This window comes from Puntigrus tetrazona, chromosome 1 (genome assembly GCF_018831695.1).
Source record: "Puntigrus tetrazona isolate hp1 chromosome 1, ASM1883169v1, whole genome shotgun sequence".
Lineage (NCBI taxonomy): Eukaryota > Metazoa > Chordata > Actinopteri > Cypriniformes > Cyprinidae > Puntigrus > Puntigrus tetrazona.
The window spans coordinates 9,264,277-9,770,751 of record NC_056699.1 but is presented as its reverse complement, the minus strand read 5'-3'; the positions used below and the strand labels follow the sequence as shown (position 1 = coordinate 9,770,751).

The 506,475-nt window shown below is 36.1% G+C and overlaps 4 protein-coding genes across 6 annotated transcripts; 3 read left to right on the top strand and 1 right to left on the bottom strand.

The window, feature by feature from the left end:
* Nucleotides 1–1,656: 1,656 nt before the first annotated feature.
* On the top strand, nucleotides 1,657–4,205 carry fgf20a (fibroblast growth factor 20a). Its single transcript, XM_043233514.1, has 3 exons — nucleotides 1,657–2,506; nucleotides 2,905–3,008; nucleotides 3,216–4,205. Exons 1-3 carry the CDS (start codon nucleotides 2,230–2,232, stop codon nucleotides 3,459–3,461), a joined length of 627 nt encoding a protein of 208 aa, XP_043089449.1. The 5' UTR covers nucleotides 1,657–2,229; the 3' UTR covers nucleotides 3,462–4,205.
* A 72,260-nt stretch (nucleotides 4,206–76,465) lies between these two features.
* On the bottom strand, nucleotides 76,466–137,033 carry tusc3 (tumor suppressor candidate 3). Its single transcript, XM_043231599.1, has 10 exons — nucleotides 136,885–137,033; nucleotides 116,883–117,052; nucleotides 114,374–114,491; nucleotides 110,286–110,426; nucleotides 106,839–106,979; nucleotides 106,077–106,166; nucleotides 87,969–88,032; nucleotides 86,654–86,728; nucleotides 77,314–77,404; nucleotides 76,466–76,612 (listed from the first exon to the last, which is right to left on the bottom strand). Exons 1-10 carry the CDS (start codon nucleotides 136,987–136,989, stop codon nucleotides 76,597–76,599), a joined length of 1,011 nt encoding a protein of 336 aa, XP_043087534.1. The 5' UTR covers nucleotides 136,990–137,033; the 3' UTR covers nucleotides 76,466–76,596.
* A 3,160-nt stretch (nucleotides 137,034–140,193) lies between these two features.
* On the top strand, nucleotides 140,194–363,592 carry LOC122347442 (zeta-sarcoglycan). The gene is made up of 8 exons (XM_043242763.1): nucleotides 140,194–141,014; nucleotides 275,721–275,915; nucleotides 294,116–294,217; nucleotides 316,063–316,150; nucleotides 327,535–327,657; nucleotides 329,943–330,015; nucleotides 347,565–347,688; nucleotides 358,656–363,592. Exons 1-8 carry the CDS (start codon nucleotides 140,976–140,978, stop codon nucleotides 358,851–358,853), a joined length of 942 nt encoding a protein of 313 aa, XP_043098698.1. The 5' UTR covers nucleotides 140,194–140,975; the 3' UTR covers nucleotides 358,854–363,592.
* Nucleotides 363,593–413,729: 50,137 nt separating this feature from the next.
* Nucleotides 413,730–503,217, top strand: dlc1 (DLC1 Rho GTPase activating protein). Of its 3 annotated transcripts, none has more exons than XM_043235917.1 (18): nucleotides 413,730–414,263; nucleotides 415,278–416,661; nucleotides 429,892–430,041; nucleotides 430,548–430,688; nucleotides 440,711–440,744; nucleotides 487,351–487,422; nucleotides 488,287–488,368; nucleotides 489,225–489,288; nucleotides 491,051–492,630; nucleotides 493,205–493,384; nucleotides 494,126–494,285; nucleotides 495,151–495,358; nucleotides 496,858–497,071; nucleotides 497,406–497,520; nucleotides 500,126–500,338; nucleotides 500,898–501,115; nucleotides 501,247–501,420; nucleotides 501,713–503,217. In XM_043235917.1, exons 2-18 carry the CDS (start codon nucleotides 415,354–415,356, stop codon nucleotides 501,807–501,809), a joined length of 5,010 nt encoding a protein of 1,669 aa, XP_043091852.1. In that variant the 5' UTR covers nucleotides 413,730–414,263; nucleotides 415,278–415,353; the 3' UTR covers nucleotides 501,810–503,217. The 3 variants fall into 3 exon arrangements, with proteins under 3 accessions (XP_043091852.1, XP_043091858.1, XP_043091866.1); XM_043235923.1 differs by having other exon boundaries at nucleotides 413,730–414,860; XM_043235931.1 differs by lacking the exons at nucleotides 413,730–414,263; nucleotides 415,278–416,661; nucleotides 429,892–430,041; nucleotides 430,548–430,688; nucleotides 440,711–440,744 and adding an exon at nucleotides 480,643–480,960.
* Nucleotides 503,218–506,475: the final 3,258 nt, after the last annotated feature.

Below are 506,475 nucleotides of genomic sequence, written 5' to 3'. Positions count from 1 at the left end.
TACGTAAGCTGACAATTAGCATTTTTGTTGACCAATAAAGCTGATAGATACGTAAACAGAAATTAAATATACCGAATAATTCACACACTACGCAGAAAGCAAGCTTTTTGAAAAATACATATTTAAACCTTCACATATTAGGCATCTATTCGCGCATGCCTGCTTAAATCCCTATTGTAGCGTTATTACGCAAATTAGCTTTGACACTCGCGCTGCATACAGCCATTGAAGTAAACGCGCACATCTGCTTTGCACATCTGACCAGAGCCTATCTGGTGCTTTCATGAAAAACACCAAACTCCTATGACTTGTTTTAAGTTTACCCATGCAGCAGACTGTCAATGTCACCAGGAAATCTGACACATAACTGACATCTCTATTGTAAGCGATCGATCCGCTGCGTCTGTGGATTGATCCTGCTCTAGCTGACCACATTGATTTTGGTTTAAGGTATTTTTGGATATCATAAATACTAATGAGCTAAGGGGAACGACGTGGGAGAACGTGTCTCTGGAGAGAACCGTTGATAAATCACCTACGTGGAAGTGATCTACCCTCTAGAGAGCGAGCAAAGAAGGGGTTTGACACTTAAATGTTTCTGGATGATTATGCTGTTTAGTGCACTACACGTGCTATTATAGCCGATTTGTATTCGCAAATGTTACATTAATGTATATGTTATAATAAATGAATAAATAAAAAAAATCACGCAAACATGCATCAGTGGACGGATGGATAAATAGATGGATTAATAAATACAGTAAACAAAAATGCATGCTCAGTATAATACGGTAGGTCTGTAATAGCGCAGTCGATTGCGCATCTTATACTAGTATCATTATTATTATAATTAATAAAGCAACATCAAATCCATACCTGAGTGATCTTTCATGTAATATCTACTTTGAGGCATGTTCTTAGCTGTTGGGCTGGAAAATTTCTATATCAATCACTCATAGTATCAACGATTTGCCATCAAACAGTTCGTTTCCTTTGTGTTAATGACCCTTCTTGTGCGTAATGAATCTTTGATCTCTGATATCTTTGATACTTCATCTCAACTCATGTTATGCTGGAACGGTTCAAAGGCACTTTGACATCAGTCAGAGTTGACAGTGCAGTGGTGGCGTTTGCGCAGATGTGCAGGTTGTTTTGACTTTTCCTTCTTTATTCTTTTAAAGCCAGTTACACGCACGCCTTTTCAGGTCGTATAAACGTACACCTGCCTAAAGGCAGCCAAGCGAAAGTTTAAATCTACGTATGACAGCAGGTTGTAAATAAAGTAGGCTGCGTTTTACAAGAAAAACACAATTTTAATCTTTAACTTAAGATTGTTTTAATTCAACGTTGCCTAATACTGGCCGTTTATATGTGATTCATTGTTAAATTCACTGGCAGTGAAAATCAATTCTACTAAACCATTTTTTTCAGCGTATAAACCAAATCGGAAATCTAGAAGCCACTTTTTGGCATAAAATACTAGCAACGCACAGCATACACACATACACACCTTGAAGTCTCTCGGCTCTCCCTCTCTCTCTCGTTCTCTATCGAGCACCGCCCCCTTTCTTTTCCTTTTTTTTCCTCCTTGGCTTCCACCTGCTTCACACTAGAGATTCGCCAGAGCGCGTCAGTGCGCGTAAACCCCGGGAACGGAACGGATCGGTACACAGTGCGCATCCCTCTTCTTCATCCAACTGCACTTTTCTCTTTCTCGTTGCAAAGATTTGTTCACCGATCTCCACAATGTTGCTTTCTGCACTTTTATCATAATCCATCAATGGATTAAGCGCGTGGATGCAGATGAAACCGATCATCAAAGAAGACCGAAGAAGAGGATCAAACGATCAAGGAGTTATGTTTCAAACAGTCATCTATAAAGGACTCAATTAGCATATGTCAAGAGGGCATTTACATAAGGGCCATATTTAGGCTGGTGTCTCGGAGCAGAGCCAGTCACATCCAGAGAGCACAAGAGGAGAGAAGCCGCATAAGCTTGTGTGCTGGAGTGCGTAAGAGAGAGTATTGGATACACGGGGGACCGGAGCAAAGGGGAGTAGCCTGGAAGGTCGAGAGAGCATGTGCTAAAACCAGAAGCGAGCGAGAGAGAGAGAATCGGATGTAAACACGCATTGACTGTCAAAGCCGCAAGCAGTGACTGCGCAAAACACTAGGGAAAGAGAAACCACAGGGGCTTTCCTCAAGGTAACTTTTCTTCGAGTGTCGGTGATGGGTGCAGTCGGCGAACTGGTGGGCAGCTTCTCTCACGGCTTGGAGAGCTTTGCGCACGGGTCTCATTTTGTCCTCACGCCCCCCGGGGACTCCGGTGCTCTGATGAACGAGCACCTCGTCTCCGCCGAGCGCCTGTCACGCAGCACTTCACCGGACCTGACGCATCTGAAAGGGATCCTCCGCCGGCGGCAGCTCTACTGCAGGACCGGCTACCACCTCGAGATATTACCGGACGGTTCGGTGCAAGGCACGAGGAAAGACCACAGCAGATTTGGTAAGTAATATCCATCGTTGTTTCATTATTATTAATATTATTACTATATAGTCTATGCTACAAAAATAAAAAAACACCCAAAAACTGACTACTATTTTAACTCCGAAATCAAATTACAAACATATTATATTATTATTTTAATAATGAAACCGCTGACTATTGGTACTTATGTAATTGCACTGTAATGTAAAATATGATATTATCACGACGACGGTGATTATTATTATTTCCATAAACCCAACTGTCACACTGTGCTCGAATAACATTATAATATAGCAAAACACAGTGATTAAGTGTGAAAGACGTCATGAATTAAGTATAGGGCAGTTTGATGCCACTATTGCAGGTGCTTGTCCTGCTGTCTCAACTGGGAACTAACAGCTGTGCTTTTCTCACAGGTATATTGGAATTCATTAGCCTCGCTGTGGGCATGGTGAGCATCCGTGGTGTGGATAGCGGATTGTATCTGGGAATGAACAGCAAGGGCGAACTGTATGGATCTGTAAGTATAGCACGTTTTCTTCTTCTTACTGGTACTGTGCCGGCTGTATATTTTTTTGAGTAATGCAACAATTAATTTCATTCATAGCCTGGTCGAGCTAAACCGAGAGAATGATTTATGGTGTAATTTCAAATAGCCTTTGGACACAGTTTATTCTTCCATTTGCAGTGTGGTTAACCCTTGCCTGGCCTCTTTTTTTTCTCTTAGGAAAAGCTGACAGCGGAGTGTGTGTTCAGGGAGCAGTTTGAGGAGAACTGGTACAACACTTACTCTTCTAACCTGTATCGGCACGGCGAGCGAGGATCCCATTATTACGTAGCCCTCAACAAAGACGGGACGTCTCGAGATGGAGCTCGCTCTCGGAGGCACCAGCGCTTCACGCATTTCTTGCCGCGGCCTGTGGATCCAGAGCGGGTTCCTGAGCTGTACAAGGAGATACTAGGTCACAGCTGAAGCCACTGAACCTCAAACCCAATCCCCAAAAAAGCACCTGCATGCTCTTTATCCCCCTCGGACGAACCTGTCTCAGGAGAAAGCAGTGCAGACAGGGGGGGAAAGAGGCCCTCTTTTGCGGGCCAAGGTTGGAGCATTAGCAGGAGATGGAAAGCCCTTGATTGGAGTGGCAGGAACCAAAGGTCTGGATAGTTCCCGAAGAACAGAACACTATTTCGGATCCATTCGCACCTGCTGTACGTATGACACAAGGGATTTTGGATTAAAAGAGAGCACTGGTGAACTTCTTGCCAGAGAATGATGGACATCTACTATTACTACTGAAAATTCTAGAAGGCTTCTGAAGGAATTCTGTGAAATGCTTTTGAGATTTCATACTCTTCCAAACACTATCATGGACAAGCAGGAGACAAACTCCTCCAAACATTTCTCTTTAGGTCCTTTAATTTATGTTTTTTAAAGATATTTATTTTATATATTTATTTATTTTAAAAGAATATTTTTACAAGAATATATGCAAGATGTAACAGGACGTCATGAGAGCTTTATTTTCTACCACTATAGAGACATGATGTCTAGAGATAGAACTACTGAAGAAAGTATTTTCTTATGAGTTGTTAATTTTCTGGATGTATGTGGTATCCACCTTGGTGACCCCCAACCCCACCCATTTTTTTTTCTCTCTCTCATGTCATTAAACCAGATCCTTAAGAGCCTGAGAATGTTCCAGAATTCACTGGAGAATTAAACAGTTCAAATGACTTCATTTTGTTGTGTCTGTCCTTTCAGTAGAAACATAAGGTCACCTGTTCAGAGGTGAATGGTTATTGAATTTCTATTTTGCAGAAAAAGGTCAACTTTTAGGGAAACGTAAGCAGGGACAGCAGGTGTCTGCAGCTGCGTGATGCTCATTGATTCTGTTGTGGGGAAATGAAATCAAATGAGCCTAAACAAAAGCCTAAACAGTTATGCTAAACGCTGCTGCACGATAATATAATTTGCTAAAAATGTTCATTTCATGCTTCGGGATCTCTCCATTTCACTCTCTCTCTCACTACCCTAAAAAGGCAGCACAATGCTAACATTAAAACACAATGACCTAAAAACGGTTTCCCCTCCCGTTTTCTTCCAACGGCAACCTTCTCAAGTGACACCTTGGCCTGCGGGAAGCCCTTCACAAAGTGGCCTTTTCTTTTGCCAAGCGTCTTTTGAAAGCCGTGCACCAGGAGCTTTCAAAGCTGTTGCAAAATGAAGGATTTCTGGGATATATACGTCTGCCCAGCCAGTGCAGGTGGAGGTTTTCTTAGGGAGCATGAGGTCATTTCAAGACAGACAGAGTCACGTTCGGTCTGAAACAGCACAATTAGGCAATTTGTGTTTTTCCCATCTTTTATTTCTTTCTGTTTGATGCTTTTCACTTCCTTTCCCACCCCACGGTTGTGATTCATTGGCTTTGATGACACTCTATGAGCTGGCTGCCTGTCAACCTGGCTGTCTGTGAGAGTGAGGTGACTGTGTATGTACGTGTTTTTAATGAAGGAAATGATACTTTTTAGGTAGGGTATGGGGAGAGGCACACATGCGTTTCCAAAATAACACTAGCATGAGGGCTCTCAAACACATAATGAATAGAAATAGGGAGAATTGCAAAAAACTCTCTCACTTTGATATAGTGTTTTCCTGTTTAAATTCTACAAATTAAATAAAAATAATGAAGAGTTCAGATGCAAAAGCCACTAAGCGCCATTTGAACTTTTCTAGGTTTTTTCTCAGGTTTCAATGTTTGTGTTCAGTTATTTCACTTTAATAGCGATGGAAACAACCTATTTACTGCCATTAAATTGAAATTACCGAGCCTACACACAGGAGCCTGATAAAAATGGTAATTTCAGAAGAAAATCTGAAACGGCACTTAGAGGCTTTTTCATCTGAATTCTTCAAATAGTCTAAATGAGTGAGTCAAATACAAATGAATTACTTCATAATGGGGTCAGCGTGCACAATAAAATGATGCAATTTATGCACATTTGACTTCAGAACCACAAATGAAAAAAGAAAACATACACTATCATTTAAGTTAAAAAAGAAATGTATATTTTTATTCATCAAGGATGTATTAAACCAATCAAAACGATAATGTTACAAAATAATATTTAAAGAAAAGTGCTGTTCCTTTCCGTTCATCAGGAATTCTGGAAAAATGTATTTTGGTTTCCACAAATGTTTTAACATTAATAATAATAATAAACAGAATTTATTTCTTAACTGTCAAATTTGGCCAAAAAGAAAGACAAAACTACTACTAAAAACTATCTTATGATGAATCGCGTAGAAAATGCAGAAAACAAAGCTGAAAGGAAATAAAACATACACTGAATACATAAATATGCTGTCCATGCCGATACTAAGTAAGCTTTGCGCATATTGTCAGTCATTATTGTCAAACACGACACAACATGTTTGATTGTGTTACTATTACAAATGAAACAACCGAGTGTGTACACTAGTTTTACACCAAGCACAAAAGCAACATATGCTTACACAGGTCTAAATAATAAATTGCTAAATTATGAATGTTTGAATAGAGGCAAAGATGTTGATTTTCCTATGTCCAGACATCACCAACTCTAAAAAACAACAGTGCTAACTATCACAATTGGGTCAAATGTGGCCTATAATCTTTGTTGTATGAAAAGTACAATATAAACTAATGTTTCAAACAATAACAACTGCTCAACCATGATATTTGTATTTATTTATACAATATACGTCAAATGAAACTAGAGAATATATTGATTCCAATGACAAATTCTATCACTTAGCATCTTTTAAGTCTGAAAAAAAAGTGAATTTTCTTACTAAAAATGACAAAAGGGTAAATACATCATGACAACTGTATGTTTTTTTTAATGTTGAATATATTTGTATATATGCTATAGCAATGTGAGAGAGGAAAAAAAAGGAGAGAGTTTGTCCTGTTTAAAAGTTCACGGCATAACTGTTCAGCTTACATAACTGACATTTTGTAGGGTAGGAGTGTCTGAACTGTGTGTCTTTTCCCCTTTTTGGGGGGTGGGATGATACTTCTATTTGTGTGCGCAGGCATATCAGCAAGCTCTGTATGTTGTGTGATCTCTAAATCTCTGTGATGATGAGCCAGGGGTTCTCCTAACTGAGAGCCAGTCTGCCTGCACACACCCCAGCCTACAACACACACACACACACACACACACACAGGGGTTTTCCCCCCAAGCAGAAACACTGCTACAGCTAAAGGATGTGGTGAGGCTGATGTGGCCAGATCGACTGAACTACTTTTCATTATTTTCACCTCAGACAGAGAGATGGTGGGGGGAGAGGGAGAGAGAGAGAGAGAGAGAGACTATGTATCTATGTTTATGAGAATGTGTGTGTGTTTGGACAGTTACAACACACGTGTTGTTCTAAGACAGGTGTTGAAGTGAGTGATCTTTCACCTGCATGTCTTTGCGGCTCAGGTAAAAACTGCACAGGTGTTCATGCGGCACGTCAAAAGGTACACACACACACACACACACACACACACACACTAATGAGAGAAGTGTCAGATTGTGAATTCTTGAGGAAACTTATTGTCCTAGGTCATTTTTACTATTGTAAAGACAGGAACTGGAACGCTGAACATTTTTGTATGCAATATTTTAACATTTTGGAATTTGGAGACATTTTCTTATAATTCAGTTCTTTATTCATTTTTAATCAGTGTGGATACATTTACAGTATCATGTATTCGGTGTTAAACTGTAAATAAGAAAATAAATATCACATAAATAAAGACAACTTTATTCTTTTTGTAGCTCCCAGACAGCATCACAATTATCAGATTGTCAGAAAATGCAAAGACACCTGCAAGCCTGCAATCGTACAGTTACTAAATTTCAGGTGAAAAATCTCTAAAGGTTGACATGTTAAATATAGTAACGGAGATCTCCAAAATGCCTCATTAGAGTTGAAATTGCAACTTCTGAGCTATAATAATATATTCTAAAAATGCAGACTACAGAGAGAAAGTGAAAAAATTATACAAATGATTGAGTTCCTCTTTCTGCCGCAATGTTTGTAGATGTTTGAGGTTGACAAGCTCATTATAAGTGTAGTTATGTTCAGTGTTAACATAATAACTGTTTGTGCCTTCATATCTTCCAGGATGGTATTAGCTGAACCACTAATTTATCTAGAACACGTGTGTGCGCACACACACCCACACCCACACACCCGCACACACGTAAAAGCAAAGACAAGATAATACGTTAAATCTTCTTTGTTTTATTAAATAATAATTTTCTTGTTTCTTTTTAATGCTGGTTTTAATGCATGGTATACTAAAAAGGCATTACCATGCTAAACGTCTATAAAATCAAGCTGGAATTATTGTACTCTTTAAAAAAAAAAGGAATTATTACACTATTATTTACACTACTGTCCCAAAAAATGGGTATTTCCCAAAAAACACAGTGATAGCATGGTACTTTTTGCTGTTCTTTTCTGCACGCACTCGTCTTATTATGCTGCGTTTAAATCACTCCGCATTTATTTTAATTGACATTTTCTACCGAAAATTTCAACAAGAAATCATACGTTTATATTTTGCCTTGAAGATGAATTGAATCAAAAATATTCAGACATAAGTATTGAAGTTTCATTTATCTAAAACGAGGAAGTTTGCTGTGACAGCGCCAGCTTTAGCATGATGGATGCGTGAGACTAAGTCTGTGCTCCCCATCCTGAACTCCTCTTTAAGCTTTGTGAGGAAAGAGAGAGAATGAGTATTTCCTCGGGGGTTCAGTTTGATTGACAACACGCTCCCTAAAGACGATCCTCTAATTTGCATGACTTATTGAGAACATGCCTTGTGTCAATGCAGCAGATTTGGCCTACGGTTCACTCTTATATTCTTAATGGGATAAGATGCTTCAGCTGAGGAGGAGGAAAAGGAAGTGCCAAGGAGCCAAGTTAGAGCGTACCATTCCATTCTTTAGAAGTTCATCCAAAAATGAAAATTACTCATCCTCGTTTAGTTTCCAACACTTTTTTCTTCCACTAAACAAAGATACTGTATTGAAACAATGGCTACCAATTTTGATGGTAACAACATATAAACAAAAGCAAATATACGGCTAGAGCGTTGGGAGAGATTCAGTCTGTTCATTACATAAAATTATTGTATGACAGGGGTGCCCAAGTCCTCCTCCGGGGCGATCAACTGTCCTGCAAAGTTCAGCTCCAACTCTAATCAAACACACCTGCCTTTAATTGTCAAGCAATCAAGCAAGCAATGAAGACCGTAATTAGTTGCTTCAGGTGTGTTTGATTAGAGTTGGAGCTGGTGCAGGATTATGCATCCCTGTTTTATGGTTTCAGAAGATTTGGAATGTAACGCATAACTCGTATGTACCACTTGTTAAGTATGGTTATTATTTAAAACTATAACTAAAACTTGGATTAAAGGTCATTGCACACTGAAATTTTCAAACGTTAAAAAGTAAATACAACCTCACGTTGTGTCAATCACATTTACAAAATGCCACCGAAATTCGGATTGATTTTAAAAAACGTTTTTATGTTATCACATGTTATTTTTGTTAGTTAGCTGTTTTCTTCTGTGTTCTGTTATTTCACTAGGTCTACTTGCAGATGATTCAAATTTACATTTTTATCAGACTTAAAAAAAAAACCCCAAACATTATGCATACTATATAAGGATAATTCTAGGATCTCATATAAATTAAATTGAAAAACTAAAATGAAGAGGTAACATAAATTAAATAAGTTTAATCCGACATACTAAAATTACTGAAATAAACAAAATAAAGATAAAAAAGAAATACATATTAAAATGACTAAAAATTAATTAATAAATTGACAAATAACAGTTCATTTAAAATAGTAATACATACTATAATGTACAAAATTAACATTTTTTGTTTGGTAATTGAAAAGCTACAGTCCCAAACACTAATGAAAAAGAGCAGCATAAACATATTGCTGAATGTCTCCTTTTGTGTTTCATAGAAGAACAAAAGTAGTTTTATTTAGGAATGAACTGAGGATGAGTAGAGGACTAAAGAGGTTTTACCCAATGACTGTTCTGTATTTATATTCAATAGTGTCCGCTTATTCACTCCTCCCCTCTGATCACAGTAAACAACCTGAAAAATGAAGCTCACACAAAGCAAAATAAACAGACTCATAAGAAGCGTCCTGAGGCACCTGTCTCAGCTTCTGATGTGCGTGCACACACGCACACACACACACACACACACACACACACACACACACACACACACACACACACACACACACACACACACACACACACACACACACAGAGTGTGAAAGTAATTAGTTAGAGTGGAGGGGGACTGAAGAATATTGAACTCATCTCTCTCTCTCTCTCTCTCTCTCTGTCTTTCTCCCACTCTTACACACACACACACACACACTGCCCACTGAGTGATGGCTTGTAAGGATATATTGATTGCAGACAGTACACTTTCACTGCTGCACTATCTCAGAGCTGCTGCAGTGTGTCTCTACATGTGCATGTGTGTCTGTGTATGAAAGTGTACATGTTTCCCCTTGGAGTTCAATTATGTTTATACAAATATACACACATTTCTCTCACAGTATAATCCAAATTTTCTTAAGTATATGAATATATCATCGGTACCTTCAAAGCTCAAACTCAAAGCAGGTAAACTGCTGTGACAAAATGTGACCACCTGCCTTTGATTCTCTGTAACGATTTTAACTAAATGAGAACGCTGTTTTTCCTCTCCTTACAATTATCGGATCAATTTTACATGCTATTACCCACAAGGAAAGAAAAATCACAGATGGGATGGCTTTAAGATCTCAGTGGTTTCTTCTGAACACAAATGAGATTAAATGGAGGCTTTTTTAAATAACTCAAAAAAAGCTGTCAATTTTTCTTCCTGCTTTTTTTCTACTTTCTCTGTCTTTATCTTGTACTTCTCCCTGTAGTTTATCACCACATTGTGATCAAGAAGCAAACCTGAAGAGGCGACACCAACCCGTATGCGCAGCACACACATGACGAAAGCTGCAAGGGCCTGTTGTCATACAGTCAGGCGGAGGTCTGTGCTCACTGCATTGCATATTGCAGTTTGTTATGCATATCACACAACGAGCATCGCATATTTAAGACTGTGTGTCAAACTGAAAAAAGGTTTAAAGAAATAGTTCACCCCAAAGTTGATCGTTTACTCACCCACATGTCTTTCCGGACCTCTATAAGTTTCTTTTTTATGTTGAACACAAAGGAAGGTAATTTGAACAAACCAAAGTTGTTGGTTCATATTACCTTCCATAGTAGAGAAAGAAATATGATAGACAGTGGGGACCATCAACTGTTTGATTACCAGCTTTTTTCAAAATATCAAAATATTCTCTTAAGAGAAAAACTAAGATTTCAAACCAAAGGAGGATGAGTAAATAAATACTTTTTTTAGTGAACTTCCTCCAGAATCCTATGCAAATGTTTTTATAGTATGCACTTTAAATGTTTTAAACTTTTTTAAAAGAGGCGCCTTTGTTTATCTGATCAGAAATAGAGTTAAAACAGCAATATTGGAAAGGTTATGGCAATTTAATATATCTGTTTTCTATTTTTAACATATTTCTAAAAATGCGTATATATTTTAATATATTTTCAGCATTCATTACTCCAGTCTTCAGTGTCACAATGTTCTTCAGAAATCATTTTAATATGCTGATTTGGTGCTTAACACTTAAAAATAAAGTCGCTTCACGATGCCATAGAACCTTTTTGTGTAAATGGTTCCATGAAGAACCTTTCGAATCTGAAAAAGCATTTGTAGCAAAAGAAGGTTCTGCAGATTACAAACAGGTAAGAAAGATATGGCTCTTTAAAGAACCTTTGACTAAATGGCTCTTTGTGGAACCCTAAAATGGTTGTTAATTTTAAAAAGCATTCATTTAGGCATCACACACATCTTTGACTTGTGACATATACAAAAAGGATAACTGTGAAAATAATTTAGGGCTTGTTAAACAAGTAGAATTTAACCACAAGGAACAACTTTCTTTGTACAGGAAGCTTAAAGCTTATTTTAAAACATCTCCCGGCACCTGCATTGTGCTCTATTCTGCTGTGCTGTTTTTGAAGAACATGTCCAGTGTGGATGGCCCCAAAGTCAGCACTGAAAGCTCGTGCAGACAGTGCCGAGATCAATCAGACAATCAGAGAGCGCGTGAGAGAGCGAGAGGAGGGGAAGGGGTGGAAACGAGTCTCAGCAAGCCTGTGGAAACACAACTGACAGAGGCAACTCTTCCTGTTCATGGCTTTCTTTCTCACTTTGTACGACACAACGATAACCGTGGCCCTCATCTAGTCCTGCTAACTACAGAACCTTTATTATCTCACGTCACCGGGATAGGCAAAATTTGGTCAAATTCGATACTTGCTCACAGTGAGAACTGTAACAGTGAGGGCAGACATTGCAAAAAAAATGATGAAAAAGAAGTGTCCTGTCTTCTCTTTTTTTCCCTCTCCTGCCATGGTGTGTCATCACTTCTTTAAAAAGGTGTGTGTGTGTTGTGTGTCAGTGAGTGCAAAGGGAAACAACATGTACCGTAAGGGGCTGCTGTAACCTGTCGGAGAGCAAACATTATCTGGTTCAGATTTTTATGCGGTTTGTGTATGTGTGTGTGTGTGTGTGTGTACACTTCAAAAAGCGCCTGGTGGTGCGGCGTGCAGCCACTTCTACTCACACACACACACACACTTGCGCACGCACACACACATGCTCAAAGAAGCCACAGCAAGGAGAGGAAATTCCCCGGTCGGGAAAACCAAGGATCACTCACAATTAGATCTTGTGATAAGCAACAAAGATATCACTGATTTTGTGTGTGTGTGTGTGTGTGTGTGTGTGCGTTTCTGCCTGTCACATATCTCAAACCCATAAGCGATGATGAGTGTGATAGAAAAGTGTGCAAATCTCCCGAATCACAAACCCTTTGTATGCATTTTGTTCTGACATACACCCACATTAGCTCACCGAGTGTATTTCCTGCACAAACACACATAAAGCAGAGCAAGCGCCACACTTTCCATTCTCTTGCCCTGACAGCTATGCAGTGGCCATCCCTTTTTGATGTTGTCATCTCATTCCAAAGGCATTGCAAAGAGCCAGGTGGAGAAACATCTCTCACACGCTCCCTTGATGCACATGGTACTATGGATAGTTCTTGTAAACACACACATAAAATGACGTAAATATTTTATGAAGTCTAGATAAACAAATTTCTGAGACACTGCAAATGCTTGCTTTGTGTTTTTATGTATATTAAAATGCTAAATAATTAAAAAAAGGAATTCACATAGTTGTTTTTTTTTACATACATGCATGTGTGCGCATATATAAAAGTGTGTATATAACTATGCAATGTGTGTGTAATACAATATATACAAATATACAAAACATTTTAATAACTTGGTTATATTTTAGAAATATGGTTAATATTTATTATTAACCTATACATTTTTTGAATTGATATTACATTATAAAAACTTACTTTTAAATATGCATTTTTTTATATTTGTATTAATGTAATGTTACAAATATATATTAAACAATTAATAGAAAAAAAAATATTATTAGCACATTAAAGAAAAAATATTCATACATTTTATAAATATATTTTACATGCCAAAAAACGTGTTTTGTATTTAATACAAAAGTAAAAAGTAAATTATTCAAAATACATTATTCAAAATATATTAAAAGTGTTTATTACAGACCTCCATGAAATACTTTATTTTGATTGGACATTCTGAGGTATGTTATGTATTTATTAATATAAATTTAGTATTTAGTTTCTCCTTATTTTGCTGTAATAAATGCAGTATTTGAGCTGCATGAACTCAACAAGTTTGTATAAAACCTGATGAACATGTTATATCCAACATGATTTGAGAATGACTCTAAGAGCATCTTGTGTTTCAGTAGAAGCAAGAACATCTGACGGTCTATACAAAATATATAACATGCTAATTTACTTATATTAGCGATCTATAAATAGTTCAAATGTTCTGATTACGTCCAGCTGATCTAAATGCAATTTTGCATCCTATATTTCAACGCGCATTCAGACATTCAGATGCCACCCCACATCCATGTACTTAAACCACTGCGAGAAAATGAAGTGTGAGTTTGTGCTTGTGTGCTGGCATGCGTGAGTACCTGTGCGCGCATGTGTGTGTGTGTGTGTGTGTGCGCGCAAGGGCAGACTGGATAAACGTTATATTTGCTCTGACAAGTACAGGTCTTTTCATTCTGAGCCCTGCTGTGTGAAAACAAACATGTCTATCTGAGAGGAAGCAAACAGCTGAGCATCACTTCTCCACCTCCACCCTGCACAACCTTTAGCCCCGGGGAAGAGAGCTTGTGTGTGTGTGTGCGTGTATGAGAGAGAGAGAGAGAGAGAGAGAGTGCTTGTGTGAACCCATGTGAAACTGCTTCAGATCAAACAGGACAATCAAAGCAATGTGTTTTACCTCCTCCTCTCTCTCTGCATCATTCACACACAGGGGAGGCTAAACACCTATCGATTATTCTGCCGTTGTTTTGTGTAGCATGCACTCAAAGGAAGATTAAATGGCTTTCATACTTTTAAATTATTAGCTATAGTTTGTTAAGGTATCAGCTTTAGAAGCACATATAGTATATGGGATTCATTTTCTAAACATTACAACTGTGATCACACACACACACACACACACACACACACATGTATATATATATATATATATATATATATATATATATATATATATATATATATATATATATATATATATATATATTAAGGATCTTTACATATCTTTACATATCTATGATTACGATTACAATTCTTTAACATCTTTCATTTCATTAAATGACTTGGACTCGACTGGCAATAGGATTTGTCTGCATTTAAAAACTGCATAAACATTTTGAAATACAACAATTTTATAACCGCTTTAATGTGTTATAATCAATTCTGAATTTTCAGCATCATTGCTCCAGTGGTAGTCTTTGTCAGAAATCATTATGCTGATTTGGTGCTTAATATATAACTATTATTAGTAGTATTAATCTTTTTAAATCAGTGTTGACAGTTGCGCAGCTCAATATTTGTGAAGGAAGCATGAATTTTATTCCTGGATTTTTTGTAAAAAGGCATTTATTTTTTTTCTGTATACTGTTCAGACGTTACAAAAGAAACTTTGTCTTCAGTTTTAGATCTCAGAAAATGTTGAAAACTTCTCCGTTTAATCATGCTGCTTTCAAAAAGAGTCAACAGATGCAACTTTGATGCAGTTAACCTCGATTTGACCTCTTTTTCCCTTCCCAAAACGTAACAAAATTATTATGCAATTCAAGTATGTTTTGCAGCAAGGAATGCTATGGTGGACATTAATGGTCTTTTTCATGTGAATGACAGGCATGTTTTGATTTGAAGGGAGTTAAGTGACATATATGGTTTAATCACACAGACATTGGACAGAAATTCTATACCAGCTGTAATGCAAGAACATTAGTGTCTGCTTTTGCATACTCGTGTACAAAGTATCTCTCTGGCCTTAAGGAAAACTCAATTGTGATCTTCATTCCTGCATGTGTGCGTTAAATGATTTCGCTCTTTAGCTGCAACCCAAAACATCCTCTGTTAGTGCTAAATTACACGCTTTTTAATGAGTCTGATGTCATTATCGGTATCAAATGTTATGAATTATGATTCTCAATATGCCAATGCCAGTCAGCGTATCGTATTCGAGAGATTTTTTTTTTAACGCCACACACAAACCCACACATGCAGTGGTGTGGTCTGACCTCCTTCACACTCCTCTAGGCATCCAGATCCCAATCTCGCTCGGTAGCAGCTCTCCCATGCCGCTTAGAGATTACGCAGCGATTCTGGACCGCTACGTCTCAGCATGGGTTTGGACCGCGCTTGCAGACAAACAGCCAGAAGGACAGAGCTGCGAATGCACACATACAAAAACACAAAGAAGGCCTTTGTTTGCGCAGGAGACTCGCTGGTCTCGGATATCAAAGAGAGATGCGGCCGCTGAGACAGACAAGCAGTGAAGAGGTGACAGGATGCGGGTGAGAGAGAGATACAGAACTCTAGGGAGACAAAGACCAAAAGATGGGGTTAAGAAAAGAAAGATCAAAATAGAGATGAGAAAAAAGGACAGCGATATTGAGAGACCGCAGAGATACAGACAGTTTTTGAAGTGAAGTACGCCGAGGTCTCAGTCTCACATGGCACACCCACAGCCAGTTCACTGACTGTCTGATGCAAAATTTGAAAAAAAGAAGCACCAGTGCTATATCTAAAATCACAAGTTCTTTTTTGATTGGATGGCACACATTTTTATTTGTCTGCTTGTAATGCTAAGTTATTTTAATTAAACTAATAAAAATAAAAAAATAAAATTTTTAACAAATTTTAACAGTATTTGAAAGAAACAGTCAGATTTTTCTTGGGATGCACAATATATTAATAATACAATTGGCCATTATATTTTTCATTAATTTGATAATGGAATCTTGTCGATAATGGATATTTAATTGTGCATGTTCATAATCTATTGTTACATTTAAATGACCTTTGTTATAATTTAAAGCTTGTTTAATAATATGAGCAGTTTTATAATTTGTTAAATGTAGTCTTCAGCAAATCTCAAAATTATGCTGTATATTATCACAATGTCAAATTTCATTTAAACCAATAAAAGTTAAGCCAGTTCAGTTTAAGTCTTTTTAAGTTAATAGATAAAACAGTGTCAATTTTTTTACAATATCTGCCATTTATCAGTTATTGATACATTTTAATAATTACCATAATTTTTTTTTGTCTCCAAAGTTTAACATTCATGCATGCATATATATATATATATATATATATATATATATATATATATATATATATATATATATATGTATATATATATATTTTTAAAGTGCTGTCAAGTAATTAATCATGATTAATAACATCCAAAATTGTGTATATGTATTATGTATATATAAATACAAACACATATATCAAAATATGTACATGTATATATATTTATATTAATTTCACAAATATCATAAATCATAAATATATATAATATACAAAGTGAACATATTGCATGCATGTGTGTGCACATTTATTTAAGCATAATAAATACACAGTTCACACACATATATTATGCAAACAAAAACTTTTAATTAATTGTTTTATAGCACTAATTTTAAAATACAGTTTTTAATTTAAAATCTTTTCTATTTAAAAAAAAAAAAAAAAATTGTGCCTGTTTTATGTTCTCTTTGTGATATTTATTTCATATAACTCCTGCTTTTATATGGCACCAAAAAAAAATGCCTCCATGTCAATCAATCAAGTGGTCTTCTGTCTAAGTGGACAGCGCTTGGTTAGAAAAAAAAGCTGCGATGGGGATCAGACTGTTTGCCGCAGGTCAAACTAAATGAACTGCTCAAGAAGTTCAAGCATTCAAACAATACAGTTCAAGCACTCAAACATCACACATTTTTGCCTCACAGGAGCAATGATGTCAGCTTTCTGTGTGTATGGCTACGAATTATTGACTCGAATGCATAACATTCCTCAGCATGGTCTCGGCATGTTGCGAGAATCTTATACACATGGATGCACCTTTGCGCACGCAGACACAAACAAATCACACCGCAAACAGATACAAGAAGACAGCAGCCTGCCAAACCGCTATGCCAGTGCACACATTCAGAAGAAGAGAGAAAGAGAGAGTGAGAGAGAGAGAGAGAGAGAGAGAGAGAGAGAGAGAGAGAGAGAGAGATAGAAAGGCTTGTAGGGAGGGAGCAGGAGGTACATTAGTGTCTAAAGGGAAATTCCTGGTGCCCTGGAGAGCTGCAGATCTTAAAACAAACCGTAATGACACACACAGTGCTTTTAAAGATCTCAATTTAAACACATACATAAATCAAAGCCTGAGGATGAGCAGAACAAGGGAATATGTATATCTTGTACTACATACAGAGCCGCTCTAATGGAAAGATACAAAAGCACACGCCACGCTGATGGAAATTTGTAGATGCTTCAGGAGGGCGGGGACGGCTTTGTGTAGGTAACAAGAAATTCATTGGCTGAAAACACACACGCATGCAGTTCCAATTTGAAATCGTTAATATTTAATTCCTGTGGACAAGGCATCTATCAATAACAGTCACCCAAGGGCATAAACGCCAATCTGACACACTCTTGAGAGACGCCCGGCACGCTTCGTGCCAATGAGCAGAACCTGTTCGGCCCAATAACTATAATGCTGAGTGAGCAAGACTCAGACAGTGTCGAATGTCCTCCAAACATTAGCGTACTAGTCACTCACGAAAGGAAAAGATTGTTAAACACATCTGTCTTACTGACAGCCTTTGCCCAATGGGGCTCCTGCAGAAGTAGGCATATGGGCGCCAAAAGCGATCAGTCTTGGTTACGCGTATAGATTTATTCGCTTTGAAGTATTGGGATCGCAAAGTTCGATGGGGCTGTGATGCGTTGTGAATTTTGACCTTGCAATGACATCTACGGGCCCTTTGAGGTCAAACGCAGGGTGTAAATTAAAAGCCAGTTACATTGATTTTAAGAATGAAGGACCAAAATCGTAAAAGACTGAAATAGTGTGAGTTGTGACATTAAATCTGTCATTTTCTTTGCAAAATGGCAAAAAAGGGAATGGATTATTGTTTAAATTTACCACCAGCTGATTTTAATTTTGTCTGAATTAAATTATTATTAAGTTTGATCATTAGGTAAAATGCTAACATGACAAAGGCTAAAATAGCAGTCTATGTCAGTTTATTTTTAAACAATTACATGGAAATAAAATGTAGTTTAACATACAAAAAACACACAAAATTTCAATAATCATAATATTAATATGAAGATGAACTGCCATGAACTGCATTTGTACCAAAATAATTGCACAAAAATCATATTGTTGAATATACACAATGTTTAACATAAGGAAAAAATAAATAAAATTGTCCGTCACTGGATATAGAATCAGATATTGTAAGCATTTTCTACTTTTATAAGCCTAATATTTTATCCTAACTGCGTGCAATTATAAAGTGCTTTGCATTTATAACACAACACAATCCAAAAACAGACCTGTGTCTCAAATTTGGGCCATGACCGACAAATTGAGAACCAGTGAATTAAAGGCCATAAAGCTCAAATTGAAATTTAGTAGGGGTTCTGTTATTTGTTCAAGTGTGCAATTTCACTTGCAAGTCAATAGATAAGCCAAGGTCACACATCCCTACAAAACTCATTTCGCAAGTTGTTGCGATGTGTAATTCAAAGTCTAGAGAGAACAATGTATTCTTTTTGTAGTTTTGCTGGTGCCACCTGCATGCTATAAAACCCTAACATAATTATAGCAACGACTTCCCACAATTCCTCAGCATTGTAAAAGCCAATAGCCAACAGCAAGCTAATGCAAACTAAGAGGAAGCTAGATCTTTGGCTCTAACTTGATATTAAACATAGTCACATAAATCAACAATTAGTTGCTACCTATTTTGGCTACAATGCACAGAATATAGACACTATAAAATGGACAGGGTGAATATTATTTTCTAATAATGTCTCAGGGTTTCTAAATTGACTAAAATATGGCTTTGTTTTACATTATATGTATCCATGTTTAGATTGCTTTACCCACTCTCTGTAAATCCCTCCTTCTCATGCACCATTATTTGTTCGTTAAGTCTATTGACTTTTGGTCAAACTACTGTTTTAGGCAGTTTAGAAATCATGGGCAAGACATTTTCCAGGAAAAAAGGATGTATTCTCATCCTCAATACATATTACTCACAGTTAGATTTGTCGAAGTCCTCAGCCCTAAGTATTCAACATATAACATATAACATATAACATGTAACATATTTTGGTTATAGCAATTAATGATGCCTCAGAAGTAAATCAAATCATATAATTTTTCTCTCCTTCCATCCCATTATTACTGTCTGACTAAGAGCTCTTGAGGGAACAGGTGAATGTGAAAAAGAAGCAGAGGCGACAAGGGAACCCTGGTTGTTGTGGATGATGAGGGGCGACTGAATGCTGATACCCCCGGTGGTTCACAAATCAGAGGGATGGCAGACAATGACGGGTTTATCGACCCAACAAAAGGCCTCTTCACCGGGGTTACGAAGGCTGGGAACCACTGGCAGATGGGAGCCAGGGGGCCCAGGTAAGGCCAGGTATCATGTCGGCTCAGAGAAGAGCTTTTTAAAGCTACATTAGCATGCATTGCTAGTGGCGAATTAGAGGGGGAGATAAGAGAGTTTTGGGAAGTGCATGGTAACATGATAAGACCCTAATGCTTGGAAGGTATGGAGAGATTTCAGCAGCAGATACAGTTGATGGAAATGGGTATAAGGACACACTAAGAGTGCAATTATGTGCACAAAAACATGCATGCATACATAAAGCAACATGAATAGACTACACACAGGAGTCAGTGTAAATAGCTTATTAAACTAAATCAAAGGGTTAAATACATACACACAGTTCCCTCAAAAATATATATATTCATTGTACATTTCATATTTAAATTTTTTTTCTTATGCTCCCCAAGGCTGCATTGATGAAACTGATTTAATCAAAAATACAGCAAAAACTCAAATATTGTGAAATATTATTTAACTGTTTTATTATAATGTATTTTTAAGTAAGGTTTATCAATTTGATGGCAAATCTGAATTTTCAGCAGCTTTTACTCAAGTGCTCCGTATCACAATCCTTCAGAAGTTATTATATTATGCTGACTTGCCGTTGAAGAAACATGTTATTAAGAAACAATTATTATTATCAATGCTGAAAACAGCTGTGCTTCTTACTTTTTTTTGTGGAATGTTTTTTGTAAAAGCATCACTGTCTTTGCTGTCAGTATTAACTTTTAAAACAAATAAACAAAACGTTTAAAACACACTGATCCCAAATGTTTGAGCGGTAGAATATGTACAAAAACGCCACTATTTTCTGTGACGAAAAATTGCTATTTATAAATAGTCTTGTACGAATACTGGCATAAAATGTTCCTTTAAAATTAGTTTAAAAATATATAAATTTTTAACAAATAAAATTTTAAACATTTAATTTAATAAAAGCTAACACGCTGTCTTTGCAATCTTGTCTTTGCACGTCTGACAAATGGATCTTTATTTAGTTATTTATTTTGAAGAAGTCCCACAACTTTTTTAAATAGATTTTTATATAATATACATTGCAGACACACACACACACACACACACACACACACACACACACACACATATCTATATATAAATTTATATACGTGTAAATATAAAGATATATAATGCATGTGTGTCTTTATATATACATAATAAGTATGCATATATACATTTATATACATATTCAAACACAAACTACACATAACATCAGAATAGATATTAGTGCTTTGATTATATTCATCCACAAACACCCTTCTATACTATAATTGTACAGAGATATAGAATTAATACACAGAACCTAGCAAGTTTACAAAGTAAGACATTTCAGTATCAGCTCAAAGACACCAAAATATCCCACTTGACCGCAAACTTTGGTATTTTAGCCAATATGAATTTAGTTCACAGACCTCCTATCAAAAAGCCCTGCGCTAATTTAACCTTTACACAGAAACATGACTCACAAATTCACAGAAACACACATGCATGCACACGCAAAACTGCACATAACGTCAAAACAGCTATTAGTGCTTTGACTGGCATGGAGAGGTCTGGAAGTTTCTCCGGTGAGTGTGTGTATGTGTGTGTGGAAGAGGGTGTGCGCAGGGGCGGGCGATAGCCGCACTTCAAAGAGAGCCAGGATCACATCAACAGCTGGGCTGAGTGTGTTCTCAGAGAGCCTCGACTGCCCACCCACCTGGCTACAGCCGTCATCACACACACACACACACACACACACCCATATCACAGACATACAGATGTACAGGGACACAGACGCTCACTTACACACATTATGACTCAGAATAGAAATGGAAGTTGTGGATTGTCATTACTGAAGAGCTTTGCTTTTAGCCACAGGCTAGTGATTTTCTCTCTCTCGCTTGCTCGCTCTTACACACTTGCATGCTGGTAATCTCTCTCTCCCGCAGGCCAACATGATGAGGCTCTTTGATGGAAGATACAAACAGATGAACTAGAGATGTAAATCTCTGTCAGAGGATCACTCATACACACACACACACACACACACACACTGAACTAGAGCTGATCTCATACACTCAGTGCTGCCACGCTGTGGGTTCAAGTAGGAATAGTAGATTGCAAAGTGAGCAGGTTTATAATACGGCTAGAGAAAATGATCCGTTAACATCCCTATTCTTCTCGATGGCAATTGGTCGACTGGCACATAAAAAGTACATGGTTTTTGTAGCTAATCAAGTGAAGATATCATGCGTCTAATCACTCTGTAAATGCAGGTCATTTACATCACGATAACTCTGTCATTGGCTGTCTGTTGCACATTTCAAGTGCTGGTTAAAACACATTATATAGTTCGTTTTATATCAGTATAAAAATAAAATAGTTTGAAAGCAACATATTCAATATAAATTCTTGCTCCATTGTTAATAATACCAATATTGTGTAACATTATGACTCCTTTTACTGTACTGTACTGAATTCTTGGAAGTTCTTATAAAAGTATAAAAAAGACCACAAACATTTGAAAGGTAGTGTATAAAATTGCAATAAAATGCAACCCAATTTTATGCAGTATGTACAATATGTAAAAAAAAAATAGGTTAAATGCAACCTAGTGCCATAGTAAAATATTGACAAACACATGTTTAACCAAACCTTCCGGGTAGTTTTGTTTAATTGTTAAAAAATGACTATATGGCTGGCTTAAAATGATCCCAAAATTGTTGTAAATTAAAAATCAGACATATAATACCAGATGCATCAGCAATAATCAAAAGGTGAATATTTCTTAACAAGCAATTTAGAAAATGCATATTATTTAATTATTATTTATTCATCTTATTAATGTTTACTCATTAAACATATTCATGTTCACTTCCAACCTTTGGATAAATTTTAAGCAAGAAATATAGTAATTTTAAGCAATAGCACACGCTCTGTCATAATTTCTTTGCCTGAAAGCTGCACTCAACTACAGTATCAACCAACCATAATTTATATTAACATGCAATTTATTAAAACCAATTAACTTCAAGCTTGCAGGGACAAGAACACCCCTGGTACAAACGCAGCGGGTGAGTGTACTAACGCTGTGTCTGTGTGTGTGTGTGTAGGTCATGGCTGCCGCGGAGTGTATTAGTGAAACCTTTTGAGCAGCATTAGCTCTGTGTCTCTATTGATCAGGCTGGATCAATGCCAGTGATTTCCAATGAGGCATACTGAGAGCATTTGTAAGTGTGTGCGTGAGAGTGTGTACATGTGAGACAGAAGATGAGAGCCTGGAACCTCTTCGGGAACAAATCTGAAGAAAGACATCTGCTGCTCCACTGCAGTATTTCACAGTGTGAAACCAGCCTTATACACTTGCACTTAATTCACATTCACATTCTTTCTGTTTCCCTCAGCTGCTGCAACTCTTGCTCCTGATGCCATATATTTATTTTTCTTTTACCTCTATAAGGTACTGGACATATTCTTTCATGTCACTGATTTTTCTTATCTCTTCTCATAGTTTCAGTTCTTTTTAGCTGAACATGCCAGTGCTGATTGGCTGATGACACCTCAAGATGAACCTGAAAGAAACAAATCAGAACAAATGTCAAAACAACAACAACACAGTATTAAAGCATTAAAGTGCCCCTATTCTGGGTTATGAAAGGTTCGTGTTTTGGTTTTATAAATCCTCAACAGAGGATGACATGCATGCAAGGTCAAAAACATGTTCATAATTATTTTATAATATGGATACTTTTTTACTTTATTTGCTCAACAACTCCCAAACGATTCGCTCAACGATTATTTTTTTCCAAACCCCTCCTTTACGTGACACTGATCTGCAGTGATTGGTCCAATTTCTCTCATTTTTCATTTCATCGTGCCTGTAAGTTCTGATAGAGCAGCGTTACAGTATTACCGTTACTTATTATTATTTATTATGTTATTTACCTGGGAAAGCGTTATTTTAGGTACCTAGTGGCAAAGAATGAATTTGCTTTTTCATTCAGACCAACGCTAAAAAAACAACAAGTGGGCGGGTAACACAACGTCAATATAAAACGGCCTGGGATTCGACTCCTTTGAATGATTCAGAGTCGTCTCTTTCTTTTGAGAGACAATAACTTGCACTTTCAGATTTAAAACTTGTCAAGATGTTTTCATTCACTTAAGGCTGTGTTACACACTGCATTAATTAGATTAGTTGTCCTGTTTTTGTTTGAATGTTGAATGCTAGTTATATTCTGCTATGTGCTTTTGTTATTTTTTATATTTTTTTAATTCAAGCTTTGTAAATGTATTTTTCCAGTAACATTTTTTTTCCTATAATTTAGATCCATTTTAGTACCCCAGCTTAAAGGGACAGCTAACTACTATGTACATAAGATAAATTCAATTAAAACTTTATATTAGGTGGCCTTAACAACTATGTATTAAAACCAAAAAATAAGTGCAATGTACTTATTGCGTTCATACTGCACTGCAAAATACTTTCGCTGCTATTGGTTTTTTCGTATCAATGGAGAAAAATGCATTTTGCCTACAGTATGGTGAAGTTACAACACCTGCTGTCTGTCCAATGCTAACTAGTCAAACATTTACTTCCAAACTCATCTAGTCTTCTTGATTCACATTAAAGTAACAAAGACTACACCATTTTAAATGAACGTTATACATATAAATAAATAAATAAATACAATAATAATTAATAACCAAATAATAGAAATAAACACTATGTTCCACCAAATAAAGTAAGTCATTTGGGTTTGGAACCACAGGGAGAAATATTATTTTAAGTTTCTGATGAACTATTTATTTAACACAGCCGTTCCCTATTCCTTTCCCTTTCAACAGACCCTGACACCTCGTTCACCTCATGTGAACACCAACCTCCGCAAACCTTTGCAGTCATTTCCTGTTCCTCCCCACCATATTGTACAGTAAGGTCTGATTTGCTGGGTGGGCCAGGAGACTCCCGCCCTTAATATGTCCCTCAGGGGTAGTTATTGTCCTAGCCTGAGCACTAGGCAGCAATCAGGCCCCTCGTTGAGTCTGGGAACACTGACAGAATGTGTGCTGGCTCACAAGAACCCCTCTGACCTCCAAAGGGTGGCATATGGCTGTCCAAGGAGGTGCCCGTATATTGGATTTGTTTTATTGTCTGGGGGGTCAAGCAATAGAAATCAATCAGGCACAGAACAACTGGGTGAGAGAATGACCGAATGAGATAACAGTTAGATAACAGAATCATTAGATAACAATTATGATGATTAGGGACATCAGATAAAGGACTGGTGGAGAGAGAGGAGGAAGAATAAGAGAGAAAAAAGAGAAACAAGTGTTTTAAACTAAATTCAGTCTCCTTAAACGGGACAGTAGCACAAAAAATAAATTACCCAACCTCAAGTCATTCCAAACCTATATGACTTACTTTCTTTTGTGGAAAAAAAATATATAAATATATAAAACATTGCACCAAACAACACTGGTGTCCTTTGACGTTTATCAGACTATTTCAATATAATGCTATAATGCTTATGTTTCAGGAATAATTTTGATAATGCTTTTTTAAGCAATTCTGGAACATGGGTTACTAACTTACTAAACATTTCTTTGTCAGCTCAGTTCAATTTAATTGTTCAATTTAAAACACTGCAATGCTGGTTCGAACTCATCCTGACTAACGTACCACCAATATATTGTTTAGGACTCACAACTGTCATCTAAATTAGCACAGATATTATAATCCTGGGAGACAAAAAAATATAATAAAGGAAAGATAATAATGCTATAGATTACAGTTAATCAACTCTAAGTGAGAATTAGGTCACATTGGGTTAAGTCTTGTACCCGTATTTTCTTTAAATAATCAATTTACACAGATCAGCATTACTAAAATGGTAGGCATGTCTACATTCTGTGTAATCCTTAAATATTATTGTCAGTATTGTATTACTATTTGAATCCATTTTAACAAAACTAAAACGTGAATTTGTAAAAATGTAAAATAAAAAAGTTTCAAGAGAAAGAATAAATGCTCAAAGACAGAAAGACAGAGACATAACACCCTGGAAAGGAAGAAAATGATGATCACACTGTCTGTCAGAGATGAATCTTTCTTTCTGTATTGCCCTTGCCTGTCTTCTTCCATTATGAAGATGAATGCCTTTGCCTTTTCCAGCTCTGAACCACTTTTGCTTCTCATACTGAGAAAAAAAAAAGACACTTTGACTTGGGTTTTTGTGTGTGTTCATATTAGACAGTGTTTGTTTATGTCAAGTAAGCCGAGAACAGGTCAGCCACCTTTCTAAAACAGGCCATTGTTCTGCTCTTCCTGTCAATTACTGAACAGTAAATGAGGGAGGGAAGAGCTACCTAACTACCCATGTCCTCCCTCTCTACCGTTCCTCCCATTTCACACTTCATCCACTCCTTTCTGTGACCGCCCTGCCTCATTACATTGCTTTCCTGCCCGGCAATTTGATATGTTGCCACAGACATGCAGTCTGTGACAGGTTTAGAAATAATAAGAGATGCTGAATTGATTTGTTCCTGCTGGAGGAGATATAGCCGTACTGTTAGCATATTTATTTAACAAGGCACAAACACGATGACTAATAAATAAGCTGTTATAAAATATGAATCATAGTAATAATGTAAAAAAGTATTCTTAAGAATAACGCAATTTATTTATTTATTTATTTTTTACATATTTTCCAAAACCTGTTGTGTAACAGAAGAAGAGTTTTACATGTAATATGATGTAAATTTACATGAAGTTAAAGTTCTTTGGAAGGACTTTGTTGCCATCTGGTGGTTTGACAATAAATGATCTACCACAGTTATGAATGAGGAGTAGGGTGAAGGAAAATAAATCATCTGCTGATAAATGGCTTATAAAACAGGAAACAGTTACTTTTAGGCACATCTGCCACTGTCTTTTCAGGAGGCTGTGATTTAAGATTTCAGTACTGGAGCTACATAACTACATAACTGCTGTTATGTCTTTGGATCAACAGAGGGCAGCATTGTATTTTTTTTTTATTTATTAGTTTTATTTCTTATCGTTTTTATTACAGTGGGAATATACTATTAGAGCTGTTATAGTTTAGGTTTCTTCATAATGAGAAACGTATTAAAACAAAATAATAATAATATGTAATAATGTAACATTCAGTGAAATTAGCACGATTAAATATCAAATATGTAAAACAAAAATATGAAAGATACTAATGATAGCTTTATTTATTATTTTACCTGTTATTGTTGTAGCAAGAAAGTATTTTCTGTCAAATGGTTATGGACAAGCGAACTGCTATGAAAAATAAACACCCAACAAAACACCAAAATACAAAACATCAAGTGAATTTCCCACTGATTCTAAATTGGACCGGTGACAAGCTGCTGACAAGCTCTCCAGCAAGATCTATTGCTTTGTTGAATCTGAAACAATGATAATGTTTGTACAAAGCTGTTTGGATGTTATTCTGGTTGGGATCTACAGCCATCTGTCAAGATCCAGTAGCAGTAGTGAGGAGACCAGACTTTGCTCTCAGTTGTGAGTCAAATTCTGAGTATGGCTCACCATGTTTGGTCACGTGTTACTTCACTTTCACTTTACTTTTAATTTAGTTTAGGAGCTCAGAATGATGCATTGTAACAAAATTTTAGACTAGATGAAAGTCCTGAGCACTTTTTTATCAAGTAGTTCATAGAGGGCATAGGATCCATCAATGCTGGTAAATCCAGGCTTTAATGTGCCACCATTATGCCAATTTTAATGCTTCTAATATTATTTTGGGAGTCTCCTACAAAGGGTTTACATGCATGCAAGGTTAAAAAATGCTTTTATTTTCCAAAAATATGTGTTTAATCACTTAATTTTCCAACGATTCTCTAACGATTTGTTCGAAGCGGTTCTAAGATTTGTGAGCCTACTCTGCTCTGATTGGCCAGACGGCCCAATCTGTTGTGATTGGTCTACAGCATACAGCAGTCATCTGTAAAATAATGTATTTGTGGGCAGTGTCCAATTGTTCGCAGTTGGCTAACATACAATAAAGGCAGCAATCATGCAAATGTGTTACGCCATGACGTGTAGTCATCACAGAAATGGGATTCGAATCACTAAAGACTCGTTTAGGCTGTATAGAGTTAATTCTCTGGGAGACAATAACATTATTTATTGTGCACTTTTGGATTTACAACTTTGCAAATCATTTACATTCACAAATAGCTACATTACAAACTGCATGAAAGGCAATATCGGAAATGGCATAATAAAGGCACTTTAAACTTCCTTGCTAAGCCAAGACTCAAGCGCTGCATTGCAAAATTGCGTACTTCCCTTGTATATAGTATGCAAAAAACAGTTTGCGAGTATGTCCGAATTCATAGTATTCGAAAAACAATAGGCGAGAAATACCCGGATGACTGAATTCTGCAGTACGCATACGATGGACACTTTACTATCCCATGAGGCCGCAGGAGAGGAGACGGAAACCAGTTTTTTTTTCAAGTGTAAGTAACATTATCTCAAAGAAAAACAGTATTCATTGTGGTTAAGTTGCACTTAAAATAATTGATTATTTAAAATAATAAAAGTAAATGGATGACTTATTAAAAGTTTATTGTAAATCGATGAGATGATTTTGTGAACTGGCTGTAGAAGGTTGTTTAATCATTGCTGAGCACATCAAGGTTTTTTTTTCTTTAGATTTTTGCACTTACATGATGACCCTTTAAATCATCAACATAGTGGATGTAGTACGTCCGAAATCCATTCATACCACCCTCATTCATACTATATAGAACGTACGGTTTTAACAGTCGGGCAGTTCATTCAAATTCAAAAGTAGTACCTACTCAAGTAGTATTCGATTCCGACTCTCTACTCATTTCTGACCGCTCAGTAATGGATGGGATGGTGGCACAGTAAGGCCTCCCTGAAGAGCTGTGTAATGATTCCCCCATGTGTTTCCAACAGTCAGGCAGGTTACTATACAGTTGTCCTTCAGCAGGAACTCAGTTAGACATTGCAGCAGGATGCTGAAGAAAGCAAACTCAAATGTCGAAGGTTGTGTACTTATAAGGGCTGTGTGTGGTTCCACTTCCAGGTCTCTGGTCTGGGTCACTCGGGGTGTTGAGTTCACTTTTTTCAGTTGAGCACGAGACTGCCACCGCTGGCCGGATCATCCTTCTGCATCTCACCAGGATGATCAGATCCTGTGTGCTGCAGTACATTAGGAAAAGGAAAGGAAAGTAATACCTGAATTCAGTTTAAAAAAGAGGATTAATCTTCATAGTTTATCGTGAGTGAGGTAGATCTTGGGTGACAATGCAATGTTAAATACTTCACTTAGCGTCAATGACTTTAATACTGCACGGGCAAATAAATTTCCATCTGAAGTTAGGGGTAGGGGGCACTTTCAACCCCAATACAATTTTAATGCCCGCTCTATACGTGTGCAGCCTACCAACACCCCAATAATGCATCAGTGTTACCCTGACTCTGCACTTTTATGCGGCAGCCTCATCATTTGACGTGATGAAGGTTGTCTCACACCCTTAAGGGGTCAAGCCGTCTGCCAGCGTCACAGGGTTTTTTAATACCTCTCTACGTGCACCTGGCTTTCCTGTAATGAAAGGTGTTGCTGTCAGGATAGACAATTTTACTCTGAGCAGGATCCAGTCTGTGGATAAAACCAAACCACAGCCTTTGTGATATTAAAATTGGATCAACTTTACTAAATAAAAATAGGATTTGACAAATAATAACTGCTATGGAAAATAAATCAAAGCTGTTACGGAAAATTTCTCTAATCAAAAAAAAAGGCAGAAACATCCCAAGGTAAAGTGCAATACATAACATAACATGAATAAATGTATTAACTAACAACAATAACAACAACAACAATTATTATTATTTTATTTGAGAAAAGAGAAAATTAGATTAGATAGTAAATTGGAAAAGTTTTGAGGGGTTTATGGGGGGGGCGTTGCCATAAACAATCTGATGGGAAATGACAAATCATAGCTGAAAAATAAAGAAAAACATCCAAATAAGGCAAAACTATAAATGCATTACTTATAAGTATAAGTAACTTTAAGTATATACAGTGAAGGTAGCATGATCAGAATATTTAAATATGAACAATTATTGTAAATTCATTTGTATTTATTATAGTTTTAGTAGGAAAACATTTTATGTAAAATAGTTATAGACTACACAGTCCATCTAGTTTATGGATTCTCCTGCATTTCTTTCTTTCTCTCTCTCTCTCTCACACACACACACACACACACACACACACAAAACTCATACAAACTGTCCCATTCTTTTACTGTACTCTTTTGTGGAAGTGGAATCGCAACTTGACATGTTCTTCATGCCATATTTAACACATGGCATGCATTAGTGCATAGGTTGCAACTATGGAAATAGAAAAAGGCTCCTTACATCAAACCACGGACACACACACATATGCTCAGCAGGTATAAAAGATAAATGTGAGCGAATATGAAATGTGTTCATGGCAGCTGAGAAAGGGAGGGAAAAAAGTGTAAAATATTAAAGATGTACAGGAGTCTGTAAGAATACTGCCACTAAGATCAGACACTGAGTGCTAACACAGTAACATTGTCTGTCAATCAATGTCTGTCTGGGACAGGATAGGACACACAGCTGGGGACTTGTTACAAATCCTACAGGGAAGCTGTAGCCAGACTAGAGCCACTGATGTGGGGGTGAAAACCAATACTAGTGTTTCACAGGTAATATTGATCTACTGGCTCTGTCTCTCTGTCTTGCTGTCAGGAATCATGACTTTGGGAAGTGTTATCTCTCAAATGAGTCAAACGTAAAGGGGCTATCTGTTAGTGACTGGAGTTACACAATACATACAGCACAGAAAGAGATACAGAGAGGAAGGGAGATTACTAAATATTTAACCTGCCCTGAAACCTTCAGGATTGATAATGCAAAAACTGAAAAAATCTGAGGCTGGGACAGGGAGGAAGAGCTAACAGCAATTTTGCCCCTCCACACTTTTTGTTGGTGAGTGTGTGGACAAAATCTAAACATATTGGACTAAGTAAACAAATCAATATATAAAGAAACCATTGAAATGAAATATGTGTGTGTGTGTGTGTGTGTGTATATACATATACATACACACACACACACACACACACACACACACACACATATATATATATATACACGCACACATTTTAAATTGTGTATATATAATATATAATTAGCTGAAAAGATAAATGTCTGTTTTTTTGTTTAACCAAAAAAGGTACAGTTTACAGGACTAATTACAATTGATTCGCTGGTTCTTTTTAAAAACGATCACTTTTTTTGTGTAATGCATCAGTTATCAGCGTCAACCTACAGCAGAAAAATTGCCTCTCATGTAAGAATATTTCTTTCCTTTTTTATTTTAAATTCAGTTGCATTACCTTGGACTCAAAACATCTCACTGTTAAAAATAAAAATAAATATTAATACCAAGGCTAAAATAACAAAGTGCTCCAGGGTCACAGTGGCAGCTGGCTTCTCCTCTCTGTTCTACAGGTTCGCACGTCAGTCTCTTTCATTTTGTAATATCAGCACTTTCCTAGTGCTTTCTAAACTTTTATTGCCAGCCTGCTTTCTTTGCAAAAAGTAAAAGAAAAAAAATAAATCACGTAGCTCATGAAATACTTTTGTGTTGTTCCCTGTACAGTTCAGTGTTGGTTGACTGTATTAGATTGCTGACCGGCAACACCTCTGTTTACTACAATTGTGATGATTAAATGTTTCATCCAAAACAAGAAACAGGCAGAGATGGTGGGGGAAGTGATTACTTTCAAGTGGGTCACAGAAGCTCAGGAAAAAGACATTTATCTTGCGTGGCAGCAGTGTCTCTCTCTCTTTCTCTTCCTGTAGTGAAGGTTGTATGTGAGCACAGTAGACGATCGAAGGGTTTCTGACAAGAGACAGATGGTGCTGTGAAAATAGCCTGCTACTCTCAATCTCTTCCTCTCTATCTCCTCAATGGTAGTCTTCAACACATCTTTGGAACAGTGTACTGTAGTCAAGTCCAAGTGTGCTGGAAGGCATGATCAGAGCCCGCAGCACACATCCGGGATACGAACCGTGAGAATAGCTCTTCCGGAGAATCCAAGTGGGTGAAATATGACTCACATAATTCACATGGGGAATACTGGCCGTCTGAGCTGCTGTACAACTGTTACATGATGAAATTTGATTAAAAAAAGAATTGGAATTACTAAAAATGCAATCAAAGTCACAAGTTGTATCAGACTGTATTCCATAAAAAAAATATCGGAAAGAAATTAATACCTTTATTTAACAGGAACGCATTAAACTGATCAAAAATGACAATAAAGACACATGTAATGTTACAAAACATTTTAAAGACCCCTGAAAACAATGTGTCAGTTTCCATAAAATATTAGGCAAGACAACTGTCAACACACAACATGATGATGGTAATAAGAAATGTATGGTAACCATTTCTATGAAGCCTGTGTTTATAATACATTATAAGTGTCATAATGCATTATAAATAAACTTTAAATAAAATATTTTTTATCTCATGAATATTCATAAGAACATTTTAATGTGTTATAATATTTACTTATTTGTGGTTATAGCTTTTAAGAATGTAATAATTTATAACATACAATGAACATGATTACAATGGACTATAGTATAGCCTATAATATATATATATATATATATATATATATATATATATATATATATATATATATATATATATATATATATATATATATATATATATATTATTTATATAATATGATATAGTCCATTATAAATGAAGTAGATTTAATTTGGTGTTCATTGTGTAATGTAAATAAATAATCATACTCCTAAAAGTTATAATCACAAATACAAATAATGTATTATAATTGTTCTTTAGATGCTATAACACATTATAAGATTTTTAAGAATGATTAAGATGTCTTAAGAATACCCTTATAATGTATTATAAAAACAGGCTTCATAGAAAGTGTTACCAAATGTTTCTTGATCACCCAACAGTATATAAGAAATGTTTCAGAAGGATCAGGTGGCATTTAACACAACCAAAGCTCATTCAAAATACATTTCTGCAGCGCCATTAAGTTGCTTCAGGTACATATTGCGATGTTCATAATTCAAATCTTCGGGGAGCGTCACTAAGATATATCGTGTTGAAATTATCATACACCAAACCCAACCTTAAACCTACCCGAAAGCGTTAACAAATTCAAAAGTGATATGAAAACATATTCGGTGAATCAGCCGTGCTATTTTACTTTAGTACTTGAATATCGAGCAAACTGTTAAGTTAGAAAGCTCATGCATATGAAGCTGATGTGTGATGCTAATATCCGAATATATCAGTTCTCAAATGTCACAGCACATTAAAATTGTTTTGAATACGACATAATATTCCTCAAGTAATTATGCAAAGATCAGGCTTCATTAATCGAAACCGTGGACCTGCAAATCAAACATTGTGTAAAAAGGAATAAAAGTTGCGGGAGTTTTATTGACTCTAGTGTTCGTTTAAACTGGAAACCGCAGCAATTGGTGTGTATGAGTACGTTTTTGGAGCTTTGCAGAACTGTAGGTAGAGGAATGTATTTCCAATGAGCCTAGGTCGATTAAACACTAGAGTAATGGCTGCTGAAAATGTAAATGTGCTGTAATATTTCACAGCATTAATGTTTCACTGTATTGTTGATTAAATTAATGAAACCTGGGCATAAGAGACTTCCTAAAGATCCTATAATGACCCTGAACTTTTGAATGGTTAAAACCCTGGGTGTTTTATATAATCAGTTATGACATGTGCTGACATTGAGATGAGAAACTCAAATAGTATACTAAACAAACCTAGGCAAGGATTTGCAATAACTTTAGCAATCATAAAATGAGGAGAATGCTTAATAATATATTTAAGGTGCTTTTCGCATAAGTTCAATCAACATTTTGAACAGAAAATCTATTTCAGCTTTTCAGCCAGGTGTGCAATGAGTTATCAGCACTGTGCAGTCAGCTGTCAAATGCTGACTATAATGTTGTACAACTCCAAAGTATAATTTATGAAACACCACTCTTTCATATGTATTTCAAAACGCTTGTTACTTTATAATATACTTTTAGGGTTGCAGGAATGTATTTTTCCCTTTCCATAATTATAGTACATTTTAAAAAAAAGCATTAGAGACATTTTTTTTAAAGAGCTTTTAAATAAATGTTAGAAACAATAATATATTATGCAATTTTAAACACATTTAAAAGCATTTCTGTATCTCCCATTAAACAAGGATTTTGTCCTGATTAACACCAGAGGTCCTGATCATTTTGACAGCATCCAGCAATTAAAATTATACTACTATAATTTGATATACACTACCAGATTGGGGTCAGTAAGATTTTTATTTATTTAAAGTCTTTTGTGCTCATCAAAAATTGACCAAGAAAAACTGTAAAAATTTTCATGTAAAATATATTTAAACAATAATTAAAAATACAATAGTCGTGTAATGCCAAAACTATCAGTGAATAAAAGCATTAATTATTTACTCAAACTTTTGAACAGCAGTGTATTCCAATAAAATGATATTCAATTAATTATATAAACCACTACTTCAGGAACTTTACTGATATTTAAATTCATCCCATATCTGTGCATGTAACCCCCACTACCACATTATTTTCCATTTTCCAGTTTAAGAACAACATTTATTTCAAAAGTCCCTACTTTGTGTATTTTATAAGTGTAATTTATAACCCTTTTACTTGCAACATATTGTAATGCACTTTTTATTTTATTCTACAAATGTTGATGGATAATAATAATATTAAATTAAAAAAAAATTACACTTACACAATATGGCTTTGGCATTTTTTTTTTTTTTTTTAAATTGTGTTAAAATTTTAATTTCTCAGATAATTTCAACTATTTTGAAATGATCTTTCATGCAAAGTGGCATTCAGTTTCCCTATTAGGAGGTAGGTGGCACCATTATGCTGAAAATGAAACGTTTGTGAATAACACACAGGGGCAGATGTCAAGTGGGTGACTACCCTGCCAGTGTACCATGAGCACGAAAGAGGGGACTGAATCATTCACTGAACTTGCCTTTTCAAAAATGTGCGTTTTGTGCATGTGTGTGTGTGCATGTAGACCACTGGCATGTCTGCAAGAGTTACTTCCACATAGATGTATTCATCTAAATGCCCATTGAACCAAATAATATGAAAAAGAATAAAAAAAAAAACCCCTGTGAGGTAGAATACAGAGAGACACAGAGATGGAAAAAGAAGAGATAAACATGAAGGTTGAAAGAATAACAACAGATGTCAGTCCCAGTATGCACCGGGGCAGTATCCTCTCACATATTTGTCTAAAACATAGGTGACTGTGAAAAATCCTACATATAAAACAGAAGGGGAGCACTTCACTCCCATTCTAGTTTTAAACAGAAAAATAATACCCTTACATTCCCTAGATATTATAACAGAGAAGCCAGGAAGCTTTACCTCTTTATATCTCCTGGGCTGGCTTCTTCAAACAAAAATTGCTTTTATTTGCAGAAAATATCCTCCCCCCTCTGAAATAATGCCTTTATGCCCTGCTCTTATGGGGTTGGGTAGGAGGATGTGGCTTCGCTTTTGCATATGCATCTGCCAAAGCCAAGAGATTTTCATGTTACGACATGAAAGCTGTATATGCGATATAGCTGCGGCGGTCACACTGCGATGCTCTAAGACTCAAAACAACTCTAACGTGGTTCTTCGGCGTGGGATTATGATTTGGAAGTAAAATTTGATCACAAAAGTTTCTCGAAGTTTGAAATTGCACAAGCACATTAGGCAGGGCTCCGAGGAACAATATTTCACGCCACATGGTGGTTGTTCTTGATTTGAAAAGTACTTTTGACAGTTTTATGGCTACGAGGAGGAAAGTATACATGTTTCTATTAAGTTTCGGAAAGTAGTTGAATTAAAAGTTACTGAGAAGAGACACCTTTGCACACTGAAAGCTTTCTACACACTTAAAAAAGATTATACAATAATATATATAGATATATATATATAAATATATATATATATATATGTGTGTGTGTATATATATATAATATATAATAATATATATATATATATATATATATATATATATATATATATATATATATATATATATATATATATATATATATATATATATATATATATATATATATATATATATATATATATCCTTCATCCAGCAACCCATCATAAGAAAAAAAAAGTATCTATTTTTATCAGCCATGTGTCAATTCAGTTTTTTCATTGCAGCTCCAACACAGAATGCTGGTGTATTTTATCACATTTTAACCAGCTTCATTACAGGTGACAGATTTCACACACAATCAGTGTAATTTGTGGCATAATGTGAGGTGACTGTTTCTGACCGCTCTGAGGGCATGACACTTTCTTCTGCTCATTTCTACAGAGTTCTGAGGAAAACTAGCTGGCTGTAACATCATGCAATGCAAATGACTTCACTCCAGATGTAAAGTACGGATACTACAAGAAAAGGTAAATTTAGGTTATTCACTTTTTGAATATAAGCTCAAAACCCCACAATTCTTAACTGTCAGCTCATGATGTTGTTGACAGCTCTTTTCATACTGAATGAATTGCATTCTGAGTATTTATTTATAACTTATCTTGACTATTCCTATTTTGCTTCTATATTATAATAGTTTGCTGGATGGCCTTGAGAAAAAAAAGAGAGAAAAAAAATGGTCAGAGAAAATGCACATATTTTATCATTGCATTAGTTGTTCTTTTTACAATTTAAATGAGTCTGACTCAAAGAGATGCCAAGGCTGTTTCTGTCAATAAGACTGACTGGTGCAATGCCACACAAAAGCTGTTTTTACACCACTGTATCAGAATATTCCTGAATAAACAGAGTAAAAGTGTATTCACTTTAAATGTAAAAAAACAAGTGTACATTTATTTACCAAATACGGGTGTTATATGCTTCTTCATGTCTTCACGAATGATGAGTTACATTCCCTCTAGTTTCTTGTTTATCCTGAATATGTGAATACTGAAGGCTGCTAAATAGAAGGCTCATCCCAAATAATCTACTAAATACTGAATTTTAAAAGGTTATTTCTGATGGCCCTTATGTGAGGAAAGGTGAAAGACTTAAATGGATCATGTCCCGGAATTCCACAGCTTGTTAGGGTTGCTAGGAAGCCAGCTGGTTATACAAAAAAAGAAAATTTCGAAACAAAGACAGCAAAATGAAGGAATGGATCCTCATGACTGGAAAGCCATGTGTGACCAGATGCCTCAGCTTGGCTGGTGTGGACGAAGGTTTTAAAGCTAGCTTACAGGACAGAGAAGGACAACAAGAAGGTTAATGATGGTAACCTGTTCATTGTCTTGATGAACTAGGGAAGAACCCATTGTGTAACCATATTCCAAAACAGAGACTTCTTACTTCACCAGAAATCCAGTTAGGTCCACCAGCTGTAAAGCCAGGTGCTTTTTTGAAAACAACCAGCTGTGGATACTCAGAGAGCAAGGATATTTATTTCTTCTTCATTGCTGTCTTGTCCTTGTACAAGTACAATATGAGGCTGATGTTATTTGTCTCATCCCTTCCACTATGATTGGACAGCAGGGAAAAAAGCGACAGTGTTGAGAGCTGCGTTTTACCAAAAGTTTATATCCTTTTTTTTTATTTATTTATTTTTTCAGGTCTCAGCAACCATAAAATAATGCCAAACTCAGTGTGAAAGTTTCAGCTGCTGTCATTTTCAAAAATGTGCAACTCCTTCAGAAAAAAAAAAGCGCTTAGGTGGACACACAGTATTACGGTTTTGCATAAATGTAAGCGTATGTGGTCACATTTTTCAACTAACTATAAATATAAATATAAATAAACTTTCACTTTTAAGCAAATGAAATGCATTAAAAATTCACACCCCTGTGAAGCTAACCATTTTGTTTCTTTACACATCATCCCCTGAACATCAGCCAGCGGAAAATAAGGTTGGAAGTTGGGAATATGCCACATCTGACTTTGAATGGAACACTGCATAACACAGCCTTTTACTTATCCAAATAAGTAATGCTGAATTCCACTGGTCTTATCCACAAATCCAGCTTGGTGCTAAAGTCATTCCCCAGGCCCTGGGTTTGCTTGTGAAAAAGCACTTGACTATTTGTCTTTTAGCAGTACAAAGTACGAACAAGTCTAGTGCATGAGTTCAAAAATCCCAAACTAGCCTCAGTCTATTTATATATTGAAAAAAAACATTCAGTACCACATGTGCAAAAAAATGCTACATTATATTTTCTGTTGATAACTGCAAACCTGAAAAATTAATTCTAGCATTGTTATTTCTCTTCTTTATATAATCATCTGACAAGGAAGTGCTACATGGTCAGAAGTCAAAGATATCAAATGGGAATATCTCTCAACCAAATTGAATGGCCTAAATGCACAACATGTGCAAACAGGAAACATTGATGGGATGTGGCAGAATTCCAGGAGTAAGCAGAAGTGTGTTGAACGGGAGCTGATGGAGTTGTGTAGATTGTATTAGCCCGGCAAGATATTATAGTGCTGCTCTGATGTGTCGACATACCTTAATTTAATGACCTGGAAACAGAAAGTAGCGTGTAATCAAATGACCCGGAGGCAAAATAGGGAGTCTGAAAGTCAACAACCCCCAGGTCAACATAAATTAGCTAACGTTATAACATGAGAGCGGTGAGCTGGCATGAAATCTAATGAGGAGAGAAGGCCGAGTGTGACCATGCCACAGCTGACAGGCGGAGAGCGGTAGGTGTTCGTGCGGTGAGCAGAACCACAGGAAAGTGGATCGGCAAGGAGACCACTGAGAGATTCCAGCATTGTGGACATCTGGCTCATTCCCACTGGCCTTTGAAACACCCATCAAAGCAGTCAGAGCTGGGCAAGAACAAACTACCCCGAGGGCATGGAGAGGCAAGATGTTTGGTTAATTTTACTGTGGTGGATTCCAAGCGCTGCAGGTTAGAGAGGAATGGACACAATCAAAGGCGAGAGAAGGTGAAATAACAAATACTCCACACAAATACTGAGATGATGCACTTAAATGAGCTGTTTAAGTGGTTGATATGTAGCAAAGAAGTTTTACCATAGCTGCTTTTTGTGAGAAAAAAACAACGACAAAACAACAACAATACACTTTCTTGCTTAACAGACCAGCTTACCTGGTAACTATCATATGCTTTAGACAACACAGGCTTATTGGAAATATGTAACTTTGCCTGCATTTCTACAAAATGGCAAGGTGAAATGTAAACTAGATGCAATAACCTTTATTTCTTTGCATACAAATTATGATTACAGGTGCAGATTATTGATAAATTAGGTCTTATTTTTGCACGGGTTCTTGAACAATTGTCATAACTCTAAAACGCTTGTATCATAGTGCATGATTTGTAAACTAAGACATTTTTGCATCACATAAGCAGCTCCTTGTATAGTGCATGGCTTATAGTAAGCTTATAGTAAGCTTGCTCAGTAGCCCACCTGATACAGTGCATGCTCAGGTATGAGTCCCGTTATAAGTCACAGCAATCCACAAAACAACTTTAAATGTCATAGCTGCTTTTAATGCACATTTGCTTTAGGGTTAGTTCACTCCAAAATTAAAATTAGTCTTCGTTTTATATTCATTTTCTGAAAATTAGTTTTAATCGAGGCATCCTAGATGTCTAGATGTGTGTGACTTTTTTCTTTCTATATAAAAAATTTTCCTGGCTCTTCGAAGCCTTTCAGTGGGACAGTTGACAACAAACACCCACTTAATCCCATTGAAAGGCTTTGAAGGTCAAAGACAATTTTTAATTTAAATCTGATTGGATTCAAGAAAGTAATGTACACATAGGATGCTTTGAAGGTGTGTAAAACACAGGCTAATTTTTTGTCTCTGGTGAAATAACCCTTTAACAATATCAGTTAGGTTTAGATTAGTAATTAGTATAGGTGGTAAATTAATTTTAAATGTGACAGAGCATTATCTTTTTAGTGTCACGCAATGGAAATTTTCTGAACAGCCGTGATACGTTTGACCAAAACGAAATGTTGCCAGAGTCACATTTCCGAGAAAATTAAACACACTATTCATCGCTATCCAGCGGACAGTTCACTTAGAAACGGCCGCGAAACATGCTACAAGCAACGCAGTATTATTCTGCAAATATCTATATGTCAATGTGCACACAAGCATGATTTAGATACTACAATCATATGCCATAGAATGCAATCTATAATAATCAGTATTTACTCATAACAGGCTTCACTGTGAGTTGTAGTAACATTAAGATACAGATTAAAATCATCATTCAGATTTTTGAAATACAACTCCCTTTTCTCACTCTTGATCTTTCTGTTCTCTCTCAAGCCCACTCTAAGGCTCAAGATCATTGGTAGGATAAGTGACGGATGAGTATGTATGTGTAGACGTGTTTGCGTGTTAATGGTAGAGTTCATGGTTTAAGAGCTTTTCTAACATACTCATTTACTGAGTAATGGCCTAGGGGCAAAGTATGTCACACACACACAGACACACACACGCACACAAACACACACACATATATACATTAGCTCTTCAGGGAAAGACCACTCTCAGCTTCATGCTATTTATGTGTCAGGGTGCTTCAGCCAAAACAAATCCATACTATCGACCTCTAACCGTGATACTTGATACTCTGAACACAGATGCACAAACATACATGTTCATTTAGAGATGAACCGAGGAATAATTTTTTTTTGTGAGATATTAAATTACTTCTACAAAATTAACATTATCAAGATTTAATTAGATGCAGGTATGATTTTGTTTAGTCATTAGAAGACAAATGCATCAGAATTAGAATAAACTGATGAATTAATTAAATGCAAATGCGTGTATGTTTGTTCCAGTCTGTAATTGGACAAAGACTATCATTGTCTGTATTATTTTCCCTGTCTTATTTCCTCCTTATTGAATTTCCGCTCAAACTGCAGAATCTTTGCTCCGTTACTAATGAACTCATTCCATCTCTCCCTTCATGCCATCTTCACTCGCATCCTTTCTGTCTTCCAACAACCTGTATCGCCTCCCAACTCTGTCTCACCTCATTTGCAATCTGCTGATTTTAAACACAAAAGCACACTCAAGAAACAAATGTCCAAACCGTATGCATTTCCAAAAGAAGATATTTTTACTGATTCTTAAAGGGGTCCCAACACGGAAAAGCAGTTGCCGTTCTTGAAGGCATTTTTTGTCCCCTTTGTAAAAGGGGTCAAGGTTATGGATGCAAAAAGGATCATTAAAGGAATGGTAAATAAGCAAGTAAATTAAATAAATAATTAAAAATGAATGCAGACCTTTCCCGATCCTGTTTCACCTCTTTCTCTTTCTAGCGCTTCAATTTCTGTCAGCTATGATCTATCCTATCAAAAAAAAAAAAAAAAAAAAAAAATATAAAAAAATATATATATATATATATATATATATATATATATATATATATATATATATATATATATATATATATTTTTTTTTAAAGCTTGAGGAAATTTGCTGCTCTCTAAACTGTGGCAAAATGAACATTCTCAAGCACTATATTTCTACAACACAACAACTCTACCTTTCCGTTCTTCCTCCCTTTAATCTATTCTGTTTATTAAAAAATCTGCTAACGTGATTATGTTATGATGCAATGTTTAGAATTTATCAAACACAGACACATCCCTAATTGTATTTCACATGCGTTCTCATTTCCTGTGCTCATCACCATGCCCACATGGAATTTGCATCCAGAGAATTCCATAGAAATCTCCACAGATTTTTTACAGTGCCCATCATTCGTAAACTGCTTGTGTGTTTATTTAATACATTTTTTTTTGGCAAATCTGATTATTTTTTCAGCAACCTTTTCAGCTCCATTTAGCACGTATTACCGTTGAATTCTATATAAATTTACCCTCGATATCTGCACAGAAAATGCAATCCAAGTCTACACAATTCAACTGGGCTTTACTCCTCACTTATAACAAGTATGGCGACACCTCTCTGCCCATTTATCATTAAGATCACAGGGCTTCAGTAAAAGCCAAATGAGAGCCAGAAGACCGAAGCACCTATGACTGCGAGAAACCAGTCATCTCTATTGATTACAGTTTGCTGGGAAAATGGACGCCACCTCAGAGTGAACATAATCACTCCACAACAAATGCATCACCTGAGAATGAGAATGAGAGAGAGAGGTGAAATTGCTTTCCATCGCTCTCAAGCTAGGTGGGAGGTTTGGCTCAATAAACCACTAGGATACACTCAGTCAAACTGCCTGTTACCCTCAACACAAGCATATGTGTCTTTCTATATATATATATATATATATATATATATATATATATATATATATATATATATATATATATATATATATATATATATATATATATATATATATTGTTAGCCTTGTACAGTCCTATGAACAATATGTATACACAATATAATGTAAATATTATAGCCTTGTTTATACTAGTGATTCATTATGAATTGACATTTTTGTTTATGCACCGGAAGCTAAACAAGCTTTTAATTTTAAATGAACCTCTTAAGACCCTGCATTCTCATATGAGGACATCATATTTTACTAAATTTCTGTGAGGCATGGCTATATAAGTTAACATGCCTTGTATACAGGGCTTTCACCATGACTTTCACCATGAATACTCCCTCTACTTGCTCTTCAGAAATGTCTCAAATTAATTTAGCGATACTCTCATATAGAAATATGATAATATTTTATGATAATAATTATCATTTTTAAACTTTGTAATAAATCAACATCTCAAAATGTTATGTATGGGTTTTCAAATAAACATATTACTTTCTGTAATGAAACAGAATGTTGATTTCATAAATGTCTTCATATGAGGACATATTATGCGTTTTAGGAGACATAGCAAATAAATAGGGAAAGAAATATTCCATAAAATGTATTATTTGATTTATTATTATTGATATATTGTTATTAAAATCTTCTTAAATATTACTCCTATTATTGCACTACTTGTTTCATTACATGTGGTCCTGAAAACACAAACTAGATTTAGTTTATAGATACATTGTATATAATGAGAAACCCTGTTTATGAAAATTTTGCACACATTTTGCAGAAATAAATACAGTGTATCGAATTGTGCTATAACATAGTTGAGAAACTTCTTAATACAAAGTTTGGTTAATAAAAATTTAATCTTAAACTAAAAATATGTTGGTGAATTAAAAAAAAAAAAAAAAACTTTTCTTTTTCTTAAACAATTTATTTATAATAAATAACTTATACTTTGGAAATAATGTTTTCATTTACTTTGTTGTCTTATCCAAGCCTGAATGAATCAAAAGAACCTAATGACACACACACACTGTCGCCACCTACTGGTGTGAAGATATACCTTACATCTTAATTGCGTGTTGCAATGTTGAAAATTATTCTATCTTTAACAATATTTTAATATTTTAAAATACTCTCTAACAAAATGATAAAAGAAGATTATTGGAATATTTATAATAATATAAAAAATCAGTTTTTCTACTTTTAAATTCTAAATTTTTTGTAATTATTATGATTTTAATTATTTATTTAGTAGTAATTTTTGCGTAAAAGTAATAATTTATGATTAATGATAATTCTGATAACATGAAGGCAGATGAAGGCAGAAGGCAAGCCTGCAACCTTAAGCCAGAAGAGTTGATTGCCTCCACCTACTGGAGTAAAAGTGTACCGTGCAGTTGTAGAACCCTAGTAAAATAACTGAATCATCTAAATGAACCAATTTATTGCCAGGGTGGTCCCATATTTCATTTTTGACAAGATTAAAATTGAGACTGTGAGCGATAGAAGCGGTGCATTCACTGGCTTGTACTGCTGTTCAGCAACATTGTTCAGTTGACAAGACCTAAAAAGTTTTAAAAGCTGTAATTTGTGAAAAGGATCTAGTACCTTTATACAGTGCGTGCCGTTGTAAAGTACTCCTATCCCTAACAGCTTCATTTTCATCCATGTTGAATTCAATATGACGTCTATTAAAATGAATCAGACATTTATTAGAATAGTGCATTTGTGCCCCTTTAGGCCGTAAAGCCGAACAATGTTGTAAAAAGTAAAAAGTCAAAAAGTAAAAGTTAGTAGCTTCAAAAAGACTACTTTAAGCTTTAGTGTGAACACATTACATTCAGTTTATCTACCCTTCTCTCCTGCCTTTTTCTCCAAACATGATGAGCAGACAGACACTGTATGAGTTACCGTGGAGTGTTTCGCTGAGGTGGCAAAGTTTCTGTTGAATTTAATGTGCCTCCGTCCACCGCGAAAAGAACAAGTTCAAGAGTTCAGTCTATTCCTTATACATTTTTATCACCCTGATTATACAAATTGAATTAACTTTACGGTGTTTCAGAGGTTTAAAAGTGGGAGGGTGACGTTTGAGGACATTGGGGAAAATATGGCATGCGAAGTGGGAATCAAATGGTGATTGCCTTAATTTGCTCAAATAAATCTCATACCAAAAAGAGCCATGAAAGGGAGGTTTCAGGTGCTGTCAATTGCCAGGATCGTCTCAGAGGATGACATTCTTATGTGATGAAGACACATCTAAATGATAAAAGGCTTGAGTGACAGTAAATTACTGTAGAGAACTGATCCTGATTATGTATAAAGCTTCCAGCATCAATTAGGAATATCTATTTGAAATGCATTAGATTTTGTACGTCGGATATGCGTTTGAATAATGGGGAACAGAAGACTAATGACTTCCTTCATACCAGACTCACTCATAGATTAAATATATTTTGATCCGAAAATTAGATTAGTTTTCTCAAGAGAGTGGCAAGCTCTTTTGTAAGAGACCGATCTGGATCTAATGGAGTGCAGTCTCCCAGGGAAGATTTATTATTGGCTAAACACTGTACAACAGCACTGTACTTGAACTAGAACCTTACGAAGGAGCCGTTCACACAGGGAGCTTTCTTGTGTTCACCAACAGTTGGAACTAAGTGCAAATGACATTTTAAAAAGAGTACCTTTGTAAAGGGCTGCCCATTGGATGTTTTCTTGTGTTGTTAAATTGACTGTTACATAGAAGAGAGACATTCAGTTGAAAAAAAAAAAAAAAAAAAAACTTTAAGAAAAATGAATGTAGTGGCTCACTTTACTTTGGAGACACTTTGTGACACTACAAACCTGTCTGAGCAAACTTGTGTTTACTGTAACATAAAGTGTCAGACAAACTGTGAACCGTTAAAGTGCTCCTGTTATGGATTTTTGAAAATGAACTTTCATGCAGTGTGTAACTTAGCTCTATCCTGTTCGAGAGGTCTCTTAAAAAAAAAAGTCTACTGCATTGAAACGAGTTGCTTTTAAAAACGACTACCAAGCCATTTTATGCTAATGAGAAAAATTTGCATATCGCCTACCCAGTAGTTTGTCTTTTAGCATTGGTCTAAATGAAACTGTTAATTCATTCTTTGCCACAAGGTGTCGCTTCTGGAGGGTGAAAAAAAAAAAGCTCACAAGCACCAGCCAACAAATCTTTTGAGAGTCATTGAACAAATAAGGTAAAAATAAATGCATATTATAAGAAAATAAAAGTGTTTTTTAACCTCCCCAAATGAAAATAGGAACCTTTCATAGATTATAATAGAGTGAGCAGTGTAGATCAAAAAGCTGATCTTCTTTTCCACTTCCATATCGCATCCCGTTCTTCTTCTTTGGTGTTTTACGGCAGATGGCATCTATAACGCTGCACACATCCCGTTTAGGATGGCTGCCTGCAAGAAGTGCCAAAATGAATGCTATTCGTTCCCTTTACCACAGGGGGAGTATAGAAATATAGTGAAATATAATGAAAACATTGCTCATGCGATGATTATCAGAGTATGTTTTACAAAGAAGATTGCGGTGATTCTGAACTATCGCCGCTGTGCCCTTGAGGAAGACATTTAACCTCAGGTGGCAGAAGAACCATTCTGTAACTTAGCATGGTGGCACCACATGACATTTGTGGGAACAAAATCCACATTGACTGGTCACAGAAAAATCTAGCCTAATAAAGATCTGCCTTTACAGAAACTACAGTTTTATAAAGCCGCATAGTTACAGGATGTTAAAGTGCGACTGAGCTGAGAATAAGTTTGTATGACCTGCACTGTAATTGAGATAGTATACAGTCGTCCTCTCCCTGGTCGTCTCCTGTTATTTGGGGCTCCAGCTGGTTTCAGATGCAGGCTCAGGGAGGAAGGTTCTGATTCCCTCATCCACCAATCACCATCACCAACAGCCACCGCCATCTGCTTCACCTGTCTCCTGCAGAGATTCATACACACGCTCACTAACTTAATGAGAGTAAACATCATCGCCTGCTAACTCATTAGCACAGAGAGACTGAGACGACGTGTAGAAACTGATAAAAAAACTCCCTTCATGGCGGGGGGTCAAGGTTTAGCTGGTTTAATGCACAACCACTTCTTCTAAAGATACTCATCGCATATGAACGTAATATTCAAGTTTAGCCAAAAGTTCTGAATTTCTGCTTTCACGCAAATCATTTTTAGTAGTGCAAACTTTTCTATTTAGTTACTTCATTGCCTTTAGGTTATGCGGATTGCTTTTAATGTATAAATAAAATAATACAATAATGAAACAAAGTAAAAATAGAGCTATAGTTAATTTCTGCTTGAGTTGAGGACAATAAAGCGTTTCACTTTTAAATAACTAATAAAGTAGTAACTAATAACTAGTCAAAAATGCTATAATACCAAAATTGAAGAAATAGGTATTTTACTATTCTCTAATTTGCCATTTAATGTAAACATTAAAAATTCTATGTAGTCACAGTAACATCAAAATTGTGTGAGTTGTTTTAGTACATTATTTCAGTATATAAAAAGAACAATAAAGAATTTATAAAAAAAAAAAAACAAACCTTTTACTGCCATTGATGTCCTACAGACTAAGAAACACTGTAAATGCTCCTGCAAAAGCCAAAAAATGTAAAAATAAATAAATGCATGCACAGTTTAATGAATGAGCAGATATGGGTAGAACCATTCTGAAACAGATGTAGCACGTCATGCTACATGAATTGTACTCATAATCTCTTTCATGCTTCATACGAGACATAATGCAGGAGATTATGGATAGACCACAAACTCACTGACACATGGGAGGTGTGAATGAAGGGGTATTATACCGCAGGGGGTCTCTGGTGATGATTTCAGGGGCTTATAGAGGCTAGATTTGGAGGCTAAAAACTGGATAGGTGGAAGATGAGAATCCGGTCTCTGAGGATGTTTAACTGCAGAATGATTCTCTAATGGCACCAGCGAGACAAGATGGAGGTTGGCTGGAAAAAAGGCAATTAAAAAGTAAACACACATTTGCGGGCGCACACACACGATCAGATCCGGCAAAATAAATAGTCTTAAACACATTCATCTTCAAAATAAAGTACGAAACACTGCAAACAATCAGAGGAATTCATTTCCTAGGACATGCGGTGGAAAGAAATGCAGACTCAAACACATTTTATCCACTGCGACGACATATCACAACGCTACAAAATAAATTATGTAGAAGACTCTCAATACAAACGACATAGAAAATCAATTGGCACCAGCAGCTATGTGCTTTAGCTGCAGGCTGATGAGAGAAGAGAGCAGGATGCAAACAAGCCAAAGAGCCCAGAGGCTGTCTGAAACAGAACACAATGGAAAGCCAAGTAAAATTCACTCCATCTTGTTCCACATGAAAGATGCCTCCTAAAGCTAAAGGGAGAGAGAAAGAGAGAGAGGCCCTCATTAACTGAAAAGGCCAGATACGCACTGGCCCAATCTTTCCTCAAGGAAAAGCTGTGGACTCTTACTAGACTCTCCAGCACTCAGGGATTAATGAAGATTGCAATCTAACACTTAAAAGGTTTTGCACTTAAACCATGACCTCTTCGCTCTGCATCAGCCTGAGCTTTCTACGAATGTGCGTGTTACCTGAATAGGTTGTGTCGGGGACATAAGCTGCAGCGTGCAATTTCTGCACCACTAAGGGAAACAAACAAAAAGACCCCCCCGAAAACCTCTATCGCTCCTTTCTGCCCCCATCTGCCACTGAGTAGACCTCAATCATCTCAATCTCGTGCAATATCAAAGAATCAATATATTATCATGTTAAACTGGGATAAGATGAATGAATGGTAAAATAAGTAAAACTTTTTATATTTGATATTTTTCTATTTTAATGCGACCTTTCTAAACATAATAGAAATCAGTAATTTAACAGTAATTTAAAGCTTATTAGCAAACTAGTAATAAGTGGCAAAATATTAAGAATAAATATTTAGTAGTATTGGCAGCAAGGCTGTAACTGCGCGCACACTAGGACATATGTTTCTTGTTATCTTAACAACTTTTTGTAATTTATTCTTTTTTTTTGTTTTCAGTTTTCTCACTAGAAAGCTAAGTTACACATAACACACAACTATAAGAAAATGTTTTAAAATAACAAGCAAGTACATAAATAAATAAATTACAACTAATATTGTCTAATATAACGTTTATTGACATCCTACAATAAAAAGTTGGTTATTTAAATAATAAAAATAACAACAAGAAAACTAACACAAAGGAAAACTAGAAACTGTAGCTATCTAGTTACAATAAAATACTACTGATACGGGCAAGGCTGTAGACACAGTTTAAGTAATATTTCAAGAAGTTGCAAACAAACAAATAAATAGTTGACTAATATGACCATCTGAAATCATTTTTCAAATGTACATAAATTAATAAACAATAGTAGTAGTAGTGGTCATTATGATAATAATAATAATAATAATAATAATAATAATAATAATAATAATCATAATAATAATAATAATAATCATAATAATAATAATTATAACAACAACAACCTAAATCTAAACTATGTTGTTCACCTTTTTTACGATCTGCTGCAAAATATTAAATCTTATATAAATATAAATAAAAACCACATGTAAAGGGTCACTATAGTGTACGCATCTTTGGTTAGTCATAAATCACAAGAAATTAAGATCTTGTTTGAATGTTAAAACCTTAGCATTTTTGATGGAAAATAATAATACAGTCTCTTGAATTTTTTGCATTAATCAAATGGAATGATTATTTAAAATTATTTTATTATACGATTATTTAAAACTAGCACATTGTCATTCTTTCCTGGAGATGACCAGCAAGAAATTCAAACAAGCCAAATCTCAAGGAAGAGATGAGAACTGGAACGTAAAACAAAGAGAGAGAGATTTGGAGGAGAGAATGCGATATTAGATGCAAACGAAAGAGTGATGCTATGTGTCTAGTGCAGGCAAAAACTCACTCCTTCTCCAGATGTTGTATGTGATGTTGTATGACTTTGAATGAATGTACACTCGTGTGATTTATGAAGTCAAGCTCTAATATAAATCTCGGTGCTCCCACCCTGCCATCACTCACACATGCTGTTGATTGGATATTATAATTAGAGGAACTGAAACACAACCTATGTCAGGAGTTCATCAGTGTCGGTGTCTATATGAAATGTCATAATTCAACGCTGAAGACAAACAGAAGCAGGCAGCATTGCCTTCTGTTCCACCAATTCACACTAAATTAGCCATGCATTAACATAGGGACTGCATTAGCCACAGACGAAGCTGATGAACCTGTTAGCGCACATAATCTTGAGCCTTTAACAGCCAATAAATAAATATATAAATAAAACGACTCGTTAGGGTGAGCAGAAGATAAGGCCATTGAACATATATAATACACAGAAAAACATAAAAGGGAAATGAACTAAATGTTCTAACTATATCAGTAATTGTAAAAGCGAATGCGAGTTTATCTTTCAATTCTAATTATCATCATAACTGCACAACTACGAGCAGTCATAATAATAAACCCGATAGGATCGCTTTAAAGAAAAAAGCAAGCCTGTTTTCAGACCCTGCTGCATTCACATTATCCTAGATAGCAACTACTGGTGTGGGTGATAACATTAGCGCAATTCTTACATAAAAACCACAGCGAATCAGTTTGTGGATTTGGGATCCTATCATGATGTAGAATCATATTCTTTTTCTTTTTTTCAGAATAAAGCACTTTCCGTCGTAAAAGACCATTTCCTTAAACTAAGCTGCAAAAATCGCTCATTCTGAAGGTCTGCGACCTTCTGACTTCAAATGTGTGAAAACGTGATGCACCACAAATGCAGCGGAACTAGAAACACAACTAGTGTTTTCAACAACCTAACATTCATTTTAGGTTTTATACATTTCAAATACCAGCATATATAAATATATAAAAATATATATTTATAGTTTGTATCTATTGTTTGCCTTGACTGCCGGTGGGGGCCAAGCAAGACATTTTTTTTATGCAAACACATATTAAGGTGGACCTCAGAAGAAAAAAACACGGGCCCTTTAAATGAAAGGGAATCCCAAGGCAGCTAACATGGTCGGCATTCGGGCTGTCATGACTGCTTTTTCATTTCAGCAATATGTATTTTTATCCATTTGGGTCCTCTGTGTTTTAAAAAAAATACAGGATCGCGAAGAATTTAAAAGTTATCTCATACTTTTTGAGGTGTTTTGTAAAGGGAAACCCACTTAATCTAACAATCATTTTTATTTTTTTCTAAAGAATATTCATAGAAATGTTGCTGATGCCAGAAGTAATCGATTTGATATGTGGAAGAATATATCCTACCGGGGAGCCTGAGTATCTTCCTTTCACTCGCTGAGAGCCTGCGCTAATGGTTTTCACCCAAGTGAAATTACATAGATAATCTATCTACCTTTCATCCTTGTTTAACCATAGGAGGTCATTCTTAGTCTTCTCAGGGCTTTGACCACAATAATTTATTCCACTGCTGGGAATTCATTTGAAACTGAAATTCCAGGTAATTGGTGCATGTAAAAAAATGTGACCATACAGCATTATGATGGTTCTACAGTGTGGATGTCTAGTGGTTGTTGACCCTCACACGGGGCACTGAGTGACTTAATATTCTGACTTTCATTATTCCAGAGTTTCTCTGACAGCCCCCTTACCAGAAAATGATTAACAGTAATGAGCTCAGTCCCTGTGAATGTAATTGTGAATGAAATATTGCCATTATACTCCACGTTTTTTTATGAAGCATTTCAAGATACGTTTGAAGAATCGCAGGCTAATAAATCATGCATGAACAGGGTTATTCCTGTTATGTAGTACCTTTTGAACTTTCTAATTAAAAAAATAAATAATGAATATGCATGTGTTGTTCTTGAAGGAAATTTTTAAAAGGACCATCAGAATGATGATCCGGTCAGCCTCAGATGATTAAACTATTGAATATTTAGACGTGGCAGTAAATACAGATGGAAATAAAGAGCTACTTTGAGATAAATACATATACTTATTTCAGCTTTTTAATCTAAATAAGACAAAAAAATGGCAACTTGAGCTCAAATCAAGTTATCAACATAAGTTCAGTGATGTTATAAAAAAAATAACAACAAAAAAGTAACATCATTTAATATACAAAAAATAAATAATCTGCTAAAAGTTATAATGGCCCTCATTTGTTAATCTAACGTAGTATATACTTAGATCCGTGGCAACAAATCAACTTACGTTAGAGTTCACGTGTGATTCACGAAACATGAGTATGCCATCAATCGTATCATATGAACGATTGCATATTGATACATTTGGCAGGAGAAAATACGATACTGTTTACGATACTGCATTTTGGTTGACTGCATTTTAGTTTTATGATAAATAACTGAAATGTCAGGAAGTTGTAGAACTAGTTTTGTTTGTGTTCGTGTGAGGCGTCTGTGCAATCTGGTGGATTAGCCTAAGAAAATTAATTCTTTAAGAGTGTCACAACAAAAAGTCTAGCCTTTACTTGTTGCATTTTTTTTCTTTTCATTTATCCGTTAAACGTATTTTAGCCTATTACATATTTTAATATGCATTTATTTATTGTTTTTAGGAATTAATCATGGGTCTGTGTGTAGGCTCATGTGAACCCATCTATAGGCATATTACTAATGTGCTCTTTAAATAACAAAAAAATACTGTGCCGTTGACTTTAGACCTGGTTTTTAGTTGCACGACAGTCTATTTCACTCGCCTCAAAAAAGCAATGCATCAATAAAGCCCCGGAATACACCTCATTTTCTCACCCATGAGCACACAAATGGGCGCAAAGGTTGAAACTAGCAAACAAACACTTACGTCGCACCAGTTGTTTGATAGAGCCCATTATATTGGATTATCAGGAAACACAAAACCTAGACGGTGAACTCAAATTCGCGCAGACTCCCATCTTCTCCAGATGGTCTTTGGGAAGACTCACAGATGTCCAACCTAGAGGGATCCAATTCTCAATTCCACAGATTCCAAACGAGTGGTGCGGCTATATCTGTGATGACTGTATGGTTCTAATCAAAGAGAGAAAGAGCATAACTGTTTAGGCTAGTAATGATCAAGCATGGTCAAAATTGGAATTCACAGTTTACAGAGACTGAAAGTGCTTTGAAACCTAATGTGGGTGGCAAACCTTTTGCCAAAAAACCTTGGAAGCATTTCAAGGCACCGTGGGGTATTTTTTTGAAAACTATTTTTAAAAAGTAATCTGGTAAGTAGTGATATGTTAGAGAATGTCTTTCATATATTCAAGCTCTGTGGGCTACTTATCTCCCTCACACATGTTATATCCAAACTGGCGCCTCTGAGCAAAGCTGTCATGCAATCCTAAAGGAAGGGTTTGCTGGCTTTTCAAAGTGTCACAAATGTTTGCTCTTTCCAGAAGGATCCTTTGGATAGAGAGAGCGTACGTTCCTGAAGCCCTGTAATGAGTGGCAGCTTAATGGATGTTCACATGAGCCTCCATAGAGCCTCCCTTTGCATATAGCTGTAGAGCACTGAAAACCCAAGCACATTGGAACTAGCATGACATATGTTCACAAAAACCTCATTATGACCTTCATGAATAATACCTTGTGTTCCCCAGATGCGCTCTCGCGTCCACGAAAACCAAGCTTAAAATCTTTGGTTTACCGGCTAATATCAAACCTCTGTTTTGTCTGTGGCAGTCAGAATTAGAATCAGTTAGTCATGTGGTTTAAAAATAGACATTTTCATAGGGGAGAGCCCAGACGTGTTTACTCTGAATTACAGAGCTCTCTTCCAGCTCCCATATGGCTCAGCATATGGGCATCTCTCTTACAACAGATCCCCTGAGCTGATATTGCCTGTTGGCACCGATCAGCGACCGGGTCCCACAAGTCATAACCTTCACCATCACAACAGACACAGCAAAGCTGTTTACAGGTCAGCCAGAAGGTCGGTCATGTAAAGAGCATGCATACAAAAGACTTGCCTGCAAACACATTCTTGTCACGATTCTTTTGACAGCATGAAACATAAAGTTGTTTAATAGGCAATCATGAGGCATGAAGACTAATAGCAAATAAAGTGGCACGCAGTAGAAGAAATGTGCTGTTTGATTAAAAAAACATAACAAACAAACTATCCATAATCTCACTTCCAACAGGTCACTTATAGATGCTACTATAGGTCAGAATTCTGTGCCATCACTTTTTAATAAATTGCGTAATGTGCTTTGGTAAGTTAAAGATATTTTTCGAATGTTTGTGATGTAAGTGTTATGGTGGATGGAGACGGTTTCGAAAGATAAATAAACTGTGACTCCAGGTGTATGTGCAATTATTGATTTTATATTGAAAAATGCTTAGATTTAATGGTTTTGTTATTGGCTGGCATATTATTATGGCTGTTTAAAAGGTTACTCCATTTCAAAATTAAAAAATTACATTGCCGTATTGTTGAATAAAATGTTATTTTTTGTAAAATTTCTGTACAAAAAAATTACAGCGCAACCACTGATGGCAGATGGAGTACTCCGATGTCTTTTCTTCTTTTCTGGACCTTAACAGTGTAATTTACGTCATATCCCATGTCATAATGATTTCTTGACCACAAATTTTCTGCGCCCTTTTGTGTATGATGCCACAGCTTTCTCATTCAGTGAGAAAGGTTAAAAGGTGACACCAAGTGGTCCATATGTGAAGAGAATGTGTTGAATATTCTTGTGACTTACATAAATATTGACTTATATTTGGATATGTGTACAAAAAGACTTATTAAAAGCGTTGCTAAAGCTGATTCTCTGAAAATAATTTTACATTAAAATCAATATGGGAACAAGTGACTAATCTAATGAACGGCATGATAAAACAAGTGTCTGATTTTTCACTAAGCCAAGAAAAAGAAATCGCCAAGGTTTCATTTCAGTGTTTTGCTAAGTTTGTTCTATTAAACGAATATGATCAGCTTTGAATGAGTCATTTGATTTCAAAACTTTTGGAATCTCAGTTTCAAGCTTTGTTCTAGAAAATAGGCTGCGTCTGAAAAGAGTGTGCAATCACTTGTTTCAAACAGTTTACCCATTTTATGCAAAGGTTACTTTATAAAAAGATAGTTCGGCCATTGAAAATTCTATCATCGTTTATTCATTCATTCATTTTCAAGTCACATTCAAGTCATTTAAAACCTGTATGAATTCCGTGGAACATAAAAGGAACAACATTGGACCTTGTTTAAAACACCTTGGTTAGCATTTCCAGGGTTTCTGATTCTCATTGAGATATAAATTAAATGCTAGCTCTTGGCGGAGATTAAATCTTTTGCTTGGTATATACATCAGCCTCCAGAACCTGGAACAAACCTTTCTCAAGCGTACATCATTTCCTCAAGAATACGTGTGCATGGGACCCTGAAAATGAAGGTATTACTTCCTTTCCAGTAAGTGTATTATGTGCCTTGGTGCAGGAAAAGTAACTCAGAACCGCACTGAAAGCTCTCTTTAATCATGACATCTTCATTTCTCTCCAACACAAGATTTGAAACTCTAAAAAGATCTCAGGAGAAACTGGATTCCACATTGCTTAGGTAAATTGCCTTATTGCATTTCTGAAAGATGTACCGTCTTCTGATGATCTCAATCGATAATATAATATTAGTGTATTCTGGCAGCCATTACAATTCTGGAATGGAATATTACTTTTTTTATTTTTGTATTGACTGAACGCGCATTCATATTCTTCACAATAGGTGCGCATTGTTTACATAAATATTGAAGAAGAAAGAAAAGTTATTGTTAGTTTTACTTACATTTTTATTTATTATTCTTTGACTTGTCGTATTCAAAATATCTCAATAAGTTTTACAGCCAGAGGTATCCTTGCAGTTAAAGATATTAGATGCTCGTCCTCATTACAGATAATAAAAAAAAAAACATTATGGATTTCCTTCACAAGGTACAGTCAAATAAAGTTCTGCTCAAATTAAAGACATTTTTCAAAAACACATAGTGTTACTGTATAAAGTCTCTAAGTGCAGCACAGCACTAGCATTGCTCCAGGCCTGCAATAACTTATATTTTTCACAGACTACAGAGAGCATTAGCTGAATAAACAGCAGAGTGTGGACTAAGACACCGTTTACAGTGTTTGTCAATACAAAAATGGTTGTTTGGCCTTCTAAGTACGACTACAGAGGTCATGTAAGTAAATGGGCACTACACATAAAAGTTTTCTTTCACAATGCATTGATTGCACCTTCAGACTCACACATCAAAGAACAGGACATTTTTTCTTTCATTAAAAAACATAGAGACCCCTGACAAAAGGGCATTAAGGCCTATTTACAACAAATTGCTGGTGAAAGGTCCATCCACGCCAAGAGTGAAACGAAAAAGCACTTTGGTTCTCCTTATGTAATACAATGTAATACAGCGCACCACAACATACAGATTTCTCTTGCTTTAATGCAAAAGAACAGCTATCTGACAATCCAAATTTGACTGTATATTATATGTATTTGCACACACATTTTGTGATTAATTGCTGAGTATTGTGTTTGATAAATCAGACTTAGATGGCTCATTTGTACGATCTACCTGGCATAAACGTACCTTGATGCACTTTTCAGTGAGATTTAATATCTACCAATAAGTACATATCACTGCAGTTTCCAAAGGATGTAAACACTAGATGCAGTAAAACTCTGACACCTTTTATTCCTTTTCACACAAATGTAAAAAGTTTTTGATTAATAAAGCTGTATTTTTGCACAATTATTTGAAGAATATCGTGTGACTTCAAACTATATTAACATGCTGGGAGATTTGAAAACTGATGCTGAATGTTAGCATCACACATATCCAGCTCCATATCTATGAGTTCATAGATGGTTGTTTTGTTCGGTAGTACAGTAATGTACTTGAAGGGCAAAGAGCTCCGGTTCAAATCCTGTGGATCTAAAGTTTGAAGGAAAGTTGAAATGACGTGGTTACATCAACAAATGCCTTTTTATATCAGTTTGTTTTATATTGCATTTTTTAACACTATTGGGTAGGTTTAGAATTGGATTTTGGTGTAGGGTATATTTCTAAAATGATAGAGCATTACCTTTTAAGGTAATAAAAACTTAGCAATACGTACCTATATCAACATAATAAAACATGCCAGGGTTCACGTATTGAACCTGTGTTTTAATGCTACTCAGTGGACATTTCTCTTTGAAACTATGCAAAATGTGCAGTAAAGCATGTAAAAATAGTGTTGCACAAAAAGTGCACATTGGAACGTATTTTTATGAGACAAGGTTTTGTACGATATAGGAAAATGTTATAATTTTTTTTTAATTTAACCTCTGCAAGCACACTATCAAATACACCAATTTGCATTAATGACCCATCACTGGTATTTGTTAGATTTTCTTTAAATGATTATTAGTTTATCTTTAGGGGTAGGGCTAAGAGATAAAAAAAAACTATTGTTTATCAATAAAATGCTAAAAGTCCATCTATACAAATATAAAACATAAAAATGTTACTTACTAAAACCTATGCATAAACAATGAAACCAGGCTGAGATATCAGTATTACCAAAAAGGAGACATCAAGACACTCTGACCTCAGAGTGGCATTACAATGGCCACCATAGATCTCCTGCTGTGGACACTCTGTTGAGGTGATATCAGTGTGAATGAAATTGAGCAATGAGCTAAAACTCTCTAACAGCATTCAGCCATACCTTAACGTTGCAATGGCTCTCTCCTGGGGCGAAGGTCTCCTGAGCTGGTGAGAAAAATGGAGAAAGAGCCGCTCCAGCAGAATCATTAATCACTTTTAGTTCTGTGTTTACCTTTTCTGGTTTGTTTCAATTACTCTTAGTGGGTTCCAACTTCATGAGCCATGCTACTGTTTTCCCAGAGTTAAGAAAACTATTCCCTGCTTGAATCATTTGGCAGAAGACGAAGTAACAGTTGGTGACTAATAACCATTGATTAAATTAAAAAAAAAAAAAAGAAAGCATTTGCCCACTTTAAGCTTGAATGCCTCCTGACCGGGAAAGATATAGCCAGTGAATGTAGCTGCTTTAGGTGGAAACCAGGAAAAAAAAAAAAAAAAAAAAAAAAAAACGTGAAAAGACAAATTGCAGTCTGCCGACACATGAGAAAGGACTCCTGTTTCAGACAGAGAGGGTAACTAGAGGAATCTACACTGGGAAGATGCTAGATAAAATCTTTTAGAAGTGGCTTCAAAGCTGAAAAAAAGATTGGTTGGTCTCTAAGAAAGGCTTGAGAAAAAGAAATGTAAACATTAGAATAAATCAAGATTTAATGTAACTTAGGCAGATTTAAGATACTGTTTTGGTCTAGTAAGGTACCAAACACACAATCCCTGTTTTAATTCGATTTTAAACAGGAAAAACATCAAAAAACTTGGAGGTAAGTAACAGGTATGTAGCAATTGCATAAACAAAACAACAATTGTGAGTGTACTTCATAAGTCCAAGATCAGACAAGTGCTAAAGGTAAGGTGTGCGTTTTTTACATGTGCTGATTGGTTGATGAGTGACAGGTGCAGGTGCTTAAAACACATGTGACAGTGATCATTGTGATTGGTTGGTGGCAGAGTCTGTCTAATCCTTGACACTTTAAGATTAATGCATTTAAGTTTCGTTGTGTACCTTTCAATGTGTGAGATCAATAATTTTCATTGTGGGGAAAAACTACAAAGTAGTTTCTCTCAATTACTTCACAGACTGCAGCAATGGTTTCTCTTCTAATTATCATATATTTTAGAGCAGCCGTGCATTTTTGACAAATAACACTGAAGAGTTTTAAAAGCATTATGGTGCTGATAATATAGCTAAAATAAATAATTTTCTAGGAACTGCGTCCATGCAAAACAAAACTCTTCTTAATTTTTTTCCCTCACATTTTCCATGATATTTTTATAGAACAAGAGCAGAAGAACGGAGTGAGAAAGATGATGAATGTGATCGATGCCTTGCAAGCCAATGCCCCATCATGCCAATTTTAATTTACTTGCTAAATATACATGTCAAGGATAAAGCAATTGATACAAGGCTACAGTGTTGTCCATATTCTTTTGTGTTCCTTTATTTCTTTCTGTTTCTAGTAGGGTTGGCGTCCTTGGGTTTACTACAGCATGAAACAAAAAATGTGTCCTCTTGACCTTCAAAACCAATAATTTATGTGTTTCTTACATGTGTGATGCCACATACCGGCTCCCAATCTTCCTATGTGACAAATCCGTTCTCTCGCAGCCATCACTGGCATGTCATCTGACATTAGAGAATGCCTCCAGATCTGAGGAAATGGCTCTAGATCTGAAAAAACCTCCTCACCTCAGAGGTTTGGAAATTTCATAAGAGCAGAGCTAAACTGATTCCAGCCGAGGCAACAGAATTATTGGAAATGGAAAAAGCGGATAATGCAGGGAGGAGACCACGGCAAATGTTTTCAATGGGACACTTTCTGTTGTGACAGCATATTTGCAAACAGAATTTCTGAGAAATGCAAACTAAAGGTGCATTAAATTTGAGCATGTGACACCTCCGGAGAGATTTCGTTGGATGGCAAGCCTTTTCACACTCTGTCAGCAGAAAATTCAGTCTTTGACATTAAATTCTGACACATTGTGTTGCTGAGTGGTTTTAGAGAAGCTAGTCTTTTTGCCATTAAAGAGATTCACAGCGTCACCAGACATGACTGGCAACTCCCTTGAATCTTCAACAGCCATATAATAACCAGCATGCACACCATATGAAAAGAGCTATAATCTATAATTTATCCCTGCTTCCTCAGAGTAGTTGCTCCTTCCTTCAAATGAAGAGCAATGAAAACCAAACAACTTCCTCACACAATATGCAATTAGGAGGAAATCAATTCACACTGCCACATATTCACTGATGTATTGTATGATTATGCTAATTGGAAAATTATGGAAAGATCAGGACGGCTATAACGTCTCAGAGCAGTTAATGAGGAGCATGATTTTGAAATAGATCATACTTTCATCAGTGCACCTTGTCTTTTATGTTCTCTCTGATATTAGGTGGCATACTAAAGATCTGTGGTAAACACTTTATAAATCAGGCTTTAATAGGTTTAGAAAAGATTCATTATGATCTTCTCTTACTGACATTTTGTATATGTGAGCGCGAACTGAATGGCACTATGGATAGAGTTTTATACAGTCTTTCTATCCCATTTCTTTGAGATATTACATCTCGCCTCCCTTGTATCCCATCTTGTGTCCCCTTAACCCTTCAATAGGCCATGACAAATTATGATACGTTAGTAACAGTTATTAGAAAGATAATAATTATACAGGTGTAAATGTTGTTTCTGAGCAATATTAAACATTTTGACTTGCCATATGTTTTTCAATTAACATTTCTTAGTAAAAACAAAAAAAATTGTATAACAATCCTCATAATTTATTAGCAATGTTTATATTTATTTAGTAGCATAGCATACAGTTGTTTTACTTTTTCTTATACAATTAGTATAACAATCTATTTTAACATGTACTTGAAAATAGGATAAGAGAATAAGAGAAAGAAAGAAAAAATATATATGTATGTGTGTGTTTTATTTATATATATATATATATATATATATATATATATATATATATATATATATATATATATATATATATAATACTGTAATACTGACAAAGTAGTGAGGACATTTGCAAAAACTGTAGTTTGAAATGATTAGCATTGCATAATTCATATTATTTTACATAATGAAAAATAGCATGAAGGCATTATAGTATCTGAAATGATTAGCATAATTTTGTACTGTATCACATACTTTACAGTGCATACTGTGCAGTTTACAGTGTATTTCATATTCCATTTTGAACACAGCTGGAGGAAAAGAAGATTCCTGGGAACACACACAGGCAAATACAGTACTCTTTAATGACAATATGGTTGCAGAAATTTGCTCATGTGGGTGGGGAGGTCATTAAAAATATATAATTGTGAAAGCTGTAGTCCGTTTCAAAAACAATCAAAGCTTCAGGCAATTCATTCTTACACAGCTGTAACATTGGTGAAATTTTTTTTTGTCAAGCTATGTTCCGTGTGTTGAAGCAGTAAAGGCCACCTCCAGTCACAGGGTGTTCACCTCTGCTTCTCTCTTGTATGAAATCATTGACAGAGATGTATCACCCTCCGACAGTCTCTCACCTCAAACACACACACACACATACAGCCGAACACTTTCATATAAGGGTGGGTTTTCAGCAATGTCACCCCATGATTTAAAGCAACACAAGTTTGTAAGTGTGCTTTAAAGCAAGGTGATTTTCATCCGCTTTAGACTTAGTCCGTGTTATTTTGTACATCGAAGCTCTTTGAAGTTGCACTAACGAGCTAACTTCATATGAAGGGAGAGCAGTGTCACTCCACTGTAATAGACTTCACAGCTCCACTAATTCTCTCTCTCATTAGCATGCATGAGGCTGATGTTCTATACTGTAATCAGATAATGGGGTTTGCATTTTACTTTAAAGCTACGACGACTGAGGCAGGAGAGTGGGATGATTGGAAGTTAAGAAGAGGCTGGCATTTTGAATGGGTTTATCACAACCTGACAGGTGACAAATGAAGTGTATGGACTTATATAGAAGACTTGAATTTCACCTGGAATGCCTTTTGTCTGCTAGACTCAATTTTGTTACTTAGCATCTAATAAAAGTTTTGGAACTGTTCGCTTGCATCAGGCCTGATTCCATCAAGAAAAATATGCCAGTTGGTCTTATTTACATAAACTGCACACTTGTTTTGGCAGAAAGGATTCTTACTAAAATTTTCAACAGCTGCATGGGTTTTGTTGATGAATCCGGATTAAGGGGACACGTTTCATTTCATAGACTTCTGTTCATTTGAATAAGAATGTGAAAGACTGGAATCACAGGCTTATGAGAAGAATTTTTGCAATTTGCAAAGTTTGGTGAACTCTGACCTGAAAATTATTATTGAAATGAGAAATGAAGCCAACATTGATATGACCGAGTCTTTAACCTCGATCACTTTTAACAAATACATTTTCTGTATTTGATGGGGCACATTTACAACATTTTGGTAGTATTGTAGGTAAGGTTAAGTTTTTTTGTTGTTGTTTTTTTAGAGTTATTTGCACATTGTTAATACAGTACTTCACAATTTAAAATAACTATAAATGTTTAAGGACGCCCTATATTGCAGATAAATAAATAAAAAAATATTTACAGACAAAAATATTACATATTAGTTAAAAATGTTGCGTGTTGTAAGAAACAAATTTATCAAAAACTTTTTTTTAACTAAAAAAAAAGTACTAATTCACAATGATGCTTGCTTCAGTGAAAAATTCATCCCCTGTTGTCCTCTCATATCAAACTGAACAATAAAGTTTAGAACTATGCATATTTATCTCATTATTCAGACAAAGCAATCATTTCACTGAAGAATGCAATATTCTACATTTTATTTATACGTGTAGGATTTTAGTCAGACACAGCAGTAGCAAAAATAATATAATGCTAAATTTTTTCAATTCAATTTTGATGTACAAACAAATACATCTTGAATTGCTTAAGGGTGAGCACTTTTACAGCAAGAGTGTGCCAGCATACTATTAAAATAATGCACAGCTACATACATATTCTTACAAGAGTTTGCAATGCCTACATCACTCTAAAACCCATAAAACACATTCCATATATTTGATAAATATGTTTGATTCTGTCAAATCCATGTGTGTGATGTACATGTTCATGTACATATTTGCATGCACAGAGTCTGAGCAATACCCATTGTGATGCAGACCTGGTATCAACTCTGCCCTGTGCTTTTAACCACTGGTCCTTGACCTCTGCTGAAAGAGTCTATTTTTTTTGGACTAACTAGCAGCAGGTACGGTCAAACGTTGTGCGATCGCTCTTCTCCTTGGGGGCAGTGAGTCTGTCAGTCACTATTGACTGAGCAACCATCACCCTATCCACATCAGAACCATCTTTCTCACACACGCATGCACAGAAATAGCAAGGCTGTCATTCCATCAGGCCAAGGCTGAAATGCGACATATCGATATGCCACGGCCCTTTCACAGGAGACGTGTCAAAACAAACCGTCACTCACTGCACTGACAAGACACACTGGTAGCAAGGAAGCCATCAGAGACCCCAAATGCCTAAATCCCAAAAGAGCCTCCCTGTCATATCAAAAGAGCTAATGATCACAGGCCTCAAATGACAGCAAAGAAAATGGGCAACATATAAATAATACGCTTGTCTTCATTAAAGGCATAGTTTACGAATAAACAATTCTGTCATCGTTTGCTTGCATTCACGTCATTCCAAACCTGCATGACTTTCAGTTTTCTGCAGAAGACAAATGGAGGAATGTGAAGATTGTTTTGGGAAGACAGAAATGAAACACAAAGTCATGATATCCACCAAAGCTCTGCTTAAAAATGTAGAGATAAACAACTCAGTTGTGCAGTGATTGAGAAATGTTTTAAACAAATCCGTTGAGTAAATGAGTCACTTAAACGGGCATTTGTGGCATGCATCTGAGAAATGCTGAGGGAATCAATTCATTTAATTGAAAGACTCGAGTGCATCAAAAACAACACAAGTGAGTTGTTCAGGTATGACTTTGCAAAAAACAGAAAACTCTGTTTTTAACAGTTCTCATTGTGTATTCTTATTAACTTGTCTATTCTGCTAACCAACACAAACACAATAAAAATTATTTTTGAAATATAAAATGTTTTGAAGTCAACTGCAAACATCTATAAAGAAAAGCAATTATGAAGCAGTAATATAGATTTTTGAAAACTAATGTTTCTAATAAGCTTCTGATAAGATTGTTTTAGTTGTGCGTAATTTATGTTAAGTATCATCAAGTGACGTGTCCCACAGGCTTTATTTTATTTATAAGTTTAAAAAATACATTATAAAAACCCATATAAATTAATCTTCTGGGTTCTAGCATAACACCTGCAACACTTTATTCAATATTTGCGTACAAATCATCATTTAATCAGATTATTTATTGTTAAATATTGTTCCAATACACAATCCAACCTGGATGATTCATTCATGAATAAGACTCTTCTTGTTCAACTAACTGATTTATTTTTTATTTAACTGAAGTATTTATGTATTTACAGTCTGTATGCTTCCTATTCATACATCATGAATTCATTTAATATATAAAACATTAGCAAGTCATATGGACTAAAGCAATGTTCTAAAGCAATTAAATTCTAGATAGCGCAGGCCAATAGGTTCTAACTTGATATAATTATGATATAATAACGTTGATATATTACAAATGTATGCTTAGCATTCAAATACTACTGCTTGCTTTAGCATTTGCAGCAAGCTTCAGAAACCCCCCACCTTCCCCAACTCCACCTGTAAAGATATGCTACGAAGTAATGTTATATGTTTTCTTTTTTTTCATGCATGCGACGTGCAGACTGACATTCTGACTGTCCTATTTGCAATGACGTCACTGACTTCTGAAAAAAAAAAGCTTTCCCCTCAACTGTTATCTGGGATTAAAGGCATTATTTATTAATTTATTTGCTGACCCTTTCATATCCAGTCTGTAAGAAGAAAAAGAAGTAGAGACGAGGAGAAGAAAGCAAACACATTTAGCACTTGAGTCACCTCAACACGCAGTTATGAGGCTGAGGACTGTAAGTGGTAAACACATTGATAAAACCATTTCTTTAATAACACTTGTTTGTCAAAATGCCACCCAGAGGCAGTTTCCATTATCACAGTTTCAACACTTTATGAGCCATCTTTAAATACAACCCACGTACAGCGTGCTACCCGTGAGAGCGTGCGAGAGTGGTCTGTGATCTTAAAAGCACCCTCCCCTCGGTTCTCCAGCAATGATTTTAAAACACCCCATTCTGTCTCATGGGCAGAAGAGCAATAGACTTTAGCTATTGAAAGAAGCGATTTTCGCTTTAAAAAAACTGTTACATAAATTTCCCTGAAAGATGACAGTGCGAAGCAAGCGTTTTTACTGTGTGGAAATGATCTTCATTTTGCTTTGGTCACTTGATGTCAAACTCACAAGAAATTTCATAAAAAAGCACCTCAGATCTTCCTCGGAGGAGGATGTTTATGAAGCCATTGGTCACACTCAAGTAAGCATTTATGCATGAAAAGTCACAGAGTATCACGCTTTCTATATTATATTATTTTTTTGTCGTTATTATGGACGCATCAGTAACATTATCGTTTTTTTTTTTAATACAAATTCCGCATCAATTGCAATCCTTCGGCTATGACGTGATTTCTCTTTCCACAGAATGAGCCTGATGACAGGAGATAAATAGTAAAAGGAGCTCAACATGCTTTTAGCAGTAACTTGCATTATATTATCTGCATCTTCACGTGTCATGGGTGAACAGTCCTCATTTGTCATAGAGTGACAGGCCCGTAGGCTCCCCAAAGCTAAATGCATTATTAATAATCCTTCCTGCTTGATAGATTCAATAAGACTGAAAACCGGAGATAAAAGACACGCAGTGATCTCTCCAAAACACAAGTCTTTCTGTCACAGATGACATGATAGCAGAGGTCAAAGTGGATCTGCGGTTTAAGTTAAACAGTTGTTCAAATTTCTTCACTTAACGCTAATGCCAGAGTGTTTTCAGCATTTTAACATATTGTTATATTGTTACTGGTACAGAAGCTCTTCAGAGGCCTTCAAGCTTCATGCAACAAAAATAAGATAATTATTGATATCCATGTATTTTTACTGAAATCCGCAATTTTTATTTAGACAACCAAAGCTTTGTTGTGACTTGTACAAATCAAATTTTCCATACGGTCTGAACGTGACATATTGACTATTTTTTTTGTTCTTCATAGATCTTGGGTCTATGCTTTAATGTACAGTAAGATTCCCTTTTTTTAACCACATCTTTTCAACAGCACTGGAAAAAAAAGTTGTCAACTTTACTTTTTCACAAATAATTAAAACGAAAAAGGAAGTAATACTGATTTATACATGATTTATTTAGAAGTTATGCACTCAACTTTAAGTTAAGAGTTTTAAATTACTATCCCTAATTATGAGCAATATGTATGAGTAAACAATAGTTCCACACAAACTTTAGCTACAGCCTATCTGGAAATGTATAATTTATTTATATGTAATTCAAATCAAAGCGTCTTCCCTTTTGAGACCCTGAAATGCAATAAGACAGGTTGTTAGACACAGATCGGTTTAAGAAAGGAATGGAAAATAACATTTATGCTAATGTTTCACAGACGATGAGCCAAGACAATAAACAAGGTGTGTTTTGGGTTTGCATTTCCTCCGTTTTACTGGCAAATCAAAACTAATTAACTCATTCTGCAGTGAAGCCTCTTGCAGTCTGCCTATTCAAATTCAATTAGAGCTAGAATTACTCAAAATAATCGTAACTGGCAAAACCTCTCTGGTATTTGATTTATTTAGCTTGATTCTAAATGGATTTCCAGTATCCTCCGTAACTGTCCTTTGGTTTACTGTTTCCCTTACCTCAAAAACAAAAATGCTGCATTCCAGAGCATCTATCACTGGCACCCTTTTCATCCTGCTGGTATGTGAAAGAAACTGACGAAAATATGCAAGCTGTCTTCATTGTTGCTGCATAGCAAACACATGACACTCAAATTAGTGCAGACGTATTTGGTTCATTCAAGGTAGAAAAACACACAAAACTAACTAGAAAACCCTTTCAATTACCACAAAGAGAGAAAAAAGAGAAGAAGTGCTTTCCATTTGTGTGCAATGCAGTGCTAAGCACAGATAAATTCAATGACTGTGCATTCACTTTTTATTAGGTTAAAGCAATGAATATAAATAAAAAATAAATGAATGTGTCTAAATATGGGATTTATAAATGTGAATGTTTAGGAGTGCAGTAAATTAAAAAAGTTGAAAATATGCAGGAAGGAATAGTACTTTAGAAAAAATGCAAATGTAATTTTGTTTAAACAATGATTGTATTACTTTATGTGAAGCATGGCACCATTTTAAAATTCTATCTGCTAGTCATAGACTCATATGTCTCTCTTTATCTTGCTGACCCCACTGGACAATAAATTATCCATGATAAAATATAAAATAGCACTTTCTACCATCCAGCATTGCCACTGTTGTTGTGGTTTTCCCAAACATTTGTGCTATTTTTAGAATTGCAGGAAAAATTATATTTATAATTATATTTGTAATATATAATGTACTGTAGCCACCAAAAAATGAAATTGTAAACAAAGAAAAATGTACTATTTTACCAATGCGCATTGATCCTTGGAATGGATACCTGGCAACCTAAGCACTGCTGAAGGATTAAGTGCGGGAGTACACTGCATGTGTCTAAAATGGCATACCATAGTAGGTATTTCTTTTGTATGAGTAATTACTTTACAACCATTAAATTGTACATTTAATACAATATGAACGTGTATAGCACAAATGAAATCTAGACATACTACATCTACGTTGTACTGGTTTTGTTAGTTAACTGCCATTCATAAATCCTCTCCCGTGGCCTCATGGCTCAGTAAAAGCTTGGATAAAATAATTTTGCCTGACGCAGTAGGTCATCTGGGTTCTTTTTGCCTACTATCTATGAATACTGAAGTCAGATATACCGTTTTTCATCTACTATATAGTAGGAAAGTACATGAGCGAACATAGAGAGAAGAAGAGTAAAGCAAATAAGGGAAAAAAGTAAGTAGGCTGGTAATAATGGAATTGAGAAAGTGATATGCATTTTAAGTCAACAGCTTGCTTATAGATCAGATTTTATAGCTGTGTCGGTGTAACACGGTGTAAGTTCTTTATATTTACTGTGTATCTTATGCAGTAAAAGGAGATAAGCATGTTTATAAATACTATAAAATAATAGTGTGATTTCACAAGTACAAGATGTTCCTGGATCAACATCAACAATGTTCCAATCAACCAATCAGTTGAGGGATAATTGTTCCGGAAATATCTATCTATTTCCCACTGATTTTAGGAATACATTTTGGGTAGATAGAATGTAGGTAGAAAGAATAATGCAAAGGAACAAAAAAGAATATGTTCTGAAAAAAAAAAATCAAGCTTCATTTTTTCCGATGTATTACCATGTTTGCCATTGTGATGGCTCAAACCATAGCACATTGTTAAAAATAGTTAGACAAAAAAAGAAGCAGAGATGAAATACTGTGATTTTCTATAATAAAGTTAATACAGTTTTTTAAAGGTTGTCATGATCTTTCTTACCATATTCTCCATTGTGGCAGCTCAAACCAGGGCATGTACAAAATTAATGCAAAGAAAGAAAAAGAGAAGAACATGTTTAGAAAAACTGATTTTCTAGACTAAAAGATTTATGCTATATACACTTTAACATATGCTATCCTGTTTGTTGATGTATTTCTATACAAAACATTCAGATTTGACTTTCTTATTGTGCTTCCATTATTGTGGATCAAACAGAAGCATGTAGATGGAAAGAGTCATGAAGCAGAAACAGAGAAGAAGGTCTTCAGGTATATAGTGCATTTCTATAATAAAAGGTTCATGCTTAAATTGAACATACGTTCAAACGATTTATATATTCATTAAAAAAATATTTTATAACTTTCATATTTCTCCAAGTTTGCCATTGTAACAGCTCAAAGCATGAATGTTTGACGTTAATATAAAGTTAAGAAATACATTGACGACATATAAGATTTTGATGCACACTGACATTTAATGCTGTTTTTAATGTATGCTACGCATTCAAACAAAGAATTTCAAAATGAGCTTGTTTGCTGTTTTTGCCACATTCATGACAGTGACATGAAGAAAGATATAGATATAAATATATATATATATATATATATATATATATATATATATATATATATATATATATATATATATATATATACACATTAACAATGCAATGAATATTTTATTTATTTCATATGAATCTCATCAAGTTAGTGTTTTTAAGCCTTTGACATTGATTTCAAAATGATAACTCAAGGCAGTAACAATTTAAACAGTGGGATATATTCTATTTGTAACCTTATGTTCAGATATTCTTTTTTAAAATAATGATTTTTTTGGATCATCAGTCATCAAAGCTAGGTAAATATTAGTCACAGACACTGAGATTTAACAAAGCTGATTACTAACTAAAAACTCCCACAGATAATGTTTTTAGGCCATTTCAAGTATTATTTTGAGGTTGGTTGATGTGGCTATATCTAAGTGGGTGAGTTATTTACTTTTTAAATCTTCTTTTTTGTCTTCCCATTATATTGTTATTTCAGATCTGTAATAGAGAACATTATATAGCCTATGATTAGCGAAAGGGAAACTCAAGAGGTGGGATTTATTGCATGAACCAATCACAGATGAAAAACCATCATATTTCATAAAATGGTGATGAAGGCATTGCTTCTTGATTATCTTTTAGTGTCTCTTAAGTCTCTTGAGACTTTTTATAACACATGCAATTTACTTTATACTCTCGTAAAAATTTTTTTTTATATATATTCTGTAATTTGTGTAGGCTATAAAATGCACAGGCCTAGTAAATAATGAAAGATGTGCATAATTTATTTAAAGTCATTGAAATAAAAGTGATTGGAAAAATAAGCTACAGTAGCTTGTTGTCCCACATATGCTAATGTAACATTTTAGTAGTCTTAATATATGCAAATTGCGTAACATTGACGCATACATGTTTGAAATAAAATCTCCTGAAATTCCTACAAAAATCCAGACGTGCTGCATGCACAAATCATGTTAGATACAATAAACGATTGTTACAGTGGTTTTGGGCAGCTCTGTGGCATCCATCAGCCTCCGCAGGAAAACAGCCCAAGACATGAGCCTTTCTCTCCCTCGCTTTGAGACGGGGTCAGAATCAATGTTCCTGCAGAACTTCTTGTACCTTCCTATTGAATCAGACACAGCGGATGAAGGCAGTGGCAGTGAAGATCGATCAGTCTGAGTCAGTAGGTAACAAACTTTCCCATCTGCAGAAAAACGTGTCTCTGAAATGAACTCGCGAATGATAGTAGGCGTCAATTAGCATGTTAAATTCTCAATTATGCACATCTGCAAATTTAGCAAAGGTTTGAACCTGTGTGAAATTCATTTCATGCATGAATGACAAACAACTCTGCTTTTCACAAGCTGTTAGATGCTAATGTCTGCCTTGTGGATTTACAGCGGATTTAATACAGTAGTGAATAGCATATAAGGCTACGTTTCTATTCAGCTCTCGAGCCCTCCGGGGAAGCTCATAAAAGATATCTTTTTTTTTTTTTTTTTTACGTTATTTATGAGTTTTTTGCCTTTATCGGATAGTGTAGAGAGACAGCAAAATTGATTTGCAAGGGAAGGAGAATAGGATTGGGATATAATGCATACCAGACCTGAACCAGCATCCATGTAAGCATTCTTGACAGCAAAGGGTAAAGCCTTATTTTCTGGGTTCTCAAAATGGTACCATCTTCTGTGATATCGGGCCTTTATTACATGACCTGGTAGATCTAAATGTCACTGTCTAGCTGAGTGAACACTGTACATTCAACACTATTAGGTTTAGGTTTATTGTATAGCGCCTTTCGCCATGCACGTAATTTCAAAGCGGTTTAAAAGATTATATTACTATATTGTGAAATGAATCATTGCCTTGATAGAGAATTACCCATTTTGTGGTACAACATTTCAGTCATATTGCCAACCTCCCAGTGAGATGATAGGAGGTTATTTCATTATTCTTATGCCACTTATGACTTTAATCTTTTGAATGAGTTTATCAAGAATAATTAAAACCATTAATTCAGATTCATTTATTTATTGATTTTGAAAGTCACATCATCAGTGTGGTTTTAATATTATATATGGAATAGTTTAGCATTTATTATATTACTATACTATTATATCATATTTTCAGTTTTCTTAAAAATAATCACTTTATTTATTTTTTCAGTTTAAGTAATTTTATTGCTTCTAATTAAACTCATTTTAGTATTTGCCAGTATATAATTTCAAATTTCCTTTTATTTATTTATTTGTAATGTACAATTTTGATAAAATGGTTGTTTCTTGAGAAACCTTCTTTGTAAGTGTAAGTAAACATTTATTTGCCAGTTAAATGGCTGCATTTGAAATACTGTTGGTTTTACATGAAGATAGATCAGTAACCCAAAATAGCCACTATTGCATTCAAATTTTTCAATTATTGTAGTATTCATAAATCCATGAATTCTTTATCACAAGTCTTAAAAATTAAACTGAAAAAGTTACATTCTGAGTGTTATGCTAGTATTATATACCACTGCAGCATTTATTATTAATTGGCTTTTTATATTTTCAGTTGTTATTTTTCCTTTTTTAATTAGTTATTGTTTTTCAAATATTTTCATTTTATTAGCTTTTTAAGCCTTTAAGCTTCAGCTTTCCATCCAATTTAGATTTTATTTCACCTTTGTATCAGTTACTGAAATCTTCACTGACTTATTTTTATTTGTGTGACAACAAGGCAGTGTCCTTTGTCTCTTTTTATATGATGCTGGTGCACAGGGGCGTTGCTATGGTTCCTGGGGCCCCTGGACAGTCTGTTCACTCGGACCCCCCCTCATGCTCACCTTCCGCAGGAATCGCGATCCGCGGCCCCCCCAAAAATTGCGTTTCTCCCTTGGGGGAGAACCCCTTCCTAGTCAGGCCCTTAGAATCGTTCTAACCCCCAAATGATGTGAAGCAAACCTTCACATTATTCATTTGCCAATTAAGTGAATGCATTTAAAATATTGTTGCACATACATAAAGATAATCAAATGTATCTACTATCAAATGTCCATTTACTTCAGTCTTCATAAAGACACGCTTTCAAAAATATGATTAAAATCGCGCGTTCTATAAATCACGCTGTTGGAGTGCTAACCTTACTCACACACTCCTGAATTCAATACCAAGTTTAAAGGAGGTCACAAATGAAACGCCGCTACTTACTCTTTCTTTTCTGCTCCCTTGCACCAGTCCAACTCCATTTCCCTTCATACCAGCATTTATTATAATGACTGGCTCGGAGGAGGTCTGTGTTTGTTTCTTGGCATGCAGGTGGGTGGCTATACATTCTCATGGGTACAATTTATCCTGGCACACAAGGCTTGGGTCCCTCCCAGTGAGGTCATGTTGTTTTCTTAGATCTGAGAAAGTAATCTCCCATTGTTTCTCTTCTATATGCAATTCCATTCGATCATGTGGAAAACTGGGCTCAGACTTGACAGCTACGGGGAATAGATGCAAATAACAGTCTTGAATCATTCGAGTTTTTCAGGCATTCTGTCACTGCGGTGACTCCTTGCCTTCCCAACAGGTCCCATGATGTGTGTGTGTCATTAGGACTGCCTATTAAACATGTCATCACAATGGCAGCACTAGAGCAGCCTGTCTCTTTGGTTATCACTGAAGCATGTCCACGCTAAGGCTGTGTGATGGGGTCCCTCAGCTCAGCGAACGCTACTGGCTGCATCATATCTGGCTGCCGTTAGCATTAGTCTCTAAAGACATGGGCTGCCGATGCCTTTTACAAAGGACATGCATTCATTTTAAACAATTAGAACTCTATCTATCTTATGTCGTGCGCTAAAATTGTGTGGGTCAATTTAATCAAATACGGCTAACTCATACTGACTCGGGTCGTTTTTGGTATCAAACCAAGCTCTATTTATAACGTCATTTGTTCACATCTAGGTCTTTCGTCAGGGAAAGTAGAACCAATGGAGTGCTTTAATGTGCCACATTTTAAGTGAAGGGGAGGAGAAATATTCTCTCCAGAGATTTCATGGATCATGAAAGTAGTTTGTTCCGGTTAAGCACTTTAATTAATTAATGATTAATTAGTGTTGATTTTACACTAAATTGAATCCAGATTTGGGAGTGAGGCCCTCTCATTGATTTTTATAACTCTCGGCCTTCAGTGTGTGTGTGTGTGTGTGTATGTGTGTCTGTGTGTATGTGAGAGGGAGACAGAAAAAGGGACAAAACAGGGGAAGTGTTTTATTTGGTATGTGAAAACTGTCATTATCATGTAATTTAGCCAATTAAGTTTATAAATTATAATTTATATAATCAGTTTTTTGACCGGCCTGAAGACTGTACACTACAGTACAAGTAATTATGTACATATCATATACATTGTATGTTAAGTCTGTTATTTGTTTTGGGGGCCACACTTGCATTGTCAAAACAGACCAAGAGTCACTCCGAGTCACGTCGGATGACCGACGAATTGAGATCCCAATATCCGACGTGGACGCCTCCGCTTCCCTTCTTCATATATATATATATATATATATATATATATATATATATATATATATATATATTTAATTTCAGTAATCGAATCGAATGAATTAGTGCCATCTTGTGTTCATTAATTAAAAATAATGTCAGTGTAGATGCCTATATATATATATATATATATATATATATATATATATATATATATATATATATACCCAATACTGTGTATTCCTTAGTTACTGAGAACAGTGTTCCCATATATAATTACTTATTTTATAGGTTTTGCATTTTGGGTATGTTACAATGCCATTGTATTCTTAGAATTGGTTCTGTTACAGTCTGTTACAGTTACAGTGCAATGTATCCTCCTCCTCTTTTTTTTTTTTTTTTTTTTACATTTTCCATTCCTATGGCAATGTTTGACCCTGTACAGTACAGTGCAATAGTTATTTAAGCCCATGTGCCTGTTCAAATCTTGTCCACATTTCACAAAACATCTGTAGATGAACCCAGAAGGTTAACACCTGCGCAACAACATAAATCACACCTTACAGTGTTAAAGTTGCTGTGCGTTTTACTAATTTGCAAACAAGTTGGCAAAAGAGAACTTTCCAAATTGCAGTAGCCCTTATTTAGCAACCTAAAATTCATGTTTGAAGTATGAAATGCATGAAACAAAAATGCGACAGTCAAGTAATGTTAAATACAGGCATTATTTTATACATAAATCCCGAAACATCATTAGGAAGATCCTGAGGGAACCCATAGCTCAAAACCACCAATTTTCTTGTAGGTTTTAGCACTACAAACTGAACTGCTCTATAAAACACACGCAGTGTTGCTCAGAGCCTACTTGGAAGTCCAGCAAAACATCAGTTAGCCAAGGGTCTCAGCGTCTGAAGTCCCCTTTGATTTGGGGAAGTGTGTGTGCGTGCATGTGTACCTATGTAATTACACTCTTTGAAACTTCAAAACATCCTGTTATTTGCAGTGTAAAAAGGGAAATATATAAATAAATAACAAGCCTTGCAATTAAATGTTACTTCCTCAAGTTATTTTCGGAGGACATGAGAGGGAAATGCAAATTGTGTTTATGAGTCCTGCAATTGTATTTTTTTTTTTTAATCCAGTTATCCCCTTGAGGATAAGTACTGAAAGTAAGATGACAGTGTGCTGGCAGCTATTAGAGTTTCATCCTGAGAATTCCTCTCTGCTGTGTGACACCACCTACTGTGACAGAATTAAACCGTAATGAGTTAATATCTTCTTGGCTTTTATTGAGGTTATGAGTCACCTGCATCGTAATGCTCATGTGATGCAACGTCCATGTCTGAACCAGGTGCGACTTGATTAAGGGATCCGAGAAAAATCCTCTTGAAACCTCTTTCAAGGTAAGGGCGGTTCACACTGACAGGCGATGTACCGTGTTCAGCTACTCGACTGCGGCATCCCATGAGCCTTCAGTCTTCTGCTTCCATTAGTAGTTACCACATGTAATTGCTCTTTTGTGTTAAATTCAATACTCATTGCAAATGAACAACTTTTGGTTGCTTTACCATAACAAACCACTGATAATTGATAATTGTGTTTTAGAAGACGTTCTTTCTATTATTGATGTATAATTATCTGATGTAAAAATGTGTTATTAATGTTTCTTGACTTCTTGTATTGTCTCATATTATTGACAACTGACTATTATAAATATTATAATATTAAATATAAATCATATCAGTGTGCAGCTTTACTTGTTTTTCTATGTGACCCTGGAACACTAAACTACCTGGGAAATCTGGAATCTGATTGTTCTTAGTAATGCATGTTATTAATCAAATATAGTTTTTTGATATATTTACTGTAGGTAATTTACAAAATATCTTCATGGAACATGATATTTACTTAATATTCCAATGATTTTTGGCATAAAAGAAAAAATTATAATTTTGACCCATACAATGCATTGTTGGATATTGATACAAAAATACCCATGCGAGTCAAATATCTGAAAATCCTAGAAACAAAATAAATTCAATTGAGAAGTACAGCAACTTCATAAGATATCAAGACTACATTATAGAATGCATCATTAATATAAGGTAGGTTTGTGGCTAAAATTATTTACTTTATGTTCATATTTTGAAAAGCAACCTTTGATTAACACTGCTTAATTTAAAATAAATAAATGCTCCTACTATTAATAGTCATTTATACAATAATAATACATTCCACAGAGAATCCTTTAAAAGATTCATTCTCTGACAGCAATATCTTACGCAGTGTTGCGCTGTATTATTTATTTATTTACAAAAATAGCTCATAAGAGGACGGAAAAATGATTTGACACTGTAAACTTGCATCACACCTCGTTAAAGCTTCCCGTCATCAGCGGAAACATCCGCTTAACCTGCATGCGTTGATGTGTCCACTCGCTCTGTACTAGTTACCTTTGTCTTCTGTCTGTTCAAATAGCTTCAAAATCCATCCTTTGAAGTACACAGGGCCAACAAATGGAGAAAGACACTAAGGGAACGGGGAGCTGGAGTTGCTTAAAGGCATTAGCAAAGGGAAGAAAAAGAAAAGAGAGGGAGAAAAAAAAAGTACAAATTGAATTGCCATCTCTTCTCTACTCAAATGAAGGATGGAGTGGTGGCCGTTAATGTCCTTCGACAGCTAAAGAGGAATTACTGCCAGCTTGAATTTTCTCAATTGTAATGCTGCTGTTGGTTCTGATTTGATGCCAAATACCCTCTTTTCATATTTGCTTGAAGCTACTAATTCAACTGAGCGTCAACAACAGCGCTGCCATCATCACTATAATGTCTAGCTGTGCGGCGCCATGCGCTTACGTTTGCGTGGCACATGAAAAATGGAATTTCTGTGGATTATAAATCATTATCAACGCACACAAATAATCATTTCTCTATTAAATCGATTTTCGAAAATAGAACCCGCACGCCATGTGCATTAGCAAACATTTTTAATGTTTTGATCACTATGCTCAACTAATTTATTTTATTAATTGAGATTTAAGTATAGTATTAGCACATTTAAAGTAAACACATTTTCGCTCTTAACACAAAAAGGCTTCTTAGGTGGCTAAATTATGCCGCGTTATAGACGTCAAACGGTGAGATAAATTATTTGAAGCTTACAAGCACTAATTAAACGCTTTTTGACAACCAATAAAACAAACAGAAAAAAGTTTTAATGAAGTAGATGCAGCAATAAATGTGTATTAGAAGCTTCAGTTGGGTTGACATTATTGTCTATGATGACAGCTAATTTAGATTACATCCTTTAAGGAAATCTTTGCTTCCGAGAAAAATGTCATGGACGTTATCACCCAGTTCTCTTGTTTGAAGTTAAATAAATATGTTAGTTCTGATATTGGAACGAATTTAATTGGATCGGTGGTAGCCGAGTTGGTTTTAATAAAGAAGATTATAAATCCCTTTCACGACCTGCCCAAAATAAAAAGGGAAAAAATCTAATATTTGAATATTCCTTCACAGATTTGAAAAGAGAGAGAGAAGGGAAGAAAGCGAGTGATAAGGAGAAAAAAAAATTAACTGAAGGGGACAAAAAGAGGACACAATCTGCTGAGGCGTGCACAACGGCCTCAAGAGAGGTATCATAAATGGCAATAACAAATAACAGCCACACACACACACACACACACACACACACACACACACACACACACACACACACACACACAGATGAATACACTCTCATGCACATGTACGCTTTTCTTCCCACAAAACCTTCAGGACTCAATTTGCAATTAAAAAACTGGTCATATAGGCAAGAAATCATTTCATTTGCCTTCAATTGATACACACAGCCTTTTAGACAGTTCACGGCAGTGGGTAATAGATTAGTTTATTTATCTTAGGTCACACATGCAGTGCGTTACAGTCAAACTGTAGTCGAATTCATACGCAGAGCTCCAGAAGAATGGCAGCTTTTTTCTTCCATGACATGATCTTATTTAATCAGGAAGCTGAAAAATAGTGAGATGGAAAAAAAAGAAGAGTGTCAAAGATGAAATGTTCGCTGACTGGAAGTGATTTCATCTAATCATTATGAAAAGATTTCTTTAGACTAAAAAAGGTCATTCGCTGGAGTCTGTTGCAACCACAGTTGCTGTACATTTAAATGCATTCTATTTGATTCATTAGCTAGTGTTCTGCCTAGGCTGATGTACATGAACACTACATCAAGTAAAAGGGATGTTCCAGTTAGAATATATCTCAGTGCTTTTAAAGGAATCTTATGTAAACAAAACATTCATGCCTACTTCTATTTACTGACTCATTTTTCATTCAGTGAAACTTGTGAAGACTTTGATGGCTTTTCTTTTCTCCAAACACTGACTATATAGTAACATATCCTTGATTCAACTTGCTTAACAAACTTTGAACAAGAGTTGACAGCTGAAAATAATAAAAAAAAATAAATACATATATATTATTTATTACAAATGCCCAAAGTTTGTGGAGCAAGTTGAATATATATAAAACAAATTGCAAGTTGAATATATATATATATATATATATATATATATATATATATATATATATATATATATATATATATATATATATATATATATATATATATAATTTGTTATATAAATAACAAATTCAGTGCTACAAGAGTGAGTTTTAACAGTCATAGATCTTACCTAAAGAAAATGCTTACCTGTAAGGATAACCATGATATTTTGATCTGAAGATGGACAGAAGAAAGCTAAAGAAGAACACCACTAAACCAAGTCCAACAAGACAGATAACTGTAAAAACAGAAAAACAAAAGCACAGTGAGTGTCACTCTCTTAATGAGCTGAATAATGCTTACATTGATGAAACTTAATTAGTATGCTACAATGCTATTCTATAATGGGATTAAGGCATTGGTGAAAATCGCTTTTCATGAACTTTGATCTAAGAGCTAATCCCAAACAGCCATCTTAAATTAAGCCATTACTAATGAATGAAACAATAATCGCTACTTAAATGCTTAGAAAACATGCCGAGTAAGCTGCTTTGTCCCTTAGATGAGATAGTGTCCAAAATTTGATAACCTGCTGAATCACATTATGTGAAGCCATAAACATTGCACTTGAAGAGAGAGAGAGAAGAGAGAGAGAGAGAGAGAGAGAGAGAGAGAGAGAGAGAGAGAGAGAGAGAGAGAGAGAGATAAGAGATTTCATCAAGAAAAATAAAATAATCTATAATATTGCATGCATCCAGAGAATTTAACATCTTAACAAGTTTATAGAATGCAATTGGCATTGTATGTGTTTTGTTTTCCAGATCCATTGAAGTTCATCAAATGTAAAATTTTCAAATATCAATTTGACGAGCTGTTCATATGAAGAAGATATTACAAGATGTTTTTATAAGATTTCAAAAAAATATGAAAATGGAAAACGTATTGATCCCTTACTCCCAATGCCCTGATATTCCCAAGGGTTCTTGCTAAAGTTATTTTCGTTCTTCAGTTATGGGCTAAAAAGGTATGCAAGCAACGGTATACAGGCAGTAAACATTCAGATAAAATTCTGGTGCTTGATTTGTGGCACATTAAAGAAAAATCTAAGAAAAACTTTTGGTAACACTTCTTTTTGTAATATATATATTCACTATTAACTAATGGTTTTCCCTCAGTAAACTAATTTAATGGATTTACAATATGGTCATGCAAAATAAAGCGTTACTCTATGCTACGTAAAAACTAATAAACAGCAAATATACTAGTAATACATGCTAATAAGCAGCTAGTTAAATTTGTGTAATGTTACCTAACGTTCCCAAGTGTTACCTTATTTGTTATATATTTTTGTCTATCCACTGGTTTTATAGACAAGACTTCAGACTCGGACTAAACTGCTTGTCTGGGCTATTTCAACTGAACGAAACTTGTACTGAGTGGTCTTAAAATTGGTCAGATTCATTGTTTTGCCTTAAGATACAGTTATGGTTTTATCTAAGGCATATTCATAAAAGACACTTAAATGTCCTAACTCTACTATGGCATAATTCTGGCTTAACCTACACCCTGTCTGTGAAACCGGGCCTATCTTTTCTATATCAATATGAGATGTGTTGAATGGGTGAATTGTCAGAGTCAGACACCAATGCTAAAACGCAAAAATAGATGGTCTCATGATAATAAAACCTAAACAACTGAAGCACAAAGATAAACAGGCCAGATAAATCACTTCAATTTGATCAAACCACCATGGACATTTTTGGAGAGAAGAGTAGGATGCAGATTCCCTCCTCCAACTCTAATGCAACTGGCAGATGTTCTGCTAGACAACCTTTAACCGGAGACTACTCAGAAATTGTATATTCTAAGAACTTGTATTAAAGGCAAGTTGCGGTAAATCACCTTAAATGATCATTTCCCAGGTGTTTACATTATTTCGTAGATTTTTTTGTTTGGGGTATAGAGAAGAAAGTTATGGGTTCTTTAAAAGCACAATATGGCTCCCAAAAGGCTGTGTGTGCGTGGGAGAAGTCAGCGTGTAAGTAGTAAACATATTAAAGAGTGAAGCAGTGGCAGCTGCTGTTTAGCTGAATGAGAAGCTAATCAGAGCTTAATCAAAGTGTGTTAACCTCCTCAAAAGAGGGGCACCTCCAATTACACCACACCGCCAGCACTGTTCCTCTCTAGATTAGTCATCCAGAAACACCCTCTTATCCTGGGATCACACCCTCAGAATACACACACACCGAGCTTTTAATTTAAAGTTTCAGTATCTACTGAACTTCCCCGAAGACTTGTTTTCAAGGCTTCATGCGACAGCGTTTACTCTGAGACCTTGATGTTCTCGAGCCTATTATCATTTCCCTGACACGTTACACAAGCTTTCCCAGAAGACACGCCATAGTAGCCGCAAAAAGGACTCTGCATTGTGCAAAAATGACAAACATGACTAACTGAGATGTGACATTTAAAAGCTGTTAAACATTTATTTTCAGGGTCGTCCGTGTTGCAGGGTAACTAATGTGATGTTGCGGAATAACGGAGCACTGGTGCAATCACATTTGGCTGACTTTCCTACAACTGCATGGAGCAGCTTGCCGTAAATGTTTTGGAGGGGAAAGTGGGGTTTGAAACTAAGCGTCGCTACTCTGACAGTCTTCATTTGGCATCTTCTTATTTTAAATGCTTCGAGTCAGTGTGTTTCCATGACGACCGCTGGGTTTGATCAACCACTCACTGTGCAAGTATTCTTATTCTGCAGAGTAGCAATTAACATTTTAAGTCACCAGAGGTTTATTTTGCAGCCTTGCAAATGTACTTACTCTTTTAGACAGAAGTAAAAGTGAGAAAGGTCCCAAATTATACCAAAGGACTTATTTTTGGCTTTAGAATGGGACAAAGTCAACGGGATCCAATGTTGGTTTAGACACTAAAATATCTACTGGGTTCCACACAGGTTTGGAATGACATAAGTAGTGATAGAACTTATATTTTTGGATAAACTATGCATCACTAAATAAAATGCTTAATAAAATGCATTGGAAGTGCATTCTTGGTTGTCTTTATCAGCGCTGCTAACATATTATTGTAGCCCAGTTTGTGGTCATTTTTTTCAGTTTGCGGTTACAGTGTTAATAGACTTAAGCCATTTCTATATTTTGAGCAACTGAAAAAAGCACAAATGTCAGGGCATGTCAAAACTTCTCCAGACCCCCAAAACACCCTCAGACCCAAGAGAGTTAAATAGATAGATATGTTTTTTTAAAGGCCGAGGTGAATGAGCTTGGGTTTAAAAAAGGACCACTGGTGTAAATTAATACTCCATGAAAAATAAGATTTGCACGCATATAAGTTTTGGTTGTTGATCTGATCTGAACTGATATGTTTATCATGGTAACATACAGTTTGTTACACTGCAGCATTTTTATTAACACATGCCAAACATCTGGACCACCTATCTATTGCAAATCCAGCAGATAGGCCTCCTGTTGTGAACAGTTTGAAAGCACACCCTTTCACCTTGTTTTTATCCTTTGAATACACATCTGCCTCTTGAACTAATCATTCATAACTTTTGTGTTGCAAAACATCGAAACTGTCACTCTTCGCTAGCTTTTGCACTAGTTTTTACTAGGGAGTGTTTTATTTTCTCCCTAATGGCACTGCATACAATAGTTTGCCTTTGGCTATGTATTAAATATCATTTTTATGATGATGAGCCTAATAAGATACTCCATCTACTTTCTTTGCAAATGCATTTAATGCTGCATAATGGGCTATTCCCTCTAAACTGTGTGTCCCAAATGCATTAATATTCTTTATGAATGCATGTTAAAGAATATCCTGAGCTAAATTCTAGCAAGAGCATCTGTAGCACAAAAATAAAAATTGGCTCAATAATGTCGGCTACTTAAATTGTAAACAGTAAGTTGTTGACAGACATGTACTTAAAAGTCTATGAAGCAACCACGGTCTGCCACAGACATCTAGTGACTAATTGCCATCTGCTGTTTGAACCAATGGTGCAAGTTTTGGGGCGGGGCTATCTGTTTATCTGACCAGTGATAGATTCGGGAGCTGCTTGAAAACAATCAGTTCCTCTATAATTACACACTTAAATTGTACTTAACTTGAATATTAGTTTAATTATCGGAGCTCTTTCAGTGATTGAGTATTTTGTGTACTGAGCAAAACAAAAACAGACAGGCAGTGGATAGGATTTTTCTGCATTTAGGTCGACTTTTCTAACCCCGTTGAAAAAAAAAGTCAATTTCTATTATAGTCTCACAAAGTGTTGCATTACTCAAGCATTTTACAGTGTATTGTTATGACTGGTGCAAACAGTATTTATTTTTTTCTGATAGGTAAGGACCTGCATACAAGCTGACTGCCTTGATGTGATCCATCAATGCGATTGTGCTGTTAGTCCTATAGCTTCACCATTTATTATCAGCAAATGCTTTTGTACATGCATAAAGAATAAGATCTGCTGTACATGGTGTAAAACGCCAAACAAACAAACCTTACAGGATTAAGGTTCTACATTACAGTATAGTTTCTGTATGACACCTGACACTGTTCGAAATGTTTATTAACCAAGAACCAATTAGGTTTAAGCTACAGTAGACTTCAGCAATAGTAAATTGGGATATTTTGTAACCTACTGTATTTTCAATGAAAATGCATTGTTATAAATATTGATATATAGGCAAAGTGTTTTCATATTTCCACATGTAAATGAGCTTTGCAGCAAAACCATTTGAAATAAAGGTAACACTATAATAATTACACCCTATGAATCATCAGTTCATGCTTGATAAGGCATTGTTCCAAAATTATTATACATTAGTAAGCAGTTTACAAGTGCATTTATAAATGCCTTCTTCTTGAGCATATATATAATGTTTAATAATTGTAGTTTTTTTTATACTTTATTAATAATCAGTTTATTGTTTCTAAATTATTACGTTATTTACAAACCATTTATTTTGGAGTTGCGAGTGTTTAATAAGATAATTTGGAAAATCCAAGTAAATGATTAATAATTTACTTAAATGTACATTATTAAATCATATTATTTAGACACACGATGATGGTTGCTCAGTGTGTTAATAAATGCTTTATTAACACATGTTCCTGCTCTTGTTCATGATTAAGTCAGGTAGTAATAAAACATTCAGTAGTTGCCATCCATCTATTTTTGTGAGCTCATCTAAAGTGAGGACTATTTATACCTTGTAAAGCATTTACGAAGGAGATGTAAAGGCTTATTTAAACACAGAACAGAACACAGAAATACATTTTTTAAGATGCAAAAAATGAAACAGTACAACTATACGCTTGATAAATGAAAAAAACAACAAAACAAACCCCTGCAATTTCATAAAAAAAATGTGTTTGTTTATTTTTTTTCTGTTAAAATAAAAACTGAGCCTTTAAATCTCCTTTGTTATAGATATGCTTTTAAATCAAGAAGAAGGCAGAAAGTATGAAATAAGTAGCTAAAAAGTGCCATTAAAGACGCTTAAATTAATATATAACTTGAATAAATAATTTCTTTAACGCTATCTATGAAGCCCGTATTTATAATATGTAATAATAATTGTAATGCATTATGATATTTACGTATTAAATCAACTTTATTTATAATGGATTAAATAATATCTTGACATTGTTTATTTGAGATCTGCACAGTACCTTACAGCATCTTGTGAGACGTTAAGTACTCAGTGTTTCCTGTGAGGCTAATCTGAGCTAGATAATACTTTCAAATGAGAAAAAAAGCAATGTATATTATATAAATCTAAGAAATTACAATAGAGCCCAAGAGATGACATAACAAAGGTAAGGCCAACCCCTAACATAAATTAAAAAAGAGCACAAGACCGAAGTGAACACAGATTAGTTCAGACACCATATCCTTGTGAGTAACTTCATCTCTGTGACATGCGCTCAAAAGCACAAGCATATATATGCATGCCTTTGCATGACACACACGCACATATCTCATCAGTCAGAACTTATTACTTTAACCCCATCACATAAATTAGTCAGTGTGCCCGTCTCATGTACCTCCAGTGGCTGACAGAGGGTCAGCCAGCAATGCCTACAGAGCAAACATCTGCCTCAGCTTCAGGGTCTTCCTCCTCCTCTCACACCCCGAGGGAAGCGCTTCAAGATACACATAATCTATTCATCCTTCAGTCTCTTTCTCTGTAAAATGACCTCTCGCCACACCGAACCTTTCTGAGGCTGACTGATGAGATTATAATAATGTAGATTCATATATGCATAATGGTCAATTAACAGTGACAGGTGTAAGAAAAGCCCAGTGCTGGGGAGACGAGGTGCCACCACCGGTTTAATTATCCGCTGCGCTAACGTGACCTCTGACCTCTGAACCACGGCTCTGGCATGGCGGATGATGGCCACTGCAAATTTGGGTGGCATAGGGGAAAACGTGAGACACAACCTCTGGAGAGAGGAAGTCAAGAAGGTGCGTGTCGCTAAAACACCCGCTAATGTGAGCTTTATGAAGGATATGAATCATTTTAAAACATCCACCTGTCTAGATCAAGTCTAATCTTATATAAAAAACATCTTACTGCAGAACCTTAGATTTGCATTTCCTAAAGGAAATACCAGAGCTTACTGTAGGATTTAGGCTTTGGTTGTGAATTAATGAAATGCCACATCAGATCTGCTTTAAACATTGCTAATGCATTACAATCCCATAATGTGACACCATCTATGGAGTCAGCTATAGATTAAAGCTCTGAGTTTTTGGGCTGCCAATCAAACTGATTCTTGATTCACTCGCTTTTGATACAATTTAGAAGCATTTCTGTATATGCGATCCGATTTCAGTAATGAAATCCAAATATCCAATTCAGCTGTCTGAAAAAAAGGGGACAAAAGGAGGAATTACAAACCGAAGTGATAAAAATGCACATGTTTTATATGTTGCACAACACGGTAAAAAGTTACAGTTAACTAGATTTTCATTTTATTATGCCAACATAAATAGAGATGTAAGTTATATTTTAGGAATGCCGCCTATTATCAAAATCAACAGATAATAATCTGCAAAATGTAAATAAAAAAAAAGTTCATTATGGAGATAACAACACATTATTTAAAGTGCACCTATTATGGGTTATGATTAGGTTATGGGAGTCTCCAATAATAGGTTGACATGTATGCATGGTCAAAAAACCATGATATGGCATTTTTACCTTATTTGTTCAATGACACTCAAACAATTTGTTTAATTACTTTTACTTCTCATTTAAAGCAGTGTTTATAAGCTTTTAACGTTTCAAAAGTGGCACCTAGTGGCAAAGAACGATTCGGACAAACGAGAAAAGTGGGCAGGCAATTTGCTAATGATTGTTTTTGACGTCAACATAAAACGGCTTGAGACTGTTTTTTAAAAAAAACAAGTCATTTAAATAATTCAGAGTCGACTCTTTCTTTTGAGAGACAACAACTTTATACACTTTCAGATTTTCATTCACTTAGAGCTGTGTTACTCGCTGCATGAACGCTAATTTTCAATCTATATTAGGGGCACTTTAGAAACTAAAAGTAACATGTAATCCAAAAATGAGTTTTGAGGAATTTTTGAAGGAATAATATTTCGAGCTGTGGTCAAAATTTCAATTTCATTGTAATTAGTTGTGAAATTTACCAGCGATCCTAAACCATGTTTAATATAAAAACGTACTGTAAACTATTTTTACGTAGTGCAGATTTAAACCTATATGTGGATAGCACTGTTTCATTGTTTCATAAGAAGAATGCACCCTAAGACACACTAATTACATTCACTATTTGCGTAGGTTTAATTAGGTAATTCCGTGCAAAACAAACTGAATAATTCTAAATCAGCATTGAATCCATTTCCAGCTCAATTAAAACCGGTCTGTGTATTTTGAGTGGTATTTAGCATGAGTTACTAACACAAGTAGGGTTAAAAACAATGTGTGCACCACATTTAAATGGAGATACGTATTCATGACTGCTGAAATTCCTGCCTTACACATGATCACCCACACAAACACAAATTGCAATTACCACAATTATACCCTTATGCTGACACACACATACAGTAATTACAAGCATTTGTCTCCCAGCGTACTGCATAAAGAGCGTGCGTCTTTTTCAGAGCAGTCTAAAATCAGTAACAAAAAGCACTCCCCTTGTTTGTCATGGAGGTGAGTTTGAAACCAAGCCAAAAATAACTCATCATTTACATAACTCAGCATTTACATATTACCCATAATTCAATCCATTAGCATATCAAAGCTGGGGATGACTCTTTGGAGGTGGGACGGAGGCCATCACATTAAGTGGTCTCCACAGCTAATGCAGTGATAATACATGGAAAGCTATTCATCTATCAGAGTCTGGAAGCGATGCTTGTCTTTATGGGAACCCCTGAGAAGCACTGCAGTAGGGGGAAAGGGAACGGGTTTGATGTGAGAAGCTCAGATGAAAAAAAAAAAAAAAAGATCATGTAACGAAAACTTGTAAGTGGGACAGAGACTCGAGCAGGAGGTGATACCAGGCCACACACACATACTGTATGCAAAACGCATACTCATGCTCACAGTTATCAGCAGCCGAACACACACTTGAAAACACAACACAATAAAACACACAATATCAATATGCAAAAATGGAAAATTATGCTGCTTTTGATGCTTTTATGCCTCTTAAAGAACACTGAAACCATGACTGTGAAAAGCACACATCTAATTGATGCTTTTTCAGCATATTCAAAATGCTCTTTTTGACAGAGCCATAGAAAGAAACTAGATTTTTTACACTGTTTGAGTGCTGCTTGCCCTTGGAAGGCTTAAAGCTATGGTTGTGGGTGGCAGGCCATTTATTTGGTGTTTATTTAACTATGGACTTCAAGAAAACTCTCTTAAAAGCACTGTTCACACTCTCGCTAGTTTGTTTAATTTGATATCCAACAGTAGACATACAATTTCCTTTTTAGTGTCATTTTACCACATCTCAACTGATATTTTGTGTTGGAAATGACAGTTTAAAAAATTAAATTTTTTTGGGAATGAAATTACCAACTCCTTTGTCTTTCCAATTGCTAAATAAAAATGATATAAAACAAAATAAAAATCTGAATATGTGTTAATAACAACAATTAAGAATAATATGCTGATTTGTTGCTCAGATTTGAAATAAAACATTTTTGTAATACTGTATTAAAAATGCATTTACTGTCACCTTTGAGGTATTTAATGTGTCTAATTGCTGAATCCGTTTTTTGTTTTTAATTTAACTTATATTAAATAAATTAACTGGTGGTATAAAAATGCCTAAAGTTACATCTGGGAATTTACAATCATATTAAAATAGTCTCTAAAATACTCTGGTTCCTAGATATGGTTATGGTCCCTCCTTCAATGATATACAGTATACATGTATATTGTGAGCTTCATTACTAAAAGTTACGATTTTTGTAAAAACCTTACCATGAGTAATAACGTGAGAGAAATAAATAGAAACGTAACAAACTCACTCCTTCGTTTGCCCACGTCTCCCTTAGAGGTGGCGGCTTCATTCAGAAGGACCATTCCCATGGTGATGGCCGCATCTGAGATGGAAGTCAAAGAAAGTACTGGCTGGTTTGCAGAATAAACACTTAGGACCTGATACAGTGCTTACAGGGTACCTGTAAAATTACTGATTGGTCTGGCAAAGCGTAGCTTTAGCACAACTGGAAATTTCAATTACTGTGAACACAATGGAAACGAGACACTCTTCAACTCTGAGCACACTTCACTCAGCTGGGAGGTCTTCTCTAGCCTGGGGGAAAGCTAGGTGTCGGTGAGAGGAAGACAGACGAACATGAGGTGTTCTGCCAGCAGCCAGAAGCTCCCCTCTCCTCCAGCAGCCGAGCCAGACGGCAGCAGAGGGTCTGTGCCTGTCTGCTCACTCTGTACCCATCAGGCACAGTCAACAAACCCACGTAATTACAGAGGAAGTTCACGCGGAGAGCGACACTCGGGAGGACATACCCAACATGGCCAGGTGAGCAATTGTGAGCAGGGTGTTTCTAAGGATAAACACATGTGTGAGAAGATTTCAAGCAAGATTTTTAAACCACAGACGAACAGACATGGCAAAAACATCTACTACTGTCTGACGTTTTGAAATGCCAAAATGTATATGTTCAAACCAAATGCAACACTTTCAGCAGGATTTTGTAATGTTTTTGAATGAAGTCTCTTCTTGAATGAAAAAAAAAAAAACAGTAATATGGCGAAATGCTATTACAATTTAAATCTTTGCTATTTTATAAAGAAATATATTATTTAAATAATAATACTAATTTGAAACAGTAACATTGTTTCAACTTTCTTTCCTCATAAATAATAAATACATACAGTACATACATCAATACATAAATGAATAAATCCTACTCAACTCAAATTTGGAACAGCAGGCGTATAGTTAAGAATACAACACTGTATTTCTGTGTTTTTATGTTTTTCAGCCCTACATGCAAATAAAAATGATTATTTTCATTCGCATTCAAGAAATAACCTTTGTCAACTAAAATATTCATCAGTAAATTTGTTGACAAGATTAGCATTCATTTTTCCAATTTTCCCCCAATTATATCTAATCACAGAGTAAACAAACAAATAAGTAACATTTACCTGCATTGAAAAGGCTGTGGAAAAACGTACAGTGGCACATCCTACATTTTGAAACGTTACCAGAACAAAAACAGATCTGTATGAAGTTAGTGGGTTATTACGGTTCACATCGTCAACAGAACAAAGTGACAGGTCCATTGCGCAGAAAGAGGTTTTATTGTGAAAGGATATTCAACAGAAGAATAATGTGGGATTCAGCCACAAACTGCGCTTGACTGCTGCCGTGGATATAACTCTGAAAAAGACAGACAAAAAAGAGTAATAATACGATGACAAACAAGCAGACAATAGACCTTTCAAGCTCTGCTTTCACACAGCTGTATCACTGTATCACGTCTATATTATGGCTCTATGATAAGCAGTGCTTTATTGTTTAGATCATACTGCAAATGCAAAAACACAAACCACACACACCACCACTGACTTTGTATTTAAAAGCAAATAAATAAATAAAAACATGATTCTTAAAAGGGAAAAGGTCAGATAGAAAAGCCAAAAGACAAGGAAAAAATCCATAAGGTCAAAGCAGATGCATGGAAAGATGAAGGGATAATCTAGGATAAAATCAAAAGAAAACTTGAGAAGAAGTGACAAGAGCTTCAATGGGTCAATGAAAAGAGCACCGAAGCACTCTAACACATCAAGTCATAATAGCATCACTTGCTCTCTGGAGAAAAAACACTCTAGATATAGCATAAACAAGACCTTCATTTATCTGTGCTAGATGAATGCGCAGGAACGGTGCAGAGTTGATGCAGCTTCAATGAAAACCTGAAGTTTGCAGGCTTGAAAGCTTTCTAAAACTTCTCAGACTTCACATTTTGATAGATGAAACCTGCCAGTGAATTGCTTTAAAGAGGATTCAAAAACTGGGAGAACTAATAGTTTTATCATCAATATAATCAACCTAGCATCATTCCAAACTCTGTTTTTCCTCTTTTTATGCGAAACATATATATATAAATTTTGCAGAATGTTCTACAGTCAGGCAATAGATTTGTTTAAAGAACCAAGGTTTAGGCTTACCAACCTAAGTCTAAATTAAGAGTCTGGCTCCAAAATGGTTCCTATAAAACTATTTAGATTCATTTGAGTACAAATGTGTTTTCTTTAGCAAGAAAGTGGCAAGATGAAAACCACTATTTTCTATTTCAAACTTTTACATAGTATCTTTAGGTTATAATAACATGAACAATTCTATTAATTTTCCCCAAAATGAAATAAATCCATTAAAAATCAATATAAAGTTATTTTTCATATTGAAACTGTTGAAAATACACAACACTGGAAGTTGATGCACATATGACAGCCTCTGAACTTGGTCGATGCTAATCTTATATACAGGCACTGGACTAAAAATACATTCAATCAGTCCTAGCTCCCAAAATGAATTCAACAGGTCATCTTGATAATGATATAGATTAGTTACAACAAGAAAAGAAAACTTCATCATGAACAAGAACATGAACAACCTTATATATATCTTTGCCACGTTATATTCATTTATTTAAAACATTAATGGCGTTAATAAAAACACACGCACTGACAAGCTACGCAATCGAATGCGTTTCATCTGATTATGTATGCGATATTGCGTAGCTTATTTGTGATCTAGGGTTCTGTGTATTTAATGCGCTCCACCAGCGCATTAAATTGGCTTTTCAAAACCCACCAGATACAATGCTGATTTTGGCAGAAACTTCTCAAAAACCAAATTTTTTCAAATCTTTTTTTATGTGTTTGACAGGAAAGAATAAAATCACAGTTTGGGAAAAACATTTTTTAAACTGAACCATTTTAACGTATATAATCTTTAAAGCTTCAGATTTCAAAACTTTAGAAACCTAATGCATTCACTCTTTCTACTGAGGTTACATATTTAAATAGAGGGTATAAAGCGATATATTAGATTACCTTATAGTCTGAAAAACTAATTTCAAGGTGAGATGAACACATTCTTAAAGAACAACGCGCACTATCTTATAGTTCAGGGGATTATTTATTTATTTCGTCATAAAATCCTATCTAGGGACCACCTAGATACCATCGCTGAAATATGTCACTGAATTTCATTATTTTGAATGAAGACTGAAAACATTCATGTATTCTTTGATTAAAATATATCCGACAGAAACCTTTGATATGATAGATTTGAGTAGGAATCACTACTGAAGACAAAATATTGAATGTTTTCTATGTTCAGTGTGACACTAAATAAAAAAGTCAATAGTCGACTTGAACGCAGCAATAAAGTATTGAAGAACTAAACACTGCCATCAGCAGCTGTTGTCACTTGCAGCATTTCTTGTAGAGAACAAGAAAAAGATAGGGGGGATTGTGGAAAAGAGGGAGCCATTAAGAAGAAGATATGAGCAAATAGGCCAGTGCATTTATCACTGTCATGTCACCTGTCGCCTCTGGGTTAACGCATCTGCTAACATTTAAACACAGCCATACTGCTGCATATTTTCATATGAAAGAAACCACCATTTAGAAGCACTTTCAGCACTAACACAAGAGACACAACTGTATTATTCAGCTGGAGTACCTGACATTGGGCATTTGCAATTTAAAAACAGCCATTTGCTACTTTTCTAAAACACCCGCAAGTATTTTTAGTTATTCATTTATTATTCGCTCATTTTTCTTCGTATAATTATTATTGTATTGTTTTTGTAAAATTTTATTTATTTATTTTTTGATTCATTTTTATTTTTAAGGCAGTGAGAGGCCATGTTTTCAATATAAGTACTGAGTAACACTTTATTTTATAAGTTTAAATATTTCATGCATTTAATATATTTTATACATTTTAAGATTTAAGTTAAACAGTCAACGTATAGCCTTAAAGGAACAGTGATTAAAATGTAGTGAAAAACTTTGAGAAATATACCATTACATAACACATGCGCAGTGAATAGATGCCGTCAGCCATCACAAAAAAAAAAAAAAAAAAAAATATATATATATATATATATATATATATATATATATATATATATATATATATATATATAGAGAGAGAGAGAGAGAGAGAGAGAGAGAGAGAGAGAGAGATATTATATCCATTTCTCTAGTGAAAAAAATGGTCTGAATCAGGAGAAAAATACACGCTAAAAACGTTTCTGAACATATCCGGTGATTATTAATGTAAGAGAACAACAGGTAACGGAGCTTTTCACCGTAGGAAACATTATTATAGATTATGGGCTTGCATTTGGCCATACATTGTTTTGTTTCGTATGCATATTAAGCTTTTTTAACTTCACAGGACGTTGATAGACTGAGTTTTTCTGATAACTTGTGGACTATCGAGATGTTTTTATAATTTCTGACGGTACCCATTCACTGCAGATGATCCACCGACGATCGAGAAATGTATTGACAAATTTCTCCAAATCCGTTCTGAGGAACAAACAAACTACATCTTGCATAATCTGAGGTACACGGGTACATTTTCTGAATATTTTGGGTGAACTTGAACATTACATTTGCATGTTCATTTGATACCTGCTAACAATAATACGATGGCTTATTTAAATCACGCATAAACTAATGAACAAGAGGTTTAAACACAGAAAATCATAGAAATGAATGAAGAGGAGTAATAAACGAAGCGCGAGAATCGGTAGTTGTGAGGACAAGTGTTGGTGTCATTGCGTGGGCAGATATCCTCATCACACTGTTCATTTATTCAGAGTTGACTTCTGCTCTGGGCTTTGAGGCAATGCTCTGAAGAGCAGATCCACTGTACCAATAGTGCACTGGGGTTACAGATGTCTACTTTACAGTCAGACTGACGTCACCATCCAATGGACCATCAAACATCATATTTAGTGCTTTGTGTAGGAGCATACATGACTGAATACGATCATTACAGCCGCCTACATGCATTTGTATTCAAAAGACATTATTTTTGACTCATGCTAAAATTCAACTCCTACACTTTAAAAAGCGAACTGTCTGTTAAATGAATGCCCTGGCCTTGGAGGTTGTTTTAAACCCTGCCAATGTGAACAATTCTCTACAATTAGATGATTACACTCGTTTCGAATGCAGCATCTGTTCAATTAGCGAAATAAACAAAACCTGCTAAAAAATACCAGTATCACTGGAATACAATGGCATGTCATATTTTCCTTTGTGAAAAAAAAAAAAAAAAAAAAAGATTAATATTGAGTTTAAAAGAACTAGGAATGATTTTATTCAGGGGTAAAATCAGTGCGATCACAAAATATTCATTTTTCAGTAATAACTTAACTAAGCATGAGGTCAGGACACATTAGCCTACGAACACATCAATGTTGGTGGTGTGAAGCAAATGAGAAGCAATTAAAGATGTGCTGAGAATATCAAATGTAACAGAATATAAAGGAGGAACCACCTAAAAAACGTTCTTGGCTTCACACACACACGCACACAACATACAGTACATAAAGGAATATGTGAAGATCTCTATAGTGAGTCATTAGGTTTAGCCTTGAAATTCAAAGACAGAAATTCAGTGCCTGGGGACACTTCAATAATGGTCTAATGGTATACTGGATTCTCAATAATGCCACTAATTTCCTCCAGAGAACAACAGACTGTAGTGCCATCAGGAGAATGAATCAGCAGTCGTACTTCTGTGGTTAAAGGCATGAAGAAGTGCCAGCACTTCATTCTGCTTTATCTTCCTCCGCTGAGTTCTTGAGAAGAGTGTTTCCCAGAATACTCATGTGTGACTAGTTTGTAAAAAAGTCTACTGGAGCTGATTGTAATAATAGTGTTAGTGTTTTGAAATACTTGTTTTTTAAAAACATTATTATTAATACAGACAGTTAACATGAAAAACTATCAATTTAATCCATCGCACGTGGAGTCCGAAATATTTGCACATTGAAAAAGAAATACAGCCTCAGGTTGTGTCAATCACATTTGCACACTGCTTCGGAAACCTTCGGCCGTCATCACAACCATCTGACCGGGTTTGATTTTCGCATTTTTGTTTTTGCATCCATAACAAGGCAATTTAAAGCTTCTGTATTTAAATGGTTGTGTCCGAACTTGAATAGCAGATCAGCACTACAAAAGAACAATTTTTTCACTGGTTTTGTGAACTGTATCAGTCGATTCAGTCGATTCATCTGACCTCATTGGTTCACGAACTGGGAATAGAAATTTTGGTTGTCCAAATAGGGCAGATTTTCAGTCAATATTTACTTACATTTTTATAGTGTCAATACTAGATGCAGATTACTGCAATGTAAATGGCTCATGTGGACAAATATTACATTGGTTATATTACACAAGTTAATCCAAATATCCCTGACAGTTGATTAAAACATAAACGAGAAACTGTTACCCATTATACGTGGAAGTGTATTGAGATTCAAAAGTTTTGGAAGAATATTCTTGTTATGATTGATAAACATGTGATCCCAAATGCAGCTTATTTTTTAAATATAAAGGTTGTAAATTAATTGTATTATATGATTTAATTATATATGTATATCACAATTTTTTTTTATTAAATGAATTATCTTTTTTTTTTTGTGGTTCATGCTAATAAACGCAAACTGATTGCTTCAGGCCAAGCGGAGGGAGACAGATGTCCTGTAAGGTTATTTTACTTATGTGTTTGTTTTTCTTTTCTCTTTTTAATTGTATTGAAAACAAACACAAATAAATATTTGCTTAAATTTTAGGTTATTCCCTGTAAAATAACACAGATGTGATCATGGTGGTTTGGCGGTTCAACAAAGAGACAAAAAGTCTCCAGCCATTGTGCATGCTTAAAAAACAACCAGTAACATTCATTTTTAAAGACTCCTGTCTTTTACAGAATAAAAAAAGTCGTACTGGTTTGAAACAACATGCTGTTAAATTGCGACAAAATTTTCTTTTCTGGGTCAACGATCTCTTTAATCTCAGCTAAGGTTTATACATTTTGCCATGTCCCACAAAAAAAAATCCACCTGTAAGACATCGAAATGTGCATGACTTGAGTTCAGAATTAAAATTCTACAGTATCAGACTCTCAGTGGTAGCTTGATCAAGAATTCTGCATCTAGAATGTTTAAATCTATTTGAACATTCTACCTATTGCATGAGTCTTCCTGTGCATAGTGGTTCAATATTGTCTCAGCAATCACATCCGCTCCCACTTTGAAGTTATCTTACTGAATAGCTCTTTATCTAGCTCAAATAGTATGGATGCCTTTTTAGCGTGCTCTTCCCAGAATGAAAGAACAAATTCTCATAATCAGTGACATAATGACGTTTCCCTACGACTTAAGCAACTGTTCCCAATAAACAACATTACATATTTCATCACCGTGGTTGTTGTTTTTTTTTTTTTTTTTTTTTGCCCTTTTCTTTTTTATTCCCTTCATTTTCCACTCGAATGGCTTATTTTAATGCCGCTTTCAATCTGTGAAACAGAGCAAAGCTCTTACTCAAAAAGCCAGAGGAACATGCATAGCACATTAGGGCAATGACATAAATTCGAATTGCAAATTGCAGTTGTGCTCGATAGTCGCAATGAAAAATACCGTAATACTCTCTGCGGCCCTTCCAATTGATCTGATGAATTGAGCGTTATGTGTTCCCTTTTCTCAGACAGGAAAATAGCTGCAGCTAAGTGTGAGTAGAGAGGAATAAGTTCGGTTCTCAGCACTATAATTGGACATTGAGAATATTTGTGATTATTCAATTAGGCAAACAAATCTTACTACAAAGACCGTGAACTTATCCGCGCAAGCCCGTCTGGAATGCTACGCGAACCTCATGGATGCTAAAGAGGAATATCGCATGGGGACGATTTGGACACATTCTGGATATATTTATACATAATAGTGTATAAATGAGATCTGGAGACTGATGTTGGAGACGATCATGGATGACTGAATGCTGAAAATACCAGATTTTAATATGTCTTTGGGGTGTTGAACTGCCCTTCGTAACAGATATTACATGAAGCCGTTATGGATGTCTTTGTCTAAGCTTTGATGAGAAATCCATTTCTTTCCCTCCTGAGTAAAAATGTATTAGATTCCTGTTTCCAGCCCTCATACACTAACGGGCACACACTGTGGATTTTAGAGAAATTTTTACATTTCACACTTAATTGCCATATTGGACTAAATTAGCAACCCAAATTCTCCCACTGATGGATAATGTGTGATTTTAATCACAAGAGATACATTTTCTGTAACAGGGGCATACAGTCGCCTAATAGTTTTGATGTAGTAACCTTTTTGAATCATTTGTTCCATTTTTTTTTTCCCTCTCACTGTTTTAAGGCTTTACTATTAAAGGTCAAAAGAATGAGTCAGTGATGGAGATAAATGAAAAGTCAACAAAGCAGAAAAAGAGGAAGAGAGAGGAAGAGGGGGAGAAAGAGATCATATAATAGGTTAAAAAAAGTGGTTTGGGTTTAGAGAACAAGTGGGGAATTAATTATACATTACTGCTTAAGTAGGAAGTTCAGCAAAATTCACAAAGAACCCATTAATTGTCTGTCTATTTTTAATGATGCCAGTGAGCATTTGCAAAACACAAAAGAACACTTTCGTGAGAGAGGGAAAGAAAAAAGAGAAAACCTTCCCTCATGTAGGTATTAAAAAATACACAGTTAAAAAAAAAAAAAGAAAGAAAGTGAGAGATTATTAAAATAACTCAGGCCAGGCCAGGGCTTTAACTACTTTTTTTTTCTTCTAAAAAACAGATTATTATAATGAAAACTCAAGGGGAAGAAACACTTTCAAAGATTAAACTTTTTTTCATTATTAGACCTTAGCACTGTAAGAAAGGAAAACAAAACAAAATGCATAAAACCCCCCCACAATTATCTGTTTACATTAAAGATGTAGGGTTACAGCTTTCAAATTATCTGAAATTATGGAAGAACAAGAGTCTGGAAATATAATAACCTTAAAAATACCAATCCACGTGAGAAAAAAAAAGATAGAAATAGGAATAGATGAAATTTACACCACTGGTCAAATGTCTGGGGTCAATAGGATTAAATTGATCATAAGTGACAAAACACTTAAATGATTTAACAAAAGATTTAATAAATGCCATTCTTTTGAACCTCTATTTATAAAAATCCTGAAAAAAGATCACAATTCGAAAAAAAAAGAATCATTGATAATAATTATAATAATACTAACTAATAAATGTAATATAATTGACTGTATTGTGATGAAACAAATGCAATCTTGGTGAGCATAAGACAATCAAAAGTGTAACAGAACTGCCACTTTACACTCAATAAGAGGTGATAAAGCTAATATTTGTGTCATTTCTTTCTTGAACTGAAACTTTGGTTCAGTTCTCATCATTAATTTCACTGTGACACTGTGTCATCATTTGTCTGCTTTTGCATAAATAAATTTAATTGGATAAAACAAGATGGAATGTAATACTTCTGGTTCTTGTCTGGAACACTACAGCTAAGCTGTGGGCAGAAAAAAAGCTTAATCACACTCTGAATATGTACCACAATCCATCGCTAAGATTTGTGCAGGTGCACCCTGGTGTATCAGGCAGCACAGCGATTATCAAAATCAATCGGAAGGCTGTATAAAAATGATTGACGGGGCGTGTTTAGCCGTGGGCAGCCAGCTAAAGAGCCCTTACATCGGCATTTGAGTCCTTGCTTTTTGAGTGTGTGCGCTTGTGTTTTGTTTGCTAAATAGCCCCTGAAAAGGTCAAGGTATTTTTTTTTAGACATTTCATGCATCATCAGTTTCGTACCATTGCTTAAATCGTGCCAACAGCTGAAGCATTCGCTCAAATGCAGTGGCCATTTTCTTCCCTTAGTAATTCATCATAAGACCACATTAAAAAAGAACACTTGCTAGGACGCAAAACCCAGTCACTCAGGTTTAAATGCACAGTATGTAGCTGGGAGCATATATCAGGCTTTTGAGAAACTTTGCGGTTTCTGCAAGCAGATTGAATTTTTAGTCAGTGTGGGAGCAACCTTTCATTACCCCTACACTGTCATCAAGTATTACGTCTCCACTCACTCAAGTGTTGGCGATGCGCTGGCCCTGCAGTGGCTCAGTGTTGGCATCACCATGACTTTAGTCCCCCTGAGGCCTGTCACTCCTTCCAATGAGTTTCGGTCTGGTTTAAAGACACGTTTCTTTTAAAAGAGTGGGGTGTATTGGTGTATAATGTTGATGGTGGATTTAACGTGTTGACAGTTCGCTCTAGGACATTTCCAAATTAAGAGTAGGTGTCCTGTACAGTATGTGGCGTAAATTTTGTTCCATCTGGTGCTGTGTGAACGGTAGATGAAATGAGCTCTCTTTTTGGGGTGGAGTGGTTTTCATTTAGATCAATTTGTTTGGAGCTCAAGCTCATCAGCGGGCTGCTCTGAGAGCCACTTGGATACAGGCTGGCCGACAGCCAGAGAACCAGTCGCACACTATGAAGGGAACGGAAGCTGTCCTTATAAGGGTGTGACTATTTGCTCTGACAATCATTTGAATTGATTACACTTCATATTGCAAAAATAGTTGACTTATCAAGTTATTATTAAATAAATAAATGGATCAATCGAGATGCACCAACATAAGCAAGGCTGGAAATCAAGACCACATTTTGATCTGTTTTCACATAAATATGAATTGGCATGCAAATTATATTGGAAAAATGGGACACTTTATGTTAATAGTCCACTTTAGACGTTCTACTAACAGTCAGTAACTTTTCAACTAAATGTCAACTAGCAGTCATTAGAGTATTAGTAGACTGTCTGCTTATTATCTTCTAAGTGTTAGAAGATAATAAGCAGACAGTCTACTGTCTATTTGTATAGTTAATAAAATGTCTAACGCGAACTGTCAAAGGTGTAACGGAAAAATATATATATATATATATATATATATATATATATATGTATATATATATATATGTATATATGTAAATACATATGTACACACATACATACACAGACAAAATTTCACTGAAATATTTTAGTAAGACTCAAATATTCTAAGAAAAAAAGCATGACATTAGGATGTGTGCATAATGAATGCAAAACAGAATGATTACTATAATTTTCTTAACTGCATTGTGTTTCACGTTTTTAATTGCAAAAACACGCTCTGTGTCACCTTAGTCCTTATTCTGCCCTTCACGCATAACGCAAGAACATTCTTATGCATCTGCTCCCTCCAACACTGGCGCTTACATAATCAACACATAATCAGGATATTCAAAACACTTGTAAACACACTCATCCGGTCTTTCTCTACCGTTTTCAGTCCAGCTGGTTGTGGCAGGGCAAACAGCCTTTCAGAGTGTGTAAAATAAGCCTGCCAGCACAAGTTAGAGAAAGAGTTTTCAAGCTTGTCAAAAGAATTCTCAAGCTTATGGACAGGGGGATACCGAATACTCCAGCAGCCAACGGCAACCCTTCAGCACAACCGTGTGGTGCCTAACAAGCTCAGGAAAGAGCTGCTCTGCACCGAGGAAGACAGGACGAGAGTGTGCTGATTTCATCATATAGGACAAGCCATTAGACGCTCAGACCAGCTGAGGCATCTGGGTTAGACAGCAACAAATCACTCACTGCATACTACTGCTACAAGCATGATTACTTCACTGCTTCATAATGATTGACTATAAGTTAATTGCTAGTTAATAAACTATTTGGAATTATCACTTAACTGACACTTAATGTAAGGTTTAGCTGATCAGCATGGTGCAGTGTATACCATAGCTACAACTTAAGGGGGCAAAAAGAATCTTAATTCATTAAAAAAAGCAAAATAGAATCATTATATTAGAGCCGTTTTTACTCTGGAGTGACCAAAAACGAAAATTACCCCATAATCTACTCACCTCCAAGGCATCCTAGGTGCATATGACTTTGGTCTTTCAGACAGACACAGTCAGAGTTTTTAAAACATTTATCATGGCTTCCAAGCTTGGTAATGCTGGTGATTTTTGTAACAAAAATATTTCTATTTTTAAAACCTCCGGCTTTCTGACTGACCTCTGGCTCGACATATGATGCATTTATAGCGTAAACTCAGAAAAGAGTAGACGAATGAGGATAGAGCAATGCTAAACACGGGTAACAAAAAAATTGAGAAGTTAGAAGTTACAAGAACGAATGCAGCTTACGTCATACGTCGAGTCAGAGGTCAGCCGGACCTCAACACTCTCGCCATCACAGCCGTGTACAGTGTATGTTACAGTGTGTGCCTGAGGCTAACCATTTTTGAGTGAACTCTTCTTTTGAGTAGACCATTATTACAGTCAGAAACAAGAAAAAACTGACAAGGGGAAAAAAGTGTAAGAATGACTTAAAGAAATAATCTGGGTTCAATACAAGTTAAGCTGAAACTGCCTGAAAAGCGACTGTTTTAACTCGTTCCTGAAAAAAAAGAAAGCCTTTAGAAGATGACTTTGAAAGGAGAAATGTGAAGCTTATAATTTAATAAAAGCACTTATATTCTTACATTAAACCTTGAGTATTACTTGAACTGAATGTTGTAATTCTAAATCATTTTGGGTGTTTTAGGGGTACACCAAAATAGTAATAAAGTTGTACAAATGGATAATTTGGACAACTTTAGACAGAAAAGGTTAGTAAGCAAGTTTTCACACTTAAATCATATTAACATCCATAATGGTTTATGTTTATGACTTTGGAATAAGTAGTACTCTCGCATTTATGGACCCATTTACTTTGACTGTACGTATCTCAATGGAACACTTAAGTGCCTAATTATTGCTGAACCCAGAACATTCCTTTAAATATTTCCTTGCTATTTCTCATCCACCAGCATCTCTACCACAAGCCTAGCCTTAATGCTTTACAAATCACTACAATACCCCACGATATAAGCTATATATAGACCTCCTATTGTCCACAACATGCCTCTGGTTTCTGGATAAAAACAGATCACACCACACACCATGGAAATGGATGAATGTCGATAAAAAAAGGTTTTGTTGGAAACTGACCAGCTGCGAGAGGTCAAAGCAGTCTGGAATCTTCAGGACTGGATCTGACTGACATTGAGCTGATACCACTGTAGAATCAGCAATGAGACACAAAGAAGTAAACAGGTCTGCTTATTTGGGAAAAAAACAAAAAAAAACTTTGCTACAAGTATTTTGTGTTTATTTAGATGCACCATTCATTAGCTGCCACAAATAAAATGGGAAAAGTTAACCATAAAAACTTCTTCAGACAGAAGGTCCTTCTGGCAAAATGGAAGATTGGCATCAACTAGATTAATTCGTAGTTAATCTGCCTTTCCTTCTCCTGTTTGTTATTTTCCTTTTGGCTTTCTTTATTATTCTTCTCTGCAGGTCTCTTGTTTCAGCTGTAATTAAAGCTCCCATTTGCTATACAGATTCATTTTTATTGCTACACTCCCTCTGCATCAGCGAGTACAGAGAAAGAAGGAAGAAGAAGAAGAAGAAGAAGAAGAAGAAGAAGAAGAAGAAGAAAAACAAAAAAAAACCCCACCAGTAGTCAGGATGAGATCTTGAAAAATCTCTGCCTCAAGTGCAACATTTATTTAATGCTTCAGTTCACAGTTCAATCCGGTTAATAAAGACTCCCCAGCATAGTTGCATCCAAGCTCAAAGCCAAAATATTTGCAGAGATGTAATAAAAGTGACACCATGCTGGAAGGGAAGGGCAGATGATTTACCTCTCGCTGGTGGTAGATACAGAGAGGCTGCGAGAGTTCATTAAGGAATTGTGGGAAATGAATTGAAAATGGTGAACTGAAGCAAGGCTAATGTGGACAGAGGAACTGGCATCCTCAGGTGACTTTGAAAGAGGATATACGTGATTGAGTTCTCAAAGAAAGTTTGAGGACAAACTTTTTAAGTTAATTAATAGCACAAAAAGAAGAGTTCAGGCCAAACAAAAGAGCATTAGCCTTTTCCCGCTCTAGTAATTTGATTGGTCAAGCAGTTTATATCACTCAACCTGCCTGTTAACATTCGGTGCAGAGTGACTTTCTCATTTACAACGGACAAACAATGTTTTTAAAGCGAAAAGTCACTAATGACTCACTTAAGTATTGCTGTGAATCATTTAAATAACGCAGCTGTTTAAGAATAATAAGCTGCCAAGCCTGTTTTTGTTCTTATCAAATGCACATTAGCTTTGAGGGCTATCAGTTTTTCAGTGACATTTAAAGCCTGTCTTTTACCTGGACTTTTTAATAGTTGGTAAAACATCCATCCACCGTGATACACCTTTAATAGCATAAGCCATGAAAATGTTGAGAACTGTTTCAGCTCTTTTGGCCTGGAGCGCATTCGTCCACAGTATCAACACAGCAAGGTGTTTGTGTGTGTGTGTGTGTGTGTACGTGATCTGTCCTAAGGTGCGAAACCACAAGTAGATGTGTAGCTTCACCTCACATTGCTTCGCCATTTCGTCAGTAAGCAGTCAGATGCTTTCATTATCAAAACAACCTTCTACTCTCTAAATGGGTTTTGCTCTGGGCTGCAGGATGAAGCCGGAGAAAATGTGGAAATGGCACTTTCAGAGTCTGACAAGAGAAATATAATTTCATGCAAATGTAGCGTTTAGTTTAGAAAATCAGGGTAATGTTTTTTCCCCCCAACCACTGTCTCTTGCACAACCTCTTTCCACTTTTTTTAATTTCACACTTCAATGCACAGCCATAAATGATGACCAAAAATCTATCTCAGCAACATGCTATAGTTTTGTGTATGGCTGAGGCCTTTTAGCAAAGAATAATATTTTTCTCAGTGATAACAGCTAATTGCATGTATGGCCATGTCGCATAAAATACGAGTCTACACAGTATCGTATAAATTTCTTTAGACACAGGCCACTGAACTCCGTGACCCCGAACAGTCACAAAAATTAAAAGCTGTCTATTCAACATGTGCCAAGTTGCACGAAATAAATTATTGATATATACACGCGTTCATTTTTTATTAACAACACAATGGAAAATATTGTGAAAAAAGCTTGGAAAAAAATTCTATTTGAGAATATTTTATGTATATGAATGTAATTTATTCCTGTGATGACAAAGCTGAATTTTCCATATGATTCTAATATGCTGATTTGGTGCTGAATTATTATAATTTACTAATGCTGTTTAATGATAATGGTTCTACAAAAGTTTATATATACTATAAACTAGTGTATTAAGACATATGTCATACATCCAGAGAGTGGTTCTGCAGTCTGTGAGAGCTTGCTCATTGCCTGCTTAACTTTCTTTTTTTTGGGGGGGGCATTACGAACGAATTGACACTGTTCTCTGAAACTAATAGAAATGTCCCCCTCAGGTCCAGCTTGAGGATTAGAAGACGACAGATCCAGAAATCCTCCTGTTGTGCGCTGTAGATGTTCATTGCCTGCAGTCTGGGATTCATAGCATTGTTAGCGGTGTGTTTATGTCTCTGGATCAATGTTCAAGCCTGAATATTTCATAAAGGCTGTCTTCAGGCCACATTCTCAGAGTAAGAGGATTCAGCAGCAGAGTAATAAAACAAACAGAATCTACATCGTCCAAATAAATGAACCATCATTTACCATCCGATCCTGTACAACAAACGAGACACGTTTTTTTTTTAATTCTAAGTACATTAGCCTCTGTGGCTCTGGCTTGTCATTCAAAAGATATTTTTCTGCTCATTTGTCTTCTGCCTTCTCGATCCCTGTCTTTTTCCTAAAGACAGTGTGTTTTATTATTTAGAGAAGTCAGACATTTAGGAAGATATCTTTCCTAGCTATTTATAGAAGCTTATCTCAATTTTGGGACTAAGTGTGAAATTATAAATGTATTTATATCTCCAAATCAAATGAACGAACAAGCCTGCAAGACTAAGATTCTTGATCTCATTGGCAAACAAGACATTCTGTGGTCAAAGATGTTTGTATAATCTCTAAACTGTCCAACTCTTGTGCTTTCTGCTGGCAAGATGCAATAAAATGTTTCATATTTCATGCTTTTTGTTTCCGAGACATAACAGACTGACATTATTACTCATAGTTTGCACCAAATCACTGAATGTGGCTTTCATGCAGCTATGTCTCTTTACACATTTTACAACATACCTTCTGGTTCTGCACTTTATCTTAACTTTGTAACTGTGAGTTCCAGAGGACCTCAAGTGCAGTTCATAAAAGACTTGTAGGTCCAGATGGAGGCTAAAACTGCAGTAGTTTCCCAGAAACATCATGTTGAAAAACGGCAGTTAAACAGATGGTCTGTGGGCACTCGTATCACAGGAACGGTCACTAAATGTTAAACCGTCATACTGGGTGTTGATGCATTTTGAGTGTACACTATACACCATTTTACGTACTGTATTTATATTTTAAAATGTTAACATTTTATTAAAATGGTAAATATAAACATCCCACACAAACGTTTTTTTCTTCTTTGAATTGTGGGGACTTTATATGGACTTTCATTATTTTTATACTGACTTATCCCCTAATTGAACCCTAACCCTACCCCTTACAGAAAACCCATTTGCATTGTTACACTTTCAGATAAACATAATTTACTATTTTTATTCTTCTTCCCCGTCATGGGGTCCACAGGCCCCGATGTCAAAAGTTCAGGTTTTACTATACTTGTGGGGACATTTTGTCAGGAATATTTATTTGAATGCATGCATTTATTTGAAATACAAAAGCAAAGCAGCAAAATGAAAGACTTGCTGAATAAAAAAAAAAAAACATGAATCACCTTAAATTAATCGAAAATAAAAACAAACAATTAAAAAACCTCTATAAATCTAGTTCTGGTGTACGATACTTTACCAATTTGAAGCAGATTTTTCTTCCTTCATATACATTAAAGTTCATTGAATGTCTAGTCAGTTTGAGTAAAGTAGGCTAAAATTGCTTACTCTTACATTATGATATTGTCACGTCTTTGGACTTTGTTATTGTTTTTGTCGTGTGCCATGTGTTCTGTTTAACCCACGTTAGTTAATTGTCTTTATTGTCTTCAGCTGTGTGTAGTTAATTTAGTGATTTACCTGGTGTATTTAAGTCCTGTGGTTTCAGTTCTGTATGTCCGATCTCGTCTTTATGTGCGTGTGGTTTCGTCCTGTCTACCTGCCTGCCTGCCTGTAATTATATTGTTTATTTCATCCCTGAGTAGATTAAAGCCTTTTATTTACCCTTATGCTAGTTGTGTGCTCTCCTGCTTACCACACCCGTGACAGATATATGTATTACATTTGAGGACGTATTGAATAAAAGACACAATTTGAACATTTCTTTCAAATAGCTTGCATACCTGCAAAACTACCTAATATGACATTACTCTGGAAGACCTACATATTTTTTGCTCTACTTCTAAACTGAAAAGTTTTAATAGTCAATTTAAACTGGGCTTTGGAAGGAAATTTAACTGAAGGTCTCGAGTCGGTGAGGGTATAATTTTACAATAGCACTAATGGTTTCTTTTGTATAGCACGGGTTAGATGTTACAACCTTACCTCACTGACTTTAATTTCCCCATGTCATCAGCATTTTCATTTCACCTCTGCCTCAGAGGGCTATTAGAAGAAGAAACGCAGCTTCAACTTCCTGTGTGGAGCTTAATGAAGGACGGTGATGAAGCAGGACTGGGAAGGATTATGCACTGAAAGAAGCTGATCTCCTTATTTATGTTTTAATAATTAAAAGGCCTTAATCATTTCAGATTTATTGTGTTATTGACTGGAGGGATCACTTAGAAGCCAATAAGAGGGGGCTGCAGAACAGCAGGTGAGCGCAGCTGCTGCGGATTGCTGTGCAAATATATTGCAGGACTGTACGCATTAACAGCAAGTCTTGGCCATATTAACAAAGTCTGATATAACAAACTTCTGCCATGAGTACACTGTTTTTTAAAACAAACATTTTATTTAAACAACACAATAATTTAATCACACTAAGTTCGGATGTTAAACTGAAACATAAAAGGTAAAGTATGTGGGAAAATAAATTATTATAAATAATAATAATAATAATACATATATACTACTACTGGTCAAAAGCTTGAAAACAGACCAATTTTTTATAAGCATTTTTATAGGAGTTTCTTATGCTAATCAAGGCTGCATTTATTGGATCCAAAATACAGGAAAAATACAATATTGTGAAATATTATTATGATGTATGATATATTTTTTATTTTAATATACAATATACAAAAGCTAATTTATTCCTGTGATGCAAATAATTAATCCGGTCTTCACTGTCTTGTGATCCTTCAGATATTTTTCTAATATGTATTTCGCTGCTTAATAGTTAAGAAAATTATTTATTTAAAATAGAAATTTTTTCTAACAATATACACAATTGTTCGGTCAGTACACTTTTATTCTTTCTTTTTTTTCCAAAAGAATTTAAAATTATTTAGCAAGGGCGTTGTTAAATTGATAAGAATTAATAGCAAAGTTTTTTGTTACAAACATTTGTTTTGAATAGACGCTTTTCTTTTACATTTTTTATTCAGAAAAGAATCCTGAAAAAAAGTTTTGCAGTCTGCAAAAAAAAAAAAAAAAAAAACTGTGGCAGCACAACTGTTGCCAACATTGATAATTATAGTAAATCATTTATATAACACACTTTAGACTGGAGTAATGGCTGACGGAAATTCAGTTTTGTATCACAGAAGTAAATCATTTTGTAAATCATGTTTTAAATAGAAAACATCATTTTATATATTAATAACATTTTAAAAGATTCCTGTTTTTCTGCTCAAATAAATGCACCCTAAGAGTCTTCTTGTTTGCCATATACTGATACTAAACTTTATTTTGTTGACGCATATTTCTAGGAACGGTGAAATTGGAAGCACAATGGAATGGAGAGCAGACTGAAAGAAAGAATGTTTAGATTGGAAAATGTCACGCCGATTCAAATTTGTCTGTGCAAAAAATACCAATGCATGTTCTCTAGCCTCCAGATCAATTCTCTGACATCCAACTCATGTTTTTTTTTTTTGTAGTTCTGTCTGGCTCCATACCACTATTTGGACGCCTCTTCTATTTACACCGAGTGCAGTATTTTTTATTTATTAATGTAGGCCATACCCTTTGTAGGAATTAATATTCCACATGATTCATTGCTTAAGAATTCACCGGATGGGTCAGGTACCATGTAGAATTCGAGTTTGTTTTTCGGCTATCAAAACTTCATATGATGGATAGCCATTTAATGAACCGACACAAACAAAGTCAGCCAAGTCAAGAAAGGTTTAGATGAGTGGTGCGGCACATACAGAGTTTTGAGACAAGAAGGTGGGCAGCACTTACCACCTGACCATTTTGAGGGTTCTTGTGGGCATATGGAGGACCACGGATATGATTCCACATCTGACCTGAGGTCATGGCAAACACCACACACTGTGGAAAAGAAAAGGTAGAGAAAGATTGTGAGTATATTAGCTGAGTGATACGATGAGAATGACAAACAGAAACAGTGAGCAATAAAGATTGATTACAATCTTATAGCCTGGAAAAAAAAAAAAAGAGAAACCTTGTCCTTATAATCAATATGGTGGATAACAAACTTTATCCAATGGAGCAGTAAAGGTCAGCCACCTTCAGACTTTGGGGAATAAATATTGAAAGCCCAAGTTCTACAATTTACAGACAGCACAACACTTTAAATCAAACTTTTATGCAAGACGCAGCGTACAATTTTGCCCTCCGGTAGTAAGAAGCACACTGACTCTATGCCTTTAGCTTGTTTTGTCCCCTTGAGCTGTTGTCTTCTGTTTTTATTGCAACAACTTGGGTTTAGATTCAATAAATTGGACTCTTTTATGGCTTAAAAACTCTATAAATAATTTTAATCTAGGTTTACTCCGTGGTCAGCTGGTTTTATTTTATTAAAGGACCTTATAAAGCAATAGCAAAAGTGTTGAAGTTGTTGAATGGTTCTAGGGCCAGAGAGAGCTGACCGTTGTACTGCTGCCAAGATATACGTTGTTGTTTGATCTGGCCAAATTTCAACTCAAAGCATAGCTCCAGCAGTTTTGTTTGAATTAGGGCTAAATAATGAACATTAGGCACCAGTGCAGCCATGGCCCAGCCAGTCTTGTTGTAGATGAACTCCAAGTTGTTTCTGCGCAGATAGAGGAGCCCGCCGACCAGAGACACCAGAAGAGCCAGAGCGATTGTACCCGAATAGTTGGGTGGCCGGAAGACCCGAATCTAGACAGAGAGAAAACAATGGATGTACAGTAACAATGAAGTAAAGGCAATAAATTCTGGCATGTCAGTATCCAGTATTTTGACCTAAAATAAACACTAGAATATGTTATTATTTAGTTCTTACATAATTACAGAAATAAATGAATGAATTTGTTAATAATTTGTCAGATATTGGTGAATGGATGCATGTAAAATTGGTTTTATGACATGAATTTATCAGAAATTGGTATATGCACCATCAGTACAAATAGGTTTTGAGACACAAAAATAAGGTGACAGTATTTTGACAATTGTTATCAGTTATGTCTTTTCAAAATTGAGAAAAAAAAAAGAAAAGAACAAAAATCCACGAACCTCACTCCACTATCAAAATGACAAACATTCAGTTGTTAAAACACTGAAATCTCAAGGCCAACCTTCATCATAACGCTGCAGCTCAAGTCAAAAATAGTCACTAGGCATTGTCTGAAACATGAAAAATTCTGCCTTTAATTTATAAATGTCAATTTTTAAATTGCTTTCAGCTACTTGAATTTTTACATTGAAAGATGTGTTCCGGTTTGAACATCTGACTTTTAATGAATCCTCTTCTGAGGAGAAAAACTTCACTCAAAACCACTGCAGGGGAAGTCACTGACTGTCTTGGCAGCGAGGCAATTGCCTTAGGTTTCAGACACTGCCATTGTCTAGTGAACGTATTCATTCCAGCAAAGGCTGACGGTCCCTCCCTTCCCTTTTATAGTCTTTTCTTCGCCTTAGGCCAAAAGTAGACCCAGAGGGCTACTAAGTCCATGACGCATTGGACGCCCAGGATTCTCTATTTATGAGTGGTGTGATGCGAGACCCAGAGGGTTGTAAACACGTTTAGTGCCTGTCGTTCAAGGCCTTAATGTTTCGTTTCAAAACGTGTACTACAGCCTCTGCTGCTGCCTCCAAATCAGATCAGATTAATCTAGGATAAAAATGGCCGACTTCATCTATAATCCTGTCTACTCCAGGGGGTGAACGAGCACTGCTCCAATGAGCATAGACTGATCGACAAAGACTAATAGCTAATTGGGATAATGGTATAGTAATAGTATGATAGGTTGAAAATAAATAAATAATAATAATAAAATAAAAAAAATATACAAATATATTTGTATAAAACATTCTTTATATACAATTATATTTGCATTCTTTTTACTTTAATTAAAATATAACATCATTTTGATATACTTCTATTCACTCTTTTTTGTAAATGAAATAAAATTAAATTAATGATAATAATAATGCAGCCATTATAGCTGTATTTTCTCAACCTAAAAAACACAATAAAAAAACATAATAAATCAAATAAGATAAAAAGATAACACTTCAAAATAAGGTTAATCAATTAACATTGGTTAACAATATTAGTAAACATTAACTAAGAATAAGCAATACTTCTACAGCATTAATTAGGCTTATTAATGTTTATTTCAGAATTCTAATGCATTATTAAAATTAAGTTGTGTTTGTTAACATTAGTTAATGCACTGTAAACTATGTAATTTTACTGCCTAACATTAACAAGGAAATTAAAAGATTGTGTAATAAATGTGTAATAAATTGTTCATTGTTTGTTCATGTTAGTTAATATGTTACATAATGTGGACAAATCTATTGTAAGTTGTTACAGATAAAATAAAAATATATAATACAATTAAATATTATAAAATAATTTGATGCATTTATTATACTTTAATTCACTCTACCTTTTTCTACTTAATAAAATATAGCCATGTCATATTATAAAAAAAAAAAAAAAAAAATAAAGATCTTTAAAGAGTTTTCCTTTAGCCAGGATAAAAGAACAGACTTCACAAGCAAAAGGTTTCCATGCCTTTGCAGAAATGTGAATTGAAGATGAATCAAAGATAACGAGTCCAACTTCATGGAGGGAAAAGCGTAACTGACATATGACCTGTGCTGTAATCTACACAGTGCTTCATAATCAGAGTGCTCCATCGGAGGAAAATCTAAAAAAAAAAGCAGCTTTTTATCGACTCCAACATAACTCAGCCCTTCCCTAAAGGTGATATATACCTTAAGTGACTTATTCAAAAGTATTAAAGCTGAAACCGGTGTAGAGTCTTAATAAGGCAACTGAATTAGTGCCAGTGCTCCAAGGCAGTCGTCTGTAAACGCATTAAGGTGCCGGTGATATTTTTCAGTGAGAGCTTCTCTGGAGGGAAAATCTATGTTAACATGATGGGGAAATCAGATGTTATCTGTCTCCATTTCCTGGAGACCCCATATCTGGGTCTGCTTTCACATGAAAGCATTGTTTGGTTCTACTTTGTAGGCTTTGTGAATCCCTCACATCCCTCATTCACACACATTTTTCCTCACTGATCTTTTTTTTTTTTGTTAATGAAGAAATACAATGACGTATGGATTTATTTACCAAAAAACAGGAAGGAGTTTACTCTTCTAGCCAAACAAAACAATACTGAAGCCAATAAAGCAATTGTTGAAAGCACAGAAAAATCCTTTATTCAAATAAATGTTTATCCTCCGACCACATAAAATTATGCTTTCAAGCTTTTGGCATCAGTTATACAATCACTTAAACAATTTTAGTTTTCAAACCACATTTTCTTTTGAGACTGATACTGTTTGTATAGCTATTGTCTTTATCATATGTATGGGTTATTTGAGATGATGGCTCAATTACAAATCAGGAGTGTACACGCACACACACGCACACACACGCACACACACACACACACACACACACACACATATATATATATATATATATATATATATATATATATATATATATATATATATATATATATATATATATACTAAAAAAGTTATCTAATTATTTCTTCGGTGTCTTGAGATGTCAAACACGTTACATTTTCAGGAGAGGGGATGATGTTACTCATGAAAGTCAAAAAGTGTACTGCGATTTATTTTCTCATATTTTTGGCATCTGTTATGTTGTGCATAAAAGCTGCTTCTCAAACTGAGCAGTAAAATAAATAACAATAATTTTCTTAAAAACAGCTTTTGAGGCATCACGCAAAAGATACAATTATAAATATAAAATAAATGTCTTTGAGACAGATAGCAAATAAATGTGGCTGTGAAATGTTCAACCCAGCTTTTACCAGCAGTGATTTTACATTTAAAAGCTCTTTCAGTCACGTATATTATGATAGTGATGTGTTTACACTTTTATTTGGCATGCATTAAAATGCACCTAAAGTGACACGATAATGCATTAAATGGTTTGTAATTGTATATATCGTGTTCGTATAACTTTAGATGTACCTGAACATCAGTACGATCTGCGATCCATTTTGCCAGTTGCTCAGAGGCAAAGCCAATCCTCTGAAGGTCAAAGGTGTCTGCTCTCTTTGGCTTTCCTTTGGCTGGGAAATGCATGAAGGTGGGGGCAGAGTTCATATTTAACTGGAAAAGAGTAAGAAAAGGCAGAACATATGAGAAAATGAGCAGAAAGCATAAGAGGAAAAGAAAGGGGAAGGGAATGATGAATAGAAGAGAAACAACGGCACAAAAACATTAATATCTGTTAATAAATCAATAAAGCAGCAGGAACCGTGTGATGTGTATTACAGAGATTTCTTTTAATAAGGAGACAGGAGCAATTGAAGAGCCTCAAGAGGGAGGTAAATTACCCACTACAAGAATGAAATGTCTGAGGGGCCAGAGAAAGAGACACAGAGAGAACAACAGGATGAACAAAATAAAATGACAGAGTTAAAAGCAGTCAGTTGAACTTGTCATTTTTTTGACCTCATGCTGTTCCAGCTAGGAATGCGCATAAACACCTGAGTACTCTGAAGTGACAGTAATCAATGACGACAAAAAAACGCACCTCATTCGTAATTTGTTATGGTTAGAACTCCCTTTTTGATGATACCTTGCAGTCCAACTTCTAAGCAATTTCTGTCAATACTATTTAAGCAATTTCCAGAATTTTTACAGCTGCCAGGAGCAGTCGTTCATACAGTCGCGGGTTAATTTGGTTGACTGTCGCTATAGAAAAGGATAATCCCAAGTCTGAGGACATGAACAGCACCGAGTTGAACATCACGTGTTGTCATCTCAGAATTACCGCAACTACGACATGGCTTGAATGCAGAATAAGTTGTGGCATTACATCCCTCTGATCCTGATGTAAACTGCATTACTATAGTTAAAAATTAAAAATCAAAACATTGTCTTACGTGAAGTCTTTTGACACATGCATCATGAAATAATAGGCTATATAGGCAACAGAGACATTTTAGCTACAATTAGCTTTGATCTACACCGGTAATGAGAATAATATAACACTTACTTAAACATCACTATCAATCACCTAAGAGAACTTGTAATAACCTATAACCGATCCAGTGTGGATTTTGATGAAACAATGAAGCAGATATAAAGTGTTAGTAAATTTTTTAGCTTGAATATAGGCAAATATAACTTCTGCTGGGTGTGAAAGAAAAGTAATGTAACTATTAGAACTAATTACTATTACCAAAAGTTTATAAGTAACGTAATATTACTTCTGAAAGGAGTGAAAAGAATAATAAGTAATAAATGATTTTTTTTTTTAGTAACTAGGCCAACATTGCTAATTACCTTCTTTACAGCAAAACAGTGTGAAAATTCCAATAAACGTCCAAGGCAAAAGGTACAAAACTGTCTCTTGGGTGGTCTCATTTTAAAAAGGTACTAATATGTACCATTTAGGGGTAACAAATCTGTACTGTTTGTATCTTAGGGCACCACCACAGTGACAGTTTTGTACCTGAGAGTTTAGTTCCAACACCATATTTTCTTTCTTCTGTGAAAAGCAAAAAGATGCTAGTCATCTCTCTGAACTATTACATAACAAACTGGATGGAAATGTATACCGACAAGCTCGAAAAAGTGCAAAAAAGCAGCATAAATGTGTCATAAAAGTGATCCATGTGATGTGCGCTGTATCAAAAAGTTTTTGAAGCCCCACGGTCATAAACACAGTCAAACTTACTTTGTCATGCGTGACCATCTAAAAGCATTACCTAAGAAGATGTTGAACATACAAAACCAACATTAAAAAAACATAAAAAGGAGTTATTTTAAAATTAGGATTAACATGCTTAAATCTTGCAATATAGCTTTAGTTTTAGCTGTACAATAAGCTATTTATCGGGCTAAGAAGAAGTATGGTGCATGAGTCATATGCACTATAATGGTGCTTTTTGGAGACTCGCAGTATTTCACCTTCCATTTTCAACAAAGAAAAGTACAGCTAGGAAATTCTGCCTAATTTTAGGAGGAAATAAAACAATATGGGGTCAAAATTGAATGAATAATGATCTTTTTTCCCTCAGATTTGACACATTAAGGTGATGGTTCCCTTCAAAGAACACAAGAGAAGAAATCTAGCTAAGTGATATTCATGTAATTACATATAATTTCAATCACGCGGCGCAATCATGTAATCGCTGGTAACGAAATCGTCTTTAAAACACGCTGGGGAACGTTATTAACCAGCACCTCTAACACACATCTGTTTATTAGCATACTAATGGACTGACTAATACTGCTGTCCCCATGCTCTGGATGAAAACACATCAAATCAACATTAACCCACATGTCCTCCAAGAAATGGGTTTGGTGAGGGTGAACAGAAGCTGTTGCAGTTTCTCAGGATGGTTAGGTTGGAGCATGTTAGATTTTACCAAAGCAAAATTATTTTGGACCTCACAACGAATAAGGGTAAAACAATATGACGTTACCCTCCAGGGTTGAATAATACTAAATAATAAATAACATTAAATGTAAAATATTAAAATATGGCACATATTCCAGGTTTTTCATGAAGCTCAAATTATTTCAATTTCAAAAAATTCCTTTAAACTGCCAAAATGAGTTTCCCTTTATGTTTGATTATCAGCCAAAAGTATCAAACTGTATTTCACAAATCTGCAACTCATAGTTTAGCTTTGTGTCTTTAGCATGCATGAAGCACAGGAGATTATGCATGCTTGTTTGCTCAGTTTTGGAGATTTGTATGCAGACAAAGTGAAGTGAATAAACAAAATCTTTTTGACCACCTCTTTATTTTTCTAATATCTTAACAGTATCCAAGAGATGCTAACTCTACTCAACTAGTGTACTGATATGTAGGTAATGCATTTATCTACATCCACATTTAAAAATGTCATCATTACACTATGAAGTATCTGGTAATTGAAACCCAAAAGAGACAAATTTATAATGTGGACACAAATCCTAAATTCATTATTTTACTAAATGAAGTCTAATGTAATCTAAGTTTGAGAAATCAGAAAGCTCATTTGAGTCTTGTCCACTAGACTTTCCCTGAGGGCTTGATGTCTTTATAAGCTGGAGCAATTTGTTTTACTATAATGCATGAGATTTTTGATTAACCCAAAATGAAAGTAAACGCACTGACGAAACAATAGAAATAGATGTGAGCAGTGCTAATCTAATTGATGAATTTTGCACCAGATACAGCTTTGCAGGCATCTACAGGCATAATAGCATGTAAGTTCATGATAAAGCTTCTTTCAGAACTCTTTAGTGTGCAAATTGCAGTAGAATAGCCATGTATCAGCGTGTGTTAAATTAATGTGCATGTTCTGTGTCGTAAAGATTTTCTTCTCTATAATTTGCTTCTGAGAAGTGTGACATTTCATTACATCGAAAATAGACGGGGAGCTATTTTCCATTTGATTGTTCTTGCTGCTTTTTAAAATGTAATTCCTGAAGTTGTCAGACTCTGACAAATGAGAAGTTAAGACCATTTGAGCATGCGTGTGGAGGAACAGATCTGTGTATATCTAGAAGGGATGGAACAAAGAGAAAATGTGGTCAGGAATAATCACTTGTCCTTTCTGAGAATTTCATTTAAATTATACACCTATTTTTTAAGGCTTATTTTTAATTAATTTCAATTAACAAGGTCTCCACACCTTTTGTCCTTTTGATTTCATCACTTTTTACAGCTATGAAGAACAATGTGTAGATATCGAAATAACACTTTTGTATAGGGACCAATCTTCAATATTAAGTAGATGCTTATTAACATGCCTAGAATATTTTATAAGCACTAATAAACTAATAAAATATTATCCATCCATTCATCGGTGTGTGTATCCTACATGGCACAAAGATCACTTGCAAGATTTTGAATGACATGCATTTTCAAAGTCAATTTAAAACATCTTAATACTTTAAAGGAATCAAGGATAAGCCTGGAAACCACAAACTGTAAGACTCCCTGATATTTCTAGGTTTTCTCTCTGCAGGGCCCTCTGCATGAAGCAAATCACTAGACAGACCTGACAAATCCATGCGGATGAAAGATAAACACAGACGAGTTTAATGTTTACCTGTTGAAAGACGTCAGCTCCCTCATCATAATCCACCACCGTGAAGAACAGTTTATTAGAGAAGGCCGAAGAGTATCGCCAGGAGTTAGCCAGCACCTGATACTCCTCATTAGCTTGCCTGTGAAGGAGAGACATTTTCAAAAGCAGAAAGACAGGTTACTCATTAGAAGCAAACTAGCAAATAAAAAGAATCTGACAAGAAGAACTTCATTACAGGAGTGTCATCTCACTACTACATATTACAGTGATTGCTGTTTATTCCACATCGGGTGGACAGCACAAAGAGAACGAGAGGGGAAAAAAGCAACAGACAACGCTGTTAATTAGGAATCCGTCTTTCCGCAGACGTAACAAAGATGTCCACCTGCCAGTTCCCGGAAAACGTCATTGTGATGTCCACCATAAATGAATAAACAAACAAATGAAATTTAAACATTGATGATGCTGGATCAAAAGCACTCACATCACTTCAAAGAGCTCTTATTTCCCCCTCGCATGTTCGCACAGACAAAACATTTCTTATTTCTAAGGGGTTACATGAGGCACCTCCAGTACACCACCTTCCAAAGAGGTCATATTTAGATACCCGACTCTAAAAACTATGTACGAGGATCCCAATCGCCTCTGGAAATTTAAAAAAAAGACAGAAATCCTATGTTCATAATTGTGACTTCTGTGTTGTAATTGTGAATTATTGTTCAGAAAACCAATCTCATCCAAATAGCGCTAAGCAAACATGCATTTCCAGATTGAAACCGTCCGATTTAAAGACTTGATAAATGCATCAATAAACTAAATGTACCCATAAACATCAATAAAACAGGGCACTCAGCAGGTGGTAAAAACAAGTTTAAATATGCATGATTATGCACATTAATGTTTCATGTTATGCTGAGTGTCCATTTTCAAAAAGCAAGGGCTGAGTTGATCTGTCATTGAGATGTTACCACAGTCAAAAGTGCTCTGGAGAGCACAGGCCTTCGGGACTATGGTAAAATGGCATTTCACAGACTCCTTCGGGGAGATGACAAATAGCACAGCACTGACTCAGTATTTGGAGCGATTTATTAAAATGAACATTACGAAATATCTGATATTAAACAAAAAATGGCACATCATTTACATGCTGCACTGTATCTTTACCTCTAGCCTCACTTACGTCAGCAGTGTGAAGCTTTCTTAATAGCAGCATTTCCTGTCCTCCGCAAATGACATTTAAGACCTTTTCCCCATGCTATTTAAGACATTTAAAGACTTTTTACAGCTTTCAATTCTGAAAAGTGAATTTATGACATTTTAAAACTTTTAAGGGCTCTTGGACAACATGCAGGTAGTAAGTCAGTAAGACTGAGCCATTTAAGGAAGCCAAATAAAGGGCTTTCTTTTTTTTTTTAATCATTCTTTGCATGACCCAATTATTTGTAAGCATATCTGATAAGTCCAAAATAAACTACAAAAAAATATAGAAATTTGCACACTACTGAAACAGCATTTTACCATTACAGAATTTTAACTCCTCAGGCTAAGGAAGGTCGACTTGAACGCTGATAATAAAATGTTGTAATAATGTCAGTTTGAGTAGTGTGCCAGATTTATACATTTTTTTAACGTTTACAAATCATTTAAATAAAACGTCTATGGTAGCTTTCCCCCGCCACAGAAAAATGCTAATTGTCTCGTAATACTTATCTTTACCTATATTTCACAGTTCAGCCTTTTTTCTCTAAACTGTGAGAAAAAAAAAGTTCAAATTTATTAATTTTTTTCAGAGAGTGTTTTACCATGAAAACTATCTAGCATCTGACTATATAGAAAGACTAGCTAACTTCTAGCCAAACAGTTGACTGCAGTTATTTGCACCTACAGTATTCAGGACAAAATGATGTATGAGAAAAGAAAACTAACTGGGTGTGAGAAAGACAAGGAGAGAGATGGTGGGCAAATAAGGAGGAAAAATGAGAATATACATAAACATGCGATTTGAGTAGACAGCAGATAATTAAAAAAGCATTAGGGGTCACATCGTCGTGATAGGGTGACTGGGCGTTTAAAGGTCGATCTGCTTTAAATTAACTTCCTCTTTTTTGGTAGCACACATGACTGTTCCAGTCCGTTATCTTTATTCAATGAAGCTGGCAAATGATGTTCTAGAATTCTGAATAGACTAGTGGGAGTGGTTCGCTCTCTGAGGCTTGATATTCAGCTGAGGAACACGACTGTACGAGCACGGAGTCATTTTACCCGGCGATTGAAGGATAATGAGGGGAGAGATGGATGTGAGGTGAGTGGATGGAGGCTAAGTAGCTGTCGTGGGATAAATAGATGGGAATGATGTCTGGGGTGGAGGCTGCTTGGGAACAGACAGATGTAGGAGGTTTTCCGGTGGTGCTCTGGGGCAGATCAAATCTTTATCTGTGACTGGGTTTACACCTGTTATTATCGTTTTACTTCAGTAAATACAGCATTATACCTGTGGACAGCAACTAAAAGATGAATGTGCTTGTCTCACCTGCAGACAGAACATTGCCTCTGGGGTTGTAGTGCGGTGAACATCACAATGACGGAATAGTTCCGGGGTGGAGCCTTGACAAACCGCCGGAATTTATCCCCGTTCATACGGATTACGGAACGCCGCGAACTCCATTCCATCATTTGCTCCACCTTCTCTGCCAGCATGTTCTAGAAGAAATAAGAAGTTGTTTAGGTTCAGATTTTAAAAATCTTTGCAAACATAACACTAAGGCTGATGATACACGGGGCAACATTTTGAGCGATTTTGCTACTTTTTTGAGCAACGTTGCTTGGGCACTTTTCCAGCGAAAATGTGTAGCAAATTCTATCTGGATAATTTAAATCGTTCTTAGGCCCTTAGATTCACCAGGTTGTCCAAGCTGCCCAGCAACATTGCTCAAAAAGCTGCCCTGTGTATCATCAGCCTAAGTTCTTCAAGAAAGCAACATTGGAAAAAAACAACAACGAAAAACATTAGCCATCATGTACTTCATGAAACAAGCTAACAACAACAACAACAACAACAAAAAAAAAAGTATCAATAGTGACTTCAGGTCAGGTTAAGAAGCTGAACTCATCTGTAACTGCAAAAGGCAACATCCAATTTCTTTTTTGTTTACAGTCTGAAAAAGACATTCTGTAAATGTCACCATAAAGATTGCTCGCTGACGAAAAACAAACCTGCGGCTAAAGGAAATATCAGGCAGCATCCTATGAGTTCAATACATTCTCAGGAATTATCTAGTGATTTATATTAGAAGTTAACCATTCCAGTCATCACTCTGCACAAGAAATTTCATATTTAATACATTTTACTAGCTTGTTGCAGTGTTGTTATTATAGATTAAAAGTAGAACTATAACTTAAACAATAATTAGAAATGGTGCCTTGTCAGCAAACAAGAATACAATAAATTGAAGTAACTAAAATTACTAAATTGAAGTGCCAAAATAACTTACAAAAATTATTAAAATGCTGCCTCTCCTGGTACTCACTAGATACAGATTTGAAGAACAATTTCGAAAATAAAATATATTTTGCAAGGTGTTATGCATGATTGTGTATTCCCCCCAAAATTACTATTAAACTGAACACGAAGGCAGAGAGTGAGTATGCACTAATATTAAGGGCATCCTACATTAAACTGGAACTCAATTTCTACTTTTCATTCCATCCTTATATTAAGAATCAGGTCAGAGAACAGGTGTGACACTCTCTGCTTCGGCTCTGTTTTCATCCTTGCACACAGGTGTGGAATAAATAAATAAATAAAAAAAATATAAAAATTAAAGAAAATAAAATAAATCAATCGATCAAAGCTCATTTAGGTAATTTATTGCTTAAACCACATGCTTTGCAATAACGCACAAAAACACCACACACATATATTAAGAAAATAATATTACATATTACACATATTACAGTGTAATTAAATTGCAAGTACCAAACAACACTAACCAACAACATCCATTTTGTAATTAAACTGTGGGAACAATACAGAAGGTAATGCTATTTTAATGTAAAATATATTGATGCGTAATGTGCATTAAGTGCAAAAAGTATTAAGGCTCAATATTGTGTACCCAAAAAAACGTGTTAAACCATTTTCATTATTAATTCAATACTGTGATTTAAGTCTTAAAAGAACCAGTAATACAATTTCCACACTTTAGCACAGATAGTAGACACACTATCACCTTATTCAAATACAGTCCCAGCGCCCCATTTCGTTTTCACCTTCTCTCTCTTTTTGCTCACTTTCTCTTTTCATCAGCAATTTGTCCTTTTATATATTTCTTTTCTGCTTTTTTGTCCTGCCAAAGTTGACAATATGTCAGATGTTTTGGCTCTGGGCACTCGTTTGTTTAAAAGGATGACCAGAGTTTGAGAGTGCATGTAAACTCAAGGGCACGTTGCATTATTTAGCTGCATTTGTTGCGGCCTGGACAAGACTGACAGAAAGAAGGCAAGTGATGGCTTTGTCAGCGAGCACAAATTGAAACATGGCACGGAGGTCACCCCAGGCTTGACAAGATAGATGTTTGTTAGCATTGGAAAGGAAGCAGACAAAAAAAGAGCTTCGTTTCAAGCTTATTCATGCAGTTCAACCTTTTCTTGCGCCCTTCTCTGTTTTGCCAGATTATGCTACAAAGTAACGCAAGTGGTGGTGTGTGGGGTGGGGGAGTGAGATATAATGTTTGTGTGAGAATATATAACTTTCAGAACAAACTGAGTTTTATGATACTAAAGGCTGTGACACAACAAAGAACTATCCTGCAGAGTTTTGCTCCATTTCTAAACACAACTGAATCTGCTAATGTCCTCAAGATTACTGGAAAGTCTCAAGAAAGTGTGTTGGGGCAGGTTGGAGAAAAACTCAAAAAGGAGCAGGACCGAACACCCCTGACCTGGATCAATGTTTCTCAAGCCTGCACCCGGAGAAACACAACAAAACTAGGGGAGCGATAGTACACTTTTTGTGTAAAGCCACAAATTTTTGCTTACATTATATATGTATGTGTTCTGTGTATATTAACTACGCCTATATAAATGAACACATATAACGTATAAATGTGAAAATATTTAAACGTGTGCTACAACTAACCCCACTGATTTTGGATGTCACCTATCCATTTTAGGCCTTGGAGTTCAACGAGCTCAATCAGGTGTTGTTTATTCGGAATAGTTTCTAATGTTGGTTTTCAGGAGCAGGGTTGAGAAACACTATCCTTGGGCGTACAAAAATGGGGGCTCATTCAGGTTTCTAGGAATACAAGTATCCCAATGGAAATGCTGATTAAAAAAGTATTTCAGCACAAACGGTGTTCATGCTGAGCACACAGACACACGTACTGATCTGAACATGTCATTTCCCTTCCTGTCTCTTTTGTGAGCTTGTCAGTCTTCTTTAGGAAAATGAGGAAAAAAGGGGTTTCCACCCCCAATGTCCAAACAGCTCGGCTGTCAGTTTAGCTGTCAATCAGAACGGCATTAATGATGTGCTGTACTGACCACGATGTGAGGGACCAGCCGAGCGGAGAGGAAAAGAGAGGAACGCTGTCCAAAGCACAAAGAATGAAACCGAGCCTTTTTCCTCACGTTTGATTCCTCTAATCTCCTTTCTTTCCTTTCTCCATTCTATTCTTTCTGCTTTTATTTCCTTTAAACCAAAAGACTACAACAAAAAAAAAAACAAGAATCATATCCTTATTTTCTAGAATAGGAACAGCCAGTGGTGTCTAGTAGGTGTCTAAAAAATAAATCTCACCATCGAGAGCTTTTATTTTAATCATCTCCTGTCTCGCTTTCTCCAGCTCACCTTCAGCAGGTGCTTTGTTTAGGTAATGTGACTGATGCTGTTGACAGCTCGTCCCTAAGGTGAGCCTCGCTGAAAGAGACAAAGCACACTATCTGTCCTCTGCACTGTTTTCGTATGTGTCTGGTGGAGAGTAGGATTCTGTAAAGACTGTATTCTTCTTATAAAAAAAGACCCTTCAGAGGCATCTTTTTGGATTGATTATCATAAAACTGTATAGTTGGGATCCTTGCAAGCAGATATTTCAGAGAGAATTTAGAAATTCAGAAATATAGACTTTTTTATCTAAAATTCAAAGCGATGTGCTGCAGATCTTAGACTGGCCACAACTCAAAAAAAAAAAAAAAAAAAAAAAAAAACCACCATATCCACAGTGAAGTATTGTGGTGGCAGCACCATGCTGTGGGGCTGGTTTTCATCTGGAGGGACTAGGCATCTCGTTAAATCACAAAGCAAGAATGGATAGTGCGAAATAAAGAGAAATACTGCGGACCTGTTGGACTTTCCTGCAACATTTTTCTCTCATTTCAGGGCAAATTAATCTGAAATTGCATCAAAACCTCAATGCGCTATTTTAAAATAGTAACATACTGTGAAAGCCAAACATTTAGTATGTTGTTTTACTATGGTAAAAGTGGGCAGCTCCTGGCTAAAAAAAATCTCACCCCTGAAGAAAAAATAAAAAATAAATAAATAAAATTTTACTGCAAAAAAGACCATTAAGTGCATATATGCATGCAAAAGCCTTTTTAAGCACAGCTTGAAATGTTCTTCTAATAAACATTTTTATCAGGCTGCTATATTTACAATAGGTTTAGTTATTTCACTATAATTGCATAGAAAAGGAGCTTTACATTGCCGTTACTATAATATTACTGAACCTAAACATATGGGAGCCTAAAAAAAAAATTACATTTCAGAAGTGACTTCGAGGCTTTTGCATCTAAACTAAAACTATTCATGACACTATGACACTATAGTTCATAAATGTAAATAAAGATCACAAAATGAAGTAAACCGAAAGTAAACATTATACCCAAAGATTCTTCACACATTGGACTACCAGTAAAATCACGAGCCAAAAAATATTCAGAGCTCAATTTGACCTGATGGTTTTTTTTTTCCTTAAATTTTTTAATGTGCCCTTTTTTCACAACAGACTGAACATAATCAAGCACTGCTTAGTAATTGGTTGACATAAATTGGTATTATCTAATTGCGTGCTTAAATTTAACAGCTGAATAATTTTGGGGCGATTGTAATCTATTAGATACTTTTCTAACAAAGTTATCTGACATTATGAAGATAAATTTATTCTCAAACAGTTTAGGTTCTTGCCATATTGTATTACCGTTCTCTAAACTCTAACAAACAAACTGAGATATAATGTGAGAAATGTTGAAGGGGTCTGAATAAATTTTGGTTTGATTGTATATTTCATATTGCATATATAATGGATGATTTTAGGGGCGAAGTTTTACAAACATACATTCGGGTAACACACAGATAAAATAAAACTGTACAATACAATTACAAGCAATGCGAATCATAAAAAACAATCCTTATAATCAATGCACTTATGGTTTTCAAATAAAATAAAATAAAATAAACATACAATATCTCTTGTAAAACTGATATATCACCAGTTCTTCCTTACCATTCAAGAAATCTTAAATTGTTTCTCACCTTGGACATCAATACCAGACAACAATACGAAGAGACACATACTTTGACAGACACATCCCAAACAGGTCAGAAAGAAGAATCCGTGAGCATGCTCACTTTCAAAATGCTTTTTTTTAGCTGCCTGACTTCTAAGAACACAAACTTAAGAAGAGAAAATTCTCCGACACTCTGTCGGCATTCTGACACAGGACATTTAGAAAAAGCCACTCACGCCACAACAAAGGCCTTGTGTCCTGACAGGTGGTGTTGCCACAGGACCAGACAAGCTACGGGATTACAGCGAGGCTAATTGTTGCTACTGTGACTTCTTCTATAAGCGCTGTCAAGACGGACTGCTGGAGTGAGATAAGAAGGAGACAATGTGGGGTGCAGGCTGAGAAGCTGAGAGAAATAATCTTTAACTGTCACTACCTACACCTGACTCTGATATAAGACATTACCCATGATCCTGTTCAGCAGGTAAAGGACACTTACTTTCACAACCGCTGACAAAAAAAAAAGAGAGTTCATTGGATCTGTCCATTGATTTGTTAAATTTTCAATTTACAACATAATAAATTAATAAACATAAAAAGAAAACTAAAGGATTACCAAACTTGGTGATATAATATACACATATATACATATATGTGTGTACAAAAAATATTACATTTCTCTAAAAAAAAAAAGGCTGAGGTGTTCGATGTTCAGCATGGACACTGGGTGAATATCTGACATTTTATGTAAAAAAAAAACAAAAAACAATCATTTAGACTAAAATAATTAAATGATATTAATTAAAATAAATCAAATGAATTAAAGTTTTTTTGTGTGTGTGTGAGAGATTTATTCTTCTGTATAAAAAACTGCCTTAAAAATGTAACCATTTCCCCTCTCTGCTTCCCTTTAACTTTATTTCTTTCCTAAATAACTCTTTTTTTTCCTATCTCCCAGTCTTTGTAGCTCTAGTAGTTTTGTTCGGAGGCCACATACTGCGCTGGGACATCTGTATCCCTGCTGTCATCGAACGAGACCGAGTCTGTCTCATTAATCTCTCTCTCTATTCACAACACTTACCGTCTGCTTTTTTAACCCTCCACACACACTTCGCATGGCATCCATCGCTCCCCAACGCCTCGCACGCATCCAATACATAATCATCACCTCAGCTCCGCAAGACACGACTCAAAATGTGATTTGTGGTGGTGGTATCAGAATGTGGGCTCATGAATATGCAGAAGATGCAGAACGAACCTGGTGTGAGAGTTTGCGGGACAGTGGGAAGAGATCTACTCTGAATATCAATGAAGCAGTTGTTGGAGTTTTGTACAAGTTGCTGATCACAGAACCGTTTTGCAGATGCTTTACGATGGTCTCAATTTTGGAGGTGGATCCCGATCATAAAGAATCTAAATATAGTAAATGAAGGCCACTGAAGTCTAACGGTGATGAAAGAGTGGCGTAGAGAACCGGAGGCCATTTTCCTTTTCTCTTTTGTTTCCGCAGCATGAGCGGAGGGAATGAAAAGAGGCTGATCATGGCTTTAGAATTCCCTAGTGAATGAGGGCATTTTCACATTGGCACGGAATGAGTCCACACACCCATAGAGCCGCACGCTTAGGGAGCACACACACGGAGGAAACGGTGAGGAGAAATGCAATAAAGAAAGAGGAGTACGATCCCATTCCACTTTGACCAAACCAGTGTGACTGAAGATCAAATCTGTGCAATTACAAACACACACAAGAACATACACAGGCACACTTTTTCCAAAGGGCTTGCGGAAGGGTCAAAGGCTAAATGAAACAATTCAACACAATCCCATTTCATCCAGAGAAAGGAAAAAAGAACCTCTCTCTCCCTTGAGATGGTGTCACAAGGTGGGAGGACACAACACCTGACTGTTCATCAAAACCCATCTCCAAAAACATCAATTAAAAGACTAAGACTTTTTTAAAGGCGTACTTGCTACTGGTTGCAAGTACTTGTTTTTTTATAATAACAATAAATTTAACTGATGTAATTAAATGCATGCAACCCTAAACCAAATCTTAATCCTAACCTTAATATTACTCAGTACTTATATGTATAACACTTTAACAAGGACACCTTAAAATAAACTGCAACCTAAAGATATAATGATGTTTTAAAAACCTGTAAATCTATATAGGTTTAATTTTATATAGTTTGGGGTTGCAAAAAATAAATTAATATTTCATTTATTCCTGTGATGGCAAAGCTGACTATATGTCTTCTGTTGCATGATTCTTCAGACATTATTTTAGTATGCCGATTTGGTGCTCAAGATGCATTTCTTATTTTTAATAAGCTCGAATAATAATAATACTTCTTTATTCTTTAAATGAATGGAAGGTTTAATACAATTATGTTTAATAATACAATTATAAATGTCATTAGTGACACCTGACACTTTGCATTTGCTTAATAAAAAATAATTAGGATTCTTTTACTTTTGGATCTTACTGACCCCGAACTATGATAGAAATAATAGAAAAAAAATCCAACAATTAAATGTTTTAAGGATGCGCCATCATTCATAATGTAAATGCAAATACCAATGAAACGCCATATTTTAGAAATATGCAAACTATAAACCACGAGTAGAGTTGTTATAATATTGTTGGGTGCTACTAATTAATAAAAGAGCTAAGTATTTTAAATGATCAAAATAACAGTAAAATGTATTTCTAACACTACAGTATAGCATACATTAGGTAGACTTTATATTTTTGAGGAAAAGCATTGGGCAAAAACGTGGAACAACCAATTAATCAAGAAATAATCAACAGATCAATCATTTGCTCAAACAGTTGTTAGTGGCAGTCCTAGAGCAGACATGAACAAGTTCTCTCCAAACGAGGAAATGTAAATGAGTCGTTTCATCCATCTTGTAGGGAGTAAATGGGCATCTAGTTCTGTTCTTTGAAAACTTTCATTGCATAAGGACTTGTGTAATGACTAACATGTAGTGGCAGCAGTGCTTTTCAGATTAATGGGGTGCGTGTGGTAATTGATACGCCAACCCCAGCTGCACCTGTTTAATAAAAATATAAATAAATAAACAGCAGGGTGTCCTGAATCAATGGGTCCCTTACTTTAGATCACTCCATTAACAGATGTGATTGTGAAATGTTTAATCTATCTCTGTTGATTTCTTTTTCTTATCTAACTGCTTGTGCAGGTTTTACTTTGTTGGTAAAACTTTTTTCCCCTCCTATATAAACAGACAATCACTTTATTCTGCTACAATCAGGGCTCCAGATAAAATGAATTCCTTGGGAGTCAATGGCTCTGAAAATTAAACGTTTAGAAGACAAATGACTTTTTTTTCACCACCAAATTGCATAATCAAAATAGTCCAGATTTTAGATGACTCAATTTAGATGCTTATTCCGACCTCCGCCTGTGTTCATGTCACATTTTCTGTATAAATTATGAGGATTCACGTTAACGATCCACCTGGGGAAAAAAAAAAAAAAAGTCTTTATTTTTATTACACCAAACTGTTCACTAATTGAAGTAGGGATATAAGGACTCTAAAGATAAACTGACAGCCAATAACTTCAACTTTCAATAACGTTTTAGTGTAACGCTAAAAGAAAATGCTCTTAAAATTATTGTTGCGAATAATTTTTAGCACATTTGTGGCCATTTCATAGCCCGCAGCCCTGTAAAACCTTATCATCCATCTTCCTGTCTTTTACACTACTTTTAAGAGTTTGCTCTCTCACTTCATAACCTAAACTCTCTGCTAACCCTCCTCTATCCTTTATTCAGCTTCCAAAGCCTGATTACAAAGCTTGAAGAAAAACTGGACGAGGTGCTATTTCATATCAGGATCAATCTCATTATGCTCCAGCCCTTTGGCAGGCCCAGACGTAGTGGATGATATAATACTCCTCCTGTGTGCCCCGATCTTGGCTTTCATGGGAGAAGGAGCTTATCGGGGATCTGCAAACCTTGGTTCAATTTGCTCTTCACAATGTAAGCATAAACTCTGACATGATCTGGTAAAAAAGCAGCGGTCCTGTTCTTACAGACAGCTGGATGGACAATATTAGTTTGGCTGCTATACATTTTAGACCGAAACTGTGTGCGGGCGGCATACCAATAAATTACATTTAAAATACATAAAAAAAAAAACTTTTCAATTGTAATAGTATTTTATAATATTGATGATTTTTATCAAATAAATGCAGTCTTGGTGAGCATTAAAAAACAATTGAAAAATACATATGTTGTGTATTCTATGGCTTGCAGGAGCTGGCTGTGGATTTGATTTGCTTCTCTGGATGGTTTTAATATTTAGGTTCTTATCTTTAATTACGAGTAGTGTCAGATAAAAGCACATCACTGTGCTCTGTTGGGCAAGCAAAGGAAAGGGAATCTTTCCGCTCCAATTACCTTGATGAATTCTCGTATCTGTCAAACGATGAAGCCGTCAAAGTGACTTTAAATTGACAAAGTGAACTTCAAGTAAAACGTGCCCATGCTTTTCACGTTGCTTTTCAGGCATGGCGAGACAAAAACGCTATCAGTGGTGGCACAGTGTCTGAACACACGCAAAAAAATGCACACACGGATGTTTCATATTCACTCATACGTATAAAACACACTCTCGTTTTTTTTATTTATCAGGAATACACATTTATGGGTTTCGAACTTGCAGCCTTTCAATAAAAAGCCTGGTGATCTAAATGACTTGTGATCTAAATGAACTTCAGCTAAAACGTTTCTAAATACTCTCAAAAGCAGGCAAACGTCTCTAATTAAATAAATAAATATGGGATTTGATTTTGAAATATGTGGGATTTGAACCTGCAACCTTTTTGGTACCCGGCCCAGATCTTTACCCATACGGCCGCTATTTAAATGCATTCCCTAAGAGGAAAATCAGGTGATATTTTTTGCTGGTAGAATAATACAATAAAGTCACATGGTTGCTTTTATTATGCAGTGTTTATAACAAAATCAAATGGCACTTTAGTTTAATAAACAAAGCTGGCAGGGGACACGCAGCTAGCCATGGGAAGCAGGTGGGGTTTGCTGATACAGCAAGTGTGTTTGATGGGAGTGAGATGTCAAGACAGCAGCAAGTCTGCCGATCCATCCACAAACCAATTGTGAATGACCTGTGTTTACTTTAGCAAGCACATTTAAGACTAACGGGTATATTCAGCATTTTGTGCATGCAACCATGAGCTTAAAAACTTTTCTTTAGATATTTCAAGTGCCCCTATGGGTTATGAAAGACTATAAGATATCGATAGACCAGATATTGTGGTTTTGGGAGTACCAGGCTGACATGCATGCAAGGTCAAAAACACTTTTATCTTCTTATAACATGCATTTATTTTTACTTTATTTGTTCAATGACTTCTAAACGATTTGCTAAATGATTCTAAATCCCTCCATTGATGATCAATTTCATTTAAAGCAGTGTTTGTGAGCTTTTAAAGCTTTGAAAGCGGCATCTAGTGGCAAAGAATGAATCTGCATTTTTATTCAGACAAGCGTGACAAGGCTAACTAGTGGGCAGGCGATATGCTAATGTTTCATTATTGACGCGATTTAATGACATTGTTGATAGTAGCTCTGTCACCTTCTGGAATATCGAAAATTGCTACTGCCACAGTAAGAAACATAAAATATGTTCTCGGTATGTAACAAAGTATGTTTCTGGCCTGAGAGAAATAAGTTGAGGGGTTACCTGTCTGCAAAGGCAACATTCAAACAGCTACAGCCTTTTTTATAAACACAGGACAATTTTAGAGTCTAACCTGTAAATTGTCAGATAATGACTATATGAATGTAGCCTTTGAGTCGTCTTCTGACAACCATTATAAGTTGAAAAGTGGAGCAGAGTGTGGCAATAATAACAGGCTGTTCTCCACAACAACAAAAGACTTTCCTCAGGCTTTCCTCAGGATTATCATTACTAATTATTGAGGATAATTTACTCTAGGATTTGGCTCAAGCCTGAGTGTATTAGAAGACAAAGCAGCTCAATTTGGGGTTTTGGCGTATTATTCTCTTTTTCTTAAATGCTGCGATTTTTTCAGTTCTCCATTTTCAGAGCGAGAGAGAAATGTGGATCTAATTTTCCTGTCAATTAGATGCTGACTGGGAAATGAATGGCAATGGCCACGAGTGAAGCGATATTAGATCTCGAGATGGGATTATGTCTTTGATAGGCACCAAGTGCTTACACCACCTCAACTTAATGAAAAAGACATTTCACAAACAATCCCCAGGAAGAGAATAATAAGGTAGTTCAATATAAGCCCAAATTCACCAGACAAAGACGTCCATCAGCATGTGTATGGGTCTTGCGGCGGTGCTTTACAGGGGATGAATTTAAAAGAAACTTTAAACTATACACGAAAATCCATGCCGGGCCTCTAGAAGAGGAAATCACCGTCACCTCACGTTTGTTTCGACTTCATTAAACTACATTATATTTGTCCCAAATCACTGTTAATGCACACAATGACTTCAACCTAGGCTGTGAAGTTACGTATTGTGCATTTTTCAGCAAAACTTTGTCTTTTTGTGGCTCTAATAAAAAAAAATGGGAATCGTTTAGAGAGCTATAATATAGACAGTGCTTTATTCAAACTCATCTATCCTACTCTGTTTATTCTTGAAGTAAACTTTTGGCTGTTTAGTGATTAAAGCTGTTTTAGAGGCAGCGTGGTCCAACCTAGCTATCGGTATCGGTAAAATTGATTGACCTCTAGTTTCAATATGAGTCTTTCGAATTTATTTATTTGTTTTTTATGAAAATACCATTCATTAGTAAAAAAGTGTAATTATTTAGAGACTCATATGAACCAGTAATGATGCTTATTTAGGTTTCACAAAACCTTATTTAAGGCAGCTGGAACACAAGTTCACAAAACTAATTCAATAAAGTATCAGTCCGTAAATCACACTGGCTATTCCGATTCACTAGAAACAATCAATTCATATTAGCCATCATTAATCAGACTCCACTGTTTATATCACATGTTTGTTTTTCACAAGGAAACCTCAAGAAGTCTTGTCTCCTTTGTATTATTTTGTAATACACTATCTATTCATCTTCAGCACGTTCAGTTCAGACTGGAAACTCAATCGACATTCAGCTTCACCACTGAAGATTGAATCTTAGTTTGTGAACTTTTAAAGTTTGGTAGCCAAACTTTTTAAGATTTCCGAGCAGCTGACAGCAATTTTGCTCTTCCTCCTTGCACTATGTAGCATGGCGAAGCATTTGCCCTTAAAAGCAACCTCACACATCACATCCCGGCAAAAGCACCTTTTGACACCTTCACTGAAACGCACTGAGAATACTGATAAAGCGCAACAATTAGAAACGACAATCTTAATCCGGCAAAAAACTGATACGAAGGGCATTGACAAAAACGAAGAAAAGAAAGACAGTTGGAGAGATGCGTTGGAGAGATTCTTGTTTTCCTTCCTCCCCCGTCGCTACTCTCCCTAATGAACGACTCTCTCTGATACACTCTTTAATGCATGTTTAAGGCTTTGCTGTGGACGGCTGGCGCAGAGCTGATAAGGCCCAATGCGTTATCCGGTTCGACAGGCTGACTCGTCCACGCCGGCCTCCTGCCTAAAGCATCTCCGCCGGATCATCCACTGCCACGCTGTGATGACGACTGCTATGACAGCGCTGATAAAGGACAATCGAAGATGTCACGAGCTACGGGGTGGACAGATGGAGGGTACGCAGGACTTGGAGGAATGAAAGAGGAAGGGAAAATGAATTGGAAGTTGTTACCCTACACCATATTTCAAAGAAAGACAACATGACGTTCGCAGGTAGCGATTTTTCTACAGATGTCTTTGTGTTCGGAAGTCAGCGGTCTGAGCTGTCGAGCTCTTTCGGGTTCAGTGAACGCTGGGAGTTTGAACGAGAGACATTGGGTCAGAGCGCACAGCGTGACACACAGGTTAACAGAGCTCTCGCGTAACCCCCGAGAGCTTTAGAATGAAAAAACACATGGGGAAAGTCAGAAAATGAAAGTACATGTGGGAAATAAACTGGTGGGGAGTTTACGGTCCAACAAAAAGCCTAGGGAAAATAAAGTAAAACTGGCTAAAGGGGATAGTAAAATGTGCTTTGGAGTTCTTTTAAAGATTTTTTTTTTACGTGTGCTTTTGTGTTCCACGGAACGCAGCAAAAACTTGCAGTTTTGTAAAAAAACGGGCTGACACAAATTATTCTATTCAAAGATGTTTCAGGACTGATGTTAAATAGAGCACGTCTGACTCCCTACTAGGGGTCAATCTCACGTACTCTACGCTTTCCCCCGGCTTCAAAAATAACTGCCCTCTGATTATGCCCAATTTCTGACCAAAATGTCAGAAAGTGGGCAGGGCGACGTCTCAGGAACACAAAGCATCCATCAAACGGACAGCTCCGCCACACAGGCTATTATCATTCATTCAGCAGGACTGCTAATAGTGAATCACATTCAAATTCATAAATGAAATGAACCTGTGTGACATATTTCGAAACTATTTTGGTAGAACGCATTGTAATAAAAAGAAGAAAAAGAAAAAAGAAAAAAAAGTAGTTGCTTTCACATATGGAAAAATATATTTGATTTTACTTTGTAAATATATAGTTTATATTAAATTTTAGTTGTGTTTTTATGTAAAATAATCATTTGGTTTAATTGTTATTTACTCATATCATTACATTTACTTACTTTCTTCCATGAAACAACATATTGATGTTTTCCATGATATTTTTTTCATAGAACATTGCTCTTTTTCATGAACTTACAACCTTCAAAAAGGACACAAAATAATGTAAAAGTCATGCAGGCTTCGAATAACATGATTACTGTTCTTAGACAATATAAATAATGCACATAGTATGGCTGCATGATATCTAAGACAAATTTTTAGGATGACTGAGAAATTCATTAAAGTTTTTCTTTTTTTATTATTTTTTTAAACAGTAAAACTTCAAGCTTTCTTTTAATAGCTAAAAATATATATATAATTCAGTAATAATAATAATAATAATAATAATAATAAATCTTTTAGGATGACCAGAAATTCATTAAAGTTTTTTTTTTTTTTATTATTTTTAAACAGTAAACTATCAAGCTTTTTATTTTAATAGCTAGCTAGCCAATGAACAAAAGTGCTTCCTGATTTCAGAATGATGGTACTGTATGTTCACTCGCATGCACGCAGCTCACAGCATCACAGCATCTCACAGTGGCTTGATTCACAGTAAATAAACAAAACCGTTGTCACGTCATGAACCAGTCATGTGTAAATGATGCACTTCAATCTGAAAGCATATATATTTACTTAAATTGCAGCCTAAGGCATATTGTGATACTGATTTTATTTCAATATTGTTCAGCCCCAGTAGCCTAAACGGCATCTCATAACGTCTGAAACATTGCAAATGCTTTTCTATGGTAAAGTTCAGGCAACAGCTGGCCACTTTTAAATTTAACTAAATATAATAACAGCGTTTCCAATATACTGCATACTTCTATCATTTAAACATTGCAGTGCACTAAAAAACACAGCTAACACTTTTCCCCCCTCTATTTCCCATGGCGAGAAAGTAAGAATATCAATGCACTTGTTACAAATGGCCTACAAATCTCCTGAATATTAAATAAAATGTACAAGGGAAATGGAATTACACCTGCAGACCTAGATCTGACATGAGTGGAGACCGGAGGGTGCCCGGGGCCTGCTAAATATTCATGGCTCTTTTTTGTTTATTTATCTTTAAAGCTTTATTTTGCATTTTAAAATGCAAAGTAAAAGAATGGACCACACAAGCTCGCCCCTGTTGGAGAAGAGAGTGCGGGGTTTTCAGGGCTGGGCTAACCATCAGTTGCTCAATATTCAGAATGATTTTTTTTTTTTTTTTTTTTTGAAGCGATGCATGTGGAATGGCCCTGGGTCTAATGTTGATATATCACAGTCTCCCAGTGGCTGGGGTGCTGCGTCTGTCTGGATGGCATGGAGAATCATTTTGGTAATGCTTCTCAAGCACAATACAAATCATTTCGCCAATCCACTACACTGGGCCTTAAACACGGCCCGCTGTCGCTCTAGTCAGGCATGGGAGAGACAGCTGTGCACATGTGCAACGGGATCATGCTCTTTTGTGCTTTTACTTAGTCAGAGCAGAGCTATTATAGAAAGTCTGCACAACATGCATTTTTGTGTTAAAATTAAAATTAAACAATTTGCAAATACAGTGTTTGTTTTTTTGTTTTTTTTTACAATTAGCAGTCTGGTTTTTTGCAATTTCTGCACTATATTTTCTGTTACACTAACAAATAATGTCAGTCACGTTGGATTTGCACTGACACATCATGTAAAACTTTTATTTTTTGTGAACAGACGGTATTGTATTGTATAAATGCATTATTAGCAGTCAACCATGACTAACATATTTGGTTATTAAAAGTGTGCAATAACACAGGGATTACAGAATGCAGTTTTTTCCCCAAACCAAACCATGTAGAATAATCAGCTATTATTAGTTATAGTTACAAATTTATCATAATTCTATGCATTGTTTTTGTGTGTGTTTCACTATTGACTTGTCTAAACATAATACAGAATAAAAGTATACTATAAAAAAATAGAAATTCCATTCTAACAATAATTTTGACAACAAGAACAAATATATATATATATATATATATATATATATATATATATATATATATATATATATATATATATATACACACTACATATATATACATATACAACAAAACCTTTTATTTTGTATGTGATTAATCATTTGACAGCAATGAAAACTGGATTAATTCATCCAAACTTTCTCAAATTCTGTGACATTCTGCATTATACTGTAAATAACATTTTTATGACTGGTTCCATGATCCTGTGGAAATCACATGACCCTGGTGGTGCCCCAGTGCTCGTGCCAGCAATGAGAGTCTTTCCTCCATTCCCATTCTGCCAATCATTTCCTCTCTTGTGCCTCTTCTCTGTCCCTACCAATAAGACCGGTCACAAATTAATTAAAAAAAATAAAATAAAATTGTAAAACTACCTCCTGATGCTCTGGAGACATCATCATCTCGAGGAGATTAATTTGCAGTGAGCCGTGATGTATTTAGAATTAGAATCTCGCTGAGTCTTGAGACTCATTATGGAAATGTATATATGCAGGTTGGCACGCTGAAATCGCGTTCCCGATCCGAGAGATCAATGCCGAGCGAGAGCAGTCCATCAAGATGGGGTGAGGGAATAAAACGTTAGCGAGAAGGAGAAGAGAGAGAAACAGAGAATAGGGAAAAGAATGAGAGAGGCAGAGCAGCATGACGCGCTTTTCCTATCTATGGATGACTACACGTATGCATCATTATGCCTCTGAGCTTTTAGAATTAAACTGCCTTCATCAAACACTCAGCAGGGTGGCCCTCCTCGCACTGTTCACCCCAACGAGAGGGAGGCTTCAAGACTTCAAACATTTCAGTTGTTTCAGAACATAAACTCTTTCAAGCTTTTTGCCCCAGTGCCAGTCGGAGCAATAATGAGTCGAGCCGCAGTTTGAGAGCTGAAGGGAGAAGGGATCACACTGCTATTCAGCTCCAGCTGCTACAGTCAGGATGGAGCTATCACGGGCCCGGACACTTTTCCTGCAGCAGATATTACAAGAAATGTTCAACTGTACCGGAGACACGAGGCATAGAGACAGCGGGATTCTGCCAGTCCTACAGTGAAACAGTAGCAGAACTAGAGCTGTACAATACATCAGTGACCAAATCCAAACTAGCCCCTACCACTGCTTATCAGAGCTCCCTCCACACACACGCACACGCACACACACACACACGCACACACAGACACACACACACAGACACACACAGACACGCACGCATACACACACACGCACGCATACACACACACACGCACGCATACACACACACGCACGCATACACACACACGCACGCATACACACACACACGCACGCATACACACACACACGCACGCATACACACACACGCACGCATACACACACACACAATGCACTTTGCTTACAGGTTTCAAATGTATTACCTTCCTCACAGCGAACACATTTTATATTGCAGCAAATATACTCATATATAAGTGCTATGTTATCATAACACTGCACAAGCTGGTAAGCAACTGGAATGCTACCTACAGAAATTACTGACAATAAGCCACTACTCTTTCTTTTTCCATTTATGAATTTCATATAATTAACCTAAAATGACGAATCATTCAGTTACTATCAATAAGACTTTTTATGCATGAATATACTAGCCAGTACATACATAAAGCATACATTTACATTCAAAAATGTGTTTAGTCTTTTTTTAATTTTTTTATTAATACTTTTATTTAACAAGGACATGCTAGATTAATCAAAAGTGATGACAAAGGCATTTCAGGTATTTATTTTAAATAATCAAAAAATATATTTATGTATTTTAATTAATCAAATAATTAAACATCAAATAGTTCAGATGACAAAAGACTAAGAGTACTACAAACATTAAAAATCAGTTTTAATTGTTTATTGAAGAGATCATTCTTCAACATTTTAGGATGTTTTATCAATAATAATTTGAAAATATTTAAATTCTGTTTTTGCAATCAAAGGATTATTTTTAAATATATTAAAACAGAGAACAGATATTGCAAAATGCAATTTATTGAATATGTTTCACTAATGCATAGTTTTACTGGATTTTTCATGAAATAAATGCAGCTTTGAGCCCGAACTTTTGAATGGTGGTGCATATTTATCATAAATGTGATATATATATTTATACAACCTGCATTATAGCCTAACCTAAAAACATAACACAGAAACATCCAATATGGTAGAAATATTGTTACAAATTAAAAGCAACACTTGTAGCAATATGAACATTTACCATATACAAATTTATCATAGATACAGAAGTTAAAAAAAGAAGAATTACACACACACACACACACACACACACACACACACACACATATATATATATATATATATGAAAAAAAATTTCCATAAGCAAAACCCCCTCTTATGCATTAAAAACGAACAGAGCATGACATCCAGACAGAAATAACAGAAATAATCATTTGACTCATTCTTTGGGAGTGATTCAACATAGCCTACGGGATTTTGATTTAAGAGCAGCTGTTAAAGTAAGCAAACCAAACAAGCGTTGGACACAGTCACGTATTCAAACGAGAAGACTATTCTGAGTTATATTGATTTCATATTGAAAATCTTCTCCAAAAGAAAACCAGCACAACTCAAATGAGCAAAATGAGCAATTAATACCTACATAAATTAACGAAATCAAATTGACAGAGTATATTCTCATTATGCTATTTCGACATGGCAGGTTATATGGCCATGGCAAATCCTATAACATCTTAAAACGCCATTACGTTGATATAATATATGCCTGTCAAACCTGAAAATAAAGCTAGAAAGGAATGTCGCACCCAAGTCCTCAAAAGGCCAGGAATACAATCGGTACCTTAAGAGAAACATCATACCTGACCCCGGGTGTAAACAAGTAAAGAACAAAATGAGAAGAAATAAATTGGCAAGTCCTCTTTAAACGCAATAAAGGAGAGTCCACCTTAGGCCAACTCAAAAGGGAAACAAAGGCAAACAAAGACTCTGCAACTCAAGCAGCTCAGAACTGCTTACTCCTCCTTTTCCCACATTTTCACATTAGTCAAGCCAAGATACGAGACACACAAAATTTGGCTGTGATGATGAACGAGTAGCTGGGCTTGGAAAAAAAAAAAAAAAAAAAAAAAATCCAACACCCCCTACCCATTCTCCAATATCCCTTCCTCGCTTGAGGACAGAGTAAACCTTAACAGATATATTAAGCCCTAACGACAAGGAGTCAAAATACTGCCCTTCTCAGCACCCGCAGAACACTGGAGCAGGAGAAGGATGGAGGGAAAGACAAAAGAGAAAGAGGAAATATGAAGAAATCAGTTTAAAAATGCAGAGGGGAGCAGAAAGTTGCTGCTTCACCACTTTGCCTGATTTGTGCTCAATATGATCATTTCCCTGCTCCTCTGCTGCAGGGGAAAGGAAAAGGTCAAATACACATCATATTTTCTCAACAGAGAAAGAGAGAGAGGGAGAAAAGAAGAGACAAAGAGAGACTATCTAGAGACCGTCTCTGTCTAGCGGCTCAGAGACATGCAGTAAATTATGAAGGCAATTCAGAATTATTACGATAACATAATAAAAAAGTAAAAAAAAGTAATGTTCTTTTAATTTATATATATTATTTGCAACTATTATTAACACCCATGATTCAGGTATCATCCTGATGCTCCAAAAACGTGTTCTGAAATACAAAATAAAAATAAAGAAAAATATAGAAAGCTATGTCACTTAAAATGTGTAAATTAAGTATCTAAAATTAATTAAAGGTTATAAAAGACCCTTAGCTTTTACGCAAGTATTCAAATGACTTATAATAATAATAATAATTATTATTATTCGTTTAATTATTATTAATTTAATAATTATTATTATTCTTTTTTACGAAAATATAAATAAACAGCACCACCGTAAATATCAAACTTTATAACAGGTGCACTTGTTAAAGGGTGAATTATTATTATTATTTACTTCCACAGAATAGTTTATCATTATAGGGCCACGCGTACAGCGTCACGGACACGCGCATTCGGCTGCGTTCACAATCACAATGGATCGGACACCAGCTAGGATAAAACGCAAGGTGCGTTCTGCGAGAACACTGATGCCAAAAACACGTTTTTTATTAGAACGTCGTCTTATTACTGCCGTGCATCTTTAAAAATAGCAGTCTTTGGGTCACGTTATATGTCAACATCATTTAACTGCGGCTACTATAATACAGATGCTCGAGTTGAACGCGAACACTATAGGATTTTTGCCAGAAATCAACATCACTGGCTGCTGTGAAAGACGGTGTTATTATTGCATCAGTACCTCTTTTTTCTTCTGACCTCCTCCGGACTGAAGACATAGTAGCAGAATCAACAATATGGATGCAAACGGCAGGTTGAATAGGAATCCCTTGAACACCACCGCCATGATGGAAGATGCTCTTATCGCATCAGTACTGCTGAGCGTTTTGATTGGCTGCAATCGCCTCCAATCAGAGGCCACATAATGGCTTTGTGGGACTTGTAGTATTTATCGGGATTTCGCCATGCATGAAATAACAAAGGGAATACCATGTAAAATCTTCTAAAATATCCAGAATTAACTGTTGAAGTCATTAAGTATTATTATTTTTTCTCTTGTAAACATGTTTTAGAAATAGTTTTGTCACAGCCTTACTGTAGTAAACGAGGACAATGAACACGTTTATATATTGCCTATAGTTGTATCTCCAGTTCCTGCCAATGGGGGGCAAACCCAAAAAGTGTTTTCTATTATAGAATGATTGAACATGGAGAATGCATGACATAGCAAAAATCGCAGCATTTAAAATGCTTATATAATGCTTCAAAGGGTTAAATAAAACGTTATTTATAATATTACAACGCACAAATAATAATCATTCTAAATACCAAAATGACCAAAAACAATTCTCTTACAGTAAAACCTAACATCCTTTAGTCAAAATCTGATGGTTTATTGCCATTTCTTTGCGCAATATAGGATTATAAGTCAAATGCATCCCAAAGTCACTGTGAAGAACATACAATGTAGAAGATGCATTATGATTATTATCATGATATTTATCGCATATTATGTTTCCTGTTTCTTCATCATAATACATCTTTGAGTAGTTTTACCCAAGTAGCAGCTGAGAGGGCACTAGGGTAATAGAAAGCATTAAAAGGTGAAGCGCAGCTATTTACAGCTTCCTGCATTTGATTGTGAGAGAAAATAATGTTCTTGTAACACAAATTGCCTAAAGGTTAAGTGCTATGACTACTACAGTATGCTTGCATGCTCCGACGCTTGCACGTATGTAAACGGATGTAAAAGAAGATAAAATGTGCGTGCATGACAGATTAAAAAGATGCACGTTGAATTGCTGTTCAAGTAACACATTAGCCTGTCATGTCATAATTGTAAAAAGACGTATTACTGTATATCTTAAGAACAGTATGTTCTTAGATGACATAAATAACCCATAAGCCACATTAAGTTATTCTTTCATCATATTTTATTAGCTCATGTACAAGCCAAGTACATGGTTGGTCTGTTCCATTTCCCCCTAAGGACCTGACTCACTCGTACCTCTGTAGCAAATGATGTCTTTCATTTGGCCAGCCTGCGTCTCTATGCAGGACGAATATACGGTCAGGCAGGGTAAAGATGTCATTCACCACGCGGATGTATATGGCAAATGTCATATTAAAAAAAAAAAGTCATTTTAATACCTTCACTCATTTAATGTTGCAATCAAATAAATGGTTTAGATTCCCTTTCATCGCTCTGCAAGTGGTCCTGATTTAATAGGCTAATATAAACACATGGGCATGTTTTGCAGGTGTTCATAAAATGAATATGAATATGGAATAGTTTGCTAAAAAAATGAAAATTTGTTAAAAATGTACTCACCCTAAGGCCATCAAAGTTACAAATGAGTTTGTTTCTTCACCTGAACGGATTCAGAGAAATTTAGCATCACATCACTCGCTTAGCAATGGATCCTCTGCAGTGAATGGGTGCCGTCAGAACAGAGATGATAGAAGCATCACAACAATACACAACTAAACCACGCGACTCTGGTCCATCAAATAGTATCTTGTGAAGTGCAAAGATACATAGATAATACGTATTACAGCTTTAAACTTTTTCTTCTTGTAAAACAAATATCCATAATAACGCTTTCTCCGGTTTTCACCTTGCGAGGTACTAACTTACTCCTGATTCGGACTACACTACTTTATCACCGAAGGTAGTTTGAAATTAAAAGATTTCTTAATGGTGAATGTCTCAAATGCACATCTTTTTGCTTCACGAGCCACTGACCGATTGGCCGGAGTTGAGCGAATTACTTGTGGATTGTTGTGATGCTCTCATCAGCTCTTTGCGCTCTCTTTCCGACGGCACCCATCCACACCGGAAGGATCCATCAGCAAGCAAGCGATGCAATGCTAAATTTCGACGAATCTATTTCAGAGGAAAAAAAACACATCTCGAGTACACATTTAGCAGGTTTTCATTTTAGGTGAACTATACCTTTAATAATCTCTCTCACACACAGCACACACAGACACGCAAATGGCGAGACAGACAACCTCAGATGAACGCGACATACATTTAGTTGAACCTTATCCAGGAATAACAGGCCAAAATTTGCAAGACAGAGGATGATGTATGATTTCCATTTATCTAGGACACAATATTTAAACCTACATATTCTCTCTGTGTGTGTGTGTGTGTGTGTCTCTCTCTCTCTCTTGGTTTTTCTCGACTGCGTGTGAATATCTCTCTCACACAGACACGCACGGATGCTCGAACACACACGATTGCTGTTGAGCTGTTCCACTTGAAATCTGTCTCTCTGTCGCTTCGGCTCACTTTACGGTGGGCTGTTAATTTGGGTCCTAGACTGGGAGTTGACGTCACCGGAGCTGGGGCTGGCACGATATACCCAGCTGAGGTCAGGTGCGCATGTAAAACCCATGCCAAAGAATGATTAATTGCGGAGTGGCACAATGAAAAAAAAAGATCCTAAACGCAAGCCCTGCCTTTGGAACAATGATTTCAGCTGTAATACTGCTGTGTGGGTTATTTTTGGAGCACTTTTTAATGTCATTTCCCCATCTTTTTAACCTATACCATGAGTGAATTTATTTATTTATTTAGTTTGGTAGCTATACAGGATGCCATTGTATTTTACATACAACTGCATATATAATGATACATTAAGGCGTTGAGCGTATTTTAGCATGATTATTACTTAGAAATGATAATTAAAACTATAATATATAATTATAAGTAAAGCATTTTTTTTGCGCACAATGTCTTTTAAAACGCTGTTGTAAGGTAACTTGCTTTTAAGCAAAGGTTTGCAGTAGCATTTCTGTATTATTTAGTAACAGTTCAGAGTGAATTTTCTGCATTGAAGTGTTAACTTTGGAAATTGTTTAAGAGGACAAGTCAACAGTATGCACTTGAGATGCAACACACACGCATGCGAATTAAAACTTAAATAGCATTGCGGATCAGCTCAGCATGCGGGTAAGATTCTCTCTCTCTCCATCTCTCTCTCTCTCTCTCTCTCTCTCTCTCTCTCCCTCTCTCTCTCTCGTGGCTCTAGGACCCAGGAGGATAACTCGCAGGACAGTTTATTTTTTGAGTGATGAAAAGGACCTGCTCGCATTTCCACGCAGAAGACTAAGGGGACTGTGCAAGTCAACTGGCTAGTCTGGATAGTCACCGCGCCGCAAAAGACAGATACATTCACCCACAATCCACTCGAGGAAGATCTTCCCCCTTTTTTTTCTTCCATCCCTCCCTCCTCAGACTCCCTCTGCCAGACACAGAGCCCGTATTCAGAGCACCGGGACTCGGCTGGAGGAGCGCGTTTGGATACGGGAGGTTTCTGGAGATCACCAAGTAGGGCAGCGGCGGAGTGCGCCCTGTCTAATCAAACGATCAATCAATCAATCAATAAATCGGCCGGATCGCAAGCGAGGAGCCGACAGCCTCCTTCTCTTCCGCCTGCTCGAATCGAACCGATTTCGTTAAATGTGCCGCAAAAGGTTGACGTGAAAGACCGATCAACCAGGCTCGCTGCAAATGTGCCGTTCGCGCGCTCAACGCTCTCAATGACAACACGGTCTCTCACTAACGGAAACACTTTTGCTATTGGAGAGGAAAACGGAGAGGGACACGCGAGTCTGTTTATGTCACGTTACCGCTGTCGGGACACTCTGAGTGACTAGTTTAGGTTTTAAATAGGCTATTGAATAGTTGAGGCTGTCGCCGGAGTCGTGATCAGCGGGAATGAGACTGAGGGAATCCACCGCAGCTCGGAGAACTGGGCTGGCTTTCGCTCGGGAACTACAAGGCTAGATATACAACTTTTGTGTTAGACTTTATCTTTCGATATGGAGCGATCGGCATCGCTGGACATCGAGGCGCTGAAGGTGAGTTGCTGATGTGACAGCGTATAGTGTGTGTTTGGGGCTCAGTGCGCGGTGGCGGTGGTGGGGTGCTGGATTTTGTGCGTGGGGTGCATTTCAATAACCCTCGTTCAAGTTGCGGCCATTAAAGGCACAGCTGCCGATGTCTGGGGCTGCTGCTAAAGCTTCTTGATCACCTGTCAGTTCGCAAATAGTATTTCGCTAACAAACCGCACATCCGTATGGATTTCACACGAAGAAGAAGGAGTAGAAGAAGAGAGGAAAAAAAGAGTCTTTCCTCCGTTCAACCCCTCCCTCGGTCGGCTTCTTGCTTCAGGCTTTTCCATTTTCTCATTTGGCCATATGCGATGGAATTTCTTCAAAGCAACTTTTGAACTCGCGAGCGTTCGCGTCTTATTGCTCTGTGTTTATCTTCGCGCGTTTTCACAGAAGAGATAAGAAGTCCCGCTGAGGGATTGTGTGTTTCAGCACCCCTGGCAGTGGACAGCTCCACAGTTCAGGCTGGGAAACAGCTGGATGGGAGATCTGTGTGGCCAGAACTGCACTGTAAAAATGCTAAATGTTGGGTAGCAACTGTAGTTGCTAGAACTTCCCCGGGAAATAAAAAAAAAAAAAAAAAGCGATCATGATACAAGCGCGATAGGAGGATGATTGTATTTTTACAGTTCCTAACTGTGTCACGTATTTATGTAACGGTATTATACGATTGACTTATTAGAGCGGTCGGAATCTATTTACTGTACGACGTTCTGTTGGAAACGCATGCGGAACAATGGAAAGACATGATTACTTTAAGGTGGTCCCCAGAGACTGTGGCCAATAATAAGTACAGACAAAACACCACCATGGTAATGAAACTGACACTGACATAATGCAAAAAAACATTAACTTAGCAACATCAAACACTCCACTGAATAAAACATTATGACAAAATAATAATAATAAAAAAACAAAGTAACATTTTAAACCTTTTTAAAGTGATGGTCTGCCAGGGAATTCCAGGAATCCAGCTTTTCCCTTATATATGACAACAATTACATGCATTTCCTCACAGATTATGTCATTTTACCGTACATTATAAGATGTTTTATTATAAGAAATAACAGATTTTTGCTTTACAAATATATATTTTTTCGAATAAAACTTTTGTCAGTGTTATTTCACAAGAACCGACATACTTTTCTAGCTTTTTGTTAATATTTATTCATTTGTTTTATTTTAATTTTAGCACTTTTGTATTTTTTTTTTTACATTATTATAATTATCATCATTAAATATGCTACAGTTTCTATTTAAGTTTTTGATTTAGTTATTTTAATGCACTAAAACCAAATGAAAATGTTTGGTACGAGCTAAAATAAATATGCCTTTTCATATTTTACTTTATTTCAGTTGATGTTTATTTTACTTCAAGTAATGGAAATGTTTCATACAGTTTTATTTTTAGTTAACTATAATAAATGTGATGGTGGTCTTGGTGCTTGTGCAGTGCTCTCTCTCCGTTCGTCTCTCCCCGGATCCACACAAAGGAGAGTGAAAGAGATCGTGAATGAATTTACAAAATAGATCTAAAAACAAAATTCCAGGTTTGTTGCCATTTGACTGACACCTGTCATCAAGAGATTTGCCTCTATCTATATAATTCACTTTAAGCCAGGCAAGTGTGTTTATTTATTAAAAAGAGCGATTCTCAAAAGCACCGTTTCAACACATCCATCAAATGCAAGTTCTTTTATTTACCGATTCTGTGTCTTTGGCCTATAGGGAAGCCAGTGGAATCACCACATACTACATATCAACATTATACAGTATAGAAAAACCACAATATATAACTACTGAGGGAAAACGCCATATCATAAAATAAGGAAACCAAATATGCAGAGTCTGATGAATCACTCGACTAAATCTATCAAGAAAATGGACACTAATTTTTGGTTTGTCTCTTCCTGCTTCAGTGGCTGTCGACTTATGGCTGAGAAGAGTTTTATTATTATTATTATTATTTTAGAGCTTTTATGTTTTGCAAAGAACGGCACATTTTGCTTTAATCCTGGATTGGCACATTCTGGCTTATTTTAATCACCAAGCCATTTTGTATTTGTTTTTTGTTACGAAGCATCTATTGAATCAACATTTCGAATTTCAATGACATGATCAAGAGCTTCACCTAACAGTGACTCTTCTGTAGAGCAACACTGCACACTTACATTAGTTTTCATGTAATTCTCTCTAATTGATTAAGCAGGGTACTTTTAATGAACAACATGTACTTGATATGTAATTGCTTTGTGGAGCTGTTTGTAATTGCACATTCTTCTTGTTATTACTTTTCTAATGAATCATGATAGCATGTAAACATGTTACATGAACTCGGTGAAGAATCACCAGTGGCCCCTTTTCATTAGACAACGGGACAAGAATAGATTTTGTGATAGAGGAGTCATTAAAAACAGTGTTGATGAGGCAAACAGTTCTCTATGCTTAACAGGGTTGTTCAGCGATAGTTTTAATTAAACTGGCATCTCTGGTTTGCCTCTTATCTGGAGGCGTATGTGTCCTATGAATTCAGACGCTGATGAAATGCCTTTCTTAATCTCTTGAAGTGTCATTTCAATTTACTGCCAATCCTTTACCACCTCTGTGGAAGCTGCTTCAGAAGAGGCCGAAAAATGCTTAGGTTGGACGGCAAAACTTTGATGACAGATTTAAAACATAAGCGAGAAATACATAAAAAAGTGCGCAAACCTTCACGCCATTGGTTTTAAAAGCGATAGGTCACCTCTGAAATTACACGCTGCTACTGTTTACTCACCTATTTCTGTATTCGATACAAAAGAAGATATTTTTTGTCATACAGCGAAAGTCGGTTAGATCGAGTCTTGTTTTGGACCCCGCTGACTTTTAATGTACGCTGTAACATTTTTCCCCCCAAGATTTTTGGAGTATATTTTTATGAGAAAATAAAATGTTGGGGGAAAAAAAATCACATTTATTTAGGATGACCGTACATCTGATCACGATTTTCTAAATTGCCTAAAAAGTCTAGGTTTTGGTTGAGTTTTGGTTGAGGTTGACCAATTTTTGATTCAATGTAGTGGCAAAAACATATTTGTTTTAAACCCTGCTCTGCAAAATCAGGGTAAAATTAAATCATTACAAAAAAAATGAATCATGTATACTGTGTAATCCTAACTGAATCTGACCTTTTAAGTGTTTTTTTAGTCACACTGCAATACATAAACCAATTTTTCTTAAAAAAAACACTCAACTCTGTAGGTTCAGTCATTCTTACTTGGAAACCGAATGGACAGCTTGCTTTGGTCTTCAATGTCAGCACTCAGCACACTGATCCTGGACCGGCCAGTAAAAGCTGCGGTGAGCAACAGACCCACTCAATAGCTCTAATAGCATCACAAATGGCCGTAATCCATCTTCTCTTAGGTTTGCTGTGCTGGTCCGAGTTTGAGTGGCAGATGAAGGCCCCATCGGTGTCCTGATCCCCTCAGTTGACTCTGTGCTTGGAGTATCGGGGCCCTTGCCAAGCTTTCGTTCCTATCAACCCCCACCAACCCCCAACCCCTCCTGTCCCTCCCACCTCCATCCATTTTACACTTAATTAACTCTGCCAGTGGGAAAGGGCAGTCCGATTACAACGCAACTCTCAGTAACAGCAGTATCAAATGATTAATATATATTATAGCTGAAGGACAGAGGAATAAAAGAGTTGTGTTAAACATTTCCCCCCAGATAGCCTCGAATGTGTAACAGGAAAGAAAGGAAGCACTTCAGTGTGTCAACTTAACAGGTGATGTAAAGAAAAGGTTAGCATCACCAAAGAAAAAAACACAGTGCTAGCGATTAACTGGTTCATAATGCGAGACATGGTTTGGACATTACAGCAGTTCAAATCTTGTTTTGATGCAATTTCGATTTAACATGCTTCCTCTCGTATTACAAAGAAGAAAATGAACTTTGCTTTAATTGCGGTTTAATTTACACCACAAATCACTGACCTTAATCTATTACTGCACACATTATAATTGCAATTGCAATATCAGAAAAGCTCTGCTAATTGCAGGCATTGTTTTACCAATAGGTGGCCATGGTAACCAAACCTCTCATGTTTGGCAGGATGGACTGTTTGTTTGAGTAAACCATATTTGCATAGATTAAAGCATCCATGATTTTAAACCCAACTCATATTGCGTGAGTTTCTGCTGTAGCTGATTGGATGGTTGTACGGACTGACCCTTACAACAATGCAGTCCAAATGCCTGAGGATTGTGAGAAACAACAGCTAGTTCCGCAAATTCACCAGTTTAGTTAGACTTAGATGTCCACCAAACATTATGGCTTGTTCAACACACAGAGTGCTCACTTAACAAAATGGTCTTGTTTAAATCACAGGTGAAAGAAAAGTTGCGACGAGCACTTTCGAAGTATTGATTTGTGAAGCTTCGCACCGCACTTTCAAGCTGCCATTGATTTGTGAAGCTTACATATGGCTATCTGAAGTTGGCTGATAGCTATGATTTTCAGAAATGGAATTTTGAAAAAAATGGGTTTAAAGTGAGACAAGTTTCACTTCTCTTAGCAGGTTTAACGAGACCTGTAGCACTATACTGCATCTATACTGACTAACGTTGGCTGAAGAGCTTTCCATTGTTTATCATGGGCACAGTATCTGAAATGGAGATAGCACAAATAGTGTCACACCACAATAACAGAAACCTCCTCTTTAGAAACGTCATCATCCAATCCTTCATCTCTGGATGTAAAATAGCCCATTTTTGACATTTTAGGGTACTGACATTGCCAAATTGAGAAGACTGAAATGAGCAAGATTGTTTAATTGAGCACCTATTTCACACTGTTGCATTAACTGCCATCTCATGATTTGTCTAAATGAAACTTGTTGACTTGTTTACACAGGACTGTGCATTAACACACCTTTTTGTCTTGACTTGTTGACTTGCTGCAGTAATTTTGACATTTTCTGCACTAAACAAGTAAAATTTTCCAAGATATTTTCAGAGATGACAGACAAGTTATAAAATAATAATTTAATGGAAACCTAATTTTGACAAAAAATTACATTCAACCTATTTTTTTAATTTCCTGAAAACATCCCAACACGACATCCGACAGGTTTTTTTGAGATTGCATTATACATATCATTCAGTTGCTGTTGATCGATTCTTTATGTAATATGACTCTTTAGGGTCTTAAGGGAAAGTCTATATTTATAGATAGGGAAACATATATTAGATTAAAAATTCTCAGTGGTAGTAAAAAAACCCCACCCTTTTCACCCTGTCAAAATGAGCAAGCTGTTTTTTTTTTTGTCCATGTCTCTTTAAATGCTAATGAGCTCTACTGACGCGGCCCCTCTTCCGTGGGGTGACAGGCAGTCTGTAAACTTCAGCCACAAAAGTTGCCAGCTAGCATTTTATTAAGAAAGGCAATTTGCAAAGATTCATAAAAAAAGGTAAGATGATCTTGTCAATCAACTATCATGGGAGGGGCCTGTGCAAAACGACATCATTCTGACAGGAATCTCAGAACAGCGTGATTTGAGAGCTGGATGTGTAAACACACTTTCAATAACACATTTATGTTCCAAACACTTGTAAAGTGAATTTTGCATCCGATGACCCCTTCAAAGCAAACAAAACAACCCCTTCAAATTAATAAGAAAACCCATATTACATAGACGGTTTAAACGACAACAACATAAACAGACGTTTTTTCATAGCCCTATCTTAACTTCAGGTAGACATCCCAATAGAATCTATAACAACAGCTAAATCCTTCTAGAGTAGATCATTTTTTTGATATCAAGCAAAATGCTTGTACATAGCTGTGTAAATCAGACGGATTTATTAAAAATGCAGATTCATTCTTTGCCAGCAGAAGGTGCTTTAAGGACGAGAAATGGGGGTTTCTGGGTAACGGCTGAGCAACGAAATGAAAACGACATTTTCTAAAGACGATCTCCCCTACGAAATACAGTGATATAAAAAAGCCTTATGCATCGGTTTGATTTTTAAACGTTTAACAAATGTTATGTTTATTCAACAAAGCCTTTTTGAAAATCAGTCAGTTTTGATATTGTGGCAAGTTGCCATAAATAAATAAATGTATAGGAAACACCTGTAAAAGCACAATAACCTAAGAGCAACTTTATTACTCGTGATTAGCCGCGTTTGTAGGCGGCGACACTAACCAGACCGACAAACAAACACAGACCGGAGCGTGTGATGAAACCGTCTATAGACACTTCTTAATTCAATTTGATGATTTGTAACTGCATTTAGTAGATGAAACATTCAATAAAACATTTGCAGCTGACGTGTAAAAGGTGTTTTAACTGTTCGCCTGAGGTACCGATGCATTTGCGCAATTCTGACCAGCAGGAATCATCAGCACGTGGTGCTTCGCGCACTTCATGGATTTCATGGATTTAAAGGATTTTGTTAATGAGGCCAATAAGAAATTATTAACTGCCACTCTTCCTTTTTATAATGTAAATGTGTCATTAACCCAGTCTACAAATGAGTAAAACACATATAGGCGCTGGTTCATGGTCGTCCTGATGCAATGCCTTGTTGACTGAAATGCGACTGGCACTGCTCCTTTTTCATTTGTTTTTTTTTTTTTTTGAAAGCGAAAAGAACAGTGAATGAGCGGAAACGGAAATTGCTAACAGAAAGTTGTTGTAATTCTATGTGTTTATTGTCAGAGAGAGACATCGACTGGACATTTACGCAGCTGAAAAAGTTCAAAAAGTTTCCTCAGCTGTCATCTTAATTGTGTATTTTGGTCTACCATGAGAAAAGTAAAACATTTCGTTGTTTTAATCTGAGGATATTTTAAGTTTCCCTTAACTCTTGATTTTTTTCCGGAGGAGAGGGACTCTGTTGCAATAATCTCCCACTGTGAGGCTACAACTGGGCAGTGACAAGATAATAGCGGCTTTGAATGGTCACAGATAGAACTGGGAAGAGAGAAAGGAGAGAAGGAGAGAGAAAAAGGCCACTCTAGGTTCTAGGCTGATGGGCCACATCATGAGCCAAATGAAGCGAGTGGCACGGTGAGATGGGCCGTACGCCTGCCGTAAAAGCAGCTGCATTACAGAGTGACAGAAGATACCAGAGGCCAGACTGTTCTTTCTACTGTCCTTTCCATCTCAGTTCTTCATTTGAAACTTCAATTCAATTATATTTCTCATTCTCATCCTCAAACTCTCGGTAACTTGCTTTCTCTGCTCCTCTCACTTCTCAGCTTTAATACCCCGTGACCCCTCCTTGTCTCTCTAGCTTTACATCCGCCTTGACTCCTCTGGAGAGCATACACTATTAGCACTGGTCTTCGGTCATTTCTATTTCAAATAATTAACTAAGGGAATGACAAAGATACGTATCAAAATGCAAGGTGCCAATGCAATTAACCTGCACATTCAGACAGCAAATTCACTCTGCTCTTCTTTAGGTTTTTTTCTTACCTTCAAAGACCATGCGTATATAGCATTTTTTAAATGATTAGTTTTAATAATTTTAACCTCCCGTCAATGGATCTGTCAGTCAAGTCCCAGAGCATTTATTAATATACTTTTTAAAATATAATTGTCTTAATAAAAAGAGAGAAATTGTTAATTGCAGCCACTTAACATTATATTTAATAGCATTAGCACTTTAATGTTTACTTTGACATAAATCTACATATGATCATATTTCTGTTTTTATCACATATGTGACCCTGGACCGAGGTCAAGTTTTTGAAATTGATATTTATTCATCAGAAACCTGAATAAATAAGATTTCCAATGATGTTTGGTTTGCTAGGACAGACCAAATATTTGACTCAGATACAACTATTTGAAAATAATGCATTTTACTAATCAGGAATAAAGTTTCGATATATTTACACTTAAGTTTGGAAATGTACAAAATGTGTTCCTGAAACATTATATAATATCCTAAAGATTTTTGGAGTACAAGAAAATAGTTTTATAAAGGATGATTTTGGCCCATAAAAAGCATTGCTGGTTATTAAAGTTCTACTAACCTCGGTTTAATTAAGGAATAAATTAATAAATAAATAAATCGCAAATGAAGCCCAAACATATTACAACACATGCCGCAATTAACAAACAAGTAAATAGGGAATTAAATATTTGATATTAAAGTAAATAAATTACAATTACTGGCTACAAAAGCATTATATTTAATGATGATAATAATAATAATAATAAAAAGAAATGTATGCAAACTAAATATTTGGTATCATATTAATTTTTAACTTCGAATTCTATGATGCACATTTATTTTCCAGCTTAACAAAATGTTAAATGTAGTGATTTGATACCTATGATTTATATATCTTCTCAATATCGCATCAGTATTGAAAGTATCATCCGAAACCAAAGAAAGAGCAGTCTTCTCACACAACCCGGCTCATCCTGCACCTGATTAGTGGCCACTGAAGATCTGAACACAAGACTCCTGGCACAGCAAAGTTTAGTCTGTTTCCAAAAAAACAAATGGATTCTCCCTCTGCCGGCGTCAATGACCGTGTAGATCTTTATTTTCAAGAAGCAAGTGGAAAAGAATCGAGTGAAAGCCTGAGATTTAGGCCTACAGTCGCACAAGAGGAGTTAATGCGCCGATGCAATTATCTCATCGAGGCCACTAGCATGCTGAGCGTGCCAAATTCACTCACTATTACACACAGTCATTACACACGGACTGGTGCTGCATTCATCTGCTGTAAATTCACACATGGTTCCTCAGAGAGCTGTGAGGTGTTTACATTTTCGTAACTCTGCCATGACTCTTCATTACCATAATTCTCATTCTAACATTTCCTTGTTAGAAAGTGCGCTGCCGTGATGACTCTGGGATTACAATCAAGATCGGCCAATAGTGTACATGTGGATTTTGTCAGTCGCTCTTGACCTCAATACAAGCTGTTTAGATGCAAAATTATGTTCGTTTATCAACCGTTTGAGCAGGGAGCGTAAAAGCACTTCAGATTCTTTGTAATTCTGGCTTATCGTGGTCGGGTCTCGTCACCGACTTTGGTGTTTTTTTGGGAACGTCGGTAATAATAACAAACCTGTGAGCCAAATATTTACTATTCAGAGTATCTCCCAAGTGTACTTGTTACCAACCTGTGGATGCAGAAAACTAAAATGATTTTTTCCCCTCTGCCGGCGTCTGCATTTCTCCACCGTGCTGTTGCTGGAGTTCTCTCACATGTCTGGTTCTCTCACATTGTAGCTTTGGCTGACAGTAACCATGGCAATAGCAAAAAGTGCAAGACATGATTCCGACGAAGTATCTGGAGGAGAAGGTAATTAAACACTGTGTTTTAGATACACTTCTGCTTCTTTTACTGTCTTTCTTTTGGTCGACTTTCCGACTGTCGAGAGATCCGTTCTTCTTTGGTGTTTATCAAACAACAGGCTTAAAAGAAACTGTTGTTATGGGCCACCTTCTCGTCCCAGGTAGGGCTGGCTTGCGGGGTTGTTTTGTGTTGCATTTGTTGCAGAGCTATCTGATATTTGGGGCTTCAGATGTTCTGTTTTTTGGATGTGTTTTTCTTGGGCCCTTTGATGTATCTTTTTGATCTCTGTGGTAAGGCGGTATGCCTTGGCTTCTCTTCCACGACTAATGTCCGGCTTAAGATTATTTTATCCGCCTTGAAAAGCCTCCATTTGATGTTCACGATTCTATTATGTTTTCGAGAAATCAAAATAAAAAACAAAAGACAAACAAGCGAGCGAAATCACCCAAGCAACAATGACAACCACAAAGAGATCTAGCGCTTCTCCTGCAGAGCGGAGACCGGGCACAAAGAGAACACCATTTTTTAAACAAAACAGCTAAATAAAACAGACATTCAAATCGGATTGCTTTTCAGACAGTGAATCTCCTGTAGGCAGTTCTGTAAGACGAATCAAGGACAAAAACAGAAACTACTTCTGACAGTTCACTTGTTAAGATGTGTTTTATCGCATTTTGAAATGTCCCCTTTTACTTAGCAGTTTTCAATGTTACCTTTTTTTTCTGTTCTGTTTGACATTAAAAGTCTGGTGCAGAGTCCCATCGGAAATAGTTTTTGATGAGGCAATGATTCATCATCACTTTTCTTGGAAAAAAAAAAAAAAAAAAAGCTTTCATTTGTATTCTTCTAAAGTAATGAATCATTCCACAAAATTTCTAAATGCTACTTGTGCAGAAATTATATATAAAATAACATTAATTAAAAATGCTTTAACTACTGTGTACTTTGATGTAAATTAATTATTTGGTACAGTGCACTTATTGTCTACATGTTTTTACATTGTAATTATTTTTATAAAAATACCTATATGTAATTACATCTGTAATTACTTTCTGTAATTACATTTATAATTACATTGTTGACCCATTACACCTTAATCCACCCTTAAATCTACCCATACCACCAACACTGTCTCTAACCTTACCTGTATCCCTCCGCAATAGCAGCAAAAGTGTTTTAAAAAATACTTTATGAACACAATAAGTACATTGTATTTATTTTTTGATGTAAGTACGCTAGTACATAGTTAAGGTCACCTAATATAAAGTGTGACCAGATGTGTATAGACTACAAGGCTTCTTCTGCAAACGTCTTCTTTCTTGTCTTTTTCTAGTAAAAAATAAAAGCAGATAATACTAATATGATCATTTGTTCCAGTACAAAAAGCATATATAGATGTATATAAATGATTTGTCTGTGTGTGTTTTAGTTGAGTTTAGAATTTTTTCCAGTTATTTGAATGCTTTTTAGTGCTTATTAAAACCGTAAAGGTATGTATTTTATAATTACTGTAACGGCAAATACAGCCTTCTTTAGAAGAGTTCAGTCACTGACAGTAAGGTCAATTTTTGAAGAATTTCAAAGTTTAGCCTGGAGTGTTGCCCTGTGTGTAATTAATTGAAGTGGCTGGTAGTGGAACATCTTTTCTATTCATTGAAGCTTGAATTTGAAATATAGAAAATCGTTGTCTTTTGAAATCAGACAAAGATGCCATTCTAAGTCATGTTCTTTGATGTGTAATAGATTTTCGACAGGTTTCTCAGATTGGTCTTTGCAATAATACATTTTTTTTTCTTCGTCTGCCTTAGCATTGATTTCTCTGGTACATGAAAAGTCCCCCTAACAAAGCCCTGCTGCTTGATGCTTTAGTCATGAAGTCCAGCAGTCAAGATAACGACAAGGAGCATAGAACAATAGATCCTAACACAACACAAAACACTGATATAGTCCTGTGAGAGTTCCGGTGCATTAATCTGAATGATCATGAATCACAAATCTGTACTTGGGTCATTATCGGAGATATAAGTCAAAACCATTGTCTGCGCTTTTCTATGGAGACAGAATTACTGAGACTAAAGGCAGAAAAACGGTGCTTTTATATCTGCAAAGAAACAGCATGTGCACGAGTTTACAGCATTTACGGAGGATTTATTATACGCTTGTCACCGGTCAGTCGTGGGTCAGTTCACCTGTAGTTTGATAATTGCCTAATCAATAATTATTAGGTCATTTTAAATCATATTTTATGTCGTTATTCCTATAAATCAATTGTTATATGTGTTATTCCCGTAAATCAACACGATTAAATAGGGTCCACTGTCGTGAACACGTCGTTATCACAATTACCATAGCTCAGTGTTTTACTAACAGTCTTTGCATTGCTAAAGCATGAGTAGGTTTGCTTACACCTTCAGTAACGTGTCTGCTGCTTGTGCATTTGAATGTTTGAATGTAAATTAGATATTGCCGTCTCACTTTGTATAACTGTTTGCAGATGTAGGAGTGACCATTTGTCCTTTTGTAGGCAGAGCCAACAGATTGTCAACAGATCTCTGGTATGCACAGACTAAGTGCAGCATATTCAAGAATGAAAGAATAGCGGTAAACACTCGCTTGTTTTGAAACAACAACACAGTGGCATCATTCGAATTTGGAATCAGGCTATTTTAATGTACATTTTAACATACACTTTAAGTAACTTTTTACATTTTGACAAAGAGAAAGTCTAATCCTCTTAATGAGTGTTTTTGAATGAATCGGTTGGTTTGTTCGATTAATTTGCGGATCTTTAAATTTTGTTCCTGAATACATTTTTCTTTGAAAAAATCGATTATGTGAATGATTCAGTAATACAGTCTCTAGTCTCTACTGGCCTGATGATGCAAACTACAGAAAGGGTTATGGAAATTATACGATATATTTAGATATTCTTGTGAAATTGTGTATCATTAAAAACTGGCTAGAAGTTTAGTACATGTTTGAGAAGCTATTTGTGTACACCGTTTGAACTGAAAAAAAGCTTTAGTTTTATCTGCTTCTGTATAATAAGGTTAAGAGGAAAATGCTAGATAAACAAATATTACTGGAGTGTGTTGAATAGAAAATGTTTCTATTATTTTACTTGCGATTTCTACGTGAAAATTGTTTTTGCACCAAATGTACAGTAGATCAGCATTAAGTGACCCACAGGATTTTAGAACACAGCTATTACAAAAAAAAAGAGCTTATTATCCAGGTATCACAGTTTTTATGCTTGTGTTAGAAAGCAGATCCTAATTTGGTGGCCGTATGTTTCCCACAGTCACCTCAGACTATTAAGCAGGTGAAAAAGCGAGACCACACCTCAGTGGTCTTTCCTCAAAGGAAAGGGGATTCACCCCCACACAGACTGCCATGTCATCCCTGACCACAGACATCTGGTGCCTCTGAAGAGCGGCGGGCATGAGCGCCTACTCCCGCTAGGTGTGTGCGCGCGGGTGTCTGCAGGAGGCCGGTGTTGGGAGCCATCTGAGAAAAGGCTTCCTCTGGGAGGACAGCATTCAGACCCGTTGGATCAGGGTCACGTTGATTGTGAGATTTGGACTAAGGCCCGGTGGTGCTTCACGGAGTCCCAGATGTGCCAGAACTGCCCCGTGAAAAGGAAACCAGCCACTGTCATCATTTAACACCTTGACCGTTTGAAAATGTCTGCAGCTACTGAGCAGTCCATTTCAGGGTCAGATTGTATGAGTCATTCGAGAGCTGCTTTGATATACTGGTTGGCAATTCAGCACAGCAATTTGCTCTACTTTCTAGTTCTTGGTCTGTCCTTTTCCCGTTCCTATCTGCGGTTCAAGTATGAAGGTTCAAGTAGGTTCAAGACTGTCATGAGCGCTTGATGATCTGTCAGTGCCTGGACAAGAGCGGCGCCTGGGTAAACTCACATATAGAGTTTCATATGGTGTTTATTAAAAAGAGACATATGATCGATGTTAGTCATAACATAAGCAAATGCGTCATCTCGACACGAGCCTTTGTCTCTCAGGATTTACTTCAGACCCTCAAAGTAATTTCAACACAAAGCACAAAACAAACCCTGGCATATAAACTATATTAAACTACACGGTGTCTGGCAGATGCTTTTATTCGAAATGACTTCAAAGTGCGTTCCCTGAGAATTGAACCCGTGCTCTAACAGTTGAGCTACCTTTGCTGAAATTTCCAGATTGCGGATCAATCATCAGAAAATTGAGCGATGTCAAGACCCTGTGCTTCTGAAGAGTATCAATACAGATAATACTGTACTTCAGCATCAAGGACTTTCTGATGTTCACCCAAATCTGTTTGATGTAAGAGTGCATTTGCTTGGTCTAGGCTTAAAAAACAGTAGTCCAGGGCAGAGGTTTTCAATCTGCTGTCTGCATAAATTTTTAGGGTGATTTTAGGGTGATTTTTTTTTCAATTTTAAATAAATGATTTTCTTTTTACTCAAATAACTTCACACTTATTTTTCAAAAGTTATTTAATTTTTGAAACAATATTAAACAACGTTATTACATCTTTCCTTTATTTTCCTCACACTGTAAAAAAAAAAAAAAAACGTTTTTTTCATATTCTGGGAAGTTGATAATCATTTCTAGGGGTTGTTGTCACTGAAAATTAAAAGAAGAGTATAGAGCATAAAGTATAATTTATGTGAATAAATAACTCTTAGATGCTGAATAATTTGACTATTATAAATTAGGAAGAAGAAACTGCATCCAGGATAAAAAAGGTAAACACCCATTTAGGTGCTTAGATTCAAATACAAGTAAAAATAGAAGAATGAATATCAACAGATATTTGGCCTTTATCTATATGTATGCGGGTCTTTGTTCTATTTTGACTCCCTCGTAAAATAATGCATTCCTTATTGATTCTTGTCTCTCCAGAAACTGAATGTTTTCAGCGAGCAGCTTGCATTCTGTGTTTTTATTTTAATCCATCTGGCAGACAGAGGCAAGTGTCATTCTGTGTGTTAAGTTTTGGTAGTAAAACACAGTGACAAAACATGAATAAAACAGTAAAGCTGGTGTCTTCTCCCTAGATACATTGGTAAACAGCTGCTGATAGTACTGGCAGGAGGTTCGCGATTAAGGAAGTGTGCTGTGGTTCAGAACCGAAAAAATACAACGTGAAAACAAAAGATTAGTGGGTTTAGGGAAGGGTGTGGAATTATACTTAGTTTTGAACTAAAGTGTTAAACTAAGTACTAAAGAACTCTTTCCTCATTAGTGGGGATTTTTCAGCTAATTATCTTTTGCAGTTACAAAGTTTTGTCAGTAGGTGGCATCAGGTGACCATCTTGAGTGAGTCTTTGAATCATCTGTTAATCCTTTTTATTGTGGGGTTTTCAGTGGTTTTCTTTGGAAATATATACACTGACGACACAAAAACAGACCATTTAAATTGTAAAATTGTGTTTAAAAATGTATTAATTTAAAATTCTTGGTTACTGAACTGTTTTAGAAATAACAAAATGGCACTGTTTTTCAGGAACAGTAGTACTTTTGCTCATGTGATATTTCTTTGTTCATGCCTTTTTTTAACCTTGCTCTCATGCGAGGCTGAAGGTCTAACACTGCGACAATGCTTTTATGCAATCAACAGATTATCTTGTGTGCATTGAATTAAGCGCCATTTACAAGAAAGGTGTTTTTCTACATGCGAAAATGCAAGATGTAAGAAATGAAATTGGAAAGGAACACAAAGATACATTTTGTTGACCTTTGAAGGTGAACTTTAACTTGAGCTTAGATGAGCAATGGAAAAGCAACGCAGTGGAATGCAAAATGTGTATTTTTTTCCTTCTCAATAATGCAAGTATAATTTCATTTGAGTGCCTTTCTTTTTATGACATTGTGTCACGTGCAAGAAGCTGCAGAAGACGGTAGTCAAACATCCATCTAACACATGTTTACATGGAAAAACTACGCAAACGCAGTGGAAAGTAAAAATGGCTTTATGTAGCATTATGGCCCCTTACCTTGTTTATGCATTTCTACATTTCTAGGGAATCAAACCCATGGCGTTGCACCATATTCTTCTGTTGAGATACAGAAATGCTATAGCTGTCATTCATCTACAGCCTGCTGTCATCTCTTCCCCTCCCGCAGAGTGTCTCTTCTGTCTCTCTCTTTCCATTGTATTTATGGACAATTTAATACAATTCCTTGGCTGTTTTGAATCCATCTCGTCTTTCCTATGACACCCACTGTTTTACCCCCGCTGATACTCACCACCTCGTTTAAGTTTTAATGGCACATCAATTTCTTTTGATCGAACAATCAAGCACTTATTTGGGAACAGCGTCCCCGATGTAGCACCCCTATTGGAAGAGCGAGACCACGCTAATGTAGCTCCCCTTCGGAGGTCTTTACCCCAGCTCCGACTCTTACTGGTGCATAACCTCCTCCGCTACATGGCAGTGCAAGTATGAATTAGAGTGCTCTTTGGTACTATTCCCTCTGTGATCCGCCTGCATTCTAATTACCATTCCGGTCTGGCAGTGAAAGCACTGACCTCAACTTAAGCAGCGACTCGAAATAGAATCTGCACGGCGTTGCTCGATGGCCCCTTGTAGCTACAGCCCACAGTTCTCTCCAGCGCTCTTTTTCTGTCTCTCTCATCATCTCGTCCTCCCTCTTTTGTTATCATCTGCATCGTGCATTCCTTCTTTCTTTCCAGCAGTTGCCTCATTTCCACTCTCCTTACTCCCCACTCTCTCTTTCAACCTTTCTGTGTCTCTCTCCCTACACTTGTCTAAGTCTTCCAATTCCCTCCTACAGAAAAGCATTATTGTGAGCTCTCTCTATTAAAATAGGGAATGTGAGCAAGAGACACAGAGCTGGAGAGAGTTGGTAAGAGCAAAGGCAGGAAGCGGCAGAAAAGAACAGCATACTCCCCCATTCTCCTCTCTAGCAGTGACAGGAAGATGAGTGGCTTTGTCGAGAAAATAAAGGTGGATAAGAAGCACTGTTGATCACCCTTGCTCCCTTCCCCCTCGCAGTCTCCCTCACGACCCTGACTTGGTGAGCTATCACGGTCTCAACCTTTGCCTGCTGAGGCGGTGCAGCGCTAACAAACAGAAACAAACAAAGCACGCTCAAGGCAGGTCAAATGGAGAAGGCTGCTGTTCCCAAATGCTTATGAAACCTTGGCCTCAGCAGTATTATGAGGAACCTGTTACATCAGATTTCTTATGGTTTATCCTTCTTTTTTAATCTTTCACTGGAGCATATGATCAAAGATCAAGACATTTGAATACTGTCTGCTGTTAAATAGCCATATATTCCAGAAAACGTAGTTAGTTGTAATCCATGTTTTTTTTACATTATGTTTTAAAATAACCATACATGGATGAATCTAAAAATGTAGTTTTCACTTAAATTTTTATCAGTTAAATTTATCAGGCTTATATTTTATTTCTAAAAAGGCAGTTTTTGGTGTTTATCTGACTTATAAGGCTTTAAAATACTGACATTGCCAGGCCATTAGTTGGCGATCTTGAGCTGGATAGCTTTCACGGCCAAAACCACAGAGGTGCATAGGGTATACCAGCCAGCCGGTGAGTTGGACTGAACGTATATAAATATTGGTTGGAATATATATTACATTTAGTTTCAAGCAGATTGTGTTTATGTGCAATGGCTTATGATTTTGTGTGTCACTGTAAAATCACCATTTATTAGGTTTTTGAATCTCGAGGTGTATATTGTGTATTAAAGTAGCCTATTGTTTTTTGACTAACAGATTTTATGCTAGAAGTACTTAAGTGATGGCAATAGTTAATGTTATTACAATTCATCAAAGATAGCAAAAGTACAGGCATCCTTAGCTCAAGTAAAAGTACAGATACTTGTGTTAAAAATACTCAAAAAAAACTAAAAGTACTGAATACACTTTTTTACTCAAGTTAAAGAAGTATGGGCTCTGACATGTACTTAAGTAAAAAAAATCCCATTACTGCTATCACGTCATATTGACGTATGAATACAAAATAATCAACATTAAATATGTTGTTAGCTAATGAATGTATCACGACTATAATGAAATAAATAATTTTATAAATAAATAAATAATGAAAGGTTCTCTATTGAACTGCATCCTGACTTCCATTTTCTTTTTCAGATTTAATGAAACTAAATCGTTTTCATGGAATGCGAATTACACGTAAAGAGGATGCTACAAACTTTCTGTTCGCAGTGTATACATATGCATTTATGGTTACAGAGTTAAGACTGATAACATCCTCTAGCTGATGAAAACTGACCGTTTGAAATGATCGGCAAACAATGGAGCTTCTCACTCTACATGTGTGTTCTCAGGCAATGAAAAACATCGCAGTATGAAGAGAAAACTGACAACACACTGACAGAGAAGACAGAGCAGGTTTTGTCTGATATTAAAGGTGCTGCATGTATGATTATGACTCTACTAAAGCATAAAAATACTATAATATGTTTGCAGATATTTATGAAACATGCTTTTAGTTCAATTTTGTTATGCTGCAGTCTATTATTCTCATTTGACAATGCTACAGTCTATTATTCTCATTTGAAAATGAGTGTTCCGGCCTAGAATGTCAGCTTCTGTTTTGGTTTGTGAAACCCGCCCACTGTCAGTTTACCCAATTGTGTTTTCGGAACTCCGGGTTGCCAGTTGGCGGAAAACACAGCTTATTTAATTTCAGTCATGGAAGCTGGCAAATGGAAGGGATCTGAGGGGGAATCTGGCAATCTGTATGTGCGTCAAGTCTGAGTGGGAGGGGCCGGGTAAAAAAACCCCATCTCAAATATTTCGAATTTGTACTGCAATACCTAGTTCAACCTCTCATTGTCAATCTTAAATATGGCACCTTAAAACAAGGATTCATGACTCTCAGCTTGTGTTTTTGTGTATATATTTAAAATTTAAATTCCGTTTTGTGGCTCTTTAATGTGTCGTGACAGATCACTGTATTGCCTCAGTCCAAACACGTGAACTGATGATTTATTCATATTTATTTAAAGCACGAAATAAACATAAATGATCAGAAAGTACTTTATTTCAATCGCAGATCATATTAAGTTTAGGTTCACCGAAGTTAATCTACTCTTCTGTCTGATTTGTGGTTAAGGCTAGAAGGGATACAGCTGCTGCTACTGGCTTTATGTGTATTTACATATTTTCTGAGCCAACAATATAACGTTAAACTATGAAAATGGTTTTAAAAAGCACATGGCGTTGTAGTGACGGTCTTTTTGCGGACCTGTCATAGTTTAATGAGTGAGAAGATGACCTGAAGCCACTCGAGGAGCTGCAATGAAAACAAATGAGCGCACATCTGCATAAACAGATCTCAGGCGGGGTGAAGTTCTTGAGATTTTGTCCACAGAATGATAAGAACACACACACAGTCTTTAACTTCAGCACTGAAATCCATTCATACAGTGCTGGACAAAACAAGTACTTTAAAGCATTGGTTCTCAATTCCAGTCCCGGGGACCTAGAGCAGGGGGTCCCCTGCTTTAAAGGAATTTCTTATGGTGTAATTCTGAAAGTTTACTGTGAAGAATAGTTATTTTGTTTTTTAAAAAATAATCTTATCCTTTATAATAACCATTCACCATTAAAAATAGTGTTTTTATTCTAACAGTTGAAAGGGATCTTGTTACCATTTTCTTTTAGTTTCAGGAAAAAAAGTTGTTTTTGGTTTCCGTTTCGCACCATTTGTGTTTTACTTCCTTAGAGGTATTTATTTTAAATGGGCAAGTTCCAAAGAAAATCATTTGGAAAACTAAAAACGAAGCTATTGCAATGATTGACTTCATTTTTTACGCTGTTGGTTTTTGTCTATATTTCATTCTCACAGGCTGGATTTTATTTGTTTATCGGTCGGCTTGCTAGTAGAGTGGCTCAGCCATCATCTGATAAAGCAGGGATCAGCTTTAGAGACTTAAGGAGTTTGTATTTCTGAACAAAAATAGCCTCTGTGCTGCTTTTTGATGACATTATGTATGTGAGTGGATATCTTGATGCAACTCGCTTAAGTGAGGATTTGGTAGAATCGATCTTTAAGCCTTTCTGGTGGTAATACCAGCCAGTGAGTGACTTACTAACAGCCCTCAGACAACAGAGAAGACAAATGCTACTGATTGTTTGATTGCACAGGGAAGGCTGGAAGAAGTGATAAAAGAGAGTTTTTGCCTAATCAGTGGCGATATGTGTCGATTGATTTTATTTTTTGTAGTTGTTGAATAGGCCTACCCATTATAATATGTAATTGTTTCAAAATCCTGGTTTGCACGAGTGTATCAGATATGTCCTGATTGGATGTTATTGTGCTGCATTGTAGTGCATTTTTGCTTTTTTTTTCTGTGTGAACAGACAAATTGCTAGGACACAGTGTCTCCTTTAGAGTTGTAGATATGATATTAGTAATGTCACAGACCTGTGCTTGGATTTGCTTATATACCCAGAACTGCACTCAAAAGTTAGGCATGAACATATTTCTCATTAAAAAAAATGAAATTTGATAACATTTCAGAATCTTTTTTGAAATGTCATTTATTTCTGGAAAAGCAGAATTTTCAGCAACCTTTTATCCATCTTCATTCTCATATTACCATTAGGAAATCATTCTAATATTAGCTAATCTAATTCTATATTAGCTAATTCTTTTTATTATCAGCATTGGAAATAGTGCTATTTTATATTTTTGAGGAAACAATATTTTTTTCAGCATTCTTTAAATCTAAATTTAAAATTAACATTCATTTATTATAACATATAATGATGTATAATGTAAAAAAAAAAAAAAATTATTTGCTCATCTGCAACCAATCATAACGGTTGAAGGAAATTTCAGTCATGCTCTTTCTTACTGACCTTATTTATGTCACTTTTACAGTTGCAGTAGAGTGAGTACTGGAGTAAGGAGTCTTTTGGTACAAGTTTCTGTTTTTGGATGACTAAATTCATGACATTGTGTTACAATAAAAAGCTTGTCATTATTTTTCTCTTCAGCCACCTCACAAGTAAGCGAGGCTTGTTGAAGGGCTATTGCCTAATTCTTTTTCTCTCTCTCTCGTTCTACCCTACCTCAATCATTTTAAGAGACCGAGAGGTTCTCCTCTGTCTGAATCAATTATTGAATTGCCGCCTCTTGAGAAGCGTCCAACACTAGGAGGTATAAATCTGAAACAATCTGGGCCATTACAAGATTATACTCAAACCTGATGTATTGTGACCCCCCCCCCACACACGCACACACTAATGCACAGAGCTGCTATGAATTAGTAGCAAGGCAGAAATCAAGGCATATACAAACCTTTGATGAGTTGCTGTGGTTTAATCTACTGTCAGAAGCTTGAGAGGAAGCGGTGAGAGCGAGCTGGTGTGGCTGAGTGTTTGTGTGACTCAAAGAAGATATTAACTAGAAGCTTAGGCTATCCTTTCTACTTCTCAAGGAGCCAATTACTGTTTAGTAGCATCTCCATCGCTTGTTTTCTTTGTGCACATGTGTGGGTTGGAGCAAAGGTTTCGGAACAAAGCTAATGTTTTGAAGAAATCACACACAGCATATAGGCTATATACAGTACCTATATGTTGCGTGTGATTTCTTCAAAACAGCTTTATTCTTAAACCTTTGCTAACACTACATTTTCAAAACAGCATATTAACTTTATCGAGAGCTGAATTCTAAGCCAAAGAACAACTCAAAACCAGCACATACTGGTTATGTATGTTTTGAAGCTGGGATGCTGGTTTGAACTGGTTTAAGAACTGGTCCTTTTCTGGTCTTAAGCTGGTCAGACCAACTTAGGACCAGCACATGGCCAGCTAAGGACCAGTTAAAACAGCAAAGGACCATCTTAAACCAGCATCCCAGCTGCAAAACATACCTAAACAGCATATGCTAATTTCAAGGGTGTATCTTGTAGTCTTTTAGTCATCACTGCTCTTTGTTTTTGTTATTTCATGTAGTTCAGTGGTAAGTTGTTAAATTTACCATCCCTTATTAAAAAATATATATAAAAAATAACCATGGTATTACTGTAGTAAAAGTGTAGTGACCACGTTTTTTGGCACTATTTATTTAATCACAGTTTTACTACTGTAGTGTAGAAAACCATAGGTACTATGCTTTAATTTTATAGTAACCATAGTGTTTTTTGTAGTATGTTATCTGTAGTAAAAACAAAATTTTGCTAATGTTTCTGCACAAAATACGGTATTTTCTACAGTGGTACAATTTATTAAAAATGTAGATTTTTATATAGAGTTCATTTCTAAAAAGGTTGTTTAACATATTTTTCGCCAGCTTACTTTGGAACAGATCCTGTTTTCGATGAATAAATAAATAAATGAATGAATTAAAAGTTGATACAGTAGGTGGTTTCTGTTTTTCTATACGTGCTGTAAATGTAAAAATAATTGGGCCATTATGGCATTTTTAAAAATCTTTAAATAGCTTAACATGCAATATTTATGTATTCCTAAAGGCCTTAAGCTGTTCAAAGCATGTGCACACACATACAGTACATATACACACAGTCTACATATCAGCGTGATTTTAAAGAGTTATGTTCTCCCCTCCTCTGTCTTTCCTTCTTTTTTTTTCTCTTTCTCCTCTCTCCAAAGCCCTAAAACCAAACACATTTTCCCAAAGAACGATGATGTTTGCTTTAAAGCCAGCATTAATTACCCAGAAGCCCTTGGGTTGAATTCTTAAACAGTATGGATCAATATGGGTTGTAAAAAGGCTGTTTGAGGGAGAGTTGTGTTACAAACCTGTTTCTTCTATAACACTGCGGTGAGGTTAGTGTAGTCAAAGACTATATAGTAGAACGTGTATTTATAAACCAACTTATTCTGCAACGTTTTTCTCTTTTTTTGTAGTGTTGAAGATGCATTATAATTTAAAATGGATTATAAAAATCTGCTAGAGTCTATTGCTATTAAGTGCTTAAAAATAGTAAAGTACCTTTGCTGCAGGACTTCCGATCTTTCAGTTGCTTGCTTTATATCCCGCAAATTGAGACGTATTTCCGTTAGACAGAGAACAGAATTTCTTCTCTGGTGCGAAATATTTACCATTTCACCAGAGAAGCTCTGACGGCAGACAGTAAATTGCGGGGACAATGGTGCTATAAATGCTTATATCATTGAAATGGGTACACTAACCCATTTACACTGCTGAAACAACACCTCATGCTCCATTATGTGAATGTTTTACGCTAGGTTATTGAATAAACAGCCACAATGTAGAAATTATGTAATCTAATAGCTGAACTCTTTAGTTATATGAGATTTTTGCCGGTTTTGCTGTCTGAAATAACTTTAGGGAATCGTAATAGATGGCTTTTGCGGTTGGACAGAATTAGTTTCAGTGAATCAATTTCAGTAAATCTTATGAATCTCAGTCTTCGCCGAATTTTTGAGCTGCAGTTCTACTCCTACAACAGACATCTAATGATTTCACTTTCTGCAATCACTTTCAGAGATAGTAAAAGATCTCCTTCATCACTGGAAAAAATCAGATTCAGTGAATCAATTTCAATGAATCTTAAAGTTGTAAAAGTGACGTAAATTTTGGTTTGAATTGCTACTTCTACAACAGGCGTCTAATGATTTCGCTTTCTGAAACAACTTTTAAAAGGCCTCTTATTGGAGGTGAGGATCTCTTAAGTGTTTATGTTTCAGTGAATCTGCTGAAACTGATAGAAATTTTGGGTTGTAGTTCTACTTCTATAGAGCAAGGATTTAACGAAGAACCAAGAGAAGCTTAGCAAGTTATTGGTAGGTGATTCTAATTTGTGTTGTTTCTAATGTCTTAGCCTTGTATTGATTGGATACAAAATATCTGTCTAGAATTTAACTTTTCTGAGGTGCTTTTTTAAGTAATTTCTATCCTGTTGGTCTCGAGGTTGAATAGCGGATGTGTTATATGGAGTGTCAGTACAGGTGTCCTAGAGTTGTTCGTTACATTAAGAGATAAACACGTTCCTCAAAGCCACGCATCTACTTTTGCTTTTACCCAAGTTCACACTGGGGTCAGTTTGTACAATCAAGCATGACACAATCATAAAAGACAAAAAAGTCACACCATATTTACTCAGAATTTGGGCCAATCTCCCAGACAAAGATTTTAGTCATGCTATCACAGCCAGATTCTTGTCCAAAGCAAAATGACTCTCATAATGAACATCATGCGGATAGCTTTTTAGACTAGAACAAATCTGGCAAAGTTTTCTTGGGAGCGTGTCATCATTCGGATAGCAGAATAATCACATCATTTTCTAGATTGTGACACACACTAATGGGTCATGGATTTGATAAATCACTGCGGCCTACGCATCAAACATCAACACATGCAGTTTACTCACCATATGCACACAGCATATGCGATGATATGTGTGTAAAGAGTCTTTTTTTTTCACTTTTCGTCATATTTCTTAATATTCAACTTGAATTTCAAAGACTGGAAGAGCATGATGCACTGTATGTCGCAAGCCTATTTGTACTGCTGAGCCCACAGCAGCATAAAACAAACAAATAAATAAATATATAATCAAAAACTAGATTTGAAGTGCATTCAATTGAATTGCCTAAACCTCTTTTTCCACACTTCCCGTCACTGTGGCGTCTCACTTTCTCTAATGTGCCAAAGATGCACTTATCTATTATTTATTTTCTGTCTCTTTTTCATGCTAACTCTCTCTCTCTCTCTGTCTCTCTCTCTAATGGACAGCTACCTTTCTCCATATGCCACTTCAACATGTTTTCCTTTAAGTTGTAATTAAAGCTAACCAAACCAGATTTTTCAAGTGTCTGTATAATTTAGATTAGCAAAAGTGGCATTTCAATTCATTTTTCTCACACTTTCAAATCATGCCTGTATAAATAAATAAACACTTTAAATACCGTTTGCAGGTCATCAGATTGGCAAAACACTTTGGGGAACTGCCTTTTTTTTTAAAGGACTTAAAAAAAGTTGTCTTAAAACAAGTTGCTACAAGATCCCTCAAGACTGTCAGTGGTTCCTTATGGAGCCATTTCCATCTAACAGTAAACGTAATTTAAAAATAAGAAATAGTCACATTGTGAGATATAAAGTCATCATGTTATGAGATGCATTTCGCAATTACATGAAATGATATTGCAATCGTGAGATGTACAGTCACCTTGTGGGAAATAAAGTTACAATTATGTGGAATAAAGTAGCAATTAGCTTTTTATTTTATCTTTTTATTACTTTGAGGCAGAAACTGGCTTCTGAAGTTCCTCCAGTAACTCCATAATAATTAAAAATAAAAGTTTCAAGACACTAAAATATTGAAGTTCTTGAGTACATAGTAGAATATTTGAGGCACACTCAAACAGTGCCTGAAGGATTTCCTGAGGGTTTTTGCAGTATGGCAGTCTGAGTAACCCCAAATAATGCTTCAAAAATCCTTTTATTTTTACAGTGTTGTTTTCTTTATTAATCATTGCTCTATATCTGTCATCATTTACACATCATCATTCCAATCTAGAATTACCATTTTTCTTCTGTGGCAAATAAACAGAAATGTGAATATTCTAGCTGTAGATACAATGTAAGTGAAAAGGAATACGACTTGAATATAATGCACGAGCCATATTTTATACTTTTAGTATGCTTTTGGAGCTTGTTTCCATTCAGAATTTGTTTGATATTCTACAAAATCTAATATGAAGCAGTGGCTGTTAGGGGTTATTGGATTTGAACTTTTTAAAATTTGGATTCGATTTATATTATTGCTATATTACAGTAATACTTTTAAAATTCTACCACTTTTAAGTAATCCAGTGTGAGGTTGAGAACCTCTGATGTAGAAGAAAAGAATACCAAAAACCCACTACAAATCATACAAATGATGTCCGGAGTAAATAACTGTAATAATAATATCAGGGCACATTCACATTCTTTTAGTATATTGAAACTGTTGTCCTGAGTTAAGTTTTCAATAGAAATGAGCATTAAAACAAGGCTTCATGCTCACGTCCCTAGGTGCTTAGCATTTTAAAAATGGACCTGAGAGTCTTAACGATCCAGTCATAAACTACTGGTAAATTATTGGCCTTATGTTCTGTAAAATATCAATGTGCAAATAAACTGACTGCCTCATGACCTGATTATGGGGACCTTTAATGTTATTATCACAGGCCTGACTGTAATTCCGACAATTCCGTCTCACACACACCGCGAAATTTGTCTGTGAGAGTGAGAGAACGGGGTTACCATCTCTTTACCATCTCTGCGATAATGAGATCTCAGTATACCGCTCCCCCCACCCGCAATACTGACACACACTGCATTCTCTCCAGGCCCCCTTAATTACATTGTGCCTCATAAACCTCTAAACCTGCCAAATAAACACTCTCTCCAAAGACCAGACGCTGTACTTTCCACAGCGAAGAGAAGGGGCTTCTGTGAAATTCAGACTGTGTGAATTGATATGGTCGATGAGTGCCTTCCTCTCTCTCCCTCTCTCTCCCTCTCTCTCTCTCTCTCTCTCTCTCTCTCTCTCTCTTTCTTTCCGCAGGTCTGCAGCTTATGCCAATAAATTCAGTATTCATAGTAATGGAGTGTGTGTATTCAATATGAAGAATTTAAACTGGTTCTTTATTGGCCTTTCACTGAATCTAAACTTAAATAGACCCGCGGAAGATTAGGAAGCAGACAGGGAGAGTGAGTGAGAGAGAGCTGAAAAAAAACGTGGCTGTTAAAGTGAGTGCTTTGAGGAACATATGAGTTGATTTGGCAGGCTGACTGAGTTTCAGAACAGATATCATGGCGTGTGTGCTCACAGGTTGTTTACGTTAGCACTCATCGGATTAGAGTTGGAGATAGCGTCACTAACCCATTTTTTATGGATTCAGACCGGTATTAAATGCACATATTTCTGAGTTGTCTGGATCTGGTGTACAGTGACCCAAAAATACACTTATAAATGTATAATTAGAACCAACTGGCATCTTTAAAAAAATCCTGTAGTTTTTTTTGTGTGTGTGTGTGTGTGTGTGTGTGTGTGTAAGTGTGTTTGTGTGTTGTTGTTTTTTTTATTTTTCATAAGTAACTTCAATTTTATATGCCCTTTTTCATAATTGATTTCCACATTTATTTTTAAGTACTATATTAAAATATTTGTATTTATATGTTTATTGATTTTAATAAACTGTGTTTACAGCAGTGCAGATTAACAAAATAAATAAACCTATATTTAATACAGCTTATTAAAAGTAGTTAAAATAAACAAATAATTAAATTATGCATAGTAGATTTTTTTAAGTAATATATTTAAAATTTGACTTTTCGTAAGATTCAGAGTCTTGACAGAGATTTAGTAGAGGTTGAAAAAAAGGACATGCATTCTTTGGAAATTTGCGGAATTATCTTTGAAAATCTGTGTGAAGCTTGTGTCTAATTTGTGGCCTACGGTTACTGATTAAACTGGGTCTACGAATCATGGGCCTTAGAGAACATAATGCTTTTACTTTTTTAATCAATTGGACCCAAGGTCATTTTGGTGGATGTTTGAACTTAGATACTCAAGTTTACCCAAGTGTACTTCCTAGCAAGATACACACACACACATGTAAATTTTAGAATAATGTCCAACAACAAAAAATTCTCTACTTTTTGGTTTTGATTTGATTTGTGTAATGGCATTCATGCATTTTTAATTGTGACTTTCATGTCCAAATAATATCACAATATGTCTAAGTATGCAGTTGTTTGTTGCCTGTGTTTGTCTCACGGTGTAAATACAGTATGTTACTCTGTAAATACTGTATGTTTGCTTTGAAATATTTCTAGGTTTGTAGATTGTGACTGTTTTTCTTGTCTGTGTACGATGTAATTATGAAAAATGCATGGGGGGGCTTTTTTTGTATGTTTTTCTTTTATGTGTGTTTTTGCATGTATATTTTGGAGCATACTTTTTCAAAGTGAGTTTGAATTTGTGTGTGTGCTTAGGAGAAAATAGTGTAAGAGAGACTGTGTGTAAAAGATGAAAGAGATTCGGATGCTGCATTCCGAACACCAAGAATCCCCTTATGACACCCAACAAATTACGTGCCTCGGTTTTCCAGTGTCAGAGCGTGAGTGTCGACCATTAATCAAACCAAAACTTTCCAAGAGCTGTAATTATGCTAATGAACCTTACTCATCTCACTCTCCTCACTTACTCATTGGCCCTCCCTGGGGTCAGAACATCAGTTTTTCTTTGCAGTGTGGCCTTTCTGAATTATCATTCCTGAGACTTCGGGTACACCTGATTGGTCAGTCCTAATGGGGATGCCGTCTGATTGAATTCATATGGACACGAGGTTAATTTAGAGATCATGTTATATACAGTAGCTGACAGAGCAGAGATCTCTATCATCCGAAAACAACAAGAAGGTGAATTTCACCAGACCATCATAGTTCACCCCAAAAATCAAAAGAAGGAAAATAACATTATTTTTAGCATAGAGCAAATTAAGCCTATTTTTAGGGCCATTTAATCCTAAAGGATTAGTCGAATGCATAATGACAGAATTTCATTTTTGGATGAACTATCCTTAGTCTTAGTCTTAAAATAGACTTCCTTTATGCTAAAACAACACCGGATTCTTTTGATTTCGTGATAAAATGTGACCTAAACATACTTTCTGTGACTGATATTTAGTCAAGAGTGGAAAAAAAAGACCTGTTCTTTTAGAAAGTTTGCAGAATTATCTTTGAGATCTCTGAGATGCTTGTATCTGTCAAGTAATTTGTGGCCCACGGTTACTGATTAAACCGAGTCCGGGAATGGTGGGCCTTTGAGAACAGCACTGTTTATCTATCTCTGTCGGCTACACAACATTGAAGCACTCGGGGCTGTACACGCTCCTCGAGAGAGAAATCCACCGCTCTATCCACACAGACTACCGTGAGTGTCTGATATCTGTCCACCCTCTCCTCTCGTCTCCTGTCCTGTCCTCGCTGAAATTGTTTTTAACTCGCTGATGGCTTGAGAGGCCATTAAAGCGACACACACGCGCACTGACTCACACACAAACAGACAACTTCCCCAATTCAGAAGCCTTACTGTAGAGTCTCAGCAGATACAAGCCTTCTAGACCAAAAATCAATACTGTGGAATTGTCCCAGCAGTCCTTAGAGAGTCCTCTGCTGCCAAGTAGGGGTCCGGTTCATGGAAGACTATGTGAATTCCCGCTTCCTGATTCTTTTAGTCTCTTGGGGGACTCTCCTAACATTGCTGCTTAGTGCTGTTTTTCTCCGACATTTTTTTGGCACTTTGCTTCTGACATATTTGCTGTATAATACCTAATTTGTGTGTGTGTGTGTGTATTTTACAAGGAGATCTATAATAGCTACAGAAAATTAGCATCGTGCTAACTCTTCCTGTACTGCTGTGTACTGTGTGTGTAAATATTGGTAGAAAGCTCAGCTATTTTTGAATGGCTGTCAATAAATAAAGATACTTTTCGCTGTCAGATGGGGTAGTTAATGATGCAGTGCAGTGCAAACTTTTTGTGTACCCAAATGTAATATAATGCTTGGCAATATTAATAAACATTTCACACTAGCAACTATCCTGAGCTGTGACGTGAAAGCCAGCAGACAGTTAAACTGTAAGCCTCTTTCTCATTTTTAAGATCCTTTTTAAACCATTTGGGCTCTGGCAAAACATCTGCTATAATATGATAATGAAATATTTCTGATTTAAATTTTGGCAAAGTACAGAGCCAATTTTGAATGGCTGTCAATGGAGAAAGATGCTTTTTTTCTGCCAGATGGTGTAGTTATGGCGTCTTCAAATGCAATGCTAGATAGCAAACCCTTGATCGTTTTATGTATCCAAGTATGCGTGCGTGTGCGTCATATATTTGCCTCAGCTGCCCAGTGGGTGAAAGTATTACCATAATTAAGACCTTGGATGCTTAGGGAAAGACCTTATGAGACAGGGAAGATGAGCCTAAATGAGGGAAATTGAGTTTGACATTTGGTGTGTGTTCGTGTGCATTTGTGTTTGAGAGAGAGATAACTGTAATATGTGTGTGCATAAGAGAGATTGGACCCTTGCTGGTGGAACAAGTCCTGTTCCAGATGTGTCTCAGCATGACCGTGGCCTGCCCTGTGAAATGGTCACTGCTGGACATAGAAGAATATTAGCAGCACATCTGTCCAGCTGTCCGATTAGAACGTACCCATGAGGCTTTTAAACTGCAGCCATCAATATAAGCTTCACACAGCACGTTCTTAGGATCAACGTTTCTGTAAAATCCAATCAGATTTTATGTTTAGTTTAAGTTGTTGCATAAGCAGAAGTAAATTTCGTATCAATAGTTTTCCTTTGGAGTTTAGGTCCAGACTGCAGTAAGGTTGAGGTTGGTTCCAGTGTCATCAAATGTGGATCTTTATTCCACACCTGATGGAGATGATGACCTTCATTCATCTTCATAACACAAATTAAGATTTTATTTTATGAAATCAGAGAGCTTTTTGAATTTGCATAGAGAGCAACGGAACTGTAATATTTGTTAGTAGTAATGACATCTGTAAAATAGTCTGTGTGATGCCAGTGGGTCAACTGCAATGTTATAAAGCTACGAGACTTTTTGTGTAAAAAGAAAACAAAAAATAACTTAATTCAACAATTTCTTCAATGATTTAGTACTAAGTCTATTAAGATTCAGTAATATAAACTGCATTTAAAATAACTATTCATAGTTAGACATTAGACCACTGGTTGGATGGGGGTCATTCTATTAACTCACAACCTTGGTGGGAAAGATTGTGATAATCATCCAAGACTAACAAGTGCTTTGATCCAGGAACATGTTCAACTTTTCTAATTCGTATCATGCGTGTACTGCATGGTATACATTTTTTAGTCATTCTTGCCTTTACTGTCTTTGTTTCTCAGTAATGGATGTATCATAGCACTGGTGCGTGACGTGGGTGGGAGTGGAGTGGGTTGGAGGGAATGAACACATCATCGCTTGGAGCGGGGAGTAGGCTTGACCTCTTTGATCTGCAAAAAAATAACATGCTAACATTCTTGCGCACAGATGTGGGATCTAAATGGTACGAGAATGGTAATTTAATACTCTTGAATGCTGACGCATACAGTAGTCCCTTGTGTGTTGGAGCCTGGGTGGCTGATAGCCAACAGATTGGCAGGCAGGGCTGAGGTTATGTTAAAAACAAATGCTGGAAGATAATTTTCTGTTGTGTTGTCAACACTGCAGAGTAGTCTGATTAGCGAACAAAAGATGAGTCAATTCATTTGAATGAACTGGTCAAAAAGAGTCACGAATGAGTCACAGAAAAATTCATCAGCCTAAAAGTGTTCACTTACTGAATCGGCCTAAACGGTTACTGAATGAACATTTGGGGCACAAGTTATTACTTTTGTGCATATTTGACACTCCAGCAAGACATGTATATGCACATGAATACATTTTTTAAGATTGCACATTATAGGAATGCACCAGAATACCAACATATTACAATGCTTCCTTTACTCTCTCTCCCTTTTAGAAAAAGTACTTTTATAAAATTTACTAGTATGTACAATTTTGGTGCTTAAATGTGCACATTAGCTATTAATAGGCACATTTAAGCTAACAATATGTACCCTTTAGAGATAAATAAAGTTCAAAGAAGTAGCTTTTGAAAGGATGTTGCCCCAGTGACAGCTGTTGTGCCTTTATTTCCGAGAGTGTTGAGGCCTTACGATTTGATAAAAGTGTAGAAGTCACCCTTTTAAAATTAGGCTCCCTCTTAAAACATTAGTTGTTTTGGCTTAACGTTTGTTTTGCCATATTTTAAATTGTTAAAGTCATCTTGAGGCCCCCTTGGAAATTTGCAGAGGCCTCAACAAAGGTGGTTAAGAACCACTGCTCTGGAATCATTCATTTTCTCATGTTCTTATCCCTTTTGATGATACATTAGCATGTTAGCGCCTGTGGGAGAGCTAAGTTGAGTTCAACAGCTGCTGTCAAGGTCAAATAACAAATGACCGACCAATAATGGTGGGAGGGTTCATTTAGCTTCTCAATATCACTCTCCCATTGTTTCTATCTCGCGGGTTCTCACTGAAACAAGAGGAGGTCCATTCCGGCCCCATCACTATCTATTTCCCGCTCACTTTTTCTCTCTCATCTATTTGCTCTGGATCAAGAGGTAAAAGGGAGGAATTTTAATTAAGCATGGCACTGTGGGCTGGTCGAAAAAAAAAGGATACAGCAATTAGAGTGGTGGTCGGAGAAAAAAGGACTGCTCTCGTAGACAGTTAGTGGCTAATTATGCCCTGCATCAGCATAAGACAAGCTCTGCTAATGAAATAACCCATATCCCTCATCTCTTTCACACTCTCTTTCCGGCACTCAGCATCCAAGAGAAAAGCCCTACAAGGTCAGGGGCCATACAAAATTCACATTACTGTTTATTAAGACGACTACGCCTCAGCCAGGGGTCCTCACATTCCAATAACACGCTTGGTATCTGTGGCGATGATTTGATTATGCCCCCGATGTCTGTGTATTTAATATGTGAATATAGCAAATGGGGTTTCAGGAGACCGCATGAGGAGCTGTAATTGATAGGGCTGTTGCTGTAATGTCTTTAGCACACTGCACTTTTTATAAAAAGTGCAGGCATCATTGACCTTAGGTAATCTGTTTAAAAAAAAAAATACTTCACCCTTTAATGAACATTATGTCATCCAGTCAGGGGATTCCTAAACAACAATGTAACTCACTGCTTAATCACCATAGTGTGATGCATTGTTGGCGAAACTAACTAGCTAGCCATGACTATTCCCCAAAACGCCTGAACTTTGTCATAAAAAAATATCACAGAAGGGTCCATATGACTCACGCGCTAAATTTAAAGTTTGACAGCCCTCAATTTGAAAAGAGAGGTCAAGATATCCTTATGAATGCAAGTAAATTGAGTGCGTTTTCAGTTTTGGCTGAATTATTCCTAATATTATTAGATGGCACCCAGTCAAACAGAAGGCAGCCGGCTTTCAGCCAGTTATATTCTCTCTATAATCTCATTCTTGCCATTTTGAGCTTATCTTTACAGCATGTGTAGTCATTCGTCCTCTTGAGTGTTTCACTCCCTCATTCTCTCACTCCTTCGCTCCTGAGGGGGGAGTGTGGGACATGTAATTAAAGCAAATTGCTGCGTTTCTTTAATCTAATTGCTCACAACATGGGTCAGAGCTTTGTTCCTGACTAGTCAACTCATTACTCATCCTCGTAAAGAAGACGTCTCCGTCTCTGGAGTATATGTACTGTATGTGTGTATGTGGCTTGGGATACTGTATGTTTGTGTGTGCTTTAGGGCGCAGTTGGCCAATCGGAAAACTTGATCCAGCGTGCTGATGAATATGTTCATACTTCATTAAATGTGAATGAAACATTCGGTTATTGTGTATAGAATAATTTCGCACAACATGTTTTCTTTGTTTCTTGCCTCTAATCTACCATTAACGTATGGATGACAGATTTTGAAATTAAATGCCTTGGATCCAGTGTTGTGTGGGAGATTAATGAAACGAGAAGGCGTTGTCCCAGACTGTGTGATGAGAGGGACCCATTAAGGTCGTCTAGGGTATAGCATACTCATTTGGCTCACCCATAAATATTTGCTCTAGAACCCATGAAATACAGTAGTGACTTTGGGTTATGTGTAATGTGTAATGTGTAAATGAATGTATGATTGAGAAAATATGTGCAAAAAAATGGTACTAAACTAATTTGGTGTATAGACTTTCTCACTGGAGAAATTATTATTATAGGGACTGTGGAATCATATTTTGTCCAGAAGCGCTTACTCCGCCACCAACGTGTGATTAGGACAGTCATCATTACAAAAGACGCTTGTGCTCCAGTTGTGCAGATGGTAAAACATATTGTGGCCTTATTTTGTCATGATCAATTTTTTTCTCTGTGTTTTAAATTTCATATCACATCAGAAAAGCATTTATTGTCACGCAAGTATTGGGTAGGGTTAGGGTAGGTGTAGGGAGGGCTTTATTGTCCCAATAATGGTGTCAACCAAGGCAACTATTTAATCATTTGAAATAAGTTGCATTCTGTTTTATAAAGTAGTTCAAAACTGAGGTGCAGATAATTGCCACTTGCAATAGGTAGTATAAATAGCCGAAAATGCTATTTGCACTTAAATAGCATGTCACTAAATAATGCTGCTATTTTCAATTAGTGTAAATAGAGTCCGTTGCTATTAGGATTTAGTGTAAATAACATCTATGCTAAGAAAATATTATATTTTTACTTAGTATAAATAGCATCTAAAGTTAAATGTCGTTATGATAGATTTGCTGCTTACAGATATGCAGCTTTTCGATTCACAAGGTATATAGATTTACTATAATTTCATATTGTGGATTATTGTGATGGTTTTAGCTGTTTGGAGTCTCATTCTGATGGCACCCATTTACTGCAGATGATTTACATTGGTGAGCAAGTGATGTAATGTTGCATTTCTCCAGAAAGAAAGAAACTAAAACTCTGAGGACTGAGGGTTATATATTTGTGCTATTTGTGCAGTAACAGTCTTAAATACTCATAGCACCATATCGCTATATTATTATTATTATTATTTTTTTTTTTTATCCTTAGTAAACACCACTAGTGTAATGATGGTTACAGTGATGCAGCTTTAAGCAAAGTTGTTACCATAAAACGCCATCAGGGATGCAAATTTTATTAAAAGAAGCAGAGCACTTGCTATTAAAATCAGCTCCCTGACAGGCTTTTTGGTTCATTTCGATGCTAATGTGACCAGAATTGATGATATCCGACTGAGTATAAATCTCAAATATTGCAAAAAAAGAGAGAGGTAGGTTTACATAGTGTGTTTTTTATTTATTTATTTTTTGAAGAGCACAACCTCCCTGACCTCCTCAGATAAAATGCCCCTGGCTCGATTGCTATCTGAACTTCAGCAGAAAACCCTCATTTTTTAAAAATAGAATTAATTTTGGGTGTTCAGCCCTTGATAACTGACCTTCAGCTCTTGTACTGTATGACACTGTCGGTTTAACTGCCGCTTGATTAATATGCCATATGTTCTTTTCCAGAGTCACATTAGAATAGGATTATGGGGATAATTATCATGACAACAGTGATAGTCTCTCATTATAAATTACACCGCATTGTGTGCATGTGTGTGTGTGTGTATGAGTCTGTTGTTTTTTCTAGCCTTGACTCTATGTGGACCATCTGGTGTAACAAAAACTCCTGGACCACTAAATACACATCCTATAATCAAAGATCTCTCTCATTCTCTTGTTCCTTTTATCACTCTATCAGCTGCCCCCAAAATGTCAAATGCTATTTCTCAGTAGGATGTAGGAAAGTGAATGATAGGCATGCTATTTGCCCTCCCAGACCGAGACTGTCTGCTGCCCTCAGGACATGAAGTATTTTTATTTTTTTGGCAGCAAAGCTATGTGACCTAAAGTGTTTGTGTGTCTATTTATTTATTTATTGTGCTAATCAGCATAATGCCTTCTGTCAACTAAGCTTAACTTTTAGTGCACTGAGAGTTACTGTTGGGTTACTTACAAGGAATTAAACTTTAACATTGTAACCTAACAGACTTTAACATGGCAGATAAAAACCTTGGCTGAAAGGCAACCGGTGAAAGTGCCTCTATTATTTATTTTCCAATATGACTTTTCATGTGTGTAATGGGCCATCTGACCAATCAGAACTTAGTAGGCTGATGAAAAGGAGGGGTTTAGAGAGACCTTGAATTAATCATTTGAGAATGGCAGAAAAATTTGGTTTACGCACAAAACAAGTGTTTTTTTCACCTTGCGTACATGTAAACCTATTGTAGGAGACTCCTAAAACAATATTAATAGGTTAAAAATGGCATAATAGAGTAACTTTAAGTAAAAATCCTGTTCCATGAAGATATTTTGTAAATATATTTTTTGATTTGTAATATGCATTACTAATAACTTCTTTTGAACAACTTTAAAGGTTTTCTCAGTACTTGTTTTTTGCACCCTTAAGATCCAGATTTTCAAATAGTTGTATCTTGGCTGAATATTGTCCTGTTCTAAAAAAACATATGTCAGTGGAAAGATTATTTATACAGCTTTCATGATGTATACATCTCAAATGCAGCCTTATGACTTGTTTTGTGGGCCACAGTCACATTTATGAGCTAAAGACTAAATTCTTAGGTTGGACAGCATTCTTGCAGACAATGCTGCTTTTTATGCAAATATAAATTATCATATAGCTCGGTTCATTGGTCCATCGGGTTGGACTTCACAAGCGAACTGCTCCAGAGTTTGTTTTGTCAGGATGAGATCACTTTGTTTAGGCGCTCTCTTTAAAAAAGCCCTCAGTCTGAGATTGTTATCCTTGTACTGTAAACAGTTTTGGATAAAATGTTTGCTAAATGACTACTTACCTGACAAGCCTTTCATGGCCCGAGCTATAGACCTCCTGACTCAGCACCAGCTGTCAGTCTGGTTTTACCCTTTCAATCATTCAAGTCCCTTCGAGTCGCTGTCCAAGGTACTGAAGCTCTGCTTACTCGCTGGGAGGCAAGTGAGGCGTTTCATGTACCAAGGATTGGACAGGAAAGCAGGACAAAGAAAGAAAGAATGGTAAAGGTGCAGTTTTTTTCTCCTCCTTACATTCCTTCTATCAAATACATGAAGTGTTTGATCTCTGGGCTTTCATCTTCCCACCATGAGCAGCTGAGAAAAAAAAAAGAAAGAGCTGATATTCTTTCTTTCTCTGCAGAGCGTGAAACATAGAAATGTGTCACTGTGTCTCTTGTGGAGACAAGAGAGCTTGGCTTTAAGAGGTTTGGGGCATCTTGTGATTGAGAGTTTCAACTTCTTCTGTTCTAGACATTTTCTGTGTAGTGGGCATGGATTTGGCCTTTCACAAACTGAGAGAGAGACTGGATAAAGGTCTCAGTGATCTCTCTATGGACTAAAGTAAGAGGCTGTTCTCTTCCTGATCCTGTCTTCTCTCAAACCCGTCTGAAAAATGATGATGTCTTGTCACCTTTTTATTCGGTCTGAAGGTCCCCTAGAGCTCTGTCTAAAGGGTGAGAATGATAGAGGAAGAAAGGGAGATACAGAGAAATGAGTAATAGCGAAGCGCAGAGGTAAGAGGTATTCAAAAACCATTATCAGAAACACAATTCCATATCTGATGCAAAACAAGTGATTTTACAATGCGACCCGTTTTACTTCTGTGATGTGACACATGTCAGAGTTAAGCAGGATATTTAATAGGAAAAATAAGAAATCTATTGACTTTATTTATTGGGCTAAAACAATTGATCACAAGAATTACATTTCCTCATAAAATACCATGACTTCTACATTAGAATAGGTGTTTTGAGGACATGGAAGCCCAAGGTCAAGTTAACCTTTAAAATTATTTGTCATTGTGTCAGCTATTTTTTAAATTTTAGTCTTAGTCTTAGTCCTGCGTCAAATGTCCTTGTTAGTTTCTATGATATTGGAATGGAAACATTTTAGCATTATTTTTAATTAGCACTAATCAGCAATTGTTATAAATGAACTTTACAGAAGATTCATTTTGGCAGTCATTTTTAATTTAGTCTCAGTTTTAGTTTAATTTGGTAAGTTTAAGCCAATGAAATGTGTGGGCATTTTAGTAGGGTTTTAGTCGAAACGTAGTCAATTTTTTATGCTGTATAATGGTTAAACAAAAATTATTGATATGATAAAATGCTAAAATTATTTTTGCTCAAATAATCGTAATGGTTGTTTGCATTTGAGGTATTGCACTGTCACCAGTAAGCACAAATCAGTAACGAGTATTCATGATTTATCATTTGTCTTTAACAAAATTAACACTATTTAAGAGCATCCCCTAAACCCCTCTAAAATCTACCATTTGGTCATATGATCATAGAATGCAGGCATTGAAATAAAAAATATATCATTTGAGTTTAATTTCACGCTACCTTTGTGTCCTTTTTGGACCTGATGTTTTGGTCGCCATTATCATATAATATTGTCATTATTTTGTCTTCCAAAAAGAGAATGAAAAAAAAAAGTAATAGCATGAGGTTGAGTAAATTTTTTGGACCGGTAAACCATTTCTGTTTCTATGTTTGTTTTTTTGTTTGCATCTGTACCTTCCACAAAAAATATTTTGCATTGACTCTCTCGGGGGCAAAAGATCAGCTATTATTCGGCAGTGTAAAATATAGAGGGAACACGAGAAAGGCAAAGAGGACACGAACAGCAAGAGCAAAATACTGGTCAGTCACCTCCTGCTGGAAAATGACATGCTGGATCTGCGATGTCATCGAGAAAGCAGTCACACAAACACATTCGTGTCCCTCCGTCCTAATAGAAGCATAATGAGTCCTGCTCTTGTCAGGGAGAGGGAGGACGGACTTAGAGAGGGATGGAGCGAGGGAAACAGACAGAGACGGAGAGATACAGAGAGAGACCATGGCCTCATCCCTAACAGATGTGAAACTCCTGCTGGCACCACATTAAATTGATAGACTGCAGTGTCAAAGCCTCCTCCATCTCTCTTTCTCTTTGTCTCTTAACATTTTTTTCTCTTTAATTCCTCACCTTATGCTCACTTAAAGGAATAATTTACCCGAATATTTAAATTAGTTAATTATATACGCACCTTTTACGCTGCTCCTAAGCTTTTACATAACGCATAAAATGATAATTTGTCATTTGAATATGGTATCACCTTTTTTGGGCCTCTTGTTGCTTATTAGCATGCATATAGATAGAACATAAAACATTTGTTAGCAGTAATTAAGCACACATTAATACCTTATTCTACATCTCTAAACCTACCCAATATATAAACGTAACAAGTACCTTAACTATAAATAAGGAGCAAGTTAGGACTTTATTGAGGGACCAGTTTTTTAATAATAAAAAATTAATGGACAATAGAAGTCAAGTCCAAATATCTAAGAAGTGTATATATATATATGAAAAAAATGAAAAAATAAAATAAATAAAATAAATAAAATAAATATATATATATATATATATATATATATATATATATATATATATATATATATATATATATATATATATATATATATATATATAGCACTCTATGCATGTTAATGATAGAATATATTACTTGCAAAGGATCTAATAACAAATATTTCATTACAGTGCTTGAGTACATTTTTTTTCTACTTTCTTGATTATAAATTAAATTATGGTACTATTACTTGAGTAAGATAACACTAAAGTATTCGACTTTAATACATTTATTTTTCACCAAAAGTACAAAAAAAGGAGAACACAACAAGCTGCTGTGTTTGATGTACACTTTTCAAACTGCTGGGTGGAGCCCTTTGATTCAGCCAATAACACACAGCTGCAGGGGCGGGCCATTTAAACCACGCTTTGCTTTGACTGTCAATCACCAGCACTGTTGGTTTGAATCAGCGGAGCTATGCTCTGATTTTTATTTGTAATTTTATCAGCTCCTGAAATTGCTAATACCGTTGTTTTAACACAGCAGTAAATAGAAACTCGGTGGATAGAAGGACACGGTTACTGCATGGATGGAGAAAGAACAATGTAAGGGTCTAAAATACATTCACACAGTTTAGCTGAATGGTAAAAATCTGCCTCTTTAACAGTGCAGTTAAACTAAATGTACAGAGCTAAAATAACCTCAACATTAACAACAACACTGAAATAAAGAAAAATGCATCTGGCTAATAGATGTGTTTTCTGTCAATCTGATGCATTAAAATCACTTTTTTTCTGTGTGTAAGCTGTAAATGCACCTGGGTAAAGAAACAAGATAGTATGTGTATGCCTGAACGATATATTCATATCGGAAACGAGATGATGTGAACATCACAGAGCGCTGAACACTCACGCTGTGTGTGTCATTCATACTTGAAGGCTCAAAACAGCCTAGTAGAAGTTATATATAATAACTTTCATAAGGTGCAGGAAATACATAATATAGAAAAGGCATACCACAATCACCGTAACTAGGTTTCCAGGTATTAAATATAATATATCAATAACGCAGCGCTAATTGATGTAAAATGTATTACAGTATAGTAACAATTTTGCCTTGTTATGTGTTCAATCTTAAAATTGTCATTAGGAAAAAATACTAACTCTGAAATGTTTTGCAATAAAGTGATATTTAAGATTTATGTATGTGTGTATTTATTTAGTTATTTATTTTACCTTATTAGAATCGAAATTAGGATCATTAAAATGCCCAACTTTGCTAATACCTCACATAATTTATTTAACCGACACCTTTCTGTTCGCGCTGTTTTAAACCCTTTCTTTTCTCTTAAACCTTCACTCACCCTTCTTTACTTTTAGCCCTTGTTATAAACAACCACATAATCTTATACATGAAGGTACTTTTCAAAAGCAGTTGCTCCTGGCAACGTGGATAGGTAGTATGTTTGTTTAATAGTGCCGAACATGACAATTTGCTGATATCTTATCACAGTGTGGCAGAAAATATTGTTTTATAAAATACTATACTGTGATGCAAGCTATGTCAATTAGTGCTGCATGTCATTTACATTTATCGTCTTCCACATTTCATCAGTCAAAGCGTCTCTATTTGCCCGTTATTCAGTTATAATAATATCTGATGCATTTGTTTATATAAGAGATTTCCTGGATCTCACTCGTGAAACAGACATTGCAGTACATGGGTTTTAGGATTAGGGTTAACCCTGCTCCAAAACGCTCACATCGTCTCATTTTGGGTAAAAATAGTCATTGTACTAAAGTACTTTCTAACACAGTAACTTGAATAGTTTTTATTTTTCAGTACTTTTACGTATACTGAAGTATATTATTCCTTAAGTAACAATATTTTTACCCAAGTGCAGTTTCTTAGCACTCTTTTCACCATTTCTTTCCTAAAAAGCAAAAAGAGATGTGAAATAAACAATGTTTTACATTACTGACTTACTAAATAAACGACTACAAGTTACGATTTCACTTTATTTTGATTGTCCTCTTCAGACAGTAACTTTGTAATTACACGTCAACTATTTGTCAACCAATTCTATTTAATTCGCAATTACATGTCTACCATAATACGTTGACATTTACTGAAAACGTAAAAAAATATTATTGCATAATTCCATGCACTTTTAAAATAAATTCATTAGTTTATTAAATATCCACCAGAGCTTAATCGCATTACAAAAAAAACCTAAACACTCAACGACTTCTGCAAATGCCCACTCAAAAGGCAATTTTTCTTTGTTTAACCAGAATGAATGAATGGGTAACTATGGTAACTGGAATTTGTTTTCTCTCACGGTTCCAGTATATGACGTGTGGCCGAATCCATCTACACCTACACTTAACATCTTCAAATTATTCTGTATTTCTAGCGTGCCTCATCCGGCGGCATTTCCACAGACATGCACATGCAAAAAAAAAAGAGTGCCAGAGCGTGCATGAGAGACTGCCTTTTATCTAAAAAGTGATGTGATGTTCAGACAAAATATTCTCCTCGTAGACCTAGAGTTTACGTCTCTCATATAGAGTCCGAGTCAAACCTCTATTGCTTACAACTAGAATTGCACGTCATAATGTCTGATGTCTTCCCGATCCAATTGTTTGTAGTATTCAAAAGCACCCAGACTGTCTAATTGCAAGAAACACTGGTGACTCAGTGGAGTTATTAGAGTCTGTCTCTCTTTGTTGTGTAATGGATGGAGAAAAGCCATCCAAAAAGTCTTTGCTGTCCGATTCAATAATAAACCGTGTATTACACAAGTAATGTTTTATTATGGAACGGTTCGGTTTAATTTTTTGGTCTCTTTTGATGATGATAAAATCTGAATGTTTTGGAAACAAGTATTTGATTTGTGCATTGGCTGACAAACACATTCATAAGGAAGTGTCCGTTAGATGCACACTTCATAATTTCGCTGGACATAATAGGTAATCTGCCTACCGTATAATAAATACTGCATGGGAATTTGGACATACTATTCTGTTCACATACAGTTTTTCACCTACTATATACTCTGGAAGTATATATTATTATATTAGCCAGGGAAACTGCCCCTAATGATGCAGATAATCATATTTACACAAAACAACAATAACAATCCTTTCGGGTAATCCACGGTATCGAGTAAAGGATCTTCCAGGTATTCTAGACGTCTTTAGGATAGACAGTGCAACATCCTTGCACACAAGCCGCAGTCTCTCTTCAGAAAGGTCATTGCTAAGAATGTGAGCGGAGAGACCTTTTCTGTTTCTCGATTATACTCATTCCAAAAGTAAGCGATGAGGAAGGGCAAGAACTTTGATAGCTGCGAATTCAATCTAATGACCATTCACTCGCACACTGATACAAATGAACACTCTTAAACACAACCGTTTAACTAACATACAATTTGTCCTGTCACTCTCAACTGCCGTTGCGGTTAAAAACAGCGCAAAACTGCATTCACAGTGCATTTAACTCCTGTGCCGTGATGCATTTCCAAAGGAAATCGACTAGTCAGTAGGAAAATATGTGGGATGGGACTTGCTCGTATCTGCCATCCGGATTTTATTGGATTAAACATGTTAAGCTATGAAATATCGGTTAACATAATTTCTTTCTCCTACTCAAATTTGGTTATGTCAGCAGAAAAGTTGTTTCTGAGACAGAAAAGGCAATATTTGATAATCGTATAAATATCTTTACATTGAATATTATGAATCATGATTATGAGTTTAATTATGTAACAGATATTGAGGGAGGATTTACATTGTGCCAGCTCATTGCGTCTTTTATTTGAACAAAATTCGCCAAAGGAATTATGCAAATCAGGTAAGATGGAAACCAGCCTGAATTGGTTTGCCTGTCTTATTTGTTTTCCAAGGCTGGTCAGGGTACTTTAAGTTTTTTTATCTTTTAACTTGTCCGGTTGGTCACCTAGCGGAACAGACCAGCTGGACCGACCTAAAATAGCTAAGAGCTAGCTAGTTTAGATTCAGTTTTATTCAGCCAAGGATCAAAGCGACTGTACAGCTCTACAGATGAGTTATATTTAAAATGTTCAAATTTAAATAAATTCTATTATTTATCATAGAATCTTAGAAAAAATGCATTAAAAATATTAAGCAGCGAAACTTTTTTGCACTAAATTAAATATCATAGTTTTAGTGAATTTTTGATCAAATAAATGTATCCTTGTGAAGCCTAACATGATGTTACCATGATGTTACCTTTAAAAACATCAAAACATTTTACCAATCCCAAACTCTACAGTTCTATATATACACATCATTTGTACTTTTTAGTTCTGCAGATAATGAAGCGTGTTTACACTAAAATAGAATGTCAGTAATCCAAAAGCTTTATTCCCAAAGCATATGAAGTGCATGGATGGGCTAAACAGCAAACGAAACGAAGGGTTTGCACGCAATAGCACAGTGATACTGTTTTTGTGTATTTACTCTTCAATCTCCCTCTTTTTCTCTCACGTAAGTAAGGCCCAAACTTGTCAATATGGTAAAGGTGCTTTCCTCACCTCTTATTTCCTCTCACCTTTTTTTTTTTAAGTAAAACCTCAGCACCCGCTCACTCGCTCTCACACATCACGCTCCACATACAATGGCTTATTCTATACACATTTCCGCACACAGTTTCCTCATTCTGAGAGTGTGAAGCTGAAGTTGAGGAAATGCGGTGTGCCCTGAATACGTACCCTCAGCCATACCTGCCCCGTTATCTTCCAATTCCAGCCTGGCCACCTCACACGGCTAGCCTATTCAAGGAAAAACTTGATTTGTTGTGATTATACATACAGTCCTTGAATGATTGCATATAGTTGGTAATGGACTGCCTCTCGCAGGTAGCCATGTGTTGTTATTTTGCTGTCAGTCAAACATTTACATAGATATAGAGGATATGGAGGTCAGATATGAGTCTGTGAGGGAGCTATCTACCTAGACAGCGTTTTAAAGGGGGTCACACACTAGACAAGAAGAGCAAGACTGTGCCACAGCATGTCTTTAAAATTTGAACATATTGTTCTCTATGAATGTCTGTCGGCACCACACAGCTACGACTGCGGAGGATGCCGTGCCACTCGCATGGTTTTCTTTTAAACTTGTCCTAGTGCATTGTTTATTTATTTCATGCTAGGTTGAGATTCTGTATCATTTTCAGAAATATCCTTATCTTTCGATGGCTTGAATAATTCTATGCTTCATATCGAGAAATGTAATACAAATGGCCTTTTTTCGCTGTTTTCGACAAACTCGTAGATGGATGAATATTATACTCAGTAGTAAAATATGTAATAGTAAAATCGAATCTAAATGTATTATTTTAGTCAATACTTGTGTGTGTTGTATGTGCCAGATGTATTCACAATGGCAATATAATATCTATCAAAATTTGAATGGATAACTAAAAAACGCTATCAGTGATGCTTTTCTCATTTTTACTGAATAAATCCGATTGTTCCAATTTCTCCCATTCACTTTTCTCCGCCTCTTATACTGTCTCTATTTCACTGTTAGCTTAGCGACATGCTAACGTCAAACCTAATTGGAATCAATTCAACTTCTCAACACCTCAGTGAGAAATGCTATTTTCGTGACGAACAGAGTTGCTGCCTATGTAGAGCGCTCCAAATCAGTCACTTATGAGGTTTCGTTTCAGTTAGAATACTTAGGGTGACAGTAGACAGCATGGTAAGGTAGCTCATTATGTTTTGGGACGAGGCTAGGTAGTGTGAGAGTTTCAGGAGAGTAAAAATTAAATCCACAAAACTTCCTTGGAGTGCATGAAACCCTCAGACTGAAGAAGTGTGAAACATCATAATCATCGCCAAAAGTGTTTCTAGCTTTTTTCCTATCAGCACTGAAGAAAGTATCTGTCTGTTTTCATACTTTTTTAAATATTGTTAGTACAGAGTCCTTTACACACTGTTTGAGCAAAATTGTGGAAACAACACAAGATAAGACAAGTTTTGTTTCCTGCAATGTATTTAAAGGCAAATATCCACCTAAATATCCACTTTGTGTGGCACTGTTTTGGTTTATTGTCTCAAAACTTATTCAGTAACAGTTTTATTATAAGAAAATGTTGCAAACAATTCAGTGTTATTTTTTTGAAAACCAAAGTTTTATTTATTCATTTGGCATCTAAATGATATTAAACAGCAAATGGAAAAGATGCAAATGGAAAAGATGGTTCCTTAAATGTTATTACAGGAAATGTATCAGTTGTTGACTGCTAACCACTATTTGGGTGTTATATAAGCTTTTAACCAAAGCTCCATTTCGGTCAATGTTTTGGAAACATATTTATTGTATGCAAAAATTTGCATTACCTTGTATTTATTAAAAAAAGAATAATTTACTTAATTCCATGAATATTTATTTGAATATTATTTAATATTAAATACAATATATATATATATATATATATATATATATATATATATATATATATATATATATATATATATATATATATATATATATATTATATATATATATATTGATAAGATAAAAAACGATTAAGATTAAATGATTTTTTTTTTTAAATAAATAAATAAATAAATAAATATATATATATATATATATATATATATATATATATATATATATATATATATATATATATATATATATATATATATATATACGTACATAGTGGCTTTATATCAGCTTCTGCAATTAAAAAAAATACAAAAAAAAAAAAAAACATATAGTCTGCATACTCTGTCCATAATCAGACAAAGATTTAGCAGTGCTATTTTACTAGAGCTCAGCTTTATTTTACTGGTTTAAAAAGGATCTAGTGATGCCCCTGATCACAGGCCTCTATTTCATGTGATCCAACCTGTAAGGCTCATGGAGAGGAAAGTCAAAAGTTCTTTGCCAACTGCTAAAAGACGCCAAGGAAAAAATACAGAGCAATGCACAGCCTGTGGCATAAACAACTGGGGTGGGGGGCCTTTATCAGCTAAGCACTTTCTATTTATATGTGTGCGTGTGTGTGTGTGTGTTATTATCAGCTGTGTACTTTCTGCTATAATCCTTGCAAAATCCCCAGAAACCAGCCAGCATTGCAAGGACCGTGTGACCAAGCCTATCTTTGCTTATGTGTGTGTGTTTGAAAAAAGTTCAGGAAGGGCAGTGTATGTGTGAGTATTTATGTTCGGACTGTGTTTGAGTGTGTGTGTGTGTGTGTGTGTGTGTGATCTGCAGGGACAGGACAGGATCTGTGTTTAGTTTGTATTCACACTGTGTGCTCATGGGAAAGTGACCATAAAATGACAAGAGCCAAACAGCACTGTTTACACTTTTCCACACACACACACACTGCAGACACCTGAACGAAACCTTCAGCTAACCCTGGATTGTTTACGGCACACGGCCTCATTACGCAGACAATACACCGCGTGATCGCACCGCGGCTCCACGGGCTCCCAGTGAGAGAAACTCTTCCCTTGGAGCTGTGTGACAGTTAATTATAAACCACTTCCTGGTTATGAATCAGCATTCGCATATTCCTCAACATTCGGTTTTGTGCAGATGGCAGCCATGTTGTCTTAAGAAAAGCGGGGTTTCATAGAGAGCACGGCAGAAAAGCGGAGTGAAAGGGGAGAAGGGAAGGATGAGGAAAGGTTTAAGAAGGTGAGACTGCTACCCTGTGGAACCTTTATGGTTATGGATGAAAGGACATTCTTGGAAAGCAGCTGTGGATCTGACATGGTGTGAGGAAATCCCTTGTCAGCTCTGTCAGTCTGCAGAAGAACAGAGCCAAAACAACAACAGCAAAACACCAGTGAGCTGATCTGGGTTAGCATGCTAATGTTAAACCAGGTTTCGATTTTGCTGGAAACTCATTGTGGCAGAAATGTTATTCTAATTCTATTCTATTCTATGTTATTTGTATTTACAAGTTAAACGAATATTGATTTGGAAATCATGCAGGATAGAACCTGATTTTATCCACAGGGATCTGATTGTGTCAAACACGCTGTGTTAACATATTATCGGTTGACATTCTTTTCCTTCTCTTCATCAGCAACACCTTTTCATGTCAATGCATCTTTCAGAAGTAATATTTTCGCTGCCCCCAAATTACTATTAAAACTGCTTTATTACAATGTTATTTTTATTCATTTAATTAACATACCAAGTTCTGAGTAAAAATATTTCACAACCAATAATTTTTATTTTATTTTATCTTTATTCTCATTTTTTCAGTGTGGTTATGAATGGAATATGCACAGTATTCGTTAAGTGTTATTTCTGTAACAATTGTAATATTCTTTAATGTTTTGCAATTTGCCTTTATTTTTGAATTGTTCAGTTTGCGTCTTAATTTTATTTTTTCCTATTTATATTTTGTTTTCCAGCTTCAAAAACAAATAAATAAATGATAATCATAAAACAAAACACAACACAATGAGACAGAATGTTTTTGCCCTGTAGACACTTAAAATGTATAGTAGCATCTAGTCTTAGCGTGTCTCAAGTGTGTGCACTAGAAGAATATAAATGCTATTTGGTTACGTTCTGGGGCTTAAAATGTGACAGGGCAATGGGCTTTAGTATCGCAAAATACTGGATCTGTGCTTTGCCGTAAATGCAGCCAAGATGTGTCCTCAGTTATGCAGTTTAACAGTCTAGTTCAAGGTTCCAGTGCTGCTGTTGAAACTCAGTGCATTAGCTCAGCATCACTGCTCCCAAAACCTACATTCTGCATTTCAAATAGACAGCCAGTCTCTCTGTCCAAGGTGAAGTCTAATTTCTTTCTCTCAGGATCACTAGTCCAGCCCGGGGCCTGTTTCCTACCAAACTTGAAAGCAATGTGCGTATTTATTTTGATGCCGATAGTAACATGTTACTGTAATCTCGGAGTAGTGGAACACACCAGGAGCATAAAACCAAGTAGAGTACAGCAGAAACATGTTGTTCTACAAACCTATTTATCAACGCGGTACTTTTAATTAGATTTGTCAGCAAACCGTTTACAGACAATATCGAAGCAAACATTTCAACAAAAAGAGGGCTTATTAAGTAAATAATACACTTTAAAGGAATAGTTCACACAAAAAAAAATAAAAATGGTAATTTCTATTGAAACTTTTATGTCATGCCTTTATATTTGTAATAGCGCATTAATACTGCTGACACTGCAGTGAAGTGTATGCTAATTACAATTGAATAAATATGCTACTTTAAGCTGTAAAAAAATTATAACACTGCACTTTATAACAGTGCAGTTTTAAAGAGTACTTATGTATTAAGAAATGAAGCCATGGACGTACCTACATTAAGTACACTTGAGTGACTTTTAGTTAATATTATATTATTTGCAATTATACTTTTATATTTGATTCATTCAATATATTCAAGCACACTTCTTCTTCACAAAGGTCTAGCCATGTTTGTGACACGAAACAGGCCTAAAGTTACAATTCCAGCCATTGTTTAACCTTAAATTGCCTTAATACTTTTAACTCAAGAGTATGAGATGTTTCAGTTATTATACTGCTGTGCACCGTTATTAAATACAAGTTTCTGCCGTCTGATTGAAGACGATCTTCAACCTGTTCAACTTTTTACCTCTGAATTCATCCAACCCTTTCCACTCTCTTCAGTCTTCAAATGTATTATTCACTTCCTTTTACCTTTTGATTTAGTCCTCTTTCTTTTTTATAATTTACCATGAATACTTTATTTTGTTTCAGCCAGAGCTCATTTGGGTTTACTTCATTCTCTGTGATGTGGCTTGATTGTTGTGTACAGTAGACATCAAAGCCAAGAAGGGGCTCGCGTGTGCTAGTGCAGTTGTACTTAAGTGCGGATGCAAAAAAACGAAACAAAAACACTCAACTAATGCTGTAAGACGTGTCCTGCTCTTTTACCTTTCGCTCATTAGTGGGTACCAACAAGCATTCTAAAGGACGCCTGCCAAGATCAAAATTATCACTAATTAAACATCCGGATTACTTCAAATGCAGCTTTTGTAATTAAAGAAAGCGGCGGTGACCACACACAGACTGAAAGAATGAGAACATGCTCATAATGTGTGATGGGTCTTTGATGGTGGAATATTCTGGTAGCCATGGGAACTCAAAAGTGGTCGGTTATGATTGGAGGCACCCTGATGTTATACCTATTGTAGATCTGAGGGAACAAAGTCGGTCAGCCACACTATAGACACCGCAGAGACAGACAGGTTTTCATTAATAATAAACACCAGGGTGGTTTTGGCGTTTGATGGCGCTGACAGAACTCTCTCTCTTTGTCTCTCAAGAGCAGCTAAAAATGGATTAGTAGATGTAACCTGACGCTTCAGGAGCTGGACTGGCCTGAATGGTCTTTGCCCAGATCTTTTTTGTTTTTATTGTAAGGTGTTTTAATCGGTTTCGTTTCTGGTCCATTCTCACAGAAAACACGCTCACTTTGCTGCAGTCTTGGGTGGTGGACTTTTGAAATGTGAAGGAAAATCCCTTCTCCGTCTTTAATCCAACGTAAAAGTTATGTTCTGTTTGATATTTACACAAATTCATAGTTAAAGGAAAACACAGTTTTTCTTAGATGACTTCCCATGCCTGTTTTATTTAACACGGTTTGATTAGAGAAAGGAAAAATGCATGGATTATTTTAGCTAATTAATCATTTTTAATTGAATTGATTTCAGATATATCCCTTCTAGCAAATACATTTTAATAATTTTTCAAATTTTTTAAGTCACAATATCAATCAAACTGAGAACACAGTCCATGAGTCCATAAGATCAGTGACTGGATTTAAAGAGACTCTTCACCTCTAGAATGTTACTCTAGAATTACTCACCTGCAAGTTGTTTCAGACCTGTAACCATTGATTTCTGTATGGAGAGAAAAAAAATGCTATGGAAGTCAACGGCTACTCGCAGTTTTTTGGTTAACAACATTTCTCACAATACCATCATTTCAGTTTGGCAGGAGAAAGAAACTGATGCAGGTTTAGAACAACTTGAACAAATTTCAGGTAATAGGTTTCAGAAATTGGTTTCAGTTTAAGCTCTCAAGTCAAGATATTGAGAAAATTGCTTTCCGAAGTTTGCGAACCAAAGTTACTTATCCGTCTCTCAATTTCACGAGTCTATTTAAGATTGTTTTTACCAACAATATGTTTTTACCAACCTATGTTAAAAGGAGATACGACGGTGATTTTGTGTATATGTGATTCATACGGAAACATGCTGTTTTTAGAATCATATGAAGGAGATTGTACAAATGCATACACATTAGCAATATACACAAAAGATGAGTCCATTGCTTTTAACTAGTATTCCAGTCCAATTTTTATGTTTTTTATATTGTTCCTTCCAATGTGGTTACAGAAAACAAAATCCAGAGCTTTAAAGCCTGAAAACACAAGAGCACTATAAAAGTAGTTTATATGAATTATCCGCAATATACAGTATGCAAGCAGCACTATATTCTAAGAGTTATTTGCAAAAACAGATAAAAGATCAGTTTTTTTAAATGTTCAAAAATGATTAGTTTTGATTGTGTTAGTAATACTTTAGAATAGGAAACACTTGTTAGCTATTAAATACAACCTTTCCCTGAATAAACTCCTAATTTGCTGCTTATTAATAATTAGTAAAGAAGTTGTTAAGTTTAGGTATAGGGTCAGATTAGGGATGTAGAATAAAGGCAGAACCTGATACAATAAAGTCACGTAGAATAAGGCATTAATGTGTGCTTAATTAGCACTAATACATTTTTGAGCTTTCTCAACTTATCTTTGTAGGAGTTTTACGCTCACACAGTTATTGTACAACACACTAGAAGTCTGAGCAAAGCCCTAATTACCTGCTTTGGTGGCTTGTAAATGGAATGAGTGTGTGTGTGTGTGTTTGACCGTTTAAAATCACTAGATAAAGGATGGATAAGAGCATTGCTTGTCTGCGCGTGAAAGAAACCGCATATGTCAGGATTAAATGACCCTGCTGCTGCTGCTGCTGCTGCTGCAGCATTGAATCAAAGCAGTAAAGATCCAGTCATTGTGATCCGCAGACAGTACACATGAATAGACAGAAACAGTATTGCTCTTAGTGGCTGAAGCTGGTTGTGTGTGTGTGAGTTTGAGAAGACGAGGCCCGAGTAGATTGCATTTCCCTGTGAAGATTATATTTCCCATCGTCAGCTTATGGGAAAAGGAGCATCCAGAGAGAGACGTATGGATGTGCGTGTTTGTGTGCGTGCGCAGGAGGCTGTCGATTACCGGCACCTCGCTCTTCTTGACAATGCAGTTCTCGCTCTCTCAATCCCCAGCAGCCCGGCTCCCGTCTCTCTGTAATCCCCTGTGACCCACTCTCGCAGTCACACACCATCATCAGTTAGATGTGCGAGAATTCATCACTTCTCTAGATGGAGTCTTATGTGATGTCTGTTTCTGACTAGGCATGTTGGTAGGTGTCTGTCTTTCGCTCTCTGCTCGCCGTAAAGCCATTTTCATGATTGCGCATGCAATACTTTCAGTTCGATCTGCCCGCTCTCGTCAAGGCTGCAGACTGTGCTGCTCTGTTCAGGCCCGCTAGAGTCAACTAATGGAAACGATACTGTGCACAGCACTGTGAGACGCAAAACACTGTGGAGTGTTCTGTGGCCGGAAGCTTTTGTTCTGCTTTATGTTTTTGTGTGTGTGTGTGTGTGTGTGTGTGTGTGTAGGACTGAGATTCAGAAGTCAGAAAGAGGGAGTGTGGGAGATTGAACGGCTGCGTTTGCAAGCGCACAAATAGTCTAATATTAATTCATATATGATCAGATTTGGATTTGGAAACATTATGTAAACACATGAACCTGATTAGTGTAATATTCTAGGATATATGTGATTCTAGGATATGTTAGATACAGACACCTGCGAAAATACCATTTTAACATAAAAATAGCACTGCCAAATTATCAATTGTTATTAATCACATTCAAAATAAAAGTTTGCATAATATATGTGTCTGTACTGTGTATATTTATTATGTATATATGTGTATAAAGACACTCATACAATATTTGCATGTGTATTTTTATACAAATATACAAATATATACAAAAAATATATGCACGCATGTGTGTGTTATTTAAATCTGCATAATGATTATGCATATGATTAATCACAATGAATCATTTGACAGCGCTGTTTATAATATATTATTTTATGTAAAAAAAAAATTACTTTCCACAGGTGTAATACATCTAAATATTTTTTTTAAATATATACTACATGTATTTATATATGCATAATAAATATATATTACGTCAATTTAAGTAACTGTATAATTTTACAATAAATAATTTTGGATGTGATTAATCAAGATTAATTGAACATATTTTACAGAATATAAATACAGAAATTGGAACATTAAAAGGAAATTAAAACATAATTGTTTTAATTGTGAATCCATTTATATAAGAAAAGCTTAATTAGAATATCAGCTTTAATCAGAAAATGAAGTGCATTAAGGTTGGATGTTTACCCCAAAATGAGAACTCTCAGAGAACCGGTGTGACTTACTTTCCTCTGTGGAACGCAAAAGAACATATGTTTTTTCATTTTGAGTCCAAATGTCCAATGATCTTCAAAATATCTTCCTGTGTGCTGCAGAGAAGAAAGTCATACAGGTTTGGAATGACACGAGGGCAAGTAAACGATGACAGGACTTTCATTTTAGGTCTGTTCCTTTCATGCTGTTCTTTTCCCTGTGTGTGTGTGTGTGAGTATGCAGTTATTGTACCAAATACCCTTGTCCAAGTACATGAGAAGATGGTTTAATAGGCCTACATCATTACCTCTCCAGCACCTCAGCTCCAAAGGTCAACAACTCTCAGCTCAGCCAACACCTCTCTTTTATCTCAAGAGAATTGCAGTTTTGATGCGCATGCTAAAACATAAAATATCTTCCGCTGTTTGTTCTCTGCCCCCGCTCTTCCTTCCTCTTTCAAGATCTGCTCTCTGACACGTCCACGCTTTCAGATGAACCGTTCCGTAGAAGACTTTCTAGAAGATGAACGAGGTCATCCCGTTCACCTTCAAAATCTAGATCAAGGAAGGGAGGTGCCATCCATTTGCTGCGCCCCAACGATCCAACTCTTTGTTTGTCTGGCACCTATTTTAGACCATAAATTCAGCCCAATGTCATGAGGGACATGACGTGCCTCCTCTTTGTAAACTGAGAAGGGATTATGGGAAGCACTTTGAGCCTCTGACTCATGTCACTTCAAGCCGCAGGATGGAAATGGGCCTTGTTTGCTCGTTATATTAGCGTATGAAATATTTGCCCCCATATCTGTAATGACTAATACTCTTGCCCCTCAGACGCCAACAACAGAGAACTCAGAAGTGGAGCACCGCTCTGCTCACAGCTAAAGTGTGGCGGGAAAGAAACAGCACTCTCCTAATTTGAACTTTAAGATTTAGATAAAAGCACTGAGCTTTTAATGAATGTTCCCCAGATAAACAACCCAGCACGTCTCAAGGTTTTTAAACAGCACAGTCTTAAAACTGCAAAAGCATACAATTGTTGTGGAAAACAGCCCCCTGAAGGAGGAGGGAAGGGGGGCAGGCTGTAAGACGACCATCTGTCCCAGTCCTATAAACGTAAAGCTGTAAAACACGTTGGCCATCTATCAAATTGAAGATGATCCATTTGTTTAATTCTCTTTCTAACTTGTTTCTTTTTCCTTTTTATGCTTGGAATTTTAAAATGCTGCGTGACTAAAGATGCTCTGCAGGCACATTCTAGGCAGAACTTTTAACCTTTCTGAAAATGTGGTTATAGTCCAACAGCACATTTATCACATACTTTTCTCTCTCTTTAAATCATCTTTTCTTTTGAAACAGGACTTATGTAAATGTAAATGTAAATTAACCACATTTCACTGCATTTGTTTGCAAGTCCTCTTCCACATGAATGCACAAACACACCACTGGTGAAATAGTTAGTTTAAAACTGTGGCTTGCCAAGATTGAAGGGAAATTTCGTAAAAAAAACAAAAAAAAAAACAAACTAAATTTCTGTCATCATGTCATTCCAAATCTGATAAAAATGGAAGAAATTCATTGGTGTAGAATTTTGTCTCAGAAATTGCTTGTAAATTGTTGTTTTGTTCTTAAATGGAAATCTTGTTGTGGCTGTACATATTTATGTGTTCAAACTTATAATACTGCTTACAACCAGTGTTTTATTGTATTGTTTGGATACTAAAATATTATTATTTTTTGCACAAATTAATATAATATTAATATATAAAATATATGTACTATATATATATATATATATATATATATATATATATATATATATATATATATATATATATATATATATATATATATATATATATATATATATATATATATATATATATATATATATATATATATATACAGTATGTAATTTGAAAATATGTACATATTTATATTCACATAATTTAAATTATAAATATATTTAATATATAAATATTATACATTTTTACTAAATATATACATGCATGTGTGTGTGTGTGTGTCTATATATGCATAATAAACATAGAAAACACACACACACGTATGTTATGTTCACAAATATATTATTTTGGATGCGATCAAATGACCAGCACTAATTTTATTTAATAGATTATTTTATAACAAAACTAGTTTAATTGTTCATTTTAGTTAACCATAGCAACAACAGAATACAACAGAAACACCCTGGTGTAAAACATAATACACAGTACAGGGAGTAAAAATTGTCCAATCAAATCGATTCAAAAGAATAAATCAGACTTCAGAATTCAGTGCTTTTATATATGGTGATTGCTTGATAGCTTTTTGTCACAGCTTGTTGGCATAAACAACTTGTTGCTATAAAAGATGCATTTCAAAGCAGATGTCACACAACTAAACAATAACTTTTGGTTAGTTATTTCTAAACACCGCAGATAGTTCCTGATGCCAGTCTTCTCCAGAGAGAGATGATTTAAGGACGAAAGAGCAGCTGGCTGAGAGATTTGATTTGATTTGATGCCACCTCTGCTTTTTATCAGCGTTTTTTTTTTCCGTTTTTCATTCACAACGCATCCTTCTTTTATTTCCCTGGAGCCTGAACTTGTTGCAGAAAGTGAGATTTCAGAGAGGAAAAAGGGAAAATGTCTACTCCCTACTTTCTTTTAATTCTGCCCCCAATGCGTCAAAATGGCTCTCGAATTACTCCGTCTGAATCTAAACCCCATCTCTCGGATCTTAATAAGCATCCAAATGCTTTGCTAATCCGTTTCCGTTTCACAGAGCTGACGAGGCCTTCCTCTAAATCTCCATGTGTAAATATAAAATGTTTTAACAGGATCTTGTGAGATACCTCCCAATCATTTCTGGCGAATGATTTATAAAAATAAAACTGTAAACACCTCCAGACATATTTTGATGTCAATTTCATGTTACACAGACAACTTGTCTGACATTCGTAGGTATATGCGATAATGTATAAACCGGGATCAGAGGATTAAGGATAACCTTTATGTCAGTGTGACAATTCATACACACTCTGAAGTTTTATTATCAGTCTCTATGTAAACAGCGCATTTTTTTGACATTTTTCTTGCAGTGGTGTGTAGAGTTTGATCTGCTAGACTAAGGTCAGGAAGGAGTGGTTAAGAACAACCTGCATCTTATTCACGAACCATTTGTTCACCCAAAAACATTTTTGCCATCTTAATGAAAATAAAAGGTATACCATGAAAGTCAATGGGTCATCAATTAGTTTATTGGTAGCATTCTTCACAATATCCTATTTTTTGTGTTTATGTAACAAAGAATCTCAAACAGGTTTGGAACACCATGAGGGTGAGTAAATTTTCAATTTTTATTTTTGGATGAACTATCCCTTTAATCAGACAATAAGTTACTTAAGTAGCACATAAATTAATAGTTTTCAACACACTTTATTTTAATGTAGTTATTTAAAATACATTTTCATTCATTTATAAATAATGAGGTAAATAACATGTTAATGTCCAGTTCAATAACAATTAAGCTGTAAATTAAAAATGAATAAATTGCTGAACAAATTATTATTATTATTATTATTATTAATAATAATAATAATAATATAATTTATAAAAAATAACTAATGGTAATAATAAAAATAACAACAACTATACTACTATTACTACTTTTTGTTAAGGGAAATAAAACTATCAAATTTATAAAACTAATATAAAATAAAATTTATATACATACATTCACGTCTTAAACTTCAGATACATAAAAATGAGAACATTAGTACTTGAGGCATTTTTTACCCATCTAATATATGTATTTAATTTAATTTCAGTTTTTTGTTGTATTATTATTATTTTTTATTTATTTGTGTTCTTTCCATCCAGTACGCACATTTTATTTCAGCCTTATTCCATTTAGTAAAAATGTTTGCTTTTATAGTTAACAGCAACGGCACTCCAAACTTTTAATTTTGACAGCAGTGGCTCCCGCTGCAAATACACCAAAACACCATTCAAAACTTTTATATTCCGATCAGTTTGAACTTGGAGGAAACCCAAGAGTCTGAGAGCTCTGTCCCTGTCCTTGCAGCTCTTTTGTCCAGCGGGAACATAAGCGAGGACTCTCCGGCGTGATTCACGAGGTGCGTCCTTGCCTTCCTCATCTGGTATTCACTACCTTATGATACCTCTGTGATCCAGTTCGCACCTGCTGTCCACCGCGGCAACAGCTCAGTTCTTTATCGCGATGGGAGGGGAGAGTCCGCGAGAAGAGGAGAGGAGAGGCGCGCAGATAAAGACGTGGAAGAGACAGAGGTTGTAAATCAAGGCTTCGTCCCTCACGACCTTGTCTGAGCACGCACCTGTTGTTGAGTGTGTTGTCACACCTTTCATAGTGGTGGTGAGGAGAAGGGGAAAAAATACTCCTGGAAAAATAAGAGCCGAGATGCCAGAGGTGGCAGCAAGAAGATTGAATTGCTAGCAGAGAGATCTGGACAGTGATAAAGGGAAAAGGAGCCGGACTCTTATAAAGCGAGAGGGAAAGACAGATGGAAGTGACAGGTGAGACAGTGAGGTCATTACTGTAGCCGTCAGATTGTCTGGCTGCACATGTGTGGGTTTGTGTGCGCACGTTGCTATTGCTGATCTTGCCCTGGTGCAACATGTTTTGCTCTCTTTGACAGCGTGCTGTACCCTTTTGTGTGCTCTTGATCATTCAGCCCTGAGCCGAACTCATTCAATAAGACCCAATTGAAGTCCTTCCTCTGTCTCTCATTCTTTGACGGATGGGTCACTCACATATAACAAACATGCCCAATAACAGACTGAAGTCACACAGGCTTTGTTCACACTGTGCGCAAATCCGATTTGGGCTTTTTATCTGATCTTTAGGACTGCCTGTCTGCTCTGTCACTTTGCAAGTGATGAAATCTGATGGTTTGTTTGTTCAGACAGCATAGTCAATATCCGGTGTATCTATACGCCGTTTGTTCAGACAGTGTAGTCAATATTTGGGATCTATACATCGGTTGCTGTGGAGTTGATATAGGCATCACGATGTCAAGAAACTTTTAGCGCAATTGAGAGAAGCTGTCAAAAAAAAAAAAAAAAAAAGACCTCTGCCAGTGTTTCATGAAATGTGTACAATGTTATACATATATATATATAATGTGTATACACACACACACACACACATATATATATATATATATATATATATATATATATATATATACACAGTATATATTCATAAAAAGATAACAGTTTCCTCAAATTAAGCACCACAAATGTTTGTTTGTTACATATAATTGATAAGAATAAGAATTGTTTCTTGATCTCCAAATTGCAGCATTATAATGAGTCACGTGACACTGAAGACCGGTTTTCCATCACAGGAATAGATTCCATTTGAAATATGTTAAAATATAAAACTGTTATTTTAAATGGCAATAATATTTCACAATATTTATGTATATTTGATTACATAAATCTTGATCATCTTGAATAATAAGAATAAATTCTTAGCTACCCCAAACTTTTTAATGGTAGTGTATATACAGGACAATATGGGTTTAGTTTATTTTATGCAGCTTTTCATATAACTTTTTGTGCAACTTTTTAAACAACAGCAACTTCAAAAAAGTTTCAATTTGTCACTGCACATCTTCATATGCCAATAAATAGCCAGAAATCATGTTTGGCTAGAGTGCTGTTTAAACGTATTCTGTTAAGATCCGTATCTAGTGCTATTTCAATGAGAATTTATTGAAAGCCTGGAGGCAGCAAAAATGAAAGAATGAATAGCACCAAAAAGTGGTTTAAACAGTTAAAAATTACCATCAAAAATGCATTCTGGTTTGTGCAAAATGAACAGATTGAACCCCAAAAATGACGAAATAATTGCTGACCTCCGTGAAAGTCATTGTACATTTGACACGCTGTCACAGAACCGTCTTTTATTTTCTTTGTTAGTCACAAGTACAATTCTGAAAAGCCTCCAGTGAATGTTCCAACTAATCAATGCAAATAGCTTTCTTCCCTTTGTTAAGAAATAAGCAGTCTTGATGTCTCAAACAGATCGATGCCAATATGTCAATCATTTTGCTTCTTTGTTTCTCTTAATTAGCATATTTGATTCAGACAGACCTTCTGACAGCCTGGCAGAGGCAAAGACCTATATAACATTGCCAAGAGGCTTTCTAATACAACGGCTGAGAGCAGCCACAAGTGCGGAAAGAGAGGACAAAAACTTAAGATTTTGCTGAACTGGACTCAAGAGAGAATATAAGCGAGGCACAAATAGTGGTAAAAGATCAGGCAAAAAGTCACTTACGAGCAACTGTCAACTCCCAAACTCCACCTATAATATTGACTTGGCTGAAGAGTTAATAGCTGACAGTAAAACAGGATTGCTAAAAAAAAAAAAAGTAAAACTCTGGCTATTCAAATTTTTCCTGATATATCTTTGAAGGGACTGGGCATATCGATTGCTCAGTAAAGAAGAGAGAGGTTTTATGATTGTATCTTACATTCTTGGCTTCCCCTTCGGCGGAGCTACCTATCAGTACATTACTAGCTTTCACTGCAGTTTTAACAAGCAAAGTTGAGGAACAAGAATATAGCCTGGTCTGACTTTAACTGCACAGGAACCTTGACATATTTCTCTAATCTGTGTGTGCTCCTGATCATCTGACCAAAGGAAGCTACAGTATGAGCGTCACGTATTCCCCCTCATCTACACATTTTAAAAATGACTCCTGTATACCGGTCAAAAGTTTGGAATAATTGAATATATCATCATATACCAATGATTATATCATTCAATTTCTGGCAGTGCCTACAAAAACGGCTCGTAGGGACTAAAACGAGTTACTTCCCGGGTCTGTTACGTCACAAACTAAAATAAATCCGAACGCGCAACGAAGAGGGTAGGGTAGGGTGCTTTAGTGAAAAGGAGGGGTGCACGTGAAAATCTATTCATATATGAATCTCGATTCTGTCTTCACAAGTTTCAAAATCAATGTTCTAAGTGGTTCTCGCCCTGTTCCTCTCACTGCTCTGCATCTCTGTCTCTCTCAATGAGATCATCGGCTCTGTGAATACACTTATTTTCACATAGCTATGAGAAGACGTGTGTGAGGTTGCCGTACTGTATTGAAGCTTTAATTGGAATAAAACTGTACATTAAAAGCTAACAGAAGCAGCAGCATTCACAAATAATAGCCTGTCTAAAAGCATGAGACAACAACAAACCACAAACATGCCGTGCTTGCACAGGTTCTGTGCGATCCTCTTCTATAATATCTTCTGCGTCTCATTCGACGCCACTGTTTACAATACAACTGAAGCTTCTGAGCTGAGGGGCGGGATGTTCCGATGACCAATCAGAGCCCGTGGTGTATTTATGAGGGAGGGGCTACATAAAAACAGGAATTTATCAGCACGTTTAGCAAATAAGGGTTAGTGCAGTGTGGAATAAATGTAAATTATGTGATAAATAATGCGTTTTTTAACAAATGAAGCATTAACACATGCTAGACTGCACCCCGTAAACACAATCAAGCCTAGAAAAAACCCCCCACCCCTTTAAAGCTGGCAGTAATTTGCACTGCTCTTAGTAGATTGTGCTGTTCATTATGTAAATGATCTGGCTGTGTCTGTGTTCTTTAATGTGTGCATTGTCAGTAAATCACATGCAGAATTTTCTCCTCCCATCCCTGATTTCATGGAATTGCGCTCTAACGCTAATTTGCTCTGTTTTGTAAATCTGACCCATAACGGACTGTTTTTGTAACTTGTGTGTTAACATAAACTTGTGTAATTGACAGTTTAAGCACAATGAGACATGAAAGAGAGCTTAGTTTAGTGCGCACACACACACACACAAATGAACAGTTTAGATGAAAATGCCGTCTGAAATTGTCTCAAGCTCCTGTGTTTATGTTCATTTATTTCACTTTAATGCCAATGAAAATAACCCCTATAATCTGTTAGGCAGTGAAGAAAGTGAGAGTCTTACATTGTAATGGGTCTGTCCTCACTTTCATAAAGAGTGAAACCCCCAGTGTTCGACTACTCCAACATTTTTCCTTCACCTGCTTTTCCCCCTTTTTCTGAGTCTGCTGCCTTCTTGGCGGACCTGTGGTAATGTCGAGCATCAGCAGAATCTCTTAAAGAGGGTGAAATGAAGACGAGAGGGCCTCTGTTGACTTCAGCAAGATCAGCCAATTAGAGCAGGCCCAGGTGCTGAGAGCAGTCATGTGTGTGCATCTGGCCAAATCTGGACACGAGAGGGATTGCACTGACCTGAACTTACTTTCGTTCCCGTATGGTTCAAAGTACGATTTAGCATGAAATGACTTGAGTATTTTCTCGTTTGATCTGTTGAGATCTGCTTATTTTACTGCTGCATAGTTCCTGACACCTGCATTATTTGATTTTAGTAGCCTTAGAAATAACCGCACTAGTGCTGAATAGATAGACTTCGGAAATGCTTAATGAACAATATTAGATAAACGGAATAAACTAGAATAAATCTAGAAGGAGAGAATACAGACATTAAAATGTTCCACACAAAGTCACCCTCACCCTTGAGGACTTACCACAAGCAGAATTTAGTGTGTGACCCATGTGGAGTGTTACGCAAAACTCATAGGAGAATAACGTGTTGGTCCTTCACAGGCACATGCTGCTTAACGAGCCGTGTAAAAGAGTTTTTCATCCCAAAAGGGATCCTGGCAAAAAAAAAAAAGACACATTTTTTGATACAAATGTAAAGTGTGAGACTGGAAGTTTAAAAGCTTTTTTTTATTATTTGAAAGAGATGTCATTCATTTCTTTCGATTTCTTTTGGATCAACTCAAGGTGAGTTCTAACTGTTTTAATTCATACCGTTCCTTGTCACGGTGTCTAAAACAAACAATAACGGGATTAAAACCGCTTATTTAAATCTACTAACAACAAGAAAAAAGCATGAGAGTCTAATTGGATGAGTCACATAGTAGTGCACAAATTCTATATTAAAACAACGAGTTGCTTGGCGACCATAAACAGCCCACAGGCCGGCTAATGAACTATATCACCACTATATTACCTGATAATTACTGTGATTATTAGTATTAATGATTAAAAGAATCGTTCACCTAAAAATGAAGACTCTGCCAGAGCCTATCCGAGATCTAGATGACTTTGTTTCTTCATCTTAAGCATTTTGAAGAAATTTAGCATTGCATCACCAATGGATCCTCTGCAGTGAATGGGTGCCATCAGAATGAGAGTTTTAACCATTGCTTCAGGCCAAGATATACGTTTGCAATCCATAATAATGCTTCATCCAGTAAAAAAAAAAAAATCCATCCTCTGTCGTTCACATCAAAATCCACCAACATATTTGTTTAGAACTGTTGTTTTCTTCCTCATTTTTAAGCAGTGCTTGATTTGTGCATATTGTATTTCTCTTCTGATTTAGACAAGACTACATTTGAACTGCAGAAAGCAAAATTATGGATAGAGGAGTCGTATTTTAGCTGGAAAGTTTTAAAGGTAAAAACTGATTAAAAACATACAGCCTTGCTTCATATCAAGTTAATTGGTGGACTAGAGTCTTGTGGATTATCGTGAGAGTTTAGTCAGCGGATTGAAGTTTCAATATGACGGCACCCATTCACTGCAAAGGATCTGTGAGCAAGTAGTGTAATTTACATGTTGGCTGGTCTGAGGGTGAATACATTTTAAGCTAATGTTCATTTTCAGTCAACTATTCCTTTAAGCAACCCCATACCTTCTGAACTGTGCCTGCTAGACCATTGACTAAAGTTATTTTAAACTCTGTTGCTATTATGCAATTCAATTTGAATTTTAATGAAAGTGTTCGCTGAAATGAACATTCTGTCAACATGTAATCACATCCATGCTGTTCCAGAACCTACATGACTACTATTATTTGCTTTTCAAAACACTGAAAGTGTATATTAACCATAGGGCTGTCAAATTTCAAATTCCAACGTAGACATGGTTAATAAAATGTGTGCTTATTTAAAGACTAAGAGTCAGTAAAGTGCTATTTTTGCTTTGGTTATTTATTTGCTTAATACTTTTATGGCATCTGGGAAAATCTTGTTTTAATGTTTGTGTATCTAAGTTTGTAAATCTGCTTGCCATGTTTTACAATCGGAATCCTATACGTCCGGTAGGAATATGTCTATGTAAATTTATTTTGATTCCATCTGTATGCTCCATTAAATCTGGCTCCGTATATTCAACAGGAACAATACACTTTGTTTTAAATGTGAGGCTTGTTTATGGTGAAGTATGAGGGTGAGGGATTATTTTAATCCTAAAGCATACTTTATCATCAGAGGCTCACTCAATTACTGCTTACCGGCCTCTGTTTAATACAGTCAGAGGGACAAATAAGATGCTGACTAATTCTTTAACTGGGCAAATGCGAATGTTGATTAGAACTGCACAATTAATTGAAAAAAAAAATAAATAAATAAAAATAAATCGTGATTACGGTCGCTGTGATCAACTAATCAGGAAAATTGGTGATTACAGCATTCCGTTTTGTCAAAATGTTTTATTTACAGGGTGTTTTCTTTTTCTTCTTTTTTTTTGGAAAGCGGATGATCATTGTAACCAATTACAGACTCCACTCTGTGTTTGACTGCAGTGGCAAATCAGAGCAAATTAATCAGCAATGACAAGTGCATGTTTTATGTCCTGACCTAGATATCGTACTTGTAACTAGGCACTTTTTTTTAAAAATATATTTTATTATGAAGTTTCCTTTGCTCTGCCTTCTACAGGTTGAGCTGGAAAGCGAGCAGTCCATTCTAAGTGTTTTTTTCTTTTGGGGCAGTCAAACCCACGAACGGCCTATGTAGTCCATACAGCTAAATTTGGTTGTCTGTTCAACTTTTAGCACGTTAACGCCATTCTATACACATATAGCTTATTATTACAGAAGCGACAACCACATTCTACCACCAGGGTCATTGCTAGTGGGGTGAAAGGTCCCACTGCCCATGGGGCCCACTAAATCCAGAAGCTATGCAATGCTATGCTTCCACCTCTTTTATGATCAATTTTAGCGTGTATATATATATATATATATATATATATATATATATATATATATATATATATATATATATATATTACAAAAAAAAGAAAGTCTGCTTATATGCCTGAAAGTTTAATACATTTAGTTAAAAATGCTTTGCAGATATCTCCTCTTTCCTCTCTTGGGGGTCTGGGTACCATAACATAATGAAAAGGAGAGGGAGGCCAGGAGAACTTTGTAATCAGTCTATCAAAATGTTCTTTTGCAAGACAGGCTAGTGCACTGTAGGGATGTCATTGTGATGGGATGACGTGCACCTGCTCATTTCGCAGCCTGATGTACTGCTGCCCATGTACTCATGCCTACTGACAGAGTAATAACGTGCTCAAAGTTTCCCTCTATCTGTGCTATAATGTAGTTTGTTATACTGTATAATACACAGAGAAATGCACATCATATGAATTGTTGCTGATGATAGAGATAAAGATAAGAACAACAATAATGCAAACACATCACTGCATTTGTGTGTTATGTGTTTATATGTATATATATATATATATATATATATATATATATATATATATATATATATATATATATATATATATATATATATATATATATACATACATTAGCTTTATTTAATAAAATATGAAACAATAGCATATTATCTTCATCAAAGTAATTGGAAAACAAAAATACAAGCAATGCATTTATATGGGTTGTTATATTAGTCTTAGGTTTGTTTAATTGTTTTATAATTTTTTTATTTTTTTATCTTTTTTACTTTTATCTTATTAGTTTGCTCTGAAGCATTGACTTAAAAACGTTATTAATGCCATTTTGATGTAATTTTTTCATCAACTTTGTATAGCCTATGCATTTATATAAAATAAGCAAAATCAACATTTTTATTGCTTTTTCTGTTGTCCAAGAAGTACCCAGGCACACAAATCTCTACAAGATGTATTTTCATCAGGAAAATATCTGCTGTGTACAAAGATCGGATAAAAGCAGTTTCACATTCATTCTAAATGATAAATACCTTAAAGACAACTTCCAAATGTCTATATGACATCTGATAGAAAACTTCTTAGAGACGTTTTGCAGATAAGCAAACACTTTAAAAATGCATCAAAGTCATGTCTCTCTTCTATCGTTGCAGTGCAAGAAATTACATCAAATGATGTATATCTCGACTTAGTGTTGCCGGATTTTCCTATGAAAAAAGTTACTTAAACAAGCCTATAGTAATCTTAAATTTAAATGTTTGATCTTCAAAATAAGCCAAAATGTTGCACAATTTTATTCTAGCTTCATTCGTTCAGTTTTACCAAACCTTTTTCGTTGAAATAACTATATAAATACAATCACACAAAAAGCCTCAAAAAAATAAAATATTGGGTTAAAGATATGTAAACTCCACATTTACATATTTGTTTTTGCATTATTTAATGTAACAGATTTCTGTAAAAATCTGCTTTATCTTGATTATAAGTGCTCATGTAAATGCACTCAGTGGTAGTTCTGTTTATTTAATGGAACGGGAGCATTCTAATATTGTTTTGCTGTATAATGTATTCAAATTTTGATAACAGTTTTGTTTTTCATGCCTCTAAGAGGGCCGCTACGACGATGACCATTAAGGCACTGTCTTTATTTACTAATATATAAAAAAGGGAATAAATGAATTCCGAAACATTTCTCCAGTCGTTTCGTCTGTGTATCCCACGGAAAATACATCGGATGCACTTGCCCGTCATACATTATCATGAATAACGGCGCCCACATTATCAATGAAAGTAATGACTTTCTTTTTGTCATAACTGTGCAGCCCTACTGCAGATAATCAAGCGGGCAGCAATTACACTAGCAAAGATAAACAAGCAGAGCTAGTCTCTCTGCACGTTGCTGGTGTGTGCATTCGGCCTCTTGACCCTGCTGTCTGGATCAGCTGTTTTTAAATGACTGTATGAGCCTTGCACATCGATAGGAGCGATTATGGTGCATCGGCCCCATGCATCAGCTCCGCTGCTCTCCCACCCTCCAGCCTTCCTGCAAATCAGCTGCTGGGATAATTCAATATGCTTCATACAACATTAGCTTTTACTCAGGCCCAGTCGTCTCATTCTTTTATGTCGCCTCTCTCCATCTCTATCCATCTACCTCTCTCTCCGTCTGTGTAATTCTATCTCTGTCCAGCTCTCTCGCTCTCTCGGGCTTGAGTTGTTTGTTAGGGCTGTGTTGGTGTATGTAATGGAGCTTAATTGGTGTCTGTAGAGAGTGAGAGAGACCAGCAGCTGCCCATATTGTTTTCTCGGAGGAGCTATGAATAGGCCTGTCATGGCTACAGAGCTACGGTACAGGATGCGCTGACTGGATCTGGCTTTTTCTTGTGGGTGTGTGTTTGGGAGTGAGTGTTACCGCAGGACACGGGACGGGCAACACCTCTGAGGTTCAAGGCTGGCAGATGATGTGGTGCATTCCGGGTTGCGCATGCAAGTGCGAAATAAGGAGAGCCGGTGTGAATTACTGACTGTTTGTTATGGCATATTGCTTTTAGTGTTGATCACGTTTGTTTTCACAGTGGTATTCATTCTGATCATTGCAGTAAAATAAAAGCATTACGGAGTGAAATGAAAGGAATTAACTCGTCAAGTGAGCAGCCCAAGTGTGAAGACCGTCCATGTCCTGAGGTGTGACCGTTGTTTGTTCTGATCGCTGCATTCTGTGGCCTGCCATTCACAATTTTTATTCATTAAATCATAGAGCAAACGATCACATAAAAATGAAGAAATTTTAACTTTGACAACTTTATGCAAAAAGTCGTTACTCTTATAAGGTGGTTGAAAACTTTCCAATTAACTTGTTACCCCGCTGCCTAAAATTTGTTTGTTGAGTCAACTAAAATAACGTTAATGTAAATGACAACTAAAATACTTTAGTTGACGTTTGATATGTTTAGGCAATTCAATTTCTTTTACATCTGAACTATCAAGCCGAGTGTCATTTGCAAATATACAACATCTAGATATATTTCTGTGCTGTATTTGTTTAAAATTAATGCCAACCGATTTGCTGTCGGAGTGTGTCTTCAGTGTCTGAGCCACAGTATATTTTGTCTGGTTTGTGCTACGTCACACAACATTTATGCTTTCAGTGTGGACAGTCAAATTGCTAGTCGTAATTTGTTAGTCGGTGTAGCAGCAACTTCCCAAAAGACTTTTTAAACACCGAGCACTTGTCAAAGATACAAACAATATACAAGGGCAAAGCGCGCCGTCCCTCTCCGCCTCCCTCTCCTGTACAGACAAGGTTGTATTTTACTGCCTACCTGAATGGCGGCTATGTAATCTCCTCATGCTTTGAGTGTCGCCCGGACCTTCACCCTTCAGCACACACTAAATTCCTTCTCTACTGATGTGGTATGGCTTGGGACCTCTCCAATATCCTGTTTATACAAAGTTTACATCCCCACTTTCTTTTCTATGAATAATGAATGTAAAAATCACCAATGCGAAAATATCCAGTTATATATAAATATATAACAGCTCTTGTCATTAGATTGGTGACATTTGGTTCATTTGTGAAGCTCAAGCTGTCAGTGGGTTGATGAGATGACACCAGAGGTGTGATACATCAGGGCATGCATGCGCACTGATGGTATTTAGAAGATTTCTACCGCTAGATGTTCTTTTACAAATCTGCCACGAGTAGACAGAGAAGACACGGATGCCATATTGCTGTGTCTCATGCAGTGACAAAGGTCAAACCCTCTGTACACAGACACTTTGAGGAATGTTTCTTGAGTCTTTAGGGAGAAGCGACATGAGAACCTTTTGCTCTTTACAATGTGATATTAGAGGCTTTTTTCTAAGTTGTACACTAAACCAATGAGCTTTCTGGAAGAGCCACAAGAAACAGAATACATACCTGCAGAACCTTAAATAGATTCACCCCGTCTTATTTAAGTATATATATCATATTATATTGGTTTGGTTATAATTTTTTTTTCTGTGGATTGTGAAAGAAGATATGTTTTATAATATCTTTTTTTTAAAAAAAGCTTTACGGTGAGTGAATGATGACTGAACTTTCATTTAGAACTGAACTGTACCTTTAATCTGAGAATTCTCTGTGACATCCCACCTAAAAAAGGAAATTGCAGGTCACCGGTCAGATCTCATACTCAGATGTTGCACCAAAACACTATGGTTTTGAGACCTAGAGAAACAGTTAAAAAACGCGGGGAAAACATGTCTGATCCTGATTTGTTGGGCCAGTGATGTGCAAACACCATGACGATATTGTCAGAAAGCCCAGTAAACCAAGCTATATGGAGTGTTGTGGAAAAAAGGGGGATAAGAGTTGTTTTGTGGAAGCTTGGAGCCAATTATGAGCCAAAGACTGTGACTCCCCTGAGAGTACTCCAGGCTTGACAAGGAAAGAACAACAATTATTCCCTGTCTCACTGTTCATAGCGGCTGTTTAGAGGCATACTGCTGCTGCTTGGAGTAGCCTTTCAGTGCTGAAGTCTTTGAAATATGCTTAGCCATTTTTATGTTGTGTAAGGCTTTACATTAACATTTATGTCTTTGACAGAAACTTTATTTATCCTAAGCAACATAGAGTATAGTGCTGGTATCGGGTGAATGTCACTGCTACGTTTTACCAGTTGATCTATTTAAACACAGTCCACTTGCTGCAAATCTGAAGTGACCTTGTTCTGTCTGATACGTTTAGTTCAACACAGTTTTACAGATAGATTGATACTATTCAATGCAAAGCGTGTCTGAAACCTTCATAACATGGATGATTTGGCAGAGTATTGTAATAGCTCATTGCACACAGCGAGATGGAGAGTTTTATGGCTGCTTGCAGGTGACATTGTATGACATCTTTTGACGTGAAGTCCGTTCACATGAATACCCATTCGCATGTGTTAATGCAGAACACAAGCCATGGATTGCTGCAGCAATGATGCAACCATTACCATTGAATTTTGAGAGGTGTAAGTCGCTCTAAAAGAGATCTTTCGTGTAAATATAGAAAACAAAAGGGTGTCATGAGGAATCATAATTGTATTTTAATCAAGCTCTGTAAAAAACAGATAACTTTTTTTTTTAGCTGGAGTAACCTATGAATCGTTTAATTTCTTTGGCTGGATGTGAAAAGAATTTTCAAGCACCTGATTGGGTTCTGATTTTGATTCCGTTTGACTTGGTTCATCTGTATATATTTCAGATACTTTATAATGTTTATTTTGCTAGCATGTGAAAGTTATTCTCTCGCAGCTAATTATTTTACTTATAAAGGACTATACTGTATTTAAGACAAAATTGAAACTGATAACTCATCATGTTGAACTGTTCATTGCAAGAACTCGAGTCAAATGTATCAGGCAATAATGATCACATTGCTTTTGATTCACTAGAATGAACATCATAAGCGTCATTTGTTGTATGTTAGATGTTTATCCTTGCGTGCAGTCCACAAGCACAATAGGAAGACATTTCTTAATAATGATAAAAAAAGTTATTTTACTCTGTGTCTTTTGAAGGCCATGGTTTTGTAGTGAGTGGATGTGGTTAAAAGTGTGGAATTCATTCTGGCAGAAGCCATTAAGACTTAAATGGGTGGAATCTGGTGGTAATTTATTACAACAAAGATCACAGAAACACTGAAAACTCGATCTTGGATGGCAGAGAGGCTTCATATCACCCCGGGAAGTTGCTGAGAGGGCACAGGGCTCTCTGTGTCTTTTCTGGGCATTATTATCTTTGATAACCCCATAAAAGCTTTTATGAAGCCTGTAAACAAGTCACACATAAACCTGCGCTCAGCGCCTCAAGAATCAGCTATCAGATCGGGTTGCAGACGATCCGCCAAGTTCATTTCACCAAAGGACAGATAGCGCGTAGCCTAGCTCTGGCCCTGAATGTCTGGAGGCCTCCGGGGGGAAAAAAAAGCAATATATTATGTATATAAATCTGGATTTGTTTTTTCTTCAACCAGAGTGTCACATCAGATTTGTCAGCCGCAACCCTGAATCTGATCTGGTATTGTCTTCTGATCTCCCAGTGCTATCGCTGTCTGTTCAATGAAGCTTGCTTTGTTTTCTTTCATTTTGTCTGTCACCTCTTTTCTGCCCTTAGTGTTGTTGTGCTGTTGATGAGGTGTTTTAGAGCAGGCTATGCTGAATGAGGTGGTGATGTTGTTTTCCTCCTACTCCCCCCTTATCTTCCCTTTCCTGCTCACAGTGTACCATTGTTACCACAACATCACTTATGAATATTTATTACACGACTCTATGGAATGCTTGTTTTCGATTGGTCGGGTCTGTGGTCAAATATTCGTTGCAAAATGACTGCTAAACTCCAGCACCGTGCTTATTCATGTGTCTAATGTACCTACACTGTCTTTTTTCCCGTCACATCCAAAACTTCAACTTTGATGTAAATACAAGATACCTTGTGAAGGTATAGTATAAGTATATGGATAAATATTACAAAAAGGTGTAAAACTTGTACAAAAAATGTACAAAAGCTTTCACTGGGGCAGAAACCTTATTTACTAAAGACTGCATATAAAAGTACCTTCAAGGTACATACCATCCCAGTGGCAGCTTTTGTATTTTTTATTTATTTTTTAATTTTTTTGAGAGACAGTCTGTGAAAAACAAACAAACACATATTTTATGGTTATATACAAACGTATAGAAGTAAGAAAATCTGTTTTGTACCTTTACAATCACATAAAAAAAATAAAAAATGAGAGTTGCATGTATAAAGTTGCATATAGTCAAGTATATATTGCACATTGCAATTGGGAAACATTCACTACTGGGAGACACAAAATTGCAATTATGTAAAAAGGCATATTGTGAGATATAAGTACGGTATTTAATTATGAGAGGCTAAAAAAACTATTGTAAGACATAAAGTCATACTTATCTTTTTATTTGTTGTATTCTAAGGTGGAAATGGCCTTCCAGAGACTGTACATTATCCTCAACAAATTACATAATGTAGTTAATGCAGGGTGAGAAGAAAGAAAGTTAAAAAAAGCTTGAAAAAGTACTGTAATGAATTGGGTTTAGCCAAGGCCTCTGCTCTCCAGGTGAAAAATCCTTCAACAAAATGATAAGATGAAAGACTGTGATATCTGGCTGTGAGAATGAGGGAGACAACGAGAGAGAGAGTACGAGACATTGCAACAACACATTGTGCTGTCTATCAGGGGAGAATGCTGGTTCAATCAACTTAAAGAAAAAGGCTGGAGACACTTATCTAACATCATTGTTGGCTATTCATTTCTAAATTCCCTTAATTGAGGCTGTTTTTAGGCCCAAAGCTGGCATAGGAAAGAAAACATCTCCATATTCAGACTCTCCTCTCTGGAGGTAATTGGCAGAGACGGGCTTCACTCATATGCAGAAGGGAAACTGCCTTTTGGGGCAGGGCCATAATGACCACCTTGGCTCTCATGATTTGCAGTGTTAGGTAATGGCCTGTGAGGAATCGCAGTTCTCCGTAACAGTGTTGAGACTTCATTAGAGGATGTAATCCTCTGCCTTTAACCCCTCCTGACCTTTACAGCATCACCTGACTAAATCCACGTACCACTGAGACGGATGTTTCACAAGATGAATACGCAGCCATTTTTAGCATCATTACACATCCACCGAATCTTAACGAAATACTTAAAGCTGTAAACCTCAAATGAGAACAATTAACGGAGACTGTTTGATAATGAGGGCCCATCTTAAGGTCTTCTTCTCTGAGGTCTGATGTTAAAATGAAAATGTAGCACCTAAGCACAAAAAGTGCTAAAAATAGACAGACTTTTGTGATTCTTGCGAAACAAGCCGTGCCGATACTACCGTAAGGTGTTGTGGGTGGTTGCAGAGACAGTTTAAGTAGGAGGTAACGGAACACTTACATGAAAATGAACAAAAAAGAGAGAAAGCGTAACGTTTATTATGGCAGCTACAGAAAGGAATCCTCTCTTTCAGTTATAAGAGCCAATTGCGTTTTTTTTATAGAAGTACATTAACTGGAACAACCTGACGGATACAGATTTGAACTAAAGAGGCATAATTTATGTTGCTATTCATCATGCACTTTGAAGATTTCAGTCTTTTCCTTTTTAAGTAAATAAATTGCCTGCATGCCTATTATGCCCAGAGGCATTTTCAAGATGGTCACAGAGTGAACCTATTTGCCTTTAAGGGACTTTGGAGGTTGTTCTGATTGTTTTACTCTGTGGTTGCTGAGTGGTAGTGTTTTATGGTTGCCAGAAATCTAGCCCAGAAATATAGTTTAAGTAACTTCAGTTCTATTTATCCAATTTTACAATACATGTAAAATAGCGCAAGCTGTGTAGAATGTTTGTAGTTCCTAACAGCACAGAGGTATAAAGGCAAAGTGCAAATGTATATGGTTTTTACAACACTTTTATGTAATTTCTAGTGAGAAAGTAGTAGCGACGTATTTGCTTAGTTATCACCAAAGCTTCTTTATATAGTTAAAAAAATCTTATTGACAATTAATACACAAAGCCTAATGCATAATGTATAAATGTGCACAGTACTGTACATAATTTGCTTACTTAAAGATTAATTAGTAATAATACTATCTTTAATACTAGCAATTAGTGATCAAAGTTACTTCATTTTCAGAAATAATATATTTGTTTACTATTCACCAGGCCAATTACACATACTACATGCATATATTATGTACATTTTCTGATATCTGTGCATGTACAGTAAAACTCTGAATGCAACCTGTATGGGCTTCTGAAACCGTTTCTATGGCAACCGACCTCCCCTTTGGTTCTTCGGCACTTGGATTGTGTTTGTCTTCGGATGTCAAAGTGACATTGTAGTTCATTAATCTTTCCTACAGTTGACACAGACAAACACACACACACATTCTCCTTTTGATTCCTCCCCTTGCTCTTTGCTATAATGGGGTTGCAGGTATTATTGCTCTGTCTAAAGATTTCATGAAAGCATGAGCAATAAGCTGCAGTGGGGTTTTCCCAACAGAAAACCCCACCGCACGAATACACCGCTGATTCATTTTAGGAAAGCTTAACGTACCACGGTACTATAAAAAGGCCTTCCTGTAGCTTATAAAGTCTTGGATTGCATTGTGAACGAATTGATAATCTATAAAGTCAGTTCAATGAGACATAATTGGTACTAACTGCTCATTTTCTGGAAGAAAAATAGACTTGGTTTATAGAGAGGGAGGTTGACTTTGGAGCCTGTATTTCTGACAAATCCATCAAATCTACTGGCGCCGGTATTTGTGGTAGCCAGTTACTAAGTATGAAATTATTCATATTTAACGAGGAATTGACACTCTCGGGCTCTTTAAGACCGACATTGTGTCCTCATATCAAAATCAATACAAACATATCACAATGATAACAAAAGGTCAAATATCGATCAGTGTTTTTAGCATGCCGCAGGCTATGAACACTAAAGCTGTATACCAGTGATTGAGCAGGTTTACATGCATCACACCTCAGTATTGAACTTAACGTTGCGTGTCAGAAGAGTTAATGTGCTGTACATGCGTTTGGACACATGATTGCTTTCATCAAGAAATTTAAAAATGTTTAAAATTATGTGCTTTCACATTAGTGAGGCTAAAAAGGTACTTTTATTTCGCATTTGCTTTAACGATGGCCCATGTGCCATACTATGGAGGAATGTGCCACCTTAAAATAAAGTGCAGAAAACAGCTTAATCAAAATCTATAGGCAAAACTATTTAAAGGGTTATATTTTTAATATAACTACAATTAGATTCTTCTAAAAGAAGGAAGTCACATATGGCTAGGATGGCTTTAGGGTGAGTAAAACACATGCTAATTTTCATTTTTGGATAAACTAACTCTTTAAATTTGTCTTAAGTAAAACATTTACCCTTAAGTAAACGTGTCTTGATGCAACAATGGTACAATGTTAGCTAGTAAATGAGGTAGGCTGTTCAGTAGAGAATATAAAATATGCTTTTGTATGTAGCATGTGCATGGCATGTATGTTCTTTAAGATCATTATGTACAGACAGGAAATGACACAATCCTAAACACTATGCCAACTGCTGATTCCATAGACTTTGGCCCACAACTCAAGCTTGTGTGTTTGCATCTGTGCTCACGTTGTGTATGGTGTGTACGTCTGTTTGCTCTTCACATGTTGCCAAATAGTCAGCTAGACATTAGGAACACAGCCTGATGGTGCTTCCAAGTCCTAGTGGACCAGATGGGTGCAAAGCACGACAACCGTACCAGTGATGTCACAGTGTGAGATGTCAGTACAAAGCTGATAAGTGGTCAGATCGGCAGGGGAGCAGGCTCCTGGGGAGCTAGAGTGGTTAGAGATTCATGATGGTGGACCAATGTGACCCCATAGGGACGCCTACTCAATCCACACTCATTAAATCAAGTGCTCGACTTGAATCAGGGTATTTGCACAGTCTTGCCGTATCAGAGCCGCACATACCAAGGATTACTCAGGAGTGTTTGAATAGATGAGTAACCTTCTGCTTTTTTAGGCTGTATTGTTTCTTGTTTTTGCCTTTCCGCATTCTCCTTTCGTCTCAGTGGTGTTTATAGCTCACTCTTTCCTTGAAACGCTGACATTTTTGGAAAATAAGGAAAACCTTGAAGCACTCAGTGGTTGCAACCTTCTCATCCTCACCGCTTGATGTTAAATAATTCATTCTTGCCATTTTATTGTGCTTTGACCTTAGTCACAAGCCTAAGTTTGGCAGAATGATAGTTTATTGTAATTTTGCTCAGTTCACCTTTCTTTTTGTTGGTTCAAACAATATTTAATCCATTCTTCCCCTAAGATGGCTGCTTATTGCTTGATAATAATGAAGAGCTGCACAGCTTTAATGCTCATGTGGATCTTATGGGTCATTCCTGTTATGCAGTACTTTATGAACTCTGTGACATTTTAAAATTTGATATGCTTGTGTTTTTTTTTTCAAAACGGTGTACAAAACAGACTTACGAAATATGCTCTGGTCAAGCTCAGACACTTGAAATATTAATTATAACCTGACTACACAGTGGTAGGAAAAATAACATGGCTTAAAGGATGGAAATAATCAGAGTTCTATATAACACTATGTAAATTCACTGCGCAGTATACAGAGAGACCTGTTGTTTATAACTTAACTTTATGAGACTGTGATGAACTAGATGGGCGATAGCTTTTTAATTATTAGTTATATAGAGCTTTTTATGTCATATATAATCCATTCAGTACTTTCCGGGGTGACATCCGCAAATTAAAGATTTACTCTCAAAGTTGCAACAAGTAGCCTAATAACCAGTGGGCATTAAGGACACAATTAAAACTTATTTTCCAATTTCAATAACACAGTAATAATAAAACAATACACGATAATCACTAGCCAAATGGTTTCAACCAAATGGTTGTTAAATGTTTGTTAGCTTTGTTAAAACACTAGGCTACATGATAAACTTGTTGCACGTAAACGCCAAAGTTTAGTATAAGATCACATGTGCATCTGAACAAAGAGATTTTTTTCTTTTCCTCCCGCCATGACAGAAAGTCAAACAGTTTTGGAATGACATGTATTATGTAAAATGATGACAAAATGTTTCATTTTTGGTTAAACTATTCCTTTAGGTTTCAAATAAGATTAGTTTCTATTTTAGGTGCTCTGCTTGAGGGTGAAGCTTGGTAAACACACACACACACACACACACACGTTAGTATTTGCGGTTTATGAGGACTCTCAATAAGCATAATGGTTTTTATACTGTACAAACTGTATGTGCTATTGCCCTACACCAACCCTACACATAAACCTACTCCTTACGGGAAACTTTATGCATTTTTAGATTAAAAAAAAAAAATACTATTTAGTATGGTTTTTAAGCCTTTTGAATTAAGGTGACATTGGCATTGGTCCTCATAAACCATCTTCTAATTGTACTACCTACATTGTCATACCCATGTCATTAAACAAATTTGTGTCCCCATAAACCACCAAAAACAGCACGCACACACAATTGCGTCTTTGACATAATCGCTCTGACTGAATGCCACAATCCTGAATGCCATCTCTGTCATAATCACTCTCGTTTGGTCAGCTGCGCATACATATGGTTGTCACCGGTGGTTCGGTTGCTCCCTGACATGTTTTGCCCATGTTACAGATAAGGACATCAGCTCAGAGCTGTCTATCTTCATCTCTGCTTCTCTGTCTCTCTCTATCTGTCCTATCATGTACGCTGATCTGCTGTCCACAGGGCAGGCTGTATATGCTTCCCACATTTCACTGCAACTGTGCAGCCTCGAGACATCTCTATTGCCAGCGTATCCGCAATGTTGCATAACTTCACACACATCTCCAGGGCAATTAAGGTTGCTCGCACGCATGGGCCCATTTAGGAAATTTCTTAAATGGCTCTTTGGGACTATAGGAGTGTAAAAAAAAATGAAGTTAAAACATTAAGGTATGGAAATCAAATCTCCAAATTTTGTAGTTGTGAGGCCTCGTGTGGGAGGAAAGTTAGGAAGGGAGAGACGAGAGATGATGAAAGAAACCGACAGGGAAAATCTCGACTGCACAGTAATTACTACTCAGATTATTTTATGTTACACGCATTTTGGTGTTATGTTTTGGCGACTTGTTTAATTATCGCTGACAGTTAGCTGGCTGATTCATCTCTCACTCTATCTGCCTTTTCATTCGCTCACTCTTGTTCTCTCGGTCTCACTGTTTGTCCTCCCTCTAGCGAGAGAGAAAGAGCGAGTGTATTCTTCCTCTCTATGCATCTGTCTGTTTCACTCACTAACACAATTGCGTAATTACCACTTTCGCAGGCAGCTCGTTTGGCTGTGTGCTGAGTCACGGCAGCGACTCACAATTCATATCATTTAGTTCATAGCGCGCATATTTCAACTCTCTTTCTGTGAAAAATCTTCAGTTTAATACATCTCAACGTAGCTGAAATATGAACCCCTTAAAAAGAACAACATAAAATGAGGATTATCTTAAAATCTTTCAAATTTCTAGCTGGGTTGTCAATTTACCGTGTTAATTTAGTGTGATTAATTATAACAAATGCTTGAAAAGATTAATGCAATTAATCATGCTACTAAACCACATTTACTGAGAACAAGCAGCCTAAAATGAGTAAAGGATCATTTATTAACTAGACTACCCTAAAAACACAGTTTTGAAACACAGCGATTTGAAGTACACCATCGCTGTTGACAGATTTTATCGCATGTCTGAGATATTGAAACATAATTTTGACAAACAGTTTTGGAGATTCTGTTTTTACCCATGCAAGTAGTTAGGATCTGTACTTGTATGAAAGGAAATAGGCTAATAATTTATGAAATGACAGTAGAAAAAAAAGATGAGCTGATACATTGTCACATATTTTGCAGCTCCCATGATAACTGTAGACAGCTTCTCTTTTTTGCTTTTATTCAATTTGATACTCAGAGAAGAGACATGAAACGATGGAGAGAAGTGATCAGAAGTGTGTCTGAACTCTGGAAAATAAGCAGGGATGTGGAAATATGTTAAACATATAATTATATAAGTACTAGGTCAGTTATTATATATATATTAATGATAATACATTCTGGTTGCATCCAAATTCGCCTGTTTATATTAAACATTAACACCCAGTGTCAAAGACGAGGCTTAAGGCTAGTCCTAGACTAAATGCAAATCTGAGCTGTTTCAACTGAAAGAAACTGTCTGATCTTAAACACGTCAGTGTCTTCGTTTTGTTTTAAGATGCACACCATCTTTTAATTAAGACATTTTTTTTTTGTTATGGCATGTTTATAAAAAAATGTTTAAATGTCCTAATTGAACTATGGCTTAATCCTTGTTTAGGCCAAACCCTGTCTTTGAAACCAGGCATAACACAAAACAGTATGCTAAGTTGGTAGTACATAGTTTTGAGTGTTGTTAGGCATTATGTCCATATTGATACAAAATTCCTATATTAAGATGCCATTTGACTTATACTGTTTGGGATTGTGCTAACATCTAAATATATCAGCTCAATCTGCATGTATTAAATACATATGATCTGGACACATTATATACTGTGACATTTACACAAATATAAAAAGTCTTGTATTTATGAATAGTGAAATCAATCCGCATGATAAGCAAAGCTGTCTGAGAATAAAAATGCTCCTTCACTTTTTTCCTCAGCCCGTTGTTAAATGCTTAACAAGTATACATTTTTACACTAATTTGTTTCTCAAGTAAATGCGTATTGTTTTAAGGTCATTTGTTTATTAAAACGATGACTTAAACTTTTACGAAACTGGTTAAGAAAATGATCGTCTGCTTTGTGCTATTGTGTCTGTCCTATACAGAGGTGAGTGCCGAGATTGTGTGTGTGAATCTGTCACCACCAAATCCCTGACAGCAGGAAGATACTGTTAGAGATAACATGCTCTAAGCTTTCAGATAATATTCCAGAAGCGACTATAGAAAACTAATTTAGTTTGACTTAAAGATAAGTTAGCGTGATGTCCCATATGCTCTTATCTACATTGTTAGTATGCATGATTTATGTTTGACTGAAGATCAGCTTCCGTGTGTTTCTGTTAATGGCAGATGGTTTTTTCGTGCATCTTTACCTGAAGAGTTTTCGCCCTGAAATACAGGTATAATACAGATTCTTCACAAAACGCTGTTTCGGCACTCAAGAAACATTTCTTATAATTATCAATGCTGAAACAATTACGCTGCTTAATGTTTTTGTGGAAAACATAAAACTTTTTAAATATTTGTAGAAAGTAGAAAAAAGGCATTCATCTGCAACAGAAACGGTGGAACATTTAAATATTACTGTCACATTTGATAGGGAGCCCCTAAGGAGATGATGATGTGAAAATAATAAGAATAAGAATAATAAACAAAAAATAAACAAATGAAAACATGAGTAATGTATGCTCACTTGCAATAGAAATGCATTCCCCCAAGTAGTTTTCCTCCTACCTCATTATTTCCATGCAAACAGACATTTCTTGGGGAAACACAAAAGTTTTGTGAGAATGCAAACGCAAATATAAACATAATTTTTCCTTCCATCCCTTTGTTTGCCATCACCATATCATTTTTTTCAGTAATTAAATGCATACTTGCTTAAAATAAATGTTTCATTGCAAATTGTCAGCTAAAAGTTATCAAGTTTACACCAAAGCTTTTGCTTGTTTGAACAAGTTCGAAGTACTAACATTTTTTTTGTTTTTTACATTTTTAGTGTGACTTTGGACCTTTGAACCACATATTGGAATCACTGTAAATTCTACCAAGCGTTTATGGTCTTTGTATAGACAAGGATGACTTGGGTTGTTTTTGTTCTGTGTGCATTCATGACCTATGAATTTTCAGGAACCGTTCCTCTGACATCTTTGTGTTGGATTTGTTTCTATCAGACTTTCCTCTATAGTATAAAACCAGACTCACTTTCCCAGCAGATGGTACCGTTCTGTTCCTCATCCTATCCAGTGAAATGTAAGCATTTGATATGACTGACAGGCTCACTCGGCACCTAAAGGCTGGATGTGGAATATCCCCTGACTTTACCAGAGACTAGAGCGGATCACCCGATGCCGTAAAAGACACAAACACCAGAACCAGAAGATGTTTCAAGAAGGAACTCTAAAGCCTCTTTTTCACTCACTTTTTTGCAAAGTCTCTCTCCAAATATCTTTCCAACACCAAAATAAATCAGATTGAATTTCGGTGCCAAAACTTCTTTACTTTTCAAGCTAAACACATCAGCCAAAAAAAAAAAAAAAAAAAAAAACACACCTAATTTACATATTAGAACTGCATGATATAAAAAAGTAATTCTAAAACTAATTCTTAAAAAATAAATGAATAAATAAATATCTTCACAGTACAGGGTGCTTTCTCATAATTTTGAGAACTTCCCTTTTTCTGATACCTTCTGTCTGAGTGGTAAGAAACAGCACGCTGTGCACAGTGCCAGTGAACCAGAGCATGTGCTAATTAAAGGATTATCATACCAGCTGTGAATATCTCACATAGTTACATATTAGTGGATGCAGAAATTAGCTTCAAATGTGTGCATACATTTCTCTGATGCCATAGCGGGTAAATACTCGTAAAGGAATGGATAAGGATCTCCACTGTGCTGAGAGAGGATGTTTACCGTTTTAAATAGACTTGTGCTAGATCTCGTACGTCTGTTGCTTTGTTTCGGTGGGATTCAAACAAGTGGATACTTCAGCTCGGGATGCAATAAGCCAATCCGCTTGACCAGGAGGAAGTGACATTTCTTTGAAAATTTCCACGAGACAGCAAAAAAAGTAAATAAGCCAATGTGGTTTGTAATACTCTGTTAGTATTCCCATTCTCAATAGCAGTTGCTTGACTGGTGCATTAGTCAACGAGGCCCAATGTATCCTATTCACCTACACATACCCTAAAAATATAGCCTTCAACTGAAAACGTACTTATAACTGCAGTCGATATGCCTTTGCTCAATGTAATATTCCAGAATTGCCTAATAAATTAATCTGAGAAAGAGCATTCCTGCATTAATATTTCATATACATATTTGTATTGATTGTTGTGTCCAAATTCACTAACGCAATTACATGGAGTGCAGTTTCCCCCTTTCAAACTGAGGTCAAGTCACAACATTCAATTTTTGAAACGCTAGAAAACATGTCAATATGCAGCATTCAAGCGTGGATTTTACTGGGGTTCTCATTTATATATGTCTCTGGATTGTTAAAAGATGCAGAAACTCAATTTTCTTCAGAATGGTTACCCACTTAAACCCATATTCCTTTCATAATAAGGACTTGCATTCTTGCGTGCATGTTCAAAAGCCTTTCAAACCTTTTTTTTTTTTTTTGTGTGTGTGTGTGTGTTTCAGGGATAATTTGATTGCTTTGTGATTTTGAACAGTCACAATTGAATAATCTTTGGCTCTCCTCACAGTAGCTAGCAAAGGAAAGAACATAATCATATTCTACAGTTGCGTCAAACATAGCTTTGGCACTTGAAACTGAAAGATGCCAAAATACATTCATGCCAACAGAGACAAACGTTCTTATGTGTAATTCCAGTTATACTGGTTTTGAGGAGTAGCTAAATGTTCTTGGCTGAACAAGCACAATTGCCTAAGTCTCATCACGTGCACGGTAATGCTGTAGCTTTTTCTGATGAGAGCTGCAAAGCCTTACAAGCCTGATATATACAAACTGATGGATTTAAAACACTTAGGACCTTTTGATTGTACAGAACATGTGCTTGTCATATTTTTTGTATCTGTAACAAGTGTAAAATAATAATAAAGTTTTCCATTTAACCCCAGGTAAGAGTATATGCTAGCATGTATTAAATTACATTATGATTTTTGCTTTGTTGCACAGTTACTATTATTGTTGTCGTTGTTGTTTTTTTTTTTTTGCAAAGTCCGAACTACTTTTGCATACTCAAAGCCAAAAGAAAATCATCAGATGAGGACTGGACATGACTGGACTTTATTTTAAGGAATAATATAAAAAACTTTAAGACTTTTCTGAGTAGATTTTATGCAGTACCACTACAGATTTAAAGAGTTACTGTCAGTCCTGATTCTAGCCTCCACTTTACCCAACATTCACTTTAAAGTGCTTAAGTGCTTATTAGTAATGTTGCTAAGAGTCAGATCTCCACCCTAGAGCATCACTTTATTTTATCAGGCTCCATTCTGTGTACTCCATTTGCCAAGTCTTAAGGGGAACTTAAGTGTCAACATGTTTTAAACACAAACACGCTTCAATGGAGAAACCAGCGTAGGTACACATTTTTTTGGCAGCATAATCAGCTGAGCACTTTATTTGTCTTGTTAGGTAGCTATTTAACAAGATATAACAAGCGATGCATAACACTGTACCCTTAACATCCCAATAATCCCAACACTTTCTGTTTTGTGTTTGCGGCTGAGTCATCATGAGCTTAGTTATCCGGTCGTGAAAATGCAAGGTGAGAACATGGTTTCTCATTTCACATTTGTACACACATACCAATCAGATTTCTGATATAAAATCGGGATGCACGCATACACACACACACACACACACACACACAATTACGCCCTTCTACAATTCTATAAGATGCATTAGCATTATCTAGGCAATATGTCCTTCATGTATCTGAAGATTACTTCTGGAATTCTTTTATAATTCACTGCACATAATATGATTATATTATGTGTCATTTTCTACATTACAATGAAGAAGTAAGGTGAAAAAGAATAGGCTTAGCTGCTTTTGTGCCTGTGAGGGTGACGGGACATTAACCTAATCTTGATTGCTCCGAACAAGCCATGCTTAGTGAAGTCAAATAATTGAATCGTCTGCTTAGAGATTTGTGAAATAATCACACTTTTCCTTTGCTGCTCCTTCTGGAGCGGCATGAGAAAAAGACAGATGTGACACGGCTAATAGAAGATTGTTGATTAAACACAGCATGTGTGTTGAAGGAAAGAGGTATTGAGGGGTTGACAAACTCATGTTTCTACTCAGGTTGTCACTCAAAGCAACAATTTTCTAACTTAGCTGACACTGCTAGGACAAATTATTCATTCACCATCTGCCATCATTTTCGCACCACATATTCCATATTTTAACAGGGAAATCAAATAGTTTCCAAGTTTCTGTATCGTGCAATACAGGATCATTAGAAATTATGATTTCATCCTGATTTAACTGCATCCAAAATAAAGGTTTTTTATTTATGTAATATATGTGTGCGTGTTCTATGTATATTATTATTATATGATCAATGTTAGTTAATCATGTTTGTTAATACATGGAAACATTTTCACAATATATACTGTACGTGCGTCTTTATATATGCATTATAAATATACACAGTACACACACATATATGAACGGTTTGTTTTTTGGATTCGATTAACAGCGATAATCGTTGCACTGTTGTGCATTGCCTGTGGTGACATTTCTGTGATATCTGATAGTGCCAACAAAAGCAAATATAAGATAAACCATGCCATTTTAGCCTTTGAGCATACCTTTGCATACTGCATTGCAAGTGCAGTGTACTGGGTGAGCTGCTGAGCAAGTTTACTATTCAAGAAAAGCCATACATCTGGTAATACGATGAAAGTGGAAAGCAATTAGTTTACAAGGCATGTCAAAATTAATAACATTTGTTTAGTGTTTTATTGTCGCTGGTGTTCAGTTTCAGCAGGAAACTGCAAAGAGTTGATTGTATAGCTACATTTTGTTCATTGAGCTACATTGAGTTTCTGAAAGGAAAAGAATTAGCGTTTAATGCATCATATTATGAACAAAACAAGCAATTATTAATGCATGACTCTAGCTCTCTTGGGATGCCTGTGATTTCTGACGATGGTTTCCCTGCATTATTTCTTTGTAATGTCTCTGTATGTAGGCAGAGACAAATCATATAAAACAGAGGAATTGCTCATAGTTACTATTAACATAGTTACTAATAAATATATGTGAAAAAGTGTTGGCCCCCTGATTTTACATTTTTTTTGCTTGTTTGTCTCAGTTTAATGTTTCAGATCATCAAACTAATTTAAATATTAATCAAAGATAACAAAAGTAAACACAATATGCAGTTCGTTTTTTTTGTATTTTTAGAGGGCACACTTTTAAAATTCAGCTTAACCAGCTTTCCATATTATTCTGTTATTTTTTTACCATGTCATGATCCATTGTTTGATTAACATTAATGATACGGACAGATATTTATTGGGCTGCTATCCCTTTAAAATCCAAATGAACGTAATGATTGACAATTCAGGCGCAAAGAGAACTTGCCTTGTGTGATAAAACTTTTTGCGTGGGATTGCGTGGTCGTGTGGCCGAGGGATTATGCTATTCGTATTCCACTGAATTACGCATAAACATTAAGTCTTTTTACTTGAGGACCAAAATGTGTCATAACATAAACTATTTTTAATATGTCTGCCTTTGTATGTAATGTGAATCCAATAAAAAGCTAATTATAACACCTCCATTGTACAGAAACAGAGCAAACATAATTTTCACTTTAGTCTAGCAAGTTTAGTTGAAATAGTATTTTCCCAAAAGTCTTGTGGATCATCAAGATGTTTTCTGGCAAAACTGAAACAAGCCTTTATGTTCTTTTTGCTCAGCAGCGGTTTTCGTCTTGGAGCTCTGCCATGCAAGCCATTTTTGTCCAGTCTCTTTCTCATGGTGGAGTCATGAACATTGAGCTTAACTAAAGCAAGTGAGGCCTGCAGTTTTTTGGATGTTAATGTAGAGTCTTTTGTGACCTCTTGGGGTAATTTTGGTCAGCCTGCCACTCATTGGAAGGTTTCCACTGTTCCATGTTTTTTCCATTTGTGGATAATGGCTCTCACTGTGGTTCGCTGGAGTCCCAAAGCTTGAAATGGCTTTTTTAACTTTTTCTCTTCAACTCTTAGAACTCAATTAGTTTTGTTTTGTTTTTTCGTACCTGAATTTCTCTGGATCTCAACATGACATGTAGCTTTTGAGGATCTTTTGGTCTACTTCACTTTGTCAGGCAGGTTCTATTTGAATGATTTCTTGAGGATCATGTGGGTTTGGGCTTTGTTTTTCCCTTCATAATAAATACCTTCATTTAAAAGCTGCATGTTTTGTTTACTTATATACAACATATATCATACTGATATTCTGTCTGTCTGAACTTCTTTTTTTTGGTCTTGAAAGCCCATCATAATGTATTTGCTGCAAGTAGCTATTTAAACCAAAGTAAAAATGCTTGTCTTTCTATATTTAATGACATCAAATTGTTGCATGCGATACAAGGAGCAGAGGGAGGGCCATTCACGGATGCAGAGACATCTGAAACATCCTGAGTGGAAGAGACTGAGAGATTGAGTCATTTGCTGTCATTGTGTATAGCAATTAGGTACAGCTTTTGCATTCAAGTTTGAGTTATAGTAATAGAGACATGCACGCACACACTTGTATGATCGTACACTGGAATTGCAGAAATGTTTCCGTCCAGTTTTGGACTGGGTTTATTCACAAGGGTTTCTTGAGATTACAATGAGACCTGAATAGGATTTGGATAGCCTTTCTAAATATGAGCCGAGCGCACCCAAGGAGCCATTAGCAAGATCCTAATGTGTTAGCACAGATGCCTATAATTTTATTCATGCCACTGCCGCTTCCTGGGGAGCACACACAAAACAAGCCACAATTTGTTAACCATAAAATGGGACAGCATCCAGCAGATAAACTGCTCTGTGTGTGTATACAACATTTCTGCTTCACCTACAGCAAAGGTTAAGGAAACACTGCATCAGAACTAGAATTTTATCTTTTCTGAAGAAAACACGAGTGATGCTTGCCCAGGCAAGTGTTTCCAGTATGTTGCTATTCACTTTTTAATGTGTTGCTATGCAGGGCAGCCTATGATGGGTGGGTGGCTTTTTGTATATGCTTTAGATTTGCACAGTGTTTTTCAGAATTTGTGGTAAATAAAAGTATTTAAACTTTCAAAGTGAGTGCTTGAAGATCTGGAGGGCGTGTGTGTGGGTCTATGAATTATTTGCTCACATACACACACACATATGTACATATATATGTGTGTGTGGAAGGGGCCACTGCAATATTTACATCACTAAAATGGTAAAGGGTTACCAAAATTTGTCTTTAATCACTTACTCTCATGTTGTTCCAAACTCGTGAAAGTTTTGTTCTACTTCAGAACACAATTTAGGATATTTTGGATGAATTCAGGCAAGCTTGTGACTGTTACAAGTATTCTTGTCGCTTCATATAACAAAGCAAACAAAGGTTCGGAATGACGTGTAAAGTAAGTGATTGACAAAATTTTCATTTTGGGGTGAAGTAAACCTTTAATGTGGAAAACACTTACAATGCCTTAATGATTTAAAATAGTTATACATCTTATTGATGATATATGCTTTTATAGGCAAGCACATGAGCCAAAAAAGAAAGACTTTCTGTGATAAATGGAACCATGAATTCTGCTGTCTATCAAAAAATCCTAAAGGACAATGTCCGGCCATCTGTTGGTGACCTCAAGCTGAAGCGAACTTGAGTCCTGCAGCAGGACAATGATCCAAAACACACCAGCAAGTCCACCTCTGAATGGCTTTAGAAATACAAAATGAAGATTTTGTAGTGGCCTAGTCAAAGTTCTGACCTGAATCTTATTGAGATGCTGTGGCATGTCCTTAAAAAGGCGGTTCATGCTTGAAAACCCTCCAATGTGGCTGAATTACAACAATTCTGCAAGGATGAGTCGGCCAGAATTCCTCCACAGTGCTGTAACAGATTCACTGCAAGTTATCGCAAATGTTTGGTTGCAGTTGTTGCTGCTAAGGAAGGGTGGCCCAACCAGTTATTAGGTTTAGGGTGGGTTTGGTTTGGATTTAGTTTTCCCTTCATAATTAAAACCTTCATTTAAAAACTGCATGTTGTGTTTACTTGGGGTATCTTTGACTAAATATTTCAATTAGTTTGATGATCTGAAACATTAAAGTGTGACAAACATGCAAAAAAATAAAAATTAAATCAACCAACACTTTTTCACACCACTGAACATGCACAATGCATATTTCCAGAAAATAAGTACATTTTATACATTTATACATTTCATACATTTATATTTTATAAAAGATGAGATATGTATATGTGTGTGTGTGTGTGAAAGGTATTTATGAAAGAACACTTAAATTGTCCAAAACTTTATTGTAACTAAAAAATTGCAGTTGAATTCAAATTCTTACTCTTTATTTGAAAAGAAGCAAATTATTGCATTCTAAATATTCTGCGTTCAAATAATGCAGCAGTTTTCAACTTCAGCCCGTTTCACTTTTGACTCATGTCTTGAACACAGCTTGCTTAAGAGGCACACTAATCAACAAGCACTTGTTTCACTGCATTAAGTGTGTCATCCTGACCTCAAGAGACATCACTGAGGATACCTGACTGGAGCACAAAAATATTCATGCAGTCTCCCGTCTGCCTGTGTATGTGGGTGTCCCTGAGCTCGTGGCGGGGGACTCGCTGTTCTATAGGACAGCATAATGTATACATTAAGAGTGGCAGAGAGAAAGAAAACAGCGGAGGAAGAAGTCATGAGCTCTCCCAGCCAAGGGAACAGTGGGTTGCCATAGAAATTAGAGATAGAGAGAGAAAGAGAGAGAGGTAGAGAGTTACCCATAGCAACAGAAGCTTCAAAATAGCAGTGCCGTGTCCTGCTCGGGCAAGCAGAGCGGACTGCAGCATTTTTCCGAATTTTTTTCACTCCTACCTTCTTTACCGCATCCCCCTTTTTCTCTATCACCTCTCTGTCAAGGAAAAAGTGAGAGAGGGTGAGAGGTGGAGATGAAAAACTCTCAGAATCCTTCAAATATCATCCTGTATTCACCAAGTTTACACACACACACACACACACACACACATATATATATATATATATATATATATATATATATATATATATATATATATATATATATATATATATATATATATATATATATTTATTTTTTTTTTTTTTTTTTTTTTACTCTGTGTGTACAAAATAAATAAATAAAGCAATTATTTAAAATTTAAATTATACTGTGTTGGCATAGTAAAGTATGATTATTATTTTATTTATCTTTTTTGATCATATGAAATAATATAATATAATTATATTTTAATAATTTTTTATTATCTTCATTTTCAGGCTCTTGCCTTTTTGTGGAATTTACTTTTATTTGTATTGTGAATTGATTTTATTGTGAAAAGTGGGTGTCGCATATCAGAATGGAGACAGATGGCTGGAGGGAGGGATTGCAAAGTTGTTTCAAGATATTATATTTTAATTAAAGAAGATTTTCTTTAGAATAATAAGGACCTGTGATTCATGCACATTAAGACCAGTAACGGGCATTCAAAAAGTAGGTGCTATTTAAATAGCAAATTTGAATTTGAATTTCAAACTGACTTTAGAGAGTTTATCCACAGGTGAATATAAAGACATGAGTTTCATGACTCACAGAGCCCACTTCCTCCCACCGATACACTCAACGCCACGCTTCATCTCCATGATGTGACAATCCATGAGGTGTCATACAGAATGACCAGACGGCTCCAAGAGCTGAACTCATTAGTGGATACTGAGTCTCTCTTCAGAGATACCAGGGAGAGAGAGAGGGGCAGAGAGAGAGAGAGAGAGAGAGAGAGAGAGAGAGAGAGAGAGAGAGAGAGAGATGAATTGCATGGTTAAAGGAGAGAAGGGAAAAAAAAGTAATCCAAAGCATCATAGCACATCAATTGACACGCACAATATTGCAAATGAGAAAGCGCAATAAACAACTGCCTCAGCGAGTGAATATTGCACCCTGACTCTTGCCTTGGAATACTGATCATGCTGCCTGTGAACAGCCCTTGTGTGCATTTCAAGTGCCCCCAACTCCATGAAAAGATGCTATGTTTTTCCTCCTCTCTCCTTCAGCCCTGTTATTCGTTTTTTGTCTTCCCTTTTTTATCTCTTTCTTCAAAAGGGAATATTTTTGATGTCAAGCCAAACCAGTGCTTCTCTTCGAACCACTAAAAGAGGAAAATGTAGCATTTTTGTAATATTTTGTATTTGATATTGTTAATATAAAATATTGTATCATACAATGTAATTAGCATTGGTAAACAGTTAATTACTATTAATCGCATTCAAAATACATTTATATAATGGGTGCAAATATTTTGGATGCGACTAATTGCAAGTAATTATTCGTTCCACAGCACTAGTTTTAATAGATACAGTTTTCCTAAATCTGTACAAGTGAAAGCATTTTCCATTTGCTAAAGTATATATATATATATATATATATATATATATATATATATGTATAGTCAAACGCTCCAAAATTTCATGCATTACAAACCCACCTTTTACGAGCAAGCCATAATTTCCTCATTTGGTTGAATTTATTTCATCATTACAAAAAAATGTTTGGCACTGTACACTTAGAATAGTCTGTGCTTTACCTCTCTCACAAACTTTTAGTCTCATAGTAATCATTTTCATTTGAGGATAACTTTGCCTACACAGCAAAGCTTGCTTTAACTCCGTATGACTCCTGTAGGATTACCATTGACTTAATGTAGATTAATGTTAGGGAGAGGGGGCTGTGTCGACACATACCTCGCTATACGTTACATTCTATAGGCTGAGCAGTCATGCAGGCAATCTATATGCTAACCAAGTGGACTCTGGAGAACTCTTCTGTTTGAGATGTGTTTGCCCAGACACAGCGCTGGTGTTTGAAGTGACAACTGTATAAGCGTGCTGTTAATGTGGATCTTTTACATTCACTTGCATGTTACTGTACAGCATGTGGTAAGTGTCAACTGGTTAACCATTGTAATCAGCATTTCGTTTTTGAAGAAGTGTCTTATCCTTAAAGGCTTAGTTCACCCCAAATTAAAATATTCATGTCCTCATGTCCTTTCCAAACCCGTAACACCTTGTTCATCTTCGGAACACAGATGTGAATATTTTTGATGAAATCGGAGAGCTTTCTGACCCTGTGAAGACAGCAACGCAACTGAAATGTTCCAAGGTCCAGAAACGTAGTAAATACATTGGTAAAACAGTCCGTGTGAAATCAGTGGTTCAACTTCAGCTTTGTGACGCTAGGAGAAATTTTTGCACGAAAAAAAATCTTAATTTACCATTTCCGCTGTTTTAGAGAGAATCACAACACATACGCACGCTTTCCACTAGACGTAAACAACCGCAGATGACGTTTGTGTACTCGCTTTTACTGCTGAGCATGAAATAAGGCTGATTACATTGAATAAGTTCTTATTAAATGATGTTATTTTTTTTCATGTGCACAAAAAAGTATTTTCATGGCGCTGCAAACAGTGGGTAAAAGTTAAGCCGCTGATGTCACATGGACTGTTTTACCAATGTATTTACTACGTTTCTAGACCTGGGAACATTTTGGTTGTTTTACTGTCTGTGGAGGGTCAGATGGCTCTCAGATTTTATAAAAATGAAATGTTTTTCAGGTTTGGATGTGAAATTCAAACATAAAATAATTTTTATTGTGAAATTTGATCTGAATATATTTTTTTCCTGTGATACAAAGTAGATTTTTTATCATATTATCAATGTTACTATTGCTGAAAATTGTTTAATATTTTTGTGCAAACACATTTTTTTTTCTTCTATGACGTTTGGATGAAAATTAAATAACATTTATTTTAAGTAAATATTTTGTAAAATGATAAATGTCTTTACACTCACTTTTGATCAATTTAATGCATCCTTGATAAATAAATGTATTATATTCTTTAAACAAAATACTCCCAATTCTGTTGATGTTTAGTATATAAATAGAAAAGCAGGTAGATTAAGCCAATATATTGTTTATGTCATTGGTTATAAGCTTCACAGAATCACATGCTGGATGTAAAATAACCACATTCCTTAGTGACTGATCAAAGTAATTGGAAGAAGTATGTAAGCAGGATTGAAGAAGTTGGCCCATGACATGAAAATCTTAATCTAATTCATTCCTGACTCTGATTATTGGTATTCAAGCAGCCAGTCATAGTGAATGTTATGTAAATGGCCACACGTCACAGCTAAGAAGATGTAGATGAGAAACAAGAGATCCCGAATATCCACTGCCAGATTCATGCTGCTTGCATCGTCATGAACGGCGCTAAAAAAATCCCAGACACGTCCCACATGCTTATAGCTTCTGTCAGCATCTGGACGGGTCTTATTTCCAAGGGGTTTGAGAGCGGTTTCAGATGACAGACAGTAACTGGAATAAAGATGCCTTACAACAGCAGAAGAAGTTAAAACTTCAAGTAAACGGCCTACATCAGTAGAATCGTATGGACGGGCGGAAGAAGCATTTAGGATATTTTTCTCTTTTTTAAAATAACTCTAATATTGCTTTTTAAACATGCATGAAATCTCCATACACTCTGACAGAGTGATAATCAGTTGGCGTATCCTTATAATAATAATTATTATTTTATCATTATTTTAATTTGTTGATTTTTTTCACAACTTGATGGTGAGTAAATGATGCCAGAATAAAAAAAAATTGATTGAACTAAAAATTTTAATTCTGTCATTAATTACTTAGCCTCATGTTGTTCCAACCCTGTAAGCGATTCCGTTCATCTACGAAACACAAATTAAGATATTTTTGATCAAATCTGGGGCCTAAAGTGTGTGTAAATAAATGTATAAAAACTGTCATTAACGTCAAAAAGACGTATGCACTTTTTATTGTTGGAGTATTGCAGGTTTTTTTTTTTTTTTTTTTTTTTTTAAAAGCTGTTCTTGCAGCTTGCTGCTATAAATTATGATGATTGGTGATATTTTATATTAATGAAAATAAGTCGTTTACAAAGCAATTTATTTGTATAAGTTCGAGATCATTTGCGATTCATAGATTTCACACAATTTCTATTCATATGTGCATTCCCTGAATTGCCTGTAATCATATCTGAGAAATGACTGTAAGATGAAATTTAGTATGGTTTCTGCGCAACATTTTATAAATTAGGCCCCTGAGCTCTTTCTGATCCTCCACAGACAACAACACAATTCAACAACGGTTGAATAAAGTTGTTGCTATTGTTTTCTTTGCGCACAACAATCTTTTTGCATAGCTTCATAAAATTACAGTTAAACCACTGACGTCACCTGGACTATTTCAAGTGTCCTCTCTGCCTTTCTGGGCCTGGTAGGTCCCTTGTTATGCAGGATCAGAAAGCTCTCAGATATCATCAAAAATATTATAACTTGTTTCTGAAAATGAACAAAGGTCTTACAGGTTTGGAACGACATAAGGGTGAATAATTAATGACATAAATGTCATTTTTTGTTGAACTATGCCTGCTAAAAACTGAGGGGAGATGTATACTTGGATTGTAATATGTTACATATACATTATATAATGCATTTTAATGTCAAATATGAATTTCAATTGAAAATATTTTCATGTTTGTCCATAGTATCCATCTTCGTGTAAAAGTGGGATTATTTTCTAAAGAACCCATCCATCCATCCATCCATCCATCAATTAATTAATTAATGCAGTCATGCTATTGTTCATTCTGTTCAGCCATTATGAAATATATTCATTCTTTACAAACATTTGCCAGCAGGATGGCCACACTATATAGGATTATGAGAATGGTAGCAAGCGTACACGAGTGCGAGAAAGCGGCTCTTGGCCTGGTATCAGTTACTTCCATTGTTTTCTGTGCGAACAGGATTACTGTGTTATGATATACAGCCTTGTCACCTCATTCCTTCTGAGCTATTCATAAAGCGCTACCTCTCTCTCTTTACCTAATGCACACACACAAACACAACTCCCATTCACAAAATATCCAACAGCAGCATCTGTTGTAAAGGCCACCCATATTTTGATGGCTCTACATGTGGAAATGATGAACAACGACAGTAATCGCAATGGAAAATGAAATATTTGATGCACAGTAATTGTTTATCTAAAACCAAGTCATATTTTACAGCATAGCAAGAAGCAAACTGGCGTATTGCTATCTGAAGACATTTGATACTGTGACCTATAATTATGCTTGAAAATTGTAGCAGTAAGTGTTCATGTGAGGGGAAAAAAATAATCATGAAAAAAATAAACTCAGGGGCAGTTGCTGGGAAAATATGAACTCTTTAAATGGCGGCTCGCAATGATGTCCTCTCAGCTTAGCTTCTAGTTCTTCATTTATTTGTGTATTTGCTTTATTATTTATTTATTTACTTACTTAACTCTCAATCTTTTTGAACTCTTTCATCATGAGAGGCAAGATAGAGCGAGAGAGGAAGAGCTAACGGAGATGCTTCGTCTTGTCCTGATTCATTTTTCATAGGCTATTGATCATTATTTTTACACTTTTCTGGATGAAAATTTGCATAATTATTCAAATGTTTGCTGGTGCTGTAGGTTAGAAGAGGAAAAATAAAGATTGGCTTTGAGGGAGGGGCTGTTTTTGCAGAGTGAAGCGCAGTAGAGGAAGGAGGGTCTGACGGTTGTGTACAGTTATTCATGTGTCAGCATGCAATCGTTGAAATTGATTTATGTATTTGTGTATTTTTTTTTCCTCTGAAGGAGCTGGGGCACGATGGGATTGGACTGCTGTAGCTAATTCATCTCAGCTGCACCAAACCGCTAAAGAGAGAATGCATAAGGAGGCTTTGTCTCTTTAGCTTAACTTCTGCGTTAGCGTATGTTTATGTACTGTAGACAGAGAGGGGGCCGTCCTGAAACAGGTACCCTTCATGCTAATCTGTGCTACTTCGGCCTGGAGGACTGGTACAAACTTGTGGTTAACCAAATTAGCCGGTGAAGCTTGGCGACCAAAGTAATCTTATCTGTGTTAAGCTAATTAATAGGAACAACGTCATTCAAAATCCAGCGTTGGCTGGACTTTACGGTCGTATATTTTTTTTCTTAGCAAGGAAGGTGCTAGTCAGAATAACAGATTCAGGTGTTTAAAATGTTACAAAAGATTTATTTTTCAAATAGTTGCTCTTTTGAACCATCTAATTATATATATATATATATATATATATATATATATATATATATATATATATATATACACACTGTAGGTTGTTTTAACCTAACCTTTGATCAAATATGGACTGACCCAGCCTTTGGGTTAAAAAATGTTATGTATAAATGTAACCCAAAATTTAACAGCTTGGTCAGTCCATATTGTATTTCAGTTAGATTGAGGCATTATAAAAAAAAATTAGCAGTATATATGTGTGTGCGCATGTGTGTGTGTGTGTGTGTGTGTGTGTGTGTGTGTGTGTGTGTTTGACTGAAAAAATGCACATTGGTTAGAGTAAGAGAATTTACATTTAAAATTTAAATATAAATACAATATAAATAAATTAAGATTATGCTTTTCATATAATTTGCACTCCACAAGCATGTAAAAAAGCTAAGTAAAAATAAAAAGGCTTGTGTCTGTCATTGCAAAAACTGACATTGCATACAATATGTAATGCAAATCGGATGCTTTAAAGGTCAGTTGCAATGGGGTCAAAGTCAAAACTGTTTGATCTTTGAGTGCTGTGTTGACCATTTGGCCACTGGGTAACACTGTAGTTGACAGACACCATATACCAAACAGTCTTTATCTGGATTTCCCGCAGAATTACCATGCATAACCTTATAAAGCGACTTTTATTGATCTAAGTCATTATGCCCACTGAAGTGAGTTCACTGAAACTGAATAATATAACACCATGTGGTCCATTTTAGAATGTGAAGGCCTGTTTCGATATGGCACTATAAACTAAATAAAAGTGCCAGTTTTTCAACAAAACATCATGCTAATGTCAGCTTCAAGGTAACCGAGATGATGCTGTGTGCAGTTCATTTCAATAAAACGTCGACTGTACTACATAAAAATCCTGTAGATGTGTTTTCCCAAGCCACACTTCAGCCTCGAAATGCTGCTATTGCTTTTGAGATGAGAATAGTGAATGGTGAATATTAAACATATTGAATGAATCATTCAATAATAACTGCTGTTCTGAACTATTGACCATATCCTCCGGTTATGCCGAGGAAGGCTTTCGCTGAAGCCATGGTGGGTAGGTGTATTATTGTCTTTCTGCAGTTCTAGTTGATGTAATGTTCCCGTGAAAGCAGATTTTGAAAAATAAACAAGAAAATCCTGAGCAGGACGCAAGATTAGCACTGCGGCTGAGCGAGTGCCGGACTGGGGAGGTTTTGACCGTATGTGTTTGAGTGTTTATCTCCTGCTTCTGCACAAGGAAGATGAGGCGGTTTCTCTCCATGCCTCTTTCTGCCTCTCTTTGATTAGATGGGCCTTGAGCTCTTCCTCGCTCCGCTCTCCCAAACGCTGCATATTCCACAAAGGCATTTTACATTTTTAATGAAATTAAAAACATGTAAAGAGAGCACTGTTTCTTTCACTGTCTGCCGCTCACAACTACTTTGCTCACTAATCCGCTGCTGTGGAGCTTTCGAATCCTCCCTGTTTCCCCCCCGTTTTTCCTTTCCCCTCGCTTTCTTGCTTTCTCATGTGGAAAATCTTTTTTTTTTTTTTTTTTTTTCATTTGTGGCAAGCTCCCAAAAACTGTTCTTTTTGGAAAAGTTTATTTGAAAAAAAAAAAATCATGTAAACAAGTGAGCTTGTAGTCACGGACATCCACGGTTTGAATGTATGCTATAAATGGCATTATGTGTTAGAAGTTCATACACTAGGACATGTTTTCAGTTTCGTTTATTGTCATTATTTTTATTTGTTCATTTATTTTCCCAGGTGCAGTTTATATTCTAGCTAAAGGGATAGTCATCTAAAAATGTCAGTTTTGTGTGTTGATTTTTTTATTTTGTTGATTTCATTTTGTATGATAATTTATTTTATTAAACTTTAGAAATGAATTCTGTAATAAGTTATTTTAAACTATTACAATGACTTTAATGGATAATTTCAGCTTTGCCATCAAAGAAATACATTAAAATATTGTATTAAAATATATTTTTTTCAAATAAATAAATATATATATATATATATATATATATATATATATATATATATATATATATATATATATATATATATATATATATATATATATATATTTTTTTTTTTTTTTTTTTTTTTTTTTATTTCTTTTTTTTTTTGCTACTTGCTAGGTTAAATCTGGCTAGCTTGTTGGTTAGAACTCAAGGAAATGTTTTAATTTAAAGAAAAACATATTTCCATGCTATCGTGGCCACACTCTGCTGGGTGTCATTTTGTTATAATTAGCTCAAATCGATTCTAATTGCTCTTTGTTCTCATATTGGAAAATTACAATACAACTGATTTTTATATTTTTTTTAACAATGAGTCTTTAAAAGTACCATGGGAGCACCATGGTATCAGATGGCAATGCCATGGTATTTCCACCTTCATGTACATTTTGCTACACATTTCAAAATATCTTTTCATTTATTTTCCTTTTGGGTGAACCTCAGTTGTGTTACGGTATAAAAGCGAAGTTGAATTACACTTTTATTTTTCTTCCTTGCTTTTGAGAGCTTCTAGTACAACTGACCTTTAATCTAACATGACTTCTCCAACTTGTATCAAGACGCCATTCTTTAAAAAAAAAACTTGTTTACTCTTCAGTTTTACACTGTTACCCTTGTAGTGCACTTTATTTTCCTGCTAGGCCGTATATTTAAAATAATAAAGAGAATTTGTACAAGCAATTTTCCGGTCTGTGGAGGCTAACTTATGTGTATGCTAACTTTTGTGGATGCTTAAATTGTTTCCCCCCTTAAATTGTTTCAAGAAACAAATGGCTGCTTTAATAAATAGTAATTTAAACAGATTTTACCACACTATTTCACATATTCAACAAATCTCTAAGCAGGTTGCATATTTTTTGCCAGATTTATTCAGGGAATGCCAGTGCAATTATAATGTTAGACTATTTCAAAAAAGACTTCTTGTTTAGAAATGTTATGCTTCATATATACATTTTTATTTAGCTTCAGCATAAGACTGTCAACCTGTTTAATAGTTGTTATCATTTTTAGTGACCTCTTTTGCAGGTTATATCGTAACCAGTAGGTGGCGATAAGTGGCTGTCTTTATGAGTGAGTCTTTAAATAATTAATTTTCGTACAAAATCACTAATTCATTCAGGAACAAAACATGTCTTAAGTAACTGAATAATTCACTCAGCCAATTAATTCAAATCAAATTTAAATACTAAAACTGATGTCCCGTATTTATAAAACATTAGTTCCAACATTATATCTGCAATGGACTTTTTTTCCTGTGTAAATGCAGTTAAGCCGTGTTTGTGCAGCTTTACACAGTCCTCCAACGATTCATGAAGCATTCATCGATGACTGACTACTAGTGAACAGATGAAAACACCCATATATTTTTAGCATTTTAACGTACAATACAGACATACTGATGACAACTAAAATGTAAATTATTTATGTAAGAACAACTTTACTTTTAAAATTTGGGTGTTAAAGGGTCTTATAATTTTAAATCGCTTATCAATACAATTATGAAAATGCATTAATATAAATATCTTAATGATATAAAAGATTTGTAAATACTTTTAGCTGCACATGTCGTGTCTGAAAAAGGTTACTTACTAATGAGAACAGGCTGGTCAGTCAACTTGATGTGATAATTCCAGCCATCTTTTTACATTTTTTGTATTGTTTTACTTAAGAGGTGCAGAACCATTCTAGTATTTCATTTTATTTGAATAAATTGGCTGAGTGAATTATTCAGTGACTTATACTTGCTCAGACTGTCATACTCAGGTTCAAGGCTTGTTTTGTTCCTAAAATGATTTATGCTTTTGAACAAATAGACGAATCATTCAATGAATCACTCATAAAGACACTTGTCGCCACCTACTGGTGTAATGATATAACTTGCCAAATAGGTCACTGAAAAATCACCACTACTAATGTACGGACTGACAGTGTAAGGTTAAAGCGTTTCTCATCATGAGGTTTATTAATAATGCATGGATCATGCAGTCTCAGTTATAAAGTGAATGCATTAATGCTTATAGATGGCATGCTATATGTATACAGGTTACATGGATACAGCTTTGATCCTTATCAAATTTTCATTTGTTAAACCTTTATTGCGCTGTTGATAGCAATCACCTTATCGTCAGGTAATAAATACTACAGTGCATGTACACACATACCTGCATGCTCTTTGTTCAGCTGGATGGTTTACATGATGCCTTTGATTAGGTGATCTGCACAGCCATATGTGACTACACTCAGTGCAGCAACCTGTACTTATCCAGACATGTTGTTTTTGAGTGTTTGAGAGAATGTGCTTGTGAAGTGGCGTGGAAATCAGAAATCCTGTCTCTTCTCCTCCCGTGTATGATTGGAGAGTATGGCCGTGTGTAAAGAGCTCTCTCTGGCCTGTCCACACAACACTTGGTTGATGTGGAAATGACACGGCTGAGCTCTGTGGTTAGCGTGAACGTGCTTATTTAAGAGCTGCATGGAGAATAATGGCAGAATATTTCTCAGGCAGAAAGGCATCACTTTTACCAGCCGGCGTGATGATATCATACTGAAATAGCCCAACAGGAAAGATTGAGGTTGTTGACACTGGTTATTTAGTCTGCATATATGTATGATGGATGAGAGAAAGGCCAACACTTTTTTTTTTTTTTTACCTTATTTGTCTATTACAAAATGTTCTTTAAATCTGATAGATAGAATTGGTAGGTTTCCTTAATTATTTCTTATATAAGCTTCTGATGCTCACCAAGGCTGCATTTATTTAATCAAAATATATTGTGAAATGTTATTACAATTTACAGTATTTGTGTTTTATTTTAACTTATTTTTAAAAAGTCATTTATTTTTCCAGTGATGGCATATTAGATCATATTAGATCATATTAGATCTTAAAATACATGTAATTTTTTTCAGAACTGAAAACACTTTTTTTAATATTATTATTGTTTATTTTTATTTCATGAACAGAAATTTCAAAAGAATAAAATGTTTTTTTGTTTTATTTTTTTTCGTCTTTAATGTTACCTTTGATATAAATAACAACCACACAGTGGACTAACACTTTCGATTTCTTAACATTTATTTATTTATTGTCCATAATGACTTAAACTGCTTAAAATATTAATACAACCATCTTGTCTATACGTGTAAGTGATAATACATTTGTATTGTGTATACATCCAATTAATCCTACATGTATAAGATGAGTTTGTGTGTATTTAACCGGCTTGTGAGGTCAGCTCATGCACCTCAAGCAGCTCAGTCCCAGAATTAATTAAATATGAATGAATTATATCAACCAATTGCATTTCTTCTAGATTTTTCTTCCTTTTCTGCATTATTAACTTGCTGTATTTTTCTGTCTTTTTCATCTCATCTTTCTTTTAATACGAAGGCAATGACCCATTTGTTATTGGCTGTTTTCACCTGTAATTTTGTTGATAATAACAAAAAATAAGGCCTGTGGTATTTCAAATGCACCTGAGTCATTTCAGCCTCCGATGTTTCTCCACAGCTAGAGAATAATCAGGACAAGGTGTCACAGTCACCTAGTGTCATCCAGTGTATGTGTGTCTGAGTGTGTCTGAGCAAGGGAAATAGAAGCACACATACACGCATACAGGCATCATTGCTTGCCCATATCATGACAGTGTGAGTGCCAAGGGGCAGGAAAAGCATAAACTAGCCTAGGCTGCTAACAGCCTCTTCAAAAGCCCTGCGGCACAATAGAATATAGTAACTAGCTGCCTCTATGCACCCACAATGGGGGGCTAAGCCTTGTTTTTCACCTTTTCTCACTCTCTCACACACAGATTTTATGAGGCTGAGCTCTCTCGGTGACAGGCTGTCTCCACACACTTTACTGAACTTTCCCAAAGGAGAGAAAAAACATGGTTTTTACATGAGTACAGAAAACAGCCATTCTGCCCACTGGTTTAATGGAGGAAATACATGCCTTCATGTAATAACTGCTTCTGGTATACGTATAAGCCAATATACCAAAGACTGCTGTCGGCATAGGATATCTACAGCATGTATTCTATTATGTGAAGTCAAGCTGTTTTTAAATGCTGTTTTATAGTTGAGAACAACCCTCATGTGTACCGGTCTATAAAGGACAAGTACCCATTTTTTTCCCAGTCTCACTGTGCAAGGCCCAACTCAGTGTGATTTAGGAGAGCGGGCGAGAAATTATTCATATGATGGAATTACAAATGCAAATGCAAATGCAAGAACCAATCACCTCAAAGCACTCACAGTCCCATCTTGCACTTTAATTTTCTCTCTCTCTGTCTTTCTGTCTAACATAAAAGTACAGTGTTACACTCTAAACAGTGGAAATATGCTGTTGTTAATTTAAAAAGTGTGTTTTTTTCATACGGATCTAGCCCTCAATATTACTTTTGTTAGTGCAATCCACTGCGGTTTGGTTGATCAGTCAATTGGAAGTCATACAGTAATAACCACGGTAGCCTATGAACTATGGGTGAATTCATGTGTGATTATGTATAGTAGACCAACAGTATGAGTGTGAGTGTAATATTAATATTATGAGTAAGTTAGATTTTACAGATAATACAATGTCTATTTTCTCAGTAAGCCATCAGGCATCAAGTGGCTGTCTGTATTACTGAGGCATCATTAATTACTTAAACGCATTCATTCAATACTGGTGATTCATTCAGAAGATAAACAACAGATTTTTAAGTAACTGAATCATTCACTTAACTGATTTGCTTAAAATGTTTGTGAATTCATAAACATTTTGGAGCTTTTCTCGTTGGCAGAGCAAAAAAAAAAAGTCTGTGTATGTGTGTGTGTTTTTATATATATATATATATATATATATATATATATATTATATATATATATATATATATATATATATATCAGCTTATTTTGTATCTAAAGCTAAATGTTAACCTACTCAATATCAACATTTACTTCATAGCATTTATTTTATAATTTATTGCAAAGCCGTTAAATAATTTATTTCTGATTCATTCAGTCACAAAACGAATGACTTTATCAGCGATGAGTGAGCGATTTTTCCAAAAAACAAGAAGTTACTCAAAACTCGTATCTTGTTTTCAAGACATCTTGTGTTTCTGTGCCAGAATAGCTTTAAACTTCATCCATAACAGCACTGTTTTTATCATTTATCACCATCATGTGTGATATTATTATATTTTTATTCATCATTTTCATGTTTTCACCCATTATATAATAGTGATATATTTTATATTCATAAATAAGAAATGTTACACAAGCAATTTTGCTGTTGCTCTGCTCTGAGTGTGACATTTATTTTATGCCACGGTATATTCACAAAACCTATAACCATTGTTGCCTCAAAAATAATGAATAAACACCAAAGTAAAGCAAATTACTGTTTGCATTTGTTGGTAATGTTGCGTTGGCCTGATGCAGCGAGAGCTGTTTAAAGATAAGAAGTTAACGCACACTCAAACACGCACGCACGCTTTTGTGTGTGAGTGTGTGTGTGTGTGTGTGTGTGAGTGTCAGTGGGGTGCTACACTCTAGCTGTCTCTATGATGCAGAGGGTTATCAGTATCGTTAATGGAGTTCTTAGGGATGTTAATGACTCCCAGAGAGAGAGAGAGGGAGAGAGGAGGAAAGAGCGTGAGAGTAGAAAGAAAAGTGTGCTAGCAAATCAGGCCTTCCTAACTTCTCGCAGGTCAATGTTTTCCATCTGAATTAATTGAGATTTGAGTATTTCATTCCCTACCTGTGTGGAACAACACACACACACACACTGATAAGCACTCTAAAGAAAACAGCTGAACGTGAACATCGCTAATCAATGACAACAAATCAATACGGCAATAATGTGTGATATGAGGGGATGAAATGTTGGTATGTGTTGTTGCTTTCCTCCAGGACCAACCCCTCACCTCTTCATCCCCTCTTCTCTCTTTTCCATTTACTCACATTGATTTGCTATATTTCTGTAATTGGTCTCTCGACAAGTAGACAATATGACGAGTGTATTTTCAATGTTTGCTCGCCTCATATTCAAGCATTACAGTCACATTTGCTCGGGTTTTATGTCCGAGGCCATCCGATCGTTAAGCGCCGGTGTTGGTTTCATTAGGCAAATATCCTTGAGCAGGTATATGTAGGGCAATGAGCGCTGGATATGACGGAGATCTATAGCTCATCACTCTGTGTGGTTCTTCCAGAGTTTGAATCGTTGATAAGGAATAATGTGATTGTCATGGGCCGTGCTATCTTTAACGAGGTAGATTTATTGTGCTGGGAGGGAGAAGAGGATTGTGGGTAGTTCCTTTAAGAGCTCTAAGTCAATAATGGGAAGGATTTTAGAGTGACTCCAGATCTGTCTTCAGTTTGTTTACGTGTCAGCGTCTGAATTAGATCTAGTCATACCAGTCATTTTTATGTGTTTTGTGATGTGTTTATAAATGTTTGTGAACCTCTTTATGATGCGAATGAGCCCTTGGAAACAGGAACAAGCCAATGTCACACAGTTCATGGAGGATTCTAAAGAATTATTTTCAGAAAAGGTTTATGTAACAGGGTACATTGGATTTAAAACCGATTTTTTTTAAATCTTTTTTTTTATCTATTTATATTACATTAAGTTTATTATATGAATTCCTTCATGCAAATGTTATGTGCAAAATGTTTATAATGAATTAAGCAATTTTTTTCCCATGAAATCATTTGGGTTTACACACAACATTTGAATAAGACCCAGCGAGTGTATATTTGATGGTTTTAAATCAGTGCTGTCGAACGATTAATCATAATTACGTGAGCATAAAAATGTGAGGATACTATGGAGATTTATTTTGTATAAATAAAAAACACAAGCATGCATTTATTTAAGAAAAATAAGAATTATTAATGTATAAATGTAAACATTAACATAAATATTTTCTAAATGTATACTGTATGTGTGTGTTTATATATACAGTGCATAATAAATATACACAGTACATACAGTATACATATATAATGTAAACGAAAACATTTATTCTGGATGTGATTAATTGTTTGACAGCAATATACCAAATGCAATGTAAGAGGTAAAGCGATTTAGAAAAACTCTTTTTCAGATATTATACATATTCATTCCAGAGCGTTTTGTGCTATTTGGAGTTTATAACAGCAATAATGTGCGCACAGTAGTAATGAATAAGCAATCATAGACAGATTCATTTGGTTATAAATCTGCATTGTGTAGATCAAGGTTAAAACTCTGAGCGTTTCAGTCGGTTTTGTTCAAACTACAGTGTGTGTGACATGAGAGTTGGGATGTACTGTATAACAGGTTAGCTTTCTCATATAAGTGAACGGATTAGGTTCAGTGCCAAAAAGGTTCCCAATGGACGGGACACTCTCAGCACCAGCTTGATGAATTTTACTTACAGAGAGTATACTTGAGGGAGGTTGTCTCTAAAACGTCTTTCCAAAAATAAACTAAAAACAAGTGTCTATGAAGCATTAGTAAAGCAGCTTTGACACTGTATTTTTGTAGTTGTTGATACTGTTTTTAAGTGCATTCTTTTGCCCCTTTTTTCTTCCAGATGATGACAATAGTATTTTTAATATTAAAACACCTGTTTTTCTACCAATGTCTCCCTAGATCGTGGCATGCCTAGAAAACTCCTCTCAGCTTCTTTTTGTATTTTATTAGTGAACCATGTATTTTTTTATTAAATCATTTGACATATTTGAAACACGTAACAAGGCAACAAGTAAAAACGTAAAAAACATTAACAACATGCAAAATGATTTTTTTTTTCTCATATGGGGTTTATTGGAAAGTGAAAAAATTGAGTTTCATATCAAAATAGATTGAGGTAGTTAAGATACAGTAAGACCAGGAACATACAATAATAAATAAAAAAAGGTAATGCTTAAAATGAGCAATATATACAGATGTTTTACAGAAATGTGGACTTTTCTTTAATACATGTTTTAAACAACCCAGTGATGTGGCTATTGCATGTTGGGTTAAACTCTCTAACATCTAAGGAAACCAGGAACTACACACACACGCACAACTTAAGACATGATAATAGTAACAATCAAGGGCTAATTTTTGAGCAAAAATGGGCAATTGCAAACTCTAGACGTCATAAAACAGCAAGATACTAAACACGACAAAGTCAACAGCAACAGTGAAACTGGCAAACAGTGAAAACATGCGGCCTTATTAATTATTCATGCCCGGGTGCATGCTGGGAGCAACCAGCAGCATGCGGCTATGTAGATTTTACTTAATTTTTTGAAATTTATTCAAATCTGCTTATAAACATATTACTTACATAGCATTTCTAAATATATCTAATCGTAAATATCAAAAGATAATATAGTTTTATAGTTTTAGTTATAATATGGTTATATATAATATAGTTTTTATTTCTATGCGCATGCTTGAATTGAATATGAATGTAGAATTGTTTAAAGTGTCCCTATTATGGGTAATGGAAGGTTCATATTTTGGTTTTCGGGAGTTCCTGACAACAGACTGCGTCAAAAGGTCAAACAGAAGGTCGAAAACATTGCATTGCATTTATTTATACCTTACTTGCTTAACGACTCCCAAATAATTAGTTTCACAATTAATTTTCCCAAACCGCTTCATCTGCATGCCGCTAATCTGCAGGGATCGGTCCGATTGGTCTCATTCTCATTTCATCAATCGGTAATGCCTGATAAAGCTGCGTTTATGGTTGTTGTGTACAGTGTTACCGGGGAAACCGCTATTTTTACCTAGAGAATTAGCATTTTCATTCAGACCAACTCTAAAAGACCAACACGTGGGCGGGCTAATATGCTAATATGCTAACTTTTTCTTTTGAGAGACAATAGCTTTACACATGGTGCACTTTCAGATTTAAAACTTTGCAGGATGTGATCATTTACTTAGGGCCGTGTTACACACCGTAAAGGTAATTGTCAAAAATCTATAATAGGGGCACTTTAATAGTTTCATTGAAGAAAGTACCACTTTTTGCAGTGTAGGTTGACATAATGTTATTTATATCTTAAGTGTTTGTGTGCTCTTACTAAGCCTACATGACGGCAACATGTCACCCACTTAGCCTGCACTGATGCAGTTTCCTGTTACTACTAGACGTGCTGCACCAGATGAAGTGTTCTCTAAATTACATAATGGCTATTAAGCTGGATCAAAGGGCTTGTTTTGCATGGTGTCGACAGCATGCTAATTATCAATATACTCATTAATTACTGCCAGACAAAGCTAAATTAACAATTTGCATGACATTTTCATTAGACACTACCCTATTGATCAGGTGTCGGACACGACCACAAAGTAAACTATTTATCTTTCATGTATACACGCTTATTAAAGTTCTTTAGTTCCTCTTCTTGTAAAGTCAAAGAAAATTGAAACCGAGTCGCCAGCGCCGAAGAATGAATCTCATCCCAGTTCACACGATCTTCATTGATTCTTGCAGGCCCATGTCATTAGTCACCGTGAATAGCCATGTGTAAATTTCCTGACAGGTTGACTATGGTATCATTAGAGTGTTGTGTAAAAAGAGAGTCTACTTTTCAACATTAACTCTAATTACTCTTTACTCCATATACTGTAGATGGGATAATACGGCTGCTAGACAAAGGAGAGCTTGGCTAAGGTTCATTTACTTTAGTAGGGCCATGACTGCAACAGCTAAAGATAAAATAACTTTACAGTCAAGGTTAATTGTCATCCCCAAGGCTTTCCAAACAGGCTTAAAAAGCATGTTTAGATACACAGTAGTCCAAATAAGTCATCAGTGATAGAAAGGAGCGTAATTTGCGAACTAAGGCTAGATACTTCAGTCGTGAGTGAACTTCAATAACTGTCGCCATTACTGTCCTGTCCCCACTCCTTTTCCCATCTTCTGCCTCTCTTTTATGATCAGTCATCCTCAGATCCTGACAGGCACTTGTGTCTGTGAGAAGGGTTGAATATCTAGTCGCTGACGAGTCAGTCGCATTAGACAGCAACACAGCAATCAGTCGGATCAGGCTTTCTTTGGATGCCTCAAAAGTGGGGACTAATTTTCAGATTGCTCTCAGGCTGAAAAATGACTTCGCACATTTGTAGGCCACTGGTGTATGGGCGAGCGTCTGGAGAGTTGTGCTATGGATGAATGATATGTAAAAAACCTGCAAATTAGTGCTTCTTCCTCCATTACAGTTACCATAGAGATAACAGCCTCCCTCGACAAATGGCCATAGTGGTGGAACTCTTTAACTTCAGCATGCCAGGTGATCAAAAATACATCAGAGTTCCCCACTGTATCCTGTATCCTTTGGAGTTAAAGGAATAGTTAACCATAAAATTAAAATTCTGACTGTTTTTTTTCTCCCGCGAAAAAGACAAGGTGATTTTTTTGTTATAAAGTGAACTTTTTCAAAGTGATAGGGAGATTGAGGCTGTTAAGACCTCAAAGAAAGAAAGTTCCATAAATGTTTTCAAGTTAATGAGTGAAGTACTGATGTCTAATTTGTAAATAAATTGTTCACTTGATTCAGTTCGGAAAACTGGTTTAAACTGACTGATAAAAGAGCTCTTCTTGGCTCTTTGAAGATCAACCGATTCATGAGCGTACAAGTATTGATGTGTGATTTGTGAATCAGTTCTGCTTTGAGTTAAATCTTTTGAATCAGTTGATTCAGTTCACAAAACTGAATGATTCATTCATGAATTGGATGGATAAAAGAGCTCATTTTGCCTCTTTGAAGATATTTCTTGAGTGAAATATTGATATTTGGTTTTTGAATCAGTGCTTATTTAAGTTAAATCTTTTCAATGAATCATCAGATAAAGGTGCTATTCCTGGGTCTTTGCTGAAAAGTTTATGTTCTGATATAAAATTTGTCAGTGAAACCATTTTTAAACCGTTCAATTTAAATGAATCAGGGTGATCAAGTCCACCTAACTCTTCTGAAGTGCCAAATTTTTATGGACCACTTTTACAATATATTCTTTTTTGAAACTCTACAGCCCCAGTCTTCATTCATATGCCAGAATTAACTTTTTTTGTGTAGACTACACCTTTTAAACAGGTATCTGTCAACAGTTAAGTGTGTTCTTATAGTACTACTAGTATATCAATAGATTTAAGGCAGAGTTGAGACCAAGCGATGTGTTAATGTGTGCACAGTGTAATTCATTATCTTTAAAAGGCTCTGATGTGCAATAAGTGTTCACAGGTGATCCTCAAAGAATGTTTATCTTGTTGGAGGCAGAATTCATTAGGTTTATACTGCGATTACAACACCTTATCAGTCCTTCTGGATCGGCTTTTGCTCTTCTGCACCACTGCTGTCTTGAATCTGTTGATGTATATCTCTTAAAAAGCGGACTTATAATTTATTCATGGGCTGGGAAAAAATGGGACGTACAAAATGTTCAGCAAGACATCATCAAAACGAATCGCAAAGCATTTGGACGAAAGTGAGCGCATCCCTTTTTGCTACAGTTAATTGCTGGCTTCCTTTGCAAACTCTTGGTTGTGTCTGTTCCTCCCGTTTCTCTCTCTGTTCCGCTCTGATCCTCTTCTCTCCCAGTTGGAGATGCTGTCGGTGGGATGTGCGTACGTGCTGGACTCCCGTTGCCATGGCTTCTCAGCGGCTCTGCTGTGGTTTATGGCGGGCTGCGAGTAAAAAGGTGCTTTGGTGCGGCTGTAAATCTCTCCCGCAATCAATCCCAGTGCAATACTAGTAAGAGACCTCAACTTTTAACGAATCCCACTCCTCATTCACACCTAGTGATTAAGGGTCGGCTTGATTAGAATTCACTCAGCTGGGCTTCAGCTGCCCCTCCCTTTCTCCTCGCGTTTCTCCGGATGGGCCCATCAACTCAGTATAATCACTGGGAAATGGCTCTTGCATGTATATGGAGATTTGCAGGTTGACAGCATTTTCGCAGGCTAAATGTCCTTGGCTCTAATCTGTCGCAAAATCACTATCCATATCCACAAGTGAGTGGGATCAAGTGGAGTGCCAAAGCCATGCCTCGCTGATCTTGGAATCTCAGCTGGGTCCAGTCTGGGGCATCGGTGTACCGCCAGAGAACTCTAGAAACGTTTGACCTCATTTTAAAACAATATGAAAAACCCTTCATTATGTATGGATGTTATCACATGTTTTTTCCTAAATAATTATCGCTGCACAAAAACACAGATTTCCATGATAAACCTGGAATTAGACAGTTTTGTGCCTAAGGCAGTGTGTGACATTTTCTCAGTCAAGTTCAGAGTTATTTAAATGAATGGATTTATTTAACATAAAATGCAATTTTAGAGATACAAAAGTGCTTGCTTAAACAACATATATGTGTGTGTGTGTGTTTGTGTTTGTGTGTGTGTGTGCGCCTGGCATTTATCACTTTATGGGGACAGAGTGTCTCCACAATAATAGGAATACCAGTCATTTTTGACCTTGTGGGAACATTTTTTTAGGTCCCCATGAGGAAACAAGCTTATTAAAACATACAGGATTAAATAAAAACAATAATAATAATAATAATAATACATGGCAGTAATTTCCTGTAAAGGGTCGGTTTAGGTGTAGGGTTGGACAATAATGTATACAGTCTATACAGTATAAAAACCATTACGCCTTTAAAACATGGAAACACAACATGTGTGTATGTGCTCTTTTGTATTTGTAAAATATATTTTTAAAATAGATATACACAATTTTTTTAAAGAAATGAATTAACCAGAAATGCAAGTATACATTAAATAAAAAAAATACATTTAAATAAATCTAGACATTTTAACTATAAATAAATCTGTCTATCTATCTTTTAGAAATAGAAAATAATAAAGTCACAATACACAATATAAATTAGAAAAGAGTTGCCTATTCTGTGGTAATAATATCCTTTTATTGCATTTTAAAATTCAATAAACACAAATGGTAAATACACAGTAGTTTTAATACCTTCAAATACTTGTTAAAAATTCAACTAAAAGCCAGAGATGTCAAATACCTGTGAGAATAACCAAGGCTTAACAGAATCCTCCAAAACAAGGTTACCAGAACAGTTTTTGTTGATGCATGTATAAATGCTGATAGAAGGACATTTCCTTGAGAATTTGTCAGTTGGGTCAAATTTATGGAATTTTGTTTTAATGAAAAAATATAACACATAAATGTGTTGTTCTCTGTAATACCTTGTAGGAATACTATATCTGGATGTTTTTCCACTGTATCTAATTCTTCTTCCACTTCCTCTTTATCTACTTTGTTCTGTCAGTCTCCCGTCCAGTACTATGGTTTCCTGTGGGGATCTCGTGGTTATTTTAGGGATGAGCAGGAATAATATCAGACTATTCTCACACTCGACCTAGAGCAGAACATAATGGAGTGAATCTATCACTCATCACCACCTTTCTTTTCTCAGACGTACCTCCGGAAAGTCCTGTGCTGCCTGTGCGGTGCTGCTGATCATTCACGTGTGGCGATTCAAAAAGAACAGGTTCCTTGTGGCTGTAAAGGCACTCAGGCTTGGATGAGGAAGTGGGGAGTGAGAGACCTGCACAGAGAGCAAAGCAGTCCTGTCAGAGCAAGTTAACAGCAGTCAGAAAGGAGAGAGAGGTTCACTTCCATCACTTCCTGTAGCTTTAGAGGAAATGAGGCAACAGAAATAAAACCTGGGGATCTCAGGCACAGAAATGAATCTTTTAAGTGGATACTGATTTCTTACTGATTAAATGTGTGTTTATTGTATTATATTAATCGTATACTGTATATCATTATGACCGTAAAAAATAATTATTATGATATTTTTGTGATGATGAAGATGATTGGTAGTATAACTAATATTATTGGAATATTTCATTCTAAAATAAAACAAATCTTTTTAAGACCACCAAACAACAACAGACACATTACTTTTATATATTATATTATTATTTTTTCACAATACAACTGTACACTTTCAAGAGTAATATTCAAAGCTGTCTTAATTTATTTATTTTCAAACTTAAAGCAATTACGCTTTTATTTTTGTGGACAAACGAGTCATATTATTATTTTTTTTTATTAATTATGCAGCCTTATTAAAAACCATTGAATCTTCTTACATTTTAAAGAATAGTTGTAAAAAAAGACAAAAAAAAAATTCTGTCATTTACTTATCCTCGTGCTTTTTGAGTGTGTGTTATGTGTGTGCGTGTGTGTGTTTTAAAGAACATTTAAATTATATTTGTTCATTCACTGAAAGTCAATTAAGCCAAGAACAACATTGTAACCCAATGTTACAATGCGTTAGTTAATTTTATCACATCACCATGTAGAACCTGTTTAGCATTGTTTAGATCACTTGAGATGGATAATGGGACTAATGTGAAGAGCGAGGTAATGAAACACGGAGATGAGTGGACCTAAGAAAGACCTGCACCTTTCTTGCTTCATATTTTTACCCTCTGAAAGGCATCTTTGTTGTAAAAAGCAGGGATGACTAGCTCACCGCTGGGATTCTCGTAGCTGATTCTATGTTAATGCGGCTTGTTAGAAATGATTGCTTTGTTATCACTGGCAACGCTTTGTGAAAAAGCCTCGTGAGCAACGTACTATTATGGCACATTAGTTCTAATGAACCGGTCCATATGCTTCCAAACTCCTCTGGAGGAAGGAAACAACAGTACACATAACACGCAAACGGAAACACGCAGGTTTTTGTACACAGGCTTTCCCTCCCAGTTGCACGCAAACACACTACAAAGATCCCGCTGGTTCTTCAAAGAGACTTACAAAGGCCTTAAAACAAACCTGCCTGTTTAGAAACCCAACGACATGCCATGCTGGATTATACCCTTTCAAAACCTTGTCTAATACATTTTGTCTAACACCAAGAAACTTACAAGAACACTTTGTTTTGAGCAGGATGTGCATAATTTCACCTAAAAGTCAAGACTCTTCATGGTCCCATCAAAAGCCCTCCATGACCAACTGAAAAGCATATTCCCCAGCCTGTAGTTGGAACTGCCCTGGATACGCTGCGAACCAATCCGCGAATGCCTGAGCTGCTTCAGGCGTATTCCTGAGCCACCCTGTCTGAATGCTGATTAGCTTTAGTGTCTGCCACATAATGTTTCAAGCTGTATCTCTAGTGCTCGTAATTAGCTATTAATGAGGAGCTGCTTCACTCCTGTGGGGACTCGAGTGTTGAAAAAGGAAAAGTTTGTGTTGAGTTTATGAGTTTGAGTTAAGTGCGTGCACGTACCTGTGCAATACCCCAAACTCTCCGTCCTGTCATTTCCATGGAAACACCAGCTTCCTTTGCTCCCAACTGACCTATTGCCGCTATATTGTTATTTACATAGCATTTGTGGCTGTGTTGCTACCGTGTTTTGCTCTGGTAGAGCCGCTTGTTCGTAGATTTGTATTGGGAATGAGCTGTGCCGGATAAGCTCATGTAAATATCAGCCGTGGAGCGGCATTTGGAGCACCATTGTAGTAACAGATGGACTTACTCTCTTTTGCCGCCATCCCATTGTCGCTCTATCTTTCTCTCTTTCTGTTGCGATACGTCTGTCTCGGCCCGCTGGCTAACAGGTTTTGCCATTTTCCTCAACCCTGTCCTAATCCGTTGCCATTGTTATGAGGGGAGCAGGTGCTGTGGAAGCCTCCTTCCATCATTCATCATTTATTGGACTGTTACAGACAGCATTTGGTGATAAATGCTTCACACTGGCACTCCGAGCCAAAGTCTTTACATGCGTTGTTCGTTAGCGTTTATGGCCCTCTGGTACGCTCTCATCCCATTTCTAAACAGGGAGGATCGTTTTACAATCAGATGTAAAATAGAATGGATGTGAATCTTCACACTGCAGCACACAAAATGTCTCATTTTTGTCTGATTTGTGGAATCTGTTCAAAAGAGAATAGATTAGAACCAAAATCCTTTTATTTTAGCATGTTTCTGAACAAACCCCACCCACCCCGAACAGACCCATAAAGCATTTTCATCCCTTGTAGAAACTATTTATCATTGTTGCTCATATATATCAACAACATAAATATATACGTATATATATATATATATATATATATATATATACCCCCTATACTCCATAACCTTCTATTCTTGGATGGATGGATGGATGGATGGATAGATAGATAGATAGATAGATAGATAGATAGATAGATAGATAGATAGATAGATAGATAGATAGATAGATAGATAGATAGATAGATAGATAGATAGATATTGTGGGGTCCACTTTAAGGCTATTACAATAATTTGATAGTTTTTGGAGAATGACATACAATAGAAAGTTGGATTAAAGCATAAACAATGTCCTGTTTGCATTAGATTTCCTTGTGAGCATAACATACAAGGAATTAAAACTCACAAACAGCTGTGTTGTTTTTCTCCACTGATACACAGTCTTGTAAAAATCAGCATGGTCCTGGGGGTTATTCATCTCGGGTGCTCATGGTTAATTAGCGTAAGTACACAGAGTCGTGCCTCTCCCGGTGGAGCCTTGCGGATCAGATTTAAGAAGATCTGAAGCTTAACAGCATATCTTCTGTATATTCTCAGACACACATACACTTGTATATACATGGGCACAGCTGCATGTTTGGATCTGCCGACCTGCTGCTGGCCAGATGTTACATGCTGCCATGTATGGACGCTATCCAATTTTCAGATTAGTTTGCTTTGAGATGAAAAAAACAGAATGTACAGTAATGCTACAGTATAGTATTTATGCAGGACTACCGGTCAAATCTTTGCAAATACAATGTTTTTGTCTAAGATCTAAGCATATTAAATTATGCATGACCTATAAGTAAAAATCGAAAACAAGATAAGCTGATTTGTGCATCACTTGCATCACCAATGGAATTGTGAAAATTATTGTTTTAAATAGGGTTTTTGAGGAAAACATTTTTATTTATGTAGTGGACTTTAATGGTGGCCAATAGGTTGAAGGTCCAAACTGCTGTTTCAATGCATATGCTGATCCCAGCTGAAATTATTGGTAATTTCCAAAAATGGCTGGGATCATGAAGAGCTCTTTGAAGCTGCATTGAAACTGCTGGCCACTATTGAAGTCCACTATATAGAGAGAAATAATGCAATGTTTTCTTCAAAAGCTTTTTACTGAAAAAAGAAAGACACGGATGACATATTGTAGCAATGAGTAAATTATCAACAATTTTTCATTCTGGAAGTTCACTAATCCTTTAAACCACTTTAAAATAAAATCTGATATACAGTTGTTCGTTTTGCTTTTATATGTGTTGGTGGTGCAACAATATAACTTTAGTAACTTTTTGTGTAACTGTTGTTTAAAAGGAATACCCCACTCAAAATATAACACAGTATGATATATTTACTGTATGTTAGACTCTTCAATATTTTAGATACTTTAATGAAATATAACTGAGAACTCCATTACATTTCCTCAGCTATGAAAAAGCAACCTCTGAGCAATTCCTATGAGCGATTCCACCTGCTTCTGTGCTGGATGTCAGCTCCATATTTTCTGAGTTTTAGTATCCTGAGGGAGACGCATATTCCCGAGTTGTGTTCTTTTTTGTGCATGTTCATTGGTTGTGGACTGAATTTGATTTGAGTTGTTTGTGATATGTGGCTAGTATCATATACTGATCTCCAGTTCTATCTCTGAGCGTGATTAGTATGCCTGCCATAGCTTCCCCTCTGGGCGGCCCAGCCCACCTGCAGACACACATGCACACACAACGTCTTTAGCTATCACTCTCTTTTCATGGATCCTCGCAGCCATGCAGGTCGCCAGGGTAACAGCTGGCATCTCACCGCCTTTCTGTGTGTGTGTGTGAGTGAGTGTGGATGTGTGGGCATGAGCCTTGTGCCAGGTGAGCCATTAACACCAGTCTCACACAACTACCACCTGCCACGCTGCACACTCAACCACATCTTCTGTGTGTGTGTGTGTGTGAGTTTGTGTGTGTTTGTTGTGACTGTTCTGGCATGTGCTTACATTTGCTGGGTCATGGTCAAGTTCAGTAGTGCACTTGCATCAGTGTGTGCGAAGACTGGAATTCACAACACGACTTTTACAATCTGAGCACATTCTACACGGTAGATATCATTTCCAAAATCTGCGGATTTTGACTTTCATTGCGTCCAGATATCTAATCGAGGCGTAATCAAGGCAAAAGTTGTCTCGTGTGTGGCTAACGGGGGTCCATGCAATTTATCTGCAATGTGATTGGATGATTAAAAACAAAAGAATTAAGTAAATCAAATAATTATAGTTGACAGAACGCAACAACAATGAATGAATTGGCTGATTATTTAACTCGTAATTAACTGATTGTGTATATTAATCTCATTTTGTTTTCTCACTTCATTATGTCAGTTATGTGTATTTGTTCAGCTTCTTACCTAATGAACAGCTGACTCATTTAAGTTCATTAGCTAAAATGTCTGTCTAGTCAAGTTACGGAAGGTGAAATAAAACTGTCAGTCTGGAAACTGTTAGAAGGTAAAGCTTTGTCTAGATAGTTGGTAGTTTCCCCCAGATTCTGTGTGTTAGGTAGTCTGCACTTGTTTTTGCTGAAAGAGTTTGCCACCTGAAAAAGAGACTTAACTATAAAAATTATAATTAGCTTCATATAAGACAATAAAATTACAGTTTTATCATCTAACACAATTATATAAAACAATATTTAGTGCTTTTTTAGCCACCGTGACATTCAGGGTTATTCAGACTTTAATCTAGATTTACTGCCAGATGAATGTTTTAGTACACACAAACACACACACACACACACACACACACACACACACACACACACACACACACACACACACACACACACACACAAACCTCTCAAAAGATGGATGTCCGCCATGATCCCTTTTAGCCACTCGGCCAGTTTAGCCAAATCCCTGCAGACATTTCTACTGTGTGTGTGTGTGTGTGTGTGTGTGTGTGTGTGTGTGTGTGTGTGTGCGCGATCACAGAAAGATACAAAGAATGCAATGTAATTATGTTTTTATTTACTGGCTTGAAACTTCACACTGTACCCTACTGTGTGCTAAATGACCAAATACAGTATCCAGGAATCTTTTATCTCTTTCATACTGTGTATTCTATTAGTTAAAGTCAATAAAAAAATGACTTTTCATTAGCTAAAAGTCACAGGGACACATACAGTTGAGTCCAATGAAATGCTGTCTTTAATGTAAAATACTATGTGCAACGGGCTAGCATTAGCATTTAGCATTTCTATTACGAAAATTAGCTATAGTTTTATCGTTTTATCATAGTGCAAATGTAGTGTCTTTTTTTGTTTTTGCCGCATTGATCAATCAAAAACTACAGTATGGCTATTGCATATTAAAATGTTATGTAATATATCTTTCCTCAACCCCTTTAAAATTGTATTTACTTATTTGTTTTTGTTTGTTTGTTATTAAAAATACATTTAAGATGACAGGTTTTATGTGTTTGTTTTTTAGGGCTGCACAATAAGGCCACGATTATTATTTTGAAGACATTTTGTTCATTGACATGACGTTAAAATAAATCATTAAATAAATAAATCACAACAGTTAACGTATGTTTATTTAACATAAAACTCCCTATTAGGTAAGCATTGGATACATGTACTTTATCCGGAAGTGTCAATGTCAGAGGATGGTCAGTATGATGTGGTCTGTAACATGTCCTTGTGTTTTAACAGTGGCAAACACACGGTAGGGTTGAAATCAATAACTGCATCTGCAGTTTAACCCCCCCCTCCCAACCCCCAACACACACACGTCACATCTTCTCTTCTTCCTTCTCCTCATATTTCTCTCATTCTTTCTCTCTATCATGTATTTCATCTCCTCGCAGACGCTATCTGCCTCTGCCCGCAAATTAAACAGCTCATTGTCTGTCAGGATTCACTAAAAATCCATTGCCGATTACACACCTCTGGTTCCTCTGACCCATCAAGGTCATCAATGCAAATGCTGAGCGGAGCCAGCAGCCTCTTAACGTCCGTTCCAGCTTCGCTGCACACTAAAAGGGCACCAACAGAGCTCTGAATGGATGCCGAAGCCATTTTTTTTTTCCTGATCCGAGACCTGTGTTCTGCCTCTGGTGGGACACAGTAGCCATTCATTTGAATAGGGGGAAGACTCCTGTTTGACAGGAAGCTATCATGAAGAAGAGTAATTGTGAAGCCGGGCTGCTTCTGTAGGCGAGAAAATGGCAGCAAATGACTGCAGTGGGACTAGCTGCTACACAGATAGACACACGGTTATTAAGAGACTAATATAACTCTCTGTTCATTAGTGATTTCCTCCACACATAGCACAGGGCTCTAATGGCCTTCAAATGCACTGGAATTGTCCAAACAGGATCTAGTGCTCTGTTGTTAACGGGCTACATTATTTAATGAAGATCACCTACAGTGAATGAATCAGTTTTTCCTCCTGCTTTCTCGTTTCCGTCCGCTCAACTTCATGGATTGCTATGGAAATAAAGCATGCTATTATGTGCTGTCTATTTTTAGTGAGCAGATTATATATATATATATATATATATATATATATATATATATATATATATATATATATATATATATATATATATATATATATAAAATACAAACACACACACACACACACACACACACACAAGATCAAGATTTAGTAAAATGCTAATAATAAAAGTAATAATACTATTACTAATGACAAGGCTCTCAGAAGACAACATTTTCATGTTTTAATAATACTAATACTAATAATAAGCTATGATGAAAAATAACATATTTTATGTTTTGTTTTTATAAGAATTTGTCTGAACTGCTTCATATAAAAGGTCAGATATTTTTCCTTCCACTGAAGAACAAAATATTTTAAACGTATTCAAATAGGCTAGATAATATCATTAGGTTTGTCATGCCAATAATATAATTTGAAATGAAAAATGTTGCGTGAAATTGTGGAAGAAAGATAAAAAGGCATTTTCCAAACGTTTAGCCCTGCTTTGGGTGTTATATTGTGACTATAACAAAACACGTTTGTCTGTTTCTTTGATTTTGCATTATTTCGTTTTGAGGGGTGTCTCAGCGATGACAGTGCAAATGTGTGTGTGTTTGTGTATGTGTTAGAGAACTGTGCAAGAGAAAGAGAGAGAGAGGACGTCTGATCACTAGGCCTTCAATGACACGTCATACTTTAGTCCTTATGGCAGCGCATTTATCAACACATCTTCTGTCCTTGTACTGTACACCACACACACACACACACACACACACACACGTACACACAAACACACTGTGGTGCTAGTAGTAAAGAGGCTTGTAGAAATATTACACCATACATAAATAAATACATGCACGCAGTGTCTCGAGTTCCTATTCTGCTCCATCTTTTCCAGTTCATCTTTTGTTTTTCATATTTCATGTCTATTCCTGGCAACATGACCGTTCCAGCTGTGGCTCCACCTCTTTATGTGTCCCAGGGCCCTCACTAATCCTGTCTCCCTCTCTGTCTGTCTCTCCGCATTCGTTGTCTTTCTCTGTCCCAGTCCTGTGTACTCCCACTGGGAAGTGTTTTAATTAGGGACCATGCTTTGCTGGACATTATTAATGCAGTTTCCTGCAACCCACAGAGAGTTGCTAACTGGCTGAGGAGTGAGTCCGTGTTTTATCCCAGATTCACAAACGGTTTGACATCCTGTTGCTCTTTTAATTCAAAGATGAGGAGCAGTAGGGAATTCATCTCTCTTCCTCCTGTTGTGCAGTTCCACGGAAAGTAAAATACCGTTCTGTAACTTTTTTTCGTGTGCTGTATGGAGAAATGAGGTGAAATGTAGAGCACATTGTATACAAACTATTAAATTAGTGTCATAGGTAAAAAAAAAAGAATAAACAAATGGAACCCAACCTCACAAATTTAATAAGTAAGATGTGACAGCTTTTATTTCATGCTGTATTTAATATTGTATTTGGGTCATTCCTACTGTGTCTACATTTTAAAATCTCCATCATGTAACTTTATATACTGGATGAAATATTATATACGCAAATAGTTATGTTCAATAATGGCATCACGATTAACTGAACATATGATTGAATTTGAAATGATTTTCACTAATTCGGTTTGCATGGATTTTGCAATTTGCACGCCATATCCCCAAGCTTTTGACTTGCAAATCTAGTAAATTATTAATAAATATTCTAACTGTTTCATTGTTTTATTTCTCTCCGTTTCCCTCTGTTTTCTTGAGAACAAATTTAAATTGATGATCATTTCATGTTTTTTACCTCTGCCCTCAATATCGCTTTCCATCCATCACGCACCAGGAAGTAATATCATTTTTGGAGGGAAAACTAAATCCAGCCCAAACATTAGTGAGTATTAGCAATGGATTTAATGACACAAATTATGGTGTTGTGTAATTAATTAAATGATACATCATTTATTTACACTTTAGTAGGGCTTGTTTTTGAAAATGATTTTATTTTTTTTACTCAAAGCTCCAAGTTAACAATTTGCTGCATAACAGCACTGACCCATTTCCTGTTGGTTTTTCTGTATAAAAAGCACATTAATTATTAAATACTCTTGATGCCATATTCACATTTTGTTGTCTTTTTATGGGATTAATGTTTTATTTTATAAAAGGAATTCATTACATATAATTTCATGTTTTGTGTATCTTTTTTTCTGTTCATAAAATAAAATTAAATAATGTCAAAATAATGCATAAGGAATGAAAAACACAATTCTCGTTTCACCTCTGGGACTGTAACTTCATCAGCTGCCGCTTTTGATTGATAATAAAATCATTACTTTAATTAAATAGAGAACCATTCCTCTGGCTGAGCTTTTTTCTCCCTCTCATTTGTAAGACAACAGCAGGTCAAGTCCCCTTGTCAGATGGTGTTGCCGATACAGGAAGAGAGTGACCTACGGTCCCTTAAATGAGAACAAACTATTAGAGGTGGAAACGGTTAGGGTTCATTTACATAACACAGCATGCAGTGTTTGTGTTCGTTAACAATTATGGCGTAATAAGAACATGAAACAAAGGAAAACGAATATATCATATCATGCTACGGCAGTCAAAAGGGTTTTTATAAGTGAGAGAAAGCATTTTCTTTTTTTGTGCATGCACTGTATACATATAAATATATAAACTGTAAATACAGAATTTTTTGAAAATCTTAGCTCTAGTTATAAATCGGCATTAAAATCGCATCGCTCTCTGACAATATCATGGTCTTCTGGTCACTCTTTATGATTATTATTCAGATTATTGCTCGTTATACAGGTGTCTTGATGACATTCTTGTCCTTTCCTCACCATAATTTTCAACCTCACGGGAAAAATCCCATCATGTATATTTCATTGTGTCATATTGCATGTTTTATGCAATTTCACGGTGTGGGAGGCGCTTGTGCCTTCATTATTGGTGCAGAGAGGATTTGACCTGCTTCCTCTGAAGGGCGCGAATATTGCATTATCATAAATAAGCAGCAGTCAGTGTCTTCCAGATTGGAGAAAGCACATAAACACACGTTCACATGCTACGGGCTCTTTAAACACTCAGCAGACTTAGAGGCGTGCTGCATGCGCACAAATTCATATTCAGATCACTTATGCTGTGATGGCATATATGATGATGATGATGTCAGGTTTAGATAGCAGCTGGAATATGGCCAACTTTTAATGCAGGATTTTGTAAAAGCAGACAATGCGGCAATTGCTACGCTATGCTATATGTCAAGTTACTAATTGATATTTGTTTTACTCATTCCCCGGATAAACTACTTCGCTGAGAATATAGAGAACCCGATATAGCAGCTTGGCTCTCTTGCATCAGTGTTGAGGGATGTACTTTTAAAAAGCTGCTTGCCAAGCTACCACCTACTAATAATGTTTAGTTAAATTCTAATCAAGCTTTCCTGCAGGCTAGTGACATAAAGTTACAAAATACATTGAAGCTGCTTAAGGGGATGTTTAACTGTGATATAATATGTTCGCTGCATTACAACCCTTTTTAAGATTACAAACTTGTTGCAGAAAGTAAAAAACATAGAACAGAAGCATTAAACATGCATATACTTTTTTTTTTTTCTCGAGGTAGATAAAGTGTGTAAAGAGTATTTTTAGAAATTTTAGAGAAGGATTTGATTTTCTTTCAGTTGATCAAAGACTTAACTGAATTGCACACATACATGGTATTCACATAGTTCAAGCATTATTTGATATAGAAAATGTGAGAAATTTTATAAACTTTGAAAAAATTCCAAATTAACCTGGCCTCAAAAAAAAAAAAAAAAAAAACAACCTTGTTTTTACATATCTCTCTGCATGTTTTGCCGCAGATTCAAAGAGAAATGTCCACTGAGTGGAGCTAAAACAACGGTTCAATGCGTGAAGCATGGCACTTTTTTATTACATTGATATAGGTATGTATCGCAGCGGTTCAGAAATCAAATATCAATAGACTGTCGCTAAAAGTTAATCCTCCATAGTGTTGGAAATATGCCTTACACCAAATCCAACCCTAAACCTACCCAATAGTGTTAACAAATACAAAACCAATATAAAAAAGTATTTGTTCATGAAGGTGCCATTTTTATGCAGACTACAGCAAGCAAAATAATTTTGCTTTTGTGGGAAGTAAGATTATTTAACTTATTCTAAGAGAAAACTCAGTTAATTGTGCATAATATGTGTACACACACGTATTATGGAAACGATTTTTATTTTACTTTATTTTTTTGATGCGATTAATCGCGATGAATCGTTTGACAGCAGTAGTTTATGCACCTCTCGAATCGTCTCATATTTTCCACACAGAAGTGCTCGTCTGTTATTCTTGTGGTCTCATGTAGTTTATTGTTGTTGTTTTTTTTACTATAATAATTTCTGTGAAAAAGTGGTCCAAGACATTGTTGCCACCTTGTGGAGAAACTTATTTAAAAACTCGTCCGACTCACTAAAAAAAAAAAAGTTTGTGGATACCTAATCTAAGTGTAAAGGTGAATCGCAAACGTTTGACTGTTTACATACAGTGCAGCCATACAGTACTGATGCTGTTGATTAATACATTTGTCACTGTACGCATACCTTAGCGCTCATAAAATTCATGATGAATTGCTTATTACGTGAGTTAATCTGTTCTTCCCGAGGGGGTTGGTTCTTGACTAGAATAAGCTGAACAAGACTGCAGGATGTGAGACTAGTTTCCTAACACGGAATGCTATAAAGATGTGCTCGCACTGAATTTATAGTGAAAATGAGGTGAAGAATTATACTTACTCTGACAGCACTGAGGACACAATCTGCATCAACGTTTATTGCATGTGCGCTTGGACACACACACTCACACAGTGTTTAACACTGTCGGATATAAAAGCCTGTGTAACGGGACTAGGTGAGCAGATAAATTATGTAAATGCTGTAATGAATGGTTTGCCTGCATACTCTCTCTCTGTCACACACACACACACACACACACACACACTGAGGTTCAGGTTACTTGATGGGGGATTTTGCACAGTGAGTGCCAGTTTTAACCACATAAACAAATCTCTTGTGTGTTTATGAGTTTATGCACGTCTGACAGCGGCTGCTCTGTGATGCATTCATGTAGGTCAGTGTGAGACATGTTTTTTTTTTTGTATACATTGCCCTGTTCTAAAAATCTAGTGAACCGCCCTGTTGTCTGTAGCCTACATAGACATCAGCCTTAAAGGAATCGTTCATCCAGAAATATTCACCCAATAATATGATGTCCAAACATACACAGTAATACAAAATACACCATTTTGAATGAACAGTAATATTTGTCCACTTACGAACAATCATCGTATTACAAGTCATAAGAAAAGTGCAATATGCTTTTATTGTTACACCCCTAATCTTCAAAATATGTTTTAATGTCACACACATGAAAGTCATACAGGTTTCTGTGTCAACATGAGGATGAGTAAATCATGACATAATTGAAATTCGGGAGTGAACTGCTAGTTTAGGACTAGTAAAGCTAGTCTTCGGATAGTCATGGTTCTGTTTCTTTTCAGCCTGACCAAAGAAAACCCTTAAAAACCAGAAACTCCACATGCCACATAAATGATGTAAAAAAAATATGAGCAAAAAATGCTGCTGCATAATTAAGCCTAAACCATTACAACTGTTGTGATTTAAGTGAAATGTGAAAATAAATAAAACATGTGGATTGGGTATTATATTTACTCTTGATCTGATTAAGTTCAAAAAACAAACAAACAAAAAAACAACAACATAAAAATACTTATTATAATATAAAATTTACATTAGTAATCATTATTACAATATCAAGGGCAATCAAACATAATGATTTTTGTCATAATATTGCAGCCCTACTTTATAATGAGTTTTTTTCCTTCTTGTTTTATTGCATAATTTATGTGTTTTATGTAGGCTATTGAAAATTACATTAATATAATAACGTTATGCAATTGTTGTGTAAATATGGCATAAATAACGCATGCTGCCTTTGAGCAGCATTAGGCAGTCTGTGTAAACAAACATGCTGTGTCAGATGCAGCTTCTGTGCCACCTTGGCAATGAGAACCTTTGGAAAACCCAATCATTTAGTTTAAAGATCATTTTATAATTTAAAGAAAATTGTTTGTTTCAAAAATGTTTGTGCAGTTGAAAGGTGCGCACGGATGTTAAAGTTCCTTCTTGGAAACATGGATGCCAATAAAGAACCCTTTGCGCATTGGAAAAGTTCCATGAACATTACAGTTAAATGCTCTTCTTGGAACCATAATATATGCCAAAAACAGAAACAAATGTTTAATAGTGTAAACAAGTTTGCTGGCATTATCTGCTTTATACTAGACACCCAGCATGGCCAAGCTGGTTTTTAGCTGATTTAGCTTGGAGTCCAGCTGAAAAATGTCCAAAACCCTTCTCAAACCAGACAACAGTCTGGCCTGACCGGACTGAGAGACAGCTAATAACAACAAAGCAGCCTGGGCCGTTTTTTTGCACGGGAATTCAGGCGGCTATTGTGAAACTGTGTCTTCCCATTAGCTCGTTTTGTTTTTGGAGGAACACACTAGTCGCGTGCGTTAGATACGTTTGACCTGTATCGCGATGATTACCCTTAAACTGTGCTTTGAGCGCAGTGTAAGTATCTTATCTGCAGTCTTGTCGACATTTAGGTCACATAGCTACTCTACGGGAGATGCTGGATGCAGCTGGCTTATTTATCTAATCAAGAGGTATGACAATTATTCAAAATATCATTTTGTTTGGAGAGCTGCTGCTCTAGTGCGGCAAAAAAATTAACTCCACTGTAGTGTATGACACTTCTCTAGAATCAGATACTCCTCGTCTGAGTTGTTTGTGTATTTTGACGAGGGTGAAGTGAGGGTGATTTCTGATATACGGTGCTGCATGTCGTCCTCTTTGTCTCTTTATCTCTCTCTCTCACTCTCTCATTCCTCCTCTCTGCCACGTTATGTGAAAAACACTAAACTAACTCGGCAGATAAACAGCTCCAGATCAAAACAACATCAATTTAGGGAGGAGCGAGAGGATAAGAAAAAGGAAAGGGGAGGAAGCAGAAGACACCCACCCAGTCGGATGAAAGACAGTCCATTTTCTATATAGCATAGCATGCTGGAAATCAAAGTGTGATTGAGTGAATGAATGAATGAATGAATGAATGAATGAATATACTGTAAATGGAACAGAATTTTATTTGGAGCTCAAGACAAATTTCTCACTTGTGGATGAAAACATTCAACTGAGTAGTGCACACAGGAAGTCTTACAGAGTATTCTGAAGAAAGAAACATTTACCTCATGACAAATTATATCAATAACTAACCAAAAAAGTTATGAAAATAATATATGAGAGTCATAACATTTAAGTGTAGGTTACCTACAGGTTAATTTGAAAAAATAAGACTAGAGCGCTGGTAATATGTCAGTTATTCAGATTTATTTGACAAAATTTGAATTCAGAATGATTAATTATTATGAAGAAATATAAAAAGATTGAAATCCCATCCCTCATTTCATTCCACTCTCTTTCGCTCACTATTAGACTTTTATAGTATCTTTAAACCATTTACTTCAAAAGATGTATGTGGCAAAAACATTTTAATGATGGCATATGCCATACCAGGTTGGATGTGGTAATGGGACTCCTAAAACGTGCTAACAACGTCATAATAACGTTTCTGCTATATTGTGAAAAAGCATATTATATAAAAAAAAAAACAAAAAAAAAAAACATCTGTTGTACTAAAAACTGCATGTAGGATAAACCGTTATCACAACCTGTTCACAACTTATTTTAAAAATGTTTATACAGCTGGGATCAGCCATCAAAGTGTGAGTTCATGTGTACAGCGAGTGTTTGTGTGTGCATGTGTATGTTTGGAGTGAGTGGGAGGCAGCTATGTTTGGCCTTCACATATGTGAGCCGACTGTGAACTGCTTAAAAAGAGGTCTGAAATTATTTATGGGATGCAAAAGCCAACGGCTCACGTTCCCTTGAGAGAACCTGAGTGTATCAAAGTAATAAAGTATTTTTTGGCATGATTTAAACGCCCTATTTATCCAAATACAATTTCACATGCACATTGCCTTCACATATCCCAAGCATTATTCGCTATAGAAAAAGGAAACGAGAAAAAAAAAATAATGCAGAGAACAATCAGCCAACAATACAATGTTATTCAACAGTAAATTTGTTGAAGACCCTCTCTTGACACTTCACAAATACACTCATTAATCTCTTACTTGCTCTTGAAGGTCACAAAGTCCCAGCTAGATTGGGTAGTTTACTGGGAAGCATGCAAATTCAATTTCCAGCTAAGAAGTTATTAAAGCCCTCAAACCGAAAACTATATTGGTTGGCCCCTACCTGTCACTACCTTTTAGGATCAACCTATATCACCATTCCTACCTTCCCAATAGAATAAACTTTGAGCTATAAATGGGAAAACATTGGTAATAAATACCTTCCTCAGCTTGTCACCCCACCTTTTAGCTTTGGAAACATTGGTTCCAGTCTTGACTGGTATGATTATGGTTCCAGAAAACTATTTATCGCTTCTTTCAAAGGCTCTATCCTTCCCAACTGCTGGTTTTAGGTATCTGCTGTGTTTGTTTGTAGCTATTATGTCATGCACAATCCACCAGCGAAGGTCACCAATGCTCTTCTCGATGGGGAGTTTGTACTGAATCCTTCGTCTACCTTTGGGGGTCTGCAGTGAATACCTGGAGTCTGACGTATGTCTTCACAGTCCAGTCAACAGCCTCTGTGCCAGGTGGACAGAAGTGATACTGAGCCTTGCTGCCAAGTTCTTCGCAGACATCCACCCCACGGTGGTAAACAGGTGGCAAATTTTTGTCAATCCTGCAGTCACCAGGACCTCCTGCTGAAGTGGAGTTGTGTAGCACAGGCTTCCACTTAATTCAAAGCGCCTAGCCAAAGCTGGCTGAAAAACGTAAACGATAGGTGTGCTAATGTGCATTTCTTTGTGAAAAGCCTTGTAGACCATCTTAAAGTGGTCAATATGGTTTTTGGAACATCTCTGTGTTTTCCACCAGTTTGAATCCAGTCCAGAAGATCAACCATGTGCTGTAGAACAACCTGGATATGTGTAGACTGCATTGGTGCCAGTGATTTTTGTGATCTACTTTTATCTAGATTTTGGGAAACTGTCTTTTCTAGAATATTTATCCCAGAATTTGTAATCCCTAACATGCTTAACCTGTTGTTTTTAATCTGTATGACAACAAAATTGAACAAAATTGTCATAGAAGTCTTAAAAACCATTTATACATTGATCAAGATTAATCTGTTTTTCATGCTGTATATTACAGGTCTTCTGATTTTGCCAGATAATGTGGAACAAATTTACTGATAATTTTCCTGTTCAGTAAACTGTTAACATGAGAACTGCTGACACTGTATTTTTAAGTTATTTAGCTGAAATTTGTGAAATATATATTGGTCAGATATTTGATTTTTGAATCAAATTGATTGATTTGTTGTCAAAGAACTGACCCGAAGAACTGATTTATTCACTGATCTTGCTGGGTATTTTCAACACTAAGCTATTATGTGGCTAAAAAGCTGTTTGGATATAGTGTGGCGTTCCTGTAAATAATTCTCCTGTTGTGTTTTATGGAAAATAACAACATAAGGGTTTAGGAAAAAATAAAGTGAGGGAAAGATCAATAAAATAATGACAGTTTTTTATTTGTAGTTGAGCTATTCCAGAGTTGCACTGGTGTTTCTAAAAAAGAAGTGAAGTGAGAAGAAGGTTTAAGAAGGCTGTGGGCATCAGCATATTTAGCATTGACAGCGGTTTTTCTTTATAACCGCTAGCCAGAAAACGTCTATGTTTGGCGGCATCATAAAGAGCGTGCACTGATTCTGTCAACAGATGAGATTTACAAATGCGTCTGTCGCTTACCTGCCTTGAGCTGGGCCTAAACCTCCCTGCCTCATCTTTAATACCCTTCCTCTACGGGCTGCTCTGCTGTCCCATTGATTTCATGTCTTTCACTAAAGCTTCGAGCTGCACGCCTTTCTGGTCAGCTGATTACATCTAGACCCAACCCTACATTTATAACACAGACACACATGCACTTGCTGGATCCGTGACTTAGCGAAGGTCACATTGGGTTTGTTTGCACAGGCTGCTGTATCTCTTCTAAGTAAGGCTCAATCAAAAACCATAGCAAGGGAACGATGACAACAGAAAGATGAGCTGTTGAATGTAAGAAAATGCTATTAGATTGGCTGTGTGTGTATGTATCTGTTTGTAGCCATCTGACTTCTCTCAAATGAACAAAGATGAGGATTCCTAAAACACTTTATCTTTTTAAAATGCTTTGTGCATGCCTCTTACTCGCTTGGTGTGCACACATACACATGACACGTTCGATAGCTGGCAGTTCAAACAATTGCAGTGTCTGTAGGTAACAAAACCATTGTTATCATCCTATCTTATCGTTAAGTTCTTCAGCTGTGTCCTTTTGCCTCTTTGTCTTGGACTTGCTTGGTTTCTTATCTGAGCACTAAGTCATGACTGCAGACTTCCAGGACTGAATGGAATGATCTGGAAAACAGTGGCTGCATGGGAGCACGGCATTCCACTAAAATGTGATCTAAATGTGGTGATCATGTATAACAAATTAATTGCTTATTTGTGTAACGTTTGAATTATATATGTTTTTAATAACAGAAATGTTGTTTAATGTCTTTTTATTGGCATATTACCAAACTATTAGTACATTATATCACCAAAGCAAACTTTTTTTTTTTTTTAACCAGTCTTCAACCTACGGCTTAGCCTACTAGTTAGCATAATGTTAATTAAGCAATTGTTGGAATACCTTTAAAATGTATTTATTTTCCAAAGGTTAAGTTGATTTATTTATTATTTAGTCATGTTATTCAGATGAATAATAATTTTTATTACTTTCTTTTTTTTATCACATACATACCTCTTAAAAGTCCTGGAATTTACCCAAAAAGTTTCACCAAAGAAAAGGAACATGACTGGGTTCTCAAATGAAAAATTGGAAATGTGGGGCGGGTCATACAATAATTATCCTTTGAGAATTAATTAAAATTATTTAATCTGTGCCGTTTGCTGCTATTTCACCTGAGTGACTGTTTGCTTTGTGACTGTTTGCTTTTTTAATGGTGAGTTTAAGAGCAAAGATCTAGTATGCTATTCTAAATTCAGGATTCATTTAGCATTTATAATCTTGTCCCCTGATAAACCAAGACTTAGTAATAATTTGTGAAGCATTGTTCTCCTGCTACATTGCTACTGCAAAATAGATCCTACATTTTGCCATTGATAAGTGACATCTGTGCTTCCCCACTCTCGAGAAGCACCAGACGCCGCTGCTGGAAATCAACTTATTCTCATTAATACTGCATGAAGGCATGAAGGCCTTTTCTGTTTTGCCTCCTGAGGTTCCTTGTTTTGACAGCGTGTCCCAGCACTAGACCAGACCCTTTTCAGCCACCCTGTTCCGAATAAGGTCAAACCGTAGCATACAGTGCATCGGTGAAGCGAAGACCTTTTAAAAAGCATCATGGTTTGAGATTCGTGAACTTTACGTTGTTTTGATGCATCAGAACAGTTTGACATACTAAGTTAATGCATATTTTTAGTTTGGGCTTGTACTACAACGCATATTTGCTTTTAAGCAATTAAACCTTTAATGCAAGTTTGAGCTATTCACTCATGGGGTTTAGTTAAAAAAGAAAAATGCCCGGGGCTGTTTTTGTTGCACGGCAAAGATACATGCAGAACTGTTGTGTGTTTGGATATGGCATAGTGTGCGAACCTGAAACAATTCACAGCTGTGGCAGGTGGCCTCTGCTGGAGCATGTAATGTTTACTTCTGTTATGGGGCTTTGGATTTAAGTGAATGCCACCAAGCTTCTCCCATAGCTTGGAAAAACAGAGAGGAGATCTATTGTGTGTCAACCGGCAACATATTTGATTGACAGGCTGGCAAAGGGGTGATGCTTGTCAGCACCAGGCATTTCAGGCAGTTACCAAGACTTGTGCTGTCACAGATAACGTCACAAACGGCTGACCTGGGTGACGTAGCAGTAGCGGAAAGCCAGCTAACAAAGCACTTGAAAAGAGCACTTGAAAGTCCTTGTAGTTCAATCTGGGCCCGTATGTAGGCTTTTTATTAGTCTTCTAAGTTGTCACACAATGCTGTGCTTGCGTATTTTGCATTAGCATTCTCTTTTTTTTCAGCCTGTGGTCCCTGTCCCTTAGCAGCCTCTAAAATAGAAGCCTAATTAGCTTCCCCAGGTAGTGAAGAGAGAACAGAAGACAATATCTGGCTCCTTGTCAACACACATGGCGCCGAGTGCACAAATAAAGCAGCATGCGAGGGTGGGTGGCTACAGGGAGGAGAAACCCACTGTTTAAACATCAGGGTGCTTCTGCCAGAAAACTCCAATTTTGGCTTGTCATACTGGGTTACACGGGGAAAGCTCGGGCACCGGTCCCTTCAGGCTTGATGCACGGCTGCAGGTACATAGCAACAGCCTTGTGGAGTACTCGTGAATTTTCCCCTAGTTAAGTTGGACTCTCTATGTGCGCTTTGGCTGTGCTGCAGAAAACAGGCGGGACGATTGGGAGATGTTGTATCCCCTCTTGAGTGCCAGGATGCTCAGGTATTTGTTGGAAGCCCCCTGTGCACGGTGAGAGACCATGTAACATACTTTCCTAATGCATTTTGTTCTTTCTTACCTCACAGGAGATATCCTGGCAGCTCTGAAATGCGAATCCTTGTAGGAAACTGAACTTGCGTCATCCACCCACCGTGTTTAATTGTTTGGGGTTTTTTTTCTACCAGCACAGACTTACAAAAAATAATTAGCACTTTTACCTCATTTAGCTCAGCAACGATATCATAATATGGTCATCTACAGGTACAAAATGCAACAAAAATTACAAAGTAAATAATAGTTTAAAACATAACATAATCAACTCAATCCACTAATGGTGAATTTTGGCTATATTTGTCATCTGCATACGTCCTTGAAGCAAAGTAACCATTACATTGCATAATAAGAAATGAATTACATTCATGTGCACTTCAGGAGGAAAGAGACAATTTTATAATAGCTACTTTTCCTAAACAAAGCATTCTCTGAAGTAATTGAACAATTCAACTTCCAGCTCGAAATGCATGTGGTTCATGTATAAGTGTACAAAACCTTTGTTAAGAGTTTTCATTGCCTCTAGTGGTTCATGTGTGTCATTTAAGTATTATAAACTTGTTTACTGAATTTATTTTCTGCAATATTGGCTTTTGTCGAGGGAACAATGGTCATGCGAGTTTTCCATAAAAAAGTCACTGCAACAATACTGTGTTATTTAGCGTAAATATGACAATACACTATCAGTATTCTCTCAAAACTTTTCTCAGTGTCTTATTCGGCAATCGATTAAATGCAAGTTGTTTAAATTAATTTTCAGTTTTGCCTCAAACAAGACAAAGAGACAGGCAGTGTAAGCATTTATACATTATCTGCGAAATTTCAGCAAAAAGCACTGCCGTATTTTTATCCAGATGCTCCCTAAAATCTCCCATTGAAGCAAACATGAAGAGAAAATCACACCATCAGTCTTACTAATGTATGTTTTCCTAGCAGATGATTTAGTGTTTTCCTTGCTGTGATTTCATGTGACGCTTGCCACAAACACACGGAGCTGTCAGATCCATCCTCAACCTCCTACTCGGATGACGAGGGATCGTTTCAGAAAGCTTTAAGCGTTCAGGCAGCTAATGTTTTAACTGCGCTGCACTCACTCGTGTAACGTACGCCGTGAAAGATGTCATAATTGCGCCTGGATCGCACAGGACACCTGCTCCATTTTCCTCGCCTAGTCCAAGCTTTCTAATCTAATACACAACATTTGAGACTGGAGTGATAGCGTGACACGACTGAGCGCGAGTCTTTGAAGTTTGACAAAACGCGTTAGACTCGAAGTCTTGGCACTGGCATTCAGTTCTAGTAGAAGGCACTAATTAAAAGTGTAAGATGTTGATTAAGATTGAGCTTGCTATGGAGATACCCTTGAGGGAACCTCAAAAAGAGCTGAACGTGAAAGTAAAGGGAGCAGATTAACAACAGAGGGGCTTTACTTCAGAAAGACTGTCGCCCCTGTTTATGCAGAGCTAGAACTGTCGATACCTCTGCCTTGATTCACCTTTGAAAAGCCAGAGAGTTTGTACAGAGATGGCAACATTTAATTAGCTGCAAATCTGTGCTGTCTGCTGCCTGGCATTAAATTACATCCCTGACTGATATGACCTTTTTAAATGATGTATCGATTTGTTAATACTGCTTAGCATTAGCGCCTGGGTACCACGGTGTCGTCGTGCGAAATTGAAGTAATATTTGTGCTAGTATTGATTCAGTGAAAAGGCGGAAGACGATGTGATATTTTCGGGTCTGTTTGCTTAGTGGATTCTTCTTTCCTGCTGGGTTGACACAACACCGCCTCCCTCAAGCTCTCTCTCTCTCTCGCACACACGCACACATTTCTTTTTTTATTAATAATTAACTGAAGGGGCTGACAGTGAAAATAAATGATCAAAAACAAAAGAGGATGTAACATTTACATTAAATATGTTAACCTTTATAATGAAACATGCCAACACTGAAGCTGATTGGCTGACATCGCCATGTTTTAAATGATAGTTAATTAAAGAGGAAATTAAAAGGAAATGAAACTTTAAAAAACAAACATTATTACATTTGTACAAAACATGTTATATTCAAAGATAGATTGTGTGTGAGTTAAATTAAGAACTCGCTGACCATTGAAGAGAAACCTTCATTTATTATGTGTTGTAAGGTTATAGGCAATGGTGACCATTTATAATTTAGTATGCAAATGATATCATAATTGAGAGTTAAATTTTTTATCTGTTTCAGTCAGGGATATTTTATAAGACAAAGGTACAGTTATATTTACCATTTTTTGGTGAGATTTCAAAGGCACGATTATTATATTGGTATTATTATATTGTTTAAGTATGAAATTTGCATAAGTTTGCAACAGGTTCAAATTAGTTATGCCGATTTGCTGCTTTGAACAATAACTGCTAAGTCTGAAAGTGACTTTTGACAAAAATGACAATGGGTCAATTTTTGCATGGGAAACTGCACCAAGATGTTAATAATGTGACTGAATGTTAAAGACCCATTTGCATCAAAAACGATAACTGTAGCAATAATCATAACTATATAATCATCTACAGCTTTAGATAATAATGTTCGGGCTAATATAAACACACACTTCATTTATGTTGTCTGCTTATTTAAAATGCTCAAGCTCTTTATAGCTCTTTACAGTTTTTTTATTGTTCATCCATTGGAAAATCATTCTGAAAGTGACCCTATCATTATCATTTCTCTGATGTTAATGTCATTGCTATGGTGTGGACTTTTTGGAGCAATTATTATATTATTATATTATGGTTATGGTCATTGGTTTGAATGGGCCTTAAAAACGTTTGTAAAACCAATATGCATATCATATTTATGGCTGAAATAATCAAGGAGACAAAGTATAAATGGAATAGCTGAATGAATTGCTAAAAACTGGTAAGAAGGGGAGCAAAAGTGCAAAAATTCTTGTATTCCATCATTGTTTTCTCAAACTCCAAACTAGGGCCGTCTAGACTTTGAACTCTTTGCAGACTGAGACTAGATATTGTCTAGCGTAATAAAACATCATTAGCGAGGCAGGTTAGCACAATCTGCTGGTGTATTGCTGGGACAGCAGGTTTTAAAGATAGGGTAACAGGCTACTGTACATCCTTACAAGATTTGTGTGTGTGTATTTGTGAAAACAAAACAAAACAAAAACAACAATCGCTACACATTGGACAGTCTATTGCCTGTTTTTCACCAAAATTTTGGGCAGAGGGATATAAAGGCAGGGCCAATTTTCTGCCTCAAAAGAGAGTATTTGAGAGAAATAATTGAACAGTTACAATCAATGAAGCCTAAAGACAAATGTTCAAATCAATACACCATAACAAACTTAAATTAATACAGTATATACTTAAATCATCTGGTTTAATGAGCTGCTTGTGCCTTGCGAAGCATAATTAATGATGGAGAATATTTATTTCTGCATGCCATTATTAATTTAGTCTTACTGAGATGTGATTATGGTTTTTGTTAAACTTCATCGTTTTTTTCATGCAGTTTTAATTTTAGTAGTTGTTTTAGTAGTCTACATCAAGTTAAACTTAATGAAAATAATGTTGTATTTCAAGTAACGTTCAGTTTTAGCTAAAAATAATAACCCTGCTGTCACTGATGTATAAATTAGACACAAAATATTTGTATTATATTTGAAAAAGTTGTACAACGCTGTAAAAATTCAAATGAATTCAAATGGACGAATAAATAAAATGAAATAAAAAAATCGGTTACTTAAAAGAATGCTAAAAACAAAGATGATAGATTAGAAACGTAGGAAGTTTGTTGACTTGGAAGGTGGTTTTCCCTTCTTTTAAGTCATGTTGTTATTTACCTACCCTGCACTTATGTCTCTGTATAGCTCTGTCTGAATCCCCCATCAACCCCTCCCCAGCCCTCCACCTATTCTTTTTTTTTCTCTCTCTCTCTTTCTGCTGGAACAAGCAGATGTAATCTAAGTGAGTGAGTAGTTGGTGAGCGTGTTAATAGTGTTAGGCTGTAGGCAGGGTGCCGTTCTGGTCCAGCTCGGATGCACATGCATTTGATGGATCACTCCGCTGTCAGATCAATTTTAGAAATGCATTGGAACCAGAGAGACAAAGAGAGAAAGCGCAAGCAAGACAGGGAAGGATAGAGAGGGATGGTCAGGGGCGGAGTAAATCGGGTACTGAACCGCACCAAGCGGCATAAAAGGGAGGACATATGAAGACACTGGGAATGAGAGATATAATGACGATACCAGGAGGCTAAAACGATATCTCGAAAGAAAGCGTGGGAGGCTGAAAGGTAAAAAAAAAAAAAAACGTAGTGAAAACTATCCAATATTTCCCTCTCCATCATGCTTGATATTTATAGCAGATGAGGACTTGAGGCTAGAGAAAAAGAATGATCTCTTTCACCCATGTGGTGAAACTGGTGGAAACTGACTATTAACTACACTCCTCCGCACCAGCTAAAACACACTTTCTTTGCATTGAACGCCACAAATATGTAGAAAATGTGCACATACTCACTCCTCGCCACAACAGGAGCAGCAAAGGTCATTGTTTCCAGTGTGTAAGTGAGAGGGCTATTGCTAAGCCAGGTTCAGATGCTTAAGAGCTTGGAGAGGAGCTTTAGAAGAGGGTGAGGGACACTCTATGGCTGCCCGATTATTAATAAATAAAACCAAAATTCCAGTGTACAGTATCATACGATTTTAGTCAACTAAATCTACAGTAAACTTAGTCAGCTAAAATCTGTTAAAAATTAGTTAGTGCTATAGCTAGTGCTATTTTTTTTTTTTTTTTTTTATGTTTGACATTAAGGTTTTATGATGGTAGACACTGATTTAACTGTGGGGACACACAACATGCCATTACCACTTCTCGTAAAGAACAAGGACATGGTTATATTTTCAATGAAATACCAATGGTTGTATAGGCTAATTCAGTCAAGAGCAGAGAGTGATTTTGTTTGATTAACAGCAGGTGCTAAATTAGGCAGCTATCCCTTTAAACCCAAGTTCACGGATGCAATGGAAGCAATGTACAGGTACATGTTTTTCCTACCGTTTGTGTTCACTTAAGATGAAATAGACTCTGTTTACTTAAATGGTTGACAAAACTGACAATTCAATACCATTTTTTGTGCAATTCTCCATTCATGCGCCATTCAAGAGTCCTCCTGCACTGTGTGAGACGCTCTCTCTGTGTGTATACACGCTTCAGTGTCTGCGCTCAGAAACCGGACTAAATTGAGTTCTTTCTTGCGTCGTCAAATGTATCCAAAGCCTGCTCTTACTCCCACATAGTGAGATTTTTGAAGGTTTTATGAGACGTGCAGCAAGTGTATGTTAGCTTATGTCCCTTTTGTCCTGTGGGATAATCACAGAACCGAACCACACAACAGATTCGTTCTGAATGAATCTTACCCCTAACATTTTCATATCATTTTTATTCATTGACGAAAATGTCAGTAGTTTATAGTTTTTGTCTTTTAAAATCAGTTTTTCTTTCTCTGGTTTTCGTCAGTAAAAAAAAACTCAAAACATGAAATTAATCCTGATCTAATTCATAAATATTAAAGCTTTTTGACATCATTAAATGTACATACTGCGTGACATCTCTGTTGTGAGTTCACAGTTTTAACAGACTTTGCTTAAATTTATTTTCAAGGTCTGAGGTAAACTGTCTGTTGTTGCTTTCGGTATGGAATCAAAAACTCTGATTAACATCAAAAAGATTGTGCGACGCCACAGTGCATGGAGTTAGTACACAGTGTACCATGGAATTAGTTGACATGTAGTTAAAACATTCGATTTGTAGCTTCAAAGCTAGGTTGGGGACCAATTTGACCAGACTTGGAGACCAGCTAAAAACAGAAAAGGCTGTATTGTTTTTTCCTTCGTTGGGAAGGTGCTTACTAGTGCTACAATGCAGTGCAACTTTTTAAATTCTTCTGTTTGTTTAGTCAAACAGGCAGTCTCATCCACAAACTTCTCTGCACTGGTTGCGCCAAAAGAGTTGAACATGCTCGAACAAATAGAACAATGTTTTGAAAGAGTCAAAGTGTTTATATTCCTCTGGAAGTCAACCTACGAATGGTCTGTACACAGTTGTCTCTGCACAACTGAGATACGAGAAGGTGTTCTAGCATCGAAAAAAATTACCACTATAGCACTCGTTTTCTAAAGAACTACAAAATAAAAAGTCCTTTGTTGAATTGGAAAAAAGGGGGTTCTTTTTTGACATCAGACTGTAAAAACCCTTTTTGCTTTAATTGGAGCATTTATTGAATAGTGTGGAGAAGGTTTGAGAGTTGTTGAAGAGTGCTTGGAGGGAGTTTAAGAAGAGTTTTGTTGAACTGGAGAGCTAGCTAAAGGGAGTTTTGAGGTTACGGAGAGGTTGGGGAGTTTTCGCAGCGGATGTGCTTGAGGTCTTTAGTTGAGCTGATGCATGCTGAGAGACTGTGAATTAAAAAGCGAAGGGAAGATGTGACTGACAGATGGAGCTTGTGGAAGAAGTGACAATGTCTGTCCACTTTCCCCCCATCCCACGTATTTCTCTGTCCAGTACCAATTTTCACTTTCTAGCTTTGTTGTAAAACCTAACAAGCTGCCTTGTTGCTTACTGCCTATATAGGCAGTTGTCTTCTGATTTAGCATTCATCATAATGGCAAAAATGTATAAGAAAATACATGTTAAGCAACAACTATGCAACACACACACACTAATTTCAAATGAGTTTTCCAGTTCCTTTTCATGTTGAGGTTATTACAATTTAAAATATCCTTTCTATTTTCAAATGCAATTGAAATATGAAACTAATTCTGTCTCTTTCTGTTCATTCTTACTAGATGACTCAGGAGCAGTACATCCTGGCATCTCAGCCAAACCCCCTCCAAAGGCCGGGATGTGCTACTGTGTACCCAGTGGGGATTTATGGCTGGCGAAAGCGCTGTCTTTATTTCTTCATCCTTCTCCTCCTTGTCACCATGATTGTCAACCTAGCCTTGACCATCTGGATTTTAAAGGTCATGAACTTCACCGTGGTGAGCATTGATCTGTTGAATGATATACTATTTCAGGTCACACTAATACAAGGATCACTATTACTATTGCTTATAATTATGCTCCAGTTTTAAACACTGGTGCATAACTTGTCCTGTGTTATGGCCCATAATTATACCACCAATTACATTGTTTTGGAGATATGTGCTATTACTACCATTTTATTGCATTATATATTATACTGCAATAATTTAAGCAATATACAGTATAGAGACCTGAATACTAAAAAGGCTTTAGGTAGGGCTGATCTGAATTGTAGCTATATATATATATATATATATATATATGTATGTGTGTGTGTAGTGCTTTGCCTTCTTCATTGTCCTAAAGTCTCTTTTTGTTTGTGTGAATGGTCTTACTTGGGTGTTTAGGCGTAGTACCTAGCAAGCGTGAGGTCACAGTACTTTATTTACCCAGTTGATTTGTCCTTGTTTAAGAGCATCTGCTGCACATGCTGGCTATACAGAATTACAAAGCATGGGCTGCCTGGATCAGCGGAGTCATGAACCTACTCAAAAATGAACACTCTGTGGTTTGTCTGCCGAAATGGCAAGAAGAAATGAGAGGATTTTGTGGTTTTGTTAAAGTGTGTGTGTGTGTGTGGGTGTGTGTGTGATTTAGGCAGTGATGGTGTGAGAACTGGGAGCTACAATAACTTGTGTAAGAACTGAGAACTACGATACCTCTTTGTAGAGTTAGTGTGTCTTTGATAACACACGACAGGCTCATGAAACCTCTTTTTGGTGCGTGCTTATGTGTGGTCTTAGGACTGTGGAGCTTACATCTTTCCATTGTGACTTTGAAATGGACTATACTACACACACACAGACTTCTATCTTTAGACTTTTGTATAAGTTTGTAATTCAAGATTTTGGAAATGGATACTGGTTTAAAATTGGTTTTGTATCATCTGAAAATGATTTACTTTCTTTAAGAAATTTAAATATGGCACACTTATATAGATTAAAAAAAGGCTCGAATGAATTGAATCATTTACAGTGAATACATTTAGATGCTAAAAATCGTGTTTGTAACATGTGTGAAGAATCCAAACCCAAATCCAGATTTACTAATAGCTAAATATCCAGACCAGAGTTGGCTAAACATTCCACACAAGAATAACAGCAGAAGTCCAAAGAAAACTTTGCAGATGATCTTCCCTTAAATCTTAAACATGCACAGACTACAAGATGTGAACATCGTGGTGCATCACACACTATAAGATATTATTAAGATTATCAGCGCATCATGTGATCTTGCGCAGCAGATCGTCATTGATATTTCAGTGATGTTTACATTAGCTAGCTTGTTATTGTACTGTTACTTTCAAAACTGAGGTGATTTCACTCCAGTGATTCGTCTTCCCTGGCGCCATTTTGGAGTGTCAAATATTGTAAAAAAAAAGTATGCTGTTCTCCACCACGCGGATACTTTGTTTTTGGTTCTAACCAACAACATAGAACAACAGTATAAACAACATAGAAAGTGTTACCCTTTATTTATTGTTTCAAATTTCTGGCCTAAAGAAACCACCAACTCTCAAATGAACTATTATATCCTATTATATCATTCAAATGTAACACCGTTGCAGCTATAGACTATTATTTTATGGCTTATCTGGATGGTGTAGCTCTGTGGTTAAACATTGGGGATGGTTGCAAGAAGGCTGGAAATTCATCCCTCGCAAGGGATGATCCATCACCGTCGCTTCTTTCAGCAAGGCACTTAAACCTCAACTTTCCTGGGTGAAATGTACTTTTAATGGGGGTACTGGATGTCACTTTGGTTTTTCTCAAGTCTTTTTTTATTAATATTTAATGTCTTGATGGTTTCGGGAAACCAGGGCCTGCGTCCTTCCATACTTAACTTCCGCATTTAACATTATTATTTTCTTGATGGAAATGTGGCATAATATCGCACACCCACACACATTAAGCCCATGTACATGTAAGATATTCAGGTTCGAACATTCCAACCCATTTTTTTCTGTCACATTTTTAGTGTCTTAATAAAATAATTATAATACAAACAACAGCACCTTCAATCCACATTATTTAAACATGAGAACTAGTGAAAGACATCGCAAGGGCTTTTAAGCAAACACTATTTTACACTATAACTGTCAGCTAAATATCTTTACAGTGTCATGAGAGAGTGTACTTACATGATGCCTTTATAAGCATATAGTGCTGTAAAGTGACAGTTTTATTATCCGAAGCAAACTGTACATCCACTCCTGTGATTACTAACTTAGCTTGTCCAAATCCAGTTGTGAGGGAATGACCGCATACAGGGGCAGACACGTCGACATACTGTAACTCCCCATAATAATTTCCATCTGTTACTATGGCAACCAGAGCTTGATAAACCCATCATAAGTTACATATCAATCCATTTTCACCAATTTCAGCAAAAAGTATATTTTCCAACTCAATTTACCTGCTTGGTCACCAGCTATTTCAGCTGTAATATCCCACAATCCCCTGAGGGGCCACTGCTTGGACTGGATATATATGTATGCAAATTAGCTTGGTCAAGTCAAGTCAATCCTTCCCTACTGTTTTCATAAATGGCCCCCAACAATCAAATCTGCACTAAGCTGGCCCAAAACAGCAAGGGGGCAGACGGAGGCAGAGATGGAGAGAGTGAGTGAGCGAACGAGAGTGAACATCAGGCTTGGGGAAGGGAAAAAGGCAGATGGGTAATTTCACAGGAGCCGTTAGCGAGTCTCTAGGGTTGGCGGATTCTGCTGTTACGAAATCCAATTGTGCAGATGAATTTCCTTCCCGTTAACCCATGAAGCCGAATATTCCTCTGATATTAGTCAAATCCCTCACTGTGATAAATGTCACACAAGTCATAATTCTGTCTTGCGTGTGTGTGTGTGTGTGTGTGTGTTTGTTTGTTTGGTGTGAACACAGGAAGTAGCCACAGCTGACTGTGAACAAGTGAAAAGTGTATGTCTTCAGGATTTGGGATTCTACCCATAATTTAAAGGGATAGTTCACCCAAAAATGAAAACTGTCTCATAATTTATTCCCCCTCATGTCATTCCAAAATCGGTTATTCAGAGGTATACAAAGTAAAGACATATTCATTGCATTGAGATTTGAAACTATGTACTGTATACTATGTTACAAAAATAACAAAAAAATAAATGATTAAATAAAAAATATGATTTTTTAAAAGTATGCATTCTATTTTATTATGTAATCAGATCATTTATCTGATGCAAAAGCAACAAAGATCTAACTTAGGGACAATTAACTGAACACTTACAACCAATGAAGCTATTATATAACTGATGAAATCAGTGTGTAACTAAATAGCTTATAATATATTTAGGGAATTTAATAAAATCATTAATTTGATCAAAGAATGTTTTATTCATATGAACGATTAAAAAAAGGAAAAATAGAAAAGATTATGTTAAACCACTAAATTTGAGGGTAAATAAATAAAAAAAAACCTCTATTGATGGTATATTTTGAAAAGTGCTGTCAATTTACTTAAATATGTAATAACTCAGTTCTACTTTTAGTTAGTAACTAGTCTTGCTTAGCCAGACTTAATTTCTATTCCCCATTACAGCTCATTCTTTGCTTTTCATTGCTCCGCCATTTAGTTATAGGGTTCAGAAAAGACCCAGAGATAGTAGTAAGAAAGAGCTAGAAAGTGGACCAAAGAACTTTACATCTTTGAACTTTGAGTGAATCCAAGTAATGTATTTGCCCTCTTTCAGAGGAAGTGCAGAGAGGTTGTCACACAGCCCTCTCTCTTTGTTCCCCTCCATCATTTTTTTCCCCTTATTCTGTTTATCTTTTTGGAATGCATCTGATCTCTCGCTCTGTGTGTATGAGGTTGAAAGGCTGTTTTGAAAGTTGGTGCATTATAAGCAGATAGAGGGAATTCATTGATTTTATTTCTGCATCAAACTGTGTCTCTGTGTGGACAGTATGTGTGTGTGCTTGAGTATGAAAATGCTGGGTCATCATGTGTGATGGTTTGTTTGAATGCGTGGTGGGTTTTTTTTATTTGTTTTTTTACAAATGAGACTGAAACTAACTATGTGTTTAATGTTTTATGTGTTAAGATGCACGTTAACAGCAAGAATTTCACATTCATGTGGAAATTGAGTTTGAACATGCATTTACAACATCCAAGGAATCTCTTCATTGCACAAAAAAGACCTTAATCTTTAAGAGTGTAGTGGCATTATCTAAGGAGCATGAGATATCCTTTTCATGATAATCTATGTTTATCAATGCATTGATTTATTCAAACCCTACTAGCCTGAAATGAGTTTGGATTAGTAACTGAGACGATCCATCCAAGCATATCTTTCCTTCATAGCAGTTTTCCCTCATTATTTCTAAACTGAATATTACAGAGCAAGCTGGTTTTGATATAAAGGGCAAGGCAATCATTTATGCATGCTTCCTGTTTGGTCTGCTTATTAGAGATTTGATGAATAAGGTTCCACATTTGAATGATTGCTTCCTGATTGTTTATTAAGTTTCAATGTCATGGGTCGCAGCAGTAAAAGGACGGAGTTAGTAGTATGCCTGTGTGTGCACATTTATTTCTCTTCTTCTTCTTCTTTTTGTTCAAATGAAACAACAGCCATTGCTGTGACAATTATTTTAATCTTAAGTGTTTTCTTTCTTTTTCTTTTTTTTTTTTAATGCACATGAGCTGTTCAATACAATATAAGCAGAAATGGTTTCAATTCAAAAACAACAAAGCCTTAGACACAGAGAGAGAGAGCAAGAAAGAGAGAGAGAGAGAGAGAGAGAGAGAGAGAGAGAGAGAGAGAGATTTATAAGAAAAGACAGTTAAACAATGATATGGACAATGAGAATGAGAATGACAGTGATTGCTGTAGTTATATTTTCATGATATATAAGACTTAATATGAAAAGTTTTGTAAGCATCATAAAGATATGCAAACCAAGAGGTGATGTGCTGTAGTGTTTTTCTGACTGAAACGGATTGGAAAATAAAGAGACTGGTGACACTGACCAAAAAGGAAAATCATTTAAAATGCATATAAAACTATTAGTGTCTCTACCTGGTAAGATTTTTCTCTGTTTCTCGTGCTCACCAAAGTCACAATAATTTTTTTTAGAAATACTGTTTTAAAAAGTAATGTGAAAAATTTATTAAAAATATTTTTTTACTATTATGAACTTTCAGCATTTTCATTATTCTATCTTCAGTGTCACATGATCCTTATTTTTTTTTTTTCAAAATTCTATCATGAAGAAGATTTCTAAATGTTTTTTTACTGCATTTCAAATAAATATGCATTGTATATTTATATTGAGTATACATTGACAAAAATGTTATTTTGTAATTTGCTAAATTGATCACAAACATTTCAGTGCATTGCAGCATATAGCATTCTCACCAAAAGAAAAAAAGTTAAAATGCTAAAAGTTAATGCTGGAAATCATGATGGAAAATGCCTTACTCCAAATCGAATCGTAAACCTACCCGATAGCGTTAATAAATGCAAAACTCATATCAAAAGGAGTTTGTTGATGCAACCGTGCCATTTCAGCTGCCTTTTACGCAGATTTGAACTCTTTTGTTGAATCGCTTTAAATGTGATTCAAATCGGTGCTTTCCATGCAACGCCTTATCTGAGTGAACCTACCATCTATAAAAACCCATAGATATGAAGCTGGATATGTGTGATAGTGATGTTTAAAAGCACATGTTTTCAAACCTCCCAGTAAATTAATATTGTTTTGATGTCCTAACGTCATATGCTTTAAATAATTGTGTGAAAATTATTGATTGAGGTAAGAATGTATTTGTTTAGACTTGAAATATGTGGTTTGTTAATGTCTAAAATTTAGTTGATGTTGTCAGAGGTGTGAGCTCCAGGGCATCAGTGGCTGCTCAGCACTCACAAACCCACTGAAAGGAGCCTAACCATGGCTAGATCTTCTGGAATTTGCCACTGGCTCTGATGTCTCTATAGTGGTTAAACATGAGATCAAATGGGCAGTTTTTGGTCTCATTAATCTATCATTTGTTCCAGAGCAAATAGATTTAGCTGAGGGCAAAGTCTCATCGCGTTATATTTAATGTAAATATAATGATGTATGTTGGAACACTGCTTTTGTACATTTGACCTAGCAATTGCCTAGCAAATTTTATGATGGTGATTTTATGCTTACATGTTATTATTCAATAAATAGGTTTTTTTTAATTAATTAGTAGTAATATTTAATAATATTATTAAGTATTTGGATATTTTGTGTGTGTTCATAAAGGTGATTAGTTACATTGTTCTTCAAATTAGATCATTTATTTGAATGAGTCAGCGTTAAAGACTTTAACATGGACTAAAACATGGTTGTAAATAAGTTATTTTTACTTTCAACAACAACGACTTCCAAGATGCAGCTATAACAAAAGGCACTGAGCAGCGCTGTCATCAGATAAAAGGATAGTACAACAAAGATATTGTTTTCCACGTCGGATGTTCAAACTAATGTTTTATTGTGAATATGAGATTGAGCTGAAGAATGTATGCTGTATCAGATGCAGGGAATCACACTTGCTCATTCTTTCTCACAATATTCTAATTAACATCTACAGTAAGCTTATCACAATAGTAAAATAAGCTTTTAATGAAGCTACTCAACATTTCTTCATTACCGATGAAGTGCCGTTTTCAAATTAGTAATGGAGACTTGGGATCAGCAATTTGTGCTCATATGTCAATATCGCGTACAATATTGAATTAATAGTTCGCAAAACGGAACGCAATATTGCATTGCACGTCATTTATCTACAGCTCTGTGTATTAACTGCCGCTTCGTTTGAAACAGGTCATGGAGATTAACACTAACCAAGGAACCAGCTTTACTGGCTAGATGCGCGTGATTATCCCGTGTTATATATCGCCCAGCCCTAATTACAATCTGTAGTGCAAGGAATTATAATAGGAAGGAAATATAATAGTTTAAAAAAATCTAGCACTCCATTTTGCTTCTCATATATTTACACATTTGTCTAAATACATAAGTGTTTTAAAGATCTAAAATAACAAACGTTTTGTGTTAGGGGTAGGTTTAGTTGTAGGGTTCAGTTATGTTTGTACAGTATAAAAACATAACATTTTTGCAATGTCCTCACAAATGACGGAAACCTATGTGTGCGTTTTGTATAATAATACATTTGTATATTCACATTCACATATTAGTTTACAGTCATAAACTTTCATTCATCACATCAACAAATCATCACAGTAATGAATCCCTGTTCATTTCTTATTGGACACAACTGAAAAAAAAAAAGGCTTGTGGTTTAGTGAAAGGGGTCAATTGCAAACTGAACGATTCACTGGCTCAATGATTCTGAGTCACACTGCTAATTCAGAAAGGCCCTCGCTTTCTATTTTTTCTCTCCTTTTGAATAACGTGCAGGGATGAACAGTGCAGAATAAGACCAGAATGTGTATTAAGAAAATAAATGGGGTCAATTATGATTTGAATTTGTTGAATTTAAAACCATGTTGCTCCAGGGGAATTGTCGCTATAATAGCTTGAAAGTTGAAGAAACAAATTCACCAGCGATTCTGGTAGGTTATACAACACTGTTACGAAACTCTACTTTTGTAATTATGCAAATACAGAATTATCATATTTAAAAGCTGATTGTATGGTAATATACTTGGACGGGGAATGTTTAGAGTTCATCCAGCATGAACCACCAGCATGCTTTTTTGTGTTTTCTTATCACTAGTTGCTAATAGATTAAACTTCCATCCGACATATTTGTCTCCTGGCCAGTGGTGATGACAGTATGTTGATTCAAAAGTGAGGTATGATAAAACCCGGGACAGATGTTGAGACAATATGGCTCTCGTAATCACTGATCTGTCATAGCGAGACATGCTCTTTGTATAAATAATTGTGTGTGCGTGCTTTGTGCATCAAATGTTCCCTTGCCTGTTTAGTCCAATATTTCTGACACATACTGTGCAGATTCACTTTAATGCTGTTTTTGGTGTGTGTGTGTGTGTGTGTGTGTGTGTGTTGGAAAGAGAGATGGAGGAAGTGAGAAAACGAAAGACTGCTGACTGCACTGATCCGTATCTGTAGTGAGAAGAGGTCTGGAGAGTGGGAGATATTCAGAGCAGGGTGTTGTTTTGCTGCCTCTTTTGACAGCTAATCCACTGAAAAGTGAATAATGGCAGGACTAGCTGTTTCAGTATTGTTTTAAGAAACACCAATCAGCACTTTTAGGCGAGGCACACCTGAATTCTCACTTCGCTTCTGCAGTATATCACCTACCCATCAGGCTTAATGCTCCCCGAAGAGTTCAGAGGGTCAGCAGAAGGCTTGTGTATGCGTGCTGCTTTAGCAAATGGTTGAGTAAATTGAAAGACAGCCATTTTATGTGCTGACTTTTTTTGTATAACTTAGTTAGTTTTTTTTTTAAAGGGGAACAGCAGAATTTTCTTATCTTGTTTGAAATAAGTGTTTGATGTACTCTTGCTAGAACCATCACGTTGCTTTTATGTGTTTCTGCTTACATTACTGTTCAAAGGTTTAATGTCTTTTTTAATGCTTTTTCAGAGTCTATTTCATCAAAGCACAGTAAAAAAAAATAGCAATATTGTTACTATTGCGTCAAACTAATTAATCATGATTAATCGATATAGGCGATAAAGTTTTTTAGCATAATATATGTGCGTTTTTTCACATAACATATTGTGTTCTAAAGTAGATACATGCATGTGTATGTATTTATTAGGGGTGCAACAGATCGTAGAGGATCTGTGATCCGTACGGAACAGTCTCCAATGAAACAGCATCATATGAGTTTTCTAGTTCAGTAGGTTTACTCACATGATACGGTGTTGCACTTACAGAAGGCGTTGAAAAGCCCCGGTTTAAATCCTGTGTAAAACGGTTCGTAAAATCAGCCTAAGGAAGTAAAAACTAGCACGGCTGCATCAGCGAATATGTTTTTACATTACTTTTGCGTTTGTTAACACTATCGTGTAGGTTTAGTTTGGGTTTGGAATAGGGGATATTTCTAGCAACATTCACTGGATATTTTAATTATGAACGGCCACAAAACGGTATTATAGAATTGCAGTATTATAAACACAATGCAATATGTACCTCTACTAACCTAATACGAACATGCTACGGTTACAAATCAAACGTGTGTTTTAGCACCACTCTCTGGACATTTCACTTTGCAACTGCCGCGAAACGTGCACTAAGGTACATAATTACAGGGTTGCAGAAATGTATGCAGAGGCATGTATTTCCAATGAGTCTGAGATCCTTCAAATGTTCAGGAAACATTTCTTCATATCATTAGATAATAATATTTTAGACAAAAAACAACGACACTGTGACTTCTAACTTCTAAATTTTAAAGTGTCTAAAAAACTGCTTTAATAAAAGTTCCACATTTAATTGTACATAAGCATTTTAACATAGTAATCATTTTTTCCCCTTTGGTTTTGAAAACTGACAGATGAAATAAAAAGACAGTGGAAATTTTCTCATTAAAATAACTGATGCAAAACTTTGTACAGCAGCCGGTTTAATCTGATTTTTCTCAATGTCTTGATTATATAAGGCTTCAGAACACATTGGATGAAATGCAAATTCTGAAACCTGTTACCTAAAATGACGCATGTATAATTGTTAAATAGCTTTTATCAGACTGCATGCTGACCGTCTCCACGCTCTAGTAATACCCTCTATTATCTAAAAATACATGCTTACACAACAGCAATAAGTGTCCATTTTTTATGTCAGAATGTGAATGATAAGATGAGTGGGATGCTTAGTGGTCTGGATTTTTTTTAATTTGTGTGTGTATGGTTATGTTTAGAGAGCTGAATGAAAGGAACACGTTCATTGATCAGAATGTTTTGCTATCATTCCCATTTGACTACAGGTCTGCGTGTGAGTTGTTTACTGTACAAATTGCTTGACATTCAAAAAAGTCTTTGGTGTTCTTTCTCTACCTGCATCTCACCTCTTAGCAACCCTCTTCAGAACTACACAGGTCCTTCTCAATAGCCTCAAACAGCTCAGCATTAAACTCATATCAGCTCCATTCAGTCCGTGTTCATGCTGTGACCAGTCTAACCCAGCACGAACCCAGCATACTTAGCTCGATTTTACCTTGTGTCTTAATGTCAAGAGAGTCTTTGAATGTTCTGTATTTATTTTGCTTGTCTGTAGCATATTCTAAAGCGTGAGTCAATGTGTTTGTGTTGGTACTGTATGTTTTGGACTTTTGGACATTTCAATGTGTTTTTTTTTAATGTATGCATATTTTAGTTGAGCCAGGGTTCTGACTGCAGATAAGTTCTTCATATGTGCAGGCATAAACTATGATTTATTGTTATACCATAAATTTTATATTTGTTTATTTTTTTGTTGAATGTAACTCTTTTGCTTAATGTTTATGTGTATGTGTCAGTGCACAATATTAACAAAAACAAAACATTATTTTTTCATGTATGCTGAAACATAAATTTCAACGTTTTAAACATACATATTGCATATTGCAACTCTTCACAGTCAGTTTTAAGAATCAGTTCCTCGCTGTTATTTTTATATTATTTTTACATTTCTTTTGAAAGATTAGAGCAACAAGGATGGCTGTTTTCTATTACGACCGATCATATTAATTCAAGCATTTGAAATCAATTCTTGATTCCCAACACCTCAGAATAAAATCGTTTTGGAATCAATTCCCAGCCTGACATTTAAGGCATAAAGTCAGATGCGTCAGAAGATGATTGACTGTGCGTCATCCCTGCTGGGTTTCTGGAGTGTTCTTGTGCTGATAACGTTTATATCTTCTCAATGCAACTGCAGTTAGACTCTTTATCACATAGTTTAGAACACACTGATTCACCAGTTCCTCCCACACTCTGTATTTGCTGTCTCTGTGATTGTGTGGAAAGGCTCAGGCAAATGCAATCACACATGCACGCGCAGTTGGAGGGGCTATGATATGTTTGTCCAATTAGCCCAGCAACAAAGGATCATTACCTTGACACAGCAGTGTATTAGAAGCTGATTAAAAGAAGATGTCAGGTCCTATGCTGAGCATAATGCGTGGGACCGATGCATATCTTGCTGTCTCAGCAGGCTTGCCCCCTCTTACCCACACTGCCCATCACGATCACTCTTTCATGTTTGTTTTGTTCTTTCTCTCTTTGTCTTTTGCTCTTTCTTCCACTTTGTTGTTCCTTTCAGCAGGAGACGTGTTTATAATAATACAGCCTGTCTTTGTGGTAAAACTCTCACTGTGTGGCACTCACAGTCTCTGTGGGGAAAGGCTTTGACAATGGTTTAAGCTAAAAGACCACAGAACTTTTACAGCAACAATGTATCGATCAGGCATCTACAATATACTCTTCGCTTTTTTTTTAACCGAAACCTATCCATCTTCTTACCTACCTATTAATCCATCCATCCATGTACTCACCCACCCTTTTATCCATCCATCCATCCATCCATCCATGTTCATGGTGAGCAGTCCATCCATCCATTCATCCATCCATCCATTATTTACCCACCAGTTTACCCATCCTTCCTTAACATACAACCATCAATCCATAACTTGCATCTACCCTTCCATTTAACGTATGCATCCGTACATCCATAAATCGATCTGTGACATGCATACATCTTTATTTAACATGCCATCATCAATCCATATTTTTACCTATCCTTTCATCCATCTATGTATCCATCTGTATGCTTACATTCGTCTTTAGTGTGCAACCATTGATCCATAGCTTTCATCCATCCTTTCATCCATGATATGGATCCATCTATCACCTGTGTATCTGGCACACATATCTATTCATTATATCCATCTATGTTTCCACACATCCATCTATAACATAAGCATCATCGTATACTAAATTCACTTTACAAGTTCTTTGAATATAAATATGTGATGGAAGTGTATGTCCACACCCTTCCTAAAAATTCAACCAGTGTTTTTTTTTTTTTATCGCCCTCCCTAATTCCTATAGACCAGGCTGTTTTGAGATTCCTGTTTACCTGTCACAATTTCATGGCCACACTCAACAACATAACTATGGCCACTAACGCAAAGTTGGAAGTTCGTTCCTTGGCTGAAATCCTGGGACTTGGACATTCGTTGATATTCCACCCGTGTGTTTCTGAGAAAGGCTCTTATACAGAGTATTAAGGGGCGCTGTCCTTGCAATTAGTGAACTTTAAGTGGCTTTTTAAATCTGGTCAAATAGCAAGTAAACTACCCTTAATTTAAAAGCCTGATCGTGACTCTGCTCTGAAGCTCCTCCTCGCTGGGGTTTTTAGCTAATCATAGCCCAATCGGTGTTATTATTTAGTCATTTGTGCAAGTCTACCGCATCGATCCACTCACAACAAGGACTTACATTATAGCACCTCCCAAGCGGGTGATCGGGAGGTGACTGTGTGTGTGTGTGTGTGTGTGTGTGTGCGTGCTTGTGTGTGGAGGGACACAACTGCTGGTTTGCATTATTTTCCGCTGTTCTGCAACATTAATTTTTAAAAGCAGAATCCAGAAAAGGTTGTTTAAATCCAATAAGACATTGATCCAAAGAACACCAGTGCCTGGCAAACCATAGTTAAATCTACAGAGTGAAAATAAATAAAGTCATGACCTTGTAATAGGTTATTATTATTGAAATTCCAAAGTCAACTCCACGTTAAATTAAAATTCAATAAAGACCTTTATTAGTATTTCAAAGCAAAGTTTGTAACCCCTAGGCGTTACTTATATTTTGTGGTATTTTTTCCTTCATGTTGGCAGTCATTCAATTTGCAGCTGCATTTTTGTTCTACTAGCAACAAACAGTACAGTGGTATTTGCCAGAGGAGATTGAACTAAAGTAACGCAACTGTGTTGATTGTCAATATGTTGCGTTGGGCATACGATCCAATTGCCCGATGGGAAGGGAAATTCATAAGTTACTGCAGAATCAACACACGGAAAGAGTTTACATTGAAATATCATTCTAATGATAATATTATAAAAATAAAAGTTTATATAAATATATGTGCATTCACGTGAAGTTGCAATTCTTAATAATAATATTAATATAATATAAAATAAATAACAATGTAAATAAATTTTTATAGTAGGGATTTTGAGTAGTTGCATTTTTTTATCTAAGTAATTATGTATAATGAATTAATATATTTAATTGCAAATTAATCACACATCAAATTTGACTAATTAATTTAATTTTAACATTTAATTTAAACTTTTTTATTAAATAAATTGTCTTCTTTTTCTAATTTAGAAAATCATTAAATAGATATGGAAGCCTGTTTCTGCTGCTGAATAAAAAAAATAAAAAAAGTTAGTTGTGATTTACTTCTTCCCTTTTTTCCTCAGAATTGTGAGATAAGTTATAAACTTAGAATTGCAAGATATTATGTCATGATAACGAGGAAAAATGTCAGAATTGCAATTGCAGGATATAAAATCAGAATTGCGACTTTATATCTCAGAATTCAGATTTTATAACTCAATAAAATGGTGTGATATGGTGTGTCACAATTTTAAAGTCAGAATTGCAAGTCAGTATTACGCAATTCTGTGAAAAAAGACAGAATTGTGAGATTTTTTTTGTTTTTTAAATCAGTGGCAGGAATAGGCTTCCATAAATAGACACTGTAAAAAGAAGCTTTAGGAAAAAAAGCCATTGCTTTTTTTATTTTTTATTTTTTTGCAACAATGGACTAACATATATATATATATACACACATATATATATATATATATATATATATATATATATATATATATATATATATATATATATATATATATATATATAATCAACTTTTTTATTATAGCTATATTTATATTATGAGAACATAATTTACTCCATACCTAACATAAATAGCTTGTAATTTGTGTGACTCACAGCCAATCACATCCTCTCTAAAGATTTAAATGGCACTTTATTGCGATGAAACAGCCAGCTGCCACACTGAAGTGATGATTGTGTATCTGTTTACATAATGCTGATTGCTTATACGGAAATGGTTAATTCACACTTGTGCTGTATTTAAAAATTACTCTGGAGGAGTACACATTTGTGTCTGCAGAGCTGATGAAGAGGTTGATGAATGATCCATTTGGAATCTAGTTTGTGTCATGAATGGAAGTACAGGCACCTGTGACAAGAAAATGACAATAGAACCCCAGTCTAAAAAAAAGTTGGCACATTTTGTAAAACGCAATATGCAAAAAAATGCAGGTAAGGTTAGAGACAGGTTTAGTGGTATTGGTAGGGTTAAGGTGTAAGGGATAGGTCAACAGTGTAATTACAGAAATTAATTACAGATGTAATGTACATCTAGGTATTTTAAAAGTACAATGTAAAAACATGTACAGAGTAAGTGCATTGTATTAAATGATTCATTTAAATGAAAGTACATAGTAGTTAAGGCCACCTAATGTAAAGTGAAACCAAATATTGACCAATTTAAATGTATTTTGCAAATATACACATTTTTATAACACATTTTTATTTTGATGGCTGCAAACACAATCCAAAACAGCTGGAATAGAGGCATGTTTTAACATTTTGTCACATCAGTTGTTATTTTAATTACAATGTTTAAATATTTGAGAATTTAGGATACAAATTTACAAATTTCAATTTTCAAGTTTGACATGCAAAATGTTTGTCCAGTCTTTGCTCGATAACTTTAGCTACTCATAAGTCCATAGTTGTTATTATTAGATTTTCACGACGTTTTCACAGATGCACCCCGATGGAATTGATGTATAGCTTTCTCCCTGCGTATCAGAGATTCAAGTTGCATTCCTTACTGCAACTGCAGACTGTAGTAAATGACAACGTTTTTTGTCAAGTACTCGAGAGCACATGTGGCTATTTTGAACACCGCAGTTACTGTTTCTTACGCAATGCCATCTGAAAGGTCATGCACATTCACCTTTTCATATTCAAGGTTTCCTGGCTTCCCGTACAAGCACTGAGATTTATCCGGATTTCCTGAATCTTTTCACAATTTTATGTATGGTAGTCGGTGAAAGACCTCAATTCTTTGTGAATTTGAAATGAGAAATGCGTTTTTTTTTCTCGTCACTCAAACGAACCCTTACCTATTTCAGTTCACTTGCTTATTGCGGACTGTTTCAAAACAGTTCAACTCTTTCCCCGCCAATGTTTTTTTAAATGTTGCCAGCCTCTGGCAGCATTTTTGAATATTCATAATATTTTCTGCTATGTGTAAACTGTATGAACATATTATATCAGAGAATATATAAGAACCAAGCGTATATATGATTTGCATACCTCTGATCCTTCCACATATGGCAATCTCCTTTTTTTGGAATAAACAACAACCAAAAAAAAAAAAAAAAAAAAAAACATAAGCAGAAGCACCCTTGATTTTATATAAAAGGTTCCGCTTTCCCATCTCTTGCCCTTTTGCCACAGAGATGTTTGATCTTAACAAGATCAGTCCAGCGTGATCAGCAGAAGCCTTTCAGTTGATCATGACAGAGAGAAGTGCTGAAATTGAAAATGTTAGCTGAGAAAACAGCAACTCAGATGGCTGCTGCTGTCGAGGAAGTTGATGGTAACAAACCGCTGTCACACCAGTTGAAGCAGAAATGCAAGCTGTAATGGCACTAAAATACGAGCAAGTTATAGGCCTTAAGGCCTCGCTTGACACTGTTGTCACTCCCTGAATCTCCCAAAGTGGTCACTGATTGACAGAAGGCCTAGTTATTGAACTGGCTAAGACTGACACCAAGAATACCCCCTTTTTACTGCAGCTCTGCCACTGCTAGAGCCAACAAGCATTTCAAAGTAACTCAATCCAATCTGGCTATGGTTTTATATATAAACAAATATAATTAACAGTGAAAAACATGATATTTGCAAAAATATATTGAATGTTAGACAGACCGGGATAGTTTCTGGTTAACACATACAGAAACTGTATGCACCTGGCATCTGAGGCGTATGGAGTTTCATTTATAAGCAGTTTTGTTGCCCCATCGTTGTTTTTGTTTTGAGGTCATTATCACTGGTATTAGTAGTTCCTGGTTGAATGCCAGTGGGTTTTATTAGGCCAGTTTGCTAAGATCTGCCTTTTCTCAGTTGGAAATGTGCCAGGGTACCCTTTCAGATTTGTATATACACTAGTGTAAGAGAGTAGTGAGACTACTAATATATCCTAAACACGCTGCTATATATACATATATATGTGTGTGCGTGTGTATGTGTGCGTGACATTCTTATGGCTATCTTAAATAATGGATTTCTATGTTTTATTTTTCTCTAAAAATGGAAAGCTGTCAAAAATAATAATAAAAAAAACACCCACTCATCACCTGCAGGTGTTCATTGTTCACACTGTTCACTTGTTTGACAGCGGTGCCATGGTCTAGTTTCCCAAAGAATAACATGAGGTTAACAGAGTCCACCTTTTAAGCTTTTAGTTTACCTGAAATGGTGCTGGAACAAGACCTAAAGTCCTCATCTTCTGGCAGTGCTTTCACATGCAGTAATTATAATGCTCTATGTGCTAATTCTGAAACAATGCTTTTAAAGCCAGCCATGAAATCAGCTTTTCTAGTAACTGACTCATTAATGTCAAGAACACAATGTACTCTTGAAAAATAAAATGAACAGGTTTAACAGAGAAAGGTCAACATGATAAAAAGGTAGAATCATTTTAAAAGCTGATTTTAGAATTTAACCGCTCAGAAAGAAGAAGAAGAAGAAAAAAAATATGCACGTTTCTTTTTCAGGAATGTCCAGTCTCTTTAGAATTAACTACATGGCATAAAGTTTGACGTCATTTGACGTCATTACAGTACTCTCTTGGTTGCTGAGAATGTGATTAAGAGGGAAGATGGAAAAATGGATGTGAAGAAAGAGAGAATGGCATTTGGGAAGGAGAGAAGTAAAATGGGAAAAGGAAGATGGAAAATAGCCGTGGGGCTTTTCTTTGTGCATCCGAAATTGAAGAGAGAAACTGCTTTTGAGAGATGCTTAAATCCACAATCTGCCATATCCGAGTGTTTACATACATTTAGCAGAATACAGAGACGTGGGAGTAAACTGGTTTAGTTATCTGTTTAGCTAAATTTATTTGGCTATATATATATATATAGCCAATTTTAACACCCATATTCTTGACAAGGCTGAAGAGCGCTCATTCAAAAAAGCTAAATCCAACTGATTCATGCTTCACAATGTAAAGCACACCGACACTACATGTAATGAAATTCCTTTGATATGAAAACTGAACCGGCTAATGACTGAATGTGTGTCTGTAACTGCAGGCACTCCAGGGGCGTTTTATCTGAGCCCTGTTATATATAATTGAGATGAGAAAAGAACTAACCAAGTATTCTAAAATATAAGATGGAAAAGTGTCTAAATCATTGGGGGGAATTACTGTAGCTATGTCCAACAAGTCTTGCTGCTCTCACAGTACAGACACTGTATCCTCATGCAGTAAAAAAAAAAGGAAATAAATAATAAAAATTGAGGAAACTGGCAGCACGCTGACAACTGACAGACAAGACAGACCAGGCTGCTTCTGGTATGAAACAAGGTCTCAGCTTTCTAATTTTGTCATTTTTTAATAAATTCAAGCAATAAATTCTGTTGTGTGGCCCTTTAATGTGTTGTGACAGATCTCTGTAGTGCCTCTGTTCAAGCAGCACATGAACCAATGATAAAAAAGAATAAAACAAACAGACATCAGAGTATTTTATTTGTGGAAAGGTGTCAATACACACAATTTGTCAAACTGTTATTATTGGTCAGATCACCTGTCAATCAAGCTCTTTCTTTTTTATTTTTTCCCTCAGTTGTTATATTTGAGTTATATGTCACTATTCAGATTCTCTGCGTCCCAAACATTTTCCTTCTTTTTCTTGCAAATGTGAGTTTATATGTCATAAATATGAGTTTGCATTGCAATTAACTTTCAATTAACTTATTTTATTTATTAAAATAAATGATGCGTTTCCTTTAACTCAGTATGGATTACAGCGGAAAATAAACATAGAGAACAATCCTTATCATTAGCATAAATCTGCTGTTAAACAGTAACATATTTGCATGAACATGACAAGCTCTCTCTCTTTCCCTCAGGATGGCATGGGAAATCTCCGTGTAACCAAAGAGGGCATCAGATTAGAGGGAGTGTCGGAGTTCCTCCTTCCACTATATGTGAAAGAGATCAAATCCAGACGGGTAAGAAGTACAGTCTCGTTTTCTAAATATGCGATGGGGGAAGTCTTTGCAGATCAACCATATTTAGATTTTTTTTTTTTTTAAGGAGCATTATCTCACTTCTGTGTTTCAAACAAGTAGTGCTTTATTATATTCCCTGGTACTGTTAGATCTCCAAACATGGTACTTTTTATTTCCACTGGCCTGAAAAGAAAAGAAAAGAGAGTAATAGGACTTTTCAAAGTGGTGTCAGCAAACTAAGTGATTAGGTAGTGGGTTTACTTTTTGTACGATGATTTTGCTCCTGTTCTCTTAGCAGGTGCAGCAGGTCACAGGGACAGGGCCGCTGCTGAATCCCCCTTAAGCAGCTCAAACAACCTGCTGAACTTTGCCTGCTAAATCCCTCAGTGAAGTTATTTCGCTCTGTGCTGCCATTTAGCGAGTAAATCTGCTGGCTGATGTCTTTTAAGCCTGTAGTATCTATCTATCTATCCAACCATCTTTCCATCTTGTGACATTTATACACCTTTTATTACGTGTTAATAGTAGAAAGAATGAAAAAAGAAAGGACAGCTGTGGAATAGCGATTTAAAAACAATTGAAAATAACAGGACATTCGTGTGGTTGAACGCGGCACGCTTTATTTAGCATCTTTTCGTCACTTTTGCGTTTGTCAAACAATAAAGTGTAAAAATTAAGGACATTTCGGCACTCTCCATCAAATGCTGGCACACCCACCATGCTGACAGGAAGTGTAAATTGGCATGGTTTCAGACATCGCTGGTCTGTCATTGCAGGTACCAGCTGTGATGCTGGAGTAAGTGTTCTAGAGATTCTAGCTTGAACTCTTGATATATGTGACAGGACAGAGTGTAGATCACTAAGATGAATAGAGCAAGCACACAGGCACACATTCTTTGTCAAGCACACATGCAGAGAAGTACACAGGGCTGGGCGATTCCCCAAACTGCTGCTGTACGCATGCATCATGTTCCGGTTCATTTGTGTTTGGCCTCTGTTGACCTTTAGCACCCAGTTGTAAACACAACGTTGTTGATCGATTTCCCTCATTCGCTTTCCCTCTCTTTTTCTTTGCATCTCTCTGCAACACACTGTGGCTATCTATCTATCTATCTATCTATCTATCTATCTATCTATCTATCTATCTCTCTAGATATATATATCTGTCAGTATCTATTAATATTTTAAGGGTTTAAGGAAATTCATGTTTCATGTTCATCTGCTTTAAATATGAATTCCCTTGAAACATTAAAATATGAATTGGCTAAATTTAGACAACTTTACTCTTACTACAATTTATATATTTAGTATATGTTTAGCAAAAACAAACACACAGTTATCACAGTTGTTATTCGGATCATGTTATTTGAGGAGAGGCAATATTGTTGTATATTGATATTTCTGTATCAATGTACTTGTGATTAATCTCATATTTATAGGATGTATTTGGATAAGCTCATTAACCTGCTTAAAGTGCTTTAGTTTAAAGATGTCCTGTCACTGTTTCGCTTCATCTCATTTGCTTCTGGTTTACTGAAACAATACTCTTTTCAGGTTTTTCTTTAGCACTGTTTCTCAACAGTAATTTGCAACTAACAATTTTGTAACTGACAAAATCAGAAGACCTTTTAGCAAACATTTTGAAAACCCCATTTTAGCCAGATGTAAACTTTTCACCAATCCTGCTGCTTCAGATTATTAAGTAGCATATGCTATCCCATGTTGGGGAGCAGTATCAGTATATAATGGTATAATAGGCGAAACTCAACCTAATAGAGGTGTAGCTGTCTCTGCGCTTAAGTCACTGTGCAGAAACAATGGTCGCTAAGCCTGCTTAGAGTGCACATTAATTAATAATGATAAACCCCTTTACCACTTCTCAGATAAACTTATAAAGAAGCCTTGTCCTTGAGCCAATAAATCAAAGTGCCTAATGTGTTAGCCACAGTGATTAGCATTAAAGAACACAAACAAAGCACTGGCTTGCTGCTAGCTCGCTGATGGCAATCCTGATTAGCCTCAATAATCACCAGCGCACATCAAAGCCTGTCGAGGGGCTTTTGCTTTTACCCTCAGCACCCCACCGAGAACACAGCGCCGCAAATCCCAACATACCCTCACAGCAACACCGCAGCCATTTTGGGTCATTCGTTTCAGATGACTGTGAGGGTGCGACATCGCAAATTACAATTAATCCACCTAGTGTAGAAAGCCAGAAGCTTGGGGTCAGGGGGACTGGACATGGTGGTCTTGGTCTGCAAGGAAAGCCTTGAGCTGTAAAGCTGAATCCTGCAGACAAGCTGTTTTGGCATCTCCTACAAAGAGGGATTGTGCCATGGCCTGGATTGACACCCTGCCTCTTCAAGGCCACCAATGATGTGTGACACAGGCACTCATAAAAGAGAGACCGAAATGGAAACATATGAAAGGAAAGGTGCTAGAGAAGGATGAATAAAGATGCGGTACAGTACATGAGGGGCAGCATGAGATGTGACAGTATGTAGTCACCATGGTTGAAAAGTAAAAAAAAAACAAAAACATGAAAGTTACTCTAGAAACTCTAAACCCGGCAAAAAAAGAAAGGGGATTTTAAAAATAGCAATACAAAATAAAAGCAGTTTGAAGACAGCAAATAGCAACAAAATTTACATTTTATATAATGGCACTTTACTGAAAATGGGTTTGGGCTTCAATATATTCTTATCTACCAAGTAAACACACTGAAATTTTTATGACATTGTTTGGCTGACAAATAACCTGCATAAATGTATGAATTTGAATCAGACTTCAAAATAGCTGCTTGCTGCCATTAATAAATGGTATTTTTCTTCACCCTGTATTGAGGACAAGACTGACGTATTAATAGTTGCATGCATCACTTTATAGTACATACTTATAATCATATACTATTGGTCTCAACATGTCTTTATGAACTGACTCTATGATTTTATTGTCAGGCTGTTATGAAAGTACATCTGTATTTTGTCAAAACAAAAAAGGTTAGAAACTCAGATTTCTAGTTTATGTGTGAAATATGAATTTTTTGTACGCCATCAGGAATGCAGACCAAAATACAGAATATATTGCCAACCATTATTCCAATCAAGCAGATGTTTTCTACATGAATATAAAATGAAATATATGTGAATTTTCAGTAGCCATTACTTCACGGTCTGATATGATCCCAGAAGACATATCTTTTGATGACGATGATGATTATTCTTACTAGAATTAGTAATAGTAGAAGTAGTAATGTTGAAAACAGTTGTGATGCCTAATATTTTTATTGAAACATATATGTATTGTTATTTATATAGTTTAAGAGCATTTGTTTGACAAATAGAAATCTTTTCACACAATATAAATGTCTTTACCGTCACTTTTTGATTTCATTGATCAAACGAATCAGCCTAATTTCTTTAGAAAGAAAGAAAGAACTGACCCCAAAGTTTTGAATGGTAGTGCATCTAATCCTGCTTTATATTTAACCATGTATTTTATCTCTTATAGTTTCGTTTATTTTGCAAGATCAGTTCAGTTCCTGAGCTGAAATTATTATGCTGATACATGCAAAGCTGTTTCCTTGTTTTTCACCAAGATTCAGGACAGGAAACAGGATATGCGTGCGGGGTAAAGCAAGATCTCTTGCCATTAGTGGTAAAGTCACAGCGACTCTGCAGTGCTAATTTAAGGATGTCTTTTCAGCATATATCCCTCTGTGCTTTGTATAAAAAGCTGAGTTAGTCAGGTTACAGTGGTAATGTCATTGCCTAGGACAAGCTAATTCATTAAAGACCTGATGTATGTGTGTGTTCGCATGCTTCTATGTTCGTGGTGACTTATAACAAAGGTCTTGCACATGTTTTATAAGTGTCCCTCTCAGGTTCTAAGCATACGTCACAATAGGCACAAAGACAAAAGTTTATTTTTGTCTCCTTACCTTCTGTCTTTTGTGAATGTTGCACAACTATTCTCTCCCATGCTCTCTCTTTCATATGAACTATCTATCATTTTCTCTCTCTCTCTCTCTCCCGCTCCTTCTCTATAGTACTCCCTTGTGGCCTTGTTGCTAGAATGCCTGTATTGGGAGTTGCTAAAATGAGACAAAAGTTTCCTGTTGTAGGCATTATTTCCACACTCCGTGTGATGTAGGAGGAATAGGATGTTTTCTCTCATTCTCCTCCCCTTAGTAATATCCGCTTTTATTTCATCCTTAAACAAATGTTGAGACAAGAAAAAAATATCAAGTTGATTCTCTAGGAATTGTTGAAATGATTGTAAATCCCTTCTCAGGAGTCTAAACACAATCCACGTACTCATAGGGTAGAGCTGCTCACTTTTTTTGCTGATCAGTGGAGAATGAGAAAAATTGAAAATGCAGCTAATGCACAAGAGAGAGCCAACATATCCACAAGAGTCTGCAAGTTTCAATCTCTCTCATGCATCAGAAAACTAGTTTTAGAGTTTATTTAGACGCCATGACTGTTCATATTATATTCCTATTATTACTCATATTTATGTTTATATTTACAACTCTATATGAGGTTTAAGCTATTAAAATATAGTTGGTGCATGCACACCATACGTACAATTATTTTAAAACAAACTTAGATTAATATATATGTTAAAGGTATTAGTGGCAGATACACAATATAAACACTTTAATGATAGCAAGAACAACAGCAACACAGAAGTTTCTTTTCTCCCAATTTATTTCTTTCCATGTGACTGCTGTTTGCAGTGTTTTAGAAAGAAATCTCTCTTCTTAGTCAGAATCTTCACCTCTCCTTAATGTCATACATGAACTCTGCATACTGGCTGCTTGAGAATTCAGTTTTAAAATTGGATTTAAAAATTGGAAGACTGAAACCATTATGTATGCCTTGAGGTGAAGCATTCCAAATCGTCAGAGCAACGCAAACAAACTCATATATGTCACTCTGAAGGTTGAAAATATTAAAATACACAATTCAAGAAGTGAAAAAATATAACGCATATGATCCATATTAAAAAATATGGGGTCTGTACAATTTTCTATTCATGAATAAATCCTAAAAAAAGTATTATATTACAGTTAATATTAATCTGCAGTGTTTATAATTGTGATAATGATGACGATTCCTTGAGCATAGCATGAACATAGACTGATTTATGAAGGATCATATGACACTGAATACTGGAGTAATTATGCTGAAAATTTAGCACAATCCCACATATAAAATTTAGCCATTGCACAATTTTTATTCCTAAAATTCACATTATAGTTATCAATTTTATGTATGTCTTTATTAAAAATAGAATGTGCACTGAGTTATGTCAGCAGCACTGTACATATGTGTCATGGTGCTCTCATGAATGCGCCTCCAAAACCGAAGCGGAAAAGAGAAGAAAATGCCGTTTTTTTCACCCAAAAAGTATTCTCGGTGCTATATAACATTCTAACGTAAATTGTGAAGACTCTGAGATTGAGATTGTTAAACGTGCTCATTAACCAAACAGTCTGATGTTATGGAAGTTACTATGTAACTCTATTTGGTAGCTCTCATCGACATGCTTACAGGTGTTATTTCTCGCTGGTATACGAGAAAAAAGGAGCTTGACACCATAAAGAGAGCATTTAAGTTGCTCCTATAAGACAGTGAATAAACGGGACAATTCAGTTAGTAAACACAAGTCATCCATCCCGAACACTGAATATATCTGCAATCACAGAGCAAGGGCGTCAAGCGTTGGCCAGCGTGTTGGTACTAATGTTTTATTCAGGGGGGTTGAGAGTGTGGTGGAATGGCCCATGTAAAAATAGGTTCCCATTAACATTTAACAACATTTCAGGATGATAAAACATGGGGCCCGTTCAGACCTTCAGGAACCAAGAATGACGGAGAATATTAATTATTCTCTTCTCGCTCTCTCAGATGCACAAAAACTCTCAAAAGCCTTGTGGGCACAGGTTACCTCTGCAATTACCTCTCAGCTCTTAGCAATGTCATCCCACCTTTCTTTTTAATTGGCTCGATGAACAAGTCCAACGCGCAATGTGATTGGATAACTCTACGTTTATACCTCGCTTGAGCTGTGATTGGTTAGACGTAACCCAACATCAAAACACGAGGCAGATGTGTCATCAGAGAGCAGCAGGCATAACGAAGAGTGATAGTCTCTTTATTTATATTAGTGTCGCACAATCTGTTCTGTCAAAGCACATTATTATTGTTTTTGCGTACAGGAGGGGTGGGCACCGTGTTTACGAGGGCATGTGATAGCAACATGATGCTATTCGACAGATGCAGAGATGACATCAACTGCTAGTGACATGCAATATAACTCACAGCAGTGCTGTTACAGTATATGACTTCAAATGTTTTGTGGACTTGATGCAAAAAGCCTTCAAGATAACAGGTACACTACTAGGACATTCAAATGGCTGGGCTCAGTGACTTTTTTCATGATTTTATTCAGCAAAGCATCAGTAAATTAAGTAAAAATGACTTCAAGAAAGAAGGTAAAAAGAGCAATATATTATTTGATTTTACTCAGTGTGATCAGTGATTATAGGAATTTGTGTTCCTTATATTCATTTGGGAACAGGAATTGCCATGGCAATTATGAATGGAAACATGTAAAAAATAAGTGATTCCCCCCACTTATTCATTTATATTTAAGGATTAGATTTATTGATTTATTTTATGTATTGTACTTTTTTGAATGAAATGTCTAATGGATAAACCATTTTCACAGCCTTTTTATAATCATATTTATCAAGGGAATGAATACTTTTGAGCACTATATAATACTGTGATTTTGTAGGGTGGAGTAATATATATATATATATATATATATATATATATATATATATATATATATATATGTGTGTGTTTAAAGTCAGGCAGCACAACTGCTTTCATTGATAATAATACATTTTTTCAGATCAGCATTAGTTTTTTTTTTAAATATCTTGATCAAATTCGATCTGATTTAAACATGAAATCACTCAGGGCATACATTTTATTAATATTTGTTTTGCAATATATAACGTCAAATGTTTCATATGGACTTAATACCTCAAAAACCCTCAGTGCCTAATTGTTATGGCAGCATTCATGTGAATTAACAAATTAGCATTTGATAGAACATCACCAAATATGTTTGTGTTTACCTGAAGTATTTTGGGCTGTAGCTAATTGGGGTCACTGTCTCCATAACAATGAGCCGCATTTAATTAAGCAAATAAATACAAGTGCGATCTGCATCTTAACATCTCACATCACCACAGCCTTCTACACATTTCCAGTGGTCGCCATTTGAGATTACATTTACCTTGTCTCGTCTGCTGCTACACGGTGACATGGCCGCTAACACCGACCCGGGATCAATTCTACTCCTCCCGATTAGTGAAATTAATTAAAAACAGACACGGTTTTAATTAATGCTACACGTTGACATTACACAAGCTAGTGGGCCATTTTAGCTTTGATCCTCATCGGTGACTAATGACATTTAGCCAGGGGCTATGTAGCATGTGTAAAAGGGCAGGCTAGCCATTGGGTGTTTAGCTAGCAGGGCCTGGGGTACAACCTGGACTGCGGAGGTAAATGTTAGAGGTGATAAGAGCGTGTCAGCGCGACTGAAAAGAAATGAAGTCTGGGCAGAAAATCCCGGAGACTGCTAACAACGATAAATCCAAATAATCTTTCAGTTTTAGATTTAGAAAGTGATGCACAACCTTTCCTGGAGATTTGCTTCCACTCTTTTCTTAGGGCAGAAAGGGAAAATTACTGCTTTATTGAGATAAACTGTTCCTTTATGCCTCTGATAACACTTTGGAGTAAGTAAAAAAGGTGTTTGGAAGAAATGCTATCTTATCTAAGCTTCTCCGTATTTTCTCCATATGTTGTCAATAAAATATTCATTCACATGTTTATTGAACACATTTATTCAGCATTGAATGTCTTTCCTTGACTTTCCAGAATGTGATAAGATATAATCTGAAGACTGCTTGTTTAGGTGCTAATACATACTTACCATATATTCCCCCACCTTATTTACTGTATATCTATAATCTAGCTATTATTTTGATGATGTGAACAAACTTTTAATGGATCATTGCTAAATAAAAATCTTCCTAACTTATATCTAAACATTTATAACTGCCCATTACACTAAAAGAATTGAATTCTTTGGTATCGGTTTTGTGGCAATATTAGAGCATTTGTGCATTTCTGTTTACAACAAGATATTGATATGCTGGGCTCATCTTTATAACCACAATGGATGTTTATGGTCAGAAGACATTTTCTTTAGCTATAGCCATTGGCTTTAGCACAGCAGTATCTTCAGGACTTTTATTCACCATTATCTTTAGCTATTACATTTCCTGAATACACACTCATTCTTCAGTTCAAACATTTCCTAAGTGATAAAGTTAAAACATACAGCAATATACTTGTCATTAGTCAGTACAGAAAGTGTGCAGCTGTTACTCCTAGGGTTATTTCTGATCTCCACAAGTACTAATTACTTTACCTGTCTCTAGGGTGATTTTAGTCTGACACCTTTTCCTGGGACTGTTTTCTCAGATCCTGTCTATATTTAATATTTTCTTTATTATCTCCCGAAACAACCTTTTGCTTACTATATTAAGCTAGTATTAGCTATTGGTATCAAAATTGAATTGAATTGGTATCAAGAATTCTGTCATTTCCGCCCCTTTCTGAAGTTACAGCCTTAAAATAAATTGACCTGGTCTCATAAAAATATGTACCCCTGTACACTTTTTTTGCAACACTATTTTTACTTACTGCCTTACTTGACGTTTCGACCAAGTTTCAAAGAGAAATGTCCACTGAGTTTCCACTGGTGCATTTTTATTATGTTGATATAGATATGTATTGCGGCATAAAATTTCCGTGGCCTTAAAGTTAATGCTCTATTATGTTGGAAATATGCCCTACATCAAATCCAACCCTAAACCTACTCTATAGTGTTAACAAATGCTAAACTGATATAAAAACACATTTGTTGACGCAACCATGCCATTTCTACTTCCTTTTACACAGATTTGATCTGTATTGTCGAACTGTAGTTACATAGGATTCGAACCAGAGCTCCTCACCTCTCAAGAACATACTCCGTTAGCTACATATTTTGTGTCTCGCTAAAAAAGTGCACCAAGGTACGTTGACGGCAGGAAGAAATAATACTTTTTTACGTCTTGTTTCCTTTGTTTCCATTGTGAAAAACTACTGAATTTAATAATTTGATTTCATCTAAACTCGAGGAATCAAATCGTTATAAATCCTATAAATCTCAGATGGAATTGATTCATTTTGTTGTTTACCCAAATATTCACATTGATGAGCGTGATATACAAATTATATGATCAATTATTGTGATATAACGTGCAAGACTAGAAACAAATGAACAGGCTCATTTTATTTTCTTTCCACACTTTTATTGCTTACTCATCCCCATTTTATGTTCCTAGTATATACTGTAACATGAGTGTGCTTGCTCTACCATTAAAGATAAGCCTGCAGATCTCCAGATCTCCCCATGAGGATGATAAAACAACAAACTAGCGGTGCATGGTTTCTAGATCATTTCCTGCACAGCAAAACTTAGAGGATCAAAAGATTTTAAATGGACTACTCATTTACAGCATCTTGGTATCAATAGAGAGGCAGTAAAATGAAGATCAATAAGGGAAGATAAGCAGTATTAAAGAGGAGGAGTTTGATCAGTACTACAGTGACAAATAGTCCCTGTGGTGTGCTCACACTGGGATCTAAGCAAAGATCTAGCTGAGAGCGTGAGAAATACTCTTGGGAAAGTGATGCATTATTTTATGTTGCTGTAAAGCCACGCGGCGGCTTGAATCTATAAAAAGCTTGCTCATAATTAACAGGAGTGTAGGCCTGAAAAATGACAAGATGAATGTGTGTATGAATGTGTATGAAGGTGCATGCATTGTCACTGAATATATTTAGGTTAACAGTAGGTGTATTCAATTGTAGTAATATGCATAATAAAACTGCATAAACTATTTTTTTTTGTAAATGCAATGCATTTAGTTTAAAGGAGTAGTTACTTAGTAGTTACTATGTAATAAATTGTTTCAAATATTTTGTTTATTAAATAAATATATTTGTTGATAAGATTGACCTTTATTTTAAAATTATGTAAATTCTTAGTTTATGAGACTCATAGTTTCAACCAGTGTTATCAAAAACCTAGCTGTGAAGTCTTATGGCAAAACTGAAAAAACAAACAAAAAAATTAAAAAAATGTAAAATTGATGCTTGAATAGGATCTGTAAGTTAGTTAGCAAACATTGTGAATTAATTATTTGAAGGGTAGGTTTAGATACTTTGGATTAAATGAATGAATGAAAGAGTGGATGAAATGATGTTTACACCTTTGTTCTTAGCTTAGCTTAGTGAATATTTAGTGAATAATTTTTATTTATTTATTTATTTATTTTCTGTTTCTCACATGAAACTACGATGTGGATTCAGAAGACCGTGAAGAGTTCATTTTTTTTTTAAATATAACAGTTTTCAAATATATGTCTGTTTTTGCAAATAAACTTTATAAATTCCCCTTTTCTTGCTCCACAAAAGAAAAAATAAGTCAAAGAAAGAGTTAAGAATGACATGAGGGTGGATGAATGATGGCAAAATTTTCATCTTTGGCTGAAATATTGTTTTAATAAGATGTAGACCCAGAGATCAAGTGATTCAACATACAATGTTAAACAGCAGTGCGTGTCAAACTGTCACCTTAAGCTTGCCTCTTAAGAACATTTAAGAAAACTGCATTCTATTATTTGTCATATATAATATAAAACTCACATTGACAGTACTGTCACCTGTCTGATGTAGTTTAGCTCATCTTTAAAACATGAAGTTCACATCTTGTAAGCCAATTTCTGGATTACTGTGTGGTTTTGCTATATCACATGCGAATTCCATTGTGTGTGATGTGTCTTACAGGCTGTGGTTATAGAATCAATAGGAATATATTAGCTCAGTAGTGTAGAAACTTTTAGCATGTCAGCAGAGAATGACAGAACTAGTTTCATTCAAAGTAAACTCAGCAGACCCAAAGAATGAACGGCTGCGCTCGTTACGGAACAGAGAAAAGATGATGGTTGTGTGAATAATTTAAAAGCTAAATTAATCAATAAATGTGCGATTTTTAGCAACATTATTGGTTTATTTGTCTTTAGGTTTGTTTGTCAGCATTTTATTTTGTTGATTGCTCTGAGAACAGGTTGGATAGTTGTGCTCCAACTGCCAACAAACCATAGGATTGAACCGAGTCGCTAATCAATACACTATTACCAATCAGACAAGACTTTCTCTCCGGTTTCTTTCTACTTTCTCGTGTTGAGCATGCAAGTGTCTGCCTGTGTGTGCAACCGAGCCTAGCGAGACTTGGCCCTTGAAGAGAGAATAATTTACACACAACAATCTGTTGTGTGCTCGAAAATCACATTGCTTATATTGATTTATGGGAGACACAAAATAAAACTTTATGTAAAGGATAGCATCAGATAAATCTTCTACAATGGTCGTTTTTACCATAAAAAAGCAGACTTTACAAAGTTGTGTCAAATAAATCTTCTGCGATGTTTGTTTCGTCGAAACTTTATAATGTTTTTGCTAAAGTGTCTTGGGAATTGTTCTCAGGGCAGGACATTATAGACTGGCACTAATCATAAGGCTGGATTTAATGCTTAATACTCAGATTTCTGAGTCTGGGTGGCAACCAATCATATTCCTCTCCGCCCCAAGGCCACTGTGAGATTGGATGGTATCCAGACATCAGTGCAGGGCATTTGTCAGCTGGGATCAGTGGTACTTTGTGAGTGTGAGCAGTATAATCTCATTCCTCACAGTGCAAAATGTTTGCCAGTACTGTAGGTATATGCATATGTGAGTATGTGAGCAAAGCAGTGATATATGTATGCAAACTGTGCTGATTCAAGCCTTTTAACTTATATTAAGTAATATTTTATTCATAAATCTAGAAAGTGTTTCACAACAATTCAGTGGTGCTATAGGGGGAAAACATTTTTGTTTGTTTTTGTTATAATAATAGAATATTCTTTAATATATTATAGTATATTTAAAATATATATATTTTAAATGAGAAGCGTGTGCAGAGTGCAAAACTACACCTTACAAATTTTAGGGTTTGTTGTGGTTTACTTGTACATTTGTATAGGTGCGATCAAACTGTAAACACAAACAGTTCACAATTAACATTTAGTAATTTTTCACATATCACATTTGCATTAAGATTACAATACAGATTTATGGAACAATCTATTTTGTACAACTTATGCCAAACTTTGTTTACTAACTAAATGCAACATATCTCAAGAAGCAACACAATAAACTAAGTACATTCACACAACCAAGTATATAATATTAATTAATCACAAATGGCGATCTACATAGAGATATATCAATGTTAAAATATAACTTACCTGTGGTTTATCATACCTGAGTTCAGTTTCTCTAGCCACACCCAGGCCTGATTACTGCCCCCACCTGTTCACAATCAAGAAATCACTTAAATAGGACCTGCCTGACAAAGTGAAGAAGACCAAAAGATCCTCAAAAGCTACACATCAGTTTGAGATCCAAAGAAATTCAGGGACCACCGAGAAAGAAAGTAAATGAGATCTATCAGTCTGGAAAAGGTTATAAATCCATTTCTAAAGTTTTGGGACTCCAGCGAACCACAGTGAGAGCCATTATCCACAAATGGCATGAGCATAGAACAGTGGTGAACCTTCCCAGGAATGGCTGGCCGACCAAAATTACCCCTAGTGGGCAGCTATGACAAAGACCTGCAGACTTTTGGAAAAGTACTCTGTAGACTGATAAGACAAATTTTACATTTTTGGAAGGTGTGTGTCCCGTTACATGTGGCATAAAAATAAGAAGGCGTTTTAAAAAAAAAAAAAAAAAACATCAGTAAAATATGGTGGTGCTAGTGTGAAGGTCTAGGGGTGTTTTGCTGCTTCAAAACCTGGAAAACTTGCTGTGATAAATGGTACCATGAATTCTGCTGTCTACCAAAAAATCCTGAAGGACAATGTCGGGTCAGGTGTTTCAAAACACACCAAGTCCATATCTGAATGGCTGAAGAAAACAAAATAAACACTTTAGAGTGGCCTAGTCAAAATCCTGACCTCAGTCCTATTGAGATGCTGTGGCATGACTACGGTTCGAGCTTGAAAATCTTCCAATGTGGCTAAATTACAGCAATTCTGTAAAGATGAGTCGGCCAAAATTCCTCCACAGTGCTGTAACAGACTCACTGCAAGTTACTGCAAACGTTTGGTTGCAGTTGTTGCTGCTAAGGGTCGCCCAACCAATTATTATGTTTAGGGGGCAACCACTTACACAGGGCCATGTGGGTTTTGATTTTGTTTTCCCTTCATAATAATAACCTTCATTTAAAAACTGCATGTTGTGTTTACTTGTGTTGTATCTTTGATTAATATTTAAATTTGTTTGAGGATCTGAAACATTAAAGTGTGACAAACATCCAAAACAAACAAACAAAAAAAAAAATCAGGAAGGTGACCAACAAATTTTCACACCATTTTATGTAGTTAAATCGTATCTAAATCAAATCTTTCATGTGAAATCATTAGAATTATAACAAACTACAGCGGAACAGCATGGCTTTTTTCTCAAATCTCTTTTTTTCCCATATCCCATATGTCCACTAAAACAACGCTCTTAAAGGGGCAGCACCCTAAAGTGTTTTTTTCTTTATCTGCAGTTGTGTAATGCTATAGACAATATATTACTGATTTTTTTTTTTTAAATGGGCTTTCATGCAGTGTGTAACAATTCGAAGTGAAAGATAACATCCTGCAAATTTTAAAACTGAAAGTGCACCATATATAAAATTGTCTCTCAAAAGAAAGATTCGACTCTGAATCATGGAAACAAGTTTTTAAAATGAACCTCAAGGCATTTCTTGTTGACGTCAACATAAAACATTAGCATATTAACTTCGCACTCATCTTTCTTTTTGCGTTGGTCAGAATGAAATGCAAATTCATACTTTGCAACTAAGTCCTACCTTTGGAGGGTACAATATCGTTTTCCTCGCTAACACTCAGGTTGTTGAGCAAGTATGATAAAAAAATGCATGTTATAAGACAATGAAAGTATTTTTTGAACTTGCATGCATTTTAGCCTGTTGTTGGGAAAACCCATAATAAGGGCACTTCAGCTTTCGTTAATGCAGCCAGAATGCATGCAGTCAATTGAAATGCATCTATATCAGTGCACATCCTCACATTAACAAGAACCTAAATGTAAAATGTTACCAAACTGCAATAGTATTTCATACTTAATCTGCATCTGCATTTTTCCCCGGCCTTGAGCACAACCAAATTACATAAAATTATTTAAGATATATATATATTAGAATGAAATTACACTTACACTTGTGTTCTTAGCTTAAGGATCTGCACATCTGTTATTAAGTCCGTATGGACTTCCGAACACACCTGAGTCTAATTTAGGTTTTGGTTTATGATAATTAGGTGATGATTAGGTGATTCAGGGACTATTATAAAAACCAAACAACTTTATCATAAATTTGTGCTCATAGTTCTAACAACCTTTTATACTTTATATATAACACAATTAATGAAGAATTCTGACTCGTGGCTTTTTGGTTACCAGCCCAGATCACACTATACAGTCTACAAATACATACTACGCATACGTGGGTGATTCAGCTTACGTGTTTGTCCTTGTGATAATAGATGTGTGTTAACCATGCATCACAGGTCAATGAAGGCCGGTATATGCGTTTGTTTTTAAACGTGATTCAGGGACATGCAGGGCAAATTCAACCTGTCATGAACAAACAACTGTTTGGCAGTAATGCTGAAATGTTCTTTATACCAAAGTAGACTTCAAAATATTGGCTTTTGCTAGAAGTTTATGCATTCAAAACCAAATGTGTATGTGAGTGCATAATCTAAGGCCACCTTACATGCTCACCTCATAGAGAGCGGTGACTGGCACTGGTCTACATCTTACAGTACCTATGCATTTTAGGTGTTTAGATGCTTGAATCCCTGAAATGATTGGTTTTAGAAGACCAGTGCAGCAACCAAAATTTTATTTTGGGTGAAGTGCCTAAAGACGTAATTTACTGATTGATATCTTTATAAAATTGAGAAAATTGCAACACTCTATATGAGATAATTTTAAATTACTCAGAATAAAGAATCAAGGGGGAAAAAACATTTTAAAAATGGGTAGATGTAAATTATTAATTTAAATGTTAGCTCATGATATTTTAATAAAAATCTCATTACTATATACTTCAGAATGATTCACAATAATTCCGAATGTAGAATAAACTAAAATAATTGTATATAATTAATATATCGTAAATAGATACTCTGCTAGGGAGAACTTTTATAAATCGTACCGAACAGAATGTCACATTGCCCTGATATATAAAAATGTATTTTAACATCAGAAGAAGAAGAAAAAATTACACTTTACCTTTAAGCCTTGAGCTGTGAAGTTATTTGGTCTTGCCCTCTGAAAGACCACCTGAACCTCCATGGTGCTTAGCTCTGTAAAAGGCATAAAGACTTACCCTGAGAGTCTTTCCTAAGACGTGCCGTCATAAAGGCAAAAATGTGGTCTTAAGCTTTATCCCCCCTTAGGGTGAAGAAACATACATTCATTCTGTGCTATTTTATAGTATCATAAATGGAACCTTGTTAGCTTTATTCCACTGGGAGATAGATTGGTTTGTCATTGCTTGTGTTGCCCCCTCTATAGCAAAGGTTTCCTTTTCACCCCTTCACATGGGAAGGTTATGAATGAAATTGGCATTTTGTTAGCTTTTTATTTATTATATATTATATTTATTATATAGGTTCATTGGTTTATTGACATTGATTAGCAACATCAACTAAAATGAGCATTTACTAATGCATTATTAAAATAACAAGTCTTGTTTGTTGACATTAGTTAATGTACCATGAACTAACAATGACTGACTGTAACAGTGAGCAACTGTACCTAACATTAACAGAGATCAATAAAAAGTGTAATAAATGCATTGTTCATTGTATTTTCATGTTAGTTAACAAGTGTTAGTAAATGATATGTGACACTGTACATACTGTAACACAAAGGAATAAAGATGATACTGAAGGAATTAAAAAAGGGCATACTTGTTTGCATCATATGAGAAGTAGTAGTGTCGTTTCAATGGCTCATTGCATTTCTGAGAAAAGACATAATAGGATGTTTGACTTTTGAAACCTCTCTGATGCAATTTAAGTGAGGTTGTTAGACAGTACTTAAGACGCTAAAGACTGACATTTCACACCTACTCATGATGAGAGATTCCTTGGATAATTTCTTCTCTGCTCCAGAAGTGTTTTAACCCTGCGCTTACTCTTGCATCATCTGTTTGCCTCCCTATGTGCCATCAGCAATGATCTTTGGCTGGATTCTTCTTTGCATGCTTGTCCATGGTTCTGAATGTCTGCTGGTGTTTTAACAAGAGCAAAACAACAGAGGGAACATTTCTGTACTTCTCAAAATTTGATGATTTAAAAAACAAACAAGTGTTATAAAGTTCAGAAGAATTCGAAATGTCTTTTAAGGTTCCCTCCAATGTGTTGTTGTTAATTCCAAAGCATCATTTTAGACATAGTTACAGAGGCTTGAGCTGTTGCTAGCAGAAAAATGCAGTTAATAACTGAGTTATGAGAGTGTGTGTGTGTGTTTGGGTGTAAGAGAGAGAGCGAAAGAGCTTGTGAATTACCTCTGTGAGTTTGTACATCTCTCAAAAGTGTTTGGCTAATGTCTCTAAAATTACTAATAATGAAGTTAATTTTCTTAGCGCCATTGTTACCTCACTTTTAGATGTTGTTTTTAAGTTGATGTTATGGATAGGATCATCAAGACCAGAGTGCTAATGTGTTCATCTCTGAGAGAGAGAGAGAGAGAGAGAGAGAAAGAGAGAGTATGAGTATGTGCTTTCCATAAATAATAAAAAGCAATTTTGTGTAAAAAAACATGGAAATGATCTGTTGTTTTTATCATGTTAATTACTAAATTTATTTGTTTGGTCAACGTCGTTGTGAGTTTTGGTTCTTTTGCTGTTGTAAGAAATCATTTGGCGAAGTGATATGATTATGCAATGTGGTTGAAGAGCTGCCTGGATCTGCATTCTCTGTGCAGTTCCCTGAAAATAATTGCATGCCTTAGAATGTTCGTCAGCCAATCAGATTCAAGCATTCAATGACTCTGTAGTATAAAATATAATAATAGTAATCATTTTTTCAATGCTGTAAAAAAAGCTAATTCTCTATTATGTTGAAAATGTGCCCAATACCAAATCAAACCCTAAACCTATCCAATAATGTTAACAGATACTAAACTGATATACAAATTAGTTTGATGCATCTCTGTAAATATTTGTGAAAAGGAATAAAAGGTGTCAGATTTTTACTGCCTCTACTGTCCATTTCTTTTGGAAACTGCAGTGATATGTACTAAAAATGTACGTTTATGCCATGAGACCAAGCAGAATATTGTTAAACCTAAATGGAATGGAAACTCAATTAATATCATTGTTATGAATTTGTCCTACTATTTCATGTCAGAATGACTGTTGTGAAAAGGAATTAGTCCTTTTGACACAAAACAGTAGGTCTGTGAAAGCACAGAATCAGCATTACATACACATGTTGTGTGAGTTTAAACCACTAGAAGCTTGCTAATATAAATAAGACCACATTTCAAACACATCATCCCATTCAAAATGCAAAATACCATAATTTTATAGACATACAAATCGTAATTTAGCATCACAAGGCCACTCTCAAAGGAAAATCAGCAAATAAACTGCATATACACAAGATGTGGTATTCAAATTGTTCGATAGAAATGTGAAGAATCAGAAGAAGTCAAGGACTGAAAGACCAAAAAAAAAAAAAACCTGAAGAGATGTTTGACAGACTGGAAGTCCACCAAGGACCTGGTTTCATAAGGATTTTTTTTTAAGATAAGATGTTATAAAGTTTACACAAATTGGAATTAAAACTCATGGAGTATTATGGAGTAACAAATCCAAGTTTGGTGTTTTTGGGTCCAGTTGTTGACAATACGTGAGAAGTAGGGTTGGAGAAAGAGAGAGCAGAATGAGTGCTGGCGGCCTTCAATAAAACACATTGGAGGTGTATCCTGGTTTGGGTCTGCCTATCGGTCAGTTGGTAATATCCAAATTGATCATGAACACTGTAAAGTACAGGCCTTTTTTAAATGTATTGTTCCATTCTTTCTAAACAGCACGTCATTGTTTTAATGCTTATGAGAAGCAAGGTCCTCGTGTATTTAAACCTACCAATGATTTTGTGATTAACTATCAAACAAAATCTATTGAGTAAGAGACATCACAGGGGTCACCACAGCAGATAAAAAGGTGTCTAAATTTAGGGTCTCGGCAGGTGTGTGGGATTGGAGTGTGTCATTAAATGAGAGGAAACACAATGAAAGAGAGATAATGAAGAACAGGTGGACATCTGGGAGGAAAACAGAATTGTCATGCCTGAATGCCATTCACACAAAAAATCCTCTCTCTTCATTCGCTGTCCTGCTTTGCATTGCGTAACGGTGGAAGGAGAAGAATGAGGTGTTGAGGCGTGGAAACAGATTTTGGATCTGTTTGATTGGAATGGAAATAAAGATCAGATTAAAGGATAACCCTCTAGCCGAAGTGGCTTCTTTTCATGTAAATGGCTAGGAGGTTATTTGCATGTGTCAGCTTCTGAGCCGCCAGGTGACTAATTTCACAAGCCGGTCGTGTTGGGTTTAGATAAAAGAAGTATTCAACATGCTGCTGAATGCTGAGTATTGAAGGTCTGTGTCAAGCTGGAGCAATTAAAACAAAAACGTAAAGCTTGCTTCTATGAGTTTATCATATGCATAAACCTTCATTGGCTTGTCATTGCTCACTTTTGATTTGAACGTGTCCTTTTAAGAACCTCATCTTCTGCACTGCTCATTTACCCATGATCAAAAACAATAACACTGTCCATCTCAGCTTTGAACATCCCACATCTAGTGGCAGCACACGTAGTGTTGGGTAGGAGGGTGTTTCTAAGATAATTAGAGAAGATAGTGTTGTACTCCATTAGACTGACATCGTCTGGATCTAATTATACAGTGTGAGACAGCAAGAGCAGATACTGCAGCCTCAAACTGCTTCTATTGTTCAGGCGATCGACTAAGTACTCTTTACTATAATATAAAACAGTTGGATTCCGCCACTGACGTGAGACTATAAGTGCTGTGCATGGATGAACGGCTTGGTTTATTTCTTCCTGTGCTCTTTGGCATCCTTTAAGTCATCTTATTTTATGTACAACAAGTGTAGACCCGATGCAAATAAGCAGTTCTTTATGGAGTTTAGCTTCTTTCCTTGTAAAGAGAGTTTTCACAAGAGTGCAGACGCCGGAAAGCTTTTTCGATGTTCAAGCCTACTTGATTGAAAAGTATTTGAAGGCAACATTTTAATGTTTTATTGTATGAATAAATTTGTTCACCACGCATACTCGTGTGTGTGTGTGTGTATGCGTGCATATGAGTGTTTGTGTGTGGTTTTGTCTACATTGGGAGCAAATGTCTAGCACAAATGTACAGAGTAGGCTTAGAGTTAAGGGATAGAATCAACCTTTTCTCATAAAAAATATATAACTCTGTACTTCATGCCATTTTTATACATGTTATTGCATGTTTCGCCGCAGTTTCAAAGAGCAATGTCCACCTGAGTGATGCTAAAACACAGGTTCAGTACATGACCCTGGCACATGTTTATTACACTGACTTTTCATAACGTTGCTTCAGTTACATATTGCGACGGTCGCATACTCTGTCGTGTTGGAAATATGCCCTAATCGAACCCTAAACCTGGAAAACCGATATCAAAAGGCATTTGTTGATGCAGCTGTGCCATTTCAACTACCTTTTATGCAAATTTGAATCATTTTGTTGAACTATTTTACACGGGATTCGAACGATTCAAAGCGTTCCAACGCCTGGTGTTAGGTGTTAGAGTTTTACTGCCGCTAGTATTTGTTTCTTTTGGAAACTGCATTGATGTACTTATTGGTATGTATTTTGTGTCTCGCTTAAAAGCCATGAGACCAGGTATGTTAGAATATACAACTTAATATACATGTTTATAAAAAAAGTACCCATAAAATAAATAAATAAAATTAAACTAAATGACATAAAATAGTAACATTTTTGTATTATTATTATTATTATTATTATTGGTAACACTATATTTTACGGTATCTTAACTAGTTACTTATTAGCATGCATATTATTAGAATATTATCCATTTATTAGTTGTCTTTAAGCACATTAAATGTCTTATTCTACATCGTATTCTACATCCCTAATCTAATTAATTAATTAAGCTTAAACAATAAATGAGGAATTTATTAAGGGAAAAGTCACTTAAGAATGATAAAGTGTTCCCTACTCTAAAATGTTAAAATTATGAATATTATTATTACCAATGTACTAAAACTAAGATGTTAAATAATAAATAATATCTATAATTATTACAGTTTACATGTATTAAAGTATAATAAACTTTTTATTTTTATTTCTAATTATTACAACAATGATTGCATATGGTATTTCTAGTTGCTTGGCTTCTTTTTGCCCTGCTGAAGAAAATAGTTAAGATTAAACCATTACAAATGTTTATATACTATTAAAACCATTCTGCCATTACTTGTGTGAAATGTAGATTAAATTTTGTTTTTTTTTTCCACAAGTGAAGACACATGGCCACACACTAAGCACATAACAAAATACACAGAAAGCGAAGACCTTCGCTGTACTTCGCTGTCGATATATTGATCTGGTTGGCTGGCAGGTCGATCAATGTCAAAAGGGAGCGCTGTGCTTTGAAGCTAATCTGAGGGTTGAATTCTCATGCCCATTCTCAAGCATCAAGAATGAGTCTTAAATCAGTTAATAAAGGTAACACACAAAATAATTCTTAATAATATATACAGATAAGATGATTCCATAATTGAAAGCATTCATGAATGTGACTGGGGTTAAGATGCATTGTATGGTGTGTGTATATTCAGCGCCACAGCAGAAGTTGTGCTGTGAAAGAGGATGTATAGGTCAGTAGGATCAAAGTTACACAGAACAAGAAGACGCTGAATCCAGTGATCCGCAGCATGCACCCCTGCATGCATGAACACACAGACACACACCCCGGCCAGTCAGAGTGCATTCATCCATGTACACACGTGCACACACACACACAGCTCAGATATTACATAGCTTCATGTTGAACACATTAACATCACATCTATTGTTTTCATGATTCTGATTTGAATTTAAACGAGCATGGTGTATGTAATGACATTCTAACATTAAAAAATATATATATATTATCTATTTTATTATCATTATTCAAATTCTGCTTAAAATCTTACATTTTTTATTTTATTTTATTTTATGCCAGAACATATGTAAAATACTATGTTTTCAAAAAATGTTAATTTACAATATATGCAGGTTTGTTTTGTTTTTTGGTGTACATGTTCTAGAATGTGTATAACAACGCTACCTAACCACAACCAAGCCATGTTCTGAATGAGACGCAGGGCTGTAAGATCGATTTCATTTAGAAACTGTCTTTTTGCTTCCTGTCTTGCTCTAACTTGTTCCACTTCTTTTATTATGCAGGATCCTATAATCAGCTTCTGTCTTCACTGTGTGTGTGTGTTTCAGGATAGTCCTCTGGTCTTACAGTCAGACCGCAATGTGACGGTGAATGCACGAAATAACCTTGGCCAGCTGACAGGACAGCTCACTGTGGGTGAGTGGCATTTTTAAACGGTTTTTCATACTATAGTTCATACTTTCTCATTTCACAGCGGGGCTTTTCATTTATAGCTGATGTGTTTTTTATAGACACATCTATTCTCAATTTATTGTGTGTGCTACTACAATATTTCCATTTTTGGAACTCCTACAGCATTGCCTTATAAACCTTAATATGTAATTTCTTTCTTTCTTTCTTCCTTTTTTTTGGCACTTAATTATACTCCTAACTGGCATCTGCTCATTTACACGAAAGGAGTTAATCGAATTTGAAAAAGAAAATGATTCTTCGTGTTGACTATTTCAAAAATTCATCATTGCTAATAAGTTGCCAGAAATCATAAAACAAATTGTAGCTGCTTTTACTTAATTACATAGATGGCATTTTAGTAAATGACACCCTGAAGGGCTTTTGGGTCTAGATTTTTATTTATTTATTTATTTTTATTCTTTTTTTTTTTCATGGATTGTGTTATATTTCAGAGAATAAACTGGAAGATGTGGTAATTCCTGCCCACCCAAACTGTTTTGTCTAACTTCCCTGCTTGTGTCCATGCATTTTCTTGTCCTGGTAATTATTTCTTGTGTAGTTAAGCCCTTTGTGACTTTTATCTTTTGATGTGCATTTTAATTGACAGTGTTTTGTTTCCTGAGATTTCACTTATATGTTACCTTTGATTTTTGAAGATAAAGCACTTAGATTCCCAAACCTATTAGATCCAATTTTATACCCAAAGCCTCCCAAAAAGCACAATTACCTAAGTTGAAAGCCTTTTGTGATTGAATCTGATTGTTCATATTTCCTTTGGTTGAATACAGTATGTAATGACGGTGTAGAAAGTTGTTTGGTGTTTTTTTTTTGTTTGTTTGTTTACCCGTCATTGGAATAACTATATTAAAATAGAAAACAGTTAGTTATTTTAATTGTAACAATATTTCACAGTACTGCTTACTGTCTTTTTTAACAAATCTTTCAAAAGACTTTTTTCAAAAACATAAAAAATATATCTCACGAGTTCCCAAACTTTTGAATGGATTGGATTGAGCAACACATTTAGTCAGAAAAACCCAGTCGCACTAGTCCTGTAGTCTTGTGTTTTTGTTTTCAGTTGGTGCTCAGTTTCACCATCACGTTTCAAAAGACAGCAGGCATTCTGGGGCCGACTGCCCGCCGGGCTCAGGATCTCCATCAATTACTGCTCTATCTCAATGCAGCCACGGGGGTTTCTGGAGTCCCTGTGTTTTCTGGTGTTTTTCCAGTGAATCCTCTTCCCTTGTCAGGGATATTTTTTTTCCACTCCAGGGTATGCAAGGCAGAGTGTTTATGTTTGTGTGTGTGTATAAAAGGAGCTACCTGACTCAAACTAGCTGTAAGATCATAGCAGAAGCAAGCACCCCTAAAGCCAGAAGAAGTCTAGATGCTCTCCTTCACTTACTGCTCATGGACTGCAACGGATCACAGCTTTGCTGTGCAAAGGAAAACATAGAAAGCAACAACAACACACATGTTTTCCCTGTATTAGTAGCTGGCAGCAAAGAAATTCTGAAACCTAGTTGTTTTTACTTTGAATCTCCACTGTGGTGGTTTTATTTTGGTTAGTGCTACAGTATTCGGAGTTGAATACTTTGCCATATTTTGCAGGAAGGTGAACTTGAATTTGATTTGCAATTAAAAGCTTTTAATTGTGGTAATTGCATTCATTTAAACCTTGTGTGCATTTTGGCCATTCATTTACAACAGTGTTTTGGTGGCCTGAAAATGCCATAAAAAAAAAAAAAAAAAAAAAAAAAAAACATTCTGTGTAAAATACAAAAACAGAAATGTGTAAAATAGGAGGATTTGATGCATATAATGTGCTCATTCTGTAGGTGTGTGTGTATAGAAGTGTAGTCCTTCTTTACATATTTTCTAAACTGCCAACTGCTGGCCTCTCATGCATAAAACAGTATTTTTAGTTGAGTTTTAGTTTGAGTCTGGATCATTTTGACAGTGCTGTTGCTTATACGCAAAAGAAAAAACCTTTTTCTTGGTGTTCCTCTTTCACTGGAAAATATATGAAAAAAAATCTGAACTATCTGTTGTGTAAAACACAACATAACAGTCTTCTCAGCTGGGAAATGTTGAATTAATGTTCGGATGTGCCTTAAATGGAAAAACCTGGTTCTAAGTATAGCATATAGATCCGCTTCCCTAGCAAAATCACAGCAAGCATAACGTGACTCTTATGGCCTCTTTTATGATAAATGCAAAGATTTTAAATTAAATCTCAGGCTATTTGTGTCCCATGGTGCTTTATTAAGTACACAGCAAGACTTGAAATTAACCAGTGTCAATGAAAGTAATAAAAACGTCCTGGATATGTAATGTTTAGGGGCAAAAGTCATTCCCCATAGAGACCTCCTCAGTTCTGTTCAGACTCATTATTTGTTTAGTATTGATTTAGTGCCTTTGCAGTCCCCATAGTGACTTACAGATGTCAGATATCTATATTCACTGTCTCAGAGGTGAATATTGTTGATTGTGTATATCTTATATATTACGTTTTTGTAATAATGATTATTCTAAAATTATCATTATACACATTTAATTTAATTGAACTTAAAATGCTACCAAATAATGAGGTTGAAAAATATTAATAATGTAAAATAAAACTTACTTTAAGCAGGTGCTATGTGAATTTTCTTGTACACTAAGGGTTTGTTACCAATTTGGAGTCACCTAACACTCACCAGTGTGCCCTCTATATCCTCTCTTTGACATTTACCCACTCTGCCAGGACGTTGCCTTCAGGCTGTCACTGATCTTTCGACATTGTCTGAATATTTAGGGAATTTCGTAGCATGGATTAGCTCCTAAACAGGCAGCAAAGTTACACTGTATCACTTCTCGCTCCCACACCCCTGTTTGCTGTTTGTTTGCTTCCTCTCCTTGTTCTCTCGTCCCTGAACCCACTCGCTGCAAGAACATTAATCTTCAAACAGAAATTGTATAGAGGTGCTGAGAGCCAGAGAGCTGGGCCGTCCTCTGATAGCTTGGCCCAGGAGTGCAGAGTTCTCTGTTTTTATAATATGGCCCATAAGTTCAGGTGATTGATGCACCGTTGCGTTGTGGTGAGCATGAAGCGAGAGCACCGAGATCATGACTTTATCCTGTGTTCATAAGGGAGTCGCTTAAATATCTGAGAGGTGTAGTCTGTCATAATCTTTGTGTTTATAAGTCAAAGGTTCAGACCCTTGGGGTCACAAACTAACATGGGGTCGCTGAAAATGCATGACATTCATATATATATATATATATATATATATATATATATATATATATATATATATATAAATAAACTTTAGACAACAGACATTAGACAACTTTAGACATTTTAGACAACTACAAGCAGTTTTGTCACTACACGCCAACTATATATTAACTAATTCTCATTCATTTGCCACTACATGTCTATTAACTCTCAAAGTAGACTGGTTTAGGTTTAGTAGAACAAATTGACATATACTTGCAAGGTTTCTGATAGTATCTAGTATGTTGTGAACCCATCAAACTAAAATGTTAGAAGTTATTAAGCAGACAGTCTACTAATACTCTAATGACTGCTAGTTGAGTTGTAGTTGCAAAGTTACTTCTCGTTAGTAGTGGACCATCAAAATAAAGTGCTACCAAAATGGTTAGTTCCAATCCTAGATTCTGATTGGTTCTATATAACATACAGCAACCACCGTTAGCAACATAAACAAATAATAATACAGCAGAAAACTTTTCCTTGTATTATGTATTTCGGCAATTAAAAAATTAAATGTCTGTTATTTATTTAATGAAGTATGTGTGACCCCAGCTGGTGCTATGTTGCATCTTTCATCTTTAATTTTTATACCACATCTTTCCTCGTGTGTGTGCGGCATGATGATGGAATATTTACCGTGTTCACATTCACACAGCAGCAGAATACAGCTGTCAGTCCTGTATTTGAGTCAAGTTACGTTCACACACAACCACATTCTGTAACCTAACTCGCAACCGAACAGAACAGGACTGGACAACTAGTTGTCTGCAGCATCATACACTGCGAGAGACAGGCACTCTGCCTACCGTGTGTTGAGTGTTTTCATGTATGTGTTGGGTAACTTACAGTCAAAGAGAAATAAGTGTCATCTTAAAGAGCCGTTCCCATCGATTTTGTGTTTAAATGCTCGGCTCTCCACCCAAATTTTAAAAAGCTGCAGTCAGTTAACGAAGATTTGAAGAAATAACTTGCGGCTAAATTGGACTTTTGTCGTGTCAGAAAGTGATTTCAGCGGACGTCGCCATCTTTGATATTTCTTTGGTCACTGTTGCTATGGTTACTGGTAAAGAATACAGGCAAGGCTCCCGTTGCATGTTCATATAGACATATTTCTAAACATGACTGTAAGCTGCTGTGTGAACAAAACATTTCAAGACTCACACAGTTACACAACGGTCTGTCTCGGCAATCTCGTCTCGCATAATCGTATTAACTGTTTATCTCCTGAACTACAATCAACTTTCTTTACCACGCTATTCAACCAAATTCACTGGTTAATGTTAGGGTCAGGTGTAGGGGTTGGCATAGTGTAGGACATTAACACGGTAATTGTCACAACCAATAAAATCTTTTGTAGGTCGGAGTTTGCACTGAAAAATTGTCAATGGGAAGAAGCCATGCCTATTTTTGAGCTCCTGTTTTTATTTTAAGCTCCATTAGATGAGAGTAGTGTTCTGAACATTCTGCTTGCATTTGTGAGGAACTATTTTTTAGTGGAAGGACTGCATTTAACGAATTTCGGTACATAGATGTTTCATATTTTTAATAGTAATAGTTTTAAAATCGCAGCTTGCAAGCCCTTCAAAAGTGACTGTAAATACATATATAAAGTGACTGTAAAGATACATACATTTTTATTATTATTATCATATATTATAAAATTATGAAATATTGAATAATATGTGCTTTTGAATTTTCTAGTCCTCTGATAATCTAAATAAAATAAAATAAAATAATATTAAATTACATTGTCAAATTCTTTATAAATATATAAATGTTAGACAGCAAAAGTTTTGTTAATAATATGAATCAACATATTAGACTGATTATGGTGGCCCCTAAGACTCATGGCCACTGAAAATGAATCTTTGTCATCGCATAAATATACATACATTACATTACATACATACATATTTCTATTTTAATAATTTTAAAACATAATAAAATATTCATTTTATATATATATATATATATACACACAAATTATACATTTTCACACAACCTTGGTGAGCATAAGAGACTATTTTTCTTAAAGGTAAAATACAACACTATACTGTAAAAAAGTTACTTAATTGCACCCAGAAGAAGACTGAATACTGTCTAAATGCTTTAGACTAACCTTTAAGGACATCCTCACCCTGTGATCCTCCATAGTTGTGTGTTTTTTGGCACACAGTCTGAAATAACGCTCCTCGTGACCTTCTTGCAGGAATATAGTGCCTTGCTAAATTATTAGGCGGCAGGATTTAGTTGGAGGTGTTGATGGGATGTGTGCTGGAAGTGAGCTGGTGATGAAATACAGTATCAAGCCTGTGCTGTCAGATCTTGTTTTCTTTCTCTCTCTCCATCCCTCCATCCTTCTCCGCTAACCTGAGGCACCCCACTGTTTGCCACGAGGTCCCTGCACAGATGATTGAAAACGAGGGACATGAAAATAATCCGTGCATGGGCTGTTCTCACGCTCTGGCTCCAGCTGTGAGCTCATCTCTCCTCTGAACACCTCCTCCAGAGGCCAAACAACTGAGAGGACATTGAGGGAACACAGCATCTGCTTTTTGTCTTATTGACTTTTCATTTTTAGAAGTGTAGACTGCATAATGAATGGCTTCTCCGCTTTGAGAGAGTGGGAGATGATTTCATTAGCGCTGGGTGACAGAGAGGACATGAGTGAGAGATGCTCTGGGGGGCGGACAAGGACAACAGGAAAACGTGTGTGTGACTCAGGTGGGATGCTGTCAGTATGTTTTGCCGCAATCCTTACCAAAACCTTATCAGTTAGCATTTGCATTAGTTTTAAAGGCAATTAGTTGTCAATTCAGCCCTCCTGTTAAATTGACTTTTTTTTATTGGCTGAAATAAATTAATGAGGTAATAAGGACTCTATTCAGACTCTTTTCTGCTTGATTAGAAATCCTAAAAAAAGGCTTTGATGTTTGTCATCTCAACTGTTTTTGTGACTGATCATTTTTTTTGTAATATTATTGTTTTTTGATGAGGCAGTAATGTAGAGAACAGTAGTGTTATACGTGTAGTATTATTCCCAAATGTTTGAATCCATTGCAATACATAAGGGAACTGATTTAAAAATAGATATACCTGCATTTTTCAAAAACAGCCATCTCAAAGTGCTCAAGTCACCAATTATAAGTTTCACGGCACCAAAAATCCAGTGATTTGAGTGATTAGTTCCAAGTAATTAATCATGGTAAGAATACATTGGCAAAGTGTGCATGCATGTAGAGGAACGTTTAGAAATTTAATGTGCTGTTTTATGTTGTGTAATTTAGCCAGAATAAATTGCTAGTTTTAAATGAATATCATCATTTGCAATGCCACATTGCCACTTAGAGGTAGTGAGCTTAAACTCTCCAAGGAGAGAAAGAGAGAGAGTACCTAAAGGACATATGGAGATTAATGCGCACAAATACACGCATCAGTCTTCAGGGCTGTGTTTGCTGATTATGACAACATCTCTGATTATTTGTCTCTTTACACTGTCCACAAACCACACCCAGACGCATGCACACACACACACTGATTAATGCAGGCGCTCGAAATCCACCTGTTTTGCCTTTTTATTGATGAGGTTTATCCAGTACAGATAAATTATTTATCTTTAATAAACTGGCATTCTCTGCTTTGCAATTATTTTGCGCATCGGTTTTCTACAAGATTCTTTCAAAGGATTTTATTGATCGAATGCTCTATTCTTGATTGATTGATTGATTGGCTGGTTGGTTGGTTGATTAAAAAGAAGGGGTGTGGATATTTCTAAAGCTTGCATCAGCGGAGGATGCTTACTCATAAGGTCAGAGTAATCCAGATCAGAGCCACATTTTATGTGAACAGCATTTTGCACAGATGTTCAACCTCATCCAAGTCCAGCTCTAGCTGGAATGATAATGAAGCAGTTTATTTACAGCACATTATCATTTGGCTGTACATGGTCTTGTAAAACAAAAGTTTTCAATTTTTTATTTTTTTTTCAAATGCCATGGACCCCTACAAATGTGATGTAGCTTTGTGAGGGAGCCCTTCCTAAAATATCAAAGTTAGGTATCAGACAGCAGTATTATTATTATTATTATTATTATTATTATTATCATTATTGCTGTTGTTGTTGTTTTTATTGCATGACATAGTTTTTATATTATACTTCTTTGTATACAGCATTTCTTACAACAAAAGGGTTTTCAATATCCTATAGAATATTGAAATCCGTTTGTTGTTTTAAACATTTCATATTCCTTGGCATAAGATGGAAATGCATTATAAAGGTGGAGTGACAAAGGCATTGCTGTTGTACACCAAAGGGTTTTCAATATTATAATAAATAATATTCTATAGAAGAATTGTAAGAAATGCAGTAGAATAGCAAGACCTTTGTCATTCCACCTTTATAATGCATTTCCTTGTCTGATCACACTCAATGCTTTCCTCAAGGTACTTTTTGAATTCAACTGACAAACTTAACAATGTATTTTTTTTTTTTTTTTTTTGGATTATTGCGAAATAAAAAAAAAACACCTCTTTATTTTATCACACCATGTGGTTTTCCACAGCAAGGTCATTTATTCTTTCCATTTCACTCCAAGGGAAAACTTCCATTTCCTCCATCCTCAAAACAACAATTAATCATCAATCCTCAGTTCTGATGAGAGGTAAATCAGTATCAATTAATATTCAAGACCGGGTCATTAATATCCGCTGAATATCATTTCTCATTTAAATCACCTAAACGAATGAAAGATCCGCACTGTGAGATCCGTGAGATGGTGCAGTCTGCATAGCTTTCTGAAAGTGAAGATGTCCTTGTCCAAATAATGAGTGCTTACTCCTTACATGTACATTAATTGAGAACAATCACTGAAGTAATCAAGCACTCGAACATTAAGCTCTTGAATCATGCAAACAAATGTAAGGTAATAACCTGCTGTGAACAACATGGCTTTAATTAGGAATTACTGGGGTCTATATCTGTATCTATAGTGTTTATATTGAACTAATGAAGAATTTAATGTTTGGTCCGCTGAAAGCACTTTAAGCTGAACAAAACAAAAACAACAAAAAATATACCTTTATATATATATATATATGTGTGTGTATGAACCATTTGGGCTATGTTATATCAATATTGCTTTTATATATTTTCATATTTCAACTTCAATTATCAGCGCTGCTTTTGACTGAAAGAAAGGGTAGAAAAAGAAGGAATGAAGAAAGAAAGAAAGAAGCAAAACTGTCCCTTCATAATCCTGTGGTGTGTTTCTGTCACAACCTCTATAAAGATAATGATGCTCTGTAGTGAATCTATGAGCAAATCTCTGGCCACCGCTGTGCAGTGATATGGTCAAGAGAGGATTAATCAAATATGAGTATAAATTAACAATTTATTAGCATTCTCTCCTCTTGGTCTCATCAGCATAATCAGAATTAGACTTGCCTTATCCTCAAGCACGTCTTTAATCACTATCCAACATAATTTTTACTTCTTTTTTTTTTCCAATTTCATTTTTCTGTTATTTTTTTTCTCTCAAAAGCTATCAAATGATGTGAGACTTTCACAGATATGAAGCATATCTTCCTAATTACATGAGAATAAAATATAAGAGAAATAATAAGCAATTAATTAATGAACAGCATGTTTCTTTTTATATTTAGCACAACCCTACACTGCATTAAAAAAAGAAAAAAAGAACCTTTTCTTTTATAAAACTTCAAAATCTGAAGATGTGCTCTACATTTGTTTCTTTAGGTCTGTGAAAAGATATTTAAGCACAGCAGGAACAACAACTTCCCGCTGAGTAAAAGAACTGTAAAAGACATGTTGATCTGGGGCTCCTTCAGTTCCCAAACTGAAATAACTATGTCAACTCTCCTTTTTGAGACATGGGATACAATAGATGACTGAACTGAAAATATAGAGAGAAATTAATTTGGTTACATGATTAAATATGTTCAGAAATGTTTAGTTGCAACATTTCAACACTTGCTGGTTAACTCACAAAATTTAGAGACATTTAGCATTACATCATTACCTTATTATTGGATCGTCGGCAATGAATGGGTGCCATCGGAATGAGAGTCCAAAAAGCTGATGAAAGCTTCATAGTAATCCACAAGTTATTCATATGAATCCAATCCAATACCGTCTTGTACACCAAAAAGATGTTTGTTTGTAATAAACAAATTCATCAAGATAATTTTTTTCTTAATCAAATGTAACTGTTAATCATTTAAAGTTAAAGATGAATACATTTTTATACTTTTAGATGTTTTCATAAAAATATGATAGTGGGTACACAGCTCTGAAACCTTTTAAAACAGTTATATTTAATTGAGGTTCTTCCATTTGACTGAAGAGTGCAAATGTTACTTTAAAGTGCCCCATTATGATTTTTTTTTTTTTCACGCAGTGTGTAACACAGTTCTAAGTAAATGAAAATGTCCTGCAAAGGTTTAAATCTGAAAGTGCACCATGTGTAAAATTGTCTCTCAAAAGTTGACCGAATCTTTGTAACATAGCCGCTTTAGGAGCGCTAAAATAGCTGTTTCCCCGGTAACGCTGTACACAAAGCAGCACAGCTCACAAATGTTGCTATCAGGCATGAAATGAAAATTAGACCAATCACTGCAGATTAGCGTCACTCAAAGAAGGGGTTTAGGAAAAATAATCGCTCATTACCCATATAGATACACTTTAGAAAATCGAGACTACATATATAAGGTATGTGCAGTTTATGTGACATATTTTTTTAATAGGAAATGCTATTGTTGCTTCCATCAAGAATCCACGTAGGCTACCATCCAAAAAAAGCGAATAGTAAATATAAAGAAAGTCATATTGAAAAAGAGGGTTGCATTCAATCCAAAATTTGCATTGTTATAGGCTACTTTAATGTACTGCTATCTTTGCCATAGGGCACTTGGAGAAAGGGCAGGGTGTCTTATAGTACAAACACTAAAAAATAAGAGGACAGGTAATGCATGAATGAAGAGGGCTAGAAAGACAATAGAAGGTGGCAGAGAAAGGAGAAAGCCGGGCTTTAGGAAAAAAAGAAGTTTACTTTCTGTCACACATGCATAATGCGGACAAACAAACAAAGGCAAGTTTGCTCTCCAAGGTCACCTAAGACATGGAAGATATGATAGCTGTGATGAATAATATAGTCAGTGAAGCCATTGCAGTGTTTGTTTGGGGCAGTGCATTAAAAGCTACTGAGGTCCCAGCGACAGTGTAGTTTTTAGGCCAAGTCACGCTTGGTGAAAAAAGTCAAGATCGGTTTCATTCACGTCTCTCACATCAGCCTCTGCATGTAAATAAAAAAATCAGCTCCTTCTCTAATTCATAACCATGGATAAAGGTCTAAATAAGAAAGGATTTCCATTTCAAACTGGAGTGAAGAGGTATTTGTGGTATTATGTTGACGAGAACTCTTCAAGGGAGTTTTTTTCCAAAGATTTGAGGTTGTTAATCAGAATTTTTCCTGAATAATATTGCATTTAAAACCCTTTCCATGTATCGTTAAATAAAAGTTGTTGTCTCTATGTCATATTTTCCAGTTCAGTTCACTTCATATAAAGTCTTTTAATATGCACTATTTTATGTGTACAACTTACTACTTATTGGACAGAATAAAAAAGTATTCTGTGACAGCTGAATGATTACTAGAATAATTAGTATTTTTTATTTGGAGCCTTTTTTTACTCAAGATATTTATTAATTCAGAATATTAATTAAACATACAAACCCTTTATAATTTGACACTAGTAATTCTTTAAACAATCTGGAAACAATGAGCAGCTGTTCTAATATTAACTGAGGGAGCTTCCTTTTTATTGTCAGTATTGTCATCTGTCTTCTGTAGGCAGAAATTAGGCTGTATGCATACAGTACTCATTAAAGTATAATAATATCTGATCAATATCACTACCATCCACCTTTTTTTTTTTTCCATCTAACACTCCGTGTCCATTACAAGAAGTCCATTTCTGATGGGACAAGGTTTATGTGGACTACAAAGATAAAAATATGTATTATGATTAATCTTCTCAAGATTTTATTTCTTTCCTTTCTCTCTTTCTGTAGGTTCTGAGATGGTAGAAGCCCAGTGTCAGCGGTTCGAGGTGAGAAGTAGTGATGGCGAGAGAGTTCTCTTCTCTGCTGATGAAGAGGAGATCAGTATTGGCACAGATAAACTGAGGGTCACAGGTACACCATGCGCAAACACATATCCATTTAAACATGATCCAAAAACGTATAGACTAAGGTCTCAAACTGTACCTTCCAGGTACTTTCATACAGTCCCTTAAGTGTTATAGTTTATTTTAAATCTGGCCCATACATCAATTTCCACTGCTACTGTAATGTTGTATCATACAGTACAGTAGTTCTCCTAGGGATGGTTAGTAGCCTTACATAAAAAAAAAAATCTGCAGATGATTTATTACAGGCCTAAAATGCACATCTATAAAAAGCAACAAAGCTTTCATGCTCGTTTTTTGTCAGGAAAGTTTGGATATGCATATCTCCAACAGATGCCTGACATGTAAAACAAGCTCAGTCACATTATAATCAGCTGAGCTGTCTGCAGCATTACGGCAATGCGCTTTCAACTGATGGACACACTTTTTTTTGTTTTTGACACAATGAAGCTAATCCAGCATTTTATCTGTCTATCTGCAATAACATGACTTCAAATAAAATAGCGCTTGTGCGAATCGTTTTCTATGCATTTAGTTCTTAATTCAAGTAATTCTGACGGCTAAATCACAGCCAGACTGTCTCTTAAATGGACCTGCCTGATGTGCAAGGAGAAAATTGCATTTGTTAAGGAATACAGTCAGGCGTCATTAGTCCACTAAACCTGCAGAGCAGTAGGTAAGAGAAAGAGAGAGAGATGAGTCACTCGTAATGTGTGATATCGCTTTTATAAAACAGTTTAAACGTGTACAAACTCGGTTCTGACAATCTTATCAGTCTGATTTAAAAATAACCTTCACACATGTGCAGTGCTACGACGCATAAATATCTATATGTTTTGATTGTTGTAAATGTGCCGGTATTTATTTCCATCTTTGGTATTACAACCTGGACAGTGGATACTAAATAGTTTCTGTATGACATTTTTTTAGATATTTCATCAAATATCTAAACAGTTAAAAAACAGTCAATCCGAATCTCACAAACTAATGGTACAGTTTACTAACTGTATTCACATTTGTTGTAATGATATGACCTGCAGAAAGCATCAATCAAATTAGAAGTCTTCAGCTGTTATGTCATTTTTATTAGAGCACTTTAGAAAATGTAAATATGATATTTTATACGGCATCCATTTTTTATGCCAGCTTCAAGATTCAAATATTTGCATGCACCGTATGTACCAGTAACCTTCTCTTGTATTGAAATGCAAATATATTGTTTCAAATAGATTTCGCTCATGCAGGCCTCCCTTTCTCTTACTTTTTTCTGGCTCTGCCTGAAACAGTGCATGCTGGGAGGTCAAGTGGAATAACTAGAGGTCAGGGACAAAGAGGGCACATGCACAGTAATTGGGCAGATCTGTCCATTACCTCTTTTCACAAAAAGACATGGGTAGAGAGAGGGATCAAGGGAGAGAAAAAGTGGTAGAGAGAAAAAGATAGACAGAGCATGCATAAATGGAAGACAGTGGTTCTTCAAGAGGTGAGACTGAAAGGCTAAAATGTGTCAGAAACAAGAACTGCCCTGGGGAGAGAAAGAGAATGGAGAGAAAGAGTAAAGCGTTAAGGAATATCGCTCTCAAAAGTGAAATGTCTGCCATTGTTTATTCACCCTCATGTCTGAAAACTTTATGACTTTGTCTCTTAATGGAAATGTGCGTGAGTTAATCGTGAATATTCTTTCAAACTATTTCTGCTTGTGTTCCATATAAGAAGGAAAACATGTATTTAAAATGATACGAAGATGAAATGATAAATGACAGAAGTTTGGTTTTAAGTGAACTGTCCTATTAAACTATTCAAAATCATTTTGGCATGATTTTGGGGAAAATGAAGAGGAATAAAGTAAACTAGGACAGACCGACACAAGTAAAACAGAAAGTATGGAACAACAGCTTACATTTATACTTACGAAAACTCACTTAACAAGCACATTTTGAAGAAAAAAATATGCTGTGAAAAATGGGGGACATTTCGAATGTTCCAGAAATACAGGGAAAAGTCTACTGGTCTGCGGTTCTTAAAATTTATCGCTTGATGTTTCATATCTCTGCCTAGCCCGAGTTACTTTATTAGTGGTATATATAACAGAGCATCAGGTATAGGATAAAAATAATTTGATAAGCCAGTGTTTTAGGCTGATTTATTGATATCAACGTGAAATGTTATTACAATTTAAAATGCCTGTCAACATTTATTTGAAACAGACACTATACAACATGAAATACGACACGAAAGTTTTAAATCAACTATATAACTTGTCACTCTCTGGTTTTCTCTTTTTCTCTCTAGGCAACGAGGGAGTTGTGTTTAGTCATTCGGTGGAAACGCCACACGTTCGTGCTGAACCATTCCAAGACCTGAAGTAAGACATGCTTTCCCTTATGTATTACATTATCCTTCAATTTGAAATTCACACTAAGGGCCAGATTTACTAAACAGAGAAAATTAGTGGTGACGGACATGGGCATTTCTGCTGGTGAATTACTGACAATGCGCAAATTAAAGAACACAGACACAACAACTCATGTAAATGTCGAACAAAGCAATATAACAAGTTCAGCACAAATTAGCATAGTCACAAATAAGTATAGCTGATGCTCATCAGGCTGCGGTTGATCTTACTTGTACAGTACTTACGATGCAAAACTAAAAAAAACGGTACAGATAACAGTAATTTGACGATACAAATGTTACTAATTTGTGTTTTGGGATTCATTTTAATACTCTTTTTTTCTCTACCTAAATGTTGTGTTTAAAAAGGAAACTTCAGGCGCAGAAACAACTGTGTCTATGCCTTTTAAGTGCTTATTCTTTACTGTGTCTTTTTAGTAATTCCTAACAGTCCTATATTAATGCAAAAAGACGGGTTGCGTTGGCACAAGCTGTTAGTAAATCTGGCCTTGAGAACCACACAATGGGCAAAGAGCTAGAGCATGAGAAAAAGAACGGGACGAGACACAGAAGGATAGAGGAAAGTCATAAAACACGAACTTAATGAATGTCCACTTCCTAATTGTCCATAGAAGCTTTATATCCTCAATATTCAGTGACAAACTGTCCTATTCGCACTCTGTTATGAGAAAGGGGACATGACCTCTCTGACACGCCTAATCCATCACCGGTGGATCAGCCAATCAGATTGATCTAATCTCTTCCGTTTGCATTAGTCAATATCTGATTGGATGTCCAATAGGTCACTAACACACCGCGATGCTTCTCAGTCCCCCAAATGTCGACATTATCACTACAGGAAATGATGTAGCGCCATGATGGATGGAGTCACTTTAAGTGCAAGTAGGCAGGTTACTGAGGGGAACCGAGAGCTTTTACCGCCCAGTTTGGTTTGATGGAGCACTGCTGGGTTCTTTCCAATCGCTTATGAACTTGCTTAATGTAAATGCACCAGAATCAAATCTACTTTCATCATTAGAAAAATTGGGAAAATGATTGGGTTAATGGAGAGATAGTGACATCTTATACTACACTTTCAGCTTTCAATGGCAGTGTTGACCCTTTTTAGTTCCATTTCTTATCTTAATGGCAAACATTATCAGAATTCGAACCATTAGGAGGTCGAGGTTTGGCTAGTTAGCGTGGTCCACTTAGCCCCTACTGGTCAATGGTGAAACTATTTATGGATAACTTTTTTTCTGTTTATAGCTGTTCAAAAGCAGTAGTAAACTTCCTGCAGATTTTATAAAACAATTATAGTCATGTCAGCAGTGGTACTGCAGAGGTCTGCCAGTGATTGTTGATCAGACACTGTTTCATTCCACCCACATACAGAACTGTGCGGAAGTTTTAAGCAGATTAGATACTTCTCAAAAACATGCTTTTAGATTTTTCTTTTTTTGTTTACTTTGGCTTTAGTGTGACATTAGAAACAATCATTTTTAGATCAGTATTTCCACCTACTTGCAATATACAGTACAGTATTTTAAAAAGATTTAGACATTTGTTAAAGTAAGTATGCTTTTATATACAGTATATCATAATGGTGAAAAGTTTGGAACAAGTAAGCAATTTTAAGAAACACAGATCTTGAGTGTGACTTTGCTGAATAAAAGTAATTATTCCAAAAGTCTTACCCAAACGGTAGTGTATCAAAGTTTTAATAAAACTATTAAACAGCAAAGAATATATATATTTCTTAAGCATGAGTCACATATTATGTGACACTAAAAGTTTCTGCAAATTGAGTTTGGAATAAATGAATATTATTATGATTATTAGTTGCCACAGTTCTATAGATTTAGTCTCAGTTGCTACTGTTTCTTTATATAATACCAGACTGACTGGATGATAGTGATCAGATTTCTGTGTGGGTCATACCATCTGGTGTCAGACTTCTTAGACAGTAATCTCACTGGATTATTACAGTATTTGCAAACAAAACGCCTACTGGCACACTAAAGCAAAAGCTCAAATTATTTTTTTTTGTAAAGCATCCAATGTGAAAGATTTCTATAGTGTACTGATTTCAATACTTTGATTCTCTGTTAACAGAAAGACCTTGGTCTCTATTAGCCTCATAATAATGTATAATAAAGCCTCACAAATAATGCTTCAAAATATTACCAATAAATCCACATATTCGCTCTCTCAGTTCAGTTATAAAGATAAAGAGCATTGCTGTAATTTCATCCCAGTCTGCAGTCTGTTTCACAGTCGAGAGCAGACATTTTGATTGTGAAGTGAAAAACTGCAGATAATCGCACACTCATCACGACTCTTTCATTCTCTCATCTCTTTCCTTCTCTCTCACTGTGAATTTCTGGCTGCTGTCTCCAGACAAGAATCCAGCATCCTCTCCAGACCTGTGTGCATTAACATTCCTTCAACATTTTGTGGGGATTAATGGCTTATTACACGCTTTACATGTTTTACTTCGCTTTCGACCTCATTAATTTGTAAATCGAAAGCAGGAAACATATAAATCAAGTTCACTTTCTCCTAATTATTGTTTTATCGAAGTGTGCTCATTATCGCTGAGTTTAGCTGTCAATTGAAATGAGCCTGCGTAATGAGTTATGAACCAGCTTTATGTCGTCCTTTGGGTATGAAACTTTTGTAAACGAATGTTTGTCCAGTTTCTCACTTCTTCATTTCTACCTCACCTTCTCTCGTCTCTCTGTTCCTCTTAGAGTTCAGAATTACGCAGTTAAAGTAAATGGAACATGTAATGACTTAATAGAGTCTATTAAAGGCTAATGTCTTATGATATAGTCTCACTGAGGGTTCAATTGCATCCTGTTGATATACTTTCTCACAGGTTCCTCAGCAAGAGTTGAACAGACCACCTTCAAAGTAACACATGACTTTTGATAAGTTAATATAAAGCTCAAGCTTCTGTGTGTGTGTGTGTGTGTTAAAAATTTATTTGGTGCATATATTTAGCATTGACCCCTTCACACACACCTTTCGAATCTCAGTGGGAGCAAAGTGAACTCAAATGAAAAGTTGTAGATACAAATCAGTAAACATTCATGAACAATCACCATTTTGCCCCCAATCAGGGTTCTTTACCTGTGGTTGGTCTAGATTTTTATTTTTATTTGTATATATTTATAAGTGGCTTTAGATAAAAGCTTCAAATAAAAGGCAAAGTAATGAAATGCTGGTGAAATTGGTGTTGAAGCAAATGCAGAAAGTCCTTTTCAATTATTTATAAACTCTCCTAAGTGATTTGCCCCTAATAACAAATGATACCTGATCCATGCTACTTTGAGTGAAATGTCTGGTTAAGTAGTTCTAATTCTTATGATAAAATATTTATTAGTTACTAGAGCTTAATGCATTTTTTAGTAATGATAATTTACTAAATTTGTAATTTCTCTCTCTAATGAGATTTTGTAATTTCTCTCTCTAATGAGGTAGATCACCCCAAAATCAGTTTCTCACCTTAATGTTGTTCCAAAGCTGTATGCATTTCTTTCTTCGGCAGAACACAATAGAGTGTATTTATAAGAATGTTACTAACAAAACAATTTGGAGGCTTTTTTTTTTTTACCAAAACGATTTTACCACTTTAAAGTGATGACAAAGTTTTAGATTTAATGCAACTGAAGTTATTACTAACCAGATTTTAAGGAAAATGTATGATGTTTTCCTACAATAATTGTGCAATTTATTTATTTGACCTTGGGTCAAATGATTTATTTATTTGACCTTAAACTTACCCATACAACCAAACCTGTCCCTAACCTTACCCGCACACAACCTCTATAGCAGCAATATGAGCACAATACAATACAATATGATCACAATACATGATAGTAAGGGGCACTTTATCTAAAGTAGGACCTTATTTATTTTGCAAATGATGTTGAATTCAGTTTTTTTCTTTAAAAAATATTTACAAATGAGCTACTGAAATGGTCCATTCACGCTTACCGTTGACTTTGTTACAGTAAATCTGTTTGCTGTGAAACCTCAGCAAAGACTGATACTTCCTCAACTATTCATAGCAACCATCTTTTTTTTTTTTAGTGTTTCATTAAAATTTCACAGTCTCGTTTGAAAGCATTAAAAAAGACACACAATGGTGATTTGCCACAGATATTATGACCCTGCACTCTGTTTCATTTCCGTTTTGATATTGTGATGCTAGTCTGGAGTTCTGACATATGTGGGTTTTTTTTATATATATATTTTAATGTGTGTATGTGTATGTATGTATGTATGTATATATATATATATATATATATATATATATATATATATATATATATATATATATATATATATATATATATATATAAAATAATTAATTTAATAATTATTTAATTATTTAAAGCAATTACTTATAAGTGAACTTATTATAAGCGAAAGTCAAATGCTAAGTTTAAATTACTGCTATTTGAATAATGTGATCTAATATAATATTTAGTATTGCGAGTAACTAAAGAACAAGTAAATCACAATTAGTGTCCACTTGTTTTATACTGACACATATTTTGCAGATAACAAAGTAGCATCCAAATCACTGAGACAAAGCAAAGGTGTTAAAATGTCTCAACATTTCAGCAGAATGCTGTTCCAATCAGCTGCTGCAGCTTTTCATCTTTCATTCTTCTTGGCACATTTCTGGTCATTTGCCTTCATTTGTTTGGTTTGGTGCTTCCCTCTCAGTGCTGAGGTTTGAACTTGCCTCGGGCTCTCGTTAATTAAACAGCAAATCTCCGACAAAGAAACATTACCACCATTTGAGACAGCTTGGATGGCCTCCATTTTCTCCTCTCATACTCTCCACCGCCCCACAGCCCTCTCTTTTCAGACCTTTGTGTAGTCACTGTCAGCTCAGTTGGTGTTGATGAAGGACACGGAGCAAGTTTAAGTAGACTGTAATAGCCTCGCTGTTGTTTTCCACCTCCCTTGCCCAACAGTAGGGTTTGGTCGTGTTGCTAATAGCCTAGCGAAGGGTGGGTAGGGTGAGAGTGCAACAGAGTCTTGCCATTAGCGATCAGTTAACTCTGCCAGCTAATGCAGGGTATAATACGATGAGAATTGATCCAGCTGCCCTGGAGCTGATGAGAGAGTTTGGGAGTTTCGCTCAGAGTCCACACTCATCTAAAGACACAGTGTACACCTTAGAAAGAAAGTCTCTGTTGATTTCTTTTTCCCCTCAATTTCACTATTTTTTTTTTCCTTTTGTCACAGAAATGACACTTTGTACCACTGGAAGCTGTCACGTTTTTTCACATTTTTAAATTCATGTGGGTGTCTGGTTCAGTTGTTTGTTCTTCTGAACAGTGCAAAATTTTTCAGATAAATATATATATCTATACACATATAAAAAAAAATTAATTAATTGCAATTAATCACATCCAAAATAAGAGTTTTTGTTTATATAATTTGTGTGTATACTGTGTATTTTAATGTGTACGATTTACACATATACTTATATACACATACTTACACTTTGTTTGAAATGCTCCAGATGAGTTATGGCGCTCTGCCTTCATTGATGTTAAATGATGTTACGTTGCTGGGTTGGAGTATCACGGTGTTCTGCCTTTGCTTCACTGACTATTAAAGACTGCCGTGCTGTAATTACACTGTGATTACACATGTATCTGATTTGTCACTGAAACACTTTATTAGACAAACAAATTATATAGATCGTGATCTCTATAAAATAAATCAATGCACAGAACTAGATACCTTGGCATCAATACATAATTAAAAATAACCTTTTTTTGTATTTTCTTTAATGTTTTTTCTTCTCAATGCAAAGTCTTATAACCTTTTTTCCTTATTCTTAAGAAAAAAACAATAGTTTTTTTTTTTTTTTTTTTTTTGATTGAAGCTTCCGTCTGAAAGATTTTAACAAGCAAACACACACCCTCTTTGTTTGAAAGAAAAGCACTGTGTGACAAGTGCACAACTGCCAGTCGTTCAGATCAATACTGGTGGGCTGAAGCAGAGAATCACATCTTGAGGGCATCACATCAAATGTCTACAGGCCTTTTGTTTTGCAGTAATTATTCCATCCAGTGAAGCATCTTAATTTAACAGTGAGACATTATACAATTTAGATCAGCTAGAATATTACTGATTCATTCTTGTATGGACAAATGAACGGAGTAAAGATACTTACCCAAAATATTTAACTAAAATAAAATATAATAAGTATATAAGTATTTTATTTATATATAACTTAAATATAAATATATATTTTTATTTATTTATTAATTTTTTTTTGAGAAAGACATGATTTTGCCAATTGCCACATGAACACTGTAATCAGTGAAATAAAGAAAAGATAATAAACTGAAATCATTCATTTTCACCCAAGTTACAAAGTAAATAAATTATTTTATTTCTGTATTTATTATTTTTATTTTCTGTCTACTAATTATACTAATTAATGGATCTAATAAGTTTACAATTATGAAATGCATGGCAAACTGCAGAATCATGCCTATACACTAGCTTTTATTATATTTAAATTTATATTATATTTGATTACATTATTTTTTATGACTGCTCTTTTTTGTACCATTTAACCTGTAAATGTTTAGAATTGCCAAAGCTATGATCATATGCAAGACCACGCCAGTAGGTTAGCACTAGCAAAAAGATACAGTGGTTTAATTCTCAAACCTATTCCAGTAAAGTCACCACTTACTGTGGTTACCATCTGCTGAAAAACACTTGTAAATGTTAAGCTGTTGTCCACCAAGGACTTGTTTTCAAAGACATTAACTCAGTTCCTATGTGGTTTCTCACTTTCTGCTGCACACACAGACAGCCTTCAAAGGCAACATTCTGACCAAAAAGAAACCTTCAAAGAGACATATTTGATATTCTCTTCATGGACAGGATTTCACACAGGCAGAACACAAGTAGCACTCTGGCTGTGAAACACACGATACATACAATAATTAACACACACAATCGATTGCAATGGTCATGCTGCTGAGCAAACGACTCAATACAAATATCAGATGAAATAAAAGGCCACATTTTTAATTAGATGATTATTTTCTATCAATATTTTTGACATTATTTATTTAAAACAGTCATTTCCATGGGTGATCATTTTCTGAGAGCTTACCACAGTGCGTTCTGGGATTTGCCTTATCAGCGATAAATACATGTTATGGTGCATTTACTGCCTACTGTTCGGAGAAGCCTTTCCATCGGAAGGGCGCCAGTGATGCCTTAAATGTTGCCTAGGGAGATTAGTCTCTTGGTTGGAGTGTTTAGAGACAAATTACATTTACAGCTTTTGATTAGAGTGGTAGGGAAATGAGTAAAGGTCAAGATTTTAATCCCTACAGAGAGTAATATGTCTCCACTAACATCTGCTACTCATTCTGCTAACTAGTATCCTTATTAACTTTAGAGACCCGTAGCATAATTGCATTTGTATAATGCAGTTAATTATTTAGTAATGTTCAATAAATTAATAATAATAATGTATTTTTTTAATTGTTTAATCTATGCATTTAGTTTATTAATAAAGTATAATTAATCACAATAATTTTTTCACTATTTGCCAGAGAAAAAAAAATTATATTTTAAAAAGTAAATAAATTATGTTTATATATATATATATATATATATATATATTATTATTAAAAATATTTAATTATATGTTTATTTATATTATTATTATTATTATTATTATTATTATTATTATTATTAAAGTATATGCATTGTGTGAAATTCTCTGTACATTATCTGATATTTTAAACATTTTAAAACATAAATTGGACACCAATTCAGTGGGGGAATGAAACTGAATTTAATTAATTGCTAAGATCTATATATAATACATGACATATATATATATGTGTGTGTGTGTGTGTGTGTGTGTGTGTGTGTATATGTCATGTATTTCAGTTGTTGGGTTGCTGGGGGTTAAAGAAGCAACCATCCAGCCTTTGAATCACACAAGCTCCAGTGAAAATTGAACTGATCTGCAGGACCAAGAGAGAAGCTGTTTTGCAAACTGTGTGACTGAATACAGTTGTGTGAGGCTTAATCCAGATGAGACAGCCGGCACTTTTCCTCTCCAGAACATAATTATGGATGGAGAGAGAATGAAAGAGCGAGAGAGATTGTTGAGGAGGGATTTGAAGGGGCTTTGGTAGATTTATTGCACACCTGAATCTCCACAGCCAGTAGAAATAGACTTTGACCATTTTGGCATGCTTGGGCAAATTACTTTTGTAACTATATGTCTTCTGCACCACATTTCTCTTTATAAAGTAATTACACAATGGCTATCATTCAACCAGTGAGTCTTTATTGTCCCACAATGTTTTAACAATACAAAGTGGACATGTGTTCACATGAACAATCACAGATTCATAATAACTGTTATTTTTGATATCACTCAACTTCCGTTTTACGACGCTAGGAGAAATGTTATTTTTGTTTATCCTTGCACAAAAAAAATATAAAATAAAATAAGTAGTCTCCTAGCATTGCAAAACTAAAGTTGAGCCACTGATGTGACATGGACTGTTCAGTTGCATTGCTGTCTGTGGAGGGTTAGGTAGCTCTCCGATTTCATCAAATACACTGTATTGCCAAATGTTTTGTCATCCCTTCCAAAGAACAGGTTTAACTACTTTAGTACAAATCTTAATGTTAAAACATATAATGATATTCTGGGGAATTGCGTTTTTCTAATTTTATAGCAACACTTTGGACTGGACCCTTTTCAATTCTAACATAAGGCAAGATTAAAAAAGAAATGATTGATTGAGTCAGTGTGGAAAAACTTGACTGGTCTGCATAAAGTCAACTCCTAGCTGAATACATCTGGTGTGACTTTAAATGCAGTCCTTGAGCCAAAAAACTCATCACCAAACAACAATGACTTGTACATTTACTATATGGACAAAATTGTTATAGAACAGAAAAAGGCACTTCCTAAACTGTGGCGACAAAGATGGAAAGATAATTCATATATTTAAAAATTGATCTCATATCAAATTTCATGTCTGTTGTAAGTTTTGGAAGTACACCCATATGTACAAGTCATTGGTGTTTAGTGACGAGTTTTTTGCTCAAGGACCACATTTGAAGTCACACCAGATGTGTTCAGCTGGGATTAGGAGTTGACTTTATGCAGACCAGTCAAGTTCTTCCGCACTGACTCGATCAATAATTTATTTTTTAACCTTGCCTTACACACATTGTCATTGTCATGTTAGAATAGAAAAGGGTTTTGTCCAAACTGTTGCTATAAAATTAGAATAACACAATTGCCGAGAATACCATTTTATGCTTTAACGTTAAGAATTGTACTCATGGATATGACATATTAAACTTGTCAAACCTATACTTTTGTCAATATAGTTAATATATCAATACATCTTAATTTGTGTTCTGAAGATCAACGAACGACATGACGGTAATTAATGACGAAATTTTCATTTGGGTGTGAACTAACCCTTTAATGTTTTCTCTTCACCCCTGACTATGAACTCTCTTATTGTAAACCAACCAAAAGAGTCTGAAATTGAGAGCAAAGGATTTAAAGGGAGTTTTTCTTTTCTTTTCCCCCAAATACCGTACAACTTTTTATATATTTATATATCATTGTGAAGATTGTATCTCAGCCAGCGGACCTCGGTCGGGAACATTAACCATGGATTCTTATCTCTCTCCATCTTTTCAGCTAAAGGCCACACTTAGACTCATCTTTCAAGCATTTGACAAGAATCGTCTCATACCTAGCTTTTCCAGCTGTCGAGTTCTCATTCGAGATGACTTTTTTTTCTTTGCTTCTTTCATAATGGTTGCAGTTAAAGTTTGGGCAGAGCAAGATGGTTCTAAATCATGACAAAAGTGCAGCTGGGACCCTGAGCTCCCGAGTGACTGATTGTGCATGATCGTGCCTGGAAATTAAATTTGATTGACTTGAGAGTTGGAAAGCTTGAAGAGATACTACTGAGGTGCTTCAATTATCATAGCACAGACTTATATGAGTGTCAGTTGCATAGGTAATGCATGATTATACTTGAGATCCATTGTAGATGTGATCCTGGCAACACAGCCCTCTCAAATCCACATTAAATTACCTTCCACTCATACGGACATTGAGAGCATCCACCCCTCGGACTTGACCTTCAGCTCCATTGATTACCTTATCACACAGGGATTACTCTGGCATCCATAGTGCCGTACCTCTCTGCCCATTCCTAATACTGTCAGCATGGATGAATGAAGTACTTTCTAGCATTCCATAAGAGCATCAACTTATTTTTAGATGATTTTGAACCTAAGGATGTATGTGGTTTTGGCGCCACATCGATCGGTGGTGGTGACCTTTACGTTTCTTGAGTCGTTTAGTAAATTGTCCTTGTTGTCATCTGTCATTTTTCCACAGAATGAAAGTCAGTCAGGAACAGCATATCATTGAAAGAAGGACTCTTAAATATCTATCTATCTGTCTATCTATCTATCTATCTATCTATCTGTCTGTCTGTCTGTCTATCCTATGTATAATATCATAATATGCATTCAGTTGTTCAAAAGTGACAGTAAAGACATTTTTGTTTACAAAAGAAAGAAAAACACAACATTTTTCACACACATAAAACATTGAGCAGTGTAAGTGTTTTTATAATAAGAAGAAATGTTTCTTGAGGATCAAATCAACGTGAGATATGCCTGCTTAAAATGGTAAAATAGCCTAGATTACATTACATTTTTACTCAACATTGATATTTACGAAGAAGTATGTGCATTTCTCAAAACAATTTATACAAACAGCACAATACAATGGATTGCCTACAAAAGCTTGTAACTTACTCAAACTCTTTAGTTCATCATTCAAATGTAAGTATTTATGTCAATGAACATGTCAATGACATCAGAATGAAATGTCATTGTCAATGGAGAAGGCTGCATTTCTTATGTATATCATATATCCATTACAAAAGCACAAATTTACACATTACTGTATGTGGGATATTGATTGAAAAAAACAGTTTCAAAATTATTCCTCAATAATTCAGTGGATGGGAGCTTTCCAGTGGATGGGAGTTGGATATGGATAGTATCTGATGCGAGTCATCAATAAAAAAATCCAACATCCATGGACTTTGATTACAATGCAAGCTTGTTTCTATCACATTTTTATCTCACAATTCAGATATCTATTGTTGGAATTGTAAGTTTACATCTTGCAATTCAGACTTTATCAGAGTTGTGAAATACTGTGAATTTACAATTGCAAGAAAAACAGTCCGAATTCTAAGATAAAGTCACAATTACCTTTACAAAAATATGTTTTCATAGGTTCAATGTGTACAAGAAAACATAAAAAACTGTACAGTACAACATACATTCTTACTCCTCTCTTCTACCTCTTCTTCTCCTATTATTCTACTATTCTATCTATACAGATATAAATTATATCTATACAGATACAGATCTGTATAGTTAGAATAGTTGGGTTAAGAGTAGGGGGAGAACTATAACTATTCTATTTTGAGAGGTAAGACTGTAGTGGACAACACATTCCAGAGCCCAGTTTTTGGCGGGGCCACTCTCTGACTACAATATCGGACAAGGGTTTGCTACATTTTGTTTGGATCTTGGTGGACTAACGTAAGCAAAACGCCATCAGATAAAGATGCCAGTACAACTGCCAGATACCTCTTAAACGGCAAGAAGAAGACCTTTGGTAAAAAGCCTGGGAACGACAAGACTTCTCATTGGTCAAAATGCAGTTTCTGAAGGTTTTGGCCTGTGGCCACCATAAAATTCCTTAGTATCTCTGGTTGTAGCAGCAGGTTTGGTAAGTAAGAAATGCACCTGTAAAACTTTAGTTTCTAACTTTGTGTTTGGACTATGCAAATAAGTTCCACAGGAGGAAAAAAGGGTGGGCCACACCATGTCCTCCCACTCTGATCAGCCAATCACAGCATGAAAGTGCAGAACCACCAGATTGCAATCTCCTCATCGGGAAGGGATGTAGGTACCTCTCCAAAAGACACTTCTTGTTCTGATTATCCGGCCTGTTACAGGATGGCAGCAACAGAAACAGTTCTGAGTCTGAGTACTGCAATGGAAAAGACGTTAACAAGATATGTTGTTCTGAGTCTCCTCTCCAGAGAGACAACAGCAGATCAACAAGTTCTGAGTCTCTCCTCCAGGGAAACAATAACAGTCTTTAGTCTCAAGCTTCAAGGCAACAACAGATATGACCACGGTCTGTGCCTCCAGCCTGCGAGTAATGAGATAATCATAAAGAGATAATACGTTCAGTCTTCGTCCAGCGAGACAGCAACAGATGCAGCACGTCCTGAGTCTCCATCCTAGAGAGACAAAACGGAGACATCTGCAACAAGGTTAAGCTCCAGAGAGCAAACCTTCACTTCAAGGCACCTTTGCTTGCATGTTTCAGGCAAGGACCTTCTGCACCTACTACAGGACCATATCTACTTGTTCCAGATTTTTGGTGCTTTGGTGCTCCAGGAGATCAGCATCCTCCAACGATTTGTGGTCAAGGCTGTCGAAAAAAATGAGTGCTCATGTTCCCATTGCATTGTTATCAGCACATCCAGTGGATGAAGTCACCGCTACTGGACTGCTCACTTAACTACAGAGAACATAACTATCACTTATCCAAACCTCCTCAAGAGACCTTGACGTTGTTGTATATTATCAGTATACGATTTTTTAATTTACATTAGATATTAGATATTCTCGATTGGCGAAAGCAAAATCACTACAAGACTGTAGGACAGAGCACTATATAATACATTTTAATATTAGCACATAATCAATTGTATAAATCTACCAAAGCAATCACAATTTGTTCAAAACAATGAGAAACTGCTTTAATGATGTGCACAAGTGACTAGATATTGTGGAGGTTGAACAAGTAGTATGGAAATGTAATTTCTCATCTGAGAAAAGTGACTGAGAAAAAATGTAACTAATAGATAATTTAATTATAATTATAATATATATATATATATATATATATATATATATATATATATATATATATATATATATATATATATATATAATCAGTTATTACTAGTGAGCATTTTTTTAAAACATTTACACATTTCACTGAAGCTTGGCTTTTTAAGTTTACATCTTTTTTTATGCATATTATTATTTTTATTTAAAAAATAAATTTGGTAATTTAGTATAAATTGTATGAATAATGTCATAATATATATTTTTTTGTTTATTGTGAACATTATTTTTAATAATAATAATACTTTTTAGCTCTATATTTGTCTCAATCTTTTCCATTTTAGTTTTACTCTAATGTCTTGTTTTGAAGCGGCCCTGTTGTGGTGACTTCCCAAGACACATGGTCTCACTCGAGTGAATGATATTCTTCAACAGGAGTGAAATGAGATACAATATCGTTCCTTTATTCTTGTAACCCCCTTCCTCGTCACAGCAGTGCTGGCAGTAGACCCAGTGGGCCTACCTTATTCCTACTTCCCTCTCTGACCATGGCGGTCCCCCAGTTCTATCACTATCGATTAAATTATCAGCAATGGATGCGCACGGGCATGAAATTGCTTTACGTTTTCTCACAGGGTCTTGCTGCCAGCCACAATTTCCCCAGCTACATTTCACACAGCAGACAGGGAGGCTGCAAAAAGTCATTTTTGACCGATTCGAGGATTTGTCAGGGAATGTTGAGGACAGGAAATGGGCCATTGGGCCAAGAGCTCAGCGAGCTATAAAGGAAACCCACTCAGAGGGTCAAGAGCTCCAGTGAACTTTCTTGAAAGCCTTATTTTTGGCCCCATTATCTGCAGTGTTGTGCTTCAGATTTATGCACTTAAAGTTTCTGCAATGAAACAATTGTGATGATAATTGTGTTATGTAAAGCAGCGAGGTCTGTCTTTGCTTCTCCAAAACTTACTTTTTAAAACTTTCTAAATGAGTTTCTTAGAATCCCCTTGGTTTTATCCTATAACATCATGGAGCCCAGTAAGCGAGAAGCTCACAGAGAGGAACTTTAAAACTCAGGAAGGCTTGAAAATGTCAAATGCAATGCTTTTCTCATCTTTGGCTTTGGCTGATGTTCATCTACCCATGGTACAGTGTCATTCATCAATCTGAAAGGCTGCAACCAAAAGTAAATACTTAGAAAGGAACATGAAGTCAAAGGTTAGCTGTTGGTATTGAGCTGCTTAATGTCGTCATTGGTCTTATTCTCAAAAGTCAAAAGTCAGTACCCAGCTTCTGTAACCATGAGCATGTTGGAGACATAGTGATAAATGATGCGTCGAAGAGCACAAAACTCATGAGAGGAGAAAATCTCATTTGGTGGCTTATTGTAGAAAAGTAGGTGTGTGAAAGTAGGGAAAAAATTTAATAAAAATCTATACATAAAAAAAGCATTTTTACTTTTTCAAAAACAGTAAGTTTTTTATTTATTTAATTATTTTGTATTTTGAATTAACTGTATACTGTATAACAGAAAATTCAAGTACACATTACCCTTTCAAAATGTACTATAAGATGGTGATATGACTGACATGAAGTTTTGTAACTTATTTCTGAGTGTATGTGTATCAATGCTGTGTGTAAACGGTACTAATACTTTGGCATTTTAATCAAAGAAACGACATCCATGTTATGTTTACTCACTGATCTAGAGCTGAAATCACAGATTTCTTTAATATGACAAACTGCAAAGACCCCTAGCATGAACTTGCAGCTATTTACACATCTAAGTCACGTCAAAAACACATCATAGAAATTGCCTGACATGTTGTGACAGTCAAAGTCAGAGTATAAAAGGCAACTTTAGAGTACCATAAGATTTTCAAATCGTAAGAATGTAATCTGATTTCAACCTCAGACGCTTTAGAACTCTACATATGTATTCATATGGCATACATGCACAACATTTGAGTCTTGCTGCGAATGGTGTCCTATTGAGCTCCAGCTTCACAATGTGAATCTAGCAGACGCATTATATATTTATCGTAGTAATATTCACTGTTGAATTCTTACACTTTTTTCTTACTCCCTTGGGCTTTTAGCTTAGCAAAAACTGCTAGTCAGAGCACCACTTCATAAATGTATTTTGAACAAAAGATTAAACATTTGCAAGCAAGAAGAAGCCAAAGGAGCACAAACGTGATGTGTGTAAAATTTGAAACAGTCATATTTATTTATTGCTTTTCATATGACTGTAACAAATATCCCGACGCATAAATTTGTCAGAGTGGCAGAAAAGGTCAAGATGTGTGTTTGAATGGGTGAATTTGCTGGCGGAATAATGAATAAGGCAGATAAGAGACTAAAGCAGGCCTCTCTTATCTTCCATATAAACTCAAGTCCACTCTCTGCACACTTAAGATATTTTGTTTTGCTGCTGAATTGCTTTGGAGCATGCTGAAACAGAAAATCAATGGTTTGATTGAGTTTTTCTTTTCAGAAGACAGGGGATCTTACAGATAGAGCAAGACAGAACAAGGAAGGAATGAAAAGAGTAAAAAAGAGGGAACCATTAAGTCAATATATGCATTTCTGTAGTGTCATTAATTACATAGTGAATGCTGTTCTGTATTCAGTCACCTCACCTCAACACTGATGGATATTGTTTGATGCTACAAATGCATTAGTATGTTCAAGGAAAAAGGTTATACAAAATATATATGTACTGTGACGAGTCGGCTGCCCCTCCTCTTTATTGTCACCATCACCCCGTCCTTTATTCGCACCTTCACCAGGCTCAACACGCACCTGAAGGGGATTAGCCTTGTCACCGATGGATATGGTGTCCTTGATGGACTCACCCGCCGTCCGAAATGCGTCGTGGGATTAGTATCCCACTCTGTTCAAGAAGCCGCCGCCGCGCCCGGGCCAAAAAAGGGGAGCGCGTCGACCGCCGGACTCGCCCCTTACCTGGACCCTTAACACGGCCTCAACAAAATACACCAGATCCCCTTTTATTTGGACACTTTTCCCTGGACACTTTATTATTTTGCTTATTATTATTTTGTCAATAAAAGCCTCTCCGAGGCCTGATACAGTACCTTATACAAAAAAACTTTGAGATGAGTATAATATTTTTAAAGAAATTCATATTTTTATTCTGAGTATGCGTTCAATTTATCAAAAGTGACAGTTTAGACATGTGTAATGGTAAAGATTTCCATTTCAAAGACATTCTGTTCCTTTGAACTCTCAGTAAATCAAAGAATCCTGAAAAAGCGCCATATCCACAACAATATCAAGTAGCACAACTGTTTTAAAATTAATAACGATAATCACGTTTCCTTTTTCTAGAGCCCCAGAACAGCATACTGTTACAATAATAATGTAACCAGTAGCCAAGTAGTAAGCAAACAGCAATTATTTAAAGTGCATCTATTATAGGTTTCTGAAAACATGCAGTGTGTAACACAGCTCTGGGGAATGAAATTATCATGCAAAGTTTTAAATATGAAAGTGCACTGTGTATAAAGTTATAAAGCTGCATAAAGTGTTTATAAAAAGGATATTCTCTCAAAAGAAAGAAATGACTCTGAATCATTTAAATGAGTCCCATTATTATGAAACATTGGCATATTGCTCGCCCACTTGTTGTGCATGCAGACCTGGGAGAACTTGATTTTTGTGTGTCTGAATGAAAATGCTAATTCATTATTTGCCACTAAGTGCCACTTTTGGAGAGGTAAAAAGTAACTCTTTCCCCTTTGATTCCAACTGGCTTTATTCCGCAATGTAACAATCCCTTTTTATGATTCAGTCCAGATCAATAAAATCAACTCGTGTTCTACATTTTGGCTCATTTAATTATTATTTTTTTTTGCTTAGGAGAAACTCCACTCCAACTCCAAGTAAAAATAAGATGCACACTTGCAGTGTTTTAAAGATGGTAGATATTCAGCATTGGACAGTTCATTCAGTTATCTCCTTCCCTGACAATTCTCAGACTGATTATTTTCTTCTAAACACGGTCTCTCTCTTTACAATCTGCACATCATTTGTCTCTCACAAGTCTCATATAGCACTAAATAGAGCTTGAATGTGAAGCCCATAATTAGTCTGCATTGTTTGGGAAAGTGAAATGTTCCAGCTTTGTTATACTAAATATCAGCACTCTTGAAGTGCCGCTTGGCAAAAAAACAATGGGGTTTAAATGAATAAACTGAACCAGTATGAAGGCTGAAAGCATTAAACTTACAACAAAAATAATAGTATTAAAATAAAATACACCCTGATTTAGCTAGAAATACCAATTCTTTAAAATACAGATGTTAAATTCCATGCAAGGACCTAAATCATTCAATCACTTTTTGAATGAATTTAGTGTGAACCATCTGAACTCCCTAGAATGAATCAGACATTTAGCATGGTTTTTACTATTATTTGTTTTATTGAAAGCTGTGTGTGCATTAAAAACAGTTTTTTGATACTTGATAAAAGACTATCTTCTTCTAACAGGCTAGAGTCCCCGACGAGGACACTGACACTGGAGGCTCCAAAAGGCGTTGAAGTCAATGCAGGAGTAGGGGAATTCAAAGCTTCTTGTAGGAAAGATCTTACTTTAGAGTCTTCAGAAGGAGAGGTGAGTACTGTATGTGAAATTGCACTATATTTACTGTTTTAACAAAATTGCAACCAGCATTCCTAAACATAAAAAAACAAAAATTGTTCTATGTTTTGTCTTTACTAAACATAGTTTTAAGAATTCCAAAGCAGGGTTGAAAATTCACATAGAACCCTTATATTTACACTAACATTTTCTCTCAGCAAGAAAGAAGTAAATTGTTACAAATATCTATTTGAAATCATATTAACAAATTAAACTAAATTATAATGTATATTAATTAAAGAGATCTGAAGAAAATAAAATGTGACTTTAAGCAACAAACCAACAACAACAATAAACAAACAAAGCGGCACGACTCTTTTAAGCAATGAAAATATATATTTTTTTACTGTATTTTCCATCAAATAAATATGGACTTGGGGAGCTAATATTTAAAAAATCTTACCAATACCAAGCTTTTGAATGATGTAATATTCTAATTGATCTTTGGCAGCAACATCTGGTGTGTACAGTAAAAACATGAAAATGCATAATTAGTTGTGTGCATTTTGTATAAACAGACCGTGTTTGTCTGTTATCGTGGTTTATGTCAAGTGCACTACTGTAACTCATTTCTCTAGCATTTAAGATTTAACTTTCTTGTTTTCTGTCATTTTGGTGAGTACTTCTGACAGCTCAATTCATGCTATGTTCATCAATTACAGGATTATTCATCACACATAGTAGACATGAGTTGATTCTTGGCAATATGTTAGCAATTTACTTCAAGTGTTGTGTGTGTTTTATTTGTTGGTGTTTCACTTTCTCTTGCTTATGTTCACATCTGACGGTTTCCTGTCACAGTTGCAGATTTTACAAAGATAGTTTAATTCTGTCATAATTAACTCATGCCATCTCATTCCAAAACATTAATCATCTTCAAAACACAATTTACGGTATTTTTAACCATACCTGAGATATATATATATATATATATATATATATATATATATATATATATATATATATATATATATATATATATATATATATATACAGGTCTAAGCACTGCAAAGGCAAACTGAGGGGCTAAGCATGGCATGGAGCATCAGGCCAAATGCAACAATGAGTAATTGGAGCCATTTTAGTATGACTTTAGTCAAAACAGCTTAAAATCATAAATACAACCACTAGTTATATAATTTACTGGCTTATCACATTTAAATTGGTGACGCTGTTATCAAATCAATGCAGTGTGTTGCTGTGTTATGCAAAAATGGTTTGTCTATCAGCACAAAATCCATATCAGAATGGTCTGAAGATGATATGATTCGATTTTGGTGTAAATCAGACAAACGATCTAGGAGGAGTTTGACAAAATAGGTTTTTAAAATAACTCAAAATGGCAAACAGGGAATTTGCCTGGCTATGGCAACATCGGTATCACTGTTCTCAGCGTAACCCGAGGAATCTGTTAACACCAGTCTCATTGCGATATGCAAAATTAGCATTTATTTGAAATGTCGTTATAACTTTTGACCACAAGGTGACATCTCTAAACTCTTTGATTCCTTTCAGGTCATGGTATTGATGGTACACACAATGTTTTGTAATGATACACCATTGCATCCATAAAATATAGCACTGACTTCCGACTTTGTTTTTACATATATTTATTTATTTGCATTGATTAAAGTTTACATGTGACTAAAAGCCTATTCAGTCTATTCACCACATTAAGCAATTAAGAATACTTAAATGAAACCACTTATTAGGATGTTTTTATTAACCTTTTGAGAATTTTGATTGCTAGATTTTTAAATGAGGAAAATAAACCTACCAGATATCATCAAAAGCATCCTGATTTGCATTTTGAAAATGAACAAAGGTCTTATGAGTTTGGAACAACATGAAGCAAAGTGAGTAATTTACGGCAACATTTTCAGTTTCCGTTCGTTCAGTAATGAACTAACACTTTAAAACTTTAAAAAGCAACATGTTTCAGTCTGGTAGTCTGTTACAGAATGTAGTTACATATCAAGTCAGATTTTATCAACAATTTGTGCAGAATTCCCAGTACATCCCAAAGGCTTCAAATAAGTTTTCTTCATCTCAATTGCATCATTACGGTAGAGCATGTACTGTACTCAAGAGCTCTCAAGTTATCACATCTCACATAATGTGTTACATCTTTTGTTAAAGTGGTAGATGTGACTTCAGTTCAATCCGGTCAGATGTAAGTTGGTTCATGTCCTCAGTAATTGGCTCAACCAAACACCTCCTAACTACTTTAGATCTCTCTCCTTTCCTTGTTCCTGATCTTGATTTGCCTCTCTGTTCTTCATCTTTCTGTTTTACATTTATCTGTCTGCATCATTCGCTGTCTACAAGCCTAATTCACTGTCCGGTATAATTGCAGTGTTAGTGTAATTCCATGAGCACCTTGAACATGTTTAGATTATCCATGCTCACCGATCCCCCCTCCCTTTCGTTCAAATTAGTGCCGCTATGTTGGGCCGTCTAGCTTTCCTTCTCCTCTTTTCTCTTCCTTTGTCTCTCTCTCCTGCTCCTATCTCACTTTAGTAACTGCCCAGGCTATTTAATTAACTTCCATGAGTCCAAGTCATATATCACACTGTTCTGTCACCTATTTGGGCTTTTTTTTCTTCTTTTCCTTCTTTCGTGCCTGAGATAGCAGGATGGTGCTGTGAGGAGTGAAATAAGAGACAAAGTGGTTGGTGCGCAGTAAGGGTGATTCTCAAGCTTACATCATTTCTTAAAGGAATTGGTAAAGCGAGAGCTTCAAAAAGGATGCAAAAACACAATAAACATGAACCATATGACTTGTGCGCTGTATCCCAAGTCATACAATAATTTTGTGACAAATAGATGTAGTCCACTTAGATTTTTCCAGTTCATGTTTAATCTACGGATGGAGATAAGGATTGGCTAGATTTGCAAAAGAATGATTTATCATTGTAAGCAATGGTGTTTAAATGTTACGCTCTGTCATTTTTTTATGTTTCTGACAGACATTTCTCATGCTCACAGTTCTAAATTTATTTTGGGGAAAAAGTCATACTGTTATGTTGTGAACTATTATTATTATTTATTCCTGTGATGGCAAAGCAAATTTTTCAGCAGCCATTACATCAGTTTTTTAGTGTCACATGATCCAAAAAAAAAAAAAAAAAAAAAAAAAAAACACCGCTTATTGCTATTACCAATGTACAAACAAATACTGTTCCTAAATAAATGTCTTTTACTTTTACATCAATTGAATGATCATTCTTGTTAAATGAATCAGAAATCAGGCTTGTTCATTCAAGCAGTTAATTTATTTATGAATTGGATCAACCAGTTCATTGAAAAGATGAGATTCAAAGAACCATTCATTATCAATCTCTCATGAACACGCTATAGAACTAATGTGGGTGCCAAGTCTTTCAGTAAATAAAGACTTTTTAATCTCACCGAGCTATTTTATGGCTGTAACGACCTTTTTAAGACTTTTTGAAAAGTTTGCATGTTTTAAAATTTCTCATTCTGAGTTCAACTAAAGAGTCACGTTAGAATGACATGGAGTAAATAATGACTGAATTTTAATTTTTGGGAGCACTGATCTTTTTTCTTTTAAGTTTTTTTTCTGTAATGTTGTTGTTGTTTTCCTTGCTTTTGTGCACTCTCTGTCTCTCTCTCTCTTTCTCTTTCTGCCTGTCTTATGAACAAGCTCAGTAATTTAGAACAAATGCTCATATCAGCACAATCCCATCCTGTTTGCCCCCGTCTCTCCCTGTAATTCTCCAGAGGGACGAGATGCTGAGAATAGATGCCTCTGTCAATTTGGAGAAGAGAATCAAGTGCATTAGACAGCTGAGACGAGAAATCAAATCAATGTTGTCAGCAGCCGACTCTTAAGAGGGCAATGTTAAAAAGTTTGGGGTGAGAGAATTAAAGGGGAATGGCTGACTGGGTCCATGTCCTATTGCTTTTTCTCTTCCTCCTGCCCATTAAGATCAAGGGAAATGAGAAGTGACTGCTGTATGTGCTCTGATAGCTCTCGTGAGAGTGACAGAGGGAAAAGAGACCCTGAGTACAGTTTCTTTAGTTGAAGTCATTAAAGCTTTGTATTGTAAAATTAAAAGATTAAACCTATATTGCAGCATGACCTTTGTACTGGTTTTGGGCACTCTTAAGCTAATATAACTGGGAGACCATTTTTACAAAGTGAGTTTAAAAAACAAATTACATTCCAGAGGTGCAAAGGCTACCCGAAAACCATACTTGATTACAAGTATAAGTATCTTACAGTGAAAGTCACAAATTCCCATATATCTTGAGTAAATGTCTTTATGTATCAGATTTAAACAGAATTACTCATACTGAATGTAAGCTCAAAGATGCATTAGTCCTCTTAAAGACATGCAGAATAACAAGAAATGTTGATAAGGGTGAGGAGAACAATCTAAAATTGAATGTCTCAGTTAAGCTCAAGTTCTCAAGTCAATTAATATCCTTTACAGGTCTCTTTGGTATAACGGATAGAAAAAAAAAAGTCACTGCCTATGCTTGCTCTCAATTGCTCTCAAGATTGGGTGAACAATGGCAAAACTGACAAGATACAGTGCCTTCGATATACTGTAGATGGCGATACAACTGATTGCAAATACAATGAAAAAAAGCTTGACCTTAAACTTTTGAATCGCAGGGTGTATATAGATGAAATTAGATTAGACAGCACCTAAATGAAATTTTTAACGAGAGTCTAATTCAATGATTCCACAACCATATAAAAACAGTTATATGCAAATGTCCTCATGATTACCCCAGCAGAGCCCTCAACTAGTTTCCATTATGACTAAACACCATCACATCATCACCATGCATGAAATGAAGTACCTACTTTGTTGTTTCGCTTGTGTTACATGGCAGCTGCGGAGCCTATTATAACCCCCATTCTCTCCACCTGAACACTCCCTCTCACTTCAGCCAGCCAATGAGGCAGTGGATATAGATACATATGGTGCCGACAAGCCGAGGAGACAGGGGAGCTGAAGCAGGCATATGTACGCTAATGTTTCATTTGTTTGTGCAAAGCTCCAATATGGTGTCCATTTGAGACCAGCCCTTAAACCCATGCATCTTAATAAAGCCACTAGGGTGTGCGATTGGGACAAAGTAACGAGAGAAACGCTCCTAAACTAGCACCGCCGCCGAATCAGACTCATCTATCAGCGGACAAATCTATCAGATGCCCCGTGGTGGAGGAGAGATCCTACGAGGTTAATAATCCAACAGCCAAATTACTGCCAGCGGTTTGTTTTGCCCCTGGGTTGTTTCTGCGTGATGGTGGCGAGGTTTTATTTTCTATTATACTGGAGTATGGAGTCCCACGACACTTCTCTCTGCCGTGCTTAGAGGTGCTTTTTCTAAAGTGCGGCTCTACAAAAAAAAAAACGGTGGAAATTTAGTTTTTGGAGCATTTTTATTTGTGCCAACTCCATTTGGGCTTATCCGTCTGTTGCTCTCCTCTCAGAAGTCTTTTGTCAGTAATATACAATTCTCTTGTTAGCCATATGGATGTTTGTAAAAATAAAACTGTTGTGTTTGATGTCACGTTTTATTCTAATCAGCACATTGACTGTAGGAATTATCCATTAAGAGAAGAAAAGCAAGGCCTTTTGTGGATTCTCTGAAGTTCCAGTGATGTATGTGTTTTTTTTTAGTAGAGTAGAGAGAAAAATATTCTGTGTGAAAAGTTTCTTCCATGGCATCAGACTTTAAACCCCTCTGTTTTGGTGCTGTAATCTTTATTTTAAGAGCCAAACCACATCCCATGGAAGTGTGTGAATGTAAACACCTTTTTGAAGTGTGTTAGAATGCGTTTCATAATGCAACACGCAGTAAACATTAAACACAACAAAGGTGCACATTAGCAGGCATCAGACATTAACTCTTTCTGCAGTATGGTTAGTTTTTACTTTTAGGTCAACTACTGTGATGACGGAGTAATGTTTTGCTCCTGGTGGGCATGTTATATAAAGTTTGTTGAACTTTTGAAAAGTTTATAGCTAGCTACCTAAATAATAACACTTCTGGTTTAAAGGTACACTGTGTAACTTGGCATTCTAGTGGTATGTGTCTTGCAGAAGAACATTGTAGCTGGAGCTCAACAGGTCTAAAATAGTCTGAATACAAACACTTATTATGGGCATACAGTATTATTGAGGATAAGACCAAAAACAGCTTGGATGACAGATTCATGAGTGCTTAAGGACATTAAATAGTGCACCTTTAATGGAACAAATACTTTAAGGTAACAGAATTTCCTTAATCAATTAAGATATAAATGCTCAAAATTGCAAATGGACAGTTGTATTAGCATTAATTATATAAATTATTAATTATATAATTAATTATATCTATCATTTATTTTGTGTTTAATCTATCAGATGTAATCTATATAACGTAATATATATATATATATATATATATATATATATATATATATATATATATATATATACATACAGTTTAATTATTAATCTAAAATAAAAAAATATATAAAAAAATATATTAAATCACTAATAATCATTATCACTATTTTGCCGTTATATAGTAACAATTACAATAATATTTTTCCTCCTTTAATTTTACATGCACTTGCAGAGAGTTTGTTTAGAGTAGCATTTATGGTGACCCATGAAAAATCATAACGCTACACTTTACATATTTACATATTTACATATTTATATAATTGCGACTTAGTCTTTATGATTTCATAATTATGGTTCACCATATAGTGTAAATAAAAGAATAATAATAAAAAATACATAAATAAAAAAGTTACTGGCCTTTTATATGTATAAATACACTAATTGCTTAATTTTGCATATTTGTATCGTGGGATGTGATCTAAACATTATCAGAACTGTGCCTCTGTAGAATAATTGCAATGAGCAGTATGCGGCCCCCGGGTCCATAAACTTTTATCTTTGAAAAGTCCAACTATCATTTTATATTAGTAAATCCAGAAGTAAATGAAACGTGCGGCAACTTCACGCTAGGACTGTGCGATTGTCACGCTCATAGAGACAAGAACAAAAGAGATTGAGATCAGAGATCTTGGCAATCTGTCTGTGTTTTATAGCTTGCGACTCCACTCATCTCCAGAGCGTAATGGAGTGTGCGGCACACACCAATGACCTCATGAAATCTGACGGGTCACCTGTATGTGTTTCTATCCCCTGCCCTTCATTTACTTCTCACCATCCTCCACAGCTTTAGCTATCTTCTCTTTCCTCGACCTGTTCTCTTTCATTTACTTCTTCTCTCCTCCAGCTGTGACATGGGAGAAATCATGCATGAAAAAATGTTTGGACCGGTTATAATTGGCCTTCCCTACATATATAAACATGAAAGTTTACGCACACACATTCCCTGATAGCGCTTCCAGAACTGAAAGAGGTTTGTAAACAACACACTAACTGTTTTTGGTTTTTTTTTTATCTCATGGTTGACTGACAGTAATTCATACAGACACTTTCATTTGGGGCGGGTGCCATCTTTAATCCTCTCATAAGATGACCTAAATGACTTCCGTTCCGACTTCTTTCCCTTGTCTCTATCCCTCTTGCTCCCCCTGGATGGCCCCCTGTCCCTCGCTCTCATAGTGTCTCTCAGTAGGGGTCGTGATAGCTGTCAGCAGGTGGTATCATTAGCCATGCCGCATCTTAGAAAATTCCGGAATTCCGTCTCTTGGCAGAAAACGGGAGAGTGTTTAAAATGGAATTGGATTTGAGGGTCCGTTTTGGGCCAAGGCGGCACTCACCGGTATTAGGTGACACAATGCATGAGGACATGTCGGCTAACCGCATGCCAAAATAGAATTTCAGTAATTTGGCAGTGAAGGGGATGAAGTGATAAAAGCATTTAGAGGACAAATAATATGTCCTTAAAGTGAACCGAGAAAGAAAGACACGTAACGAAAGGGATTACGGTTTGGGGAGGCACTTGAGATTGTGATTAATATAGTTAATCGTGAAGTACAGATGAGGACATTTCATTTAATTAAAAAAATGAGTACATTTTTTAATAGTTGTTAGTAGTAATGTGACCAATCACAGGTGTGCAATGGCCCAAAAAAATATTTGGATACTTTTGGACGCTTACAAATCTCTGAATTTATGCCCTTAGATACATATAACAAGTGGCACCTGCAAATAAATGATACTAGAGCTTTACTCAGAATTCATTTCACATTTTAGAGCCTTTTATCATTTGTTTTTAAACAACTGGTTTCAAGGTCATTTGTTTGTATGATGGAGTGATGCACTAGACGTTTGGCAACCGAAAACAGCAGAGTTAATCAATTTTGGTTTTGGGGGCCAACATTTTTGATCAAAACAGTGTTTTTTTTTGGACTATTTCAGCATCTATTTTCATAGCTTCATTTAAATAACTGTTATCAATGAAATCTTATACAATTAGCCTTTTAGTCTGTGCTGTTTTCAATTGATGCATCAACAAAACTTCACCATACATTATTTGTAGGTTGTGTCTGCCATCCAATAATCGCAATAAGCTTTGATTTTTGTTACTGTGGATATGACACGAATTCTCAGCTTTCAAATTCAGCCAATTTTATTGTGAAGTGCAAATGCTAAATTACATCTTGGTGCTCTGTAATGTGACGGACGGTAACAGACCGCTGTAACTAGAAAATAAACATGTTATTACTGAAATGTGTCATGTAATTGCTGTAACTAGCGAGGAGCAATTTGTTAAACGCATGCACTATATTACATACTCATATAGGCTATTTACTGTAATTACTTATTATTATTTCATAATTCCACAGCCCTACTAAAAAGAAAATAGAATCCAATATGTTTCAGTATGCATTAATAGTGAATCCATAATAAGAAGAAAGCAAGAATCGTCAGCCGAGGGAATATTCGATGTCATTCTAGCTACGTGCAATACTTCATGGATCATAAAGTCACTGTATATGCTTGTCAACCCCTCGAGGATAATTGCAGATGTGAAATAAAGTGGGCTTCCAGTGGGCTATATTTTAACCTGTACACTGCAAAGTGTTCTGAAAAGCCTTGGAAAGCATTCCTGAATGTAGACCTTGAACCCTCCATCCATTTTAATTAACATTTTTTATTTTTGTGTTTGCATTTATTTATAATGACCATGATATAATATATATATATATATATATATATATATATATATATATATATATATATATATATATATATATATATATCATATGTCCTGATCTTACTCCACTTAGAGAATCAAACATATAGAATTCTTAAAATGTCTTTGCCCGTATTTAAGGCTGGTTGTAGGAACACTACATTACTCGATTTGTATTCTGTCAGATATGGCAGTTCATCTGATGACTGCGCGCGCATGTCTATTGTATAAAAATCAAGTTCACTTTATATAAGTGTTATATTAAAGTTTGCAGGGCACTTGGAGAGAGCAGAATGAAAAACTGACGCAGCAAAAGGCAAGAGAAACAAACAATGAGAAACATAGTGAGAGACAGATAGGGAAAGTGGCTGTGCGCTGTCCTGCTGACAGCAAAGCATCATGGGGCTTGTTTGTGCAAATGTTTATAGAGATATGCCCTGTCAACACCTCAGATACCATTACTTACAGTAATTAGTTCTTCCTTGTTGGTTTTTTCTCTCTCTCTTCCTCCTTTGTTTTTGTCACTCTGCTGCAGCGTGTGAGTTATGGTAAAGATTATTTGGCCGTTCCTAGCTGTCAGAGCCAACAGACTTTTTGGAACTGATAAATACACAAATCAACGTATTTATAAATCAAAGGACAGGCAGGCTTTTAATGAAATGTAGTTTATATGATGTTCTCACTTCAGGTCCATATCTGGGAATTACATTTGTGTCCTTCAGGAAGAATTAATGTGTCAAGATTTTGCCATGTGTTGTGTCATAATTTTACACAGCCAGCGCTTTTAAAGTTTGAGCACTTTTATGTCCCAGAGCTTACTTTTTAGTAAAACTAACTTTATAACCTTACTTAAACATTTTTTTTAAAAAAACACCTTCAGGAGTTATTTGTAGTACTTTTATATACTTACATACTTTATATGCATTTTCCTTTGTTTTATCTGGAGAAAAGCAATGACAGCAGTTAATCTAAATTAATCAGATAAATGGAAAATTAATTGCACATCAATTTGGAACCCAAAGGTTTAAGGTCTTAGCTGTTAAAGTAAGAAAAAAATTGAATAGAAAAAAAACCAAATCATATCTGGAAGTATTTTGAGTCATCCTAGAATTTGCATATTTACATATAGTCACGCAGACTGCTGGCATGAATGCATTTACACTGCAATAAGGATTACATAAATAATTCTTACAGCTGAATGATTTTGAAAAAAGTGGAATGATTTAATAAAGATTGAATGATTCACTGAATCAGACATGCATGTTGTGAATTGTTGTATCTTACTTTTTTGAGAGAGAAGTGACAAAAAAATCTAAAAGTGTCTACCTTTTACCTTTGGGCCAAGGAGCGACCACTGAGTATTTTACAAAGATCTGATGCCCCTATACTTGCAAACATTAACAAATACAATGTTTCCATGCTGACCAGTAAAAAAACTCTGAATCTCATCTTCTGGAAGCTAACCACTGAGTTTAGAACTTGCAAAACTGAGAATACTGGCCTTTTGTGTGCAACAAGCATCTGATAGTCATTGAACAGACTGTATGGGTTCTCTGAAGCTAGATAATGGTGTTGAGGAGATACTAAGCAACATTGAGGACATCACTGTTTAACTGTATGTCTCACATAATGATATAGCTTTTCATCAGTGTGATGTTTTGATATGAGTAAATGCAACTTAATCCTAAATTGCTATTATTATGTTGATTCATCTGAAGTCTTTGACTATAATGTCTGTCTTCTTGTATTCTTTACTCTTTCCCTTTTCTCTCCTCACATCTCCTCCTCTCCAGATCTTTCTAAACGCAAACTCAATCCGTCTTGGAAATCTTCCACACGGGAGCGTGGACCCTTTGCTCGGTCCAGGGACCACGTACCCCAAACAGACTGTGTACGAGGTGTGCGTATGCCCCAGCGGCAAGCTGTATCTGTCTCCTGCAGAGAGCTCTTCCACCTGCCAGACCACCAACAGTGTGTGTCTCTGGAGCTGAGAAAGGTGGGTGGGCCATGGACCACCCAGCACCAGAAAGGCCTTCCTTTACCTTTCCACTCCTGCTCCTTCCCTTCCTCCTCCTTCTCTGATCTCTTTTCTTTCTCAATACATATCTGTTACGCCTTTCTTTTATCCACCTATTCATCCAGGTGTCCATATCTCCATTCATTGGTCTGCCTAGTATCCATCCATCCGTCCATCCATCCATCCATTCCTTCATCTATCTATCTATCTATCTATCTATCTATCTATCTATCTATCTATCTATCTATCTATCTATCTATCTATCTATCTATCTAATCTGTCTGTCTGGCTAGTTATCTATTGTAAAATCTTATGTACGCTCAGTTTGTCTGTCTATCATGAAAGCATCTCTTTCTTTCTCTCTCTCTCTGTCTGTCTGCCTTTCTAGCAAGTGTTAGTTAGCTTTTTATCATAAAAAACATGTGTCTGTCATTTCGTCTGTCTAGTTATATAGCTAGCTTTTAATCATAAAAACATCTGCCTGTCTGTCAGTCTAGCTAGTTAGCCTTTTATCATGTTAGCATATGTCTGTGTGTCCGTCAGTCTGTTTATCTAGCTGGTTAGCTATTTTTATTGTCATTTTTGTTTTCATAAAAACCTCTATCTGTCTATCTTTCTGTCTGTCTGTCTGTCTGTCAGTCAGCCAGTCAGTCTGTTTGTCTAGCTAGTTTTTTCTCTCTCTCTCATTAAAGTATCTGTCTGTCAGTGGGTCTGTCTGTATAGCTATCTACTGTAGCTAGCTAGCTGTATATCACGAAAGCATTTGTCTGTCTAACAGTCAAACTGTCTAGATATCTAGCTAGCCTACAAATTTCTGTCTGTCTGTCTATCTGTCTATCCATCCTTCGGTCTGTCTGTCAGTCCATCACCATTTCTTTTCCACATTGACCGTATAACATTCTATCCCTTTTTTGTCATTTTTCTTTGTCTTCCTCTTTCTCTCGTCTATTATCTTCCTCTTTCAATTTATCCTCTTTCCCATCTTCCTCTTCCCCTTTGTCCTCTCAAGCAGAAATCAGGAATCATTAGGCGTATCTTGGCTCGGTTGAAGCTGCATCTTCCCAATCTGTAAATGGAGCAGAAACTCTTGTTTTTTTTTTTTTGTGTTTTGTTCCTCTTTTTTTTGTATGAGCGTCTGACTCAGTGGAGGATTGTGAATGTGTGCCGGGACGCTGGACTGCACTCGTGAATGAGCACACACACGGCGACCTGCAAACGAGCGTGTGTTTTTCTAAAGAAGATACAAAGGTGCCTTTGCTACTGTTAGTAAAGCACATCACCTGCTACTCTCCCTCCACGTGCAGTAAGACTAAACTCCGCTAGGAAAACTGACCGAACGGACCCTCTCCTCTCTTTTAGTTCCTTCATCAAAAAGACACTATGATAAACAGAAAAGAAAACAAAAACTTACTTTCCTCTTGGATGTTTCTTTTTTGGAAAAAAAGCACAAGATTATGCCATGTATATAACAACATTAATAAATAATAATAAAAAGAGAAAGTTTATTTTAAGAATTTTGTATTCAAGAATGCTTGATAACATTTCTTTTTTTATTGTTTAGGTCTCATGGACATGTTTACATGTACTATGGTGAGTTAATGTTAAAAATAATATTGTTTTTCTTTTTTCTTCTTCTTTTTCCTTCTCATTTTTTTTTTATATATACTCTTGACCTGTTATCAACCAAATTCATTTGTTGGATTGTATTTAGTTCCTAACTAAAATTGATCCTGCCAGTCAAAAAGAGGTGCCGTAATCTTTTCCCAACTCTATGGCTTTGTATTTTATTTGATATCATTGTGTGTGTGTGTGTGTGTGTGTCTTTTTTATTCCCTCCACATGATGTAGTGTAAAAATCAATACTGCAAGCTTATTATTAATCATCATTGTTACATTATTTACTGTTTTCGGTGTTTCGGACCATGGGCCACTGCACTTGGGTAAATTAAAATATGATTTAGAGCGTTGTTACTGCAAAAAGATTTTAGAGTGAATGAAAAGTAAACTGCCAATGTGGAATAACCTTTCATAGTTTTTGACCCATTTGGAATTATTTGCATTTGAAAAAATGTATTAATGCAAGAATAGCTCCTAAAATATAATTTCATAGTAATAAATTAGGTGGTAATCGAAAACAGTTTTATTAAATAAGCAACATGCACAAAATTAGGAGCCATTCATGTAAAAAAAATCTAATTCCAAAGAGGTTATCACACTTATTGTACAGCAGTAATCCAATAACACTTGTGTTTATGGCTGTCATCAACTTCATTATGACACATGAAACATTGTCGTTTGAAAATTTTGACAGAAGTTTTCTTCACTTGCGAGAGACATAACAAAGTATGTTTGGCAATAGGAGTTAAAAGGTGAAAAATAAAGTGATTATGCCTGTAATAACTGAAGTATACCTCTAAGTTCAAAAAAAAAAAGAAATCTAGGAAAGAAGATATCCACATATGCCCTCATAAATGTCCAAAATATAGAGGAAACTCTAGAGTAACACAGAACGGGCTAATGTACAGTAGTCTGAGGTGCTTAGCATCAAAATAACTGTTTATTTATTTTTGTGTTTACGTTCTGTAGGAGAGAAGATTTCTTAAGAGAAAAACAAAGATATATTTTCTTATAAATTCTATGCAATGTGTTTGTAAGATTGCTGTGAGGTTGGAGAATTATTCAGTTATATAAGAGGTCAAAAATAATGTCCTAGATTTTCTTTTCATCCAGTATTACGACACTCAAATTAAACTGGCTCATGAAATGAGTTTGAAAATAATTAAAAATAAACATGAAATGATGAACACATGCAAATATGTTTGTTTGGGATATTAAATATCTTTATTTGGGAGATGAAACCCAGGCACTGTCTTTCTCTTCGTCCGCTTCCCATGCTGTTTCTCACCGATGTCAGAGTCCATGAGGAGTTGATTTATTTTCTGTGAAGAAAAGTAAGGACATATGTCGCTACATCTCCCTGTCTCTGTCTTTTTATTTCTTTATTTGCTGTCCATTTTCTATCAATGTTTGACTAGAATGGAAAGAGGCAGGCAGAGGCAGTCTTTGAGGCTTTCGAATCAAATTTACCATGAAATAGAACATCTTCATAAAAGGATGAGGTCAGTGTTTTGGTTAGGACTCACTCCTCTGGCACCTCTACTCTCATTTGGAAAAGCAGAGAGGTCTTATAAAGCTTATGAACTCTGAGAGAGAAGCTAAACATCTGAGGAGAGCGAAGGCCATAAAAAACGATTCATTCTTCACTGTATTTTGTGCTCATAAATTTTGGCCCACTATTAAAAACGTGTTTTGAGTGTAAAACAAATACCCTTCTGGGGTTTTTTTTGCTTGTTTGTTTTTTTTTTAAACACATGTACTTTTTTTTCAGTCGCTGCACTTTATTTACCCTTTACAGTATGTGTTTTAAAATGAGATTTGAAGGTGAAATATGATTAAATCTGTTTCCAAGGGCTTTGAAAACAAACTTTGTTGAGTCTTGAGATACAGGTTCGTTACAAATTCAGTGTGAATTTCATACTTATTGTTTAATACCATCTGTACTACAGTGTTTGGATTTTGAAAATGATTAAAATTAAAAAAAAAAAAAAAGAAGAAAAGAAAATAGCTTTCCTAAACAATGAATAACTTGTCTAGGACAAAACAGCTTGTTCGCTGAGTTCACTTGGATTGAATAGCGTCTAAGAAGATTGCCTGAATTTAATTGTAGTTGTATTCTACTCTAAATAATGAATGTTTATGAGACTTCTCATTGGCATTCAGAAGGGAGAAACATGTTGAATAAAGAGTCGAGAAATAGATGGACAACCCACAGGAGGCAAATTACTGAAATCAAATGCGCACACACACAAACAAACACTTTACAGTTTTCACTTCACTGTATTACTGTTATAGCTCTCTTTCTTTATTTCTTTCTTCATGTCCCTATGTCTTCAAGGTCATTTCCACCTTAGTTTTTTCAGTCTTTTTTTTTTTTTTTTTTTTTACTGAGCTAACACCCTGAGACTTGAACAACGTGGACGAAAATGAGTGCGAATGATAGTCTTTACAATGTCACACACTGCCCTATATCGTGTATTTTTTCACAGCTCACACCTTGCAACATTCTTCTATAGAGACTGCGTCTACTAAAAGTAAGAAGGATGTTTTGTCTGCTGAACAATCAGTGCGTTGTTAAACAACGATGTACAATGCATCGAACAGGCTGCACTTCTATCCCTCACATCGTGCTTTCATTTCGGTAAAAGAAAAAAAAAGTCACTGTTGCATGAGGTTTTTCAGTGGAAAAACTTTGACGTGTTTGTAAACCACCCACAATTCACTTCACGCTGTAGAGTTATGTAAAAAAAAAAAAAAAAAACAACACATACTTTCTATGTAAATGACCCTAATTATTGCAGCTTATTCACAAAACTGTTTACCTGATGCAATACATGTGCTGTTACTGCCTGCAAAGACTTTTTGTTTGTTTTTATTTTCTGTTGATCATGACAGCATTCATTTTTCAAACGATGATCGAATGATGTAGGACACCATTAAAACCGGGCGTATATCCAGATATCGAGGGTAGATAAACGTGCTTCTTGCGTTTTCAAAAAAAGTCCATTTTAATGTCTGGCTTGCCAATGTTGTAAAATTTCTACAATTTAAAAGTTTAAGTTTTACATTTTTTTAAAGCTTTAATTGTTTATTTATTCCAAGGATGCATTTGTTTCATTAAAATTATTATTAAGATAATAATACACATTTAAAATAACCGTTTTCTATTTTAATATGTATAAAAAAATAAAAAGTGCACTGTGTGTCAGATCACAGCATGTTAATCCGCATCTGTTTTGTCTTTCTAAAAGTTTTAAAATGCTGTTCGGTGTTCATTTTATCGGGGACAGACATGGAAAAATGGATAATGGAAAAAAAGATGACAAAAGTAATAGACAAAAGAAAAAAAAAGAGATCGCATTAGCCAACAGTAGCAGGATTATTTTGGTCATCTGTAATGGTCTTGGCTGCAGCACTTTCAAGTCACTGAGAATCTTTGATGTCTAACGTAACATGATTCCTGCTGCACATCTGCCGTAATGGCACAGAATAGCACAGAAGCTAATATGAGCGCTCTCAGGCATATTAAATCAGATTAGGCAGGCAATCACCTGAAACAATGTGTCTAGCCAAGGGCCACACTGCCCCATCAGAGCCATTCAACTGCCGCCATTTATTTAATGTAATAGAATGTAATTCAGATTGTAATTTAGAATGATTAATTGTATTATACTGTAGGAACATCAGTGTTCCCAAAGGAAAAATCAGACGTGTACTGTCACTAATATTTGTCTGACTGTCTGCTTCATGTTTACAGATAAAGCTCACATCTGGATGATTCATGAGGTCCTGAGGACATGCCTGGAATTCCAGAGTCTTGTCTGTTTCTTTTCTTTTCTTTTCTTTTCTTTTCTTTTCTTTTCTTTTCTTTTCTCTCATTTAATCACAGCATGTAAACTTCACAAAATAGCTGAATAAAAAGGTTGATTGATTGCCTCTTACATGAATTTTCAAACATAATGTGCAGATCATAAAAGCTCACTAGAATATATATATTTTTTCTCTTTAACATTGATGTGATTTCCTTACCTGTATTCTCCCATCTTCAGTAAAAAAAAAAAAAAAAAAAAGCAGATAAGCAGAAGGTAGGAATCATTAAAGTTTATGACTTCAGACATTTCAGATGCCAATTCTATCTTCTTTCTCCCTACAGAAATAAAATTTGATTAGATATTATAAGGTCAACAAAATATTGATGCATCCATCAAATATTATTTTCCAGGCCTCTTCTGGAGTATTGCAGTCCCCACAAGAACTTATTTACTCGGATTATGCTGAGGGGGTTGAATCTAAAGGGATGTGAAAGTTTCTAAACTGTTTCATGGATGATTTCCATTTATTTCAATGAAAATCATTATCCATATTAGAAAAAGAGAACATATACACAAAACCTCATCTTTTTGGTGTGGAGGGAGATTCTGATCCATCCTTTGATCGTTTTGCGCAGAAAAAAACGGAATCTGATGCTGAACTGAAGCCCCCAGGTGTCCCGTTAATACCGAGAAGGTCTATAATATCTAGAAAAAGTCATCTGTTAGGATTCACATTCATCTTACTGGCAGATCCTCAGTTTCCGCTGCCCTGAGTCACAGTGGATGAGAATTAGCCAGATTCATACAGTAGGGAGTTGAAAATGTACCTTAAGTTTAGAGGTTTTTCAAACTTTTTTAAAAGAATATGAACAATGGCTTTCCTTGGAAACACAGTCTTCCTGGATAATAGAAACAATTTTGTAGTATTTAGGGGGGAAAAAAACATTTTGTCATCATGTCATTCAAAACCTGTATTATCGTATTTCTTCTGTTTTTAGGGAAGACAGAAATGAGGCTCGCGATTCACAAATGTATTGTTTTTTGTCAGCTGAACAAATCCGTATGCTGTTAAACAACAGTACAATTCATGGAGCATCCTGTATTTCTGACCCTTACAACCTTACAGTTTTCATTCCTCTAATAAATTCAGTATGGAAATATACTGACGAAGGAGACATATTTATTGTCGATATAATGAAAGTCTATGGGAGACACAATTGTTTGGATAAAAGTTTGGATTGACATGATTCTGAGAAAATAATGCCAATTTTAATTTTTGGGTGGACTGTCTCTTTAAGGGATTTAATACAAAAATAGTTTATTGCATATTTAAAGCTTTTCCAGTCAGCCCTCCTGTTCTGTTTATGTCCCATAGATACTTGATCACAGTTTTCGGTGATTGGTTTGAAGAAGTCGTTTTCTTTATGTTTCTTCTGTTTACTCCGTTCATTTATAGCAACAAAAGTCCTTAAAAATCAGAACAGAAAGAAGCACTCGAGCTCAAGGGCAGAAGATTTTCAGAAGTATCGTTCTGTTGAGTGCTTTTATTTCGTCTCTGACATTCCATCTTCATCTTCATCATTGTGACATTGTCATTGCAATATAAACGATGTTATCATGCACTATTCTTTCAGATTACATTTTCTCTAATGTAGCTTTTAACATTTCCTCTCATAACTGGGAAGGGAAGTTTTTTTTTTTTTTTTTTTTTTTTTTTAACTAGATTTTCAAGACTTGTAAAGTCAGATACTTCATTATTGTCAATCCCATACAAAATAATGTAATTAATGTTCTGTCCCACACAGAATCTGCGCCAAGAGTAAAGCTCAGAATTTTATGCAACTGTCATTCACAAAGTTCTATTTTGCGTCCCCTACTTACATGCTTGTTTATTAAATATTTTGGTTAATTTCATAACACTTTCATCTACCATATACTGCTTTCAGCTCAGTTTCACCTAATTTGACATAAATCAAATCCATTTGCCTTTATATAAAGGGACTTATAATTTAAAAACACCTCATGGCTCATTTATCTCTGGATGTGTCTCATACGGTATATATCATTTGAAACGTATGGTTTATCACTATACAGATTATGCAGCAAACTGAGTGTGAAAGGATTAAATTTAGAAGACACGCTCTGTCTCTCTCATTTCTACACAAAGACAACATTTAGAAGCCTATCGAGTTCCCCTTTGTTCCTAAAGCCCTGTAATATTCATATGTGAGAACATATATTAACCCAAAATCTACACAAATATCTGTGGACTTATATATACAGGCATCTGTGCGCTCTCCATACTGTGAAACTTAGAAATGTCTAGAAATGTTAGAAATGTTTAGAAATGTTCTTCAGTGTAATTTTACAGGTCAAAGTTCAAGAAGCCTGAACCTCCGTATGCATCCAGAGATTAAATTTTGCTTCTATTCTGCAGCGTTCTTATTTGAATGAGTGGAAAAAATGGAACATTATGTCTAGCACGACCGCCCATTTAACGTTTGTCTTCATTTTGAACACCATATTGATTGTTTTAAAAGCTTTATGTGCTTCACTTTGTAAAATATTTTTTGTCCTCTGTAAAACGGTATACTCATACTTTCTTTCAAATATATTACATTAGTTTAATATGATTTACTGTGCAGTGCAAAGATACCGAGTGTGTCCAAATTATTTTGGTGTTAACTGTGCATTAACTTCCCTATTTATTTATTAATTGGGTTACATATTTTTTAAAGATATCTTTATTAAGATGTAATTCTAAAGTTAAATATATATTCATATTAATTAGTTTTGGAGCTTGTTTTAGGGTTAGCTGCTTGTTATTCAGCGTACTTTACAACAGCATTGGGACTTTTAACTATTTTAATAAATACATATGAGAAGACCTTATGGTAAGTGATGGTGATGTCATTTTATTTTTTTGTTGCTAAACATTATGCTTAAAGGTTTTTTATGCTTTATAGAATGTATAAAGGTGCTATAAACCGAATCAACAGCATATATAAACAGTATTCTATTGCAATTGTACAATACTATTTTATACATTGAGCCATTCATTCAACCGGTTTGTTCAAAAACAATGATTCGTTTAGATGAATCAATAATTCAACCAATTTTATTCTAACAATTGAATCAATTAGGAACACAAAAGAAAACAAGTGAGTTCCTGAGACATTCGTTCAACCAATTTATTAAAAACAAATAGGCTAATTTAGGAATGAAAGGCCTACTTGATGTTGCCTCAGTTTTGATGTGCTTTTTTTTGGTGAAAGTCAAGTCACTGGAAATATTGTGTCTAAAATTTAAGTCACTCGGTATTAGAGTACCGTTTATCTAAATTCTGTATGAAAGCCAATGACTGAATCACATCATGCTGATACACAGTCAAAACACACAGTCTTCTTTTTAACTGCTCTACTATTTGTTAAACACTCCCTACACATGAAGAAGTAATGGATCTAATGGCATCATAGAATCCTCAGAAGTTTTTGGTCCATTAGGAAGATCTTAGCCTCAGGTTGAAAGATCAGAGGCTCAATACCAGACAGCGTTTTTATGTGCCCAGCATGACACTGCCATATGCTACAGACCGACACTTTCAGCGTGTTTAATATCCTTATTTAAATCAGCTCTCCCTTGCTTTTGTTCTTGACATAAAAAGTGAAAAGCTAAAAGTTTAGAGCTCAGCGAACTCGATGACTGCTCTGTCTTTAGAAATGGTGCAGTTTCAAATCTCTGTTGGATTCTCACGTCCAGAAGGAAGTTATGTATAGCCTTTGATCATTTCCACCACCGTCCTGACATGGGGATTGTATAAATAGATGATACTGCTTTGCCATTTTTTGGCTTGCCCTGCTTTTTCTCCTGTTCTTTCTGTGTAACCACAGCTACTTAATTATTTAAGCTCAGAAGAAGAAAGTGATGTAAATGACTTCTGTAATCAAGACTGAACATCACTCCTACCTGCTGATATTTAATGAACACAAAATACAGTAAAACATGGTCCCTCGAGTCATTTTGTGACCTGTGTGATCTTGTCATCATTATGGCTTCTACTTCTTCTTCTTCTAAAAATGTACATCTCATACGCATTCATATTTAATATGACATGAATCCCTACAATTACCTGTGCTTAAGTTGGTCGTCTTAATCTTTTTTTATATCATTTTATGTATTTGATATCTGTGTGTATGTGTATAGTATAATATTGTTTTTTGTTTTTTACTAAATCTCAATCATTTTTTTCAATCCTTTGAATTGTTGCTATTTTAATTTAATAATTATAACTCACAGATTTTATATTATTTAATCATTCTATGAAGTAGGCATACATTTCAATTATTGTCGTTATCGTTTAGTTTCTTCATTTTCAGGGAATTTGTTCAATCTGATTTTATTTAATGTTACGACACCTCATTACATTAAAAATATAGACCTGCACATAATTTTATATTGAATTATATATTGTAATTCAGATGTATCTTCGACTCCTATTTGCTCTACCTGTCATCATTCAACTGCCTTGTCAAAATGCTTATAAAACATTTGATTTAGTGTCACTAGTATAAAGCATTGGCCTATAAAAAGTAATTCCCGCCAAGCTAGCTACCATGTGTTTTATGGTTACAGTACTATGATAGAGTTTGTGTCCATCCACTTCTCTGACAGAGAGCATGTGCATTCAATTTATTCAAGTGAGAGAATTCTCACATTCGCCATGAGCCAAACAAGACCTTGTCCGCATTATGCCTACAAACAGCATTTATTTCTAAAATCCATTCCCATGTTTTTCAATTACATTTGAATGAACCCAGTGCTGTCCTGTAAACACGGTGCAGTGCTGCTCAATGCCTTCAGCTCAGCTGGTGCAGAACTCTGGCGTTCTTTTTTAGCTATTCCTCAGTCTGGTCGACTGACCTGTTGATGTTGTTGCTTTTTATTTCCCGAGGTACGTGACTTACCCTCTGGAGTGACTGCAATTTTTGTCATCACCTAATTGAATGCATCGACCTCCGCATCAAGCAGGATGTGGGGAAATTGAATTATGATCTGCTGTCCCTGAAATTGCCCTTATGATTTCTAGTCGTGGGGATCAAGGGCTCCTGGAGGGTTATTGCGCTGGGGGTTGATGAGGGGGTGGGGACTTCCACGAGGAAGTGAAAGGAGATTTTGAATAATGATGATCAAACCTTCATTTGTCTTTCATCATGCACCATTGACGAAGACACTCGTGTGACATGCGATCTCCCTCAGGACATATTTCTTTCTGATGAACAGAGAAAGAAAGGTTCACCCAAAATTGGAAGTTCTGTCATCATTTACTTCCCCTCATGTCTTTTAAAAAGGGTTTGACTTTCTTTGTTCTGTGAAAAACAAAAGGAGATTCTTCTACTGTAATGTCCTAGCTTCTCTTTAGAAGATCCAGAATATAGTGCATAAGTCAATTTGGCAATTACTTTAAATTCACAAAGTAACATAATCAGCTTTTTCAATAGAGAAATTAATATTATAAACAGATGATCAGTATTTTAGCCACAAGTAACTCTTTGAGGTTACATTACATCACACTTTTGGGTTATTATCATGTTTTTTTCAGTTGTTTGAACTCATTCTGACAGCACCCATTCAGCGAGGATCCATTGGGGAGCTGGTGATGTAATTATACATTTCTCCAAATCTGTTCAGATGAAGAAACAAACTCAGCTACATCTCAGACAGCCTAAGGGTAAACTGAGAGTAAATGTTCACCAAATAATTTTTTAAGTGAACTATTTCTCTAAGATGTGTTTAGGAGACATGTTCCATTCCAAAGTACAATTATTTAACATTACTTTAAAATAGTATGTAATTCACTTTATAAAAAAAGAGCAGCTCGGACATTCTGCTAAACATCTCTTTTGGTAACACTTTAGAATAGAGAATGTGTGTTCACTTTTAAGAGTTTTCCCTCAGTTAACTCCTAATTTTCTGCTTGTTAACGATTAGTAGTTTTTAAGTTTAGGTATGGGGTAGGGTTAAGGGATCTAAAATATGGTCATGCAGATAAAGGCATTACTATGTACATAATAAACTGTAAATATAATAACCATGCTGACAAGCAGCTAGTTAATAGTGAAAATTGGAGCTTAAAATAAAGTGTCATCTTTTTGTGTTACATATCATACAGATATGAAATGTTGTAGAGGTAAAAAAAATGACTACATCATAATTTTCAGTTTTGGCTGCAGTCCCTTTAAGGGTTTCGTGGCGATTTTTAACCCTAGCTTTCTTGGTCTGATAACCTCACCATCCATCTCTGCCCACTTCCACCCATGGATCTCACTGAGGGCTATACTGTAATGAGTTTCCTTGTCTCGCCTTACTGCCGTGATTGAGTTATGGAAGGCTAAATGAACTCTATTATGGTGCTACATGTTTATTATCAACCTAAACTCCAATGGAAATAGCTCTTCAACACTGGGGCCACATAACCTGACGGTAAATGAGTTAATCTGTGTTTCTGATGTGATGCTGGTTCATTACCCCCTGTTTCTAATTACCAGTACTAAAGACAAAACCTCCACACCCTTCATTCTTTTCATTTCCTTTCCCTCTCTTTCAACTTCACTATTGTGTGTCCGCTCTCTTCTCTCTCTCACTTTCTTTTATTAAGCAAGGGATCTTAGAGGTTATGCAAGGGTGGTTGTTAGTGCACGCAATGTCTAGGACGCTTTGACTAGAAAATAGCTCTGTTATTTTACATGTACCTTTGGGGTTTAAAAAAGGAATAACAGGGGATGGAGGCTTATTATTTGGAGGATTTGTTATTCATAAAATGCTGTTTTAAGTAGCCCATTTAAAAGCAACGGTCTCTAGACCTGCAGTCCCTGTTGGATTATCTGCATTATTAAGCTGCAATACTTGACGAGCCCTTATGGTTTTAAATCAATCTGAAGAGCAGGTATGCTGCATACCCGGACTGAATTTACTCACAGCTCTTGCCTTTCCGAGAGAGGAGCAAAGGAGAGAGAGAGAGATCAAAGAGACATGTGAACACTTAGATAAGTGGAACAAAGTGTGATTCAGAAGCCTGAGTAATAAAAGCAGAATAAATCTCTCACCGTTTATTTCAGTATTGATTCACGCCTTTGTGCCGTTTCTATCAGTCAGCGTGCAACATTCTATATCAAATCAAATTTCTGATTGGTTCATTCAGCTTGGAGAACAGTCCTTTGAAACAACTTGTTTCTCCTCAAAAGAACAAATAATGAATTAGACCTGCTCCAACCTGTTCCCAAAAGTTCATATGAGTTTTTTTTTTTACAAACTTATGCTGTTACATCGATAACCGTTTTTCATTCACAGTTCAAAAATGAAAAGAAGTCAGATGTTAATGAAAGTGAATAATTATGTAGCTGTAAACACCTAATCACTAGGCTCTTCATGCAAATTGCTTTGACCTGTTCATTTCATTTCAATAGCGCAATTATCAATTTAATGCCTGTAATTCAATGCCAAGCTTTGAGAATGTCTTGAAAAATTCTAGGAAAAGGTTTTACCTTTACTACTGGAGATTAAATCGCAAAGTTTAAACTAATGTGACCTATTTTTCTTCTTTATAGATACGTTCTTTTTCACCTAAATTTATCCAATAAGATGAATGTTAACTTGTTAAAGAATTGACCTGCCAAGATTCTCACATTTTAATTATGCAGAACCTAATATAAATAACACCAGCAGGTGTGTAGCTGTAATACAATGGTTCAAGGCACACAAACCAAAACTCATTATCTCATAAGTTATTTTCCCCAGACAAAGAAATAAAAATCAACCTATATAAATAAGCCTCCATGTGCTTTCATAATGTGACAATATCTGTGAAAAGTTTTAAAATAATAGTTAACAAAAATATAATTAAACTATTAGATCATGCAAGTTAAAATTGCATTTTAGATCAAGAAGAAATATCTAAATATAGAGAGAAAGAAACTTATTACATATTACAAAGACAAAAACTATTTTGAAATTTAGAATAATGTGACAAGGAATAGACCATGAATGCGAATGAAGGAAGTAAACAAGGCCCCGTTTTGATTTTATGTTGACATGTTCATTGTGAGCTTTTACTCATGGTGTAAATAGGCTTGATTTAGAATTTCCTCTTTGATGTTTTTTTTTTCATTTAAGATTAGGGTTACAGCTATGCACCAGGAATCTTTCACTATTTAAATATTTCACAGTGAAGCTCTGCTTTCTTTGTTCACCACAAGTCTGTGTGCATACTGATTTGCGCTTCCATTAATGTTGTTTGGTGTCCATTGTTTAGCTTTACTTATTATATTCTGTATGCATGCATATGTGTGTGTGTGTGTGTGTGTGTGTGTGTGTGTGTGTGTGTGTGTGTGTGTGTTTGTGTGTGTGTCCATGTTTAGGGAATGGTTGTCCATTTGATTCAGTGGTTTGGATCAACATCAACCATATGCTGAAGTTAATGATTAATGTTTACCAAGCTGGAAAAGATACACACACACACACACACACACACACACACACACACACACTGTTTTGAAAAAATGATTTATTACTGTTTTTATATAACCTTCCAGATCTTTTATTAAAGATTTAATGGTGGCCATTGAATGCAATACGGCTAAAATGCTTTCAGGATTAGGCTAATGATGCATGAATTCATATTTTATATTTTCAGCAGAAGATCCATATCACCAGGCAGGAACATATAGCACATTATAAATTCCAGCCACTGGGGACAAAGTGATGGAACAATGCCACATATAAAAAATACCCAACATGATCTCATTATTATTCATAGGAATATGTATCTAAAGTATAGTCCAAGCACATGCACATTTTCATAAGTTTGCATAGACATTGTAACTTTTGCAAATCATTTGAGATTCATAAAATATTGATGTATGAATGTTAGTGTATTTAGAACACATTTGATTAACGGTGATTTTGTAACTTTTTAAGAAAGTGATATTAGACTTTAAAAATGTTGTAATGATTTGTTTCCAGTTAGATGTATTTATTTATTTATTTTTTACCTTCAAATCACATTATCTGGTAGACTGGTGTGTGTGTGTGTGTGTGTGTGTGTTGTCAGCTGTTTAAAACCTCATTCTTATAGCACCCATTCACAGATTCTGATTTAGCAGATCCTGAAGTTATGTTACATGGTAATGGGGGTTTTCTGACAATTCATTTCATACTAATTTTGAGCTTGACAGTCCCCACCCCCCAGATTTTCACTGTATTGAAAAGAGCAGCTCAGACATTCTGCTAAATCTCTTTTGGTTTCACGTGCATGTTTGAAGGTTTAAAAAAGAATGAAAGTCATTATATTTTTGTCTAACCAGTCCTTTAATGCATTTATAATATAATCAGTTTTTACGACCACCATTTTAACCTTTAGTGTCTTTTCAGAAAAAAAAAGTCTTATGAAATATAGCTTACATGGATAGAAGTGCTTCAGGGATCAAGTGCACATTAAAGTCTGCTTCATGTCAAGTTTTTTCACCTTTGATCAATGCTTTAACGTGTGTATATGTGTGTGTGCTTTGACAGCCATTACGCAGGCTCAGACTTCAGAACTTTCATTTTTCTCATCGTCCTGTCTTGTGAAATGCACAACCAAAGAGATTGACACATACAGAGAAAAAAATGGTTTGCTTTCACCCTTCTACTCAAGTGAGTCCACCAAGAACAGGCCTGCATTCCTCAGGGGCCTTTATACCAATGAAAATGGATATCAGTTTTTCCTGCAGCGGGAACAGCGATCCCATCCGGAACTTCTCTCATCCTAGATGAAAGACAGAGGAAAAGAGATCTTGAGCTTAGTCTGTAGGAGGTATTGTGCTGTATTTCCACGGCCTGTGATCAAACAGGTGTCAACAGCAGAGATGCTGCAGAATTTCTTTTGCGATTATGTAATTTATGTCAGCTACAGCGCTTTGGTTGAATCTTAAATCTGAACGCCCAAAGTCTAGAATTTACTTGGTGCTGTAACACTTTTAAAGAAGTTTTTAAACATTTAATAAAAATTTTGACATTTATGTGAGTCTTTCATTTTTACTGATGCTGCAGCTGGTCTTAGTGCATACCATATGAACAGTTAAACAGCATTAGCTGAAAGATGTCAATGACATCTTTTTTCCCCATGAAATAATTTCTTCATGATTTAGAATGATCTAAATAAAACTCTCTCATATCCACTCAATCACAACTGGACCTGCTCTGCTTTCACTCACTTTACTGAAGTACTGTAAATGCTACACAATGACAGTTCGCAATCTTGGATTAACAATTGGATTAATGATGGATAAAAATTTTCTTAATTTTTAATTGATTACAGCATAAAGTGCACAGAAAGTGCTCCCCTTATAATCACTAAAAACTAGAATTTGTCAGTTTATTGCAATCAAAGTTCTGTTATAGTCAATGAATTTCCACATTGAATCTCTTATTTACATCATGTCATCACTTTGTTTTAATCAGAGGTCTGAAATAAAACTTCGAGCAGTGAGTGGATACTCACAAACTTTGATTGGCCATTGTGTTAAAGAACTCATCAGATATGTCTGTTATTGGCTACATTGCTTAACACTGTTGCAAAACATACTGTAAATAGGAAAGTTTGACCAGACAAAATGATCTTCAAGTTGATGAGAAATGTCTTCACAAACATGTAACCAGTCTCATCAACTTGAAGATCATTTTGTCTGGTAGGACAGTTTTGGGTTCAATAAGTTTCTTAATGAATTCCATGCATATTATCAAAGTACAAGAATTTGAATGCAGCCATTGTCTGAAATTCTGTGAATTTCTTCCTTTAATTAATGTCCTGCTTTTTTCTGCCTTCAGCCAACTTGTCTAATTATTTCTAAATTCTATCATATTTGCTTTTGTGCTTTGCAGAAGGAAGATGGACCGTCTCTTTATTATATTTGATATATAATAGGGATGCAACGATGCATCCAGAGCCAGTTGAAAATCAATAGAAATATGTGATGTGTTAAAAAAAAATAAAAAAATGCAGCATTTTGTCCAATCCAAGCAATAATAAAAGAACACATTTTAGGTTCATTCTGATCTGGGAGCAAAAGAAGCAGAAACCTGCTTGCAGCTTATTGTTTATAATTATTATTTTTATTATTATTATTATTATAAATGCAGTTTTGGTAATCTGCAGGTAGTTGAGATTGCAAATAACCTTAACCATCTTGCATGACCGACTAGATGATTTTTCAGCTAAAATTATCTGATTCATAGTAAAATATCCCCTCTTCTATGGGTAGCTTGTTTCCCTGCACCATATAGTCCACTCTAGACCATGCATTTGCATGCCCAGCTAATTTTGGCTGCAAGCACCCAGCTTTGAGATTGTGAGAAGGTCTTGGATTAGTTCATATAGGATTAGTCCATTTGAGGAGGATTTTGTCTGAAAACAAATATGAGAAAAGATTCTGACTGCATGCATGTGTGCTTAAATGCACACAGAAAGCCAAGGATGCTGAAAATCAACTTAATTAGTTTTTTTGTTGTTTGTCTTATGACACACACACATTTCTGAATATTCCATACAATCCCCCATAATCTTTTGTAAACATTCACAGTCAATGCGATCCAGGCAGTGTCATTCTTACACAATGCTGTTGTCAGAGCAATAAGATATAATGTTCAGATTTCTCACCCTGCATTTTTTAAACAAGATGCCATTTAATGGAATGAATAATGCATAGCACATTCATCTGTTTTGGTGGAGAGCTGCTCTTCTGTGTTGAATCACCTTTTGTGTCCCCATAAGGTTAGTTCTTTTGTGAAAGCAAATTCCTATTATTTGGGTATCGACTGGCTTGCAGTTTAACAGGTGTATACAAGCCTCTATATCACTATCCAACATCAGCTGAGGTGGTGAAACATGCTGAGTCCAGATAATATTATCTCTCTGACGCTCCAAAAGCACATCCTATATATAAAACATCCTATGGGTGTTAGAGGAAGTATTTGCTCTCTCTTTTCCTCTGTAATGCTCTAGGCCATTCTGTTCTCATGTTTTTTGGTTCCTATTATATTAACGAGCCATCTGTGAGCATCTATAATGAATCGGAGCAGACTTTGCACTGTTGTAAAAATAATGGTTCTTCAATGGTTCTTTGGTTCGGCAAATAGCCGCCTTCTTATCAAGAACCATTTTTATCAGATTATGGTTCTTAAGTTGACTATATAATTCTCAAAACACTCTTGATATTATATTATTATAGGTTCTTCATATCAGTATATTGGTCTGTAAAATAACAGAAAACAGATGGGTCATTCTTCCTTCCCTATCTGTCGGTCACTACGAGTTATGTTGTGACAAAAGACTACAATGGAAAACACAATGGAAAACACCATAACCTAAACTTGTTACTACCGAATAGCACTGCAGCAGTTGGCAAGAAGGTCGTGCCAGACTAATACCATACAGAGGTAGCACCCATCCCATCGCCCCAGAGCAATACACTGACCTTGGTGCCAAAAGGGGACCAGAGGTGAGTACATGATTACTGGAGAAGCCGAACCTACTGTTTCTGAATTAGAAAGACTTTAACGGAAGGACTTCCAACCTTTCAAGAGGATGCTAACCTCTCTATTTGTCGACAGGTGGCTGAACAATGGGGAAGCAGACTTCCTGAGAATGACACTATGGAGACCACATCCTGACCAAGGGGTAACATGTGGAAACTAGTATGCACTGACCTCAGAATGGGGAAGTAAGCATACACTCTATCTCTGTGGCAGGTCCTATGCCAGAGCAGAGAGGAATGACTGGAAACAGAGACAGACAGAGAGCCTGTCAAGGGGAGACACGGGAAACTTTACCATGGTAGATACACATATAGGATCTCCATGGACAGTCAGCTATATGGACACCTAGCCCAGTACGTACAGGGAATGACCGGATTCGGGCAAGCTACGCTAATACTAGGCCTGGCGTCAGACTGCTCCATAGGTTATACCAATCGGAGAACTTACTGGATGGGGAAATACAACGCTCCCCGGGTGAGGGGGAATGGTGCAGCAAGTGTGACACCGGCCAGTTCTTCCCACCAATTACCTGTTACCCAACACACGGAAAGCAACTGGCTCTATGCAAAGACTGTAATACCTTGCAAAGGTATTTGGTGTCACCCCGGCCTGTACTTCTGCAGATGTCTGCCAGAGAGCCACCGTGCACCAGTGCAAAAGAGGAGGCAAAACTCCGGGTGGAGTGAGCTCTCACTTCTAGGGGGAAAGGTTCACCTTGGGCCTGGTATACCAATGTGATGGCATCCACTATCCAGTGGGTTAACCTCTGCTTGGAGACAGCCTTCCCTTTCTGCTGACATCCATGGCAGACAAAAAGCTGCTCAGAGCTTCTGAAGCTCTGGGTGTGGCCCACGTATATGCGTAATGCTCTGTCGGGACACAGCAACGCTAAAGCTGGATCTGCCTCCTTCGTGGGCAGTGCTTGCAGGCTCACCACTTCATCACGAAAGGACGTATTAAACTGAAATCAAATCCCTTCAAACTTTCTTTGAAGCAAAAATGTTGTTTTTGCCACTAAACATAAAAATACTAACTACCTAGAATCTGTTGTGGTGTGATGACATTTCCTAGCGAAAGACATTATTAAACATACATTTTAAACTTACTTATATGGGGTTGAAATAATGTAATGCTAGGGTTGGATTTCAGGTTGACAGCCGTAAATAACCTTTTGAAATGCTATATCCACATATTTATGATTTGGTAATTAGTCATTGAACCCATAACCCATATTTGTTGTCCCTTAATATGAATTAGTGGGGTCAGTGCACTCACCTATAGTGATTACAGCTCTGGTGCTTTGGGAGTGGGAAAATTTCTTGAAGGCAAAAACCTTTTCCAATTAAATGTAAAAACTCCACAAAATGTCAAGCAAATTCATTATTTCATGAAAATGGCCATTTATGTCAGCGTTTTTTTTTTCTTTTTTGTTTTTTTTTTACATAGAGGTCACTATTTTCTTATTTAGCATCATTAATGTGATAGGCTTGCAATCCTCAAGCAAATTATGACCACCTAAATAGTTATTTCATAGCTGAGACTGAAAACACAAAGCTGACTGTTGCCTGTTGAGAACCCTGATGCACATTTAGGTAAATATTATGTGAATACTTTATCTTTGCACTTCCATAAACAGGCTAGTGCTCATGCTAGCACTAGCACTCATAAACAGCAGTCACTACTCTAATTAATCACTGTCTGGCCACATGACTTGGCATGTCCTGGCATGGGTATTATTCACATACATATAGGACCCTGAGAGTAAAATTGCTCTGTTCTTAAAAGGTCACATAATGTACAATGAGTCAACAGCAGAGTGCATTTACTGTATTATAATATAAGCTGATTAATCAGAGTGCCATTCACTGTAAAGCCTGATACATTGAATTAATTTGTTTCCCCAAATTAATTAAGTAATGGTGTATCTTAAAAGCTGTGTCATCGATATTATCTGTGGTAGTTCACTTAACCATTAAAAATAAATAATAACAAACAGACATAAAAAAAATAATATTCATTGTTTCAGTGAAGTTAGTGACAGTTTATATTTTTCAGTTTATATTTAATTAAGGGTCAGTCACTGACATTTTTAGTGCACACAATGCTGCACTTTTGTAAAATATTTACACATCACATACACTCAACAAAACAAGAAATACATATTTTCTTATTTTTTTATTTTTTTTATTAAAGTTTTTTATTAAAGTTTATTAAAGTACCAACAGGTTCCTTCTTGGGCCACGGCACAACACTCATGTAAAATGGGCCAGGTGTTTAGCTAAAATGGGCTAATATAAAATGAGAATGTCTCCAGAATATGAATATAACCATGGTTCCTTGCTAACAACATGCCCATGCTGCAAGGATTCCCTGCCCTGTGTGTATGTATTAACATAAACAATTAGGACGAAAGGACTGAAGAACCATGGATAGTACCAATATCTAGGCCCTTAAAATCGGATAAAGGTAGAAAGGTTTGACCACCCCACAGCGTTTGAGAGAAGGCCTTGGAGGCTGCCATACTTCTTGCAGTGTAAGCCCTGGCACCCCACAGCGGAGGGAACTCATAACAAGTCATGATTGTCTCAAAAGTACGCCAGCAGACTTTCTTCACAAGGCTACTCTGTGGACACTCCGGGCAGTGCTCACACTGGACACATCAAGCTTCTTCTGGTCTGGATCCCAAAAGGGAGGATGATGGAACACCTGTAACATGATGGGTTGTGGTGCAGTGGTGGGGACCTTGGAAGTGTAACCTGCTCAAGGATTACAGAATGCTTTTGCGAGTTTGGGCCCACTGACAGGGCCTGAAGGTCACTTTCTCTCTTTAGAAAAGTGATCTCTAACAGGAATTCAGTCCTGAGGGTGAGATTGCAATCAGAAAAGGTTGTTTACAGAGAGCCTCTAACACCACCGGCAGGACCCACGTAAGGACATGAGATCATACTGGTGGCCTCATTCCCTGTGCACCACAGATGAAGTGAATCACCAGGGGGTGTTTGCGTCTTTCCATCAAATGGTGAGCGGCAAGCCGATAATGCTACCACATGTACCTTCAATGAGGAGTGGGATACCCCCGCAGAGAATCTAGCCTGCAAATACTCCAGAACTGTACTAACCTGATTTGTGTCACGATTGCCTCAGCGTGAGCATGTTGAACTTCAGCTGATTGACTGAGCGGCTTAGTAATATCAGACGCAACCCCCCATCCTTCTGTGGAAATACGAAGTACCGGCTGTAAAAACTGGACCCTGCTTAGTGGGTCCACTTCGATGGTATCCATCCTCAGGAGAGTATTTAATTCCTGTTCCATCACCAGAGCCTGTTCGTGGTCCACAGAGTGAAAATCACACCACTGAAACTCTGTTGAGGAAAACCGGATATTCACACCTCTAAAACTCTGTGGAGGAAAACACTGAATTCGATACCCCTTCTCTACAGTGTGTAGGACCCATTGAGATGCAATTGACATTAGCCAATGTCAAGGGAACCATTCTCTCGAGACTGGCTTCTAGTGTTCCCATATTGACTAGATCAGTGCCCTGGAACGACGCACCAGCAGAGGATGGCCGATCTTGCTGCTCTAGGGGCTCTCTCAGGGACCTTTCAAACTATAGAAACGTCTTTCAGCTCCGCTATGTTCCCGGACAGAAGAGACTGAGAGATTGCTGGAGTCCGCTCCACCCAGGCCCAGAACGGCGCCGCGTAAAATTGCAGACTCTCTCCTTATGAACCTCTCGATATAAGGAGCTGGTACTCATCGAGGGCTGCTCCGCCCAGCAGCCCCCTGAGCTGGAAAGCAGTCAGGAAAACTGGAAGGCCTTGGGGGGCAAAGGAGGAGCCTTCAGAGGTGATGTTGAGCTTGAGAGGATCTGTTCAACTCTGTTCAACATTGCCTTACTACTCATATCGGGCCAATTGAGATAGGGATTTATCAGCCATCTCAATCTCCTCTATCAGATCCCTCTGCAATCCCTTTGAGTGCAGCCGACACTCCACCTTGGTGGCAGCGAGACTAGTTATGTGGGTAATGTTGGTGAAGGCTCCTTCCCTCGAGAAGAAAGCCTTCCGGGAGCAGAGCATAGCGAGCGTGAAAACACTCGCAATGCTCCAAGATAAGCTACACAGAGCGTATGTATCTCTACACAGCGGCGTGATGTAACGTTTGCAGTTGTCTTTGCCTTGCCTTTGCTATCCATATCAAACTTTAATTGTATGGGACATACAGCCATAAATAAGATGCACAGGACACAAAATTGAAACAGACACACAGAGAGCACGTTCTGAATGACAGAAGGCCGATGCCAGCTTTCCCGCACATGCTTCTATGCTTTCTGGTCTCTGACACCCGCTTATGACATCATGCCCTTCCATTGCATAGATGCAACAGCAGATTCAGAGAGTGTTAACGCAGGCATTCCCAAAGCATGGTGATGCAGCTCGTGGTTCCTGTAAAGGAAAAAAACAGATCAAGTTAGCTTAGATCAACAGTATATTGAGGCTATTTGTCCATTACTCTTTATATTATCTTTAGTGTGCCATATCAACACAATACATGTATTTAATTAAAAAGAAAGCTGAATTAATATTCAATTAAACAATGCAATTGAAAATTAACTAATCATGTTGTATAGGTGTGTGTATTTGTGCATTGGATTTTTTGTGTGCATGTATGCTTATGCTTGTATCTTTTTAAACACTGTTTATATTTTGTATGGATACATATCTTATTTTCACCCTTAATTTCTTTGTAAATATGTGTGTGTGTGCAGCCCTGACATCTTTTTTCATCATTCCTTTCTCTTTTCTTTTCCTGTCTCTCTGTTTAATTTATTTGCGTGTTTTCCTGACGTACTGTCTGCAATGCATTTTTTTAAAGAGTGTTAAGATTTTGTATGGGTACAGTGCTTGGCCAATAAACCTATTTTCACCCTCAAATTTTGTCTACAAGTGTGTGTGTATGTGTGTATGCAGACCATTTTAGCTGAAACAGCCATTTCTTCATAAAGAATTCATAAAACTTCATATCCTTTATTACAAAAATCTAAATTTCTTTTATGAATTAAACATTTTTATTTGAAAGAGCATGTGAAAACATAGTAAATAAATATTTGCTTTGTTGCTAATCTTACTTATAGTACCCATATTAGTGAAGAATGAAATGTACTATGTCGAGCTTAATATCCTTACAATTTCTCAGATAAGAACTTTTGAATTCATTTGAAATCAATTCTGAAATAAAATTTATATTTATAGGTATTCCACACTGTGTATTTTTTACTTGAGTTACAAGCATGTTATTATCTCAAATCTTGTTCTTTTTTTTTAGAAGTAACAGATAAATATTGAAAAATGTTGCAGTTTAATTTGCCCCAACATTAATAGAAAAACGGTGTAAATACAGTAATCTAATTATTACAATATCATTAACAGAGAAAGTGAGAGACTTGGTGCCTTTAGCAGTGAAAGACCTTCAGTGTGATAGGCACCCTATTTATTACCCTTAATATATCCACCAATGATGAGAGAAGGAGAACAGACAAAGAAAAAGAGGGGAAGGAGCAAAACATACACAGTAAGGTACCAAACTGCAGACCATTTGAAAAACGAAACGGAGAGAAAATTAGTGCAGTTACATCCTGTTGTGCCCAAACATAACCATGGCGTCCTATAGTCCTACACAACACAAAGGCAAACGGACGGAAGTGTGTGCACAAACATGGTCCGCGGGATGCCTGCAGAGAGACAGCGCTGGATTTAGACTGATTACAGGTCTATTAAAACAAAAAGAGAGGACTGAAATTACAGCCCATCTCCTGCTGAGCTTTAGACATGCTGCTTGTCTCTTCTTTGTGTTTTTTCTGTACCATTCTCTTGTCAGATCCAGCGTAAGCAGTCTCTTGTCCTTCATCCTCCATCTCCTTTCTGTTCACTCTCCTTTACTTTTACTGTGTGTGGCCATTTGCCACAGAATAGACTTAGACTTGCATTATGTCCAATCCAAATTATGCTATTTACCTCTTGTTGTGATGGTGCTCTGGAAACTGCAGCTCATTACATGGACTCATAGGGTGCTGGCGCTGAATTCACCCAGAGTTTCTCAACCCTTTTTTTCTCAACATCTACTCATTCCAAACTTTTCTATAGAGTGAAAAAGGCAAAAGAAAGTCCAAACGGTTGAGCTACTGAAGCAAGTCAAATGAGTTTTGCAAATGAGTCCAAATCTAGTTTGGAGCTATGTTCTAAAGCATACATATTTAATACCCGAATGGCTCTGGTCGTTAGTAAAAAAATATTCTTGTGCTGCTGGAAGGGTCAGTCATATTTGAGTTTGGCTCCTGATTTGGCATGTTGGGAGACTTCCAGTCTGAAACTCAACTTGTTTCCAGCTATTATGTTATACGATGAGGCATTTTATGATGTGATAAAAGAGTAGTCCATCAAAAAAACAAAAAACTTAGTGGTATGTTTTTTTCCTTTTTACTCAAACTCATATACTCAAAGCATGTTCCTTTTCTGTGAAAAACAAAAGGAGATTAGCTATGTATTGTATGTGGCTGTGTAATTAAATCTGCATTGCTTATTATTTTGATCTTTAATTAAAAGAAATTCACAAAATTCTTATATTATGTTCTACACAGAATTTGTACGGGTGCAAATAATTGTGGCCAACGTGCATGGCAGAAAGACTCCTCCTCAAATGGAGGGTGTTGTTCCAAACCCGTAAAAGCTTTGTTTGTCTTCGGAACACAATTTAGGATATTTTGGAAGAAAACTGAAAGACTTGTGCCAAGTAATGGACTCTGTCAAGGTCCAGAAAAGTATAAAAGATATCATCAGAATAGTGCAACTGCCATTATGAAACTATGCATTATTTTTTTTTTACTGAAAATACTATTTTTGTACAAATAAAAGCATAAATACACATAGAAATTTCTTTGCATTGTTAACACAGAAAAGTGTACACCATGTGCATCCAGCAGATGCTCTCCAAAATGGCCCTACTGTGATTTTATGGTGCCAAAGTTTATTTCTGTTCTCTTTGATTTCTACTCATGGATTCTGTAATTTTGCCTATACAATGTATACAGTAACCTAAACCCTACCACTAACATAAAGCAGCATTAAAGCTTTACAAATAAACTATATTTGTGACTACAATTGTCACTCTACATGTATGCCTTGGATCTATTTTAATTATTGTCAATAATTTTTTTAGATTATAAGCTATATCAAATTCTTAAAGGTACTAATGCACCTATAAATGTAATATAACAATTTTCTTAAGAACTGTTGTGTTTCTACAACTGTGGATATGCTACTTACATGTTTTTAGATGCAGTCCATGTATAAATTATATATTATCTGCTGTTGTATTGACAGCAAGTGGCTAAAAGGAGAAAAATAAATTGGAGAGATGAGGAAAAAAAAATGGAGATGTGGAAATTATGATTCCTTGCCCAGAGCTTCTATGCCCAAAGGACTATTGGCTTGATTTATACTAACAAATGAGTTAAAATGGCCATAAATGGTGTGAGGACAAAGGCAATATTGCACCTAATCTGAAGTGTTCAGGCGCTAATGCTGTTTTAACCAATCTGCTACTTATTTCAGGTTATTATAGAAGTGACAGGCTATTCGTTTGGAGTCTAGTGTCTCCCTTGAGGTTCTGGCACAGCGGAGAGGCGAACTGGCCTGCGGCTTATCGAAATGTGATGATGCTCGGTACGTTCACTTCATGATTTAAAACCGTGGTCAATTGGCCACTTATCTTCCACCACCTGTCTTCATTGTTGCTCTTCTAGAAGTGTGAAATAATCTCCGTTTGAAAAGATCCTCTCTGGGAGTTGCTGATTATGCTGGCTATCTCTGATCAGATTTCCATCTCTTTGCCTGTTGGCAAGTTGCATGCTGTTGATTTCCGAGGCCTGGTTAGCATTAGCTGAGGCTAACGCCACTGTATTTGGTAGCTCATCTTGGTGAACTCTTGGAAAGGCCTGGGGGAAAAAAAACAATGTGCATCGTCATTTTATTTTTCTATTTATGATTCTACGAATGCGCCTTTCGAGAACAAGATGTATGGATAAGCAACTACAACGCTACGCTAATACCTAAGAATAATTTTGGGCCGGCTTTTCTGCAAGCATAGCTATATCTCGTTCATTAACGGCTGAACATTTTGGAATAAGCAATTTTTTTCCACTCCCTTCCGCTGCGCCTCTGCGTGTGTGCAGACTTCTCACAGAGTATGAGATGGATTATGGTGGAGAGCTACACCTTGCATTACCATGCATCCTGCATCACACTGTTGTCTACGTTTTGGAAGAATGGCATTTAAAAACATAGACGAAGACACAAATGTACATCTAGCACCAGAGATTGATGAACTGGCATTGGATGAGAAGTTCTATTTGTGAAAATATAATTAGCATCTGTTTGTATTCAGCAAAAACAGAAACGACCGACCCATTCAAAAGCTCTGAGGTAAATGAACATCCAAATGCACATTTAGACTGGGAGAATAGAATGTTTTCTCATGAGGTAATGAGCTGATTATAGATATCATTTAGAGCTTACTATTTGTGTCCGAGGAACTGAAAAACAAGCTAAATGTGACAATGGTTAAACACATCCATCCGATGCATGTGTACCTAGGAGAAAAATTAGTAAAGAGTGCGGACTGCATGAATAAAAATGACACGCATCAAATACTGATATATGTGATATATATATATATATATATATATATATATATATATATATACACACACACACTACTTGATCATCATAATCAACATAATATTTAAATTATTATATGAATAGCAATCATTTTAAAACAAACCTTATTATGTTTTGATAAAAAATATGATCATTAATGTGTTTGAAGTTGCAGTTCTTTTTATTAATCATTGCTAAAATAGTACATTTTGCTTGTTAAGTAAATGGTAATGGTAAAAAAAAGATAATGGTTTGTCCATCTTATTTGTACTTTTTGTAGCATGTTTGGACATGTGCAGGCTTCTTATCATTTGTGTATTCTTCTATGTAGACAAACTAACAAAGAGATAAACAAAACCATAACATTTCATCATACAGTCACACTCTTGACCTCCCATTTATAGTATATACACACAGATAGGACCGTGTAGAATTGGTATAGATTGTGAAGGGTTGACTAAATGGGTTTATTAGTAACCAAAGCCACGCATGAGAATGAGAGTGGCCTCAATATCCGCTGTTTCCCCCTGTGCAACTACACAGATTTCTATCAGACAGCAGTGAGTCTTTCTGGAATATTCTACTCTTTTACTTTTACTCCTTTACTCTGTTTGTCTCTGGCTCTCTAACATTCGCTTTTCTCTGTCTCCCTGCTCAGATGGACACAGCCGTCTTATGTCTCTTATCAGCACTGACAGATAGAGTCCGGGTAACAGCAGCCTTCCATCTTTTATCTCTCTCACCTTCACACCAGTTCAGTCAGAGACCGTGAAAAAGCCCTTATACACACACAGTGTTGGGAGTAACGCTGTAATCTGTGCACTTTCTCAGTAACATAGTAGCATAACAAAATGGTAAAGTGTTTTACACTGGTTTGATCTCAACATGCAATTCATTGCATATGATCAAAAAAAGCACTATCCTACTGTAGGAGTGTAAATACACAATACTGACAAAATGGGTACCTTGATCGGACCATAAGCTGCAGATAAAAGCATCTGTCAAAGGCAAACAGTATGTTACATTCTCAAAAACATCTGCATTTTTTTGTTTGTTTGTTTTTTGCTTTGTGAAATTTTCTGATACTCTGTTATGGTTTTCAGTTGTTGAAGTACTAAAAGAGCTTTTGGGTGTCACAATTAATTTATGGAGATTTGAGCAGGTTGTAGTGGCAAGACATTAATGTATATGATCGTTCTTTTTGTTTTTGTTTTTTCTTAATAAAAAAAAGTAAATAAAAGTATAGACCTGTATAATATTACTTTACCTAAACAAAACCAGATATACTGCACATAATACCGGCTGGTTCTAAAATAGATTGGTCGTGAAATCAACAGTTACTCACAATCAGTTGCTCATAATCACATTATACTTCACTTTCCGCGTTCCTGACCGTCTCGAGCACAGCAGCGTTCGCACACCTTTCAAAGTCGAGAGCTTGACGCATGCGTAATGCCACTTACTTCACGCGCATGCACTGTTATACACGGACAGTCCGAGCGAAAAGTTGCCTGCACACGGACAGGGTGCGCAGCATGAGACAACAATAAAATGTTTTTTTTTCTCCTAATACAATTAATCAGTTGCATCACTTTAACAATTAATTTCATTGTTCACGGATCATTGGACTTGAACATAATATAAAGCTTTCGTGAAATTCATGAAAATGCCGATACGAAGTGCCTGTTGAATTCATGCATCTTCGGAAGTGACACAAAACATGTCGTGCACACTGCCACTCAAAATGAGGTCACCCAATGCGAACTTCCTCTAACACAGCGATGACGTCATATTTGGCGCATACGCACAGTACAAACCAAGCTTAAGACGTCACTTACTTGACTTGATCTCACAACTGAATCAAAACAGTCAAAGTAACAACTTTGCATGCAACTACAGAGAACTCTAGACATGTTCAAACATATCTGAATGCCTTTTTTGGAAAAATTCTGTTACATATTATTGCATATGTCATCCTACCGCAACTAGGCCAGGGACAAGACCTTGCCGGCGAACTAGTGTTTACTGGGATGCTATTAATGGTCTTATTCAAGTTCACTCTTGTTTATTTTAGTTATTTTTATCTCCCACATATGTGTGTTTTAACAAGGCGGCCTGTGTTGCAAGTTGGTAAATGAAGATACTTGCCAGGTTACGTGTCACTACTCTGCTTTATTCATTTAAACCTAGTGACCACGACACAAATGTGTTTTTTTGTTAATGATAGTCCCACTACAGGATATAACACAGAGTAACAGCTCACTACCAGTTACAAAATACACTGTAACAGTATGTTGCAGTTCTAGTTAAATTTTTCATCAATTAATTTCTTAAATTATCCTATAATTATATGTTCTGGTCGGCCATCTAGTGGCGAAAAGTTTTTGGCCTGATACCAAACTTACTTGCCGACCCCATATCTGCTCATTATTCTTTATGGTGTTCTTGTAGTTCACACTGCAGTAAAATCTCGCTCAAACAGAAGAGTATCGCCACCTTCTCATCATTATCCAGCAGTCTATGTGGGTATGGGTTAGTACTTAATGCATTCAGTGAGCGTGTGTGGACTTTCAAGAGGACAAGTTAGAATCTCTTCACCAAAAAGTTGTACACATCAGCAGTGTTAGCCACAAGCAATGTGCATTATGTAATCAGGTCACTTTTTAGAACTTTTTGTGCTACTTATTTCAAACATGTCATATGTAAATGCGCATTACATTTATGCATTTGGCAGATGCTTTTATCTAAAGTGACTTTAAATGGATTTACATAAATATACAAAATGCACACCATCTTATCTGTATATGTATTTCCAGGCCAGTCTATACATGATGGAAATTAACATAAAGATATTCATGTTGCCATAGGGAGTTTCATCAAGATGATTACAGGATCTGTGTACACAGATGAACGGACAGTGATCAGCAAGTGACTGACAGTTCTTGAATTTCATGTGTTAGAAGCAGAAAAAAGTATCTAGCTAAAAGATTTGAGTGACTTTTAAAAGGGTTACGTAGTAGTGGTGTGATGACTATGTCAGAGTGTCTCCAAAAAGGCAAGGTGTTCTCAGTACACAGTGGTTACCTGCAACCCAAATTATGTAAATGTTGGGATTTAAATTTTTTTTTTATTAAAATAAAATTAAGACTTTCAAATGATATGAGCAAATATTTTATTCACAATAGAACACAGATAACATAACAAAACAAATGAAACAAAGAAATGTTATGCACAAAATGAACTCATTTCAAATTCGTTGCCTGCTACAGGTCTCAAAATAGTTGGGACGGGCACATGTTTGTTTTCCTGGTGTAGCATTTCCTCTTCTTTTCAAAACAGTGCTGGCATTTGAGCTGAACTCTGATGACACACTGGAAGGTTTCCCTTCTCTTTAGCCCAGAGGACTTGACGTCCGTGATTCCCAACAAGAATGTTTAATTTGGACTCGTCTGACTTTTCCACTTTGACACATTCCATTTTAAATAAACCCTGGCACACAGAACATGATGAAGCTTCTTGAACATGTTTACATATGGCTTCTTTTTTGCATGAAAGAGCTTTAGTTGGCATCTGCAGAACTGCAGATTGTATTTGCCGACAGTGGTTTCTGGAAGTATTCCTGAGCACATTTAGTAATGTTAATGACAGAATCATGCCAATGAATTCCAAGGGCATCCAACAAAGATCTTCAGCCTTGTCCCTTATGCAGAGATTTCTCCAATTTCTCGGTCAGTTAACTTAATTAGTTGCTAGATGTTCTCCCACCTGAATCTTTTTCAGCCTTTGTTGACCCCACGAAAACGTTTTTTTGAGATCTATAGCAGGCATTAAATTTGAAATGAGCTCATTTAGTGGACAAAAGTTTAAATGTCCCAACATTTACAAAATTCAGGTTGTACAAAAGTTGTTCAAGGAAGGACTGTAGTTGTAGACCAGTCAGAGTGCCTATGATGACCCTTGTTCACCACCAAAAATGTTTACATATCACGTGAGTGTCAGTATTGCTTCTAGTGAGCCAATATCCTGCAGACTTTAGCTTCAACCAGCTCCAACACACTTGCCTGGAAGCAATAAAGCGACTTTTAGTCACAATCCTGGAATATTGTAATTATAAATCACCGCATTATGTACTTGAAGCAACGTAATAGCAATGTGTGCTTATATCAGCATAACAAAAACCACAAGTTTTTCAGTACGTTCAGTACGTTATGCAATAACAGTGCTGCAGAAATTTATTTATAGGCATGTCTTTCTAATGAGCCTGGATTGCCAAAATCAGTTTTGTGTGTTACCTTTGTGTTCAAAATCTGCCCATGGTAATTTTCAAAAGAGCCCGCAAAGCCAGCTGCCTATATTTTGGGATGCAGCCCATGATCTCTGATTCAGGTGTGTTTATCTATGTGGTTGGTATTTATGTGGATGTTATGGTAATGGTGTTCCCTGATGGAACCTCTTTTCAGCAGGACACACTGACACATTGTTGAGGAGTGGTTTGAAAAACATGACGAACTGTTGTCTTGGCCTCCAAATTCCCCAAGTCTCAATCCGACTGAGCATCTCTGGGATGTGCTGGACCAGCAAATCTGATCCATGGAGGCCCCATCTTGCAACTTCAAGGATTTCAAGGATCTGCTGTCTTTGTGCCAAATACCACAGGACATGTTTAGCTGTCTTGTGTGGAGTCCGTCCCATAATGCGTCACACCCCGTTTTGGCAGAATGAGAATCTACGCAATATTAGGCAGGCGGTGTTGTGGCCGGTAAGCTTATGTAGCAGTGTGACGATTCATCACCACAAAACACCTAAAGTTCATGAAAAATAAATGAAAAGCTTTTCTAAGAGACTTTTCTATAATTATTTCCCACTCAGAGATAAATATTCCTTCCCTGAAGTTATCCCCATGAAGCCCATTCTTTGTCATATTAATTGATTTAGCAGTGGTGCACATTGCCAAGCAACACAAGTTCTGATCAAGCAAGAGAAGATTAAAAACAAACACAGCACTGTGATGAATAATTGAAATTGCAACATAGTCTTTAATTAACATTCTTTATTTCGGCGCCAAGATGTATTGTGGCCAATTTATCTGAAAATTTGATAAACATATCCATCAAATAAAAAGAGTGGTTGCATTTTAATATGGGCGTCTGTGGTTCAATGAGCCAGTCCGTGATGTTTCTTGGGTTTAATTAGACTTCATTCAAACGCGGGTACTAATCAACTCGCTGTTGGAGTCTTCCCTTGTATCACCATGGAGCCAGAGAGCATTCACACCCCAGAGCCTTTAAAACACAGCCACAGTAAGGCGTGTAAAAAATTAGTTCCTACAAATTTGCCGTTCACAATCCTTCCAGCCAGAAGAATTACTTGGAGCCCATTCAGTTAAAAACTCATGGTAATTGTGCATCTTGGCTGCTTCTTTTGCGCTTGTCAGAAATATAAATGTGCTTGTGAATCCTAAAGTACGGATGCTAAATTGAAGGATATTTGAAATTCTTTCGGTTATCTCTCCTTAGCACTTGTACATATGCTTCAGCCTGCCGCTTTGCTCTACGTTTGAGTAAAAACGCTCCCTCTTATGGACTCTTAGGCACTCTCTCCATTCATTTTCATCCAGTTCCTCTTAGCTAGTGGTCGAGCGACTCTAGTAAACAAGAAGATGTAAACTTTGCTTTTGAAATGCAGCCTTGTTACAGGAAGTGGAGTTGTTTTCTCCTCTAAAAAAGAAGCATTTATTAGTGGCCAGAACTCTGGACAAACAGTAATTAAGCACTGAATTGACGTTTTCACTTCTGCTGGTTCAATATCTTGGTATGCACAACAATACGTAATCACATTTGGACAATATGTCTCTTCTAATCCTAAGTAGTTTTTAATTTATGGTTTCCTTGAGCACTCTCATAAATCAGCAAGCTTATTTTTGTGTAAGCCAGCAGTGGGGAATGAGGCCTTGGCTCTTTTCCACAAACGGTGTGATAATGGTGCGCTTATGTACTGCTGTCTTTCTTTTTTCTATCTGGAGGTGTGGGTATTATCCAAGGGGTCAAGGTTTGGCTGGTTTTGCATGACCTAGTTATTCCCTGCTGGTAGATGCCACAAGTACACCATCTGCCTGCAAAAAAACCATAGCTGACAAGGCCACGTTTTGTCCTTTTCTACAAACTGTACATCTAAAAGTATTTGTGGAATCTGGCCAATTTAAAATGTTTCACCTTAATGCAATTTTTTGCAATTAAAATAAATGTGCATTCATTCATTCATTCATTCATCCTTACATTCTAGCATATATTATAGATATTTTACCTAGCTGCAGAACCCAGTGTGCATGAGTAAAGATGGCAGATTTCTAATATGGCAATTTGCCAGCAAAGCAATTGCCATTGTGATGAATGGGAATGCTAACGTATGGCTTTCTCCAGATACTGGAGACTTCCTTGGCATTAGTACTTAGCGTGTGTAGTGCATGTCTGTCTTTTCTCCTTCAACTCTCCTTACCTAGTCTGTCTTAATGTGAAGGATTTTCTTATATTTGAAGGGATGATTGCACATGAACATGCCTTGCATTTTTTGTACTCGGGTAGTGCTTAGTATCAGAGGTCTCATCTGCTCTTCATTTGTTCACATGGTGGAAAAATGATTGTTATGCTTAACACTACACTGTTGGGGAAGTCTGAATCTATACTGAATAAAAAAAGTATACAGTCTGCATTAAAATAATCTCAGTGTAATTATATATTAGATGATAAATGAGATTAGACATGATTAGATTATTTTTAATAATTTGTTTTGAATTCATCACTGATGCTTCTTAATAGATACTCAGTTCAAAGTTGTATGTTAAAGGATATACTATTTGTCATAAAAAAAGAATAATATGAAATTCCACAACAAATTCATGATACTTTGAAATAGTGTTATTTAAAATTCATTTTTTATTAACTTACATACTGTATATAGATACAAATAATGGCTAAATCAGAAGCCACTTTTTGGCTTCAAGTGTTGCACTAGAAGGATAGGCAGATAAATGAACAACATACACTTCACTATTAATTATTATTAATTAGTGTAGAAACAGCTTAGTATCTTGTTAAGACTGATCTACTTATCTCACAAATGCAGACCTTTGCATATGACAAATGTTTTTCATACATTATCGTGACAGGAAAGTGGAAACACTTGCAGTCTCGATAATACTGATAGTAACAAGTGATCAATTATTTGAAACTGTGTCATGCATTGGGTCAGTCCATTATGGAAATCTTGGTATTATTATAAAAGGTATGTGTATGCACATCACATTCTGCAGATTAATCGTCAATATATGTCTCGGACATCTCAGATTAAGCCTGTGGACAACGTCTATCTAGCCTCCAAGCACATAGAGAATGCCTCATTCATTGTCAGCTGCCCTACTAAGAGAGGAATCTATTTTTGTTATGTACCAGCCCTGACAGCTTTTTTCTAAAGCCTGTTCTGATTTATGGATCTCTATAGTTTAGTGTGTTTTGGATCTTTTCCTCTGGAGGCCATTGTGTGGTACACACACACACACACACACACACACTACACGCAAACACACACATCCTTCAATCTCCACAAGTCTGAGAGTGTCTGTCTCATCTCTTTAAATCACCTAGATCCCACCACACACACACATACACACACACACATACACACACTGAACGAAGGATGAAGGATTGCATATAGGCAGAAACCGAGATTCAAAGACATGAGATTTAAAGCTAAACAACCCAAGTTTACTATATGCCTCAAGGTGATAAGAATTCAATTATTTTAAGAATTCATCAGCTGCTCATTTTTTCTACTCATCTCGTCTTGAAGCAGGCGTGGGTGTATTTATTTCTCTTCTAATACCTCTGAAGAAAAGAGCCAAGACCCTAAGGTGAGATAATAAGAAACTGTTTACATGTCTGATTAACACAGAAATCTGCAGAGTGTGAAGAACAGCAAAGAAAAGGCTATCTGCTAACCGGGGCTTTCCCTCCAAGCTCCATCGGTCCCAACGCCAGTGTCAACAGTTCCACTGAAAGGTGAAGCTTCACTGGATTACTTAAGAGATTTGTCCTGCATCTCCATTGCCCTCTTATGGTTGTGACCAGAACTACAGCAGATGTCCGATGCCATTTTTCCCTTTGCATTTATTCATTTACCAATAGCCTTACATTTATCCATTTACCAATAGCCTGTAATGCATCTTAAACCAGCTCCTGATGTAGTTTGAGCAATCGGATTACAGTGTGGATTGCTCCAATGCATCTTAGCTTTACCTTTATCAGATCGCTAAACAATAAGAGCAAGATGCATGCTCTAGCTTGGCATAAATAGTCCCCAAGATTTGCAGGTTCTCTCACATGGGTGAAATTGTAAAAGCTGGTCTTAGATCAAAGGGAATGGCCAATTTAGAGATAAAGATGCAGAGCAGAAAAGCCATGAATGAAATTAGCACAGCAGCAGCAACATGTCTCTTTTTTTCTTCAGTAGCACCATTATAGCACCTACAAGTTGATGTTGGCTAAGATTAGGATTACTTTATTTAGGCTGTTAAATCTCTTAGGCACATTTCTGTGCAACAAAGTTTCTATCTTGCAGCATTTACAGGGCAGTCATGTCTCTCGTTGCTAGTTGAGGAAATTTATCTCCTTAAAGAGAGCCGCAACAATTTGATGACTCAGGTCTGTCTTTTGCTGCGTGATCTCTTATGTAAGAGTGACTGAATGTAGTGTAGGGATCAGAGGAAAACAATTAAAATGCCATCTGGTGTTCTTCACTGAATGATCCTTTCTCATGCTTCAGTTATTCTTATGAATGCTCGCGTTTAATTGCAGTATTTATGTAAATTAGCAGTGGGTCGCTAACTAAAAATGGGTTGCAGGTCTGTTCTGAAAGGGTCAGAGTACATTAAATACACATTCACTTGCAAAGATGATAAACATGAGTACTAAATTGGATGAAGAAGAAAGTTTGAGACACATTAAGAAAAATATCCTAAATAGTATGAATGTGTGTAGCATGAAGTAAAATGTGTACTGTAGTATTCCCACTATGTTTGACTTCGGTATCGGCATCACTTCACTGCCATTGCCACTGCAATTTTTCTTGCCATGGTCTCACGGGGTAGTAAAGTGTCCATTAGATGTGCTTTTCAGAATCTCAACAGACATAGAGTGTAATTTTGCCTACCTTTATGAATACTATGAATTTAGATGTACTATTATTTAAATAGTTACTCCACTCCAAAATTTGTCATACTTACCTCCATGTCATTCCAAAACCGTAAAAGCTTTGTTTGTCTTTTTGAACACAATTCAAGATATTTTGAACGAAAACTGGGAGGTTTTTGAAAGTCCCATTTTTATTTTCATTGCGTGAAAAAAGCTATTTTCATGGCTTCGTAGCATTCAGATACAACAAAAAGTGTAAGGTTGGCAGATGAACAAAAGGAACAACCCTAAATGATTAATGACAAAATTGTCACTTGTGGGTGGAGTATCCCTTTAATGAAAATCGTGTTTCAATTACTATATAGTAGGGATTCATATATAGAGATGGTTTGTATTGACTATAATTAGTTTTACATAGTGCTCTACTGCAGCTAAAAGCATGAAATCCTTTGGCAGCAAATTTATACGTCCTTTTGGGAAGAACACAAAATGCAGACACTAAATGGAAAAGGAATTCTCAGTATTGTATTTTAATAGTGAACTTGTTATTTTGCAAGATCTGGTTTTACCCTCTTAAAACAATAACAGTTGTGATGTTGTTTTTGTTAAATGCACATGTACTCATTAACTGAAATGTTATTTTCATAGATTATAATGAGAGGTTATTTTTAGTAAGGGTAAAATATTGACTACATTTAATAACTGTTTTCACCAAGAATAATAAAAAAACCAAAAAAAAAGAGAAAACAGAAACTGACTGAAACCTGATTTATATTTTTGTCAACTTTAGTTTAAAGACAATTTTATTTATTAACCTTAGAACTAACAATACCCCATTAGAAACCCCAGCTTTAGCATTCCGAAACCCAACAGTCATTGGAAATCCATGCTGGTCTAATCTGGTCAACAGGGAAGATAAAGTACAGCACATGTTCAGTGTCCAGCTGGTAGGTCCGGTCAGGCAGCTCTTGTTCCCCCCTAAAGACCTCCCTAACAGTTCCCCAGTCTTCACAAACCAAAGATTAGGTCCAATTCCACAATTAACTGGCAGGGGAGGGATGGGAAGAGAATGATTTAAAACCTGCTGGCTTCTCTCCCGCTGGCCCTGCAGACACCACACGTTTACCACATGGTGAAATGAGAGCGCACTGTGCCTGCCTCCATCCTCGTCCTTCGATCATCCAGGGGGGTGGACCACCTTCCTGCCATATTCTGTTTAATTACCCCTGGCCTCCTATGGTAATACCCAGACTACCCATTGGCACCCTCTTATTCACCATGGTATTTCTGGACCCCCTCTGGAAGAATGAAATATTTGCTTAGTGTTGTATGATGTCACTTTGTCCCCTGAGACAACAGATGACTTTGTTTGTGTTGAGGTGCGGCTCCTCGGAGTGAGGAGCTATATTTAATCTAGTAGGTTAAGGAGAACGATTTTAAGAATTTATGAAAATTGTCACCATTTATCATTTCATTCAATAAAATTTTTGGATAATCTTTCAAGCACAGATTTAATAAAAAAAAAAAAATATATATTATTTATCTAAAAATAATAATAAACATAATTATGTATTTACTATCACCACTCCATTCCACAACTCTGAATTAACAGATTAATATTTTTATTAAATCTGAGATGACTCTGTCTATCCATTTAAAGTGCAACACTCTTAAAAATAATGGTGCTTAACAGGTTCATCTTCGATGCCATAGAAGAACAATTTTTGGTTCAACGGAGAACCAATCTGTCAAAGGTTCTTTAAAGAACCATTTATTTCTTATTTTTTTGTAATCTGAAAAAAATGTAGTTCACCACAAAGAAACTTTTGTGAAACACATTTCTTCAGCTTCTTCAGTTGTTAAAGACTCTTTATGGAATCATTTGGACAAAGAAGGTTTTTTTATGGCATTGTGAAGCACTTCTATTTTTAAGAGTGAAGCTAAAATAGATCCAAAAGGTTGATAAATTAATCCATACAGTATGTTGAGTGGTTCAATCTCAATCTTGAAAGGAGATCTGATCATTTTATGGGACAAATATATTTAATTTTGTGTCCTTTGCATTGGACTTTTATTAGAAGGACACAAACCTCTCATTAAATCAGTATTTGTTTTTCAAGGATTGCGCAAAGACTTTGCAACCAAATGGTTTGTAATTAGATGTGGGTGAGTAAATGATGACAGAATTTAAATTTTAGTGTGGATTATTTATAGTTAATAAATCCAATAAGAATTTTGTTTCTGTAACCTTCGTTCCTACTTTTCTGTGAATTCAATTATTTTTTTACACTCCCAAAATTTTGCTCCAGCAACCCTTATTACACACCTTGCACCCCATAATAAGCCTTTCCACCATTTCCATGGGCAGATAAATAAATCAGAACTGTTGTTCTCCCCAGGAGAGCCAGTAACAATCCCAAAGCTGCCTTTCCGACCCACAACAGTCCAATTAGCAGTGTTGGTTTGGTGCTGATCCAGCGGTCCCAGTTGGCTGCATGGCATTGAGGTCATGAAGAGCAGCACTGTGGGGGCATGCAGGACAGACTTGAGAAACTTTCACCTCCCAGCAAAGAGACTCTAGCAGAATTCACTGGGTCTAGTCCACTTAAAGTAAGGCTCGAAAACATGATGATGATGAAAGGACAAAATACGATACTTGTTGCTTTACATATGGTCTCAGCACTTTGTTTGGATTGATTAAATGTATTTGAAAGGAAAAGGTGTTTTAGATTGAGTAAAGAATAGGTCTGACAGCACATGTCAGATGAGATGAACTACAATCTGAAACACACAGACACCTCACATTCACAATGTCTTTTAGAGCTAATAACTTTTGCTATGTGTATTTGATTGATAGAGCAATTTGGATCAAATGACATGATGTCTCTGTGAGTTTGACTCTTCTCTTTTAAAAGTAATTATACTATGGCATTGTTTAATACAGTACTTGATTCTGATTTGTTGACTATAGAGACCCAAATCATTAGAAAAACTGATGCAGTAAATCAATTAAGAAATCAAGAAATCAGATTTTCAAGTCAAACAAATCTAAAATAAATAAATAAATAAATAAACTAACTGAAAAAAGTGTCTCAAGTATTCATCATTTGATTTGATAATCAGAATTAATTAATTTAAACAGATAAACAAGTTGAAATACAATATAATGTAATTTGACATACAAATGATATTCTTATGAAAAAATAACTTTATTCAAGTACAGTATATTTATTATACTTATGTAAAACTAAAAATTGATTTTTTTTTTCAACTTCTCAGAAATATACTAATAAGTATATATAAGTATACTAGACTTATACTTAGGAAAAGTCTAAATATATTTGAGGTATACTAAGAGATTTTTTTTTTTTCATTAATGGAACATACCCATGTTCGAGTGTTTAAAAAAAGTATGAAGCTGCAATAAAGTGTCATTGTTTACAAGCAGATGCTCTTTCTTTTGTTGTTTTGTATATTAAAATATTAACAAAATACCTAAATAGGGACATAGTAGTAAACTTAAAGTATGATTTAAAGTTCACTTAAAAAAAAAATATGAGTATACTTGCAGTATAATCTTTAAAGTATATTAAATGCTACTACAAGTATTTAATTAGTAAACTATCTGTATACCTATGAGTTCACTTCTAGTACAGTTGCAGTACAATCTAAAACATTGTTGTAAACTACTCAAAGTATACTTAAATGTATTTATATAGAAAGTGGGATGGTTTAGTCCCAATGAATATTGAAATGGTACACTGATATTTGTATATTTGCTACATAAAGTATACTTTAAAAAGTAAAAAATAAATAAATAACAAAAAGAATAGTGAAATAAGTTTTAGATTTTTTGACCACATTACAGTTGCAAATCATTTCAGCACATTCTTCCCAAGTGGTTACTGAACGGACTGGACTGTTTTTCAAAAATGATGTTCACATGTAAATGAGGTAACCTTTTTGTTGATCCTGCATTACCACTTGATACATTACTACTTTGACGTCACTTATTCCTTATCTGAAGCAAGTTTCTTTTATTTTATTTATGGATTTGACCACTTTTTGTTCTAATCTAATCTGTGAAAGTAGAGAAAGGTTTTGTTTTGTTTATTTTTTTTTTTGTTCAGAGTGTTCTGTGGTATGTATCTCCCAGTATTTCATATAGTTAATTGATTCATTTTGGTTGAGGGCCAGGGTCAATGTCGATGCTTGGATTGATTGTTTGGAGGTTCTTTCTTCTGTCAGCTCCACCCTTTCCTGATTTAGTTGATAGTAAACGTTGCGATTGTGTATGTGCGTGAGCATTTGGTTGATGCGTGTGCTTGGCAGCCTGAAGACAGAATAGTGGTAATCCTTTTATTAAATGCTCAGATGGAAACAGATGACTTTTGCTCCCTCTGGGCTAATCTCCTTCACCATGGCCAAATCATTAACATGAGAGAGAGAGAGAGAGATGGAGAGAGGGATGGAGGGAGACAAACATCTGAAGGTCAAATCTATTCAGGCAAAGTATACATAGTCCTACAGTACAGTTCTAACACGCACACACACGCACACTAATGTGTAAAACAGCTAGAGGCATTAGAATTGGTTCTTTAGATACGAAGCGACTGTTATTTCAGCTGCATTCTTCTTTGTACCATATCCTCATGCTTCTCTCTTTTAACAATACGAGTGAATGAATCAATCTAATTGCATTCCGCTGTATCAAAAAAATTCATTTTAAATGTCTGATCGGGTAAATTGACTAGTCAAGGTAAGGTAAGGCAAGTAGCACATTTCTTACCATGGAAATTACGTAGTCCCAATTAAGGCAGAGGGAAATAAATATGTAGAAGTTCAAATTAAGAACATAAAAATGAATCAGAAATTGAAGATTAATTTAAAATGGAAAATGATTGCAGTGTATTCACAACGTGTCAGTCCAGGGTCACCGAGCTATTTTTAAAAAGCAGTAAAATTGTTTTAAATTTGATTTTAAGTGAAACTGCAAATGAGTGTTAGACTGAAGGATATTAATCTTATGGCCTATAACACTTTAAGAGTGATTTGGTAATTTTCTCCAATTTGATGGAGCAATGAAGATTTACTTTACACGTGTCACCTTTGACGTAGCACTCATTTGTTTTTGTTTTGATTAAGCATTACTAATTGAGACCTTGAAACCTCACAAATATGACATTAACGGTCACTAAATATGCGCAACCGTTTCTCTGTGAGTTGTTTCTTAATCAGCGAAACCGTTTTAATAACTACACAGTTCTGTGATTAATATGGTGATCACAGGATGCAGACTTTACAATCCAACATCATAAATCATCAAGAGCACAATAAGACTTTGTGTGCCACGTCGTGAAGAATACATTTAGATATTATCTGAACAAGATAAGGGAGGATAAAGGAGGGTGGAGAAAGCCTGATCTACCACTAATCTAATTCTACAGAGAACACAATGACATATTTCATTTAAGAAAATAAGCAAATGCAACAGTGCTCAGTAAGAGGAATAACTGATGCAATTAGAAAAGAGAATGTTTTGCTAATTAAATTTGCCTCACAAATCAAAAGAAGGGTAGAGAAAGAGTGAACATGACGACACATGATGTCTGTTTATAGTTGAGCTTATAGTGAAATGGAACAGATGCTCAGAAGCCTTTCCTTCCCCTCTTGTTTTCATTTTTTATCTCAATATATACAGGGTATGTGCGTGTATGGGTGTGAATGTTTAATTTTAATTTGGGGAGAAAACTGAGGTTTGAAATTGCATAATGCTTGTTAAACATCTTTTGAAGTCGTTTGCACAGGTAAAACCCATTAGTAAATAACTCACTATTTAAAAAGCTCATAGTGTAAAATGAATGGGATAAATTTTAGGGCAGTGGTTTTCAAACTGTGGTATGTGAAACACTGTGTAGCACATTCACACTAATAAAACATTAATTAAAGACTCATACATGTGACATGATGCAATATTTATGAAAATTGATTTTAAAAATGAATTAATGAATATTTAATATTTATTAATAATAGATCATTTAAATTCAATTAAGTTAAATTAAAAATAAGTTTAATGCAATTAGAAAAAAATATTATATTGAGAAAAAAAAAATATATATATATATATATATATATATATATATATATATATATATATATATATATATATATATATATATATATATATATATATATATATATATATATATATGTGTGTGTGTGTATAGGGGTTTAACCATAAATCAAATAATGGACAGATTGTGGATTTTTCTAATGCATCACGATTTTCTCTTGAATCGATTATGAACTTAGTAGATCGCTTGTGGTTAAATCAAAGAAATACATTCATGGGGCAGTTCATTACAGAATTTATTGCTTATTTGAAATATGTAATTTAATTGCGAGTTCAGCAAGCAGTTTTTATGATTTCAGGATTTGTCTGAGGTGCCTGGAGGAGTTACAAATACGACGGCCGAGTGAACGGACTTTCCCAGCTTTTATGCCTTTATGATGTGAGATTAATTTAAACATAAGCCACGGTGAGCACTCTTGTAATTTGTTTCAACTTTTTGGAACTTTATGAATGATTATTTTAAGTTTACATGTTGTGTGTGAGGAACTGAAAACAAGCTTTTTCTAAAGCAGGCAGTGCCACCTGCTGTTAAAACTAAGCTCGGAATCGATTCCAGAGAAAGTTGCGATGCATTTTATTAATCTATGCATCGTTACACCCATATTAAAAGTATAATAAATGCAAGGGATATTAAGACTCTTCAATTTTGAAAGTGAATAACAGTATTGTGTGTGTGTGTGTGTGTGTGTGTGAGTCAGTCAGGCTGCTCTCTGCTGGCCCTGATCCAAGAGTGTAGTGCCCCAGAAGACAAGTCCTCTCATCTGAGTAAGTGCTGTGGGCTTGTGTGTGTGTGAACGTGAATGCATCTCCAAAATTATCCAGATGGGACACCCAAGTTTGACAGCTCCAAACCCAGTGGTTTGTGTTTAACAACCGGCTCTATCCACACCTTTGTGTCCTTATGTGAATTTGACCTTTGTACATTTGTGTATATTTCATCAATTTCATATCTAGAATCTTATTACAAGATTGTTGCTAAATGGTTTTCCCATCTTGTACATATGTGGGATGTGTCTATGCAGGATGACAATTAGTGTGTGTGTGTGTGTGTGTGTGTGTGTTGTTAGATCCCCTTTCGATTCTCATCAGAGCGAATCAGTAGTCTCTCCAGGGACAGGGCTCAGTCTGATCCCAGGCTCAGCTGGCCTCTCTGGGCTTCATCTCTCAAGCAGGTGTCCTCATGTGCTGCAGCCTGTTCTCATCAGCCTCTCACAAACTAAAGGATTCAGAAAAACCTGCAAGACCTCAGGGGAAGACTCAGGAAGCTCTGCCTGAGAGAGATATTTTCACTGTGTATTGGAAATTAAGTTTTCTGGAAACTTTGCAAGTCTGTGCAATCACATGTAAAAGGTAAGATCTTTTGGTTTCTTACTGGGTAGAACTTTGGAGAACTATCCATTATAAACCTATGAATAAGGACACCACACCATAATAAAAATAAAAAAATACATATATTAAATTCTATAAAATATAAGCATAGAAAAAGTAACATTTTAGTGCAATTTTAAAGATGATATGTATTATATTAGTATATAATAACTATATATATATATATAAAACTAAACTAGATAAATCATCTATAGTCTTAATAGTACATGCAAAGCAAGATTTAACACAAGTAAATAATTTTTTGCATACAAATATGAATTATATTCAGGCCTTCTTTTTTTAAAAAAATTACATCAAAAATGCATTAAATCGATGAAAATGACAGCAGACTTTTCCAAAAACAATCCCCCTTCCCCAATCATGTTTTTTTTTTCTCAAAAATATTAAGCAGTGCAAACATTTACGAATTTGAGTATTATCAGGAGTGATAATTGAGTACTAAATCAGAATATTAGAATGATTTCAGAAAGATCATGTGACACTGACACTCTAGAAATGAATGCTAAAATGCAGTTTTGCCATTACAGAAATAAATCATTTAAAATATTAAACAGTTATTTCATACTGTATTATCATTTTTACCATCATTTTTATATAATTTTTACCATATTTTTGATCCAATACTTGGACTTGGAGAGCAGTAGAAACTTATTTTAAAAAACGTAAATTCTTACAAACAGAGCAGTGTACATTTACTTGTGCAGCCAACACTTTTAGAAGCAATATAAATAAAAATATCAGACAAATATAAATAAATAAAAAAGAGGTTACAGCTGTCAATAAATTAATTCATAGAAGTTGGAGTATGCTTTATTAGCCATTCCTTATGATTAACTATGAAACTCACTAATAATTTCTAAGTGAAATTTTATTCATTCATTCATTCTTTTAGCATTGAATATCTTTTTTTAGTTTTTTAGTTGGTTCATTAATTCATTAGAAAATGTTCGCGCTCCTAGCACTTTGAATTGGAATTAGCCCGGAGTGGAACGACTGTAGTGTGTTATACGGTGTTGGGGATGCTGAGATGTATTCTGTCATGCCCGTGTTGCTCTACTTTCATAAATGTTGTGGTCTACCGCTCTGCTTTGCCCACTCAACCACACAGTCATCACACACTGCTGTTGGCATCAGCCTGCTAGCATTGTTCCAACCCGAGCTCCATAATTATGTGTGAATGTTTATGAGTGTCAAAAGCAGGCCCACGTGGAATCTGTGCACAGAACTTCAAAGAAGCATCCACAGAATTAAAACACCTGTTATTCACAGTTCTACACTTCCCCCTGTGTGTGTGTGTGTTTGTTTATTAAATATTTGTATGGATTTGATTAATGCCTTCTGCAATAAGTGCGTAGTACTTCATTTAATACAATTCTAAATCCTTTTAAAGCCAAAATCGGTGTAGAAAATGCTGAAAAGTACACACATTCTGTCTAGACCTGCACATAATTTTGGGAGTCATTTTTTTGCGGATGACTATGTTATTACAGTCTCTCAATATGCCTTTAACCCTGTTCCAACTCCCAGTGAGCTGTTTAATGTCTTCTAAGGCAGCAATGTACCCGAAATGGAACCTCATAAGTAACTGATGTGAAATGCCCTTTGTGGGCACTTGGCAGGAACTCTGTTAACTCACACAAACGCTGCATAAATAGCATTTCTTATATGAAGTATAATTTATACTAATATTATTCAGTACTCTGTAAATAAATATATATTTATGATGTTTCAAAGTGTAGAATCATTAAGTAAATTTTAAAATCAATTTGTGACACAAAAAAAGGGTGTTAACTTTAACCCCAAATGCTAATTAGTTGTCATTTTATTTATTTATTGCCACTAGCCTAGGTTTTTACATTTTTTACTAATTTAAAATAAAATAAAATTTAATATGCTTGTTTATTCTTTTGTTATAATGTAATGTGTTATTATTATTATTATTATTATTATTATTATTATTATTATTATTATTATTATCATTATCATCAGTGTTTTTATTTATTTACTATACAAAACAACAAGTGGCGGCATAACCAATATTTTTTATTTTAGTTTTTCTGGAATTCTGTGATTAAATTAATTTATCCAGGATGCGTGATGTTAAACTATTACAGTGCAGCCGATACCCAGAATGCTTAGGGAAAGATTGTGGATTTATGTGAATTGGACTTAAACATGCGTTTCTGACTTTGGGCTGTTTAATGGCTTTACAGTATATCATAAACGTGATTACTGTGCCTAAAAATATTTTCTAGGTGGGAAGCACAGGTTTTGAAAGAAATGCTATGTCTCCATCCCTCAGATCTGCACTTCCTGTGTGGGTTAGAACACAGTGTTGTTTTTCTATCTTTTATTTCTTTTTTCTCCCATTTGCTGACTGAACGCACATTGACCTGAATAGATGGTGGTTAATCTTTTCTACAGTTTTATTTGAAACGGCCAGCTTCTAATATCTGATTTTCCCCTCCAGATCACATTGAATTTCGGGGTGATTTATAAAGCAGCGAGACGAGATCTCTTCACATAAACCTGCCACAGCGGTAGCTAATCTCCTTTGTTGTGGATGTTAATGAGAGCATGTGGGCCGATGAACTTGCATACGCTTGCGTCTCCAACACGCTCCTCACGTGCACAGCCCTGAGTCTTCCTGTGAGCCACTTCCTTCTCATATTGCTGTGGCAACCGTATCTAGGGACAGCAGTGTTGCCTGGACCTCTTCTGAGGTAGTCATGCCAGAACTGACAGTTTCCAGGAACACACACACACACACACCCACGTGTACACACACTTACATATGCTCTGGCTGTGCAAGAGCCCATCTGGCCTGATATATGACAATACACCAGGAAGACTACAGCTTGCTATGTGACTCACGCTTAGTCTGGGAAAATACACAAGTATTTTCAACCTTGAAATAGACATCGGAAATCTCCATTTTGATGAGAAATTGTTCACTGTTTTATTATGAATAAGATGGAAGCAATAACCTTTCGCTAACATGCACACAAAGCTCTTCGTTCACAGTCAAACACGTTCTTTGTGGAGAGCATGACCTTTATAAAAATAAACATGATTCAAGGATTTTCTGATTCTTCAACGGGAGTCAGAGCCACGATTTGCTGAAGCTTCGGACTTATGCACTATTATTCGGTTTAGTCTCCCTGTCTCTGTCTCTCTCTTTTACACACACATTCACATTGTACAGCAGAGGCTTGGTATCATGCTTCCATATTCATCTCATTTCATTTGCACTGTGGGTCAGATGGCTTTAATTTCGCTGACTGCACCCTGGCCGGCCAGAACACTGATGCAATAATGTGGCAACAATAGAAAGCTGCGTATGCCGTGGGGAGCTGTGCTGGACAGGCTCTGTTTTGGCATCCCATTATTCTAGGTTTGATTTGTTTGGTAGGTTTGCATCCACAGTGACTCTCCATAGATTTGTTGTTTGACCGTTCTTGCTATTCCTTCCATTTAGGCTCTCAGCAAAGCCATGAAAAAATCTGGATTTTCTCAGTTACAGTATATTATCAATACATTTCCTAACTTAACAAAACATTATTTCATTATAATAATAACAGTGGATCGTGTTTAAATGATAATGTCTATATACCATATATATATATATATATATATATATATATATATATTTTTTTTTTTTTTTGATCTTTAAAAAGTCACAGAATACTTTTTTTTTTTGCTTTAAACCTCATAAAACATGTTAATATATTAGCATTTGAAGGATGATAGTATATGAAAATTTGAATGAATCGCATACATTTCAATGAAAAATATGTCAGAAATTTTTAAATTTCTAAAAAAAATCTTCAGGGAATGCAGATTATCTTAAACGTGTGATCTTGTGACAGCGTTTGGGCATGTAAAAGGTCCTTTAAATGTCCGTTACACAATTTGTAAGCCGTTAGTGCTCGTTAATGTCATAACTGTTAGAAATGCCTTACCTGTTCCCTATTTGGATTTCTATATCCATACACTCATATACCCAGACACAAAACACACACGGTGAGGCAACAGCACTGTAACAATACTGTCCTGAGCTAACCCTCAGCTGAGACCAAAAAAACCACACTGCCACCTGCTGGAAAACTCTCAACTTTCAGTTGGGCCATTAGCTAACATTTACTACAAAATGTAAGGCATAGCATATTCAAATGCTGGAAGTAACAACATTCTGTATGTGCTAATTGTATTTTGTCATGCAAGACATTATGTCCGATATTAAAAAAGCAAGCAAGCATAAATAGATCAAACCATCTATTGTGTTTTTCCCCCTCTTCATGAGGCCCCGTTACCATTTAATACAAGTTCAACCAGTTTAAAAGACAAACGCATCGCATGTTAATGAGGTACACTGTGGTTAAACCCACCTCCAGCTGACCTACTTCCAGACGGACAACTCAACTTTTGATGTTATTTATTTACAGCTTCTCTTGTATTGCCTTTCTGTTTTTTACATCATATTTAATTTTTTAAGGGGATTTGCTGCAAAGCAAGACTCATTGCTAATCTATGGCCCCAGCCCAGCAATAACCACCCACTCCTGCCAGTCATGATTTGGAAGAATCTGATTGGCTGATTCTGCTCATCAGTTGCAGATGGGAGCTTACTGCCTTCATCAGGGGAGGAATATAAGCAGTCCAAATCGCCTTAGCTCTTTTAAGAAGAGTATTGGAAGGCCTGGGCATCTGGTAATTGTGTTTCTTGTAATGAGATGGATGGGAGAGAGTGAATGAGATGAGCACAGAACGAATGAATAGAGGGGGAGAAAGAGAGATGAATAGCTCTTTGGACAGACAGGTGTGGTGTTTGTGGAGGAGGATGAACACAAACACAGCAGCATTATACCAATCAGAATTGATTCAAGCTTGTAGCTGTAACCAGTTGGTGTCCTTTAGCTTAGCAGTTCTTAAGCATAGTTCCAGGGCCTAGTGGGCCTCAGTAAACTTCCAAAGGCAACTCGAGATTACTGAAAAAAAAAACATGCATTAAAATACAATTCAGATCTCAAACATGTTTTTATGTACTTTACTGCACGTTTAGCTGCAGTTTCAAAGATAAATGTCCACTGAGTGGCTAAAACACAGGTCCAATATGTGAACCCTCGCACATTTTTATTGTGTTGCTTCAGTTACGTATTGCACATATTGACGTTCAGAATTCAAATTACAAGGGACTGTCACTAGAAGTTAATGCTATCATGTTGGAAATATGCCCTACACCAAATCCAACCCTAAAACTACCCAACAGTGTTAACAAATGCAAATATAGTATCAAAAGGCATCTGTTGATGCAACCGTGCCATTTCAAATTTGTTTTACATTTGATACATACAGCTAATGTGTTGTGACTGCTCTGTGTTTGCCTTTTTACAGTGTTGTCACACACATTTGTTCCTGTCTGTGCCGCGAGGTGCGATTGTGTCGTCTGTGGGCATCTAAAAGACATTTCTTCGAAAGCGCTATGACAATGCTTCTGCTTTGGGTCAGTGCATCAAGCCACATGGGTCACCCAGCGCTCCAGGATCCACCGCACAAGAAAATATAGGTGAGTGGTGGGGACAGAAGAAAAAACATAGCGAGAGAGAGAAAGATCAGTCCTAATTAAAACAGACTTGTTAAAAAAAAAAAAAAACTCAGCTTTCAGAGGTGTTATTGCGGTTAATGAGCAGGAGGAGAGCTGCCCACATCTAATGACCAATGATGCCCCTTTTCACACAACACAGGAAAACACTGACATTTGCCTTCCTCTCACACACTTCATCACTCACTAGAACGTCAGTCAGTCAGTCGTTCACACACAATATCTTGCTCGCTTTCTCACGAACACTCCCACAGTAATGATGATAAATGGTAGAGAATATTTACCTGACACCCACCAACTAAAGCTTCGAACCTCAGCAAGTTTAAAAAGATGACTAAGTTTTTTTTTTTATTATTATATGAAGAAAAGTGCTTACTTGTGCAAACCTCACTGCCGTGATTTGGGTGTTGTGACTGGTCGCTAGAACATTGCCGTGCAGTTACTACAATTATAGGAATGAATGTGAGGTTGTTGCTATATACAGGCTTGAGAGCCCACCCCCGACATTTGTTTGATGTTCGGTTTCAATGTAAATCTATTTTATAATATTTTATATTTGTTATTTTTTATGGCTGTACTTTTGGTCAATTTCAGTTAGTTAGTTCAGTTAGTTGACGATAAAATTCCATCTTAAATATTTCAGCCAAAAATGACAATTTGTTGAAAATGTATTCACCCTTAGGGCATTCGTTATTTGGAAAGTGATTTGGAAAAATGTAACATTGCTCGCCAATGGCTCCTCTGCAGTGAATGGGTGCCGTCAGGATGAGAGTTCAAACATCTGATATCAATTATTACAATTATTCACAAGCAATCCACACAATCAGTTAATTACCAGGAAGCTGTGCTTGTACTAAAATTAACAAACCCAACAAGACCGCTGTCAAAACAAAACTGGCTAAAATTTGCTAAAATTTGGGGCAGAGAAATATGCACAGATCAAGTATTGTTTACAAGCTAAAACAAACATTGTCGCTTCACAAGATTAATTAATGGACTGGAGTAATATGAATTATTTGTGGATCATGATCATGATCATGATCTCTTTCACACTTTGGATGGCCTGAGTGTGAGTAAATGTTCAGCTAATTAGATTTTTTTGCTAAACCATTCCTTAATTTTTCACAGAAAACAATTTAGAGAAACAGAAATATTCTAGTAAACGCTAGTTAATTACTAGTAATTAATGGGGCCTAGTTAGACTGTTACCTTCTCAATAGCTTTGCTGAGTTCTGAAACAAAACAAATAATTAATCATTCATTATATTTAATTTAGATTTAATCTATCCAGGCTTTAGTCACATGACTAAATCAATATGCATGTCATATTGAAATAAAGTAATACATTAATACATAATAATAAATCAACCAAATATCCAAATCGATATGCACACAGATCGTTGTATTTGGAACTGCTGTAATCTGTTTTGAAGATCGTGCAAATTGGTGCACCAAAAAAAAATTAAAACATTGAAAAAAATATATTAATTTAGGCTGAATAATGAGAAACATTCAAGGGGATGAACAATTTTAACTCAATTTAAATTCCCATTAAAAACATAATTACCCAAAGAGGACAGAGCGATTTAATCAAAGTTGGTAATGGTTTAGAAAAAAAGAGATCAGTGCAGGGGGCAGTGAAGGCAGAGATAATACAAGAGCATACAACTCTGGAATAAATCCAAGCATCTGAGAAGTCAAGCACAGTCACCACTGACCTTCAAAATGGATTGTCATCCCAAACTGTAGATATAAAGGGATAAAAAAATCTCAGCGCTTAACCGAGTGCTTCGTGAAAGAGCCGCGTGTCTGTTTGGGGTCAGCCATGACCAGAGATCGTGAGAACAGGATATGGTGTTTATTGCATATAGTTGTGGTCTTGATCTCTAGGCTCAAGCAATCAATTTGAAGCTCAATGTAGGGGATCCATGTTGCCAAAAAACACACTAGTAAGCTCTGAGATTGACTTGTCTCCCTGGTTAAGCTTTGCTTTCATGTCTGCCCATGCTGTATATCTATTTGAAGATTTCCATCCTAATTGAGTTGTGCTGCGTTAGAAGCTTAACATACAAAACACACAGTTTAAGACTTTGCAAATGAACCAGCTTCAACGCCAAAACCAATTAGTGCTGTAACGTATATTATACTTCAGAAGTATTGTATTGCACAAAGGGTGAAACTAATGTTAATTTTCTAAAAACAATGTAATCTTATTTTAATAATAGAGAAAAAGTTACTATTATTACAATAATATTTTTTGTGACTAATATTTGTATTTTAATTTGAACTACTTTTAACAAAATAGAAATATGTATAGTGTTTTTTGTAAAGTCTAGCTAGTGTATTATTTTTATTATTATAACATGTTTTGTAACTAAACCTTTGATAAATATAATATCTATATTATGATGGAGTCTTTGCAAATATTTATTTACAAATCTTTACGAGGTTTTTTTATTATTATAGGTTTTATTATTTTTTATTCGATTTTTTATTTCAAATAAAGATATAGTTTCTGTTTGAACTGAATTCTACATATTAGTAGTAGCAGCAGCAGCAGTAGTAGTAGTAGTAGTAGTAGTAGTATGGCCTTTCTTATTCTTGTTCTTGAAGTTTAATAAGAAAACAATATAAATTGCCAAACTTTTGATGGATATGCACAGTTACCAGATCACTTTCCATGCAAATGATTGAACCGTTTGTCTTCCATCTCAGAGAGCAGTTGACATTTGCATTTGCATTTAAAGTTGCAAAACTTTCCAGCTGCCCCACGTGGGTACACTCCTCAAGTTAAACTGACCGTCCACCAATAATAAACTATATGACACCGGAATGTGGGAGCATTTCCTCTGGACGCTCTGAGCAGTGCTTATGGAGCACAGGGCAGACCAGATGGGACTCCTGAGCACTTCATGAATGGGTCATTCTTTATTCAGAGTCATGTGACTAATGATGTTGTTATGCGAGAGCAGAACTCTCATGCTCCTAAATGGGCATGTTTCCGCTCTAGAGGCACGAGTGTGGGTGTGTTTCAGCATTTTGTAGCAAAGATGACAGCTCCTGCATACATACACACCTTTTTCTATTACTCGTATAGTTTAATAACAGTATAGCTTAACCTCAAATGATAAATACAGCTCAGAGCAGCAATTTTTATAGTATGCATGAGCTGTTCATGCATCAGGGAATTATGATTCTTAACGTTTTAGGATATAACAGTTAATTTTGGTCAGAACACAAAATTGCACTGAAGCTGAATACTGTGAAGGTAATTAGTGGAAGAAATGAGTCACACACACCGTCCCCGGTCACAGTCTGCTCTAGACCTATTTTGTGTTGTCATGAGTTTGTGTGATGTTTGGCCTCTGGTCGGAGAAGCAGGAAAAGCAGAGGTTAAGAGCAGTTAGAAATAGGACAGTACAGTTTTCCCATGAAAAACTCCTCGAAGCAACCTCCCACACACACCACGCACACGGCTTCTTTCTGGGAGCTTATGAGTGTGTTCAAAATCAATTTGCTTAACTATCATGCAGTGAGTGAAAGGGTGGTTTTGGTTATAGAAGCAGGAGGCCATGTGAGAGAGATTGTGTTTGTCCGTTTTTGTGTGGGTTTATTGTCTGCATTTCAGTTTAGTCCGTTTTGTCAGTTTCCCGGAGTATGCAATCAATCCATATGTGAAGCATATCTACAGTCCACAAAAGATTGGCTTACATGTGACGGACAAAAAAATGTGACAGGAAGAGATAGAGATATGGAGGAGGAAGATATGTCTTTTTTATTTTTATTTTATTTTGTTAAATTAACAAAAAGCTCTGTGTGTGTGCTGGTTTTTGTGGTTTATGGGGACACACATTTATTTAATGACATGGGTATGACAGATGTCTTACAATTTGGAGGTGGTTTATAATGACACTGCCAATGTCCCTATGATTCAAAAGGCTTAAAAAACTCTATAAATGTTTAATAAATGTTTTTTGTTTGTTTTTTTTTATCTTGCATAAAAAAAAAATTTATATATATATATATATATATATATATATATATATATATATATATATATATATATATATATATATATATATATATATATATAATACAGACAGGTATTTTAGGGTTAAGGGATCTAAAATATTGTTTGGTCAATACAATTCATGGAAACAAATCATGTGTTTTTTGATTAACAGTTATTTATCACTAATAGTATTAGAAGTAGTAGTAGTATTGTTATTATATTTTTTATTATTATTATTTTCTCATACAATGTAATTCAGTGGTAACCATGCATTTATAAATTCTTGACAATCAGAACATTCTTCAGAATATCTTTCTTAGTGTCTTTCAAAAGAAATAAAGTTTCTGTAACTATAAGGTCAATAAATAATGATAAGATTTTATTTTTAGGTGAACTATCCCTTTAATTATTACATTAAACATTAAATCCCAATAGTAACCTTCTTCTCTGTCTTGCCCATCTTTTTTTGCATAAGTTTTTCTCAATTGTGTTGTATGTTACTTACCCTCACATCAATGTCACCAACAATTACAGTTTGCCAACAAATTGTCAGCGCTCAAGTTGAAACTGAATGACTTCCGGCCACTTACCCACTGCGAATGGCAGTCAGTGTGAACGCCCCTTTAGTTTGTATGGGTTCCAGGTCTTTTCCCTTTAAACAACAAAGTGCAAGAGAGTGGGTGACTGTCAAGAAACATGTCTATATTAGGCAATGAATGGCCGGCTCACACACTGAAATGCACTATACCTTGTTTTCTTATGAAGCAGTCCAAGAACAAGCAAACCACTGTCAAAGAGTTTTGATATGGCACTTTTCCCAAATATGTAGAAAACTATTTGAGCTACAATAATAATAATAATAATAAGTATTGTTATTATTATTATTATTATTATAAAACCTATAATAACCTATGATAATAATCTATTTTTGCCCATTAGCTACATAGTAAAATAAAGTAAAATAATAATAATTTTAATACTAATTATATACTATATAAACTGGTTGTTCTTATTATTTTTTATTTTATTATTTACAATAATAATAATACTTAGTAGTAGTAGTAGCAGTATTATTATTATTATTATTATTATTATTATTATTATTATTATTATTATTATAAAGATTTGTTTAAGTGTTTGGGTAAGAATGCTTGAGCTGTTGCGTTAGTGACAGAAAGAAAAAAAAAGAAAAAATCAGAAATGAGTGCCAAGCATTACTGCAATCTGACTTGGCCCTCTGACTCAAACCTTTACACAGCACGCTGTCTGCTTCTAATCAAAACTGGAGAGTGCTTTTCCCAGCTAACACACTGATACACACACACACAGAGGCGTGGAAAGAGAGTGTGTGTTTGTGTGTGTTCCTGTGTGTGAATGTCAGTGAGAGGAAAGGAAATGTGGCATGCCGATTTTATAGGAAGAATTAAATGTTACGAACAGCACAGAAATAGAAAAGGGGGGAAAAGAAGAGAGAGAGAGAGAGAGAGAGAGAGAGAGAGAGAGAGAGAGAGCGAGAGTAAAAAGTAGACTGTCAGTCTCCAGAAGAACTGCACTTTAGAGATGTGAAGAGCCTGTTTTCTAAAAAGAGAGTTTGAGAAAGCGACAGATAGAGGAAGAGAGCAAGAAAGAAAAGCAGTGACTCAAGACTGCCAGAAACAAAAAGAACAGTCATCCCAAGCAAAGACCTCTAATGCCGTCAAGATGACAACACTCCACGTTTCAAGCTCCACGCGTCTCTGTTTTCTTCTCCTCCTCCTAGTTTCTTCCAGGGAGAAAAAGCTCTAGCAGGAACTGACCACGATCAGTGATCACTCCAGACGTCTGGGGAGAGATTGGTCTAAACAAATGGCTTCCTCCTCCCTCTTCTGGAGTTCTTGCATCATCTCTTCAACCGCCTCATTGAAAGAAAAACGCAAATTGGTTGCAGAACCAATTAGGGACGCTTATTGCTGAAGAGCGCATGCCAGTCTGACAGCTAAAAACTTGATCTATCAACACAACTGAAGTAGTACTACTCTGGAAGCTTCAAACGTGGAATTGTTTATTTATTTTGCACCTTGGAGAATTATTTAAAACAGAGTGTGCTTTTCTTTGCTATTTTCCGTTAGACTTTTTCAATGCAGCAATTGTGTTTGATTGTAACATCGCATGGGACCATAGAAAGTTGTTGACCCCTGGAGACACATGACCTTGACGTCCTGGCTGGCTTGAGAACAGAGCTAGCTGTGTCAGAGGGTGAGCTCACCACACAGCGAGGCCAGTGGGTAACTGGCCGCTCCATCGCCACAGCCGGACAGCACCAACACGGAGTGACACACTCACAAGGCCAGAGGAAAGAAGCATCCAGGTATTAATGCTTAGACTCATTATTTGCTTATGAATCTCTTGGCTTTCTGTCATATTTTCGTTGTTTATATTCAAACTGAGTGGGCTTAGACATTACCAAACAAGCACAAAGTAAATTCAGGATGTCAATGACGTGAGGAACTGAGCATTATCTCTCTTTAAGACAAGACCGTCTTTATCGAAAACGAATAATCCGCGAAAGTGCTTGCCAAAGGAAAGTTGGACCTTACGACCAGATGTTCAACAGAGGGAGAAACTTCTGGCCAGATGTGAGAGGAATGTCCTGGTTAGGACCGTCTCTGAACTCTCGCCACTAACCGCTGACTTCACATAGACGTCAAGAAGATCTATCAGACCTAAAGGAGTACAAGAGCTTCTGCCATTTCACCACGCTGTGTGGTTTCCCCCAGCGGTCTTTTATTACTGCACTTCTTTCCATCTTGAGACTTTCCTTTTGGTCTAATTTTAAAGAGAAGTCAGTCCTTGGTGGCTAATCACTGAAGAATGACTGGTGCAAAATGTAGAGAAGTCTTACTGTATTTTTGAGTGGGTGGAGGGTCTGGTCAAACGCTTGACTGACTCAACAGTTGGCACGAGGGTAAATGCGATTCGTTTATTTTTCTTTTCCTTCATGAGTAAGTCCTACAGCTGTTTATGAGATCTGCTATAAATGTTTGTTCTTCGTGTAGCTGTAATAGGTAATAATCTTTTCTGTAAGCAACGAAAAAGCAGTGTCAAAAGTCGTTGACAATTTCTTGTTGCTTTGTATGCACCTGGTCCTTCAAGAATAAATCTAGTATTTATGATGTTCGAAAAGGACTGTGGCATCACATTAAGTTGTCAGTGTGGTTTTCCGTATAATACAGAACAGACTCTTCAGACTAAACAAGTTTAAGAGCACTTGAGTTTCAATGTCAATAGGATTCATTAGGCATATCGTGTCCATTTTTCAAATATGAAGATCGCAAGCGTTTGAAAATGAAGAAATTCTCTTTTTATCTCTTTTTCTCTGCAGGAGGACCTGTATCTGGTTTTGTACTTTCAGTGGGCCATAATAATACTCCTCTATGGGCTAGCCAAGGGATCTGGCCATGCCTGTTGCTATTCGTAAGAGAAGCTGGGAGGATCATGTAACCCCACGGACAGGATTACAGTACAGCTATGATGACCTAGACTTGGTCTGCTGCCATGTGCGGTACCAGCGTGGTAGGTGTGCCTCGCTGCCTGAGTGTGGTCATCTTCAGCTTTGGACTTTGGGACTTTGGATTGGAGATGGCACAAGAACAATGGAGAGGATAGTGCAGAAGTTTAAGGGTGGAGCTCAAGCTAACTGCGAAAGCACAAAATGCCAATCATTGATGCCTGGAGATACATTCAATGAGATAGCACAGCACAAGAGTGACCAAGATAGCAGGCTACCTTTAGACAACGTGGCAGACCAAGATGAATTGGAATGTTCTGCTTCAGGAAATTTCCAGACTCACAATGGAGATACAGATAATAAAGAACTAAACAAAGATAAAGTATCTGCTTCCCATAGCCTGACACATTCTGTGCTCCATACCCCAGTATTAGCTCAAATTGAGAAAACGGATGATTTATCAGATGTGTTGAAGGACAGTCACTCTGTCAAAGTTGACTGTTCTGAACTAATTTATCCCAAAAGTGGAACTTGCAAAGAAAATACAGAATCCATGATGAAGTTCAGTGTGGGCGGTCAGATGTTAGTGCATGAGCACATGAGTGTCACAAGTGAGATCACAGACATAACTAATAAAACTCCCACCTCTGATTCACAGCAGAAATCTGCTGATCCAACAAATATTGTGGAAGGGCAATGTTGTGAAATGTCTGAACAGACAGTTCTAACATGTGGCAAAGTTGAATGCTCACACACAGGCACAATTGTGACCCTAAACTTGTTGTCTTCACCAACTTCTCAAGAATTTCACATTCCAGAAGCTAGCTCAGATGCTAATAAAGCAAGTCTAGTGTGCAAACGTCACGTAGTATCTCAAAGTCAAGACAAAGAAAATCAGGAAGGTGATGGCATGTTAAAAGGTTGTAATCATGATATGTTAAAAATTGAAAGCCTGAAACCACCTGCTTGTGAAACGTCTCAACTGGAACCATCTGGAAAAACTGACATCATGGAAACATGGCATGATTGCTCATCAAAACTCCAAACCATCCATGAGGGCTCCTTTCCTGAATTTGGAGAAGATGCTTTGGGTCAGATACCAGCAGAGATGCCAGAACATCCAACAAGTACAGACCTAAATACTATCAACTGTGAGAAACCAACATCCTCAGAGGCAAACCAATGTACAAATGCAGCCAAAGACCTTGAGAGTGTCTCAAAAGCCGAAGGTTCGATTGTAAAGCTTCGTACACGGAAGGTAAGACATTTTTCATTCAATTTTTTTGTGTTCTTTTTATTTACACTTAAGCAAAGTAAGTAAGAAAGCAGAGATTTTAAAAAGTGCTGTTGTCATGCAGTATATAAAGAATTCATTTTGTCCATGAGGTAGTGTCATGACTATGAAGGTCATCAGTCGGTCTGTAAGGGAAATTCTGGGGGAATTTCCACATAAATTGACTGCAACAAAGCAATTAAGTATGCAAATAAACTCAAATCTGGGGGAGGGGGGGTGTCTATGTTATGCATCACAAGATTTTAATTAGTTTCATATTAGTTTCACTGTATTTACTTTTTTATGTATTTATTTATTTTGGGGTATTTTTGCAAGTTTTATTGTAGTCAGTGGAAAGTAGACAGGAAGTTATGGGGGAGGAAGGGGGTGAGGGATGTTTGTGCTACAAGCATCATTTATAATGCAAACAATGGGGCTTGTTGTTAAAATGTGTGATATTACTTTTTAAGTTGATTATATTTGCTGTTTTCACTTTAATTTCACCTGGTACATTTCATTAAAAAAAGACAAAATAATCACATAGATATATGTATATTGAAGAAGCATTAACTCAAGTCATATCTATTCACAAGAATTAGAATGGTCTCCATTGACTTACGAATGGCCTACAATACACATAGCAAAGTCCTTTTCTAGTCGGTAAGATTTCTCTAGTGCTCATTAGCATTTTAAAATGCTATATATTACTATGATGGCAAAACAGAATTTTCAGTTACTTATTATTGTCAGTGTTGAAAGAGTTGTGCTTCTAATTTTTATTTATTTATTGAAAACCATATTTTTATATATAAAATAATATATATATATATATATATATATATATATATATATATATATATATATATATATATATATATATATATATATATATATATTTGATTTCCTTGATGAAAATTTATGAGAAATAGCATATATTAGAAGCAGGTATTTCTATAACAATATAAAAGTCTTAACTGTTATTTTTTTATCAAATAAATGAATCCTTGCTGAATAAAAGTATTAGTCTTATGCACAGCGTACGTCATGAGTGGCCAGCATGCATGCTGGCTTTTATTTTTAGCTTGTTTTAAACCAGTTCCAACATGTTTCTTCTACAGACTCTTTCTTCCTGTTCCATGTTTGTGCTTGCTTGTATACACAGTTTTGATTAAAAGCATTTATATAGCGCCATGCTTTTCAAGCACCACATCCTAAATCACTATGCTAGCTCACGGCCACGCCCTTTAGAAAGCAATGACATCACTCCAACTTACATCTTTGGCCATGGGCTTCTGTGGAATGTTTCACAGTCCAAGAATCTGGCGTCAAACGAGACCTAAAAGGGCACGAACAAAAACACGTAACTATGTGTTGTGATTGTGTGTCTGCTGCTGTGTGACGGGCGTTGTATGCGTGATCTGTAGTAGTTGTGCTTGTATGAATACATATTTTTACCTTTATGTGTTTACGTGGGTGATTGACAGCAGCCCGCCTTGCCAACCTCGGTCCCTTAGGTAAAGTCTCTCATAGCTTTCTGTGTTTATTCATCCTTGCCGTATTCCACAAGACCCTGGAGGCGTCGTCCAAAACACAGTCATTATTTATACAGCAGGATCCATTAGACAGGAACCAGCCCAAGCAAAACACGCCATGCTGTGTAATTGTCATTTATTTGTGAGGCTGAAATCCAGGGCTGGTGGCTGGAGTTCTTGTGGGGATTTGTGTTTGTTACAGAGCGTTGGAGTGAATGCGAGCCATTTAAGGGCTTGAACGACTCTTTTCTACTGCTAATGGAGACATGAACTATTAGGAGTTCAAGGACAGAGTGAGCAACAAGAGCCCTTGAGTGTGGGAGTTTCAGTTTGACACATGAGTACAGAAGGAATCTCACTTATTCCAATCATCTTGTCTGTGAACGGAGCAATAAAGATAGCAAGGGATTGTATTAGTAATGTAGACCGAGAGATACTGGATGCTCATTTGGTTATTCTCTCGACAACACAGCAGTGCAGATGATGGAGATAATGAGACCAGTGATAACTGAAGTATTTCCCCTTTCATGCATGATGCTGCACACACGCAGACACTCTGAATGTGCTGGATTGTGTCAGTCGGGGGATTTATCAGGGAGTTGAAGTATGAATCTGGGCTTCATGGTGGATTTGAGATTCTTGGAACCGTTTAAGTGGCACTAACACAGTGACTGTTTCAGAAATCATTTCCCATATTGAGCAACTGTATGAGATCACGTTTTCTCTCCATTTGTTTTTTTTTTAATGCATTTGCGACTGTACGCATGAATTTGCGCACACTGTAGGGGTTTGAAGCTATGGGTATTCAGAGAAGTGATGCATATGTTTTATACCTTTCAGTGTTTTATAAAACACTTTATAATAACTGCACACTATAAATCATTAGTTAAGTATTAGCAAATAGTCAGTTCATCCATGTTCATCATTAATAGGCATCAGTAAGTATTATTATTGCATATTATACAATCTCCTCCAGAAATATTGGGGCAGTGAGGCCAATTCCTTTATTTTTGCTGTAAACGTAAAACATTTGGGTTTGACATCAAACGATGAATATAAGACAAGAGATTCACATGCCAGCTTTTATTTCCAGGTATTTGGATCTGGATCTGACAAACAACTTCCTTTGTTTGAACCCACCATTTTTTTATGTGAGCAAAAGTATTAAAACATGTGACTGACAGGTGTATTTTGTGGCCCAGGTGTGTCCTATCACAATGATTATTCAAACAATAATTAGCACTGAATGTTTATGCTCGGTTTCAGATGTGGGCTATTCAAACAGCATTTGCAGTTAAGAAATGCAACCAACATGAACACCGGAGAGTTGTCTATTGGTAAAAAAACAAGCTAAAGAATTAGGATCTGGTCATGATCCTGAACATACAATCTAATCTGTGAAACACAGTGGAGGTAATGTCATGGCTGCGGCTTGCACGGCCTGTATTCTGCGACAGGCTCATTAATCTTCATCAACGATGTAACACATTCAGAAGTCTACAGAAACATTTTGTCTGCCAATTTAAAGAAAGATGCAAACAAACCTATTGGGAGATCCTTCACCATGCAGCAAGATAATGATCCAAAACACACAAAAACAACAAAGGAGTTCATCAGGGGCACAAATTAGAAGGTTTTAGTCTGGACTGGTCAGTCTCCAGACTTAAACCCTATAGAGCATACCTTTTACCTGCTAAGGAGGAGACTGAAGTGGGCAACCCCCCCAAAACAAACAACAACTGAAAGAGGTTGCGCTGAAAGCCTGCAAAAGCATCACAAAGAAAGAATGCAAAAGTTTGGGGATGTCAGTGGGTCACAGGCATGATGCAGTTATTTAAAGCAAAGGATTTGCAACCAAACCTAAATCTTTTTCACTTTAATATATGTTAATTCTATCTGTTCCAGTACTTTTGCTCATATGAAAAATGGGTGGGTTCAAACTAAAGGTGATATCTGATATTCATCTTTTGATGTAAAACACAAACGTTTTCAGTCTACAGCAAAAATAAAGAAATACTTCTGGAGGGCAGTATGTACATGGGTGTCATATCAATGCCTAGGTAAATTTTTCGATCAATACCACAAGATTTAGTTTTTCCTTGCCATATACATTCATGAGACTGAGATCATTTAATATAAATACATGTTAACACTTAACTTGAAATAAAAAACTCACTTAAAGAGACTTTAATCAGCATAATAAATAAAATGTTTTTGCACTAAATCACCTACCCTGCCTACTCTGATACTGAATATGAATACAGTAAAGTTTGGTATTGACTATACTTATTACTATTGAGTAATTATTTGACTATGAGATAATTAAATAATAGTGAATTCACTCTTAATAAGAAGAATTCACTCTTTATTAGTCTAACTAACTGTAGTCTATTCAAGTGTTACCATGATTTTCTTTTTCTTTTTTCCTTTTTCCTTTCTCATTTTTTTTTATTTGATCCAGTTCACGATAAGAATCAATTCAATACGATTTTGATTAATGATCAAATTATGTATTTTTAATTCAGTTCAATTCATGAATGTACAGATTTAATGTGTGATTTTTTTCTAAAAAAGGCTGAGCATCGCCCCGTCATTCTCGGTTTATGTATTGCTTTTCACTCACCCTTAGAGACAGAAGGATAATTAAATTGTGCAAAGGTACAGTAATTATGATGATACAGATATTAATGATGAAGATCAACCTCATAATTAGCTCCCTGATGAATACTGCTGATTTGGCCTTGAGCTGAGCAAAGTTAGAAGAAATCTCCTATTAAAAAGACTAACTTAGACCTTCATGTTCTTTCCATGCTGTCACATTATTATCATATTTCACATTGGTCTTGCTAGTTAGTGCATAGTCAAACTGATGAAGCCTGTTGAGCAGCGTGGCCTTTTCAGTGGTTTATTGATGCGGAAAGCGCTAGATAAGATGAAAAGGATAGTTCACCCTTTCAGCATTTGCTCTTTATGTAAATCCAACCCTATATATATTTTCCGTGGAGCACAAATTAGGATTTTTGGAAATTTGCATCATGGTTTAAGGGTGGATTTTTATCTTATTTTTAAAACAAGTGTTTTATTTTCACCAAGGCTGTGCTTATTGCTTTTACTGTATATTATTGTATAGAAATACGGTAAAACAATAATATTGTAATTCAAAGTTCAAGATTCAATATTATTATCAAAGTTGAAAACACTAATGATGCTTAATATTAATTTAGCTGTGAAAACCATGAGGCATTTTGTCAGGATTATTTGATAGTTTAAATATTTAATCTTTTGTAACCTTATAAAAGTCCTTACGGTTGCATCCTAGGAAGAGAACTACTGATGTATGTCTTGTTCATTCGCTCTGAGGTAGTGCCAGTGTGTCCTGCAAGGAAAGGAACAATAAAGAACATGTCAAATGAACTCAAAATGTCCTCTAGGAGAGTGAAATGGGCATCTATTCACATAATCACACTCATGCTGATATCTTCTTGGCCCCGACAGGGCTTTTAAGGCAGAATTCTTTCAAGAGTTGACTGTGCTGACTGTGAGAAAATAGAAATAAAAGCTTGTTAAACACCCCCTGTAGTGCACACACCATTTTCAGGGTTAGAATATGAAGTCATATTTATACTATCATGTTCCTTTTCCTAAAGCAAGAGGTTTGTGTGTGTGTGTGTCTGTGTGTGTGTGTGTGTGTGTGTGCGTGTGCGTGTGTGTGTCCATCAGTGTTAGTCTTGTTCTGCATGTACAACAAGCAGCATTGCAGCATGTTCAGTTCCTTTGAGCTGTGTTTTGAACTCTATGAAAGAGGTCAAACTACTGCTAAAGGCCTCTGTGTACGCAGAGCATCGGATGCCCCTTGGCCCCACACTAGTTCCTGTGCCTTTTATGTTTCATTGCTGCAAATCCCAATAAATGATTCAAGTGGGAACTCAAAACCAGGCCAAGAGTTCAAAACTCTCTTCTGTTAAGAAAAGCTTTATATCAGGGCCAAACACCAAACAAGATTAGAAATGTGTGCCTGCAACTTTCAAAACAGATATGTGGCTTAATGCAGGAGGAAATGTCTAAAGGAAGAACTTACAGTCATGTGCTGCTTTTCATATTTGACCTGGACAGATGCTGTTCATCCTCTGCTTTTATTATGTGAAAGGCTTTTGTGTTTATTCTAGTTTATTTTTTATTAAGTTGTTTACATAATATATCTATGTGTGCTGTGTAAATACATACACGTGCATGTAGATGTGTAAAGCTGCAGTCCGCAAAAATGTGGTGCTCTAGAGGTTAATAAACAGAACTGTGTGCATATTGCAGAATAACATTGTATCCGGAGCTACTTCTCTCTGTTTATGTTTATGGCGAATCACGCAAGTACTGAACTATTAACCAGTCTGAACAGTTTGAATATAAGCACTTATTATAGGTGTACCATAGTGATTCAGGACAAGCCAAAAACATGTTTTGAAAAATTGATTCATGGTATATATATATATTTGGGGGATTCAAACTTTGATAAAGAAGCATATCTCAGGTTTATTTTTATTAAGTATACTTCAATTATTTTCAAGTATGTTTTTTTTAAGTATACTTTATGTAGAAAGCATACAAATATTAGCCTGACAGTAGTATAATTAGTATAACAGTAGTATATAAGTGTACTATTTCAGTACTACTTGGGACTAAATTGGCCCACTTTCTAGTATATAAATGTTAACTTAGGCATACTACTAATAGTTTACTAATTAAATACGTTCAAGTAAAGTCTGAGTCTAACTGTTTTATTCCATAACTTTTATGGAATCATCTGTTGTTTCACATTCTTCTTTGCTTGCGTTTTGAAAATTCTGTACAGATGTGCTCCCCCTACAGTATAACAATGAAAACAGGCATTTTTGAAGCATAAGTATAGCTCAAATATATTTAGACTTTTTCTAAGTATAAGTCAAGTATACTTAAATGTAATTTTAAGTATATTTCTGAGAAGTACATAGAAAGTAGACTAAAAAGAGTACTTTCCTATTTTATTTTAAAAAAATACATAAACTCGTTGTTACATATACTAAAATATATCATACATAATGTATGATATATTGAGGTACCATTTTAAAATCATCCAGAATATCATGATATTACCATGGCGTATGTCCAGAGAATCCTGAATGAAATTAATTATTAAATATTTAGACAGATGTAGCTCTGATTTTAACAAAGCGGTTAAACCAAGGAAGGGTAATCACATAATTGTAACAAATTTATTTTTCTCCGGTAGCTGTTGTGGATTATTCAGTGCATCCTTGAACAAACCAGCTCTCTGACTGACCTTATTCAATAATATCCAACACAATAATTAGGAAGGAAATTCTGAAACTGTTCTTTATGCCTTCCCATAATGCACCCAGTCTCTGTCCCACTTAAACATGGACATCTGTTGCAGTCACATGACGCAGTAATGTCATGTTCAAGACTCGGGCCAGATACCAGAATACTTCAGATACTGAAGTAAATGAGTTTACCAAAGGAATGCAGAATCGTATGCCATTTCCTGAAAATCTGTGATGAGGTTGTGTTTGCAAACACCCTGCATTTGGACTTTTCTTCAGTGCGTTAGGCCTCTTGGTTCAGTTATAATCATACTTCTTTTTTCCTAGTAAAAAAAAAAGGAAAATTCTAATGTTTTCAAATATATGACTGTGTATGACTTACTGCATTTTTGACTTGGAGACATTTTTAGGTGGTTGATCATAGGTGAAGTTGTTATACTGTGAGCTATCTTAAGCCAATTACAGTAATCATGTATTTTTGAAAGTACATGAGTCACACTAAATGAGCCATCAGGCACTGAGGTGCAAGACACTGTGTGAAAGTAAACACTGTATGCTGACATTTTGAGCATTTACTATAATTTGCCACACCAAAACAATTACTTGCCAAGTTTGCCCACAACTGATTGTCCATCCATCCGCCTATTTAAAATTTCTTAAGTGAGGATATAATTGACTGAAAGTGACAGTGTCATTTTTTGATAGGACTTTTTGGTCTTTTCGTGCTGGTCTGAATGAAAAAGCAAATTCATTCTCTGCCACTAGGTGCCGCTTTGAAGGGTTAAATTGTGGTTTCCCCAGTAAGGGTGTACACAAAGCAGTACTGCGCTCTCAAACCTGCTTTATCAGGCATTGCAGGCATGATGAAATGGTATTAAGACCAACGCAAAGGAAGGGTGGTAAAAATGAATGGCTTTTGTTTGAGAGTTGTTGAACAAGATAAAAATAAATGCATATTATTAAGACAATGAATGTGTTTTTTGACCTTGCATGCATGTTGCATACATTCCCCTAATGCACAGTGTTGGAATCGTTTAATTACAATAAGAGATAAGGCCTGAAATTGCACTATAGCATCTTTCAGAGGTTTCATCGTGTGTCCAGTTTTATTCCTTCTCTCTCTCTCTCTCTCTGCTCTAAGCCAGTCTTGCTAGAGAAGGATTAAGCAGTATAGTTGGCCGCTGACAGCTTCCATTTTATATTAGTGGCTAACCAGCGATGTGTCACTCTGCAGGACACACTCATTTCAGATGTTGAGGTCTTAAGGAAAGATCTCTGGGGTCACTGAGTACACACGGAGTTGGTCATAAGCACATTCCCCAGAGATCTCTGGGAAAGAGGAAAAGAGAAAAGAGCAGGAAGATTCTGGGAGATCTCACAGTGTGGGAATTCTGTCATCTCAAAACAGGAAGAAGCCTGTAGGAATGCGACCCCTAGAAGACACTAAAAGAGACTGAAACAGGGGTAATTTCGAATATTTTTTCATCCCTGTTAAAGTGCAGTTGACATCTCTTTTTTGGTATAATTCTCCATTTGAGGGTTTGGTTTGGTTTTCATTTTTATCAGAGATGGAATAATGCATCACATGAGAGTGAAAACATTGGGCTCTGTGTGTGTGTGCTGTGTTTATAAGCATTTCGGAATGAGCGTGTGTCATGGAAAAGCTTAGGCGTCCATGCAACTAGCTTTCTCCACACACACACAAAGTTCTGGCTCACCTCGACAAATCCAACAGCAAAGCACTGATGCTGACAGGCTAATTCTGTGCTAAATGGAAAATAAATGGGGAGGCAGTCACAAGACATTAGTAATAATAGAGAGAGAACACACACACAAACTAGTGCATAAATCTTTTGATTTCTTTCTGGGCCTCTGGTGCTCTTAGCTCTGTTTTACAGCAATTGCAGAAAGCTGTATAATGTTTATTTCTGCACGCATATTTTAACAGGTTACTGTTTTCACGATGGCCATAAAAACAGAAGGATTCAGCACTTAGAAGTTACAGCAAAAATCTGTTGATCGATTTAATACTATGAGTGCTGCATTGTTTAAAAGAAGATTACCTTTTTGGCTTTTACACAGTGACACTTTTCTATCTATCTATCTATTGATCCATCTATCTATCTATCTATCTATCTATCAATGACATAAAATACCATATCATTATCATAAAGAGACTCTACTGTAACTGTAAAAATTGAATGAGCAAACCATTTGAGTCTTTAGCTTACTATACTCCCCCAGAAAAAAAAAAGAAAAATATATATATATATATATATATATATATATATATATATATATATATATGAGAGAGATGTTTGCCAAGGCCACATGATTATAAAGAGTAAAGCAAAAGTCTCAAGTAAAGGAAAAAGTAGATTATAGTAAATAAAGAATGAGAGCCAGACAGTAAGATACATAACGGACAATGGCTGTTCAAAGACTGAAAATCCAAAGGTTGAGAATACCAACCAACATGACTCATTTTCTTTTACCCATAACAGTTCTTTAATTTCTAAAATAAAAAACAGTACTTTCAAAATTATACATGAACCGTTTTATTTTACGTATTGCTGGTTGCCACATGTTGAGTTTGAATGACTAGCCAAATTACACTCACTTTATTTCTGTAACGCCCTCTATTCTCTATTATTGGATTTGTTCTAATAAATGAATCATAGAGCCCATGTCTACACCAGCTTTGGTACCTGCATAAGCAAAAAAAAAAAAAAAAAAAAAGAAATGTTCCTTATCTGTTCCTAATCCTGGTTTAACTGTTTCTTCTTATTAAACCATTTTGACGTAATTTTATGATTTTTGGTTCTGTCTTTGTTGGTTTGTTGCACGTAAAATGGCATAAAAATAAGATACCAAAAAACAACAGTATAGTTATTAAGAAAAGTGTCTCTGTGTAACTGACTTAGTTTCACATTTTTTGTTGAATCTTATTAAAGTACAAGCAGATGCACAGTCAAAATGCACAGTCAAAATGTCAATGTTGAATGTCACTATAGTGTGTGTGTGTGTGTGTGTGTTGTGTGTGTGTGTGTGTGTGTGTGTGTGTGTGCTTTTCTGTCCTTGTGGCTATGAAAGGTCTTAAAATGTCTTGAATATTCTTAGAAAAAAACCTTGGAGACAGAGAATGCTTCATAATGACATAAAATGTGAATTCCTTTCTGAAATGTAACAAAGTCTGCTTTCTCCATTAATGGGAGCTATTTGCCTGAATGCATTCTACTTTTGTGGTATTTTTAACAATAAAAAATATAGTAAACGTTATAGATCTGTATGCATACAGTGTGCGTAGCTAGGCTCGGAATACAATAGTGAGGCTTATATCAGAACATCAGAATGCTTTATATATACAAGATTACATTTGTGAATGTGAGATTTGTGTAGAATGTCTGTATAGTGTCTTACTAAAAGCACACCACCTGAGGTCAGTGTAACACCTGATATCACACACAAGCCAGCAAGGAAGCAAGATGAGGAGGAACCTTTCTGTCTCTCATTCACTTCATGCATTACGTGCAGGAATGTGGTGTTAGCATGTTGTACTGTCAGGTGTTGCCCTGACCTCTGTGTTTTCAGTCACTTAAAAAAAAGAAAATACTGTACCATTTGACTGATGTTGATGAAGTTACCTTTTAATGAAATATCTTCTTCTTCTATAAAATACTTCGTAAAAATGCAAGCAAATAAGATATAATATGTCGTCATTAGTCAGAGTAGTGCTATGAATGTGCTGTGGACAGCAAAGTTCAGATAATTTTGTCTTGTACTAAATAAATTATGTTTGAGTTGAGATCTCTCACTTTTGATTGCAAACTCTGCTATCTTGGCAAAACATGAGGACAGTGTGGAACTTGGTCGAGATCTCTTCCAAAACTTTTAGAGCAGACATGTGCAGCACCGGCAGCTGGGGTGGTTTTCTCATGAGCTCACTCAAGCAAAAGTCTCCATTTGCTCTCCATTTAATGTCATTAGTGTCGAAGAGAAACCATTTGATTTTCAAGAGATCACGATCACAGTCCCAATTGTCCTTTTCTGAGTGCATTTAAAAAACGTGTTTTAATTGTTAAATTGTAACTTCAGCATTTCAAACCTTACAGAGCCAAAAAGTGGGAATGTTTGTATGTATAGTATGTATGCTTTTATGTAGTTAGTTAGTTAGACAGTTAGTTAAAGATATATACATTTATTAAATCTACATTTATTAAACCTAAAAATATTTTCCCCTAAATAATGACTTTTATGTCATAAATTTAATTAATTTTAGACTTTGTATAGCAAAATGAACAAACAAATAAATCAAATGTTATTTATTTATATTCATTTATTTTTCTAAAATAAAAAAATAATATAATAATAATAATAATAATAAAAACCTTGATTTAAAAAATATCAATCCATTTTAATGATAATAGAAAGAGGAAAAATAATTAAAATGACAAAGACACACAAAAATAGAATATATAAATGAAGAATAATTCAAAATATTACAAAATATTATTTATTAAATGTTTACCATGACAACTTATTTTTAAACTTTATTTAGTGAGTTTATTTTGATAAAGATTCCAAAAAATCAGCATTTACATTTTGTCATAGTGTAGTTCCTAGATAAGAGATGACAAATAGTGTGCAACTCTTTGACTGTGCTATGTTGATGTGAAGCAGATTCTATTTTGTTAGACTCTGCTGACCAAGAACAGTCCAAAACAAACAGTATTCTCTGTGACAGAGTGGTCTTAATTAGCGCAGGACACACATTTAAAGCTAAACGAGAACCTGATTATAGACGTGATATATAGATGTTTATAGGCACCTTTGTGTTTCTGCAAGACTTGTGCATCTGTCAGAGTGAATGCGTCAGCTTTTCCTATTCTCTAGTCCTGTTGTCAGCTGATTTGTCATGAGGGGCATGATTGTGTGTTCTTCAGATTAATCCACGTAAATAAATCTGTTTACATGCGAAAGCGACATTGTTTTGTATTAAAACAATGCTGTACATGGATTTTAGATGCAATAAGGTTAAAAAACGACACACATACTTTACACTCACATCCTTTGAGATGATGAGCTAAATTTGTCAACACCTGCATCTGTCACACCTAATCAGCAGAACTAGGTTAAATGGCCTTGTGACTGCAATGAATTTGTCCTTATGTATATAAATGCCAGCCACGATCTCTTTACAGCACGCCAGTTTTTGAGTTAAACTTAAAAGACTTATTTGCTTGCCATCAAGTCATTCTAAACCTAAATGGCTTCCAGTGCAGCACAAAAGTACACTGTGAATCAAATATTTTCTAAACAATAAACTATGCTCAATCCTGGCGTGAAGCAAACATGCACATTTGAATGAGATTTTCAGTGAATACAGATTAAATATTTTTATCTTTTTTATTTAAAGCCATGGTTTAATAATACTTTGTTTCCTGTGGTATAAGCTCATTAGATCATACACAGTACTCGTAAGTTGTGCTCGTTTTATGTTGATCTGTGGAGCCAGACAATATAGTTGCGTGAACTTGTGCTCGTGAAAGACGTCTACCGACTAATCCTGATGACGTGTGCTGAATGCTAGAACAAAAACAAACTCTTAAAAACCTTCAAGTTGTCTGGAGGTAAAATGTGTGTTTTGGACAATGGATTGTATGTTTGTTAGCTCATTACTGGCGAAGTGTCTCTCTTTCTCTCGCTGTGTGCTCTGTGACAGACAAGCGTGTATTAAGGGTAAATACCAGTAAAAGCTACGCAAACCATTTACACACTGCACTGCTTTGTGTGGGGCTGTTTGCACAGGCTTGGTTCAGACACGGGGCAAGTGCCAGCATCATTCCTCTCTGCTTGAGTAGCATTACGACTTCTGTCTTCTACTCCCTCTCTCTTTCTGTAGCCCTGTGCTAATACTTTAATAACCAGTCTAAAATAGGGTTTCCATGCCAAAAGTGTCTGTGTGTGTGTGTGAGAGAGAGAGAAATGTAAATATATATTTAGTTATATTTATTTATTTATTTAGCAAGATTTAGTCCCTGGGACCTTGAAGATTCAAAAAACTTTCTTATTGGCAAAAGAAAGTCTTAAAGGTTTGGTAATGACACAAGTAAATGACGACAGAATTTCTATTTTAGGTTAACTATTCCTTTAATAGCATTAGCCGCCAGTAAAAAGATTAGATTAAATGTAATGAAGTGTTGTCTTAGCTTGTATGGAAAAGTCCCGTCTTCATCCGAGTCGCCGCCTGGTCTGGTATGACATATGTTTAAAGAATTGTCATTGGGAGCGATTAATGTCAGCATTGGTTTTAAGATTGCATTTCTTGAATACAATCTGATTATACGAAACTGTTTTCCTCATTTCAGAGCTCACGGGAAGACAGGGAAAAGGAAAGGTCACGTTTGGACTCAATGGTTTTGTTAATAATGAAGTTGGATCAGCTGGATAAAGAGATTGAGAATGCTCTGAGCTCCTCCCTCAATGGCACGCCCAATTTAAAGAGGCGGATCATCTCGGTGAGTGACAACCAATCAAGAGAATTCATGCAAATTACATCTCAAAGTCTTGGGTCATACTTTATTTTAAATTCTTACTTTAACTAACCATTAATTATGATGTATGCCTTCATAAACTCCTAATCTGCAGCTTATTAAAAGTTAGGTAGTTGTTCAGTTCCAGTATTGGGTAAGATTATGAATTTACAATATGGTCATGCAGATAACTGATAATAGGCCTGCTAATAAGTAACTACTTGTACATTTTAATTGAGAGTCTGAGTTAATTCTAGTGAGAACTGGTTCCTAAGTTTTGTAATGACGTAATGAAATAATGGTCAACAACTGCGTCAGACCTTCAGTACCAGCACTAAATCTATGTAGAATTCTTTTGGGTTTTTGAATAATTATTCATTTTCATATTATTTATAATTTAGTGAATATTATGTGAAATAAACATAATGATCATTTTAACAATACTAAAGAATGTGTTGAAAGTGGTACAATGTTGCTCTTTTCCTCAACAGGACGTTGATTTAGAAATGCTGGATTCAGCAGGGAGTCTTTCAGCCTCCTCACAGTCTCTAAACACCCCACTTTATCGCTCTACATCATCGCTGTCATCATCAGGGCCCTCTGGAACCTCTGGGGCTAGACCAAAAAATGAGGTAGGTTAAGTTTCCAGTCACCTGAGCAGGTCAGCTTTCCACTAATGTGAGGAGTGCCTTTACATACCATTCATACATTCTCATGGCTCTGGAATCGGTCAACCTGGTGTCAATCGTCTCTCAAGTGTCGCTTAAGTGTCCAACATTTACATATGCTTTTCTTTATGCTGAATGACAGCGAACAGAAAAATTAGAGTGTGCTGTGGTTCCAGCAGCCACTTGAAAGTGTACTGAAGAAAGATGCTCTCTTTCCCTCTCTCGTCTCGTCTCTCATTTTCTTTCTCTCTGAGTGGCTAAAGCTGCTGGAACATGATAATAACAGCTTTTGCCGTCTGCCAACTTCCACCAGCTAAAACACACTGAGAAACATTCCTTACAATCTTCTACTAGTGTCTGAATGTCTATGGATGCGAGCGAGATTTTGTTTAGAGGTGAGCGTAAGAATCATCCGTTTGATTAGCCATTACATGCTTGTTATTTGTACATGGCAAACAACACTTAAAGTGTCAGTGAGAGGCAGGAAAAGATGAAGAGAATGTTTACATTTCTGTATATGTGAATAAGGTTTAAAATATCTGTTTGGGTGCTGAAACAAATGAATAAAGGCAAGTCTGAGTGACTGTGAGGAAGTATATTAAAGATAACGGTGTTGTTCAAATCAATGTCAAAGTCAATATCCTTCCAGAGGAGCAGTCAATGACATCAATGATCTTTGAGATGCATTTTTGAACAAAAATTATATTGGAGATCAATTTCAAATAATGTGCCTGAAGACATTGGCTTACTAAAGAAATTTTTATTTTATTTTTATTTAAAAAAAAACATAAAAATGTAAAAATCTTTTTTTTTTTTTTTTTTTGCAAATAAACTCTTCATACACACACACACACACACACATATATAAATACTTTTTTCGACATTGATAATAATTGGAAATCTGTCTTGAGCACCAAATCAGCATTCAATATTGCAGTAAACAATATAACAAAAATATTTTAAGTAGAAAAAAAAAAAATCACAATATATTCCTGTTTGCAAATTTAATCTGGACAGATTAATGCCTTATCTCGGTATGATCAATTTTGTTTTATCTTTCAGTCTGTAGTCATTTTGACTGAGGTAATGTTAAAATGAAGCATGTTGCTCATTGAATGGCTGTATTCATTTAATCTTGATTAAGGAGATAAGAGATGAGAAATGGAGCCAGAAAGAAGATCATTAAACACCATAATGAAAAGCACAGGGAATGCAAGTTTACACGTTTGAGCAAGTACCCACAGACATTATAGCGTGGAACACGTGTCGCAAAGTATGCATGAAGCCATTCCTGTTTACAAGAGAAACTACTGTTTACCCTGACACTTATTCAACGTCTGCAACCATGAAGTGTGTGTGTGCACATTTATAAGCTTCTACTCACACCTTTCTGTTTGTTCGTTCCTGCCATTCCTCACTGGATTACATAAGTGTACCTGGTAAACACATGAAAGGTTAGGCCTTGTGATACACACACAAGCTAACTAGCACATACACAGCATTTGCACGCAAGCCTCTTTGCTCTTGCTAAGGTATGTTAAACGCTAACGGAGCGCTGCAAGGCCACGGTTGCCCATCATTGCTAATGTGTGTCAATTAGAGCCACAGTAGCAGTGCCCAAAATTAAGTTTATGTCCATACCAGAAAGCAAAGTGCTTGTACCTTCTGTGCTCATAGTCTCCATGAACAGAAAGTTCAATAAATAGATGCTGAGAAAAAGGACTAGAAGCTGTGTCAGTCATGAAATCATGAGGCCTGTTTGAAAATACATCAGTCACCTTCTAGCTCATAGCCTTTGCATGGTCTGAAATTAACTGTGTCTGTGTGTGTGTGTGTGTGTGTGTGTGTGTGTGTGTGTGAGAGAGAGAGAGAGAGAGAGAGAGAGAGAGAGAGAGAGAGAGAGAGAGAGAGAGAGAAATTTTTAATTAAATTTTTAATGCAATCTTGGTGAGTATAAGACACTTCTTTTAAAAATGACAACAGCAAAAAGATGAAAAGAAATTATACACAGCAAATCAACCTAATTTCACAATATAAAATATACCAGTATTTGTGGGTGTTTTTTAAATCCATTTTCACTGCAAACAGCATTCATTTGTACTTCAAAATTGAATATTCACCCACATTAAATAATTCAGAACTCTTATGTTACCACCTTCCCTAAGTGTTTTATGAATAATTTACCCCCTTTCCTCTTAATGGAGCTGATATAAAGGTTTCTCTCTCTCTCTCTCTCTCTCTCTCTCTCTCTCTCTCTCTCAGTTAAATACTGATAAACAGCCAAACTGTGGAGTAAGCTAATTTTTCATAGTTTCACAGTGGATTCGTTGAGAATGAGTGAGAGAATGGGTGTCAAAAAAGATTGTTTTTTAGAGAAGGATGTTGAAAATGTAACCTCTTTTTGACCTTAAGCAGGAAATCGCTGTTTTCCAAAGTGTTCAAGGTCAGGCAAGCTGTATATGAGGCATTCCTACAGCTCAAAACAAGGGCTTGATCCTACTCTGCATGTCAGAAAACAGAGGGGAAAAAATCAGACATGGCTCAGGAATGGTATGATATCATTGATTTTACACATCACAATGAACAACTCTGAGGTTCTGGTTATGTAAGAAGATTGAAAAGAAAGAGATAGCTGTGTTTAGAGGACACTGGCAGCCATGGAGAACATCTAAGCCGCCTTATGAATATGCTTTGCCACCCTTCAGATTAATTTCAATGGAACCATGAGTACTTACAGCAGTCATTGGTTAATTCATTCAATTTCAATTCAGCAGTCTGAATATAAGGGAAAACATTTAGTACACATTTGGTTGTGTTGACTGCATTACAGTCTTTGTTTCTCTCCTCACATGATCCAGAACCCTGAATGTTTCAGTCTACTTTCATCCCATAACTCAAGCTTGTCAGGAGCATAAGATGTTTTGTGTATTTGGCTAGCATTGTGATGTTGACAGTTCATTGGCCCGGCATGGACAGAACTCAATATATTTGTCTAAAGCCCCTGAGGTCTCAGCATAAGAAGTCTATCTGTCTTAAGGGGTTTTCATCTGTCGGAACTGGCGTCATATTTGTATATTAAACAGAGAATGGCAGCCAAAGTGAAGTACAGTCGTTTGTTGTCTATAAATTTAAAGGTGCAGAATGGCAGGAGAAGAAAAGATGTGCGTGGCAGTTTCCCCAGTATGTGAAAGCATCGATAACTATAAATCATGATGTAAATATGTAAACACGCACAGACAAAGGAGAGCTGGAAACAGGTGTTATGTGCAGCACGCACCCACAAGCTTATATGTTAAATATAATGAATGTATTTTCAAGAAAATGTGACCATGAATATCACGTAATGCTGTGCTTTGATGCATTCATGTATGGAAGTTTCTATATATATAACAGATGTTGTTATATTTCATAACATGACATAATATTTAATAGATTGACTTTATTATTTACATGTTGCAAATTTATTTTTGTAATTTTGACTTTATATATATATATATATATATATATATATATATATATATATATATATATATATATATAAATATATATTTGTCATTTTGTTATTTTAACTTTAGTATCTTGCACAGTTTGTGAGGTTGGTCTCTTCTGGAACATACATATAGAGTATACATATATAGTGATTTTTAGCATTCAGACATCGTTGGTCTTGCTTTTGTGTCTCTTTCTCGGACCACTGTGCCCAGCAGGGTAATTACCGCCCTCCTTGTGTGCCTCTGCATGGCACTCTATAGGTTAGCCTCATTTCTTGTTTTCCCAAAGTGCTGTCTGCTTAATTCAGCTTCTTCCATTGTTATTGGAGCCTGGATTATACTGGATTACAGGGATTAGCATTCTGACTCTCTTTCTCTAATCCATGGAGTCAATTAGGGCTGGAAAAACGGGGAAATACCAGCTATTGTGAGGTTACTGACAATTGGAGGGAATGTTCTAAGGCTGATGATACATGGGGACAATTAAACAGCGCTGTTTGGGCACTTTCCCATTAAGAATGGCTAACAAATTTCAATCTGGATACTTAAGATCGGTTGTGGGCCCTGTGTCTCACCTTGTTGCCCTTTGACAGCAACATTGCTCAAAACATTCCTGATCTTGTATTCAACCCACAACCTTTCTAGCCTGCAGAGAATGAGAATGAACTTTTAAGTCTCAAGAAAGGTGCACATTATTGATCCAGCTCATTAAACATTTTGATTGATACCTTTTTTCACATTAGACTCTTTAAAATAAAGGTACTTTTTTTGGCATAAGTGGTTCCCCAAAGAACCATAAACATCTCTGGAAACTTTCCACTGTGCGAAAAGTTCTTTATAGTGGAAGTTTTTCACACTGAGGAAAAATAATCGTTCCATGAAAGGTTCTTTTAAAAAGGTTCTTCTTTTGGCACTGTTGCATTTTAAAACTGTTCCAATCCCACAAATAATAATGTTTTGAAAATCCCCACTGAGTTACCATGGCAAGACAAAACTACTTAAAATACTAGTAGCTTGGGATCAGTCATTGTCCTTGTTATGTCCTTTATAAGTAGAATTAGTACGCAGTGTAATTGTTTATCCTGTCTACTGTTGTACTTTTACTTCCTTTAAGTCCCTAGCCATCATATTGTTCGGACCATACCATATGCGGGAAAGATAGATACATGTTTTTCTGTTTGTTCTCACAAAATGGTAAATATAGAAACACCAGAATATTCTTTAAAGGACTCTTGTTGTATTAGAGTTCTGTAAGTTCAAATTCTCAATAAAATGATAGATAATTTCTGTATGCAGCTGGTTGTTTTTTAGCTTGGATTGGAGCTAAGTTTTGAGTGATCATTGAGTCAGGAATACAGTTTACACCATGTAACATGCCCTGAGGGACAATTTACATCACTTCCTGCCAAAATGGTTCACATATAACATATGGAAGTCATTATGGGGTAAAGAAGGGGGTGTTCTCAATAAGAAAGAGAGAGGTCGTTTTTTCCCACGTTTCTCAGTGCACGTGCTGGAATGTCTTCATTAGTTATGGAAAAAGTTTGAGGTTCGGGGGGTATAGATAGCATCTGTGTGTCCACACACTCTGCAGACAGCATGAATATATGTACAGAAAAACTAAATAAACTAAATAAGGTCCCCTTTGAGACCCGAGGCAAAAATAACTTTGTATGTACGTGAAGTCTGTATGTGCGTGCACAGAGTATGTATATAGGTATTATTATCATTACATTTATGTGTGAGTGTGTGTGTGTGTCGTCGAAACACTCACACACCTTACCCACTTAGACTTTGGGTGGGCCAGTCTGACCCCTACCAGCTGCACATTCTTAACCAGACTAGGGGGCTGGTAAACTCTACAATTCAACCTGCTCAACTTACACACATACACACACACACACACTTGTGCACAACCTTTTTCAAAACTTCAATAGTTTTATAAGCAGAATTCGTTAAGGCAGAGCAGCAATGCAGAATGAGACTTCTCACTGATGTGATATTAGGATGTTGTGGGTTGTTGCTAGGGCATTGTTGGGATGTCAAAAGTCAAAGGAGCCCAAGTCAGATGCTATGATATTACTTTTAAATTTAATTGCTGCCATTTGTAGTCTGGTTGCTTAGAAAACCAAATGCTCACTTCTCTTAAAGCCACACAATGTCTGTAGCACAACCAGTATGTGGTGACTTACTTGCCAAAATTGAAAACTTAGGGATATGGGGTTTTTTAAAAAAAAGCTAACCCCAAGTATGAGAGAAGTTGTAACAAACTGCACACAAATTGCAATTCAAAAAACAACAATGAATATTCCAGACCAGAATTTTACCACACACCACAGTACAAACTGTTGTTTGGGGACATTTTATCTGTTTAACAGACAATTTTTACTATATTTCACTATATAGCAATATAAATTAAAGTTTTATTTTATTAAATTGTTTTAATTTAGTGTGCTTTAAAGAAGTACTTATTTTGATGTGCTGAACATACAAAAGTTTTTGAAAACTGTTTTAATTTACGAAAAATATGTATGACTTTAGACATTTACAGTATAACTGGATATAAAATTAATGTTTACTTTCAGTGTATATCCATGTAATTCTGCCCTGCCAACTGGTTAAATGTGTTTAACTGCTTGGTGTTTATCCCATCTCTCTCTCACACACACACACACAGAGTAAATGAATACTTGAGTGGTCTACCCCGTTGTTGTTTTTTTTTTCTGTTGGACACCTGATACAACCTCTGATCCCTAATGCCGTGACAACCTGTGCCCAGGGACCTTACGGCCTAAAAAATGTGACCCAGTCCTGCCCCATAACGACTGGGGACACACGCTTGCACACACAATTGCATAGTTAAACACACATACCAAAAAAAAACTCTCACTCTCATGACTGAAATGTAACATATGACATGTACTTGGGTGGTCCAGTGCTGCCAGGCAAGGGTGATGGAATCTGTAAAAATTACTACATTGTAAACAATTTCTTTCACAATTTCTTTCTTTCTTCCATTTCTTTAATACTATGAAATGTTGTCCTTTGGTTCAAATTTTGTGCATGGTGTGATGATGGGGTGTTGTGGATGGTTGTTGTGGTGTTTCTGTATAGTTATTAAAGTATTCCGAATGTCTGTGTGTATGTGTGTGTGTGTCTGTGTGTGTCTGTGTGTGTGTGTTTACAGTATGCAATTGTTAAGACATTGCTCAATGGTTGGCTGCTAATTGCTTACTGCCTGCGTATTTTATAAATGGCTTGAATTTCTTCTTCATGTTTTGGAATTCTGTAAATTTTCATCTTGCAGACATTATTTCAGAAAATTTGTTGGATCACTTATGAAAGTAAGAGTACACCTGCTATGTGGCTATTTGCTGGTTGTTTACTTCTAGCTGGCTGCTTTCTTCAGAAATGGTGTTTATACTAACTCAACTTTTCTGCCACCTCATTCCCTGCTTCCTCTCCATCTTTTATTCTTTTGTTCTGAGCTCATTTTAACCCTCTTCCCACTCGTATGAGGGTGGTGTGTTTGGGATAGCACATGGTAACAGTGCTCAGGCTCAAATATAGTTATTCCGAGCATGCCAGAAGCTCTCCGAAAGTATTAATAGTATTTCACTGTCGGTGGCCTTGAGTTGTTTCAGTGAATTTGGGAAAACAACAGGCCTACACATAAAGGAATGTTGAATGTGTTACTGTAGTGGTCACAGTCACGCTATGATAATATGGCTAACGTTCTACTGCATCGTGTTTCATAGACTTTGCAGACTCCTAATTTCACATCATGGTTGCGAAACCTGAGTCAGTGGGTTGTGGAGTTTTAATGCACGTTGAGGTATATTTTGCGCAATACTTTACAGTCTTGTTGGTGTTGGCATTCATGTGTATGTATGAGTGTTTGTGGGTGATTTACTGTTGATAGCTTGCAGGGTGCCAGCATGGATCTCGCTAAGGTCATTATTTAGCTGTGTGTCTGAGAACCGTCATTGTTGTTGGGGAGTCTAGATTATGTATGCTTACCTGGGTGGGTGTGTGTTCAGATGAACTATATGCAGGTATGTGTAAGTAACCCTATGTGTGTATTGGTGTCTGTGTTCTCTAGACAATGTTTTATCCAGACATTAGTGGCAGCACTATCAACAATGAGAGGAATGCCATGGGTGGATTTGTCTTTAGCTATGGACAAACTGTACTGTTAGTTAGAAAATCTGAGAGGAAAAGTTTTCAATCAGAGCCGATCCTCCCTATAGGTAAAATATGCAAGTTGCATAAGGCCTCCAAAACTCCAGGGGGTGCCCTTGCTCTCAAAGATGATTAACATTTTTGTTGTTGTTGTTGTTTTAATTGGGGCAGTGTTTTTAAAAACATCAATGATAATTTCCTTTATTTTGGTGCTTCACCTTTTCACACATTTTCTGGTCATTCAGGTCAGTAATCCTTTTACAATGTTCCCATATCTCTGTACATTACTGCACATGCTATGCCTTGAGTATGATGGGGACATTTTCGATACTAACACAAAAACGAAGAGTTTTTAAAATGTCTGAGGTACACTGTGTCCAATAAGATCACAATCATGTAGTTATCTTGCTAAACACACATGCACACTCCTCAGATAAGCCACTTGTACCCCTTACATACGTGAAGATAATTCCCAGCGTGCATCTGGCTTCATGTGAGGAGGATGGGTGGATACAGGGATGAGGGTACGTTAACAAAAGCGGAGGAATGTGGAAACAAAGAATGGGGTAGATAAAATAAGAGAATGTGATAACAGAGGGCAATAAAGGAATTGGGGAGAGAGACAGAACATGAAAAAACATGGAAGATAAGATAGATAAAGTAGAAGAATAATGCTCTGATGTTTTGTAGGGAAAGCCACATTCTTCATATAACAGGATGCATCACTCTTTCGAGGCCGATGATGGAGGTGTTTCTGTCAGTATGATCTGTTCCAGGGATTTTGGGATTACACAAGGTCAAAGATCAGCGGACAGAGCAGGAGTTCTGTGGATGAAGGTCACCCAGAGACAGAGACCCCGGCATTCCTTCGGAATCACAGAAATTCCTGTTCGGCCTGACTAAAAAAAGTCAACACATGAGAATAATGAACAATAATGAACAACTGACAAAGGAACAGATATTAATAGCCATTGCTCTGTTTCAGGAAAGAGAGTCACTTAGAGGCCCTGTTAAATCAAATTCGTGATTCGTGAAATCAATGCTTTTTAGCTTTGAAATCAACTATATTCTAGCAAATATTATACGTTATACAAAAATATTATTTTACTTTGTATTTTCAGTTTTGATTTTAATTTTAGTTGTTTTGTATTTTTTTATATTAAACCAATTTCAGTTAATTTTCATAATCTTTTTTTTTGTTTAAGTTTTTCATTTAATATATTTAACTTCAACTTCAAACAATATTAATAGTTTTAGTAATAATTGTTTAGTAAAAATAGTTACGTCTAAAATATTTACAGAATATATAATTGTTTTTAAAAGTGTTCATCAAATCAAATGCGCTCAACAATGAAAATGTCCCGCCCCATAATACTGCCTACAACTGACAGTAGCAAATCATGCTTCATTGTTGTGGTATAACTAAAGCCTATTGGAAAAGCACTTCGATATGTCCCCCCCAATACTTCCTGTTTTTACGCAGGAAGTCTTTACAAAGGTCTTTAACCAAATCCACAATTGTGCTTAATTTGGAAACCATAAAAATACCTTTGCCAAGCAAAGACATTAATCATTTTTCCAGGCACAATTCTGTGGCTAAAATAATCACTCACAAATTTTGTGTGTGTGTGTGTTTGGGGGTATTTTTCATTTTGAATGTTTCCATTGAGACGTGCCGACATCGTAAAAATATGCAGCAGCTTTTTTTTGTCTCATACTCCCCTCTTTGTTGAAAAACAAACTTTTAGCAGGGTTATCAGTAAATACACACATGATCTAACAAATTATGTATAATCACATTCGTTCAGATGACGATAGAATTGACTATCAGCCATTATAGAGGGTATGTAAGTGTGTCTGTGTGTGTGTGGTGTGTGTGGTGGGATATCTATTCGTTAGGAGGTGGGTGTTTTCAAGGTTGCAGAGGCTACACAAATGGCCTTATTTCTTGGCCAGCTGCACTTGGTGGACATGAGCACACATACACAAACACACAGTGTTTTACTCAGAGGGACAGGTGGTAGGCTAGAATATACTGGATTGGTTTGAAATGTAAACTATGTTTATAGAGTTACATTGTGAAACTGTTTTATTGGCTCCCCTCTGGATCCTGAAAGGGAAATACGAACTCATAATGTGTTATCAAAATTCCATTTAAGGAATTTCAAATATAAGCTGACCTTCAGACGTGATAAAATGTATGTTTACATATATATTTAGAAATCGTGTTGTATTTCCTTATCATTTCTGGTAATTTCCTAAGGATATAATTTCTTATAATTCTATATAATTTCTTTTTTTTCTTTCTTTCAGACCTCTACTGTACTTTCTGAGAAAGACAGAGCAGGTAAGTTCACATGATCATGTTTATATATATATATATATCATAACCTACATTAGCGATAGAAGCAATGGCAGTGATACATCTTAATTAAATAAACCCATAGTGATAATATCATATATGGCTGGCTATATATATATATATATATATATATATATATATATATATATATATATATATAATTAGATGTATTTAATACTGGATTCTCACCATTTTATCAGAGTGAAAAAATCATATAATCAATGAAAAACTTTTGTAAATCCTAGTCAATCTATGCATACAACCTGACTTTCCCGCATAAGTATGTCGACTGGTGGCTCTGGATCTGTCTTGAACACTAGCAGATGTTTTTCATTTAGATGCCTGATATCTGAACAGAGAGCTATAGATATGGCTGGAAATTGAAGATTATTACTATAGTGATATATATCTAGAACAAACTTCTTCATTCCCTTATGGATACATGACCATTTGCCGGCTGAAAGAGATGCTTTGTTGGGGTACTGCAAAGCATTTACCCTGTTGTCTGTCTGACCCTTAGGCTAAAGACAAATGTTGCATGCTAGCTATTAACAAAAGCTGTTGGCCATTCGCTGCTACTCATGTGGTCTTTTGATGTATGCTGACTTCTATATATCAGTTGTGCTGTACACTTGGCCTTTTTGTCAACTAAAAGTTGTTTTTTCTCAGTTAGATCAGTGCTGCTATGCTCTTTACCCAACATGCCATATTGTAATGCCATATGTAGACTTTTGTTTGGTGTGTAAAATGTAGCCATCACAACTTTAACATCGATAATGACAAGCAATGTTCCTTGAGTAGCAAATCAACACATTAGAATGGTTTCTAAAGAATCGTGTGGCACTGAAAGCTGGGGAAATTGAATGAAACTTCAGCCTTTCCATCACATGAATAAATAAAATTGTAAAATATATTTAATTAGAAAAGTTATTTTGGTTACTTTATTACAATAGCTCACTTTAGACATTCTACCATCTATAAGACGAAATGTATTACATCATTATTTCAAATACTTTAGATATTTTGAATAGACACAATTCAGTAAGATAAGTTTTTTTTTTTTTTGCAGTGTGGCACTGTAGTTAAAAAAGCCTTTTTAGATTGTGGGAGTTTGAAAAGGCAGTATTATATTATATTTTGGCCACCCAATTAAAAAAGTGGTCACATCCGTTTTGCGTTCAAGTTGAGCAGACACTAGGTGGGCGAACCATAAGACATCACGATTTGACCTCTGTGTCTCCCAGGAATCAACACCAACAAGCAACAAGACCTAGACTCAGCATGTGCGACTGACTCAAATCACTTTCAAATGAACCTATCTTGTTATTTTCCAAGTCTTAGCGAAGGTGTGCATGCAACGGAGATAAAGAGGCACTCTGCATCTTGCATTTTCAGCTCAGATTCCTGTTTTGCTGATCATCGTAATATCAGCTGCATGCTCAGAATTTGGAGATGTTCGAGATTTGAGTGGAGACTACTGCATTATGTAACGACCCCCCGTGGCTCTGCGACTTGGTATTCTGGTGTGTGATGGATGATAAAACGCAGGCCTGATTTCAGCACAATGGTCCCCTGTTTCAAAGCACATCAAAGCCTCTCTGTATCAGGCCAGGAATGTGGGGTTCACAGCCTGGTTACATCACGCAAATCTTGCCCCAAGATGGAGAGCATTCATGGTTAATTTCCGGGTTGTTATGGCAATGGACTTTTGTGTCACAACACCAGAGAGCAAACAGTATTTATGTTGTGCACAGAAAGTGATGCCTGTCTGGGCATCATTCCTTACTGTACGATCCCTTTCCAGACTGGGCTAAAACGCAGCAGGGTTTTGGCAGGAGCGAAGAGGACGAGCACACCAGCAGCAGTGATTTTGAATGTGTTTGCATATGTTTATGAGTGTGAGGGTTTCTGTTATCTAACATGAGCTCCATGGCCATGAAAGCCTGACATTGTTAGTTTGCATTCAGGGTCATTTTAAGGGGTACAGGACACCAGAATGGAGCATTTGACTGCATTAAGTGCTCAAGTTTCTTCCTGGGGTCTTCACTTGTCCTTGCTTTAGAGTAGACAAATGGATGTGGCAGGAAGATTTAGCTTTTTAACCTTATCTATAGGAGACTATCTAGGGCCCTCATGTTGGTTCACATGAAGCTGTAGCCATACAAAAGAACCCCCTGTAAAGAGTTGTTTTGTTTTGTTTTGTATCATTGACTGGTACAAAAATTTAATTTTGGTGTAATGGTGCTTGTACATTTGAATTCAGTATGAATTGTTATTTGCTATCTTTTATATTTAAGTTGTTGGTTAAAACAACATAAATACAAAAGCTGAAAATTACTACAATATATTTTATATGAATTTCTTTGCAATTAAAGTGAAATTGCTGATAATAACATAAATATAGGAGGCTGATAAAAAAAGAAGAAAACTTTTAGAAGAAAACTTCAGAAGGCACTTTGTTTGGAAATTTGTTATTACTATCTATATTAAAAACAGCATTGCTGATTAATTCTTTTACTGAAATATGACATATTTTCATAGTTATTTAATGAATAGAAAGTTGAAAAGCATTTATTTAAAATAGAAATCCTTTTGTAACAATGTTGTTGACTGCTGTTGCTTTTGATCTAAAACAAGAAAAAAAACGAATTCTATAATAGCACGCTATAATAAATTTGATTTAGTTCTTTCTAAGCAAAAAATGTCTTAATAGTACCACAGCTGTTGGCACACATGAATATTTCTTATACCAAGAAATGGAAGTTGTTCACGGTAGTCTAGGAGGAGAATGTAAAACCTTAAAGCTCTCCATAAAAAGGCAGTGGAAGAAATAAAAGACACAGTAGGCGGTTTTCAAAGCCATTGCTCCCTCACATTATCTTACTTGAAATCTCCTTAAATGCTGATCTGGGACCAGGACTCCTCATTTTCACTAACATCTGCCATTATTAAGTGAAACTTCAAAACTGATCTCAGGGCTTTGTCTATCAAGCGCCACAATAACCTCTCATTCTTGCTTATCTCCAGTGAGTGCGGTACCTATAATCATGTCTGCAGAACGCCTCCCTCTCGGCCTTATGCCTGTAGTGCTTTGATGTGCGTTCATCCTAGAGCATTCCTGCCCCTATCGCACCCATTCCCCTTGTCACGGCTCAGGCTCTGGGTGCACAACAATGGATTCATTGCTCACTTCTGATCTCCCTCTCCCTCACCTGCATCTGGGGTCGAGCTCCAGCTGGGTAGAGCCAGGTCAGGCCAGGTACAGTTTGGGAAGAGAGGAGAGAAAAGGGGCTAAGTTTTAATGGAGTGCTTGCTTGAGGAACAGTAATCAGACAAATGCCAGCACTGGCAAACTTCATAAAAAGTAACAGTAGAGACATTTATAATGTCACCAAATTCTAAATTCTGTCATTATTCTAATCAGCAAATTTGAATTATTATTGTCTTTGAATTCTTTTGCGTGTTTATGAACTTTATTCAAACAATGGCTGTTACATGATTTTGGTGACTATTTATAACCTTAACAACCTTTAATTTTATGTCTACGCAATCAGGAAAAATAGATGCCATTTTGATTTTAAAGGTGGTGAGACATCAGAGCAAATTTCTGCTTTGTCTATAAATGTTGAAAGGGAAACACATCAACAGCCCTCAATTCCCAGCATTCATCAAGTTGGAATAGTATCGCCTGACCTTTTATTTGAACTGCTCTGTTGATGGGAGGATGCAGAATACATCACCAGCGTAAATGAAGGAAGCTTTCGTGCCATTGTTTTCCTCAGATTTTCAGTTAACGTCACGTCCAGTAAGCATTCATGTTTAATTAATAGCTCACTTACTGGACCTATAATCTTGGGACATTTTGACTGCCTGATGGGACCTTGGGAAATTCCACTTTAGTCATCAAGTGCTCACCATAGATTCCATATCTGTGTTCTTCAGTCGGGGTGATTAAGATATATTGTTATGGTGGCTATAAGTATACTTGGAAAGAGGAAGCTGTCACTTTCTGTAAAAAATGATTATTTTCGGAAAAATTATTTCCTTGTAATAAATCTATATTTCTGTGGAAAACAAAATGTTGTTGTTGTCAATGACAATTACAGTATTTCAATAATGTAATTTATTTAAAATCATTTAAAAAAAAAAAGCACATAACAAAATGATCAAAACCTAAACTAAAATGAGAAAAAAAAGTAATTGTTTCTGATGCTGGCAGGTTGTAGTGATGTAATAGAAACGTAGCAGTAAACAACATGTGAAGATAATATTTTCATCATTGAATCACCTCAAGAAACCCTATGCTGTGTCCTTATCCAGCCAGCGGCCCACACAGATTACATTTCCATGCCAATTTTCTGAGACGGTCATGCCCAGATAGGTTAGGTTTCACATGAAATGACCCTGACACAAATCAAGCCTCTTCTTTGCAGATAGCCTTTCCTGATCTCATGTTTTTCTCCTCCAAGTCCAGAGGCAATAGTAGCATACCATTAATGTGAGTCTGTATTTGAGAGCTAATGTGTTCTTAGGCCTGTCTGTCATGCTTATTTGATTTTAAGAACTTAATGCTCTCCTCAATCCTAGCCTTTTATTTCCCACACAGTTTTATTGGCTTTGACTTATTGGTAAGGAGACTTAGGGTTTGAACAAGGGTACATTCTTGGCCACTTCATCACTTTAAGTCTGTCCCTACCTTCTTCCCAATGCTAACATCGCCTAATTTTATTCTACTTATCCACTTCCTGTGTATATGACTTCCAGACCTCTCAATTTTGTTTCATTCTTGGAGAACCAGTAGACTGAGCTGTACAAATCTGGAGAATAGGGGCTGTTTTTTTCTGTTTAGAAGGCAACTATTTGAAATCTGTGATTCTGTTGGCGGTGTTTCTTCGATTAAGTTGGTCTTTTTCTCTATTCACACTCGCAGTAGTTTATTTATTTCTGAACTCCATATGTCCAATGAGGAATGGTGAAAAATATTCTGTTAATAAATGTCTGTCATCATATTTAATGTTTGACCTTTTTTTCTTGCTCGGGTCAGTTTCATATGTTGTGTATCCTAATACACACTCAAAAAATACTTAAATAGTTTAACGAAACAGATGTCTGTAAAGAGCACTTTTAGCCCCATATGTGGGCCCTTGAGCAATCTGTGACCTGTCCCATGATTCAACAGCACAAGACCCAACAAGGGTCTCATGATATGACCATAGTGCTATCATAACAACCCTCAGAAGATTTTAGCATGGGAATGAATAATGCAATGTTAATGTTTTTGGTCTACACTGCTAAATTGCTGCTGCTATTTGTTATTGCTCTCTTTGTAGATTATTGCTGCTGCTGCTGCTGAAAAGCAAATAGAGGAACTTGCTACTGCTAATACATACACCTATACAGTGCTATTTAAGACATACTGCTGCTGCACAAGCTGCGTAGATAATAACTTATAGCAGGTTTATACAGGTGGAGCTGGGGAAGGTGTAGGGTTTCAGAGCAACTCTGTAAAATTCTCTAGTGAATGCTAACCAGCCATTTAAAAGTTAATTGTCTGCAAATGCAACAGGAATTAATAATCTTTTGTTGGTTTAGTAAATATAATCAGTTTGCTTTAAAACTGCATCAGCCTGCACCATCTAGAGTTCCATTACAGAACTTGGCAATTTTATATTCCAACATCACCAGTTTTATATATACACCAATATTAATATTCCAACAAATCGTATCAGTTTCTAGTTGAAATTAACTCTAGACGCAGTAAAACTCTCACAACTTGTATTCTTTTTCACACATGAGTATGATTTACAGGCACATTTTTGATTAATGAAGGCAAATTTTCACACAATTAGATGCAGAATGTTATGTTACGTTATGATTTCAAAACATTTTAATGTCCTTCAGGGATTGAAAACTGATACGTTTGAACGTTTTCTAGTTTTCTAGTACAGTAGGATTACTCTGTAACCGAATTGAATCTCGCGTAAAACTGTGTCAAAACAGATTAAAATAGCGTGGCTGCATCAGTAAATATTTGTTTACATTACTTTTGCATTTTTTAATACACTGTTAGGTAGGTTTAGGTTTTGTGTAGGTCATATTTCCAACATGATAGAGCATTAATCTTTAGCGACACTCACTAGATATTTGAATTCTAAATGGCCACAAAACTTACCCCAAGCAGCATACTGCAATACGTACCTGTGCCGAACTAACACAACGTGCCACAGTATTAAACATGTGTTTTACCACCACTCTCTGAATATGCAGCGAATCATGCAAGATAATTACAGGGTTGCAGAAATCTATGTAGAGTCACGTATTTCCAATGAGACTGGGTTGTAATATTCTGTTGATTCCGTAGATGTTACCTTTTGAACTCATCTCCCATTGTTTGGTGTTTGTAGGTCATTGTATGATCCCAGGTAATCCCTCTGTTAGAGTATCAGGATCAGTACACAATACATAATATCATGATGATCCTCCAGCTTTCTTTCGCTTATTATGTGTCTGTCTCCTTCCCTCTTAAGAGCATCACCCTAATATTTTTTTTTTCTTTTTTTTTTGGTAACAGAGTCTTAGGTTAGACAGAGAGCAAAAGAAAGAGAGACACATTGATTATTCTAGCCAGAGCGAGACATTTGTTCTTCTCAGACGCCAACAAAGGTTCCTCATTCACTAACAACGTGATGAACTTTTCATGTTATTGATACAATCACTTCAGGAATGGAATGTTCAGGAGAGATGAATGAAAGAGTTTGGATGCATTCCAAAAACGTGTGTGTGTGTGTGTGTGTGTGTGTGTGTGTGTGCTTATTTGTGTAAGTGATTGAGTACAAAACGCAAAAGTAGGACGAAGTGTTTCCAGACTTCTAACATTACACGTGGGGAGACATCTTGGTATTTGCAAGAAGATTGTGTTTTTATATTGTAAATTATATGGTAAGGGTTAGGTGCGTGCATGTTTGAAAAATTGGAAAGAAATTCAGAACATTCCCTTCATGATTTATGCTGATAACTAAAACCAAGTATACAAATTGCTTTGTATTTTCTAAATCTCACAATTAGGTTTGAAATAGAAACTTTGAAACTCCTGTTAATGGCGTTTAATAAATAATTAAATAGAATTCATCTCTAAAACCGCACAAGATGTAGATGAGTCTTTTTCATAGTTGGTTACAAATTTGGAGAAATTTAGCATTGCATCCCTTGATCACCAACAGATCCTCTGCAGTGAATGGGTGCCGTCAGAATGAGAGTTGAAAAAAATAATCCAATAATCCAGAAGTAATAAACCTGACTCTATTAGTTCATGTATTGTTAAGTAAACAGCTGCATGTCTGTAAAAAAAAATAATTACAAAAATGTGTTTTGAACTGTTTTTTACCAAAAAAAAATACTGCTTTCTTCAGGTGAAAAAGTGAAAAAGTTGTCTCATTGAAAACAGATTACAAGCTTAAACTTTTCTATACAAGCATGTCTGTGGATTTTGATGTGAGTGAACAATAGAGGATTAACTTTTTGACTGAAGGAAGCGTTATTATGGATTATGGATTTGTATTTTTTCCACAAGCAACAGTTTCAGATTAAAACGACTTTCACTTCACAAGACAATAATTAATATACTGGAGGCTTGTAGACTGCATTCATCCAAGCTTCTCAAAATTTGTTCTGATGAAGAAATGAGAATGTTTTTGACACTTGAAACTGTTTACTATAAGATATTTTTCTTTCACTTAATTTCAGCACTTAAGCTCATTTTAGAACTGCATTTATTTATTTTACACCATGGTAATATCTTCAGACTTCAGTGACTGAATCTTGGTCTGGATCTTGAAGCGGAAAAGAGAGGAAGAAATGAAGCTTATCTCCTCTAGATTTACCTCGGAGGTCATAAACTAAATTAGCAGCTGTGTTTGTGTGTGTGTTTTCTGTGCTATTCTTAAAGCTTCCATTGTAGTGCATCTCTTAGCTGGCCAATTAGCCCTCATTGCTCGCTTCAGTGGTGCATTACTGGGAATGCAAAAGCACTAATCCCAAATTTACATCCTCTTGGCAAAGTATTCTAAACACACAGTTGCTACTATTATCTTCAATTATCAACTCTCTTTGAATGCTCATAAACCCAGTCATTTCACACCCCAACACACACTCTCTGACACACGCACACACACACACACACAAATACACACAGAAAGAACTCATTCCCATCTACCTTTTTAGAAAAATTAACAAAATCACCACTTTTCATAAATTCAAGCTACATATGAAATATGCTTATCCTCCATGCAATGTTTTTCTGTTTGTTTGTTTTTTTACTAGTAATACATTAAGCAGCTTTCTAAAAAGTGAGAGTGAAAAGGAAGAAAGAAAGAAAAAAGAACATTTATTTATTTTTGTTTAATTCTTTGAAGCCGTAAAGCTTTAAGGGTTAATTCACCCCAAAATGAATATTTTTGTTGACGGTACCTATTGACCCCATATTCCCTACTATGTCAATGGGGACCAAAAACTGTTTGGTTTTTCAAAGTTATTCAAAATATCTTCTTCATCAACATATGATTATGATTATATATTATATATATATATATATATATATATATATATATATATATATATATATATATATATTAAAAATATACAGAATATTTTCAATGTGTTTACAGTTATAATTTATTTTGATTAAAATATATGTATATAAATATATATATGATTAAAAATATACAGAATATTTTCAATGTGTTTACAGCATAATTTATTTTGTCGAAAGGTACTGTGTGTAACAGTTGAGCTATTGTTTGACGAGCCTAATCCAGCTCATTTATGCATTATTTGTTACATAACTAAGATTTACAGTTTGGAGCCTGGTAGTGAACTAAAGCTCAGAGAAGCGTGTGAATTCGCTAAAATTAGCTAAATTATACCCAGAACTTAGCTACCCAGAGTAAACCAGACATGACTAACTAACTAAATAAATAACTCCCATAATATTTTTTTCTTTCTTTTCTCAAAATGCAATTACATTATTGCATTCTTCTACAATTATTTTGTAATTGCGATATGAAAACAGTGTCTTTGATGCTTCCCGATTTAGATGCCTTGAAAAACACCTTTGTGGGTGTATCGTCTTTTTTTTTTTTTTTTTTTTTTTTGTGATGTATTGAATAAAATTTCTTTAATGCAGGTTCACCAGTTTTCAAAGCTAGTACTTCAAAGCTAGGAAACAAATACAAGAGTGGATTGGTACGTGTTGTTGTGTTACACCTTCTTCTTTCAGTCGTGAGCGTAATCTTAGCGTAGGACGATTGTTTGTGACTTCCTCTCATGTAAAAGTACATGCTCTCTCAAGCAGAATGAATGAATGCGCTAAGATGACGTACGTTTTGCCTCCATCAGTTCAGCCACTTAGATGTTCCCAATGCAAACTGACAACACGAAGACAAGTAGCAGCTTGAAGGACACACAAGGAGAGCGAGCGAGTGCACTTAAATTACACAAATGTGGCTTTTTGAAATATTCACATTGTGGAGGCACTGAGGCCTGAGTCAGAAAGCACTCTGTCCCACACACACATACACACACACACACACACACACACAGCAGCGCAGGACTGAATGCGAGAGCATTGCAGTGGGAACTCCCTAATGCACACTGCAGCGCTGCACGCAGAACCGGACATGGAGAATGGACAGACCCGGGAGAGGGGTGAGGGAGGACGAGAATCTAGAACCGATCGAGAACAGGACAAGATGTCGAGGTCCATGGGTCTGCTGCTTCTCCAGAGGAGATCTTTGAGCGAGCACATCAGATACTCCACCTGCAGGGCTCTGGATCTGTTTAACAGAAACACACGAGACCAGAGGCTGACAGGTGAGCGTGTGACTGGATGTGGAAGTGGGTGTGGATGTGCGAAGGATTCTGAGGATTACGGTCTGTTTAAGTCATACTGATGTGCTGTACACTGTTAAAATTACATTCAAATTCTGCATTTATGTGCTGTTTTCCAGAATAAATGTCTAAACATTCTTATATCAAGATACATTTGCTTAATATGTAAAATGACTTAGATTATTAAGCCTTGTAATATGTTATATTAATAATATATATTAATATGTATATATTTTTTTTTTTCATAGATATGTGGCTTGTTATGATAATAATAAGCCATATATCAATATTTGAAAATTTGGAATCTGAGGGTGCAAATAAAGTTTAAATACTGGGGAAATATTACTAATCAAATAAGTTATTATATATTGTGGTAGTACATTTACTAAATATCTTCACAAACATGATCTTTACTTAATATCCTAATGATTGCCGGCATTAAAGAAAAGTAGATCATTTTGACCCATGCAATGTACAAACATACCCCCAGTGACTTAAAATTGGATTTGCGGTCCAGGGTCATATATATGCAAATGAACTTAATACAAGGGAAAACAATTATTTGACCACATTGTTAATTAACAAAGAGAGTAACAAAATAAAGTGAGTTAGCATTTAAAAGTAAGAAAAGAAAAACTAAATCTGCCAATGAGGTTAATATAATAAACATACTTCAAAGGGTAAACATGGTTATTTTTCTGGCCCTGTTGGTATTTGTTTTAACAAATGAAATTTATTTATTTATTTTTTTTTAAGGAAAATGTCATCTCTGTGAATCAATGTTTAGATATTTTACTTGGAAAACATAGTATTTTAGAGAATGCTATGCACATTTCCCCCAAAAAATTTTTGCTATGATGCTATGTACAAAATAAATTACGTCATAATAGTTTTTGAATATCATTGCCAGTATGAATTTTCCATTATAGCAGCATATATTAGACTTTCCAAATGCCTTTTTGGGTGCAGTGCACTTTTGAGTTATATTAGGTTATATCTAGTTAATCCATAAAGTTGTTCAGAATGCATTATGGATCTGACACCCGATACTTAATCATAAACTCCAGAGAAGCTAGGAAATGCTGTGTCATTATTGCTGTGTTTTAAAGATGTCTGAATGTTAGTGCCGGGAAATCATTCGCAATCATAAGTGATCTGTTGTGTGAAAGATGGATTCCCTTTTTGTGGTGCATCTAAGGTCTGGTTTATAGCTCTACCTCAATACCCGGTGTGCTAAAATGCATTCACTTTACTTTTTCATGAATTAAATATGTCGGTGAACTATCATCAGGATTTTATATAGCAGTTCCATAGCTACCTCGACAGAAAAGAAACTTCAAGACAATCTTGAAACCCACCGTGGATGTAGGAAACTCTAAAATTTTCATGACCAGTAGCAGTGTGGTCTAATGGTTTATTCAATAGTGTGGGCTTACAACCTGTCCATGGATATGGGTTTATTTGTGCATGGAAAGGTCTGTGCAACCGACCATCTCAGCGTCATTGTAACACGTACAAAATCATTGAGAAAAGTAGTGTTTTAAATCTTATTTTTTTTGTGTGTGTGTTTTTTCCCCCAAAAAAATTTTAATAACATTTTAAAAAAAAAAAGATATATATGTATGTTTGTGTGTGTGTGTGTATATATATATATATATATATATATATATATATATATATATATATATATATATATATATATATATAGCTAATATTAACAAATTCAACTAGTTTTTTCAATAATGCATTAATAAATGCTGAAATTAGTATACTAGTATTAATAAATGCTGTAGAAGAATTATTTATCTCTAGTTCATGTCAACTAAAGCTGTTAACTAATGTCAACTAATGAACCTAAGTGTTACCATTAATTGTTTATTGATTTATTTATTTTATATTATTTCATCTGTGCTAAATAACTAAATATGCCTAAAAAATAACATCCAGTTTGTCCAAAAATAGCTCTGTTTCTAATAATATGTTGAAGTTGTAATGTCAGTCTACTCTCTTTTTTTCTACTTTCAACAAACACCTCCTGAAAGTTTTTGAAATGCTAAACCGCAAATGACAAAGCAATATGCTCTTTGTTTCCTCCTCAAATATACAGACATAGATGTGTTCCCTTTTAAAAGCATTTTGCCATCGATCCGCGCTTCCGTGTACTCTTCACAATGCTGTTATCAGGCTGATTGGAGAGAGATAAGACCTGGAGGAGTGATGTTCTAGCTTGGGAAAAAAATGATAAATTAAATTCATAAATTAGATGCAAACAGGTTTTCAGGGGATAACGTTATAGTTTGGTCAGCACAAAAGTAATAGAAGTCGATGGAAAGTCCCCAGAGTTTACAGAAACAAATGTGTGTGTTACATGTCCACTTCTAAGTGCTTTCTTTCTCATTACCTCACAAATCTTCTCATAAATCACCCTCGCTGAGCTTCCTCTCTCAACTAATATCCCCACAAAAGCCATAAACCAGCTACAGCCTCTATTGAAGTCCTCTTTCTCCAGTTCGGAGGACCTGAGAGTGTGGATTCCAGGTCAGAGGCCTACCTTCTCCTCTCTTTCGCCAGGAGCAGTGGACAGGTCTGGGGTGATGGATGTTAGCCTTCTCATGGCCTTTTTCCACAGAGTGTGAAGGTATCTTCCCTGGCCTCAGCACCTGTAGATGAAAGAGAGGTGGAGAGGTGGGTCACAGAGGCCCATAAAAAGTTTCTCAGGCGTTCTTTTCTCCCGTCGTCCCTTCTTTTCTCACTCTTCACATCAACTCTCTCTTCCCTCTTTCCAAGCAACGTCGGGAATGCTGTGGCTTCGGCAAGCAGGATGTTTGTAATTAAATAAAAATGTATCGGAAATGACTGTACAACAGCGTGTGGGTGTAGATCTGGTAAATGACCTGTGTATGCGCGTATTTATGTTTACGTAAACAAGCAAAGCGTATAGTCATAAAATCTTAGGAGATTTACATTGGTCACGTACGGATTGAGAGAATAAGAAGTCTCTTAAAGGTACAGTGTGTCATTTCTGTACCGCTATAGTGGCACCAAGTAAAACTGTAATTTGTTCGATGGATAATTCTAGGTTTTAGACAGTAGGTGGGATTTAGGCAGGGTTATTATCATCCACCGAAACTATTAGGAAACTTGACATTGATATGATTTTCTCCAAGTTACTTTCTGCGCTGATAGATTCGAACCCAGCAGGCTAACGCTGGATGAAAGTTCAGATTGCCTTCGGGTCAGAGGTCACCTGCGCAGCTGCAGAGTTCAGCTTACATGATGTCTGCCTTCCAGGCAAACAGAGGACAAAGTGTGTAGTTGAGGGTTTAGCACTTAACCGCTAATGGAATTACATAACCTATAAACGGCTTTGTCAGACATTAATCATTAAAGAAATCTTATGAATGGGAGTCAGGACACATGCTTTCCATTACAAGACTGAACAAAGCCACGGGGACAGACAAATAAAAGCAAAAATGATTCTGAAAGAGACTCTTTATTCATAAATTTGAAACTTATTTCCAGATTCGATTAGATGAAATTACATTGAGAGACTGCATAGTTGAATAGAAACACATTTATAAACATCAGTAAGAATTAAATACATTTAATGTCCTACCTTTTCATGTTGTTTAATGTATTGTTTTTATGCTATTTATATTTTTTTAGTTTTTTGTTGGTCTCCACATTTTTCATTTTGCTTAATGTTTATTATTTTAGTTAGTTTTCCCAAAAAATGAAAATTTGCCTGTGTTTTACTTAACTATAAACTATAGGTGTATGCGACTTTCTTTTTTCAGATGAATCCAATCAGAGTTATGTTAAAAACTGTCCTGGCCCCTCCAAGCCTTTCAATAAGGATAAGCTGGTGTTTGCTGTATACAGTTCAGAAGACGTTAAATAAAACTCACGCATCTGTAATGAAACATCCTTCACATGCTCGGTGGAGAGTCAATAGTGGCCTCCTGTAGAGAAATTTTTATAAGATAAATATCCATATTTCAAATGTAATAAACAGTTTTCTCTCACTGCTTTCTGGTTTTCTGATTTGTGGAAGACGTTCAGGTAGATGTCATGCGATGTGAGCGCCATGCTCCTCTTTGCTTATATAGAAATGTAAAATATAAATATTTTTCTTTACAAATCCTAATTTTTTGCAGCTAATATATGAGTGATATATTGTTTTTTGTTCTCTCTCCGTGCTCGTCACTAATCGCGCAACGCTGCTGTTCTGCGCCATACGCGTATCACAGTCAGCGAAAGTGAGATAAAAGTATTTATTATGTCTGAAATACTTATCTAACAAAATATAATGGATTTGCTACAGGAAGCCTTTCTTCACTCACCAAAGCCGTGTCAGAGATGTTTTATTTTTAATGGCTTTCCAGATTGTGTCCGAGGATTGAATGGAGAATTTTGTTTTGTAAATGAGGCACAGGGTCATGAAGTGTTAACATTTTTTTTAAGATGAAGCAGTAAATGATTAAATGAAAGTAAATGATTTGATTATAATTAGTTTTATTTTGATTGTGCTGTCAAAAATAACATTGCATATTCATATATATCATAAAGTTATTTTGCTTGTTTTAATTTGCCTGGTATTTTTGTGTAATTTAGGCCTGGTTTCACACATGGCTTAGACTACACCAATCAGGACAATCAGGACATTTAAATAATTTGTATGAGTGTGCTTAGAAAAAACGTTACTGGTGAGCATCTTAAGAAAAAACAAATATACAAATATATTTTAAGATCAGTCAGTCAAATTTCTTTCAGGTGGAACATACATTTTGGTCTAGGATTAGGCTTAAGCGTTGTCTGTGAAACCGGGAGTTACTGTTTTTTATTATTTTTATTTTTATATATTTTTTTATTTTTCTGCCTTATTCATGTTCTATAATATTTATTATATTGTATTATATTATATATATATATATTTATTTTATCATTTATTTTATTAATTTTTAACTTGCTTACATGTTTTATATTCTCCTTATTCCTAAATTTGGATTTTATCTGCAGATTTGATTAGATGGAATTGCATTGAGAAATTGACAAACTTATTTTTTTAAACACCAGTAAGAATCAAATAAATTACGTTTTACATCTTTTCATGTTGTTTCATTTGTTTTGGGGGGTTTTTTTGGCACGTTTACATTTTCATATTTCTTAAATTTTCTCATCTCTTTGTTCATAAATTTTGATCTTACGTTCAAATAGATCAAATCAGATTTAGATCAAATTACATAAAATGTATCCACTGATGAAGTGAATATCAGCCCAATAAGTTATTGTGACTGATCATTCTAATTTTAAAAATGATACACAAATAAGCATCTAAACAAACCGGAATAATGAACTTTGGCTTTACAAAGTCTCAAGTGGTCTCCAATCAGGTCCGACAGCTTCATTTGTACATCCGCCGTCATGCAGTCTGACTCTGCTGCTTTTGTAGTGGGTGTCAGTCTTTTGTGTCCTGAGTGAAAGGATCACCAGTGGGGAGTCTCGTTGGCAGGTCCTGTTTAAAGGGTCCTTGTCGCGCTTTAGCCCCCAGACCAAAGCCCCCTCAGCTGGGTACGAGCCCACTGAGACCCAGAATGTGTGTGTTCATGCCTGCTAGTCAGTGGAGGATGAAAACTAGGGGTGTGGTATTGTACTTTCAAGTTGTTAAGTGTTAAGAATAACAAAGCCACACGGAAGTGTCAAATTAGCCGTTTTGGCTTGATCTCTAACTTTTCCGCCTCTCTTTCTCTCACATTTATTCACACACTAGCTCTATGCAAAACTCCTTGGCATGTTGTTGATCATCACAGCTGGCCCGGGGCTGCAGTTTGAAGGCCTTTTTCTCAAGGACATTCTCTTTCCTTTCCACCTGCTCTCCATCTGGCTTGCAGCCCCCATATCGACCCTGAGTATTCAACGATTTACAGTAATCCACAGACCGGTCCATGAGTCGTGCTGGTTCAGGAAATGACCCCCGTGGAATCGTGTTTGGTTTTTAAGTGGACTAGGCTGGAAACCCTGGATAAAGCTACATAATGAACCAAATGAGTTTAAAGTGATGTGGTTTGCCTGTTCTCAGACAATAACAACCACATTTGTGGAATCTTCTTCATCTGAAAAGAGTTTGTGCCACAATCAACTTCAATTCAACTTGTTTTTAGCTGTATTGCCCCAGTTATGGCCTCGAGATACGTTTCACACATCATTATACAATTACCAAAACCAGAATTTACACACCCAAATTGCAATGAAACCATGTTTATTTTTTTATACATTTATTTCATTGTATTTTATTATGACATAATTATTTTAATGAGGAAAACACTGCAATAAAGAAAAATCTTCTGAAGCATTCTTGAAATTTTAGCCCTATTAGTGATAATGATGGTTATATCATGAAAAAAGAAAAGAAAAGAACAGAGAAGAGAAAAGAACAAAATAACAACCACATCTGTAGATTCCTCTCGATTTAAAAACGTGTTTGTGCCATAATCAACCATAATCCATAATTTGCTTTTAATTATTGGAACTGCCCCATTTAGGAACTTAACATGTTTTACCCATTGTCGTACAGTCAGAAAAACCTAAATAAAAAAATTGTCTTGAATAAAAATGATTTATTTATTATGGTGTTTAATCAAAAAACTATTTATTCATTTTGCTCATTAATGTGAAATATCAGTTTTTATTTGGCCATTTTTGTTTTACTTTCCACCTTTTTGTGTTGTTTTATAATAGTTTATATTTTAAAGGTTTATTTTATTTTATTAATACACACACACAGAGACAAACACACACATACATAAATAAATTATATATATATATATATATATATATATATATATATATATATATATATATATATATATATATATATATATATATATACCTTAAATAAAGTAAACTTTATTACACTGCTATACTCTTCACCACTCATAATTATGTATAGGAACCCCACTTTAATGAGCAGTATATTGCAGTTAAAAGAAAACAAACAAAAAAACACATGCATAAAAAACAGTCCTTGAAATTTCAGCTCCATTAGTGTTAATTATGGCTTACATCATAAAGAAAGAACAGAATGTGAACACTCTACCTCCCAGTACAGAGCAAATAACCAAAGAACGCCAAGGCTGGGCACTACATTAGAGGCTGAAGAAGACAGATGACGAATGATGATCATACAGCTAACGATGGTTCGACAGCTTTATACCGAGATTTAAACTTATCAGCTGTTTGCAAATAAAACTGAATTATAGACTTACACTGAAGGAGAAACCAAATAGTACCGTAAAGACTTGGGTGTGCATATATGGTTTGTTAGATTCTGAAATGCTTCATATTTTCTTATGCGAGTCATAGCCTGTTTGTATATATCTGTGTTTGTATATTTACTTGTGTTTGTGTCATGCTGTGTTCAGAATGTTCCGAGTCTTCAGCCTTGAGCCATGAAGCATCTTCAAACGCATTCTACACACCCATCTCATAAAGCTGCGGAGAGATAGAGAGAGAGAGAGCGAAAGAGAGAGATAAAGTTTAATTAGACCACAGTCTCAAGGGAGTTTTAGTGTGTGTTTGGGGAGGTGGGAGGGGGGGTCCAGGAATGCAATGTGCGCTTGTGTGTTTGTATGCGCTTTATGTGTTTGTCTATCTTTGTACCTCCTCACCGGCGCTGATGTTCACGGTTTTCTTATCTTCCTCATGGTTTGAAACATTCCTTCCTGTTTTCTGTCAACGCTTCTGAGAGCCTCGCAGCTGCCACTTCGCAAAACACACAGTCTGCAATATACCCCCGGTAGGATCTAAAAAAAAAAAAAAATTAGCATGCCCGAAAGATAAAATATTACGGTTCTTTTCCATCTCTTTTTTGTCTTGCGTCACACCAGAAGAGTGAGTTTCTTGGCTTCAATCATTTTGATAGATAAACATCCATCCTGACACACATTTCTTACCTGAAGTCCCTTTTGCACTAATCAGGCCAGTGATATGTTGTAGCATATATAACAGCATGGTAAATAAGGTATTTAAAGCAGTAAAGTTTGACAGCCTTGTAATTTCTCCTGTTAAAATTGGCGATAATATAGGTAGCACATTTTTAAACAACACTGCAGTGTTTTATGTGTAAGCAAACATGAGCATGGTATGTGAGGGAGTTCTGTGTTACTCTAATTCTACACTAATGCTTTTAGTCTGACTCTCTCTCTCTCTCTCTTTATACCTTTCTCTCTCTCTCGCTCTCATTTACTCTTTCAATTCAAGGGGAGTGAGAAGAATGTTTTCCTAAACCCAGTGACACTGTGAAACTCACACCAAAGGCTATTTGCTTTCCTTTCGTTCCTTCTTTTTTTCACTTTTTTCCAACTCTCTCTTCTTTTCACTTTCATTTCGTTTGTAGACCTTTTGACATTTGATAATGACATGTTATAGGTCGTGTTATACGGACTATAACATGACACTCTTTAAATGAATTTGAATGTGAGAAATAGCAACGCTTAATGTAGCCCCATCTTACAGTTGAAGGGATATTTCAGCCAAAAATAAAAACTCATGTCATTCTACACCTTATTTTGTTTTTATATTTTTGAGAGCTCTGAGAGAAGAATTCTGTGCATAAACGGCATATGCTTTTCTGGGTCAGTCGCAGCGCACAGATACATCGTTTTTATTCAAATCAAACCGCAAACAACGTAGAAGATGAATTGTTGAATAAAGCCGTTATTTTAGTCTTCTTAGCTTACAAAAATTAATATAAATAAAGGCTTCATGTAGTGAACTAATGAGTTTTTTGTAAGAAAAATATCCATATATAAAATGCTATACTTTTTTCTCACTTCTGCTGAAGGTGTTTTGGACAGATTACGTAGGATGTAAGCATAGTTTAGTTTTATTTTTAAGTCTAACCCAATCTCACGGTAATTCATACATATTTGACTAGGTGGCTATTTCGTATGAATCGCTACGGCCTCATTGATATGAATTCAGTGTTTTCTTTTAAATGTACGCATTTTATGAGATGACTAATTTGTAGGATTTCGCAAAAAGGAACACTAACATGCACATTCTTAAAATGATTATTCGTAATAAGCCGAAAATGCACTTGGTCATTTAAACACGTTAACCTGTTTATTTATTAATTTATTTAATCTGAGAAAGTTCATAAAATGCATAAGCAAAAATGACGGAGTCAAATACGCAAATGATTATATTTTGACATGACTGCAATAATATGATTATATTAAGTCATGTAAACGCAGCTACTTGCATTGTCAGGTTACTGATGTGCATGTAAACGGGGAAGACTGGTTGTTTTAATACACTGATATTTGTGAGTTATCACCTTACTGGTGTGCATGTAAATGTTCACAATGTTTATTATAGTTTAAAAGTAGCTTCCATAATCAGATGGAAAAAAGTCATGCAAGTAAACATAACTTCTGACAAACAGTTTCCAAGATTTCTTTCTTTTCTTATTTAAGTAGATAAGCACTGTGCATGACTGGAAATGGTCCAACATGGCCACCAAGACAACAGATGTGCTCTAAAAAATTTGTTAAATGAGAAAATGGGAATCGTTCTGCTATTAAATGTCCGCTACCAAACATGGCAGAATTTTAAGAGTTCTAAAATTCAGTGGCACATCTTAGTTTTACCAACTAACCAGATTTGACTCTGAATGTGCATGGTGATACAACTGAAATCTGTAAAAAACCAATGAACTGAGGTCTATTAATAGCCCCAGTAAAAAGTCGTAAGATGATGTCATTGGTCATTTATGAGCTCTGTCAACAGACCAATCCAGACATAGTCAGACCATTTAGACAGCAGCGACCCATCAAACGTCCTCCAATAAGAACCAGTCTGGTCTGAAAAGAACCAATATATGTGTTTTCATGCAGAAAAGACACCCTGAAAAGTGGTATGTGCAAATATTTGGAAACTGGGTGCTTTCCGTGAAGAATGTCTGATTTTGCATCCTGTCTAAAAAGACCAACTCAGCACCATTTTTAGAGCTGGATCAGCCCAACAAAATCCAAAGGGGAAACTTTTAGGGTTATAAAGCATCTATCAATATAAACCGACACAATAAATATAGCCATATTTTTTTTTTCATTTTTTTTTTACTGTAGTGGCATGGTAGTTTATTGCGTGTTTTGCATTATTACTGGTACTTTGGTGATGGATTCTCTTTGTAAATCTGTTATTTAATGCTGTAAATGTTTAACGGCAAACCCAACAGGAATGAAAAGTATTCAAGGCCTCCTTTGTGTATATTTTCAGTTTATAGCCGAACAAGACGCCGGTAATAAACCTACCATTGGTAACCGTACGAGCAGACGCATGTGGATTTTACACAAAGAGAGTCTCTGGGTTTCCTTATGCCCGTACAATACCGAGTGTGTTTGTGTAGATTTGAACCCACGTTACACACCCTTCTCTTATCTCCAGTCCTTCATCTGTTCTGCTGTGTTTGTTTACCTGTGGTGATAGCCGAGACTCCATAGCCAGTTATCAGGGGTCCTGTCTTGCTGACTCTGCAGCCCCTACTTGGTTAGGGGTGCCTTGTTGAGTAAGTGAGCCACGATCCAACAATATTATTATAATCACTCAGAAACTGCTCAAAATACAATTTATTCAACTGAATGTGCATTGATAAACTTTTTGCTCAAAGATTTATGCTCATACGTTTTCACTGGAATTTTACTGGAATTCTTGTGATGTGGTGTTAGATTTAAATGAGTTGAATACTATTCTCATCTTCTAGGGAGGTTTTTTGGGGAATTCAGCATTACAAATGAAGAAAGGATTATAGCATTGCTATTGTTCGGTCTCAAAGGCATCATAATCTCCTTCTTCGTTGTTTTGGTTTTAGAGACCTATGCTTCATTTCCTCTTCGGATGGTTGTTGTGGCTGCATTGAGTTTTGCGTTTATAAGACATGGCCTTAAACCGGTGTTCTGTCCTTATCGTCAGCATTCTTTCTCTCTCAATCTCCTCGTGTCTGCGTTAATGATAAGTGAAAGTTATTTGGGGAGATATGCTGTGTCTCCAGCAGTGCAGACTTGTGTGGGCATTTGGGTGCCCTTAGCATACTAAAAATATTTGAACATGGTAAAACCATGTTTTTGGATTTGCTATAATAATTGACCAACAGAAAAGCTTAAGCTTACAAAAGATAGCGGATGTTTTGTACAAGAGCGATTTCATGAAGGCACATAAAACATGAGTAAACTGTCTACTTTGAAGGTTTCAGATAAGTTTTGGGAGGATAAAATGATGCAATTTGGTTGAAATAATGTTGCATTGTCATTTTGTGTAACACAATATTTATGTAAAAATTGAAAACGCAAACAACATTATTCTGACTTGTACATATTAAAATATTAACTTTTATTGTGTTTAAAATTAATAAAGAAAATCTTACTGGCAAATGGGCAAAACCTAGGATAATGACAAATGTAAAAAATGCACAATTTAATTATAATCAGGATTTTTGAAGTGAAAGTAATTAGACTTTTAATAAGTCATAAATTATTTTTTGTTGTAAATATGCCCGACAACAATTTCTTATTTTTATGCATAAACCCTTTTGTGTCTTTGACCCACATGCCAAATTTCACAATATGTGGTATCATAAGCTAATATTGTGTTATTTTGATGCTTTGCTTCACGTACTGTTGTATTCGTAAGATACCCAATAGGTGGTGGGTCAGGACAGTTTGTCAATACTTTTTGCATGTGCATGTTTATGGTATCATTCGGGGGTACTACTGAATTACGATATTCTGAAACATACTGGCATTTAAATAATCCTACAGTACCTCCAAGAAAAAAAAAACATTTAGTATTGTGAGTCATTTATGATACTTACCATGATCAAAAAAGTATTATGGTTTCCATGGTATTTTTAAACTTGTACCAACATTGAAATCCTCAAATAAAAACATTGGTATATAATTTACAGTACCATTTTATATTTCAAAGCACCATGATATTCTGACATCATCACTGTAACCAGCTTACTTGAACCAGATGCCCTTTGTTTTTGTTTTATATTATTTTACATAATTATTTACATAATTACAATTAGCGTCACAGACTGGACTCGAATCTGTGACACCTGCACAAGCACCACAGCTCAACATCTCAGCAGCACATTAAAAATGGAGTTGGTTTTTAACTTTTGTTTTGAGAGGACTGTGAGCCAGTGACCAGATTTTGCTATTTATGCTTCAGATAGGTTAATAGAGTAAGAGTTTTGTCCAAAATGTATTTTTAAACATTAACAAATTTGAGCATATGTGTGCTTATCTGTCTGCGTGCCTCATCCTGTATGCCTATGGGTCATGAACCCTACATGTGCAATTACATTTGTGATGACATGGCCTGCTTCTTCATTAGATTAAGGGTTTTTTGCTTTTTAAGTGGAAGGTAATTGCCAGCATGTTTCTAGAAAAAACGATTTTTTAAAAAAACTTTAACCTACATTCTTCATTGGTCTGTGCGCCAGACACCAGGCTATTAGCATCAATGTCTAATGTTACGACTGTCACAGGTTAAAGATGTTATCAGTGACACCTGTCAAAATTACACCAGTGCTAATAGCGTCACACGGATAACCTGTATTTTTGACATCTAGCCAAAAAAAGCTAAAGTAGATAAAGATATATTCTCTGCTCGGGCTAAATGAACACCCATCCACCCTAGATTCTTTTTGCCAAAAGCCGCTGTCCAATATACCGCAGTTTTTTGAGTGTAAATCATCATTTTATGTCATGGGGAGATGTGTTACTCAAACTTTAATACCACACCCAGCCCAAACTTTTTAACCCCCCACCATTAATTTCATCCAAATATGTAAATATGTGCCAAAAACCAGGCAGTTAAAAAGTGATGAGATTATCTTGTAATTTGGTATGCCACAGGAATGCTTTCTGGGTCAAAAGTTTCTTCAGTTGTATTCAAAAATGTTCGCGTTTAATGAAAGTTTTTTTTGGTAAGCAGACAGACGATTTGTATGTGCTATCTTAAGAGAGTTCCAGTTTGAGTATGTTAATGTGTGCGTGTCAGTGCAAAGGCAAATGAAATATCCTTAAATTACAGTAATGAAAATTGCTTTGTTATATAGTCCCTAGAGACCTTTCACATAAATGATATGAATTGACTCTAGTAGGGATCTAACCTACTCCATCATAAGCAGAACTAAGGAAATAGATACAGTCACGGGCCAACTGTTCTCACAAAGAGACTGAGAGAAAACACAGATGGCTAGGAAACTGACACAGGTTGATCTGCTTAGTTTTTTATTTTTTTGGCAGAGAGAGACTGCAGAAGGAACTTTTAGGGTCGAATCATGCACAGCTTTTGAAAATGTATATGTTCTGTTTTCCCCTGAACACAAACTGAGTTTTAATGGTTTTATGTCTTCAGCTCCAAAGCACATATAATCAAACTTTTACAGTTTGAAGGAAAGATTAGGATGATGTGTGTGGGTAGAGTTATATCTTATATGTTTTATATTAGAATAATATTTAATATAAAATCTAGATAACACTGTGAGTATTAGGAACACGCTGTAAAAAATGACAGCGATTTTAACGGTTAAAACTGTAAAAATGATACAGTAAAAACCTATTAAATGGTAAATTGTGAATTCCTGTAAAACCATGAACTGAGAATTCCCTGCATTGCATTTTAAACTTTATTAGGGTTGTATATTACATGTAATGTTGTTAAATTAATGTTTGTAGCATATTACAGTTTAATGAGTCTCACCATGTCGGTGTTCAGAGTTTGTGTGAATGGTGCTGAGCACTTTAAACGCTGCTTGTGACGGGCTTTGATTCATCATGTGACTTTCTCATCACCACCTGCATTTGGTGGTTATTGGTACAAAACAGATTTCAGTACTTTAATAGGTTAGTATATTAACATTATATCAGTTATGAAATTATGGTATTTAACTGTAATTTCTGTAATTTAGTCTGGAGCTAAAAGTGGTGTAGTGTAAATCCATTATTACGTCTATAAAACAAATTTAAACCAATTACTTTGATTTGCATCATCGTTCATCGAAGAAACTTGCGAGAAAGTGCGTCACAGGTTCCACCAAAATACAGGGCGGCACAATTGTTTTCAACATCGATCCTGATCTTGATTTCTGAGCATCCGAATCAGCATAATATGAAGCTTTTGAGAAGGATTGTGTGACACTGAGGATCGGAGTAATGGCTGAAGAAAATTTGGAGGACAGCAACTAACTGCTATATAATGTCAGTCCATTCTTTGCTTTGCGTCATTAAAATTTTGATAGATTCCAAAGACTGCCGAGGTAGAATCTTCAAGTGACTGACAGTACATTGTAATATTTTCCTTGTATGCATATATAGTGTTTGTCAGTGTTTGGAAAAAAGTGACAAACTAGTATTTTCAAAAAAAGGAGGGAAAAGGAAGACAGCGTGGAAGAAAAGAAGAGCTCAAAAATGGCTGTGGCTAAAAAAAAGATAGCCCAGGGCCTTCATTTTCATGATCTCTCTCACTCAGCTAACTCCTTCTCTATCTTTCACTGTCTAAACACACACACTTAATGTCCAAGCCCGTTCTTCTCCTCCTCAGGGCAGACTCTCAGCATCTGAAGCTTTCTGATAAGGGCGGTGTCACCGTCACCTTTAACCTCTGACCTTAAGGTCACAGACTAAGTGTCGTCCTGACAAGCGGCTCAGAGGGCCATGCAGTGCAGTGTCACCCCCGAGACGTGAACCCTGTCAGATGAACTTTGACACATGACCTCAACGGAGCTGTAATGAAGGGGTAATAATAGGGGCAATGGAGCGCCTGAATGTAGTGCTGACACTATTTAACACGTGTGTGTGTGTATGTGGGTATGTGTGTAAAAATGTTGTCAACCATCGGCCATGTGTCAGGGGGAAAAAGACAGGTTTCTAGACCATTACTGAATAACATGAACAGCCAATGAGGTGTAGCCTTATCTCAGTCCTTGCTGGAGTGTATCTGGATTATAAACTAAACACCCAAATATCTTTTTTGTTATAAATGACTGGAGCATCTATTCTTTTCTTTTAGTAAAGTTATACCACTGTCAGCTTAAAAAACCAAAACAAAAAACATTTCTATGAAAATCTCTTTGTGTATTTTTCTCTTGTTTAAGGCTTTAAGTGACAGCCACCAGATACAGTTCAGATGCTTGTGGCGTGAATGTGAAAAGTCATTAATAATATTTCTGAATGTTGTTATTTGTTTGTGATCACCATGGTTACCTGCATTCCCATGTCATAATGATGAAGTTAATTTGCAAAGGCATGAATGTTGCACAGCTATTTTTCTTGGTCTGTTTTGACTACAAAGCTTTTTTTATGATGCTTGAAGATGGTTCTTTCAGCATCATGCTTGTTCCAGCTAGACTTCAATAAGGCCTCTGTTATGGTAATTCCAGACATTTTGACTGCATTGTAAAAATCAAATGATGTCTCATTTCAGTGAAACAAATTGAAGTTTTGGGTTACAGAAATTAGATGTACACTCACATGACAAAAATATAAATAAGAGATGTTATTATTGTACTACTTCACTAAAATAAATGTATTTGAAAAAAAAATAAACAAAATGACAGCAAAAATAATGGCTGTCTTACAGGGTTACTCCACCCCAAAATGAAAATTTTGTCATTAATCACTTACCCCCATCTTGTTTCAAACCTGTAAAACCTTTATTTGTCGTTGAAACACAATTTAAGATACTTTTGATGAAAACCGAGATGCTTGTGACTGTCCCATTAAATTACATTGTCAAGGTTCAGAAAAATAATGACTTTATTCAACAAATTGAAATTGACACAGTAGCTCCATTTTGGAAAGTATCGCTGCACATGAAGTGCGTACGCTGTTCTGAGTCAGCTGAGACATATGGATGCACTGTTTTTGTTCAAATCAAAATGTAAATAACTGTAGAAAACACGTCCTTATGTTGCAGCTGACACAAAAGAACGTATGCTATTTGCAGCAATATGCAGTGCTCCATAATGGCGCTATGGGGACTTTACGGTGCAGAATTGTTGAATGAATATGTATTTTCGTTTTCTTTCCATACAAAATGTATTCTCATCGTTATGATTGAACAACTGATGACAGATTGGAGTGTTCTGACAATGTCTTTCATACTTTTCTGGACCTTGACAGTCACAAGCCTCCTGGTTTTCATTCAAAATATCTTAAATTGTGTTCAGAAGACAAACAAAGCTTTTACGGGTTTGGAACAACATGGGGTTAAGTTATTATTTAAAAAAAAACTTTTTGGGGTGGAGTAACCCTTTAATTCATAATCAGATGTTTTGGGAGTTTTCTGGAGCAGCTCCAAGACACTGAAAACATACCATATGGCAATTTCCTATTTAGTGCAATTTAGCCCTAATTCTCAAAAAAAGGTATAAAAGCTGTTTCTGGTTGGCATCCTTTTAAAAAAAGTACTAATATGTACCACTTAGGTACCATTATGTACCATTAAGATACTAATATACCCCCATTAGGGATAGATAGAGACCTTTCAGAGAGTTTCACCCCAGAGACAGCTATTATACTTTTTTTCCTATGTGTGTATGGAGTGAACTCTTTCTCTATGGGAGCAGCTAGTCATGCTTTGTGGTACTTACTGCACAGCTATAATGTCTTAGCTTGGGGTCAGTCACTCCAGATGTTTCTGGAATTCAATCTGATGGGGGATGGGAAGTTAAGTGGTAGTGTATCTGTAGAAACTGTTGTCATAGCTTCAAGACTACAGCTGGTTGGTATTAGCACTAAACCAGAACCCAGGGATACTTCTAGTACATATCTCTATCCATTTATTTAGATTTGTATGACCTAATGAACAGAGTTGTTGAAGTTTAAGCCCGCAATGCTTGACTAGTTTTTTCACTTCCTGGTTCACATCACAGCAACCACTGGTCACCAACTCCCACAGGAGGTCATAAGGGCCAAGACCCTTGAATGTTTATCCAGACCTTGTCTTTGGGATGGCCCATGGGGGTGATATTGATTTGGCTGCTTCGTGGATGTTTAGATAGGTTATCTGCTATGAGTTTGGAATGGTGTACGTAAAAGACATTTGTCTGACTGAAATGGAGTTGTTTTGCTTTTGAGACTTGGGTTCTAAAATAGAGACAAATCTTGTTGCAACGGTCTTTCCTCTCAGTCTGAGATGGATGATGCAAAAAGTCACTTCTGCTCAAGATGCCTATTTGTTTTAAGCAATCTTGACCTCTCTCAGTCCATGACGAAATGAGTGTCAATGGTTCTTCTTGAAATCTATTTTAAGCTAGAGTGGTGAAGCTGGTAAACACTGCGAGAAGCAGTTATCCATGTTGGTGCGTTAGTGTAAGAATGAATAATATTACTCATAATACAAACATTTAAAGAATCTAAGCATTGTTTGGACTGCAATGAGAAGATACCATTCATTCTGAGATCTGAGCAGGGGATGCTGATAGCACTTTATCTCATGGGAATTGAGCTAATATTTTCACTTTAAGTCGCCCTTGGCATTTTGCCAGCAAGTTTGAATGTTTTATAGCAACAAAATGCCTTCTGTGGGTTTCAGATTATCAGCTTGGCTCTCTTTTAACCAGGCACAGTTCTGTTCTGTTTATGTAGTAGGGTAGAGAAAGTCCATCATTTGAGGATAATGCCAAAAGTACATGAAAATATTACTAAAATCTATCCCATTATTAGAAAGAACATTATATTAAAAATTATATAGATATAGATATATCTATATATCTTATAAAATATTATTTAGAATATGGTAATAGCTAGTAATATATTAATAAATAAGTTAAATAGCTTTTTGTTCTGTATTTTAAACTGAAAGTTAATGAGAAAATAGATTTAGTGTGAAAAATATACAAATAAATCTGAATTTATTTAAATGTTTATTATTATTATTATTATTATTATTATTATTATTATTATTAATTTATGTATGTAATATGTAAATAATAGTCTGTAATACAGTAACAATACTTATAGCTACTTTTATAAGCTTCTATAAGAAGCAACATGCTATCCTTATAATAATCAGGCTTTTTTTCACACAGTATAAATGTAGTTTCCTTTATATTTTCAGAAGAGGTTCTCTTGCAATGGCATCTTCATATTTGGGGATGGGGTGGCATTAAAAAGTTTGCAAAACAGCAGTTATTTTAAACGGTAGTTTTGAAACCTTTTTAGCTATATTTAGCCGTCTAGCTACATTCTATTTATATATAAACCGTTCAAGATTGTGGTCACGCAAATATTAGACGTGAATATGTCCCGCCCAAACTCTTTACAAGGAATGCTGAGTGGCATTTCAGGCATATATAGAAACTCTCTGACCTGCAAAGTGATAAACAGGGTCAGGAACTGTTTCAAAATGAGTGGTTTCAAGCAAAGGTTTTAGAGAATGCAGAGAGTGGGCCGAAACACCTGGGCCAACTTGCGTCATTCTTCTTTAATCAAATCCTTTTGCACATAATGTGTTTGTTTATTCATCTTAGTCAATAGGATTCCATAGATTCCTTCCCAAAAGTCCTTAGCTTTGCGTGGGCTACAAGATTAAGATCCACACGCGTCTCCCACAGAGCGACAGCGACACTGGTCATTAAAACTTACAAATGGACACTTGTTAGGTTTTAAAAAGGAGATATGTTGAAAATTTAGCCAAAAGTCTCTCTTCAATAGTCCTCTCTGTGCCCACTGGCAGACCCCACCTCTTAAGAAAATCCAAGAAATATCCAAACTTTGGGGTCCCACCCAACTCTGACTTATAGTAAAAGAGGAGCATTCACACACATGCCCTTAAGGGGGACCAAATCCTCCACCGCACACACACACACACTCACACACGGTCTTGAGGTCAATCGCTCGCTTTGTCTCTGTCCTGTTGATGAACCTACAGCAGCTCCTGTACATCCTTTACCCTCACTCTCTCTTTTCCGCAGCACTTTAGAGTGAATTAGGTCAAGGGTGTTGTGAAATAAATGAGCTAATTCTGCTGGCAGTGCAAGACATGTTTTATTACCTGACCTATTTGTCAACTCCTGCCTGAAGCAGGGTCTATTAACCATCACGAAAAGGCACAGGAAACTAGTGTTGTCTGACAAACCAGACCAACATCCAAGACATTACGTTACACTATTTGTGTATTACAAAATCAATAGTTAATTATTACTATCTGTCTGTCTGTCTGTCTATCATCTTAAAGCAGCAACAGTCGAGGTTCAAAACGTCTTATTTATTTGTTTATTTTATTTTTTGTAGTCTGTGTTGCTTTTTGCACAAAGTCATTGACTAATTTAATTATTATTTAGCAGTTTGTTTATTGTTTTATTAACCACAATTAACAACATAGTCCTTTATTGTTAAGGTATAAATTTGGATAGTAAAAAGGGGTCTCTATGTGGGTCTCTAAATGTGTTTGAAACAGTGCCACAGTACTAATTGTAGACAACAATCTATATGGTGTCTACATTATATCAGTTGTATTATTTAATAAAATAATAAGTAACTTGCACATTGTCATATGAACTTGTGAAAAATGAGCATCCGATGAAATGATGATTAATATATAAAGAGGTCATCGGATGCTCATTTTTCACAAGTTCATATGATTATTTGAGCCTTAATGAAAAGACAAAGTTTGCTTAAAAATTCTCAGTGGAAGTATAAAAAACACCTTTTTTAAACCTGTCAAAAAAGCAATTTTCAGCGCAAGCCATTTTCTTATGTCTTTCCTAATTGAGATCAGCTCAATTTGAGAAAGGGGTAAGCAATCTAGTAGATCAAAAACAAACAAAAAAAACATTGGGTGGATTTTTATTGTTATAGGATAGCTGCCAGCACACAGTCAAGCACAGTTCAAAATATCTTGTAAAAGTGCATGTAGCATCCAATGACCCTTTTAAGTAAAATCAAAGTATGGCCAAGTAAGCTTTGACTACGTAAAAATTGTTCAAAGTTTTACTAGCCTAGGCAAAGTTACTTATTTTCTTAATTAAGTAGATTTGACTTAATTCTATATGTGAAATAATTCTATATAATTATGTAATATTTACTTACTTTTTTTACAAAAATGTTAAGTACAATAGTAAGTAGATTGTTCAGAGCAATACCATGCAACTTGCAATTGTTCAGAGATTGTTCAGTTGCTTCTTCAGTCTAAATGGGCATGACACTTCTACTACAATGCTCTCTTTTTTAAGCCACATTTTTTCCTTGTGTCCACCTGGTTTGGTTTGGACATGGCTGCTGGTGGTTCATTATGCTTTATCTGAGGAGTTCAGTGCAGGGTCGAAGGTCATGTAAGGTAAGGTTAGGTGCATGGGCTGTGTAATCCATTGACTGTCAGTACAGCAGCTCTGACCATATGCTGCCTCTACCAGTCCTGTACCCATCTGCTGCACCAAAAGTTCCCAAAATTCCCAGTAAATGGAACTCAGCTTGTATTTCACAGTTCTCTGGCTACTTGCCTATATATATTCTTAAATGTTTTCCTGCTATATTTCCATAAGACTGGTTTGCAGGTTAGTGCTGGTATGTCACTGGTTTGGCTCGTAGACCAGAACATGTTTTATACCTGTAAAAACGCTAATTAGCTAGCATCAGGTTTCCAATTGATAAAAAGCTATTTAAAAAGCCTGGTGTGAACAAAAAAGAGTCAGTTAAGTGCTTCATGTAAGGGTATATTCATAAAACTTGGCATTTACCTACTTCTCAACACCTAATTTTTACAGCGTACATAAGTTTTTAAGCCAGCATTGCAAATTTTAACCTGTCTGTGAATGCTACTTCGTGAATGTTTATTTAAGCAGTATTGTAAGATGTTTTCGCCCCAGGCCATGGCTTATTCACAATCATAGTTTGCCGACTGGAATATGCTTGGCAGCCAACACACTCCATCAAACCTTGGCCAAGTTTTCACATAACTAAAGCTGTACATTACCGTGCCAGCGATAGGAATCCACATGAATCGCAATCCATGAAATCACAGCCAAATAATATTTTAGCCCATCTGTCTGAGTGTTAGTCTGCCGTATAGCACTTCTGAAGCGTGACATCTGCTTTGAAACGCAAGCTCATGAAAGAGCATTAGTCACACGAGACAAAGATAAAGCGGATGATGGCCTCCCTTAAAATCTCACAAATGACTGAATTTTGGTTTGCTTGTTATCTTATTATTGCCACGAACATCTGAAAAACAAGCTGCCGTTCATGTGGCGATTGTAAATCTACATTTTGCTGAGTTACTGACATTAAGCAAATTTAGTCTGCTGTAGAGTATTATCTGGTAGATCGCTGCGGTCATGAGTAAATGACTCTATAAACAACAGGATGTCCTGATCTTGGCTTGTTAGATGAAATAAGATGGATGTGATGTCCGCTCTTGAACTCCTGAATTGCTATTGTAAAGATTCAAAAGAATGTGTATGCATATATATATATTCATATATATTCATGTCACAAAACAGTATGGTAAGGAGCGCACAAATATGAAGAGTAAAATAAACAGTCTTTAATAATCCACAAAGAAGCATTCCAATGAAAAGGGTAGCAATACACACACATCTGAACATAATAATCAAATCTATATTGTCAAATGTAGAAATTAAGTACATTAAATATGTAGGTACATATTTAAATAAAGGTACATGTTTTGACATAAATATAAAATAAATTAGCATAAAATAACTATTAGTAGTAGTGGCGTGACGTGTTTTTAAATGATTATTTGAATAAACTCCATTATGTTGGATAGAATAGAAAAATGAAAAAGGCTTTACTAGGGGCCAGTTCAATAACTATATGTCAGTAATTAAGCATACATGTTGTTTTATTGCCTGAATTATAAGATTAAGGAGAAAGAATATTTAAAAAAATACAATCATTATATGGAGGCAAATAAATAGGGCAACTGAAAGTTTAAACCAACGAGTTATAGTTTTCTGGACTGTCCTGGTCAGATTTAACTCCTTATGTAAAACAAGCATGTGTTTTTGGAATTTTCCAAGGATTACGCTAAAGCCCGAAATATTCCTTTTTGTTAACTCCACAGTCATTTGTTTGTTTTTTTTATTAGTCATGCAGAAGTATGCCAGTGGTTTCCTGACTAGACTTTTATGTGGTATTTTTGAACATTTCACGAAACAGTGCAGTTCTCTGTACGCTAAAGGAATCCTCTTTTAAAACCCATTTCAGAGTTTGTTTATTCAGCACTGACTTTAAATTGACCGTATATTACGATCTACAGGTTGGTGGATTTGTTCAGAGTCATTAAGAAATGCAGAATCATATTTATCATGATTTGGCTCGGGGAGATAAATAAAGGCTGGAAAGATTTACCAGGCTGTCTAGTTTTGACTCTCCATCACCAAATCTCTTCATTAAACATCAATTATCTGAAATGAACCGTGCCTGCTGAAGACTCGAATGCAACTGAAGCAGCTGAAAGTGTTGATGAGAATCTATATGAGGGCAGAATCACACATTTCCAGTGAGGGAGATTGATGACAACTGTTTAAATTATTACCAGAGGGTCCAGCATAAGATGAAAACAGAGTCAGGATCCAAAAAAACGGTAATGCGAGTTACGTAAAAGTCAACTGAGCTGAAGAAAAGTAAACATAACTGTGGCTACTTTATTGTTTGCTCTTATGTTGAACTCTTGATCTCTTTGTCTTCTTACCGGCTTCCACGCGCACACATACACATTTGTCTCTGCATGTCTGTCAACTAAAGCAAACCATATGTAATCTCTTCTTTTCATGCATGACTAATTAAAAAAATATGAGCCGTTATTTGAAGGCTGTGGGTTCATGCCCAAAATGCACATATTTCTTATATGCGGTGCAATGCAAGTGTGTGCAGATGTTGTTTTGTTTTCTACACATATATGTCTGCAATATCACAACAGAGCAAACGGAATATTAACATGTCTGTGGTTTGGCACATTATTATTCAGACCAACAACACAATTGCGAATGCGACATTGCTTTTACTCAATGCATTCGTTTTCAAAAGTGACCATATATTATTCATCAAATCTAACGCATTAACTATGTAAAAAAAAGTTTAACCTTTTTGTTTAATAAACTAGAAGTTTATATACAATACAATGTCACTCAACCTATATACATTGATCTGGACACGACCCGAACACCGTTAGCCAATCGGATTACAGAATAGGTTGCATAATTTTATTTATAAATTCTTTTACCGCTGCATGATTTGAGCCTAAGCCCGTGTATATATTAGAATAACACTTTGCTTAAAAGTATTTATCCACTGCTAAGTGCTAAAACCTTGCTGCAGTTAGAATACCCATATTGTGGTAGTTACATTCACCAACTTCTACAGCATATTTTTTCGAACGTCTAGCGGATAGGCTTGTTTGAGCAGCAGGGTTCACTTGGCTTGGTCTTCAGTAGATTATATGGGATATTTGTGAACTTCAGTATCCATAAAGTAAAATAGTTATTATAGCTTCAAAGAGTCCTGTCACTTTCATTGTGGGAAAACTACGCCGTCCAGCCAGCTGAGAACACTCGAGTCGCAGCCGTCTTCTAATATAGCCTCATATAGCCAGGAATGCAAGAAGAAGAGATAAAAAAAAAAAGAGATGCAAAAAAGTGTGGCTGGGATGGAGCGTACATGTTCATTTTAGAGCTTCTTTGGACTGTGCCACACACTGAAGAGTAGAAACTGTTGAATAAAGTCATTATTTTTGTTTACTTTGGGCACAAAAATGATTCTGGTAACTTCATAAAATGAAGACTATTTTAATAATGTTCTTACTAACTTTCTGGGCCTTAAAAGTGGTAGTTGCAGTGTTTATGCAGAGTCAGAAAGCTGTCGGATTTCACCAAATACATATTTTGTGATATATAATATTTGTGTTCTGTATGAACAAATGCCTTATGTGGATGGATCGGCATGAGTTATTAATGACAGAATTGTCATTTTTGGGTGAGGCATAGTTTTGGCGTTATACCCTTATTATGTTCCACGACTATATGATTTCTTTCTTAGAAAACTGGTCATAGATGTAGCTTCGGTAGAAGAAATGCATTGTCTTAAGGTGCAGCCATTTGGCAAGTTTTCACATTTAAAATACAATTTTATTAGCAAGGCCACATGATCAGTGGTTTTGCATGAGGATGAAAGATTTCTCTGCGCAGATTTCACAACAGGTTTAGGTCGTTAGGTCGTTTTCGTGAGCTATGCTTCATATTTTGTTACACTATTGACAGTAGGTTAATGGACGTTTACTCACCTTCAAAGCCATCCAACATATAGATGAGTTTGTTTCTTCATTTGAGCAGGTGTGGAGAAATGTATCTCCAGCCCATCAATTAACGTCTTACGAAGTTAAAATCTGCATATTTGTTAGAAAACAAATCCATCAACTTCTAGCTAAAGAGTCTGTCCCCTGTTGTCCCCTAACATCAAAATCTACCCAAAAACATCAAAATCCACTGTAAATTGTGCATATATTGTGCTTTAAATGTGTTTATCATTGGAGAAAGCAACATTTTAGATAGAGGACTTTTTAAAGTAAAAAAAAAAACGTCTTGATGGATCACAAAAGAATGCAGCTTTAGAAGAGAGTATCTGATAGACCAGATATGCCAAATACTTGTAGATTACTGTGACGATCTGTCCTGATGACAAAACAAACTCATCTACTCATCTATTTTGGACAGGATGAAGGTGAAATCGTTTTCAGCAGTTTTCCATTTTTGCATGAGCTATTCCTTTCAGACCGTTTTGACGTGTGTTTTTAAGGCACGCTGCAAATAGGGGCACTCTTGTTGCGCATCAGCCTGTTATTGGATGAGAAACGTGAATGCATCACTGTCTCCGCTCCCTTCCTCTCTGTCATGTGCCCGCGAAACAGTAAATCAGATCATCTAAACTCAGCTAATGGCTTACTTTGGGAATGCTTAAAAGCTTTGCGAATGCATTTGGATGGGAGACCTGTGGAGGACAGTGCTTAATGCGATTCGCACCTGAATACCGTAAAAGGTGAATTTCTAGTAGAGTCGAGTGTTCAAATATGGGGCTCAAATATGGATTCAGCGATATAATGATATTGTTAATCCTTAATCATCTTTCCCTGATCTATCATAATGCATTAACATTATAATTTCCCCTCCCATAGTTGCTAACATACTACATATCACGTAACCTTATGTGACTTTCTCACACTCATACAAGACAGTACGTATATTTTTTGAGCGAATGCCATATCTGGCTCATCTCTTACTTGCTGATGGCATGTGAATACCGCTGCTGTTAGCGTTAAACATTTGTTGGCCATTTTCTGGACACGCATGTGGCGTTGCAACATATGCATACACATAAATCACCTTACACATGCTCACTAGCATTCACCTTTTAACCCCCATTATGGGCAAATATTCTGAATCTCAGACTTGTCAAAATCCATTGAGTCCATGTTGATGAGAGTCTATCTCAGCCATCTCCCTCAGGGCCTCTTGGATTCCAGACCGTTTCTGAGGAGAGCCAGGAGTCCTCCATCCCTGCTCTCTGTATATATCTCCATAACAGCTGTGTACACTAATGCCTCTGATACACGTAAGACCACTTAGCTCATGGAAAAATCAGGAATGGATTGGGGGACTGCCAAAGCAGCCAGTTATAAATTATGCTACCTTCTGAGAATGTAGGGAGATTCTGCAAGTCAGCAAATCTAATATGGAGCCACTGTTCAAAATTATAGGGAAAAGCTCACTGCTGATTTCATTGATGAACCTTTTTAATGCGAGTACATATTCAAATCTCTGTCTGTGTGTCATTAACCATGTTTTCAAGTTAGAAAGGATTCCATTTCAAATAATGGTGTATAATAATAATAATAATAATAATAATAATAATCTGCACACTGGGGTGAAAAAATAGATTCCATAATGAAATGCTTCTTACTTCTAACATTAAAAAAACAATAACAACAATTTTTTGTTAACTAACATTAACAAAGATTAATTAATGCTTTGAAAATATGCTAGTTAACCATATTAGCTAATGTTAACAAATGACACATTATTGGATTATTGAATAATCCTAAACAATGCAGTTTTTAAAGTATTTTTGAAGTATTTTGTCTTTCTAGCTACTTTGTATAGGTTTCTATGTAAGTACTGATACTTCTCAGTGGCTTGAGGCTGGCATTTTGTGTTTGTGTGAAAGTTGAAGCGTTTGTAATATGTCAGTAAGAAAAGGGCAAGAGGTAGCAGTGCGTGTTTGTGGCTTTTTTTTATGTTTTTATCCTCTGGATATTAAAGCTGGCACATTCTGTACATTCATATCCAGCTTATGTGGTCTGGTGAAATACAGTATGTACTAATGTACAAAGTTCTCATTTGTTTTAGCAAACACAAATGACCCCGGACCACTAAACTAGTCATAAGGGGCCATTTTTTAAATGGAAATGTTTACATCATCTGAAAGCTGAATACATAAGCTTTCCACTGATGCCTTTAAAGCTACCAAAATTAATATTACTAATCAAAACACATGTTATATGACATATTAATGCTATGAAATGTGCATTTTAGTTAAGCATTTATTATCTATTTATTATTTAATATTATTTGTATTTATTCAATTTTGACTCATATAATGTATTGTTGTCTATTGCTATAAATATACCCATGCAACTTATGACTGGTTTTGTTCTCCAGGGTCACAAAAGCAAAAAAAAAAAATTGTCTTTCTCCACAACTTAAATATGCAGTGTGCAGAAATGCACACACTCACACCTGCTCGGTTCTATTTCTGCTTGTTTCGGGCCTGTGCTGGTTTATAAATAGATGATAATAACAATTCTATTCTTCCGTAGCTCTCCCTTTGTCTCACTTTGGGAGTTACTGTATGTGTGTGAAACATGCACACAAACATATTCAAGTGTTCAAGCATTCTGCTCATCTATCCTACAGCCTTTAAGAACTGAAATTAACTCAAAATAGAGAGCTTGGATGAACTAAAATAGTGATAAAGGTGTCACACTCACTCACATAAAAATAGAAACTTTTAAATTTTAAAGTGGCGATCATATTTTTTGTTTCTGTGAAAGGCAAAGCATTGTGGGAGTAGGAGGATCCGGTGAACTTCAGACAGTGCTAGGGTGGCGTCTCTTATATGCTCCTTTAATTTGCAATGGCACCCTGCTAAATATAATGTCCACAAAATATAATTTCAGTTCAGGCCATTTCTACCGTCCTTTTCTCTACACCACATTTTTAGCAGTTGGAATTTTTTGCTCAAACCATGGGTGAAATTTTAAGTGTAGTTAGGCATTGCCTGGGTTATTGCCGAACCGCGCAGAATAGTTTACCCCAAAATAAAAAATTGTTTTATGATTTACTAATCTTAATGTTTTGGACAGTAAAGGTTTATGTTTTTAAAAAAGTGTAACGTATAAAATTTGTTGATTTGTATTTATTTATTCTGTAAACAAAATTATTGATGATAGAAATGTAATTATTGTCAATGTATTATTGTTATTTATTTTATTTTAGTTAAGAATGCAGTTGTTTTATCTTGCGAGAAAAGAGTTGCCAGGCTGGAAAAAAAAAAATAGGAGGGGCAGACACAAAGATGAGAGACAGAGATTTGAAAAGAGTGATGAATCTGATGAGTCAGTTTGAAACCACACATATCTCTCACATTCATTCTCTCTGGCATGTCTGAATGCAGTCGCTAAATTTCTGAAGAGTGAGGAATAAAGGCTAGATAAAGATTCCACAAAGTAAAGGCAATTTCCCTGTTAATGCTGCATAAGTTTTTCCTTGTGAGTCAGACGCACACCACACTGTTCTACAGATCCAGACAAGAAAGGCTGTGGAGACTATGATCGGCATATTCCATACTTTTTACATTGTGTATGTTTCGATGTTTCAGGATTCTCAGCTCTTGAGACATTATGGAATAGCATAACGTGCACTAATTGTACAATTCAAAATATTTTTTACTTTTTATCTACATTATATAGGGAGGTTTGTGTGTTACAATGCAGGGACTGGGATGAACAGGAATTCAAACTTCTAAGCTTTCAGCAAAATTTTCCATTTTGAACCCAAAACATGTATGTCCACTAAGTTTTTAAAATGTTATTACTACATTTTTTTAGCCAATCCTAGGCATGAATGGCCGATCAGGGGTGCTTACTGTAGATTAGTTAGAACCCACTCAGTATCCACAAAACACTGAGCGAGTTTGTGTTTTTCCTCTCATTATATCAAACTGAACGTAGATGCAATGCAAATATGAGATTCATTGTGCAGTAGATGAGTTTTCATGCAAGTGAGCTCAGTCAGCCCTGTAATAAAGGGAGAGCCCTTTGCTTGTTTTCTATTATCTAGTCATAATTTTAAGGAAAAGGTATCATGTTTCAGTGTTTCAAAGTTTCAGAACTGACAAACTCAATTAATTGTGGCAACGAACCAATTAAATTTATTCTGTTAGTCACGCATAATTATTATGATGACAGCAACATAAACAAAAATAAGAAAAACAAGTCATTTTTTTCGTGCATCAAAAAAGCACCTTTTCCACCCCTGATGAGTTTACATCTCTGAATGAATAGACTGGTTATCACTACAATTATTTTTTGTATGCAAAGAAAAAATAACGAAGACAAAGAAGACACAGTGGAGATGAATTGTTGGATAAACTATGTATTTACACACACACACACACACACACAAACATATATTTCTCTTACTTGACTTGCTATATTAAATAACCAACATCATGTAACACTGTGCTATTTGCAAGGTTTTTTTTAAGTATACATTATGTTGAACATAGCCTGCAATAGTAATTAAAATCAGAATAGTGATCCGTAACCACTAAACTAGTCCATTCCATTGTAAACAGCTTAATTATAATCATAAAACATCCACTGACTTCTTGCTTTCGTGAATACAGTGGTCTCCATTGAGGCTTTGTCGTAATTTTAAAAGAACTGGCAAAAGGAAGCGAACGTGACTTTCTTTTGAGTTCTAAGGCAGGAAGCTTCAGAGAGGACCATAGCCTCGTTTGATCTCAATAAGAGCTCCTCACACAATAGAGGGTCTTGCTCTGTTTAAAAGCTACTGTTGCACCTTTGCGCCTAGGAGCGCGCGCGCGTGCGTGCGTGCGTGCGCGCGAGGGAAGAGACGAGGATCAGGGACGCCTGTTGATGGGGCTTGTTGGAATTACCATAGCAGAACGGACTCATTGTCTTCCCCTTTCACAACATCATGTCCCACAATAGCGGCTTTCAAACGGCCCCACTACTTAATGAAGACCTCTAATGATATGCTAACGGCGCGCCGTTTTAATTACAGTTTAAAGTAGTTAAGTACCAAACACTGTCTTGCAGCCAAATGAGCAGTTTTCCAACTCACTCTCACTTTTGGTTGATTTTGATTCCGCCATAAAAAAGAAAAGAAAAAAACGACTCCGCAGCCTTCAGACTGATTTATAATAAGCTGAACTGGCGATTTTAGTCAGCTTTAAAATACAATTTAATCGGTGGTTCAGTGAAGAGATAGGCTATGTTTATCTCTATTTTTAATTAATGTGGTATTAGTTAACAGGCTGATAGCGTACACTACAGTCACAGTGTTGCTGATTTAGTTCAGTTACTTCAGTAAGACAAAGACTGAGTCGGTTCTTTTAAAACGCAGTTTTACTGTCATTTCATACATTGGCTGAACCGACATTTTCTACTTTGTGTCACTGGTTTTATTGCGCGCGCAAATTCTCTGTGGCGAAAGTCTCGGGTATGAAGAGTCACATCAGCAAAGCAGGCTTTTGGAAATTGAATAGTAGCTCCACCTCCCCGTCCAAAGCAGCCAAAGCCCACCTGAGGCTGTCCTGGGCGGGGAGGTGGAGCTTTCCGCCAGCCTCCCATTCCTAAACAGTGAATCAGTCTGTTCATTCACATTCACACGCGGGCCGGCCAGTTCACAGGCGCTTCGAACACAGCTCTCTCCGGTGGAGTGAGGAATTTCCCCCCCCCTGAGCAGACAGGAAAGGAAATCAGTCATGGATTTATTTTTTTTGGTCTTCGGGCCTTCTATAAACGTTATTTAGTTACTTTTTTTTCTTTCAATTATTGTTATTTATGTGTTTTTGCGAATTCGCGTCTTATTGGAATACCACGCGAGCTTCGATGTGATGTTGGAATAAAACGAAGAGGACTCGTGAAGCATATCGCAGCGGGACTTGATCGATTTATAGAAAACACAACATGATCCTTACCCGTAAGTAACCTAAAAGGCATTATTTGATAATAGGCTAATACGTTTTTGTCTACTGAGTATCATTAGATGGAATGCTGCTGATTCAATACATAAATGATACTGCATCCTAAACGCAATAATTTGCTTGATTTACTTGACACTGATAACAGGCTGCAAGTAATAATATTATATTGACGAGCTAAATTACAGTTGTTTATGATGGAAGTTGTACTAATGCAAGGTTTGGTGTCAGTGATAACCATCCTACAAATTTCAGTTAGCCTAACCGATCTTCAGTCGTCTGAGAGAAGTTATCAAACTGTATTTTGTATTTAAACGTAACATTTTGCTTGTGACTTTTCAACTTGTAGCTGTGTCTGTTTTTGTGTGTTGTAGCTTTTGGTTGCCGGTTCGAAGCCTGCAGAATAAAAGCGCAACCGTTACAGGGACGTTTGTAATAGCACCGCTTTCCAGCAATGAACGAACATCGTAAAAATATTACTGATTGCCATTTGAGAGTGAATTTAGAGCACACATAGACTACAGTGCGATCGGTGGAATGTAACTTTTAACAGGTTAAGATGCAGGCTAGAAGCGGACACGTTTCGTTAAATATGCTCTTTAACCCTCTTATGATTTAGTTATTCCACTTCAGATTTTCGGCTCTTCCTAAAGTTTAGCGTTTAAGAGCGCACTTACGCGCTTATAGCGCGTGAGATAGTTCACGCGCAACACCGGCGCTCCGGGCTGTCTGATAAGTAATCTCTCCTCGCGCTCCCGAATCCCGTCACGTCTCCGTTGGTTTTACGTGGGATTTCGCATAGTTTGGAGATAAGATTTTTCATTCGGTCTGAGCGCAGAGAGTTGGGGGGAAGTTTTGCTATAATCTGGCATTGCCGAAGAGCGCGTGCAGAGCGTGCCGTTCTCCTCTGAAGAGGCGCGTTTGTGAATCGTTTCTCGTGTTGAAGAGGTGGGAGTTTTAACTGTATACAGTGTTTTCAAACGGAGCTTAAGTAGCCACGTTTAGATTATAAATTCAAGTTAAGTGAGCCTAAATGCAAACTAAATGGTCTGATTTACACCATAGCAACAGTTTGCCTTTTTTAGGATCAGTATAAGCGAACACCTACATTTTAAGACTTATATTTATTTTTTTTTTCTCTTTATTTATAGATCACAAATCAAACCGTATCTCACTTTATCTCACTAGACTAAATATAACTAAAGCAATACACACTGTTTTATTTAAAACATTTTATGGTTAGCTAGTTCACTGTAAAAAATATTGTATATAGCACATAACTTTAAACAAAAACTTTTGTTGAGTTGCAGAATTTATGTCGGACTGTATGCTGAGCTCAGAGCGTTACAAAAAAAAGCAGTATTTTAAAGGATAAGTTATGTTGTTGTTGGAGGTTTGGTGTCTTTTTCTATCCATGCAGAGGTTGATAAACTTAGGGTCGTGCTAACTCCAGGTGATAAGGCAGTAAGCAGGTCAGTAAGGAGTCAAAGAAAGGAATGTCATGCTTAAAATATGCAGCTTTGAAGCTGACATACATGCATGATAATCTACAGTAATGGTTTTTGGTGAGCATGATGGGCTAAAATACAAATACAGAGCCTTAAGACTCAAACACATTTTCTTAAACAATTAAACACTCCGTATGGCTCTAAATCAACTGAAACCCTCATATAAAAACTTGTAGTGTGGGCAGGTTTAAGGCCACAAATTTCCTTTCTTGCCTTCAGGAGACATTATGATTGCTAGGTTTTAGTCTATGTAAGGCACTTAACTAGTTGCTCTTGCTTTAGGATCTGTTGGCACATAAGAAGCCCTCTGTCATATTAGAAGAGGGTCTCTCTTTCTTCACCTTTTTAAGTAATCTTTTGATCATAGATGGAATGGATAGGGTGGCATATCAGTGACCGTATCTAATCATCTGACCTGAGATCAGCCTTGCGTTACACAAAGTGGCCAGTCACTAGACCTGGCCAAGCTGGCTCCAGGTCAGCGATAGCTAATGTTTAAATCTGTCAAAAAGTTTGAGACAGACATAAATGGACCCATCTGGCCAAAGTGTGTGTAGGTGGCTGGGATAGTGGTGTTGAGTGACTGTGGTGATGGGGTAACCGTATGATCCCGTGTTTGTGACCAGATGGAGGGGATCTTCTCTATTTCAGAGATACCCGACTCTGCCTCTCTACCCCCATATGTCTGTAGAAGGCCATGCCAAAATATGATATGCATGATCCTCAACAAATAAAGTATGACTGCTCTTGATCTGCAGATTTAAAGTGTATGTGTGGAAAAGCTGGAAAATAAAGAGCTCAGTGTCTAGGACAAATGGGACATCAGGTCACATGCATCGCTGATAAAATTTATCCTAGTTCCTCTCAAAGACAAGGTATTGATGTTTGTGTGCTATTCATTTGAAACAGGGCTTCTTTAATTAGAATAGGGCTATTTACAGCTTCAAAGGCTTTCATTTAACCCACATACACTTGAAACCAAGCTATACAATTAATTTGGATTCATATCTGAATATAAATATTATTTATCAACATTGATTCCATGAAGAACCTTTAATATTCATGTTTTTTCCTCAAATGCACAATAGCTTCTACATAGCGGGGAGAGTTCTTGAGAGTATTAAAGTTTTTAAAGCTGAAAAAGGGGGAATTTGACAATTTATCAGATTTGAAAGATTCTTTGGGGAACCTAAGATGGTTTTTCTACAACACTGTTGAGAAAACACCCTTTTGGAAGCTTTATAGCAGCAAGATCTGTCTACATAAACTCGCTTGCGCACATACATGCATTCATACACAGCGGTTCCATCTCCTCCCTCCCATGCTGAGGAACCATCGGCCAGCGATTGTGAGAACTTCCTTTGACAGGAAAGAGAGGAAGAGGAGGACAGAGAAGAGAGGAGGAAGAAGAGAGGGAGGAGGAAGGGTAATTTTAGAAGAGGCAAAAAAAGTTCATCTAGCAGGAATTCAACTTTGTCCAGGTTAATGGGACTTTCTCCCAAGAGATTATGTCTGTCCTTCTGTCTCCGGGTCAGGAGGCTGTAGTCTGCCTCTTTGTCTTGTCTGTCTTTTTTATTTCCCACCTCTCTTATCAACATAATTCAAAATTTCATTCACTTGATACAAACGTAAGCATTAGGTGGAGTGCATACTGTACGCTTTGATAAAAGGAGAAAACATACAAAGGCGCGTGTTTCTGTGACAGATGCTGCCCAGACATCCTGTGTGCTCGACTCAGGTCACCATTGCAGAGGTCGCAGGTCATGCATTCACTAGAAGGCTGGCACCAAGATATGAAGCAGATGGATTGTAGATTTAGGCTGATAGAAAGAGGAAGAGAGATGGGAGGAGGCTGTAATGACTGTTGGTTCCCTTTTTAAAACAATAAATCAAAACTGTATGATGAAAGAATGTAGGTTTTAGTGAAAAGAAGTTTTGTTTTGTTCTGGTACAGCCCAAATCCAGCAAAAGCTTATAGATAGATAGATAGATCTGTTTGACTATGAATAACCAGGGAAAAAACATATCAACTTTTTAACTTAGATTCCTAATGACGTCACTTTTTTCCATAACGACTATTTATATTAGTAACTGTTGCTAAATTCATTTAGGTGACCTATGACTTGCGTAATAATTAACATCTATGAAATACTGAGATGTGCAGGCCTTCTGGGATATTTTTTTGGCTTGGAAGCAAGCTATGTGTCATTAAGAAGAAAAAGTGCTAAGAACACCCAACTCTGTGAAGTAATACTGACGTCAGTCTGGCTTTCAACACAATGTTAGTTAAGTTACCCAATCTGACATGTTTGTATCTAAAATTTATAGTTTCCTTTCTATATAAATGCATGCACCGTACAATCAAGAAAGAATCAAAGGCTGTTTACTTTACTTGGGAGGTTCAACCTATTTTACATTCTCTCTGAGGTCGAATGTTGGACATTCCGTGTGTGTGTTACAGGATGTAAGGCGTTCTCTGTGTTTGTGTTGGCGCTGAAGGCCTCCATTATCTGGCCTTGAACAAAAGGAGGTGTGTCCTCCAAAGTGTCCATGGCAACCCTGGAATGAGCCGCTCTTATTGGCTTCCCGTCGGCCTCGGAAAGGGAAGGGAAGTGTGGTCGCCGCCTGGCGTGGGGATCCGCACAGACTTGTGGGGAGAACACAGGATGCGATGTGCTCACACAAACACGAACTCTATGCTTGCCACCCATATTCGAACCTTAAGCACGGATGCGTGTATTGCTGCGAATGCTGAGAGGACGAAAAACAGCCTGTCAACAGCCTGAGCTCATCTGAGTGACATCCAGCAGTGTTAGAGAGTGTGAAACAACTGCTCAAGTGTGTTTATACTTATCTATCTTCATAAAGAAGATCAGTGTACAGCTTAGTGTCCTTAGTGAGTTTACCTCTTAAAAACACATAAAAAAGTCTCAAATCAGATCTTTCTTGAAATATCTTTTCTTAGAGCACGTTCTTAAAGTAACACCATAATCTCTATTAATGATGAGTTGATTCAAGTGTGTTTAAATAGGAAGACTTTGAAAATGCGTACCTTCCAGAAAAGGGTTGGGAGACACTGTCTCAGACATTTCTTCTGAGCAAAGACCCTAGTAATCTCAGACGTCTCTGCATGATTTTTGAGATGCCGTCTCTGGCTAGCAAGCCTTACTCACAATTGGTGTCAGACAGACAACCGTGTGATAGCAGCCCATTGTAATCAGGTGCCAATGAAAGGAAAAGCCAGTCGGTGAGACACAGCCGTGGAGCCTGTGTGTGTCTCTGTGTCTCTCCATCATTTACATTTAAATGCATACATTCTTGCAGCTGGATGGTCTTCAGTGGTGCCTAGCCACTGCAAACACACACATACAATCTATACAAGCACACTCACACAGGAAGCCACAGCCCTCATTACAGTCCATTCCAGAAAAGTGTATCATTATTTTAAGTGTAGGACATTCCTCAAAGTTCACAAACTCAAAATTCTGTCATTTGCTTGAAAGGAATCCCATCATGTGCATTTGGATTTCTAAAATAGATGTGAGATACAGTTGCGTGTGTGCAGTTGAGATTTCTTCTGTTATTTTTTCACTGCTGTTCTTGCTGTCAAACCATGTTCCTCTCCAGCTTTCTTCTTCTCTTTCCACCGGGAGAGGACCTCCCTTATCGCGTGCCTTTGTTTTTGTCATGTGTGCCGTCACTCTCACGCTTGTTCGAGTGGGGAGTTACGTATCTCTGCTAGTAGAGACAGAGTCTGCGTCCTTTCCTCTGGGCAAAGTCTTTTTACGCACGTCTTTCTCTCACGTCTCTTTCACTTGGCGCCTCCTAATCCCCGGCCTCCTTTTCTTTCTGTTGAAGTGACGGGGAACCTATCACAGGTGGTCTTTCAGTTGTGCAAGGCATCATCCTAATCATTGCAATTAGAATAATTGGAATTTTAGGAGTCGGGAATGTGCGCAATTAGCTGTTGAGAAAAGCGAGAGGTCCCTCTCTGCTGATTACAACCTATTGTGTAATTGTGTTGATTCTGCTTGTAATAGATCATAGCAGTGCCAGTGGAGAGCCGCATCAGCTGTGTTACACCTTTAGAGGGTGCTAACAGGGTCTCTGCAGCACTTGAACACAAATCTAAAAGACTTTTGATGCTTTTTATTAAAGGGCCTTAAACAACAGAAAAGTCCCCCTGGAGCAACCTGAGGTTGAATGCCTCGCTTAAGGGCACAATGCATATCAGAAATGATGCCTGCGATCTCAGTAACTTGGCAGTTCCTGCGTCATGCCTGCTTGAGTTCAGTTCAGCAATCTTTGAGATCTTTATCTGCCCATTCACCATCACATAGGTCAATAAACAAAACACTTGTCATATTAACTTTCTGGGACTGTTGCAGAGCTTTTAAAATATTCTGGATTTGTAGTTTTATACCATACCTTGGTTTTATATTTTTTGGTTTTGTGTTTACACAGAGCAAGTGTTGCTAGTCAAGTAATCATCTTAAGTGTCAGGATCGCAGTTAAACTACTAATTCTGACACCGTTCTGTGTGAAACAACGCGTGGAACTCTAGAAAGAGTCAAGATGCCTTCAATGGTGTTTGCCATTTGGCATGTGGTGTCTAAAGGGCCATTCAAAGATAATGGACAGGGATGTGGCACCTCTCCACCGCCCCAACAACCATTCTGACTGCGTTGGATGGCCACTTAGCACTGCTGTCCCAAACGTTACACTATAGCACCATGTTGAAAAGTCAAGATGACCAGCACTCAGAATGGAATCACATGAGAAGGCGGAGTGTTTCCACTCAAAGATTTGATTATGAATGCTTCACATAAGGCTTTCTGTTTAATGTTGTCATAAATTTCAATCTCTTTCTCTTTCTTACAGAAATTGAGGCGAAGGAGGCGTGTACATGGCTAAGGGCTGCAGGTTTTCCACAGTATGCTCAGCTTTATGAAGGTACGACCGAAGCACATTAAGTTTCAGTGGAGATGATACTTTAACAAATGCATTATGTCATTTTTATTATCTCTCAATCTCCTCGCCATCAGCCATACTATTAAGCAGCACCTAAGGTATGTTAATGATTAGGAGGAGGTGACATTATCTTTTTATATATAAAAACTAACCACCATATACAACACAGAATCAAATATCAGATAACAACACACCTCAGGTGTCCGACGTTACACACTTTTGACCTACTGACTTCTACCGGTGTGACATGTGAAAGGGGTGTGTTATCAGTATCAGAAATCTAAGTTGTGTGACCAGCCTGTCATGATTGCCCCACTATAGATAAGAGAGAGCCAGTACAGTAAGGTAAAGGTCTTCGGGAAGACAATAAAATAATCTTGTTATCCCTAGCTCACTAGTACAGACTCAGGTACACACAATTTGTGAAGTTGTTTGACCTTGAAAATTTAATAGAGTGAATTTTCCCCCCAAAATAAATAAATAAATAATGAACATTTCAGTTATTAAAGACTCGGTTAATAAAGACAGTCTGGGTTCTCTACGGGTTGCTGACTGCCTATTGTGACTTCAACACCCCCTTCCTACGCACACACCTCCCACTGTTGAGCGTTGCAGTATTGCAGCTGTGTTTGTTTGGTTGGCTAAGACGTACTTCCTCTACCTTTTCAACACCGGAGGAGGGGAGGTTTGTGTGTGAGAGTGTGTGTGCATGATAGAGGGCAGGCACACATTCCACTTGCTGCCAACAGCCCCCCTTCTACACGTCAATACACTTCAACATGTTTATTGGGTCTTCGTTTGTATTAAATTTCTCTTTTAATTTAGTTCTGTCTTCTGCTTTCTCAGACGGTCAATTCCCAATTGAGATTTCCTCAGTTACCCGAGATCATGACTTCTTGGACCAAGATGCCATAGAAGCCTTGTGCAGGTGAGACACTCGTATTTAGGCGAATATAATTTGGGCTCAAGATACGTCGAATTAAGATAATTTACAGGGACAGTTATATATTTTATCCTCAAAGTATAGCTGCAAAACCTCTAAAACCATTATGTGTTGTATTATCATTATGTGGTTTGATGACAAGAAAATTTTCCATTTTTTTTTTTTTTTTTTTGCACTGTCAGGCTTTTACAATTAGCTGATTTGGATCATATTCAGAGTTCGTTTCTATAAATAGACTAATTTTCTTAAAATAATTTCAAGAAAAAAAAATAGAAAGTGAAGGACTCTGTGTCTTCACTAAGAGAAAGGTCCATCAGAGACCAGCTGGAGCTCACAGACATCTGGAGGTCATTTTCTGGTGCCAGCCCCCCTGATGCAGACAAACACACATTCCCCCTAACTCGGGGTCACATGACACCAACCAGGTGGCTTCTGGGATAAGCTTTCCATCTCTTTTGTTGTATTGTTGTCGCCGCTCCAGATTTCTACCTCCTTTTTTCTTTTCTTCCTTTTTTATTCCCTGTCCGTCTGTCTTCCTCCTTAATCTGAAGTTTATCCCTCAGCAGCTCATTGTCGGGCTTGGCTCCCACCTCTCTCATCCTCTTCTCATCTCTTTCTGTCTCCATCTATCTCAGTCTGTATCTCTATCTCTTGCTTATCCCCTCTCCACCCCCTCTTCTCTATCTGTCTCTCTCCAAGGTTTTGACTCTGGCAAAGTCTGTTTGTAGGCTAATGACTGGATTTAGCCTTTGTTTGCGACCCCATGGTTCTTTTCAAAGTATCTGCTTGAAAAACGACTGTCACTGTTTCACTAATTTATCTGTATGTGTGTTTATTGCAGGAGACTAAACACCCTAAACAAGTGTGCTCTTATGAGATTAGAGATCACCCCTCAGAGAAAAAGAGTAAGTGTTCTCTGTATTTTGCTAAATCATTTCTGCTATCCTCTTGTGTTCTTTTGTCCAGTAAAAGATCCTAAATGTGTGCAACTCGTGTTTACTTTCTGTGTCAGTTAATTAGAAGGAAGGTCTTGTTTTCTCATCATTTTCAAGGCCCAGGGCAGTGCAGAATGGCTTTTATGTCCAAATAAAGGGCTTCGTTAGCTCCCATCCTTCTGATTTTCTTAACTCCTGTTTGTCATGTTTTTCTCACCATACACATCCTAAACCCCCCCTCCATACCATAAAAGGAAGAGAATGCACACTCTGCCGGTCTGTTGTTGGTCACTCTGTCAGCATGGTTTAAGAATGAGAGTGTATAGACTAAGACTGCCCCAGAGCAATGGCTCAAACTACATACAGGTCGAGAATGCAACAACAAACAATCCAACTATGTAATCACAACAGGGAGCTTAGGAAGATAACCGTCATGTCTGACTGCAGCTTCTTTTTCTGCTCTTAAAACTTATAAGTCTGAACAATGGCAGCCTTGTCAAGTGTGTGTCCTGTTAAGAAAGCTGATGACCCTTTAGTGTCATCTTGTGTTGATGGAGTCAAAGGTAGAGGTCAGGAGATGACTTGAGGAAGTGATCTGCCCTTTTCAAACATACAAGCAGAAACCATCCTTGGAATGCATTGATCTGTTCAGGTGGCCTCTGTAGGGTCCTTCTCTGTTTCTTGTCTTCCTGTCCATGAAGCTTATTTTAAAGTGAAAACAGTCTTTTTGAATTAATAGCGGATTTTCTGGTGGGTAGTGAAGAAAAGTTGCGCACCAGGTCTTCGTTCTTTCTGATCAAAGGCTTGCCCTCAGGGGCTATAAAATAACAACCCACGTTTTACGGTCTTTCGTCACCTCTGTTATTATGAACCGTGAAGGAGACACCTCTGGATCCCGCGACCCCCTGTTAACCAGCCAACTAGTTTTCCTTTTACTGATTTGTCAGGGATCCAGGACCATAAGTCCATTTTTACAGCTAAACTGATATCAACTAACTGAGCTAGGAGTGTAAAATGATAAACCGGTTCTATATTCTAGTATTAATTAATTCCCTAATCTCTTCAGGAAATTACATAATTATTAACTATTAACTATTTTAACAGGCTGTGAAATCTAATTAGTGATAGAAATCTGGCATTGTAGTACAGACAAGTATCTCTCAAATATTTTCACCTCCCGTCCAACCCATTTGTCCAGAAGTTCCATTATAGGAATGGTTCTCCAGGCTTGTTTAAGGTGACTGCATTGATGGGGGATGGGACCAGACCTGCCCTCTCAGGCTGGGGTGTGAACCCTGAGAGCTGGCCTGGAATTTTGTGTCCACCACCCCCTTCCTTCCATCCCTACCACCCTCAGGGAGGAGATAGATTAACCCGAGTAAAGCGGAGAGGGGGAATGGTGAACATGTGACTGTGCTGTGACATGGCTAAGCCAACCACAATGAAAAGCTTTTTCCTTTAGCGGTCTCTGGTTTTCTGCATATGACATTTTATCAAGCCCAAGAGGCTTGTAAAAATGAGCAAACTGATTTTCCTCACAATGCTAGATTCATGAAGTGAGGGAATGAATCAGATCAATTTTACTCAAAAACAACATGCTTTGATGCAGTTTTAGGTTTAGCATTATTTGCCTTTACTTATTTTGAACGTGACATCAAGACTTAAGACATTAGTGTGCTTGGCTGCTTTGATATTAAAAGCATTGCTATAACTCTCTTACATATTATTTCAGAGTGAAGACTCTGATGAGGATGAGCCATGTGCTATCAGTGGCCGTTGGACTTTCCAGCGGGACAGCAAGCGCTGGTCTCGCCTGGACCAGCTGGACCTGGACGTATTCTCCCCTCCAGCTGGAGACACTGGTTCCTTCACTCCCTTCTTATCCCCAGATGATCATTTTAACAGAGGAACCCTTCTAAAAGAAGGAGTTAATGCTAGCGCAGAGAGTGTCTTAACAGATCTTAGTGAGCAGCCAGAAGTAGGCTCTCTGCACAGTGCTGGTAGCGGAAGTCGAGGAGGATCCCTGAGTACCACTGTGCTATCCAGCCCTGCTACAACCATCTCCAATGCTAACACAGCCACCACGACGAGGGCAAGCTCAGTTGCTAGCGTTTGCTCCTCCGGAACATCAGGTGCCAATGAAGACTCCCTGTCTGATGGACTTCCATCACCCCTGGAACGCAGCACCTTTGCATTCGATGTAAAACCAAGCTTCATAAGCAATGGTGCTGAAAAAAGCACACGTTCAAGAGCAAAGAGTTTCTTGAAGCGCATGGAAAGCTTGCGGTTACGCACCAGTAGCAATGCAGCCTCCAAGCGTAAAAAGAAGAGTGTAGCTGGGCAAGGTAGGCTGGAGATCAGTGGGCCTGTGTTGAAAGAGGGTCTTGATGAAGACAAACTGCGACGCCTTAACTGTGTGGACATTGCAACTTTGGATTGCAATGCGAACCGAAACCGAAGCATCACATATTCAACTCAGACGAGTAGTGGGAGTGCAGGGAGTAGCCAATCAGAGGCCAGCAGTGGTAGTGCCGTAAGTACACCCAGTCCAGTCTCTCGAGCTCGTAGTCACAGCACAGCAGCTGGGTCCACCAAAAGAGGTGGGATGTACCTGGAAGGCTTTGACCCATTTAATTTTGTTGTGCTGCAACCTTCGGAAGACCAAGAAGGGCAGAGGAATCACCAGACCCAAAGTAAGAAAATGGAGCCCAGCTCAACTGCAGAGAACAATCGACGCAACCGTCAGAGTTCAGATAACACACGTATGGAAGAAGAAAAGAGTCGAGAAGAGGAAGGAGGTGTAATCTTCTTCTATTTGCCTGAAGGCCACAAGCCTGGCACTTTTCCTAAAGCACTTGCGGACGGGGGATCTTTTCGTGGTGGGGACAACTTAAGTCGGCGTCCACCCCGGAGGGGCTCTGCTGCCTCACTAGACAGTCGAATGAGTGTCTATGATAATGTTCCTTTCTCGGAAGTAGGAGATGATGATGATGAAGCAGAAGGCGAAGAGGAGTCCAAACTTGAGGACGTGTTGGAGCGAGTCAGTGGCCTGCAGCGACTGGTCAATGCCTGGTCAGAAACAGGAACTGGAGAAGAAGAAGAGGATGAAGAGGAAGAGGAAGGGGATTCAGATTCAGCCCTTGATTCTGCATCTCCTTGTCCATCATCCCCACTGCAGAATCGCTTAGAAGAGACAGAGAATGGCAGTGACCAGGACAGCACTGGAAACCCATTGGCAGAAAGGGATGAGACACTCAGCTCACGTGAAAGATGCGACTCTGGTGTGGGAGCATCACTTTCACGAGGCAACAGGTGAAACTCACGCACGCACACACACACACTTTTAAGTGTAAGTAGTGAGTAGAGACAAAGATGTATTTTTTTATGGAAGTTCTACCAGAACCGTTCCTGTAGTAATTTAGAGCTTTGGCAAAACTTAATGCAAAACTATCATGCCAAAAAAGCATGCTGAATTATTGGACAGGGAGGTTGAGAAGGAGTGAGAGAGCATGTTAGAACGGCTCACCTTACATAACAAAGGATACTTGAAGGATACGGAATCCCAATGGAATGTACCACAGGAATTCTAACAGCCCCCACCTGGTGATAGAGGTCTTAATTAATCCCTGTTATCTGCAGCTGATCCTTAGCTTGTGTTCATCTGTATATACAAAATATATGCAAGTCAAGATAGATATTCTTTCAAGTTTGGACCGTGTACTTATGAGTATGTGTGTGTAGTGTTACTGTTATAAATTCTGTGTGGTTCATGTCTTGCATTTTATAAACAATAATTTATATTAGTCCGTAATATCTATGTTTTGAACATTTTGTGATTGTTTGAGCTCGGTTAGGTGTAACATTTATATGAACGTTTATGTTGCAGACCTCAGAAACTGCGCTGGCCAAGTTTCCAGAGCTCCCACAGGCCAAGTCTGTCATCAACAGTACTACAAGTTGGATGTCAGTCAGTTCTGCAGATGAACCTCCTTCAGAAATACAGCCTGCTCAAACTTACTGCTCTACTGGAGAGATATACACCCACCAACAAGCACGGCTTCAGCTGGTGAGGACTCAAACCAACATGAAAACACACAAAATTAAGTTTACATTCTTTCTTTACTGCTTTCCCCTTTTCCCACTTCTCCACTGGGAGTTGGTTATGTCAGAGCCCCTCATTACAGAGCTGTGGCTCCCTGTTCCTGTTATTAGTGTTTACACACACACAACTGCAAGTCAGCACATATATAAATATGAGAGGTTTTAATATGTGAAACCGGTGTACATCATGTTAGTGGCAAGCCTGGTATTTTGCACCTCGGAGATATTCACATAAGCACAGACGTGCATACACACAACATCGGTCGGAAAGACAAACAACCTGACACACAGTTGTCCACACGTGTGTTCGTTCCCTTTTATTCCTCCAGCTCAAAGCCATTGTCTTTTGTCTCAGTGTTTATCCTTTTGCCTGTAAAGGTGGAAACGGCTTTTAGTGGTTTTCCCATTAATTATCTACACACTTACAAACTGGCATCCTGTTGACACATGCTGCTCATATGTAGCAGCCTATACCTCTAATCACTTACAACCAAGTTTGAAATCTGAACTGTTTTTGCTAGTTATGTATGGAATATTTGCTCTGTATAACCTGACATTAAATTTGTAATGTGCGATGTTACACAGTAAAGAAATTAAAGTAGCAATACTACCTACTTTTAAACAATTTGTAATGTTTATAATGTCACTTTGCACACTGTTTGTAATGTCACTTTGCATTTATTTTTTCATTCTGTGTCCTTTTCAGGGCTGTTCCTAAGTTTATGAAGCGAATCAAGGTTCGAGACTATAAGGACAGGAGTGTGTTTGGCGTTCCACTGCAGGTGATAGTTCAAAGGAGCGGACAGCCCCTGCCTCAGAGTATTCAGCAAGCCATGCGTTGCCTACGGAGCCAATGCCTCGACCAGGTGAGAAATGACAAATGTGCACATATGCAACTATGCACGTCCAAACGTGTACTTGAAAGCTTAAAGTGACTACATAAACACGTCATAGCATACCTAACTTTTGTTCAGTAATATATTCAATCTCATACAGAAAAACTAAAATCTGATTTTGTTAGTCAAAAAAAGAAATACAAATGTCTGGTCAAGGTCATAACCTAGTTAAATGATCCCTATTTAAACAGCTGCTTAGTTACATGGTCCCTGTTGTGTGGTTGCATGGTCCCTGTTGCTACATGCAACAGCGCCATATTTAAGCACAAGACATCTGTTGTTTTATCACCACATACTTGCGTTCAACACTCAGTCTAAGTTTGCATGTAGCACAATAACAATAAAAGCCTGAATGTTCTGCTTCCATATATCTACTAGTTACATATTACCAAAGTTAGCCACATGGTTGACATTCCATTCCAAGGGTGTTTAAGAGAAAGCGAGTGATCTATGGACTATAGACAGATCTCTCTCTCTGGTGTTAGATTAAAAAAAAAAAAAAAAAAAAAAAACTACTTGGCAATTTACATAATAGTTACACTTTTAGACTTTTCCAGTCTTCGTAACTGGGTTATGTAAGAAGCGGTAGGGAGTTTTCCTAAAGATGTCCTTCCTGTGTTTGGAAAACTCGCAGTCACACCGGTAATCCATCTATTTAGCTGTCAGCTTGGAAAAAAAAGAATGAGAATGCAAATGAATTGTTAAAATAGAATAAATAATCTAAATAGCCTGTAATTACAGACTTTTTACAATTAATCTTCAACTTCAAAACATAATAACGCATAGTAAGTGTTTAAACTATTAATACTAAATGTCTAAGCATCTTTTTCTCCAGGTTGGGCTATTTAGGAAATCAGGGGTGAAGTCACGTATCCAAGCCCTTCGCCAAATGAACGAGTCATGCGGAGCTGGTGGGACCGGAGTCAACTACGAGGGCCAATCAGCTTATGACGTGGCCGACATGCTAAAGCAGTATTTCCGAGACCTTCCAGAGCCTCTGCTTACCAGCAAACTCTCTGATACCTTTCTGCAGATATATCAATGTAAGAACATGCATAGAATTTACCTTTCAGGTGTTTTGTAGAAGACCACACACTTGCACTGACATATTCCTGTACAAAATGTACTCACAAACAATGATATCTTGGCTTTTGAAACAAGAACACACGCACACATTAAACGAAAATGGCATTTCATATCCAGAGGGCAGCTACACAAAGACTGTACTATACTGTAGATGCTTGTTCTTGGATAGGTGAATCATTCCGAAAGGGTAGAGAAATCTAAACAAGTTCAGGAAATAGCTGTCAAATGACGTTTTAGCAACTATAAATCAGAATGTGAATCAGTGCCAACACCGAGTTGTAACACACAAGCGACCTGGTGTGTACTTGCCACAGCTATTTCACAGCACACACACTCTCTAATATGTGTTTGTGTGTGTCCTCACCTCAGATATCACAATCTTGAACAACTCCAAACATGTACATCATTTTGGTAAACCTTTCATAAACTAGTGTGTAAAAGTTGCCAAGTTACATGTTTATGACATTTTATTTATTTTGAAGCTTCATTTATTTAAATTTAGTCATGCAGTGTTTTAAAGAAATGCAAATTAAATATAGTAATATATTGTATAGATTTAAGAGCTCTGTCAGCCATGTGTCACAAATTCCTCCATTTGTAGTGAACAAAACATGATATTATATTCATACTGTAATGTTATGGTACATCGTCCTTGCTTGAACAGACCAAAATAGAGACAAGATGTCTTCTACCTCACATTAACTCCACAATAACCCCAGTCTTTCAGGAACATCGTTTGATTAAAGTGGTTTGTTACCACAACCAAAATTACGGAGAAAACAACCAGCACAAATATGTTCTCTCAGAGACTATAGCTGACCTCAACCAAAAGGGAGGTCTCGGCATCCCACACAGAAAAGCAAGGGTTTATGTGTGCCTGTTTTGTGCTCACACAGGGTCTTTCATTCCCATGGGCGAAAATAACAGAAATCATCTGATGAACACTCACACACACAATTCCATACATGACATTTCAGTTTACGTCAATCCATCCTTTGCTCTTCAAAAGCTGCTTTTCTTCAATGGCACATTACAATACATCGATATGCTGAAAATAAAAATACTTCTGTCTGTCCATTTGGTTCATATTGTTGATTTCTGAAGTTTAAACACCCCTCCCTGATCTGGACTAACTCCCTTCCTTCCTTCTCTGAATGACATAATGAAAAAGAATAGTGTTGTGGCTTTACTGATTGTATTTTAATAGTATGTTTTTAGATTAAAAATCAATTATAAAACAAATTAAATAATAATAAATGCATATAAAATAACAACATTAATCAATGATACATTTAAAATTATTTAAAATATTATACAATTTAAAAAAAAAACATTTGTATGTTTCATTGTATTTTTTGCAAAATATGGTAAATATTTAGTTGTAAAGTACTACAGCATCATATATCTGTACCACCGTGTTTGGAGTAAACTAATGAAACTCCTCTGTCGGTTTCAGATGTTCCCAAAGAGCAGCGTTTGCAGGCGGTCAGGGCCGCAGTATTGCTGTTACCAGACGAGAACCGTGAAGCCCTGCAAACTTTGCTGTGCTTCCTGAGTGATGTAACGGCCAACGTGGGTGAGAACCAGATGACCTGCACTAACCTGGCCGTGTGCTTGGCCCCCTCTCTCTTCCACCTCAACACACTGCGGAGAGAGAGCTCCTCACCCAGGTGTGTGTTAACACACTTCACATAGATCCACTCATCTTTTTAATTGCAAAGTGCTTGGGGTGCCATCATGTTTGGCATGCGGCTACTTCAAACCCTTAAACCAAGTAATTATACTCTATCTTGCTTGAATAACCACCGCATAAAAACAGGAAACTAGGAAAGAATATGTTTTAAAAAAAAGAGTAAGTGGCTTATGTAAGGCTTTTAATGCCTGCTGCACTTGAAAATGTAGCATTAAATTTGAGTTTGATAATTTAGAGATTAGATTAGAGCTTGCATCATTTTTTTTTACTTTATCCATTTATCCCTTTGCATGTGTTTTTTCTTATCACAGGGTCATGAACAGAAAGAACACTCTGGGAAAGCCAGACCAAAGGGACTTGAATGAGAACCTGGCGGCCACACACGGCTTAGCCCATATGATACAGGAGTGCAGAAAACTCTTTCTGGTAAGCATGAGTACATTTTGTACAGCATAAACACAAACAATTCGCTTCAGTTTCGAGAAAAAAAGCAAACAAAATCTCTCATCCATCTCTCACGCACGACAACGTTATCAAAACGCTGTTCAAACTAGTGGTCTTATCGCTCTGCACCAGATGTGTGTCTCTGTCATATGCAGCTCAGCTACAAAGACAAATACATTTGCTCACGCTACGGCACATCTGTTACAAAAACAGCTACCAAGAACCTGAATTTATTTAGAGATTAATGCTGTGTTGCGCAATGACCAATCCCTTCTAATTACCCATACAATCACGCAGAAACATACAAAAACAGAACAGAATTAGCAGCCATGGTTACAGATAGCAGTGTTGTTTTCTATGAATACAGCAAGATTTTTCTAGTACATATAACAATAATGAACAAATGTGTTGCCACTTTTTATCACGTAACCTTAACTACTGTGCACTTACATTTAAATTTCATATTTATTGATTACATACATGTTTTTCCATTGCACTCATTTTTTTTTATAAATACCTACATGTAGTAACAAAAGTATTTCGCAATACGTTACACTATACATTGTACTTATTTGTAATGCAAGTACGTAGTAGTTAAGGCAGCCTAATATAAAATGTAACAAGAAATGACAGGTGAGACATATCTTAGGATCTCTTTTAGATATATTATTGTCTATTTAATGAAAACCACCACCAACACAATGTGACATTTCTCATGCTGCTTCTTTAGTTTTTTACATGCGGTGATTTGTGGAAAACCTTTAGTGAATATATAGCTAACCCCTGGCCACCAGTTTATTACATATTAACACCAAGTTTGTCATGAACAACAATTTTACGATGTATACACATTCATCGACACTCGTTTTTCACGTTTGGTACCTATTCATAGGCCAGGAAGGAAGCTCTTAACTGGATAAGTGTAAAATAATGAAAGTCAGCAGAAGTTGAACAACATCAGAAATTCAATTTAGCATCATCCACAAAGCAGCATTGTGTCGTAATGTTCACCTACACACTTGCGCTTATTGTTATACCATATGCCACTGCTTTCCCTGAGCAGACCGTAATAAACTTTATGATTAGTTTGAGTTGATTATGTGGAGCCATTAACACAAGAAAATAACTCAATCTCTGCCTATTACCAAAAGTTATTTTCTTCCTAATGGGCTATTTATAGAGAGCAAGTAATTCAAAATGAGAAACGGAAAGATAGCATCTTGTATTAAAGGTCTTCCGCCCTTAAATCTAATGCGGAAAGTCTGGTCGCGCTCTATCCATCAGACTAATGCTTTTTGCAGAATGAAGATAAGTTTATCTGAACAAACGCTGGAAAGGGACAAGCGCTATATGACATGATAAACATCGTCAGTCAGGCAGGAAAAAGGACAGCCAGCAGGACAGGACACGCACAAGAGCACTCACAGTGGATAAGGGCAGAACGCTGGACAAGATACACACAAACAGGATGAGCCGCTTCCAGTGAGGAATGAATCACTCTTGTCACTTCTCTTCCTTTCACATTCAATTCACCCACACCAAAAGCAGTTTTAACACGCAATGTTCTGATTTAACAGAATTAATGTATTATTTTTTACGGTTTTGAGACTTACAAAATTAGTAAACTACAACAATATAATCATGATTTGCCATTTGAGTAATGTAATAATGAGCTTACAATGTTCATTTTGTTGGTTGCTCCCATTGGGGAAGCTAATGCTAATGTTAATTTGCATGTTATGAACTAGTCATGAGTTTGGGTTTTAATTAATTTTGTTCTCTAATGCGTCCCTGCTGAAAAGATTAGCTTGCGTATCTTGTCTTTTGTGAGCTGGACCCTAAATGGGATGTTGGTATGCCGTTTTCTTAACTAGCAAGGCTTTTCATCATAAAGATCATAGGTGGCACAACGTTTTCAACTAGAAATTTAAAACTTTTTATGTGTTTGTGACATATGCGCGTACTTTAATCTTCAAAAACAAAGGAAAAACACTCCTGTTTTTAGTACACTGTTATCATGTAAACACACATTTAGATTTTAAAGGGACAGTTCACCCAAAAATGAAAATTCTGTCATTAATCAACCACACTCATGTCGTAACTCATGTCGACTCATGTCATGAGTTTTTTCTGGCAATGCAATAGACAGCAATGCAACTACCACATTTAAGGCCCAAAAAAGTAGTAAGGACATTGTTAAAATAGTCCATTTGATAATCAAATAAAACTACAAAAATAACTTTATTGCTCTTTAATATTTATTTCAATCTTCGACAAACATTCATGACAGTACCTCGATGAATGGTTTGGATTTTTCGTTACTACCTTTTTGGGCCCTAAATGTGATAGTTGCATAGCTGGCATTTTTGTGTTATAAATATGAACGAAGGTCTTACAGGTTTGAAATGACATGACATGAGTAAGTAATCAATGGCATCATTTTCGCTCTTGGGTAAACTAACCCTTTAACATTATGGTTATGCTGTCCTACCATCCAGGCCAGTACCAAACTAGCATAAACCAGCCTGGACCAACAATTAATAAAAATGTATTGCTTATTTTCAATTGTATCTTCTTTACGTTTCAGATCCCAGAGGAAATGTCCCGCTGTAGGAACTCTTACGTGGAGCAGGGCTTGAGTCCCATGCGGATGGAGGTATTGGTGGAAGACTGCGGTTCTTGTAGCTACCAAAGTCTCCTCAAAGACAGTATTGATGTCCTGCTTAAAGAAGCCAAGGAGAAGTTCAAGGGTTACGACAGCTGCTCAACTCCAGAAAACGCTGAGCTTGCGTATAAAAAGGTAAGGAAACTGTATAAATGCACACCCTATTCGAGTCACTTGGACGCAGGTTCTGATATTTCTATATCATGTTCATGCTCTCTTCCTTCCTTTGCTCACTTTCTTGCTTGTGCCTAATGGAAAAGCTGTGTCGTTTTTCCTCACATCGCTTTTTTTTCGTGTGAAAGTATCTTTTCCCAGCTCTGTTTTGGCCTAGAGCCCACGATGACATCAGTTCGGCAGTTGTCCTAGCACTTCACATTGGCCAAAACACACTTGTGTTCACTCAGCCCAGTTCTCTTGTCCTTGGACAGTGTTTCATGGTCCCATAAAACAGGGCTGTCCAATCTTGCTCTTGTACGGTTATCCAACAGAATTAGCTCAAATCATTATTAAACAAATCTGAAAGTTAATCTTTAGGATTACTTCAAAACTTGTGTGTTGAGGCAGGTTGGAGCTAAATGCAGGAACAGGATTGGACTCCCCTACCATGAAGTTATATCATGCCACATGAACAGAAGTAACAAGATTGTTGTGCTTGAACTGTTAATGACCACAGAGTCGTGTTCTTTCATTATAGGTTCAGGATGGGTCGTCTCTACGGCAGTGGAAGGTGTGCGTGGATGTTCCTGCATCAGCCGAGGAGATACTGCAGCGGATTCTGCGGGAGCAAGAACGCTGGGACGAGGATCTGTTAGAGTGTCGAATCGTGGAGACATTGGAACATAACATGGAAGTCTATCAGTATGCCAGGAACTCAATGCCGCCCCATCCGCCAAGAGACCATGTGGTGCTCAGGTGATTACAAACACTAAGCCTTCCTAAAGTCTCTTTTTTTTAAATTGTACAATCGTACCTTAAATTGAAAACATGAAAGATTTTGTTTATGCTTATGAAAATCCTAAGAATGTTTTTGTGTTGTGTTTCAGATCGTGGGTGACAGACTTGCCCAAGGGAGTGTGTGCTTTGGTGTGTGTGTCGGTGGATCACGAGAGTGCAGCGGTTCTGGGTGTTCGTGCTAACGTCCTGACCTCTCGCTATTACATCGAACCCTGCGGACCCAACAAGAGTCGACTCACGCACATTTCCAGAATAGACTGCAGGTAAGAGCTGCACGGGAATCTCAGTCTCTTCAGAATGAATGCATTCTATATTTAAATGTTTTATTTGACGTTTAAATTTAAATAAATTAATATCCAGTTGAATATATATTCTGTAGAACAGAAAATGGCAATAAAGATGGAAACATGGTTCGTGTATTTAAAAATTGATTTCCATCTCTGTTGCAACAGTTTTGGAAGTGTCTAAAATGAAGTTATTGGTGTCTAGTGATAAGTTTTTGGCTCAAACTTTTAACTAAATTATGTAATCACGTATTTTTCTCTTTTCTTTTAGGGGCCGTTGCCCTGAATGGTACAATAAGCTGTATGGTCACCTGTGTGCTGCAGAAGTGGTGCGGATACGAGACTCCTTTACCTGCCTGGACAAATAAACACACACACACACACACACGGTTGAGGTTTCATGTCACCTCTTAACAAACTCTGATGTCGGAGAGGTTAACTCCCTTAACGATCTGAGCCCTTATGTGATACGGATGGACCACTGTGCCGAAATTAACAAGCTACATAGGTCAAAGCTCTTGCCATTCTGATGGCCATCAAATGACAAGCCTTAAAGACTGGAAATGGGCGTTCCTGCTGCTATGACATCATCATCACTGACGTCGCGACCTTGTTACTGATCATGTCATAGGGTGACTACATGAAACGGGAGGTGTTTTGCTTCTGAGAAGCAAGAATGTATGTGTATTTCTGAATGACTGTGGAAGTGAGCCTATGTATAGTGTGTATTTGTGTGTGTTATTGACAAATGAGACATATTCCATGCACTCGCACCCCCTGCAATATAGTGTTTATACCTATTTCTGTGCGCGTCACTGCCACGTAGTTACACAAATATCTGCAAAGCTGTGTACGGCTCTTTCATCGGATCAATGGATGGACTGACATGTTTGTCTATAGACAAGACGGTAGGTGGTGGCTGGCTCACCTTTAAAAGGAAGAGAGGAAATGTGTGAAAGAAGAAAAGACTAGTGCATGTAGCCACTTAAACAGCACAGAAGGCTCCAACAGCACCAAAACCAAAGCTGAGACCAATACAACGTGGACCAATTATACACCCCAGGATTCAACACAGGACTCCAAAGAAGAACACAATACAGTTTACTCATCCCGAGGCCTGTGATTGGTCGAGATCAATGATGCAACCCAATAAAATTCATTTGAGCTCCATGGTCTCGGCCGTCTACCATCTTGAGCCCTGGGTATATACTGAAAGGATAGGAAAAGCTTTTTATTTTGGGTTGGATGTTCAGGTTTTTGTCAAGAGGATGATGGAGAATGTATGCGGAGAAGTGATATTCGTTTGTTTGTCAGTGTTAACCAGAAATGAAGTAAAAGTCTAAAATAGTAACAAAGCTTGCATTTACACTTAACCATAGCCAGGCTAGCGGTCACATCATCAGAGTAGGAGCGCTGAACAGATTTCTTTCTGAGTCCAGCACTCTTATCGAGGTGCTTTATGATTGTCGGCCCTGGGTTTGATGTCTTGATTTATTGCTACTTACATGCCTGTCAATGGCAGTGTATCATAAATGTTTGTAAATTAAATATATGCTGCCAAATCGAGAATAACGCATGACAATGACAATGTAATTTAAACCTCTCTGTATTTATATCACTCATATCGTGTTTTTGTATGTATCTTATTTTATTGTAAATGTTACACCCTAAGTTACATAAAGGAGAAAGTTGTTTATCTTTTTTATTATTAATGTTATTTCTGTACAGATTAATCATGGTCAAAATGCACTATTAAATGTATTAAAAAAGCTTCCATCTCTGATGTTTTTGTGTGTACCTTATCTAAGGTTTTTTACTGCATAATTTTTTACTGCATAATTTAATTTATAAAAACTTTGTCATTTTATTAAGCCATTAATAAAGCCTTAATGGGCTGCTTATTAATAGTTAGTTGCAAAATTTAGGTTTTGGGTGGGATTAGGATGTAGAATATGGTCGTGCAGAATATGTGCTTTAAAAAACTGCCATATAATGTAACAAATATGTTATAAAAGGAATGCTAATAGGCAACTAGAAACAAAGTGAAAATTGTTCAGCGCTTACATTATTAATAGCTAATTAAACTTGTAATAAAACAAAGTGAACAGTAAACTAATTAGCACTATTAAACCAAAAAATTATTATTTTACACTTCATACACATGTACAATATTTAATAATAATAGTTTGACATAACTGATTGTGCTTATTGACTGTAATTCATAAATTAATATATGTTGAGATGTTTTAAACTGACTGAACTGAAAAATAACTACTGATTTTAATAAAAATAGATACATATTAATTTAAAAATAAATATAATTATTTCTTTCTTTCTTTCTCTGTTAATTTGATTAAATGTCCATTTGACAACTGATTATTAAAAAAGATACCTAAACAACAATTACTATTTATTAAATACATGAAACACTTTACCTATTAGTTTGAATGCTTGTAGTTTAAAAATGCTAGTTTGTTCATCTGCAGGGAGAAACAGCTGCGTGGCTGGTGATCTCAGCGTTTGCTTACATAATGCATCTATAACGCTCAAACAAAGAGGGACTTGTCACTGCAAAGCCTGCGAGCTCGAAGCCAGACTCAGACCCATTCCAGACAAATCCATCCCGAGTACCTGTCCCGCTCTTTCACCCTCAACACTTTCACAATCTGATTTCCCAGAAAAAATAAACAACCCTCCCACATGGAGTCACATTTATGAACCAATCCATCAGAAAAAAAACAGAACTGATAAGATACGTGAGAAAAAAAGATGAGTGGAAGTACACGTGAACATTCCAGAGGTTTTCCTCTCACTTCTGAGAATGAGCTGAAGGAGAGTTCCCACGTTGATAAATGATAGCGTTTTAATGTTCTTTCAGGTTGTACGGTATAGATTTGATGACATTTGTTAAGTTTCCCTACTATATGACAGAATATCAATATTATTGAATGTGTCGTTTATTCTTGTCAGCACATTCTTGTCATGTAATAAATGACAGCAGCTTTGTTACTTTTGATGCCTCAACCCAAGTCCAACAATCCAATAATTATTTCCATAACATTCATGTAAATATTGCCATTTCATTGATTTTGTCAGGAGAAAAGATGATCTGAACACAGGCGCTTCAGTTATGGCATTATTTTGGGCCTGCGTGGCTTGTCCACCAACATCCCTCTGATCCCAATATAAATAGTGAACAATCTTTTTGGAAAATGAAATATGTTCTTGTGAATTCAAGTGATTTCATTTGATAAAATATGTCATGAAATACAGTCAGATATGGGTAAGAGAATTATAGTTACAGCTTCAAGCCACATGTGACAATTAGTAAAATACAGTAGATAGCCTAATACAATAATTTTACTTAAAAGTCACTATCAATCGTCAAGTGTGTATTAATTTCTGACTTGCGATGCAATGTGGATTTTAATTAAACCATGAGGCAGAAATATATTGTTGGTAAAGAATTGTATGGGCAACATATGTGTAATGGCACTTATGTAGGGCATGGATGAGAAACTAGTAGGGTAACTAATTACTGTTGCCAGAAAGTTAATAGGTAAAGTGATATTACTTTAAATAACTAACAAGTAATAAATCATTTTTTTGAGTAATGAGCCCAACACTGGCCAGGTTATCATAGAGTAACAATGCTGACAATAGTGTAACAGAATTGAGTGCTTGAGTGCATCAATGCTAAGAACACATGACACTAATGAAAACATGATTAAAAGACCTTTAAATAAGCGGGAGATCAGTAATAAATTCTGCTTTCCTTTTGATACTGTGCTAACAGAGCTGACATTCTACAAAATAACTGGTGTTAGAAGTTTTTAGATTAAAATATTTCATTTGGTTTAATAATAGATACCACCAATTCCACCAATTAAAAGGCAAAATATGGTTTGGTAACAGTTGACGCGAGACAAAATTTTCTGAAAAAACAAAACAAAAAACAATTTAATCATTTAAGTAACTAACTATTTAGGGCTCTTACAAATAAAATGAAATGTTAGCAAAAATAACCAAAATATTTTGATTGCACATTGACACGTGATTAATTTGGGTAAGTAGAAATAATGATTTTTAGCTATTCATGACACTTTTTAAATAAATTACTATTGTTATGGATGTGTATATATATATATATATATATATATATATATATATATATATATATATATATACACACACACATACCATCTGAAAAAAAAAAAAAAAAAAAAAAAAACAATTTCGACACCAAATGTTACACTCAGCCATATATAAACGTTTCTACAGAATCATTTGGATATAACAAATTGGCCACATTATAAAGTTTTGCATATTCATTTTAGTTCTTTATATATATATATATATATATATATATATATATATATATATATATATATATATAAATATATATATATATAAAAAGTGAATACAACCTGTAGACCTATCTACATCCCATCATTTCAGCGTGTGACTAAACTACACTGAGCAATTTGAATCTATTCATACACACAAACAGCCTAATATGCAATTCAGATATCTGACAGACATCAAAACATTATTTTGGCGTTTAAAAGAACATGGCTGAACAGCAAATTACGTACTTGTTTCTCTCAGTCTAGCGGCAATGGGCGATTAATCACCTTCTCGGGCTTGTTTTGACATTGAAGATAAACCAGTGGAAAACTTCATCCAGGATGTGCTCATTGGTGTTCTTCTCAGGCCAAGAGCAGGCGCCGCTCGCTCGTGAGAGAACACTGCCACCTAACGATCACTTTCAGAACATGCAGCTTCTAAACACACACACACGTTTGTTTGTTTGTTTGACTACCTCAGTGAGGACATTGCATAGACTTCCATTGATTTTCTAGCAGGTTAACAGTATTTTCTATCCACTAAACCTATCCATCACAGAAACATGTGCAGAACAATAGATCGACACCAGATGAGAGAGAGAGAAGCAAATACTCTGCGTAGTTCTCACATTGTGGGATAAGCCTTTTTTGGCCCCCTTTTTTTAAGTTAGGTACTTAACTATGTTTA

Coding starts and splice junctions, on each gene's coding strand:
- tusc3 (XM_043231599.1), bottom strand. CDS start 136,989: ATGGCGGTGGTGTTCAAGGGATTCCTATTCAACCTGCCGTTTGCATCC. Junction 117,053..136,884: donor GAGGTCAGAAGAAAAAAGAG/GTACTGATGCAA, acceptor TATTTCTTCTAG/AACATGCTGGCAGAGAAGGT. Junction 106,167..106,838: donor GCTGGGCCATGGCTGCACTG/GTGCCTAATGTT, acceptor TCTTTTCCACAG/TGTGTGGTGTTTGCCATGAC.
- dlc1 (XM_043235917.1), top strand. CDS start 415,354: ATGCCTGTTGCTATTCGTAAGAGAAGCTGGGAGGATCATGTAACCCCA. Junction 489,289..491,050: donor TCACCCCTCAGAGAAAAAGA/GTAAGTGTTCTC, acceptor ATATTATTTCAG/AGTGAAGACTCTGATGAGGA. Junction 493,385..494,125: donor AACAAGCACGGCTTCAGCTG/GTGAGGACTCAA, acceptor TGTCCTTTTCAG/GGCTGTTCCTAAGTTTATGA.
- LOC122347442 (XM_043242763.1), top strand. CDS start 140,976: ATGGAGCGATCGGCATCGCTGGACATCGAGGCGCTGAAG. Junction 275,916..294,115: donor AGGTCATGAACTTCACCGTG/GTGAGCATTGAT, acceptor TCTTTCCCTCAG/GATGGCATGGGAAATCTCCG. Junction 316,151..327,534: donor GACAGGACAGCTCACTGTGG/GTGAGTGGCATT, acceptor CTCTTTCTGTAG/GTTCTGAGATGGTAGAAGCC.
- fgf20a (XM_043233514.1), top strand. CDS start 2,230: ATGGGTGCAGTCGGCGAACTGGTGGGCAGCTTCTCTCACGGCTTGGAG. Junction 2,507..2,904: donor GAAAGACCACAGCAGATTTG/GTAAGTAATATC, acceptor CTTTTCTCACAG/GTATATTGGAATTCATTAGC. Junction 3,009..3,215: donor AGGGCGAACTGTATGGATCT/GTAAGTATAGCA, acceptor TTTTTCTCTTAG/GAAAAGCTGACAGCGGAGTG.